Source organism: Chelon labrosus (genome assembly GCF_963514085.1).
Source record: "Chelon labrosus genome assembly, chromosome: 19".
Classification (NCBI taxonomy): Eukaryota; Metazoa; Chordata; class Actinopteri; order Mugiliformes; family Mugilidae; genus Chelon; species Chelon labrosus.
Genome location: NC_140352.1, coordinates 6,338,386 through 6,913,229, shown reverse-complemented (window position 1 = coordinate 6,913,229; position 574,844 = coordinate 6,338,386). Strand labels below are relative to the sequence as shown.

Genomic DNA, 574,844 nt, shown 5'->3' with positions numbered 1-574,844 from the left:
ATTGTTGCATGTCTAATAGGGAATGTTTGTACTGTAGGCAATTTATTACAATGAATAAATAAATAGATAAATTAAAAAAATGATGCGTAATACTAGAGTGTATGAAAACAGTTCGTAGACCGGTAATGGGGGGAATTTAAAATGTATTATACAGCAGACAACAATAAAATATGGTAAAATAAAATAAATGAATCCACACTTCATTGTGCTAAGACTGATGTAGACCATCCTGAGGTTACTAAGGGTGCAGAATCAGGTTTTGGGGTGAAGATTTTGAGGCTGGTACAGACTACAAGGCCAAGAGTTCCAGGGTCTTCATGTGGCCCTCAGTTCTGGTCTCGACCACAAGTAGACTGCTGCCATCTAGTGTTTCGTGTTGCCACCAGTCAGAGTAATTCAGTACTTTTTAAAACATTTAGGAATTGGTGTGTAGTGAGTCATTTAAAGCTGTAGGTTTGTTCCTCGTCGTATTACGTTACTCTGGGAAAGCAACAAGAAACTGCTTCAAGTATATGCATGCTAAGATAAAATACAGTGTGATGTGATTTTAAGAAGTTATATGACCAAGTAACTCTAGGCTATGATGCGTTTTAGCTGAAAGAAATGCTTAAAACATTACATGAGTGTAACATCACATGGAATTACAGCTATAGAGGCCGGTCATGTTTCACTGGAAATAAACATACTCAGATAAGATAATCCTTTAATTCATCCCAACGTGGTGGTGCAGATGCACTTGAAAGACATTTTAAACTCAGGGACCGGTGGAGAGAAAACACACTTTTCAATTTTCCTGAATGTCCTTAAACGTATCCTTCTCAGTTCAACGTGGGGTTCAACGGGTTTGGAAATGACAGACAGCTGTTTCCATGGAAACCCATCACTTATTTTTGGGTGAAAGACAATACATGGCAGTGTTCCCTGTGGTGAGAACTTTTTATTTTTTTTTTCTTAAGCTTTATTTGAGCAAGTATACAAAGAAAACAAATGAGACAGTTGTTTTTCAAACGTACGAAAAAACAACAGAAAGTGCAATAGAGAAAAGTTTTTTGGTTAGTGTTGTCAGATTTTGAAGAGATGTATAGTTTGATATACGCTGTTAGTTGTAAGAAATATGGACTCTCCCGTCGACTACTGACAAACTTCTACAGGACCTCAATAGAGCCCATCTTCCTACTCGGTGTGACAGTGTGGTATGGCAGCTGCATGGCACAGGACAGGAGGGACTTAGCCCGGGAGTTAAAAACTGCACAGGGGATTGTCGGGGGTGGGGGGTCAGTCCATGCAAACCGAGTCCGAAAGAGGGCCAGCCGAATTGCTGCAGATCCCACCCACCCGGGCCATGGACTGTTCGTACCTCTCCCTTCACAGCAAAAGGTGCGGAGACATCAGAACAACAACCAACAGACTGAGAGTCAGCTTCTTCCCCAGAGCTGTAACCCTCCCCCCTGACACACACACACACCCTCCCCGCCATAGGCTCTATGCAAAGTCATTGCAATGTTTGCACGGTTTGCTGCTGACTTACTCATATGTGTATATCAGTACAGCTCTATTTTTATTTTTATTTTATCTTATTTTATTGTTATAGTGCTTATTCTGCTTGTTTTTATAGCTGCACTATTTAAGCCAGGAGCTACCACCCAAAATTGCATTATGTTCTCACATAATGACAATAAAGGATTCTTGATTCTTGATTCTTTTTTAAAAAAAAAAAATTGGATCAATGAAAAGAAAATTTGGTTAAAATAACAAGCAAATTGATGACATAGAATTGTGAGGAGAGATTTGTTTTTCAAAGTCTATGACTGACAGTCTGTTCCAGAGAAAAAAAAAATGTGTATGCTCACATGACCAAAATGTACAGTTCACATCAAGGTCTCTTTTCAGCCTTTGTATATAAATATTAGTAAGGTTAAAATCTGTGGATTTGAAGGAGATCTCTTTGACTTTATTGGTTAAACAGAACTTATGGTGCAATAGCCAAACTTTTATTCTAAAAAATGTTCCCAACTAAAGTAGAAAAGTGTACTCATCATGTGTTGTTGAAATAGTTGTTGAATATTTTTGTTTCTGTTTTTATAAGTACCTGAAAAACTAGTTTTTTTCCAATTATCGTTTCAGATAGCTCTAAGTGATCAGGAGTGTAATGATCCCTGAGGGAACAGCATCAAAAACAACACAAACATCTTTCGGTTTTATAATTTTGAAGGAATTCAACATACAGCTGACCATGTTGGTTGAATAATTGACTGTTGTCCGCCCACCAAATGTCCCATCACAGCCCTGTGAGTCAACATCAGCAGTATCCCCATGTTGTGTTTAATGACCGACCAAAGGTTGTTGGTGCAGGACGGAAACAATGTCGAGAGAGGACCCACCCACCTAGAGTAGAGGCTACCCATTCCGCTCGGCTCTTCCTGGATCTCGGCTCTGCATCTGTTAAGTAAGTAGCCCTTATTTTGTCGTTTTGCACCGTGATACGAGTACAAAAAAAGATACGAATTATTCGCATCGCGACCTTAGTCACGTAAAGAGCTGTCGTAAATTTAGCTGCGTTTTCTGGCTTGTCTCCCCCGTTGTTGGGAATGTAGGAAATTAGCCTCGCCTAGATAAACAGGCGGTTTAACGGTAACGGCACATCGTCAGCAAAAAACAAAACCACAAAACAAACTAAAAACAAAAAAACGTTTAACGCTGTGATTTTTTTTTAATTACAAACAGCTCCCTGACACTTTATTTTAACACAGCGACTTTATTTGAACATTTTGTCCGCGTCTTATGCCGGATGCTAAATGCTAAAGAGTAACTTCGGAAAGTATTATGTAACGTTAACGGATCTCAGGGTCGGGCTAGGACCTTGGACATCACCGGGAGCTTAAATGGCTTTTCGTATACACGGTTTATTGTTTTAAACATTTATGTGAGTAATGTAATAGCGTTATAGCCATTTGGTGAGTTGTGTAATCAAGGGCCGCAGATGTTCCCTCAGATAAATGGCGTTGCTTGCTGCTATTTAATGCCTGCTGTAAAAGTTTAATGAAAACGATCCCCTTTTTTAAAAAAAAACAAAAACAAAAAAACAATGTGCTTAGCCAATTCACCTGTAACATTTCAAAAGAGTTAGTCGTGTTTAATTTAATTTCTAAGGTGATTTTAAGGTTATTATATAGAAAATACACTTATTCTGTTGGTTCAGGGGGTCTCTGAGTTGACGGTGGTGGTATTTACGATAGTCCGTAAAGGCCTCGTCGATTCTCGTTAGGGAGGCTTAAACTGAAAGCTGAAAAGCTGCAGGGCGTGTCAGAGGTAAAACTCCTTTCAGGAACTCACCTTTGACACCATATGGGTATGAGCACTCACTTGTCACTTCATTAGGTGCGCTACTTACATATAAATGCATTCTAAAGTAACACTAGCACTATACACCAATCAGCCACAACATTAAAACCGCTGACAGGTGAAGTAAATAACATTGACCATCTTGTGATAATTCAGTGTTCTGCTGGGAAACTTTTTGACCTGGCATTCATTCATGTGGATGTTACTTAGACATGTAGCACCCACCTAGACCAGACCAGACACCCCCACCCTATAGCAATGCAGCCTGACACAGGCACAGGAAACAAAAACGCTTTAGGACCAACTCAGAAAAAAAACAACAACATGAAAACAATGACAGGACAAAGCTGTATAGTTAAAGGGCGTGTCATCGGTAAAAATGCCTTTCAGGAACTCACCTTTGGCACCATGTATGTATATATGTGTATATAGCTATATACAGTCACCAGTTCATCAGGTTCACTAGTGAATACAAATGCATCCTGATATAACAATGCACTATCAACTGTATTTTAATTTTGGAAGTTGTGGTTTGCAGTACTATTGTGTTGTCCTGACACATGTTCCTATTGTTTTGACCAGCCCATTTTAGTCAAAAGAAGTAAATAATACAACAAATTTATTTTGTGTTTAATTCAGTACAGTTTAATAGTACCACAGACTACATCTTTTATTTATTTGTGACGTCTATACACATTAGACTGTGTGGATAAACTACAAAACCTGTCTGACGGAGCGTTAACGTCTCTGTCCTGTTTCAAAACAGAGTTCTTTGTTTCTTGTGTGCATGTAAACAAAGTTAATTTACAGTCTGCAGGATTATCACTCATTACAGGTGAATGACCTGCAGCTGTAAGAGGTATTTTTAGTTAGCTATGGGATGTCACAGTGGCTTCTTGTGTAATTCAGACTTTTGTGGTTGGTGGGATCATACCGACGTGATTATACATAAAAGTGATTTATATTATGTAACTGAAAAGGTCCAGGAACTCGTTTTCAGAGTTCCCTCTTGTGCTTTTCTAGAGAGAGGAATGCAAACCTCAGTATTGTCCGTAGAATAAATAATTGTGAAACTCAGAAAAGTGTTTGTTTTTTTCATTATAAACAGAAACTGAGTTCCTAAAAACGCTCACCATTATATTTTAAAATGATTGCCCTCACTTGTATAACACAGTGACTTCCTTTGACCTCTAGGTTTTGGATATGAGCTACCCAGGCTACCCTCCTCAGTCCGGTGGATACCCACCCCAGGCAGGTGGATACCCTCCCCAGGGTGGCGGATATCCACCCCAAGCCGGCGGATACCCACCACAGGCCGGTGGCTACCCACCAGCGGGAGGAGGCTACCCACCACAAGCAGGCGGATACCCACCACAGGCAGGGGGCTACCCACCACAGGCAGGGGGCTACCCACCACAAGCAGGCGGATACCCACCACAGGCAGGGGGCTTTCCACCACAGGCAGGGGGCTACCCTGGCCAGGCCGGTGGCTACCCTGCCCCAGCCGGAGGCTTCCCTCCTCAAGCAGGCGGATACCCACAACAGCCTGCAGCAGGAGGCTACCCCTCCATGCCACCAGCAGGTGAGGCTGCAAATAATATAACTAAAAATATCTCCATATATAAATGCAGTCTTTTTATGCCAGTGTTTTCTTCTTACAGCTGGAGGTTGGGGTGCAGCACCTGGTGGCTATGGAGCCGTACGTACATCCTTATCTTTACCTCTGAGCAGCATATGGACGAACTTAATCCCCCTCCAGCTTTACTTTACCCATAATAGTTCTATATGTCGCTTGTGTACTTGGCGCTTACAGCTGTCCTTTATTTACAGCCAGGAGGAGCTCAGCAGGGATACCCAGGGGGCCCAGCTCCAGGCCAGCCCACGCCAAATTACCCCGCAGCCCCTACTAACCCCTCAGGGCCTGGATATGGAAGTGGAGTTCCATCCAACCCCCAGGCACCTGCTATTCCCGTAAGAAGTACTTGTTAACATCCTGGGATTTTTCTCAAAGTACTGTACATACAAGAAAAACAAAACATTTATAAGCATGTGGTATGTTGTCTTCTGTTTCTATAGAAAGGATTCAGGGGTTCTATCAAAGATTTTCCAGGAGCCGATCCACTGAGGGATGTGGAAGTTCTTCGTAAGGCTATGAAGGGTTTTGGTGAGTATGCTAAACCCATCCAATGTTGTGTTATCCCACATCCATTAGCAGTCCATTTGCTCATTCTTGTACACACCGTGAATTAATTCAAAACGTCTCGGAACAGGCACTGATGAAAATGCCATCATTGAACTTCTGGGAAATCGTTCTAACAAGCAGAGGGTTCCATTGGTAGCAGCCTACAAAACTACTTACGGGAAGGTATGTTAATGACATTGCTTTTTGTTATTTCGCTTAAATAATTTTCGTCTCTCCCATATGGAAACTGTATCTTAGCTGGAATTGTGTTTTTATTATTTCTTCTTCTTAGGATTTGTTCAAAGATCTGAAGTCTGAGCTGACCGGAAACTTTGAGGATCTGGTTTTTGCCATGCTCATGAGCCCGTCGCACTTTGACGCATCTGAGTGTAGAGAGGCTATCAAGGTCGGTTCCGTCGCCCCAGACGTATTGTATTCAGCGTTGTGTAATGATAAAACAAAGGCCGGACAATCACTGATAACCAATGAATGTTGATCAAGATTTACTTGAGTGTCTCGCTGAAGCTTTTCTGCATTTTCAGGGTGCAGGGACGGATGAAGCTTGCCTGATTGAGATTTTGTCCTCGCGCTCCAACGAAGAGATTCGGGAAATCAACAGAATCTACAAAAACGGTGAGTTCGGATCTTGTAACTGTCGTTTCGTGGAGGGAGAGAGTTAAAAAATTCTTCAAAGTTCTTAAACTGTAGACATCTCGCGTTCAGTTTGCTGTCATATTAACTGAATGATGCAGTTTAACCCATTATGAATGGAACTGTAATACTTATCATTTAAAACATTGGTTGCACACAAAAATTTAACAACATATGAATGCACTTCATGATTATTTTCATTCTTGATTAATCTTGCAATTATTTTTTCTTATAATCAACTCTCTTTTTAATCAATTACCTGATAATAGTGCAAAACAGTGAAAATTCAGTTTACCCAGAAAGGGAACCAAGCTGGAACCAGTGGCATTTTGTAATTAGACTAAAAATAAAACCAGCTTCTGCACCTAAATGTTCCGTAGATTGATTTAACAATTAATTAAACCCTAAAATAATTTACGTATATGCTCATTTTACCACTTGTTCCAATTGTGGTAACAGGTTAAAGACTGTTCAAGTGCAGTGCAACCACTTTTCTTATTTAAACTTGCCTAATAGATTGTGTGTCTGGACACAAAATGCAAACGTTATGCAAATGAATATATTTTCCTAATAAAATAAAAAAAAAAAACACCTCCCTTTCAGAGTATGGGAAGAACCTGGAGGACGCCATCAGTAGCGACACCTCCGGTCACTTCCGCAGACTCCTGATCTCTCTCTGTCAGGTAACTTGCGCTCATCTCACGTGAAGGAAAGTGTCTGACTCTGTTGCTGCGTCCCGCCCCCGCGTAATGTGTCTCTTTTTATTCTGTTTAGGGAAACCGTGATGAAAGGGAGACCGTTGACATCTCCATGGCCAAACAGGATGCTCAGGTGCTGGTTTAAAAGTGTTGTAACGTTCTTAGAAACTAATAGCGGAAACGCAGATCATCATCCTCCTCTATTTCTTCCTCAGAAACTGTACGCTGCCGGAGAAAATAAAGTGGGAACTGACGAGTCTCAGTTTAATGCCATCCTCTGTGCTCGCAGCAAGCCACACCTTCGGGCAGGTGATTATTTTCGTTCCTTCCTCCCTGGAATATTTCTGCTCTGTTTTGTCTTGTGTCGCAACTGGAAATACTTATTTTTTTCCTACATATGCTTTTACGCATTTTCAAATATTATGATCATGACCATCTTGCCTGTGATCCTCGCCTTTGATAGTGTTCCAGGAGTACCAGCAGATGTGTGGGAGGGAGATCGAGAAGAGCATCTGCAGGGAAATGTCTGGAAACGTGGAGTCTGGCATGGTGGCCGTGGGTACGTTCCCTAGCTCTCGCTGCCAAACCGCAACCAAGCTGCAGCGGCTTTTCCAAAAACATGCTCAAGTATATATTTAAGTCACGGATCCGATATTGTTTTGCGCAGCTTTCCTGGAATAACTAAAACTATCTCGCGGCTGCAAACGCTGCTGCTGTCTGACCTAAATACCTGTTGATTGATGGGATGCAAACGGTGGAACGACAGGCTAAAGCTGCCACATCTGTCTACATGTGTCATTGTTCTGGATCTGTTCTCAGTGTGCAGTGTCTTGAATCATCTAGCAGGCTTTTAGCACCACGCAGTTGCAGACATTTTAGCTTATCACTTGGTACGGCCCCCCTCAGGCAACATACATATCACAAAAGGCTGTACAAAGGCAGCTGGACTTGCTGGAGGCCATTTGCAGGCGTGTCACCTCTCAGCTGAGGAAGCCACTTGGATGAATGGTGTCTTTGAGAAACCTCAAGCAAGTCCAGTGGCCTTGGTTTTTATCTTCGTTAATAAATACACTACCATGTGGATGACTTTACAGACGTCTGTCCTTGAGATTTGCTTGCAATTATGCAATGAATTTAAGTTAAATCAGTTGTAAAAAGATCCATGCACATCTTTTCATTTTGGATTTAGAGAATGTTGGTTAAAATAATGTAGTTTAGATGCTTAAAGAAAGTGTAATGTTTTATCTAGAAGGTTTATGATGGCCTTTACTGCACAAAATTGGAGCATTCATACATATATGTAGTTGGACTAATATCAAACTTTGCACCTGTTTTCTAGTGAAATGCATCAAGAACACCCCGGCCTACTTTGCGGAGCGGCTCCACAAAGCCATGCAGGTACTTGTGTGTGTTATTCACTTTTAATTACCGTGAACCTCTCTCCTCCGACGCCGTGGAGGGACGGGCGAGGAGACGCGAATCAGCTTTTAACAAATTGCGATGTGTTGACAGGGAGCCGGGACCAAGGACAGGACCCTCATCCGCATCATGGTGTCCCGCTCTGAGGTGGACATGTTGGACATCAGACAGGAGTACGTGAAGACCTACGGGAAATCACTGTACACCCACATCTCAGTAAGTCCCACTAAAGGCCTCGCCTTAAAACAAATTCCATCGCCGTTTTTCTTTTTGCGTGATGCATTTCTCCCGTGTTTCTCAGGGTGACACCTCCGGGGATTATAAGAAACTGCTACTGAAGCTGTGTGGAGGCAGCGACTAAAAGCAAAGAAGGAAAACACCTCACAAAGGACATCATAAACGTCCACACTGAAACAATGCTATAGGACCTTATATCACATCCGATGCATGCATGTTAGTGTCAATTTTTTTCTAAGACCATAGTAAATCATATTAATTTTGTACTCTCTTAGGTGACATGATTTTTGCTACTGTGATAGATGTATTAGACACAGTTGATGAGTGACAAATCAGATTGCAGTATATGCAGGAGATACTTCTGTTCTCCTAAAATATATATATAACTATATTGTAATTGTAATTAACTTTAGAGTAACTGCAATATTTAAATATAATAGTACAAACCTAAAACTAAAAAGAAAACCTAATTTGGGGAAATATTTTCACACACACACACAAAAAAAGAATATAAGATGCGACTCTATGCGCAAGGGCCTATTTTAGACCGTTGTTTTCGATGTCATTTCAATTATGCGCATTTACAAAGACGTGTGAAACTGTTCTCACACTTATTACATATCTTATGATGGCCCACGTTTAATTTCAAGTAACTTTTGAATGTAGTGAGAGAAATATCTGCTAAAGACATAACATTAAAGCGTTTGTATGAACTAACTAGAGTTACACTCCCGCTTGCGAGTCTATGCAAATTAACATATAGCCAAAGACAAATTGTGCTGTGCCTTCTTTTTTTTTTTTAAAGAGCTGCTGTGTAAACTGGAGGGGTAATCTTGCAAATCATCCCCAATCGTAAAGAAACGCAACCTCAACATTGTTGGACCATATTTTGTTTACATCGTCTCTCGTGGTGTTCCCTCTACCGCCAGCAGGGGGCTCTGAAGTGTCAACTCTTAACTTTCTTGCATTGCTTTGCTTGCTGACTTAACTGCACTAACAATGTTGTCACCATCCTTGTAACATAACAGTGATTTAAATGTATTGCGTTAAGGCCATTTAAAAAAAGAAAAGAAAAAAACTTTTCATTTCAATAAAACACATTTGAGCATATCTGCTTGCGAAATGGGATTGTGTATTTTTGCATGAAACACTGTGGATTTTCTCCTCTGAGTCGACAACACAATGAGCAATTTGCATTTCAAAGCCAGCCTCATTTGCACCACCTTGGTCTGTATCACTGAGAGAGTGAGCCAACCCCCCCACCTTCCCCTCTCCCTCCCTCCCTCCTCCCCGTCTCCTGAGCGTCACATGTTAAAAAGGTGCGAGTAATGTGGCTTACATAAGCGATGCACTGTGCATGGCTGTATAATTTGAGAGAAATTGTTCAGGTATGCTTTGTAGCTCCGGTGATATGGCACAGAGAGCTTTTCTCGGGGCTATAAATAGTGCCCATGTTGGAGACACGGATGTCCTAAAGTCGCTCTGCGTTCGCCGGCCTCAAAGTGCAGCCTTAGAGGGAATGTGCTGGGCTGGGGTAGACAAATGCCTTCATAGAAATAATAAAAAAAAGACCCCACCAGCCAAAGAGTACAAAGACGGATGAATATTTAATGTCGGCATTTGTGTATTTTCTCTCCAGCCAGCAGTGTTTGCACTGATGCCTCCTGAGATATATATAGGTCAAAAGGAAATCAGAGGGAGCCTCCCAGTTGTCTGGCTTTTACTTTAAGATACAAAACAGAGCACTTCCCCTGGTCCTGATTTCGGGACAAAGTGCATTAATTATTAACGTGTGGACGTGATGGCGGCGTGCTCCCTTTCTGGTACTTGGTCACACACACAAACACAGAGCGGCCTTCTTGGTGGAGATGTCAGACACACGGGTATGCGAGTGATGTCAATCGGCGATATCTGCGTGCGTCACCAGGTCCAGAGGGAGATGGGGACTGTGAAGGGCAGGCTTTGGTTAGCCTTTAAACTCCTTTAAGTCACAATTTAAAGAGATTATGGGTGATTGATGAAGGAAATGTGCAAAAATCGAATAATATTTCACTTTATAGTATGATTTTGACTGGTGTTTTATATGGAAATTGAAAAGAAAATGTCTTTATGCACCCCAAAACAAAGATTTTTCACATATTTTAAACAACTGCCTCGTTAAAGGCTTTTTCAATGGACCAATTCAACCCTTTCAACTGATATTAGTCCATGTTTTACCTATTAACACATCCTTGCTACAAGCCTCTAATGTTAATACTGTCTTATGGACGACCAGCCAAAGTAAGTATCGACTTAATTGTTGATTTGCAGAAGGATTTTCTCCAGCCGTCCAATGAGTGGCGCAAATGTGGAGGCGAGTGACATTTGGTTGCCAGGGTCCATAATCCTGCTTTAAACTTCATGAGTGCATATAAGCAAATTACAAACCCCGAGGATTAGATGAACAACACATAATGAGATGTAGCAGCAGATATCGCTATCCAGCCTGCTGAGCTGCAGCCTGCGGGGCTTGAGGTTCATCCTCTGACATTTGGCAAAATAAGAGAATAAATCCTGCCCGGTCTTATCCATTTATTTGTGTGCAAAGTCTCCAGTCTTAATGTTTTTATTACAAAACAACAGCATGAGTTTAACATGTGTAGGAAGTCCAGTTTTCAATATGATGCTTTCAGGAATTTACGTAATTTCTAAACATTCCTGCTAGTTTTAGATTTTCCCAGCGCGGAAAGAAATTAGTGAGTTATTATATAATCACTTACATTGTTAAAGCGGTTTCAAACATAAGCAGGGGAATTGTATAGGCACTCTGTGTACCATGTAAAGCTTTAAAGCTCCAGCAGAGAGTCACAATCCTCATAAAGGTGCTGGAGCACCTTAATAATACAAAGCACTGTCAGAAATCACAGTAAAACAAGTTTAATGTCAATATTCACATCTATCCACCTCAGATGGGTCTATACTCATCACATGTACACATATAAATGATCTCACGTATAATTTATTTGTGTGCGCTGAGATTATTTGCTTCTTAAGGATTTCAGTTTTGTGCGACATCTGCCTCCTTTAAGATCGGATTGGATTATGCAGAGCAGAAGAAAGCTCACGATCCAGATGAGAAACTGGAGGTATAAATCTGCTCTATGGCCTGTTCAGAAGACAAGAGCGCGGTTAACGACTTCAGGAATCGAAACCCTGAATCGATAACTGCATGATTTGTAATTTTAGAAGCATATTTATACAAGTGATACAAATGTAAAAACTGTTTTACATCCACAGAATCAACTAAATAAAATCCCAACTGCACTTCCGAGAAGACATTTTATCTATTGCAACCTCTTTAAAACGTTTTTCTGACACCATAATTTGACCAAAACAAATATGTGCTGCTTTAGTACAGGAGTACACCGATCAGGCTTAATATTATGACCACCTTCCTAATATTGTGTAGGTCTCCAAAGCAGTTGTGACCCATCAGAGAATGGACATGGGCCTTTTGAGGGTGTCCTGTGGTGTCTGGCAATAGGATGTTGTTAGTGGGGGGGACTTTAAGGGGAGGGGCCTCTGTGGATCATCCCACAGATACTTGATCAGTTTGGGATCTAGTGAATTTGGAGTCCAGGTCAACACCTTCTGCTGTTTTTCATGTTTCTTTTATTTATTTATTTTTTTGTTGTTCCTAAACTGTTTTTGTGTGTGTGCCTCCCTGCCATCAAGGAGTGTCATTACTATGGGGTGGGGGTGCCTGGTCTGGTCTAGGTGGGTGCTACATGTCTCCAGAAGTAACATCCACATGACTGAATGCCAGATCTAAAAGTTTCCCAGCAGAACATTGAATTGTCACAAGAAGGTTCAATGTTATTCACTTTTCCTGTCGGTGGTTTTAATCTTGTGGCTGATCGGTGTATAATTTTTAACCTAACATATAATTTATAAAATTATAAAATATTAATTTCAATGCATGAGTCCAAAGCGGTATATTATGAAAGCGTTGGTTTATATTGTTAATGGTAGTAAGCCAGGTGCGTCCGAAAAAGAAAAGGCCCCGCCCACTTTTACCTTAAATGTCCATTGGACGGAAATATGATTGGCGCAGAGCTACAGCTGCTGGGACGGTGAGACATGGCGGAGTTTGTAGTCTCACCGAGAGAGCTCCTGGAGAGTTTTTAACACTTTCCAACATGTCGGAAGAACTTAACTCGAGGACGACTATGTCTCCGTAGCGCGTGAAGAGCGGAGCTTAAAGAGACAGAGACGTCTTTCCTTTTTTTCTTTCTTTCTGTCTTTTTTATTTTTTTTATTTGCCGAGGAGGACGGAGCGGCGGTTGGAAAAATGTGTTGTCATCTTCGCGCAGTCAACAGCCTTGGGCAACAAATATGGCTACTTCTCGTGTATCCTTCAGTTCGGGTTGAAGACCGTCCCAGCTGGGGCGAGCGGGACAGTTTGGGCGAGTCTCGACAGTAGTGGGGAAGTGAAGTTGGAAGATTTAAGATTTTGTCCCGTAGCTGGTTTGGTTGAACCGAGGGGGGGCGAAAAAAAAAGGGGGGAGCGACGCAAGAGAGAGGAGGGGGAGAGTGTGTGTGTGTGTGTGTGTGTGTGTGAGAGAGAGAGAGAGAGAGAGAGAGGGGGAGATGGAGCCCAAGCATAAAGAGTTGTTGGAGAAATGTTACCAGAACTTGGTGGAGTCCGTCACGGACGCGGACCGAGTTGTGGATGTCTTGGCTCACTGCGGGACCCTCAGCCAGTCCGAGCGCTTCGAGCTGGGGCACAACTGCTCCACCAACTCGGAGAAAGTGGACCTCCTCCTGAAGATACTCATAAGCAAGGACCGGGACCATTTCGCCGAGTTTTGCTCGGCTCTGGAGACGACGCACCCTCACCTGCACTCCCTGCTGCTGCTGGATGACGCCGGACCAGTGGACCACACGAGCGGTGAGAAAAGTGTGCACAGCAGAAACAAAACAAAAACAGAAAAAAACAAACAAACGCCATGTTTAAAGGCGTTTGTGCATGCATTAGTAGCTTTTTTATTTGTGTATTGCGTGCTTGACCAGTGTCTTTTATTTTGGTTATGATCCAACCTGTTATGGATCCTAATCTGAGCATCTAATAGAGCTATTGACAACTTGATGAAGGACATGACTTTTCCTTTGGGCATGGGTAAAGGCAGAGAGAAAGAGAGAGAGAGAGAGAGGGGAGGTCTGCACAATCATGTGACCTGACGCCTATTTACACTCAAACACACACTACTGTGCTTGTGTCACGACTAAAAGCCAAGCTGGACATTTGTGTAAGTGTTTAATGGAGCCTAAAAAGAATCAAACCATCAATGTTGTCTGTCTGTCTGTCTGTGTGCTGTGTGTGTCAGAGAGGGAATCAATAACCCACTGTCAAAGTCAAATGAACGAGTGAAGAAGGAGACTATAGAGAATGAAAGACCTCGGTTTGTGCAGTTTTCACTAATGACTCATTTGTAAGTTACTTTTTTTTTTTTAATTAATTGAGAAAGTGTCACAAAGGTTGCAGGGAGGGATGCAGCATCTCCATTTTTTTGGTGCATGAAATACGACGAGAGAGTCCTTTTTATTAATCCCACAGTAGGGAAGTTTGCAGCATGCAGCAGAGAGGACGGAACTGTAACACACAGGATCAGTGTAAGTGTAAATAAGAACTAGTATAACTTAAGTACCGGTAAGTAGGAGTAATTGCATGCTTGTCTTTGAAAGTTGCACGTCTAAATTTCCAGCAATACAACATTTCCTTTTGTCTTATCAACAATCCAAACTCGATATACATAAAACAAGGAAGCAAGTACCCCGGAATAACCAATGACTAATCTCGGACATTAAACATTAAAGTCTCATTTCTTCTGCAACACAAACGTGGTCTGATGAATTTACGCTACTTTATCCGCCACTGGCTCAACGATTCCACCTTCATGTTGTGTTATTTCATCCTAATTATATCTACTCGACATCAGAGATGTTGTTTCTTCATATAAATAAAGAAACGTCTCCGATGAGATAACGCAGTGGCAAGATGGCACACATCTCCACCCCCCCCCCCCCCCCCGTCTAATGGGAGTCCGTTTACTGTAAATGTGGATCAGTCTTCCTTTCACACAACTTCTTCCTCGCCGATAAATCCTTAAGCCTCTGAAGGTCTTTTATGTTTATGATGTAGTTTTGCTCACTATATCATTCACATGTAGCATAACATATGTACATCACCCTTGCTCTGGCACCTCTGCTGCACTTTTGCATTTCAAAAAGGAGTGTTTGCATTGCTAGTTACAGCGCTCACTGAGCTGGTGTGTCACATTGAGCGAGCTGAATGGTGAGGTGTTAATTATGCATCCGTCTTGTCATTATTTATAGGAGAACTCCGGCTGCAGACTTTGTTCATTTACTAAGCTTGTTCATTTTCGCGCTGCATTTCACATTTGTGCGCCGACTCCAAAAGTGAGCACTGTCTGGCTTTCTGCTGCGTACGCGAGCCTGTTTCGGGGGCTAGTCATAGTAGCACGGTGTAGTGCGCAACTCCCTGTCGGTTGTCACACAGGACACAAATGGGCTGAGCTACTCTTTGCTACTGGGCGGACAGGTTCCTCCACTACACCGGCAAAAGACGTGCCTTTCCCCAGGAAAACACTGCCTTGTTGCAGCCTACGTGTTAAAATAATACGCAGCATGATCTAGTTACTCCCAAGTCACCCAAATTCCCAAAAGGTAAGAGAGGGCTTACCTTTATGAAGTTAACAAGTTGGCTGAACAATAGAAAGGCCGCCTGTAGCCCATTAAAATGATCACTCAACATACACGGTGGTGTAAATATAATGCGTATAGTACTTTAGAAATGTCTGCATCCTCGAGGGCCTTGTTGTTTTTTAATAAACAAATATATTCTCTAGTCTTCTACAACCATAGCTGTAGGGCCTGACAGTCAAGACGGTTTGTTTACAGGTGGTTCTCACCTTTTTCTTAAGGAACAATAACATGATGGCAGCACTTTTATAAAGGTGTGTGTGTAAAATGAGACCGGGGCTTTTACAGTAGGAGAGTTAAAGCTCTGTTTCTTTTATAATATTGTTCATTCTTGGTTTAGGGAAGCAATTTTCGTTTTCAGTGGACTTCAGCTGCTGCCACAGGTTAGTGCAGAATCAGTGACTCATTAACCGTATGTTTCACTGAGTATTTCCTTATACGAGAAAATGAGATTGTCGTCTACACAGCAGGCGTTATTACACGCCTCCCATGGAACAGATAGGCTTCTGTTTCAGAGGACATCTTCTACACAGACACGTGTTTCACTATTCTTCTTCTTCTTCTTTTTGACATTTACACTCATTACTATTACCGACTGTGTGCCGGGCTCTGAGCTCTGCCAAAAGATGGCTGACCTACAATCAAAACTGTACTGAGTGCTTTGTGTCATGTGTACACCAAGAGGCAACCTCCAGGGCTGGAACATGCAGCCGGTGGAAAACGGCAGTTCCTTGAAGGACCGGCTTGAGGCTGGCTTCAAGAATCCAGTCAGTTTCCATAGACCTTTAATGCAAAATACACAACTTTACAGCAATAATGAACATATTTAAAGCCTGGTACAAAGCATTATTAACGTTATGCATAATTCCTAGGCGTCTCCTGCTCGTCTCAGCTCCACTTGCACCACCTCTTTGCCCATTTTTGAATTAGCTGATAGCTAGGCAGGTAATGCTAAAGCTGGGGACAGACTACATAACTTTCTCAGTCTTTACAGATTTTGAAAAGACTAGGAGTACATACTAACAGACTGGCTTCAGCAGATTTTCGCACGTCAACTGCAAGACTGAGGATCACAGACTACATGATTTGTCAAACCAGCTAAAGTCAGCTGAATGCATGCAGACTCTATCAAGGGTGGCCAACGTTATATAGGAACTCGTGTTCCTGTCACAACTAAAGATCCAGGTCCAGGTCTCCTGCTCTTGCTGTTCGCCATTCATAGTTTGATATTCACGCTACTCCCCGTCGTCTTCTGACGCTACTTCCCGTGAACCACCCTCTCTTTTTTTTTTTTTTTTTTTTTTGTATTGGCTGTTGGGTTGGTTATTCACATCACCCGATTGTTTGTTTGACTGCAACTGAGGTCGATTCTGTTCCTCTCACACACTTGCAGATTTGCATCTTAACCCCATCTCACATTATCAGGTATTTGTGCCAGTCTACCCATGCCGATTATCCCCAACTCGTGCAGACTGGTGCAGACTTTGTCCAATTATAGGAATATTGGGTAAAATATGGCAAAGGAAATCTTGGTAGTGTGTCTTTAGATGGCAACAGCTGGAGCCACCAAACCAAGCTTCAAACCACGCTTCAGTGATTCTATGCATGATACCATTTGAGGATATGTCCATTTTCATTTCCAGTCTAAGGTGCAGCAGTTTTCCTTTAAAAAATATAGAAAACTAATGTTTTAGGAGGTTGTAAATGCATCGAGTGCATTTCTTTTAAGGATACACTCCTATATTGGTGAGTGTCTCTGCGATTAATTCATAGTTGAATTATCTCGCTCACTGGATGTTTAATTCCTGAAACTAGATGTTAACATCTCCATCCGTGGCTCCGCATGTAGCTCACTTAATGACAGAGGAAACTGTGAATTATAGACTCCTTATATCCACATAAATAAAGAAACTTAACTTAAAGTTGAGCTGTCATCTCTGAGCAGGAACATGCACCACTTTTCAAGGATAAAGCACAGTGTTCGTTATATTAAATTCGTTTTCTGTGGAGCAGAGTACCAGATACTGATTTTAAATTGTTGCTGGAACAACTGTTTTCAGCTTTTGAAAGAAGGAGTAGAATAACTCTCCTACTAAAGACAGTTCCGGGCCTTTCCATTTTGTTTTCGTCTTGGCTGTGCCAGTAAACATGTCTAAGGATCACTAGGTGGCTGACTGTAGCTAAGAGATCAGCCTAAATGAGATATGTGAGCAGTGAAGGTCGGGCCACAGCGAGGTCCAGGTCATATGACTTCCAAGAAGCAGAAAAGTGAGCAAGCTATGACACAGTGCACCTTGCACATTGAGGCACTCTCTGCTCAGAGTCATGGGAAACTTAAGCTTGAGCGAGAACAAAGAGAGCTTGATCCATGGGATGCCACGGTTCCTGAGGCACATCAGTCTTTTTTTTCCCCCTTTTAGTCCTTTGCTTTGCTGGGAAAAAGAGGGGTGAGCCATGTTAGCTAGGCTCCTCGTTGTCTCCACTCATAGTCTCCTTTAGCTAGTGGGAACATAGCCAGCCAAGGATTGATTTAGAGTACTGGGATGTGGGTAAATAGAGTCGTTTGTCATGCTCTAGCTCCAAGTCTACACTAGACTTTACATAAGGGAATGGAAGTTGCTGATTTAACTGAACTATAAGCTGCTCGCTCCACGGCCAAGTAAGATCTCAGTAAATGTGCACTGCTGGCTGTTTGACCAAGGCAGTCTTTTAAGTCTCTCAAGCATCATTAGGATTCCCATTTTCTTAAAGTGCAGAGGAACTACTGCATTTACATTTAGTGAAAAGAATCAGTAGCTGAGTAGTTCAGACACGACCAAACAAAACATTATTGGATGAAAATTTAGATCTATTAATAGTGTAAGATGATCCTAAATGTCTGTTTACTTTTTATCTTAATTATCTAATTTTAGTTTGCTGTAATTTGTAAATTTAACAACTTTTGACTGTTGGACAGAACTCTGTGAAGACTTCACCTTAGCTTTTTTTTAGGTTGAAAATTACAACCTTTCTCACTGGAAACAGATATTGACTTGTGTAACATCCATTTTATCCGAGGGTGTCAAACATACGACCCGCGGGTCAAACCCGTCCCGCCAGAGGGTGCAGTCTGGCCCGCAGCATGAATTTGCATAGAAGACATTAACTGCAAGTTTTTCAATAAAACTGACACCTATTCCTAGTTTGTCCACTAGGGGCCGCAATGTTTTTAGTCAGAGTTGCAGATGTAACATAACACTGAGACCCATAACTAAACAGCAGATGGCAGCAATGCGCTGAAATTGCACTTATTTTTCCTAAAAAAAAAATCATGTATAATAATTGTTTTTCGTAAAAACATATAAATGTTGCCTCACAGCAAGAAGCTGTGGACGAAGCGGGCTGGACCATTACCATCCTTTCGCAAAACATTTTATGAACAACCTGAAAATTTAGTTTAGTTCTGGGTCTCAGTGTCGTGTTATGCAACTGCAACGCTGACAAAAACAGTGGAATAGCAGCATAATTTATTGAAAAATTGCAGTTAATGTCCTCTATTTAGTTTTCGCACTTTGCAAATTCATCACCTGGCCAGATCGGGCCTCTGGCGGGCCTGGTTTGGCCCACGGGCTGTATGTTTGACACCCCTGGCCAAAAGGATCTACAGATAAAACAGTAGTAGTAACGGTACAGTCAACTACAGTACTTTATGTGTAATAACGTTACGGTTGTCCAACTCCCATTTCTGACTTTACCCCCCTATTGGTGTACAATGGCTTAAATCAGATAATTGAACAGTAAGTAAATAAGTCACCACTGATAAAACCATGTGTCATGGTCCTTCTGAATCACCTTCAAGGATTCCTTTTACATTGGTTTGTCATATAACACGATCCTCTTCATAATGCTGAGTGTTGTACTGAAGCTTCCTTTCTGTACAGTTAATTATGAATCACTGTAGGCTATAAAGAAGGGGCTTTCACGGGGGGTGGTGCGGAGAGGGGGGGGGGGTTGATGTTGTCAGAGGAGATGAAAGGAGAAGCTCTAAGGCTGCGGCCTCTTTGGGGCCCTGGCTAGTCAGTATTCAAGCTCTCTGCCCAACTGATAATTAGCTACACTCTGCTGTCAGCCCACAGGCCCGTCATCCCAAGTTGGGGAAAGTCCCACTTTATTATTCCTCCAGCTGGCCTTTTTTCAGTAAAGGCTCCTGAATGTAACCCGAGCAGCAGAGCCTTGATGTGCCATACAATGCCGGCGATAATCATCTGACTATAATGCAGACATGGTCGAGTACGTTCGGAGCTGACTTTAATGTTTTTGTTCGCCTCGCAGGGTCCACTTACAGCGTCCTGTCCACCATGCCATCGGACTCGGAGAGCAGCAGCTCCCTCAGCAGCTTAGGTGAGTGTGGCGCTCGTGGCGCGGGCGAACAGATTTAACAGTAAAGCGACGTCAAAGAAAACATTGTCTTCCTGGAAATAAAAACAGAGGCTGTTCTCAAGAAGCAGCCGCAGTTTTGTAAATAATAGTCAGTCACTGGTTACTGGCCGTTTAGACTCTGAGCACATGCAAGTGATTACACAGATGTGAGAAGGATTTAGAAACCCTCTACCCCCAGACACATACACACAGACCTGCTTCATTTAGTCATTCTCCGAGGGAGCAAGGCTTTAGCTGGTTCATGTTATGAAAAAGGAAATGGAATCTGTATCAGTAGGTTGATTACAGTGTAATATATTCACGAGGTTAATGAATAAAACAGCGAGGTAGATGAATAATGAAGTACAATATTTGATGGATTTTGGCTTGCAAAGTGCGAGCTTGACTAAAAGCGATGAATTACGGGAATGGTGTCTGTGGCCCTAACTTTTTGCAGTGTTTCCCGCACCGTTGGCACTAGTCGGACACTGTCTGCGCTTTTCCAGTCGATTCAGCACGTTGAATCAGTGTCGTAACAAGACTGTTGGAGAGCTCTCTCCGATTGGCTGATCAGCTCAGCAAAGCGGTGCCAGAGAAGAACGATTAAATTTAAAGAGAACACAGAATGCTCTTCACATATTTCATCTCATCATCTTGACTGAATGAGCTTTAGGCAAACTGATCAGCATGATTCAGGAGAGGCAAGCTTTCCATAATGGTTCGTAGTTTCCTAGCTTTCCTAACTTCCTTCTGGTTTCCCCATTTTTGAATGACAAATACAGACTACTGCCACCTGCTGGTATGAATGATTATTTCCTGGCACGCAGGCACAGAACGTATGTACCATCTGGCCATTGGCTGTCATGTTTTGCGGTGTGTTCAAGTGCCAGTTTTTGGTGTAGACACCAGCAACGTCACAGTCTGCCTTCGTTGCCAATAGATCATTGATGACAGTTTAGTATGTCTGAGCCTCACTAGCAAACACTAACAAAAGGCTTGAAGTTAGTCAAGCTTTCATCTGAATTTGATCGTTTCTGGAAGTTATACACTGATAAGCCATAATATTAAAACCACTTACAGTAGAAGTGAATGACATCGACCATCTTGTGACAATTCAATGTTCTGCTGGGAAACATTTGGACCTGGCATTCATTGGTGTGGATGCTACTTAGACATGTAGCACCCACCTAGACCAGACCAGGCACCCCCACCCCATAGCAATGACACTCAGCAGCCATCCCCCAGCAGGATGCAGCCTGACACAGGAACACACACAAAAACACTTTAGGAACAACTCAACAAAAACATGAAGAACAGCACAAGGTGTTGACCTGGCCTCCAAATTCACTAGATCCCAAACTGATCAAGTATCTGTGGGATGATCTACAGAGGCCCCTCCCCTCAAAGGCCCCCCCACTAACACCACAGGACACCCTCAGAAGGCCCATGTCCATTCTCTGATGAGTCACAACTGTTTTGGAGTCACAAGGGAGACCTACACAATATTAGGAAGGTGGACATAATGTTATGACTGATCGGTGTATACTTCAAAACCTTGAGGGAGTGTTTTAAAGTAAATCGTAGCTGCACTAACACCCCCAACATTTAAGCGCTGCAAACATCACATGCCACCAGTGACATGCTGACTCACGCAGGTACTCCCGGTCAAGCCTCCTCCCCTCCACCTGCCCACATGGACAGCCACCAGGTGAACGAGAAGATGGAGACAGTTCTGTTCCAGCTGCGACATGTGACACGTGAAAGGGACGAACTGCGCAAACGCCTGGCACTCGCTTCACCCGGAACCACCTTCGATGACTGCAGGTACTGTTTTAATCTCATATACTTAACTGCCTGTTTTCCAAAACAAACATTTACGGAAAGTTCAGTCACACTGTGTGTGCCTGCACTCGTGAATAGAAGCATTTTGACTTGTTCAGCATTTAAAAGCAACACACAAAAAGTGAGATATTCTCTCCTTCTTGAAGCATTATTCTTTCAGGATATGCTCAACTCTGCAAAACAAGAATCTAAGCATGCAATTTTAACGATGCTTCTCTTTCCTTGCACTCCCATAAGCGCATGCTTTTCACAATCTCCCATGTGGCGCCTTAAATACTTTTGGTGCATCACAAATTTGTCTCCCTTCTTCCCTCTCCGTGAAATAGACCAAACTCGAAAGCAGGTCATGACTATGAGCGTCTGAAGCTGCAGTGCATGAAGGCAATGGCAGACCTGCAATCCCTGCAGAACCAGCATAGCACCACCCTGAAGAGGTGCGAGGAGGCTGTGAAGAAGGCGGACTTCTACCAGTAAGTGGAAAACCTACTACGGGCACTTTGTAAATTTTTTAACAGCCAGTGCATTTGTGCTGTATGCATTCATGCTCAGCCTGCAGGGTTTTTTTTTTTTTTTGTTTTTGTTTTTTTTCCTGGTATCCGGTTCACCCTCAGACATATTCACAGCAGAGAACAGATTTTATTTTTGCGCCAGTAATAGGGATGAACTGAGTTAAGCCACAAAAAAAATCAATTTAATTTCATCTTTGTGATTATTTAAAAAAAAAAAGACAGTTTTGTTGACTTCTCAGCGGCGTAAATCCCGATTTGAACAAAGGTTTCGAACGCAGACTGAATTACTCTTCTATAAGTAATGCCCTTCCTGAAGAGTTCATGTCCGAGCCCGCTCTGCAATCATTATCTGAACCCTGTGTGTGTGGCACGGCATCTGTGCCATGAGGAGGATAATGCTACGAACAGAGCATTTGTTGTCCGGCAAAATAAGCTGTGCCGGGTCGACATGAAGGGGAAAGGCTGGTCCATTTGTGTGATTTAATGATGCCATACTGTCTCCGAAGTGTATGCGACCAACATCTGGCCCCCGATGCAAACAGACAGATGAAGGATTATTGCCATGTTTAAGCCTCCCCCTTCTGGGCCCTGTTTGCACATCAGAGAGCGTCATTATTTATTACCGTCCTGTCTGCCTCTGTAATTATCCATTTGCACTAAACGCGATGCTTCGTCAATGGGAGATCACACACACTGCGTGTCTTCGTGTTTACTATATTGAACTTGGATCAATAAGATTTAACACATAGGCAAGCGTTGACACTCTTTAATCCCAGAAGATTTTACTGGTGTTCTTTGCACATCATCTTTGGACAGTTACCACTTAGAGCAATACATATAACAAGGGGTGGCATTTGCTATTTATGTCAACATAAAACTGAAACAAGATATGAAAAGAAGAGCACCGACCGTGATGTTTAACCAGACTGTATTTAGCCTGTGTTTATTTATTTAAATTCATTTTATTTGGTTAGATAATGTCCACTGGAAATAAAGCAGTAAAAGAGAACAGTATCATAAAACTGCGTTGCCATGATGATTCCTTACAGGGAGGTGCACGTCGGGCTGTGGCGCAGGCGGCAGAGATCAAACTTAAAAGCATGAATCTATCTGAAGTCATCATGAAGTCATAAATGATCTCAAAACTATCAGATCACAACTAAGAACAAGAGGATGGGAGGGTATATATTTTGTGCAGAATAAAAATTCAGCCGTCTAAGCTCTTAGATAACGATTATTAGTTGAGTACTTTTTTGTCTTGCAACACAAAGCTGCAGCATTTTAAGCGTCACTTATATAGAGTTGATTTTATGCATGTTCGGCAGAGCTCGAGAGCCAACTTTCCTTGTTGATGTATCCCCAGTACTCTGCACAGCCGTCTGGCGAGCGAGCACACGCAGCTGAAAGATGAGCTGGAGGCAGTGAGACAGGACAACATCCAGCTGGTCAGGGAGCACAACCATGTGAAGCAGGCCTGCGAGGAGCTGAGGAGGCTACACGACGACGACCAGAGGGAAGTGGCTGATATGAGGATGCTGCACCAGCAGGTACCTGTGCAACTGGCGCTCTCATCGCCCTTCATGCAAATACATGTGGAGCTGTGGATTACGAATAGATTCGCAGACGTAAACAGGTGCACATGCTCTCATTTCTAGCTCTGTCTTGCCATTTGAGGCAGTCCTCTCTTCCAGGAGGACATTGCTCAGACAAGCATGGTCCGCTTCATGTCTCCATCGATCAAAGCATCCTCTCAAATTAGAAAAATGACTTGAAACCCATGTCTTTCGGTCTGTCGCTCCATCTGACGTGCATTCTATTAAACCTCGCTGCAGTCAGAAGGTTGTATCATTAAATATTTGCAATACATTACGTAACCATGGGGAATGTCTTTCAGGGCTGTTTGATAGCAGGGTTACATGCTGCGTTGTCTCCAGAGCTCATGTCATCATTAGGCACAGTGAACTACTGTTCAGCCTCAGTCAAATTAGGAATCAAATGAGCTAGGTGATGTCAGTGCAGACTATTCTATACTTGTTGGATGCTGCATGTCATACTTTCTCTTGTGTAAAACCTGTCTTTCAAAGAGACGGAAGCTCTTACACTCAAACTTCCCAACTAAAACTGATTTTAGTTGCATTAATCAGAAATACTTCAGAAAACATCCCCTCCTATGTCAGTAGATCAGTAATGGAAACTAGAAAATCATGAGTAGTTCAGCTTATGAATTTATGTGACATGTAAAGTCAAGTATCTACTGTACACCTTGTTCCCGTTGGTGTTTGCAGTACAAACAAACTTGAGCTTGACTGGAAGCCGACGGAGACCGTTCTTGTTCAAGTGCTCTTGGTCGCCACAGTTCAAATGACAGGTTTGACAACAGGTTTAAATGAACCAGATCATGTAACCACACAAGCACTTTATATATACGCACGGCGCCGAACGTGTGAGAAAGTGGAATCACTGTTTAGTTACTCGGGGTTTACATGAGACAGAAAGAAGTGAATCAACAGACGAACTGTGGCAAGTTTTCCAAGGCAAATAAAAATACACTAATGTACAGTTTGAAAGTTAACACCTAGAGAGAGTCGAGTCTGTGTGTGTTTGTGCCTTCGGTAAAGTAAAGCCTTCCTATATATAATCTGTCTTGCTCTGGTAACTGCTAACTCAGCACGTAGTGGAGGGCCTAAGCTTTCATTGATTGCTTAAGAAATTAAGTTTCTCTTCTTTGCCAAGAGACAGTTTTTAATTAAAGCTAACCTGAAGAGTAGAGGTAAGTAAATTCAAGTAAAGCACCCGTGAACGGTCAGATCTCATCTTTATCAAACTGCACTGAAACCTTTTTAGTGTTTGCAAGCATCCTTACTCTACAAATGTGCCACGAGTCTACGAAATGAGCCGTCCCAGTGTAGCCCGTTTAATTCAGAAGGGTGTTTGAATTCTGTCATTCGCAGGTGATGAGGGAGGGGTCATCTGACGTCCTTAACAAGCTGTATGACACGGCCGTGGACAAGTTGGAGACCATGAAGAGTGACTTTGAGGCCCTGAGGAAGCGCTACAACGAGAAGACGGCCAGTCACAACGCAGACCTGAGTCGCTTGGACCAGGCCGAGGAGGAGAACCATCGGCTTCAGAAGCAGCTGGACATGCTGCTAAAACAGAGAGATGCTGCCATCCACTATCAGCAGCAGTACTCCTCTTCTATAAGAAGGTAAGGCATTAACTGTGAGATCTGCACGCACAAACTCAGCAGCTGTAAAAAAACAAAAAAAAACACTAATGATGAACATTAGTTTCGGCAAATTATGCAACAAACTGAGTATCTGAGTTCAGCACCAAAGTCAAATCTGCACAGCTCTTAAAACATCCTTAATCCAAGGCAGATGAGGCTTTGCAGATGGGCGGATGCTCTCCCATTTTAAGGTTTCTTTTTATTATGCTTAGCCTGAATGAGTTTTTTTTTTTTTTCTTTGCCTGGTACAGGTTTGACAACACACAGCAAGAACTGTCCAAGGCCGCGGCTCAAAACAAGGAGCTGCAGCGAGAGATGGAGCGGCTGCAGTCGGAGACGACGCGACTGAAGACCCAGCAGCTCAAGGCGGCGAAGGACTGCGAGAAGTACAAGGAGGAGCGGGACTCCGTGATCAGCGAATACCGCTTGATCATGAGCGAGCGGGACCAGGTCATCAAAGAGGTGGACAGGCTCCAGACGGGGCTGGAGATGGCAGAGGCGAGGCTCAAGAACACGTCCTCGGAGAGACGAGTGGCCAGCGAGGAGCTGGAGGCTCTACGACAGGTAACGGCTGAAACAAAGGATGTTTTAGTAAAATAAAAATAATTTAAAAAGGTCAAACAACAGAAGGAGAAGCCATGGGTTGGTAGAAGCACTAGGAAATTTAAAACTAGACGCTTTCATATATCAGAAAATGTTTAGAAACCTGTTTGTGATTCCTCTTATCACGCACCGGTTGTGTTTGTGTCTCGAAGGAGCTCTCCTCGGCACTCGTGGACAGGGACCGAGCGATCTGTGAAAAGAATGAGCTGCTGGAGAAATACTGCCACGAGGTGAAGGACAAGGCCGAGGCCCAGAAAGAGCTGAGCCAGGCCTGCAAAGACATCGAGATGGTGCGCGAGGAGAGAGACGTGGCCCGGAAGGAGAGGACCGAGGCCATCATACAGAGGGACCAGCTGCTGCGAGAGTATTACCAGGCCAGACAGGTAGCCAGACAGACGACGGGTGATTTATCATTACAAGTGGAGGCTTTGATTTATTTCTCTGACAATAATCCCTTCATCCCATCTCGTATAGTAGTAGTAGTAGTAAATGCTTTTTTCATCAGCTGGGCGCTTCGCACGCATTGATTTTGTCCGTCCATCACCCCCCCCCCCCCCCGTGTTTTCCCTGATTAATTACAGTGAGAGTCAGAGATTCACGTGTTACGATATTAACAAAGTCCGCCTCATTAATGAAATGAATAGTAGAGACTAATGGAATTAATTTAACGCTGGACTCAACTGATGCTTGCACTTACTTTAAGAGTCTCTGCTATATAGTTATTTAAAATGAGAGTGAGTGAGGATGTGCTACAGATACACCAGCAGACTCTCAGTGGTCCTTAAATAATGGATGCAAAATAAAAAACTGTGCAAATGTAGAGTGATGGGAGGTCAAAAAATGAATCGGCACCTGAAAAGTGTTTGCAAGTTCTTGACTGGTAAATGCACGTTAGACTAAACATCCTAAATCTCCTTCCACCCCCTCCAGAAACAAGACTCTGCCACTCTGGACATGGAACGAGCAAACAAGGAGATTGATATGCTGAGGAAGCAGTACGAGGCCATCTCTCAAGAGCTGAAGGAGGCGCTGCAAGAGGCCGAGGTAGCCAAGTGTCGCCGGGACTGGGCCTTTCAGGAGAGGGATAAGATCGTGGCGGAGAGGGAGAGCATACGGTGAGAAACTGTCGTTATTATCCGGTACATATGTCAGACAGACTTGGATAAAAATAGATTTGTTTATGTGTTCCGTGACACCCGGTGAAATTGTGTCGCTTCTCTCAGCACGCTGTGTGACAACCTGAGACGAGAGAGGGACAGAGCTGTGAGTGATCTGGCAGATGCGCTGAGGAATTTGGATGACACGAGGAAGCAGAAGAACGATGCTGTGCGGGAGCTCAAAGAACTAAAGTGCGTCTTTCCTCCACACTTCTTTCTGTTTTTGTTCTTGTGAGACGTGTGTGCAATCTTCTGTTCTACTTTAGGTCCAAAATGTTATTGTTATTTTTTTTCGTTTGAGGAGCTTCTGTGCCACCAAGTGGAGGAGTTATGCCACTAAGCTGAGGTTGACTGTACTTATTAAAGAGCTTTATGTTTTTGTGTTTCCTGCAGAGAAAAGCTGGAGGACCAGTTAGAAAAGGAGGCCAGATATCGCCAGCTGATGGCTCACAGTTCACATGATTCAGCAATAGACACGGACTCCATGGAGTGGGAGACGGAAGTTGTAGAATTTGAGAAGCACAGAGTAAGAACGTTAGAACATAAGAACATTTTCTCAGATGTATTTGACTGTAAATGAACGAAGATATTACTGAATGTTTTGTCTTTTTCAGGACATGGATTTGAAAGCGCTCGGGTTTGATATAGCAGAAGGGGTAAATGATCCATATTTACCAGGAGATTGTGGCATATTTGTGACTAAGGTGGATAAAGGAAGTATTGCTGAAGGAAGATTGAGGTAAATCTTACTTGATTATTGAGTTATTGAGCTCGGATACAAAAGAATAAATGTTTTTATGTGTGTAGAAGACACATACTACACTGCACAATGGGATCTTTCCTGAAATTAGCCAGTTGGTCATGCATTCAGTGCAGCTGTTCATTTTAGTTTCCTTCTATATCTTTGAAGTAATTTTGATTTATCGAACCATCGGTTTGTTCTCATTGTTCAGGGTGAACGATTGGTTGCTGAAAATTAACGACGTGGACCTGACCAATAAGGACAGGAAGCAGGTAATCAAAGCGGTGCAGAGCGGAGAGGGGGTGATCAATATGGTGGTTCGCAGGAGGAAGTCGCTGGGAGGACGGATCATCACTCCCGTCCAGATAAACCTGATGGGACACAAAGGTCAGCTTCAAACTCAGAGGAATCAACTTTAATATTAGAATCACTTGAGTATATTTATTGACACAAGATCCTGTATACATGATGGGATTATCAACATAAATGATTCCTGTTGTTCTTTATTACATCTCAGACAGCGGTATAGGTTTGGAAAGTGGAGTCTTCGTTGCCACTTTGGCTGCAGGCAGTCCAGCCGCCAAAGACTGCAACCTTACCATCGGTGACCGACTCTTAGCTGTGAGTATGCTGGTTCAAAACATGTTATAATTTAATATGAACCTATTAAGAAACAGCAACAGGGTATTGTCACTGTTCTCTAGTGCCCTCTACTGACACCAGGCATGTAGTTTTTAAATCAAAGCACGTACAGGATTGGTGTCCCAAACCTACCAGCTTCTGTTTTTTGAAGCTGTACTCTATAACATGTGAATATTAGTGTGTGGTATGAAATTGGGATATCTTGGATATCCTGAATTCTCATGCATCATATCCCTACTGAGCATCTATTGTCATTTTCTTGCACACAGATCAATGGAATAGCTCTCGATAACAAGTCTCTCTCTGAGTGTGAGTCTCTGCTGAGGAACTGCCGCAACTCTCTCAGCATCTCTCTCATGAAGGTGAACACCTCACTGCCCAGACACTCCCTGAAATGCAAATTATAAAATTATACATAGATGCCCACGTGGGTAAAACAACTAGAGGCTATGTTTAAACTCTCCTGATAACATTTAATTTGTTAGGATGTTATATTAATTTTTTTCTTAAGAAATGTTTATTTCTCTTTATGTTTATGTCTCACACAGTTCCTCCCACAGAGTTGTTCTGGCCAGAGTTTATTTGAAACTTTGAGAGACTCGGAGAAGATCTCTCGTCTCCAGTCATGTGAGGTCCACACCAGGAGCTGCAGGAACTCGAAGCACAACTGCTCCACACAAACTGACATTTGCTGCTGTGACTTGGGCAGCAGAGGGGAGGAAACCTCTAAAGACACGGCCGACTCCCTGGATAGCAGCAGCAGCAGCGCTCATTCCCACCACAAGCCCTACTCCAACAGCTCCTTACACTCCCGCTCCCTTTCAACCTCCCACAGCCCCTCAGAGCCCCAACCAGAGTTCTGCTACAGGAGGCAGGACCTCCACCACCGCCCCTTCACCTTCACCCCTGTCCGATCTGACTGCAGCTCACCTCAAGCCACCATGGACCGAACACAGAGCTCACCAGTGAAGCCCAGTGGAGGAACGTGGCCTAAAGTCATAGGGGGAGCTTCTATTCCTGAGGGCACCCAGCTCTCTATCTATAAAAAACCCAAACAGAGGAAGTCCATCTTTGATGTGAACGCTTTCAGGAGACCGGAGGCATCCCCAAAATTGGACTACATGTCTCTGTCTTCACTGCCAAAGCACTCGCCACAGAGCTCAATGTCTGAATCTGCTCAAACGCCCCCCACCCCACCAGCCAGGAGCGACTCATTTAGGTTCAAACATCGGCAACAGAACAGCTCGGCGTCCGACTCCACCATCACCACCAGCACACCGCCGGCCTCGCCGGCCCAAGCTGCAAGCCCACGGGATGAGGGAGATGCAGGGAACTATTACACTGATGCTCCTCCAGGAGATGCCAAGAGCAACTCCAAGAAACCTGCTGAGGAGGAGGGGAGTCGGCGCAGGACAGAGGTACAGGAGAGGAGGAGGTACCGGCCAAAATCGGCACCGGCGTTACGACGAAATGTGACGCCGTTACACATCCCTGTTCCCATGCAGGTAACTGAGATACTGTTCTTACGTAGTATGCAGCGTGTTTCTTGATCTCCCTTTATAAATAGTTTGTGAAACAGCTGCAAATTAACAAATGACTTGTTCAGTTGAGTGTTCAGTTGGTTGGTTAAAACAAGCTTGTACATAGATGGATGGTTTAGAGATGAAATGAGTTCATTAAGAAGAAGCAGTTATTAGGTATGTTTTCTTTTTGCAGGTACAGAGTTTCTCTAACGATGAACACTCCCCAGAGCCGATGGATTTATTACGTTTCTCTCCTATGCGGAGTAATCGGTACAGCATGCCATTTGCACCCCCGAGCTACGGCAGCATCGCTACACGTAAGTTCACCTGATTACCTACGTCAGCTCTGTTTTGCTTGAGTTTCCAGGACTTTTCAGTCGAGTTGTTTCTCTTCCAGCATCCCAACACAACGTACATTTGTCAGTTGAAAGGGGAAATAAATCAACCACTCGATTCCAAACAGAATAAAAGATCCTGCATATATTTATAGGACCTTACCTCGGAGGGTGATTTGATCTCTGATTTCACTCAATCTGTTCCAGATCCTGCACAAAGAGGTTTAGCTCCGTGTCCTGCTGTGACGGCCGTCATGAGGAACCCCGTCTACACAGCCTGGAGCCACGAGATCCCGACCAACAACTGTCCTCCGGCTCCCAGCTCAGGCGTCCAGCAGCCACATTCACACACAAGGTGATCTGGCAGGTGTTTTTAATACTCATAGACATTTTCACTATACATTGTCTCATAGCAGGACATTGATTCCTTAAACCCTGTGATTGTGCAGTTGTTGCTCACGACAGCGTGTACTCTGCCCCAGATCTCTTGAACAGATGGCATGTAGGAAATGATATCTTGCTCTGGGTTGAATAATTGACAGCCGGGGACTTAACAGAGGCTTTTTTTTTCCTCCCTCCACTTTTAGCCCCCAGCATCAAGGTCGCCACAGTCTGGACCTCAGCCACAAACGGGCTGGAGACTTGACTGAGACGAGCTGCAGCCAACCACCACACAGCACGAACTCCTTGCCCTCTGGTGCAAGACTGAGTACGTATGGTGTCCTAGATTTAAAAAACAAAAACAAAAACGATTGTATACATCCTGCACATTATCTCACCTATGCATGTTCCTGAGTTTAAATAGCAAATTTTAAAAATTAGTAAAATCTATTTGCTGCGGTATCTGGCACGCAGATAATTTTGTTTTCTTTGGCCAATTTTTTTGAGACGTCAGAGGATTTATAGACCTCAGTGTAAACACTTTGGTTAGAGATGATTTGTTTTAAACTCATAAGTAACAAGCACTGAGCAACACACCTCTTCTGCACTTTTATTTTATTGTAGATGCATAAGTGGATTGTGCCACAGTGTGAAATCAGAGATGACCCACCTGAGCTTTAAAAGAAAGTAGAGTTGAATATTAAAAATAACTAAAATCTGGAACTGTACAGTCAGAAAGGACAATCAGATCTTGGGTGCCAACTCAAAGCGAGTAGTTCATGGCTAGATTCTGTGTCAAGAGCACGTCACACGTAAGTCTCTGACAAAGTGTCATCAGTTGAGCTGCGTTATTGGCAGCAAGAAAGAAGAAGGATGTACCATGTTTAATCAGTGCAGGACTTTTTAAAGACTATCCTGACAAACGCTAGAAGAAATTGCATAATACACAGATCAGGCATAACATTATGAGCACCTTCCTAATATTGTGTAGGTCTCCCTTGTGCCTCCAAAACAGTTGTGACTCATCAGAGAATGGAAATGGGCCTTCTGAGGGGACGGTCCTCTGTGGATCATCCCACAGATACTTGATCATTTCAGGATCTAGTGAATTTGGAGGCCAGGTCAACACCTTGTGCTGTTCTTCATGTTTTTTTTTTGTTTTTTTTTAGTTATTCCTAAATTGTGGCTGCTGCCATCAAGGAGTGTCATTGCTATGGGGTGGGGGTGTCTGGTCTGGTCTAGGTGGGTGCTACATGTCTAAGTAACATCCACACCAATGAATGCCAGGTCCAAAAGTTTCCCAGCAGAACATTGAATTGTCGCAAGATGGTCAATGTTATTTACTTCACCTGTCTGTCAGTGGTTTTAATGTTGTGGCTGATCTGTGTAACTATACGAGGTCTGAAAGTATATTGCTCAGCATAAAGGCCACACATTAAATGAATCATCTAGCCACTAAACTGACCCCCAGGTGAGTTAATGTGTCTGATTCAGCTCAGGAGATGACAGCGATTGATTGGCTACATCAAACATTTGCTTTCCGGTCATTAGTCAGAGCAGCCTAATGCAATCTCAGGAAAAAAACGCTTATCACAGTAACTAAGCAACTTAGTGAGTGAAAATGTCATTTTGCTTTTAGCATGGCTGAATTGATCCCTCTGTTTTTTTTCTCAGCCACTTCAGGTGCTTTGCAGTTTAGGGCAGAACGCATAAAGATTCCTCCAGCTCGTTATCCTCGCTCCACTGGATCTGACAGAGGTACTGTTCAGTTTGGCAGCAAACACGATCTTATTGTGAATGTTATGAATACCTGAACACTTTTTTTTTCTCCTCTGCCACCTCCCAGGCTCCCTTTCACACTCGGAGTGCAGCAGCCCGACACCTCCAATGTCCCCTGTCAACCTGGAGACATCGTCTTTCACCAGCAGCCAATCGCAGAGCTCCATTTCCACCCAGCCCAGGATATCAGTCAGCCCTGCTCCAGTTGGTGACAGGCGGAAGGATGGGTAGGCCAGCCTCCCGTTCCGCTCCTTATTTCGCCATCATTCAGCAGAACAGCGACATGTTTTCCACCATTTGTCTGTACTTCTGTCTGGTTCATTGTGATTAAGTGCTTGTGATGCGGTAAACAAAGCTCCGAGCCTCCATCTCACACTGTTAGAGCACTGACTCACCGTTAATAATCTTATTCTCATCTCTCTCTCTCTCTCTCTCTCTCTCCTCTCTGCTGCTGATCATTAGAAATCTTTCTCTCCTGCTTTGGGTGATATTTTCTCTCTTTCTTCTCTCCGTCTGCTCCTCAGATTTGTTTCTTACTGCACCTCCTCTGTTAGACTTCCAGTGGCTGTAAAGCCCACGTTCCTCTCATTAAGAAGCTTGAGGTTTGTCCTGTGCTGCTTGTGGCACGTACAGTACATGTGCTGTCAGATCTCAAGACCTTTTGTGTGTGCACTGCAAACATAAATGTGATATTCCTTCCCCACTTAGCAGCAGCCCTGCTAGAATTGTTTGAATGTCTCCTAGCTGTCATAAATAAATGGATGTGTATCCTTTTAAGTCGTCATGTTTAATCTGCTTGTTATTTATTCCAGAGGCTGTTTAATTTTGTATGATTGCATGACACTGGCTTGGATTTTAAAATGCACTCCTACACAGTATGTCGTATAGAATCATTTAAACCTGCTGGTTAGCTGTGCACCCTTGCATTAAGAGCTCTTGCTGCAGTCTTTTCCCGCAGATGTGAAAACATGACACATAACAAAATGTTCTTCTTTTTCTCTGAAGGCCGTACTTGGAGGAACCACGCAACGTGACGGTGCAGAAAGGAGCAGAACCGCTGGGTATCTCCATTGTGAGCGGAGAGAACGGCGGAGTGTTTGTGTCCAAAGTGACGGCAGGCAGCATCGCCCATCAAGCTCGCTTAGAGTACGGGGACCAGCTCCTCGAGGTACAGCAGCCGCCACGCTTTTAACTCCACGTGTAGCCACATTTGATCGTTTCTTTCTGTTTTTTTAATGACCCACAACTGTTTCCAGTTCAATGGAATCAACCTTCGTAACGCCAACGAGCAGCAGGCGCGGCTGGTGATCGGGCAGCAGTGTGACACGGTCACCATTTTGGCTCAGTATAATCCTCACATGTTTCAGCTGGGGAATCACTCTCGTTCAGGGTAAGAGGAAGAGAAAACACAGCAGCAGCACTTTGCTATGTAAGAGGCTGCTAAAAATGTAATGGGGAAAGAAAATAACCGTACACCGATCAGCCACAACTTTAAAACCACTAACAGGAGAAGTGCATAACATAGACCATCTTGTGACAATTCAGTGTTCTGCTGGGAAACTTCTGGACCTGGCATTCATTGGTGTGGATGTTGCTTAGACATGTAGCACTCACCTAGACGAGACCAGGCACCCCCACCCCATAGCAATGACACTCCTTGATGGCAGCAGTCATCCCCAGCAGGATGCAGCCTGACAGACACACACACAAAAACACTTTAGGAACAACTAAAAAAAAAACATGAAGAACAGCACAAGGTGTTGACCTGGCCTCCAAATTCACTAGATCCCAAACTGATCGGATGCACTGGAACAAGAGTCCCCCTCCCCTTAACTCATAGGACCCAAAGGCCCCCACTAACCTGTTTCCAGACACCACAGGACACACTCGGAAGGCCCATGTCCATTCTCTGATGAGTCACAGCTGTTTTGGAGACCTACACAATATTAGGAAGGTGGTCATAATGTTATGCCTGATCGGTGTATAATTGAGATTAAATAACAAATGGAAACATAAACCACAGAATAGTAAACAAGAGCAGTTTATATATTCTATAAATGTGCTCAAACAAACTTTGTCTCTTCGTAGTTTAGGTAATAGTTTGGTTTTTGATTGCACTGCTGTTCTCCTCAGATCTCGAATGGAATCCATCAGCAACCAGCCAACACCCCAAGACAGCGGAGCCACCACCCCAGACAATCACTCCACTGTAGATGCCCTGAGTGAGCAGGATGAGGGCACCATGACGCCTCCGTCTAAACAGACAACTCCAGCCACCAGCCCTCACAACTCCTTCAGGTAGCGGCTTACTTCTGTTCACTGTTCATGTCTTCATTTTTAGTGTATAGTTTGTCTTTTTGGCATATTGTAACTTTAAAGTTGGGGTCAGACAGAGAAATTTAAACTCAGACTTTTTCTTTAGGCTGCCTGGTTCAGCTACACACAGAGCTGCAGAGCCTCGGCTGGTGAGGCTGAAGAGGATCCAAGTAGATCTGGGAGTTCAGATCTGTGGAGGAAACCTCTACGGCATCTTTGTGGAGAGTCTGGACGATGACAGTCCTGCTAAGAGTCCTGATGGTCTGCTGCCTGGAGACTTGATATTGGAGGTATTTATTTGTGGCTTTATCTAAGACTGTCATGTGTGCAATGAAAATGATTCAGAGTTATATAGAGATGGTTTTAAAGCAATTCAGGAACAGGCTTCTGTGTGCATTTTTGCACAAGCCAATACACCCACAGCACATTAAAGCAGCTATGATAAGTCCAACGTCTGTCCTTTTGTGGACTCTGTGACTCGCTTTTACTGAAAATGAGTCACTCTGTGTTGACAGTAGAGCTCTGGGTCCTTTTATCAACTGTGTAATTGATGTTTTCACACAGTACAATGGCATCGGCATGAAGAATAAAACTAAAGAAGACTCTTACCTGGAAATGTTGAAACCAGCTGAAACAATCACGTTCAAGGTCCAGAGCTGTGTCGAACGCCTTGCTGCAATCACAGAGATTCCCGGAGATGGATTTTTCATAAGGTATACTCAGTGTTCATCAAACTATTGAAAGTGGAGACAAGAGCTGACTTGCATAAATGTTTTTTCTGACGTTTGAAGTTGAATCAGGGTCTTAGGGTTGTCTCTTGATATATTTGGTCGATTCATCCTAACAGTTTTGTTGTTCATCCCTTTGTCAGAGCACTTTATGAGAGGGTGGCAGAGGTCGAGCAAGAGCTGAGCTTTAAGAAAGACGACATCCTGTACGTTGAAGACACGCTGCCGAATGGAAACTTCGGCTACTGGATGGCCTGGCAGCTTGACGAGAAAGCACAGAAGCTGGAGAAAGGGCAGATTCCAAGTAAATACATGTAAGTCCACCTTATAATTTTAATTCCCCTTGTCAACTCATGCAGGAGTTTGATCACTTTTGAGTTTGTGTTAACATGCTGAGTCATATCCATTAGGATGGACCAGGAGTTCTACAGAAGACACGGCATGGCTGATATGAAGGACGATAACGGCGCCAACAAGACGCTGTCTGCAGCTGCACGGAGGTCGTTCTTCCGTCGAAGGCTAAAGCATAAACGCAGCGGATCCAAGGACGGGAAGGACCTGATTGCTATGGATGCTATAAGCACAGATTCTTTACCCATCACAGAGGGTGAGATTATCCTCTACTGAGACAACGCTAACATCTTTCTAATGCCGCACACGTAGATTTCATTTTCAGGTTCGGAGACACAAGAGACTTCATTCAACTTTTCACATAATAAACCTGTAAACAGACTTTGATCTGTAAAATCAGTTCCTCTTTAAACACTCCACTTTTCTGCCTTTAAGATTGGAAACGGTAAAAGCAGAGAGGGATAGTTCTATAAGTACAATTTATAAAGTATAATCACATATAATTTGTGCCGTTGGTTGAAAATCAAGAAGAAGAAGAAATGTAAATATGTGTACTTTCCACCACTCTGTGTCTGTATATGAGAGCATCAGCTTGGTCAGACGGAAATAGAGAAAGAATCCAAATGTACTTAAAAGTATTTGCAGCCAGATTTTGTCAGGCAGCTCTCTCTCTGTGTCTCTCAGGTATGAAATTGTGGCTATAAAGCAGGATCTGCTGGCTCAACAGAACTCTTCCCAGGATACAGAAACTCATAATAACCGTGGTTATTAACAGCAGCAGTATCTCTGTCTGTGTCCGCTTGTGTATTTTTGCAGTGCAGTAAATTGTACTTCTATTTTTTTTATTTTTTCCTGCTCAGACGGAGTGAGCCTGATGTACCAGCGGGTTCAAAAGGTGGAGTCCTTGTCCCCGAGACCAGTCCTGATCCTGGGTCCGTTAGTGGAGGCCTGCAAAGACATGCTGGTGAAAGAGGCTCCGACCAAGTTCTGTCGCTGTCTGCCTGGTGAGCTACTAGACACACGATCTATCTGTGTATATAGAAAGAACAGAATCTGTAAGTCTTTTCACTTTCCAGAAATTATGAAGGCATCTCAGCAGGCCATAGAGCGCGGGGTGAAGGATTGTGTGTTCATTGACTACAAACGAAGGAGCGGGCATTTCGACGTGACAACCGTTGCATCAATAAAAGAGATCACGGAGAAGGTAAATTAATCTCGCTGCACGTTATACTTCATGCAGTGTCTCATCTATTGACCAGAATGTCAACTGCAACCGTGTCTCATACGTAACTGCTGTGTTTGTGCAGCTCAGGCTGCAAAATGAGACAAGTGCATCGTGTTTGTAATGTTTGTCTTCAAGTGATAACTGATTTAATTCATGCAAACTTCATGCCTACATCTAAAGAATCTAAACACTGGATAAATCCACACTACAGCTTTTATGTCAACCCTATTTTGGGCGTTAATTGCTGCTAAATGCTTCAAACCATCTCCCATTTGTCATTTCTTTCATTTTCTCTCGTAGGACTGTCACTGTTTACTCGACATTGCCCCTCACGCCATCGAACGTCTCCACAGCGTTCACATCTACCCAATCGTCATATTCATACGCTACAAAAATGCCAAGCAGATAAAGTGAGTAATCCCACGCCTTTAACGGTGACATGCCAAGTGTGTGTCAAGAGTGCTTTGTGGTTTAGTGCCTGTGTTGTTTCTCCAGTTTCATTACAAGTTCAGACTGAGGCTGTTTCAAGGGAATTATAATGTTTAGAAAATGTGTTTTTACAGAAATGTAGGGCATCAACATATACTGGAGGCTATCACTCTGTAGCAGTTAACAGACACAAATACAGGAGGCTGCATGCAGTAATGACTCAGACACACATTTCTCCAAAAAGAAGGCTTCCCTGTGTTTATGCCAATTCCCCTTCCAGGAAATATTATTCTCGATTGCTCTAATCATTTTCTCCGTGTTGAGACAGACACTCACACAGGAGACTGACATCTGCAGACGTCTTGCAGCTTTCATAGTCACGCAGTGTATTCATGCTGCAGGTACAACAGAAACTAATTGATTAACCTGATTCGATCAGTGTCATTAGTTCCCGCTCTCTTCCACCACCTGCCAGGGTTCTGATCGGCGATATCTCAAAGATCCCTCTGCTTTTTTTTCATTTGTAATCGCATGGGAAGATTAAATCTGCTGAACCCTCAGCATGGCGCTTTATATGCACATGCACACTCACACAATGAGGACACCCTCAGGTCTGGCAGGAACAGGCTTTCTCTGCAACACACACACACAAGCCCACAAATCTATGAAAGGGTGCAGCAGGCAGACATGGCTGAGATTGATTCCTGTTAAGCCTTCACTGTCATCAGCTGAGTGCCAGCTGTCCAGAGAGGGGCTGACAGAGCCGGTGGCTCCGCTTCGTGGCGTGGGTGGCAAAAACACTCTCTCTGCCCCCACCCGCCTCGGCTTTCACGTACACACACAAACACACCTCCCACTGCCTGCGTGCCTGCCTGCGTGCCTGCCTGCTGCAGCGACTGACAGGAGCTCAAGGTTTTTCATGGGTTTTTATCCTCTGGGAGGCATCAGCAGACTAATATGTCGACTGCATACTGAGTACCAAGGAGAGAAGAGGGTGTGATGCTAGGTTAGGTCAGAGGCTCTCGGTAGACGTCTTCTCAAGACTGCAGATATGGAGTGAATGAGTGGGCTGGAAGTAGAGAGACTGCACTGAAGCTATGAAATGACAGATTTTGCAATACCTACTATAGTATGTTGAAACTTCTATGGTTCCATCTGATGAAATACTATTGACATTATATTTTTTTGTCATTGAAGTCACACCATATCAGCATTTTGAGGAATATAATGATCTTCTAGTACATATAGTAGCACAAATTTGATAATGCAGTCGAATCAACTTAAATTAATTTACACCTTTTGGAGCAGGTAATTTCAGATTTCTAACATAAGATCTACAGTATACTAAGGTTTATGTTCTTATGTTTGTACAAACACAATGTTCAGCTTTTAAGAAGTAAAAGATCGGAACTTAAAAAAAAAAAAGCGAAATTGATTCCTGGGTTCTTAGTTTTGTTGCCGTGTTATTGCGCCTCGTTGTCAGTCTGTGTGTGAAGTGAGGTTTTGTGGGAGGATGCTGACCTTGTCTGGTGTTGTCTCCTCAGAGAGCAGAAGGACCCTTTGTACCTGCGGGATAAACTCTCTCAGAAACATTCCAAGGAGCAGTTTGAGGCGGCGCAGAAAGTAGAGCAGGAGTACAGCCGCTTCTTCACAGGTTGGTGGGAAGTCATTACTTTCACTCTAATGTACGAGTTTGGACACAGGAACTATACAGATGTGTATACGATAGATAACTTGAGCCCCATTTCACTGCTTAACATCAGCTTGCAAATTACATCTTATTAGCCGTATTGTGCTTTCTTGCAAACATCCTGAACTCCTTCAGCTGATATTTGGTCCTCTAGGATAAAGTTTTTACTCCGGTTTTTAAACAGTGTGTCTGAAGGTCGTCTGAAGTTTTTGGAGCACACTTTCTTTGTGTCCTCTCACAAATTTAGAGTTGAAGCTTTTGGTATTTGGAGCAGCAGCCAGTCTGAGACCCCCAAATGTCCAGCTGATTAATGACTATATAAAAAGGAGGCGAGTTATGGGGAAGGGCTTCGGCGATGAACTCATACCAGCGCTGATCCCTGCTCACAGGGAGAGGTGGCCCGGGCCAATTTCTGCACACAAGCCACGAGATGATGAGAATGACGAGAACGTGCTAATTATCAGCCGGTCATAAATAAGACTCATGGTGGATGGTGGAGCCGATCTCATCCCCGGACTCGTTTATATATCGAGAACTGAAACCGTGTTTTGCTCCAGACAACACAAATAATATAAACTATAATTCATATGCCAACATGGATGTGCTCCTACCATTTAGTTCATCCAGTTTGTAATTCCTTCATATCTAGACTGTGGCAAACTGCAGTTAACACCCAAAATGCATCAAAAGGAAAATGCAGGATTAGACTTTGGACAAACTGCATTATTAGTTCCAGTTTAAAGCAGATTTGCATACGTACAAGGATTGGTTCTCTGCATTTATCCCATCCAAGTGACCACACTTTGGTTTTGGGTGGGGTGGGGGTTTAGGTGCTGTCTCAAGGCACCTCAACCAAGGACATAGTGGAGACTGAACCAGTGACTTTGTGCCCTCAAAGCTGCATCTCTAACAGTTGTGTCCCTTTATTTTTGATCAGTTGAGCCTATCAGAGCTCCCCAGTATTAGGGATTCAATGATTCAAGGAGTTTTTATTGTCATTTCAACACATGTTGGCACATGAGGTGGAACGAAATTAGTTACCCTGGTCCCGGTGCAAGCCAAAGCAGAAACGATAAAGGTAAAAGTATAAAAATTAGCTAACCAACTACAAAAAATAAGCAATTTAACACAATCTCGAGTAGATTTTCTTCCAGTTCACTCACTGGTTGCTTCACATCTTCACTTGAATCATCTGAATTGAGGCTTTAATCCTTACTGCAGTGGTTCACGTTTGACTCCAGCCCTTTGCTGCATGTCCTCTCTTTCTCACCCCATCGCTTCATGTCTCTCTCTACTGCCACCTATCAAAATAAAGGCATAAAGGTCCAAAAACTTGCTCCATCTTTTTCTATCGTGATGATATTATTGCAATATTTTGGGGGAGGTGCTGTCGAACTCACAGAGACAAAGATCAGAACTAAAGTTGGAAGAGAAACCCGAGCACAGACCAAACGGGTTTAACCAAGATCAAATGGTGCAACTTGTTAGATGTTAGATTCTTAGTCAGTGTTTTATAGACGTGCAAGTCATCAATTAATCAAAGAACGATTAGTCTGTAATGAAAACGGTTGCAGCCCTAAATGTTTAAACAGACAAAACTGAGCCACATACTAAACCCTCCCTGTGTAAATATTCCTCCCCACCCCTCACTGTGTTGCAGGCGTTGTCCAAGGAGGCAGCGTGTCCTACATTTGCACTCAGATCTTGACCATTGTGGAGCAGGAACAGAGTAAAGTTCTGTGGATTCCAGATGGAGCATCATAGAAATTTCACCACTTTTTCTTTTTTTTTTCTCGACTCAATAAATCGGTACACTGCAGACTCCACGGTTAATACTTTTTCCACGTATCGCAATATCAGCACTGATGATGATGATGATGATGAAATATTCCCGCACTACAATAGTGATGTACTGTACTGCAGATAGATTTGTTTACACTAGTATTTAATACTTGAATGTTGTATTTTTCCTCATACCCAGTAGCACGCCTTTAATCTCAGCTTCCTCCCATGAATAGGAGACAGGAAGTCGGCATCGATACAAACTGAAGAGCTTATTGTTGAATATAGAACGGACCACTCTGTTCCCTTCTCTGTATTTATATATGTACTTTTCATGTCATTTAATTTATCTAATCAAATCAAAGATGTTTCCTATGAACCTTTTTTGTTTTACAAATGTAGTTGGTAGTTGTCTAGCGAATAGGAAGGATGATATTTTCCAGCTAATGTTCTTTATTTATAGAGGAGACAACTGTGGCAAACTTGCTTCCTTCACATTATGTTTTTTTTTTTTTTTTTTTTTGTTATTTTGCCGTCCGAAGTCACCGTTTTTCATTTCAGTCCTTGAAGCGTATTGTGCCAAGCTAAATATATATATTTGTTAATCACTTTTTACATTCTTGGACTTATAACCATCACAGCTTCCATTATAAATCAAACACCAGTCTGTCCAATGTGTTCTACTGGTACTGCCAAATATTGTTCCGCTTTGTCAAGTGGATTTTTATTGTTATTATTATTATTATTATTATTTTTTTTTTTTTTTAAAGAAGGGATATTTTATTTCTGGTGTATGATCTATGATCGGCTGTCTGCCACAACACATGAGCACGCGTCTCTTGAGTTTTCCGTAAAATCGCCAACATTTCATCTTCAAGTCAGACGAGACGCTTTGTGTCTCCAAATGAAGTTTAATATTTCTATAAAATATTAAAACAACAACAAAAAACAAAGAGTACATTTAATGGAATTCAAGTTGTCTGTGTTTTCTCTTCTAGTGTAGGTTGTGTGTTAGTTGCATCATTTACACAGTAGGCTGTTGTTAAGTCAAGGAAAGTTGCAGTCAACGGATTGTCCACGAGGGGGAGTAAGTGACCGCTGCAGGTGAAGACTGGTAAGATGTCATTTTATCACTTGTCTCCACGTTATCACAGCTACCTGATGTAGGAAAATACTCCACCAGGATTAACCATATAGTTTTAAATTGTTTATATGTTATATATTTATATTTTTCTTATTATAAGAGCTGAAATAAGCTGCTTCTGTCATGCGAACTATTGAAGTTTATTCACTTCCAAATGTTTCCATTTGTCTTTTACTGCCTGGTCCAATGTAGGAATAATTTAATTTAGGATAAACTAGGAAAAAAACAAACAAAAAAATCTAAAAACCTATTTGGGTTTTAGTGAGATTAGAAGAAAAATTGTTTAAAGCTATAATGGAAATTGAAAATTGACTATAAATTCACACCACTGATGTAATTCGATATTAAAATGGAAATAGTTGCAGAGTAAGGGGGAGGAGGGCGGAGTGGGCTGTGGCCACAAAGTTAAAATCATAAAAAATTAATGAAGCGGTCACTATAAATAACCAGACAGATAAGCATCGACGTCTGCCATCGATGGCTCCTCCCCCCGCTACCTGTAAATCTGCGATGCCATCTTCCAACAAATGGATGTGACAGTCAGCCGCCGGAGCCCGAGAGCGCGAGAATTATCACCAAGATCTTTTTTCTGTTTTTCTTTCTTCTTTTCCACCGACACCTGCGCGCATTATCTGACGAACCTTTAACGCGAGGAGCGCATTCAACAGTGTGCGGCGCGCAGCCTCAAGTAGCGGACCTCCCGAAAGCTGCGCTGTTAAGGTGGAGGAGTGAGTGAATCCATCGACTGGCGAGGACAGCGCGTCTCTTCAGTTTAATAGAAATAATACAAGTATAGTTTTACCCGCAAGGACTGTCGTGTAAATCGAAAGCTTTCCGGGGAGTTAAATGTGATTTTTACGCACAGACCAAACGGATGACGCGCACTTGCGGTCACGAACGCGCATCGTGAGACGCACGACTGATGTATTGATTTCAAAGGAAGTTTTTTTTTTTATTATCATTTTTATCGCGCTGTCCTGCCCTGCCCTGCTTATCGTCTGAACTTTAAACGTATTTGGCCAAATGAGAAGTCAGAGGAGTGCAAGGTGGTTGACTCGACATGCCTGAGCCGTCGGGGCATCAGGGGGCGCTGGCTGGAGTTGCCCAACGCGCCTGAATCCCACTTGAGTTGATTGCTCGTTTCGGGGGAGGGGGTGGCAGGTGACCAGAAGTCGATAATGCCGAAAAACAGGGAGAAATTTAACCCGGACCCGTCCATCCACATATCCAAGATGAATGTGATCATCCCGTTTTCACCAGATGTGCCCTGTGACAGCAACGGCCAGCGGATGTGGTGGGCTTTCCTCGCCTCCTCCATGGTCACTTTCTTTGGGGGTCTCTTCATAATCCTCTTGTGGAGAACTCTCAAATATCTGTGGACTGTGTGCTGCCACTGCAAAGCCAAGAAGAAGGTAGGTCATTTCATGAAGCACAGCTCCTCAATGAAATCCGTCACAGAGTGGGTTTTTGTCCAACAGCCAATGCGTGACAACGGCGTGTCTGTCCAGCCAGTTTGATTTATGAAATGGGCTTGTAATTAAATCTGTGTTAGGGCCTCATCCACCGAGAGCGCAGTGCATGGCTCTGAATAATGCACTCTGCTATTCCTGGCTTAATGTCACATACAGTAACAAGGTGATACCGCTTTACAAAACGATTTTGCTCTGGGACTAAATACTAAGAAAGTGCAGCTGACACTTGTTGGTAAACCACCTTCTAGTAGGTTGAGTTAAAAATGAGCAAATACAAGCAGAAATAAAATATATATTAAACCTTTCATGATCTGTTCTAACCGATATTTATATATATTTTTTAAAAAAACACAAATTATTTTGGCCGGATTTTAAAACCTGCATCTCTGAGGTTTCTGCCACTACTCCACTACAGTCAAAAAAGTGAATGGATGGGTTCAGTTGTGCTGCTGAAAAGACAGGGCGGACAAAAATAAAAAACAAATATACCCGGTAACCTGTCTTATATCAGAAACGATGTCCCAGTTCCTCTGGATAATCCACAGGCCTCACTAGGAACATTTTGCATTGGAGCTGCTTTCTATTGAAGAATTAGTGGCTGTGGATTATCCAGAGTAACGAGATGATTTCTGGACAGAGATGTCTGCAAACCAAATTTCCATTTAGCTGGATGAAGACTATATATTTGTCATTTAAAAGAACCCACAGAAGCTTTAGAAACGTGCAGCACTTAACAGGTGGAAACATTAAAAAGACTTCAAATGTGATTCAGTAGTCTGTAGTTACCCGTATTTTAAACTTGAACATAGTCTAAAGCCAGTGTTACTTTGAAACTGTGCAGCAGTTTGTTTGAATCCAAAGGTCGGCATTAGTTTCAGGACACACGGAGTCCATCTGCTGCTACGTGGCTTCAGACATTGGTGACACATTCAATTTTCTCACCAGGAAAGTGCATCTGAATGTTTGTTTGTCACGGTGTAATCCCCCAGAAATAATTTTTATAACGTTTAAGGCAACTAGACTTCCTGCCTCCCTGTCATTATGACACCATCTGTGTGAGATCAGTCCTGCATTAGTTCAATTAGGCGTTAATCTGACTCTGTTCAAAATTTGTGAAGTGTGCTCTTTGAGTAAAACATCACGTTTTGGACCCTGACTCGTACTCTGAGATGGACTGAAATGCACTTTAAAGTCAGACAGGAAGAGGGTGGAAGAGGAGAAAATGGCAAAGGCTGCATGCAGGGTGGTGCTGACCTTTCAGAAGGGAGACGTCTGCATCATTTCTATGCTTTTGCTGAAGCTGGTCTCAATTAAAGCTGCAGATAATAATCACTTTAATCACTGATTGATCTGTTGATAAAAAAATACAAAGATCCCTGACTAACTCATTTAAATAATTTAAAGAAGCCAGAGCTTGTAAATGTCATTTTCTATCTGAAGAGTTTCACCCCTCGCTACAGTATTTAAAGTCATCAGTTTTATTTTTAGAATTACACAAATGGAACAGAAATGCTGCACAAATCAGTACTTAATTGTTCATTTCGGAGTCGGAACGGAGCTTGTGAGAATACAAGAGAGCAGTCGGATTGTGTGTTTTTGTTCAGATTTTGCCAAGTGAAGCTGGTGAGCTCCATCAACCTGTTGTGCTACTCTGTGGGAGTTAGCCGGAGACGGGTCATTCTTTCACTTCCAATCTCCCCCTCGCTGCCTTTTGCTCTCCTGGCATTCATTTCATAACTCCTGCCCCGTCGTCTTCGCACCCTTTTTTTTTTTTTTTTTTTTTTGTTTCCCCCTCCTTCCCTCATCCGAGAATCAACCTTCCTCCCAAGTGTCAGAAATGCAGTGTCAGGCGCGTTACCGTATGTGCCATATGAATCAGGATTTTTGTTGCTAAGCAACTAGCAAGCAAAGGATTTCATAATACGAGTAAATCTCTCTCTGTTATGCAGTTGTCTAGGCTGTGAGATGTGGCAGGTTGTGTTGGAGGAACACCTCCCCACCCCCTCCCGGTCTGTGCATGTCATTAGCAGCCCAAACATGGAGCTTTCTTGGAGCATTGTTCATAGGAGGGAGCTGATTATGTGTTTCCTCCACTTCTGATTTTCCAGCTTGTTTTCCCCCTCTCCGGGGCATTCGCTGCCCAAGTCCTGCTCTTTTTCTGACAGCTCTTAGGTCCCTGAGACTCAGCCTCCATCTCCGTGGCTCTGGTTTCCCCCTGTCTGGTGGTAATCGATGAAACTCGTCATTTGTGAGGTTCTGATGAATGACCGCTATTATCTGTCTGGGGCGAAGAAAGAAATTGCATTCATCGTAAATGACACGGTACTTCACATTGGGCCGATGAGATGCTGTGGCAGCTCTTCAGTCATGTTGTGAACTACTTTCATTGGAGGAATGTGTCTTAACGGTTTGACACCGTATCTAACAGGTGACTGATGCTGAAAAGTGTCACTGCCCAACATGATGCTTGGTCCTGAAAGAGTACACCGATCAGGCATAACATTAAAACCCACCTAGACCAGACCAGGCACCCCCACCCCATAACAATGACACTCCTTGATGGCAGCAGCCATCCCCAGCAGGATGCAGCCACCAAAACACTTTAGGAACAACTCAAAAAACACGAAGATTACCAAAGGTGTTGACCTGGCCTCCAAATTCACTAGATCCCAAACTGATCAAGTATCTGTGGGATGATCCACGGAGGCCCCTCCCCTCAAAGGCCCCCACAGGACACCCTCAGAAGGCCCATGTCCATTCTCTGATGAGTCACAACTGTTTTGGAGACACAAGGGAGACCTACACAATATTAGGACATAGTGTTATGCCTGATCGGTGTATTTAATGTGTGATGTTGGATATCTTTTTTTCCAAAGGTATCGTCATACACAGTCAGTTTACCATGTGCACCCTCCGGCAGTGACTCAGAGTCCTTATACGTGTCAGGTGAGCGGGGTGCAGGGTGACCGGAGGATTCAGATGGATAGTTCCTCTCGTGGAGGTTTTTAAGTGCCGTCTAAAATAGTGTAATTACCAGATGAGTGCTCGCGATCGAAAACTGTGGTAATTACGAGTCAGAAAGTTGGAATAGCCGAGTGCCTCTTTGCTGTTGTCTCTGTCCCTTGCGCATATGCGCAATGGCAACAGGTCAAGCAGAGTGAATGCTAATGCAGCACAACTTCAGCTTTTGTAAATTATTTTAAAGCCGAGCAGCGTTTGCTCACTCTCTCTGAAACAGCTCTCTGATGCAAGAATCTAATTTGGTTATGACTTTATCTTCAGCCAGGAGTGCTTGAACGCAGCACACACATCCACACGAACTTGGAAGAAGAAGAAGAAGCACTTGAAGGCAGCATCATTTATTTAACGATACTCTTAATCCTTTAATATTCTCTGCGGTTTAGCTCGTCTGACTCCTTTGTAAAGAAAGGCCGTATATTCCTTGTAACGTGTGTTTAATTGGCCGTGTAATTAGCTAAGCAAGTATTAGCTCCTCCCGTTACATAATATAAGCAGCGTGTTGCAGCTTGGCCGTCACTGAACCATCTGGGATCCAACAGGTCTCAGATTAATGCTTTCAGGCCGCCCCAAAGACAAGAGATGATACTGTTGATGGGTCTTGCACGAACTGATTTTGTTTTACGTGTGAATGTGTGTTCATTTAAAAAGTAAACTTGACTTTGCTGACCACAGATGCTCCTTAATCCGTCAGTTGTTTTGCAGCTGCGTAAACTTTTCCTTCATTTTAAATCTCCTTTTTGCTTAGCTACTGACCGGGGGGGATGGGCGAGCTTACTTCCATCCTTCCTGTTTATACATTCACATGGATATTAACTAAATAATTATTCTCGTTCAGCCAGTGATTCATTGACAGATGGTTCGTCTTTATGTGGCCAAGATCAGTCAAGAGACTGCCCATGTTTCAGGAAGGTTTTTTTCCGTCTCGGTTCATCATTAAAGTTCATATTAATGCATTTTTAAATAATTGATTCCACTGTGTCACAAGCTGCATGTTCTATTCTAGTTTAATGCCCTCACCCTTTGAGAAATGATCACTGCGGATAGGCTAGCGGTGTTGATCAATGTCCTGCGCTGTCAAGGAGACTAGATTTAGGCGAGATGGTGGGACCTAAATTTGGAGTTCTCAGACTACTGATCAAAGTGACAAAGGGGGAGATGTGCCGTCTCAGTGGCTGTAATGACTACATCTACTTTTTTTCCGGCGCCTGCTTCCATTAAAAATGTATCTCATCCAATTTTATCTCATTAAATAAAATCCGGCGGAAGATTGTTTAACCCCTCTGACGTGTCGGAAGCAAAAACCAAACTCAAAAGCAAACATCATCACTTGACGATTATAAAAGAATCGACGCTTCTCACGCAAGAAGGAATTAGAGATTCAAATGTCAAAAACTCAAAAGCGACTCAGCCTCACACCGAAAGGCATCTTCCTGTGAGTGACCTTAAGATGAAATCAGACGTGCGACCTCTTTAAAGAGTAATTGGACAGTGGTATGTCATGAATCACAAATCGTTATTCTTTGAACTCCTCTTTTACCAGCGTTAAAAGTACCACAGCCGGTGTGTTTTCTGCCCAGATTTGGTCATTAAAGTGCTGGGGAATAACGACGTGATGCCAATTAAAGCTACTTAACGGCTGTCAACTCCCTCAGCGCTGCCTGTGTCACGTCATTCATTAAAACAGGAGCGTGCAACGGTGGCATAAACAGTGCATCTCATCTAGCTGTGTTAAAAAGAAGAAAAAGAAGACGTTTCCACATGAATTGTCGCTTTTAGTGTAAGAAATCCTGCACACTTTATATCTTTATATTGCAAAAACAGCAGGGCATTCAGATTTGTGCAGCCTGTAGCTTTAATGTGCATCAACTAAAGGAAAGTAGCTCAATGAGAGTGTGTTAAATGCAAAGAGAACCCATCTACACCAACACTAAACCGACTTAAACTGGAAGCAACCTGTTGATGTTTTTCAATTCAGTCTTTAAATGAGCTTTAGTGATTTTATGTTGCCTTCAAGTTGTGGTGTGTCTTGCTAAGGTTTTCAGAAATGGCAGAGGTGGATGGGGAGTTGTAATTCAGTTGTGAAGAGTCAGTCCACCCCCAACTTATGGTCCCAACAAAATCATCAAATGTATGGCAATTTATTTAAAAAAGGCCTGATAAGTTGCACAGCTGCTGTGTTCAAGCACCTCAACAGAGAAGATCTACCAGCTACAGATAGATAGATAGATAGATGTCACTGAACAAGCTTCTCTGCCTGACTATGGTGTTGTATAGAAGGTGATTGACATTGTTCATGATGGACCGGATTTTGTTTAAGGTCCTTGCATCTACCACCGATGTCAGGGACTCTAGCTCTGCTCCTACCACAGAGTCCTCCTTCTGTTTCAGCTTGTCCAGCTGTGAGCTGTCCTCCTTCTTAGCACTGCCACCGCAGCATACCACAGCGTAGAAGAGGACACTGGCAACGATAGTCTGGTAGAACATGTCCAGAAGCTTCCTGCAGATATTAAACAATCAGTAATCACTATTGTGTCCTCAACAGTTATTGTAAGACAAGAACTCAAAGACTAATGGCCTAATATTTCGCCTTTAGCTTTGATTACAGCACACATTCGCTGTTTCGATAAGCTTCTCCAATGTCACCAGGTTTATTTCCATCCAGTGTTGCATTCATTTTTCACCAAGATCTTGTATTGATGATGGGAGAGTCTGACCACTGCACAAAGCCTTCTCCAGCACATCCCAAAGATTCTCAATGGGGTTAAGGTCTGGACTCATGTCTCATGCTCCCTGAACCACTCTTTCACAATCTGAGGCCCATGAATCCTGACATTGTCATCTTGGAATATGATCCATTGATGGAATAACCTGGTCATTCAGTGTATTCAGGTAGTCAGCTGACCTCATTCTTTGGACAAAATAATGTTGCTGAACCTAGACCTGAGCAACTGCAGCAACCCCAGATCATAGCACTGCCCCCACAGGCGTGTACAGTAGACACTAGGCATGATGGGTGCATCACTTCATCTGCCTCTCTTCTTACCCTGATGGTTCTCCACTATCCTTCCAGTTTTTAATAATGTGTTGGACAGTTCTTAACCCAGTTTTAGTAGTTTCTTCAATCTCCTTAGATGTTTTCTCTACTTGATGCATGCCAATGATTTGACCCTTCTCAAACAAACTAACATCTTTTCCACGACCACAGGATGTGTCTTTAGACATGGTTGTTTAAGAAATGAGAAGCTACTCATTGCATCAGTTGGGGTTAAATAACTTGTTGCCAGCTGAAAGATAATCACCCATTCAGTAATTATCATATAGGAGGCTCAGACCTATTTGCTTAGTTAAATCCAGGTGGTGACTTTTTTTTTGGTCAGGCGTTTGTAATCTGAACGTTTGTAATGAACAGTAAAAGTTTAAATTCATAGATAACACGTAAAACTATGACGTGATCATGTTTGAATGCATGTGTTAAAGCTAAAAAGACCAAAAGACTAAACTACTACTCAGAAAATAATTATTTCTCACAGCCTTGTCCTTTCATTACCCCTGTATATTTCCTTCATTGAGTTACACGGTCGTTAGCTCGCTAACTGTTAGCCTCAGTGGCTTCTAGTTGCATACAGTTGCCTAGCAACGGCGTTGTCACAACTTCCAGCTGATGTGCCACCACTTGAACCCCGAGTCTTTCCTCTTACAAGTCTTCACGTGTCGTGTAACCACGCACTAATGAGTTCAGTGAGACGGCACCAGTACAGGCCTACTTATCTAAAATCAGAAGCCTTTCAAACTGTTCCCAGAATAATTTTATTTAACTGTCTTTTGTGAATTTCACAAAATTCATTACTCATACACTAAAATAGTTATTTTGTCTTTGACAGGTTTTTGATAGGTATTGAAAGAAAGGTGTCAAAATACTGAAAAGATCATGTAACAGCGTCTCTTTTTTCATTCTTCAAGTATTTCTGTCTCTTTTCATGTACAAACACCACAAAGGAAAGATTTACAGAGACTATGCAGAAGCTTTTTAGTTCTATAAACAGTTCGGATGCCTTTCCTAGGATTCATTCCAACTTCTCCACACAACTGAGATGCGAGTGTAATTATTCTGCAGCTTACGGCCATGAAAGTAACGGGCCTACAGCTTTATTCTCCTAAAAAGTTTGACTGGAAAGGCTTCTGACTGACAGGCATGTTCTTTTTCCTTTTTAGTCTCTAACCCATGGTCTAATCCACTCACCCTGATCTCCTTAAAGAAACTCAAGACTGAGTTTTGACTTAAATTCCTCCCGGTGGCTCTGTTTCAACGCCACTCTGTCTTCTTCCAAATAAATGAGGTAACCATGGGAAAGTCACGGCGGTCTGGTGCGCCCTGTAAAATAGTTCCCCTTGTTTATCTGTAAAACTGTGCGTTTTGCAAATAAATAATGGTAAACGCAGGTTCCGTCTGGTTGTTCCCAGTTGCCGGACATTTCTAAATTGCGGTTTCACAAATTTCCCCCTTCCTGTATCTCATTGGCTGCATTAGCGCCTAAGTGAACTGGACATGTTGTTATAGTGTTATCGGGTTAGCTGCAGGGCTCTGGACAGGCTGTAGGAAGTGTAACAGGGGCCGATGGTGTTCTGCTTGTCTGTGACTAATGGCTCTGAACATGATTGAATTTCTTTGTGCTGCCACCTGTTTAGCAATAATAATGGGAACAATTGAAACGTGGAGCCTGTGGGTGTGCAAGAACAATTTTTGCATAAAGATGTCCTACAGTGTACTGTAGAATTAAATCTGACGTTGTTATAATAACCATGGTGGGTAATGCTCTAAAATGTTAAAGGGTGGTGTCTAAAGATGCTCATTGTATCCTCCTGCAATGTTGATGTCTATCTTCAGTGCTTAAGGAAACGTGTGTTCAGTCATGGCTTTACTTTGGCAAACAGTTTGGGCATTATTCCATCCTTTAAAGTATAAATCTGGATTAGGGGTTGCATGACTTCAGTCCTCTATTATATGATGAAAGTCAAATCGACACCGACTAGTCTCTGATGACGTCACTGATAAAACCACAGTAGAAAGTAATGCTTTGTGACAGACAGCTCAGTATGTAGTACATACTGTGAGCTGCAGATATGTATAGCCTGTATAAAAACAGGCAGCACATCAGCACCATCAATAGCATTTAACAGTACTTAATGTTGTTGTAAGATGGGATAGTGCAGCAGGCATTTTTCTGCAGCTAAAGGTCTAATAACTTTATCAGATAGTTGATGTGCAGCCTCCTTCTCTCTGTTACCACAGGACGTTTGATGAAGTTGCTAACTGACTGCTGTCCAGAGGATTTGGACCGTTCCTCTACTAGCCTTAGCATTAGCCTTTTCAGATGCATTGCAGTAGTACATTAGTTGTATTTCAGGACTGACATGTCACGGTAGTATGGGTTTCATCTTTAGTGAAGTATTTCCACGCACTTGATGAACCGCTGCTAGTTTGCTGCAACGACCCACTGGGCTCCTCACCTGTCTTCTAGGAGGCGTCCATGTTGTTATCGTCACATGATCAGTGACTAGTCGACATGATGCTTAAAGCGTCATGACACAGCAGTAAAGTCGACAAACCGACTAGTCCACTAGTCTGGATGTAATCTTTTTTTGTTTTCATTATTGTCAACAAATAAGACCAAACCCGACAATGAATTCATCCTGTTAACTTGTATTTCATGTGTAGCCAAAGCCTGATGCAGCTTATTGCTCTGTGCCTCAGACTTCCATTTGTTATCCAAAAACTATTATAGGATAAAGTCGTTTTTCTGTATTTTCAACAAATCCCATGAAAGGACCAAAGCAGCAACGTGTTAATCCATCTCTCAGGGCTTTCTAACACCCCTCCCCTCTCTGCGGCACTCAGCCCCAATGCCATTGATTCCCAAAGACGTAAATCTTCACAGCTCCCAAACATACAGTACAATTTATTTATTTTCTTTAAAAAAAGAAAGAAAGAAAAAAAAGGGCTCAGTGACTTCCTAAAACAGGTGGGCGCTGTTTTCTGCAAACATTACTCAAAGAGAAGTTGCAAGAGTAACTTGGGGACTTATTTCCAGCAGGGGGTTGATACACATTTGTGCTCTTGTGAGTATTTATGGCAGTAGTGACTGTGTTCATCATAGTGAAAGAAATGTCACACACTTCTCCTGTGCACCTCATTTCTGTAACAACACAATGTCAGGAATACACGAGTTATATCAGATTGTAGCTGCACAGGTAACGCTTATTAGTGAGCTTTGGTCTTTTGTGGGATATGTTGGCAAAAAATAAAGAATCATTATGTTTATTTGGATTACTACTGGCCGCTATAAGATAGCAACTATTATCAAGACCTATCCATGTCAGTGGACTTTGGATTGAGCCTGGACACATCACACTGATATAAAGAATTAGCGGCAATAAAGGCAGAATGTGCTGTTGCCTGTCGATACCCATGTCTGCACCAAAAACAAACCTTCTGCGCCTTCAGTAAAGGAAATAACTCCTTAAACCTGCAGGTAGCAGTCTGTGTTTGTAATTTAAAAGGTAGAAAACAAGAGAGCTTGGACTAGCTAGGAAAAGAAACGTCATACAGAGCTGGTCTCTACTAAATTATTCTGATCAGTTAGTCTACACCTCTAATTCTGGCGGACAGAGTCGTCGTAAAAATATCCGTTTTGAGAGCTCTCTTGGGTTTCGTTTCGTTCCTCACTTCCATTTCTCTTCTCGTGCGTTGGTTCTTTAATCTGATCATCCAGTCAGAGCAGTCAACTTGTTCTGCCACTGATTCAACAAGCTGAATTGGCTGAAAAATAGTCATAGTTCCAAGTATTGGCACCGGTGCAGGACACACCGCAAAAACATACGCTCACCAACAGCCCGGCGGTGGCAAACGGCCGACCATCGGTTTGGTCGGCTTAAAAAGAGCTCGCATGAAAATGTTCCTGCTTTTGTTGTTGGATGTAGTCGTTGAAAACCCTCTGAGGTTGAAACATTACTTGTTGAACGTGTGCAGCTGTGAGCTTCTGTAAACCAGTGATTAATGCGCCGTAAAAGCACGAGCTGCAACTAGTCCGTAACAAATACACCATTTATTTGTCTGAGTGATCTCTGCTGAAGTCGTGCCTATGGTTTCATTCAGCAGATTCATTCATCCATTCATTTATTTCAGTGGCGCTGCACCCTCCTCCAGCTTTAAAAAAGATTTATGGTGGAGTGGAAGCACAACACATGTTGCATGCCAGGAGTTCTTTGAAGCTAGCTGTCCTGATACAGGGACACACAAAAGCCCGTTCTGCATTCAGAGAACGCGACACGCTGAGATCGTGATCATAAACACCGAAATGAAAAGGAATCCTGCAATAGTGTGGAAACGACACACGTGTCAATGGAAAATACAGTTATTTTTCCGTTTAACTGCTTCAATGGCGTCAACAAATTGCACACGATGAGCGTAGCTGCAGGAGACGGGCCTCAGAGAGAGTGACGTGTGACACCATTAAAGCAGAGGAGGAATGGGATGTCAGGGGGGGTAAAGAGCCTGAGTCGTGTTAGCCTCAAGGCTGTGAGGTGTTTCATCAGGGAACATGGCTAACCTCTGCATCCTGTCTCGATTTCCTGCTCTGTGAATCATGCCAGTGAGTCCCAGCAGACAAGCGCACACAGACGGAGAGACAGGCAGAAAGACAGGCAGCCGGGCATCCAGGCAGGCAGGCAGGCAGGCAGGCAGGCAGGCAGGCAGGCAGGCAGGCAGGCAACCCACTCAGTGGAGCAGAAACACCAGGAGCTCAGTGGCTGCCATGGATACACTCCTGGAGTCTCTCTCTCTGCTGCTCTCTGTCTCTCTCTGTATGTTTACAGTATGCATGTGTGCAAGCATGTATGCAGAATCATTTTGGAGCTTAATCACTATAATAAAAACGATGCATTAATGTGTTTTTTTTTTTAAGTGATTTGTGCTTCATTGCACAGCCGACCAAAGGACTCAGGAAGCACTTTCTGTTATTTTTCTGTAATGGTGCCACTTCACGTTAACTTGAAGCTAAGTGGTGTTGTTTTCACGCAGGTCTCTTGTAGGGACAAATCCACAGATTGTCACCTGAACTGCGGTTCCTCTCGCCTCTCCACCGGTGCATTTTTAGCAGCTCCTTCAACAGGAGGAATAGTTTTTAGTTTCACACCCACGTCTTGATGTTTTGGTTTACTCTGAGCATTTTTATCAGCTTTGTTTTAGGATGCAGCTGTTTTCAGAGAGGAGGGAAACAGAAGCAGAAGAGCCTACACCTTCCCAGTACCAAAGAGGAGACGGTTAGCAAGGAGCGGGTGAACATGTAGTGGAGTATTTAGCAGCTGTAAAACCAGATTGGAGACCAGAATAGGACATAACATTATGACCACCTTTCTAATATTGTGTAGGTCTCCCTTGTGCCTTCAAAACAGTTATGACTCATCAGAGAATGGACATGGGCCTTCTGAGGGTGTCCTGTGGTGTCTGGCAACACCATGTTGTGAGGGGACGGGCCTCTGTGAATCATCCTACAGATACTTGATCAGTTTGGGATCTAGTGAATTTGGAGGCTAGGTCAACACCTTGTGCTGTTCTTCATGTTTTTTCTTTTTTAGTTGTTCCTAAAGCGTTTTTGTGTGTGTGTCTGTGTCAGGCTGCATCCTACTGGGGATGGCTGCTGCCATCAAGGAGTGTCATTGCTATGGGGTGGGGGTGTCTGGTCTGGATGGGTTTGGGTGGGAGCTACATGTCTAAGTAACATCCACACGAATGAATGCCAGGTCCAAAAGTAACCCAGCAGAACACTGAATTGTCATTATCATAAATTTAACCTGAACCATCAGTTGAACCCGGTTGATTTAGCTCCCTGTTAAAGAGAGAACTGATTATCCTTCATTTGTGCATTTAAATCAATAAATAAGCATCAGACCAGTGGGTATGCTATAGCAGCAGATGCTTTTTTGCTAGTTGATCATCTCTTAACATGCAGCTAATGATAACAGTATTATATTGTGCCTGGAATTAGATAAACTAGGTTCATTAGATTCACATTAGATTAACGTTTGCTGCAGAAACATTACCGCCTGGTCATGCTTCTCTCACGAAGCAAGATGACGGACCTCATCTTCCATGTTAGCCGCCTCAGGCTGGTTGTAGCTCGTCACTGGGAGAAAAGATCACGAATCTAAAGATCTTCAGGTGTATTAGGTGTTCAGACTGTGATCAAGGAACGGTCAAAATGTCAAATTCGAGACAGAACTTCCCCTTTTCTCTTTTGTTCAGTTCTTTATCTTCAATTTAAAAGAAAGGTTCGACTGAAAAACCAAAGGTAGCCTCAGGTTTCCATCATGAAAACCACTGGCACAGATATTTTGAGACTGACTAGGCTGCTACTGAAGTGCACGGGAAACCCTCCGCCAGAACAGCATAATATTATAGAACCAAGACTTTACCAAGAGTTTGTTGTTCTCAGATCTCTAACCTTAATATGTCCTGCATTTTATTTTTTCCCCTAGGAGGGTCATCGGATCACCACCGGCGATGGCATCAAGCGCACAGACAAGGATGACCCTGCGGCCAGCGAGGTGGGCTGGATGACCTCGGTCAAAGACTGGGCCGGAGTCATGATATCTGCTCAGACGCTGACAGGAAGAGTCCTGGTGAGTTCACCCCCAGCCGCCACCTTCTCTCTAATCTACGACTGACATCTTGAGCCGCTTTAGTCTGCGTGTAGCCGGACGGTTAAGACGTGAAGCACGACAGCCAATCACGATCGCGCCCCGACGTCCTTACGACAGCGCTCGGGGCTGAACTCCCTCAGAGCATATTTGTATCTCACGAAAAAATATTTATTGTAGGACGAGCCAGACTCCGGCTCAGGAGGAGCTTTCATCTGACAAGCAACAAATTGAGCACGCTCGAGTTTTCCCTTGAATTTATTTTTTGTTTGCGCGACCCATAAATACATCATTTTGAAGTGCATAACTCGGGGAGGTTATCTCTCAGACGGGGGAGGAGGACGCATCAAAACAAAGCCAGGGCGACAACGCAGGAGAGATTTAAAGACTGAATTAAGGTCATACACTCCATAATGTCCTCAGACAGCCGAGAGAAGCAGATGCAGGAGGCAGGAAAGGGAGGGGAAGGGAGGGGAGGGGGACATGTGCCGTTTGCCAATTGCATTTGGTCATCTGAAGTGGTTGCCATGGCGCCCGGCATGTCTGTTGACAGTTTCACGTGGAGAACACATGTCTCTTCGACCACATCTTGTGTTGTGGTGTGTGTGTGTGAGATCCTTATCACATTTATTTTTTGACGTGGTCCCGTGAGAGGACGTCCTGCACGGACTGCTTTGGTGTTTTCATTTTGTTTTCATATATTTTTTTTTAATTTCATCCTGAGTGATGATTCGGGTATAATTTCTTTCTTGGCATTGCGAGCGCTAAGGCTGAGGAGTGATGAAATGAAATGGCATGAGGGTGGGCGCGCCATGCCAAGACTTGCCGCAGTGCTCAGGGCTTGATCCCACTTTTACCCACCCCCACCCCTTCCTCCTCCTCTCTTTAAAAGTGGTGCGGCATCTCCAGTTGGCTCAGTGCGTGGAGGTTATTAATCATGAATGCAGGGTGAGGAGTACACTGAACTATTATCATCTGATGTGGAGTATTAATGAACCACTTAGTTCACGTTTGTGGGTCAAAAACTGAAGAAAAACTAAGAGCTAGCAGCCATCTTGGAAGGAAAGATTTCCGGTCTTTCACGGCCTGAAACACATTTCTGCCGCTTTAGTTATAAATTATTCTTTAAGAATTGGTGGATGTGGACCCATTTGTTTCTGATTTGAGTCGGTGTGTGCGGCCATAAGCTAAAATAATCTTTTCTGTTGCTTTTTATTGTCGGTTTGGGCTAAAAACGGCACATTATGTTTGTCTCCCTCCAAAATGACACATAAAAACTCGTTGTTCCCCCACGGCATCCTCTTATTAGTTCATCCCCGAAGCGCAGACGCTAGCGCCGGTTAATGTTGACAGCAGCATATTGCTAACAGAAGTGTGACATCGGCTCCACCGCCGCCCTGAGCTTCCTTGTTTTTTATTTTCCACTTTTGAAACACCCAACGCTTCCCTCGGCTCGTGCGTGCATGTGCGTGTGTGTGTGCAGCTCAAGTGCTCCGTCTCAATGATGGCCTGACACACAACTGTTTAGCCGGTACTCGTCTGTAACCATGGCAACTGCAGCTTACCTAAACGCGGCAGATGTGTGTTTTCTGTTCCAGCGTTTTTTTTTTTTAGGGGGCACATTAAAGCCTATTTCCGGGCCATCTGAGAGGGAATTTTTACTGCGGAGTATAAGAGCAAGGGATGGCTTAAATAAAAGGCAGAGGGTTATTGTGTGTGTGTGGGGGTGTGTGTGTTTATTTTATGCATCTATTTATGTTTGCTGAGCAGCTATTCCCACGTCTTCAACCCACGTTATCTTTTTCCTTGCATACTTTTATTCCTCTTCTTTGCTCTTGAAATAAACAAAAACACACCGGGCCTTGTGTTCATATCCATTTTATCTCACTGCCTCCATTAATAAAAGCCAGTAGAGGGTTTTTTCTTTTCTTTTTTTTAACTTTACCTCGCCAGGAAAATCAGTCAGTGGCCTCGCGTGCCCTGTAATTAATTTTTCTGATTAGACCTGCTTAAATTATTAAGGTGAGATGTGGACGGAGCCGAGGAGGGAATAAATCAAAAGCCTTAAAGAGAATTGAGACATTGAGATTATGCAAAACGGAGCCTCAGCCAAAAGGGTGCCTGCACTGTTTTGCAATTTTGATGTAGTTTTATACAGCAGGTCTCAGTTAAACGGACCTTTAATGATTAGATTAGATTAGACTCAACTTTATTGTCACTGGATAACCAATGATCAGGCATAACATTATTTTCTAACTTCCTAATTTTGTGTTGAGCCACGTTTTGCTGCCAAAACTGTTCTGACTCATCAGAGAATGGACATGGATGCTGTTAGTGGGGGTCCTAACGGTTGAGGGGATGAGCTTCTGTGGATCGGACTTGTTCCAGCGCATCCCACAGATCAGTTTGGGATCTAGTGAATGTTCTTCATGTTTTCTTGAGTTGTTACTAAAGCGTTTTTGTGTGTGAGCCTGTGTCAGGCTGCATCCTGCTGGGGATGGCTGCTGCCATCAAGGAGTGTCACTGCTAAACCAGACCAGACACCTCCACCCCATAGCAATGACATTCCTTGATTGCATTGCTCCACCCCATAGCAATGCCATCAAGGAATGTTATTGCTATGGGGTGGAGATGTCTGGTCTGGTCTAGGTGGGTGCTACATGTCTAAGTAACATCCACATGAATGAATGCCAGGTCCAAAAGTTTCCCAGCAGAACAATGAATTGTCACAAGACGGTCAACGTTATTTACTTCACCTGTCAGTGGTTTTAATGTTGTGGCTGATTGGTGTAGTGAATACACAACAAAATGCAAAGTGCAAAATTAACTCAATAGTAGGGAACAAGCTAGTAGGGAACAAGCTAGTAGGGAACAAGCTATGACCATTGTAACAAATAAGTTAGTATTTTACAACAATAGCATGTATATATATAAAAACAAGTGTAATACTAATAAATAGATGGGTATATGCAACATGGATAGTTAGTAGACTCACACATTCATAAGCATACATGTGCACATTACAGGATTATCTTATTTTATCTTATATATACCCGTTTACATCCGCCTACATATACACACACCTATATACCAAGTGTGCAATCAGCAGTACAAGGTTGAGACACATCGTATTTAAAGACAAAAGTCCCAAAGCTGAAAACTCAACTCAGTGATGATACATTTCTGTGGAAGGCACCTGATCAGTGAGCTCTACAAACACTACATGATGACATAAAGGCTAAAAAACTGGTTCATGTTGCAAAACCTTTTCTGAGTTAATCTGATCTTTTCAAAGTTAAAAGAGTCAAAATAATTTCTGCTAAAATTAGGGGACGTCAGCAATTACAGCGTGACACTTTTCAGCCGACTGTGACCTTTTAACGCAGAGACGCCGGGCCGCTGCAGACTGAGCTGAATGTTTACCTCTGACAGCAAATGTTGAGTGATAGACAGGTGCAGGCCGCCCCGTGGAAAGGCCCCAGAGGCCCGATGTTCATTTGCCCGGCTGGCTTCACATCTCGGCAGATTGTAAAAGATCAAACCTTGCCTTTAGGGCTATTTGATTAGCGGGGAGGACACTTCCCGATGACCTTTCAGTCTGTAAAGGTTTATCTGCAGGAGATCAGCGCTCTGCTCTTCAAGCACTCAAATAAAACGGGGAAAGGCATGGCCTCGTGTTTACTTTCAAATTTCAGGTCAGCAGCATGAAGTATGTAAGGACATGGTTTCCCCAGATTGGGGACACAGAGGGATCCCATCTGTCAGTTTATGCATTATTGCATTTCCCCTCCCCCCCCCGTTACTTTTGCATCATAAAAGCCCACCGTCTCTGTTAAGCACAAATGTCATCACAATGCTGTTTGCTCACACCAAAACAAACGACACTCACTTTACCCGCCCATATATCAACAGGTAGCTGCAGTTCGTACCTGTGCCAAAAAAAAAAAAAGAAAAAGCTCCAGATCTACTTCTATCACACTTCTCTTGAGAATCCAATCTCCAAGTAACTCAAGATGTGACATAGCGAGACTGGGGTCTAGGGTATTTTGCAGGAAAATCAGGTTTCTCTTAAATGACGGGACCCCGCTGAGTGACATTTAGCCCTCGTTTGCTCTGCTTTAGAAGTCCACAGGGAGGGCTGGGATGTCACCAAGCTATTATTCTGGGCAGAGAAAGGTTTTCTATTAATGGCAGCACAGAGATGCCCTCTGCCTCTGTTGAGGTTTCAGTCTTTGCCCCTTAAACCCAGTCACAGTCAAAGGTAAAACAGAGTCAGACGTGTTAAAGTCAGACTTAGATGAATTCTGGTGAATCACTGGTAAAAACGCTAGTTGCTTCCTTTTCACAAAGAATTCTCACAAAGTTGCTGAATGTAATATTATTTATTTTAAAATATAAGTGGTGTACACTAACTTTATGGTACATAATATAAACTGATCAGCCACAACATTACGACCATTGGCTGGAGAAGTAAAAAACATTGAAAAAAGCATCTTGTAACAATACAGTGTTCTGCTGGGAAACTTTTGGACCTGGCATTCATTCATATGGATGTTACTTAGACATGGAGCACCCACCTAGACCAGACCAGGCACCTCCACCCCATAGCAATGACACTCCTTGAGCAGGATGCAGCCACAAAAAAGCTTTAGGAACAACTCTAAAAACCATGAAGAACAGCACAAGGTGTTGACCTGGCCTCCAAATTCACTAGATCCCAAACTGATCAAGTATCTGTGGGATGATCCACAGAGGCCCCTCCCCTCAACCCATAGGACCCAAAGGCCCCCCACTAACAACATTGTGTTGCCAGACACCACAGGACACCCTCAGAAGGCCCAAGTCCATCCTCTGATGAGTTTTGGAGGCACAAGGGAGACCTGCACAATATTAGGAAGGTGATCATAATGTTACGCCTGATCGGTGTACATAGCTGCAATACTGAAGAACCTGGTGAACGTGATATATAAAGAGGTGCTTTTTAATGCTGATTTCAAAGAAGATTTGTCTGATGTCCTTGAAGAGCATCAAAGAAATTGAAGCTATGAAAGGGTGTTGAGAAGAAATGGTGTAATACTTTGTTAAATAAAAGGCATCAGTCATCTTCTAAAGTAGTATTGAATCATCAAGCAGCAACTTTCCTATGGCCATCACACATCAAGGTGACGACTGGTTGAAAGGGAGGTATTGACGTCCTGGTGATCTGCTTGATTCTCTTTGTACTACAGTAATGGTTTCCATAGTCCTAGCTCTTCTCGTTGCGCAGGTGCAGACGGTACATGTTAGTTGGCCATTGCCAGACGACGCCACAGTCTGTCTTTGTGGCTGTTAGTTCTTTTTTTTGTTATTGCTTAGCCTCTAAACAGGCAATTAGACACCCTCTTTAAACACAGACAGGCCAGGTGTGAAGAGGACACCACCTTTCTGTTAGTCACCTCATTGGCGCCGTTTTTTTTTACCTCAATCCTGAACCCGGTTAAACAGGAAAAAGGTGTCGACTTCAACTAAATCCTCCTAATCTCATCATCACCGACTGCCAAACAAAAAGCGCTCACCACCCCAGAGTCGTCGATGCTCAGTGGGGTCAGCGCTCGGAGGAAGTCCTATTGGATGAAAGGGTGAAAGAGTCATCTCCTGGCCTGACGGCTGTCATCCGGCTTTTATGTCGCCTTGGGAGCAGCTGCAGGAGGAGAAAAGAGCTCTGAACGAAATTATAGGTGGGCCACAAGGGCATTTTCATCAGGCGCAGAAACTCACCTCCTCCTTCTCTGAGAGGCTCGTGAGCAGCGGCAATTGAGCTGCTACATGGAAAAGCTTTTTGTCTGATGAGAGTCAAAAAAGGAAAAGAGAGAGAGCCTTTTGTGGGGATTTGCTCTCTTCTCTCATTGGTGATTATGGTGCTGCCGCAGCAGATATGTTGAGAGGGCCATTCGGAAGTGATGGGAACACTTAGACTTCACATGACTGAGAATTCAGCTTAGTGCTGTTTTATTGTTATGTATTTTTTTTTTCCACAGTGTTCAGCTCAGCGTGAAAAGACTTAAGCAGCATTAACTGTATTTGCCCTTTTGTTGACACTCCCAGTTGACTCTTGGCTTCAGACGAGGACCTCGGTGTTGTTATGTGTAACGGATATTCTTTCAACACACCCGTGGCCTCTGGTGCCAACAGGATCGTATGTGACTTTCACGGCACCCAGTACAACAGAGTGAGCAACGTCACTCGCCTCTCTGCACGCCTCGAAGTCTGACGCTATTTTCGGGTGACAGCAGCTGCCAGGCCTGTTTTGTCAGGGCCTTCCAGAAGGAAACAATGCCATATGAGACTATAGCTATTTAGTCACGCTTATTATCCATACTCAGAACCAAGAACATCTTAGTAGGTCATTAACGTCCATAACCGAGTCTTTAAAATGTTGTGAATAAAGTCTCTTAATGATGCTGTTTGGGCACATTTACGCCCTCAATCTGACTTTTCCAGGTGACCTCAAGTGAACCATTGAGTTTTTCCAAATGAAAGCACTGTTTTCAACACCAGGTTTTGTCTCACATGTCTGGCCTCAATGGGGCAGCAAATTATAAAATTATATTAATTTGAGTTGGACAAACGTACATAGATTGGTTAATGTAATTATTATATTTAAGATATATTTAATGAACATAGTTTGGACTAATGCAATTTAATTATATTTCATGGGTCGTACATGGATCGTGCATAACATTATGACCACCTTCCTAATATTGTGTAGGTCCCCCTTGTGACTCATCAGAGAATGGACATGGGCCTTCTGAGAGTGTCCTGTGGTGTCCGGCAACACAATGTTTTGGGTGCTATAGATTGAGGGGAGGGGCCTCTGTGGATCATCCCACAGATACTTGATCAGTTTGGGATCTAGTGAATTTGGAGGCCAGGTCAACACCTTGCACTGTTCTTCATGTTTTTTGAGTTGTTTCTAAACCGTTGTTGTGGCTGCATCCTGCTGGGGATGGCTGCTGCCATCAAGGAGTGTCATTGCTATGGGGTGGGGGGTGTCTGGTCTGCTCTAGGTGGGTGCTACATGTCTAAGTAACATCCACACCAATGAATGCCAGGTCCAAAAGTTTCCCAGCAGAACATCGTACTGTCACAAGATGGTCGATGTTATTTACTTCTCCTGTCTGTGATTTTAATGTTATGGCTGATCGGTGTATATTGTGCATAAATGCAGACATTTATTTTAGTTTACGCTACACTACTTCTTGTTTTTGGCCATGCTTGTAAAATGGCTGTATGGATGGAAAGGTCGGTGAGGAATTACCTGCAAAACTATTGTCATTAGCTCTAAGTAGCAAATGTTAGCATGCCAACTCACTAAACTGAACAGTTCAGCATTGTTGTTGTGACATTGTTAGCATACTGTAGCTCAAAGCATTGCTACATGCATTCGCTTTTGCAGATTTCTCTGTTTAATGCTCTTGTCTCTGTGCGTGCGTGGGCGTATCTGGCGTCTCTGTTTCTGACCTCGTTAATATTTGCCCCGAGTGCAGCTCACAGACGAATCCTGATGTTCCTTTGACACGTTTATTTGAGGTTATCTTGACCTGTGGCCATCTGTGCCTGCGGAGTTTACAGATTGAGAGTCGCTTGATCCTTAACTCCCTGCGCTCGTGGGGCCAAATTCCTGCAGCAATCACATCATTAGTTTTGGACACCAGCGAGTATCAGGTGTGATAATTACCATCGCTCCCCCAAGGGGCGGTGGGGCGGAGGAGGCAGTTCTGATTTGGTACTTCTCTACCACATTTTCAGCAGGATCTTATTTAGCATAAACAATCAGTGGAGTATAATTAGAGTTTTGAAATAACGTTCATCCCTTAAATCCATTTTGTGGGGAGTATTATTATAAGGAATTCTCAAGTCATGTATTTGACTGTCCTGAGTCCATTAGCTACACAATGATCAGGCTGCTGTTGTTGTATCGGAGCTCAGAGTCTTCAAAACTAATCACAATCTTCCCTCTCCTCTCAGTGGAAAGGCAGCCGTACAAGAGGAGGTGTAAATGAGGCAACTCTTGATTGATACTTGACGTCAAGCAGGCTTTCTCTTGGCAGGTTCAGTTAAATTAATTAACACGACCACTTAGAGAAAATGAATATTTGGAGGTTAACAGATGGTGTTACAAATCGGTCACACGACGGGTTATAACTTTAAAAAGTTCACTTTAAGTTCAGCTCTCTCTCTCTCTTTTTTTTCCGTGTGCGTAATCACAATCAAACTGACTGCAGGACATAAATTCAGCCGTATGCATTAATATATCAGAATTTTTCTCCACCTCCACCACAGATTGTTCCCTCCTCATGCATCTTGTATCATCTCCACTATTAAAAATACATGCGGCCGCTGTGGTTGTAGTATGTCCAGCTGCCTGGATGCAGAACACGATTTACATTTTAACAGAATTTCCATTTCCACTGTTTGCACATTGTCCAGTAGGAAGAAAGGCGAGTCATGCTCAAGCTCAAGATTTATTTCTCCCAGAGTGATATCAAAAAACTCTATCGTCTTATATAAACCAATTCTATGTAAGCTTATCTTTTGTTTTTTAGCTTATTTCTCTTGTTTTTAAAACTCTAAAGCGAGCGAACGTTATGATATTTCAGCTGAGGCAGACACCAGGAGGCTGGGAGGAGACGCATCCATCCCCACCCGCCCTAAGCTCTTTACGCCTCTGTTAGAGTGGTTGGGCGGTTTCCAGGATGGCTTAAATCGTAGCTAAGCCACTGTGGGATTTGGGGTTCCACTCTGCATGTTTTGATTGTGGGTATTTTAATATCTGAACAATGGTGCATTAGGAAAAAAAAAATAAAAAATTCAGTCCCTTATTTATAACCAGGCAGAACATGCTGTTTTGGTCTAATGAGAGTGGATCAATTCTGTCTAGAAAGAGATATAAAAATGCAAAGAGAATCCCGAATGGACGGCGAGCAAACAGCGTGACGGGGCGGAGATGTTCCGACAGGCTTGACCCCGAAATATTCAGGGATAGCGGCTTTGTTTTCACAGCTCAGAGAGGACGTCGTCAGCGCTCATAGATCAGATCACTCACTATATACGGAGACGGGCGTCGAACAAACAGGGGATCGGGTTTCAGGGCGCGGGTAGTTACAGCGCAACCTATACAACATGAAACACAAACTGAGCACTTGTGTGTAGGTGCCAAGGGTTTAAAAGAGGATCTGGTTTCTGAGAGCTTTAACCTCCATGATTATTTTAATATCTGTGCAATATGGCTGATGGTTAGAGGCCAAATATCAAGCTACTGTTACAGCCTTGAGGTTATTGTTACCGCTCGGTTTTCTCTGTTAAATGCGATCTTTGTTTTGACTTCAATTCATAAAACACATACTACTTAAAGTACTGCTGCTGTTAGTAGTACCAGCAAATTGTAAATTGGCGTATTATAGCGCCACCTAGCTGCAGGCATGTGTATTGACTCCTTGGCAAAGTGACATGCTAGGACTTCTACCAAGTTACGAGGTTTGATGCCTTTCGTCCTTGCAGTTTGTCCTGGTCAGACACTTTAGCTACGCAGAAAAAGATAAATCATTATATTAATAATAAGAAGAAAAACCGCAACAAAATCAATAGGGATCCTGCAACTTCGTTTGCATGGACCCCTAATGATAAACCAAAACGACCAGCTAGTGGCGATGCTACAGAGGGAACTGTTCCCTTTTACGCTCAATTTGCTGCATTTTAATTAAGACCAAAACTCTTCATTTCAGTAACTTAAGCCTTTTTTAACAGACTCAACAGTCTCTTTCATGCACAAACACGGAATCAAAAAGTCCAACTACTGAGAAGTAGTTTCAGAAAGCTTTAGCTGAGTACCTACTCATTGAATATACACCAATGTCCTATTAAAACTATTCAGACACTTATTCAAGCGTTAATCATAAGGCTGACATGACAATCAGCTTTCACGTGCCGACACCTCGCTGCACAAAACACCTCAATATAGGAAAATCCATATCTCATATAATCCATATGGGTTTCACCATGCTAAATTAGCATATGTAAACAAACTTTGTGGATCTTCTACTATGTGTACTTCCACCTCCTGTTATGTGCAGGCAAAGGCCCACGACCCATTGAAAAGACCAACTAGTTCAGAATCACACCTACAGTCAATTTAGAATCACCAATGAACCTAACAAGGATGTCTTTGGACGGTGGGAGGAACCCGGAGTACCCGGAGAACCCACACAAACACAGGGAGAACATGCAAACTCCACACAGTCGGCCTGGATTTGAACCCAGAACCTTCTTGCTGTGAAGCATCAGTGCTAACCACCACACCACTGTGCTGCACCAACAGAAAAACATGTGCTACGGAATAGAAATATCACGCAAATTGACATTAAATAAATTCCAAAAAAATATTTCACACAGCTGCATTTAAATTAATCTAACCAGTTTCTGTTGAGCTCTTGTAGCTAAAGCCTTTGGGTGAAGGTTAGCCGCCGCTTGATTTATCACCACAGACTCACAACTTCAGGCGAGAGGAAATTGTGTCTCGGAAAAGGTGTAAAATCTGCACCTCAGCTTTTATCAGACAGATGGAAGAGGCAGAGCGAAACCGTGAGATGACTTAATACATACACGTCTGTCCTGGGACCCGGTGTCTGGAGCTACAAATGATGTGCTGTAGTGTCGTGATTGGTCGTGCAACAAGATAAAAAAGCAAAAAAAACTACTTGATATAAAAAAGACATATAACATTATAGGCTGTCTGTGTGCACATCTTAGCACAAGAGTTTTCAATATAAAAACAGGATACCTCCCATGTAGATCAGACCAGTTTATCATCCTCAAACAATAAAATTTCTGTTCAATATTACAAGAACATGCAAACATGACTTAAAATCACTAACAGCAGGTGTACTTTACTACAATACCACTTTTAAATATTACATTTCTTTTATGCTCCCTTAGGTTCCAGACTGTTTTACAACAGATTTTATTGAGCTTCTCTTTATTACAACTTCATTTCAAATTCTGTGTTAGATGGGAATGTATGTGGTAATTTGCAGAAGGCTTATTAGTGCAGAAAATATTACCTTTCGAATGTTTCTTGGGAGGAAAAAAGAAAGGAGATTAACTACAGGATTTGACAGAAAGACTTTACTCACATTAGTCTGCGAGACATAGACGCCGTAACCTACGTACGTAGCCAACGCAAATGTGAGCCATTTATACTTTTGCACTCATCAGCAGTGTTGGGTACGTTACTTTTAAATAAGTAATTAGTTCTAAAAAAAAAAAGTAACTGAGTTAGTAACTGAATTACTCCACTATAAAAGTAACTACTTACCAGGGAAAGTAACTATTGCGTTACTGTCTAAGAATTGGATTTTTTGCAGCTCTTGCTTGTGGCTGGCTGTCGTCTGAGAGCCAAGTCGGATGTCTTCAGTAGAGCTCCGGGCGTCACGTTACTTTTTTGTTGACACCGCCTAATTGGCAGGAAAACTGTGGAGGTTCATGACAGTAACGCAACTACAATAACAAGTAACTGTTTAATCCTGAATTTCTTTCTCATTGTGAGTAGTTTTAGTGCTGAATGAGCAACAATCCTTTGTAATCCACGTTATAAACATTAGCCTAACTTGCCTTTATGAAAAGAAATCTGTTGGACATATTAAGTGATCGCACAAGCGAGATCCGTTTCTTCAGGGATCCCACCGCTCCTTTTTCTCGTACCTGCTTCTTGAGTCTTTTATTGCAGTAATCCACATCTACCTTCATGCAGGATCTTTGGGAATCCTTTAAAATGATTTCCCCTTTTATTGTCCCCGACTATTCTGACATCCTGGGGCACAAAAGCTGTCGACCGTGTTTGGATGTAACTGGTACAAGGACCAGTTAGTTAGTTGCTCGCGGTTGTCAAACGAATAGTAATTAGCAAAGTGCGCTTTCCTGCCAATATGGCGGTGTTGTGATTGCTGGTGCAGGGCAACGTCAGCTACCGGAGCTTTATTAGTTGCTTCACTTCACACACATTGTAACGATGGAAATAGAAATTAGTCAGATTACCCGTTACTGAAAAAAATAACGCTGTTTATTTTAATGCTGTTATTCCCATCACTGCTCGTCAGTAAAAACACTAGTCGATGCTGCGTCTGTTTTGCCAGTCGGGTGAATTTTTGTTTCCTCTTCCTGCTTCTTTTTCAACAATGGTGACTGAAACTCTCGCCGAAATTTCGCCAAAGACGAGTCGTACCAATGTTTGTATCTCCGAACCTCCTCAGTTAGCTGCTGGCTTAAATGTTTTTGCAGTGGGAGGATGGAGAAATGTTTTATCCAGAGTCACACATACCGGCATGTGGTGAACACGAGCGGTAAATAGTATCTTGAGTTTTCCATTCAAACCGAAGAATGTTGCTCGCTGAACGGTTTTAAAGGTGATCCGAGTGCTGCGCTGAAATGGTTCAGTTTATTCCCTCTTTAAACCTACAGCACCGTTCAGGCCTCCTCCTCCTCGGCACATCTCTGTGACTCACTGCTCCACATCTCTACGTTTGGCCCGCTGCCATCGTCATGTCCGTACAAATGTGGGTTTTAGACGCTTTCTCGGCACCGAGGTCCTTGACTCACCTGGCTTTTCAGTTCAGCTTTCTAAATATTTTTTTTTGTATTTAACCACGAGCTCGTAAAAACCCTTAAAACTATTCCTTAGTCTGTTGTTGTTGTTTTTCTTCTTCTTCTTCATTTTTGGATTTCCAATAAAAAGCTGCAGGAGTCCGTCACTGCACGCTGGGTGCTCTGAAGTTCACTGAGCAGCTACAGATTAGAGCTCAGTGTGTTGATGTTGGGTTACGGAGTGAATCAGGAAGTCTGAGTGGCTGTAGAGACCCTGTAGGCTCTTCCCCAGGCAAACCTCAATCCACAGGAGTATACTCCTTATTGCTGACAACAACAACAACCATTTCCCTCTGTAGCTCTGGTTGCACCAGGAGAGGAATGTGGCTGATGCTCTTTGCATTTTCCTTTGTTTTGTTTTTTTGTTTTTTTTACATCTATAAAGTAAAATACAGTATTTTATTCTTGAGATTTGATTTTAATTCTCACAATTGCAGCTATGTTGAGCAGACCACTGCAGATATTATTTATATTGAGTGATAAATCAATGTGAATCAAGCTGCCACACACTGTAATGTGGACAGCAGCTGCTGGGAAAGTTCACTGGTTATTTTTGACCCGCTGTTTTCAACACCACAGAGTGTTAAAATGGTGTTAATAATTATAATGCCATCAACGTACACTCTCTGCTGGTGTGTGTAGAGAAGTAACATATGATCATATATAAAAAAAGATTTCTTGACTTCTTAGTTTTTGGAAAAAGAAAAGCAGAAGACAGATGTTGTGCCTCAACAGGCTTATTTTCCATCCTGGCTTCGTCCAGCTCCCTCTTGTGCTCGTTGGTCCCTCCTGCTATCATCAGCGCCTGTTAATTTATCTCATCTTGGTCCCTCTGCAAGTTGCAGCTGAATGCAGGAAAGCTGCATTGCCTCGCAGCCTCTCCAGGCTCCGTGTCTCCTAGCAGGAATAAAAACTTCTAATGAGTCACCCGTAACTTCTGCATCAGGACCTTTCCTCCAGTGCCTCCCATAATTACCCAAAACAATGTTTAAAGTCGGCGCACGGTGTCGAGCATTGTTTGTGTCAACTCTACAAACCAGGGGAGATGTCAGTAGATGAAATGAACATGCTGTAATTATGTGAACATAAAAATGTGTTTTTGTGGTTGAAAAGGTGGCGCAGTAGGATAGATGACAAGGTTACTGTGTGATGTAAAGAAAGCTAGTTACTGTAGTTTGTGCCACTGATCTGCTCCACCTGTCAGCGGTGGTGGTGCTGATGACACACAGCGCTTTTTAATAGCATCACATCGCCAAAATCTGAACTCAGACACGAAACATATTGTTATAGATTTAAACATTGATCAAACGTAACATTATGACCACCTTCCTAATATTGTGTAGGTCTCCCTTGTGCCTCCAGAACAGTTGTGAGTCATCAGAGAGGGTGTCCTGTGGTGTCTGGCAACAGGATGTTGTTAGTGGGGGGCCTTTGAGGGGAGGGGCCTCTGTGGATCATCCCACAGATACTTGATCAGTTTGGGATCTAGTGAATTTGGAGGCCAGGTCAACACCTTGTGATGTTCTTCATGTTTTTTGTAGTTGTTCCTGTTGTGTGTTTTTGTGTGTGTGCCTGTGTCAGGCTGAATCCTGTTGGGGATGGCTGCTGCCATCAAGGAGTGTCATTGCTATGGGGTGGGGGTGTCTGGTCTGGTCTAGGTGGGTGCCACATGTCTACACGAATGCCAGATCCAAAAGTTTCCCAGCAACAGAAACTACTAATCGTTTATTCGACATAATTAAACAGCAACTCAACCGTTGTAAACACAGGACGTCCTGATTAATTCACTCAGAAAAATTGGTCAATACTTCTACCTAGATAACACTCCTCAAATGGGTACAGGGTAATCTCAGGTCAAACAACAATGCTATCTCCAGCTGATGAAAATAGCCCAGAATGCTGCACATTAACCGCTTACGCTCTACTGAACAATTTGAGATTTCACTTAGTTGCTAACGTAGTCACAACAAACCTTGATCGCTTTGGGAGCTTCGTTTAAGGCGACGCCTCCTCCCTTCAGCAAATATCTTCCCCTCCATTTAAGAGATATGATCCTCTCTAGCTGCTTGTCATCACTCCTCACTGGTCCGCACGCCGGGTGTAGAAAATGGAGACTGACCATGGCTGCATTTGTCTTTCTTTTCACCCTCAAATCAGAGGGCAAGTGAGTTCCTCATTGTCAGGGATCCCAACACAAACCTTCCAGTGATTACATGTTGCACCACGTCGGAGCCAAGTGGAGTGTTAGCAATGTGCATGTGTGTTCATGTTTGGTTTGGTTATCAACTACTGACAGCGTTAACATCTCCCAAGGAGTTAACTGTGTCTTCAGCAGGTAGTAAATCAGCCTTGTTTTGGACTCTATACTCTAGGTGTGAGTTCTTGTAAGGAGATTTCTACGATAGCAGAGAAGGTGTGTCGCCGTGTCGTAAATCTCGTTCTTCGGTGCGTACCCTTGCTATTTTGAGAGCGGAAGGATGTTTGCGCTGAAGTGAACTGTGAACTGACGGGCGTTAGTCACCGTCAGTGGTCGCCATCTTGTCTACAATCAATCAACAGTGTAGATGAGCCCGTCACATGTTTCTGTTGTCAGTTCCAGAGAGTTCACAACTTTCATGTTCATTATGAAATACACCGATCAGGCATAACATTATGACCACCTTCCTAATATTGTGTAGGTCTCCCTTGTGTACATCCGACTGACTGCACGCAGCACCTCTTGGTTTGGATCCAGAGCTTAATTGATGTATAATTCAAAACGACAAAGGTTTATATTAAATATTTTAGAGGACTCTGGGGTAGCGATTACAGAAGATGAATGAATGTATGAATGAATGAATGACTCCGGGGTTGTAACATGCCATAATTGTTGGTTTGGTGCCTGCCTGTGTTGGTGGCTTCCATTAAGGGTCTGGGGTTTTGTTGCAGCTGTAAGCTTGTGTGGTTGTCGTAGTAGCATTATTGTTAATTGTTAATTGCCTGCCTCTGCTTTCCTGTCATTTCTACAATGTATTAAACAGTTGTGACTCATCAGAGAATGGACATGGACCTTCTGAGGGTGTCCTGTGGTGTCTGGTAACACAATGTTGTTAGTGGGGGGGCATTTGAGGGGAGGGGCCTCTGTGGATCATCCCACAGATACTTGATCAGTTTGAGATTTGGTGAATTTGGTCGTTTTTGTGTGTGTGTGCCTGTGTCAGGCTGCATCCTGCTGTGGGTGGCTGCTGCCATCAAGGAGTGTCATATACTTCTCCCATCAGTGGTCATAATGTTGTGACTGATCGATGTAACACTACACTGTTGAAATCCCCTCACTGTGCATGTTAAGTACACAGTGTGCACAGCGTATGGAAGGGTACTTATTTTTGGGAAAGTGTCAGGTCACACCAGTGATGGAGCAACGAGCACATGTGTGTCATTGTGAAATACATGTAGCGGCAACTTTTGATCTCAGCAAAACTGACACAGGCAGGAGAGGGTTATATAAAATCTGAACGATGCACCACTTTTCAAACATTCGCTCAAAGGTCAAGACTTGTGCATCGATCTCAGTAAAGTTGAACTCTACTTGGACGCTCGCCATGAATTTGAGCAGATCTGCTAACATAATTACGTGTCTAGAATTTATTTTTTTTTAGTTTCAAATGAACAGATTGTGCTGGTGAGAGTGAGTCACTTTATTTATATATTATTACTTAAAAATCTTGGACTGTGGTGGAAATTAGCATTTTCACTTTAACACTGTAAAAACTTGTTGTGATATCTGTGTATGTCACAGGGTTTTATTAGCAAAGGTTACTTAAATGTCAGCTAAAGCTTTGCATTCCAGTTTTGGGAAACACCTACACAGTAAACTCATGTGAAATGAACCATGTCCGTGTGTGCGCATACAAACACAAAACGCTTTGTTTGCTGCTGCAGCAGCTGCTCAGGAGTCGTGCTAAATACCCCGTAAAATCCTGCTGTTGGTTTCCAGTAGAGGGATGCGTTCAGATTTAGGATTGAGGATGTTGTTACTGAATAGCAGGTCTATCCCTGTGGAACTGCTGTAATGCTGGTAGTGATCCCTAATGATGTGGAAGCAGCTGGATGCGGCTCCACGGGGAGCCTGCGAGACAAAGGAATAATCTGCTTTTAGTGGCAGAAGAAGAGAGAAATCCTTTAAACCCGACGGTTTTACTCGCGAGTGTGAATGTTGGAGGCACAAAAGAAAACGATGATGCCTTGCTGTGGATACTCTACTGTCTGCACGGTGTACTCATCCTGGGAAAGTTTTGTGAATGATGCAGCACAAGCCGTAATATTGCATTAAGCCGCTCCAGACACCCACTGTGTCTGTAAAGATTTCCAGGGATTCCCGGCAAAAAGGAGGGATTGTTTAATTTAAGTCGAAGGCTTAAGTTTCAAATGACTATGCCGTGCTGTATCGTAACGACGTCTAGGATGTGAACAACATGTAGGTCAATGCTGAATGAATTATCAAAGTAATATGAAAATATGAATGAACCAGGCCCTGCAGACAGAAAACTGTGGAGGGGGACAAGCACTGATGAAAAAGTCCAAATTTAGCATTGCAAAGGTTTTCAGACTGTGGATAGGGGCGTGGGAGAGTTGCAGTGGTGGGCTTTCAGAGGCAAAGATGTGAAACAAAGATTTAAAAAAAGAAAAAAGTGCAATCTGGTGTTCTGGAAACATTTGGTCCCTCTTATCAACATGTCCGAGCAGCAGCAGCTGATGGAGACTATTATAGTGCCTTAATACTGTTAGTGCTGAGTTGATGTAATTTATGTCAGTAAAACTTATAGAGTTAAATATGAGCACACCACCAGGACGCACAGAGTTTTAGAATCACTTGGAAGTCTGATGTGATAATCTCCCCGAAGCAAAAACGCTTTAGGAACAAGTAAAAACAAAAACATGGAGGACAGCACAAGGCGTTGACCTGGCCTCCAAACTCACTAGATCCCAACTGTTTTGGAGTCCTGCACAATATGTGGAAGGCGGTCATAATGATATGCCTGATCGGTGTGTAATACCTTGTAGAAATAACAGGAAAGCAGACGCAGGCAGTTAGTTCCCCAGACAATAACGCTACTACGACAACCACACAAGCTTACAGCAGCAACAAAACCCCAGACCCTTAATGGAAGCCACCAACACAGGCAGGCACCAAACCAACAATTACGGCACGTTACAACCCCGGAGTCCTCTAAAATATTTAATATAATCTTTTGTCATTGTGTGTTATGAATTAAAGAAGCTCTGGATCCAAACCAAGAGGTGTTGGGTGCAGCCGGATGTACACACAGTATGTACACTAAGGATTATAATACCACAAGGGAGGGTGTTGTAGCTCTGGAGTGGTACCATAACCATCACAGTAATATCCGCAAGGCAAACAACGGATTTAAACATATACATATATCTGGTTACTTAGTTGTGTAAGACAAAGAATAGTAAGAGGTGACAATCTATAATATATTGGAGGAATGGCAGACAATTTGTCTTTGAGCACACAAAATGAGTTTTATTCCCCAGACTAGAATAACAACGACAACAACAACATGCCCTTGAAGGGATCCACCAACACAAATACCAAAACACCAATTAAGGTGAATTCCATTCGATTCATAATCAAACGTTTCTCGTTTTGTATTATGAACCAACAAAGGTCAGAGTCTATTTCAGTTGATGGTGTCGGGTGGTGTCAGACTTTAAAAACACAATCCATCAGTGTGAAGGTTTATAAAATGTCAAAATGTACTCAGAGGATTGTGATGCCACGAGGGAGGATGTTAATCATTGTGATAAGGTTTGCAAGGCAAACAGCTGATTAACGGCTTAGTGCAAAGTAGCTAAACATTACGAAGAGGTGATAAACTGTACTAATATACTTCTAGAGGCATCAGGAAAACAAAGATGGACCATTTCTCTTCATTTATTTTGAGTTTTATTCCCAAGACTAGCAAGTGAATGACGACAACAGCAACAACCCGGCTAACCTACAGCACCAAACCCCCTGAACCTTTAAAGTAAATCAGGTGTAATACATGCCCCCTACCATGGTGGATTACTGCCCTAGAGTCAGTGCTTAACATAAGCGTTTGTTATATTGCAATATAACTAAATTAAGATCATAATCCTTGGAGTAACATTTGGATGGCAAACAGCTGGATTACAGCTCGCAGTACAGTAAAGCATGTCCTTGCAAGTACACCAATCAAACATTACATTATGACCACCTTCCTAATATTGTGCCTCCAAAACAGTTGTGACTCATCAGAGAATGGACATGGGCCTTCTGAGGGTGTCCTGTGGTGTCTGGGAACAGGATGTTGTTAGTGAGGGGGCCTTTGATGGGAGGGGCCTCTGTGGATCATCCCACAGATACATGATCAGTTGGGGATCTAGTGAATTTGGAGGCCAGGTCAACACCTTGTGCTGTTCTTCATGTTGTTGTTTTTTGAGTTGTTCCTAAAGTGTTTTTGTGTGTGTGTCTGTGTCAGGCTGCATCCTGCTGGGGATGGCTGCTGCCATCAAGGAGTGTCATTGCTATGGGGTGGGGGGGTGCCTGGTCTGGTCTAGGTGGGTGCTACATGTCTAAGTAACATCCACACCAATGAATGCCAGGTCCAAAAGTATTGTCACAAGATGGTTGATGTTATTCACTTCTCCTGTCATCAGTGGTCATAATGTTGTGGCTGATCAGTGTATTTGAGTGACGTAGTCAATTTTTTCTTCTTTTGATATTTCAAGATTAACATAACACCAGGCCAAAAAAAAGCCTGAAAAGACTTTCCTTTTAATTCCGTCTCATCAGTGGACGGTGCAGTGAGACGTGAATCGCTGCAGCACGATGAGAAAAAGATTTGTAACGTTGCTGTTTAACTGACGTTAGATTAGTTGGGCTGATTGCAGCAGAGATCCAGCGAGCCGCTGGGGTTTGTGGTTTCTTTTGAGGCTTGTTCCTGGAAGGAAAGCTGAGCCACGGTTAAATCTCCAGCCAGATTTATTCACTTACTACTGTTTATTTTTGGTGACGGATTAGAAGCTCTATACATTCCCTGGCTCCGAATTAACTAGTTAGATTTTTACTGCCAAAACAGAATTAAAGTTGTGGCACTTTAGTCAGTGAGCCATGAGCTGGGGCATGAAACCTACAAAAATCTATAAAACATTAGGCACTTATTTGGTACTTGCTGTCAGAAAGAAAAACAAAATGTCACACGTTAAAGTTTAAGATGCTTTCTTTTCCTCTTCTCTCAACACGTTCACTCTTATGAGCCCCGTGTTTCAGCCGCTCTGCCTCTACCTACTTATCAGTCTAACGCCCTTGATAAACCAGACGAGAGGGTGAAGAAATAACTTTGTCTGTCACCGATCCCGGCGCGTTGAACCCGTCCGGCCCTCTGTCCTTGAGCCTCGCCTCAGTCATGAATCACAAGTTTGTCAGAGCAGCTCAGGCATGATCAGGATGACACATGATGAGCTACTTACCACACACACACACATCCGGGTGATCATCTGTATAATACTTATCGTCCTTCTGCTGTTGTCGTCGTCAGCAGCGACTGCAGCCCGTTATGTTACGTGATTGTTATCTGGTCTGATGATGAGTAATGTCACACTTTCTGCCAAACCGAGATTTATGTTTTCAATTAGGTCTGATGCATGCACGTAGCTCCCTGCAGCGCCGTGAATGAAGCGGCCCACTCTGATAAATATAATGAAGACGGACTAATCAGGCCTCGTTTTGACATCCAAAGCATAGAGTGAGTCTGCTTAAGTGATATTAGCGTGAATCAAAGTTGGATGTCACTCATGCGTGAGTAATAAATATGCACTTTAACTGTTTATGGGCGTCTAAAAGAAATGAGCTCTGCAGAGCTTCCCAGCCGAGTGTGATCCCAGTTTCTCACGGCAGGATTCGTCTTTGTCTCATTGCTAGGAGACAATTCACCGCCCTCAATAACTTGTGCAAATGATGTACGCTGAATCATCATCAGCAGCAGCAGCAGCTACAGCCTCACAGTCACAAAGAAATGGACCAACGTAAGAAGTTTCCGTGAAGTGGCATTAAAGGGGAACTACTGATTTTTACAACCTGGACCTTATTTCTGGCATAAAATACGATCGTTTACTCACCCATATAACTTTGGTGTCATTTGGAGTCGTTCGGACGATATTTAGATCCGCGTATATCCATATAGTGGGAGTGACTGGGGCACCGAACCGCAGCCTCTAAATAACACATTATCTGCTGCGAAACTCACCAATATTTTGTTATGATACGCTAGTGCTATTCCCCGTTGAGTCTGGAGTTACCTGTTGTCTATTCGTTGACGTGCAGCGGTTTGTCGTTCTTTGGCCAGCTGTTCCTCTCTCTGCCTCCGCATCCTCCTTTCAACGAGCTCCTCATCCGTATACTCTGGCTCCAAACGGTAAGGACGTCCATCATAAACAGAGTCGTCGTCCACAACCTCAGAATCTGAAAAATATTCAGCCATGTTGCAAAAAACTAGCAGTAGCAAATTACAGGTAAACAAGCCGCGCTCAGAGATGACATCATCCAGGTCAGAGGTTAGAAGGTCAATCTACAGACCCCGAATGATAATAACAGGTAACTCCAGACTCAACAGGGAATAGCACTAGCGTATCATAACAAAATATTGGCGAAATTAATGAGTTTCGCGGCAGATAATGCGTTATTTAGAGGCTGCGTTTCGGTGCCCCATTCACTCCCATTATATGGACATACGCGGATCTAAATATCGTCCGAACGACTCCAAATGACACCAAAGTTATATGGGTGAGTAATAATCGTATTTTATGCCAGAAATAAGGTCCAGGTTGTAAAAAAACGGTAATTCCCCTTTAATGTGTTTTTTGACCACTTGATCGCAGCACTAGACGTTTTTATTGTCACCTCTTGAAGTCAGTTAAAAGATTGTTGTCTACGTTCATGTTCAAAAACCTTTTTATGCATTACCCACATCATTATATTGATATGTGAGTTATATTTAGTGAATATCCTTGAAAATAGATTGAATGATCAGCCATATGTCAGTATTGCACAATGCAGTGGACGTAATGACAATAAACTTCACTCAGCTGGTGCCGTTTTTGAAATGTTCTGGTTCTTGTTTGTGTTTTCCCGCGCGACCTTGTCAGATGCATGTGTCTGACACGATAACGCAGGAGAGCACCTTTCCTCCGATGCCGTCATTTGGAGCGTTTAATCACAGTTCTGTCTAGTTCGGGCAGATGAGGCCGTCGACTCTTTTCTGAAACACATGCTGGGGAGGCTATATAAAGATCATGCTTGAGGAGGGTGCCAGGCTTCAGGAGCACCGTCCAAAGCCCCATTAGTATGCATGTTGTGTTTTTGCCTGTCGCCACAAGCGTGAGGCACATGCAGACACGACCGGGGGAACACAGGTCTGGACTGCACGGGGACGCAGCTGTCTCTTAAAGGCTGAATATGTCCTTTTTCTTCAAACATATAATTAAAAGGTAAAGTCTTTATTTGCACGGATAATTGGAACAGTTTGGGGTCAGTCAGTCACATATTGACAGGTATCTGTAACAAGTCTCCAATCTTAAAGTATGGAAACACCAAAGTGACATCAAAGAACTAGCGTGTCGCCTGTGTAGGGACCAGAAAACTGCACTTAAACACACCATAAAGACTACAGCCGATGGCCAGCTAGTGTTCAGTGACTTCTATCAGTAGATGGCAGTAGTCTGTATTCATCAGTCAAAAAAGAGAAAACACAACCGCTATGATTAGCTAGGAAGCAAGGAAGAGCGACAAATCTACGTCCAAACCTCTTCTGAATCATGTCAGATGTCAGAATCAGGTGCCAACCGTCTACTTGACACCATTACCATTTAATACACCCATCAGCCACAACATTAAGACCACTGACAGGAGAAGTGAATAACATTGACCATCTTGTGATAATTCAGTGTTCTGCTGGGAAACTTTTGGACCTGGCATTCATTGGTGTGGATGTTACTTAGACATGTAGCACCCACCTAGACCAGACCAGGCACCCCCACCCCATAGCAATGACACTCCTTGATGGCAGCAGCCATCCCCAGCAGGATGCAACCACAAAACACACTTTAGGAACAACTAAACTAAAACATGAAGAACAGCACAAGGTGTTGACCTGGCCTCCAAATTCACTAGATCCCAAACTGATCAAGTATCTGTGGGATGATCCACAGAGGCCCCTCCCCTCAAAGGCCCCCGACTAACAACATTGTGTTACCAGACACCACAGGACACCCTCAGAAGGCCCATGTCCGTTCTCTGATGAGTCACAACTGTTTTGGAGACCTACACAATATTAGGAAGGTGGTCATAATGTTATGCCTGATCGGTGTAATTGTCTGAGCAGCAGGCAGTAATTCTGATTGACACTCGTAGACTGAAACCTATTGATATAATCAGGTGTTGCCCAGTTTCAGACCTGAAGAAAACACTATTTAGTCTTGAAGTGCTCCAAGTAACAAAGAGTCGTCTCAGTGGTTATTTTCATTTGTCAGTACTTCAGCCGCCAATCGTCTTTAAGCAAACAGTCAGCGTGGAAACAATGACAGTTTGTTTACTGTATCCCGAGATGTCAGCGCTAGGGCTGTGTCTCCTGTTAATGACGTCTTAGAGGATGTCCCGCCAGCGGCGAAGGAGCGCGAGTTCAACAGTGATGACACCGTAAATGCCGCCAACGTTCATCGAGTGTCCGTGTTTGTCGAGGCTGCAGTCAGTCACATTTATGGCTGTCGTCGTAAACATGCTAATTTGCTGTTATCACCTCGGGCGAAGGATAAACTGTGCGGGGTCCTTGTTAACAGAGTCTGGTTAGCGAGGACGTCTCTCTCACAACCTGAGGCCCTTCAGACAAATATTTACAGCGGGAACTACACAAATGTCAGAACCAAGCACGTAGCATATTGCAGTAAAGCTAATGGGTAGGATGTTTGCAGAGGGATTTACAGCCAATCTAAAAACGAACACACCCAATAATATTAAACATTAATAGCTGCAGTATAACTTTGTAAATTAACAAGGCTGTTTAGTAGTATTCGTAAACCTACAACATTCAAAGAGTGTTAATTCTGAATTTGTCTTTTGGTGTTAAGATACGTGCACATGTGTTTGACTCTATATTACAGTAGGCAAGTGTACCATTCAGCTTAATGAGGACACATTGATTTCTTCTTTCATATTGTGCAGTCCTGTACTTTTGCTCCCATATACCTAATTCATCAATGTGGCATTTGAGGTCAGACAGACGGGCCGGCTGGAATTCACCAGGGTGATCCTCAGGTCGTTTTATTTTGGAAATCAGCACATGTTGCGGAGGAGGATGTGATCTGGATGCGATCACTGATGTAGAAACTACATCACCTGGTGCATGGGCGTCTAGCTTTTGGGTTTGCTTTTAAGTTGCACATGGTGCGTTCATGCCTGACCCTTTATTTCGAGATAAAACTTTAATAAAATGTTCTATTTAAAAATATAGAATGCAAAGAAGAATAATTGCCCCTGTGTGGAGTTGGAGTTGGTCTCAGGAGGGGGAAATGCTTTTTGTTTTTTGTGTTGGAATACCACAAGTGACCACTGGGAATAATTATCAAGCTCTCCTAAAGGGCCTGGTGTGTAGACAGAACCGACATACACCCCACCTCCCCCTTCAGTTTCAGCAGAACTTATGGTGCCCTTAAAATAAAACCGGTGTTCTTTATAGAGCCGGTGTTTGATTGGCAGAAACACGACGGTGCACCACGGCAGACTGCATGGAAAAGGACTAATGAGCTAATGCTAAGCTAACAAAGACACAATTAAACGATAAAAACCCCAGCTCCTTTCCATATCTGCCTGTATGCCCACCTCAAACCTGCACACGAACCGGTGCTTTGATGCAGCCCACCGTTGGGTTTATTTAAACAGAGACTGATCAGTTGACTGCGCGCACAAATCTCTGGCATCCCACCAATGAGAGCTCTGATCCCACCGTGACCGCCGGCTTCAAGAGAAAATGGAACAAGCTGACCTCTGGTTCTTCTGAATCCTGTTTTTAGACACGGTAGCATCTCGCAGAGTGATCGCAGACTCCCACCGAACAATTAGCGCAACACGTTTGTACTTTATGCAAATAGCTCATCGGATGCAGTTCTTTTAGGTAGACCTCTGTGTTTTAAATCTCATTTTGCAGCTTACTAAATATCTTCATTTTGCAAACTGATTCTGAATAATACCTGATGAAGCATCGTTAGCCTGGATGAACCACTGTTCATCCTTTTATTTTAGATGCTCTCTCTCTCTCTCTGTCCTTGTGGTAAAAGTTATTTCTCTGCTTCAGGTGTAGTTTCTGTGTTTTTTGGCAGGCTGTTCACGCTGGTCCACGGTGAGTCACACTCCAGGAAAGAGTGGAGGTGCATGAGTGGGTTTCTTTGAATGCTTGAGACCTGCTGAGGCACTCTGCAGGGCCGTACATTGTAGTGACAGAGCCTTGTTTTCTTTCAGTCAGTGTTGACTTTATGATCTATACCTTATACAACATCCTCGATGTGTCAACGCTCGGTTCAGTCTCAGCTTCTGATATGAAAAGTCCTGCAGAAAATAAACAGTCTTTTTATAGGAATACGACTTTACAGCTGTACAATGAAATAACAACTCCTTTAAGATGAAATACTAAGATTTGAAATGTCTAATTAATACAATTTGCATTAGAAGACTTGGTACGGACCATTGGGGACTTGTTTCTTTGGACTCACTGAAATAATTCGGACTTTATTCAAAGCGACCAACGACTGTGAGGACCCTACACATCAGGCGGACGTTATAAAGCCCCTCCGCTCCCACACAACCAGACTGAACAACAGCTTCTTCCCCCAGAGCTGAGGCTGCTCTAAATCAGTCCCAGAAACTTTCTGCCTGACACACAAACACGTCAACAGTTCACATTATAACCATGCTGCTGCATAAATAACCTTCCTATACTGGATGACAACTTGCACAACACTGTACGTGAGATCTGTGTACACCGATCAGGCATAACATTATGACCACCTTCCTAATATTGTGTAGGTCTCCCTTGTGCCTCCAAAACAGTTGTGACTCATCAGAGAATGGACATGGGCCTTCTGAGGGTGTCCTGTTGTATCTGGCAACACAATGTTGTTAGTGGGGGGCCTTTGAGGGGAGGGGCCTCTTTGGATCATCCCACAGATACTTGATCAGTTTTGGAGCTAGTGAATTTGGAGGCCAGGTCAACACCTTGTGCTGTTCTTCATGTTCTTTTGAGTTGCTCCTAAACTGTTTTTGTGTGTGTCAGGCTGCATCCTGCTGGGGATGGCTGCTGCCATCAAGGAGTGTCATTGCTATGGGGTGGGTGGGCCTGGTCTGGTCTTGTCCAGGTGGGTGCTACATGTCTACAGGAAATTTGGTGTCCAGTAGCTTGATCACATGGAAACAGATATAAAAGATATTTAACCATATATATATAATTTAGGTTTAGATTATCTTTTTGTTGTTTATACAGAGCTGAAAGTAAATCTTGTTGCACTGTACAACTTCTATTCTATTCTATAACTTGACATATGACTTGTTCACTTGTGTCCAGATAACTTGTAACTTGACCTGGACTCACACAGACCGACTTACTTTAAATGACTTGGACCTGTGTCAGATTATTCGTAGCTAGAGTTGGATTTGCTCATGTGAAATGTCTTGGACTTACTCCAGATAACGTGACGCTGGACTTCGGACTCGCACTGGCTGACTGACTCGAAATAATTTGGACTTAATTCAAATAGGTTGAGGCTTAACTTGGACTCGCTCACCTGAAAGAACTTGGACTGGTTTGAAATAACTTGAGACTTGCTCTGACAGATGAATAACTTGAGATCTTGACCTACAACTTTTTCTCTGAACACGCTGACGTTTGCGTCAAGGCTCTGAACAATTACTGACTTTTTCTTTTATTGCAGAGAGATTTCACCTCCTGTCTTGTGAACAGAATGCGTTGGCAAAAATAAATACAAATCGGGCTGAGTGCGTCTTGGCAGCCCTCTTGGTCGCCGTCCTCTTTGTGAGTCTCGGCTCACTGTGCCCCCTTTGTTTGGGGAGCCATCTGCCTGCAAACTGCAAATGGCTGGGGGTGGCCGGAGATACAGATGTGATGCATCATTATCCGGTGACTGGCGCTGTGTGCTGTCAACTCATTGACAAACCCAGTCATGGCTGCTCCTCGTTAAAGCCTGTGTGTGTGTGTGTTTTATTTACTGCCATTGCTGAGTCTTGGGTCGCCCCGTGGCATTAGCATTTCTAGGGTTGCACCAACAGTGTTTCCAGTTTCTGAACTGGGCCGGTCAGAGGCATAAATAAAGAGATTTCCTGGCTTTCAAAGAGGAAGGGTCGATTAAAAATGCATGCAGGTGCTTTTTGTCATTACGGAGCCATCAGTGGTTGCAGGTTGACAATGCAATTTCACATCATGGAAATGAATAAGGCTGGGCTCATTCATTATGCATGCCCGTCGGTTTCCTGTTCAGGATGTCCATTGTGTCATTTCTAAAGAGATGAAAGCCAGGTAGGGTCGCAGATAGCCCTCTAGTGTATTTGGGGATGTAAAACATTTGTTCTGCTGTCTGGCCGAAACCTTTCTCTTCTTATCTGTGTCTCTCTGGGTCGAGTCCTCATCTACATTAGCGCTGGCTTTAAAAGGGCACTCCTTTCACGGCGGCATTAATGAGAGCGCCGCGCTTTTTGACTTGCGGAGACCGATTGATGAAGCTGTACAATTAAACGTTTTGTTTAAAGGATTAAAAATCTAGGTCTTGGTTTTGTAACAGCTGCATATTGTGAAATCTATAAACTGTGTTTTTTTTTTTTAGCCTACTTTATGAAAAAGTTAGGTAACAGAGATATAATCTTTTGTCCTCCATTTCTGATAATCTACCTCCTTCTTCTCTGCCCGGACAAATGCGTCCTGACAGCAGTCACTTTTGAATTGTGCCGCGTGGTTTTCAGTGTCAGTTGTGTTGACAGGTGAGAACACAGGTTGACTGGGACGTAGCAGCGTCTCCTCGAGCTTTGTTTGTCCTCCAGACCTGCAGATGTTTGTTCTCCTTTTAACCATTTTTACTTACACCTCAGTCTGATGCCCTGTGGCGTTAGTGAGACTGTGATTAAGTTTCACCTGAGCTCTTTTCAGTGTCTGAGCTGCTCTCACCTTGCCCGCTAACACTCCTGTATCTCATGTTTTTTCATTACACTGCAACCTAGCCTCCCAGTCTTGCTCTGAAAGTCTTTCGGCTCACTCCGGGCTTCGGTTTATTCAATGCCGTCTCCCCTCCCCTGCAGGAGAGAGGGGCCCAGTGACAGAGTAAAAGTGATGTCCTGTTTCACTGTGACCACCGAAGCTTCAGGTTCAGCTGCATCCTTCCCCGTTTGTGCGCTCGACGCCACGTTCTGTCACCTCGCCCACTCTTCCGCCGCCGATTTACATGACGTGCCGAGCGCTCGTGTTTTTATTTACACCGTCAGATATACACTAACGGGAGAGTCCGTGTGCTCAAAACTGTGACTCTTTCTTTTTTTGGTGCGTTTAACACAATGATAGCAGGCTGACGAGTTGTATCAAGGTCTGTTGATGCTCATTAGCAGCCATTTGCTGCAAACATTTTCTCACTACATTTACTGGATGCTTCTGAGAAATTGGTTTTCACTGTTGTTTAATCTGTCACCTTTTTCTTTTACTTTTAGCTTCATTTAAAATGTCAGAAAATAGCAAAGGTTTGAAACTTAAAGTGATAAAAACCTGTCTCTGCACAAATTTGTTTGGTAGGGAAATTTAATTTTGCTGATGTTTTATTTTGTTCCAACATAATTTGTTCATTTTCCAAACAGAAGTCCATCTCCTGCCAAATCATTTGGCTATAACATTACAGCATCTATATTTCAGTGTTTAAAGCTTTAATCTCTCACTGACTAAACAAACTAAACAAAAAAATGTACTTATATACATATTACAGTCTAAATCTCCTAAAAATCCTGCTTTATACAATTATCTTGTTCAGCTGTAGGGGTTCATGGGGTTGTGGAAAATATTACTGTAATCAAAAACAAAAAACATGTTGTAATATGTTCCTGTAAGCTCCTGCTGAAACCGTTTTAAGTATCAGAATAAATTTGTGCTACCAGCCAAATAGGTCAACGGCTGGTGTCCTCCTTTCCCTATTTACATCTGAAGATTAAACATCTACTGCCGCCCGGATCTAAACCGGTGTTTGTGTGTGATATTGTCCACATTGGATGACTTTGTTGTGTCATTTAAAAAGAAAAAAAGAAAGTAAAATCCTCTTTTCTGTTTTTTTTTTTTTCTTTCCAGGTGGTGCTCGTTTTTGCTCTCAGCATTGGAGCTCTTGTAATATACTTCATAGATTCCTCTGAGTAAGTATTTTGGCTTTGACTGTTTTTATTGGGTTTTAGTTTGAAAATGTAGAAATCTTTTATGAATCTTGAGTTTTTGCTCCGTCATTTATAACACAACCCTCACCGGGATGCGGTCCAGCTCCTCGTACACCGACCAGCGCAGGTCTGAAGACAGATGGATGAAACTTCAACTGAGAAAATCAAAAAGCATAACTCAAAACATCTAAATCACAAAATCCTGCACGTTATATGAGGTTCCTTTGCTTCAAGGCTCATAGGGAAATTATATGCGTATGAGATATTTACATTAGCCTCCAACACAAACCTACCAGCATCAATAATCCTGTGCTTTGTGCTTGGTATATCCCCTTCAGGGTAACCTGCCCTGGACTTACTGGCGATCCCTCACAGCGCCCACAAATGAAATTTGTCTAATCTCTGTAATGAAAGGATCAGAATATCAAACAGGCAGGAAGGTCCAAAGTTCCCGTTGGAAACAATCGCCATCGCTCATCAGGCCGGAGGAAGCGGAAGGTCCTTTTAGTTGCATGTGCGACAGTGTACAGTTACTGCAGGCCTGGTGGTGTTTGCACAGGAAGCGCCATTAACAAGTACGGCAAAATACACAAGGATAAAAGCCTCTGTCGAGCCCAGAGGGAGTCCCCACTGGGAGCAATGTCGAGGGAGAGGACAGAAAATGGGCTGTAAACTGGCGCAATCAGGCTCATGGTCCTGGAGGGAGGCGAGGGGGGACGGGGGGCGTTCGGGGTAATTTGTTATTTCATAAGATCTCATGCAGCTGAGAGCTCGGCCGGCTCTGATGTGGTTTGCGAGCATGATCTCATTTCATTATCTGGACAAGCTCGGGTAGAGTTACATCCTCACCGATGCCATCTGTGGCCTCCTGTTCTCAGAACGTTCTCATAGCGCCGCCTGATACCCTTTCACCTGACGAAGGATGACCTCTGACCTCTCGCTTTAACCTTTCCATGCTGAAGGGCGTTATTAAATACACGATGAAGAATGAGTGACTTTTATTCACGCTGCAAGGCTCTTTGTCTGAGTCCTCATTCGGTCTGATCCAGGTCTTTTTATTATTCAGCCAGGCTATATTTTTATTTTATTTTTTCACTACCTGTCAGCTCAACGATCCCGGTACTTAAAGCCAAAGAGCCGCCTGTTAGCTGCTCTCTTGCGTGTGCTCCTAAGTGGCAGCAGACTGTAACAGATACAGCCCTTCCTGTAATTAGTCCTGAGGGGTTCCTGAGGCTGTTGTATGATGGACACGCTGACCTGACTGGAAGCGACACAGAGAGAGATGTCAACACAACAGACCCACTTAAGATCCAGAGAGGAGCTCAAACGACGAGGAGCAGAGACGAAGGAGCCCGTTATGTCTCAGAGGGAGTTATACTTCATAAATCTTGGTTTGTGCCCTGGAAGTCACGATAACGTGGATTGTTTGTTTTGTCAGTGCTGCGGTTTAACACCCTACTCAACACTGACTACTGGACAGATTGTGTTCATAATGCCCAGTATTTATAGGGTGGTGTAAATCTTGTTAAGTACATTTTTAGCAGATGTTTTGCATCATTATTGTTTGGACGTTCTGTGACAGAGTAAAACATGTTAAACTTATGTGTTTGCAGATATCATTTAGTTAGAGCTGAGATAGGATAGCTTCATCACTAAAAAGAAAACAACCAAAAACAAGACAAATTGCACATCCAGAGGACAACTTTATGATTTGTTTGTACTCCTTTTTAACTCCGTTTTGGTCTCCACCTCCTGAGAAAACTGTACGTCTCTTTTAGCCGGTGGCTGCTAACTAAGTTTTTAAGAAACCTAACCTTAAGAAAACCTAAGGTGATGCAAAGTGGGAGGATATCAAGTTTAACTATGAGGCGAACGGCGAATGGGAGCGTCTGATACTGCTGATTAACGTACGATGCAAACGTCTACCGTTAAGGAAACGCCGCCCACGACTTTGGTTCCTACCGACAGATATCACCATGCTGCAGTAGTTTATGTTCAGTTTGATTCACTCTGAAACATTTGGAAAATACGCAAGAGTGTTACCTAGGCAACCAGAGCACGCAAACGTCCACCAGCTACCAACTGTTAGCTGCCGAGTGATTGGTCGAAGAGTGAATCCGTTTATATGTGGATGGGATTTTAAACTGAAATCACAGCCAGAGCTCAACAAAAAGCTTGTAACTTTGAGAACTTTATTCTTCCATATGCATTCATAGAAAAAAAATATTGAATGATACTTGGTTAAAGTAATCCTTGTGACCTTTCGCCCTCTGCGCATTCGGCTTTTGTTCAAGGTTATAAACTTTCATATTAATCACGTGCAGCAGCAGCAGCAGCAGCATCGGAGAGCTTTAAGGCCTTCTACATGTGAGCTGGTGTGTCCTGTTTGATCTGAGCCTGAATTAAATGAAGGAGAGAAGGAGAGAGAGAGAGACCAGATCCATAACAGGCTTAGTCCAAACCAGGCCCACTGGAACTCAATTATTTAGCTCTGCAGGACTGCCTCCACTGTATGGTCCGTCACCCCGCTATGACAGGGATTTATTGGGCTGACGTGTCATTACGGAGAACAAGAGGAGAACAAGAGGACTATATTTAGGATGTTTTAGGATATCATTTTACATCTTCATTTGCCCTGTAAAACCGTTAAATCTTTACAATTCAATAAAATGTAGATTCTAGGCAGGAAGCAGAAGAACATAAAATAAATCAAGATACAATCAAAACATTAACCAGTTCCCTTCGTATTATTATTATTATATCGTCTATGAAAAGTGCCTAATGCTTCGCTGTTCCAGTTTGGGAAAAGTGTGATAACATTTCCTAAGCGTCTTAAGCTCCTTTTAATTAAATTTATGCATCTTTTCAAAGGCATGACTCTTTTCCCCGCTGACTAAAAGTTAGCCCTCCAGATTTTAGGTTAATTAAATTACATTTTTCCTGACTTTGCATGAATGAGTTTTTTTTTTGTTTATGTTAAATACCTTCCACCCCACGTGGGACCAGCTCTGCAATAAATCTGACATCTCATTATTGTCAGCTCAGTAAAGTCTACAGCTGGCAGGAACCCACACAGACTTACACAACATGTTTCAGAGGTAAAGGTTCCACTTATAACGTATCTGTAGCTTTAGAGCTGTCCCGTCCGGTGGCGAGGACGTCTGTACGCGGCCTGGTTGAAATGTGACCGACCACAAGATGAACTGAACGTCAGATCGGTTCAGAAATAATAATCCCTCAGATACTTTAATGTCACTTTATAAACTCCACAAGGACAGTGTTTTATCAGAGGGTGTCTATTAAGAGTTTTATTTTTATTTATTTTTTTACATAACAAAAGCAATTTGCTTTAATCCGAGTGGTATTAAACAGCACAGGGGAGATGGCAGCTGTGTGAGAGATGCGGCGTGCATTAGTGAAGCTTGTGGATTTGAGCGTAATGGGCCGTGCAGGTAGAGGACTAACGCGTGAAAGCATAAAAACAAACCAAGAGGAAGCTTTATTCATTTATTCTTTAGAGAAGTGGCTCATCTTGTGGCCTCTTAAAGCGAGGAAATATTTGAGCCACCTGCACATTTTTCCAGAAAATTAAAACTTCTTCTCAGAGAAAATAATAAAAACTTGAGCCTGAAATTATTTTAGAGGCTCAAGCAAGTTAGGATTAAGTAAAGGTAAGTAATGGTGATGAATGAATTAGTAATGTCAGTTTGGGGCAATTTAATTTTCATTATGTGTTAATCTAAAGATGATTTATTTTTTTCTGTTTAGGGTAATAATTTGTGTATAAAATCTTAAAAAACAGAGTAAAATCACAAGAAATGTATTAATTCAAGTATAAAAATAGAGAAAGAAGCAACTTTTCAGTTTTATTTTTGCTTATTTAAATAACTAACAATAAAAATCAGTCAGTTTTCCTTTGATTGACTAACCAGTTCATAGGCTGACTTTCATTTTTAACACTACTAAACATCACTGTTCCTGTTTATGTAATGATCCACCATCTTGCTAAATGTCTGCAAAGGCTGTGTTGTCATCTGAGGTGTGATTAGTGTATTGAGATATTTCAGTTTTTTATTTTTGGTACACAGTCATACTAACGTACTTACCTTCACATTTACATGGTTAATTATTTCTCTTTATTTGAATTCTTGGTGCCAGATACAAGCTTTTTTGAGGGTGAGACTTCACTACATTGCTAGCATTTGCCATGGCTGCCTGATTTTCATAAAAGAAGACTTGAAACCCTGCTGCATGCGTTTAACCCTTAAACTACTGCTCTGGCTCCGCATTTCCATCACGTCTGACTCAATGTCTTAAAGGGGAACTATTGTTTTTTACAACCTGGACCTTATTTCTGGCATAAAATACGATAGTTTACTCACCCATATAACTTCTGTGTCATTTGTAGTCAATCAGGAGATATTTAGAACTCCCTATATCCATATAGTGGGAGTGACTGGGGCACCGAAACGCAGCCTCTAAATAACACATTATCAGCTGCGAAACTCGTTCATTTCACCAATATTTTGTTATTGTATGCTAGTGCTATTCCCTAGTTGAGTCCGGAGTTAGCTGTTATCATCGTCTGAGGTCTGTAGATTGGCCTACAGACCCCGGATGAAGTCATCTCTGAGAGACTATAATAGTCGGCTTGTTTACCTATAATTTACTACTGCTAGTTTTATGCAACATGGCTGAATATTTTTCTGATTCTGAGGTCGTGGACGAACCATAGCAGTAGCAAATTACAGGTAAAAAAGCCGACTATTATATTGGTGAAATGAACAAGTTTCGCAGCTGATAATGCGTTATTTAGAGGCTGCGTTTCAGTGCCCCAGTCACTCCCACTATATGGATATACGCAGATCTAAGTATCTCCCGATTGACTACAAATGACACAAAAGTTGTATGGGCGAGTAAACGATCGTATTTTATGCCAGAAATAAGGTCCAGGTTGTAAAAAAACAGTAGTTCCCCTTTAATGGGATGTTGTCTCTGAGATGGGAAATGCTGAAAAGGAAAGCCACGCCATTGTCATGAGGAACTATTGCACTTGGAATACGAGATATTCCTGTAGTTTTGCAGTTATTTAAGGGTTAATCAGGTATATCGGCAAGTTACTGCTTGTGTGACGATGAATGCATGTCCTTCCTCAACAGAAAAAACACTGGAAAATATCAAATAGTGCACTTTTACCAACACTTATGTTCTTTTTGGAAATCTTAAAAATGCATTTTCGGGAAAAGAAGAATGCATCTTTTATGCTAATTTATATATTTTTGTCACGTCTTTCCTCTCTTGATTGCGGGTACCTGCCCTTGAACTTAAACATAAACTGTGTCTCTGTCTAATAGTCCTATCGAGTCCTGTCAGAACTTCTACAAAGACTTCACGCTACAGATCGACATGGCGTTCAACGTGTTCTTCCTGCTGTACTTCGGCCTCCGTGTGAGTAGAAATTGAGTGGTTAAACATTTTTGATTTAAAATAAATGCATAAAAGGTAAAGAAGTTGTTTCCACTCTTTTATTCACTCTTGGTTTTTTCGCAGTTCATTGCTGCCAATGACAAGCTGTGGTTCTGGCTGGAGGTGAACTCGGTGGTGGACTTCTTCACGGTTCCCCCGGTGTTTGTGTCGGTGTACCTGAACAGGAGCTGGCTGGGTAAGGAAACCTTGGATAGTTGATTCAGGAGCAGCCTGTGGTGCCACCCAGTGGATTTAACGACCCTAGCAGGTGTCCTTGAATGCACCAGATAATCTAGGCTCATGGAGTTTGCATGTTCTCCCCGTGTCTGCGTGGGTTCTCTCTTGGTACTCTGGCTTCCTTCCACCGTCCAAAAACATGCTCGTTAGGTTAACTGGTGATTCTAAATTGGCTGTAGGTGTGATAGACCTGTTCAGGGTGTACCCCGCCTCTCGCCCAATGACAGCTGGGATAGGCTCCAGCCCCCCGCGACGCTACGGGACGCTCATGTACATCACGTACATATGCACGCCTTACTGTTTTAGCCATATAAATTTGATACTTCTGTCATGAAATGAACTTTCTGGTGGGATTTTGCATGATGTGCATGAAAGATTTGAACCGTGCATCAAATAAAAAATAAAATAAAAAAAACACTGCTAGAGTGCAGCATGGAGACTGATTAGCATGATAACTCTGAAGCTTTACCAGCTATATCCACCACTGAATTCATTGCTGCACAGCAGTATCAACTATTACATGGCAGACGACGGTGTGCAATTAACGGAAGTCGATTTGAATGTAATTTTCCATTTTTTTTGTGTCCGTGCGATGAGGAAATCAGTCACTGTGCTGTAGTTTGTCTTTAACTTGACCTCAACCTCCCCCAGCAGAGCTCTCCAGCACTCCTGCAATAACACTCCAATGAAATCATTCTCTGATTGAAAAGTACGCGAATGGATAAAAAAAAAAAAAAAAAAAAACAGGTAATAGGCTTTGTTGAGGGGTTGAGCTCTAGAATAGAAGTCAATCTGCTAAATGTGTGAAGCTCATCACTCTGAGAGGTCTGCGAGGAATTAGAGGATTTAGAAGGAGCATTTTTTTTTTTTTTTTTGCTGCATTTCAGGTTTTTATAGCTGCTTTTTTTTCTCCTTGCTCTTGTCAGCTGAGAGAACAAACCTGCCACGTAGCCAACACCAGCCCCTCTTTCAGAAACGAACACCCTCTACTTTAGAGTCAGTATGACAGCCTGATAGGTACAGTTGCATAATGTGCCTGTGTGTTTTCCCTGGGCGGCTGCACTGTGACTTGTGGTGTGAAAAATAACAAAAGCAGAGGGAAGGCTGAGCTGGTTTGCTGATGCCATCTAGTGGACGTGTGAGAGGATAGTCGGTGCAGATTGCGTGTGTAGAATTGAGTGTAGCGTGTCCATTGGTCATTTAGTATTTGTACTGTTTAATTTACATGTTTTCAGATGCATCATTTCAAAATATGGGTAGTTCAACTTTTTAAAAATCACTGGCATTCATGTTATCTATCAACATTATAACCCCTGACAAGAGAAGTGAATAATTGACCATCTTGTAACAATACAATGTTCTGCTGGGAAACTTTTGGACCTGACATTCATTGGTGTGGATGTTACTTAGACATGTAGCACCCACCTAGACCAGATCAGGCACCCCCACCCCATAGCAATGACACTCCTTGATGGCAGCAGCACAAGGTGTTGACCCGGCCTCCAAATTCACTAGATCCCAAACTGATCAAGTATCTGGACCTAACCGATAGGACCCAAAGACCCCCCCACTAACAGCATTCTGTTGCCAGACACCACAGGACACCCTCAGAAGGCCCATGTCCATTCTCTGATGAGTCAGATGGTTTAGTTTACTCAAAAACAAATTACCAATCTTTTAGATACAAGTTCTAAAATTATCAAATTGTCTATATCAGATAGTGTTATTATCAATTGATTAATTTTCCCCGAAAAGCCAAACCTATTCAATTTACAGTGATATGAAAGTGATAAAGGCCTAAAATATTCAAATTAAAGAAGTGCTGGCTTGAAAAAGTAGAAGAATCATTACTAGATAATGGAACAATAGTTGTTCTGCTAATTTCTGCTCAGGTTTTTCCACAATCTCTCGTGTCATTACTCACATTACAGACAACAATATTCTTTCCGATGCTCTGCGTCACACACCGATGTTAGTGGAGACTGTTGTGTTTTGCTTCAGTTTGGTGACAGTAATTACTTTGGCTGCAGATTCTCCCGAGTTCCCGGCTACAAAAAACACAACGCGCGCAGCGCCGTGATTCTGCTGTTACAGTCTGTGCCGGTGTAGGAGGTGGTGTTTTTTTCTTTGTGTTGTCTGCTCAGCCCTGCATGACTCTCACTGTACTGTAGCTCACGCAAACCGAAAAGCAGCACTTCCTGTTGCATGCCAGGTGTTGAGAGAGAGAGATAGAGAGAAAGAGCAGCAATTATACAAGCAAGTACATATAGGTATTGATTGTTTTGAGCCTTTGAGCCTTGAGCTTTTGAAAAGCAGAGGTGTGAGTAATAAATTTAAGAGCGATTCTAATAATTCGATTTACCTACGACTGTTTCAGAAGGCTGACGGTGCCCATGCTGGCTCACAGTCATGTCTTACTGGGACATCTAAATGAATGATCCATTAAAAGAATGTCTGCGGTGAGAAAGGTCTACCTGATTCCCAGATTAAAAGAAATATTGCTTTTTTTTTCTCCAAGCTGAATACTGGAAACAAAAAACATTTCCTGTGTGTTTTCCAAGCGGAAAAATATCTTAATCTCTCCCACTGTGGTCAGTGAGCGCTCGGTCACGCAGGGATTAGTGAATGATTTTGCGTTTGGTGAAAAAAAAAAAGAAGAAGTGAGGTCAGATAGGTGATGAGGTCGTAACCAGCTCAGCAGGGTCTGATGGCGGCTCCCTCGCCTCCATCGTACGTCCGTTCTTCAGCAGGCGCTCAGCCAAACCGCCAATCTGCCCATCCTGTCTGTCTGCACATTTTGACACAAATACACCCACGCTGACAATCTCTTACACTAAAATGTTCACTGATGCACGATGGGTTTGATCGTGGATGATACACTATACTGCCAAAAGTATGTGCTCATCTGAATTTACACACGTATGAACTTCCCATTCTTAATCCATAGGGTTTAATATGACGTCGTCCCACCCTTTGCAGCTATAACAGCTTCAGCTCTTCTGGGAAGGCTTTCCACAAGGTTTAGGAGTGTGTTTATGGGAATTTTTGACCATTTTTCCAGAAGTGCATTTGTGAGGTCAGACACTGATGCTGGACTAGAAGGCCTGGCTCTCAGTCTTCGCTCTAATTCATCCCAAAGGTGTTCTATCAGGTTGAGGTCAGGATTCTGAGGTCCCAAACTGTTCCCTCAAAGTTGGGAGCATGGAATTGTCCAAAATCTCTTGGTATGCTGAAGCATTCAGAGTTCCACCACTGCATGCAACGCTTTGCATTGCATTTGGTGATGTATGGCTTGGATGCAGCTGCTCGGCCATGGAAACCCATTCCATGAAGCTCTCTACACACTGTTCTTGAGCTAATCTGAAGGCCACATGAAGTTTGGAGGTCTGTAGCGACTGACTCTGCAGAAAGTTGGCGACCTATGTGCACTATGCACTATGTTGCTGTCGTTCCCAATCTCTTCCACTTTGTTATAATACCACTAACAGTTGACTGTGGAATATTTAGTCGCGAGGAAATTTCACAACTGGACTTGTTGCACAGGTGTCAATTGTTTGGATGGGTGAGTAAATACCTTTGGCGATATAATGTACCTAGAATATTGCTTTTGATATTTCACGCAGAAACAACCTGCGGCAGCTAATAACAGTCGGAGATTCCGACCTCCTGCAAGTGCAAGCATCACATTTACGGAGAAAATAGTCCAGTGCAACTTATTCCAGATAAGATATTCATGTCTTGGTGGCAGCCACATGTTGCAGTCTAAAAATACAGAGAGAGGATTTTAGTATTAGACTGTCCACTGAAACAAAATGTCCTCAAGCAGTGGCTTCCAGCTCAAGGGTCAGGTCATACAGAGGGTGCGGGTTGAATATGTTTAATTCATTTTCTTTGACTGGAAAGAAGTGATTTTGGTTTTGTGACAGGTTTCTGAAACAATAATTCAAATCTAACCCACAGAATGTTTAACTTAATGCTTTATTTATGTTGAATTATATGTATATTTACTCAGACAAAGTCCATATTTTACTTAAATCAAAGCTCTATCTCCTTGTGATCCCGTTGCCAGATGCATAGTGGAATAATAATTAGTGGAATAAGATTAAACCTTAAAGCCTGACTCGCCTGTTTGCTTATTCATCTTGTAAAGTGCACAAATTAAATTCAGTTTTCCCCCACAATTTGTACAAAAGCTTTCCTCTAAATTTCTTGAAATGAATGCATCTTAGTTCATAAACAGGAGAAGAAATCACTTTTCTCACTAGTTTTTCTTCACAAATCATCCATATATATAAACAGGAACATGACTAAGTCTGTGTGGAGTTTAACTGACAACGGCAGTGACTCATATTCTGAAGTTGTATTCAGGTTTCAGTCATCTGCTGGGTTTTCTTTCCTCACTCTGACATCTTCCCTGCTGCGCATTTAATGTCAACTACAATACCAGTTATTACATCAGCTGTGATTAATTTGGGGATTATTGTGGAATCACTAAATCCAAAGGAAAAAACAAAACACAATGATTGCTAAAGCTTCTCATTTTATTTATTTATTTATTTGTTTTCCATACAAGGCTTTACGGGCTGTTCACATGAGTTGTTTTCAGCCTTAAATGTGAGACAAAGACACGCGCTGTGCTCGTCCCAAGATTAGGGAATGAAATTTTATGTTTGTCAACAGCAGTTGCGGTGTTATAGGGATGAGATGGAGGTTACATTGTGAAGCCAGCTGATGGACAGACCCGCTGTCTGGCCTCTTCCTTTCCCTGGATGAATCCTAAAGGAGCTTACACTCTAATATCCTGATGGGAAAAGGGTTTGCTTTAAGCTCGCCGAGAGCACCCGATCGCCATGAGGATACTGTGAAGGTCTGAAGTAAATCAGATCAAACTGCTTCTTCGGCAACAGAGCCGCTCCTGACGCCAGCACGCCTGGTGCGAATGTCATGAAGGTCTTTTTTCATCTCTTTGTGGAGGTTTTTCTTTCCTTCTGTGATATCTGGTAAAGCAGCTGCAGGACAGTGAAGACGTGGAGCAGCTTTTGGATTTGATGCTGGAAACCCTTGCCTACTAAAAGTCAATTCTTAGACATGATTTCCACTAAGATGTTGGTGTACAGAGGGCCCGATGGAGGCACACACTCTAAGACGGTTCCTAATACGAGAAGACGCAGGAAATCCACCGGGGAGCTCTTCCAGAAGGGCTACAGGGTCAGGATGGGCCACGGGCAGGTGGTGGACAAAGAGGACCAGGACAGCTTCTGCTACAGCTTCGGTGCATGCTTCCACGTAATCTCCTACTGGGGTAAGACCTGCAGGACTGAGAGGGGGGGGAGCTCCTTTAAAGCTGAGGGCTGGCGTGTCCAGGAGTCTTTGGACCGACTGTGTCAGCTGGAGCACGTTCAGGATTTGCCCTGTATTATGCTCCCCATCTGGCAAAAGAAATAATTCGCTTTGGCGAGACGCACACCACAGTTCACGTCACCATATGAAAGATTATTTATTTTTTATATATATTTGGCTGTTTCTGATTCGTGTCTGCCTTTGATTTGTGTCATTTGGCGTTCACACAAATCCACCGGAGCGGGGCAATTTGTCGGGCCGATTAATGCACGTGGAGATGGGATTTCACTTGATTGCTCACTCTTGGCTGTGGTGGCTTTTAATCGTTTATGCAGCTCCGACACTGGCACACTGCTGTCGATGCAGCTTATTTTTATTTAATTTTTTTTTATTTCCCAAAACGAGTTGGTCCTATGAATCATTTGGCTTTTAAACTCGGGTGGGAGGTTGTTTCCTGCACTCTGTTTAAATGATGAAAATGGAAAAAAATGATCTTGGACTTCATGAAATGTGATTATCCAGGAACTCATCTGAGCATTTTAAAGTGCAACGGTATTAAACATGTAGTAGCGAGGTTGAAATTGAACATATACGATGCAGTGAAGCGGCGACGAGGCCGATGTTATCACTTGTCGCCCTTGAACTGTTGGCAACGTGCTCCATTTTTTTTCCTTCCCCATAAATACCCTCAAATTGAGGATTTGACGTCACATCTGTTTACTCATTCAATTTGGCGTGACAGCGTCCACCTGTCTATAATCCTGGTTTTCATCTCTTCCGCGTTCAGAGTTTTCATCCAGCAGGAATGAAGGCGTGTAGATCAGGTAGATGCCGGTGCGTTCGTGAGGCTCTTGAGATTAAAACAGAGCGAGCTGATGATATCTGGGTTTTGCTGCTTTTCATTTTTTTTGTCCAAAAATGTTTCTTTGACTACATTAAGTGCTTTGTGGCGTTTTATCGGTTGAAGTTTCATATTTTTTTTAATTAATATGAATCCAATGAAGCTGATAAACATGGATGAAAGTATGAAAGGTACGGTGATGTTGATGATCCTCGGTCAAATGTGACGTGATGTTGTCTGAATCATGTTGTCTAATCTTTTCTTTGTGGTCTTTTTTTCTCCTAACAGGTTTGAGGTTTTTAAGGGCCTTAAGGTTGATACAGTTCTCAGAAATTTTACAGTTTTTGAATATACTTAAGACAAGGTAAGTGCATTGATGTCTTCTTTTATATATTTTATATCTTTTGGATGTTTTTCTGCAGCTTTACGTGTGAGCACTGCATGAAAAGTGTGCGTGTTTTTTTATAGCTACGAGCATGAATATGGTTTTATTTTGAAGGAAGAGGTTTTGCCTGAAACAAAATGCGCTTTTATTTGATTTGATAGATATTAATGTCAGCTTTATTTCTCTCTCCGTGTATGTGCGCTACGTGCTGTGTTGTATGCACACACTGTGTTATTATATCATGGCCGTCTTGAAGGGAACAGCTTTCTGTTGGCGCCCTTCCTGCTTAGAGTGAAAAAAGCTTTTTGCACAGATGTCAGGAAGAGCTTATAGCGAGATGAAATGCTTTAGAATAATCTCCTGACTTGGTTCACTCGGGTGACGGTAAAGACAGAACACACATAGAAGTGCAAGGGACCGACACTGGAATAAGACATGAAACCGTATTAGGACCTTGCACCAGTAAATCCTGAATGCACGCTGTAGTCAGGGAAGATCACAAAATACCTCCACGTGTGCAGTTGTCATATTTTCTCAGCACCGTGATATGAAAATATGAGATTTCTTTGTGGAAATGCTTATTTAAAGAACAATTAGTGCCAGAAATATAATTGCACAGCACGATTCCAATGTATAATCACTATTTCATGCACATGAATTAATAAAACAAACTGCATCAATCAAAATAGATGCTGCAGCTTTAGAAGTTTCCCCGTATTGTTTGCTTGCATGTTATTATTTTTACAGATACGACTTAAAGACTGCAGAATCTGTTTGAGAAGTCTTCCTAGTTCAGATCTAACACATTCCAACTAAGGCTAAACCAAAAATAACTCCTTGTTAACGTCTTCTGTCGTCTAGCAACTCCATTAAGCTGGTGAACCTGTGTTCAATCTTCATAAGCACATGGCTAACAGCGGCAGGCTTCATTCACTTGGTAAGTCAGTGGCAGCCATGTAAACAAATCTATCACTCTTTATTTAATTTTTTTTTTATGAGAAAAACTTTTACCATTGTAAATCTCTACCTGTGTTCCAGGTGGAAAACTCAGGGGATCCTTGGGAAAACTTCCAAAATTCCCAGGCACTTTCCTACTGGGAATGTGTCTACTTACTTATGGTTACAATGTCCACTGTTGGCTATGGAGACGTTTATGCAAAAACCACCCTGGGCCGCCTGTTTATGGTCTTCTTCATCCTTGGTGGTTTGGTAAAAATCCCTCTCATTATCTTATTCCTGCTTATAGTCCTCCATGCAACCAGTCATCACACTCCTCCGGGTGTTAGCAAAACGCCGGGACTCAACTCAGGACGCCATTCACCTGTTGTTTACACTGAGGTGTTTTTGTACACAGTATGTTGCATGTTGCGTATTCTACGAGTTGTCCACGGTATCGCAGCATTTATTGAGACGTACTGCTGAAGTTTTGTTGCATATTAATTCATATATGATACATGTAGAGTATTTGTGTTATTAACTGTAAGAGTACTGCGGTTTCAGGTGGCTCCACCCTCCACCTTCCCCTCCCTCCTTCCAACAAACACAGTGAGACGGGGATGATTTAATATCGGCCAGCTCTATGGATGAAGCCACATTACTGCATCTGCTCAAAAACATTCACGGCCACGTTAGTGACCACAGACCTGATTGAGACAGGATCATGAAGAATCATTCAGGATAGATGTAATGGAAATAAAACAGCGTAACACAATCTTTTTTTAATCAAAATAATCTGCGCAATCACAAGAGAGACTAAAATTGCACTTTGGATGAAGTTTAACGGAGCAGCCAGCTGAAACAAACATGGCTTTATTTTAAAATCAAGAGGAGACTCCAAAGTTTCCTAAACTAGTGAATATGTCAAGGGGATTTTGTTTCAAGGGAAATGTGTTTAAAATGATGCAAAAGACGAGTGTTTATTTTGAGTATTTTAATCTGAAGAAACCGTGTTGGGGTGAATCAAGGATTGGGACCACGTGATTCAAAGTAGATGAGATGTTGTCCAGCAGGATTGAACAATGAGACTTTAACGAATTTAAAGAAAAAGTTTAAGGGTCAAGGGTTAAGTGGTTTTAATTGGGTTTGATGCCAACAGTTGTGTCGTGCATTCCATTTTTGCGAGCGCTGTCAGGACGTATTCTGAGAAATGTCTTCAAATTTGGCACAAGCATTTATTTGCCCTGGCCTGATTAGAATTTAATGGACGGACGATCTCAGAAAACACATTTTGGTTCTCAAGAACGTATATGCTAATTATGACGAAGTTTCACAGAAATGTTTAACACAATACAATCATGATTTTATACCAAAATGTCAAAGTCTTCACTACGTCCATCATATGAGTCTACACAGACATCGATGTGTCTGCAAGTTGATTAGTTGGCGTTGACGTCCAAACAGTGAGGCAGTAATTCTAGTTTCACTTGGCATTTACTTTTCTTTTCGAGCGGCAATAGAGAGAAACGGTGTGAAACCACATCATCTTTGCTTTTTTTTTGTAAATATTGTTAAATGGTCCTTTCACCGTCCATTCTTAGTTTGTAAAATCTAACTGGTGTCTGTGCAGCAGTGTTAATGTTTGCCATCCATTCGGCTGTGCTGATTAAATCGACCCCACACGTGTGTTTGTTGGACAAAACATGGCACATAAGGCTTTTTTCCCCCCTTTTATTTTATTTGTATAATTTTTTTATTTTTCTACCACAGATCGACATACCGCTCATCAGCTGTCATTTTTCTCCTTTATTCTTCCAGTATCTGTAAATATTAGCCTTTTAATTATTTCCTCATTATTTCATATATTTTTTTTCTTTCTTTCTCAGGATTTAGGATGTAACTGATTTAACTTCACGTTACATTCACTAAATTCCATTAATTTGAATTAATAATTCAATAATTCCTCACTTTTTTTCTCTGTTTTCCTGATAACAAATAAATATTAATAAATATTAATACTACCCCTGCACATACAGTCTAGTTTTCCAGACTATAGAGAGGACCTGCTCTCCTTTACTTGTCTTTTTTTTAGTCTCTTCTTCTGTCTCCTATCTTCTCCTTAGGCCATGTTTGCAAGCTACGTCCCTGAAATCATAGAGTTAATAGGAAACCGCAAGAAATATGGTGGTTCCTATAGTGCGGTTAATGGGAGAAAGTAAGTATTCAAGGAGGCTCTACTGCCTCCGCCGCAGTAGAACCTTCTCTGCATGCCCTTTTCTTTTTCTTTTTCATGCATGTAGGCCATGTTTGCTCGCTACGTGCCAGAAATTGCTGCTCTCATCCTTAATCGGAAGAAATATGGAGGGAGTTATAACTCGACCAGAGGCAGAAAGTAAGTCAAATGATTAAAAAACAGCAAACTTGTACTGGTGTGGTATTGTGTGACTCAGGTGGCCCTCTCATAAAGAGGTGACATACTCTGACTTATGCTTAAACAGACGTCATGAAGCTGTGATTTGAGATGTAATGATCTCAATTAGCACTGAAGTCACACTGTGACTGAAGAACTTGGCCAGGATCAATGTGTTTATTGTACTGCTGCAGCTTTTATACGTGTACAGCCGTCACTGCTGCTCGTCATTGATTGATGTCTGCTGTTACACTAGAAAGAAATGTTCAACTTAACAAGTGTTTTTTGTCTATTGCTGAGTTTTAAATCTCCTTATTTTCATAAAACAAGTGAAATGTATTTTAGCCCTGTTGGGTTTGTGTAGAAAAATGGAGAAAAAGAACAATTACACTGATTTTATTTCTATTTTTTTTCTCTTGTTTTTAGAAAATATACATGAATAACTCAAAAATAGACAAAACACATGTTGAAACTGATATTTTTTTCCAGTGTAGTCATACTGATGTACTATTGTCATGCTTAAATGTGGCTCATGTAGGATTTTCTCTTTGAGTTATAAACTGTGTATTCATTCACTCCTCAACGTTGACTCAAATAATGACACAGATTAAAGGAACAGTTGTTAACTTGTACTGGATACCACCCACAAGCAATAATTAGCCATAATCTACTCCTTAATATAGTGAATCTTATTGCATATTTACACTTTTAATTCCTAAGATTTTAGTTCTGGTGGTTGCCGTGGTAACAACACATTTTAGCTTGGTCTTACAGCCAACGCTCCTCGAAGCATCTTTGTGAACTCACATTGTACTGAATAAATTTTAATCCAGTAACAATAAATTAATCATTTTGTGAGAGAATTTGGCATTTTCTGTGGCAAACATAGAATAATGCTCTATATCAACCATAGACTGTATATAAATATGGACAAAGCAGCCCCGCTTCTTTGCATTGGCTGAACTGACGCTAAAAAAGGATACGGGCGGCGCCATCTTGCAAGTTTGGAGCCAGAGTCTGTGCAGTACGGTCCAAGAGTGGAGAGCGGACTGTACCTATTTATTTATTACGACTCTCACCGCTTCACGTAGTGACTTCCTGTTTCTATAGCGTCGAATAACTAACTAAAACGAAACTTATCAGAAAAATGGACACTTGGGTATGCATCAGTATTATATTAACTACTTAAAATGACAGAAACCATCCTTGAAAGAAAATTATTTAACATGTATTTTAGTGTTTTAATTTGGCCCAAGTCCCATCCACTAACATGGAAGGGGTGGAGCTTATATGACCTATACTGCAACCAGCCACCAGGGGGAGCTCTACTTGCTTCAGCTTCACTTTAGAGGAGCTGGTCTGTCCGTCTTTATTTACAGTCAACCTTTTAAATGATCACAACCAGGAAACATTCAGTAAAAACTAAAATAAAAAATCAATCTGCACAGCTCAATTTATAGTAGATAAGACTTCTCTACCAAGAATTAGAGTTGCGGTAGCAGTTGCTTAAGGACACGACTCCTCAAGGTGTATCACAGTTTATTGCGCTCTTATTGTACCATGAGAAAATCCTACATGATTGGTGATGTCTTACTTGTAATTATGCTGCTTATTGTCAGTGGACATGTGCTAAATGTGTGTTTGTCATTCATTCATTCATTCATTCATTCTTTCACATTCATTCATTTTTTGTTATTCATCCATCTTCCCTCTCATCCACCAATTTGTATATCAGACACATTTTCTAAACGACATAAGATTAGAGAAATATCTGATCAGAGAGAAATACAGATTGATAAACAGCCTCAGTATTATTTTTATTGATGCAGTAAAATACTAGTGATTCTACTAGTGAACTTCTACTGGGTCGATAAAGATGTAGATTTAGTTTTATTTAAGAGTAACTTAATTCTAATTTGTTCACACTACAGTTATATAATTAAGAATAAAATAACAGTGAGCTAATATATACTCAAGCTTGGCTGTATTTTAAGCACTAAACAAGATACCAAACTCATACATTTAGTTCTGTGTGCCATCGCTTGCTTCCTGCTGGTTTTTATTTTATTTTATTTATTTTATTCAATTTTTAGTTTTTCTGCACTTGAAAAACTTTTACCGCTCTGCTCTGCTTGTCTATTTTGCATGCTTCGCTTTTTTAACATTCTTGGCCTTAATCTTCAGTCTGACCTACACCCTCAGGACCAAATAAAATCCTCAGTTGAAAGGAGTACTTGGACAGTTTGGGAAATAGTCTTATTCGCTTTCCGGGCTGCAGAGTTAAATGAGAAGATTGACACCACTGTCACTGGCTTGTGTGTTAAATATAAAGCTACCTAGAGTATAGCTTACGATGACTCCGGTTTGGCCCTGAGCCTATAGCAGTCCACCGTATGAAATTTACCCAGGAACTGTAGAAGCTACTCGTTGTGTTTCCACTACAGGTCTAGATTAAGTTAGGGAAAAATTATTTTACTCTTTAAAATCTTGTGGGGTCCTACTTTTCAAAAGTACAAGAACATAGTGAGTGGTCTAGTAATTAACGGCTACTAGTGATTGCAATTCACGACACATAGAGTTTCCTGAAGATGTTTCACTGTCATCCAGGTAGCTTCTTCGGTTTTAAAAGACTGCTGGGGAGTTGGGTTTTTAAATAGGAGCATTTGCAGGTGTTTCCCATCAGAACCTGGTATGGCTAGGGTCTGTAGTTGGAGGTAATCCTGTTTTCTTCTCTGATGAACGGTACTCTAACAACCCATTATCGGCCACAGACTCCAGTTTCAAGGTAGGAACAGAGGTGGTGACTCTTCTTGGGGACAGGTGTTTGGGCTGTCTTGTTGTAAAGTTGTCTTAATTTCTTTTTGTGTAGCATGAATGTTTCCACCAGGGTGACAGTTTCCTTCTGCTTCCAACCATTAAAGCTACTACAAAGTGGCATTGATCTTCTCGTCCAACTCTCTGCAAGAAAGCGAGCAAGACTATTTCCCAAATGTCAGACTCTACCTTTAGCGTATACACCTTTTGTGTCCGAAGCTCTGCAGCGAAATCTTGAGACAGCGAGATTCGTCCGGATTTGCCTCATAAACTAAATGTGGCTTCGTGTAGCATGCATTTCTTCTATTTGTGGTCGTCGTCGCTGTGAAGAAGCCAGAGTTGGTTTGGAAAACTTCTTTTAAACCAAATCGTAGCTTCTTTTATAGGTCAGTTTTATAGGAGTTTTATGAATTTGAGTTTATTTATTATAAGATGTTTTATCAAATTCCTGTATAGTTGTGTATATTATTTATCTTGTTTTGTTGTGACTCAACTAAGAAGGAATATTAATAGCATAGCATACATTAGATTAGCAGCGTTTTTTTATTTTATTTTATTTTTATTTTGCATGACTTTTCCCAACATTTAAATGTTAATGCATGTCTGTTTTCAATGTGGCAACTGTTCACAGCCAGACAGAACTGTTAGCCTCATTTTGTTTAAATTTCCCACTGTCCTCTTTATCTCTACGTCTTCTTATGTTAACTAACATGACTATTCACTGTTTTCTTTTACAAATTAGTAGAACATGTGGATTCAGAGTATCTGTGATTGTGTTTAAAGCCACAAAGACTCACATGCAGTATAGTGGGATTTTCTAGCTGTGGCTATTTTAATTACTGCAGAATAATTGATAAATAGAGGTTTAATATATGATAAATAATCTAAACTAAGTTCTTTATGTAAAAGGTCTGGGATATGTGGGAATAGAAATAGACTGTGTGCTGATTTCATAATCTCCATCTAAGTAAACTGATCCTTTATAATCTGATACTGAAATCCACACAGCGCTCTGACCTTGTTGTTCAGTCCTCACTTGTCTCAACGGGAACGTAGAACATCCCTCCTGTTACTTTTTTTTTTTATCATTTCCACACAGAATGAATGACCTGAATGTCCGTCCATCACATCCCTCTCATCTCAAATCTGCATTCTGATTCCAGGACAAAGACGAAACGACGACTTGTCTGTGTGTTTTATTTCTGTGTGTCACTATTACTGACGCGTGTTTTAGTTTCATTATTACTCTGCACCTCGTTTTCCAGGCACATCGTGGTCTGTGGTCATATAACACTTGAGAGTGTGTCCAACTTTCTAAAAGACTTCCTACACAAGGACAGGGATGATGTCAATGTAGAAATTGTTTTTCTCCATAAGTGAGTACGAACTTTATTTTTCTCTCGTGTCCTAAAAAAAAAACTAACTAACAGCATATTTCATTGCTCAAGAGGAAGATCAGACGTGTTTCGGCACAGATTCAAACGTCTCTCTCTCTCTATTCTCTCAGTATTTCCCCTAATCTTGAGCTGGAAGCCTTATTCAAGCGTCACTTCACCCAAGTAGAGTTTTACCAAGGGTCTGTCCTGAACCCACACGACCTGGCCAGAGTCAAGGTAACTGACAGATAATGCTTTTTCCTCTGAGGGAAACCATATGACTGTAGCTCACTGTCTGGTAATGACTGGATTTTGTGTTTGTTGTGTGTGTGTTTTTTTTTTTTCTTAGATTGAATCTGCTGATGCCTGTTTGATCTTAGCCAACAAATACTGTGCTGACCCTGATGCTGAGGATGCATCCAACATCATGAGGTACCGTGCGCAGGTTCCCTGTGATCTTTGGTTTTTATTTATTACTTTTTGTCTTTATCCTAGCTTCTGATAATTATGTTGATATTTTCTGGACTGGAAGAACAGGGCAAGGTTTTGGCTGGAGAAACTGCCTTTTTTAAAATTTTAGTTTTATTTGGTAGTGGTAAATATGAGACTAGAAATACTTTCATAATCAATTGGAAGAGTCTGTTTCAGGAATTGAAACAATCACTTCCTGAAGAATGTGTTTTGTTGTTTGTTTTTTTTTTTTTAGATGGAAACTAAACTTTAGTTAATTTGAACTTTGTTTCTCAAAGTTAGCAGTAAATAGACTTCAAAAATAAAATATTCAAACCCCAAATCCCCACCAGTCTTTTAGAACTGAAGGAGCTACTTGGATGAAACGTCTCCAAGAAACTACAAGTTCCAGTTGCCTTTCTTTAGCGTTTTTGGATTTAGCGGACAACTGCATGAAACATCTTTTCAGTCTAAAACCACAAAGAAGTTTAAAATGTGCTCCAGAAATAATTAAAATGTGTTTCTAATCTGGAGATTACGAAACTAGTGTTCATTTGTTTAGTTCTAATCATGAAGGGAAAGAAGGATCAGTTTGTTCCTGAAGCTCGGCCTCATCTTTTGACTTATGTTGTGTTAGTAATGTGCAATCTCTGAAAGTGGAAAATTGTTCAGGGTGAAAACGGACAGAGGTGTAAATGCACAAAAGAGGCTTAAGAAGAAAAAACATAACCCCCAAAAGCGAAACGTCTGTTCAACATCAGTTCCCATTTCTTCCTGGACCTTGAATCATGAGTGTGAGTGAATGGTTCTCAGCATCAACAAACAGCTGGTGCTCACTTTCCCTTTTGGAAAATTACAGCAACTGAGAGAGACAATGTGAATCAATATGAACATAAAAGGCTTTGTTAAATCAAATCAAAGTCAAATCAAGCTTTACTGTCATTCTGACATACATACAACCGTTAATGCAGACAGAATGAAATGGTGTTTCTCTCTGAGATCTGTGCAGACTTTGCAAAAAAAGATTAACTTGAAATAAGTAAAAGAGAATAAATATATAAATATATATATATATATATATATATGTGGTAAAGTGTGGTAAAGTGCATGGTGCTCATCCTGGATCAGGTGAGCAGTTCATCAGTTTAACAGCTTGAAAAGAAGTTTAAAATCCCTGTTGTCTGCTCACTAACGTGTGGCAGATGGAGGTTTTGCAGATGTTCTTACTTTGTTTTGTCCTTTTTGTCCTTCATCAGAGTAATATCTATCAAGAACTACCATCCAAAGATCAGAATAATTACTCAGATGTTGCAGTACCACAACAAGGTTGGTATTCATCAACTACAAAGGTCACTGGAGTCATCAGTTACATGTTTGGTACCGCTGTATGTCAGCATTTTGTATAGAAATCTGTTTAAATTAGTAAAAAACAAAAAAACTAATAATAATAGTAATATGGGTTTGAAAGTTATTTTTAACATCTTGTTTCTCCCTACAGGCTCACCTTTTGAACATCCCAAGCTGGAACTGGAAGGAGGGAGACGACGCCATTTGCCTCGCGGAGCTCAAGCTCGGCTTCATCGCCCAGAGCTGCCTGGCTCAGGGCCTCTCCACCATGCTGGCAAACCTTTTCTCCATGAGGTCCTTCATCAAGGTAGCCACAGCTAAGATTCATCCATCTGTGCTCACTGGATTAAGTTCAGAAGTAAATTTGGCCGTAAAACAAAGCCTGAATAGACAATAATGATGATCCCAGATGAGGCCTGTATGTGGCATCTGGTGAGTGGGTCGGGATGAACTTGGGAAAAAAAAAAAGAAAAGTGAACTGAACTTGCATTAATAATTAGTTTTTCTTAATTTGCGTAACGGTACAAGCTTTTTGTTGTAGATTGAGGAGGACACGTGGCAGAAGTATTACCTCGAGGGAGTAGCCAACGAGATGTACACGGAGTACCTGTCCAGTGCCTTTGTGGGTTTGTCCTTCCCAGTAATTTGCGAGTGAGTACACGGAAACATCAGGTTTAAGTTTTGCTTACTTTGGTTTTGTGTTTCCTGGCATTGTATTTAAATTTTTATCTCATGTCATAATAACAGTTTCCTTTAGTGTTTGTATTAATAGAGAAAAAGGCTATTTTCTTCGTAATCCTTACAAATAAAGCTGTTATTATGAGGAATAAATATGCAAAAATACACAATAATAAATGTAAAGATTGGCAACTGTGATTGGGATACAACAAATAAGCAACCATTACACTGTAGTGCTGCTACAAGCCTACACAATGCTTATTTAAATATTTAACTACTGCAATTTTCAGCTGCTGGATATGTAGGTTTAAGTTAAGCTTAAAACAATTCATCTGACCTCACAGTAGAATTGAGATGATTTTCATATATATGAGGTCTAATTATCTTTATTCTGTTTTGCAGACTCTGCTACGTGAAGCTAAAGCTACTACTGATAGCTATAGAGTACAAGTCTGATCAAAGGGAAAGCAGGTACGTGCATGAGCTTCACAGCAGATCATTGAAATTCATGCAAAAAAAAAACAACTTTTAGTACGCAGGTGTGTTTGCTTTCAGTGATGAAGCTGCTTTGAATCATCAGCCTCTGTTTGACTGCAAAACACAAGTGCTTCACTAAATGTGCTAAATTGGTTTCTGAATTGGTTTATTCTGAGACATCACAAGTCTCTCTGATAACATCCTGACATATTAATGTGGAGGTTTCTCTGAGCGCAGCACAAGCTTTGTTTTACTGGTTCCTCTAATGCACTGACGCTCATTTATATCCTTTATAGTGTCACTGCTCTTTCATCAGCTTAATTTAATAAACAGAGGCCATCCTGCCAAATGAGTTGTAAAAACTAATCCAGGCAGCTTCTGCCGCTGCCAGTGATTAGTGAAAAGCTTTGCAAATTCTGTGATATAACTTTCTGTTGTTACATCTTTGGTCTGTAAATCCTCACAGCACTCTGATAAACCCCGGAAACCATGTGAAAATGGAGGAGGGGACTTTGGGCTTCTTCATTGCCAGTGATGCCAAAGAAGTAAAGAGGTAACAAATCAGACTTGGATGACATTATGTATAAAACTGAAGTCTGTAAAAGCTCATTATCTTAATTGACATACATCGATCAGCCACAACATTAAAACCACTGACAGGAGAAATGAATAACATTGACCATCTTGTGACAATACAACAATACTGGGAAGCTTTTGGACCTGGCATTTATTGGTGTGGATGTTACTTAGACATGTAGCACCCACCTAGACCAGACCAGGCACCCCCACCCCATAGCAATGACACTCCTTGATGGCAGCAGCCATCCCCAGCAGGATGCAGCCTGACACAGACACACATAAAAACTCAAAAAAACATGAAGAACAGCACAAGGTGTTGACCTGGCCTCCAAATTCACTAGATCCCAAACTGATCAAGTATCTGTGGGATGATCCACAGAGGCCATAGGACCCAAAGGCCCCCACAGGACATCCTCAGAAGGCCCATGTCAATTCTCTGATGAGTCACAACTGTTTTGGAGGCACAAGGGAGACCTACACAATATTAGGAAGGTGGTCATAATGTTATGTCTAACAGCTGACTAGGTATGTTAGCTGTTAGCTTGTATCTGCTCTTTGCTTGGGTAACATTCAAAGACAGATTAAAGCTTTCCACGATGGCACAATCTGATACTCACCCTCACCCTAATGATAGGTCAAGGATTCATTTCTTAGTGGTGCCCGAAGATTTCTTAACATTTTATTAATATATATATACTTGCAAACTGAAACTACCAGTCGCAGACGTAGTGGAGATAAAATGTCAAGACAAGCCATCTTACATGGGGATTCTTGTTCTTCATCCGCAGGGCGCTGTTTTACTGTAAGGCCTGCCATGACGACATAACTGATCCCAAAAGGATAAAGAAATGCGGCTGCAAGAAATGTAAGTGATTACACATAAACACACTGTCAGAATTAGTTTGACCTCATTAATATTCCAGCTCAGACTGAGGTGAAACAGCACAGAGTTTGCGTTAGAGCAGCAGCAGCAGCAGCAGCAGCGTGTTGGTGTATTTACATGACCTACATAGTGTAGCCGCGTGTCCGAACCACTTAGTCCCGCCGTTAATTATTCACGCCATGAAACCCTGTAACTTGTACGTGAAGATCGTATTTCTCTCCGCAGCCAAAACAAAGGGGGGAACTCCAAGTTTCCCTTGTGGAAGTATGTGTTTAACACGAATACCTGATTTGAGTGTCAGTTCACCCAAACTACCACGGAGCTTTGAGATTTTACACGCTGACATTTGTTTGAATTTTTTGAGTGAACTGATTTTACAAGCGTTCTTTCATCATGTAAACAGCGTTTCTATTTGACGAGATCAATGCATGGAGGTCATAGTTCAGCATTTAAAGCGTATTCTCCGTCCGACTTATTACAAATACAAAAAGAAAAGGGATAAATCAAGCTCTGAAACTGTCTGTGAACAAAGTCTAAATGTGCATTTTTGTTTGTTTGCCTGTATAGATGTTTGCTGTATTTTTCTTTCGTATAATAGCTTGTGTTGACTGTTACAGTTCATAAATAACTTTGTGACGTTAACAGGCACTCAGAGAGACTGTTAACACCACAGGTACCTGGATGGATCGCGTGTTCCTAGATTTTCTTTCTAAAAAAAAAAACATCACGTGCCACTTTGTTGTTCTTCTACTTGCAGCCATTAAACTCCTAACTTTTGGCATTTGATGTATTCTTTTCCTGCTGCTTGGGAACGTGGCACACTTTTCTTAAAAAATTCACTTTATAGTGATATATTGTGAGTAACGTGAATTTGTTCGCCCTCTGAAAACGCGGCCTGCTACCCCCCCTCACCTCCCACCTCCCTCCACCCCGATTGACGCGACCTGTTTGAATGTACTGTAAATGTTGCATGTACAACGGTTTATGCTGCCTGGGTCCTTCCTCTTGTTGTCGTGTGCACGTCGCAATTTTGAAAAAAACGCACGATACCTAAAATTTTAAATCCTGTTATCACCGCATCCTCAAAGAATCAGAGCGTCAACAGTTCCTTCATGCATGCTTGAGTCAGTAATTCTCCAGACCACCACCAGATGTCCCCGCTGTCCTTTCACAAACACACAATACCTTCGCGAGAAGAGCTCTGCTAAAGCCACAGGGATTAGGAATGAGGAACACTTACCTTTTTTTAAGTGTTTTTAACAAATTAATACATATTTTAACAAACTGTAAAAACTAAAATGATGTAATTCACTTAGAAGACAGATCTGATGCTAGGAATGAGTTGCACAAAGTGTTAAAACTCATCATTCTGTTTGTTTTGCACTTATTATGAAACACTAGAACATTTACTTTAATAAACCTTTAGTCATTTTATCACAGAGTTTAAATTCTCCATCAGATTTAAGATGACAGCGTAAGTTATGTGCTCATACTTCATATATCTTACCACATAATGCGCGTAAGCTGTAAGTCGTGAGGTGAGGGTGAAACCAAAAGTCTTTCTCTGGTGACTAAATTCACTATTTCCACCACTGGTCCCAGGACTGTCCCAAACAGAACGCACCCCTAAAAAGTATTTGCAAAAGTATTTTATCTCGTGCGTCCCAGCAGCAGTCTGTGTCTTCCTTTGTCCACTCTTCCTCCACATTAACCTGCTCTTCCTCTCCTCTCGTCTGAACCCATGACTGTAGCCAAGACGGCCGCCTACAAGAAAATGAGACTGGCATGTTGTTTTGATAGCGGCCGCTCAGAGCGGGACTGCTCTTGCATGCCAGTTAATGTGCGTTGTAACATGGACTCCCCTCGACGGGACATCCCACTCTCTGCTGTCTCTGTTAATGATTGCTCAGCCACTTTACGTGCCTGTAAGTTGTCGCCATGACACGTGCTCTTCGGTGTTTGTATCATGCACTGTGTTAACTGTGCAGTGTGTCCCCGGCTTGTGTGCTGTCCAGCTCTAGCTGCCGTAACGTCACTGTCATGGATATAGATGTTGCTTTAGAGTTTTAGCTGTATGATTTGCAGTCAGCTGGTGCTCTTCCCTCTGTGTTGCTATTTTTGGAGGTGACTTTTAGCTGTTGTGAAGCATGCTGGTATTCTGTTTTTGCTGGTGTTTTGTCAAGAGAATGTGAATTCAAACTGACCTGTAGTTTCGATTTGACCAGCCACTAACTAATGTTTGCAGCGTGAAAACTCAATCTCCCTCCAGTGACCTCGCTAACATTTTTATAAGAAATTAAAGCTGAATCCATGAAATAAATACAGAACAAAAACCTCACGATGTACCTCAAATGATTAGCTCTGATCAGAGTGTACTGGAGAGGGATGCTTTATCAAGAATAACCCAAATAATATCCATTAAATTTAAACCCTGCAGAAATGGGTGAGCAGGATAGGATTTGAAATGTTTGTATGTGTAGACGCCACTAACAATTAATACAAATTAAAGGGTCTTAGGAGCACCTGAGGGGATTTTTATTGAGCTTAATGTACTGGCTTTATTAAATTAAAATCAAAAGCTGAAGCAAGCACGCTCCAAAACAAACCAGCGCTCCATTTGCTAGAGAAGCTATAGAATGATAACACTGATTGAGCTGTACAGTAACAGAAATAAAGTACAATGCAATAGAGATGAACTGTAATTGTATTTGATCATATTGGATTTAAGTGAATCGACTCGCATGTGAATTCTTAATTCAAGTGTGATTTCCCTTTTTAAGCCAGAGGCCATGTTAAATTGAACTGATGCGTCGCAGAAGGCATGAGGAACGTGTTGGAGCGTTGATACAATTTGCTGGAAAACACTGCTGACTGTCATACATCTTTAGTCTCGCGATCAAAGACCGCTGTGCGTGTAGTCGAACATCTCTGGGCGTTTCCACCCCTCAACGTGGCTCCTAGGGTTGTGTGCTGCCAACGCCGCCTGGCTGGCTAAGCCCGAGCAGAGCTCCAGAGCTGCTGTCGACACGGTGCGGGAGACGCGAGGAGCGAGGCCTTATACGGCCTGACATGGAAATTATGTTTGCATTTTCATTTTTGGACTGCTACTGGTTGTCATGAAACTCAGCCTGACAGTTCCTAACCACCAGGCAGCCGAGTGCCCCCGCCCCTCTCCTTTCCTCTCGTTGTGGGACAGATGCTAGCCTGTTAGTCCTGTGACTCTGCTCGCGCCCTCCGATTGCAGGCGACAGATGCCAGGACCAGCAAGGTCCCTGTTTGAACATTGCTGTCACTGTCCTGCCTTAAGCTCAATGCATGACCTTTATTGTGAGCAAGGGGTTGAAATAAGTTACTAATGAGCATGTGTGGGACTCGCGGACTCACGGCTCCGAAGAGTGACTCACAGAAGGTTCCATGCGTCCATGCAGGTCGTCTCAGACAGGTCAGACGAATGGGAAACAGCTGGAAAACAGACAATAAAACACTGTAAAGCTTGCAACGTGCATAGCTCCGATACCTCAGATATGCATAGCGAGCACAGGTGAATTCACAGGTGAAGTGCATTCAGTCTAAAACGTTAGATATCAAGCTGAAACAACATTTTATTGTCATTAATTTAGAAGATAATAAAAGTTATTGTGTCACAATAAATGTGTGAACCTTTTAAATAATGCATTTTTCCATTTTGTGGGACATTTTCTAGACTAAAATAACTAAACGGTCAGATTAAAGAATAATTAAATCTGTTTTAACTGAGACGACCCGTGTTCTGCTAACAGCCACTTCAGTGCTTGTTCATATTCAGCAGGTTTACTGCTGATCCTTTAAGGTTGCTGATCACATTGCTGAAAAAAAAAAATCATTCTCCAAACTGACCTCTGTTCTTTTTGTCATTGCTTTGTACATGTTGTCTTCAAGGCGCCCTTAAAGGGAACTTCCTCCGCTTTCACTTGTCATTTATAATTTGCTTGTTTCATTACAAACTGTTCTCCCCTGTAACCTCTCATCCGTCTCTGCATTTTTCTCAGCTAAAAATAGCTATAATGGATATATCAAATCAAGTAAGTTTGATTTCCATTCTCTCTCTTCTCTCTTTGTGTCTTTCGTCTCTTGTTTTCTAACCATTTCACTCATGCATTCTCAGCTGTCCCGCCACTTTGAACTGTCTCTAACCTGCTGTCTGGTCTGTCACTGTACGTCGCTGTATGTTATGTGTACGGCGTTAGTAGGTTGTGTGTTTGTGTGTTTAGGTTTCAGTTGCAGCTCAGCAGTAGATGGTGCTGCTGCTTCACTGTGGCGTGGATGAATTAAATCAGCGCGCAGTTCAAAACATAACATTTTGAGTATTTAAGGAGCTCTGATTGCAGCTCGAGCCGATCTGATGCTTTCTCAGTTCCCGCCCAGGCCTTAGAGGAGTGTGAACCTTGTGGGCTGTCCACTTTAACGTGATCTGTGATCGGCAGCAAATCTGCCACATTGTGTTGTCCTGAAGAAGTGCTGTGCATGTTTGACACGGGGCAGATGAATAGTGGAGGTCTGGAGCAGGGAGGATAATCTGCTAGACAGCTGACTGTTGAAATAATCATCTCTCTCCTCCAGTTTTACCCCCCCAGACATGTTTTTGGACTTTAAGAAAGCACACGCCCATACGTCTGTGCATCTCTACCAGTTCTACCTCTGTTATATCTCCAGTAGCCAATTGGATTTTGAATCTACCCCCCCCCAGTCAGGCATCAGCTACATGCTCCAGCTAGTGGCCCTTAATCCACATTGTCACCTCCTTGTTCTGGTGGCATAACAGTTGCTGAAACACCTGAAAGCATATTTATTAATTCATGTTTATTATAAATATCACAGCAAATGTCAAATCGAACATTTCATCGGTGGCTATATGAGGTGGTTAAGTGGTGTTTAATAAAAATGAGGCTTTTTTAAATTATGCAGCCATTAGCATTCTTGTGCCAGAAAGAATTACCCCCCAAAACCTGTGATTGTCTTTTAATTATGATAAGAGTCACAAGATGTTTTATTAACATATACACTGCAGGTCCTATTGAAGTCGGCTTAAATCAAATCACGTCCTCGTGTTTAACTTGAAGAATTAAAGCGCGAGTTCACACAAATCAAAAAGCATTTTATTAGTTTCTGAATCTAGAATCCACAAATTCAGATTAGTTTAGGTCCTATAAAGCAATGTGAGGTCTGAGAATTATATTTTGACCTGTTAGAATAAAGGAAATCACTGAATTGTGTTTATGGTTCTCATACCTTTTAAAAAATATGGATAAGTAGTTATACAGTGAGGCCCACAAATCAGATTTTATTCACCTTTATGTTACTGGGATTGAGACAGAAACCTCTTTATATAATATAAAAGCTACCATGTTGATTTGGATTAACAGACATTTTAAAAACAATGAGTCTTGCATTGTACAGCTGCTGATTTTCCCTCCTCTTCATTTAGCAGTAAACAACACCCCCCTAATCCGGTACAAGTCAGCTAAACTGAGCCACAACGCAGCCAGCGAGGTCCGTAGGGGAGTCGCTGCTGTGTCTGTCCCTTTGGTAAATAACCGCAAGGGAAGCCTGCGGTCCCCCGCCGTGCCCTCCGCTCTGAGACTGAGCCTCACGGGGTCCAGGGACCTGGCCCAGGTAGGCCGGCTACCAGCGGTGGCAGAAGAGGCCAGGCGGCTCCAGCGGGCTCGCAGCCTGCCGGTGAAATACAGATACCACTCCAGTAACGCCACACTCAGTCAGAGGCAGTGTAAGGGCCACACCCCCCCCCCCCCCTCCCTCCTACTACCCCTCAGCAGGCCTGTACTCAAATACAGCACAACCAAAGCATGTGCTTGCCAGTCTGGGGTGGTTGCATGTATAGCATTCCTCACTAATGACCCAGTGTGTGCAGCTGTCAGCTGTGAAACATTAAATATTGAACAGGCCGAGCAAGATGTGAAGGGCCAGTGTGTCGGAGCATCCCTCTCCACTGGAAGCCCCCTGCACTTCCAACGTTTTCCATTATGGTGTCATTGTTGGACACGCTGGCAGGGCTTTAAATCATGTGTTCATTTGCAGAGGAGCATGAACTTTGAGACTTTTATTAATTGTAATGAAAGCCCTCGCAGTTTCTTTGTACAAAAAAATATAAAATAAAACCCATTTCGCAGCTTGAACCATCAGTTAAAAGACACTCAAGTGTATCGGCCATGACCCGTTACAAGCTATTCCCGCTGAATGGTAGCTGTTAAAGCGCTATTAGCAAAGAAACCTTTTCTTACTGCGTGTTTGTTTTCCCAGCGACGGCCTCAGAGTACAGATGTTTCCTTCAGCTGCGATATTCGCTCGTGAAAAATATTTGCCTGATTACTTTACTCGGGGGTAAAACTTGTTAATTCGAAGAGCTGAGTGCAGTTTGGTGAAGTGATAAAGACAATGTCCGAGGGGCATCTCAGCTGTACATAAATCACTCTGGCACGAGGACCAACCTAATTATATGAGCCAAAGGCGCCACTCCTAAGATGAAGAAAGACCTGTGATCCAGGCTGGATTCAGTATTGGCACAAAAGGAGCTTTATTTTCTAGTGCAGGATGTTTTATGTTTATAGGTTATTACCTTAATTAAATGAGAATGTGAGTGATTAGTATGATAAACAGAGACGCTATCCAAGCCAACCAGGTCTGAGTACATTTGTACTAATAAGGAATGAAAATAACAAAAGTAGCCTTAAAGGTATTTGTGGAGCTGTATCACCTGACTGATCAAACTGCTGACATGTGGATTACAGCGGTTCTTCAGATTTGTGTGCGGTGAATGAAAACTCACAGACTTTAGCAGTCGGCATGACGGCTGTTGATGGCGCTCCTGCATGTCTGCATCTCCACTCACAACCATGCAAACGACGTGCTAATGTGTCGTGTCTGCATTATGCAAACCTCGGAGTGTTTTCTGCTGCACACGAGTTAACGTGTCGTGTCCACTCCATCTTGTTCACCCAGCCTCTCTCCACTCTTGTCTCTGTGCTTCCTCTTTGAATTCACTGACCTCAAATTGTGCCGTGCTGTTCTTCTTTTGCTGTCACCCTCGTGTGGACTTTTGCATGTTTTCTGATAATACCCCCCTCGCCCACCACCCCCTCCCCACTAACGCTGCGTTCTGTTGCAGTTGAAGAGGACCAACAATTGGCGCTATCGCCCAAAAAAAAGCAGCGCAATGGAGGCATGAGGAACTCTCCAAACTCTTCACCCAAGATAATGAGGTAGGACGGCAGCGATTAGATATAGCACCGGCACGTTTAGCTTGTATACGTCAATTTTTGCAGGCAGGTCAACAATATAGTGTCAGCTGAAACTACCCTCTGTAAGGTAGACAACTATGACCATCTTGTGACAATTCAATGCTCTGCTGGGAAACTTTTGGACCTGGCATTCATTCGTTTGGATGTTACTTAGACATGTAGCACCCACCTAGACCAGACCAGGCACCACCACCCCATAGCAATGACACTCCTTGATGGCAGCAGCCATCCCCAGCAGGATGCAGCCACAAAAACACTTTAGGAACAACTCAAAAAAACATGAAGAACAGCACAAGGTGTTGACCTGGCCTCCAAATTTACTAGATCCCAAACTGATCAAGTATCTGTGGGGTGATCCACAGAGGCCCCTCCTCTCAAAGGCCCCCCACTTACAACATTAATGCAGCTTTAAGGATCCCTAGAATCCTCATAGTGAACAGACAGAAATATTCCCACTCATTGTGTTTGGATGAACCACTTTGTTGCAAAGAGCACCTCCCAGAACACTTCCTGTCCTCCTGTTTTTCATGGAAAACATGTCAGACTTACAGAGGAGCTCCATGTGACATCCACAGGCTACAGCTCTTAAACAGGCCTGGCACTAATGACAGCACCAGGCAGTCAGAGAGGCTCTAAAGGATAGATAGCCCAGGGCTATTCATCTATTGTCGGATCCCTCTGAGGTCTTTTCAGCACGTAAGGCCACAGATGATATGTATCATCACAATGAAAGGCGAATTTCAAATGCTACCTTGCTTTTATCTTGTCTCGTGGAATTAAATCGCCGCTTATTGATCTTGACTGGAGATAACACTGTTATTCAACAAGAGCCCATTACAGGGATGATAATAGTTATAGTCACTGTCATTAAGTACCAGGTTATAAAGGAAACCAGGCAACAGGGAGGACCTGTAGCCTGATGTATACAGAGTGGAACTGTACAGATGAAACTGAATTAAAACTGACGGATGACTTTATGTTCCCATTGCTAATACGGCTGCTATTGGTTTGACATTTGCAAATCAAACCCTCAAATGTCTGAACTGCTACGGTAGTTATAAAAATGGCTGTGTATTATAACCGACTGTGTTTCTGTGCATAGATTAGCATTCCCTTTGATCGGCGGCCTCTGTTTTTTCAGGTGGGTGTTTGTCCTTGTTGGATTTGGTTTCAAGTGGTGTTAAATTTGGATCGCTCCGGGTCATTTCCAGCCTCCTGGGTAACAAAACCCCGCTTTTTCAATGCTATAGCCATCAGCTAAATATCAACCCACCAAACCAATCCATCTACTTGCCATGCTAGTACGCTGCAGTACAGGTGGATGTGTTATTTCATACAGCGCCTGCTGCCTACACACTGGAGAAGGATTCGCTGTGGTAGCCTAAGGGATACTTCATTGCAACAAGCAGAGAAAAAAAACCATCTGTGTGTGTATATTATATCAAATGTGTTTTTACAGGACCGGCGGCCTGAAGGCCTTTGTAAATAAGTAATGATCAACAGATTGGCTGTGGGTTTTGAAGAGCAAGCCTTTGTCAGTTTGCATGATGGGGAGGACGGGGAAGACTTAGCCTGCCCTCAGTGCTTGTGTTACAGTAAGCTAGTGGTACTGTAGTAGAGGACCTGCATAATGTGCATGTCAGCCTTCTACTTTACGTCTTTCTCAGGCGTCGTCACGCTCCTCTAGAAGACACCTGGCCTTATGTTTTGCGGTCAGGATGTGTTAAGCCTCGTCACAAGTCCTTGTGTGATGAACTATGCTCCTGATCAGTTTGAATCTTTGCAACCACGCAGGAATGACACTGCACCGCCGGATGAAACAAACCACACAAAAGAAGAAGGGGATCACATGTTTCCAGGAGACAGTTCCGCTTATAGTTCCAGCAAACTAACGCGTCCTGTCTGGAACTTAGCAAGCAATGACGACCTCGCTGAAATTAACACCATTTCCAGAGGCTCCTTGATGGGTCATAAGACACATCTAACTGTGGGATGTCACAACGCGTTTGGTCACATCGGGGTGCCATGACATACACGTCATGTCTGCCACAGCATTGCTGAGGCAATTGGCAGTGCAGGGTAGTGACAGGCCGTCATGGCTGACAGTGAGCGATAGCTATCCTGGCAGAGCTCTGCCTCACCAGTCATCTCCACAAGGACAAACTGAAGTGACAGCGGCTCCACTGTGTGAGCGCTGAAACATTTGACTTTTGATGAAATATTTAGCCAAGGTGTAAAACCACTAAGTGCTTTCACTCTTATTAGAACTTGCAGAGGCTGATGATATAGAATGCAATTAGAGCTATGGATGATAATTTATGACTGTCGGGCTGAATTTTGATAATTGGTTAATCCATTTTGCTGGTTCCAGCTCTTCAACTGTTATTTTAAAGATGCCACCTCAAGGTCTTGGAGCATTTTTGACATTTAATATGATTGATTCGTCAATTAACTGATTAACCATTTAGTCAACACTTAAAATATCTAAAAACACAAGCCTATAGGGATGTTTTCATCATCTGATTTGTTCAACCAACTGTCCAGAATTCAAAGATATTGCAGCAAATCATCTCATGTGAGGTTTACAGGGTTATACTTCATACTCTTACACCTTTATTGTGCATTTTAATCACTAATCAGCACTTTCAAACAATAATAATTTACTTTATTTTGTTCGGACACACTGTGTCTTTTCCAATTTATCATCAGACTGGAGTCTGAGAGGTAGACAGTGACAGAGAAAGACATTTCCTTCTCCAGCTACTTCTGTTCTTGAAAGGACATCCAGGTCTTGCCTGGGGGTATATGAGCCCAAAGGCGGGTTTTTTTGGCTTCAGTCTCCAGGAGCCTGAGGGATGGTAGTTTCAGCTGACACTTTCATGCATACTTAACGTGTTACTTAAGGTAGCATTCTTTTAAAGTACTCACATGGATTAAAGAGATGCTCTTCTTACGAGGAGAAGAAGACGTGAAGTATTTAAAAGGTTTTGGACTGAGACAGAAGGCTGCTGTCCGTCCTTCCAGAAGATAACATCTCTAACCGTGATCTCAATCTGTCGAATTGGAGCAAAGGGAGCAGTATAGGGAGAACATGGGCTCCGTAGTTACCTCTGCTACTGACATGGCTGGTCTTCGTTTTTGTGTTCAGTTTTTTTTTTTGTGTCCGGGTTGGTGAACTGGAACATGTTGTGATCATATTCTGTTATCATTTTACAAAATTCTGTTTAAAGTGTCAATCTTATATATTCTCATTGGCGGCATTTATGACAATAAGTGGTAATTGCAGGTGTTTTTTTGAACCTCACTTCCATAGAGGACCAAACTGTGGGATATAATCGTCTGTCAGTCGAACGTTAGATTGGTCTACAAGTCACTAACAGCACACAACTTGTGATTTTGCACAGTAACGAAACCACAGATGCCCGTTCGTAATGTTGTAAATACAAGAGCTTTCATGTACAATTCTGTTGCCAGACACCACAGGACACCCTCAGAAGGCCCATGTCCATTCTCTGATGAGTCACAACTGTTTTGAAGGAAGGTGGTCATAATATTATGCCTGATCTGTGTATTTCACCATTTTATTCCCCTATTTGGTGATGAAACAAATGTTCTTACTGAGAAGGAGTAGATCTCAATGAACTGAACAGATGGTATCACTCTGACCGCAGGTACTCATGTTGGGAGACCACTATAGTGGTCAGAGCCGGGTTGGTTGAACCTCACTACGACACTCAGTCAAATTAGTTTAGATAGTTCTGATGGCCTGATTAAACATTAATACCCTTCACTTTGGAAAGCAAATATGGTTGGGCAAATTGCTGAAATATTTAGAGTCTGGTCTGTTAAAGCTTTTACCACGCAGCACACTACGTCAAAAGCTGTATGCAGTAAGGGGGCGTAATTGCATCTCCGTGCTCATGCCAGTCAACGCTGTGTGTTGCTGCCATCTCCTTCCGCCTGGCTGCCGCCGCTGATGTCACTCTGCTTGATGACATGGCAGTTTGGTTGGCATTTCTGCAGATGGCTTCTGACAGGAATCAGCAAAGAGGGAAAAAAAAATTGTCAGAAACCTACTTGTTTGGAGTTTCCTAAATATTTCGGTGCCCTATTTATGAATTAAAAAGTTACGGTCTTGAAGATGTTGTTCAGTTTTATCTGCAGCCTAATGATATTCTTTCATTCCCACCCTCCCACCCTTTTCGTTTGATTAGACATGACCCGCTGCTCATCCCGGGGAACGAGCAGATTGAGAGCATGGACGAGAACGTAAAGAAATACGACTCCACGGGGATGTTTCACTGGTGCCCGTCCAAAGACATCGAGAAGGTCATCTTGGTGGGTCCCGCTCCTTTGCTCGGCGCACATCATTTGTCCCTGACACTCTTCTCCCCGGTGACAGATGTGTCATGTCACGAAGCACCATCAGAGGTTGACAGGGCACTTAAACACTCTGTAATGAGGTGTTTGACATGTCATTTGCTATACGGAGGCCCTGTACATAGAACATTTCTTGCACTAATACATATGCCATTTTTCAAATTACTTTCACAGTCTATTGCAGTCATGAACTGCATGATATATTTTGCAGGTTGAGCAGGCTGATTGAAAAGGGAGAAAGCTAACATTTGCTACAAAAGCACATTTACGCCAAACTCCCGTCATAAACATTTTTTTTTATTATTATTATTCCTTGTCCTGTTGTATTTCCCCTCTCAGACCCGGAGTGAAGCAGCTATGACGGTTCTGAGCGGTCATGTGGTCGTGTGCATATTTGGAGACGTGAAATCGGCGCTGATCGGCCTCCGAAATTTTGTGATGCCTCTGAGAGCGAGCAACTTTCACTACCACGAGCTGAAGCACATTGTGTTTGTCGGCTCCCTGGAGTATCTGAAGCGGGAATGGGAAACTCTTCATAATTTCCCAAAAGTCTCCATTCTGCCGGTAAGTCCAGGACAAACTATAAATAAATAAATAAATTATAGCTGTGTATTGCCATTTGCACAGGTACATTACAGGACAGGTACACTGGGATTCTTGTGCGTCAAGCAAACTAAAATTTGAAAGGATTAAAAAACAAAAAAGCATAGATAATGAAAACTAATACAATTAAACAATAAAAAATACTAAAGTTAGAAAGTTCACAGAATAATATATATATACAATAAAGACAAAATGTGCTTAATATAGACACAAAATCAGTATCAGACATGATCTTGGGGTCTTTGCCCATATTTCACATTGATTGATTGATAATATTTCTGTTAATAAATACATTATATTCATTTGTACTGAAAAACAAGATGCTACTCACATTGTATGTGTCTGGAGCCACTTCATCGCAGACATAAAATGTTCAAACTTAGAAATGCTTTCAGTGGTTTTCTCTAGAATATTCACTCCTGGCAGGATGGACGTGTTATGGTTTTGTTTGCTAAGCATTTAGATAAGGTAAGGAAAGAAAGTGGTTTTGTTTCAACCTGATTAAATATCGAGAAAGTCAAAGCTTTTTGAATATCTACTACATTATCTAACACTAATGTGGGAAAATGTGCTTAAATCCAGCATATGCTAGTACCAGCACATTTAAATAAGGTTAGGAAACATACCTTTGACCCCTTGACCCCAGAGCTGCTTCTCTAACCACTACGCCCCAGCGTACAGAGCAGGTAACTCAATGGTAATAGTTGTGTCTTCAAGTACTGCCATCACTCTGTACTGTATGCCATTGACTATTTTTTTTATATGTTAATAGATGAAAAGGATAAGATGCTTGAAATAAGAAATTCCCACTTTGACAAAGCAGTTTTGCACTAGTCTGTGTTCATATAAAACCTTTAGAACTGTGGTAGGTCTCATTTTAAGCATTAACCTAACTAAAAACCAGTAAGAAAATCACAATTACAAATTATAATTGCTTATTAAGATAATTCAGGAACAAAACACTTAAAGTGAGTAAAATGCTCAAACACAAAAACTGCCCAGTAAGAAAAAAAAAACATTTGTAGAGAAAAAAACAAGAATATTTAGCCTTGATCTAAGATATTTAATCTTAGAGTTCAGTTTTTGCAATGTGTAGTCCTAAAATCACTTTACCATTAACCTCCACTGTTTTGTTCAGCGTAACTGATGTGTGGCAGCAGTTCAGTTCCTTCCACAAATATCTGACACCAGTCTCAAGTCTGACAACTGTAATTCAACATTTTGATTCATCTCTCGTACCCCATAGGTGAGATAACAAATTCTCTCCTTCATCTCTCCTCTGAAGGGCACACCGTTGAGCCGGGCAGATCTGAGGGCTGTCAACATCAACCTCTGCGACATGTGTGTCATTCTGTCAGCCAATCAGAACAATATTGACGACGCATCACTGCAGGACAAAGAATGCATCTTGGCGTCACTCAACATCAAATCCATGCTGTTTGACGACAGCATCGGGGTCTTGCAGGCTAATTCTCAAGGTAAGGAAGCGCCCTATCATAGTTCACTGCACCGCCTGGAAGGGACAGGGCGCTGGCACAGAGAATATTCCTCACTGGGTGCTGCCTGGCTGACCTGGTGTCACTGCGTTTGACAGTAAACCCTCCTGACTCTTCCTCAGGTTACTGTAACAACTGGTCTCTTCACAAACCCAATAGGTGACAACAAGCACAGCGTTGGCACAAAACCCTTACCTGGCTTGTTGTATTTTTCCCGGCTCTATAATATTATGCGCACTGTATAATTTATTAATACTGCATGTTACCGCTTTCTAAATGGCACTCGGTTAGCTTCTTCAATAATGGTCATTCTTTGGCTTTAAGAGAAATGCTTTTAGAAACCTTTTGACCTAAAGAGCCAGAGAGAGAGGAAAAAAAAAACACCCTGGCAATTTCATTATTCCTCTAATACATGTATGACCTCGCATTTGCCTTAGTCAGCAGTAAGTGATGGATGTCAAAACATGGTCTATGTATAATACATAAGCATCACTGATTTAATGTGCTTACTTGTCAGTCTGAGGAAAGCAATGAACGTCAAGTCAATTTGAATTCAATCTTGCGTCACTTATTTTCTATTTCATGGCTGCGTACTGTACATGCTGTTTTATTTGTGTGTGTGTGTGTGTGAGAGAGGTTTCCGTCTCCGTGCACACACACACAATCAAAGGGAAACAAAATGAGCAGCGTGTCACATCTATTATATATAGACCAATATTGGTACTTGTCAAGAATACGGTAACACTCAGCAACTTTATGCCCTACCTTGGGCTGGGAATGGATGAAATAACACACCTCTGATGAAAAGTATTGAATATTGCATTAACAGATGTGCTTTGTGTTATGTTATGTGTCCATTAAGGCTTCACGCCACCAGGGATGGATAGGTCTTCTCCTGAAAACAGCCCAGTCCATGGATTAGTGAGGCAGACTTCTGTCACTACTGGAGCCAATATTCCCATCATAACAGAACTAGGTACGCTTCCTGCTCTGTATTTGTGTCACATGATTGATATACTAGCTCTAGTGTGTGTTTTTTTTTTATATTTAAGTAATTAAAGGTTGTCAACGCTTGATTAACCTTACTAAGTTTTTATGGGCGTTTTTATTTTTTTGTCCCTTGTTGACGTCTACCATGTAACTGTTTTTCCTCAACGCTTGTCCAGCGCCATTAGCAAAGCCAGGCAAAAAAGTGCCTGTGATTTCATTCAGTCAGGATAAAAGCAGTGGGACCAGCATACAAATGATAACTGAGCTGGGTAAGAAGTGCCTCTGTCCTGTACTGCAGTGTTGTAACTGCCGCTGCCTCCATATCAGCTTTCTTTTGATTTCTCTTGCTGCACACGAGGCTCAGTCCATTCCCATGGCATCACTTTGAGCACATTTTACCCTTGGTTCTGGTTGAAATTGCCTGTCTTGTTTTGGCCCCTTATCTCAAAGCAAAATTTCTCCCTTTTATTTTTCTAAGAATTACAGGGCCTTTGATCCCTCACAAGTCCTTGTGGCTGTTTTCATACCATCTTCTGTCGGATCGCATTCTCTGGCCCGTGCCCTCCTTTCATCTCAACCCTGTCGATATGACTGACATTTATTTCTGTCCTCACAGAAGTAGCGGTTCTCCAGCTAAATTTTACATCATTACTTTCTTCCAGCTACTGCATGTGTTTTTGTGCTCAAAGACATCTTTAAAGAAGGTTCTGGGGCGATGACACACTTTCATTTGACTTGACATGCAAGTGCAAGTAATTGGAAGTTCTGTCTTGGATTCACAAGACAAACAATGGCATATTGGTGTTACTGATATTGACCCGAGGAGGACTTTGAATTGAGGCCTGGAACTTTGACAATATGCATGGTGTCATGAGTGTGCATGAACGGCCTGGATATGGAATGTGGCAGAGGCAAGTTGGCCAAATGCAAATACCAGACATGGTTTCATTTCATTCCTGTGAAGGAAACTCGTCCAAATTCAGAACAAAGATTTTGTGGTGAAACCATGCACAGATTCCTAATACAGTCCATATCTGCTGCTACTGATTGTCGTGCACAACCGCTGCACTTTTCTGTCCTCCTCCTCCTCATGTGAATCAGCTATTTGCCTGATCCATGCTTTCTCCAGTCAGTGTTTCCATGAGATCAGATGTGTGTGTGCAGAAAAACAAGCAAAGCAGAATTTCAACAACTAAATTTCATGCTTGTCCTCGCAGTGAACGACTCGAACGTTCAGTTCCTGGACCAAGATGATGATGACGACCCCGACACAGAGTTATACCTCACTCAGCCTTTTGCCTGTGGGACGGCATTCGCAGTCAGCGTGCTGGATTCCTTAATGAGCGCAGTAAGTTAAACAGACAAATCTGGAGATGTGATGAGGTTATGATTTAGTTTATTCGTGCAGCGATTTGAAATATGTAAAGAAATCGTACGTTCTGAAATCAGGATAGATAGCAGAATACCTTCACTATACTTCCAAAAAAAAAAAAAAAGAGGCAAGCACTCTCTGCTCCCGTTAAAACAATAAATGGCAAGACTGGAACTTGTACTAGGTCTGATGGCTTCATTTGTCTGCCTTTCAGTTTGAGTGAGGTTAGAACAAAGCTGCCTTCAAGTGTGCTCCAGTGTAGACAAAGGTAATGCTACCTAATGGACAGCCCTCATCCATCATATTAGTCAATAGTGCTGTCAGCAGCCAAGGGAGATGTCACTGAGCTGTACGAGCAGGGCGAGACAAGAGGCTGTGGTGCAAAGAAAAGGGCACACACTTGCCCTTGTTGAAATCGCCGGTAAGGAATAAAAAAAAAAACAAGAAAACAAATGGACGGTAGGGGATACATCTTCAGGTTTAATGTGTGGCTGTTTTTTTTTACAGTTAACTGTCTTATATTTATCTGGATGAATGCCCTGAATGTGAGCGTGGATCGTTTGCTCTGATGAGAGTAACCTGCAGTAACTGGACTCCCTTGTCTGTTCACTCAGTGTGCAGAACAATGTGACAGAGCAGGGTTAGATAGCACCATGCAGCCCGGCAACTTTGAGCAGCTTCAGTTGTTGGCGTTTGCTCGAGGATTCACCCTCCTCTCGCTTCATTCCTTCAGACATACTTCAATGATAATATCCTCACCTTGATCCGGACGCTGGTAACAGGCGGGGCGACGCCGGAGCTGGAGGGGCTGCTGGCGGAGGAGAATGCATTACGGGGCGGCTACAGCACGCCGCAGACCCTGGCGAACAGGGACAGGTGTCGCGTGGCACAGCTGGCCTTGTACGACGGGCCCTTTGCTGACCTCGGGGTAAGTGAGTGGTCTTGTCACCCGAGGGGAAAGGACGTCTTTATCTGCATGTGTTGTGTAAGCTGACTAGTGAAAGGACTCAGACTATTACTGATGGTTGTGATATGCAGCCAAGATGAGTAACAAGGATCGTATTTCCAGAAATAGCTTAGATGTGTGACAAGGACATTTTGAGAAAATTCAATCACTGTCAAAACGGTCTTTTGGTTTTCATTCATATTCAGCAATTAATACACTCTGAGATGTTTTAGTTAACACAAATCTACTGTAATGGGCAAACTTACAGCTAACATGCTAGCACGACAGGAATGTGACAGCTTGTGTGGGTCACAGTGACTCTCTGAGCTCCTTCCCATTTATTCTCCCCTGGCATTTGTTTGTTGTCAAGGTTGTATTTAATTTCACTCAGCAGAGTTCCTTAAGGCTAGCCTGCCAACTGTATCTTGTTAGGTCGCTATAGAAAAACTTACCACCAACTACTCCTGCCTCGTGACTTTTTAAAAGCACCTGTGGGGCGGTTTGTACTCGTGCAGAGGTTAAATCTATATTTAAAAAAAACAAACAAAAAAAAAACAAGTAAAATAGCACTAGATGCTAGAACACAGCTAATAGGATGGCTAACTTTATTTTGGACTCCATGGTTCGCCCTTATTCCCCAAAGGTCTCCACAGATTTGCTCCCTCCCTCATTAGTGAGTCTTTTAAACTCTCTTTAATCTCCTTTAATCATCATCTGTGTCAGATAAGCACTCAGTGATATCACTCCAGGGCTCATTGTTGAAGCTAAAGGTATATTTTATATATTTTTCCAAGCGTAGTTGGAGTCACTTGGAGTTTTTTGAAAAGAAATATGTCAAACTTTATTTTGCTTTACCTAAAATACTATTCTTTATTTTTGTTGCTGTGTTGCAGGATGGTGGTTGTTATGGCGACCTGTTCTGTAAGGCCCTGAAAACATATAACATGTTGTGTTTTGGCATCTACCGGTTACGAGACGCACACCTAAACGCGCAAAGCATGTGTACAAAACGGTGAGTACGCGTCCTTGCATTCACACGCTCCAAACTGGAATCACTTGTACCTACGTTACGTTCCAAACTGGCCCCCCATCCTGCTCCCTTTCTCTCTTTCCAGGTATGTCATAACCAATCCGCCGTACGCATTCGAGCTGGTGCCCTCAGACCTGATATTCTGCCTGATGCAGTTCGACCACAACGCCGGCCAGTCCCGAACCAGCCTCTCCCACTCGTCCCACTCGTCACATTCTTCGAGCAAAAAGAGCTCCTCCGTCCACTCGATCCCAACTACCAACCGCACCAACCGCGCCAAAAGCAGGGACTCGCGGGACAAACAAAAGTATGTGCCCCTCTAAAGCTCTCTGACTGTCTATGTCCGTGAACTGTGCCTGCCGACAGTGTTGTCCTGTGTGTCCTCTTGCAGGGTTCAGACAGACTGTTAACACGTCTCTGTGTGCGTACGTCCGTCTGAATGTGTATGTATGTGTCACTTGTACGTCGTTGGTTTCCGTTCAAAAACACAATGCAGTGCAGAATGGTCTTCTCCTTTAGCAGGGCCGGCCTATAGCACAGCCATCCACAACTATCAAGGGCTTCTGTCTTTCCTAGGGCCCCCCTCACACCAAACTTTCTTGCAGTTTCTTTCCATCCATTTGCTGTTACTGTGTTTTTTTTCTCCCCATTCTTGTACATTTTATATTCCAAAAAAAAACTACAAAAGTCTTTTACCAGGGTTGTTAGCTTTTTTTTTCTTTTTAAATGGCACTTTATCATGATTTGAGCTTATTGTTGTATGATATGAATCATCCCAAAGCACCCTGTAGTCCAAAACAACATATCTGAATCATCGCAGGAGTTTGATTATAGTGAATTTTAATTAGTGTACACATGTAGAGGAGATTAATGTCTTTCTACAACTAAGAAATCTACTCTAAATAATAATTAAGAGTATTCGTGTACACCTGCTTCAGTCTTTGTCATCATTTAAAATGTCAAGGTTTATTTTGCTACAGTGTCCTCACAGTGCAGACAATGCAGTTTGGGTTAAAATGCTAGGAAGGGCTTTGTATTCTTTTAAATGTGTAATTTTGATTAACGCATTATACAACACAACAGAGCATGTCCCCTCAGAACAGAAACTGACAATCATCTGGTCTCATCTCTTGCTTTACTGCACTATTTTTGTGTTGGTAACTCTCACCACCTCTGTGATTATCGCCACTGGGTCTCTTCACCTTCAAGCATTCCAGGTTTTGCTCTGCTGAGACATTTGTTTTATTTCAACTCAAAGCTATTGTACTTGAACTGCAGTTCTAAATTACATGTCTTAAAAGTTCATGTCATGTCTACGATAAATATTGCACATTGTGTCCTCTTAATGCCTTCTGATTTCCATGAAAATGCTATACTTTTAATTAAATGCTATTTCCCACCTTGAAATATTAATTATGTTGAGATATTTTACAAGTAGAACGTGTATTAATAAAGTTGCATCCACGTTATAATTACATTGTCTTCACACATATTGTTTTTTTCAAGGTATTTTAGTCAACGGTTATGTTATTACCAGATGACAGATTGAATAATAAGCTTATACACATTGTTGAAAAACTGCCCCCGTATGTGCTGAAGGTCAAGGCTCAATGAAGCATGTTTAACTACATCAACAGCAAATCGAAGCGATCAAAGGCTGAAGTCACCAAACCGGACAATCTTCACTCCTCGGCTACATCTATTGATTCTCTACGGAAACAAATAGCATGCCAGTACAGGACACTGCATGGACCAAATACCTCGTAGCAAGCATTGATTGTGGTTTTTTCCTACACCTGTTCAATGCACCTGTAACAAAAGAAGCTGCAGCCCTCATGACGTCTTAATGCCTTGTTGATTCAACCAACCTGAGCCAACTGACACTGAGAAGCCCGGTCTGGAGGAATAATTAATTATCTCAATTCTAAGGAAAGGAACTTCAGTCAGACATTCCCAGACTACCTTCATTTTGCATATCTCAAGCTTTGGAGACCAATCACAGATCTAGCTCTATACCTCCACTGAGTGTACTGTACAAGATAGGGATGCACCGAACAATTTCGTCTGAAAATTGCTGCGGTTCGGCGATTAATTTTTTGGCCGAAAATGCACTTTCGGGTCATTTTCGGCCAAAAAAATCGGACTTTTATCGCCGAAATAACACGTGCAAGCAACAACCGCAGCAATTTTCGGCCAAAAATGGCCCAAAAGTACATTTTCGGCCTAAATTTTTCGGTGCACCCTACTACAAGACACTTAAATTAGTCATAGTCTTTGGTCAGAGGTGTTCAGGTACCACATACTAGTCTAACCCAGTGTGGTTTTTAACAGACAGTCCATTATAAGAACAATAACACTGCGTGAGGCAGGCGACTCTCCTCACAACCATCCAAGGCTGGAAATTGCTGTACAGGCAAAGAACAATGTCAACCTCCGTCTCTGCAGAATGGTCGTATAGATGCAACACTTCAATTTTGAGAAAAAAAAATTGCCTTCCAACCCCGATTTATGACATTGTGACTGTGGTTGGCAACATGTCAAATCTAAACGGCTATAAATCATTACATTGTACAAGAAGACAGAGGGTCCGTCTCCATACGCACACGTTCAGACTTCAGACTTCGAATGCAAGTTCACGCATCGCCAGGAAGCAGACAAGTGTGTCCCATGTCAATAAAATACCAACACACAGTACACGCAACATGCACTGTAAGTGCTGTTTACCATAATATAGCTTCAGAATAGGATTCGGAGCCCGTATCCCACAATGCAATAGCAGTCTATAATGCTTCCAGTGTCAACACGTGCCTAAGTATTAATAATGAGTTGAATTATCTGAGCGTGTCAACGTAAATGTTAGATGTATGGTTTTATTATAGACTGAAGAGAAATATATTCAATACTTAAATTAATAATCGGACAGAAATCACTGGAAATAATATTATTTTGTGTCTTTTGTATTCTTCTAGATTACTCCATTTTTATTAATTACCTTACCGCTGTCAGCTTATTTTTTTCCACTGTGATCTAATTGTAAACTGGATGCTTGGTTCTTCAGTACTTGTTAGGGAATGTCATTAATCAGGCCTGGCCCAGTGATCACTGATAAGTCTTCAGATGCTCGCAGTAGTAACGAGCACTTGGGTACTGAATATTAATCACACTAGGAAAATAGGAACTTAACTCCCAAACAAGGCGTACTTTAGGGTTTCTCCAAGAACTATATCTGCTGTTAATCGACTTTATTACCTGTCACTGTCTGTATTTTGATTAATACCTAAACCTTTTACCACCATTACTTTATTTAGATATTTTCTTTGCAGAATTGGCAGAGGTACGCGCCCTACAAATAATTTATGGTATTGTTAATAATTCAAGTATTTTTTGGTTGTTCAGTCAAAGAAAAAATAAATAAAAAGAAATCACAGCTGCTGAATGAACACCACAAGATTTCTATGGTTAGTAACCTGTGCCCGTTTTCAATAAAGACCATTTACATTCCATTTTTTTACAGAAATATGCTCAATAAGCTCTAGTTTTCTCTTAATTTAAGTACATTATATAACACATTTGGTTCTGTTAGCTGCATGCTGCTGATTGGGTTTTGAATTCTTCATCTGAAAAACAGACACCATCCCTCCAGCTGCTTTAGCAATAGGCATGGATACGGTATGGCTGCTTGACACGCGCTACAGTGGCTAGATGCATAATAATGGCACTTAAAGACTTTGATCCATGTTGTTTTACTTTACTTTCCGTTGAGATGTCTGCGGCCCACTGTTTAACCTACTCTACATCCATGTGTAATGAGATCATCTTGCTGTTTTTATGCCTGTGATCATCACGCTGTGCAGTTTTCTGTTATTAATGGTCACATTAGTCCATGTTCCCATTTAGCTTACATTTAGTGTACTACTTTCTTTTTCCAAAGTGCAACAAGGATGAATAGAGTGGGCCAAGGTATGGAAGTGAATGATTATGCATGATGTTAAATAATGCATCGAACACAGTCATGCCCTTGCTGACATTTTGCCCTCTGAATGAAAGCCAAGTAGTTTGGTGTTTGGAAATGACTGCATCAGGACCGCATGGTTATGACCTATGCAGCACATCTCACAGTAGGTTTGAATGTGTGATTGCAACTGAACGGTTTGATGCCACTTCGCTTTACTCTGTGTCACGTCTGATGTTTTATCACCGGCGACCTGTATCTACTGGCATATGTGTTAATGCACTGCGGCACCGCAGCTTTAAGTCATGTTGATGAAAATGCATGACCGTGGACGTTGCCAAGTGGATGACTCAACAGCACTACGCATTGCCAGACTATTAAGAGAAGAAAGTTGCATCAAGCCAAAATGCCTGAAGCCCTCTCAAAAGGATAGACAATTGAATATGTACATATCGATTTGTGAAATACTGTATTAACTTCTAATCTGATACAGTGGAGTATGAAAACGGGTTTTTGTTTAATTGGACCTGCATGTCTCCTGACCCAACCAACAGCATGCTTCAATGGCACTCTGATATATATGAAGAGTTATCTTTACCCCTGACATTACAAAGGTGAAAACTGGGACACTAAGTGATATTTACCTGCCACTAAAACCCCCACCTTGGTGCTTATTTATTCATATCATGTCAGAATTTCACCCTACACCATAAATTCAAGCAATAATTTCTTTTATAATGTAGAGTGTTGCACTGAAACCAATTTGATGACCTCCGCGTAGCATTAACTATCTGATGTCCCTCCTTTTTTGTCTCTATATGATTTTTGGCTCTTTCTCAGAAAAGACATGGTTTACAGATGAGCCAGAGAATACCCACCTGAGGACCATACAGATCAAGCCTGTGAGTACGCTCGCCGTCAACCAAGTCAGTCAGTATAAATCCACAAGCAGCTTGATTCCACCCATCAGAGAAGCAGAAGACGAGTGCTGAGGCCCGGACTCGCGCCGACACCTGGACGCCGGGACTCCCAGGGGACTCGTCCTGTTTGCGTCAGTCTGGGACTTCTCGCCTCCTCATCTGCAACCATAAATCATCAGTCGACTTTAGATAAGGCAAACCGCTTCCTTCACTCACGCACCTCTGCAGCAAGTTTATCGTACGAGAAGATTTAGAGCCATCACGACAATCGTAGTCAAATGTCGCCACTGCCACTCAGCTCATAGTTTGCACAGCTAATCTTTAAGCAGTGACCAGACTCCATGACTTTTTTTTTTTTTTTAAGGACAATTTTGGGGAATGAGGGTCACTTGAAGGAGATGAGCGAGAAGAGCAATGCTTTAAAAAAATGATAATTATGATTTCTGGATCGCGTTTTGCAATTGTAAAAGTTGCCTTTTTAGCTGTCCATGAACAACAACTACTACTACTACTACTACTACTTCTACTACTGCATCTACTTTACCCAGCGTGTCAGAGTTATTCTGTACAGTATGTTCAAATCGTATTGTATTTTACATCCTGCTGCGACTCCACCACAATGGCACTGTTAGTGACTGACTCTCAGCGATTCCTTTGCCATTCGGAGCTAATTCACAACATTTGTGACGGTAACGACGGCCAGCGTCCATACGTAAATGGCGCTCGGCCCCAGCCTTATCTCTTATCCATTTATACTCGTCTTATCTTTGCCTTTTTGAGTCGTATGTTATTAATGTTTTCATGTCGCCGGTTTTGGTTGCGTTGTCCAAAAACCCCGGAAACATTAGGAAATATCTGCAAAGTTTTTAACAAGGGTAAAAATGTTGGGATTTATTTTATTTTTTATTTTTTTTGGTCAATAGCCAAATATGATAGAGCTGTTTTGTTGGTAACTTTATAAAACAACAAAAAAATAAAATCTTACTTTATAATCTATAGAGAGCAAATGATAAATCTGTATTTCATTTTAATGTGGAAGCCACATATCGCATATAGTGGGCATCTTTAAGTCCTCCTTTGGCTGTAAGCACTGCCTGACACAGGATTGTCTTGGAGGACATTAAGCAACTTGTACGTACTCCATGACCAATCTTAATGCCATAATCAGACATGCTAATGCTTTTTTTTCTTTATTGTTTTCTTTATTGCATATATGAAAAGCAGCTCTATCATAAAAAAAAAAAAAATACTTTGGCTACTTGTATGTTCTTTGGTACATATCTGATATATCCATGAAACTATATATTTGCGTATGATTAAGCAGCAATTGTTTGTTAGAGTTTGGAAGCAGAGCATGCAGAGCGTGTTGGTTATTAATCATGTCTTATTGAGATAATGGAACATAGCTATATTGGCACTGTTGTCACTTTACTTCAGGATCAATGTGTGGGAGGAAAAGGTAAAAATAATAAAACAGCAACAACACAGCAGTACATAAAACTCTTAATCCACAGATGATGCATCGCAGTCCAGCCTAGGATTTATGTTGGATGTAAAAAATAAATAAATAAATAAATAAATAGAGAGAGGTTGTGACATTTTTACTGGCACAGAGAACATCCAAGCTGTCCATCCCTCGGTGCCAGTAATGTGCCAGGCAGTGCTGAAGCCAACGGAGGACTCTAGAAAGACCCACTGCTGCGAAAAGAGGCTTCGAGTTCTTAGCTTTCCCCTGAATGTGACGCTGTACTTCCCCCTGGAGATAACTACGACTGTAGTAAATTAATTTGAAAAGTCTTAAAACTATATATTTTTTTTCTTCTTTTTAAAATCATCCATCATCAGGAGCAGAGCCTGAAAGCAAATCATATTTTTATGTAAATCTGTAAAGCTTAATGTTTAAAGTATTCCTTTCTAGTGTATTCCTGTGGGGTTGAGACACACTCAGCGTTGCAATCTAGTTTGTATTATTTTGTGCTTTATCTTTTTTTTTTTTTTTTTAAAGCACACTGACTTGTCGACTCAATGACCGTGCTAAGTTGATATTTCTAACTGTCATAATACACAGTAATAAATAAACGTTTATTGTCTTGTACAAATAGGCCTGTATAAATTGTACATGGGTTCATTTTGTATTTTCACAAATTAAAAGCAGATGTATTGTGTTCTACAGCGTGTCATGTCTTTTATTTTCTGATAGAGGGACTGTTATAGAAAGCCTTTTCTCCTTTGCTAGAGTGATCCTGTGACATGGGACACCTCACTGTGCCCTCTGGATAATGGCCGATAAAAACACTCTCCACATTCTCACCTTGGGGATGGAGAGAGCCCATCATGTAGCTTGTTAACGATTTTACACACCATGGCACTGTGGGAGACTGTCAGCATGCCAATAATATTTACAGTCTAACACCTCGCAGAGAGGCCGCTGATTTCCCTGATCCTCCTGCCAGCGGCACTGTCACCTCTTCTTAGGAAACCAACACGTGTAACCATCACACCAGAAACACTCTCATTACTGTAACTATTGATTTAATGTAAGGTTTTGTATGCATTACGAATGTGTAAAATTAACAGTGCACTCGTCTCAGTAATTAAGCTTAATTATCAACCAATACTCCATGTGGAGCAGTCAAAGGTTGGAGTGCAGAGAGTAGAAGGAAATTTGATGGATAAAATCTAAATATAATGTCATATAACCATAATAAAAATGTTATTGCCTTGCGCAGTTACTCCTAAAACAAGCTCATCTGGAATTAGATGGGGTGTAGCGTGGATGCAGCCAAAGAGTTTAATTTTTTAAAATCAAAATCAAATCAAGTGATTAGATAAAAAGTGTCTGTGTTTAAGGGGGGGAAAATAAACCAGCTCAACTCTGATGCATGAAAAAGGTAGTTAAAATTAGTCTGCACGCTAGCAGAAAGACAGAAACAGATAAAGGTAAGAATTAAATGTTGGAAAAGACAATATTTCTCTGCACTGACGTATCAGTCAAACAATTACAGGACTGGATATGATTAAAGGTTGTGTGAATCAAGTCAATCATGGGTGTAGGGATACATCAAACCAACGATGAGTCAGAATTGATAGCTACCTAGTAAGCATAATAAATATACTTGAAATGAATCCTAGACCATGTGGCTCCTTGATCTCTATCTTTAATCACGTCGACTAGTCATTGATGAAGTGACAATAACAACATGGACGCCTCCTAGAAGACAGGTGAGGAGTCCAGTGGGTCGTTGCAGCAAACTAGCAGCAGTTCATCAAGTGTGTGGAAATACTTCACTAAAGATGAAGCCTGGGACATGTCAGTCCTGAAATACAACTAAAGTACTACTGCAATGCATCTGAAAAGGCTAACGCTAATGCTAGCAGAGGAACGGTTCAAATCCTCTGGACAGCAGTCAGTTAACAACGTCATCAAACGTCCCGTGGTAACAGAGAGAAGGAGGCTGCACATCAACTATTTGATAAAGTTATTAGACCTTTAGCTGCAGAGAAATACCTGCTACACTATCCCATCTAACAACACACTGTGGAGGACTATTAAATGCTACAGATGGTGCTGACTGGCTGCCTGTTTTTATACAGGCTATACATACCTGCAGCTCACAGTATGTAGCACAAGGGCTGTCTGTTCTCAGCATATGTGTTCAGATCAAGAATGTAGATTTTATTTTTCTAAAGCATTACTTTCTACTGGGTTTTTATTAGTGACGTCAACAGAGATTAGTCTGTGTTAACTTGACTTTCATCACATAACAATCTGAATTCATGCAACCTCTAGTAAACAGAACTACACGTGCAGTAGGAAGTACTACCGTAGAAAAGCCCACACATATTGTTCGTAAAATAAAAAGAGCACTAGCTACGAATGACAAATTACCTACGAATACCACAAGGGCATTTTTTCGAGCAGACAAAAGACGCCTGCAGATATTCAGCTAACATGCTGGATGGTGTAACTGCAACTGTGCCTGCAGTGGCTCCTAAAAGCAAAACAAAGAAATTGCTCGCGGCCAAGTAAACAATATAAAAGCCACTTCTTTGACAAGAGTTTTAACACCAACAGTCTTACTTCAGAGATCTACAGTGATACTCCACAGAACTTCAAACATTTATAAAAACGTTTTGCATTAACATAAGACATAAATATACACAGTTCATTTTTATAATTTCAGATGTGTGTTTTGAACTTGTCTGAGCCATAACACACTCAGCAACACACAAAGCTACGATCCCCTCTGAAGACAGCTCTCGTCCGGCTGCACTGGTGATAATAGTTTCCATGACAATGCAGCACTCCAAGTGCATCAATGCCAGCCTGGATAAACAGTGATCCTTTACCAAAACAAGGGGGTCATTACGGCAGCTTGTCAAATCAATGTTGAGAGTGTCCTGGCTGATTAAGGCGTCCCCTCTCAGTCCTGACACAGTGTCAATACTGGCTGGCCTGTGGCGGCACACTCCCATGATTGGACTGAAATGCCTATCAGTCAGGCAGCTGAGCTGGACTAATGATTCCCTGTGCTGCCTATTAGAGGGACATGACAATTTAATCCTGTGGGCCAGGCAAAGAAAAAGTGACCTTGGTGCTTTATATTGAGGCTGAGGTAAATTGACAAGAGCAGATAAATCTTTACCTTGGGCTATTAACAGAATTAAAGAACAACAAAGGCAGAAGGTGCTCTTGTTTTTCTTCTGTTTCCCTCCGATTTGTTAAACTCTATTATATAAAAATCCCTTAAATTAGCAAATATTCTCACGAAAACAAAAGCCAACATGTATCACTGCATCATTAAAAAGCTTGTATTTTCACAAAACATTTCCAGCCTGCACTGGTACAATCGATCCAAAGCTTAGGACAACAAAGAGTCAAATAAAAGCCATAGGTTGAATTCTTCTACTGCTTTACTGTCAAGCTGCATATCGCTTGAAGCTCAAGGTTTTTCAGATGTTCAAAGCCATTCCAGCATGGCCCCAGGGCAAGGTATATTGCCTTGGACATCTATCTTAAGGCTATGGGAACATTGTCTACATGGTTGGAAAAAAGCCATGTGTTTACACAGATGTTTCAAGCTTTTAGCGCACAGATCTTCCTGTACCGAGCCGCACCACCATCTTTTGTGCCAAGGGCCATATACATTTTGCATTAGTTTACCCTTTGATACAGAAATGAAGGAGGGCAGGGGGGCTTGTAGCCTCGCACGCAGAGTCTGAAACAAAATGAAGATCCTCGGCGTCGAATCGGATTTAAATTGAGAAAAACATTCCGGCGTCGCGACTTCGTTTGTTATTATTTCTCGTATGATGTGACCTGCGCACGCCGAGAAGCAATATGTCTCCGCGCATTTCTACTAGAGAAACAGAAAACAAATGGCAAAAGATAAGAATTTTATCCCCGTTGCACTGTAAGGATAGATCACCGGCACTGGGAGGCAATTTGCCTGCGAGGCACAGTTGCCACGCTGACCCTTTATGTTCCCTGTAAAGGTCAACATTTCCTTTCTTTTGTTTCACTCCATGCATGCATAAATCAAAGCTCTTGGCTATTTCCCCGTTTGAAGTGGAAAATACCACTCATCAAAGGCATACTACTGCTCCTGTAATACTAGTATATTGCGGCTTTAATATAAAATACCATTAGTAGATGTTGTTAAATGCAAATGATATGTTAAATCAATTTGTGTGGGTTGCTTTAAGAAATAAAGGCTTGCGTAAATGCAATTTGCTTCCGCATCAGCAGTCGGTGTTTCCCATATTTACTGTGCTAAGTTATGGTCATTTAAATCACCTTCTCTTTAGCTTCCGCGCAAAGAAATTAGCAGTAACAAACAGCAAACAGATGGCAATATCCCATAACATCACTCCTCAGCCCGAGTTGTAAACATGATTTACAATTTGCAAGATATTATTTACTGTGATTCATGTTTCTGTCAGATCCACACTGGAGGTTAATAGAAATGCCAGCATGCTTGCTGATTTACTTAGTAAAATTTTCATTCCAAGGTTCAGGTTCAGAAGATTGGAGTCAGAGAGAGTTACAGGATTCATGCATTATGCAGAAGAAGCTGACACGACCTTCAGCCATCACAGTCTTCTCTATATATCACACTGGGCTTGACCCTCCCAAGGCCAGAAGGAGCATTTGATATATTTAACCACTACTGCTGTTAAATTACTCACATTCTTTATGAGCTGAACCCATTTTACACAACTAGCAACATGAAGCCAGTATCATTTTGATTAAAAGTGGTTTTACACTTTGTATTTGCCTTTTACTGCAGGTGATGCTTCAGCAATAAGGCAGACGTTCATAAGTCAAAAGCAAACTAAATCAACAAATAAATCTCCTGCGTAGCCTTTCTGATTTTTATGTCCCACACTATGCGTTCGCCATATGTCGGCCATATGTCTGAGGAGAGAGGAAACTCTGCTCCTGCTGTTTGATACAGAACACATCATAAAATGATAGGAAATAAAGTGCTGTTTTAGAGCATGAGGTCCATTTTAATATAATTGGCTTTAGAATTATTTATGACATTAATTGCTACATTATCGACTGGCTGTCAGCTCCTTGGGCTTGCAGTCCATTCTTCTTCACAGAGAGAGCCAGCTCAGCCTAAAGTCGACTGACAAGCTAATTATACCATCTTCCTTCTCAATGATAAATGTCACTAATGTGAATCTGGCCCAGAAATAAGACTCCTTAGTCACCTCAGCTGCAACTGTCTCCCACTCCAGCCAGGATCTTTAGATAGGGACGCTTCACTGCTTCATTTCCTACTAAATCAAGTTATCTTAAAACATTCAAGCCCCAGATTGTGAAATTGCTTGTTAGGGTATGTCTATTATCTACTGATAAATTCAGAATCTCAGATTTCAGTTTTAGCCTCACCAGTAGTTATAAGTAGTAACCGCAGGTATGGTTTTGGATCCTTTACGTCCCAGAAATCTGTCAGTCAGCCGGCAGGTGACACCTGGACTACACCTCCATATTAGTAGTATAATCGTCAACAGTCTTGTCTTTTATTTGTTTGGCTATAGAAGTGCTTACTTGCAACTCTGAAAGAGGAAATAATGAGAGTGTCGTTTCACACAGAGGTGAGTTGAAGAGCGAGTCTGTCTGCCTACACTCTTTAGCAGAAATATAACTGCTGGCTTGTGATTTACATCTACTGCGTAATGAGTAAAATGTAAGACCTTTTAGTGGGTCATAGGCACCACTGCGTTACGTCATTTATTTGGTGACAGACAGATAGAAACTTTACAGATATTTATTTGAACGTAAATATTTGAAAGAGCTTCAGAAAACCCTAAAATCACGCCTTTCAGACTGGAAAAGCGGCGTGTGACCTAAGTCCTAAGAGCTGCAATGACTCGCCAACGTCATTGATTACTTAAATAACTTAAATATCACAGTTTGCTTGAAATACATCGACAGGTTGCAACGTTCACGGCAGTGCAAAAATCTGAAAAAATCATGTTTCTTGCAGTGACACAATTTCGGAATGTCACGTCCTTTCCTTTTTGTTGGAAACTGTACAAGCTATTCTTTTCTGCATAACCCTGCTCACACTGTCTGTCAGATATGTGAAGGGTTAATAAACTCCAAATGACTGCAGCATACAGGTTTCTATTCTCAAAGCAGTTTGCAGTATCTGGATAATTTCTCCAACCTAACCGAGAATCATCAAAAACATCTTCTCCGCCCCAAATCCCCCTTTTTTTTTTTTCTTTAATGACGCTGTTTACATATTCCGACTTCACATAGGATGCATCCTGACAACAATGAGAGCTGACACATACCAAACTTGGTATGTCCCAGAGCCATCTTCAATGGCCGGGCTGCTGTCAGCTCCACCTACATCAGCGGCGGTGTCTCAATGGTAGCGCGACACATGTCAGAAACTTTTAAACGTCTGCTCTTTTCAGCAGAACGCGTCTACATCCCAAAGATGGCATTTTTATGTGTATTAATGTGCGCTTGAATGCTGGTCAAAGAGTAAGCAGTATTCGCTGTAATATCGGCGTAGTGTCAAGTATGAAGCTTAAAACTTGATGCAGGGTTCCAAGGCTCAGCTGAACCCTCCGGATCAATAAACTCAGATATTCTTGACACACAAGGTTTTCATTTATTTTTTTATTTTTTTTTAGAATCTGATAAATTCCTAATAATTAATGACACAATTCCTCTGCAGCTCCATCAGATGGCTATCGGGGAAATAAAAATTCTGCCTGGTGCTTGGATATTTTGATAGGAGAAGCCATCTCTGGTGATTGCACATGCTTACTGCAGCCAGACACACATCTGAACTCTGACCTCCTTTGATCAGCAGTTTTGGCAAGGCAATCCATCATGGTGCTCTTACTGTCAGAAGAGGTGCCTGGCTGCAGCTGTGTGTCACTGGCTAAGAGGGGCTGCTTAAAGGCAATCATGTCAACCTCCACGCGACTGCTCAGACTCCCAGATTGAAGGAGGACTTGACAGGGCCAGAAGAGTCAGCTGAAGACACTGGAGGGCTGTGTCTGACTGCTCTGTGTCCATAAAATGATGGCTGATTTTATCCTCCGTGAACAGGAAACTAAATAAGCTTAAACACGGAGCAAATTCAACAAATGAATCCCCAATGTTTCTGCTAAACGATTGTTCTTGTTTTGCTTTTAAGGTAGAAGCAAAGGCAACATATATATATATTCTGATCTATGTGTGAATAAATGCATTACCACTGATCTAAAGCTGCCCTTATTAACATAATAAAAAAGCAGGATAGGATTTTTTTGGGGGGGAATCTGACCTTCAAAGCAGGTTTCTGCCTCAGGATGCTGTCTAGCCGCATAGATTGAATACTCTTTAAAGAGATCACTGGCTGAACTGAGCACGCTGCTGAGCCATGACTTTAAAATAAACTTTGCAATTAGAAGAAATGTAAAAGGCTTTATTAGTTGTTTTTTTTTGGTTTCTCTCCGGCAAGGTTTCAGCACGGCCTGAGCTTTCGCAAACACAAACACCAAAAAACAACAACTCCAGAGGGGAGTAAAATATATTTACATTCTCAGGAAAAGAAGCGGTGCAGGAGCGCATTTTTGCCCAAGGCAGGAAAGTTACATGGGTGTTTTATGCTGATGTATACATTATAGATATTTGAGGGGGTAAAAAAAAAGAGAGGATTCTTGAGCAGCAGGTTAGGACGTCTCCTTAAATCTCTGCATGCAAAACCCCACCTGTCAGGTCGTGGAGAGGCTACCCACATCCTGGTGTAAATAAGGCGAGCGGCGTTCTAGTTCCACCGCCAATGATTTTCTGACAGGGAAACAGATAGCGAATTCCACATCACTTTTATGCAGGCACCGAGAGCATTAACGGCAAAGATGGGCCTGACTTTCAGACAAAGGGGATGAGTGACGGCTTGCTGACTGCAGCTCAGAGTGTGCAATAACATGATGTGAAAGGACATTGTCAGGAGCCGAGGAGACGAGCCCAGATTGTACATAGTGACAGAAAACAGAGATGAGGACAGAGATACTGGTGCCATATTAGTGGCCAGCATATTCAAACACCATCCTTGAGTCTAAGCAAACTTGACATCACCTCCAATGGCTTCAAAGTGTTCGCTCCCCTGCCCCACCGCCGCTCACCCCCCTCCTCCTCCTGTCTGCAGCCAGCTTTCCCCTCTGATGTCTCTCCACACTCCGCTCTCTCTTATGTAGAGAGTTACCAGCAGGCCTGTTCTGTCAGGACAGGAGGATAGGGGCGCCGCGGCCTGCGGATACCCTCAGTCAATCTACATTTGGTCACCGCGGTGGGAAGTGTGCTCATTTTTTCCGATATCTGAGCTACTTGAGGTGATCCGAACACTGAAGTGTGAGGAGCTGTCACCTTGCATAAATCTCTGCACCAGCAGCTCCTGATATGCCGCGGAGGGGGGAAGAGGGGTGGAGATCTCTCTGTCCTGATAGGTTGTGAGGACACAGGGGACCATATAAGAGAGAGAGGGGGGAATGTATTCCACTCTGTCCGCCTGGGGACAAGAGGTCGGCAGGGAAGGAGGCAGCTCATCACCAGACCCCCCGCACTCAGACAGATTTATGCAGTTACCGGGCCAAAAATGGAGGAGTTATTTTGAGGCCGTATCAAAATATTAACAAGAGGCCGGCACGGAGAAGAACCAACAGTCGATACATCACTGCTTTCGCAAAAAGCTGGAAGAGGAAAGAGAGCCCTGTTAAACCCTGCATGACAAGAACTATGTTCCCGGTGAAACTGTGAAAGGTGGCGTTTGTTTTAGTTTAGTGTTTTTACTGGAGGGCACGCTGTAAGGCTGCCCGGTGGCAGTGGTGGGCACCGCTGTTTGGACTCTACAGGCCATTAACAGTTCACCCCACCTTCTCAAGCAGGGCAGCAGCTGGAGAGAAAGAAGCACAAAGCGGCGATGCAGGATCTCACCGGCACAAAAAAAAAAAAAAACACAGCTAGAGGCAGGGAGGGAGGCAGGAGAACGCTCCGAGTAAAGTTGGCAGCTGTGCGGCTGTGTGTGATAAAGTGCAGCTCAGCGTAAACACACTCTGGGGCTCCCTGCACAGCTGGCGACCGTAGGTTACAGTTCTGAAAGATGGAGTGCAGGAAAGGGATAGTGGGAGGAAGAGACGGATGAGGGAATCGCAGAGCTCGCATCTTCGTATCATCTGTCTGGGATGGAGAGGAGGATCAGGGCCAAATTCATGAGAACACGGAAGACGAGGGGGAGGGCAATAAAATGTTATGGTGTAAGAAAAGAAAAGTGCACTTGTCTGACTGTCACAAGGCGTCTGCAGACAATTAAAGAGGCATTATGGAAGCAATTTGGACACTATATATATACAGCGCACGGATTATGTTGGTACATGAAAGCAAATAAAGACACAGTTTTGTCTTTTGATGCACGCTGCACTCTTAAATTCTTGCACAACCGTAAAATACGACACATATAACACACAGATGGGTCACGGAAGAAACATCACGGATACTCAAAAAGGGCCTGCTGCCAATGTGTCAGGCAGGAAATTATCATGATCACATTCATACTGCGATCAGCTTTTAGCCTTTCAGGGTCATTACTGTGTCAGGGGGGTGACAGCCAAATGATGTGAGACCCGGCAATGAGGCTAGCCATTAGCTACTGAGCTCTCCAACTGTCGACAAAGGTTACAACGCTGCAGTCTGCAAAAATCCTTTAAAAAAACACGGCTCTAGTTTTTGAATAAGGGACAGCTTTAACAGAACCTACTGTACTAAAATATAGAGTTCATTTGGTTAAAATGAGCACAGAGATTATTTGTTTTAACATATTTTACCATTTAGAATGACAGATTTGTATAAACTATGAATGATATGAGTACATACACTTGTTTGATGGGATATAATTCAAAAGTTTCATAACGTACTGTGAATATACAAGAAAAAAACTGCTTACATACAGTTTTGTAAGTAACAATGCAAGCTCACTGACTGCTGCATGTTATTAGAGCTTCTAATACTTAATGAAATGTTACTTTGCTTTGCTCAGTATTCATATACGGCACATACTTCATCAGCGGTTAGATATTGTTACCCAAAACAACCAATATGAGTAGACTGGAGTGGTAGTTTAGAAGATAAATCATTAATTTCCGCTGTTGTTTTTGCTGATATCCTTCTGCTCCCGCAGGAAACATGGAGTCACAGCTGATAAAGTTATGCAGACATTTATTTTTCATTTCTGGTGATTTAGCGTGACCGTGCTTGTCGCCGTGATTTAGAGGAGGCTGCAGTCTGCATTCTGTTTATTGTGACCAAACAAGTGCAGCGTCTGCACGCCTTCAACTTCAGGGTTATTGATTAAAGTTTTAAATGGTTGCCATATTACCCAGGGATTTCTGGGAGATTAATTTGCGTTAGTGTTCATCTGTAATTCATTAGCCATTAAGACAGCTCCACCACAAGGACTCTGTCTTGAGAGAAAAGGCCATTTTTCACACAGTGGAAGTGCAAAGCCAAAGTAAATGATACTATCAGTAACATGCAATAAATTTCATGTTGTACACAGGATTTCGTGCAAAGAGGATGGAGTACAAGAAGAGTGTTGGAGGAAAGATTTACAAGGAATTGGATAAAAGTTCTGTTACTCCTACATTAAAACACAGCTATATCTTTACACAGATTCAAAAGAAGAATTTGATTGTATATAAAAAATAAATCATATCACACTGCAGATATATTCTACATAGTAGAGCTAGAAACAAAATAAAGCAACTGTGAATATTGGGGTCACAATTATAAAAAAGTTGGAAGCTTCACTACAAATAAATGCTGGGTCTAATCAAAATCTATCTATGACAAGGGCTTGCTAATACGTTACGTCAGTTTTAGTGAAAAGGGACATCATGTGTCTGACGTTAAACAACATATAAGTATTGTTATTTATGGAATATTTCCTGTCTTTTTTAATTCTAGTGGAGCAGTATTTCCAAACAGTTCAGACCTTCCATTAACATCCGTTCTGGGGAATCCCATCACAACCTACAGTACCAGGATGCACTGAGGTCACATTTGAGAGATTAGAACATTTCTTGATACATCTAAAGTCTATAACTACTTCAAACATGTCTGCATTCACCAAACAGCCTCAACGGAGCAAAAGTAAAATACAAACTTTCAGGTTTTGTAAAACAAACAAAGTGAGAAAACCTCATTGAGATTCCCACCATCTTTGTAATAAAACTAGAAACTAAGAACAGAGGCTTGGAACAGAGCCTTTCTCCACAGTACACCATGTGTCTTGCTTTACACATTAAGATAAATATGATCTAATACTCTTGTTTATTCCAAAGGGATGTTTTAACGAACCATTTCCCATAATCCCTGGAAATTTGAGGGCGAATCGTCAGTACTTGTCAGAAGAGACGAGTCAATAAATCGGGGAGATGTGTCCCTGTTAGATCAGAAATGTAGGACAGAAAGGGGAGAGCGCTGTGGAAGATTACCACTAGACATTTGTAAATAATAATAATAAAAAACAAATAAGTAATTTAGAAGATAGTGTGCACTGCCATGTTTGTAGTTTCTTATACTGGAACTATAGTTTGTCTCTCCATGAATTATTGTGGATTAAACTTAGTATAAGACCCTGAAACATTTGTGATTTGAATTCTTTCCAGAAACAGATGAAACACCATAAAGTATTGGAGCAAAGGCTCGGCTGGAAATAAAGTCAGAAATTGCTCTGTTAGGTAAGATGTGCCTGTTGGTGGCCTGTGGTTGTGAGCCGTGATCGTATAGTGGTTAGTACTCTGCGTTGTGGCCGCAGCAACCCCGGTTCGAATCCGGGTCACGGCACTCTGGATTTTACTGAATTTCCCACAGGATAAATAAAGTCTAATCAAAATCTATCTATGTTTTATGCTTTTGTTGGTACAGCCAAATAAATAGAAAAACGCTTCAAATCAAATGTGCAACACAAGAATTTAATGTAACTCAATCAATTCATTCACAACTATTTTCTTGTCCACGACATAAGATGAGTGTGTACAATTCAAAGTCAAAGCCTCTGCTGGGGAGATATTGCATGATTTGTTTACATAAGAAATAAAAAAAAAACTGCCATCTACTTTTGATGGGAGTCTAAATAAAAAATGCGAAATATGAGTGTGAAGATGAAAACTGAGCTGGCTCTGTATGAAGGCAAGTTGTGTCCTGAGGCTTTGGGTCAGCAGTCAATTAAATTATCACACCAAACTGAAAGACTTTTAAAATCCCCTTACTGAATAATGGTTGTCAGACACTCTGTATCCTCCATGATGTTCTGCAAAAAAAAAGGTTGCAGCAATGGGATTAGGGCTTGATCCTCAGCTACTGCTGTGCCCGGTCTAAAATGACTATCCTCTTATCTCAAGGCAACAGAGCTACATTATGTTATGTACCGACTTCGTCAAGATAGAATGGATGTCATTGAAATTAATTTAATCTTCCTTAAATTAGCTTCAGACTATGATCTCCCCCAGTCAGAATTTATGTCCTCCAGAATTCAATTTCCTCCACAGTGTGATATGCTTTTATCAGTTGGTAACTATTTGGTGGCCTCCAATAATGAGAGCTGTCACAGAGACCAGAGGCAGATAGTATTTGATGGCGACCGTCTTGCGACCACTGGAACTGTCGCCCACATCTAGCAGAGGTTTAACAAGAAACCTAAGGGGTTCTCAGACTGCACACAGCAGCTCACACTACAGTAACAGTAATTTCAAGAATCAAACGCTGATCAATGTGGATACACTTTAGTCCAATTACTGGTCAGTAGACCATTAGAGTGTATCGCTGTTTGATTTTCGGTCGCTGAAACAGAACAAAAGGCCATCTGAGGCTGGAAATGTTTTGAGTCATGACTGCGAGATAACAGCCGGCAGAGATTCCTTTAAACTAATTTACAAGAACAGCTCTTGCACAGATTTAACAATAAATCAATTAACTGATAAAGCTCCACCGGATGGCAATGTTTATGGGACACAAAACTTGAACACGTATTACAAGCATTTTCAAAATGGGACTACTGTGGATTACTGATAGCAAATGTCAAGGGTGCTGTAATGACTGGTGAATCAGCTAATCAGAAATTATCTTATTATAATTTCATTTCATAAACCTAAGTGGCAGCAGCCAAGGCTGAAAAATAAATTGTCAGAACTGCAGTTCCTCAAATGGCCACTTGAGACAGCGCAAAGCAAGTTTACCCCTATATTCATTCATTCACAACAAAAATAAACATGTACATGGCCTGGTGCAGCCAACGGTGTGGATCTCTGTAGCTAATTTAACTCTTAAACTCTTTAACTGTATACCAGTGAATTTTTATTTAGTTCTGCATGATTAAGGGCATGGATGCTTTGAGTGACAGGTACCATCACACATCTCTTCCCATCTGCACTCACGCATCACCTCTTTGCACAATTTGCACAAAGATGGCTGCGACCAAAGCTACCATACTGAGCTTTGAGCAAGGCAGCTAAAGAGTTAATTCATAAAAACAAGTCTATAGCAGTTACTGGACGCCCCATACAGGATATTTTGGAAGCCGATAACTACAAAATCTGTACAAAGTTGGATATTATTCAGTTAATTCACTAATAAACTTGACACTATGGCAATGTAAACAAGCTGTAAATATATAGCATGCATGTTTAGCCTTTGTGTTAACACTGGTTTTCCAGCACACATGAAGTTTGCAGGCATTTGGTATATTCCTAAAGTTAGCATGTAAACATGTAAACATGCTAACTACAATGTTGATATTTAGCAATCAATGCTGTTCTATGTTCACGATCGCAGAATAGTTTTTAGTTTTGTCAGTATGCGAACATTTGCTAATTAATCTAGTCACCAAGTGCAACATAAAATCCGCAGGTTTCAGTCGCTAGGAACCACTGACCTATAAATAAAACGGCTGCGATATTTTTCAGTCTGGGTCAAAGCGATGTACTCGTACAGATCAACCCTTCCTAAAGCCATGCACTGTGCTAGCATGGCTATAATGCTAATTATTTGCCAGTTCTGCTCTCACATATTCTAATAGTCACTGTTGAAAATCATTTCACAGATAAATATAAGTTTGATGATAATTTGCAGCATTTCTCGTTTACTGAAGAAGAACATCACCATTAAAAGCTGCTCTGAGAGAAGCCACTGCCACATAATAATAAAGGACCATCTGACAATTCGACAGCGGAGACAGTTATATATTTTGAAGCCACATAAGCTCTGCCACGGGTTCCTTCCACCAGAAAGAAAAAAAACTAAAATGTCACTTCCTACCTGAGATGTTAGGTGCCCACCCGGCTGTCTGGTCCCCATTATTACTTTCATCTCATCTCAGCTCCTGATGCTTAATAAACTAGTACCTGAGGGGTCCTGCCTCCGTCTCCAAAACTCTGATTTGATGTGGCAAGGAGACAGGAAACAGGGAAGAGGGGGGACAGAAATAAAAGAACAAGGGATCAAAATAACTGTGCCTGGCTGGCTGAGTGGAGTGGGGCCCATCAACACCAATAACCGTTAGCCGTGAACACGTGTGTCACAGCGAGACAAGTGTCATATCACTCAGCCCACTGCTTCATTTGACTGGAACACATCAATCACTCAGGGAAATCCACACAGACGTGCTGAGATAGGCCTCACCTCTGGCTCCCTCATTACATTGCGTCAGTGTTAGTGAAACCTCGGCCTGTCAGGAATTCAATGCCGTCTTCCTTCAAAAGAGCCTCTCTTGTCCAGTTGTTTCTATCAACCACGGGGTGAGGACAGCAGGGTGAGATGCAACAGTGCACGGGAATCTCATAGCTGTTACGTGTTTGTCAATGTGTGTGGTGTTTCAGCTGACCTCTGTGACTACCCCGAAACGCGCAGCGTCTGCATGGCTGCACACGACCGTGCACGTAAGCTGGAGGCGAATCCTCCACAGAAGTTACTCATGACAAAGACGCACTGATATGACTCTAAAGTCTTTATGGTTGCAGCTAGTGATTGCTGCCATTAGCGATTGCTCTATCGACTATGTTTAGGGTTCATTTTTTCAAATCTGATGTTTGAAGCAGCAGGAAAGCAGGAAATTACCTAAATTATTTAATGCTAATGAAAGAAGCCAAAAGTTTGTTTTTGCCTTACGTTAAAAACAAATTTAAAAATCAGAAATGCTAATAATTTTTAGTCGAATGAGTAGTTGGAATCGACGAGAAACCTCCCTTCGCTGCAGCACACGATCGAAAACGTCATATTTCAGCTCAAAATCTTTAGAGTGAAAATGAGAAGTCTTCCCTCGGCGGCGGGCTTTAACGAAGGATTAAAAGGCTTATTAACCAAGACCTCCCCTTGAAAACCCGGCTCTCTCCCTGGCCACCGCCAGTCTGCGCCCAGCTGTGTATACAACTCCGACAGGTAGAATAATAACGGTTATACATCACTGCACCTGAGAGCCCAATCATCTAAATCTTCCCCTGACACTGCATCCCAGACTCCATTACTTTATTGACACGCAATCTTAAGAAGGAGAGAAATATTGCACATGTAAGGTCACTTGGTTATGAAGACATATTATCATATTATCTGCATGAGGGTTGTAGGGCTCAGGCCTGACAAAGCTAATTATAATTGGACATGATACAGAGCTCAGAGCATATTACGTGCTTGGCTGCATGACAAAGTCGCAGCTGAGATATGAGGGGAGAGAGGAGTGGAACATGATCTGAAACTCAATGCGAGGAGGTTGAGGCTGTACAATAACAGCAGCGCTCTCTCTGATGATAATTTATGGATACATCCACTATAAGCACCGAGCCAAACCTGTTTCTGCTTGTTCACGCGGCACGAGGTGGAAAGAGCCAGTTGTTCGAATACAAATTTCTCACGCACGCCGACTAGAAACAGCTCTAATGTCCAAATGTCACATTTTGTTAGCGACAACAAAAGTGGCCCCGTGGCGTCTTATCTCCTCTCCCAAGGTTATTTCAGCAAAAACGCAAACAACTCCTTCTGTTTTTCCTTCTTAAATGACTGAATCCTCGCGCCGCCTCCTTCAGAGCAGCCGTTTACCTCCACACAAGCGAGGCATTATTTTTAAAGCAAACTTGGATCAGCACTTGAAAAATCAAATTAGTTTCACAGAAAGAAAAAAAAAAAAACGGGCAAAAAAATAAATAAATAGCAAAGTCAAGCGATCTGTACTTTAGCTTCCATCCAGCAGCTTTATAATCTCATCAATGGGGTCGTGATCGATGATACGCAGAGTAGCTACGTTCGGTGAGAAGACCCAGAGGTCAGACCTTAACTTTATTTTAAGGGAGTGAGGCACAAAGGCGGTTTTCCAACTCATCTGTAGTGATTCATGGCTTCAAAGGTCTATTAATGTAATATGCATTCACTTATTCCCATGCATACGACCCCCCTCCCTTTTTCTTTTACTACTGCTCAAGTCTATTACTGCAGTAAAAGCACTATTTAACTTCCCACTTCTTAAATAGCTGTCATCCCTGCACTAATGGAAATGTACTGAAATGGAAAATATTACGATCATTTCAAAGAGCTGACTTTAAGGTTAATTTGAGGAGTACAATCTGCATAATGTATTATGTTCGCTGTAACCCCCATGGCTCGGCTGAGTACCCTAACGTGTGGAAATGTCAAATAAGATATACTTTTTTTTTTTGACAATCTTTATTTATTTTTCGATTTAAACAATACAACATTAAATATGTAAAGAAAAAGAAAAGAAAAGCAAAGAAACAGAGCCTGTGTGAATTACGTTAATGTTAAACCAAACCGGTTAATTATGTTTTCCCTTGTATGACAACCATTTTTCACTCCGTTTTAGAAAAACATCCTCTTTCAATCTCAGTTTATATGTAAGGTGTTCCATCTGTAGTATATCCTCTATAATGGACGTCCACTGTTTGTGACTTGGAGTGTCAGGCTTAAGCCAGTTCTTAGTGATGGTCTTCTTCCCAGCAACCAAAAGAATTCTGGTTAAGTATTGATCACCCGCATGTACCATGCCCTCCAAATGACCAAGGTATAGAACTAAACAAGATTTGGGAATCACATACCCCAGAACATCACAAATAACCAAATGAACATTCTCCCAGAAAGGTTGTATTTTGATGCATTTCCAAAAGATGTGTGTGTGGTCCGCATCCACATGGTTACATAATCTCCAACATGGTTGCTGTGCATTTGTCAGCTTACTTTTAATTTTAGGCGTAATGAAGTATCGAATCACATTCTTCCAGCTAAACTCCCTCCATTTCAAAGACTGTGTTGTAGTTTGGTGCATTTTCCACATATCCAACCATATCCCCTCTGGAATCCCTACACCTAACTCCCTTTCCCATCTGGCTCTAATATATAATGTTGAGTCTGTTTTAGAATCCATTAAACATCTATACAAAACCGCCACCGCCTTTGGAATAGCTTGACTGTAACCTTTTACAAGTATTTTTATTATGGGGTGTATTTTGTCTTCAGTTGTTTTGATACTTTTATTATAATAGTCCCTCATTTGTAAATATCTGAATAAGTCCTGATTCGTTAGATCATGTGTATTCTTTAGTTCTTGAAAGCTTTTAATTTCTCCTTTTTTAACAGTTGTGCATATAGCTGTAATTCCTTTTTCTATCCATTGATTGAATCTAGCATCATGTTTTCTAGGCACAAATTTTTCATCAAATGCAATCCACTTTAATAGTCCAATTTCCTTTCCTATTTTTAATTGTTTCACTGTAGCATACCATATATTTAAAGTAAAGGATATCACTGGGTTGAAATTCTCTTCATCTTTTATATAATTGGGAGTCTCTGTTTCTCCAATACTTGTTTGAATTGGGTATTTTAATGCAGACATTTCAATGTCTTTCCATCGAGATATGTATCCCACATCACACCAGTAGATTAGCTGTCGCAGTTGTGCAGCACGAAAATATTCTTTTAGGTTTGGGAGTGCCAATCCCCCTTTGTCTTTAGATAATTGCAATGTGGCATATCGTATTCTGGGCCGTTTACCTCCCCATACAAATCTCGAAATGCACTTATCCCATTTAAAAAACTGGTCTTTCAATATATCAACAGGTAAGGATAGAAACAAATATAGCAGACGTGGTAGAATGTTCATTTTTACCACATTTACCCTGTCAGTTAATCCTAACGGGTAAGTGTTCCATCTATCAATATCTCTCCTTATGTTTTTGTCAATGTGTTCATAGTTACTGCTATATATTTTAGAGAGATCTTTGGTTATATTAATTCCCAAGTATTTGATTAGTTTTGCTTCCCAATTTATCTGCGATTCCTTAAGTTCTTGGTTTGGTGAGCAGTTGAGCATGAGAATTTGAGTTTTAGGTATATTTACTTTATAGCCAGAATAAATACCAAATCTGTCAAGAAGTTGTGTAAGCTGTTTGAATGAGTTTGCTGGATTTTTTAAATATATCATAATGTCATCCGCAAACAAACTTATTACATGTTCTTGTTTATTGATTTCTATGCCTTCTATTGAACCATTCTGTCTGATCATCTGGGCCAATGGCTCAATATATAAGGCAAACAGCGTGGGACTAAGACAGCAGCCCTGTCTGGTTCCTCTCTCCAAGACAAATCTTTCTGACAGAGAGCCATTGACTTTTACCCTAGCTGTAGGCTTGTTATAGATAGACCTGATGCACTGAACTGACTTTGAGTTAAATCCAAATTTTGCCAAAGTTAAATATAAGAATTCCCAATTAACTCTATCGAAAGCTTTTTCCGCATCTAAGCTGATCAAAGCCGCTTGTATGTTGTCTTTATGTATTTTATGTATAATATGCATTGTTCTTCTAATATTATCTTGCGTTTGTCTATCCCTAACAAACCCACTTTGATCCTCATCTATTAAGTCTGGTACAAATGATTGGAGTCTATTTGATAGAATTGAGGTGTACAATTTATAATCTACATTTAGAACTGAAATCGGTCTATAATTTTGACAATACTCCCTGTCTTTAGAGGGTTTGGGGAGTACTGTAATGATTGCTTCAGTCCACGAGGGGGGTATTCTATCATAAGTCATAGTCCAATTAAACGTAGTGTGGAGCAGTGGTGTTAGTTCTTCGCTAAATTTCTTATACCACTCAGAAGGAAATCCATCACTACCAGGTGAATAAGATATACTTTTAAAAATGTTTGTACTCCTCACCCATAGAGGTGTCAAGCTATATGGAGTGTGAAGGTTTTATTTCTCGACTTCTGCTAGCACTTCAAAATAATGTCTACTGTAGTGGGATTTAATTTCTCTCTAAGCTTCAAACGTGTTATTCTGAATGGCATCCTCACTCTCTTTGGGTATTTTGTAGAGTTTTTATAATCACAGATCAAAATTTAAAAGTAAAATACAGGAAAAGTTCTCCATATTAACCTATAAAAATACTCAGATTGTCCCTGAGACCTAAAACAAAGCATTTTCTGATCTTTTGCTCATATCAGTAAGGTAACTGGTCTTACAATTAATCTGTTTTATGCTGGTAACATCATTGTTAATGTATGATTAGTTGCAAAAATTGTTAACAGATCTTCATTTTCATGGAAACAAATAATTAACACATGGTTGAGGTTTTTTTTTTTTTGCTTTGTTTTGTTTAAAGTCTAATGTTGTATTGACCCGTCCATCCACCCCAACCTCATCCACACATGGACTGTGTGTGAAACCGCCCCCTTGTTCACTCATTGACCACCCCCCATTAATGGATGCTCAATTGTTCACCAATTTGGGATTAGTAATGAGAGATTTCGGACATTTGCTAATCATTATCAGACACTACTGAATGTTTTACTGACCCATCCATCCACCCCAACGTCTTCCATAGATCGATTCTAACTGAAATCACCCCCTTGTTCACTCACTGACTACTCCTTATTAACGGGGGCTCAATTGTTCAGTAATTTGGAATAAGAATTGTAGATTTTTTTTGAGGACAACATGTAGTAAAAACATTTTCACAATAAATAAAGTGGCCGACAGTGGACGTAGTGTATTTTATAGTAAGTACGGAGCAACGTCGGACATTTTCTTGCCGTATAATAACGTCGTCTGACTTCCTAGATATGTTGGTCCTGGACGGCTTTGCAACTTAAGCACAGATATTTGTCATTTTGGATCACTTGCTGAAATAACTGACCCTGTCTTTCCCCTCAGGAGGACAAGATCCAAAGCAAGCGGCTACGAACTTTCATAATATTTGCCGTAAATTCGAAAGAGTAGACGTCAAACCTGGGCAAATAAACCTATAGCTGTCAACAAGATAACATTAGCCATAACCTCTTTTTACAGTGTTGTAAAGAAAGCAAGGACACTGTAAATTCATATGTAGACTGATGCTGATCAGACGCTGTGAAACATCACAATCAAGTTTTTTATCATTTTGTTTAATTAGGACAAAGGATCTGGCAAACACACACTGTGCCCAACTCTAATCAACTGCATGTGTTTCCCCTTAAAAAAAAAAATAAAATAAGAAAAATAAATGTCTACAGCACTGTTGTGGTCTAACTTTTAAAACACACTCTCTCTCTCTCTCTTTTTCTGGAAAAGATAGTCAAAACATCTGGAAGTCCATATGCCAATAAATCTCCCTGATAAATGATGGCGCTTCAGAAATCCGCGGAAAATAATGAGTGGTGCAACATCTTGGCACAACTAAAAACATACTTGAAATACAAGGCTACATCTCAGATGCTCAGCTCGAAGACCACAAATCACCAAAGCTCAGTGTATTAGGAATTTATTTCAAAGCACATCATGTCACACACACATCTGCAACGGTAAATCTTCCCAGATACTGGCAAATGATGCGGGAAGTCTGGTAATATTCATAGGTGGACTAGCTTACACTGCAACATCACATGGCTGCATGCCCACTATATTGTTATTAAATGGCACATTAAATCAGTATAAGTTGATTTTTTTTTGTTCCCCTGAGTGCATGCACAATCAGAGAAAGAAATTAAGATCTGCGCGATTTTCCTGCCTGAAGAATTGTTAATATGTCTAAAATTAATCAAGAATAAACAGGAAATAGCAATCTGATTTTAAATTGCCGAACATGAACAATTACTTTTAATTAGCAGCTATTAAGCCTAATGTTTATGTCCTCCCACAGCCATCCAGCTTTGTCATCTGTTTTCAGAAACTCACCGTGACAGGCCATTTTTCATGATTTCTCTTACATTGGAAAAACACCAGTATTTTAATTAAGAGGCCTGAATGTCCAGATGCTTACCCATTTTTTTTTTAAATGATTACTGATGAGAAAGCCACGAGCAAAGCAGCCAAACATCGATGAAGGCAAGCTGGATGGAGAGGGAGCAAATTCTCTGGTGTGTTGTGAAAATTGACGTTTTAGAGCATTTGAAGCCGTTCGCACCGTTACAGGCTGCGGTTATCTTGATACCGCTAAAATGCTCGAGTCCCTTTAAAGCTGCTGCATAAAGTAAGTGTCAATTATGTGAAAGTGGTGCATGCAGAGTACTAGGTCAGCGTAAAAAATAAAGGAGAGAAGGGTCAAATGAGGGTCAGGAAGCAGATGAGTATCTGTGTGAGTTTGCGCTGCTATGTGTAAACAATCCAACAGGTGGCATGAGACTCTTGCCCTGGTGGTTCACTTCTTTCTTACAAAGGAAAGCAGACAAAGCTGCAGGAGTATTCAAGATTCAAGTTGAGTTTATTGTCACTTACGGAGGTGTGAAATACTGTTTCTCCTAGTCTCACTATGCTACAAATAAGCCGCTGTGTCCATGCGTGCCGCCATCTTGGATATGAATATGTCTTTGTTGTTGTTATTATTGATTTAATTGATGATAAGAGCCACATTAAGAAAAGAAAATGTGCATTAGACATAAGATGCAATTTTATTTAGGAGGTTTCTTAGATGAATTTAGGAAAATATCCTCCTTCACAACATTCGTCTCCTTTGTGCACTTGCATTAGCACAATGAATAATAATGTTATTGGCCTCTCAAGAATGTCAACAATTTTCTGGCTACTTATTTCAATATCCTCTTTGCACAAGGCTTTCATTTCCTTAGGTACGCTGTTAAAAGGCAGCTCCAGCCTGCCCTGACTAATTTCCTCTCAGCCTCACAGATCACAGGCCTTTCCCACCCAGTGCTCCCTTTGCTCCCACAAAGACCCTCGTAATCCCGCTGCTTGTCCACAATTAATCTTCCCAGTTGCCACATTATTAACACAACCACCCACGGGCAGCGGATGCAAATGCAAAGCCAGGAACAGGCATCTCTGCTTGCACCGACTCCCCCCCCCACTTCTCTCATCCAGTCACCCCTCCCTTGGCCCATAGCGGAGTGGCAAAAGTGTCAATCACTCCAGGGGGTTAAACCGCTGCCCACTATCAGCATCAAGGGATTTTCAACTCCCCCACTTCTGCTGATCAAACAACACGACCCCTCCCCACTCCACCTTCTTCTTCTTCTTCGTCTACCTTCCCCTGTCTGTCTTTCTTTAGGTCTGTCTCTTTCATGATTTTCTTCTGTGTTCTCCCCCGGCAGTGAATGCACCATTTATAAAAAAAGATGTCTTTTCTTTTTAAGAAGCTTTAAGTTTTCTTAAAAGTATCACTCATTACATTAGATACTAGTTTATGTACGCTTACGTGGATAATAAATTGAGGTAGGACCCTCATATATAAATAATTTAAGTCAATTATCCTTCTAAAGAAACACAAGCTGCAGCTCATCAAATGTCTCAATATCTCTGAGACTGTTTTAAAGTTATTAATGGATCAGACAAAAACAAAATCCCAACGTATGAATGAATAACGACAGCAACCTTGTCCTTTGTGTGCAGCGATATAAAATCAAAAGAAAGCCATTACACCTGACGAAGAACAGTGCTCCAAGACTGAATTAATACTTCGCCATACATTACGAGAAAGATGGAAGTCGGGGCATTACATCAAAGTGAAAAAACCAACATGTTTCAGCTGACAAAGTAGATCTTCTATGCTATGATGCTACAAATGTTCCTCATATACTATAATGGAATATAAAGCCAGCTGCTTTGGCCCCTGGGCGGTGTCACATAAAACACAAACACAAGCGCTGCACATTTGTTTGTCTTGTTGTATTAAAGCCATGTGATTACTGAAAGCCATCTACCAGGGTGAGCTCCGCCAGTCAAGTCGTAGCCGTTAGCCTATACTCTACAAATCACAGCCCTGATCAAAGCTGCTGCTGTGTGAATAGCTTGGCACCACTTTAAAAGAATATGAAATAATGTCCCAATCCAGCAACTCTGAAAGACCAGCGGAGAGAAAAGGGAGAGAGAGAGAGGAGTGAAGGAGCTGAATGTGTTTTTGAGAAGTTGGTCACTCTATTGCCTTCAGTGTCACTTGACATGAAAGTAATGCCAGTTCTATGGAGATCCAAGCTGTTCCTCGGTGGTTGAAATGCTATTGTGTGCCAGACAAAGGGCATGGTTTCATAGCACCCCCTTGTTTGCATGCATGACCAGCACTTTCAAATAAGGCCCTTAGATCTAAATCTCAGATTCCACTTAGCACAGAAGGCAGCAGGCAGCTTTGTTAGTGGTGAGAAATTACTGGGGATGTCCAAACCCGAAAACTAGACATTCACATCCTCAAACAAGAGCTTTGATTATGCTGAGGTCTACAATGAAGCCCCACTGCGAGGACGGTCCCGCTGAGCCGCGGCATCTTGTTTACCAGTGTACCACACTGAAAGATACAAGATTTATCTTCTGCCGTCTGCCCTTTGGAGATTAAGCGTTGAATCGGCACAGATTGAAGTTTTAGTTACACAAACATTTCTCAGAGGTGGAGCTGCTGTCTGCGGAGTTAAACCTCAGTCGGTGGAGCCAAAGGACACCAGTTATTCAAATGAAAACATACTAATTCTTAACTGTCCAATAAAAGAAGAAGAATTGAAAAGAATTAGCTATGTCAAAGGTGCTGTAATTGACATGAGTAACCTCAAACAGAACCCACTTTATCGCAACTTTTCACTAATTGTTTTGGTTGTCCCACCCACATCTTGACTGTTTTGACCGGACGCAACAGCAACAAGACATAGTTAGCTACTAGCCTGTGAATAAAAGCTGTGTTGTCCTCCCAGGAACTTTTTTTTTCAAAGAACTAAAAGGTTCCTTCACACCACCGATGCTCTAAAGTCTAGCAAAGGTTAGACGGTGACGTATGAAATGTTTTTAGACGACTTTCCTGCTCTTGACTACAACAACATGCGTCACTCCAGTCCTGTAGGTAGTGGTAATGCGGAAGATTACACAGCAACAATAACGCCACATAAAAGGAGGCACTGCAACAACAAATAAGCACGGACGAGATGCAGTCGGAAGAGACGACCCAAATGCTTAAATAAATGGATTTCACAAGCTATTGTTGAGATTACTGACTGAAAAGGACTCATGAGTATTGGACCAATCAGAAAATCTAGGTACTACCGCCTGAGCAAGGATTTTTTGGTCCCTGTTTTGCGAATGTGGCTTCTATTTTGTGGGAAAAGTTAAGTAACCTCTTTTTTTTTTTTCTCTAGTTGAACTATGGAGCTCTATTTGTTCACCTAAAAACTCCACATACCTTGTAGGAAATAATGAAACCCCACTTACTTCCTGTCACTTGTCAGAGGTGTAGACGACCGCACCTCCAGCCTCCAATTTTAACTGTTAATTCAGCATTATCCCACAGCCCCGTCTTTATCCTTCCGTCTTCACGTCACGATGAAGAGACATATTTCTCTCACTTATCATGCACAGAGCGTTTTCACAGAAAATCAGGAAGCTAGGCTGAGCTGGCTGTCAGCGATCAAAGTTATTATCAGAGAGGATGAAGAAACCATTCTTCTGCAGAAAGAGAAATTCTCACAGTGATATATCACGGCCTTGGATGTGGGGAAAGATTGTCTGTCGGTAAAATATGTGATTTAAAGTTGAAGGGGCTCCGGGGAGCGGGAGAAGACAGCGTGAATGACAAATGCATCTAACTAATTGCGACTATGAGAACCTGAGCCACAAACTATAACTCAGACGTAGAAGCAAGAAAGAGGCGTGGAACAATACTAAAGTATTTTGTTAAGACATGCTAAGATAGGAAGCTAGTTTGCTAAAGCCAGCAGCTTATTCAGTGACATTTCTACGATTATCTATGGCTGACACATCTTTACGTGGAGATTAACTCAAGATTGTCGCCGTGATACCGATAGTAAGACCCCTAAATAAGCATTATTACGTCTCTGGATCATAAAATGAGTCATCTCAGATTGAACTTCTATGTGAAACAACGCTGACAGACAAATTATTGGTTTGGGATTGTCTTTAAATTTCAACTAATTCAACTCGGAGGCCACAGCTGTAGAAGACACGGAGGAATACAGCGGATTTTAATGCGCTCCATATCTGTGATTGGTGTTGACAGCGCATTTCGTATCCTACTTCATTTCCCGCATCGCCTGTGATATGAACACTGCACATTTGTAGCCATAACAATTTCCAGGGTTACCGAACGGAAAAAGATATTCAAAGGAAATCTTAGCGAGTACGGCTTTATCTTCTAGCCTCTGAGACCACACACAATGTGAAAGTAAACTCAGTTTGAACAAATGCACTAAATTGTTGAGTGACTGGAATTCATCAGTAAGCTATAAATACTTAAATGGGGCAGAAACTGGACTTTTAAATCGGCATGTTTATACTGCATCTGATGATACCTGAAGGAAGCTGGCGTGGGACTGCTTAACCGCACAGAGGTGAGGCCGAGAGTCTTTATTCATGACTCATGTTTAGCCCACAGTCAAACACAAGGACAGAGGTTTGATTTTCTCTGGTCCCTCCGGGGGAAACTCCTGGTGCTTTGCCACGCTTGGACATCTCTCCCGCATGACATGTGGCCGAGGACGGAGCGGGCTGTCTGACAAAACACAAAGAACAAGCGCTTTTCCAGCTGCCCTATTCCCATGTGAGGGCGATGAGAACACGCGGCGGGTTAGTCAGAGCTCGCTGGAGGAAAGCAGCACGGAGGTCGGCCAAGCAGACGTCAAGTGTTGCTTTGCAAGAAGGAGCCTTGCACGCAGCAGGGCTCTTAGTAGCATTGTGTTAAAGGTTCCTGTATATACATGTAGGTAGCTAACAGTAATATGAAACGTACAGCACTGGCAGAAACGGATGTGGGATGAGGTGAGGCAACGTGCACGGCTATTACAGCACAACTATGGGGATTTTAATGTCGGTTCTAAAGAAAGAATAACTTCGCACAACCAGGAATTTTGTGGATAAACCGTTTTTATTCTCGCTCTTTGTACAGAACGCCGCTAACATCGCCTGCACCTTCTGTTTCTGCGGTCATCTCAAACAAGAGACATCAAATTTGGCCCGACATCGGATTTCAAATGTCAGCTGTTAAAATCAAATTAAGCCGCTTTGTCAGATCCACACCCCCATCCCCCCATCCACCTATGATCCGCCAGCATGTACGTCTCACATCACCTGAAAGAATCATGAGCACCAACACAACAATTTAATTACGGACCCTAAAAAAAAAAAAAAAAAAAAAAAGTGTAAACATCACCCTCTTTCATCCCTTTATGTATGTGGACAAGAAGACAATGTGTTAAGAGGAAATAAATCTGCCTTGACAGCCACATCAAAGGGTGCAGTGAGGGGCTTACTGCTACTTAAGGCACAGGAATGCTGTTGCTAAGCATCAGTCCAAAACCTATCAACCCTTTAAGGACTTTACTATTTTTGAGAGGGCGGCTGAGCAGGTTACTAGAGGCCAGAAACTCCACGCCGCGAAAACGAACGAATCCCTAAAATCAACAAATTTGGATTTAAAAATCTGCTGTTTTGGAGAAGTTTCAGATTTCTGAATCTTTGCTAATAAATAAGTAAGGATTTGTCTAATTTCCTCTGCCCTTTTGGGGAGACATGCTCGCTGATGAATTAGGACGCGCTCCACTGAATAAAGGCTATGAGTCAGTGCTAGCTGCCACCGTCCTGTGAATAAATTCAATTCCCTCATCTTGCCCGGGTGAGGTGCTAAATCACTGGCAGCGTTTGGGGAGCAGCGGGGTGTCACTGGATGACTGGGTAGCCAGGCTGTTATAATTCTGTCCATCAACCTAATTCATTATTTCAGCAGCTGAAGATTTCTTCTCCGAATTAGAGAAAGTGACAAGTTTGAGTTCGGTTCAAACGAGAAAGCTTTCAAGTCAGACTCTGGCAAATGATCCGGGGCAGCATGTCGACTGCGCCCTGTCATTCACCGCTTTGACAAGAAGTACATTTTCATGTCGGGGCAAGAAGCACCGCATGTCTCCCTCGCAGGAAGTAGAAGCGATAGGTGACCTCTCACTAACTTGTAATCCACAGAGTATTAGTCATAACAACAGTGGATAAATCCTTTTGAGAGAGCTGAGCCGTCTAAGCATGGCATGGGGCTGCCTGGCCAACAAATCTCCTTTTTTTTTTTTTTATATCTCTTTGTTGAGATGAAAGAGAAATGGTGCAGCGGATTACAGAGAACAATTATGCATTATTAGCAATAAAAAAAGAAAAAGAAAAATACAGAATCAGCTTTGTGAGAGGCCACTCATTACCAATTACCCGCTATTTCTGACAGCCAGGAGAAATTACCCACCGTCGCCTGAGACAGATTCCAGACATTAGCTGTTCACAAGCAACTCATTTCACAGAATCAGATCTTGTTCAAAAGAAGCAGATAATTTTAATATCACTGACTCTGATGTTGGAGCTTTCCTAACAAAACACAAACATATGTTTTTTTCTTGTTTTGCAGCTGGATTACTTATTTGTCATTTATAATGTTTTATAATCTACAGTCAGACTTGTATTAGCCTAGCTTAGGCACAGTGGGTAATTTTGCTTTATCTTCAGTCATCATGCTAACATGCTTTTAATGACAATACTAATATGCTGTCTATTGAAAAGTGTCATCATCATGGCTTAATCATCGAGTACAGCATAAATACATTTTGAGCTTCTGGTGATTTTAGACAAAATATAAAAGAAGAAAAAGAAGCTGTGGGGAACATGAACGTGTAAGTATCACATGTTGTTATGACCCGATCAATAGTTACTGAGATATTTGCTCTGAAACCAAAAAATATATATTCTCACGGCCCATAGCAATGACACTCCTTGATGGCAGCAGCCGTCCCCAGCAGGATGCAGCCTGACACACACACAAAAACACTTTAGGAACAACTAAAAAAAAAAAAACATGAAGAACAGCACAAGGTGTTGACCTGGCCTCTAAATTCACTAGATCCCAAACTGATCAAGTATCTATGGGATGATCCACAGAGACCCCTCCCCTCAAAAGCCTCCCCATTAACAACACTGTGTTGCCAGACACCACAGGACACCCTCAGAAGGCCCATGTCCATTCTCTGATGAATCACAGCTGTTTTGGAGACCTACACAATATTAGGAAGGTGGTCGTAATAATATGCCTGATCGGTGTACATTCAGCGCACACAGTCTGCTTCTTACTTTCCAAATGTGTTTGCTGTGTGTAAGACGGCTGTTACTTTTCACTCAGGGAGCTTTTGATAGATGCTTTTAACTACTTTAATCAAAAACTAATGAACAAATGCTGCTAAGATGAGACGCCGATTGGGTTTTTATGTTTAATATTCATTCACAGGCTTATGTCACCTCAGTGTAAGTTATAAACTACTACAAAGTGTTGCTTATTTAAGTCAAACGCTTTAAGTACTTCCATTCTTTCCTTATTTACCAACTCTACTGACCGTTTCGCATGGTGCCATTCAACGGGTGGAAGCTTCTCCCTTTATTGTAATCAGCTTTCATTCCAGCCCTTTTGATCCCTCGCTTTCTTTTGTGCGACACACCTCATCACCTTTATTTTCTGCCATAATTGCATGGGAAAGATCTCCCCTTTGATACTGTCTGCATGCCAAATCACTATCGGGGGGAAAGAGTGTCGAAAAGTGCCATGTGTGCTGTCTGCCGGGAGGAAAAAAAACGGGCTCATACACCTGTGGAAGACAAACAGGGTTCTCAGAGATATGACATATCTATCATCCTGGCGCAGGATACGAACTGTTCTGTCATCTTAATGGCGAAGGGGGCTTTGCATAGTGGAACAGTAGGTGCTGAGAGACATGTGTTGCGCATGGTGAACTGTCTGGCAGCTGGCATTCCCAGGTCTGCAACCCCTCCCCTCCCCGACTGCCCGCCCGCCCGCCCGCCTGCCCGCCATCCTCAACCCCTTCCAGGCCCCTGTCTCATCTCTTGGCTCTAATCTGCAGACACAGTGCTCTCCTGCAGGCTCATCACCGGGCCGCTGAGTGGAGTTGAACAGGATCCTCTGCTCCCCCTCAGGCCTCCTCCTCGTCCCCTTTACTACCACCGCAATGTCAACACCCGCCCTCCACAACATCACAAGTGTCAGGTGAGGTTGTCCACCGTCTCCTGCTAACACTGCTGAACACAGAGGACATCTTAAACCAGCCTCCAAGAAAATGTACGAACAATTACGTTTAAAAAAAAAAAAAAAGGATGGAACAACAGAGAAATTGTAGAATTAGGAAGAAAATTGCAGTATTTATCTTGAGAACAGAAAAAAGTGCAGATAAAAATGTTATTAACTGAGGCATAAGTTTTTTTTTAACCAAAAAAAGAAAAGGCAAACCGCAAAGAGTGAGTTTTGAAAGCCAGTAATTGTAGCAGTTGATGAAGTAATTGTTGAGTGATTGGTGAGAAAGCTGCAGGTACGTTAGTTTTGTGCACTGGGGCAGGATTAGTGTGTGTTTTGCACATTTATCTTTTCAGCCTCTCTAATTGTTGACATCAATCTTCATTGTACTTGCTGAGTTGCGTCAAAAGGTTTAAATAACGCTGTCATACTCGATGCTTATCAAGGAGAAATTTTGTAAACATTTCTCTTGGATTACGCGCCGAAGCAACTCTTAAAAGAAAGAAAAGAAAAGCCTGCATTGCATCTCCCCGCGCAGAAAGGCGGCCGCAGCCTAACAACACAGAGGCAGAGATAAGCAGGGCGGATTCTACTGAGAGAATCTGTTATCGGGGATGGTGCTATGCACTGACATTAAGGATAATCATATCTATCAGCACACTGCCAAACATCCCCAAGTGAGCCTGGCGGAGAACAAAGCCCGCGTCGTCTCTCCAAGCTAAGGTTACGGGCGGATGATGATGTACTTGTCACCGGGGTGCAAATGATCCACTGCCCGGCGAGCTCCAAGTCAACAAAGAGAATCCACACCGAGATATGGATATCAGCCGAACAGTTTAGATACCTGCTCGTTCCTCTGCTTGATAGTCACAGCTGGCTTCCTTGTTACAGTTACGAACAAGGAAGCTGCATGGACACTCTAGTAGCATATAATGACCTGTCTCAGATAAAATGCAAAAAGAAGCACTGGAGGGGGGAAAAAAAGGGAAGCTGGATAATGCAGTCCTTCATCGCCTCAGCAGACACACCTGTCTGGGTGAGGTCTCCTCAAAGTCCTGTTTGTTCTGGATTATCGCTCTCTTATTACACACAAGATTTGAATATGATCCTTTGTGAATGCTTAGAGTGATGTTTTTGTTATTCACACTCACCTTAGGACGAGAGCAGACGGAAAATTCAGTTACACAAAACACATTCTGCAGAAAGTTCCACTAAAGCAGAAACAAAGACGAGTGTCGCGAAGGGACTTGCAATGAAAGTCTAGCCAGGCACAATGCTATGGATTACCTGTTTGTTTTTTTTAGATCTATTATATGAATAAGACCACGGGCGAGCTATTATAGTCGCACTCTGTGTATGTCATTACCGACGAAGCACAAAATAAAACAGAAACAGGATGAGTAGCGTGTTTTGGCAGCCATGTCAGTCGCAGCAAGTATGTGCGTATCCCACGTTTTGTTCAAGGCCATGAGAAAACCAAAACAAAAAGAGTTGGCAGGACAATTTGAATCTGACAAAGTAGTTGAGGATGAGTCAGTGAATGAGTCACTCTCGGTATCGCAGACCAAAGCACGGCGTTTGGAGAGAGATCCACTCTTCGCAGGGAAGCGCTCCATTGGCAGTGATGAATTGCCTTTCTCTGCGGTGTCTTCCACATGGTTCACATCAATATCACATTCATTATGATGCACTGAGTCCCATCACAGGTAATGCTAAATGTATATTTGAGGACATTTCCAGACGGTTTGTTAGAACCTTTTAGTTCTAGTTTGGTCTCCAGTAAAACAATTTGTCCCAACGATCAACTTCCTGTATCAGCCACAACATTATGACAGGAGAAGTGAATCTTGTGACAATAGAAAGTTCTGCTGGGAAACTTTTGGACCTGGCATTCATTCATGTGGATGTTACTTAGACATTTAGCGCCCACCTAGACCAGACCAGGCACCCCCACCCCACCTAGACCAGACCAGACACCAATGACACTCCTTGATGGCAGCAGCCATCCCCAACACAGGCACACACACAAAAACGCTTTAGGAACAACTCAAAAAAACATCAAGAACAGCACAAGGTGTTGACCTGGCCTCCAAATTCACTAGATCCCAAATTGATCAAGTATCTGTGGGATGATCCACAGAGGCCCCTCCCCTCAAAGGCCCCCCCCCACTAACAACAATCAAGCCAGACACCATAGGACACCCTCAGAAGGCCCATGTCCATTCTCTGATGAGTAAAAACTGTTTTGGAGGCACAAAGGGAGACCTACACAATATTAGGAAGGTGGTCATAATGTTATGCCTGATCGCTGTATATTTTGCACAATAAAGCTAGTTTTTGTATTTTACCTTAACAGCCTCATTCAGTTAGTGCTATAGCTTAAATGCGGCAAAAATTAAAACTTACACATAATAATTAACAGGTAAACATTAATATTTTGGTAAATATTAATCACTTTCTTTTTGAGAACGGGATAAAAAGACAGAAACAAACTGATGTCTGTGGTTTAAGAGCTGGGAGGTAACTTAGCTTAGCTTATCTCACTAGCTAACACCCATTTAAAGCCATAAAACAGAACAATGAACCAAATATAGTGTTGTGTTTCAGGACGTGCGGCTCCCAGTAAAAATATTACTTCTACGATTTAATACAGTGCATGAAATTTAAACAGCTGATCCATGTATAAACAAACTTGTGTTTCATGTCTTTGTCACCTTCCACGTAGAGCCAGACGCTCAACCAGAACGAGCTCACACGGCCTCCGAGGGTCACCACAAACACACACAAACACACCGAGTCAAGGTGTGGGTGGGGAGCGCTCTTGAGCCAGACGAGGCAGCTAGCCCTGCTCTCCGAGAGAAACAACTATCAGTAGGATCACTCCACTTCACTCCACATGCTGGAGTCTAAACAAGTCTCTGTTTTCATTTCCATAAAGCCGCGTTCTGTCTTTTGTTCTGACGGAGATAAGATGTATAAATTATGAGCAGCTGACAAAGTATACTGGGGCGCCTCGGGCAGCTCATCAGTCATGCTCGGCCTGTCAGCAGGTAACTGATGGGGGCCCTACAGGCACAAAGCCCCCTTTTAAGCAGAGGAGGGGGAGGCAGAGGAATTAAAGCTGTTGTTGGAGTCCTGAGCACAACAGCTGACTCATATTTAACAGTCTCTTTAAAGGAGCGAGGCAGACGCCAAAAGCTTCAGGCTTCAGTGTGTGTTTTGTGGCTCTCTCCTCGGGAGTGTATGTCTTGCTGTTGTGCTCTGTCGGCGTTGCACAATGGCCGTCAAGCAGGAGGTAGACACAAAGAGAAAGTTATCTTGAGAGACCACCCAAGAGGAGACGGAGAAGGGGTCTCTGGTAAGGAACTGTGATGATCCTCATCTTAATCAAAACTACCAAATACATACAATCCTCTCTACGTGTATCTGCGTAGCATTCAACTGAACTCTTTGACATTGTACCTCATTTCCATAATAGATAAGGGAGTTTAATTCCAGTACTAAAGCCCAACCTGTTAAAGAACAGCATCTGATTTACTAGGGTTTTTAATGCGCTGTGTGTATTTGAGAGATAATTGCAATGAGACAGTGCACTGGGGTAAAGATGATAGGTAAGAATTGATGTCTCTCCCTGTAGCCATGTGGGTGGGAATGAGCTGGCTTTATTTCAGTCAGCACCACAGCTCTCATCTCAGTCAGTCACTGTCGTTTTTTTTTTTGTTTAGTTTTTTTTTGTCTCGTGGAATTTAATTCAACTTTCCGGATGCGCAGAATGTAACATAAGACTGAAAGTCAGCTTTATGTTCACTGCTGTGCAAGGTAAAACAAAAAAAAAAGTGTGACCTGAGCCCAGTATGGGGACCGGTTGGTGACGCAACATTTTTTTTTCATGTGAGAAGTTATGCTCCACATAAAAAAAGAAATAGAACGGCCATAGGACACAAAGCTTATTCGTAACAAAAGTGCAGGGAGTTCATCAGGCTTTCTTCCCCTCATCACATTTCTGCAAACCAATCTCCACAGCTGTCTGACGTCTGGAAGGACACGGAGTATCACACCTTCATTTGGGTCAGACAGGTACTTTACTGTATCAAATGATTGGGTGCAAGACATTCTCTGAATAGCGTCTTGATACGAGACAAGGAGAGACAGCGGTGCCGCTCAGGAGATGTAAAATAATACAGCTTATCTCCGATGCCCAGGAGGAAGAGCCTCGTCCACCGGTTCAAAACAGTGGCACATTTCCATATGACTCATTTTACATGACCGTTAAGGCTTAGACATATCTTCAGTTATGCTCAGACCTTACTTAATAGAAGCTCTTGTTTCAGTGAAAACCGGTCCAACAAATTTAAGCTAGTTACGATGCTAGCTTCTAGTAAAGGGTACCAAGAGAAATCCCGATAATAGCCACATGTAAAGCAATTCACTCGCTTCGTAGCTGACTGTTGGTCGATAGCAGGTTGCTGTTGTGTGGCTGCTCCAAACTCACTATCAACATGATGAATTTGTTGGTAGGAACCAAATTTGTGGGGTGGTGCTTTCCTGAAGTCGTTGTAGCTACAATCATGTGATAATCATTAACAAACAAAGGCTGCTCCTCAGGATTTTCAGGGTCAACACATCAGACAGATGTGCACACCTGCAACTGTGCACACACATGTGGGAAAGAGCATGCATTCCTGCGCACACATCTGTAAACGCGCGGTCACCGAGGTAGCATATCAATGGAAACAGGTCAACGCGTCAATCCAGGCGGGCTAATTATAACATGGGCCAGTCGTGACTGATCACTCCGGAGCACAATTACCAACCTGTCCACATTAAACTGATGCATGAGTGTTTTAGGAATTACAGCCCCCGAAACTTTAATACATGTCTCACTAGAACAGGGCTGGCGCTGTACGGTGAATGTCATCTTCAGGGCCTGTTTAAGAGGTGACACAGAAAGACAAGACAATATGTGAAGGTGAAAGAACTCTTGGACTATGAGAAGAACATGCCCACTTTAGTACCTTTGCTTTGACTGCTGCAAAGAAAGACTACAGGTCATTTGTGTCCTTTCTTCACAAAGGCGGAAAAGCAGATGACATGGTGTCTGACAATCCCATCAGGATACAAGAACATCATAACCTTGCATAAGTAATTGACTTCAAAGCAGTACTGAGGAGAGTTTACAGTGATATCTCTTCATAATAGTCTTCATATTGTTGCTATGGTTATACATTGACCTTATTTTGAAGTGTCTTTGTAAAATACCCCTAGTTTGATCAAGTTGGCTTTTAGTCTTCAGTTTCCAGTAACATAGCTGTTCTTTCAGCAAATGGTTTTACGAAATTATATAAAGTAGGTAATGTTACAAATCAGTGAGCAGGATTGCTTTATTCTAATTAATCTTTCTATCTAACGTTCATCCAAATCCAAAAGACTGTCCTCCTCTTAGAAAAATGCCTAAACATTATATTAGTTTAAAAGACAATGACGTATAAAGATCACTGCTACCTTTCAGGAACAAAAGGTAGCCTTAGCGTCATGTTCTTATTGAATAAGTGCACAGAGAGGAGGTATTGGTGGATGGATGGGTTGACAAAACACCAGAAAAAAGTGATTTTCACGACTGAATCAAATGCAGAGTTATGTGTTGAAGATAATTTATTGTTCTGGAAGAACCTGAATACATCCTTTTCCCGCTAACAGTGAAAGTTAGCGTGTTTTTAGCCATTATGACGAAGGTTCCTTCTTTTTATTCAAATGATATTCACAGCCAAAACAAACTGAATCTGAACCATAGCTCTGTTTTATTGATATATATTTTGTAAGACCAATTATATTTGTTTTGGAAGGCCGTGTCATATAATACTGACATGCAGATAAATGAATCAGATAGAAGGAATTAAAAAGAAATTAATTTCGTTATTTAGTTTGGACTATCAGTGGAGTTTCCTGAAAACGTGCTATCTCACTATGTATAGTGCTATGGGAGTGTACGCGTCTCTGGAGTGTTTGTACAGACAAAGAGAGAGTGAAAAGAAGTGGAACTGCTATGGAAACAAAAAGGGGAAAGCAAACAAGCTTGTGTGAATTTGTACTAAAGCACCCACTCTATTCAGATCTAGCCCAAAAGAGTTGTCTCAGAAACAACAATAGCGCGTAACATGATCTTTCATTACACATTGTGTAAACAGTGTAACCTATCAGTGCCGTCAATCAGGATGATTGATTGTGGCCTGTCACAGGAGAAGAGTGACACGTCAGGCGAAAAAAAAGTTTTTTCTAACAAAGCGCAGTGCATTCAGGCTGCCACAGAAAGTGGTGATTAATGTGTTCTCACTGGGTAATCCCACACCCCTGGCTAATGAAGGAGGAATCTATCATCCGCACTGCGGTGGCAGATGTCGTGAGGACAGCAATCCAAGTGCCTGGGAACAATTTACTTTCTTTTCTCTAATTGTTCCTGAAATGTGTGACAGGTTTGGAGAAAAACACTCGAGTCGACAGCTCCTCGGGGCAGACACAACAACGTACAACGACCGCCACTTCAACGTACAAACCGACTATTCTCTACCTGAAAGTATCGTTTTTGCATACAGGGTACACTCTGAGATAAGAAAAGCCATCGGGGCATTTTCTGCGGCTACGGCGTTCATTGATATTCCTGCTCTGTGCCGGCTAGAAAGTTTGTCAAAGAAGAAAGCTACTGAAATAAACAATACTGTATAAACTAGTCTCAAACTCCTCCTGAGTGCTAACAAGAGAAAGTGCACGGAGTTCATAAACAACACATCTGTGCTTCATTAAGTTGGCTACACCTCACAATCAAGAGCAAGGCAAGAAATTAAACAGCAATTAGAGAAAAGGGGTTGAAGCTAAGGGATCATCATTCAAGTCCCTAAAGGATATGTCTTACAAAACAGTCAGTGGTAACCAACAGCTTTGGATTTACTAGTGTTTATAAAGCTGATGTTTCCATTGGCTATTCTACTTTTAAGATTTATTTCAGGCAACAGAGAATAGGAGAAAAACATTTCAACATCTTTTTCTTGACATGACATTTCACCACAATCTAACTAAAAATAGTGTGAGAGCGAGAGAGAGATAGAGAGGGCGGGGGTAGACCAAAGCATCTTTTATGTTTGGGAACATAAACTGCTGTTAGCACAAAAAAGGGGGAAAGCCGCAAAAGTCCAAATGTGTCACAGCTGTCTGTCCTCACATCATTTAATTTAATCTGGTTTCATGCCTGTTCACATTACAGGCCTGATAAAACAGCAACACTTTCAAACATCTGCCTGCTCGGGGAGCCTGTTGATTATTCATTCAGCTGGAGGTCAGATGGCACTCGGCTCACACAGCTTCACAACCGAGCTAATAAATCAATTTCTGGAGCAATTATGAGTAATCGCATGTGCTTTAAAGTTTAACAGTCTGCTTTATGAGGTGCAGTTTTGCGCGAATTATGCGAGCGAGTTGAGTCATTGCACTAATTGTGCTTGGTTGTGTGGACGGTGACCTGGGTATGACCTCTCCGCATACAGTGCATCCCTCCCTCTGTCACTTTAGGTTACAGCACGAGGAGCTGGAGAGATTAAAGACCCGAGCTGCGGCGTGGACCTGAAACTTTACTCTGCAGAGGAAAGACTCCGTCAGGTGTTCTGCTGACTAGATAACATTTTCATGCAGTATAATGTATGAGTAAGAGGTGATATACTTATTAACAAAAGGGCTCAGTGCTGGACCACCAATATGGATCAGTATGCAATTTTTCATAGTTTCAGTGATTTATTAGTTTTAAAGTGGTTTACCGATCCTCCCCAAGCATTCTCAGATCATCTGTCTGACTGCAAAACCACCTCACACTATATACACCGACCAGGCATAACATTATGACCACCTTCCTAATATTGTGTAGGTCTCCCTTGTGCCATACGGTGTCCTATGGGGTCTGGCAAAAGAATGTGTGGGCCTTTGAGGGGAGGGTCCTCTGTGGATCATCCCACAGATACTTGTTCAGTTTGGGATCTAGTGAATTTGGAGGCCAGGTCAACACCTTGTGCTGTTCTTCATGTTTTTGTTTAGTTGTTCCTAAAGTGTTTTTGTGCCTGTGTCAGGCTGCATCCTGCTGGGGATGGCTGCTGCCATCAAGGAGTGTCATTGCTATGGGGTGTTGGTGTCTGGTCTGGTCTAGGTGGGTGCTACATGTCTAAGTAACATCCACACCAATGAAAGTTTCCCAGCAGAATACTGACTTGTCACAAGATGGTCAATGTTATTTAATTCTCCTGTCAGTGGTTTTAATGTTGTGGCTGATTGGTGTATAGTAGACTACAGTTGATGTCTTGGTATTTGCCAGTGGCACAAATGAGTGTGTTAAAATTCAGTTCCCATTAATCCTGTTGCAGAGCTTGCCCCAGCTTGTGTTGGGGCGAGACACAGAGGAACACACAGTACAGGTCAAAAGTCAGTTGTTGGGTGAACATAAAAATACATCACCCAGAGTATCAACCTAGATTAAGTGACGGGACAAAAGTACATAGTCTGACACAATATAAAAGCATTATTAAGAGCTGAAACCGTTGGCAATTAAAGCAGGAACGCTTCCTTCCTCTTTTCCTTTCTTGTGAAATGACCAAACAACTTCATTAAATTTCTATGCGAGAAAAACAAATAATTGTTAGAGAGGAAATGTGACGATAAGAAGTTAAGTTACAGCCAGAACAAAGGGAGGAAAATCCTCTGGTGTCAGATAGAATAAAGATTATGAGGTAGTTGGCTAACACCCAGCTGTTATCATAACCAAAACAACTGGACACACTGTCCTGATGATCTCATCACGGTTCAGTCAGATAAACACTTGTGTTTAGATTAAGCATCAAAGAGCTGCCACAAAGACTGAGTACCTGGCAGAGGTCCTGAACTGTGAGCTTGTTGTTTGAACAGAGAGAGCAGAGAGAGGTCAATGACTAACTTCAAATAGCTGAAAAATGTGCCCGCAGAGCTGGCAGGTGGTGCTCACAATATTATAACTCAGACTGAGCCCAAAATGCTGCCGATCCAAAATAAAGTTTGGACTGAAGGTATTTCAAGGTAGTGTCTTTGTGATCTTTCGCTGTAGATTGTTAGAATACACTGCGATGATAAATGCAAATACAATATTTCACAGATATTGATTGTAGCTATACTTTTAACTTACAGCGTTGTGTTTGTCATGTTTTTTAGGCTGGTCACTTGGGTTCTGACCATAGACTGTATAAAGATGGACAGAAGTGCTCCTCAATAGTGAAGCCAAAGCAAGTAGAGCTCCCCCTGGTGGCTGGCTGCAGTATAGGTCATAAGCTCCACCCCCTCCATGTTAGTGGGTGGGACTTGGGCCGAACTAAAACACTAAAATAAACGTCAAATACATTTTATTTCTGACATTTTAGGTAGTTAAATATAACGTTGATGCATGTTAAAGTGTCAACTCTCTGGATAAATTTCGTTTTGGTGAGATCAGACTCTGGCTCCAAAGTCGCAAGATGGCGCTGCCCGTATATCTGCTGGAAAATTGGGCAATGCAAGGAAGTGGGGAGACGTTGTCCATATTTATATACAGTTTATGGATCTGACATTCATGGTTCCCAGTGGATGAACCCTAATGAATTTGATATTTCATGTTGTGCCACCAATGACATTTGTGATTTTTGATGAAATTCTTCATCTACTACTGGACAGATTGCCAAATAATGTGATATAAACATATATATGCTACACAAAGTTAATTAAGAACTTTGGTAATTCCCAAGAATAATTCTTTGTGCATCCCCATTCATTTGGAGTTTCTGTTTTTCCTGAGTTTCCCATCAACCTCAACAGTGCTTTAACTTTATTGCGTCCATGACAACACTTGTTATTCAGTTTATTAGCTAATAATTGTTTGCATGCTAACACACTAAGATGGTAAACATTACATCTGCAAAACATCAACTTATCAGCAATGTCACTGTGAGCATTTTAGCATGCTAACATTAGCATTTAGCTTGCTGGCTATGCTATGCTAGCAGGCTAATAGTGCAGCTAGCATAGCATTAGACTATGCCTATCATTCGTGCTGCGTAGTAAGAGTTCTACTAATGCAGACTTACCAAACATGAACATCAGTTCAAAGAGGCTATAACGCTAGACTTATTGTTAATAAAGCTTTGTTTGCTTTTTGTTTTGACTGGTGCAATTTGACTATATCCTACTCTAGTCTACTATCTTACCAGCTGATCTTTCGGAGCAGCATGATGACACAGCCAAAGCAGCCATTAATGAGTTGACATTGATCAGTAATGAAGTAGAATTTAAAAAAAAAAAAAAAAAAGAGAGAAAAATCGCCAGGTCATGTTTGTTTTGACTTCTTCGGCTGCTGCAGCTCTAGCTCGGCCTCACAGCAATAGGACAAGTTCAGAGAATGTAACAGAGCAGATTTCCCCAATGATCCATTTGATGAATTACTAGAATATAAAGAGTAATTTTCTTGAACAGCGACAACTTTGAAAAGATATTTCAATGAACAAAGGCAGGTCTCAGTTCTCCCAGAGGTGCCTTTTAGCATCTTCTAATCACTGACGAAGGACTAACACAAGAATGTAAATCAATCAAATCATAACTTTCTGTGACAGCAGCAATGGTCGCCCTCGTACAAGGTCAGTCCAAGGTAAAACTGCACGGCCTGAACCTAATTAAGCAATTACAAGCTCTGTGTATGTGCTTTGTCGTTCCAATGTGAAAGACTGTCAAGCAGGAGAACGCTGCACGGACTAGACGGATGCTGTCTACTTTGATGTAGGCTTATGCATATGAAATGAGGTCAGATCCTGGTCATTAAAAAGAACTCCTTTACATGGGATATCACGCTACAAGAGGCAATTTCTTCAAAGGGCTCATACTTTGGAGATTTGTAAGGGATTATGACAGGAAGGCACGTATAAACAAAGCAATGTGAGAAGAAAAGGAAAATGGGTCAGATAATGCCCTCTGTCACAGTTATTACACATCTCAATTACTCAGGCCGAGGAGAACGCTAGAAGTTACAGGGATCATTTGCCTGAGCAGGAACGCAGGACCGGTCCCACAGCCGGTCGGCTCTCATGTCATTTTAGATTTCTCAGACGATATTTGAACTCAGTTGATATTGTTTCACTTTGCTTGCAGTTTCTCCCCTGTTGTCAACAAAGAAGGAGCTTTTAGTCTCCCTGAGGATCGAATGTCTCCGGCTAAAAAAACAACAAAAAAAACCCAAAACAAAGCAAGCGCACGCACTGCGAGGGGAAGTACAATGAGGGAAACGAGCTGGAAACAAGCAAGTTGAGCAAAGGAGATTATGCAAATGAACTGTCCAGACAGTAATAAACCGCCACAAAACCAGGAGTATAAACAAAGTAATAGCTTATTTTCCCTTATATTCCTGCTGTATACATCAACTAACTATGACCACGGGAATATGTGTTCATCTAGTCCCACTGAGCCAAGCCTTTCTTTGGTTTATCAAAGGAAATAATGCAGAATATTTATTCTGTACTGCCAACAAAAAACTTTTAAGGTACTTGTATTTGACTTTTTTCAGGGTATTTTGTAAATTAAAGCTACAATGAAGAACTTCTTTCTCCCCATTTCCGGTACCTACACAAACTCTTGACATGAGCGTATGTCCCTACAGTACAGTCTGTGGTCCATCAGTCACTCTTTTATTTCAGGCCTCTCCAACGAAAAAAAGCCACACCAATTTATATTTGTCCTTACTTTTATTTAGATCAGTGGTGTCAAACATTAGGCCCGCGGGCCAAAATGTGTCCCCCAGAGGGTCCAATCTGGCCCGCAGGATGAATTTGCAAAGTATGAAAATTAAATTTAGACATTAACTGCAATTGTTCAATAAAATTATAATTGTGTAATTGTAGATATTGTGAGTTGTTGACGTAACACAACACTGAGGTGCAGAACTAATTTCAGGTTGTTCATGAAATGTTTTGTAAAAGGATACTTCATTAAATGTAAGCATGTTCACAATGTTCTTGTATCTCTTTGCACCAAACCAAACAGAAGAATCTGGAGCTGTAGTCATTTATAGGTTAGTGTGCTATTATGTTACTGCTCCGGCCCGCATCAAATCAAATTGGGCTGTATGTGGCTCCCCGAACTAAAATGAGTTTGACACCCCTGATTTAGACCGTAAGCCTTCCTCTGCACAGTGTTTTCTTTTTAGCATAAACGTTTCTCCAACGATTCCTAAGTTCTATTTCATTCTTCCCGACTGCCAGAGACGATAACTTCGGAGAACCTTAGTTACAACTAGTAACTCTAGATGCTCGGCCACACTCCCAGTTGCTGTAGCCTACTTTGTCTACATGACTACGGTTGCTCCTCACTTCTCTGGTTCTCTAAAGACACACTGCTACCATTGTGCTACCGCGGGAATGTCTCTACAGACATGAGCACCTCACTTGGAATAGCCTTGAAAGATCTGCGCTATATTTACAATTTATCACTTACAGCTTGAGTTACTAACTGACTCACAATGAGTTATTATCACAGTTCAAACCAGTCCTGCAAGTCCTTACAATGACCCAAATACAAAATAAATTCATCCATCATCAAATAAAAGGCTGAATGAATCAATTGATGCACAAAATCTGTATCTGTAAGATGTGCTAAGACCATTTTTTTTGTAGTAACGGCTCCAAATTCTTCTTCTTCCATCACAAGGTTGAAATCATTAATAATCTGCTTTTATATTTTTATCTGTTCCAAAAAAACGTTCATGACACGCACACGACTGCATTGTGTCGTGACTATAGGTTTATATTTGCTTTGGCTGACCTACCTCTGCCCAGCCATTGTCAGGTCCTGGTGCACATCACAGAAACAATGGCCCATTTTTGGCATAATGCGCGGCTATGTGACATATAATAAATATTGCATCAGAGGAGCCCACGACTCTGTCAGTCAGATAATGCCTTTCGTCAGCATCAAACCAACCACAAACGTCACCAAAGCAAATGATTCCTTTAAGGTATTCCTGTATGGTAAATGATTCATAGTGCCTGCATTGTTAAAAACAGCACTTAAGGGGGTACTGGTTAAAGTAAATATAAGTCACGGTGAAAAAGCTTGTAGCATTATCCAGGGCTGTCTGAAAGCATATTAATGCCCAGACTTGTTAATGGATACAAAAGCTCAGGAGTGTTTTCGTTTGAATAGATCTGTCCTGGCACCCTTCACAAATGTTGAAAGCTCAATTAACATGACAGTAAGATATTCTATATATCTTTTTAATGATATTGTTTTTCTGTTTCTTAAGTATTCACTCTTTTTGACATCAAACTGGAGTAAAATATAAATGGTCTCTAGTAATTGCTTGATCGTATTATTGAAATACAATCAATACTTTTGGTGTAAGAGTTAATTTAACTTTTACATCACAGTTTCAGACAGGAAATCAATAGTCTTCTCAAAAAGGGGGAAAAAAAAGAAACAGGAAATACATTTTTGAAGTACAACATGCCGTGACTGCTGATTACGCACTTTCAAGAAGTCAATAGCATCGGCTTCAATTAATGCTGCGAGTGTATAAAACTATATGACATTATGTCAGTTTAATATAACAGCCTTGTAGTCATTTGTCATCAGAACAAGAGAGAATTTAGTGGATATCTATCAAAGTGACGGCCTTCGGTTGGCGAGGAGCTCGCTATTGAACAGTGATTTCAATAACTCAAGTCACATGTATTGTTCGCCCCGTAAACCATTTCCTGCCATTCAGAATTTGCAAATTCTCTTGAAACGGTGGCCCCAGTCAAATAACGCTTTGTTTGTGTTACCTTTCTCCCTGAGCCGAGGTTGTATAGGTCCAAAACATTAGTGCGTTGACAAAATGATGGATGGAGCGCGGTAAAATGGTTAGGGATTGTAAAAGGCTCTGAAAACTTCTTCCAAAGCGCAAACAAATGAGTGCTTTACATTGTATCCAGCACTGATGCATGGTCCTAATTGGAAAATGAGACCCTTGGTATCGGAACACAAAACCACAGACGCGGGGCACTGGAATACAAATTTCTTTTGGCTACTTTACACGATTGACCATTCAGCAGTGGAGCCTCGGAGTGTTTGGTATTCAATGAATAAATGAGAAATCACAAAATGAATAAATGTGTATATGACTTGTAATGCAAATAACAAAAATATAACTTTTACAAGATAGAGAGACAGCAAAGACAAAATACTTTGAATCAACCAAGTAGGGGCTGCTGCTGAACAAGGCTCAGTACGCACAGGGAACTAACCACAGCATAGTTCCCAACAACAGTGTATGCATTTATATCCCCAATACAAACTGAAGTGACGTAATAGCTCGCTGGCATCGCTGATGGTCTATGATGGTTTACATTTCACCTGTGTTTTTTTTTACCCATTGTTTTTGAATGCCTGTTGTTGCCAAGTTAACTTAGACTTACATCTGGAACAATCTTCTTCCACCATGAAAGGTTCCCTTTGTGCAGGGGAAAAAAGCATTTTCCCTCGAGCTATAGAAAGGCCCCAAAACAGACCTCTAAGAACTACGATCATTCTCACTTTCCCAGACAATTATAGGAGCCGTATAAAAGATTCTGGAGTCTGAAAGCACCTGAAGTGACGGGGAGCATCTCTGTGAATTAACCTGATTATGGTAAGTGCTGCAAATAATAAAACCTGGTTCATCAGTTTAATGCTGACTGAAAAAACAAGCCAAAACCCAGCAAGTTGTAGCCTGCAAGGATATGCAATATATATAATGAGGTTAGTCATCATTGCTCTAGTCAACAGGAGCTAACTGCCTAAGTTTGTGATGTGATTATAAGCATTAATTATTGAATATAAGTTGAAACATGAAGTGAAAGCTGTTGTAAAGACATGTGCAAACCCCGGTTTCTTGCTTTGTTTTTATACTTGGTAATTCATTCATGAGATTATTGATTTTATCCCATCTTTTAATATTTAAGACTGACCACTTTGGGGCTCCATATTTAGTATGTGCATATTAACCCGGAGCTCAAGCCAGTGATGGGTATTGGCTACAGTCTGCAAGGTTAACGTTTTAAAAACACCAGAAGCAATGACACCGCAGTTAATTTGATGATAACATTACAGATTTACAAATCATTAAAATGCACAGTTGTTTTTAGGTTCAGTTCATGAAATTTATCACTGCTTTTAGTTTAAGGTTGTTCAAAGGCAGCATTTATATGGCTTCTTCAGTCTCCACTAGAGGTCTCTGTGGCTCATCCCCTTCTCTCTATATATATCATCCTCATACAGGCACATGTAAACACTTTCCACTGTCTCACTACTGAAAACATTAAGGATGATACAGGATAGCTGTCACCATGAATCTGAAGAAGAATGTATTAATATTAAAAGCATACACCTGGATAAATTTCAAATGTACCAGATCCACACAAAGCAAGGTAACGGCGAACTTTGTCATTTAGCGTATTTACGAAGCCCTCTGTAACTTTGAGAACTTAAATTAACCCAGTGACCCAGAATCGAACATTTCCCGAATACCCCAAACAAACACAGTGAGTCAAAGATTTAGGCCTCGCAGAAGAATGAACTACAAGCTCGAGCAGAGGTAGGTTGCCTGGCACGGCCCCGGCATTCCTCACACACTGGCAGCATGAGCGATGTGGGTCACTTAGCGAGTGGCCAGGATTCAAAACAAAGAAAAGGCCCAAGCAATGGGGTCCACTGGATAAATTTGTCAATGTCTTGTGCCTTAAGGCACCCAGGCTCGCCTGACCCCAACCTCCATTCTCAAGATAAATACCTCTGTCACCATTCACCTTCAGTCCCTGGACACAAATTTAACTTGTCATCCATCATCCTTGTGCAGAGGTATAATTTCCCCCCCTTCCAGTAATGAGTTTAAGACCTCCAAACAGGCCAGGGATGGGGCATTGCCACTGAAAACATGACAAAGCAGTTTGGAAACCAGGTTTTTTTTTGTGTGTGTGGCTGTTATTTGTATAAAATGACTTGATCTCACACTCCCCACCACGAAAGCTTGCCAACTGGATAAATGATTGACTGTGACATTCATTGCAACTGTGGGTCCATACAAAGTTCAAGCCGTGGAAGGTGTAACGCTGCGGGTATTTGTTTCTCTCAAATGGCCGCGGCTGACAACCTTGTATGATAATGTGCCCACTGTACATCAACTTAATTGACACTTAAATCTGTCAGTAGCCTTACAAATGCCGACCTTCTTTGGGGAACAAATCCTTTTTAATGTGCATTCTTTGTGAGTGATGTGTGTGCATGTGTGTGTGTGTGTGGGGTGGGGAGGAGGGGTGATGGTTTTCAAAGGGGGAAGGAATGAGGGAGTCAGGCTAGGAGGGAGATAAAGACAGAAAATTGTCAAGATATACAGTACAGTAAAAAACCAACCCTTATCTCCCGTGTACATGATGCAAACTGCCTCTTTAGCACAACTTATGCACTGTAATATTATATATTTCTTTCTATATGAAATCCTTAAATTTAACAGCGGCTACTGGCTAAGAGCCGACACCAAGGAAGGAAATCAAATTGCTTCCAAATCCCTTTTCACCTGTCTGATTAGGATATTTTTTGCCATGTAATGTTATTAGCAGCCTGGTTAAAATGGAGCCGCTGTGCACTGGGGGTTGGCTTATTAATTGTTGTTTTCGTGTCACCACTGCTGTGTGCACCCAGTGATTTAATCAGCTAAATTCACTGCCATGGGAGCGGCGGCTCCAGCCAGGTTTAACGCTATAGGTGTAATAATAATATATTGGCAATGAACCTGTCATTACAATTCATTTCTGGGGATGATTTACATATATGTGTGCCCGAATAACACTGATTAGCCAAATGGGATGAAGTTATTATCTCGCTGCTTCATTGCGTAAATGCTGCCGTTTCATTAATTCAATCTCCACTTGCTCCTCGTAGCCCCTGAATGTCTGCTCATCATGAAAGATTGCTTTGACTGGCTGACAGTTTAGGGCAAAATAGTAACCCTATTATCCCGTGGACATTGATAAGCACTGAGCTGTGTGTGCCTTCTGCTTCCAGCTCGAAGGGCAATAATGACCTGGGGGCAGCAGCTTCTATCTCCTCACAGGTACAAGCTTGTTTACCTCAATTCCCCCATAGACTCACACCTCTCCCGCTCCTTAGAGACCTGATCTGGCTTCTTTATCCTCACCTCAGTCACCTGCCTGGCCTCTTTCTCTAATCACTAAGCATCTCGCTGCTCTAAAGCTCCATGTTATCTGAAGGGACAAGGCCTCTGGCACTCGCCGCAATTAACCTGGGGCCTTGTTACCAAAACACTCACTACAGCGAGTTCAGTCTCCATGGGCGAATAGTGCAAACGAGGCCTGGCTACCGTGCATTCATTAATGATGCGAGCAGTGATGACAAAGACCCAAGACGCCTCATATTCGCCTCATAGCGTCTATTTGCACATTTCCTACAAGGTGCCAAGAAGCGTATAGCTGCTAAATATAAAACGGCACGAATTTGTTTGTGTGTGTCGTCCAAAACCGGTGAGACTGAGGTCACAAAATGACGCCACTATTATTCTAAATCCCGAGGTGGAAGGATTCAGGCTTCGGCAGCCATCCCTCCTCACAGCCGGTCCGCTGAATGACAAGAGACAGCTACAGTGATGCAGAGAGGGGCGGACAGAGATGGATGGATCGATAGACGACTGCATATGCAGACGTGCCTATTGATAAACTCCTGCTGACAACAGGCGAACACTTTGGGCTCATCGGTGGAAATGTCAGTCACGCCGGCCATTAGTTTGCATGCATTTCAGGTCGGATGTCCTCAACCTGCGACCGTGGTGTACTAAGGCCAGCCCACGAGGCCCGTAACATGCCAAAACACTTTTTTATCACTTGTCAGATTGCATTCCGCTTGGTGTCAGTCCGGGCTTCTCCACTACTGTATGTGACAAGGAGTGAGGCCGCCTTGATAGTTGACAGTGATGATGTATATGATGAGCTGAAATGGGTCTGATGTTGATGCTCCATGAAATCACTGCACAGCAAGATTAATATTGTCTAGTTGTGTTGATTTGACCATTAATTCGCCAAAATTGCCAAAGAAAGGTGAAATGAATGGATTATGAATTTAAAAGTGTCTTTGTTTTCCTCCGACCACAAGTGGGCAGTTGTGCAAATGTGAATACACCAAAGATGCATTGAGGACACATTGAGATCTGATCACTCAAGACCACACCTGGACACATATGACCACATTTGATCGTATTCTGTCTTCTAACTAATGTCAGGGACAAAGATAAATGAATAAAACATAGCTTAGTACGTGTCAGTGAGCTAAAGAGACTGATCATTGCGTTCCATCACTTATAGCTTATTCCAGTTTTTGTTTCAGTGTTGTTCTTGGTTCTGAAACAGCACTAAATCCATCCATTGTTTTGAAACAGCAGCACAATATTCTACAAATTCCATTTATTTGCAGGTAGAGAACGGAATTGACCTTTGGCTAAGCCCCGCCCTAGAATGTAGATTGACCAATCACAGCCAAGAGAGCTCCCACAGGGGTCCGACACTTTTTCCACAGCGTTCCATTGACTTTAACGCAGGCGTCTCATATTTTCTGTCTCGGCAGGCTATACTGTCGGTATATATCCAGGGTATGGATAAGCCCAATGATGTGCGCGCAAAACCCTGTGGAGCTAACCAAAACATCACCGTTACAGCTTAAGTTGCATAGTTGTTGATACGCTAGCACACGCTGAAGAAATACAACGTTATACGTGTGTAACGTTAGTCCGTTTGCTTCGTAATAACGATTATAGAATTGAATAGAGACGTACCCAGCTTTGCATGAACAGTGTTGCTCCTTGATATTGATCCCAGAGCCTTATAGATAACCAGAAAACCACAGCCCAGAAGAGAATGTCGGACGTAGCAACAGTAACTAAGGGGGGCGGGGCTTAGCCAAAGGTCAATTTACATCCGATCAGTGGTCAAGTATTTAAATAAGAATTTTAATAGCTAACTTGTAATTAGCCTGCCGAGGGCACTTCTTATTGGCTCAGGAAATAGTGGAGACCAATCACAACTAAAAGAACAACCACAGCTTGACCTACATTCCCAATGTGGAAAGAAATTGAATAGAATTGTACTACTTCTTGTGCAGTGCATATTGTACTTAAAGGTCCCAATGTCAGTGCACAATAAAATACCAGCCTCGTCTTTTCACACCTCAAATCACGCCAGATGCATTTCTGGTGGGCACTGTGTTGTTCCTGACAAATCAGCGTAAACTCGAGGCCGTGCTCTATTTGCTGACAGGTAATGGCTCATCACTGTAAGAGCTCCCAACAAGCTGAGGAGCGGAGAAGTCATGTTTGTATTCTAACAAGGCCGTTCCGGGTTGGGAATGGCAGGCAAATCTAAATTCTGCTCAGGGAGCACAGGGAAAAATGCCTGATGAATTTGTCAATACTGCAGGAGTGATGGGCCTCATATGTGTGTAATGGACTGGATGCTTCTCAGTACAGATTGCCTGTCGAGATAGGAAACTATAATGAATGGCGCACAGGAGCAGGGTTGTAAAAAAGATAGGGCTTTTACATTCATTTATAAAGACGTGACATTGTTGGTTAAAGCCTAAATTCAAAAGTATCATCATTTGTGTCTTTGACAACTCATCCTGACAAAAAATATAGGGTCTGTTACAAAAATCACAACCCTATCCAAGATTATATGGATAAATTAAACATGCATGTTATTTAAAACAAAGATTTGATCCAGTTTTAGATTGAACTTTGGTTATGGAGAGCCTAGATTACAGAGCATGACTTTAAAGGTGGTGTAGGTGTACTACAAACTATTCTAGCAGCTGTAGCATTGCAATTAATACACTGTATATTCATATACCAATAAAAATTTGAGTTATTTTTTGTTGAAATGCATTAAAGCCATTGAAAGACTAGAATAACTGGATAAATATCATAATTGAGCATTGGATGGCTTTATGGAAACAGCTTTTTGTGGAAGGGTTTAACAGGGAGGCAGGGCCGTGAAAAAAAAAAAAAAAAAAAAGAAGGGAGGTTCGAGTAAAACCTTGGATGAATAATAGACTGCTTCCCAAGCAGCAGCACTCTTGGTGGTAGGAGGTTAATATTCTCACATGTCATTAGGTCTGCTGGCTCGACTGATGGCTCATTGAATCAGGCAGCAAATGATTTCCTCATGCTGCAGAGGACAGAGCACTTCAAAGGGAAGGGGCTGAGGTCAGGACAGCGCTCCGCTTTGATTAATGACCGGGGCTCAGCAGAGGTTGCCTGTAGGTAAGAATGTGACGGTGAATTGGATGTGAAGGGGACCGACTTTTAAGCTGGATTTGACCCACCTCCAGAAAAACTTGCAGATACCATCACACAGGTCGGGTTGATGGGTTGTGACTGAAAAGCCTGCCGACCCTCTGGCTCATACAATCAGAAAAATGAAACTTTCTGGCTGACAGGTGTACCTGACATCACAGCAGTGGTAAATCAGTTTACGGCTAAATAATAAATACAGATACAGCTGCTTTAAATGTAAATCTTAATGTGAACTTGTGAGCTCGTAGAACATCAAAACCTTAGTTGAAAGACGAGCATTGTCTTAGAAAGCCTTTGTTAAAGATCCTCTATTAACTTTGATTCTTACAAAAAAAAATAAAGTTAAACCATGTGATTGTTTGACAAGAATAAAGCTTAAGTGGGAATTGAACACACCACCTGGGTTGTCATTCTCCTGGGCCCCATTATCACCCTGCTTATTAGTTTTTTGACTCAGCAGAACAAAAACGTGACCGCCTCAATCTTTGATCTCTCACGCGCTGACACAAATCCTTTCAAGCCTCCCGACGTTCCTCTGCTAAGGTAATTAGCACTAATTAAAAGGTTTCCAGCTGCCTTGTGTGCATTTTTCTGTGTGCGTGTGTGTGTTCCTCCACAACACATTGTCCTCACAGGTGCATTTCCTATGTTTACTGTGGGCACGTCACTCACATTCCTCCCGGCTTGTTCACAGTGCGTGATCAAGGAGATTAGGACTATTGTTTGGGGATGATAAAGGAGTGAAATGCCCAAACTTATTGCCAAGCTGTTACTTGAGTTCAGCGCACGGCCCTTCTATGTCTAACCAAAGGTCAAGAAAGTGCGACAAGAACTTTTATCTTTATTTGAATCTTTCATCAATTGCTACCCATTTAATTTAGATCATAAAAAGTTGCCATTGCAAATGACATAGTGTCTGAGTTTCTAGTGTAGCTGCTTCGATAACTGTGATTTTTATTCAGTGAATAAAGATTAAACTTCCTGACTGACTATATTTCCTGTTTCTGTACCTCTCCATTATTCAAAAAAGAAACGGGTAGCCGCATGACGGCCCAACTTGTAAATTCACTTGCAAGTCGAGGAGCCCGTAAACATCATTAACCATCATTTCCCAGCCCACTTCAGTTACACGTGAAGTGTTCTTTATTGTGTAATGAGCCAAGAATCTGAAAAGATTGCCACTTCAAAGCCTCTCTGTGAAAGCTGTCGCCCTTGCAGCCTGCTGACATGTCAAGCTGGGATTAAACGTCCCCCATAATCATTTCTTTGTTTTCAAAATGAGCCCATTGTTTATCTGCACCTTGGGTGACAGCCATCAAGGGCGCGCGGCTCTGCAGAGGCACGGGAAGTGGCGAAACAGATACTTCAGGATTCACTTCAGCCCGTGTTCGAGTTTTTATTTTGCTAGTTTGGAGATGTTTTAAGCCCTCGGAAATTCTGATTTACATTTGCAGCGCTGCCAGGATTGTCTGCCAAAAAGAAGGCAATTTGGGAGATTTAGGAGAAGGAAACATGTGCATATAATTTTGGACTACACTTGTTGTAATTTATCATCCTATCACTTTTCCATGACTCGGGCTCAGAAAGAAAGAGAGGAAAAACTCCTCACGTGCTTCATACAGAATTAAATTGTCTTTATTCCGTCCATCCTGTCTTTTACGAACCAGTTTAAAGTGTTACTTAGAGCACAAGAGTGATTGTAAGCCTCATTCAAGTGCTGCCTCAATTGTTATGCGGGGAGATGCTCCCTCCGTCTTGTCTTGGAAAAACAGGTCTTTGTTTAAGACCAGCAGTGTGTCATCAGCACTGGGCCTCCGGTGAGCCAGAGACATTGAGCCAGGGCAGCAGGGGGACACTTCACGGGGCCTTTAAGAACTACAGTAAATCTTCAAACAATTTATCCAAACAAAGGGCACTGTGTAAGGAGGGAGAAAAGACACAGGAAACAGATGAATAAGCAACATCAATTACCAGGCCCTGACCTCGGGAGCCCTGAACCAAGACACACATTTCACACCAAATGACTGCAGATTGCGGCTGACAAGTCTGGAGTGGAGAGGCGAGCCCTCGCAAGGTTACCCACCGCGCATTTCTTGGGGGCACGCAGGGGAAGATAGGTAGGAGGTTGCAGAGGGAGGTGAGAGGTAAAGGAGTTATGAGTGAAATATCTCCATAACGGATGCTGGTGTGTTCTAAAATGAGGTGAAATGGCTCAATTTGAGCACTTGAGCAGAACAGGCTCCGGGGAGATACAAGAGCAACACGGACGTGGACAGACACACACGTCCACAGACGAGCAGGATCCTGTGAAGACAAATGGCCAGAAGGAAAAATAACCTACTGGATAAACCCTGCTGTCCAAACACATTCGAGAGAGCGTTGAGAATAGCCATGCCTACTCATTATGCCACGTCCATGATATGATACAGGTTGAAAGTACAAGCAGCCAAGTGGGGGGAAATATTTATTTGAGGCTCATACTGTTGCTGTGACTGGGGGAAGACGTCTGCAGTGTCTCAGAGAAGAGTAAAAGTAGCTCGGAGTGTAAAAACAGCAGCATTGACAAAGATAAACCATATCAGTTCTTCTCCTCTTGAAAGTCTCTGTGACCAGTTTCCTCTTCGTCTTCTCATCTATTTTGAAGGGACGCCCCGTTCCTCGATAATAATAATAAACGCAACATTGTTATATTCACCGATCAGGCATAACATTATGACCACCTTCCTAATATTGTGTAGGTCTCCAAAACCGTTGGGACTCATCAGAGAATGGACATGGGCCTTCTGAGGGTGTCCTGTGGTGTCTGGGAACAGAATGTTGTTAGTGGGGGGGGGGCTTTGAGGGGAGGAGCCTCTGTGGATCATCCCACAGATACTTGATCAGTTTGGGATCTAGTGAATTTGGAGGCCAGGTCAACACCTTGTTCTCTTTTTCATGTTTTTTTGAGTTGTTCCTAAACTGTTGGGCTGCATCCTGCTGGGGATGGTTGCTGCCATCAAGGAGTGTCATTGCTATGGGGTGGGGGTGTCTGGTCTGGTCTAGGTGGGTGCTACATGTCTAAGTAACATCCACACCAATGAATGCCAGGTCCAAAAGTTTCCCAGCAGAACATTGAATCGTCACAAAATGGGCAACGTTATTTACTTCTCCTGTCCGTGGTCATAATGTTTTGCCTGATCGGTATATGTATGCCATGCACTGGGAATTGTAATTTTTGTAGGTCCAACCTGAGCGACACCCAGGTAGTCACTCATGGAAAATGAGCCACTGTAGTAGAAGCAACCACAGCCAGTTGACCCCATTTCACTCCCAGTGTACAGTCGTGTGCAGTCGTCTCGAACAAAACAACAGATTCATACTTTAATTAGATCTGAGTCACCTCAATCAGTCAGTGACGCAAGTTGACTGCTACTGATAGTAACACACAAATGGACAAAGGGATGGGTTAATGAAAGTTCACAATACAAGTGTTACTACCACTTTGTTGGTTATTTTACAACAAGTTACCTTTAAACATTTGAGGGTTTGCAGCATTTCTGTCAATTTGAAGACACTGTGCACTAAGAACAAGCCTCAGCTATATTTAATCTTCTAACATTTTATAGACCAATTAACCACTAGACTGAACAAATGAGCATTAAACCAACGTAGTCCCGATGACTGCTCGGCTGTCGAAAGAACATTTTAATTAAATAATAAGAAGAATCAATAGATTAACTATCTGTCTTATACGCTTTTCTGACCAGTCTCTGTATTGATCGTTTTTAAGCCACAGTATTAAGGCTCAATGAACAGCGTTAATAAAACACATGGAGCTAAACCTGAAGCTATTAAAATCTTTGCTTCCCGCGAGCATAACCGAAGCCCGGCTGAATTTCTGCACCATTGTAATTACAAAGCATCTCAAAACACTCTCGAAATCTCTGAAGTTTGATCCCTCTGAACTCTGGATACCACTGCTCAACACTTGCAAGAAAATGATTTAATAACCCGCCTGTTCCCGCATTGATTGTCACAACATTAACAGACTCCACAGACTTTCCACTATTGCTCGAGGGGACCAAATTGTAAGGCATTACTCACAATAATGCATATGTTATAATCACAGAGAACTTACTTAAAATTCAATCCACTTTGGCGTCATTATCATGTATCAACATAATGAATGGCTCCTTCAGAGTATGGTAATTATAATTTGATAAATCATCAGCAGAAAATTAACTAGATGTCAAAACATTCATTGGGAAGGGTGATGAATCGAGGATGATTGTGGTGATGAATTGTGTTAATCTGCGCAGTATGTATCCAGTGAAATGGCTAAACAGCCCAAGATGGATGGAGCACAGAAGCTGCAAGGTCAGAACACAAAGCTGCAGGAAGGGGAAAGAAAGGAAAAGCTGCGCCTGTGCTCATGTTTTACTTTAGTCGTTTATTTGTTCTTGTTTTTGTTTCATAAATACTACCCGTTACCGAGGGTAGCGCTGAAGCAATTAGTCGATTACAATTAGCAGTCCATGGGTGGATGGACAGGAAATTAATCAGCACTAAATTTTGATAATCCATTAATCAGCGCAAGTCATTTATTGAGCAGAACATTAGCTAGCTCCGGGCTCACAAATAACTTTGTATTTTGGGCAATTCAAAGTAAAAGGAGTTATATATAAATGACATCTTGTGCTCTTGCGGATTATAGGTAATGGTTTTCTAAATTACTACAGATTAAAAGATGAATGCATCGATTAGTGAATGATACTACGGCTGCAGTAGTGTGACGTTGCATGTTGTTGTTTTTTTCCTGCGCTAATGCTAAAACTCACTGGATGTGCAACCTCCCGTCCACCCACCCGTGATCGTGATTCCCTCTTGGATGCTCCCAAAGTGAAAGATGTGGCTGCTAAGTGAGAAAGGTCAAACAAGAGTCCAGATATTTATTACATGTGCTGGAGCCAGATGGAGGCAACACATTCATCACAGCGCCGTGTCACTGAGGTAACACCCGTTCCACATAAAAAAAAAAAACAGAGGCTCCCTCTACCCAGCATAGACGCCGGGCCTCTACGTTAGTCTAGCAGCCGGTTGCCTTATTCATCTCATCGCGCCGCGCTGCCCACATACTGTCCGTGGTTATTTTTAAAACTTTTTTTTTTTTTTGCTTTTATCAATACTTTCTGCTCTGAAGCCGTGGAGATATTAAAGCCGCAGCAGGGCAAAGAAGGGCGTTTCTGACACTTGCTCCCTCATTTATCAGTCCCCTTCATGGGCCCCGTCAGTGACAATGAAAAGATTTCACAATACCGCTAGGCAGAAACTCATTCCACCAGTCATCCATCATGCTCAGCCCAGCGGCCGTTCCACTGACCTAATCGGTAATGCCTGGCTGCATGCTGGAGACTTCTTAAAGCCCCCCTCCTTCATTAGGCCTAGTTAGAATGAGGCAAGCACGGGGCTAAACCCTGTTACTGGGTGGGACCTACATGCTTTGCAGTCTCCTCTCATTCTGACAATACAAACCACATCATTGTTTTAAGCCGACTCATGTCCACGGCCCCTCAAACCCAGGAGACGCTGAGGTATTTCCATCCAGTGCGTCAAGATGCTCTTGGAAAGGCGAAATGTCACTTTTTTCTTTTTTTCTTTTTTGCACGATAAAAAGATTTATACATTCACGTATCCTTGAAAGAAAAAAGAAAAAAGCAGTACAACAAATGAGCGGAAAATACACACCATTAACTATCCAATACACAAACGGCACATAAAACCACACCAACTGAAACAACAGCAATAAATATTTCACGGCGCTCCCAACAGAGATAATTTGTGTTTCATTTCAAAGTTATATTTTTGCTGGGAGGGGGGTAAATCGGCCTAAATCAGACTCTCGCTGGCTCAGAGGACTTCTTTAGCAGTGCCCCCCTTCCCTTCCCTTCCCTTCCCTCCCTCCCTGCCTTTCTCGCTGAGGGGTGGTGGGTTTAGGTTCAGCCAGGTCGAAGAGCTGCTGAGAGTTCGGTTCTAAACTCTGTGGCTCTGCCAGCCATGCAGTCTGGTGAGCGTTAGTTAACACACAGGAGGACAGTGGAGAGGGGGGTGTGGGGGGGGTGTGGGGTGTCTGGAGTGCTCTCTGACCCAACGCTGGCTTTTATAGAGAGATTATTCCCTAACCCCCACAGCTGAGTTTTCTGGCACATTTCCCTTATCTGCAGCGCTGCTTTTTGCTGGTCCATCTATTACAGCTGTCTAATGTGACCGGTCTCTTTTGTAAGTCACTCAAGGAAAACCGCGTGTACATCTCGCCAACATTTGGGTCAAATTAAGTTTGAAACAAAGATCTTCATTGTCTTTTATTTGAACAGAATGTAAAACACACACACAACACTTACCCTCCCAATGTGGTGCCAACACCATTAGAAAGGGAAACCAAGAAGCACTTTGGGCAATAGCAACACTAATATTCAACTTTGGCTTGTTCATTCAAAGTAATTGGGCTTTTAAAGATGTCCAAATTATCCTGAAGACAGAACATTAAGAGACCCCAGATGAACTTCCAGACCAGCTGCCATTTGGTAATGTGCGATTTCTGAAATCTTTTCAATAAGAAATCCAGAAGAGTAAACTCCAGCCGAGGATCAACCGAGAAATAATGAGAGAAAAATAACCTTTGGCTTAAACTAGGGAGGACTGTAAGACCTGGTGAGTTTGAAATGGTTCTCTATTGTGCTCTGCTTTGTTTGTAGCCACAGGCGGAGTGGGTGTTTGTGGATGCTGCTTGGCGGAGGTGTTGAGGCTACGTGAGACCCGCTGACGGGCCAGAGGGTTCGTGCATATTCACCACGACACACAGGCAGATACAACAAGGTGCAGCACTGTCAATGCATCAGCCACAACATTAAAACCACTGACAGGAGCCATAAATAACATTGAACCATCTTGTGACAATTCAGTGTTCTGCTGGGAAACTTTTGGACCTGGCATTCATTCGTGTGGATGGATCAGACCAGACATCCCCCACCCCATAGCAATGACACTCCTTGATGGCAGCAGTCATCCCCAGCAGGATGCAACCACAAAAAACAGTTTAGGAACAACTCAAAAGAACATGAGGAACAGCACAAGGTGTTGACCTGGCCTCCAAATTCACTAGATCCCAAACTGATCAAGTATCTGTGGGATGATTCCCTCAACACATGGGACCCAAAAGCCCCTCAAAGGCCCTTCACTAACAACATCCTGTTGCCACCACAGGACACCCTCAGAAGGCCCATGTCTATTCTCTGATGAGTCACAACTGTTTTGGAGGCACAAGGGAGACCTACACAATATTAGGATATTAGGAAGGTGGTCATAATGTTATGCCTGATAGGTGTAGACTATGCTTTGATGCAGTGACTTACATTCTAAGTTTTAGCTCTCGACCGTGAACACTTTCTTAAAAGTATTTCTTTTATTTAAGGATGTGGTAATGTTGTGCCCGTGGCCAGCCTGAGTCATGCTCAAAGCCAAAGCCAGATCTGTAAGTGCTAACATAACTAATGTTTTAGCAGGGTAGTGAAAAAACTAAATACTCAGTTGTTGCGTTGGTCGTTTCCTCGTGATTATGTTAAATTATCACGGTGTAAACAAAGTCAGTACTAAAATCAAGCCGGGAAAATGTGTTCTGAAGTGCGAGCAACAAATACTCCCCTAAAACCCAGCGAGGCTAGTAATGCACATATCCTATTATTCTGCTAACTATCAGCAATTATCTCCCTGTCAAAGCTCCAGGTGACAAATCCTCCCCATATCCCGCCTGGCAGTATCATCAACCGGACATGAGCTTCATGTGATGGAAACTAAATCACTGGCTCCGCTCACGGCCCTGACAGACAAATGGGGTGCCTTGGAAAACCGAGGCCCATCACTCTGGGGCTGTGGAAGGGGAAAAAAAAAAAAAAAAAAAAGTCTCTCCCTCCCAGTTGACCTTTTTTTTATTCGCTGAGAGAGGAGATTAAATACCACAGATTCTGTATGTATGGTCTGTTTCCAAAATATGAGAATTATTAATGGCTTTTGCGGAGGGCCCGTTTAATCTTCTGCCAAGTTGTAGTCATCGTTTTTACCTTGGGCTGTTTTTTTTTTTGCGTTGTTTTTTTTCCCCCCCTTTACAGATGGTCCTAGAAAAACAGGAACTATGCTTTATCCTTACAGCATAGACAAAGGAAGTGTGTGGGCAGCGTCTGGGCGGCAATAATATGACAGAAAAATCATCCCTCTTGAGGCGACATAACATTACGAAGCTAACAGTATTTAAAAAAAAAAAAACCGACCACTCAGTGTGAATGGATGTGGACATTCTATAGACTTGGCGAAGATGCCAAACACGCTTCGACAAATGAGCCGCGGCGGCCGCTTAATTGTTTTCACACCTCCGCCAGGGTTTTTGCTCCCTGCCGCATGATCATTTTCACCAGCTGAGGATTAATATCTCGTGTTGTTATCGGCCGTGTGCTAGTTTGGGCCCCGAGATGCCAGAAAGCGCACCTCCCTTGAAGTGCGCATACCTGCAGCCACATGCCACTTTTCACCGAGAGGCCACAAATCAAGTCCCGAAGCCAGAATGACGACTCAGTCACAGGAGAATGACACCGCCAGTAAATTATTCTCTTGTCTTTTTGACCTCGTGGCCCATTGAACCTTGGCTGAACAACCTGCTCGGTAGGTTTTTTTTAAAAAGACCCCTCCGCCCCTCCAAAAAAAAGTGCCTTTGCAACTGCATTACAGAATTTGCATCTCACTGAAATGAGCTAAGTTGGCTGTGTCAGCAACTCCTTTTACTGCTTTACAGTTTACTCTTCTTTCATTCTACTTAACTGGGGACATTCGTCTTATGCAACTTGCAAACCTAAATGAACAAAGAGTCTAATGATGTAACTGTTAATTGCCCCAGCTACGAAACAATTTCATTACAGATAATGAAGACACAGAATAGTCGGTAGGGTCACTCTGTGTGTAAGATGAACAACCCGACACAGGGATTTCGAGTATTTATACACGACTATTAAAGGTTAGAAGGATGTGTTATTAATCAAGACGGAGGCTCGTTCAGATGCCTGACTCACTCTGTGTTTGTATGTACATAGGTTATCAGACGAATGATTCATTCAAACCGCCATCAGAATTATCATAGCCACAGTATTTGGGAATCTACTAGAGTCAGATTAATCAAAACCGTTTCTTCTCTATATAAATTCAAAGAAGCTGACAAGCTGACATTTAGGATAATAGGACTGTTTGATTTTGAAATAGCAAAGTCATAAATACTGCGTAAATGAACTGGAAGAAAAATCTGGGGAGTTTCTGTTGCTGACATCACTGGGTTGTTCATTAACGTCTCGGTGACAAGGCAGCTGGGGTGAATAAATTTACAGCTCGGGCTGTTTTGGTTATCTTGGCGCTAAGTTAAAAGAGTACCCCACCGATTTAGCAGCAATAGATTTATGATGCATGGTCTACAAACAAAGTTTTTGGTCTTTTTTCTTTCATGAAACCTTCTTCCTGGTCAAGATCTGGATCTCGTAATTTACGTACGTTATGCTAGTAGCAGTGAATGTAGACTCACGCTGCTGGTTTCTAGAATAGTTCCTCACTTTTTGTCAGATTTACTTGTATTCATCAATAAATCATACATTCATCAGATTTCACCCATCTCCGTCTAGACTCTGAAAAGGTAGGAACCTGCAAACAGACTTTTGTCTTTTGAAATCTGCAGAGTTCCCCTTTAATAAAGGTCAGTTTGGGCAACGGACTCTGACAAGGATGGGCCAGAGCTGTTACAGTATGAGAAGATAAACATGTGGAGCTGAAGAACTGCACAAATCCCAAAGGTTATGGTTTTATGATGTTATCACAAGAAGGATACCCCCCGGTAAGAATTAGCCGTTAGCTCCAGGGATCTGGTCAGAGCTCTTATGTTATGAAGCAGTGGATGGTTTTGAAACTGAAGGAATAAACACCTGTTTCACATTAAGACAGCTCACGCTGTTACTGTGTGTTTAAGGCGGTCTAATGGAGAGCGCAAACATTCGTCAGGCTCTGTGGTCAATACTTCGCTGATCAGTTTGATGTGTGTTTAGAGTTTCAGTGGTAACAGCTGATAGGGCTGCAGACGGATGGCGTTCGATGGAGAATGCACAAAGCTGTTAAGTTCATAACTACTCGGGGAAAAAAAACATCGACCAGGTGTTCATAGCCTCTTTTCATGATCCCATGAAAACCATACTGATACAGTTTCTTATGAGTGAAGATTTGCCAGTTTACAGTGTAGGCTTCTGCTATAAAGTTTTGCACTACATCTGGCGCATGGCATGCATATAATAACCGTGTGTCTAACAGCTGTTATTTCATGACAGTGTTTTGTTATTGTTTCCTTTTATGCTAGCTAAGTGTTACCCGTCTCAATTAAGCCACTACCAACAGTTTATGATTTTTACAACAATGATATCTGACTGGCTTCATCTTACCTTCGAGCTGCTGTCGTTCATATCAGTGCCACATGGCCCCTAATGTGGATCAGCGCCTCCATGGTTGTCTCCTGAAAACAAAACAAATTATGTCAATTAAATCGTCCTCGTAAGAGGGAACAGTTGCTGCAGGTGGAGGAGGTTCAGCTATCGTGAAGCACATGATAAGATTTAAAGGATGGACAGTCATTAGGAGAATTGGTTGTGGTAGCACAGGCACTGTGCCAAAAAGTGCTGACAAGAAAAATAATCAGTAGTCATGACGAGACTAGATACAAACAGAAGTAAGTCCCTTGATGAAGTTGGCTTGTAGTACTCCACAGTTGGAGTGCAGAGTTCAGCAGTTTGGAAAGAGTTTAGTATTGAGCTGTGGCCCCGCGGAGTATAAAGTAGTTCAAATAATTTAAGTCTGCATTCTGGCTGCATCTACTCTTTGGAAGTCAGACCCAAAAGTGGAGGTACTACGTCTCCAAATTGGAATGAAAAGTCTTCAGCGGGGCTAGGTGGCCAGCTTGTCACTGCAACCCTGACCGGGACAACTCAAAAAAATCCCTCCAGCTTGAGCCCATATTGGCACTGACCTGCCATGAAACGCGATTCTACAAATGCCTTCGCCTTCTTCAGGTTTCCTTTGAAAAGGGATTGAGTTATTGATACAGCAAATCCATCCACCAGCTCCCCGGTGAGGGATCAGAGCCACCAGAAACTGTCTGTTACATAATGGTCTCTTTGCCCTTGGCATTCAGTGGGCTCTTGCAAAGAATCCATACTGAGGGACATTTGTGTCCCAATGGGATCCGAAACTTAATTAGTAACTTCTACCTTGCTTGAAAGGCTGCACCTCCTATCTTGACCAATATATCACCTGGCAGCGTCCACTCTCAGAGACAACTTCAGTAGCCTTTTCTCTCTGACCTTGGCATTTCTTCTTAGCCGCTGATTATTGATAATTTTCTGGCTGTGGTGCCTCTCCTCATTTGTCATGATTATTGCTGAATTTTTAAGCTGTCATCCGTGAGCATGGATCAATGGTTGTCGACTTCCCCTTTGTCATATTGGCAGCACAAACAGCCCTTCCTCTCTAAATGAGGCTCCTCTTGCTTCTCTATCTATTAGCTGTCTGTCTTACTGGGCACTTGATCCTTTGTTAGGTCAGTCTATACATCATTCCTCCAATCAGAGCCTGACACTTTTATATCACGCATGGGCAGGGACCGAGCGGATGACTGAGAGGCGAACTGTTTATGTTTTTTTTCATACGCCGTCATATGTATATTCACTAATAGTTCATACGCTTAAGCACACAGAAGTGGCGCTTGCGTCCCAAGGTCAGCGCGGGACTCCTTAAAGATAACAGGCATGTCTGAATTACAGGAAGAAGGCCAGAATCCGCTCAGTATTGCATTTCTAATAAGATGCAGCGGACAATCCAATTGCTCAAGTGTCAAATATTCCATGTAATAAGACCAGATCTGTCAAACTGATTAATGAATTGTCACAGCAAGAGGAACCAGTTGTTACTAGTAGCAGCCACTAGCGGCTGACAATCCGTCTCATTCAGCTTCATGGTTTGTACCTGTAGCCCTGCCAGCGGCGTGCCGGCGACGCTCGGCTCTGCGGCGTCTACACCTATTCCACCATATTCCCTCTTCGTCTCTTGACTGGCTGAACAGGTCTGACAGGCGGATTCCTTTTCTTTTCAATGTATTAAAGGCACTTTCCTGCTCTGACAGCCTGCTCTGTTCTGCCACCTCCGAGCTGGGGCTTCACACTACTCTGGGCAGCCACTGCGTCTTGACAGACCACTGTCACTTCCCATCATCCTCTCTGTAGATCCTGCTCTCCCCCTTCTAAGCACGCAGACCCACTTTCCAACCAGTGCAATTATTTTTTTTGACAAGCCATCCATCAGCTTTAACTTTAAAGCACTTTCCACTGATACCCATTGTTACAGTTCTGTGCCTTTTTATGCAGGCGGCAGGAGGGAATATGATACCAGACATTCAGACTACCCAACCATGTAAATCTACTTTGTTCTCTTCTTTATTTCCAATTTTCTGTTCCATTTTTTGCCACATTATGCATATTTGTTGTGCGTAATACGCCCTTGTCAAATCCAATTAATATGTCCTAGCATGCACAGTGAGAAAAGGTTATAATTTGCCAGTTAGTAGAGAAGCGGGGGCTAAAGTCAGACTTAACTGCGCAGCTTAACTCTTACTATGAGCCATGTTACTCTGGCATATACTTTGTGTTATACTTGTTGAGCGCTGAGAGAGAACTAATAAACTAACAGCCATAGAACTGGTGGAAGATTTTAGCAGCAGCATCACCTGGACTTACTGCTCTTAGTGCCTTTACATGGACACAGCAGAGAGCCTCGTGACTTTGAGCCAAGTCACCGTGACTAACTGACGTCAATACTAACACAAGACCCACCTTATCCATCGTGGCCTGGACTATATAATTAGAATGACAGCTTAGAAAATTTGGTCTGATGCTGAATCTGTCTTACGCCGCGAGGAGCTCTAATTACTATCTCAGTGTGAGAGTTAATGACGAGAGGTGGGAGCAGCATCTGGGGGACTCGAGGGGACGAACTCTCCCTCAGCCCCTGACATTTGCTATGTCCCTAACAACCGGGCCACCTATGGCCCTCAGTGATCCGTCCTGCTGACATGCTCTGTGAGCGGAGCGAGTGTGATGTTTGCTTCTGAACGAGGGTGTACCGCCGTATTTATGGCACAAAATTAAAATAAAACAAGTGAAATCTAGAAGTCAGTTTGGTAATTAAGAGCTTATGTGAACACCACAGGGTTTGGTGACAATCCCATACCACCATTTACAAATGGAATATTATTTCCACTAATAAATAGTCGATCATACAAAAGTGGGAAAATGTCTTCAGTTCCCAGACACTTAAGGCTACGTAACTTAAATATTTACATGGACACTAATTAAAATAATCTGGTAAGATATGTGCATTTATAATAAATAGCAGTTTACACGCCATAGAGCATTGAATCTGCAGGAAACGTAACAGAAGCAGGTGTTCGAACTCAACCCAACACGACCAAGACGGATTGTTTTCGACAGAGCTGCCCACACCGGTCCCAGCTTTGTTCATCCTTTCAAACATCTCATTGTTTGGCTTCCGCCATCTTTCTCAAACAAAACGAAACTCATCATCTGGAAAACATGTGCAGAAATAATTAATTGGCTTAAGTCGGAAAGAGACAAACTGGTCAAGCACTTACATGGCTATTAGGCGCTCACATATTCCTGTTTAATAGATCATCAGTTACGTCTTTACATGATGCATTATAATTAAAATGAGACTGTACAAACAGTATAAACACAATCAATTATACAGAAAGTTAAAGAGGTAAAAAAACAAAAGTATAAATTTTATAGTTAAAATAGCAAATCCTTAGATTTTAGGAGCTAAAAAATAATCCATTATCAAAATTCTTGTTCTAAAACATCAACTGACAACGTGTTCCAGATGTAAGCCTCCACATTCACCAAATACTCGGATCTAAAAAGCTGCATCACCACAGAACCTTTGGGCTTTACAACACACACACACACACACACACACAGAAAAGAAACGTCTCCATGAACCGGCGCAACAGTAACAAAGTGTGAACATATGGCTCCGAATGACCCAGATGGTCCGATCACTCCTGACGACTGTTAACTTATCTCCTCTATCATGAGATTTCTGAGATGTTCAGCAATTAAGCAGGTGTTGATAGCGTTTAATGAGAAAATCCTCATTCAGCCTCAAGTCTATGATTTGCTGTTTATTGGCTATTATAAGCATTAAGTAGTGTGTGTAATCTCGCCCTACAGACGCCGACACGTTCGGTCTGCATAATCAGTCGAGGAGTTAATAACACGCAGGTTGTCACAGCTGTTAAAGACAGAGAGACGCGCCGCCCTAAGTGACAATATGTCAGTGATTGTCTAGCAGATGAAACTGTGGATATTAATAAATCAAAGTGACCCCTACCTGAAGCCAAACAGACGCAACACCTGGACATGTAAAATTCTTGAGTAATGGATGCCATAAATTTAAATCGGAAGACCTCCGATTTAATAACCGTGCAGGCAGCTGCAAGTGGGAGCAACCATTTGGTTTAATGTAAAAGACAGTTTCTGAATACCAAGCATCATCTGCTCCCATCAATCAAATCTAAAGTGTACAGTACTGGGCAAGGAAGTGAAATCCAGCACTATCATTTTTCTTTTTTGATTATACACAGTATATATCAAAGAAGAAAATTGCACTGTGCTGTAGTTAGGTATGGAAGGTGAGTAGTGTGTGTTTGTCAGTAACAGTAGCCGGCCGGCAGCGGGGGGTTAACCTCCCGGCTGCTGTCAGTGTATTAATCACCACTGATGTGTGTTGTAAAAGGATTGCTGCAGGAAATAAAGACACCATGGTGTCAGCTGCAGTGCCCTGATGTGACTCCATCAGACAAGGGGATGCTTATTGACAGGGTGAGAAGGGGGGGACGGACAGAGAGAAAGAGAGAGAGAGAGACAGAGGGAGCAATCAGTCCTCGAGTCAGTCACCTTGGCACTGACGCAATGTCATGAAAGCCCACACCATTATTCCTCCAACCGCACAGGAACATTATTTAAACTCAAACATATACCAGGGGGCTGAATGTCAGGAGAAGGGCACCCGTCACCACGCGTTCACGGAAGGCTTTCGTTGGAGCACGCGCACAAGACAGTTTATTGATAATCAGAAAAAGAACACGGTTTTCTTTTCCAGTCATTTGTCAGAGCCAAAATATTCTTGATTCCAGATTTTTCAAATTTAAAAACAGGAATCTGGAAGCCATTTTCAAGCAACCAGCATTTATTGGTTCAAATTTGAGGATTGGCATTCAACTCCCTGGCTAGCTTGCTTCTGTAGAGGCTTGCAACTAGAAGCCCAAACCTTGTCCACAAACAAAGCAATTCACTTGTTGACCATTGCTTTGTGGACATTCCAGGCTCGGCTCTGTAGCCCCTTGCATATTTCCCAACCCAAAAGCTTCTGAGTGACACAAGCAGAACATAAAAACATTGGCAGCGTAGGGACGGAGCTAGCCCCTCTTGCCATAACGACTCCTCAGCTCCATCTGGGTTCGCCCGATCCACTAAGTCTGCTATCAGAACGGTGAACGGTGAACCATTCCTTGTGGTGAATGTTTGGGGAGCTCTACATCTGTTGCTCCTTCTGGCTGCTGCCTCAATCGCACCACCTCAAAGTTGAGATTAGTTCTGCTCACTTTGTGTACATGTACACAGGGAGAAGTTAGCAGCAATGTGACTTTGGTTCCTACCATCAAGTTCACTTTGCTAATAGCTGGCTTGGAGCGTCGGGTAAACCCAGATGGAGCAGCAGCGTCGTTGGCGGTATTTTCTTATTAAATAGAGCAGTAATGGCAAGAAAGGCTAGCTCCATGCATACACTAGCAATATTTTTATGTTCTGCTTGTGTCTCTCTGAAACATTTAGAGTGGTGAAATATGCAAGTGAGTTACCTATAAACTAGAGCCTGGAACATCCTCTTGTGTCTCCAGTCGGCCGACGGATTCAAACCCAGAACCTTCTTGCCGTGAGGAATCAGTGCCAACCACCACATCACACAGACGCCCTTTACTATAGCTTGTTAAATTTAATTAAAACTCCAGAGTTTCCTGTTGCCACGTATGTTCGTTCGTACAAGGAACTTGTTTTGGTTCTTGGTACATTGCTGCTATACCCTTCCCATGTGTACAGATCTTGGTGGGACTAGTATATGATATGTTTTGAATCTTCCAAAGGACATTTGTTATCCTTTTCTGGCATTTAATAGGCTAAACAGGTGAATCTGCAAACCTAATCAATAATAGCAACATTCAGTAGTTGCGTTTCTACACACACCTCCTCCTCCTCTGCAGAGGTGTCAGAGGATCAAAGACCTCCACGCTCTTCATCATACACACCGACAGCGAGACACAGGCACAAATCCATACCCTGACATTGCACGACCGCTGGCATTTCAGGCAGCACACACAATTTAACTTAACTGCAAATTCCTGCTAAATACCCTGGAAACTCCACATTTCATGCTAGACGATGCCCGCTGCTCAACAAATACAAATTAAGTTCCCGGGCCAAACTCACAGAGTTTTATAGTCGGTTGTACTTTAATGAGCAGTAGCTCACGACTGCCACAGTATTCACATTAATTACATGCTCGTCAGAGGTCTGATCGTTATTACATGCCTCAAAAGTTGAAGTAATTTAATTTAATCCATTTGATTTCATTTGGACACCAAAAAAAAAATGAAAATTGCCGGGAAGTATTACACAAGGGATGCAAATGACTCTGGAGAGGTAGACTCAAATAAAAGCAGATATAAACATGCTGTGCTGCCACATGTTTGTGCTACACACACATTTTATGTTTCAGTAATTCTTGAGGATTTGAGTATTATGACAAACAGAATTCTTCAGCAATTAAATGGATCAATGTATTGGTTTAAAATAATCAATAAGCATGGTAAGATAGGCAACAGTTCAGCTGTGTAATGAGGCCTTTATAAAGATAAATGGATGGATGTAAATACACATTTCTTGTGATAGATTTTAAAAATGTATGACTCTAGTTTGTCAAATAATCACATCATTCTCATTTTTAAGATTTAGTTATATGATACTGTGTAAATATACTTGTTTTATGCAGCAGAGTGGCCACAGCATCAATTAACGAGAATGAAATAATTTTCTACGTTATCTTTGAGAGGCAGCGGCTCTGACTTCCTTGACCCTTCTTGGTAGACTACCCTTCCAAACTGCCTCAAAAAGGTGGGTTATTTAAGAAACAATTAGGAGCATACACAAAGCAATTTGCAGGCAGTCTAACTCCTCAGGCTCAGCCAGTGAAGGGCCTTTCAGCGCTGATTTATCACGCTGTCGCCTTCACAAGGCAACATAATTAATAGGAGCATGGACTTCTAATTCCACCCGCTTCCACGGCCAGTGGATTCCATTTGATTTATGATGGCCGAGGACTTTGCATTTTATCAGTTCATTCGCTCGTTATTTATGCTGATGACCAATTTCAATGGGTCGCCATCATCTAACTCACTACTAATCAAAGAGAATTAGGGTTCACTGCATTATTTAGAAGCCGCTAATTTATCTTCGGAACAAGGAGAAGAAACGTTGGCACAGTGGTTGAACCTGCAGTAAGCGCATTGCTCTGCTTTGAGCTGTCGCATCGCAGCTCCTGAAAGATTCTCTATTTTCCTTACATATTAATTACTTGGACTGTTTATAGTGAAAGGGAATACTCAAAATAATAATACACTGTCTTGACAAGAAGAGAGTCATGAGGAGACACTCAAACACATCCCACAGGCAGTAATCGAGACAGTGGATTGATGTTTTGTGACTCACAAGAGCTCATTTCACTCACCATAACATATTATGGTTCATGGATTCTTGTGCAAAAAGCCATAAAGCCAAACTCCCACAGATCATAGCGGCATGCTGCAGAACCTAAGCACAACTGGACTAAAAAGACTCCCTTCAATAGCACGGCTGAACAATAAGAGTGAATTATGGCCCTGCTGAAATAATGGGTCATGAATGGCCAGCAGATTAATACAATGCATTATGAGAAACACAGATAAATAGGGTCACATTGCAGCTCTGTTTGTTAGAAAAATTACACCTGTTCCAAGTGTTATGAACCTGCAAATGCTATTCTGAAGGTTAAATTGTGTATTACTATAAAACAAATTGAGATGGAGAAAGCGGCTGGCAGTGGGACATTATTTAACGTCCTTGCAGGCAGCGCTACAAAAGGGTGGGATTAAGATGCAATAAACCTTACAGAGTCAAAGAAAAATAGCCCTTGTAAACAGCGCAGTAAAGAAACGAGTTGCTTCACAGCACATGCAGTAGGTTTAAGGCTTTACATAAGTCATTTTAATGCTACAGCAAACTTTCCAGACAAGGATATTAGATTCAAAAAAACACCTTTAGATTAAGATTCGACCTTCTTAGGCGCAGTACAGCGATGAATTAAATCCTCTCTCTCTTCTCTAGTCGTTCCCATTTCTAAGCCTGGGTGCTTTGCGGAGAGATGTGATGTTCTGTCAGTCTTATTGTGTTTAATTATTCAGCACAGTGGCTGATAAGGTGTTTTCTGACAAAAGGGATCACGCTGCTTAGCAGTGACACCCACCACTATAGGAGATGTTCAGACGCTGCCATCGACTGAGCTACAGCCTCCTTGTTCACAAGGTGTATCATTTATCCGTGGGGGTAATAAGATGCAGAATTTACACAGGCCTGTCAATAGGCATGTCGATAGGAGGACACTTAGCATCTATCATCCGGAGAATCAATGCCATTTTTCAGCGATGAATCCCAGGAAATGATAGCTTTCAAATAAATGGTGGAAAGAGAAACACGACACTCCTTGGGGAGAGATAGATGTAGCGCGGCTCAATTTCCTTCTGTCCTGCTTTCCTCACAGCGTTTGGCCCAGCTTTCTGGTTTAATGCAAAAGGTCAGAAGACATTACAAGGAACGACCCCTAAAACAAGACATAAAGAACCTCTGGAGGATCTGAAGAACCAGACAGCTATTATCAGAAGAGACTGACGTTTATATCAATATCTGAGATAAAATGAACCAATTAAAAAGCAAGAGTGAGAGACTGTCCGACACAACAACCCCTATTTGCTACCTGGTAACTATACATTTAAGAGGAGGCATATTGTTGTCTACACCAGCCAATAATAAAGCTTTTTCAGTCTTTCTTATTTTACAATAATCACAACCAAGTGATCCCACCAAGTTCACTTCCAGTTGAGCCAATTTGAGATAAACAGCGGCAATACTTCTTGTTCAGGAAGCAATTTATTGGCTTTGGTAACTTAAACATCTTCTATTTTGAACAACATCCTCTAATTGCAGGTGAGTATCTGGTTGTTAATAGACCCTCGAAATGCGAGTTTCAAGTGTGTACCACTCACAGGTGTTCATAATAAAAACTAAATTACCACCACTCATTCAGAACTGAAGAAGGTACTTGGATGAGTGGTGAAATGTCTTCAAGAAAACTCTTGGTTTTAGCTTTGTTTTTGTGTTTTTTGGACATAACTTGCAGCTAGTTAGCCAAAAAAGCTCCAGTTGCCTTAGCGTGCCACATTTTTAAGTTCAGAATTGATTGAAATTGCCTAGATAGTGCTGAAAGAACGACACTGCCACTGCTAGATACCGAGTTCTGGCAACTTGTTGGATGCTAACTGTCAGCTAGCTAGCCAAAAGCTCAGCTGCCCTAGCTTGCGACATTTCCAAAACTTTATCTGCTTTGTTTTTTTTTGTTTGCTTATAAATTTAGCTTCAGGAGTCTGATCAAACTGTTTTAGCATTAATGCTAAAAATAGTGTATGAGTAAAAAAGAAAAAACAAGTTCAGAACTCATGGGAAAATGAAGCAGTTTAAAGACACACCAAGCCTAAGGCTAAACTAAGCTGCTAATTTAAATTAAAGACAGAACTCATGGTAAATTTAGACTTTTCATCTTAAATATTGAGAGTTTTCTGACTGGGGAAAATTATGTGGACATTCCCAATAGCCTCATCCTTTCATTATACTTTTGCTTTGGCCTTCTAGAGGCAAACAATCACGTGGCATTGGCATTTGCACAACATACTGTCGATGTTAGCATTTAAAAACCAAGCATTTCATGTACATGACCTCTCAAGCTCACAAGTTGTATTTGAAGGAAGAAGACCAGGTGTTTTGGTATCTTGTGGGATGTGACAGGGCCGTCCAAAAAACATGCTAAAGCTAAGGCTAAACGTGGCTAACTGCTATTGTAAAACAAAGACAGACCTCAAATTTCAAGTACTCCTCTCGCATAGTGCTAAAGCAAAATGCTAAACTTTATGGATGCTAACCAAAGCACTAAAACTAATGAAAAACAATCATTCTAAAATATAAAATGTGTGTGATTTGCAGAACTGGTGCAGATAACCTCCAGAACAGAGTGCGACAATCCCAAGACGGTGGCTGTCGATTTCCAAAACCAACATCAACTGCAGGACATTAATGAAATGATGACACGACAGATTTTTATCCTTAGTATCATCAGTCTAGACATGGTTTGAACCCATGCTCCTCTCTGTGACAGTTGGGAACGTTGTGGCAGCTCATTAATCACCAGGACAGCCTGGAGGAGCTATACTTAATCCCATGATGGTATCCTCACCATCCTCCACCGCTACCAATGCTCATAAAAGAGAGGGAGAGAGCAAAAAAGAAAATGATTTACACAAATCAATCATCCAGTGCTAGCGCTCATCGGCTGTAATACTGGCAGCCTGTCTTTACAGCTCCATTTTAAAGGGCGCCTGCTGACAGCCACACTTGATTAAAGGCTGTGGCTTCCTAACCTTTCATGTTAAGAAAGATTGTCACTGAGTGACACAAACTTTTTTTTTTTTTTCTCCTTTTCAGGTCAGTTCAAGGCGAAAATATTGGCATTCAAATTTGTGGCTGCTACTGTGAACAGATGTCACCTCTGGCGAGTAAGGGTAATGGCACCAGCAGGCCCACTCTGACTCCCGGGGCTAAACAACATACCACCACAGGGCTTCAGAGGGGGGTAGGAGGCAGGAGGGACAGCCTCAACAAGTGAATGCTTCACAAGCTTGCTCCACACACTCCTTTTCCCTTCTCTGCAATTATCATCAAAGAACATCTGTTTGTTGCTCCTCGGGCGCCCTCCCCTCACAAGTGTCCTAGCCTCACCTTGACCCATACTTTCAATTGTAGTGGATGTTATGACTAAAAATAAACAGTGTGAAGGAGTGAGGCTACCCTTTGTGTGAGCAGGGCGTTCTCCCTCTGTGCTGCCGAGAGGAAGGATATCCCCCGACGAACACAGCCGCTTCCTCCTTCTGCTCGTAGGCCCTGACAGGTACACGCGCACCAACCAGAGCATCTGCGGCGGCTCAGATGTGAAGTTGAGTCACCAGGCTCGCTTTGTTTCCTGGCTTTTATGTTGATCCCTCTGTCATTTCACTGCTGTCGTAGCCTGAATGACCTGTCGAAGAAAAGTTCCTGGCAAGCAACCTGATACACACGGAGATTGCGGCTCATCCTGTTTCTGCTCCTTGGCTACAATCTATATCACAAGGCCTTAAATGTCACCAGAGTAAAGGAACGAGTCAATAACTAAATACAACAATTTACAAGTAAGTTAATTATAAGCAAGCTTTCTGCGTTTGTTCATAGACTTTCACAAGTTTCCTCGCACCGCTTTGTAACAAGAGAGCCCTCATTGTAGATGTTGTAACTTGTCCAGTTCTCGTCGGTCACTCAGGTCAATTAGCAGAGTTATGTGAAATATGGCACCTCTTTGCTACAGGGAACATCCAGAGTTCAGCGTGATTAACTGAACCTAATGCACAGTGTGCGCTTGCTTACACAAGAGCAAATAGAGCGTCTTCTTCTTCTTCTTTTTTTTTTTTTAAATCACAGTAGCTTTTTGTCTTCAATATTAAAAGCAGCCAACTTACTTGTGTAAACTGCGCTGAAAGGCTTCAGCCTCAACTGTAATTTTCACCTGAAATTATGGGGTACTCTTAGAGAATGTATGGGTTTTTGTCTCGCTCCCCGAGGATAAGCATGTTGATTTGTGTATTCTGTGTGCTAAATAGCCCTACGTCGTAGTGTGTTGCAATAGAGATTACAATAAAGACTTGTATTGTGCAAAAAGCAAAGTTGCATTCTTCTATTTTTTTTTTTTCTTTCCACCAAAACCAACACATCTTAATTCATAATTTGAAAGCTTAAAAGGCACTCAAAGATATCCCTCAGCACGGTGCAGCTGATACACCCGATGGGACTGTGAACATTTAAAAAGACTTTTTGTAATGAATGACGATAACACATAAGTGTGTCCTGAGGGAGGGCACCAGCTGTGATCCTCGCAAATCATCGACAATCTCCGAGGCAGATGTGACGACTATCTCTTCCAGGAAAAAATAAAATAAATATCATCGAATGACGCCGCTTACCTCTGTGATTATCTGTCCTCAGTTATAATCACTGCGGGTCAGATTACAACCCATCACCTTCAGCTGAAAATGCACATTACTGTCCCTAATTCCTGTCACCCGGCTTTTGCACGCAAGACTTTTTGTTTGCAATTTCAGTGCCGTGCAGCGTAGCTAAGGTGGAGTCCGAGTGACAGCCTTACAGATGACTGTAATTAAATAATGCCTAAGACTATTGTGCTTTGTGCCGTACTTTTGGAAACTGGACCCAATCCAAACCATCTGTGTTTATCGAACGTCAATGGGTTGCTAATGTGTAAAAACAAATACAGATATCCTGAACATTAGATATGATTGTGTTGTAGCTCTTTTGTTTGGAAATCCCTGGAGAAATTTGATGGTTGCAGTGAGATTATTACAACCCCACATTGTGAGACGGATATATGTGTCAGGCAGCCCAAACACTGAGTTAGTCATGCAGTTTTATCAGTGTCAATCACGGCGCTGGAACTCACCGAGCTCCAATCAGTCATGAGTGGGCGGGATCAGTCTCAAGAAGTTGGATTTGAGACTGGAAAACAAGAAACCAATTATGTCTCTAAATATCAAATGTGTGAGTCACCGGTTTGTTATGGTGTTGCATTTAAAAAAAAAAAACAAGATGGAGGAAGGCGGTGGGCGTGTCGGTTCACATGGAAGACGGTCAACCTGCAAGCATGAAGCCCCATAAATCTTCCTCTATCTTCTCCGTGGCGATGGCAGAAAGGGATGAGTCGCTCACCAACCCCCCTCCATCTCATTCACATGTCTATCTGCCTGTTATCCATGCCCTTGAGCAAAGATTACTGGTGCCCTGCCTTTGATATATGACACATCATGTGCCACAACATTTCATCCAATGAATTAACCCGGAAAAAAAAAGAAGAAGAAAAAAAAAACTGCCTGCCGTCAGTTCCCCTGAATCACTCACAAGTCCTGTTTTTTCTTGTGCATGCTGGTCCTCGATGATATTGTGACTGTGAGTATAATGGCACGCCGGGTTCGCCCGTGAAGGGTTATCTGACCTTTGCAGGAATTATGTCTTCTGGTGTGTGTTCACTCACATTTCATACACAAAGGAATTTTAAAATTCAAACTCATCCAGCTCCGCTCCCACAGTGAACGCCATGGGACATCATTCATACCGTACTCAATGCAGCTGTACAACAACTCACCTTTCTGTAACTCCATCTTATTCATGTCAGTGCTTTTCCATCCATATTGTTGCACCTTATCATTTGTGCATGTAGTGTATATGCACTTCTATTTCTATTTCTTGTAAAATGGCACATATGAAAATGTTGTACAGATTTAATTTAATTTAGATTTTTTTATATTTTATGGCTAATTTATTGTTATTTTAATTTAGATTTGTATTTATTTTATGGCTAATTTATTGTTATTTTAATTTAGATTTTTAGTTATTTTATGGCTAATTAATTGTTATTTTAATTTAGATTTTTATTTATTTTATGGCTAATTAATTGTTATTTTAATTTAGATTTTTATTTATTTTATTGCTAATTTATTGTTATTTTAATTTAGATTTTTATTTATTTTATGGCTGATTTGTTGTTATTTTAATTTAGAATTTTATTTTATTTTTTTTATTTCTGTGTTTTTTTTTTTGTTTATATGGAACTGAGCTACTGTGACCAATAAAGTCAATCTTGGTCTAAGTCTAGCTCCTCCAAACTAAACTATATGGACCATAACACAATCATTTTCCCTAAATCTCTGTATTACTACCAATGTGGAAATACGACAAACAGCAGTGACGCGCAGAAAAGGCTGGCGTTTAATCTCCCCACAAACAAGAACTGAGTGGCCGCGTCTCCCTTCATTCATAAGAGGGGTCTATTAACGAGAGCTGAGGGTGAGACACCAATCATGTGTGCTGCACGGGAACCAGTCACCTGCCACGTTTGTTAAGGGCCGCTTCATTCGAGTGACGGCAGACATTTGGCTTTTAAATCAGACGGTCCGGTCGTCCGTCTCGCAAACGAGAACAAAAACTTGAATGTAGACGTTAGACTTAGCGCGAGGCGTCAGTATGTGCAGTAGATTTGCAATAGACAAACACATATAGACTGTTGTGCTTGAAGAATATTAGATGTTCAGAAATGTCTTTAAATAATTTAGGAGAATTTACAGCATCCCCTAATTTTACTACATTGATTTTTGCATTCATATATGCACAATTAAAGTTTTTTATTTTATCTTTTGATCAGATTTTACATTCTTTCTTCAATTTCTTTAGTGGTTACAACTAAAGAGCATGAGTCAAAGCTATTTGATTTTAATCTTTTTATCACCACCCTTTTCATTTTAATGTAAGAGCTAACAGACTCAAGTATTTGGCTTCAAACCTGTTAGTTTGGAGTGAGAATAACTCTGAGGTACGCTAATAATCTAACAGTATCAGGTTTTGCAGCCTAGAAGATTAAACTAAGCAACTTCAATGATTTGGCATTAAACTGAGAAACCTATCCGTTTACACCATCTGATTATTTCACTAAATTTACTGCAACAATTTAAAACTTAGTGAAAGAAATGGCCTAAATAGTGCACATAAGATCCGCACGCGTTTTGCTAAATGACACTGACCTGCAGTAAAATGTATGAACTGATCAGAAGAAAACCTGCATGGCAACAACTCCTGGCACACTCACAGAGAAATGACACGAGGCCACAGAAAGCTTCATCATAAACAATGACAGAAAGCCGTTGCCGGAAAAAATATGGGGAAACCTACAGCACATGCAGCGCAGCAGTAAAGTGCCCCTTCACCGCCACAAATCTTATATCACTCGCTGAAAACAGTTCGTATCCCACAGTGTTATTCTTTTTACACTCGAGTCACCTGCCTCATACCCTTCAGCCATTTTCCTCAGAAGCTGTCACACACGCCAGCTATAATATATGGCTGCACCAATGAGAACAGCTGTAGCCAATCTCCATCCCCTCACTCCTGGAGCCTAGTGCCTGTCCAGCATAAAATAATATATCAGGATTAATTGATTCCCTGTCAGTCTTGTGGAAAAGAAAATAAATTTCCATGTAGTCTGTTTCCTGCAGCATTATAATTTTGTACATGGCATGTAATTTAAGTTTTTTAATTATGTATGAGAATGAAAAACTATGACAAACTGTGCTGTCGCCTGGCCCAAGGCCACAGCTCTGGCCTTTGTATGTGCTGAGACAACAATAGCAATAACTTAAGCACACATAAATAATATATTAATGCATTTAGAGGCTCCACAGAAAACCAGCGCAAGAGTCCGAGTGTCAAGGTCAAGGGCTGCTCATTTGTCTTTAAAGACATGACGTTCATTTGGAGCACATGAATCATCAAACGCGCTCTCCGACGCCAAAAAAGTCAAGAGCAGGAAAGTCGGGATCACTGTGATCGCCAGCCCTGTGACAGGAAAACAGATAATGTGCTAACAAAACTCTGAAACACTGCAAGCAATAATCTGCTCCCTCGGAGGATAGCAGCGTTTGAGACAGAATATATTTCAAAATCTGTTTATGACAAAAACCCCTGGCCTCGTAAAACAAAGGACAGAAAAAGTAAAAGCCCAACTTCCAAGATTTACGCACAGCAGCGCTTGTGCTCAGCTCCTTTCATTGTTCGCTGGATTAATGAGCGGTGGAGAGAATGAGCAAGCATTTCCCTAAGTTAAGCTAAACTAAAGCCAGAGATAGAGCAGGGGAGGGAGAGAGCTGCGCACAGGGTCATCAGTAGGCCAGGGTCTTAAATCAGACCAAAGGCCGGCCCTGGTGTCAGCTCAGGACCAGAGGGGGAGGAAACTCTTGACAACAATGAGGAGGGGCTGAAAGGAGGCCTATTTGTTGTGGATTTTTTTGGCATTAGCAGCTGGGCCTGAAAAAAGCAGCTGGATAGAAAGAGGCTACAGTATGAAAGGCCTCCGTTGGTTGTTCACTAACTCATACGAATGGCACGAGTTTAACGAGGTATCACACTGAAAATGATTACAGGCTTTGTTCATTGGAAAAGAGCTGTTTTGGTGATTTATACGATGGCTGTTGTTTGCTTACCCCCACGACGGCTTCACATCTGCAAACCGTCTGACTCAGATCGTCCTGTGGCTAAAATTACGACGTGATAAATTGCATCGTGAAAGATTTAACTGCTCTGACATTAAACAGCATTCACGGAATAATGCAGTGGTATGTCACCGCAGACAAATACGGCGTATCTCCGCCTTTGTGTGACATCTGAATGCATTTTAGGATCATTTGGAGGAACTCTCACCCATCCGTTTTTTGCTCTTGTAGACGCATACATCATCTTCCCTAACCATCCTTCTCACTTGGTTTTATCCGGTTGTTCACAACTACAATCTACGTCCAATGAAAAATGCGTGCTTGCATCGGGAGTGCACCTTCTGGAGGATCAAAAGGATATGGTTGGACAAACAATCTGATATCCAAGGTTAAGAATACAAGGATAATAAATCGCTTGAGTGTCATGTTCAATTTTCAGGACGGCATTACCCGGTATTATCCATAACAGGATTTAAATTGTTATCAGGACACTGAACAATCCACTTTGCGTCCAGCAAGCATCCTGCCTCTAGTGATTCATAGGGAGGAAACTACTATCACATTTTCCAGCATCCCTATGCAGCAGCAGCAGCAGCAGCAGCAGCAGAGGAACACCGGTGCACTTCATGTACTTGGATGATTGGTTGAATAAATTGCTTCCATCCTGGCTGCCGTTGACACTCGTGTGGACGAGCGCTATCAGTTTTAATTGTCCTTCTTCCCTCACTCAGCCCCGCGTCCGCGACTCCTTCCTGCCTCTCAGGAACACAAGGCCAAAATAAATTAGGTCGAGTCTGAGATTCGGCCAAACAAGCGGTGCCGCGCGGCGCTGCGGACGAGAACGAGAGCTAACGTCTGGTAAACGCTTCGCATCTGCTGGGAGTTCACGGGGTCTGCGGACAATTAGCTGAACATTAAGAGTAAAATCAGCCGTTACCTAATTTCTCTGACGAAACTGATGACTGCAATGTAAGCATTATTAATGTTTGCACTTGTAAATAATAAATAATGCAAGTGAAGCATTTTTATTACAGCACCTGCGAACACACACACAGCAGTCTACAATATATATGTATATAAATATGTATGCAGTGCAGATCTGCTTTGCTAAGGATGTTTCTAATTGCTGTAAGAATTATGCTCACTGGCTACGTCTTCTCCAGCACAAGAAGTGTGACATCTTGACATCTTTATAGTGCCACTAACTGGAGGATCCTAGGATGCTGGCATACTCACTAAACACAAGTACATAAAGGAAATGCTTGAATTTTTTTTGAATACATTTTGTTTTCTAGCCTATTGTTTCTTGGGAAGATTAATACTCCTTTCTAATATCTGTGCTCTAAATATGCAGCAAGCAGACAGTTAGCATAGCTTAGCAGAAAGACTGGAGACGTGCAGAGGTCTTCTAAGTAAGTTTTCAACTTCTTAAAGCAGAGTTTGTGCTTCTGATTAACTACTTGTCGTACGGATTTGGAAAGAAATCCCCTCCCCTCATACTTTTTCCATGGGCATCACATGGTTTCTGCATCGGCAAACAAATCCACATGCACAGCGGGCAAACTTCTGCGCGCATGATTTCAGTAGAATGCGGAACAAGATCTTGCCAAGAATTTAATGCCATCTGCATGTTGTTGTCCCTTTTCTTCAGTTCTTCATGTCTTTATGATGACCTTCATGTTCACCACATAAATCTGAGAGATGTAAATGTGTCCGAGCATCTATTCATATAATTATTGGCACAAAAAAAGCAAATAAGTACATTTCCCAAAACGTCAAAGTCTGTTTTATTGTCGGTTCTGCCGTATTTGCAGCATACGGGACCCACTAAAACCCTAAAACACTAAAAATATTATCATCTGAGACAACAAAAAAAAGTCAATAAATATAAATATAAAAAACTAAAGGCACATAATGCACTAGACACCATTTTAATCTGTTATGTGGCTGGTTGGTGCAGCCCCCTGAGTTTGGCAGGTGCAACATACGATAAAAAAAGAAGTCAATAAATATAATAACACATAATATAAACGTCACAGATTGTGCATTAAATGGGATTCTAATCTGTTATGTCGATTCAGAGAGCGGTCCAGTGCTGCATAAAGAGGTGGGTGCAGCCCGAGTCCAGTGTGTAATCAGAAAACAGAATTGTGTGTTTTTCTTTAGATTTCTACCAACTTCTGTGTTGCCTTTATTTTTAAATTCTAGATTTATATGACTTTGCCATAACTAAGAAACTGCAAAATCAGGTGGCTGCAAAGGAAAACAACTCAAACTCATTTCACCATATTTATATATCAGGTGTGCAGCTGTGGACGTGGGCAGCGTGATGGAAGGACAAGAAAGAAAACACTAATAATCTCAATCATGTCCCGTCCTCCTCATTGAAAGACTTGTCAATCAGTCTGACAGCAGGTTGCAGCTCTTCTGTTTACTTTCCCCATTATGAATTGTTCCTTTAATGCCTACCTGGCGTGACTTCGTGTGAATGCACCATCAAACAAAGCCTAACAGAAAAACGGTGATGAAGTGAGAGTGAAATACCTGCAGCCTACCTTTGTGTTAGAGGCCCCCTCGGTTTATTGATATACAATACATCCTGCTTTCTTACAAAATCTGAAAACAATCAGCGTGTAGTGCAACACAATGCCGAGGCATTAATCACCAAAGTCGGCACTTTATTCCACGCAACCGCTGGATTGTTGCAACAGCTGCTAAGCATTCTGGTAAAGCGAATGATTTATGGCTGTGTAGCAATAACGATGAGACAGAGTCATTACCATATCGACAGGCTCCCAGATGGATTATCCTCATTGATTACTTCATGGCCTGTTGATAAGTATTTGTTTGAAAGGCGAACGGGGGGGGGAGAAAAATGGTCCTTCCCTGCAGCCTGCATTCAGGAAACGATGCACCAGAAATATTTCTAACCGTCTCCGGCCTGTTTCTTGCCACAAACTAGTTTCGTGTTCTGGGTTATTTTCAGCTTTTCTTACTGTGTGGCGCCGGAGTTGCCTGATCAAAAGAGATGGGAGGTAAATAGTCTGGATGATGAGCAACAGCTCAGAAAGAGTTCACATGTGTAAGATTTCACAGCTAATCACAGGCTGCTCTGATTCATGGCACACCTCGTTCCACTCGCCCGTATATCATACGCTGCTTTTTTCTTTTTTCTTTTCTCCCTCTCCCCTTCTCGCCACCCAGGCTTCCCATCCTGCAACCTTGCCAAGGTCAGCTGAAGGAAATGATAGCGCTACACCACAAGATTTATGAGAGATTCACTCCCGTTTGCCTCCCTGTTTACAGAATACATTGACTCCCACCAAGGAGCCGTTTCCTTCCCCTGTGGTTTACAAAGCAGGAGCCCATCTATTGGGTGTCACAGGGAGCATGAGCCCGGCAGCTTGTCTCCTGTGACAGGTGCTAATTGAGAACCAAACATCCAGTTTAAACCTCAAAGCTTCTCTTTGCCCTTCTGTTACCAAACTGACATGGATAACCTTGGAGACTGACACAGACACAAATCATCGCAATAGAAAAACACGAAACTGGAAGCTCAAAATGTTAATTCGGAGCACTTATGACCACCAAAAAAAGTATGGTTGCATGCGTTTAAATTTCAGAAGTAAATAAATATCATTTGTGAGCTGATCTTCTTTTACTTTAAATGTGCAAAACCGGTTTTAAAGAAGACTTATATTTAGGTTTCTGGCAAAGTGAGGTGTTTCACATTCATATAATCCAAAAAAAACAATAGAACTTTAATCATGGATGATTCCCTGAGCGATTTATTTTGCTTCATTAAGGGGCGTACACACAGGAAGAGACCTTTGGTGCAAACTAACTAAGCTCAACTTTAAGGCGACAGTCAACAACCAATGGGCCCGTTCAGACCTTACATTAAGATTAGATCTGGGCTATCCGATCACGAGTGACCAGCTTGGTACATGTGTTCACACCTGGCGTCCCCAAATGCGCCCCCAGATCCGATCTCAGTTTCACGCTCTGTATGCAAATACACAGTGACGTCAATATTTTAACAGCTGCTGTCTCTAATGGAGCTCCACCGCTGCTCCAGAACCGAGAACAGCTCAATTTCTATGTATGACTTCGGGACACACGTTAAGGTATTATTTATTACCAAAGGAATGTGGACAAATGCAGAAAATTGCGAATCAGTCCACCTCCAAATCTGGTCCGAGATCGGATCTCTTGAATCCAATCTCAATGCGTCATGGGGGTGTTCACACTTGTCTTTTATGCTGGTTTCTAACAATCAGATTGTCCAGAACGGATCTTAATGCAAGGGTTGAACAGGCCCCTAACAAATGACACAAACACCAACCCACCAAACATTTAGTTAACGCCATGGGGTGGTGAAATACGTAAGTCCTAGATAATCAGAGCCTGGAACATCCAGTGTCGATCAATTGCCAGCTATTAAGTGGTGTGCAATGAGTGGCTTTAACTTCTATTATAAAACCTGAGTATCGAACAAATCAAAGTCCCCTTTGCCTCTGCTAACTAAAGACTCTTTGGCTTTTGGCTCTTCGGCTCCTCTGTGTTGCACTTTCTCCAACAGCTAACTAACTGTCTGGGCAGGCCGCTTGTAATCAGTTTAACCAAGCTTTTTTTTTTTTGCTGACATCGGCACTTGCAGCAGCAGGAAATGAGGTTTATGAGTAAAAAGATATGGAGCTAAAAACCAAGCTATGATGCACAACACACTAAAAGGCTCCACGGAGCTGAGGGGAACTGTTTCTGTTTGGAATCACCGAATACAAACATCATTTTTAGGTATGACTTCAGTTGAGTTTTATGGAATGAAAAGTCTGCACATAAAACTTATTTTTTTGGCTTCTACTTTTTAAAAACTATTTTCAAAAAGGGAGACAATTCCTTTAAGCCTAGGGAGGAATAAGAAGTTGAGAGTGCAATTACAGTTTGAGCACCGTGTCACACTCAACCACCATCTCATTTTAAGGTGAAGACGAGACTTTATCAAGTAGGTGCAAAGTTAAAAATTAAACACGAGGTTTAGTTACCCCCCGATCTCACAGTCTGTCTGTGAGTGAAAGGAGATCATGTGTGATTAGACTGATTAGAAGTGAGGATATGGGGGTGACTGGCCTTCACACGCCCTTGGCATCGCAATAAAGGGATGGCGAATGGGTGCGAGTGCATCGCCCCTTGTCAGTGACAGGGTGCTGCCCTGCCCCTTGCTCGGGAAGGACTGGGGCTTTAAATTGCTTCCATCCCCGAGACTCTGATTAATGAGAATAGTTCTAATCGGAGTTCCTGAGGCCAACAGCATTAGTCTTAATCTTCCAGGCCCCATCCAGCGGCAACACTGACATTTAATGTAGTGCTAGTGCAATGGTAATGAGAATTCATTCCCCAACACGGGAGCAAACTCCTCTGCCCCCCACACAGATCTTGGATTTGGGAAGGTTATTGGCCCTGAGTTTCAGGGGTTATTAGTTCTCTTCAGGCCATGAGTTACCTAAAATATCTTGTGTTTTACGGTCCACTTTGAGGGACGACAAATTAAACTGCGCTTGAGCACAGCGACAGTTTAAATCTACTATACAGAGCGTGGCATAGTGCTGAAATCATCAAACGGGCAACAATTTTGATAATTGACAGACTTTTCGGGTAATTTGCTGAGCAGAAATGTCAAACCTTTGGCTCCCACTTTCTAAAATGCCATGTTTCTCTGCTTTTCTCTGTTGGCTTGATCATCTATGGCTCTTTGACTTGGCTCTGGCGTTCGACCACTTTTCATTATGTCTCCACTATTTTTCAAAACCAAAGCTTGAAAATAGTCACGACATCCGGCGAGCATTGTGGTGACATAAAGTCAAAAAGCTAGAACATTTATTCAGTTACTACAATCATTAGCTGACAGATTAATCAAGTAGCAGCTCTACAGTTCAGATCTGTCTTTGAGTTTGTTTGTTTGTGTCTGTGTGGGGTTTATACGAGAGACTGCGCGCTTGGATTTAATATGCATAAATCTGACTGTATGTGGAAAAACAGGCAATCATAAAACAATAGTGTAAAAGCCGGCTGCCTCTATCAGCTGAATAAAAGCCGTTCCCGCTGTCGGGTGCACTTGTACCGATGCAAACAGTCCTCCTGTGCTCAGTTAGCAGTAAGTAAATTGCTCTGGGATTTGTATTGCCGGAATGCTTTAGCAGGTAATTCCTCTCTGTCTTTCATTTTGTTTGTCTGTGTTAAGTTCCCACTCTGGCCCCATCCATTCTCACATCCAGTTCCCGGCTTTGTCCATCCATCAATGGGCGCACTTTGTCAGTGCTGACTTCATCCTGGCGGCTGCAATCACATCCGAGCAGGGCCCGACTGCCACCGGGGAGCTTTTTCACCTCCCATCTGCATCTCCCCAATCTGCTGACGGGGCCCCTGACGTGCAGTGTTTTCTATTGCACAGGCAAGCAAAAAAACACTAATGCTGCACCTCATTTCTCCAGACCACTCTTGGCCTCGCATGGCAAGAAGAGAGCGAGAGAGTGAGAGGTGGGGAGGGGGGGGAGAGAGGGAATGAGGTGAGATTGAGAGAGGCAGGGAGGTAAAGTGGGGGACCGGTTTCACGAAGGATTGGCTCTCAGGTCAGGCTACAGCTCAATTTGCCTTTTCTCCTCAAATACATCAATAGACATCACGAGTAGAAAATGTATCACTAATTAAGGCTTGATAAGCTGCAAGTCAAGTGTACTTTGGAGGGAGAGAGAGGGGGAGAGAGCTCTATTGCACACACATGGAGTTTTTCTGCAGACATTGTGAAGGGTTGGGGGGCTGCATTGCCATTTATTTATTTAAAATGTGACTATAACACAGAGATGTATTGTTTTTGTCTGAGCAGGCTTCTACAGTACAATACGTTCAATCTAATGTGTAACATGTCCTTTTACAGTTTAACATGGACGACACCAACAATGATCTTTAAGGGAGGAATTCACGCAATCTCCCCCGATTCAGACTCGTTTACATCAGGGAGAGGTAATTAGACCGCAATGGAGGGTTATTAATAGGCTGGACTTTCCAGAATGATCTTGTTATAAATGGGCCCTGTCAAGACTTTCCTCAACCTCCAAATGAGTATTCTCACTCCACTGCCCCCATCCCAAGCATCAGCACTAGCGCCGAATAACAAATGATTGCTATTAGCCGTGTTGTCAGTAATGATGCCCGAGAACAAACAAAAGTCCATAAATAACAATTTGCTGGGGAAAAAATGAGCCTTTAACTGAGACAGATACGGCGGGAGAGGAGAGGAAGTGGCTGCCGTTTGGGTGGAAGAAAGAAAAAGAGGGCTGGCTGATAACAAAGTCTTGCCCAGGGAATGAAAATTTGGCTGCTCTGACCTGCCCAGTGCTTTCCATACAGGGGTCTAATGTTATTCGCAGATTACAGCTTACTCCACACACACACACACTCGCACACACACAAAAAAATCCGCCCAGCAAACACTCTCAGCTGAGTGGGCTTAAACAACAAAGCGGCTCCTGCTCATGTCGTTTACCCGGACACAAAGGCAATTCCTCATATTAATTAAGCCCTGTCACCAACATGCTCGCTCCCTCTCGCCAAGCACATGTCCGCAGCTCTGATATGTGGGCTAAGTGTTTTCCCTGATGCCTCACTCTCAGCCTGCGTTTCGCATAAAGCCTCTAGTGGGAGCCGCTGTTTACAGAGTCAGTTCCACTTACGCAAATCCCTCTGCCGTGTAAACAATATCCACGGCGACTAAACAGAACCCGGCGCTCGCTGTTTACGGCATGAAAAATGTTTATCCAATTAAGTGACATTTCAATAACATAATCCTGAAACCATGAAGGCTTTTAACAAGATTACATGACCTACGGAGAGGGAAGAGAGTCACCCGCTCTGTGACATGTGGCTCGATAACATTAAAAGCGGTGGCAAAATATGACCATAATTACTCCGAGTACAACCCCCCCAAGTGGCCGGTGCCAGTGGACGACGGCACCGCATGCTGCACGTCTGCAGCTGTGAAATATGACATTGCAAAGGCCGTCATTGAAAGAAAATAAGCTTATTTAGAGTCAAGGGGGGGATTTTTGTTGTGAAGAGCATTAATTCAATGGCCCAAAATGTAAAAATAAGCCCAAAACGTGAATAGAAACAGATTTGTGTCGAAGTCAATGAAAACGTCAATCGTTTTACAATAACTCCGAAAAGGTGCACGGCTCGAGCTAGTGCATCAAAATAATGGAGGCTCATAAAACCGAGGGCCCCACGCTTCGCACGGGAAAACAAATATGGAGAAGAAGGTATCAGAATAATGAAAGATTGTTTATGTATTGTGGCATGAAATGGGAGGGGTGCACGAGAGAGGCTGCGGCGGGGAGAGGTGATGGTGACGGATGGACAGAACTGACAGTGCGGTATTCATCCTGCACGCTAGAGCGCGCGTCCTGCTAGTGGCGGTCGACAGAGCAATAAATCACAGGCCCTCCATCCTGTATCTACAGCTTATTACATCCACCATGACAAATAAATAATAATCCCTGTCAGCACAGCCCTTTGCTCAAGGATTGAGTCTGAAAGCGTTTGCTCATCACTCCTATTCCTGAGTGAAAACACCAAAGCGGGGGTATTGAAAGGCATGGTTTACTGGCCCTCTGAAACTCTGAAAGACACATGGAGAAAAAAAAACAGTCACACAGCAGCCAAGGATCTGAGAAATATCAGGGTGCGGCCGTGTACAATAGAGGCACAAAATGTTATGCTGCTCGGTAATCACCATGGTTATAAACATGATATTCTCAATATTAGCTGGGCTGATTGTGGCTCACATTGTCTCCTTAAATCAAAGAAGTAATACCACAAGTACTCCTGAAACCGGGTTTTTGTTTTATGATCAAGTCTTGCTTATTTTTCTGAGCCAAAATGATACTTCTTGAGACCATGTTTATGTCTGCGGAGATGTTATATATTTGCATAAATCCTCACAATGTTTATCACCGAGCGCTGAGGTTTATTAAAAAAAATGTTAAAGCAATTACTCAGTGCTTGTTTTATGCCAGGGTCAGATGGTCTGGTCGATCCACCCGTTGACTTAACAATCAGTATAGTCTTATTTATGAAGCTCTTTTTGGTCTGCTTCCATCTGACCTACATCCTTTCCAAAGTATGCAGAGTTACTGCCTTTAATCTCTAGACTTAGTCCTTCTATCTATCTCTGAAGTTCGTCGTGAATTGGAAAATGCAACTCCCTCCGATTGGAATCAGACACAAAAAACTATAGTAAAATGAGGGGAGGGGCCTCTGTGGATCATCCCACAGATACTTGATCAGTTTGGGATCTAGTGAATTTGGAGGCCAGGTCAACACCTTGTGCTGTTCTTCATGTTTTTTTGAGTTGTTCCTAAAGTGTTTTTGTGGCTGCATCCTGCTGGGGATGGCTGCTGTCATCAAGGAGTGTCATTGCTATGGGATGGGGGTGTCTGGTCTGGTCTAGGTGGGTGCTACATGTCTAAGGCCACATTTACACATAGCCGGGTATTTAGAGAAACAAATATTTCCTCCCCTCCGTTTTCAATAATAACATTGTGCACACAACATCATTTTCAAAAAAACTTGTCATTTACATCAACCCGCATAAATACGCCGTCGAGCGCCATAATAACTATGCCAAACCTATGGGCGGCAGTATTGAGAGCCGACGTCCCGCCCCTCTACTTCCGGTCCATGGGACCTATCTTTCGAAAAAATATGAACGGGAGTTAATGGAGAGATCATAATTATTTTTTGGTCCTGATCGAATTGTGGCATGAATTTCACATATGATGTGTGTGAATTTAAAAGATAATTTTTCACGTCAAGAGATAAATTATTTGACGTAAATAAGCTGAACAACATTAGGTTTTGTATGAGATTGCTTAGTGAACTACATCTCTCATCTCGAACAATGTACGTAACTAGAGAACTATGTCTGTCTCCTTGTTGAGCTTTACCGTCTTCTTCCAGGACGAAGGCAGAAGCATCAAACGAGGTGAAAATCATTATAAATCAGGTCATGTCGAGAGCTGTAGTTACACAAAGGGAGTTTTGGTCGGTTCTGTACGCGCCAGCATGCGGGTAAGCGACTTGGACTTGTAGTTCGTTTAATTACGTATTTTCCATAGCGCTTTACTTAACTATCCTGCGACAAACTGTGACATTCTTGACATGTAAAATCATTTTTTATTCTGAAAAACAATATATGTATAATCCAAGGCACAAGTCGATCGGGACCAGAAAATAATTTATCTTTCGCCATAGACTGCCGTTCATATTTTTTCGAAAGATAGGTCCCATGGAGGCAATCGGAAGGGGCGGGACTTCGGCTCTCTATAGGGAAAAGAATAAAGCCATGCAAGCCAATCAAAATCCTCAGAATCGACACCAACGAATAACACGAGCGACTTCCTGTGACGTTTGAGAACCTAAAACCCCGTTTCTCCCAGTTGACACGGCAATACATAACCGGCGTTATCAGAAATCTCCACTTTGGCCGGAGTTTTTAGAAATAATCTTTTTCTGTGATAAAAACAGGGTTTTCGTGTAAATGAGAGGCCAAACCGCAGGGAAATATCTGCGTCTTCCCTTCGTGTAAACGGGGCCTGAGTAGCATCCACACCAATGAATGCCAGGTCAAAAAGATTCCCAGCAGAACAATGAAGATGGTCAATGTTATTTACTTCCTCCTGTCAGTGGTTTTAAAGTCGTGGCTGATCGGTGGGATAACCTTGTATTCAACCATGTTACGTGGTGTGAAATGACACAGACAGACATCTCGGCGAGACTTGAGATGGCGTGTTACTCATATGCCATGCCATGACGCCAAAAAGATCTTAATACCAGGCGTGAGACGTGAGAAGATTAGTAATCCACCTTTACCCTCAAATAACCTCTAATTAGATTGGATGGATGGATGGATGGATGGATGGAGTAAGTTGTATCTTATAAAAAGGTTTAAGGGCAGAGGACATCAGCGTATGAACACATATGACTGTCAGGTTTAAGCTACATCAAATATCATTTTCCATTTGAATAGATGCAGCAGTTATCTAATTGTTTAATCAATGAATGTGCAGAGCTGCCGGCTGTATTGTTCGGATCAATACAAATTGATTTACACGTGTCTGCAGAGAAACACATCCTCCTCCTCGCCGCCCGCCTTCCTCTGCGCCTCCTCCTCTCCTCGCGTTATTTAGAGGACATGTGCTGTAAAGCTCATCTCAGGCCTTTGTCCCTCATGCCCTCGTGTTTCTGTAAATTGTATAAGACCATTTAATCTTCCTTAGATGAGGAACCATTTACTTTGCGCCGTCCTTCAATAAAAATTAAAAGCTCCCATAAAAGGAGGAATGAGAGTGGAACGCCCTCGACTAAATCAAAGACCGTGGGTCTTTCACCAGGCGAGCCTGAGCGCTTCTCGGGCCTGTTTCATTTTGACATTTGTAGATGACTCGAAGTGTTAAGAAGAAAATAAAATGCAGATCAGAGCGTGCCGTCATAAAGGTTACTGAACTGTAAATGGAGCTCTCCATCTTCCCTCGTAATAGGTGTAAAACTGTAAACATGCTGAGGGATGGGAGAGAGTGTCCTGCAGCCCCTTTAGGGATTGCGTAAACATTAATCATAGAATCACTCGGCTGTGATTAATCATGAGTACTTGATCACGCTGATCTCTGGCAGGAAATAAGAAGCTCATTATCACTGTCTCATAACACCGTAAAACGCAGCCGCCACACACACACACAAACTCATTTTGTGATCTCGAGTAAGTGAGATTTTCACCATTCACGAGCTAAAATCTATTTACTATAGGGCAGATAAAAGATGAGACAGTAGTTTATTGTGCTTTTGAGCAAATAAATTCAATAAACGCAGCACCTCCATTATCTAAATTAGTGTTGAAGCAACCTGCCAATTAGTCCATTGGCAGAAATTTAATTATGTCATTTAGTAATGAGATCGTCTTTGGTCGAGCAGAGGTTTGAGCTAAATGTCAACATACTCACATGTTCACAACAACAACACTAAAAGGCTGATGTTTAGCAGGTTGATGGCCACACTGATCATTAGATGTGTCAGCATTTGCATTTAGATTAACAATATAATTATTAATCAATTAATGCACCGATCAGCCACAACATTAAAACCACTGACAGGAGAAGTAAATAACATTTAAACCATCTTGTGACAGTTCAATGTTCTGCTGGGAAACTTTTGGACCTGGCATTCATTGGTGTGGATGTTACTTAGACATGTAGCACCCACCTAGACCAGACCAGGCACCCCCACCCCATAGCAATGACACTCCTTGATGGCAGCAGCCATCCCCAGCAGGATGCAGCCACAAAAAACTGTTTAAGAACAAATCAAAAGAACATGAAGAACAGCACAAGGTGTTGACCTGGCCTCCAAATTCACTAGATCCCAAACTGATCAAGTATCTGTGGGATGATCCACAGAGGCCACCACAGGACACCACAGGACACCCTCAGAAGGCCCATGTCTATTCTCTAATGAGTCACAACTGTTTTGGAGGCACAAGGGAGACCTACACAATAATAGGAAGGTGGTCATAATGTTGTGGCCAATCGTTGTATATATTGATTAAAAGTTCTTGATGAGGACTATTGCTATTTACCAACTTCTGGCTGAAAAAACTCAAACAGGATGGTACAAATAGTGTTTGGGTGTTTCCCCATTCATGACTGTACAAAGCGAGTCCCAGGCTATCTGTCTCTACCAGCAACCACTGGCACTGCCAAGATTGAGATGGTACGAATCACCAGACTCACCTTAAATACCACCCTTTAGGAGACTTAGTTAGAATTTAGTGAGATGTTTCAATTAGAGTCAATTCATCAAATAGAGCCACATTACCATCTTGCAGCTCCATGCAGCTAGCATGGCTAAAAATCCTTAAGTCAGCTGTTTGCCCTGTTCTGTCACCTTTAACAAAGCATCCAATCACATATAAGTGCTCCCTTCAATGAATGGGATATCTCTGGGTTTAGGTTAGTAAAAACAACTAGTCTGATGCCATCCCGTCAACTTTCTCTGACCTTTCTGGTGTCAAAGTCCACCCGACAGGCTTTGTTAACTGTTAAAATTAAGCAAGACATGAGCCAAGTGCACGTTAAAGACCCGACGACCTTAGTCTGAGCGAGTTAAAACAGTACATCACCCAGAAAAAAGACAGAGTCCAATTAACATGTTTTTGGGAAACAGTAAATCTTTCCAAAGCAAACGCTGTACCTGAACTCACAAGAAAGGCCCAAATTCCACACAGCAACAGAGTGAATATTTGGACCAGGAAACCACGTGTCAGGCCTTTAGGTTTAAGCTTGACAGATATGAGTCAATCTGAGTTTATGTCACAGATGTATAGCTGTAGTGAAACCTATGAATCATCCAATACTAACCAATGGTATCCATGTCATGCGATGGATAGTGCAGACGAGCCCTTGGGTGGGAGAAGTCTGATAAGAGCTGGTTTTCCACTGCTCGCCCTGTTACATTAAGGAGGTCAGGAGTTCACGCCCCACTCCTCAACTCTTCAGGCTGAGCTTTGAACTCCTGACCCGCTGCAAGGGGGAGGCCCTCATGCACAGTAGCTGCATTTACAAATGCATGCTGACTCCATGCCAGCAAAGCGGAATCGAGAGGAATCTGATAACATCTCGCTTTGGAAGGAGCTGCTCAGCCAGCCCTTTGTATTTATGGGCAAGTCTCGTGGTTACCCCCGACCATAAATCATGTTAATTGGTTTACTGATAAAATGTCTGTCAGGCCCCCATTCACATAGTGCTGTGGCACCCCCAGTTACTGTTTAATCTTTGTCCTGCAATAGTTCATCTGTTTAACTGACTGGAGGTGAGGAGGAGTGGAAAAGGGAGTTCTTCTCCATATCACAGCACGGTGTGGTGCAAATTTCAGCCGCCGCTCGTTTGACTTATATGATAAATGACGCCACTTTTTCTTGAAAAACAATCAACGGAGCAGGTTAACACATTAGCAGCCAGAGCCCCTTTCCTGGTCATCAAAAGTACTTTTTTTTTTTTAAAGGTAATTCAACTTTTTTAAACAATAACAACCTTCTGATCTCTTCTCCTCATGCAGAGATCCCCTGTATACTCGGGGTAGAGTGGTTTCTCTGATCTGTTCAAAGATGGCAGTATCTCATTTGTCAGGCTGGTGGGGATAAATAAAAATCGCCTGAAAAGATGCCTGGTTTAAGACTCCCTCAGTAAATTGTATTGACTTTCTGGCAAGGACATTGAAGCCCACAGGACTAAACTGTCCCTCGTCAACAGACAGACCACACACAGACGTTCATTTACCTGTCAGATTAACATTAGGAGTGACTCTGCTTCAGGCCATATGGCAAGAAACCAAGAGCGAGTACATGTAGAAAGAACTATTTGTCTTCGAGAAACGCCAACGATCATTAATTCACGAAAGTCAAGACACATTTAAAAGCAACGATATACGAGGACAACTCAAAAAAGGATTTATTGTTACGGCACACTACTTAGTTTCTACTGCGAAACTTTTTCTTAACTTCGCTGTTTTAAAAGCAAGTTGTGCAAATGAAAACCAGCTGTGCTGATACTTCATAGCCGCGGATAATTACACATAAGTTTCTTCCTAAGTGGACCATGTGCCTCCATAAGAAGCTGAGGCAATGCAATGCAATCTACTCTTATTTGGCTGGCGTTGATCTTTGCATGATTAATGGTTTGAAAGGATCCAGAAAAAAGGTCAAACGCAGAGTTGGGGATGGAGCAGCTATACGGGGTAATTAAGACAAACATGATTAATAACCCCAAGCTGCCACTGCGTTCTGTAAACAAGATGCAGCCAGATGGGATGCATATTTTGAATATCGTACATTAGTTTTCCAGAGCAGAAGGGCGCGCAGCTATTGAACGCACTCTTAAATAAGCCTAATATTAATGTTGTTAAAACACTGTAATAGCTTGTGATGTATGTTGAGAAAGCATTAATATAAATAACTTTATACCTCATTGAAGCCGCACAATCCATCTACAAAACAACATCATTGACTACAGTAATGGAATAGAAAACTCATTGGACTTAATTGCTCCTGAGCTTTATTGTCTCCAGAATATGAGCTGTAGATAACAAGTGTAATAGCTCCATCATGGAGACTTTCCAGACAAGCTGTGATTACGGTCCTGACTGAGAGGGGGGGGGGGAGTCTCCCACTCTTATTCAGTCCATTATCTTGGCTGCTCTCCACTCTCTCGCTGCCCACCAGTGTGACTGACAGTATAGAGGGATCAGGTCCAGCTTCCAGGGAAAGCAGGGAGACAGGTGTCAAAATGGTCCAGCAAGCAAATCTAACCCTCGCTAATCAGCCCTGTTGTTCCTCTACAATCCACGTCTAGTCCGCGGCTCTCATTCCGTATGAAAAACAATTACGCCGGTTTGAAGCTGAGCGCGCACTAACTCACCTGTCTCTTCTGATAAATGTAAAGATGGAGCGGAGGCAGGGGGAGAAGGGAGATGGAGAGGGCAGTGGGAAGAGCAGCAGCGGGGATCGGATGCAGCGTTGAGCGCGGCGTAAAACGTGTTTTGGATGTATCACTTCTCGGGGATTCCTAAAACAGCAGGGCTGCATCTTTAGATATGTCAGAGGGCTGATTAACAGCACAAGGGAAGAAACTGGAAGACAACAACGCTGTGCATCGTTAAACCATCTCAGAAAAGAAGAAACAGGAAGGAACTGATTAATATTTAGATAAATGAAATGGTCTCTTTTTTATCAAGAACAGATGTTTGCAAGAGAAATATTTCCAAATTAAGTTTGACATAATGAATGACTAGAGATTTACGGACTCAAAATTAAATCCGTTATATCATTTATCGTTTTCTAGTGAGCACATTTTGCCTTTTTGCAAGTTAAAAGAAGTTAAAACTAAACACGGCTGACAGGTTACCATTTATTACCATATTTACACTTTTAATAACTAAATGCCAACCAGTAGTCATGGCTTCTGGTCGCCTGTCATTAACTGTGTGTGTTTTAGTGCAGATACAGTTAAAAAATAATCACTTGTGTATAATTAAACCGCCATGTACGACTGCAACCATGGAGGGAGACTGCAGTCTGAGAAAACAAACAACATCACCTTCATAAATAACAAAAAATGAAAAGATGTGGTTAATTAACCATCAATATCGAGGAGATATTGTTCCCTTACTTTGCTCCCAGAAGGAGGAGGAGGAGGAGGAGGAGGAGGATATGCGAGCTTCAAGGAAACTGGGATGGACAAGGCACCACACACTCATGTATTGAAATAATAGCTGACAAAGATCCTCAGCATTTGTGTCAGTGTAATGCTCAGTGGCACCAAAAGCAGCGCCACTACCAGAGCCTCCGGTTTAATTCGTGGTGATGGGCCTGGGACTCTCTGCGGGCCGAGGAGGCCCACTGATGCGGTCGGCAGTCGGCCCTAATGCACCGGCTTGATGGGAGATGAGCACGGGCGAGGGAGGGGGGAGCGGTCGCAGCCAATGGGCACTTGCTGAAGTAAGGCCACAGTGACAGTAAGCAGCTGTGAGAACTTTCATTCTCACTCAACAGGAGTCAGCGCTAAGAAAGGGCGTCTCAGAGGTTTGACAGAGGGGTGTCGCAGCGCTGTGATTAAATGGCAACTATGTGCAGACCTCTGCAAGGAGCTGCAGGTGGACAATGGAGTCAGGAGGACGCTGATGTCATTTACAGGACACTTTGATCCAACGCTCACGAGTTTGGTTTGGATCCGGTTGAAATTCTCTGATTTTGAGGCATCAAAGGAAAAAAATGTCACGAATCCAGAAACAAATATTCAAAGAAACAATAGATTTTATTATCTATTTGTATAGAAATGATTTAACTAAATTGTAATGTCATATAGCCTAAAGTGTATTACATTAAAATAATTCAAATTCTCATTGAGATGCTATATGTAGCAAATGTTTTTTGGTAGTTTGTCTCATAATTCCACCCAGCTAGTTTAGACAACTAAATGGATTAACTCATTTTGCAACCATTACAATACACAAGTAGTATGCTGCCTATTACAGTATGTAAGTAAATGTGTAAGTAAAAATCTTTAGCAGTGTTTTCGGTTCTTCTACAGTAGAAGCTGTCACCAACTCTGTCTATAAGGCGTCGCCTGGCGCTGAAAAATGAACAAAAAGAAACTGCAGTTCCTCAAATGTCCACTTGAGGCTGGCTCCGAAAGTGAGTCAGCAGAAATCAATTTGTTTACCAATAAATGAATAAAGAATTCTGGTCTCTATGGCTAATCAACCTCATGTTGCACATATAACTGTGCCAGGGTGAATTTTTATATAACTCATCCGTTTAATTATGCATAATTAATGAAATAACTTCTTTGAGTGATGGAGGGTGATCTCCCTGGTTACTAGCTATCTGTATAGGTGTCATTCGCCCACCTGATTTCGACTCACACTCCAACTTTTGGCCCACTTTTGAATTAAGCAGGTTGTAAGACGGAGTCCGACGTTTCCAAGATGGCGGCGTCCATTGCCACCACCTTGAGCTTCAAAACGGCTCTTCAGCAACCCTAAGGGTGAGGACATGGAGGGTTTGTCCAACTCTACAAACGGTCAGTGATTTTGTCCATCCAGTAGTCTTCTTCTGCAAATAATCAGCCTCTGTAACCGTTTGTTCCTGTTAAGGGTCACAGGGTCTGCTGGAGCCTATCCCAGCTGTCATTGGGCGACATTGGGTACATCCTGGACAGGTCTCCGGTCTATCGCAGGGCTAACACAGAGAGACAGATGACCATTCACACTCACACTCACACCTATGGCTAATTTAGAATCACCAACGAACCTAACCAGCATGTCTTTGGACGGTGGGAAGTCCCGGAGAGAACCCACGCAGACACAGGGAGAACATGCAAACTCCAGACACCCATGGATTCGAACCTGGGACCTTCTCGCTGTGAGGCATCAGTGCTAACTACCTCGCCACTGTGCCGCCCCATCCATTAGTCCAAAACATAAATATATTCTATCATATAAAGAAAAGAAAAATAACAACGTATTACAATGGTGTTTCAAAGTCATCAGTGTAATATAAGAATAATAGATCAATCATCGTGAGTACAACAGGTCAATGGTGTTTCTTCTTTCACTGTCAGAGGTTTTCACTTGTCACTAAGACTCTGTGCTGTTACCGGCCGGTGTCGCATTAAATGTCACAAAGTCCTTGGCATGTGTAAAATTTCTTTCTTAAGTTTTAATTAGTTTCCTCTGAATGCCACAACATAAATCCACAGCAGGCTGATAACGCTGAATTATCGTCCAGCTTAATGCGGGCACCACCTACAGCGTACTATTATAAAATCATAACAAATTGCCGTTGACTCCACTTCAATGTGTGCAATCCAACCCCCCCAGGAGAAAAAAAAGAGCAATAAAAAGAGCCACAACTCCCTGCGTGGGATGGCTTCACTTTCAGGGTCAGTAGACTTTCCAAAGTAACAAGCCGAGCATATGCCGCAGCGGTTCCCCTTATGTCCCAAGAAAGACCCAATTAATTCATCAATCTGTACACCTCTGTCACTGCCTAGTGCATTTCAGCCCCCTTGCCAGCAGAGCTCCATCCATTACCGGCCAGGTTGTTCGGCTCTCTCCCCCCAGCTTGCCTGCCAAACAGCCGGCCGGGGTGGCTGCTGGGTAATTACACATTGCCTTGACAACGCACATGATTGTTTTCCTAGCAGTATATTACTTCATTAGTACTTCCCAATATGCTGTACTTTTTTTTTTTTTTTTTTAAATGTCAGATTTTTTTTTCACCCAACTCAGTCCAATCTGGACTCGTCTGTATATCATAACAATCATTAATAACTGTCAGTCGGCGGCATCAGTTCAGCACACGGGCCGCCTCATTAGCATGGCCCAGCATTTGTTCTGCGGAGAGGCTGATTATTTTCTACAACAGGCCAGGCCAATTACTTTAGCGAAATGGTATCACATAAATCAAAACTTAACAAGGTGGCAAATTTGAAGTTATCAGATTCCAAGAGACACTGTAACTAATATGTCACTGTCACAGGCGCTCTCTGCAGGTATGCCTCCGCCATACCAAATATATCATCCCACAGGACCTCCGAAGGCTTTCTAGAGGAAATTACCATATTCAGAAAAGTGGGAGCACAAATGGTATGAAAATGTAACCGGGAGAGTTCAGAGCCCTGGGCAGCAGAGAGGGTGAAGTGAATAGAAAGGGACCGATCCCGTTGTAATGTCTTTTCAGGCTGATCCCGGGCAATACAACGCGCCGGCTTCCCGTCTCAGCTCAGACCTCTCCTTTTACTATTTACATGATGATATTCATCCATCACATCATGACAGCTACATCAAACGAACAACAAACATGCAAACCCAGCAGTCTAAAATATGCTGACGCCACGCGCGGACACATAAATACATGAACACTTTGGCTCGGCTCTGAGTGGCTTTTTTTTTTTGTCTGTTTAAACTAGATTTTCAATCTCCTGGGAATTCCCACAACCCAGGATGTGTGATAAAGTACACTTCTGTCCGTTAGCCACTGACACGAGAGTGATAGCAGAAGCTGTGTAAATGGGTTTCTGTTTGTTTGCCCTTGTTTCTTCTCCCGGCGCTCGCCGAAGCTGCAGCATGTGCCGCGCAACGACTGGCTTTTAGTTTCTGTTAGTTAAAGAGGGATTACCTCTCGCTAAAACATTCACCTCATCTTGATGTCATTTGCTCCATTTGTTTTCTACTGTCTACTGCATTGCCTCTGCTCGTTCTTCATTTTTAAGTGAGGATTGAGGACAGATGGATGCGAACTCAAAGTTTCTGATCTTTAGCAGAAGTTATGGAGGGTTATCTTTGGCTGTATATCTCTGCTCTGGCAGCGCTCCCCTGGTGATGAAGGATTAACCACCGCAGCTGTCTCTTCCCCAGGATGATGCAGTGCACTGCTCCCCAACACGACAGCATCACTTAATCTTAATGTCCGCTTCTCCAGAGCGGCCGCACAGGACAAAGCCAATCAGCATCACATGCCACGGGGATGGACCTACAGCTTGGCCCTGGAGTTTCTCACCCTTGCAGGCCTATTCATCAACTTCAGCCACACCAATCCCAGAGTTCTCCCCTCGCAAACCACAGCTGAGCCGGCCAGTGATGTATAGGACGATGAAGAAAGAGGAGGTGGGGTCCTGGCGCACGCAAGAGAACACTTATCAGATTGCACATTATGCACTGCTTTGTGTTCCTGAGGAAAAAAAGAGGGGAAGAGAAGTAATGAATGTACTCAGCCTTCCTTCAGCCCAGACCACCTATTTGCTGTGTTTAAAGAGATATCTGCTCAATAGTGCTCTAGCATTACGGATGGGGTAGATCTAGAATAATGATCACTGTTCATTTAGATAAATTGCCCTCACAGAATCCATTTGTAAAGATCTGATTTCAGCTGGAAGCAGAGAAGAAGCTTTATTTGTTCCGCATCCTCCCAGTAATCACTACTGGATACACAGGATGTGCATGAATAGCTACACAGGCAAAAGGTATCCCATAACGCAACACACAAGGCCAAGACGCATGTTAGCTAAAAAGTGCTCCTTTTCTGGCGATATGATGTTTAATGTGTAATACACTTCACTGGGAAGTAAGTTAGCGGGGGAAGCAGACGTAAACCTTTCAGCGCTGATCTTTCATGAGGACGTACGCCGCATCCGTTTCACATCAAGGAACAAAGTAAGAATAGATACTGCTAATCCTTTAAAGCAGTTGGATTGAGAGATAACAAATATCTCGTGACCTCGTAATGTAAAATTATGCTAAACAATATCACGATGATAGCCTCGCTGTGGCGATGCGAGCACTTTGCCGACGCCAGCCATCAACCCCCATTGTGAACCTGATAATAAAGAGATGACACTTTTATGATACCATAATTAACAGTGCTCTAGGATGAAATTAAATCAATATGCCCATCTAATATCATTTTCTCTAGTTATGCAAATCAAACATTCAAAGCCCTCGGAAAGTGATATGAATTGCTTTCACATTTCAGTTCACACATATTATCATATCAGACCCTCTTGGGTTTGATGACATGGAGGATGGCGGGGGGGGGGGGGATTTAACGACGCGAAGACTGGAGAGAGGAGAGCTGACTGCTGATTAGCTAACGGAGACAACAGGATGATAATGTGAGCGCTTAGATTAAAACAATTCTACTTATTTATAAGATTAAAAAGATTCTCCGGGAATCTGGAGAATGTTAAATCTCAGAGTTAAGCACCTCTGCTGGAGAGGAACGTAACGCCTACCGTGCCATAATATAAGATAAATTATAACTTTTAATTCCCCCAGAACACACCCTTTTTAGCCACCCTGCATCTCTGCAAGTGGGAGGCGAGGTGAAAGTATACGGCCTTTCCCTTTATGGATATGAGACAAAAGGGAGGCTGTGATGGCCGGGCGCAGACAACACGAGCGGCGGTGGAGGGGGAGCCTAATGGCCGTGATTAATGACAATGGGCCAGAGGAGAGCTGGGACACAGGCGCTACATATATCATCCCTTCTCATCAGTCTATGCACCTCTGTGGCCTCTTCCCTCCGAACCAGCACACTACAGTTGGAGGAAGAGAGAAAAAAAAGAAAAAGAAACTACCTCATCTGCTCCCAGTCAGCATACCGCCGAGAAGCTCCTCGTACGATTCTTTATGGGCCTCGGAGATGATAGCTAAGCAGGGAAACGACATGTAGAATAAGATATAATGAGTAAAGGGGAGACGGCTGTGTGTGTGATCACTCATGTTTTTCATGAACTGAATACTTCCTGTGCTTAAGTCACATTTCCAAGGTCTAATCTTCCATATGGAGAGAGATGAGTTATTGGCTATTTATGAATAGAAGTGATGATGAATGGTGCTGCATTTATCTGCATAAGTAACTCCAAGGGCTGGCACAGAGGTTCAGGCTTCTATAATAAACATAGTTTGCACTCAGGGGCAGCTCTTTATTTATGAGGCTCTGTGAATAGATATTATGTGGCCATCATCAGCTCCTCTCATTCCCTTGAGGAGAGGACAGGAAATAGGTCCTATATATGCAATAGGTTTAGAGTTTAAACTGCTCCGACCAGGCTCACCGCCATCACTGTAATCAACTCTACTCAGGGTTTTAGTTATGACCAATTAATGAACTACATTCTTAGGGGAATTATAACACACGCAGGGACTTGCGGTTTTAATTAGGAGGCACCTTGTTGGATCCCAGTTAATGCCTTCAACTTACCGAAAACATGGCAAATTAATCCCCAATTAATACTACAGCCGGATTTCGTCATTATGAAACTGCTTTCCACATAAAGGGATGAAAATGTCTCATGTGTTAACGAGTTAATCTGTTTTCTGTGATGAAAAATCCACGTTCTAACCCTGTACCACACCACAAAAAAAATAAAAATAAAAAAAACAGCTGCCTTCTGACCTCCACTCCTCTTCGTTTGTAATAGAACCAACTGAGTCTAAAATTAATTGTCTACACAAAGTCTGTACGTTATCAGGACAGATAAAACAGTTGTGGGACGTAATCAAGTACATTTACACAAGGAAAGTAAAAGCAACTGCAAAATATTTTGTCCAATTATCTGACTACACACTGCCACAAAGCGTTTTTTCTTAGCTCTTATAGAACTAATGCTACTTTCACACTAGCCGGCAAAAAAGTAGAGCCAAACTACAATCCCCAACTTACTGCCGTGCGACAGACACGACGTGCTACGTATTAAAGTTGAGCTGGCTTTAACTTCTTCAGATCAAACGCCCTTGTTTCAGTTAATTTAATTTTAGTGAATTGCGTCACCAACAATGTCAATGAGCGCTGGAGGAAGAAATCGACTTGCCAAGAACGTAGCTTCCCACGTTCAGCCATGTTGTATCACAGATATTTCTCACTAGGCAGAGACAAATCGTATAATAAAAAATTTGCAGGTTATGATGTATTAAGTATTTAAAAGTTACAATTTGCTCAATCAGTGTTGGAAGTGTTACTTTGAAAATGTATCTCTCTACTGTTTTCAATGCTAACTGGCTCATTTGCAGTGAGCTAGCGATTGGACCAAGGGTTGATTTATGGTTCTGCGTTGATTATTTGTTTGTGCAGCTCTCCGTCTTTGCAGAGTGAAGGACTGTGGGTATTCAATCAACGTGGACATTACAGAGACAACTGCCTGCAGACCTCCGGCAAGTAAACAACATGTCGCCCTTGGGTGATGAAGCCATACGTAGGTTCAATGCCAATTGGCTGAAAGCTTGGACTGAACCAGAAAGAACCACAGCTCACCAGCTTGAGGAGTGAATAAACCGATGACAATGAAATTCAGTTTTATTCCACTACAACACTTGGTTTAACTCCAATACAAAGAAGGTCTTTGTCCTAACATGAACAAGAGTAGCCTACATATTCAGTTGTTTCACATATTTTTGATGCTCAAGTGTCAGCAGACAGCTAAAAACACATCAATAAACAAAACTAAAACAAACTAGCCTTTGTTTTTAGCTTTATTTCTAGATTATACCATGAACTGGATAACTGAGAACTTTCATAGACATTCAACAACAACAACAACAGGTAGACCTGTGTCTTATAAGAGGCTTGCCAAGTAGACAATTGGACCTCCAAGCAGTTTTAACCTGACAAAATTACAACTTACCATGGATGCGTTTCTTTAAATTTATTCTTTGGACGTGGAAAGGAGACATTTTCTGAGACGTTGCACTACTCTGTCGACTCCACCCTCTCATGTTGTGTGTGGAAAGGCTAGGCTGCATCGTATATGACAGTGCAGATACATGTTGCTGCTTTGTTTGAAACCTGGAACTTGTGAAATGTTAATGCTTTTATATTTTAAGAGTGAAGAATGCAGACTTAAAATATATATTGATTACTGTAACTAAGCACTGCTGTTCACATTCTGGATGTGGAATACCTTTAAATGTATTTCTAACACTGAATAGAAGACGTTTATGGTCGAGTAAAAATAAACTGTAACCCTACTGCATTCAGATTTGTCATCTTTCCAGCCCTTACCTCGTTATCGACTAATACTGTTGTATAAAACACTAATGGGTGTTGGATTTTGCTGAATTTATTGACTGCTCTAGATTTGAACCAGACAACCAAGTTTTTACTAGTAAGTCCTGGAATTTTTTTTTTAAAGACTGCAGCAGCAATTTTGTTGGACAAAGCACAGCATCATTTTTGAATCATTATTGTACACTGCATTGGGTTTGAATTTCTGCCCTCAAAATCTATCTGGGTAAATCACTTTGCAGCTACTTTCTAACCAAAGTGTTCAGAAAAAATAAAATGCTGCTTTAAAATAGCTCCCCTCAGGAATCATTTCTAATTCTTACACTGAATTTTTGTTTAACTTTGGAAAACAAGCAGACAGGTCATTAGTAATTACTCCAGTCATCCGTGTTTCAAACTGTTTGCTACTGGCAATAGGGAGAATTGAGCTCTTTCCCTCTTTCCTGCCTTTGTTTATTGCTTATTAAACGCACAAACAAGGCATCTTGTGAGAAAACAAGGCGTCTTTTGTCTCGCCAACTGTTTTCGCCTATTTTCCACGGGTGCTGCGTATAATTAATATCTCAGCGGTGCCGGGGGTTGTCATTTTTCAAATGGTTTCCCTGGAAATGTTCTACACCTCTTAATGGCCCTGCTAATGCTGTAGCTGTCATGTCTGGGACAGCTGCACTTTTACAAGACAAACTCAGCTGTGCCACGAGTTTCTCTGTGGACTTACTCACGCAAAGGCTTAGAGGCTGGAGCTGCCAGCTGGTGATAGTACACATAACATTTGATTAATCTTCACCGTGCGCTCGTGAGTGGCGAGTCACCTTCCAACAGTGTCTCTGGTGTGCTGAATATTCTTGCTATTTTCAGACGGATGACAGCCATAAATACGACTGAAACCAGATGACCACTTACAGGTGGCCCTTTTAGAGCGTGCAGGCAGAGAAGAGTTTAAGCATTTAAAATGATCGGTGAAAGAAATTATGCGACAACGTGGATGCGCCAATTCACGCATTTTAAACACTTGTAGAGGATCAGTTACACTTCAGCAGCTGCAGATCAAAAGCTCATTTAAATGTCTCTCAAAAGGAGTGTTTTCACAATTTCTGGGTCAGCAACCCCCTAAGAAGTCACAAGACGCATCCGAGTTGTCACAAGATAAACAAGTTAGGACAGAACAAGAAAATTATTATTAATTAAGAGTTTTTCCTGTTCAGGCCATGTGTGATCTTTGGAGAAGTGGTAAAAAATATAAAGGACCTTGGGTTTTGTGTCTGAGAGGTAAATACAGATAGATAGATAGATAGATAGATAGATAGATACTTTATTAATCCCGAGGGAAATTCAAGCATCCAGTAGCAGTTACAAACATTGAACATAAAATACAAAATCTACTGTATATAAAAAACAGAAAGTGACTAGAAATAAAATGTTTATACAACTATAAACTATGTTAAAAATATAAAGTGACCTGTTAGAAAATATAAATATAAAGTGACCTGTAGAAGTTTTTTTTTTTTTTTTTTTTTTTTTTTATAAATATGAGAGCTACAAATGGGAAAAAATGAATGAAAATCACAGTCACCAGATGTAGCAGAGGTAGACAGACATGGTAAATGACAGTGTCCAGTAAGTAGGTGCAAAAGATTTGTCCATTGTCTATTGTGTCTCCTGCCATCACTGAGAGCTGTTGTACAGCCTGATGGCCAGGGGGACGAAAGAGTTCTTCAGTCTGTTGGTGGAGCAGGATTGAGACAGCAGCCTGCCACTGAACACACTCCTCTGCCTGATGAAGGTGTTGTGCAGAGGGTGGTGGGCGTTGTCCAGTATGGACAGCAGTTTGTCCAGGGTCCTTCTCTCTGCCACTGTCATACACTGATCAGCCACAACATTATAACCACTGACAATCACATTGGCCATCTTGTGACAATTCAGTGTTCTGCTGGTAAACTTCTGGACCTGGCATTCATTCATGTGGATGTTACTTAGACATGTAGCACCCACCTAGACCAGACCAGACACCCCCACCCCATAGCAATGACACTCCTTGATGGCAGCAGCCATCCCCAGCAGGATGCAGCCACAAAAACGCTTTAGGAACAACTCAAAAAAACATGAAGAACAGCATAAGGTGTTGACCTGGCCTCCAAATTCACTAGATCCCAAACTGATTGAGTATCTGTGGGATGATCCACAGAGGCCCCTCCCCCCAATCCAAAGCCCCCCCACTAACAACATCCTGTTACTAGTAAAAACTAGTAAAAGTAAAAACACAATATGAAAGTACAGGGAAAATCAGATTTAAGTAAAAATTCCTAATCTTGATTTTCTCTTTTCACCCAACAAGAAACAGACCCAATACATTAAGAACAAAACAGTGATTTAACTCTGATTTATGATCATAATATCCTCTGTGAACTTACTTTCCAACTGTCCTATTTGAATCCATTTAACCGACATACTTGGCCTTTTCACATGCAACCCGTGAAAAGGCCTGAAAGCCCATTTAACACAGTACACGGAAAAACAAAACTTCCACAGAAGTCGGGTTGTGCCAGTCGTGATAAGTAAATCACCATGATGTGTGATTATGATCACTGGGTAAGCACAAGTGTTGCTGTTTTCTTCACTGCAAACGCTCGCTCTCTGTTCCTGTCCTGAAAGCACATATTGTTGACTGTGAGATGGCTATCATAATTCATCGGAGTTCAACTCGAGTTCAGGACAAACACTTCATATGCTTGTTACTTCTGAATAAGATGACACAGCACAGATAAAGGCACTGTTTGCCTTTATGTCAGGATCATGCATGCATGCGTGTGTATGATCAGCGGTGAGATGATGGAAAGAAAGAAATCACTGTAACACTCAGGACTCGCTCGAGGTTAGATTGTAAAAGTGTTTATCATAAAGTAAGAACTCTGCGGTCACAGGACATAAGACACCGAAACACAAAAACAAGTTTGCATAAAGGACACGGTGAAAAGTTTACTGAACTGAACGGCTGCAAACTGCATGCCGGAGCTGGTTTTACGTCTCTATCTTTGTGTGAAGCACAGCATGATGGTGGCCCTTCAACCCCCATTTTCCAGAAGCTTAGACTTGGTTGTTTGATGAGGGCTTATCCCTCAGCTGACATATTATCGTTGGACAGGCCTCTGGCTGCGCCAAAAGAACAAGCTACGCAAAGGATTAGCCTCCACACTCGTGCTAATGCAGTCAAACTGTCAGAGAGATCAAAGCCGCTCACTCCAGATTAAGACCAATTAAAGTAGGTGGCCCTACACAAATTAATAGCTCGAGCACTCACCTGTTAAAAGGAGGAAAAACAGCGAGAGGCTTTGTTCTCGCTGCTGAAGTGAGAAAATGCCCTGCTTGCTTTCCCCGTTGCCCGTCAGTTATGTGTTATGGCAGCCGGTCAGCAAACAAATTCATTTGTTTCATGGGGTTACGAAAAACTGCACGTGTTTATTACTTTGCAGTTACACCCACATGAGCGCCAGAAGTGAGCGGCGGTTACGTCTCGATGCTGACACGACAGTTGTGATTGCCGCCTTTAATGGAGCAATTTAAAATAATTGGCACCTCGCTTGAAGGCCACCTTCTCATTATTAGACTTTGATTTGGCTTTTACAGGGTTTGTACATTCTGTCACATGGTGCTAACACTGTGTCAAGAGCCAAATACATTGGTGTAAGCTTAAAGTGCAGGTTCACCCAAATCAGGATAGAGGTATCTAGCCATGCACACCAATTTATTTTTATTTTTTAAAGATTTGCCCCGCACAGGAGTATTTTTTTGAGATAAAAAGCAATATCTCTTTCCAGAAAGAGGGTGGCTGGGACTCAGTAGGTAGAGCGGCTTGTCAACGAACCAGAGGGTTAGTGGTTCGATGCGTCTTTGATCAAGACGCTGAACCGTAAGTTGCTACCAGTGTCCTTAGCAGCACTGTGGGAATTTGAACGAGAGGGTAGACGTATCATTGGGACTATAAAGTGTTTTAAGTATCAATAAGTAGAGAAACCTTATATAAATAAAAGACCGTTTACTAGAAGTCAAGTAGACCCTTTAAATAATCTGTAAGCCTCATTGGTGGAACAGAAAATTGAACGAAAGTGATTTGTGTCCTTTTTATAGTGACACAGAGTACGACTTTGAAAATAACGTAATTCAAATGGCAGTATCTTTCATAAACTATGAGTTTTTAAAGTGTTTTTGTCGCCTTAAAATCAATATCGACCCAGTGGTCGGTCGTTGCCAGTGTTGGTTTGCGTCTGTGACCCTAGTTTTTGGCTCTGGTCAGACAACTATTAGCAGGTTTTCAGTCAAAAAAGTCAAATTGGTGAGAGAGATCTCTCCGATTGGCTGATCAGCTTGGCAAGCCAGTGCATGAGAAGAGAAATAAAAGAAACAGTCAGCTTTTGTTGCCGGTAGTTCTTTGTTGTCTGTTTGGTGTGTCTTAACCAAACGACAACTGAAAACAGCAGAAAAGAACAATGCAAACAAAAGCAAGTGAAGCGGGACTTACTTTTAAAAAACAAAAGGAGTAATGGGTCCCACGTTGGGATAGGAGAAGTTCTGTGGGTGACTTTGACACAAATAAGTTAAAACTACTGTTTTACAAACTGCCGTGAGACTGTGTTGAAATGTTCAAGATGTTTCAGACAAACAGTAACATTCACATAAAGTGTATTGGACTTGTTCCACAGCTGATATCTAGTGGCTTGATGCAACAACAGATGACTTCTTGTAGAAGTTTCCGCAGCACAGACGGGGTTAACGGTGTCAGTTATGCGGAGATGCGAACATCTGAGACTGAGGCATCTGAACCGCAGCTGGTCAGATAGGCTACGGGTCATCTGAGGGCCAATGGAGGCTCTGCTGATCAAGGCCTGTGCTCTCGACAGGGGGATGAATGATGACTGCAGAGTAAATGCCAAAACTATAAATTTCATCCCACACTGACCCAAAGCTCCTCTAAAGTTTATTTACATTTTCACATAGCATCTACCCTCGAACGTCAATGTCAAAGGATCTCAGGATGAATTAGTGATTGCTGTGCACGCGCTCTAAAGCACACACTGCCGGGAAAGTTCATTTTGCTCCGACATGTTCGTCGTGAGCGCCGCTGAGGAGCAGACTGAAAGAATCTTTCATTAACTTGTCTTTTCTTGTTACTCGCTCTGAAACTTGCTTTCGACTTGATCCAGCAGAGTTGAGTAGAACCGGGTGCGGTGTCAAAACGGCTCTTCAAGCACGGCTTTGTCCCGTCAATTAGAAACGCTAATGAGTGAATTTTGCTTCCAAAAAAAATGGAAGGACTCTGAAGCCAGACACATTTTTATATGTGGAAAATAAATAAATAAGCTCAGCACCCCGTGGTTGACTTTCCAATGGGCTTCGCAGAGAGCTCTGTTTGATGTGGATGCCTAGAGTCGACTGTGTTTGGACAGTCATGGGGTGGAGCTGCCAGGCTTTTAACTGCTCCAGAGAACACAACCCACCACAGAGCAGCACATAGGAGTCCCTCTGTCCTGAGGCTGGACACAAACTATCAACTGAGAGAATGAGAGACAGAACCACAGTGGGATTTATCCCTGCACAGGCCTGGAGGCTACCATAGCAGGGCGGCTAAAACAGCGAAGCACCCCGAAGACATTTGCAGCGTGGTTCTCAAACCGCATTTCATTAGACCTTCGCTGAAAAGCTAAAAGAGATTAATATTACATCTTTTATTCAAAACAGCTCATTGCCCAGCACTTGTCAACTGCAGGTGAAGCGATGGCGCCAACAAAAGCAGATTTTCTGAACTAAAATTGGACTTTAACTTAGATCTGTCAAAGCAGGGGGAATATATACTAAGATATATATCCAGAGGAGGTGGAAAGAAGTCATTGCTCCCGTTTTGTGGTGTGGGAGGCATGCAGTGCCTAATTTGAGAGAACGAACGTGCTTAAGTTATTACTGCAGGAAGGCAATCCGTCAAAGGAAGGCTGTTTTGGCATGTCGCATACCGCTGCTGAGATCATAGAGTCAGATTCTGCTTGCAATTACTGCTGAAGGACCTTGGATGCAGGCAGGCGGCCATTAATCCTGCTTCTGGCCCTGCACTCTCTGACATATCAAAATTCCCACTGTCCTCCGTGCCACGGCACTGGGAGAAAAAAAAAATAAAAAAATGCACCAGAGCAGCCAAACCGCACCAGTGGAGTAATTGATGCCATCATTAATGTAATTAGGTTCACTTAAGTCAGCAGTATGTTATGACTTACTTTGTACTGTAATGTACGGACATTTATTGGGAAGACGGGACCACTGAAATGTACTTTATTAACAGTTAGGAAGTTACTGGAGCTGAGGATGAAAAATGAGTTGTGATTTCGAACAGCAGACCAGCGGTTTATTGAGTATTCCCAGCATTCGCTTCGGTAGAAGTAAAACAGGGCAGCGATGTAAAAGGCACACGTGTCGTTTTAAAAGAAGAAGTAATGTAAACTTCCACTTAAAGAGAGAGCAATAAAAGTCGCATTTGCAATTTTCATTCTCATTTGGTTTGTGCTTTTGGTGGCTAACGCTAGCTACTTTCATTTTGCAGGAATAACACACACACACACATTTCCTGAATGTTAAGCTACATTTAAGTGTTACTTTGCCTACTGCTGAAGCCAGAAATGTTAAATTGGTTTGTTTTAAATTCAAATGAAACTGTACTTAAGTGGCAGGGGTATTAATGCTACTGAAACCTATATCTGCGCCGTATCTGGTCACAGTCAAGTTCATTTTAAATACTTTTAAAGCTGTTATTCAAAATATAGATGACATGATAGTGGCTCATAGTTTATAAATTAAAATATGGAAAAAAATGTACTATAAAGATAAGTACTATATAATATTGTTAATTTCAGAATAATGTGAATTTTCAATTATAATTATAAAACAGATTTATGTTTGTATCAGTTGCAGATGGTAGAGGTGGGGCTCTGTATGCACCTTTATATCCACTCCATAATCTATGATAATATATTAAGATGTATTTATTTTATTTTGTTTTGTATTAATAATGTGAGTCTGCAAATAAATAAATATATTACAATGTTTGTCTCTTAACTGAAGTGGTGTTAAAGTGTAAAGTAGCAGTTATATAATATTCTCTGTGGAATAATAGGTATTTTAAGTTTTCCACCACCGCTTCCAACCCTGATTACGGCATGCTGGGCTGCTCACTGCATTCAGAGCCTATTCTGTTGACATCCATATGTACAGTAACAAAAGACTCTCTCAAAAACCTCCACTGACTCTTTGTTCCCGTCACAAAACCATCTTGTTTGCTATACAAAGCTCTGGTTTCATCTGAGCGAAAGCGACACAGACACGGGCTTCAAAGGAAGAGATTCATCACCGTGTGTCGGCCCTCCCACCCGCACTACACCTACACATTGCTGTGATCAGGTCATTTAGCTGTTTAATGTGGTATGACGTTTTATCCCCACCTTAAGCATCTTAAAGCAGTGTGTTATGCATGGGGTAATTTCACTATCAGCAAATGCCTGAGTTTCTTTAACCCTCTGATAGGTTTAGTTGAAGAAAAAAGGCAGTAAATGTCCCCATCACAGGGAAATGTTGACACTGCCAGAACATATAGCGGCAGACGGCTTAAGATCTCTACTCTGAGGAGGATGAAGTGAAGTTAGCAAAAAAAAAAAAAGAAGAAACACTGACAAATTTGAAGCTGTAAAGGGGATAAAGTTAATTTCGCGTAAAGAGAAATACTTGGGTTCACATCAGAAAAATAAAGCAGCAACCTGGAGACAAACGCACAAATGAACCTGTAGAAAACGCTGGCGTGTCAGAATCCGGTTGACGTTCCATGAACTGTGGCTCTAAAACATTCTGTCACGCGTCCAAATTTCTGCATAGAGTGTCATGTTATGCCCGAGCATCTGTGTGCGATCTGAATAACTAGCATGACTGCAGTGCAGATGGTCACAGGATGTGACCACCGCATATCGCCTGTTCCCATCCATCTACCACTAAATAGCTCCTTTGACACCCCGTGCCCACTTCTTATCCGTGGCGCCTCACATGACCGCCTCCATTTTGAAAACACCACAAATAAGAGATGAGTCCTTTTTAGAAAAAAGAAAAAAAAAAAAACTGAAAAACATTACACCACAAGCATAAAAAGTCACACAGGAACTTTTGACCTGTTTGTGGCAGGCGTGAGTCACGAGTTTGTCCTCTTGATATCACTCCTTTGAAATCTTAATGTCCAACTGCCCTTCTTCATGGCCCCCGCTCAACAGCTAAATCAGATTTACAACTACTGTCAAAGGCAGGGATGACAGATAAATTAATCTTCCCTTCACGAGTTTACATCTTGGGCATCTGGACTGCTGATCTTGCCCTAACAAGCGCAGAGGTCTTGGTGAGCTGTCTTTTAATGTTGATGTGTTCATGGCTGGAGATGAATGGCTCTGTCATAGGAATCTATTTATACAGCAGTTATATGGCAGTGCCACCAGATCCAGGACATTGCACATCCCTGAGACGAGCACCAGCATCTGTTAGAGGAAGTCAGCAAATGACACTTTCTTTAGCTCGGAGCACTGTTCAGTGTAATGTGTGTCTGTTACTGTCAGACAAAAAACTGAAACGCTGGAAATGGTGTATGTTCCTCTCTTCAATAAAAGAAAACGCTGACGAAGAGCACATTGCACCTGAATATAAAACTGAAATTCAGGCTTTACTGGCTGATGACTTGCCACAATTTCGGAAGAAAGAAGAAGAGTATATAACTTAACAAGAATTAACTTTTACATTTTGGTTACGCTGCTGCATTTAGATGTTTTTCTTATGTAATTAATCGCATTTCTATACATTATGTTTATGTGGTCAACAACTAGTTGCAGAAGCACAGTCAGTTAATGCATGGCAAAGATTCATTATGAGTTATTTAAACTACATCTCCAACCCCTGAACACGGAATTAAACACTTCATCTCCTGATCCATATTTCATGAATATTGTTCATGAAGCAGCTGACTAGTTGTATTTGCTTTAATAAGAACAGCACTGTGTCTCTCTATGAGTGGTTTCTCTTTAGTGAAAACAGGACACTGAGCAAATGCCAGGTGAGACAGACGGGTAGAGAGCAGATCTGTTCAAACTGCCAGAGTTTGGAAATGAACACCTCATGATAATCGTGAACCATCAGCTATCATCTGATGACTGCAGTGATAGTCATTGTTTTGCATTAGATAGATCTGTAGTTACACAAATTCACCCTCTGCCTAAGTTGTTCCAATGGTTGCACGCAACATCTACTCCAACATCTTCTCTCTTTTCTACGTTGCAGTAAAAGCAACCGTTGTTCAACTCCAACACAAAGATACTCAACACAGTGGCACACAGATCATACAGCCAACTAGCGTTTTGGGAGTGTAAACAAAGAGCAATGCAGACCAAGCAACATACGAGTATAAATGCTCAGATTGCCCTGCGTAGATTCGAGAAAAAGTCAATGCTTCTGGCCTTTCAGTGTACGTAGAAGATATCTGGGCCAAGACTTCCTGCACCATGACCATGAGCTGAGAGACGAGGAGTTTTCAGTAGCTGCTGAACATTTAGTGCTGAAGGTCTACAAACCGAAACCAGAAAGTCTTCCGGTACCAAATTATTGTCCAACGTGTACATATTCTGCATATCTGTTTATTAAGATTAACCCTGTGATAGATAAAAATAACACATTTAACCTCTGTAACTGTAAGACCATGGCATCAACAGTCAAAATACTAACCCCAAAATATTAATAAAATGTCGCTGACAATCCAAAAAACTAAGATTTCTTGGACTCAAGAAGTCCAGGTGCCTTTGTTTTATCTTTGATTTTATGGATGACGCTGTCCAAGCTCTTCTGCAGAGGCTCATAAAAACAAAGCAACGTTGAGGTCCAGAAATGCCGTGGTCAACCAAGGAATCTCAGAAAAGCAGACGCATCAAACTAACTTGATGTTCAACAGCGCCATCAGCTCCGAACAAGCCCAAACCACCAGTTCTTGCCAAACTTCAGTCATTAAAATACACGTCAAACCCTCTTCAGATCTGGAGATGAACATAGGGAATGAACACAGAGCCATTATAAGAACTGCTGAAGGACAGGACCACCAGGACTGCAGAACTCAAGCTTGTCATTGCCAGCCCACCCTCCTCAGTACCTACCACACCTCCTCACCCCATCACATGAATCCCAGTCACCACCCTCCGCTGCCTCAGCAACAAAAGATGCTTTGAGGTCATGCTCCTCTTCTTTGTGCCCACCACAGCGCGTGAACAGAACCACTTGAGACGAGGACGACTTAAGAGGAGCTTATAATGAAAGGACGTCCATCATAAAAGAAAACACACGGCATTATTGGAGGACCATTATAATGGCGGTCAAATAAATCAGCTTTCGGAGCGTGAAATGTTGTTAGCGATTTTTACAGGTCTTAAAATGTAAATCATTTGACTTTCCTCATCAAACTGCATAACGGACTCCACTGATGATAATATGCTTGAGCTTTAAAGCTGCACCCCTTTTTATATTCATCGCCCCAAGAATCCTCTGTGGGGGTTTAAAACTTCAAACAGTTCCTCATGAAAAAGTCAGAAGGTGTCAGACATGTGTTCCCTCCCCACCCTCTTCGCCCCCCTACCCCGCTGGCTTGCCAACACCAAAGGCCAGAATTGATTTTGTGTGAAGCAGGACCAGCTCCACCCCCATCAGGGATCACCTGCCTCACCCCCGACCGTGCCTCTTATACTGCACTAACGATTAGGGGAAAACTGTGAAATATTGACAAGTTGTCCGTAGTAAAAAAAAATAAAAATTTTGCGTAGTGTACAATACTCACGAAGCGTGTTTTGCAAGATGCGGTTTCCTATCCGAACATCTGAAGAAAGTTAAATTGTCACGGTTAATTTCTTTTTACTCCACGTGGATGATCCTTGTGTATGAGCTAATAAAGTGAGGTTTATGGAAGATTCGGGATAGATTATCTGAGGTAAGACCACTGTCCTGCGCCTTGGGGGGGCTTTAAAGTTAGTCTAGCTGTAAATAAAAAAATGCAGCATGAAAGGTCATATAAGAGCCAACAGAGATAAAAGTCTGCGGTGGCTTTCTTGTATACTGATCCGTTTACGATCCCCTTTAAATTAAACATTCCTTCCTGTTCGTCTGCATGTGCTCGTCCTGGCAGGGACGGCAACGCGGAGCAGGTCTGATTTTCGTCTTTTGTGGGGTTTTTTTGTTGACATTTGGCCCTAGTTTGTCTCATCATTTCTGGAAAAAAAAAAATTAAACAGTGATCTGGTTTGAATCAGATGGTGAACTAATTTAAAAGAAGCACTTTCATGGAGGACATTTGGGATTTAAGAGTCCATGTCGGTGAGCTAGCATGTTTAAGAGCAGGACCCTCAAACAGGAACAAAGGAAGCAACTAATATTAACATAATGACTTGCACCAGCTACATCTGCAGTGAAAAACGCCTATTCTCCTCATTCTGCATTCACGTCTGCTCTGGGAAAAAACAAACATTAAAGGATAAGTCTCTTTGTTTAAATCGCTCTGTAAAACATACTTGCAACACAACTTTGTTTTGGCTACAATCTCTGTAACTAATTGCAGAGATTTGGGAACAGTCAAGTCAGATTGTCGATCATTAATCCTTCCACAAACAGGATAACTGCATAATGTTAAGAATGAAAAAGTAGTAGCCGCGACACACCGAGCTGATGGTTGACCGTTTGTTCGTCGTTCTGCACCGTCAGCGGCAGCTAGACCTTCATCGGCGGCTTTTCAGACAATTCAGAGCGTTGAATCGGAGGTGGAGGGAGCTGGTGAGGGAAATCTCTCTGATTGGCTGTTCAATCGATGGTTTGTATTTCTTCTTAGCTTCCTAGCCTTTCAGCACTTCATTTTTTTTTTTTTTTGGAATAAGCAATACAAACCAGTTATTTCCTCTCACACAGGGACACAACGTATTTGCCAGCTGGTCATTGGTTGTAGTCTTTGTGGTGTGTTCAAGTGCAACTTCTTTTTGTCTAGAAACAAGCGACGTCTCAGTCGGCCTTCGTTGGGGGTAGTTCATTGATGTCAGCTTGGTGTGTCCGAGCCTTTAGGGTCACTATCTACAGTTGCCCTTTGTTTTCTCTTTCAAATAAGCAGGGGGTTGTTTCAATCTAATCTAATCACGGGCTGTGTTAGTGGTCCTGCTGACTGTTCAAACACCACCAAGACCATTGGTTGAGGTCTGCTGGGGGAGCTCTGCTGCACATCGCTCACTTTCCTGCCTACTGACAAATGAAATAATTTAATAAAATGCTGCCATTTTTAATTATTAATAATGATGAAAATGTTGGCAGAAACTAAGAAAATAAAAATCCAATTTGCAGTAAGCCAGAAAATAATTTGCCAGGTATGACTAACGTCAGCTCCACTAATCCTCAACTATATACGTGTGAATGACTCACGCAGTATTTTACTAAAAGGACACCACCCATCCCATAAACACGTCACGAGATCAAAGCTGAAAATAAAATACTAATGGCAAACTAATATTTAATGATGTGTTTAAGAACTAAGACAATTGTTAATGCATCCATAAAAAAAAAAAACTGTTTAATGCAGCTGATTTCACATATTATGTGTTAATGCACATTAATGGATTTGACAGACTAATATTTTTCCTACTGCCTACTATAGGCACGTCTCGTTTATGTCACTTAATGACTTTGTGGAAGCACCTACGAAGCAGAAGGGGATATGAAAAGAGAAGCACGGGCTGGAAAACAAGCCGCCGTGAATGTGTTTTGGAACCGAGGTTTTAAGAGTCTGGAGTCTATGTGCGAGACACGACTTCCTTCTTTTTAACAGTGGGCACTTCAACCACTGGCTTCATGTCAACCTCCCGTTCTAATGGACAGCCACAAAGCTGACAGGCCGTAAATCAGAGGGACTATAGAAAGCCATTAGTCCAGGGATACACAATAAAAAGCGGTAATGGTCTCATAAAGCCTGCAACACCGCGGCAGACATTCTGATTCTGTCTATTAAGGGCTGCACGGAGCCTCGGATGAGTGAAAATAAGGAAGCCATTTTTCTTTTGTGCATTGTTGCCTGGGGTCTCGTGCTCATGATCAATGTACAGTAAGATGCACTGCGCCGAGGGCTATTTATTTACACTGTACTCCAGCTGAGTGAATATTAGAGGAGAACATTGTGATTATGAAGTGCTTCTATTGAGCTCCGCGTTACAGACGCCTCATTGATTTACTGTGAGCTGGTTATAAATGCCAGATGTGCTCAGGGTGCTGGTTGGAGCATCGAGAACAATAGTTTACATTAGTCATTACGGTGACTGCAATATTTATATATTGAAAAATATGTTTTTCCTTCTTACCTCCAGTGGTGTGCAGCCAGATAATGTAACAGATAGATTTGGTTAGTATTTGCTCATGTTTAAAGATATCTGTCTTTGAAATGCCCCAATGCCCCAGTACGGTACACGATTAAAAATATACAGCCATGCTACTATCTTCTCTACTATCTGATCATGATATTAAATAAAAAGTTCAAGAAACACCAAGATCTTTACACAGTAAACGTTGTCCTCAACTTTGGTTCCTACCTGAAATGGCGCTGGCGGCCTTTTTTCTTTTAAAATAGCAATATGTCAACATTGCATTTGTTTTACACTCATTCATTTGGGGTTACCTAGGCAACCGGCGCCTAGAACTTCAATTGACCTTTGGCTAAGCCCTGCCCTAGAATGTAGATTGACCAATCACAGCCAAGAGAGCTCCCACAGTGGTCCGACACTTTTTCCACAGCGCTCCATTGACTTTAACGCAGGCGTCTCATATTTTCGGTCTCGGCAGGCTATACTGTCGGTATATATCCAGCATCCAGGGTATGGATAAGCCCAATGATGTGCGTGCAAAACCCTGTGGAGCTAACCAAAACATCACCGTTACAGCTTAAGTTGCATAGTTGTTGATACGCTAGCACACGCTGAAGAAATACAACGTTATACGTGCGTAACGTTAGTCCGTTTGCTTCGTAATAACGATTATAGAAGTGAATAGAGACGTACCCAGCTTTGCATGAACAGTGTTGCTCCTTGATATTGATACCAGAGCCTTATAGATAACCAGAAAACCACAGCCCAGAAGAGAATGTCGGACGTAGCAACAGTAACCAAGGGGGGCGGGGCTTAGCCAAAGGTCAATTGGCGACCAAATGTCAGCTACGAAGACAGCAGATGATGAGCGAAACTGGGCTTCGCAGTTTGTAGTGTCATGTATGTCTGATGCAAATGTTATGAATCCACATTACACTCAAAACTGCAAAAGTAAAACTTGTGGTGGCACAAACTAAATCTGCATGATGTATGGATTTCATTGGACCTACGACCCAAACAACACTATATCCCTTTGCATGTGGACAAACGAACGCTTTAATCACATTTTACTTTTACCGGAGGTTCTGCTGGAGATATTGAGAAACAAGCAAGGCAAATGTGGGGCAACAAATCTCAAATGTGCTGCATAAGAGGGCTGGAGGCTGGCGATAGCTTTTCATGTTCGACACAACGAATCTAATTCACCAGAAAGGATCTTCCTGAAACCGTGCCAACCCGTTTTAGCTATTCAAAAGCCGTCTGCCAGACGTCTAAAAAATTCAACCAAATCAACCCAAATTCCTTCCTCTCAAAAGATAAGAAAGTCTGGTGAGTGACATTTCAACAGGCTGTTCCTAACTTACAGCGAGACTGAACTCGCCTGAAGACAATGACAAGCTCCTCTCTGTCTGATGTCACTTCCCATTTCCAGGCCGACTGCTATCTGCTACTGGCTTCTGCCAATAATAGCTCATCAAAACAACACAACCCCTTCCTGGCACCAAAATAAAGGCTGCGGTCCACGTCTGTGCCACTCAGTTGTCAATTAAGACTCCTCTTCACACTGACACTTGTGACTTAAAAGAAACAGTCGAGAATGTGATGAATTTGAGCCGACAGATGAGAAGGCAGAGCGCTGCGTCGCAGTACCATAATGCGCTTGAGATATGGATAACAACTGACACCACTGGCAGGTCTTATGAAGTTTGATTTCATTTGTCAGGCCTCTTCTACTTTGTCTTTTAGCTTGCCTGCTCCCTCACTTTTCAATCATCACGGTAATAGCTCATTCTGATCGCCTGAAGACACTCACGCTCTCAAATGCAAAGACATAAATATAGTAGGTGCTGCTGTGGGCATCAAGATGGCATCTGCTGTATCTGATATTTTGCAAATTCATATGAGTAACTGCATGTAATGTATGTATAAAAAAGATGCTAAATGAACCCGGATGCCCTCGGGGCGTTCTGATCTTTGAAATTCACGCGATTTCCCTCCCCAAAAAAATGGAAATACATACAGATGAACACGTATCCCATAAACCACAAACGACAGAGAAATAACCATCAGCCTCGGTATTTGATCACTAAGTAGACAAATGGAGCGGTAAGTGTCCAAGCCTGTCTCGGCGAATGCCTTGCACGCTCGTCTCCGGCCGAACCACATGACGCTAATTCCTGACTGAAGCAGCTCCTCCTGCGTATCCCTAATCCGGCCTGTGAAATGTGACAAGATCATTCTTTAGGCCTACTTTAGTCTGAATAATCTGCCCATCACAGACATTCATCCCGACCTGCACAGTGCTTCCAGCGTCATAACAAGCTACCTGTACATTTCCTCCCCCCCGACTTAGGCTCCATAAATTAAATCTAGAGGAAACGTGGGGGATCAGCATCTGGTGGCGATGTGAGGGATGTTGATCTTACGCCGGCTGCATCACAAACAACGCTGTACGGTGTCTGTTAAACTCATTTGTGATCCAGTACTACAAGAAAATAAGAGGGTTGCCACAATTAGTCAATAAATGGATTAAGATAAAGGACTTATCGAATAAAAAACATGTCTTTTACAGCTTCATATCCTTGAAATGTCAATATCTTTGGATTTGCATTTTCATTATTTTAAGGCAAACAGGAAATCAGTCGATCAAATACGTAATCAGCACATTCATTGTTTTATTTTCAAGCCTTAATATGGAGAGGACTTGATACTCCATGTTCTCCTAAAGCTAATAGACATGTACAAGTACAGCAGGAGCTTCTTGAAGTTTCCACAAAGTTCTGAACCAGTAATATGGCAGCTGTCAGGTTGAATTGAGCGACTGGTTCCAGCGCTAACAGGGAGGTTACGTGAAGTTAACTCTTCTCTACAGCATGACTACAACCCGCCAGGATCCTCAACCTACCTGACGGCGAGTGGACGACAGCGCATAATCTCCGCGGGCTTTACTTTCTGCTCCTGACCAGCTTTAACTAATTGAGGAGACAAAGTGAAAAAGACCCTTCACCGCCGCGATCTTGGCTGCACCTCAACTTTTCCCGACTGTCTCCGTCATGCTGCGCTCGCGTCGTCTTGACTTCCGGCGAGATGGTGTAAGTTCTTCGTGTCAGCTCCGAGTTGAGCTCTTGCAAATGAAGTCAAACGCTTCAGTATTTGACACAGATTGGTGGTGGTGGAGGGGTGGGGGGTGTATCTCGGGTGTAGTCAAGGGGAATGGGTATGACTTCTAAGTATCTGAAATGTCCTGTCTTAAACACATAATATCTGTAATACTTCCTGACACATTCGCCTATAACCTCTTATTCTGTGCCAGCTTCTGTGAGGCCTTTTTTTCCCCCCCCTCCTCTCTGGGCTTAGAAAGAAAAGCAGTCTATTTTCTTGTCATATTTGGTTGAAAGGGGACTCTCAACTTGGAGTCTAATTTCCTGCACTTTAAAGACAGTCCGCATGCAAGGTGCATTACCATGCTATCAAGGTGATGGGAGCAATTTCAAGCTGTCAGTCAGTCATGGAAATATTAGAGAGACTTAACGTCTAGTGCAACCTGTCAAAGGCTCCTGTGAAGTGGTGGAGAGCATAACCTGAGTTTTATTCACTCAGCACCATTTACTTGTCAAGTGTAGCTCTCTGTTTGACTCTGGATGGTGGCTCATAATGAGATGGGTGTATAATAGTGAAGCCATATACTGTGTATCTAAAGGAAGAGGTCAAACTGCGACAGGCGGCGGCGACGACGAGAACGTATATGATGGAGAAAAAGAAGGACAAGAGCGTCTATAATATAAACGCCACAGTTTCAGCCCAAGTATGAAAGTGCAGCTCTTGCTTCACAGACAGCAGTTAGTTAAGGCTGTTAATTTCCCGATAGACGCACCACTCTGGGTGACACACTGGGGCTGTACTTAACCATTATTAATGTGACAGGCCTCAGTGCAAGGCAAATCAATTAAACAGGAGCAATCACCATAGTCTGGATAACGGCCTTTTAAGACTGTTTTCATGTGACAAGGAGGTCCTCCATCCAGGCCTCCGCGCCGGGGACCTGACAGGTCAAGAAAGCGGCGTGAAACAATAGCACCTTCTAACCATCATCTCCCCTTTTTACCTGTCAGATCCAGTCGGCCTGTCTGGCTGCTGACGTGGTGCGCCCTGCGCCGGCTGCCACGAGGTGAATTTTCATGTCATGTCGAGGGAATTTCTTATTCCATTTGCTCGACATTATAATGCTGCATTTATCAACGATACTTTTTTTAAAAAAAGGCTATATGTCAAGGGAGTTTGCACCTCAGTTTTTCTAATAGTTAAAGGTCCTTTGTGGTGGTTTTAATGCACATGTTAAAGTATAAAGAGTTGACTTACCTCCTTATCTTTTTGGATGAATCTTCCAATGCTGTCTGCAACCGCTAAAGTGTCCGGAAGGCTGGAAGAAAAGCAGATGACACACAAAAATCACTTTTTTTTTCTTTTTTTTTTTTACATTCCATCACGAGGTGAGTTATCGCACCATAAAACAAAGGCTGACAAAACCTGACTCAAATAAGACGAAAGCCATGCTATTATAAGCACACATTTGTCGTCCCCAGCCCCTCGCAGACGAAACCATCAGCCTGCGGATCTGAATTATACAACACACTTTATACAACGCAGTCAGAATAGAAGCTCCTGTCACAGTAACGTTAACCGCCGTTATTTTCCTACGGTATATTTGTGAAGTTGTCTCCGGCGCACATTCGGTTGCAGAAAAACACGCGAGTTATAATCAAACGTTAAAGTAAAGACAAAAAAAAAAAAAAAAGTGCTACAGGAAGGAATTTGATTTATTATGAATCCCAAATAAAATCAAAGGAAACACTTTAGGAAGCAAAAACAAAACTGTGCCCATTTAAGAGCTAAACCAATATTCTAAACCTGTATTTTGTTCACTTTTTGCCTAGTGTCTTGTTTATCACTTTGTATTTTCGTTGGCCAAGGATAAAGGTAAGGGCAAATAGTGGCCAATAACAGAAGAACTGTGAATAAACAGGAAAAAGGGGAAAAGAAAATGAGGGATCATGAGTGGAAAGAAAAATGTTTTGAGGAATTAAAAATCTAATTAATCTCATTTAGCTGCATGAATACCAGAAATAATGGCATGTTTATTCAATCTGACTCCACTTTTCGTCTGAGGAGGTAAAATGTGAGCTCGAAAGAAGTTCTGCTTTCATTTATCCTTTAAAAAAAAACACATATAGATCCTTAATTAGGCATCACCAACTAGAGGTGTCCAAAGCTGCTTGTGAATGTATGAATTTGCATGAACTCTGGGTGATTCATAAACGTCCTTGTGTGAAATACTAGTAGCGGGAGATTTCAAGCTTTCTGTTTAAAAGTAATGAATAACGGCGACGACAAAAAAAAGAAAAAAGAAAAAAGAAGTGCAGCCATTTAAGGATAAAGCCGAGAATTTGGTGTCTGCCGCTGCGAGCCATCCATCACGTCCACAATAAAGGAGTTTTTGCCTGACGGTCGAAATTTATGGTCGCCCTTCTCTGCCCTAATAACTCAAAGCGCTGTGTCAGAGCCTGACAGCCGTTGCCGAAAACAGCACCCCTGTTATCAATCAAAAAAACACTTGCATATGTTTAACTTTCGCCTGATCAGCAAGACATTTATAGGCTATTGAGTAATAAGATAAGTGGGTCTATTTCGATGGGAAGAAACGTGGAAGCTTTAATGATTAATGGCTGCCACGGGAGAGTTTTTTTTTTTTTTTTTAGAAATCACACTTGGAATAAAACGCATGATTCTTTATTTTTGGCTTAAATGTTGCGGAAACGCGGAGGTTTATTTTTAATTTCCAAGAAAAATAAATTAAAATGACACGCTATTAAATCAATATCTGCAGAGGAGTTGAAGCTGTGCATCTGCAATTAGACAAGACACGTAAATCAGAGGCGGACTAAAATAAAAGGCCTAAATTGTGACGGACGTGTGAGGGGAGAGACACATCTCTTCTTCTTCTCTCCTCTTCTCTTCTCGTTGATTCTCTTTACAGTAGTTGACCTGAATCTGACTGAGAAGAGGCAAAAAGAAAAATATATATATATATATATATCTTCAGACAGCTGACAGATAGCTGGCGAGCAGGACAGGGAACTGACACATGACAGGCAGCGTGATTGAAAGGAGAAAGTTGGAGAAAATGTGAAACATGGCGATGGATATCGACGCACGTTGGAGGGAATGTGACCACAGAGGCCCCCTCACTTGGTTATTTATCACATTTTTTTTTTTTTTTTTTTTAGTCAGAAGTTCACTAATGGTGCAAAGATCCTCTCACTGTGAACTTCTGGCATGTATCTGAACTGCTGTTTGTTAATTACGGTCCACATACGCCAGGAAAATAGAAACCGAAAATCAGTTCAAACAAGGAGTGCACCAAATGCGCAATATGTCTTCTATTTCTAGCATTTTCTGACACGGCTGCTATAAACCCAGAGGCGTGCTGTTAATTATATTTTGTTGAATTCACAAAACGAGGCTTCAGTCGTGTTTATTCGCTGCCCAAACTACCCCAAAGCCACACGGGACGCAAAAGGAAGCGCATGCGTCGAGGCGCCAATTACGCACAGACGCGTATAAAATCTCACCATTTAAACGCGCTCCGAGTGTGAAATATGAAATAGACACCCGTGTGAGGAGGAAACGTCACGCTACTTGGACCCTCTCTGATCGCGCAGGGATCTCTTTTCGTTTGGGAGGCTGCAAAGGCGGCGATCTGCGGACTAATTCAGACGCAGCTTCAGAGGAGGCGGAGTGATCCCTCCTGCCCACGACCCACGTAAACCGAGTCCTCTCTCGGACCCACAGCCACACACTGTCAGAGCGACGCCAGGGATGAAGCAACGCGGCTGTGAAACGCACGGATTCTGCTCTCACACTCCCGAGTCTCTTTTAAGGATTTAAGCTTTTCTCTTATTTCTGGCAACCGCTGTAACCGTCCGATGCTTTGAGTGCTGGCTTCTTTTACCCTACACATGTGTTTTTCAACCATTTACACGAGAATTGGGTCATGATCACATCGCCCACTGTCTCTGTCCTGAGAAATAGCACGAATCCAGCGTGGGAGAGCGGCTCCTTGGGGGAGAAGGGAGCAGCGAAGATCAGCCAACTGTCCGTCTACAGCTTAGTCTCTCCCGCAGACCCTTCTCGCCAAGCCAGTCGGCTTCCCATAAAGGTTTTGAAAATGCTTACGGCTCGGGCAGGACACATTTTACACCCGGAGTACCTTCAGCCTTTACCGTCCACTCCTATCAGTCCCATCGAGGTAAGCGCCACAGCGATTTTTGTGAAAACGTTTGCGCACACGGACATTAATTCGGTTTATTTCAAACAAAGTGTTTCACTGTGAAATCACTGGACGCGAAAGGTTCAAACCAGACATAACCGTCTGAGTGTCTTGGACAAATTGTGGACAAGATTTTATTTAGACTGTGTGATTAATTACTGGCTAGAGGACCAAATAGCACCGAACATTTCCCTTACTGTCAGATTTGACCCGCTGCTTCTTTTCATTAGAAAATGACTTTTTTTCGTAGAAAATTGTTGTAAATGTCTTGACTGTTATTTGTGACGGGCGGCAGTACAACAGTCTTATCTTTAATCCCGTGTTTATCTGCTATTCGCGTTCCTCCGTACATGCCTATTATGCTTAGTTGTTTTGAGTTTCATCCCGAGATAAGTTTATGCGCAGTGCGTAAAATACGCGGAACCGACATGTGTGCGTATTTACCAGAAACAAAACACACGATCCACTGAGTGTCTTTTATTATTTCCATTAATGTTGTGTTTTCTTATTTTCAGTTGGATGCCAAGAAGAGTCCGCTGGCCCTTTTGGCCCAAACGTGCTCTCAGATCGGTAAACCGGACCCGCCGTCCTCCTCCAAGCTGTCCTCTGTAACCTCAAATGGATCTAGTGACAAGGAGGGCAGATCCGGCCCGCTGAAAATGAGTGACATCGGAGCCGACGACAAATCTAGCTTCAAACCTTACTCGAAATCATCAGACAAGAAGGACTCGAGCAGCAGCAGCAGCCTCAGTGGAGATAAAAACAGTTTCCGAGTGCCTAGCGCCACCTGTCAGCCGTTCACGCCCAGGACAGGCAGCCCCAGCTCCTGCACCTCCGTTTCTCCACTGCCGTCTGATGGCAAAGCGGGGGACAAGGAGGAAAAGAAGGAGTCTGATAACAATAAAAGCAGCACGACAGAGAACAGTGGCAGCCATAGGATAAGTGGAATTACCTCTGATGGCAACCAGCACCAAGAAAACACATCTGGATCCAAGACTGTTACGTCAGACTCAACATCTGTAACCTCATCCTCCTCCTCCGTCCTCGGCTCTGGACTGGTGGCCCCCGTATCCCCCTATAAGCCCGGTCATACAGTTTTCCCCTTACCACCTGCTGGTATTTCCTATCCTGGAAGTTTAGCGGGTGCGTATGCGGGCTACCCGCAGACGTTCCTCCCGCATGGAATGACCCTTGACCCAACCAAATCCAGCAGCCAGCTTTTGAGCGCACAGTTCGCAGCTGCCAGCTCACTGGGATGCAGTAAAGCAGGAACTAGCCCCTTAGCCGGAGCGTCCCCGCCGTCTCTAATGTCCGCTAGTCTGTGTCGAGACCCGTACTGCCTGAGCTACCACTGCTCAAGCCATTTGTCCAGCGCAGCGAGCGCTAACTGCGCACATGACTCTGCGGCTGCTGCTGCGGCAGCCAACGCGCTCAAGTCTGGATACCAGCTCATGTACCCGACGCACCCGCTACACGGCGTGCACACTTCGGCCCCGTCTTTCAGCGGACATCATTTATATCCTTACGGGTTTGTGTTGCCCAACGACCCCCTGCCGCACGTGTGCAACTGGGTGTCTGCTAACGGACCTTGCGATAAGCGCTTCTCCTCCTCCGAGGAGCTCCTCAGCCACTTGCGGACTCACACGGCCTTCGCAGGCACGGAGAAGTTGATATCTGGGTACCCGGGGTCAACTTCTCTCGCCAACGCTGCTGCCGCTGCTGCCATGGCTTGTCACATGCATATGCCTCATAATGGCAGCCCAGGGAGCCCCGGCACACTGGCCCTCAGGGGCCCACATCACCCACTTGGACTCAGCAGCCGCTATCACCCCTACTCAAAGAGCCCCCTGCCCACACCAGGGGCTTCTGTGCCGGTCCCCGCGGCTGCCGGGGCATATTACTCCCCGTACGCCTTGTATGGACAAAGACTGACAACAGCCTCGGCCTTAGGATACCAGTAGAGACAAAGAATTATACATTTATAAAGCAGATTTAGGCCCAATGAGTTTTATATTGTACTTCATGCAGGGACTGGATCCATGTGGGGATGAGTGTATTTATTTGCGATAGCTTCAAGCGTGACTAAAATAAAAAATAATTATAATATACATTTGAAAAGACTCAATGTGCATTATTTTTTTTTATTTATTTTTTTTTTTTTTTACACAGGAGACAATGTACTGGTTACCTGATGTGCGACACAAAGCTTTAAAATCCACTTTTCCTGACGTGGATTTTAGTTTGTCATGCTGAACTGTAAAAGCAAGTTATTTTAATTCAGCTCTCACTCAGACGGATTAGAGGCCCGCCGGGTGCTGAGTGTTTTGACAGAGTGATGGACGTGGAAAATCAATGGGAGCAGCTTCTTCAGAATTGGCATTGATTTATTTTGTGGGGAGCAAAACATTTCATGAAGCCTTTTTTTATTTGTTTATTATTTTTTTTACCTGGATGGCATTTTGCTGTCTTTGCATTCGGCCTCTTTGGAGATTTGTTTAAAATACATATTTACTTTTATGCATACATTATCAGCTGGCTGAAATAAAGTCAAAAGATTTAAGATACTTTAAGAGGAATTTATCACTTTTACAATTTAGTTGATTTTTATTATTATTATTTTGTCTGTGGAGTGAGATTGTAAAAGGTTAGGAGTGTTTTAAATCAAATATTTATTATAAATTTACTTACTTCATTCATATTTTATTCCTGAACACATGCCAAACATAAAACCTGCTCTATAAATCCAGCTTATTCATAACCGTCGTTTTACGTTTTGGTGTTGCCACGAGGCGGACAATAGGTTTTCCCAAAGGGACTAAAGATGGAAAACATATAAGTGCAAGAAATATATGAGCCCTGTTTCTCTAAGCATGTATATTTTATGCTGCTACAGCTGCAGTATGTACAGTGGGAGTGTATTGAGATTCAAAATCTCTTGGGCTCATCAAAACATCCTGAATCTTCTTAATCAAGGGGTCATGGATTATCGTTTCATTAACAAAGACAAACGAGCCACCGACATCAGCGCTGAGCCCTCTAAACAAAGATTTACGATGACACCAGATGCGGGACGTTTCCACAGCTTCTGTGTGATCGCCGTAATGAAGCCGTGAAGCAGAGAGCATGAAATAAAGCGAGGCCTAAACTATTTAATCAGCCCCTTAAAACAAATCAGCTAAATCAAGCCAACGGTGTCATTATCCATCCTCGGTAAATCAGCCTGTTCTCCAGCAATAAAATCGCCATCATTAACGGTCACATGTCACATGCATCAAATCCACCCATCCTTCATGCAGATGAGTCCTAAACATAGCTCGGTGATAGATGGCTGTAAAGCCGCTAACCCACAATTCAGCGCTGCAGCCAGTCAGCCATGGAGCCGGCGTGGATCACACGTGACGCATCCGCTTTTCATTTACAAACAGCACGTTAATATGATGTGAACACACGGGATTACGAATTTACTTCTCAGCGTTTAACTGATGTGTGACACCGCAGAGTTAATTCACACGTCCTCTCACGTGCGAGCGGATGCAACCAGTCAATAAATTATTCAGTAGATTTAATTTTATTGCATCACTTCACTTCAAGTTATTCTGAATCCACAGAGAGTACAGGAAATCACCTGCTATTAAAGGATGAGATATTCTGTAAATTAATATTTACTTGGCAAATCTTTTGAGTTTGCAATTGAGTGAAATCTGAATAATCGCAATTATCCTTCGTCAAAAGTGTTGAATCAAGAGAGGGATTTTATAACATTAAAAGTTAATTTAGCATTTTAAAATCAAGGTTTCTAAATGAGAACTGAGAGGAAATAAGAGACAAAGAATAAGAGACAAACTATTGATGAAATGATTTTAAAAAATTCCAATAAACTTAAAAGTTCTTATATAAATGCATCCGTAGCAGCTTAACCTTATCTAGCATTTGCGGGCAATATAAAAACCATTTACTAAATCTTTATAATGTGTTGTAACTACGCTACCTGCACAGAAATATGTACGTTTATTATTGTATTTCTCTACAATATAATAATAAGTCCTAATCCTGAGGCTGATGTTTAAACAGATACTGAATGGTAGAAGTAATAACTGTTGGTATTACACTACAAAAGTGTTATAAAGCTCCGACATGACTTGTAAATGTACCGATTATAATTTAAAAGGATAAATAGGTTAATGTGTGTAAAGTCAGGATGTTAAAATGTGTTGTTCTTAAAACCAGGAAGCTACTGGAAACTAGTTTTACCTACTAGAGTGTTTGTGTAGCCGAACTCAGTGACATTAACGCTACTTGTTACGTGTTGTGATGTCCTGTCACCAACTTTTAATTCAAACTTCACTAAATTTAACCTTTAACTAAATTAAAGGAGGTCCTGAGGTCAGCGGGGGCAGATGCTGCATCGTATGTACGCAGGTAATTGGTGCATGTCTTGTTTATTTCATTAGCCGTCTCAGTCTGCTGCACCTATATCTGTCCTACAATCATGAAGTCCATCCATCTTGTTCCTTGTGACAGAGGATCTCTTTCCCACGTGTCCGACTGTAAAAGCTTGTGAGGAGATGAAACACACACGGGCGGCTTTGTGGCTCCATGTTGAAATCACAGGGACGGGCCCCACCTGCTCCGCTTTGAACTGACTAGAAGGACCGCTGTTACACCTGAGGACGAACAGATCGGCACCATCCCCTCGCAGACTCGTGCGAATGTTAAAAAAAATGGTGACTCCTGCACAGCTGCGCGCCATGTGCTGCTGCACACCGTCCGCGCTCTGTTCTGCTTGAAGGCCGTCGACATCATCCCCGCTATGCCGACGCCCACGAGTCATGTATGAAAACATGGACTTTTTTCAAATCAGTTCATGCATCAAATACATGCATCCACCAGCTGTCAAACACTTGTTACCAAGCATGTAGTCATAATGTATTTAACACCCTTTTGTCAGTGGTATTAATGATCCAATCAAGGGATTTCCACATAGTTACATAAACATTTGCTGCTTTGAATAAACGCTTACGTGCTCTGGAAAGGCAGGCAGTCCTCTGTTTACAGAGAGAAAAGGAAAAGCCGATGACCTTTTTGCATGTTCAATCAGCTGAGAAGTGTGTCTTCCATCATCCAGAGAAACACGGGGGTTTATTTTTGCAAGAGAAAAGGCTTTTGCTTCTCCAAACAAGCCCCATATTTATCATCACTCCATCATTTCCTCCCTTTGACAAGCAAAGTAAACGGTGGGAATACAGAGTTAAAGCTGGGGTTTTTACCGAGCCGCTGACCTTTGGAGCTTGTCTTCTTCTATTAACGCAAATGAAGGAAATTAGACTGGTACACTGAGATTACCTTAATGTGGATAGCTCTGTGTGTGTGTGTTTTACAGATTCACAACGAAGTTTGTCTTTTTGAGTTATAAGCCGGCCGATGGGAAACGGAGAAAAGGGGAATTTGCTCTTGAAGAGAGTCTGTCAACACACAAAGCAAAGGAAAGAGCAACAGTGAGTTAAACAGTGGGCCCTTGTCTTTCACCACTCAACATGCCCTATAATTTACACACCACTGACAGGGGCCATTTTGAAGTCTGTCATAGGCGGCAAAGTTTTTGTCTCCAAACGTCTTGCTCGCAGTGAGTCGGCTCCTGCTCGGGTCCGGGGTGATTAATGACTTATGGCCTTATTGTGTGGAGGTGGCTAATTAACTACAGGCTGACTGAAGAGACACGCTATAAAAACCCGTCTTTGATAACCCCAACTTTTTTTTTTTTCTCCCCCCCCCCCCCCCCCCACGTCTTGGCATGTGGAAGCTCTTACTGACAAATTTGCAAGAAGCAGACTAACGTTGAGTAAGATGAATGGCCTCTAAGAACAGTAAACAGCCTTTAATTTAACCGTGTTTAAATGTATGACACACTGGCATTGTGCTTCCTCTGCCGTTCGTGCTTTCTGGTCGGGAAACGCAGCCAAGGTTCCCCCCGCTGTTGGTTTAAAATTAGGCTTGGCGTATTCATGGCGGGAGCTTCTCGGTGCTTGGGCTGGCAAACATGTGTTCATTGCCTCTTTAAGTTTTCAGCGGTGCCTTCAGACTGACATTCTGAGACAAAAACAATCAGTTTCTTTCGCTAACTACTCCGAGCAGGAAGCTAGGATGGAAAAAAAAAAGATCTGACACAGTCATAATCAAATATAATTATTCTTTTTAGAACAAGAAGACAAAAGAAAACATTTCTTTGTACATCAACAATAAACCAAAGCCACACAAGCTGTTCCTCAGGCTCAGCAGTTTGTTGAATCAAACACATGGCCAGACAGAAACTGTGCAGCCATCCCCTCCACTTTATCTCCCCCTTCCTATTATTAGGTTTGTTAACATACTGTATTGCCGTGTTTGCAGTCATGTCGACAGGCTAACTTAATCAAGTTACTATCGAACTCGTGGGCTTCGCCCGGCATGACAGTTTTAGTGCCAAAATTATTGCCTTGACCTATGAGAGGAAATTAGCTGTGGACACAACTTAGGGACTTTTGTTCCTGCTGATTTTTTTTTATTTTTTACTGGAACAGTGGCGAAAACAGGAAACGAAAATGCTCGTTCAATAACACAGCAAATGAAAAATGCCAAGTGGACCTAAAGCAGTGCAAAATGCATAATGCCAGCTGGCAGCGCCATTACAGGTGATGGACGTTTCACTTACCTAAGTCAAATATAACAGACTGCTGTTCATTAATATACAGGAGGGCCTGCAGAATCGAGCCTGCCATCTGGTTAAATCGACAGAGTAATCTACAGCTCGTAATTAGGGCTGAGGAGCAGAGTTTCTCTTTAATCTTTTCCAGCTTTCAAAAAAAAATAAAAAATCCATCTGCACCGCGTGGCTCATCATTTGTCTTTAAGACAAACGGGCTGTTTTTGTATGATCCAGAATTAGATCAGCAGAAAACAATCAATTGAGTAAAAGGCCTGGAAAAAGAATTGAGTTTTTGATTCGCATCTCTCGTCTTTAGCTCTTCACCTCTCGCTTTCTTTGCGCGACTTACTTTGCAGGCATCAGGATTCCTCCCATGATGCTCTCTGCTCAGCGCCATCACATGGTTTAAACTAGGCCCTGCACTAATGACGAATAAGAAGATGCACTTTAATACAGCGATCTCGCCTCAGCTTTGCTCCCTGTGGCGTTCCACAACAGATGGTGACCTGTAAGAGTCTGTGACACCAGAACCAAAATCCACGCTGAAGACAAAATACTTCATGTCATCCTGTCTGCAAATTAGTGAGATGACACAACTGTCAGGTGCCAGCCTCCTGTGGCAGCCCCCCACCACCACCACCACTACCACCATTACAGGAGCAGTGATGCTTTCACTGCACGACAAAAGGGAAATGGGTGCATGTTTTTTTTTATAGGAGACCTGTCTGTCAGCTGGCTCTCAAGTCATAACAAATCACCAGCACTCAGCTGAGGCTGAACATTCAGGGCGTCAGGAGGAAGACGGATGACCTGCAGGCCTTTGAAGTGCTCTGGCAGTTCAGATGGCTCAGCGGCGCTGACAGAGAAATATACACAACAGAGCAACCAATAATGAGAACATTAAACATTCCAGCCACCTGACAGACTGACAAAAACAGCCTGGCCCCACATCAATCATCTACCGAGTCATAACCTTGACAATTAGTCCCCTCTGATACTGCCCGTAACCCCTGGGCCTGCACTGCACTGTGACTCCACTTAAAGAGGAGCAAACCAAAGGGCTTAATCTAATTCCTTAATTCTGATTGATAAAGACGTAGCAGCGACGGAGACCGCAACATATCGGTTTCGGGCAAATGATGGATTCAGAATCAGTTGGCAAGCTCTCTGTAAGGTCAACGACTCTCCCAAGGATAGATGTGAAAATAGAAAAACGCACATACTGTACTTCAATTATTTTCCTGCCCGCCATTAGAAGACGTTTGAACGCAAAAAAATGAACCCAGCATATGTTTACGGCCGTGCCTGCTCAAATATGTGTTTTAATGACACCCCACAGGCATTTGGAGGCTGTATAAACGCTTGGAGCGGAGCCAACTGTTACATTTCAATATAACTCAAAGCACCGAACATGAGTTTAATGTGCGCCTAATGAGGTTAGATATCCTACATCTGTATCTGTGTAAACATGTGCTAAATGTCAAGTCTGCTATTAGAAAATGCTATAAATTTTTTGCTCACTCAAAGACTAAATGTCATAAACGTTCTAAAAAAAAAAGGAATAAGTCCGGCCTTCTTTAAAGCTTTAGCCACGTAAGAAATATTTCACCTCGAATCCGAAGCATGCGATTCTGAAAAAGGCGAGGGGCTACGTTGTCATCACTCTATTCACTCTAACTATGGTAGTTGCCATGTATGACAAATGAGCCAAGTGAAATGACATTTCCCCTTTCGACTTCACACCTGTATAGAAAAAGGCAAAACATCCGACAGAGGAATTCATGCCAGGACCTCAAAACTACTGTGTCTCCTTCTGGCTTGACGAAATAGAAGGAGCCGGTTCCAATGGCTGTTTACAAAAAAAAAAAAACTACCTGAGACGGAGCTGTGGCGTTTCCAAGCCCCGAGGATGATAAATGGCTTCGCTAGCCCTGTGGGACTGCAGACCCAAATGAGGACGGAGCTAATTGCCGTGCGAAATACTTTGGCATGAATGGAAAGAAAATGCAAGGGGGAGCCACAGCCAAAGAAGGGCCCAGTTTGCTGCTGTGAACTTCAAGCTGGCTTTTGCTTACAAGAGTTCACTTGGTGTCCATAAATCATGGACTGCTTACAGCTGAAACTGCCCTTAGTCATCAACATGCAATAGACTGAGTGACAGATTCCATCCTGACTACATTAGCCCCTGGTTCAAACGAGGCTCCTTTTTTAAAAAAATAAAAAAAATAAAAATAAAAAAAATCTCCTACCATCTCCAACCTCACAGGAAATGAAAACCAGATGGCCGAGGGTTGCTGTGTATAACATGAAGCTGAGCTCATAAGAGAGAAAAAGACAGAAAAAGAGAGAGTGTGTGCATTGTTGAAGGAAATGACAGGGGTCAATTTGAGGTATCCTGGGGTTTTTGATATCCTTCAAGTACACACTGCTTCAGATATGGTTTTATCCCGAGGCTGTGATCTGCAGCACATTACTCATTTTCAACTGACAGGAGAATTGAAATGTGGTTTGAGTGGGTTACATCCACACAGGTGAGAGCGCACTTGAACTACACAATACCCCCAGAGTACACCCTTTAACCCCGACCCAAAGGTTAATTTTTTCTTTTTTTACCTGCATCAGGATTTAAATGTATGCAGTCTGCACTATTATTTGTTGACCCAAATCCAAAGACGACCTTAAATTAAATCAGTTAATTAGAACATAAAAAATAAAGCGATGTTCTATATTTAGAAGAAAATGAGTCATGCACTATTGAGTATTTTAGACAGAGGAAGTGTGTATGTGGGTATAATGCTCTTGTTTAGCATGAGAAAGTGACATTCACCCATTATAAGCCACAGAAAGAATTAATCCATGTCAGAATGAAACTGCTTTTGATGCCATTTGACGACATTAAAACTATTGGAATATCACCAAACTTATCCTTCGAGTACCTTTAGTCTTGTTAAGTTGCAGTTTTGAAAATAGACCAGGTTTGATGTCTAAAGGTTTAATTTACTAGCCTGACGAGCCAGACCCACATTAAGGCCTCGTCCACACGTATGAAAACGATCTTTTCCCTCTCCGTTTTCGATCATCGTTTCAAGAAATATCCGCGTCCACACGGATCCGTTTCAGCACGACCGAAAACGCTACTTCATATTCCAGGCCTATAGGTGGTGCTGTTTCAGTTTCAGAAATTCACCAAAAACGGAGAGGAAGAGGCGGAGCATGCGCACAAATCTTGAGCGCTGTTTACAAATCGCCTTTTTTGCTCAGCGTGGTGGCACAGGAGCATGATATTTTGCCCTAGTAACTAGCCTGGGTGTTCCCATACTGCTTTGCGCGCGATTTCATTCTCGCTGCAAAAGCAGTCTGGAAACCATCGCCCATATTTGCGCCTGAGATAGGGAACCAATCACAGAACCGGGGGGGGCAGCAAGACGATGACGACGTCTATGCGCGACACCGAAGCTTGTAGTGTGTTAATCCAACATGGCAGCGGACCTAACGTTACCGTTTGATGCAGCCTTAGACAGTGTTTTAAGTAGCTTAGAACACAAGTTTATTTTAAAAAAAGAGCAACGTTTGGCGTTGAAAGACTTCATTGCCAAGAAGGATGTGTTTGCTCTGCTACCAACAGGCTTTGGCCTTTGGCTATGAATCGCGCGCAAGGCAGCATGGGAATTACCAGGCGCATTTGATAGACATTCGTAGCGCCCAATAAACGGCTCTAGGCATTTGTAGAACCACGCCTCAAATACGAGAAAATAAACACGTAGTTTCCAGACAAGCATCTCATTGAGATGTGCAGTCGCGTCAGCCAGGCTACCTAGTAACCCTAATAGGCTCAATATCGTCTCCAGCAGGAAAACTAGCATGTAGTCCGCCATTGTTGTTGATGTTGTTACGAGACGTCTCGCGGGATGTGGAAGGCTGCTCGGGAGTGTGGCGATGACGTCATCGTTTTCCCCGTTTTCGCCGTCCACATGAAAACGCAAGAGCTGCGTGTGCGAATTTCTCCACCCTGGGACCCGTTTTCAGAAAAGTGCGTTTTAGGGCTATGCGTTTACATGATACGTGTGGACGAAAGGCCAAAACGATGAAAAACTTCTGCGTTTCGGCGTTTTTGCGTTTCCGTGTGGACGGGCCCTAAATGTAGGGTCTGGGCACTCTCCATAGACGGGGCTCAACCGGAGGGGTGGGATAAACGGTTGTCTTTCAAACTCCCTCTCCACGCAATAGGATAGCGCTACAACCAATCAGAGCAACGAAGAAGGTGACGTAGTCAGAGCGACGGAAAAGAGAGTTAAGAAAAGAACGACCTCAGTGCAGTTTCTTGTTCTTTTCTCAGAGAAAAGCTCAACTTCAAGTCTTTCAGAGTGGCGGCCAAAGCCGATTCGAAAGAAAGTTGTTCGCTAGCAGCAGCCATCGCTCTGGTAGTTCTAGCAGGATGGGGGGAATTCACGCGTAAATTCACGGAACTTATGGTCGCAGGTCAGTCGTCATCATGTTAAGCCCGCCCACCGACTCGTGATTGGCCGGAGATTTTTGAAATCTCAAGTCAACGGAGAGTAACTAGACTGCCCCTGGCGGCAGCAAATGTAGTCTAGATTCTAGGCTGACATTCACCCATTATAAGCCACAGAAAGAATTAATCCATGTCGTAATGAAGCTGCTTTTGATGCCATTTGACGATATTAAAACTATTGGAATGTCACCAAACTTATCCTTCGAGTACTTTTAGTCTTGTTAAGTTGCAATTTTGAAAATACACCAGGTTTGATGTCTAAAGGTTCAATTTACCTGAATTACGTATAATCTCGTAACTACTTTCTACCAAATAAAACTGTTTAAAAAGGTTTTAGTCATGCTAGCATGGCCTTAAGGCACGGATCCACCAAATCAATCACATGAGTTTTCAGTTGTCTTATAATCTGGTTAGCTGTAGTGTCACATGTCTCAAATCTGGTTGACTATATGTCTAATACCTAAGTCAATCTGATACACCAACACATAAGCGGTTCTGTTCGTGACTGCACACGTTCTGAGCATTTTGACCAAAGATAAATTGGTTTGGTTCTGAGCTGGAACAGCGGGTTTTATATCTATACATCTTCAAAGAAGTCTTCTGCGTCTTCTTATTATTAATAGTCGCTCCACGTTTGCTTCTCAGATAAAAACAAATATCTCCAACAACAGAACGAAAGCCTGCAGGTAATCAGAGTGATCCATCATCTTGCTACTACTGTTTATTTCTATCGTACATTGTGCAAAGTCCTCCATTGATGATGCGTCCTTGATTACTCTGCTTTAAGCTAGTGGAAACACAAGCTGGTTAATTCAGTGGAAAAAGGCCCGTCAGTGGACTAACCAGTCGGTGGGTCGTATTTATCTTTATTTCATTCAACAGCGTCTGTTTTCTACGAGTCTGACTCATCAGGATGTCTACTATATACCACTGGTGGTTAAAACAAATAATGCAATAATGTTAAACAGACTTTTTGCTGCGTAATGAAACTGATATTTATGTCTTGAGAACAAATCCATAACTCCTAGTTGAGTACCAGACAAACTAATCAGCATACCTGACGTATACCACTTATTTATCATGTGTTTTGTAATCACGTTGATCAAACTCTTCCCCCCTGGGGATTCTTTCAATACATATTAGATTCCTTTAATTTATAATAGCTCTAAATATTTACTGGTAAATGCTTGCTCATGTGCCTAAGTACTACCAGCCTAATTAGACCTTTAAAGTGTTCCATTTATAATCTATAATATACAGGCCATGAAGCCCATTATACTCAGATGGTAAACATCAAAGAAACACCACAAAGAGCCTCATGTGGACACGGAGAGCTGCAGTACACTGGAAAGCAATTTATAGAGCAGAGTAAGCCTTTGTTTTTAATAACAGTGATTTATATGTATTTATCTCGGGAATTTCTACTTCGCGATAGATTCCTTATGCGAGCTGCAGTGAGTTATGTTTTCGAGCCACCATCAAGCCGACCTATGAAATACACCCACCTGCCGTTTCAGCCGTAACATTATTTGTGTCTTTATTTTATGACAAAAATCTGCTTGTGAGTCACTTTGATTCGACTGCATGAACCGGAGGCACAATCTGGTTTTCATGTTCTCTGGCTGAAAACACCTGCCCTGTTTCTCACAGCTAATATATTAAGTAGTAAGTGCCTGAGCAGATGTTGGGAGGTCAGCAGGGAGTCCGGGGGCCTATAGAGCACACAATATTTATTGGACTGGATCAGAAGGCAATGACATGAGCCGTCTTCCCTCTTGATAAATCACGCTTTGCATACAGGTAGGAGCCAGGACACGCTCTGCCTTCCTGGAAACACCCTTTTCCAATTTGTCAGCCCGTAAATTGCCACAGAGGCCCGATCAGGTAAAACGGGTTGCCAATCACGGTGAAACCTCTCAGAAAACAGTCAAGAGAAAGCAGTCCAACTTTCTCCGTGGAAACTGTAATACGCTGGAATCTTTTATTTGTGTTTGCTTTGCAGTCATTCACCGAGATCAAAGCTCCGAGCTTACGGCCTCGGTGTCAGCCCAAGACATAAGTGACATCTCCCATTCACGCCGCATCTTCTCCTCACATCTCACACGCACTCAGTCGTCACATCCCACAACAAAGAGAGACGCCCCGAGTTATCATCCATCAAACCGAGCCTTTTATGGCCCATCAAAAGACAATGAACTGCCAGAGTGAAAGGAGTGTTTGCAACGTGAAGTGACAGCGAATACTCCAGACGCAGTTTAAACAGTGCTGGAAATGAGAGAACTACATAATGTTTGGGTAATCTGCGAGAATTAGATATCATGATTCATCTTTACGAAAGGGAGGCGAGCCGACGTATAAGCACAACACGCTCCGATAGTTCAGGCATCTCAGTTTACTTTGGTTTTGAAGTATAGGCTTCTTTCAGACTAGAATGGTTTGTTTTCAAACACCGTCGCAAGGCTTTAACGCCTTGGTTCTAAGGTATGGGCTACATGTCGAGATACAAAACAGACCCTCTAGGCTTATTTTCCCTCAAAGACATCCCATTTATTCCATCTACTATCAAAGCAAGGGAGGTTTAAGGATAAATGGAGCTACTGGCAGCACAGTACATCATTGTGCACAATAAAAGACTTGCAACATAAACCATCCACAGCTCTTTGTATGTTATCTCCCATGGATTATTCCTCTCAAGTCAACCATCAAGCACCGTGGCTATGGCATCATACACGGAGCTGTTGGTGCAGCATGCAGCGTACATTTTGCCTAAGTGTTCGGCAGCGGCAGAGGGAAATGGGACACCGGCGTGATTATACTGTATCCTGTCTGCTTCTGATTTATTGTGACAGCAGTAACTCCCTGCAGAACCATGTCGTCAGGTGCTAGGACTAGTGCTGCGTAAGATACTCGATAGGCTCCGGGCTTTCAGTAAAGACCTTGTGAGAAAGTCTCCAGGGACGCCGCAGAGAACGCTCAAAATCTTCATTACTAAATATACAACCGCGCATCGGCTAATGGCGAACGGAAACAGACCACTCACGTTTGGCTTGCGAAAACTAACAGCTGGGAATTTTTTTAAACCAGAAGAATTTTTCTCATTTAGGAGGCTGCTTTAAAAAGTAGGGAACATGTGGGCATGTAAGATAAGAGATAAATCAGATCCCGAAGGGAATTCATGGAGGATGCATATCTGCACATAAACACATTAAAACATTTAAGGCCCTTTTCTGTAACACAACAACAACGACAAATTTAGGGAGTTGCTTGGCACCATCTTTGCTGATGAGCAGTTGTTGCTGAGTGTGTTCAGCACTCTTAGAGATTACTTGGGAATAAATCATTGTCAGCAGGAGCATCATTTTTTTACCCTAAACACTGCACAGACAACATTTGTCTTTTCTTTTTTCCAAGATGTAACATTTTTCTTTCTGTAATGTACTTAAAGACCACAAACATAAATAATTAAAGATAGGAAAACTAACTTATTTTTATGTGTATGCCTCAAATTACTGCTCTTATTCAAAAAGTAATGTTGAGATGTTCTCTGAAATAGTCCCAACACCATTCATAATAAGTTTGCAGTTTTGTCAACCCTGAGAAGCTTCTTCTTCTTTTGCATTGCATTGTGGGAGAATACAATCCATCAAAGAATCTCATACCAAGTCCAAAATCCATAAGAAATCAACTCCAAGCAGTTTTTTTGGCATTTGGACTCAAGAAATGTGACAAAGTACACCTAAATCAGACTAGATGTATACTACTACATAGTGGTGAAACTCTCATTTTCAAACTTTCATTGCTTGACTGAGTGTGTTCAGGACTTCTTACAGATTATTTGCCAATAGATCATCATCAGCAGGAGCATCATTTATTCCCTAAACCCTGCACTGACATTATTCCTTTTTGTCTCCTTTTGTGAAGGTGTGAGATTTTTATTTCTATAAAGTACCTAAAGACTGCTGAGATAAATGATTTAGGGGAAGAAAAGCTAAATTATTTATATGTGTATTATATCTCATTCTAAAGGAAGGGCAAATCTGTTCTAGTTTCATCCTACAGAATAAAAGTAACATACTATCTCTATTTATATATTCACATACTTACTACGGTCATATAAAATCTTATCTTGTATTTTTTAGCTTGTTTGTTTTTATACTTTGTTGTATATTGCAAACATTTGAGACCCGTTTTTAACTTTAACAATTTTGATTTGGTATATGTCTTTTGTATTCTGTTGTATTCTGCAATCAATGAAGTATATCCATCGATCTATTCAAAAGTAAAGTTTTACTTTATATTTTAATGTATAAAGGTATATCACCACTCGTCTAGGTGGCTTCTTCAGTTCTTCAGACCAAGATAACTCAAGTAAGTCCAATTGCCTTGGTTTTGCTTTGCTTTAGAAATCCACAATAAGTTTTAATATTAATTAACTAATATTTCTTATATCTTATTTTCTTTTGAGCATTGCGTGATGGGAAGCTTTTTTCGTATTTGGACGTTAATATACGTATTATAGATCATATGAAGGCTACATGTTGTGGCAGTGAGCAGTCATTGATTAAATCACTCTTCAAAGAGGTTTGAGGTCTTTGCTGACGGAGCTGCTTTTATAAATCGGTCAGAACTGCTTCCCTGAACAATTCGGCGTGCGTGGACACTGACCAGGAGCTTCTCGGGCTCATGGTTAGGGGTCAGGTGGGGTCGCTGGCGTCTGTATCTCAGGAGTCTTGTCAGCTCCCGGAGGTGCAGACGAACGACTGAATGAGCCACTTCTGGAGTCTGGACAGAGGGATTAAGTTCCAGGGCGACTGCATGTGATCATCCCTTGTGTTCAACACTGGAACATCTTAATCATTGCTTATCGCTCCGCTGTCTGGCATTACATGACGTTACGCAGCCCTGTGTGCTATTTCTGGGACACCAGTAAACCTTTCTTGGTACGCCGCTCCTCTTTGTTTCGTAAATCTCTGCTCCCTGCTGTGAAAACTGCATTAAACTTGTTGTAATTAGATACTCCGCAGTAAATTATTCACGATAATATCTCGGTTTGTGATCCCCTTGAGAATTCATTGAAAATATACTTAATTAACGCCTTCATTAAAAGCTTGCCTGAATAATATGCAACTGTTGTTTTCCTGTTGTCAGCCATAATATGTAATTGTTTAATATACGTTTGTCTCGGAGGAAGGGAGTAAGAAAAATACAGTCGGTAGTGGTATCACCTGAACGCAGCACTTTGTTCACGAAGGGGAGGCATTATTCAGAATAAATGGATTATCAGGGAAACCAGCATAAATGACTCAATAAAACTGTTAAGCAGCCAGCCAGCAGTGGCCAACGTGATTAATCGCAGGCGTTCCAGGATTGGATTTATTTTGTCTTTTATTTCTCCTTTAATGACTAGCCGCGAACACCACTCCTAATATATCGCCCATGTTTCTAGATTACTGGTGACTAATGAGGATTCAAAATGGCCGTTATCTGCATTAATGACTTTTTATTTGAAAAGTCAATACTGCCCACGTGTGCGCGAGGAATATTTTAAGCGAGAGCGACTTGCGGTGAGCCTCCCAATTAGAAGGGTTTTTGGAAAACATTAAGGTACACTGGCATTTATACGAAGTACACAGGTGTATCATTACATTTATAATTTTCTACTTTCCACCTTTGATGCACTCTTTCACATCAGAAGGTTTTGCTTCTCTGCTTAGAAGTATATTTAACATCCTTTCAGTACATCTGAATTATTAAAAGCCTCCGCGAGTGTGTTGTCACATATTTTCTCCACAGAGGATCAATGTTCTGCATTCGCGGGATAAATGAAGCTATACTTTACATGCTGCTGTTTTCAAAGCCCATGGAGGTACAGTATATTCTTGGCGGAGGGTTCTTGGAAACCCTTGTGCAGAGAGCAGGAGGCATAGCTCAATTTAATGAAAGAGTCCAGCTCGGTAATGACCCCAGTGATTCATATATTCATAAAAGAAATCAATCCCACATCAGCTAAGTGCAGAAACAGGATCTTGTGCAGCCTTAAATCTTAGCATTGTGCAATATGCATTAAATTGTGAGTTTAAGCCAGAGCACTTCATTGATGTGCACAGTAAGACAGATGAAGTTCATTACAGAGCTGAAAACAGGTATGAAGACAAAACACTGACTGCAATAACAGGCTTTGAAGAGAATGTAAAGCGCAGGCCCAAGGCGGTGCTTTGTCAGACTGGACTGTTGTGCCACCAGACTGTTGTTCTTTCCATCTATGATTTAACACAGCTGAGCATGGCTCGATGGCACCCGGGAGAGAGCTTGATTTTCATGTTTGCCAATCTTCCTTTATACCTGCCCTCGGTGACCATAAATACACTTTTATGCCTCCCGGTGAAATGCTTAAAGAAGCAGTTTGTCCAAGTCCTGTACGGACTCGCGTGGTAATATTCCTGATTGATGACAACAGCAAAAGTTTAGAAGATACCCCGGAGGGTTCTCCAATCTCGTTTGTTTGGGAGTTTTACATTTGAGCATAATTCCCGCTTGACTGTATTTATGTGGCTTTTAGAGTCCTCTGCTCTGAATCTTTTGTTCCCACAGTTCACTAATGAGGGAGAGCACCGTCAGTGGTCAATTTTATCTCAAACTGGGACATTTTGTGTTGTGGATGCTGTGTGGTCACCCCACACTAGGAGAGTGATCTCCAATAAGTAAACTGCCCTAAGTCGGGATAATTGATGGATTTAGGCTGCATGTAAATACTTTACAATAGATGTACAAGCTTCAATTCATTTTATGGCACGATGCACTAGGGGTTGCACAAATTCAGAGTTTTTAAAGTCCGCTGTTATGAGATGAAAGTCAAGTCGACACCGACTAGTCTCTGGTGATGTCACTAGTAAAAACTCAGTAGAAAGGAATGCTTTGCGACAATGAAATCTATATTCTTGACCTGAATACACATGCTGAGAACAGACAGCTCATGTGCTACACAGTGTGAGCTGCAGATATGTATAGCCTGTATAAAAACAGGCTGCAACTCAGCACCATCAATAGCATTTAATTGTACTCCACGGCGTGTCGGAAGATGGGATAGTGTAGCCAGGTTAAAAAATGCGGTATTTCTAATAACTCAGACAATGAAATTCTTCAACAAATAGTTGATGTGCAGCCTCCTTCTCTCTGTTACCACAGGACGTTTGGTGAAGTTGTTAACTGACTACTGCCCAGAGGATTTGGACTGTTCCTCTGCTAGCATTAGCGTTAGTCTTTTCAGATGCATTGCAGTAGTACTTTAGATGTATTTCAGGACTGACATGTCACGGTAGTATGAGCTTCATCAAGTGTGTGGAATACTTCGCTAAAGATGAACTGCTGCTAGTTTGATCCAACAATTTACTGGACTCCTCACCTGTCTTCTAGGAGGCGTCCATGTTGTTATTGTCATGTGATTAGTGACTAGTCAACATGATGCTTAAAGGTGCCATGTGTAAGAATTGAGGTAAAAATATCCCAAAAATGAGCTACACGCATCAAAAGAATGAGAAGAAATAAGGGCGATGATGCCATTAAAAAAATGACGAGGTATAGTGCTGCAGAGATATCAACCTGAATTAGCATGCTAAATTACTAGCTACAGCCCGACAGGTGTCGTAATACCAGTTTCGGCCATGGGAGGCGGTATGCGGGCAACATAACCGCCAGCCAAACTGCAATACACGAATAACTCGCACGGCTTGTGGGCGTACTTGAACCTGATGTCAATCGTGTGGAAAGTACAGCCCACTACTAGGCCTACATTTCAGTTCAGGGAAGAGAGCGGAAGAATGGCTAAAGCCCTTGGCAAGAGACCCTTACCACCACCACCACAACCACCCGCTGCAGGAAAAAAAACGCGCTCGGAAGCACAAATAAAATCGGATAAAAAAAGGAACAGAACCCGAGTGAATACTGGCACTGCTTTCCATCGCTGGAGACAACTGATGGACATGAAAGAAATGAGGTTCGACTCCGAACTTGCAACGTTTCTTTTGGATTGGTAAGTAAGATGCTGTTAGTATTTCGCTAGAAGTTTGTTTGATATGTTTGTGTAGTTTTTCGGGACGTTATAACATAAAAATGTTTCGAAGGCTGTTTGGTAAACGTGCTAATGTTAGCGATGGCTAACCGTAGCTGTTAGCGTTTGATAGTTAGCTCTACCCACAGATCCGATCCGGTTTTCACCTGTTAGGCTATCTACCAAGCTGATGCTAAAATGTAACATTAGCTAAGAAGCTTGAAATGTCTTCGATGATAATGAACCCCAAATGGACGCACGAAACTTAACGGAAAACATTGCAAGGTGTAATGAGACCGAATGTTTTTGGTGACTAATGATAACTTACTTAATTGCTAGAAGAGGTATTGCTAATGAAAATCAAACTTGATATCCATAAAAGATCATTATAGGTCCCGTGAGAATCAGTAGTTTGGCTGGCGGTTATGTTGCCCGCATACCGCCTCCCATGGCCGAAACTGGTATTACGACACTTGGATATTTTTACCTCAATTCTTACACATGGCACCTTTAAAGCGTCATGACACAGCAGTGACTATTCAACTAGCCTCTACAACCCCTATGATGCACTACATACAGTAGCTTTTTTCACTTCTCCAATGACGCGGTGTCCCATCACTCAATAAAATGTGTTTGTTCCAGCTGTTACATTTTAAAAGGAGGGAGTCAACAACAAGGTCAACAAGCGCTTAAGCAGCATTTAACCAAAAGGGTAGCTGACCAAGCTTGCCTGTTTTTTTTTTTAAACTTTTGTTAGCATGTGAATGATCCGTTTTTGAAAGCTTGTAATCCATATATAACATATTTTTTGGATGTTTTGAAAGTCATGTGCATATTTCTGTAGGTATTATTTATTTTTATATTTGAGTTTTCCTTTATCACAACCGTGGCACTCTTTTTAGGGGTTTTCCAACATATTTTCAGAATTTCAATTCTGTCACGAGTCTGAAATGTACATTTTCCTGTGCAAATTCATCATTCAACCACAACCTGCTGGTTAAAAAATTAAAAATACACTACGAGGAATTGTGTCTGCAAATACTTTTAAGTCATGCATGCATGTTTTCAGGCTGTCTTTTTCACTGCCTTCGGGAACACATTGATTGAGATGCCGAACAATCAACAAAACAGCTTAATGTCCTTACCTGCAAACAAAATTCAAACTAAGGGACTCACTCATACAATCATTGTCCTATCTATAGTGCTACCACTAGTCAAAACCCTCACATAGTTCTCCAACTATAGCTTAAAGTTTTCAAATTGTCTCTTCTATATGACAGCTGTTTCAAAGAAGCACATTTAACTGCCGGCACAAGATTTATTGTGAGCGCTGTCACCATCCCGCCACCTGTTAACCATTCCGGATACTATACTAAGACCGACAAACTGGGAGGTCTGTGTACAAAATGTAATGACCCTCTGCCAAAATAAAGCCCCACTGAGCTATACATAGGGAAGTGTTCTGTTAGCTTTTTCTGGAGGCGATATACGGCAGCACCATGACAGAGAGAAGCCATCCCACCCGGCAGATCTAAACTATCATAAATAACTCCCATCACAGGGACGGCTGAGTCAGAGCAGACATCTTTTTTTTTTTTTTTATATAACAAACTTCTCTAAATATCATAGTGTATTTACTTTCAGCGGAACAGGAAACAAAATAAGTCACTCAAGTTAAGAGTTTTGTCAAAGGTAATTGATAGCGGTATCACAGTACATTGCCTTGTGATACACATCTATCAAACACTGTATAAATAATGTAATTTAACATCTGTTGGAGGCCGAGATTGTAGAGAAGAATTTTTTATGAGTTAATGAGAAAACAAACAGAAACAAATGGGGCAAAGCCTGAATGAAAGTTTTGGCTTCAGTTGATGTATTTTTGATGTTTCCATGGCTGAGAAATAAGTAAAATAAACAGTCCAGACTTAGAATACACATAATCCTGTGTGCGTTTCCGCCATCATTCCCTCACTATGAGACACAAGGCCTCGCTTTATATAGTTTTGTTGTTTGATGCTCAGAAGGAAAAGGTTATATCATTTAATTTCATGCACCAACATGAGGAGTTGTGACTTCAGATACCTTTAATTCATGCACAGTTTGTATGCATGATTTCTGTCTCTCTGTCAGTACAATTCAATATATTTACGGTCACTTACCTTTCTCTAATGACTTTCACTGAATGGAGTTAGCCAGGGTTGCATAATCTGGCACTCACACTCATTTTAATACCCCTTCTTTAGTTGATATGAACTGAAAGGCAAACTATTGAGCTCTGTAGAGTTTCTCAAGAGTTTCTGAAACTGGCCGCCTGTCAGCCCATCATTGTACAGTCCATATTGTATGTCGACGAAGTGCCTAATGCCATAGATAATGACAGACTAACTTTCTGTTGTGAAAATATTTGTGTATTCGAATGTTCAAATTAGATTAAAATGTAAAACAAGCTTAAAACAAAAATAGCGCTCTGTGTGGCCTTTAAAAATATGTTTTTGTTTGCTTTCTTCACATCAATTTCTCTTCTCATGCGCTGGTTCACTAAAACCCAACAGCCAAACAGAGCGATCCCTATCACTGACTCATTCCGCCGCTGATTCAACAAGCTAAATCGGCTGAAAGGCCACCAACAAGGTTAGTCTAGACTCTAGACACCGCGTAAAACTAGGGCCACAGATGATCATGTGGCCAGACATCGGCCGACCATCAAGTCAAGTCGAGATAAATATTTAAAAGAGCTTGACAAACTGTTGACAAGATGCCGGTAGCACAAATGCGATTATGCTTAAACATCAACAATTTCCCGTAAATTTTATGTTCACCTTCATAAATAAAGCCACAAATTCGTCATGAGCTTTTCAGTCTGTGTAACATACAGTACAACACTCTGGACAGATCTGCAACAGCACGTCAGACCAAAAACTACAAAAAAATAAAAAAGTGGAGCTACGGCTAATTTCATAAAGAACAGCTGTTCCTACACCCTGCTATTTCCATGATTAATAAAAGTATTGACACACAGTGAGAGAACTGCCCAAACGCCTCTTGGGTGATCTGGAGTAGAAACTCGGTAGAAACGCTCCGAGCAAAAGGAACGAGACTGAGTCCGACAGAATAACAGGGCCCACATGGTTACACAGATAAACACACTGTAGCGCAACATTCAGACTCACATTACAGCTTTTCCACGGTCAGTAATAAGATGATTGGTTGGCAGCGGCATGTCTAGTTAGCGGGACATTGTTGCGCTTGACATTTATCGTAGCTCCAGGGGTCGTGAACTTGAAGCCAAACGGCAACTGAATCGTTAAATGTGAACGGCTGCAGCTTTGCCGTCTCGGAGGCATTGACACAAGTGTTTTCATGCTGAAATGAGTGACTAACTTCCGCTAAGCTAAACACGTCTTTGTTCAAACTGGGCCATTATGCGCTGAGAGGGACATATAGTCCGCGTTTGGCGAAACAAGGGTCGCTTTAAGAAGCAGATTATTTGCTGTAATTTGATATTATTAATACCAATTACTGTTATAGATAGATGTCTTCCTGGATGTCATGTGTCAAGGGAGGCAAAAAAAAAGGAGGTATGGTAATTGTAGAATATCAAAAAAGACTGAACTGTCCTCGACAATACAAGTTGAGGATAAAATATCCACTCCGGATGGAATTAAAGAAGAAGAGGGCTTAGTTATTAGATAAATTAATTCAGTGAGGATTCTACGGTTCAATAAAGCAAACCAAATAGCTCCATTTCCACTCTTAAGCTCAAAGCAAATAGGATTGCTCAATAAAAACATTGCACTGGTCCTCCTGGTTAAAAAAAAATAAAAAAATCAATAGCTAGAGGACAAAGAACCTATAGCCATCACTTAATTCTCTTATCAGTGTGATTTAGGGGACAAGGATGATGTTAAATAACTGTAAATCCTTATCTTTGACTTTGTGGGTGGTTTATGGCAGTTTCAACAGCAGTTCAGAGACAGAACGTCCATACCTTCTGCCGGATACACGATTTATAGCTTTATTACTCTTTGTCTAAAAGAGCAGAGAAACATATAATTGAAAGGAAGAGATAGCAGCTTGCGAGTGGAAGAGCTGGAGAGGGGGGGGGGCTCGCAGGAACTGAGGATCATCATCGCCGGAGACATATCACGGCGACAGTTTTATGGCCGAGGAGCCGGGCCCTCTGTTTTTGGAGGGGGCTCGTTTTTATGAAACGAGGGAGATCCAATTTTCTGATTCATCTGCAAACGCCCCGGACTGGGTTTAGTATTCCGACGGTCGGGCTTCAAACTGGCCCACGCGAGCGCAGAGGTCACCGGGAGGGCTCGGGTGGTTGAAGTCATGAGTTTGCGCACACACACACTGTCACAGGCCTGCTCATATTTTTTGCCCTCAGTGACAACAAGCCCATTGTTCTCCCTGATAAGGCTTCAGTGTGCACAGTAATGGGAATTAAGCAGGGCATAAGTCACAGAGAAATTGGGTGACAGCCGATCAATAGATAGTGGCGAAGCCCCAGGGACCATTAGCGAAGAGGACCCCATTGTTTTGTCCATTGGTGGGGAGAGTTAGTGGATGTTTGGATGTGAATTAGGTGTCGAAACTAAGAATACATTCAGCTCGTGAGGGGAGAAGGTGTTTGATGTCACAAGTTCGCTGGATTGACCTGGTTGTCCTGGAGATTTCTGCTTTCATTCCAATAAAGAGAAATGAATGTTGTTTGTTTTTTTTTTTTTGTTGTCCAGTGTCCCAGTTATGAACCAAAACCACAATAGTGATTCTCAAAAAAAGAGATGTTATTGTATAAGTTGTTCAAGCAGCAGCTCTAAATGAAATTGCATTCGCCTCCATTGGGATATGACAGAGGCAGAAACTGAGAGATGTAAAAATCTATCTTCAAGCCCTTTGGTAAACATCTTATTTTAGGTAATTGACTCTTGAATTGTTCACCCTGGCAGCCTTTTCTACTCTCTAGATTTAAGCGTTTGGTGTGTCCCTTCTGAGCTACTGTAGAAACACGCCGGTGCAACATGGGCTCAGTGGACGGAGGGTCTGCCGTGTTAGTTTAAACTTTATGGTCATCCATAATGGCCACCGCTCTGACATGGTGTCAATCAGTAGTCTCCATTATCTTTGGCAAGTATAGAAAAACTCAGAGCAGCAAATGTTTTTTTGGTATTTACGCATGAAAAATAGATTCTGAGTCGTCAATTCCGACTAAATGTATAAGTGCTACGATCAATTGTACTTGTTTACAGGATAAAGTGCATTACTGGGAGGATGCGTGGCACGCGGTAAGTTAACATCGACTGTGGGAAAAGCGCGCAGCACGATTAAAGACGCCCTGCAGCCCTACTCTGGAGCTAGAGGATGAAAATGCATTAGCTCTAATCTTTACAGTGTTCAAAATGATTAGCCAGAGCATGTGACAACTCTGATAAAACAGATCCCCCCCCCCATTAAGTTCTTAAGGCAAATGCATATTGTGGCCATCACTCCGGGACATTCCCACTTAAATGCACAGATAATTTGTTGTTGCAATGCATTATTCCTGCCCCATAACCAGACCCCAGCCGAGTGAGCAATGTGCCAGCGATAACTAAAGATATTAATTAGTATATCACGATCGCGGCACATGCACTTTCACTGTTAATAAATTCCGAGCCATCGGCTTGTGATTTAATTATAAATTATGTAAATGGTTGCCATGAATCATTTAGGTCCATGCATTTTATTAGCTAAATGGGAGAGCAGAATGTGGACATATCACAATGATGACGATTTACACACTCGAGTGATGACAGCACAAGTACGAGGGTATTTATCGTGACTGGATCACAAGTTCATGTAGGCCTCCTGCTAATGGCGGAAAACATTTCAGATTGATGAATAATTGATTAAAAGATGTCCTTTAATGGCTATTAAAGCGTCAAGTTTACCCATAGGTCTAAGGTTTTAAAAGTTTGTGTGTACATTAAGAATCTGGCTCTACATAATGCATAATCCTATCAACACATATTCTGTAACATTAGGTGACATATAGGCCACTGTAACAGGGTTTCATCTTTAAGGAGACGGGTTGTTTGGCACTTTTGTCTGGAGAATCTGGCAGTTTAATTGATTCTTTGTTTCATACACAGAAAAACAAATAGTCTAAAGACATTTAGGCCTCGTCCACACGTACGAAAACGGTCTTTTCCCTCTCCGTTTTCGAGGGCATCGTTTCAAGAAATATGCACGTCCACACGGATCCGTTTCAGCACGACCGAAAATGCTACTTCATATCCCAGGCCTATAGGTGGCGCTGTTTCAGTTTCAGAAATTCACCAAAAACGGAGACGCACAAATCGCAAATGAGCGCTGTTTACAAATCGCCTTTTTTGCTCAGCGTGGTGGCACAGGAGTGTGATATGTTGCCCTGGTAACCCTAATAGGCTCAATATCTTGTCCAGCAGGAAAACTAGCATGTAGTCCGCCATTGTTGTTGATGTTGTTATGAGACGTCTCTCGGGAGGTGGAAGGCTGCTCGGGAGTGTGGCGATGACATCATCGTTTTCTCCGTTTCTGTCCGTCTACACAGAAACGCAAGAGCTGCGTTTGCGAATTTCTCCACCCTGGGACCCGCTTTCAGAAAAGTGCGTTTTAGGGCAATGCGTTTACAGGATACGTGTGGACGAAAGGCCAAAACGATGAAAAACTTCTGCGTTTTTGCGTTTCTGTGTGGACGGGCCCTTAGTTTATTAAGAATTAACACAGACAAACCAGAAAATGTTCCTATGTGAGAAGCAGGTAGCAAGACAGTTTTGATTTTATACTGAACATTCAATGCATCAATAACAATTCAAATTTCTGCAGCCTGACACAGACACACACACAAAAACACTTTAGGAACAACTAAAAAAAAAACAAGAAGAACAGAACAAGGTGTTGACCTGGCCTCCAAATTCACTAGATCCCAAACTGATCAAGTATCTGTGGGATGATCCACAGAGGCCCCTCTTCTTAAAGTCCCCCCCAAATAACAACAATCTGTTGCCAGACACCACAGGACACCCTCAGAAGGCCCATGTCCATTCTCTGATGAGTCACAACTGTTTTGGAGGCACAAGGGAGACTTACACAATAGGTCATCGATGTATAATCGCAGATCATTTACCTAACGGAACCCAGAGGGAACATTGAGGTGACAAAAGACCAAGACACCTTGAGCAGGACCCAGCTCATATTGGGGGACGGATCTGCTTGAGGCTGGCCGAGGGGAGACAGAAATAAGAGGGAGGTGGGACAACAACATTTCAAATAGGTCTGGTGTAACAGCAACATAACAACAGATCCACAAATGGCGATGAACACAGATAGGACTGACTTCTGCATTAAAAACTTTAAGTTACTCTGTCCTGTTAGATAACTACCACGGAAACTGTTAGGATGTGTAATTTATTGATTGTTAAGGGCAAAAACAAAACGACCTCCTCGCCTACACACAATGTCAGGGCTCACAAACGAACTGAAACCACAACTCAATCTGTTCCATCAGTCTACATCTTCACCGTTTTTCACATCATCATTCCTCTGACAGGTTTAAGTTTTGTGCAGCAGCCTAGAAAAGGATAGAAACACAATGGAACTGGATGTTTTTTCCATATTGAAATTTATATCAAAGTCTAGCTAGCGAAATCTTTTTCTTTTATTTTTTTTTTTTTTTTTCAACCACTCTTCTTGTTGTCAAGATGATGTAGTGCCAGGAACAAGGAGTATATTTGGTCTGAAGAGGGCTGTCAAATCGGACTGTCAGGCTGCACTTTTTGATGGAGCTGTATCGCTCGCTCATCTGTCAGTCAAAGAGAAAGACTGCTGCCAAAGTCAAAATTCGAGAGCTGAGACGAGCGGACTTACATGACGTTTCATTGTGTGGGAGAGAGAGAGGGGGAGAGAGGGAGAGAGAGAGACGTCTGAGGAGCAGGGTTCAGCTCTCTAGTTTAAAATTTGTGGGGCATGTTTGCTAAGTAATAAAGTGCAGTAACAAGGCGGACGGCTGTTACGGCGCGTCACTTAAATCCTGAAGTGCTCCAAAATGCTTTGTAGAGAAAGATAATAGTCTCATAAAGTTTCCTGGTTATCGGTGATAAAATCAGAATATTGCCTCATCACACTTACAAAGAGGGCCCACACATTTCAGAGAGCGTCATTCCTCCCGGCATTCGACGATCATAAAAAGCTCCTTGTCGTAGACGATGGATTTGAGTCGGGCCAGCTAATAAAATTCAATCATCACAACAGTGTCGGGCATTGTTCTGACGGACGAGAGAAAATCCCCCAAACTCGTGAAGTGTGTCTCTCTGCCTGATAGTTACGGTGTTTACTCACACAAGAAGTTCGCCCCCCAGGCAAGCTCCGCAGCTGGACGCGTCCCAGCCTCCGTGAGGTTTACTCCACCCCTGCTCTGCTGTCCGGACTCTTGTCAGGAGTGGCGGGCCAGCGGTGACGGGGCAGCCTGGGAGCAGCAGATCAGAGGGCATCAGATAGCAAGTTATCCATCAGGTACAACAGGCACATAAAAGTTTAAATTCAGAAAACAGTCCAAACCCTTGTCTGCTGTGAGAGGGAACACAACCCTCTGCATATTGTGGTTGCCAAACACAAACATGTTTTTATTACGGGCCTCCTCACGCACTAGATTTGGTATTATTGTTTGTGTTTGATACCGTCTCCATGTCAGTGTAATGTGAGTGTATGACACTGATTTTTTTTTTTCTGGAAGCTGGCTTTTAAAATCTGTTCATTTGCCCCCTCTAGTGGATACGTGCTGTCTGTGTATTCCCCTTTGTTCCCTGGATGTAAGAAAATAAAGATAATAGAAAGGTCTGTACCAGATGGGGTTTATTTTTGCCCCCACTTGCCCGTCCTGGACAGGATTCTAGCTTTATGAGGGTTATTATATTCAGTTTATGCTGAAACAGTGTCAGAAAGGTGGTAATGGTCATTTGAGGCGGATGTAGTTTGGGGTTACGTCAAAAATAATAGGAACAAGTGTCGGTACAACACACAAAAAAAAGTCAATAGCACTTCAAAAAAGCCTCCACAATGAAAACACAGCTTAATGAACAACTCTGAATTATTTTAAATAAACGCTGAATACTTTAGGGCAGGTCTGTTATATTATATTGCATTTGTTTAAACTGGTAAGCGAGTGAAACCTACCTTATAATCAATTCAGCTTTTTATTTAAGGTTTAAGGAGTCATTGACATGGAATATGAGTAAGAAGTAAAACAAACTAAACGTCTAAATCTTGCTAATGGACATCAGTGTGCCTTTACAATAAGGATTATGGATTTTGATTTAGTATAAAGTAAATTTGAGGGATGACGGGATCACAATTTGTACATTTGTACGGTAATTTTACTTTTTCTTACTAATGCAAGGGTTAATTGCTCTTCCACCACAAATCCACCTCAAATTCCCTTTAGTCGTTTCTGTTTAAAGGCCTTCCGATCAAGTCTTTTATCAGTTAATCAAAAACTTACTTCCCATTATCGGTGCTCTTTTGTTCGTGCGATCTCAGACCTCAGTTCAAAACCACCGAAGTCCGTACAAAGGTTTCTTTTCCCTCCCATTCAACGTAATGAGTGGTGTGTGAGTCATAGAAATCATGAGAATAAGACATAAATCAAAGCTTTTAAACGGCTCTCGGAGGGCAGACTGGCGAACAAAAGCTCGACTGTAACAATCTTTACGCATGTCCTTCTTTTCATATAAGTGGTCCAGTGTCAAGCAGTATAAAAAAATAAATTAAAAAAAAGCTTCCAGCAAATAAACTGGCAGCTCTGTTCTTCTCGGTTCTTTTTACTTTAACTAAAGTCTGTTATTTGCAGCAACTACATCTAAGCTGTAGTTACTAATGGGACGTACCTCTGACCTCGACCCCGGTAGAGTGTAACCAGGCAACAGTTTTCATTGTGGCGTCAGAAACAGAGTGGATCTACGTCTTTACAAGGCACAACAAGCATTAAAGATCCACCGTCTTGTTCATATGTGGAGACGGTAACACAACAAAAGCTATTCAGCTAAATAAATGAATGAAGTTCCACAAAAAGTCTTTATTTTTAAATCCATAGCTGTTATTTAGTGGAGACAAAACCCAAAATGTCTGACCGAGGTGAAGCTGAACTTCATCGCCATGACAACACTGCCCCTCAGTGGATGACCTTCTGTATTACACGTCTTCTATTTCAAATTTCCTGTATGTTGTTCAGTTAAATCTACATTTATTTAATAATAGTCCTATCAAATGTTATACCTCTGACTTATAAATATATAAAAATGATATATTTTTTGTTATATTTTAGTACTGTAATGAATCTGTAATTACTGAAATGACCCCTCACATTCTGATTCCTTTCCTCCGTCGCCATTTCTGCTGTTTCACTTCCATAACTTCGTATTTCCCCACAGTGTCAAAATTCTCATTTTCAATTTAAATCGTTTTCCCCACATTCTTCGAGCCAAACCTTCCTCCTCCCTTCCATCTTCAACTCATCCTGGTTTCTAAAAAAGGTTTCTAACGTGTCTAGACTCGGCCTTCACTCTATGAGTTTGCTTCTTATCAGAGTCTAACCACCAAAATATTCTCCTCTACCAAGATCCTGTCACTTGCTCGTTACCGCCCAAATTAACTCTCCTTAATGAATTTAAAGCCCATTTATACTGTTCTACAAACAGGACATCATCGTCTTTCTGTGCTGTTAAAGCTTTGTCTCAAATATTCTATTACTGTGCACAGGTGCAAGACGCCGTGTCACCATGCGTCAGCAGTTTTACAGCAACTTGCAGATTAATTTATAACCATTTTATTCACCGGTTAGAGATCTAGTCAGGCAGGCTACTGTCTTTGAACACAGTTTCGTGCTTCTATTTGATCACACTGCAGACGGAAATGTGTTTTTTACTGTAATAGTAGTTAGGACTGCAGATAAATGTCAAATTCAGTGAACAAATTTAGGCACAGAAAGTGTAAACAGATATATTCAAAGGGGGAAAGTTGTAATAATGAAATTATTCTGCATGAGAGATATTTTTAATTTGGATATATACTCTATTATTGAATGAACTTTGCATGCATGAATGCACTTTGATCAGATATCTCCTGACATCTCCCCGTTAAGGGGGCATTCACTAGCACGCAGCCTGGTTTCTTTACAGTGGGCGTTTGTTTTCCAGTCCTATCATGAGAGCTGCAGCGGGTCATATGATTAATGCCCACTTGACCGACTGTATTTTATCGCCCGTTTAACCAGGAATTCATTCATTCGCCGTCTCTGATTCCGCAGACCAACCGCTGAGAGACGCAACTTTGTGGTGAGTTGCTATTTTTACGTACGTGACTGTTTTGCTGCTGCGTGTGAGCTTCATTTTATATCTTAAATCGCTTTGTGGATTTTTTTTTCCTCAATTGCGAGACATAAGTCTTCGTTGCGGCAATTAAACGTGCACTCGACTTTCATCACAGGCTTTTAATCTGATTCCCCTTTATTGTTCGCTTTTAATTTCCATTATTGCACACAGAAAAACACAATGGCAGTCACATGATAGTAGCAGGGAGACGCAAACGCAACAGGAGTCTCAAACGGCTGGTCATGCCGCCATTTGTGCGCCTTTCCACGGAGCATTACGGTAGCGCGTTTAGCCAACACGGAAGTGCTTGAACTGCAGGCAGTCGGTCTAATCGCATGATACTCTAGCTCTGTTACCAAAGCGATGTCTTTTCGCAACGTTTCTAAAGAGGTGCTGGCCGGCTCTCTTACTCTTGGGGTCGTTTTTGTCGCCGGTTATTTCTTGGGTAAGAGCGAAGGCTTAAAACATGCATGTTTATATATTTATTTTTGACCTTTATCACACCGCGACTTCATTTAAGGCAACCTGTCAAGAGTGGAGGTGTGTTCAGGGTGACTTTAAATTGTAGGTGAAAACGATGTTTGCTCAGACTGGTGGGGAAAACTATAAGTAATATTATATGTAATGTTATTGTTGTTGTTTCTGTTTTTAACAATACGTTTAAAAAAGTCATGCAGGGTTTAAAATTAGATTTTAACACTAAATGGAAATAGAGTCTGGATAGACTTTGTTTTCACAAATCAAAATCAGAGTTTAGTGCCTTCTTCTTACACTCTCTTGCCAAGGTTATTAGGTACAACTAGTGAAAACCAATGCACTCTAATATATATATATGACTGTTCGGTTCATGTTAAAACAGATGAGGTAATAATTCATTTTTGAGCTCTCGAGTTATTTTAAACAAACGCTGAACACCACAGCCTTAATGAAGTTAAGCTTCAGTGCAGGGCTGTTATGTTCGAATGCGTTTTATTTTCACTAGTGCATCTAATGAGCCGGCGAGTGAGTGTATATCTTGGTGTGAAATCAGAGATTAAGGCAAGACATATCCCCATAAAACACACACACACAAAAAAAAACTATCAAATACGTGGTTGTGCTACTTATTGAGAGTTCTGCAATTACGACTGTCACACATTGGGGATTATGGAAACAAATACAGCACACTGAGAAGCTGAAAAGCCATTAAATCGAGTGCATTACCGGGGTATTGCATTTTTCGGGACACACTGCTGCAAGTTTGCAGAGCGGTGCAGATGAATGCCAAGTGCAGATCAAGCAGCAGCCGCTCAGTACAAAGTCCTCTTCTTCACATATCACAAAACTGCAAAGCTTTAGCAAATCCACCATTAGGTGTACACGCAAAACCAGAAAGCTAAGGCCACATGTCAGTCTGATTCATTCTATTGCCTCAAAAAATGGCAAGTTATATTGTCTAAAGACTTTCCAGGATTCATTTCTTTATCTGGATCTGTTGCTGCTGGAGTAATAATTACATTTCCCCCCCACTGAGCTCACTCAAGTTTGATCTAATCTAAATCAAACAGCTGCTGCACATTAACTACACCAGACTTTCTGTTTTTCGGAAAGATGCACAAGCGGACTGGTGGTTTCCTTGACATCATCGTGCTCTTAAGGTCCTCATAATTGTTTCGTGGTTCGTGTTTGCCTGCAGGAAAAAAGAAATCTTCCAGAATGAGCATCACAAAAAGTCACTGCGGGGACAACCCGCTGATGCAGTACGTCCTCGATCACTCCATGAGGGAGCATCCGGTCCTGAAAAAGCTCAGACTGGTGAGGAGGTTTTAGTATCTGGTATACTTCCTGTGCTCTGGCACAGTCGAGCACTGGACGTCACGAGATGTAATCAGGTTTCTTTGGTGTAATATGTGAAATTTATGTTGCTTTTCAGAGGACAATGGAAGACTCCTGGAACATCATGATGGTTGCCTGTGAGCAGTCGCAGTTCATGGCCAATTTGGCGAAACTAATAAAAACCAAAAAGGCGTTAGAGATCGGTAAGGGTGTCAGATTCCTCCAGGTGATTGCCTGTTACTGGAGCTGCATTATTCTGACTTGAGTGCCTCTCGTTGCTTTTGCAGGAGTCTACACAGGCTACAACACACTGAGCATAGCGCTGGCCCTGCCTGAGGGTGGAGTCGTGGTTGCATGTGACATCAGTGAAGAGTACACCAACATCGGCAAACCCTTCTGGAAAGAGGTACAGTTCACATCTAATGTTTTAATAAATGTTACGTTCCTATATTGCAAAGTGCCGATGAGTGCTGGGAATTATCATACATCACAGGTAATAGACATATTATAGTTCTGCATGTGGAACCACTGCACCAGGAATGAGCACAACCAAAAAACAAATCGCCAGTCTAAGTATTCTGACAATGGTTTCTGAATATATTAAAGGTGCAGTAGGCAGGATTGCGAAGATCCAGGACTTAGCCAAAAAATTGGAAAAATCGACAACTTCTCAGTCCCTCCCCACTTTCCGCTAAAGCCCAAGACGGTCTCGCAAGCCCCTCCCCCCCACAAGGGAGAGCTGCATATTGGCCCTGGAATACTGTGCACGAGCAGAGAACCGAGAGAGAGCGAGTAAACAAACTAGCATGGAACACACCGACGTAAGAACAACAAAATAGTTTTTATAATACCCTTCGTTATTGCTAAATAATTTTAGGTCAAAATATTTAGCAATAGTCAACTTTAGGACAAAACCAAGGTTAGGATGTTTCTGAAAGTAGCCTACATCGGTGATGTTTGCTATCAATAACAGTTAGAAGCATTCATTGTGGCGTTTTATTCCACAGTTTAGATTTATCAATTTGCTATGTGGTAGATATATGACCGCTACCTGTTGATGTGGTTAGACGTTTGAGAGTGAAGCTGAGGCACAGGGCTCGGAGGAGGATTACGTCCCGGCTCCTTCTACACGCCCGCGGCCAAGTGGTGCGAGGTGGTGGAGGGAGGGCAGGGCGCTATGAAATGCGTGTCCATGAGCAGTGATTGACACTCTGTTAGATACACCCCTGGACGTGATTGGTGCATCTGGATGTGGAGCGGTGGATGTCTTGCAAATCGCGCTACAGGCTCTAGGTGGGGCCAGAGGAGCCGAATTTTTTTTAAATGACCTGCTTTATGCAATTATACTTGAACATAGGGTCAGTTTCAGCAAATATGACAGAAAGTTAGTTTTGTAAGACTTTCCTACTGCACCTTTAATCTCTTAAGTCGTCTATATGCAGAACATTTACTGTGTGCTGTGTTTGAGCTCAACAACAGTTAGAAGGAAATTTATCGGACGTTTCACTTTAAAGTTTTATTTCATTTATTTAATATGTGTGACATGGGCTAAATGATTGCTTGAGCTGACTGATTAGTGAATGAATATAACCATTTGATGCCCTATAGGAGTGTGAAAAAGGACAATTTTGAAATGTTTGAAATGCTCTGGATCAATAATATCTTAAGGACTTAATCTTAAGATGTTTATTCTTAAGTCAATAAGGGTGGATTTCTCTTCTTCTACAGCCCAGTTGTTTACCATTTTAACTTAGTTTGATTCATCATAATCCAAAATATAGTTTAACCACGGTGCTGCACTCAATATGTCTACATAACGGATTCAAATAATCATTGTTGGAGCCATATTAAATCTTAAGATATAATTACAAAATACATAGACTTGTTTTGAGTAAATTTATAAAAGAAATTATTATTATTATTGCAATCATCTAGATCTGGAGCCATCTTAGTTTAAAATGTATAAAGGTCCTTAAAGACGCTTATTTTATTTCAATTTGATGGTGACGTATGTAATGCGCCTCCCACGGACAGGAGGCTATTTAATTTTGTTGAATGAGCGTTTCAAAGTTGTTAAGTTTTCCGAACCACACACACTCACACACACACAAACGTTTCGGACCTTGCGTGTTAAGTTACTCGTTTAATTTTGTTTTATAATCATGGAAAGTCAACCGGAGATTTATGTTCAATAAACATCAAACTCGGATGAGCGTCGCCTCTGCGCGTGCTTATTAAAAAGTGTGTCGGTAACTCTCCACCTTTACATCAGCTGGCTAAAAGGAGATACACAAAGGATTAGCCACTTCAATCATGCATGTAGATACTCCCACAAAAACCCCCCCTGATATACGGCAATGTGCAGTTTCTCTGTTCTTCTGTCATCATGCACATTTTACATTTCACTCTTGAAAATATTTATTTCTTTTTTTGTTCACAGGCTGGAGTCGATCAAAAAATTGACCTTCGCATTCAGCCAGCACTGAAAACTCTAGGTACAGTCGTGTGTCTTTGTGTCTTCACTTGCTGCTTTAAGTTTGACTATGGATGTTCAGTTTGCTGATATATAATTAGTACCAAGTCTTTCCAAATAGCTCGCCGGTGACTTAATTTTCATGAAACAATAAATCTCAGTGCGACTTTTACATCCACAAATATCTGTGGGGCGGTTGCTCCATCAGTACTTTAGCTAAGGTGCGATTTTTATGATTTTATTATGTTTATGAGAGTACGACATGCTGCAGGTATGGTTTACAGGGTACAGTATTTGATTAACCTCTGAAATTTTAAACCTGTCACCATCTGTTTTAAACTAATCAAGCTAATAAAATGTTTTACTGATTAATCAAGGTGCATGCAGGTGAGGCTATAAAGCTACAGTCAAAATAATTATAGGTGTAATATGAGATAAATGTCCACTGCAGTCCTGTTACCTCTAATATTAACCAAATATTTACAGCACACTGTAAAGAGTATCTAATAAAATACAATATAAAACAGAGAAAACGTGTTGTTCAAGAGTTAAAGCTGAAATATAAGATGTAGACGTGAAGTGATAATTAGATATTTTGACACATGTCCAATTAGGGAAAAGCACAGGTGATACTTTCAGTGTCATGAGGTAAAACCAAACAAAATGCTTCATATTGTGGAAAGAGTTTATCACCGACTGTTAAAAGTCAATGGGTTTGACTTGCATGCTAATTAGATGCTAACAGCGTCAGTCCCTCTTAATTTAACCCGAAAACAACACACCTGTTCATACACAACTGAAAACGGACATTTAAAGTGTTTGCTACCTTGAATCCAGGTGACATCCACTTGCTCGTCGTCTCTTTGTCTTTAATTAGTTAAAACTCCAGTGTTTTTAGGCGTGTTTTTAGCATTTTAGCTCAACTTGTCGAAGTTTTGGGTTGTTGGTTTTTTTCTCCCCAACGTAAATTAACGGTTAAGAGACCGTGACGCAACGACGTATCAAGACGTCACACGTCACGTGACAACCCGACGTTTATATTTTATTTTATTTTTTACGTTGTACTTATTAGTGCTATATTTTACTAATAATTAAATGTATGTAACGTAATTATTATTAAATAAAATAAAATAATTATTAATAATAAATACGCATTTGCCTTAATTTTACACGAATGTTTAATGTTAAATGTGTGTATATAAAAAAATATATATATTTAATTTGTTTAAACTGGACACTATTTGACTGATTAATGACTCATAACATTATAATTCCCTACTAGGAGCAAAGAATTGTAAATTCATACATAAAAATACATACATTTCCTAGAGAACTGTTGTTGATATTTATTTTAATCTTGAATCTATCTAGAAGTGGGAATAGTGTTAACCATTAGTAGGCAGATTTTGGAAGACAGCCACAGTATAGCTTACTACAACTCCTAATTTATTATTATGTTCTATTTTCTTATTCTTAGACGATCTCCTCTCTTCTGGCCAGGCCGAAACATTTGACTTTGTCTTCATCGACGCAGACAAAGTTAACTACCACAACTACTTTGAAAAGTCCCTGCAGCTGTTGAGAAAAGGAGGCATCATCGCCATCGACAATGTAAACCCTGTCAACCAAGTCAAATATTTAAGTTCTTGAGTTATTTAAAGCAGCAAATCCTCTAAACAAACGTCTTTCTGGCGCTGCAGGTGCTGTGGGGAGGAAAGGTGGTGAATCCGTCCCCGGATGATGTCGACGCCGTGGCCATCGACAAGCTGAACAAGAAGCTGCACAGTGATACCAGAATAACCCTGAGCATGCTCACGGTGGGAGATGGGCTGACCCTAGCTACCAAACTATAAGACACCCGTCTGAAAACTGCCGTGACTTCTAAACTTTGTACTCTGGCGACACTGGGACACTATGAATCATTTTAAAGTTAGCGTATATGTGATGATGGCTAAAACCTGTTTATTACTGTCTGGGTTCATGTCTGTAGGGGTTTATGTGATTGACACAACACTATTTTTTAATGTAATTTCAGTGTTATATAATTATATGGGCCAAGAAACTGTAATTACTAGTTTACAGCTCCTAGTGCAGCATTTTTAATTACAGTGGTTGAATTTGATTAAAAAAAAAAAAAAACACCATTTGTTTTTGTATTTCTTAATTTTTTAACTCCACACAATCAAGGTTGATTTCAGGACTTTATTGTAAAGGTAGACACACACCAACACACAAACTGCTTCCCGATTAGTGTCACAGTCCTCCAATGAGAAGAGAGGTGCATTACGCACTCAGTCTTTCTCTCATTTTCTTGCAACTTAGAAGCAGGTAATCAAGGTAGCAGGGGTCTAAAACTCATCACGCAGCATAATTAAGCCTCTCTGGGAAAATAAGCGAGCAGCAGCCAAGAGGTTTGCTTCGGTCTAGACGGCGATTAAATGTGCAAATAAAACAAAGGAGGAAGAGCTTAAATAAAGGTGTATCCTACTGTGCAAAGTAACAGCTCAGATATACATTCTACGTTATCACACTTCAGCAATAGAACAAGGTTTTGCATTTGGAACCACTCCTGGATTGTCAAAGTAAAGAAGCCAGGTTTCAAGTTTTTCTATCGTGATGGGAGGATAAAATTGGCATAAGGAGGAGCTGATTAATAACTGCGTGTGACTGGGACTACTTATTGCAACCACAATGAAAGGGGGTTGGTGGTAAGATTTCCATCTCATCAGTGCCTGTGAAGTGGGATTCTACTTAGTTTTGGCTTCATCATTAGAATATCCATTGCCGGCCACACGGGGCCAGATTCTGGCGATATTCTTCCTCTTCTTATGAAATGGCTGCTCATGCCTCCAACTCCAGGCCTAGACCTAGTTTGTGACCACCAGCATTGATGTTCTTCCCATCCACTAGCGCCGAGAGGATGAGTTTCATACCTGAAATATTCGTAAAGTTAATAAAAACAGACTTGAAATGATTGAAGGTATTTTTCTAAACTGCATTTTCTTATACAGACGATTCTTACCAGGCCTCAAAGTCTGGGTGTACCCAATTCCTACCAAGCTGGCATTATTCACCTTAGCCTGGAGAAAAATAATAAAAATATTTAGAGTGGTATTCAAAGAGTACATTCAATACATCACACACGTTTGCACAAATTCCCTCCATGACATTCAATTTTAAGTGTTTTTATATGATATGCATTGCAATAAATATCACCTAGACGCCAGTATTATAAAACATTTCCTGAAATCCTGCACTTGGGGGTGCGTACTAATTTTGTGTCCAATGCTTTCCTCGAATTTTCAAGTCACTGTCTGTAATTCACCAGCAGCAGTGCCGGTTTAATGCTCTTGTGGATGGGGTCACTCTGTCTTCTTAATTTTGCATTAAACACGTAAATACACAACAACAAAAACCACCCTGTCGGCACAAGCGACAGTTGATGGGATTAATTTTCAAGATGTCATTTTTTCTTTGGGTACTTACCGATATGGAGGCACTGGAGTCTAACTGGTATTTAGCGGCGATTCCAAAGCGAGTGCCGTTATTGCCTGCTGTCCAGGCAAGATTCACAGCAGTCTCCAGCTTGTCGTTCACCTTCTGATAAATTGATCCACCAAACTCAGAACCATCATTTCTAGAGGGGGGGAAAAAGTAAGAAATGCTCAACATTACTTGCAGGTCTTGAGTCTTAAAAGACTTTAAAATAAATACCAGGAATGTGTGCATCCTGCTTAATGAAAACATACACATTGGTGTGGAGCTGGAAATCCCCAGTCTTGTAACCAACAGCAAAGTTGCTTTGGGTCATCCTGGACTTGGCCGAGTCAAAGGTCATCTGGTAGCCTGCCAGCCATCCCTCGTAGCCGGCCACAGCTGCTCCATGGATAGTAGGACCAGCGAAATCTAAATCTACATCAACACCGGCATTAACGTATTCCCTTTTATAAGCCGTTTTGACCTTGCCACTCTTCTTGCTGGGAAATTCAAAAAGAAAATGATGAAGATGTGAACATCCAGTGGTTCTTATCTAGTTAGTTAGAGCTTGCGCAACCAGAAACAGATAGCTTACCCAGTATTTGGTGAAAATGTAGTGTCAAAGGTAAGTTTCAGCCCTTTGGTGATCTAAAAAAAGGGAAATCAGTTCATTAGTCATAATTTAGAGCCGTTACATTCATGGGATGAAATATACGAAACAGCAACATATTCAACGTACCTGATCCTCAACACAAACTTCAGTCCCAAGTGTGTTTTCTGTGGTCCACTTCTCCGTGAACGTCAGACCATATTCAGCCCATTTGTACTTGGTTTCCAGGGTGCCAGTGACCTTACTGGTGTCTACGTTGGATGAGCCAGACGTTTTAAATTCCTGAAGTGAACAGAGGAAATCAGTTCAATTAACCACCACACAGAGTTGAAATGATTCTCATGATATTTATTAAAGTTAGTGGAGAAACTGTGATGCTTATTTCTTAATTTCCTCAACATCTGCACTGATAACTTAATATCTTTGATAAAATCTATGATCCGACAGGAACAGTTAAACTCACCACTCCACTGGAAGACTTCGTCTTCACATCAAGCTTAACCAGTCCAAAACCTGCAACAACAGTGACAGTGAGACACTAATCCCTGTGATTTATAAATGCATTTCCAGCAGCAGGACTGTCTTCTCTGGGTAAACAAAAAACCCACATATAAAACTGCTTTTATATATTGCTTCCAATTACCATATCCCTTATTGAAGATGTCCTTTGCTGATTTTCCCAGGTCAGCGTATGTTGGAGGAATTGCCATTATGCCTGCCAGGAAAGATATGATTTTAGAGAGTGTGAATGGTAAAAACAGCTCGTTTCAAAAGAAATCCACTGGAAGATCAAACTTTTAAAATATGCATCCTTAAACCGTTAAAGACTTTAAAGGACGGGGATTTAAGGCAAGAGTTTCACTACAGCGAGGGCTTTAGCTACGACCGAGAAAGCTTATGTCATGTCCTGGACGTCATCACGGGAACTTGAGATCGTTTACAATCTTCAAAATCAAACATAAACACACTTTAATGAGCGTTCTTCCACCACTTGAATCTTTATGACGGTGAGTGTATTAAGCAATAAATAAATAGAATTAGGAAATCTCCAACTACTGGTAAAAAATAAAGTATTTAAACTCCCAACACGTCTTGTTAAAAAGTCTGTCATTTAGGTGCTATAATTGGCAAGTTAAATATCTGGATTTCCTGACACCTTCAGTGTCTTATTCAGAGTTACACGGTCTCCTGTGGAGAGTTGTCACGTCTCCTCATTGTCAAGGTTAAACCCGAAGAAACACTTCACAGTCTCCTTCCAGTAATCAGGAACACTGGTAGTGTTGGTAAAGCACACATGGCAAAAACACACACACAAAAAAAAAAATGTGTGTCTGTTTCTTTACCACTTCTAATACAAAGCAAACGTTTATAACCTCATTATTTCAGTAAGGATTATTGAAAATAATGTTGTAACTAAATCAAATACTCAAATGTAATCGAGTTTCCTGTCCCATTTGTATTTACTTTCATGCAAATGTACATGTAAATGTTGCACATGATCACAAATATGTCAGTGTCGCTGCAGCCTGCCATTATATTTGGAAGGAGTTTGAACACAAGCTTTCTAGCTAGCTAGGAATGTTCGATAGCTAACTTGCTTAATTTACAGCAAATACAGCGCGAACAACATAATAAATTACACGACCTACTACTTACCGAGAATTACTGTTGTCGACGATGTTGCTATAAACTTGTCAGATTAGAAAGGAGGCAGAATAAGCGAGGGAAGCCGGTGTAGGACGATATGGAGGAGACACTGCTACAAACACCCTCCTGACCTCGGCGCCGCAGGACCCGAAAACTTAGCGGTTGTATCTTGTGCCTGAGTGAAAAGAAGTTAAGCGATTATTTTCTTAATTATCCGCCAATTAATTTAGTGATTAAATAGATGAAGTAAAATTAAATAATAAAAAATAAATGTAATTCTTGTCATCAGAAAACGTCAGCTCATATATAACGCGTTTGTGGCGAAAGCACACAGGCAGGTGGAAGACTTCTAAATCGCCATGGTAACCATTACCGTTAACTAACGTTTAACACTATCGGTTATATTAATATACATTTATTGGTGAAGGTAAAAGAAGAAAACAATGTTTTTTTAAATTTTCTAAAATTAAAGAAATTAATTTTGTGTAAAATATATTCCAATCAAATCTTAACCTTTAAAAACATTTTGTTAAATATACATATATTAAATAATCTTAAAAGGAACTGTTTTACTTCATTATTAATGATATAATATTTAGAAAAACTCTATTTATAGGCTATATAAAACTGTTATTGGTGTGGAAATGGGTAAAATCCACAGCAACAATTAGCTATTCAACAATTTCATTCAAAAAATAACTATAATTCATCATATTCTATTATATGATTGTGCAGCTGATGGAAAAAGAGTAAAAAAAAAACAAACACACACACACAGTCTGATTTCAGTTCTTTAATGATGGAAATGACTGACGAGACAAGAAACGAGTCATGAGGCTTTGCAGTAACACGTGAACACAACGACATCCTTCCTGAATTACAGAATGTGTTAGTCTGTCACGTCCGTTCAGCATAATCAACACACCGCAATGACCAAATGACCGATCCGTCACTACAGTGGCAAGTTTCGCTCAGTGAAATGTCGAGGAAAATCTGAAATCAACATTAAATAGCACATTGTGTTTTTAACAAATACATAGTCCAAAGCAACTGTAAACATATTTCTCCGTGTGCACGTTGCTGCAACTTTGTACATGGAATATAAAAATACCTATCGACATTTATAAAATGAAATAAATTAATATAAAACAAATACATACAAATTTTAGGGTCTGTTTACTCTACAGATTAATGTCAGAGAAAAAAGTTCATAGTACTTGGTCTTAGTCTGGTAATTTACAGTGTATTATGATCTTTTTCTTTGTTTTTTTTAAAAAAAAGAACATTACACATCCATTTTAAAGTAAACATGAAAGGTTTGCGACATTTCGACAAAGAGAAATCTAATCTAATCTCATTATAACACTCAAGGTAATTGGCAAATAGAATCATAATTAAGACAACTGGAAGCAAACTATTTTTGGCTGATTAAAACATTTTCTAGAACGCATCCTTTCTACGACCTGTACAGAAAAAAAAAAAAAAGCAGTCAACATTAAAAACACAGGATTCAATGCATGTTGTTGTCTATCTATGTTTAGCCATGGATTTCTCCGTCAAGTCTTTAGTAAGGTTTTCAAAACGCGAGCTCAAGGAATGCAGAGGACATGTGTCCAAACATGAAGACAGTTTTTTTGCTTTGCAGTGTAATGTAGATCTATACATATTGCTTCAACTCTGGTCTATGGGGTGGCATTTTGAGGAGCTACAAAGACAAAAAAATCGAAATCGGCTGGCGTTTTCATTGCACAGAAAACGGTAATCAGAAGGATTCGATGAGGCTATCGAGATACTCTCAACTAAAAGATAAAGAATAATGCAATTCATGCTACATAAATCGATATCCCTTTGGAGGAAATATAAGCAAACAATAATTTCCACATTTTTCAAATCAAACATGAAGATGAGGGGGCTTTGAGAAACTCTGTCAGGTTTAGAAGCTAAATCCCAAAATCAAAGAGGGTATGGCTCCATGTAGCACATCAGGCGTCTTTGTTGTTGAGGATGTCAAACACCGCCCCCGTTGGCAACTAGACAAAAGCAGACGAAACAGAGCAGCCTACGAATGTGTCTGACGGCACCGCCGCTGCCGCTGTTCATTATCCAATCAGCCTCCTCATCACGGCCGGCCTGGAGAAGGGCCAGCAGTACTCGTTGGGGACGGGCCCGTTGACATTGCACTCGAAGAAGGAGAACATGGGGAACCAGATGCGAGCTCGTCGACTCTGCTGGTAGGCCCTGGTGTTGGCTAGAGTGTGGTAGTACAGGAAAAGTCTGGTAGTGATGTAGAAGGCTATGAACACGTCGATGGAGTAGTGTTCGTGTGCGGCCAGGATGAAGAAGATGCCGAAAAGGTTGAGGACCCAGGACAGAGTGTGAATGAAGTTCCAGCTTCGGGGAGTGTCTGCAAGAAACAAGAAGAAAGGGCATCTTTGAATTCTTATTTGGATGTATGTTACACTATGTTACGTGTCGTTGAGTCAAATGCAGACTTGTAGTACCGGTAAAGGACACTAGATGGCATCACAGGGACAGTGTTGCTAAATAGGGCTACACAGTCTCTCCCTTATAATTAGGCTATAATAACAGCTAATGATTTACTTTTATGATGTTAATACAAACAAGCCTTGCAACCAGTGTCATGTTTTAAAGGTTTAGGTTCAGAAAGCTATTTGTTTAGAGGTTTATGAGCTTTTATCACATAAAAATAATATATATAAAATATATAATAGATCTGAATTTGTGCAAAGAACACAAATACTCGTGGACAAAGTTAAAAAAACACTAAATTCCCGTAAATCTGTCGGGTTAATATATAAAATGTTCATTCTTTTGCATTATTAGAGGGTATTAGGGTTTTTTTAATGACTCAAATTCAATCATTATTAGTTATTCTGAGGCTATTTAACATTAACATAACTCTTTATGATGCAAAGTTAAGTAGTTCTGTTCTCCACTAAACAGAAAACTAAATATTTAAAGGAGCCCAAAGGCCAGACTGTGTCAACACAAAGATACTCACACTCTGTGACGAAGAAGTTGAGCATGGTGAGGACCACGGTGTGGCCGCTGAACATGTAGTCGCCACACGTGTGGACTCCCGTCAGGGTCATCCCAAAACCGCTCCAGATGGCCACAGCTCGCTGCAGTTTGGCCCACATGTCGCCGTATATCTAGGAGGAACGAAACAAGCGAGCGTGTTAACATTCAAATTCAAAAGAGGTGCGGCGTTTTTTTAAAAGGCAAAACAAAACATCATGTACTACCTTTCCTGAGCACTGCAGGTGCTGTCCCGGCACAGACAGGGAGGTGACAAACATGGTGACGCAGCGCAGCATGAACACCGTCCCCATGAGGCTGCACAGGCGCCGCAGGAGGATGGACCTACAAGGCGTCAGAGACGGTTAAATGTAGCCTGATGTGGTTTTTGATTTGAAGAACACACTCTTGGCAGCACTAGGGCACGGACACTGTGAGGACTCTACCTGTGTTTATGCAGCAGCAGAACCAGCAGCCAGATGTTACAGAGGATCACTCCACATGCCTCAGCCATGGCAAAGGCCCAGGGTATTCTAGGCACACTGTTGAAGAGGAAAATATCATTTTCTGGCTCCAGCTTCTCCAATTTCTATTACGTTATTCTCTAGTTTTATGTCTTTGACTAACTATGTTAAGGTTATGTGGCAAATAGTGGCTGTACAGAAAACAGGATTTCAATATGCCCTTGTGCTGTCTGAAATTAAGATGGGCATGTTTTTCCTAACATGCAGACTTACAGAATAATTCAAATCATTATAGCATAGTTAAAGTTTACATAAATGGGGCCTAGCACCCACAATTAATGACAACATGGCAGGTCGTGGCATTTTCAATCTACATAAATGTCGCAGAAAACAAAAAGATATTTTCCAGGCATTTCTATCTTTGCAGCCAGTCTAGACAGTTTGAATCTACATGTTTCAAACCTCCAAATACAAACTGGCATTACCTTGAAAGCAGCTCTGACATTCCACGAAAAAAACCTCAGAGCTGCTCATAAACAAAGGGTCACACTTCAAAGTAGGTCACTTTAAAATACTCTCAAAAGATCTCTTTGAAGCAAAGCAGCCCATCGGGAATAAGAGGGGGACGATAATAGAAACATGCTACCAGGAAGTAGGGCAGTTATAATGTCCGCCATCTGGTGTGACACACTGACAGATGATAAAAACATACATTCTTGTTTTGCTCGGTTTGTGGATTAGTGTTTTTGTGGCGTAATAACGGACGAGACACCCACCTGTCCAGGAAGATGTCCGGCAGCGGAGGGTATGTGCGCATGTCAGGCACCCTCTCATGCACTATGACCATGACGAAGGACGTGAACCCAAACACAAACACCACATAGACAGAGCTGAGCACCGTCTTCCAGTACTCCGGGTCGAGGCGTCTCATCTGCTGCTTGTACTTCCCGTTCGTGTACTGGTGGTACTCCTCTCCCACCGGCGCCGTGTCGGTGCTGTCACAGTCTCTGCCCGGGTCTCCATTGCACAGCCACTCCAAAGTGCCCCCGGAGCCCGACGGAGAGAGTCCGTCAAAGGGAAGACCCAGCTCCTCCAACACGTCGATATTCTGTTTCTGAAGTTTACGGATGGACACCATCAGCCGCTTGATGTCCCCCAGCACCTTGAGCTCCAGAGGTGGCGAGCGGAGGTCGTACTCGCTGAGGGCGAGCAGGCTGGTGCCGTCCAGCCGGTGTTTGTTGCACAGCAGGTCCACATAATCGCAGAAGCCTTCTTCCTTCAGCCATTTGGCAACGTGTTTAGGCGTCCAGCGACGGACACTCAGCTGGGTCATTTCCCCCTCGATCTATAAACTGGACAGAGGAACACTTAGACACTTAAAAAATGCTTACTGGTATTATCAGTTCCTGAAAACTGAAGGAGAAGCAGGTACTCTCAGCAATTTCTACTGAATCAGCAAAAGTACTTCCAAATAAACCTGCAAGACTGCAACGTAGACATTTAAAAAAAATAATGATATATTCACCTTGTGACTAAATTATAAATGATAAATGAGTTTAAGACGAACGCTGAGCTACACTCGCAAAGTTGAGCAAGTGTATGAGGCAAACAGTGTCAAGAATTTCCTCAGGAAAGTTTGCTCAGTGGAAACCACACCCTGAAAATAAAGGCGAAGGAGTAAACATATTCCCCAGACCAGACACTGAATTTAGGCCATTTTATGTTATTGATAAGTTGATCAGGTTTATATTTACAGGTTTATTATAATTTAGTTATTATTAATATTATTATTTTTACAATATATTCATACAGTGGTATCATTTTGAGGATTGGAATAATCTGATTAATCTGTATTTTTGTTTAAACAGAACAAAAAAAAAAAAAAAACTCCTCTTTAGTCAAAACATCCACCTGCTATGACCAAATAAGCCCTAACAAACTAACAAAGACTAAACAAGCTAACAAACGTGGAGGAGTCAGAGGCTACTAAGTCAACTAATTAGCTAACTCCTCTTAGTATCTTGTGATATAACCAGCCAGCATGTGTGTAAAGACACGTATGTCTCAGATAAACGTCAAACCAAACGAGGGCATCACACCAACCTCTGCCCAGCACGGCTAATTCAGACCTAGCTAAAGTTAGTTAGCTAGCTAGCAAGCAAGCTAGCTGCGGCCAGCTCGGATCAATGCGTGTTGATTTGCGCTCACTCACCTCTCGGCCTGGCTGGGACGTAAATGAAGACGACGCGGATCTCTTTTTGTTCGGCTAACTAACCAAGTGGCATTGCATACGATTCACGAGAAGTCGCGGTAACGTTTGTCGCAATAACACGGGCTCGTTGGAAATCATTTCGCCCTGGCTAGCATTCACTGTTGACAACACAAGGGCGGTAATGGCTAGAATAGTAGCGCACCTTAAAGTTGATCTTCGCTGCAGCTTGGCCGACAGCGACACCCGCTGGTCAAACGGCGGTACTGCACCATCTCCACTTAAACAAATTGGGATCACAACTAGCTACAAATAAATAAATTAATAATTTTATTGTGTTTTAAAGGCCACAAAGTGAACAGTTTCTTTAATTAAATCTGGAGGTGTAGATCTGACCAACATTTAAATTACCGGTAACCGTTTTAATTTTAGACCAGGCGCACCTGTCCTTGTCAGTACCAATATTGTTCTAGTAAAGCCTCAACAAACTTTGGCAATTTCATTCTAAATGTAGTCAGAAAATGAACAATCCGCAGAAAAAAAACGGCGCCTCTTCTTCCACTCCTTCTATAAAAGACCTGGAGAAGGTTTTGTACGGAGGTAAAAGGTTTGGAAACCACGCGGACGAGGTTTGGCCTAACCTGTTCATTGGGGACATGTAAGTCTTTGCACTTGGTTAGCTGATAAAATAAAATCCTCCCCATTATTTTGCTTTTCCTATTATGATTTGACTGACTGCATTTCAGGTCAGTGGCCAATGATCGCTACAGTCTGTGGAAGCTGGGAATCACTCATGTTGTGAATGCAGCTCACGGGAGGATGTACTGCCAGGGGAGCCATGACTTCTATGGATCCAGCGTGGATTATTACGGAGTGCCTGCAGATGACTCACCGTCTTTTGACCTCTCCCGCTACTTCTTCCCCTCCGCCGAGTACATTCAGAGCGCACTTGACACCCCTGGTGGTAAATACCCGTCATGTGGCTTTAATGTCAGGCCTCTTCTGCAAGTCACTCATCTTATCCAGAATAAAAATACAGCACATGCTCACTGTCACTGTCTTCTTCCTCCTCCCCCAGCTCGGGTTTTAGTTCACTGTGCAGTTGGCGTGAGCAGGTCTGCCTCCCTCGTCCTGGCCTACCTAATGATCCGCCATCATTACACCCTGCTGGAGGCGATCAATAAGGTCAAAGAGCACAGGTGGATTTTCCCAAACAGAGGGTTTCTCAAACAGCTTTGCGCTTTGGACCTGAAACTGAAGCGCAACGACACGAGCGCCCTGCAAAAGTGAATGGATGTTTGACTGTAATCAGTTTGTTTCAGCAGTGAAGTTGAATCAAATGTATTTCCCTCGACTCCGGTGCTGCGTTTGATGTGAATCATGCTGCCTCTTCGCTGGTTATTGATCCTCTCCCCTAAGAGGAGATCAGTGAAATCAACTCACCTTTAGGCAGAATCAATTTCAAGACTGAATATTACATACAATTACTTACATTTTGTCGATAAAAATCTTATCCATGATGTTGTGGATCAAGTTAATCTCAAAGATTGATTCATTTTAAAACGGCTCAAGATTTAGTTTTACCCTGGTTTCTATTTTATATCGAAAAATTGTCCTTAACATTCAGTTTTTCATTAAAATTCATCCGTGAATATTTGCACAGACGTCAATGAGCTGCTTAAAAAAAAGCTGCAACTTTCCCTTTGTTTCTTTCATGAGGACGAACTGCCACTGGATCTGATCTGACATTGATCTGTGTTTTGTTTAACCTAGAAGTTGTAGTTTATTCAGTGTGTTATTCATGCGTTTGCAAGTCTCTGCAGCTGGTCAGGGCGCCGTCGGATATGTTGAGGCACACGAGGATTGAAGCAGGTGACAACGGCTGGAGCTCATGTCTTGTCTCCGTGATGAGCCAGCATTTAACCAAAAGGTCCAAATTTAAAGGTGTATTATGCAATAAATTCTAAGAAGCAGTAAAAAGAAGAAGAAGAACGCCATCTGACATGTTGCACTCTTTATGTGGTGAAAACAACAGGAATTTGAAATTGTCTGCTGACAGAAAGGCCAACTCATTCATATTTTAGAGGAGCTAAAACAAAGGCAACTTGACAAGTGGCTTCTTCAGTTCTAAATGACTTTATTAGGAGCAACTTAAACTCAGATTAACTTGGGTTTTGGCAGTTTCACCTGCATCCACAGACTTGAGTTTCTGGGCATCAGTGAGTCATTAGAGAAGAACTGATCATGGAAAAAAAAAAACATGCCAATCAACCTGTTATCCCGGTCATTATGAGCATGCTAACGTACTGATGTTAGCCTCACAGCTCTGCGTAAGTGTGTTTGAAGACTCATAGTTTGTTTGTGGCACATTGTCCTCTGGTGAAGACAAAACTCAGTTAACCTCGCTGATAACAGTGATCAGAAAGGTCCACCCTGAACTTCAACACACTAGCAGCTCATTGTAAAGAGTCTTCCTGCATGCATCCACATTAGCGGTGTCCAGGCTAATGCAGTTTAATAAGCTCCTCAAATCAGAAATGAGCTAGAGTGATGATAATTACTCTGCACATGCTCAGAAGGATTCTTTTGAGTATTTTTAGGAATTAATTTCATTTTTAGGGTTCTGAGTGTGAACTGAAGCGTATATATCAATAATTTCTCTGGGTCACTGGTTAAAAATGAACATGAACAACATGCGCTGCTAGCTAGCATCCAAAATGTTATCACGGCTGCCAGATCGGGGGCAGTTGTAACGCGCCCCATGTTTATATGATCCCAATTTATTCATTAATGAATAGCACAATCTCACTTTGACACACGCCACAGCCTGAACATTGCTGCAGCAGACTGAGCGCCCCCCTCCACCATGGTAACGGTAAATGGGCGTTTGTTGTATGCTGGTGGTTTGGTCCTTGCCAAAGCTGCTCAGATCCTTCCACTAAATATTTTGTTCGTGCTTCCAACATCTGCTTGAAGGAGAAAATGTTAATCTTGCTGCCTTATACATCTTATCTACTGACAGGTGCCGTGATAATAAGATAATCAGTGTTATTTACTTCATGATGTTATGGGTGATTGGAAAGAAAGTCAACAAGTCAAGTCTCTATCACAGCATCTATCAAGACAAGTCTCAAGTGATGCAAAACAGTCTGAAGTCTACTAAAGACAGGATCATTCAGGCCTCTAAAGGTAACTCGACCAATGCAAAAGGCCTGATAATTAAATATTCCACTGTCCAGGTCCGTCTGTGGTCGTCCCATTTAACTTGAGACACTTAAATCAAGTCTCAGAGCAGTAAAGTTTTATTTTAAAATAAGTCTTCTCTGCAGAGTTAAACAGCCGCCTGGTTCACCTTCAAAAAAAAAACTACCAGCGTCTTAAAGGCTTCAAACTAAAAAGGAGAACAATCCTGTACACAGTCAATCAAAATTTATTCTAAATGCTAAAATGTACAGCATTTTAAGTGACTGACAAAAGACGGCAAGTGCATTTCAAATAATGTGAATCCGGTCTCCGTTTAGCCGAATATCTTTTTTCCGAGAACGCGGCTCTTTGAAAAAGAATGACGTTCTTTGGCTTTGGTGAGATGAAAGCGCCAATTTTTTAGATTTCTGGTAAATCAGGCTTCTTCCCAGAAACAAAATCTCCCCCTGCTCTTCAGAACAAAAGCATGTTCTTTACTGCTTGGTGAGTCATGTGAAGCTACTGTCAAGCGTCTCTCAAATTGTGATATTAAAATAAAACCGTGTTTCACTGGAAAGCTCTCCACACGACTGCACAAGTTTTACGTAGAGACGAGGAGAAGTTTTGTCCCATCGCACACACTATTGTAGATTTATCAATAAGCAGAAGCAGCTGCTTTAAATAATCAATAACCGTCTCCAGGTCAAAAATGACCCGGAGACATTTATCGACCGACTCTGCATGCAGCATCGGTTCTGACATTTCACAACACATCTTTGCATCTGCGTTTTACATGCACACCCATGACCCTGAATGAAGGAAAAGTCATTACATTTCACAGCGTTAAAACGGAGAAAGTTAATTAGGCTTCTCTTCAGTTTAAAAGCCGAGATCAGGTGAAATTGACCTGCAAACACAACAAGAGAGTTAAAAGAGAGACAGTGTGAGAGCCGTTTAATGTCACGTGCAGCCGACAGCTAAGCTTAATTCTTTCATCCAGAGATATTTATGTCAGAGCAGTATTTCGGGTTCCATAAATGCCGTGGTCTTTCTGCCATCCGGTATCAGCAATGCACTCAAACATTTTGCCCGTAATTACATCCAATTATCACTGCTTTATGGAATGATTCATCGCTGTTTGAGGCTTATTAAATTAAGAGTCCCAGGGCGGTGTGAAAAAGCAGAGCCCAGGCTGCTCTGTTTGTTGTTCTGCCCTCAGCCCTGGTAAGACTACACGCTAGGTTAGGCACTAAATTGGGTAACTGTCCAGTGACGGCAGATAAACACCTGCTCGGGCGGATCATCTGGAAGCTGCGGGAAGACGGGAACTGCTTCAACACAACAAACACTTGGAGCAGCAATCGATCCAAGGCGATTTGGGACTTAAAAAATGTCAGCCGTGAAAGGGAAGACAAAGGAATATCTGAGCGTGAAGGACCTGCAGAAGGTTTTGGACTCTTGCAAACTACAGCTCAATCAAATCGACGAAGTGTGGCCGAACATATACATAGGAAATGTGTAAGTATTCATTTTATTTCAAACTTAAACCAGGCCTAGTGAGCTTGACGTACCTCCTTGCACGCATCGTACCATTCTGACGTGAAATCACTGTTCTGCGATGCGTAGCCTTCACATAAGTCTTGAACCTCTCTCTGTCTCTTTGTCTTGCTAGGGCAGTAGCCCAAAACAAGGCTGCCTTGCTGAAATTAGGTATAACTCATGTATTAAACGCTGCTCACACCAAGCGAGGCAGCATAGGGAACCAAAGCTTTTATGGCAACGACTTTGTGTATTGTGGCATTCCAGCAGATGACTCGTCACACTTCGATCTGGATGTTTACTTCCAGCCTGCAGCGGATTTCATTCACAAAGCTCTGAAGTCACCTGATGGTAAGAATCCTCAAGGCTTCCGTCTACAATAAATTACAAATCACCACCATTTATTTCACTCCGTATAACCCGTGTATTAAAAATCTCCCCACCTTGCCGTCCTTTCAAAGTCACCTTTCACCAGAACGTAACACAGCCTCTAATTTCATATGTAAAGTGTATTTCCAGCCAGTGGTAATAATAAGAGTCTTACCTTGCAGAATTTAAGTCTATAATGTGACCATGGCTCCTTTCAAAGAAGCTATCAGGCGTAGGACGAGTTGGGATTAAAGAGACAGTCGGGCCCAGCCTGCAAAGGGACCTTAAATGAACAAAGACACTGAATTGTGGGCACTATTTTTAGCTCACAGCGGGGGGAAAAGAAAGACCGCAGCGTGAGACGGGCAGTCATGTATGATATTAATAATAAGGCCGAGGCCTCTCGCTAATCCTTCCTTCACATCCCTCTCTCCCTTCATCCCGTCTGTTCTTCAGGGAAAGTTCTGGTGCACTGCATCATGGGAATGAGCCGCTCGTCGACCTTGGTGTTGGCGTACCTGATGATCTACCGTCGCCTCCCGCTCCAACGGGCTTTGCAGAAGCTGATCCAGAAAAGGGCGATCTACCCCAACAGGAATTTCCTGGCTTTGCTGCTGGACCTGGATCTTCAGCTGATGAAAAAAAAGAAAACATGCCAGATCTTGTAGTCAGGAGGCGTTTGGTTTTTACACTTATCTAACAGATGTGATGATGCCAGTTGGTCGGTGCAGCAGTCCAGACTCACAAAACGTGGTTTTCTGTCAGATTAACATATCATGTTAGCATGTTGAACTGGAAAAAGAAGAAAAATGGGAAAAGTGCATATACATATATTATTGATAATAATAATGTATTAAAATGCTAAATGCTAATGGGGGAGACAATTTGCACACTAATAAGTTTCACACTTTAGCACTTATCGCCTTTTTGAAGGTCACTTTAAACATTAGCATGCTAACTTGCTAATCGTGCTGCCTTAAAATGTGGCTACGACACTGGGACGTGCTTGGAAGACAATACGGCTGCTAGGCAACTTTTGTAGGAAATGCAGCCTTAAAGTGGCGTTTATGTGTAAACTCCAGTTGAACTCCGCCCTCTTGTGGTTGTCAAAACCTTGTAAACGTCTCTTTTCATGACAAAAAATGCTTGGTGCCGTGGGAACACCGCTGCTAGGAAGTCAGTGAGGCTAAGGCTGCGTTCACACTATCACGTCGCGAACTGTCAAATTGACACCTGAATGACGTCACAACATTGCATCGCTCTGATGACGTGGCAGCCCGTCAGCCAATCATATGCGTTTATTTCTCTGTGTTTGTCAACTTTTAAATGGATGACGTTGAGCAACGCTTCAGTGGCGACTCACTAACAGCGTAGCTAGCCGCGCTAGCCTGTTTCGCAACTTTTGTCGCTTGCAGTGTGAACACAGCTAAGAGTTTTGCAAGCTATTACAACCGTGTAGCTTAATGTAGGAAAGGCAGAATGAAAGAACAATTATTCAGCTTTTTATTTAGACATATTGTAAACTTATTAAGGGAACTACATGCACAAAATAATAACAAAACCCGTCTCAACCCATGAACTCAAGCCTTGTCAAAAAAGTTCAGTGTGGAGTTTGTAACTGAAACGGGGGCGGGGGGCTTCACATGGACGCTGTAATCATTACATGCTAATCTCAGCATGCTAGATGCTAACGTTAGCATGTTAACATCCAGCATCCTTCTTTTTGACAATGCTAGCATGCTAACACACGCTAGGCTAGCACGTGTTAGCAAGTGAACGCACACCTGAGCCCAGGAGTGGTTTGTGCTTCGTAGTGACACCAGACTGCTTCATTAGATGAGCAGCAACCTGAGCCTGAGATGTGGCGTAGCTTTACCTCAACGGCGCCACCATCAGGTCAAACTTTACTCTGAAATAACTGTACTGTGAACTTCAAAAATCCATTAAAATACAGTTTTATTGTCTGATTTGTAAAAGAGCTGCATTACTAACACACGTAGCTAATAGTTAAAAAGAAAAAAGTAATGGATGTCTTAACAAAAGGACACACTTTGGTTGCAAAACAAAATCAAACTTGATTTCACTTATTGAGAAGTGGAAACGTTACAAGGAGATTTTACGACTGTTTTGTGTCTTATTATGTGTTTACCTCTCATTCTTTTAAGAAGACTTTTTTCTTTTCTTAGTACCTCACTTTGTGTTAGAGCAGCACGGACCAAATGTCTTCTGGAAAATGTTTTACAATGCATCATGTTTTAGTAAACTCTCTCTGTGGGACGAGCCGTTGGAGCTGATCACTGCCTCCAGGTCTTTTTGATTAACCATGAAGTCATCGCTCATGCATCCACTATAAACACTGTTGTAGTTGTGAATTATTATTTTTGTCACACAGTTACGAAATGCACGTTTAAAATTCATGATTAATACCTACAAATGACAATAAATTTAAAACATTTCACAAAGAAATGTTTGTACTGGCATATGTTCACCCCTCCACCACCGTGTATTTTTCCCCGAATGCTATTTTCTTTTTTTTGTGCTGTAGCCATGACTGTATATGTCACTATTGTCGAGTAAAAGAGATCAGAAACTCTTGACCAGTTGACCAGGTGTTGATTTAAACACATTTCACCGCGGCGCAAAGAGCGTGTCAGATTTAAGCTCAAGCACAGCAGCACTGATCTAATTTTCGTACTTTTGAAAAAGCCGTGTCCTATCCTCCCTCCTGTGCTGGCAGCTCGGGTAACCTTTAAGGAATGCAGAAGATGATGCCAGAATTATTTTGGGCTGAGATTCAGATGTTAAAATAGCAAAAAAGGTTGCAGGGTAGATTACCAAGGAGAACGCAGACAGTTGTGCCGTCGACCTACATGTAGCTCTTGTACAGAGACACCATGAAAAGCAGCGTTTCCAGCCAAGGCAAGTGTCTTCTAACAAATTTATTGCAGATATTTCAAGTTGGGAAGTGTTTATTAGTGCGCGCAGTATTCATAATCTAAAGTGTGGGGATTTATTGTGCGGTGCACTTATTTTTTGCAAGGTAAACATGTTTATAAAGCACTTTTATAAATGTACTGTGATGATACTGCATTGCCTGATGGATTGCTTCTTCTTTTATTAATTTGCCCACAAATCCAGATGAACCACATCTGAAAGGCTAAAGAGGGAAGTGTAATTCATAAAACCACCAAGAAGAGGCCCTGAGGAGGTAAAAAGCCATTTTTATTTGCCCTCCATGTTAACCGCAGGCACTTTCCCATACATAGCATCTTTAATTACACAGAACTGGAGCAGGAAGGACAGGTTAGCCTAAGGGGGGAGGCTGTGAAAGCAGCGCTGCAGCTCAACATGTGCACCAGGGAAATCAGTTCTCTGCCCCTGACTGTGGGAGGGAGGGAAGGGTTGTACTTATAGATCAATGAGGAGAAAGAAGAGCCTCCAGGTACTCTTGGTACATGTTGTACTTGTGCAAAGACACACTTTACTCTGCCTTCCCGCGCTCAAATGCATGGAGAGCACATTGGGTCAGATGCAGCTTTTCCACTTGCCCAGAGTGACACACGAACGACAGTGCGCATGCAGAGATGGATAAAGCCGTCGCGATGTTCGAGTGCACCTCCATATGCCACGGCAGCTTAACAAAAGGTCACTGAAACAGATTTCGTCACAAAGGCTCATCCCTGTGGACAATAAGTCTCCGAACCCTGAGAGCCACATTAGGTCTCTGTACACGAGAAGAATGCAAATAAGAAGCATGTTTTTACTGTAACAGTCCACGCGCACATCACTTGCCCAGCCTTGAGCGATATCACACACCAGCCTGTATGGATGTATACAGTATGCATGCTATAAGCTGCTCCAAAGCCCAGTGTGTGAATTGTAAATGCACAGGTTAGATTTGCCTGCCAGAAATGAAAAGCTGTTTATGGCTGCTCATAAGCCGTGAATACAAATTTTCTGCATCTCTGGAGATCAATGAATCTGACAAACTGTGTAAAAGATGATGAGAGCATCACATGCATGTGGTCGGCTTACAGTTATGTCAACAGGCTTGTACGCTGGATGCTCGGAGCAAGAGTTTTCTCTCAGTGTCGCCTAAGACGATTCATTAAACCTGACCAGAGTCATTTGGCCTTCGTAGGTGGCGCTATTGTAAAAGGGAAGCAGAGATTCTTCTTTTTTTTTTCTACCTGTTTAATGAAATAAAATCAGAAGTGGAGAATCCAGACATGCCCAGAGGCCTCAGCTGCCTGGCGAGCCCTGAGGGGGCAGACACCAGGTATGAGACCCCTCCAGCTTCAGAGCTCCAGAGGCTGATGTGGACAAAGAAAGGGACCAGCAACCATATGGATGAGGTCCAACCCAGGATCTACATTGGAGACATGTGAGACTAATTCTTAAATTCAATACCATATGCCACATGTGTAGCACATACAGGGGATTGAAATGGAGATACTCCGAGACTCACGGTGCAACAAGTTAAACGCTAAAAATATAAACATGCGTTTGGCAGGTGCAAAATAAGATATAGTTTTAGGAAGAGTCTTTACTAATCCACTTTTGAGTTGCTTAAGTGAACAAACCTATTTGATTGTTTTCAATTATGCTGTAAAACTTGTTATTTGAAGATCAGCTTGCTAAACCTTAGCATGCTATCGTGCTAAAGTTTCCATGGTGGCTGCTTAAAGCGCAAAAACCGCAAGCAGCCCTCTGTAGATTGATTGTTTATGTCCAATCTGGGCTTCTGTAGAAAACATGGCAGGCTCTGGGGAATAAAATCCGCTCCCTAGGTACACTGATGACAACATAATTATGAAAATGATATTCCATTTCTCCCAATAGACTCACTTGTTTTCTCCACACTGGCCCTTTAAAGTAAAACTGCCCTCATGAAAACTAAAAACATGTCTCAATTACCACTTATTGAGTTTGTTTTAGATTGAATTGGCGGTTTTGGTCCGTCAATATTAAAATGCTACCATGTTAAACACTGAAACATGTTAACATGCTAACCTAGCATATTATATTTAGCATGTAAATATGCTAACAAGCTAGCAGTTATACTGAACACTGCAAGAATATAAAGGGGCTCCTACGTATGGAGAGCTTTGTTTTCCAAAATATATTCTATTCTTTTATTCCTCAAATATTGCGCCAGCTCTGCAGATATCTTTGGGCTTATTTACTCTTACTTACTTCAAGATGTTTGTGTCTTTACTCGAGAAAAGTGGAGACCTTTCTGGAGCAGATCTCTCTCAAACTGCCAGTTGTTTCTATATGGTATTATCGTTCAGTCAACTGCTGAGATCAAGAGTAAATCATGCCAATTTAGCAACGTAGCATTGTATGTAGTGCGGCTTCAGATGATGAACAGATCTTTTAAAAGCTAAGTTCCCTTTAAGGCAGATCAGATTTTATGCTGCACAACCTAATAAGCAAATGAGCGGTGATTGTCTTCCATGAAGTGCGCTCACAGGAAAGATGTAATTTCTCCCTTCAGGTACGCGGCCAAAGACAAGAGGACTCTCCAGGCCCACCACATCACCCACGTGCTCAACGCCGCCGACGGCAAGTTCAACGTGAACACGGGTCCCAGCTTCTACCGAGACACCAAAATCACTTATCACGGAGTGGAGGCTTTTGACATGCCGTCCTTTAACTTGAGTCCCTTCTTTTACCCGGCGGCCAATTTCATCAAGAACGCTCTGAGCTCGCCCACAGGTGAGGAGGAGCACTCACGGCTCTCGAGGTATTTCTCCTCATTTTCACACGTTAACTTGGGGAAAGACAAGGCGAGGTACAGAAACATTTGTCAGTCAATTCCCATTACAGCAGCCCCCAGTTGTATTAGTCATTAAAATGCAAATCAAACACTAAACATAATATCAAGCTAATATCTTTCCCCCACGGTAATCTTCTCATAAGCTCAGACCTCGGCCGGGAAAATTGGTTTTAAATGGATTGCCCTGGTAATTTGTAAGCAACACTTTTATTGGACATGGAAATTACACAATTATGTTTGTGGCCTGTGCCTGCCAGGCCTGTTATGCAAAGTGAAGTCGGTATCTGACATGACAGTAATAAGACGAGGCCTCCTTCTTCACATGCTGGCTGATCGGGGGCTCCAGTGTGTGGCGGGGCCTACAGTAATCCCCGGCAGAAATACACAGAAGCCAAGACAGTTCAATTACGCGCTCCTCTGCGCCCTAATCCCCCGGCCCCGATAAGGAACCAGGGATTACCGTGTGTAGAAACATTTGTTGCAACATTGTTGAAAACTTTTAGTCAGGAGTTAGAAGCACTCCTCTATGTGACGTGCATGGCTTTTAATCCACACAGGAGGAACAAATTGAGCATTTAGAATAAAGGTTACAGCAATAATCCACTGATTGCATGGTTGTAAATGCAGACATGATGCCCGTACGGGATGGTGGAGCTCTGAAGCAACCCACAAGTAGTGAGTTTTTGTCTCCAATGATTGGCAGGTAAAGTTTTTGTCCACTGTGCGATGGGACTCAGTCGCTCGTCCACCTTGGTCCTTGCTTACCTGATGATCCATGAGAACATGACGCTGGTGGACGCCATCAAAGCCGTCGGCGCCAACAGGAACATTTCGCCCAACAATGGTTTCCTGGAGCAGCTCCGAGAGCTGGACAAGAAGCTGCACATCCAGGGATCGTCGAAGAGCTGGAGCGCCAATGGAAGGACTTAAATCAAACATGTGTATCATATCGTCGCCTCCGTCCTAGTATCCTAGTTTAAAAGTAGGTGTTTCATTGAAAATTAAACGTTAAAGATGTACAAATTGTCTTTTCTTTGTCTGGGGAATGTAATTTATGTGAAAAAAGATCATAAACAACAAGATATAACAAATAAAAGAGTGAAGAAGCTGCACTGGGTGACCTTTTACTTCTTTAAAACAAACACAAAGAAGATGACGATGGAGTATCAACTAAACGTGCTTTAAGGTGAGGACATTTTATCAGCTGCTCTTTCAAAAGGTCAGGAATAAACTCAACATTTATAGCATGAATAGACTCAGGATAAAGACTGGGTGCAGGGGGAACAGCTAGCTCAGCACCTCTAAAGTTCACTAATTAACACGTAATGTCCTGTTTGGTAAATCGCTTCTGCACAGAAACAGTTTCTTGAATGAGAAACGGTCACTTCCTGGAGTCACCTTTTGTTGCCTGGCATCAAAAAGATTTGTAATCTGTATAAAAGTATAAGAACAACAAGATGTGACATTACTTCTTAACCTAAAGCAGTTACTTTCTTAGGCCATCACCTCCCAATTCTAGCTCCATGGTTACTACACAGACATTAATGAGGTTTTGTTCTGTTCATTAACACTTTTTCACCAAAACTGGAACTTTTATCTTCTATCATTGCATGACAACTGGGCTTTACCTGGTGGTATCACACAATATGATCCGAAACAGTTCCTGAATCGTTGTTGAAGGACTTCATATAATTGTGACAGGACCTGAGTGGCTCATGTTGGAGGAGTTGGAACTAATAAGAGTTAATTTTACTAAAATCACTGCTACACAGAAAAGAAAAGTGCATAGGAAGCACAAAGTAGCTGCAGCTGAGAGGCGTGGTATCCAAAAACCCAAACAGAAACTCAGCACACGTGGTTCAGACGGGTTGACGAGACACAGGTGATACTGATGAGGGCGGAGCACACAAACTAAATCAAACAATCGAAGCGGGAAAATACAGGAAGTAAAGCAGGACAAGAAATTTTACAAAATAAAAACAGGAAACACAAAGAAACCAAACAGGATTACAACTCATCATGACAGGAAACACTCAGCCACTGAGAGATACGGACGCAGAAATGCATTTCAGACCCATCACAGCTGTCTTCGTTGCCACAACGCGTTGCTAGGTTTACAGTTATGGCGTCATAGAAACGACGCAGAAGCACAGATCTAGCTTCAGCCGTGTTCCTCAGCAATGAAACCATGAATTGGTTTAGTCTCTCGAGATGGCTTGTTGATGAGGCTTGAGCTCGCTCAGGGTGCCAGCACGACACTTATCCCTCGCCATCTTTTTAACCGCTCGCAACTGTTTGACCTGCAGAGGCTCTGTAGTTGAACCTGTCACAACACGGGCAGCTCGGCTTCTGTCGCAGTCATATGTGGAATAAATAGCCCCGCGCTGCTTCTGCCCACTCTCTGGTATGTTCAGCTGTCTCGTTCCAGCGGGGTTCAGCCTCTCAACAACACTGATACCCGGCTCAGATGGAAAGCGGGGCGAGCCGCGCTAGTAAGGTCAGAGTTTACTGCGAGGCCTTCCTCAAACGACTGCGAAGAAGCGAAACTAGCGGGGATAAAATCTCACATTTCCTTCCCCAGACCATTTGGGGAAAGTTATTTAACTGTCAACTAATATAAACTGTGTTAATTATACGACAACACCGAGGTGAGAGATACAGATATGAGATCAGAGGAGGAGCCGAAGTATCAGACACCGCCCACCAGCGATCTGCTCAGCCTTCTGCTGAAGAACAGACGCCCCACTGGAGCTGTCAACGAGGTTTGGCCCAACCTCTACATCGGAGACGCGTAAGTGACATTCTCACTTTGGGGCCCCTGCTGCAATATGCTGATCTGATCGAGAACCTGTTGCTGCAAACAACAAGTATTTGGCCAGCTGATGGGGGACAAATATAAAACCTGTACATTTGAGTCACCAGTCATACGTTTGCAAACATATGCTTCCAGGATTAGAAAAAAATAACATTAAAATAACTCATCTCTTGTGTCGTTTTACAGGGCTACAGCTCAGGATAAAACCCTGCTAGTAAATCTGGGAATAACACACGTGCTGAACGCTGCAGACGGCCCCCGGCATATTGACACGGGGCCACGTTTCTACAAAGACACCAGGGTGCTGTACCACGGGGTCGAAGCATCAGACTGTAAAGATTTTGACTTGAGCCCATTCTTCACTGCGGCGGCTGATTTCATTCACGGCGCTCTGAGTCAGAAAGGTTTGAGTCCAATTGAGGCCCAGAAGAGAATGTATTATATGTATTATAGCCCGAAGATACAGAAAAGTCATGAATCATCAAATTTTAGAAATTATGACTCAGAAATGATGACATTTTTGTTTAGTTTGCAGAGAGAGTAATCCATTAAAACTAAGCAGCTGAATTCACACTTTATCTGGGTATACGCTATGTCAGTCATATTAATTTATTTAGTTTAGTTTTCTATTTGAATAAATAAAATCTTTTTTATATATTTTGGAGCTCCTATTTTTTGCACATTGCTCTAAAATATATAAGAATGACAGTCATTCAAGAACAAGAAAAGGCACGACAAGATATGGTACGGAACGTTACGGCACAGTACGATACAATAAGGTGCGATATGATACGATACGATACGATATGATATGGTATGATATGACCAGGTATGGTATGACATGATACGATAAAGTATCTTACGATACGATACGGTAAGATGTGATACGATACGATACGATACGGTATGATATGACAAGGTATGGCATGATATGACACGGTATGGTATGTTACGATACGATACGATATGGTAAGGTAAGGTAAGGTACGATATGGTACGATACGGTAAAGTACGATACGATACGATACGATACGGTAAAGTACGATACGATACGATACAATACGGTAAAGTACGATAAGGTAAAGTACGATACGATACGATACGGTAAAGTACGATACGATACGATACGGTAAAGTACGATACGATAAAGTATGTTACGATACGATATGGTAAGATGTGATACGATACGATACGGTATGGTATGGTATGATATTACAAGGTATGGTATGCTACGATACGATACGATACGATACGGTATGATATGACAAGGTATGGTATGATATGACACGGTATGGTATGATGCGATACGATACGATACAATACGATACAATACGATAAGGTAAGGTAAGGTACGATACAATATGGTACGATACGATATGATACGGTACGATATAATACGATATGATACGATACGATACAGTAAGGTAAAGTATGATATGATACGATAAGGTAAGATATGGTAAAATATGATACGGTAAGATACGATACGGTATGATACAGTACTATACGATATGATACAATACAATAAGGTAAAGTGCGATACTATACGATACGATACAACACGACACGATACAACATGACACGATACGATAATCTTTTTATTTATCCCACAGTGGGGGAATTTGCTATAACTTCAGTCATAACTTCTCTTGTACACACGGCTCTTGATAGAATGAAACCACAGACTCAATGCAGCTCAAAGCTTTTTTTGCCCGTGCAGGTAAGGTGCTCGTCCACTGCGCTCGAGGAATCAGCCGCTCGGCGACTCTGGTTCTGGCGTTCCTCATGATCAAAGAAGGACTCACCCTCGTGGAGGCCGTGGAGGTTGTTTGCAGACGCAGGAATATTCTCCCAAACGTTGGATTCCTGGAGCAGCTCTGTCACCTGGACTCATCCTTGGCCCTGCAGAGGAGGACATAATGCAGAGAGGCAGAGGAGAGACGTGGACGTTTTTATCCTATTTACCTCAAAGTACAAATCCATCAGCCATAACATTATAACTGACTTGTCAAGAGAATAACTCTTGTCTTGTTATTATCCTAGCACCTGTCAGTGAGTGGGATATATCAGGCAGCAAGTGAACATTTTGTCCTTAAAGTTGATGCTAGACGCAGGAAAACTGGGCAAGTGGAAGAATTTGTTAGAGCATCTCCAAAACACAGCTCTCAGGTTGTTCTCAGTCTGCAGTGGTGAGTACTAGCGGTTGTACAGACTTGTCAGTTTGTTGACTTAGGGCTTTAAGCATCAGGATGAGGAGTCCAGTGGGTCGCTGCAGCAAACTAGCAGCGGTTTATCAAGTGTGTGGAAATACTTCATTAAAGATGAAACCCATACTACCGTGACATGTCAGTCCTGAAATACAACTAAAGTACTACTGCAATGCATCTGAATAGGCACAAAAACGCTAGCAGAGGAGCAGCAGTCAGTTAACAACTTCACCAAACATCTTGCGGTAACAGAGAGAAGGAGGCTGCACATCAACTATCTGATAAAGTTATTAAACCTTTAGCTGCAGTACATATAGAAGGCTTCAGAGAAATACTGCATTATTTTTATAACCTGGCTACACTATCCCATCTAACAACACTCTGTGGAGTACTATTAAATGCTATTGATGGCGCTGAGGAGCTGCCTGTTTTTATACAGGCTATACATATCTGCAGCTCACAGCATGTAGCACATGAGCTGTCTGTTCTCAATCCAAGTCAACAATCTCAATCCAGTCCGGCCTGCTAACGTCCTGGCGCCAGTGTAATGTTTCACATTATCCTTTGAGAATTGAAATCAATAAAAATGCTTTTTTTTCTTTGAGTTGTGTAATTTACTGCTTCAGAAACTCACATTGACGCATAGCGTAGCTGCACAGTATGCTATTAACGAGAAGATCTGTTTGACAATGGTGCATAATGTAACTCAGTAAGGAGTAAAATATATGCATGCTTTAAGTTTGTCTGCTACACAGAGCCCCAGGCTCAATATAATGACGTCACAAATGTCAAAGGATTTGACCTTGACGGGGATTCCCAAGTCGTTTTACTACATTTAAATTAGTAAATACTGCACATATATACTACGATAAATGTTTTAAAATATGCAACCTGCAGGCCTTGCACAGCTCTGTTCCTAGAAAGACTTCATCTCAGCTACACGTAAACCTCCACTTGCAATTTTTCAAATTTGACTTAAACGTCTGACAATACGTAAGAGAAGGAAATGTGTTTGTGATGCATGTGAAAATAAAAATGCAAAGTATGCATAAAATGTGCAAAAAAAAAAAAAAAGAGAAAAGAAAACACAGGCATGGTCCTAAGACGCAACACAAATCTGTATCAGCTGCCAAGACCCCTGCTGCACTCGAACAACACAACGACGGCGTGTGTCTATAAATAAACAACGCTCCACTTACTTATTCACATTTCTCAAAAACACGGCGTCTTTAACTGCGGCAATCCAGCGGCGTACAGTTAAAACTGTGATGTGTCTAAAGAGGCTTGATGCAAGATGACAAAAAATATATGCCGGCGCGCTCGCGAGCGTGTGTACAGATTCAGGTCAGACTTTGAAAAGAGATGAAACACTGGAGCCATCTTAATAAGAGATGCTCTCCAGAGCTCGCTGGGAGAGAGAGATGCTGTCAAAATAAAAGGAATTGGATATCACAGGTTTAATGATTTCACTGTCAGAATGAATGATGGCACAGTATGAAGATATGAGGGAAAAATAAAGGAGGCTGATGGTGTGAAAACTCTGTCTGACATGTTAGCAGCTTCATCCAGCCTTCCCGCAACACAGTCATCATCACGCTCTCACTTTGGGGGCTTGCATTTAGATCGCTGAATGGACCGTGCATATCATATAATGGGGAATCAAAGACATGTGCCATCCTGTGAAAAACCTCATCTGTCTAACAGTCTGACACATTTCAGTTCTCGTTTGGCCCCCGAGAGGCTGCAGGAGATGCAGAACATCCTTAACGGGTGTTGTGAGGCCGCGCTTACACGCTTTCTCCCGGCGTCTGAAGATATGCAGAAAGGCTAAGAGAGACTGACACAATTTCAAGGAGTCGCTCGTACGGCTGAGGAAAAGCTCAGAGTGGCCTGTTCACTCCAGTGAATATGGGTATCCTTTGGCAAGTGCAAAGTTTGGATAAGCACAGCTTCCTGCCAGAAGCGGAGATTAAAGCTGTGTGTTCAGAAGTGGATGGCAGGGACTGGCTGGGTGGAAGTTTTCCCCACAGGCAGATGAACGTGGCAGCTAAGGTCAGGGGCCCGCCACATCACAGCCCTAAAAATATCCTCCGCATTTGATGCCCCGTCACAGAGCGGTTATACAATCTGCGCCCTGGCTTGAGCCTGCCAGAACTAAACCGTACCATGTTCTGCCTTTAAGGGGCTGCTTCGCAAAAACAAGCTGCCAGAGAATGATGAAAAACCAAATTCACGGGTAGGACAAAAAAAGAAAAGAACAAAAAAAAAAAAGAAAAGGGAAGAACTTCAATCTCTCGGTGAGTGGCGCAGGAGATGCATGAGGAAAAACAAAACAAACTGTACCTTTTCATGGGGGAGAAGGAAGAAGAAGAAAAAAGAAGCAAGTGTGGTGTTTTTCTTTTTCTGCTTCAGTGAATAAATCATGTGTGAAAGGAAGCCGCAGTGAGAGAAATGGCTTCTCCCAAGTCAAAGATAAATGCTACAAAGGCGGCGGCAGTGGCGGCGGCGGCTAAGGAATCCGGTCCGGTGGATGATTACGTCACACCCGGGGGCTACGAGCTGGAGAAAATCCTCAACCGTGGGAGCGTAGCTTACACCCATGTCAACGAGGTCTGGCCTAATGTTTTTATTGGGGACGAGTAAGTAAAAATAAAAGCATTAAATATATGAAGTGAATGAAACAATAAAGGATTAACCACAACACTGGCTTCTTGCAGGGAGACGGCGAAGGACAGGTACAACCTGAAGAAGTTGGGGATTACTCATATCCTGAATGCAGCAGAGGGGACGTGGAACAACGTGGACACTGGGCCTGGTTACTACAGCGACATGGACATCGTCTACTACGGCGTGGTAGCGGAGGACGTCCCAGCCTTTGACCTCAGCCAGTATTTCTTCTCTGCTGCCCAGTTTATCCAGGAGACCTTGAGGAATCCGCAGAGTAAGACAATCTCGCAGAATGCACACGGATCAGCCACAACATTAAAACCACTGAGAGGAGAAGTAAATAACATTTAAACCATCTTGTGACAGTTCAATGTTCCGCTGGGAAACTTCTGGACCTGGCATTCATTGGTGTTGGATGTTACTTAGACATGTAGCACCCACCTAGACCAGACTAGGCACCCCCACCCCATAGCAAGGACACTCCTTGACGGCAGCAGGATGTAGCCTGACAGCCTAGGAACAACTCAAAAAAGCATGAAGAACAGCACAAGGTGTTGACCTGGCCTCCAAATTCACTAGATCCCAAACTGATCAAGTATCTGAGGGTTGATCCACAGAGGCCTACACAATATTAGGAAGGAAGGCGGTCATAATGTTATGCCTGATCGGTGTGCTTGTGCCCTCCGTGTGATTTGTCTCCAGATAAACTGCTGGTCCACTGCGTGATGGGGAGGAGTCGGTCGGCCACGCTCTTCCTCGCCTACCTCATGATCTGCGAGAACATGACGGTGGTGGACGCCGTCGAGCACGTGAAGAAACGCAGGAGGATCATCCCCAACTGGGGCTTCCTGAAACAGCTGAGGGAGCTGGACCAGCACCTCCTGGAGAAAAGGAGAGACTCCTCAGAGGGGGGGAGCTGATCGGACCGACGCTTGAGTCTCAAGACAGTAAAGACGAAGTCGTTTTAAAACAAGTCGAGCTACAAATGTATTTACGTCGTTTTAAACAAGACCAGGTCGTCTCTTTGGTCTTTTTGAGAAAAGTAATTTTACTAATCACACCTGACTGGATCCGAAGAGGTTTATTGGTTGACGGGAGCCCATGGAACTATAAGGAGGGGTGAAAGGGGGTTGATCTTCAGACATAGACATGGTCAGGGGGCAATGCTCTTTGGTTTCTTGCCCTGTAACAAAAGAGGAAACAACCAAAATCGAGGGAGGAGACGAACAAAGTCAGAGAAAGGTTAAAACCTTTACACCTTTACAGACGGCACAGGGAGCGGGGTGACATGGGTCGGGGTTAGGTCTCAATCCTCGACTTTAGCACCAATCAGCCGTAACATTATGACCACCTGCGTTTTTGCCGCCAGCATGGACTCCCACTCAGATCCTTCCAAGTCCTGCACGTTGAAAAGGTGCCGAGGATTGAACTCTCTGTTGTTATTCATCAAACTATTAACGAATATATATTTATTTATGTTTTTGTGTCCTGCAAAACGAGGCCACCGCCATCAGGGGATACATGAAACCACTACTTGTTCTACTACCGTAGAACATCTGCTGGACCTCATGAGCCACAAGCCTTCGCCTCCCGTAACCAAGTCTTGAGCTCACTTGAGACCACTTTTGATATTGACTAGCGCAGACCAGGTACTTGCATTATTTCCTGCCTCTAACATCAACTTGGAGGAGAAAATGTCGCCCCGATGTATCCCACCCACTCGCAGGTGCGCCGATTTTAAGACAACTGTCGTTCACTTCAACTGTAAATGGTCATAATGTAAAGGCTGATTGGTTTTAGTTTCCAAGTCTCTATCGCAGCATCTTTAAAGTCCTACCAATGCAAAAGGCCTGATAATTAAATATTCCACTGTCCAGGTCCGTCTGTGGTCGTCCCATTTCTTCGTTGCTTGGATTTTAACTCGGGACGGGGAGACATTTTAAGAATCTCAATTAAATCCAAGTCTCAGAGCTGCTGTAAAGTTTTATTTTAAAATAATTTCCTGCCTGGTTCACCTCCAAAAAAAAATAAAAATCTACCAGCGTCTTAAACAAGTTTCAAATTAAAAGGAGAACAATCCGGGTACATGGTCAATCATAATTTATTCTTATGCTAAAATGTACAGCATTTTAAGTGACTGACAAAAGGAGAAAAGAGTCATAAATACAAGAAAAATGTCATTCTGTCCGATTTGTGTGCACATAGCCAGGTATTTCCCCTCCTGTTCTCACCAGCAACTCTGTACAGGTACAAAGGCTACAAAAGAGCAATATAAACAGAAACACAAGTACAAGTTGCGTTTTACATGCAATCCATTAGCTTAGTTTGGTCTATTCACAGGCTCTATTCTTCTACACTTCGGTAAAATATAAATCCAACATTTTATAAAGATAGAAAACAAATCTACAGATGGAATGAAAACGTAGCTTTTTTCTTTTTTTTTTTTTTTTTCTTTAAAGGCATTATGTAAAATATCGACTTTGGACTAAATTTATATTTTCTTTATTGTTATTCATCGTTATAATCATTTAGTTCTTTTTAAAATCCCGCCACACTTCTGGACACTTTGAAATGTTTTAGAATTTTTTTTTTTTTTTTTTTTTAATCAGGGTACAAACACTGAGATATGCTTTGTTATTTTTGACAGAAATCAGTCTGCTTTATTAAACAGAAAGCTGCCTCAAGGAGATCTGTTACAAAAAGACTTCAGAATTATACATACATAGCAATAAAACCTCTCAAACCAAAACAGAAAAAAAAAAAAAAACAGGACTAAGTTTACATTTTTTTTTTTACATTATTAGAATTAACAAAATATAGTTTCATCTTTCTCCCCCTGTGCAGGGAAAACCTAATAAAAGGCCAGATATTTTTAAAATGGCTTGCTATTTATTAAGCACGACACTTGTACAGTACTACTCAATGCACTGTCACTAACAGAGACTGAAGCATGCTAATTGTCACTTTACAAAATAAGTACAATAATTTAAATATACAAAGGCATGAGTATAGTACAAACTAATTGTCAGCACTGTTAGACAGGTACACTGAACAGGTTCAAACAGCCACTATCTCCACTTTGTAGCAGGCACATTAAATGGCTTCATTTGAGGCTGCTACACGACCACTGATGAAATCTCTACCTCTGAGCTCTGAACCCGCCCGGCCTAAAGACACATCAGAGACACTAACACTAATTAAATAGATTTTCATCGTAATGATGTAAGGCTTCCCATCCGGAGGAACAAAAATACTTTTTTTTTTTTTTGTTTTTTTTTGTTTTTTTTTTTAAACATTAGCTTCAAAGTTTTACTCACTGATGAAAATTTTTGCATTCTTTCCAAGTGCTGCTGCTGGTTTTTAAGTCATAAACAAAAAAAAACAAAATAAAAGACACCAAAAGAAGAAGAAGAATTAAAAACAAGGCCAGATCAGTGCATCTCTGAACGACGAAATGCACGTGAGAAGAAAACCAGCTCGGGGAGTTACCGCCTGATGAACGGCGCCTTCAGGGACTGCTTGGACATGCCCGTGTTCATGTAACCATGGTGACCAGCTGGAGTGTACACCATGTTGCCATGTGGCGGAGCCTGCATGGGCTGCTGGGGGTATGGCTGTGTTCCCATCATGCCCATCTGCATAGAGTACTGGGGCGACTGGTTCATGTAGGCGTGGTTGCCATGGTAGCCGCTGTTCATCATGGGCTGGCTCATGCCGTAGCCGTTCATGGCGTTGAGGGAGGGCATGTTCATGGAGTTGACGTTGTAGGCCGGCGCCGGCATGATGTTCATGCTCATGTTCACGCGCGGCATGGCGGCCAGCGTCCTGGACGGCGCCTGCATGGCGACGGTCTGCGCCGGCCGGGCGTACATCTGCTGCTGGTGGTGCGACAGCGGGGCCGACTTGGAGCGGGCGGACATGTGGTTCTTCGGGGCCATTTGGGGCTGGATCCGCTGCGAGGGCGGGATGCCCATGTTGCGCTGCAGCATCATGGGCGGCGGCGAGCTGAGGTTCGGGGGCGGCGTCATGGTGGCCTGCACCTGCGGGTTGGAGACTCGATGCGGGGTCTGGGACAAGGACACCAGGCCAGAGTGCTGCGATGACAGCGACGGGGTGTTTGCATAAGATGTGATGGGGTGGGACGCGGAGTGGTTGAAAGGCAGCGAGTGGGGGTGGTCTATGAACGTGTTGGTGAACTGCTGCAGTTTGGCCAGACTCAGGCCGGACGACTGAGAGTAGTGACCGCTGCCGTACTCCCCCTGGTGGTTAATCCTCTCATAGAGGGCAAAGTTTGGGTTGCCAGATTCGGGGATGTCGGCCAGCTGCATGGTGGTGGTGAAGTTAGTCGGTATGGCGCACTGTGCCATGGGCTGCTGCTGGCTGTGCTGACTGTGTTGATTGTGAAGGCTGTGCTGAGCGTGCTGATTGTGCTGGCTGAGCTGATTGTGCTGCAGGTGGTGATTGTGATGGTGACTATGCTGGTTGTGGGGATTGTGTTGCTGCGTGTGCTGGGCTAGCTGATTGTGTGGACCGTGCTGATTGTGTTGGCCGTGCTGGTTGTGTGGGCCGTGCCTGCTGTGAGAGCTGTGTTGACTGTGTTGGCTGTGCTGGCTGCGCTGGCTGTGTTGACTGTGCTGGTTGTGCTGGCTGTTGCTCGGCGGCCGCTCCGCCGCCGCCGCCACCACCACGCAGCCCTGCGGCGACTTGACGTTGCAGTGCGGCGGCGAGCTCAGGCTATTCTGTTGAATCATCCCGCAGCTGCCGGGGTTAACGGCGGCCATTTGTTGGCTCACGGCACAGCTGCTCTGGGGCAGACCACTTGGGGGGATAGTGCCATAGGAGCAGCTGTTCTGGGAGGGGCCTGCCCCACAGATGCTGCCCCCCATGGTGGAGTCGTAGCTGCTGGGGTTCTCGTAGTTCTCTGTGGTGCTCTCGATGCTGCCCAGATCGCTGAAACCACTGTCCACCACCTGCTGAGAGTGATCCGACACCGACGGCACATCCATCATGGGGCTCGTCTCCATGTTGTGGAGTGAGGGCACTGAGATGGCACTGTGGTCGGGGCTGATCTGAGTGTAGCTGCTCTCCAAGATGGAGACAGCTGGGCTGTTAACAGAGCGTACCGACTGGCTGGGATGGGACTGCGCCGAGGAGAGGGGACTGCTGTGGTCTGACTGGGGGCAGTCATCCAGGGAGGTGAGCTGGGGGCTCTGAGCCACATGGGCATAGGTCTGCAGATTCCTGCAGGGCTCCTGGTTCTCCACGCAGTCTTGGAAAACGTTCTCTCTTTCAGTCTCCTGCGTCAGGGACTGAACAGCTTGGGCCGTCTCTGAGTCAATCTCCGTGCAGACCGGGGGATCCTCCCTCAGCACGGGGCTGAGCGTCGGCTTCTCCGCAGGCGGAAGAGGTGGGTGATCTGGACACGGACTAGGCGCGCTCTCCTCCTCCTCCGACTCGGATTCTACAGGATTATCAGAGTCTACAGCTGCTACTGAGGCGACCGCTACTGGTTCCGACGGTGGCGTAACCGCTGCCGCTTCAGTCTCAGCATTCTGGGTGCTTTCTGCAGCGGCGGCTGGTTCCTCTTTACTGCACGGTTCTGTAGAAACCTGCTGACTCACCTCAGAGTCGTTGTCTTCTTTCGGATCTAAAAAAGTTGGGGTGCATTTGGATACGTCTTTTGAACTCTGCTGCAGCTCTTCTGCACCGCTCTCTGGTGCGGCTGCCTTGCTGTGACTGTCATCTTCATCATCTGCATCCTGATCCTCCACTTGAGCTCTCTGCTGTTCCTCCTCCTCCTCCTCCTCGTCGTCATTCTCCAGCGATACAGCACCCTCTGTGCTGCTGTGCTCCACATCCTTGGCTGGGGAGTCCCGCTCATGTTCACTCTCTTGCTGGTCGTCTTCTGGTGGCTGTGGGGAGTCACTCCTGTCCACAGGTCTAGGGGACACAGCCCCAGGAGAGGCAGCGGGTGAGCAGGCCGGAGACGCCACAGGGGATCCTTCAGGGGAGCTTGACTTCTGGGAGACGTGGTCAGCGGGACTCGGTGGCTCGGAGGGAAGCCTCTCTAGCGTTACGTCTGGACTAGCCGAGCCTTTGCCCGCTTTGCCGCCCTCATCTGCGCTGACGATATCCTGCTCTTGTTCAGCTTTTGCTTCCTCAGTCTGAATGTGGTGCTCTTCCGCCTCCATCGGAGTTTCAGGGGGTGTGTAGAGGTTCAGCTTGAAACCCATCTTCCGTTCGTTCTTTAGCCTCCATTTAGGGGGGCCACGTTTGACTCCTTTGGGCCAGCCTTTCTTCCGTTTCACTGGACGGGGTCTGCATGGTCTCTTGGAAAGAACATCAGCCCCTACAAATGAGAAATAGAAATAAATAACAGCTTGTATTAGAACAATCTACTGTAAGATTATGTGAAACACAAGAGATAAAAGTCAAGATGCAAATACCTTCATTCCAATGTTCAAGATTGTCTTTCTGCTGATTCTTCTCCAGCCTCGGGCGACCTCTTCTGCGTTTCACCGGTGTAGTTGCCGTCTTATCCATATGTGCCTCCTCCTCCTCCTCCTCTTCCTCCATCTCGCCCACTCTGCAGGTGCGCTCCAGCAGGGGCATAGGTCGCTCATCCTCCGAGTTGTCGAACGGCTCGTTCAGGACCTCCGTCGTCTCAGAGATGGTCTCCGTTGTCACGCTGCTGTTTATTCGCTTTCTTTTACGCCCTCTCTTCTTGAGAACAATGGTCCTCTGAAAGACAGATGAAAGAAGAACGAATGAGTAAAACCTCCAGTCGAGCAGAGCAGCTTTGCAAAGACTGAAAACTAGGGCACTGGGTGGATGACCTCCACGAGGATATAGCCGAAATTCATTCAGACTTCTGTGCTAAACGTAAAATGTTAAAACCACACGGCAAGACTAAACGTTTGAGCAACGCGGGCTGGAGTGGAAAACCACAAATGAGAAAGGCAGAGTAAGCAGAAACCTCAAGTCTATTTCACATTCTCCAGTTAGTTTCCCACCAGCTGCAGACGAATCAACCGCTCTCCTCTTCAAAATCCCTCACATGAAGAATGTGAAATCAATACTGTAACTAATGCTCAAACTAAACTCCACCATTCACTGTCATTCTGTTCTGGTTTCCGTGATGTTTTTGTTGTAAAAAGGTCTCACTGACATCATGCAGCCGGCTGTAATATTATCTCCAGCACAAGGGGGCAGTGCCATGTAGACGGAACTGAAGTGAGAAGCAAAGAGGAGGGCAGTAAATTAACCATGACCACTGACAATAGTACAAGGTTTAGCCTGCACAGTCTCGACACCAGCAGTGAAAACACAATCTATTATCTACAGCTGCAGGCACACGGGGGAGAGCTCCAGATGACAGGAAGAAGCCACTGAACCATACACTGAATATCATGAATATTTATCAACCCTTTCCATCTCGCACAAGTACACAACATAGTCATTAATGAAGTAAAATATCTAAATATACACACAATTGCACTTTGTCCTCGATATAAAACTTCAACCGACTGATGAGGTAATAAAAAGAGAAAGAGGAGACGGCAGGAGAAGCATGATTCACGTCAGCAAACACTAAAAGTCACCTTTCTCTTGGCTGCAAGCATTGCATGGGCTTTAGTGAGGATGGGCGGCGAGCCGTCTGAGCCGTCGGAGTCGTCGTCGTCGTCGTCATCGGCCTCGTCGTCGCTCACTTCCTCCAGCTGTTGGATACGCCTGGCCCAGGAAGGTGCCGGGCGCCGCTCGTAGGTCCTGTAGGGAACCTTGCAGTGGACTTTGGTGAGAGGCTGCCTGCTCCCGTGAGTCACCATGTAGCCCTCTCTCTCCTCCTTCTCCCAGCAACTGGCCTGCTCCTTCAGCCGCTCAGCCTGGTAATTAAACAGACAAGACGCATTATCTCCGGGAAGAGGCGCACACACGGATCCAGCATCTGAGCAACGAGGCTAATGGGGAAAACAAGAGATTGGAATTAACATCATGACAAATTAATCACTGCAGGTTTCTCCCCGATAATAAAGAGCCGCGTCCTGATTGGATGGCTGCCCGTCATGAAGGAAACATTTCTGTTAAGCAAGCGTGGAAAGATTGCATTTCATGGAATATGCAGTACTATCAATTATGTAGAGAACTGATTTAGGGCAATTTTGCACAACATTAGATGCCTGCTGACAGTGAGAATGCCTTTCCCCGTTAATGGCCTCTATTTGAACTCCCCAGCTAATCAAACAAACATTCACTAACAGCATTTGCAGGCAAGTGTAAACAAATAACAGAGTGAACAAAGAAACCTACATCCATCTCTGCCTCCCTCTCCTCTTCAGACAAGACGGCGTTCAGGGTGGTGGAAGGCGTCCAGCGCAGGGCATCCGGGTCCACCTCATTCTGACGTGGGTTAGCCCTCAGCCTCTCCATGTGCCTCTGAATCAATCGCTCTCGTCTGATCAGAACGATCCTAGGTCACAGTGGGAGAAGCGCATGAGTACACAAACAGAGGGAAGCACTAGCCGGGGAAGACGAGAGAGGGGTGATGTGTGGTTAAATACGAGCACAAAGACAGGCTCTTTGGGACGGCAGGTGCTCCATGTCCTAGGGGGTGCTTAACCTGACTTACTTCTGTCAATATTCAGCGGCATTAATGGATATGCTGTTAAAAATACCCGCTGGCCTGGATAAGTCAGACGGCATACATAAGCGGCAGCACGAGCTGAAGGAGACCGCGGCTCGGGAAACTGACCTGCCATCCTGTCTGTCAATCATGCCGAGCTGCTGGAGAGTAGCGGCGATGTCGTGCGGACACATCCCAGTGGCCCTGCTTATTCCTTTAACACTGATGTGTTTATCTGGGTGCTTATAAAGGTGCTCCAGTATGACACTTTTCCAATATGCCAGGTAGGATAAGCGACCCAGATCTGACAGCGGCTTCTCTGGGGAGCCGGCTTGTCCTTCTTGCCTGGTGAGAAGGTAACCTAAAAAGACACGATTCAAACAAAAAACAAAATGCTTTAGTCAAGCTAGAGGCTGCTGCTGCTGCTGCTGGGTTATTTCAGATTGCAATTCAATCTCTACAATCCCCCCCCCCCCTCCTTCCCTTATGGATTACATATTCATGTAAGGATGTGACACCGAACCCTGGTTGGGATTCACCTTCAAATAGTATAAAGGGAGAAAAGGCAATCAGCTTCCCACTCCTTCAACCTCTGTCAGAAGCTATGATACACGCTGGCAAGGGCAACAAAGAAGGTTGAAACGGGGGAGTAAAGAGGAAACAAAGCGACAGAGCGAAACAGAGAAGCAGCTGGATGTCATTGCTCACAGGAGACTGCACTTAGGAGAGATAACGAACAAGGAAAGGAAAAAAAACTAATACTAATATGTATCTGTGTTTAATTAGTTTTATAGCGGCCCTGTCAAGGGTCATCCATTATGAGCGGCATGAAATTAATTAATGCCTTTTAATGTGCACCCACTACCGAGGAACCAAACAAGCAAATCTAATCGCCAAACAGTGAACACATAATATTCCTGTAATCATGACAATGTTCATTACTAAAGCTAAGAAAAGGAGCCTGTGATAGCAAACACTTAGCGATGAATATTCAAATGAATTAATAGAAAAAGTAATTCTTCATTCTGTCACTTTACAAGTGTATTACCCTTAATAAACCAAAACAAAAAAGGCTCCTCTCAGAGCTCTGAAATATGATTTGAAGGGAGAACATCTTTCACGCAGTCACACACTAATGCTCCGCTCTCACAGCTACCTGAAACAAAGTGCTCCCTTTAATACAATCCAATATAACAGAAAATCTTAATCTAAACAACTTCCAGCTCCAAAGCTACATTTTCCAATAAAGCCTTCAAAGAGCTCAGAACTCAGCTGTGTTCAATCTCCCTTAATCCCCGTCTTTGTTATCAGCACACTCTCAATATCACAGATCCTCTCGCATCTCTTGTGTCTCAATGGTTCCCAAAGTGAACAGGAAATCAAATGCTCCATTACCGCCCGCCCTCTCCCCGCCCGCACTCACTTCTTCTTCTTCCTTCTCATCCTCGCACACAAAGTCGGCAAAGAGACAAACTCTTGAAAATAATAATAAAACGCCTATAATGACAAAAAAAAGAAAAAACAGCAGCCTGACTAAACACAGAAATCCACTCAAGGCAGCAACTGTTTTCATAAGTGGACCGCGCGGCTTTAAATATTGTATGTGTTGCATTTGCAAAACATAAAAGCAGCATCTACGCCTCATCACAAGTCGCACAGAGAATTGGGAGCGTTTTTTTATTTATTTTTTTTATGGAAAAAGCACTTCGGGCGATGCTTAAGTGAAATACTAGTGGCCATCAAATAATGTATGCAGCCAGAACGTTATATTTCTCACTCCTAATCTTCTGTGATTGCCTAAGCACCGCACATGAATGCTCTTGATTAGGCCCCCCCTTCAAAGCCTTAACAAAATAACAGCACCTTGCCACGAGCTGCAAATTCACCCTTTAATCTGAAATTGTTTTTGAAGACCGGTGAAAAACATGAGTTTGGTGGTCTGAAAAAAAAAAAAAAAAGCATTAAGGAACTTACTGAAATCAATAAGGAACCTTCCAAATCCTTGCCTTTGGTACTGAGGCATGATCATTATGCAGGAGACATTGTACTTCTGCTGGCAAAGCTTTTCCTGAGGGAAGGAGAAACAGATCAAGTATGTCAGAGCTCTGCTGAAGCTGGCAATTTACCGCACCTGCCATTGTCCTTGTCTAAAGCCGTGCACGGCACATGCACGCCGCGCACAGAGGGTAATCACGTTCACACAAAAGTGTTAGCATTAGGGCCTTTAACTCCAGTTTATCAGTCAGTGATTTTCCTGATAATTTATTGTTTAGATTGTCAAAAAAAAAATGATAGTTGCTTGTTTTCAAAATGGAGAAAATCACCAATGTTTCTGCACTTCTTCTTCTTGACTAACACGATTATTTAAACGTTTCATTTAAGCAAAACTGTGAATGAGTTAAATCTGAATTACAAAAACAGACAAATTACGACGAGGTCGCTCCACAAATCAGTATCGTCTTTCAAATATGATGTGCGGTATTCCTTCATTTCCCATAAAATCACTCTGTAATTCTTACCTTGGAGAAATAGCCCACAAGATGACAGCCTTTCTCATCATTCTTTGTAAGTATGTAGAAGAGGAAAGGCTCCACATCATAATACAAGGTCTTGTGATCCAGGAAAAGCTTGGCTAACAGGCAGAGGTTTTGGCAGAATAGTTTGCTGACATTTCCATCAACCTAAACACAGAATAAAGAGAGCAAGAGGACACTGTTCAAACAGTTCCCATTTTTTTTTTTCCCCCCTCCTGCTCCCAGAACCATTTCAGCGGGATCTCATGCAGCATACAGTTATTGCTTTATTGCTGTAAAGGCAAGCTGACCTCAAATACGGAAAGGTTGTCCTTTCTGTAGATTTCATTGGCTGGCGGGTGGAACCAGCCACATTTCTTTGTGTGCCTCTGGAGAATGTTTTTGCTTCTCATGTACTTCAGACAGAACTCACACAGATAAAGCTTTTGTAATCTGGTGAAGACAAAAGGGAGAGAGAGATGGTTTGTACCTTCAGAGAAGAGGACAATGAAATAAACGCGGCTCCTGTAACAAGTAGCACACCGCCGTGAAAACTCACCTTGAATATTCTGGTGGGTATGGCGACGAGTACCAGGTCTGAATCTCGTACTTCCCGAATTCAATGAGAGCGGGGCATCGAGCGGAGTCTGTGTTCATCAGAGATCCAGTTCTCTGTGAAGACATTTTAAAACAAAAAACTGATAAATATAGTGACCCAGATAATTCAATGTTACACTGTCTCTTATCACAAGTTCTTATAATTGTATCGTGGCAATTTTTTTTTTTATATCAAGACTGCGCCTCACAGTTCTCATGAGAAAATGAAAGATATCACACTAAATCTGACCAAAGTCGGTTACATAATCAAACCATCTGATCCGCCAGCCTTCAGTAATTCTGAAACTCTGAAGTATTCATAGGTTTCTATGTCTTTATTCTGTTAGTATCTACCATTTGTATTAATTTGAACAACTGCTTTAACATTTAATATTTACAGATTCAATGAGCCTCTGGGCATAAGTGTGCTTTTGAAATCTGGCTAACAAATTAAAACTACATTCACTTGCCAGTTCATTAGGTTAATATAAAGCTAATACACCTCCATTTGAGTCAGAGGGCTAAGAGACTAAAGAACAGAAATACTTTTTGTGTTTGATTCAATACAGTTTTACAGAAATGGGAATTTAGTGCGGCGCTGTCACGACAGAAAGCAATTGTTTTTTTACCAGTACACCTAATGAATTGACAAGTGGGTGTAACCACTGTGAATGTTTTGTTAACTGTCTCAGCTAGTTCGTGTCAAAGGAAAAACACACAGTGAATCAGACCTAGAGATAACAAGATGACGAAGGATGATTACAAAAATATGCTGGAAGCGTCATCGACATCGTACCGTAAAAGCTGTTAGGAACAAAATAAATACCAGAGGTAGGGTGCTGTCATTTCTGGTAGTTATTTAGTTTTTATCTAGATACTTCTCTGTAGCTATTTAGAAAGTTGTCTGCTTCATTATTATATTATACAGATAGGACATCTAGTACCATCTAGGAACCAGGACTCCTCTCGTCTGACAAGCATCTTACGTTCGGCCTGTCTCACCTGAGCTGCGAGTTCCTGGACACGCGTGAACGTCTCAATGTCCTCCTCCGTGACGTGGTCTCTGGACATGGCTGCAAAGTCGGCCTGGGCCTCCTGCTTCACATGCAGCTCATCACTGTGGCCTGTTGCAGGCACAACAACACAACATCAACCCATCAGACAAGCACGTCGTCAAACGCCGGCCTGTTCCAAGGCGGCCGCGGCTGAATAATCTCACAAACGCATTCTATGCAAATGTGCTTATACAGTGAGTGCTGCCGCTGCCGAGCCTGTGTGAGTCTGTGTCTCTGAGGAATTTCATAATGTATCATCTTTGCATGTTTATATGAAAATCCCTAATGTAATGAAGTGAAACTAAATCACTCTAATTGCGTAACCGCTTTCATGTGCTTAGTCATCCACCAAGACAGTTTCCCATGAATTAAGAAGCAGATGCAGTGAAGGGAGCGAGTGTCGACATGAAAAGCAACTGATGTTGGAAAGCAGGCAGTAATTTTATGAAAGACATCAACACCATGACTTAACCACCAAAACAAAAACCCATTACAAGTGGAAGTGATGTGTCATTAACATATTTATAGGAATGTACTTCTGGGGTAAGTGGTGTTTGCAGGGGATATTGTTTAGAACTTCTCGAAACATATATCTGTTTGTTTTTCCTACATGTTATCTTTTTAAACTGTGACTTCACTCATGAAGACAGTGAAATGTAAGGGTTACTGCACTCCTGGCTATAATCATCATGTCAGCTCTGAGTCAACTTGGGTGGGTGAATCACTGGGTTGTATGTGTCTAATGACCGCTGGAAGTGAGGTTGAGTGGAGACAGTGATTTCAAGAGTGAGGGTGGGATGAGGAAGAGCGCGATGCGACTACAGTCTCTACAAGGTAGTGATAACAATGTGCGCACTACTGCAGAGGGTCAAGGACAGAGCAAGGAGCACACATGAGGGAGTTAGTGGGCCATGCACTATGACAAAAGCCGACGGGCGAGAGGATGGAAGCCACGTGAACTCCGCAGCCAAGTCAAAACGCAACGAAACTGTGTTAATAAACTAAAAGAATTCAAATTAGGAAGAAGATTAGTAGTCTGTTAGGATGCTGAGGGTGTCTTCTCAAAGAGAAGATTAGCTCTAGTCTGGAAAAAAATAACTACGAGTGTCAAGCTTTTAAAAAAATAAATAAATAAAAAAACAAGAAGAAGCTTAAAAGGTGTGGAGACGCAGGTCTTGGCTGGAATTTCGAGCCTTGCTTACCATGATTATTCTCAGGCTTAATTCTTCCGTCTGTCAAGTCTCCCTTTCCTGGTGAGAGGGCTCCCTTCTGAGGGCTCACTTTATACCTCAGCCTGCCTAGTGTCCTGTGCTTTTTAAGGAAAGGGTTACGTTTGAAATGACTGACCATCTTAAATGCATGTCCTCTGGGTCGGCCCGGCCCAGCAGATGTGGAGTGTAACCTATTTCTATTAAACTCATTCTTTCCAAGACGCTGGGGCCCCGTCTTGGACGCATGGGCCGATTCCTGCTTATGGGGCATGCGCTTATGCGGCGCGTAGCAAGGTAGTCTCTTTTTCCGCGACTGTCCCTGAGTAGTAAAAATGTGAGAGAGTCCGTCAAAAAGTCCCTTAAGCTGGCTGCTATTGTAGAGACTACTCAGGGAAGGAACACTAGACTGGCTGGAAGAGCTCTGGGGCGAGTTAGCAGAGGTGGAGCTGCTTGACACCTGCAAGGGGGGGCTAAGTCCCGGCAATGTGGAAGCGGGAGGAAGTGCAGAGGACGAAGGGGTTATCTTTTGAGAGGCGTCAGCAGCAAAGGCAAACAGCTCTGGTGGCTTGGAGAGTTTGGGTGGACCCTTGTCTCTAGAGCTTAAGTGTTCGGCGGGCGACTCTACAGCTACAGCTCGCGAGCGACGGCCCACGGGGGAAGGAGTAAAGAATTTGGAAAGCCCATCAATAAGCCCTTTGGTTTTCTTGTTAACAGTGAGTGTAGCTGGGGTGGAGGTGGGCGTGAGGGGGGGAGTGGAGGTGGGAGTGGAAGTGGTGAATTGGGAGGCGTCGACCGCACAACAAGGGTCTGCAACAGCCAATCTGTCTCTGGCGTCCTTCACAGATGCAGCATGACCAGATGAAGGTGTGGAACAGACGGTAATCTTTTGACCCCTACCAGGTGACCCCCTTCCTCCAAGTGCTACCATGGAGCCGTCACCACTGGTTACAGACCTGCAGAGACGAGAGGAACAAAAGTCCGTTGTAGAGGATCAGCTGTCACTGTCAGAGGAGGAATGCAGCCTCTAAACTGTGCTGGAAGTTTGCAGCAGACGGCCACAAACATCGCAGCGGTTAAATCGGTGGAAAGAATGTCGTAATATCAAACAGGACTTCACCTCCAGATTCAGATTACGGCACACTTACATTCTTTGTTTGAGCTTATTTCTGGGCCTTCCGATTGGCTTTGCATATCGACGTTTGATCTGATCGGCTTTCTTGTGCAGCAGTTTCTTCCCGTTCTCCTTCGGCCTGCAGACTTGGCAGATCCAGATTCCTGGAGGGGGTCCCAGCAGGATACAAGCACGGTTTAGTGTGGGTTCATCAATTCATACAGGGGGACATACAGTACACTCATTTGAAACATTTCCTTTTTACTACCCCGAGAGCTGGCGATTACCCCCACCGGCTCACAATGACAATCAATTACTCAGCACAAAGTGAAAATCCATAAAAAAAACATTGGGTCAATTCTCCGTCCAGCGAAATAGACTTCCGTGTCAGCTTGTTGAGCTAAGCTATGTGACTCGTATGAATTGCCTGCCAAATATCCTGCTACAGCACCGTGCACCATCATTACAAGCCTTGCTGTAGGGTCAGTACTGTAATCCAGAGATAGCACATCTCCCCCGGGGGGGACGCTGGAATAATTCGAGATGCATGCAAAGCTCCTAATAAGCCACCGCTGCTTCTCAGTGTGCTGAGTGACAGCCCCAAACGGCCGTGTGAGAAAGAAAAAGGCTTTGAATTGACAGCAGAGCGTGGAGGAGGGGGGGGGGGAAGCCAGACAGTGTAAACACCTCACCTTTTGGCATTCTTGAAAGCGGCGGATCGCAGCATTCCATGTGAAAGCCCCGATCACACGAATCGCAGAACAGCATCTCATCCTGAAAGGAGACAGAAGGCGCACGTGTAAAAGGGGATGTCCCAGATGCATACATGTAACATTTAAAGTCTTTAAAAGAAAAAATAAGCCCAATTGAGCTCAAGAGAGGCTTTTTACAAATCTCAAAACAAATCCTCGGGGACGCACAGAAAATGGGACGCACCTCGAAGCAAACACTGAAAACGGTGTGTGTGTGTTGACATGTATGCTCTGTACTCACGGCGTTTTTCCCCTGTATTCGACAGGAGCTGCAGGTTTTGCATTCTATACACTGCCAGCGTAATCTCTTCACATTTGAGGTTAGTTCGGGGGAAAACTTCAGACATGACGGATGCCCTTCAGAAGCAAACAAAAGCACATATTAGCACATTTTTAGCAGCGTACGCGTCACCGAGCCACACAGTTAAATATTAACACATTATTACATCATTAAAAACAATGGCAGGCCTGTATGTCCACAACACTTTTTTTTTTTTTTTCCCCCGCCCCCCTGCCACAAGTTGTGTCTAAAAAACAGTATGATCAAACATCTGAGGCGCTAATTACAGATAATTTGATCTTAATGAGGCAGAAACAGTAGCGGCACTCATTCTAATGGAAGCCGATCCATGAAAGTCATGTAAAAGCTTGCCTCCGCCTCCTCCTCCTCCTCCTCCTCCTCCTCTCTCTCTCACCCGACTCCCTCACGTGGTTGTAAAACAGCTGTTTTACAGTGAGAGCACAATTTGTGTACACTACCAGCGGTTAATGAAAACCACCTCGACGCTACTTAGTCAAATTTGAGCTATAAAAATGTCAACCGGGAGAACAATTCCTTACGGCATTTAAAATAATTGTTCAAACATAAAGGACTCCTTGGCGGAGGTAATTTTACGGGGAGGGGGGGGTTAGCAGTTTTGTCTGGAACAAAAGAACACTAAAGGAAATGCCAACAATCTGCAGCGCGGAAAAGGGTTGATCTTTGATCCGCTATAACTGGAGTGCTCTATAAAATAGAATCTAGAATTGAGCGAAAACGACTTGGGTGATTTCGGATTCTAATGGTCACTCGGAGCGTTCGTCCCTCTGAGAGCTCGCGGAGTAATTTGGATCCCTTCAGCCGCTCAATCTGAAAATTGTTCTGCCAATAAATCCCTTAAAAGAAAGTGAAAAATACGGAGGAAGACTGCGACATCTGCCTAACCGACGCTGCTGCTGCCAGGGCTCTGCAGGATTCGATAATATAATATGATAATGTAGCTTGTGAGAAGACAGAAACTCGTTGACATGTTTTTTCGGCCTTTATGCTGTTGTAAATAGGTGTGTAAGCTTACAATTAGGTATGAAGAGTTATGTTTTCAGTACAGCAGAGAAAACAGGAGAAACACCCTTTTTTTAAATCAATTATTTTATATTTGATTCTTACTTTAACAGCTCAGGCATCACATGCTACATTCTGTTCAAATCTGCTTGTCCTCAAGTATAAAATGTCCACAAAGACAAAGTGAAATATACTCATGGTTAAACTGAATTGACCATAAAGGCCAGCTGTGCCATTTTTAGTCTTTGGTTCTGGCTGCAGAAACTCAAACATAAGAGCGCGCGTTCACACATTGTGCAGGTTTTACCACACCGGCACAGTGTCTGCACGTCTTTCAGAGCTAACCCTATACTGATGTATGACTTAACTTTCTGCACGGAGACTGCACTGTGACATTTAAATTGCGGGAAAGCGAAAATGTGTAGAAATAAAAGTGACTTTTGACTCCCCAAACACATCCGCGACTGCACCGACCTTCCTACCTTCAAATCTCTGACAAAAACACACCTTTTTAAAATTGCTTTTAATGTTTAGCTCAGTTTATTGTGTTTTTGATGTTATATTTCACATTGTTTTGCTAATTTGATGTCCTTTTTATGTAAAGTGTCTTTGAGTATCTTGAAAAGCGCTTTTAAATAAAATGTATTATTATTATTATTATTATTATTATTGTTTGGGACGCCTTACTGGGGAACATTGTGTACAAAAGAAAAAATGCATCATCGCACCCTTAGATGCATGTAGCCTTAACATCTTTATCTATATTAATTGATTTCAGACCATGGTTAGCTGGTGAAAAACTGTAGCTGGTGCCACTGCACCTTAAACCTTACCCTGTATATATAATTTATATTCTTCCTTCTCTGTTCTCTTGTACATTTGTTCATATGCTAATATGATAATTTGTACATTTTGGCTTATACTATTTCTATTTTATCTTACTAGATCTTCTTTTTATCTGAGGTTCTTAAGAGTGTGTTTTTTTATGTACAACTAAGCTACTGTGACCAAGAAATTTCCCTTGTGGATCAATAAAGTTTATCTAAGTCTAGCTGAAAATTAAGTTTTATGGAAATATTTGCTTTGAGATATATATATGAACTACACCGTGCTATAGCTCTATAGCAACAAATAGCATAGTAAAAGATTTTATTCATATCAAGTACCCCTAGCTGTTGCTAAGTTGTAATTTCATAGTACCAAAGTGATAATACAGTTACGAAGGGTGCTAGCACAACTCTGGTGCAAAATGCTAGTAAGATTAGCATTTTTTTTTGTTCTTTTCTTTCTACGACGTGTTAACTCCTTCACACTACACGTTTTAACAGGACATCCTGCAGGGCCACCATGTAGAGCTCCCACTGTACCTACGCACAGACACCCAATCAGCTTCCTCGAGCGATAAATTCAATAAAGTTTATTCGAACAACAAGACTGCGTCCTCAGCGTTGACAAAAAAAAAAAGACAGACACATCTGAAATGATGACACTGCTGGCTAAATGGTTAATTTAGTTGTGAATATGTTGCTTATCTCTCAAGAAATATCTGACAATTTGGATTTTTACTATTTTCCTTACTGACAATATGCCTTAAATGTAAATGCTGCGTGGAAAACATATTGAACCGTGACCTCAAAACTGAAGTACATGCCGAAACTCTCAGGTTTGTGCATCTTTTAATTATAACCAGTTAAAAGAGATTTTGTTTTTGCATATTTGCCTGACAACAGAAATTAGGCGCAGTCTTCTTAATACTTCAAGAAATGCCGTTGACCCTTATACCCCCACCTCTGCATCCACACATACATCGACAGTGCCGAGCTTTAGAGACTTTTTCCGACACACAAACAGTTTACTCTTGTTTACATCGTGATGACACGGTTCGCGAAGAACATCCAATAACAGGAGGAGTTACACAAGACAAGGCGACGACTTACCACTGCTCCCACAGTCCGCACAGGACAGCAGCTCCTCTGGCCGCTTGTCCCGATTCGACTCTTTCGTTCCGAGACAGAAACTGCATATGGGGATGGGGTCGACCCGGAGCTGGGTGGGTGGGAACACAAACACAGAGACGAAACTGTTTAAGAAACAGAAAATATGGGGCACGGGCTGCGTATTTAAGCGTGTTTGTTTTTCGGACATTTTATCTTGAAGTCATAATGCTGGTTTAGGAAAGAAGAAAACCAGTGTGTGTGGATTTTAAAAAAAGAAGCAGTGAAGCTCAGAGAATAAAAAAAAAAGAGTTGAGTTCTCACAGACTAGAAATGAATAATAAATGAATCTCATCCTCAGAGATATGCTGCATTGAGAGCCACCTCCTTTATCCATTACATCTGAATGGGTAAGTGATCTTAGTAATCGTAGTTTAAGGGCTTAATCCAATTCTTAAAGCTCGCACTCCAGTCGGAAAAGGATTAACCAGCATGTAATCAAATTACCTCAATAATAAAACATGCTCTCATTGTTGCCGCCGTGATCCACTGTAAATGTTGCGAGCCTCAGAACAAACACTCATTTAAGGGCTTACGGTTAAGTTCAGAAGAAGTGAAATATGAGCTCAAGGTTTAAGAAGGATTTCCCCGTTGATCACGCAGAATAAAGAGAGGCTGACTTCACAGAGAAAGCAAGGGGGGGGGGGGAAGACTTAGTGTCATTACTTCACACAGCAGCCAAATCTTAAGATTGAAATCAAGACCAGACTAATCTGAGACGGATGCGATATATATATATATATATATATATATGAAGTTCTCTCTTTAAACGTCAGATCGTACACAAAAGCCTCCAGAGGAGCAACAAACAAACAAACTGCAGCTTCCTTTCTCTGCGCAAGAGGAAGTTCTTTGACGGAAAATAACACGCGCAGGGTGCGACCATAAATAACCCACCTCATCATCAGTTTACACACTAAGGCCTCACCAATTGACTGGAGCTTTGAAGGGCACTCTGGGGATGCCATAATTAGTTCCTGGTTTCTGTGACGCAGATCAGAACGCCGACCTTAAACAAATTTGCATCTTTCAAATATCTGCTTGGTCCTGACCTCCTGCTCACCTTCAGCTGAATTTAAGCGGCACACTTCCTTTTGATTTGTCACAAAAACACAAGAGCATCCTTTCAATCTGTCACTCCAGCCGAATGAATCCCAGGGGGAAGTTGCTGCGTGCGAGGATGCGGCGGCAATTTGGTCATTGTTCCTGGCTGCATCAATTAGTTGTTTTACGGTGAGGGGAAGCAGTTTACTGCCACATCAATGATTACTCTATTTTCCAACCTGCCAGGTCAATATTTGAAAGCAGGCACTTGGCGTTAGTAGCTGACTGGAGCTCACACGGCTGCAACCGGGAACGTCAAAACACAAGAACATCTAGTATTGTGATGAGGCTACACACACGTGGGACAAATAAAATACATAGATCTACAGGTGAATATAATCTTTAAGTAGCTTTGAAAGTAATATCTTTGGACTCTGGACTGGACAAAATAAAAAAGGCAATCTGAAGACAAGACCTTGGATTCTTAGCACTTGTATTCGATAATGAGAACGATTGTTGAGCTGTGGCCTCACATACGATGTTTTGTTGACCGGGCTGCATAAAATTCTGTCAGTCGAGACCTCATTAAAACTTCAAATCACACCGAACAAGGCAAAAAATATATTAGCGCTCGTCCTTGATCACAAGAAAAGTGCTTTTCTGCTAAAAGACGAAGCCAAAGGCGTCTGACAGCAAAGCGTCTGCGTTGCGACTAGTTAAGAGTTATTATTTAGAGCAAACAAAGTGCACGTGTGCGTGTTCACAGAAGCTTCTGCAAGAGAACTACGCCAAAACATTAGGTACATGAACGCATCCTCAAACTAAACGCCCATCGTGAACGTTATAATGCTCTGTTTGTGTTGTAACGGCGCGAGAAAGGTGGTAATTCTACTGTACGGTGATTATTTTAGCCCAAGTGACGGAATAATAGACGCATGTGTTGGTAGAACACAACACAGGTTCATAGTAGTCGTCAAAATGAAAACAGAGCTGAGTCAACAGCTCTCTCTGTTAGTTTGAACAAATGCTGAATACCATAAGCTTCATTAAACTTAAGATTTAGTGCAGGACTTTCATATTCACAGCTGTATCTGTGTCTAACCTGTGTTTTGGGAAGACTGTACTCATCACTAATACTGTGCAACCTGAATATACAAGTACCGATGAAATACTCAGAGTATAGCAACAGTAAAGTTGTTTTAAAAGCCTCCACTGACTTGAGGAAGAGGATTCATTTCCATTAGGAATATTCTTAAGGTCTGGTGATTAAAAAACCCCAAGAGTGATTGATTGTACAGCCCCGAAAAAAAAAAAGAAATGCGAAAATAGGAGAAACAAAACACGCAGCTGAAGAGATGCTGATGATTTACTTGGGGATTCTAAATTAAGTACGTTACAGGAAATTATGCTGCTTCAAAAGAGCAGGCTGTCCTGAGTGAGGGGGTGGGGTCCTATTAGAGCAATGCTGGTGGAGAGAGACAGAGAGAGAGAGAGAGAGAGAGAGAGAGCTCAAGTGGTTGCATAACACAGCACGAAAAAAAAAGAAACTCTCATTCCTTGCCTTTGTTCCTGCCAGAGTCTCTTCAGAATCAAATAAAGTCTAAACCAAGACTGCTCTTTTTTTTTTTTTATCTCTTATTCTCAGCACACACACACACACACACACACACACACACACACACGCGTTGTGCTTCAACAACTAAACCAGGCAGAGACGTCTCATCCTTTGAAGTGAACGGTAAACCTGGACCGAGCGAGGTGATGTCACCAGGGCCCGGGAGCATTAGGGTTGAAATGTTCCAAATGGAAAACAGCAGGCCCCCCCCCCCCCACCCCACCCCCTTTTCCTCGGCTATGAGAGGCATTGCAGGACACTGTGTCTCTAAACACTTCTCAGTTTCACTTTTGGCCTGACCACAGACACAGTCACAGTTGTGGCTCGCAGTATCAAGGTGTCGCTTCCTGATTATTCACAGTGAAACTGGTGAAGAGCAAGGGTGACATCTCTATAGCCTAATTCTGCTCGCCACTTCGGCTGCATAGCTTGTGCATGAAAGTACCAAAACCGCATTTCATCTTGATAAGCCTCGACACACGGTATGCAAAAAAAAAAAAGACTTCACATCACACTACTTAGATGACTGCACGCTAACACTTTTAAGCCATACAATGAAAAACTATTTTCCATCAAACCCTTCTCCTACGCGCGACAGTATCTAAAAATTGCAAAGCAACTACAAAAGTGCTGTCATTTATCTGCACCGTGGGTTATTGCTAAGCACCAGCAACAGAGACACAATCTCTGCAAACTATAAACCACCCCTGAGGTGCCAAAAACAGCGGAAACAACGCAACCTGGAAGTTTGTTTATATGGTTTTATTTCCTCTCCGGGGCATCTCAGTTAGCATTAAGGTCACAACAGCTGCATGCAGTCTGGGAATATTCCGTCTTACTTCCTCAACACATGAAAACTACCAGCAAAAATATCACAGCTCTGTTCACAAACGCTTTGCAACTCACAAGACAGCCGGCCACATCCTTTAAGGTCATTAGGCTAGAGTTACATAACCTGTGGGAAGCCTACAGCAGACTGCCTACCACACACTGTCAGCATGACTTTCTGATTATCCAAGCTCTCTCATTATGGAGACCAGTTTCCCCAAAGGGACGCACTCTAGATGGCGGTGTTTCTGACCTGCCAAGCTGGACTCCAAAAGATTAAGACCACACAATCGTAAAACTCCTATTGAGCAAATTCTCCTCGGTGGAAGCACAAACTTTCCCCCCTTCGTCCTTGGTGGTGATATCATACAAAAAGTCATTACTTCTCACAAAACAAAGCTGTGGTATAACACAATAACACCTTAACAACATGAAGCATTTTTTTAGCGATGACAGCAACGTCTTCTGAGGTAACAGCGTGTGAATCAGCACGAAATAAAGAGGCCAAGGTGTGTGTACCTGGTCTCGCTCGTGGGGGAGGAGTGTCACTGACGACAGGACCAAGGGGGAAGCACTTGGACACCTGGAGCTCCTTCCCTCCACGCCGCCATGGCTGATCCTGTACCGCGGGCCGTTTTTCAACAGCCTGCCGTTGTTGACCGACCGCTTGGCCGCCAGTCGCAACCTTTGCCTGAACGCAGGGTTATCAACAACGTTGGAGAGGTCATCCTGGTTCCTCAGATACCTCTCGATGTTCTTTAGCGAGGAGCCGTGGGTATCATCCAGGCCCTCGATGGCCCTCTTAAGTATTTTATTCCAATCGATATGGCGCAGGTCGCTTGAACTCCATATAGATTCCTTTGATGGCACAGGTGCGTTTGCAGGCAAGATTGATCCAACTCTTCCGGGATTCCCTGGGTCCTTGTAAGAGGCGCTCCCTTTATTTGTAACCTTGAGGATAGAGCCATCATGAACGCTTAATTCCAACTGCTCAAGGACGGTCTTCTTGTCCAGTCCATGCGACGTGGCCACCGCATGACAAATCCTCTCCTCCGAGGGCCTCTGCTTTTGCCTTTTGATTTTCTGTATTGCTTCAAGAATCCACTCCGTGTACAGAGGGTTCGCAAGTTTTACCATGGTTGAACAATTAGCCTCACAAAAATGAGATCCATAAAGATTCCCCCTTTCTGCTGCAGAAAACTCGGTACATCCACATCCTTAGTTAAGGCCAAGAAGTTATGTTCCACGACAGCATCCACGCACCGCTTCTCAATCCTGGGTGTCTGACATTGGAGTTGAGGAAAAGTTGGCACTAGTAAATTCCACCGGGGTAGTTACCAGCTGACCTGGAGATGTGTTTTATCGAACTCCCAGCTCAGATCTAAAAAACAAAATGCATTTTGAGTCACAAAGTTTCATGCAACTACACCTTCATATTCACACTGTGCTAGCTTATAGCATGTTTGGTACAGAGGCTAAGCTACAGGAATGCAGGACGTTTAGGATGTGCTAAAACATGAGAAACAGATGGATAAAAACAGATGCAGGCGCTGTCATGGCCGTTAAAAGAAATCAGAGTGACTTAATCCGAAGTCTGACACCATAATCCACACACCGAAACAGATGTCCATTTAAACATTTTCTAACAAAAAAAAAAAAAAAAAAAAAGTTTCCACAGTATGACAGGTTAGCTAGAAACTTCTACAGACTTGCGGTTGGGGAAGGAGGCGGGGAGAGGGGGTTACAGAAAAATATAAACAGTCTCCTCGTACACGTACATATTCTCGGTTTCAGATTCCGTATCGATACGAAATAAAAAAAAACATTCATACTACTAGCAATTTTTTCCAAACATATATGTATATATATATGTGTGTATATGTTACCGTAAACATTTCGTCGTCAAAACGGAGAGCGTACGTAAAGTTTAACCGTTAGTCGTCCGCACGAGACTTTTGACAGCTCGACGTCCGCAACGACTACTAACTGATCAGCGCGAGCGAGCGTTCTTTTTTTTTCCCCCTTTTTTTTCTTTTTTTTTTTTTTTAATGACACACGTATAATCAATGCTCACTTCCTGACAGCTGCCGTTAAGACGCTCGAGGCGCGTCCGCAATCCCTCTGCGACGGAGGAAAAAAAAAAAAAAAAAAAAAAAGAAAGGGTACGGGAACGGCGGAGAACCCGGTAACAAGTCCACGTAACAAACCTGGAGTTGTGTTCCGCTGAGTTGAGCAGATAAATGACAGCGTTGCCAGCGTTTACTGATGTCACCTAAACAGTCGCCATTTTGTTACAATGTTGTAGTTTACATGAATCCGACATGACGCTGATTACAATCCAATGGAGTCTCATTAAACCTTACCTACCACTAATGTGCCCTCCCTAGCAACTTCAATATTGGCTGTAAAGACAAGATCCGATTTCTGGTTTGATAAAGCACATGTCAATCTTTATGTATGAGCTCACTCCACGAGCCACGGCACTGGCTGTGTGATCTGTCACTTCACTCGACTGACCCGCCTCTTAAGGTGCCTCCGAGTGATGAATCGATATCATTCAACCTCCCCGGCACTCTTTTTTTAATATCTCAACTCGCAGCTCCGAACCGAGACGACGCAGATGTTGTTAAGTTATAAACGCGCCATTAAGGACGAGCAAAAAACACGTCCGGGTGATATGTATGTAGTTTTTTTTAAACGAGGTGAATATTTAACCTCATTTACAAAGCGTTTAACGCCGGCCCACCTTTACTTAGATTCCTCCTTGAAACAGTTGGTTACACTTGAAAGTGATTTGGATCATTTTTAGACTTTAATTGGCTGTTTGTTAGATCTATCATTTGTTTGCATATAGGCTGATTTTTTTTCTTAAAGCGGAACACATTTTTTATTTATTTATTTATTTTATTAATTTCCAGGTGGCATATTAAAAGACTCCTGTAAGGCTTTAAAAAAAAAAAAAAAAAAAAATGTGTCGCCTTTTTCCCCCCTTCTCTTCTTTATCTTCCTCCCCTTCTCCTTATTTCCCCGAGAGGAACCCGTAATTCTCCCGGATATTTAACATTTAAACTATGTTAAATTGGGGAGACGTGCATACGCTTTCCGTCAAAGCCGAAGAGGAAAAGTAGGTTTTTCTTGCTCGCTGCACGTCCGCCAGCGAAATTATTAACGTCCCGTGTTGCCGCCGTGCAACGATGACATGACCTCTTTATCAACCATTAACTATCAAATATCTCCAATGAGGACAAATAGTGAGCCCCCGAGGGGGTAAGGAGGAAAAAAAAAAGATGTTCAGGGGGGAATACAAGTTAACACGACTGCCGGGAGAGCAGCTCCTTCATCACTGCTTCTCAATTATGTATCGCTAGTTTCTTTAGCTCCCATTTCTCAGCTTCAGCTCCGCTTCTCGTTTTTATATTAAGGGAAATGATACACAGCCGCTTTGGATATTTAACACCGCATCCTCACACAGATAGAACCGTAATCTGCAAGCCGCTGGGTTATTATAAAATAGTTTCATGCAATATAACTAGCTAGGGAAGCTAGATTTTTTTTTTTTTTTTTTTTTTTATAAAAAAAAAAAAAAAAAGAGGGCACAGGCTACGGTAAATATTTGCTGGGTAGTTTACCTCTTCAAGTTTTTCCCCCCCTCGGATACTCCTCTTCATTATCGTCGAAGGATAAATGTGAAGCGACATATCCGAGCGATTTGGTGGGGATTTGATCTCCTAAAACGAAGGCTGGAAAGCTTGCGCCGAGACATGGAGAGGACCTGATAACAACTAATTGAAAGGTTAATCTACATAGCAGCCTGTGACAAAGTGGTACCCTCCCCCTTCTTCTTCTTCCACTGTAGACATCCCTACTTCAGTGTAGTGGAGCGGACCGTCGCCCCTTTAGTGCGCTCCTACAATGATATTGTCAATTTCACTTTCCACCCCCCCTCCTCATCCACCACCACCACCAGCACCCCCCCCTCCACCTCCATCAACACATCCAGTGATGAGCCAAGAGGAACATTTTTACACTACATAACATCTTTATGTCTCCTATTAACATCAACGCCCCTATGGGCATTTTAAACTTCCATTGATGTGATTGATTCTGACACAAACACATAAATCCAGACTTTTATTCCAAAATGAGATTTCCAGCACTGGCCAATATTACCCGTTCAGGGCCGCAAGGGATATTATAATAACACCCTAATCTGTTAATTAACTCCACCAAGCCCAAGGAAGAGCAATAGTTGTTAGCAATAATGTAGATCATTAAATTTTCAGTTTTTAGACTTGCGCTCCCCTCACTCCGCTCACTCAACCCAACTCTTCAGCAGCATTAGAAATGCCAGAAAGCTCATTTTTCATGCAGTAATACGGATGTAATTAGAGAGATAATTGGTAACTTCCCATCAGATTATAAACACATGCAAGTACTGTACCAGCCGCTTTTTTAAAAGATCTCAAATGAAAGCGTTTAACCCCCTGTAAAAAAAATAAAAAGAGAAAAAGAGAGAAGAAGACACGTTTGATGTGTAATTTGATTTGCATTCATTTATTACACGCGTTAATGGTCTTTGCCATTATGTTGCATCTTCATCAGACACTCGTCTAATTATGACCTTAATGATGTTTTCTCTTGACCTGCGTGAACCGATCCCATTTGCAATATTTATATCAACTTCCTGACGTTTTATTCAGATCCACGTTTGTGCAAATGAAAATGTTAATCAAGGCGGCGTCAGAGCAGGTGAACGGCGGCGCTCGGAGTTGGTGTGGTTTCAGGGGCTGGTGTCACGACGGAGGCGCTGACCAAAACCTGCCTGTGTCTGGTTATAATGAATGCCACCCTGGGCCCCAGCAGGTCCTCCGCTGCTGCATGGGTCCAGGGATAATTTGAATTGGAGCATGTGCCATTGCAATCTGCCCATCCCCCCCACCCCCTATCCTCAATCCCTGCCAACTGCCACACTGGTGTTCACAAACACTGCTGCCCATCTGCGGGGCAAAACACTGGCCAGGGCCCCAGTTACTCCTTTTTCTGCATTTAAAAAAAAAAATCCTAATTGTAAACCCTTTATTTTGTATGCAAATGTCAACTTTTTCTTCTTTAAAGTTGCTAATAGTGTATTTAATGCCAACCTTTAAATGAAGAGATCTCAAGCATCACTACATAATTGAACATTTTTCAAAATGCATACAGCTCGTTGGCGTATAACACACCACAATGTGCTGTAAAATGTATTAAATGCACAGTTTTTATGTTTTTTAAATGTATTTTTTTGTCCCTTCCCCGTCAATAATCGAGCGAGGAAAAAAAGTTTACCATGAAAAGTGAGAAAAGTAGTTTCCTTATTGTGGCAGGCATTCTCATTACTTAATCATGGCTCCCTCTTTTTGTGTTTGTGTTTTGCCATCTGTCATCTTGAGAAGCAAATGAACCAGCTGCCATGGAGTGTGATCTGGCCCAATCAGAAATGTGGTCCTTTTCAAAGCGCATCTGTGTGAAACCTTAAAAAATGCTGATGAAAAAGAGGAAAAAAAAAAAAGTGTCTCAAAGTTGTTAATAACATTTTGGCTGGAGAATGTTTTCACCTAGATGGCCCCAATTAGCATACATGCATAAACTATGCCTCATTATAGAAAACGGTGGTCCCGTGCAGGGAGTGTAATAAATACTGGATTCCTGCTGATGAGCTCAAAGGAAATAAACGACAATATGATGTAACAGGTTTTTCTAGAGGAGCATTAAATGCAACTCTCAGAGGAGTGTTGAATCATTGTCCACAAAACACTTGAGACACTGCCCAACACTTCTGCTGCCCCACACGGAGTAGGAGGGGTGCGTGGTAGGGGAGTGGCCTCCCTCTGATCCCTGTCTCCAACCCCCAGCGACAGCACAGCTGGCTACGAAGGATCAGCCTAATTTTCAGGTCCCTCTAATGATCGCAGCGTAGAGCAACCGCTAATCCCTTAAAGTGAGAAAAATGATCTCCTGTAGCCCCGCAGTGCAGCTCCAGACACCCGAGAGTCCGGTTAGGACCCAGCGAGCAGGAGCCGGGGCGACTGAGCAGAGCCAGGACACTGGGCCCATAATGGAGGGTGTGGAGCCAAAAGTGATTAGCATTAGAGAGGGGATTTGGATGATCAAATAAGCGAGCGTTGAGTTTTGATGTAGTTTTATTTGTATAGTAATTTTCACTTTTGAAAATGGACATCCACCGGTTGTTATCGTACCCCATCCACGATGTCTGCAGCATGACAACTGATTGTTAAAGCAATACTCTCGGCTGGAAATGCGTTATGTCCATATACTCTTGAAAAATTCACCCCCTGCAGGCGTGAACGATGGCTCTGAAAAGTTTGTAGCTCGCTGTGTCGCGCTCATTGTTTACACCACTAAACGAACGTTCACTTCTGCGTCCCCAGTCGCCCCTTCGTTCCTCAAAACCTCAGATGAAAGACGTGCAATTAGGAATTTACTGGCTGATAATTGTTTGCAAAATACTGAGCATAAGGATGAACAGTGGTGCAGTGGATTGTGCAGCAGGAAACGTCTGAGAAGTTCCTATAAATGTTTAAATATACAGTATATATACAGTATTTATTCTCTTAGCCATGACTCTGGGACAGCATGAGCATCCTCCATGAAGGAGGAGTTGCATACAAACTTTTCAGGGCCACATTTACAGCGAGACAAACTTTTCAAACCCCTCCCTCCTGCAGGATGATGCACCTCACCGCCATTGATCACTAAAACACATGACCTCCAGCAAAGCTTCTGAGAAATGAGGAACTGGAGAAACATGACTGGAGAACATGAGGGTCAATGTTGGAGAGGTGGACCTTGCAGAAAAGTGGTCTGAAAAGTTCTTTCATATGTGGTTACCAGCTTTTTTTTCAGCCATTAGGTCTTAAATGTTTAATATTTTTAATTACATTTCAGTGGGATACTCATTTAAACTAAAATAATATCCTTCTTCAGTATAGTAGTAGTAGTAGTAGTAGTAGTAGTAGTTTTTAAGCAATTGCAGCTGCTTGTTTGAGCTTGATAAAAGAAGTCAAGCCGCGGCAGTTAGTCCCATGCCGTCAGCCACTGTAAATACAAAAATGTACATAAAATCCTGGAGCATACATACAGTATACAGTACAATTATGTTATGGGAACGACCAATGTTTGCGTTCGAATGCATCAGTGAAAGTCTGGCTTCTCTGGGAAGGTGCACCCGACCCGCCTGATGATGACGTTGGCTGCGTAGTGCCCGGCCCGGATGCACTCCTCCAGCGGGTGCTCTTTGACCAGCACAGAGAGAAATCCTGGGTACAGAAGAGAAAAGCAGAGGTCAAAGTTTAACAATGCATCACGTAGTTAAGATTGAAATTAGCCAGGTAGGTAATGGCTCTTTCGTCCTCGACGGGACCCAAATGATGACTGTTTTATGCGGCGCTCTGATCAGCTCATACGGAGTAAAAACAGCGGGGTAAATGTCACGCTCATATAATCTGGAGACATTACCGCGTCACATAGTCGCCCGGTATCAAAGGTTAATTGGGAACGTACACAGAGATCAAGCTGTGTAGACAATAATGTCGTACCTCCCACAAAGGCGTCTCCCGCTCCGTTAGTGTCCACAATATCGTCCTGGTCGATGTCCAAAACAGGAAACATGGTCACCCTCTCACCTGTGGTCAGGAAGACAACTGTTAATTAAACTCCAGCAAGTGTTTTTCTCTCCTTTTTGCATCCCAATTTGTAGCTTCAGGGGTCATTTCACACCACAAGGCTTTGTTATAACAGAAGATAATTGGTCATTTGATTTTAGCACTCCCACACCGCAGCTTTTTTTTGGGCTAATTAATAGTATAAACATAACATTTTTTGCCACAATCTGGACAGAAAACCATACAATCTTTGCAGCCGACGAAGCCGAATAAGTGCCAACACTTTTTAAAAGTTTGAGAATGAACCGCACAAGTTTCGAATCCAAAAATAGGCTGATAAACAAATAATAACAGTAAAGTTGAGATATCTCAACAACTATGCGAGAAACAGCCGTGAAATTTGCTCAGACGTTCATGATCTCCAGAGGATGAATCCTATCGACCTGGATGGATTATTGATGTTTTGTCTGGCAGGTTAAAATTTAAGTTTTTTTCCCCACTAAATATCTCAATGTTTACTATAAGAAGTCTCGCACAAAATCTGGTTCAGACATTCATGTCCCCCTCAGGGTGAATTGCAGCAACTTTGGTGATCCTGCAAAGCTCAAGAAATTCCCATGGTGGAAGCAGATAATTAGCGCTCCGCTCTGTCAGCATGAAAAATCAATTGCACCTTGCTGCGTAATTTGCTGTCTGCTCTCACCTGTTGCTGTATTGCTATTGCAAGTATATCCTCTTGTGCATGCACACTTTATGCTTTGCATTGGAATGTGCCAGAGTGATTTATGCATTTTAACTGCTTTACAGTACGTGCTTTTATGTCTGTACTTCTGCTGGGCGTGTTTTGCGTCTGATAAGGCAGCATAACATTGTCTTATTTAGTACATATTAACTGCAATATTCTCCCTTCCATTGCTTTGTGAATGTTATATCAGTGCTTCTTTATTGTGTGTTTAAAACAGTATAACAATGAACTGTGTTAGCATTTTCAATAATGTTTCACAAACACTGACACTTATCTATCTATTACTGATCCACTGGCTAATAAATAAATCTCTTCATCTGATGAAGATAAACCAGCCAATACATGAATATAATAGTTTACTTGTTAAAAAGGTGAAGGTAATATAGGGTACACCGGCATGTTAGCATCAACTTTATGGGCATGTTGGCATGCTAGCATTAGCATTTCGTTTAAAAGTTTACTTGCTAAAGTCGTAAAGTTCACCTACACACCACCTGCATGTTAGCACCAACTTCGTGGGCATGTTAGCATGCTAGCATTTGCATTTTGTTCAAGAGTTTATGTGTTAATATGGTGAAAAGGGAACTTGGTAAACAATATAACTAAACATAACCAGCATGTTAGCATCAACTTTATGGGAATGTTGGCATGCTAGCATTAGCATTGTGTTTAAACGTTTACTTGCTAACGTCGTAAGGTTAACCTACACACCACCTGCATGTTAGCACTAACTTCACGGGCATGTTAGCATGCTAGCATTTGCATTTTGTTCAAGAGTTTACATGTTAACATGGTGAAAAGTGAACTTGGTAAACATTATAACTACACGTAACCGGCATGTTAGCATAAACTTTATGGGCATGTTAAAAGCGCCGCTGTGGGCATGTTGGCACGCTACCATTAGCATTTTGCTTTTATTCCATGGCTTTCAACCCTGCTCTTGTTTCGTGTTTTTAGTGTTTTTTATTGTTTTATTGTTTTTTATTGCTTTTATTGTTTTATTGTATTTAATTGTTTGTCTTATGTTCTTATTCTTACCTATGTACAGCACTTGGTTTCGGCTGTGGCTGTTTTTAAAGTGCTCTATAAAAAAAAGTTCACTTGTTAACGTCATAAAGTTAAATGGTGAACTTGGTAAACATAGGTACTCTGCCATGCATGTTAGCATCAACTTAGCGGGCACGTTAGCCTGCTAGTATATGAATTTTGTTCAGCAGTTAACGTAACATGGTAAAGTAAAAGAGTGAACTTCGTAAACATTGTAAACACACATCACCAGCATGTTAGCGTAAATGTTATGGGCATGTTAGCATTAGGGGTTTGGTTAATAGTTTACATGTAAGCATGGTAAAGTAAAATGGCCAACTTGGCAAACATTATAACTACACGCCACCAGTTTATTAGCATCAACCTTATGGAGCCAATGCTAAGGAAATGTTAGCATTGACTATTGACTTTTATATCAAAGCATCATTTTTACAGTCTGGCTAGCATGGATAATTCTTATTAATATGTTGATTATTTTTAAGTTCCATAAGTTCCATATGCATCGTGAATACTGGTTTTCATTGGCTCAAAGAACATATTAACCTCAAATAAATGTAATATACAGAGATTCACAACAGAGAAACAGCAGCGAATCATATTTCAGAAGCTGTAATTTGCCATTTCTTGCTTGACAAATGACACGAATCATTATGTAAATCGTTCTTTTTGGTCAATGAATAAATCAAATAACCAGCTTTTGTTTCTGTGCGAATTACAAGGTCCATTAATGTTAAATTAGTACACAATTTTGTCACTGAAATAAAGCAGCATCCTGCAGTGGCTTTGAATGAAAGCTCCAAAAGCAACAGATGATCCAATAAAAAAATTCTCAAAAGGCTTTAGATGAGTGCTCTGATAAATTAAAAACAATGCAAGAATAGGAACTGTGAGTCGGTTCAGTTCAAAACAGAATACATTAAATGAGGGTCTCTTTATTATCTTCAGCGGATTATATTGCTTCAATTATCAGTAGCATATGCACTTCAAAGAGACTTCCAGTTTAAAGGAGCGGGAGGAAAAAAAGAAACAAAAATCTACCAGATGACAAAGTCTTGAGGTGTAGAGTGACATTAAATCAGCAACTTATGTCAGAACAATCTAAACCACACACACAATCTTCAAACAACCCAAGGGCTCTGGTGCCGACGTGAACCTTCAAAAAGGTGCAGGAGACAAAAGACTGACATGTGGATAAAAGGAACACTAGGAGGCTGACAGACCTCTTATTGAGGGGGGTAAAAAAAGGTTGGGAGTTTAAGGAGAACATGAGAAGAAGAGAAAAAAAACAACAAAAACTTGTTTAATGAGGCTCCCCGCTAATCTAACAAGGGCTCAAAGAATATCTGAGCCGCAGATAAGACTCCCCCACCTTATCAATTTTTCAATACGTTCCTGTCTTCATCCTACGGGGGCAAAAGATACACAACCTGCAGCTGAGCATATGTTCAACACCTGATGTCAAGGAAATTACTGTAATACGCCAACCGAGAGAGAAATGGCATCCAGTTGTGGTTGAAAAGACATCATTAGAAAGCAGAGAGTGACTATACAACAGGTAAGCTACCGAGCACGTACCAATATAGGGGGTTTTATTTTATTTTCTTTTGAAAAGGGAAAGCAGCAGATGGTCACTTTTATAATAAATTACAACAATACAAGAATCCTTTTAGGATCAGCTAATTAGTCAGTGGTTTAAAATAACTAAACACATTTACTTAAGTACAAATTTGAGGTACTTGTACTTTTCACCTGATCTCAGATGGAAATATATGTAACTTTTATTATGACTTTAAGGTTTTGGCGCATAAAATAGAGGAATATTACAATTTAAACATCCCAACAGTTCATACAAGTGCTGCTGAAACAAATAACTGATTAATCAACTCACTGAAACCAACTTACAGAGTCAGTCCATGCAGAAAATAGCCGGCGGACGCACAACACTTGTGAATAAGTAGGTGCAAATTGATTTACACAACAGCTTTACAGCTGAAGAGTACAGCCGAAACCGATTAGTTGATTAATCAATTGGTCAAATGACATAAAAACAACTTACAAACCAAAAAATCAATCAAATAATGCAAAATATGGTGAATAACTACTAAAATAAGATGAAAAAAAAACTGTTTTGTTGCAAATTAAACGACACTGAATTTACAGTAGCACAGCCGAAACGATTAGTTGATTAATCAGTTGGTCAAATTGGTAAAACATATAAAAGTATAACACAAGGAGTCACAAGGAGGCATTTTTCTGCACTGAGTACTTTTAGTTTTAATACTTCAAGTACATACTCGTGATAATACATACAGGACTCTGCGGTATTAGTACTTTTACTAAAGGATGTGAATACCTCCTCCACCACTGTGATTAGTAGCATAACGACACTGCTTAATTAATACCACAGATGAAGCTCGACAATCCTCCCTCTTGAAATGATTAACCGCACATGAAAAATGTGCTAATGATAAATTACAGTTTGTCAGTAGCTCCACAGTTAGGAAGCTGAAGTCGTTAGATGTGGTCGTGCACATGCGACGCACTTTGCGGTTATAAAAACCGGATGCTTTAAAGTTTTGAGGCACTTGTTCTGAACGGATTCTGGTGTTCATTAAAGTCTAAACTGAAAAACAGACGTAAGTGAGTGTAAATATTCCCGTGGTAGTCGAGGCAAAGACGAGGGCAGCACAGGAGGAGTCAGGTCTGATTAGCTAGACAACAGGTAACCTCTCACATGAAGTGATAACACCAAATTCAGAAGTGTCAGAATTCATTAACAACAAACAGAAACTGTTAGAGCTATTGCTGTGTTGAGGCAATTAACTGTTTATATTTTGAATTATTAACATTTACAGTCATTGTTTGGGTAAATGCTTGGAGTCTTTTAATGTGCTCAAATATAGATTCGGTTGCTCTTTAACAGACTTTTTTTTTATACCATATTAGTCGTTTGACACATTTTACATTGTTGTTTTTTCCTCTATTTAACTAATACCTCCAATAATTCGCTATCAAGACATAATGCGAATAAATGCAAGCATCAGTTGCAAACATGCAGAGAGGGTTATTGTGGTAAACATTACACTTGCTAAAAATCACTATGTTAGCATGCTAACATTAGCTTTCCCTTTTAGCACAAAATACTGTTGTAGTTGTTTTAGTACAGAGTCTCACTATTATTATAACTAAAACTACAGTAGGTGTGGTACCGACTAGTCGACTTTACTGCTGCACCTTGACACTTTAAGCAACATGCCGACTACTCGGCGATCACATGACAATAACTACATGGACGCCTCCTAGAAGACAGGTGAGGAGTCCAGTGGGTCGTTGCAGCAAACTAGCAGCGGTTCATCAAGTGTGTGGAAATACTTCACTAAAGACGAAGCCCATACTACCGTGACATGTCAGTCCTGAAATACAACTAAAGTACTACTGCAATGCATCTGAAAAGGCTAACGCTAACGCTAGCAGAGGAACGGTTCAAATCCTCTGGACAGCAGTCAATTAACAACTTCATCAAACGTCCTGTGGTAACAGAGAGAAGGAGGCTGCAAATGTAAAAGCTACACACTACACACTCGGCTACACTATCCCATTTTACAACACGCTGTGAAGTGTGCCGTTTTATATAGGCTATACATATCTGCAGCGCACAGTATGAGTTTATGTTCAGTTCTGTTGTGTTCTGTTAGCTGACATTGCTGAAGTGGTTATTGAGCATATTTTCTGTCCTTGATGTCAGTGAATGCACCGCGTGAGAGACGTTGAGGTAGAGCTGAGAGTTTGCCGAGTGAGAGCTGCATATTATGGTGTTGGCGTGGGTTATGGCCGACAGTAACCCGTGTGAGAGCTTCAGTTAACTTGCAGAAAAGCCTCCGTAGCTTCTTTTGTGTGAGACGCTACAATATGTATTCAGGTCAAGAATATATAGATGTCATTGTTGGAAAGCATTATTTTCTACTGTGTTTTTATGTGTGACGTCATCAACTAGTCGACGCCGACTCGACTTTCACCACATTAGTCGACTTTAAAAAAAAAAAAAAAAAAACGGAAGTTGCTTAACCCCTACCAGGAAGTAGTTGAAACTTTGGCTACAACCCTAAACAACGTACTAGAACTACTGCCTCCACCGTTGTATGCCTCAACCAATCTACTTGAGTCCATCTACACCCATACAAACTCTGTACCGTAGTGCAACTGACCTACTGGATTGAAAATGTTCTCATGTTGTGGTATTGTATTAAACATTTGCGTGAAATGTTGAGGCTAAAAACATGTTTTGTGAGGTGCAAGGTCCTCCACATTATAATCAGTTTATATTTGAGTCTAAATGAATGCTTTTGCCAAATTTGAATCCATTCTGTCCAAGTACTGTTGAGATATCTTCTTCCAGCAAATGGGACACACTGATGTACATATGCATGGATGAGAGAGCTATCCCAAAACATATGGGGCTTTAAAAACTTCAAATGCTTTTGGTCCATCAGTGAGTAAATTTAAATTTAAAACAAATGCATTAAATGTGAACATGTAGACGCGAGTTTCAGCAAGAGATCAGTCTCTTTCACATTTCTGTCTGATCAGCTCACTGCGGGCAGCAAACTACTGTTGATGGCATTTGCAGAAATCACTTTGTTTCTGGACACATGGCACATTAGACATCCAACATTTCTCTTTATTGGAGGCCAATAGTTTGTATGCTGCTGCTAGGGGAAAGTTCACAGAGTCTCAATGATGCAAATTATTAAATTTGACTGACATGTTAACTCAAGTTGCAGTCCAGCAATCCCCCAGCCGTCTGTAACAACGATCTCATTGGCAAAAATCTGTCATGGAAATAGAAAAAAAAAAAAAAAGAGAAGAAAAAAAAAAAACACTCCTGCCAAAATACTCTGACTCTGTTGTTACTGGCTTGTAGAACATCTGAAAACACCGCTTTCCTGAACTCATTTCACATTTCACTGTAATGAGATTGGCAACATTATTTTCTATCAATAAACCTCTGCTGTACTTTTTCTTGTTACTAGAAATCTGGTCTGACAAAAAGAGTGAAGCAGCAGATTGGTGGTGAATACGTGGGAGTGGAGTATGGTTGTGCTTTGACAGCTAACCTGCACCAGAGAGAAGAGGAAAGGAAAGAAAAAAAACTCAAAGGAATTGAAATACTTCCTTCCAATAAAGCTATAATTGTGTGCTTTTGTTAATTCACTCTTCATAATTCCCTCATTACAACTCTTGAATGGTGGTGATTAAACTTAAGAAATTCTTTCAACAGGCGTCTCTTTGAAACGAGTATCAATTAAGTCCTTTATTAATGGCTATTCTTTTTAACAATGACAATTCACGGCACAGCAGTGACTGAGAAAATGCTCTCATGTAAAATAAGCGACTGTGCGTGCAAATAAGACGACCTCGGCTTTAGTGGAAAATGAGCATACGGGGCGTTGTTTTGACTCTGAAATTACTACATGCTAAACTTGGTCGAGCTCCAGCGCTGAGTGGTGTCGCTCTGACGGGAAAGCAGGTAGATCAAACAGTTTGCAGGTCATTAAAAGTAACCCGCCTTATCATCTGCAGCATGAAAAACAATTAATACGAACCCCGAGCTGCCAAGTGACTGGGATTAACACGTGAGCGTTTAGCTGAAACGCACGAGCTAAAGTGCTCCGCGGAGTTTAAGTGCAACATCTTTATGTGAGAAACTTCCCCGAGAATACTTCTCCTGGAACGACTCCTGCTGCGCCCCAGCCAAAAAAAATCCGAGCCTCGGAGAGGGAAAACAGCGTTACCGCTTTCTTGGCAAACGCGACAGGTTAGAAGCGAGTTGTCATTCAATCTGCTTCCCTATCATAACCGGCATCTTTGTTCGCAATTGAGTTATGAGCGAGGAAGGAAAAAAAAAAAAAAGAGGTACATATGCCTGTAATTACTGTAACCACAGGCAAAAGATCATCGCCAACCAATATCCTTTCAGGGAGTCACGAAAGAAAAACACTTCAATGCGAGATGCCAAGGAAAAACAGTGAGGAGGTCTTTCCGCTAGCACAGGCTGTTAATTGATTTTGTCTATTATGTAGTATGAAATATAAACATGCCTCTTCTTTTATATGTATTTTTAACAGTCTCGCAGTACTTTAAATCATTACTCTCATGCTATTAACATATATAGATTTGTTTTTTTTTAAAGTTCAAATCTGCCTGCCTAACCGCCCCCTCCCCCACCCCCTCCCCCGCCCTGGCGAGAGCACTAAAACTCACAGAGGAGCCGAGTCAGGCTTTATCAAGTCCTTATCAGTGATTAGAGCGGCAACCCCTGCTGAACGATCATTTATTAGCTCTCCTCACCGTTAAGGTTCAGGGCACAATGATCTTAATTACTGCTATAATGGGTGTATAAGCAAAAAGCCCGGTGTAGTTCAGCAGTGTCAGTGGCGGCTAAATAAAGGGCCATTTCCCCCGTGCTCCCGGCTCTTAAAAAGAGACAGCGGCGGCGTGATGAAAGGCAGCAAATGAAGGGCAACGTGAGGAGGAGAAAAAAAAAAGAAGAACAATAACAAATTGACATCTCTTTTTGGAGAATTATACCACGGGGGAAGGCATTCTCCCATCCTTAATCACTATAAAATGGTTTAACATGACACGCAGAGGCTGGCAAATGATCAAATCCTGACAGGAGGACAAATTGCAAACAAAATGAGAGATCAAGTTTATTAGAGCGCCGCCTCTGGGAAATGAAAATCTTTAATTCTCTTTTTACATTGACATTTATTTGGCTGGCATGAATAGCGACGTTCCCACACACACACACACACACACAGATTGTGCAGCACCTACTACTGTAACAGCTCCTCCACAATGATAGCACAGTCAATGACATTTATCATGTTTGCCTTTGTAGATGACATCTGAAACACATTGTCTTTCATCCAGCCGGCATTCATCATGTATTTTATATAAAGTTCACAGCGGCGCGCGGCTGTGTCTCCGTGCAGGAGCAATGAGGGGAGCAGGCAGGAATTATCCATCACCTCCAGCACAATGGATGGATTCGACTGCCAGGCGTCTCTTTAAAGAATTTTTTTTTTTTTTTTTTTTTTTTTTTTTAATTCTTTAAAGGAAATACACTTCTAGGAACTCCACAGTCATATCTGAAATTTAAATCTTTGATTTAAAATGTATGCAATTAATTATAACAACTCAGTATTATTATTTATTGGCATTCAGTGGAATAGAGTTGGGATATATTATCGTAACATTACAATTAATTTATTAGGTTCTTTGATTAAATGTAGATCAATGTAGAAGTCTCAAAGCAAATCGCAGCTTGTATTATGGTTTGTGTTTCTTATTATTATTATTGATCTAATATGTGGTTTTTATTTGCACTTGGACAAATGTGTCGGAGGCAGTGATTATCTCTGCTGCTCATCCATCCTGCAAGCAACTCTGGAAAGCGACCACAGAACTCCAGTGTTACATCTGTGTTGGCCAGTAATTATTTAAACCACCATGCACTCCAATATCCCACAACATTTCACTGTAAGTCTATGAACCAGCAGTCAGACGGCTGACAGGTGTTCCCGCACCGAGCTATGCCACCAATGTTTTTTCTTACATATCCTGACACCGTGCACTTCACCAATGACAACAGGAGAACTTGAACTTTACCACTACTTGCACATGAATAGCACGTCCAGCGAGAGCTATAGGTGTCAAATGACCATACTTAACATTGCGGCTTGTACATGAGCAGTTGGTCAGGTTTTGTATGGCATTTTACACACTAGATATTATTACACATATTGGTAGATTAAAAAATATTTGGATATTAGGCAAAATTGTCATTATTAAAAAAAAAAAAAGAAAGAAAAAAACAGTATACACCTAATTTCTATACTTACATAAAGCAAAGTATAACATTCACTCTTTTAGCTCTATTTTTGGTCTCCACCAGAGGGAAATTTGGCAGTCTGCTGAACGGTGCTGGATAATAGGCCATCACATTTAGACTCCACTGCAAAATCGGGTAAAATGCTGCCTTCCGATGGATTTTCTGACTTGGCGGTTACGACATGGAAAGCTGAGTACATAAACTGCTTGCTGCTAGGTAACTAGCTACCGAGTTTAACAAGCTAAGGAATGAGAAAGTTGATGCAGGAAATGCAAAGGGATAATGTAAGGCTGAGGACGCTGGAAATATGAGCATTTTGACCACTGATAGGAGATGTGAATAACATTGACTATCTTGTACCCCCACCCCATAGCAATGACACTCCTTGAACTGGAACAACTAAAAAAAAACATGAAGAACAGCACAAGGTGTTGACCTGGCCTCCAAATTCACTAGATCCCAAACTGATCAAGTATCTGTGGGATGATCCACAGAGGCCCCTCCCCTCAAAGGCCCCCTCACTAACAACATCCTGTGGCCAGACACCACAGGACACCCTCAGAAGGCCCATGTCCATTCTCTGATGAGTCAATACTGTTTTGGAGGCACAAGGGAGACCTACACAATATTAGGACGGTAGTTTTAATGTTGTGGCTGATCGTTGTGTTACCTTACAACGTACTCACGCTATATTTTCTGGGATCGCCAGCAAATATGTCATAACTCGTGAACTTGGACCTCACCAAACATTTCCACTTACGAGGATGTGATTACCACATGTGGACTTTTCTCATGTACATAGTAAATAAAACCTCAGCGACCCCCCTGTAGTGAGTTCATCACTGTAGTCATGCTCGCTCACGTTAAACATAGTCACTATATCCCTTGTTAATATAAAGATATTGACTATAACGGCAACAAAAAACGGTAAATCGAAAAATAATTACTGATGTCGTCAATGACATATTATACTAAGCGTCAGCTCATAAATACTCTTGCCAGGAGTATGAAATTGAGGACATTAGACACATGTGAAGAATGTCCTGCAGTGCTTACAGTGCCGCTGTAGCACTGCTTCTCTGCGGTCCCCAGCGATGAGTGATATGTCTTTACCTGAGGCCATCTCTTCCCATGCGCGACTAGTCTGAACTGAACTGCAAGGGCAATGAGGACAGACACCCTGTGGCTCCAAACAAAGGCACCGGCTCCCAGCAGTAATCGGAAACTATCGTCTCTTCTCACACTGCTTAAACCCGCAACCCCTGCTCGGTTATGATGACACCGGCTTTTAATGTCCCACTAACAAATATGCCCTGTATCAAAGGAAGCCGGATTGATTTGAGGACCACCTCTGTCAAACTCTCCCCCAAGGTCACTCTGCCAGCGTTTAGCACCAAAAAAAAAAAGGGCAGAATGTAAGAGTTGAAGCATTAAAAATTGCTGAGGACCGGCCTGGAGTCTGTCCAAGACAAAGTTAGAAGTACTTCACAAATCAATGCCTGCTCTCTGCATCCCCCACACTTCTTTTATGCTCTGAAATGACAGAATGTAGTGCAAGCATTCTTTTTTTTTAAAACATCTGGTGTCAATATTGGAGCTTAACTTCAAAGAAATTACTGATAGCATTCTGCTCTCCTCAGTCAGCGATCTAGCATCTATTTAAGGCTGCGTTCTGCAGTTTTGAGATATGAGGTTTAAGTGAAGGGTAAAGATGTCCAAAAGGGGCCAAAGTTGGGATGGCTTGGAGTGGGAAAATATGTGCAGATAAGCTTTAAGAAAAAAAAAAAAAACCCTGATATATAGGCCAGCCTACCGACAGTTGCAACGGTGTCATCCTTGCCCTGGGTGAAGACCACCAGTCGCTGCCTCTTTGTGTTCTCCTTGGGGAGGTTTTGGGTCATCCTCGCGATCTCTCCGATGTCGTCCGTCTGTAAAAACGCCAGAGTGAACGTGTTAACGAATGAACCACAAAGAGCAATCTCTGAGGAGCTAATCAAAGATCGCACGTGTGACTGAGAGGGGTCAGATTTTTCCAATCAGAGGCGCGCGCACACAGATCAAGTGATAATGAAACCAGATGGGCTATGAAACCCCTTTTCGAAACTGATCAATAGGAGCGCTCAATGATGCTCCCGCGCAGCTACAGCCCAGCTACAAAATATTACAACGTCCTATTCCCTAAGTGAGATGAAAATAAGCGTGTGAAGATATGCTGTTGTCAGATAAAGCTACTTCAGTGTGCTGAACGGATAGCTGGTGCGTGTACTGTATCATTCTCTTCCTGAAACAGGCCATCTCTCCTCAGCATCTGCACAGAATGGATATTCTCGCCTGGAGACGACAGAACTCTCCGGAGTGCTTGCCTTTGATCATGAGAGGGATAAAAAAACCCACACCTGTCAGTGCTACTTTATTATTAACTCATCATGATGTATTATGAGCGGCTAGAATGTCTTTATCGCCGTCTCACAGTGGGGTGGACTGCTTTTCCGTAATACAGCGCACCGAGGGGCTAGCATTAGAGATCGTAGACGCCTCTGGCATCGGTATCAAAGCTAACCCTTGAGCACCTTCAGGGTGAGCAAATACTGTGATTATAGGAGTAATCAGAGAGATAGGCCTCAGCCCAATACCACCATGCACACTGGCTCACTCAAACCAATGAGCTTTTACACCTCTAAATGGTTCCCAAACGTCCTTTAATCAGCCCTGAGAGGTCCGGGGAGACCCAGGGCCCAGGAAAAATGGGTGTAACACTCTAAGTAAGTGCTAATGGTGAGGTTAATACAGAGGCTGTTAGCAGGCGATGGCGGAAAAAAGAGCAATTTGTCACTGTGACTGGATGTAACCACAAGCACTCCTCCAGACACTGAATGCAAAAACCACACAAGGCTTCAGCACATTGTCACCCTCGGGTTTTATGTTCGCCGACATAAAAAGGGGCTCTACTCAGGTTTAGGAGCTAAAAGGTTCCAAGGGCCAGAGGTGGTTGGGTTAGGATCGCGGCTGCCGAGCAGGACACACACACACAACGACCTAATTTCTACCTGACACGAACACTCACCTGACAACGTCCTAGGGCAAAACGAGGCAGAAAAAAAAAAAAGACATTCAGCGCGAAACAATTGACAAGCGATACGGTCAATTTGCTTCACCACTGACAAATGGCAATATTTACGATTGTTGAGGCAATTGATCAGACGTAAATCGGCAAAGCGTGAAATATGAAAGCTTTACAAGGGTGTTAAATTGTGTTTGTGTGTTGACGCCGGTGAGAAACTGATCGCCTCCACCGCAGGCCGACTGAGAAACACTGCAAACGGGGAGAGATTCAATTAGAGCTGCGATGCAGACAGCTCTTTGAGCATTTAAAGGAAACAGATCACAATCAGGCGACTGTGTTCAGATCGGCTGATTGCTGTTTTTGGAGAGGCCGAGCTGTCTTTCTTTTTTTTTAATCTTGTATTTACGCTGTCATTTCTGTTAGTCATCCATAATGTGATGATAACAATGTTTTAGAATACATTAAACGTACATCATGCCGTGTCTCGGGGTCAGGTACTGACAATATCCAATTATGGTTTCCCTCAAAAGGGTCAATTAACTCGACATTCACTGAACTTAAATTAACCGGACTGGCCTTAAAAGAATCAAACGGCGCACTGAGACTTAAACTTGTGTTCTCTGGTTTCTCACGGCAGTTATTACTTTTTTAGATGTTTATGTTAAATGTCACGGAGTAATTGTGAAAAGTAAGTACAAGAAAGTTTAATTGTATAATTTAACACCTTCCATGCCGCTGAGGAAAACGTTATGTTACAAATCAGTTCTCCTGTTGGGATTAATAAGGTTTTTCTGATTCTGAAATTATCTGTTTATGTTAGAGTCCTATCCACACACACAGTGGTTTGCTTGTCACCTATCCCGTAGCTGACAGTTGGTCGTAGTGGAATGTCATCGGTCACTCCCATTGGTCGACTCCTCAATGAGATTATTTTATACTTGGTACCTGCCCACTTTGTACCATCGATAGCTGCTAGCCTCTTCCTGTGTGTACCATAAACTATATAAAAAGTGAAGCCAAAGCAAGTAGAGCTCCCCCTGGTGTCTGGCTGCAGTATAGGTCATAAGCTCCGACCCCTCCATGTTAGCGGATGGGATTTGAACCAAACTAAAACACTAAAATACACGTCAGATAATTTTTTTCAAGGATGGTTTCTGTCATTATGGGTGGTTGATATAATGTTGATGCAAGTTCAAGTGTTTCCGGATAAGTTTCGTTTTAAATAGAAAACAGGATGTGACATAATGGTGACCACCAGTTGCCACGCCAACCACTCCATAAAGTGGTCCTGTTGGAGAGTTGGCTCCAAGCTCCAAGTTGGCTCCAAGCTTGCAAGATGGCGTCAGTTTGGCCAAGTCAAGGACGTGGAGACGCATTGTCCATATTTATATACAGTCTATGCTGTGTACGCGCCTTTATTACAGATTCAACGCAGATTTCATTTTACACTGAACTACAGTGGAACAGAATGAGTGATAAATTCATGAATCATTCTTATTTCCATTTAACAAAAAAGGAAGTTGGTGTGAAGATTTCCTAGAACTGATAAGGGGGCGACATATGACACCAGAGACTGTCATCACAACCATGTTCTGATGCAGTTTTTCTGATGAAGCCTATGGACTATGACTGAAAGGTCATGGAAATTTCCAGGAAGTGGATTTTGTGTTAAGAAACTCACTGATGATGAATATTCAAGCTCATGACTCTTGCATGTGGTTTTGCATACTGTAGTTTTGACATATAACATCAAGGTCTGCTGTTATTACATTGCGCATGTATTCATATAACACGCGTATTGTGTGCGTGCGCAGACAACAAATACCCCTCAGAAATACTGGTGCGACAATCCGTTTGTTATTTCAAGGTCCCAGAGGCGACTGCGTACTGTGCATATTGCTGTTTTGTCGGTGCCCGGCGGCAGCACAGAGGCCAGCCTGTCCAAGGAAAGTAAAATTGTCATCAGAAAGTGACAAGAGGACTGTGAAGAAAACATCTTTGAACTACAACCATCTAGAAACGCGGCGAGTACAGTACACACCACTGATGTTATCTGAGAAATCACATTCATCCAATGCAATTTCGCAGAGTGTTCTGCCAAATCAGGTTGACACGGAAAATGTCAAAGAATTGTAACAACTAGGAGAGTCTTCACTTTGCCCTTTGTGTGTTTTTTATTTATTTTTTTTCTCATGCGAGGCCCCTCCATTACCACCAGCACCCCCCCTCCCACCCTTTCCTCCTCCACCAACCCTCCCGCTCCTCCACTCCCGCCTTCATCCCTTCTCCTCTCTTAAACCTGTCACTGCCATCAGGATTGCATTTCTATTCCAGTCACGTTGATCACACCGTTAGTGATTCTGGATGACAATTATTCACACAGAGCTGAGCCATATTCAAGGCGGCGCTACCTCTGAAAGAGAGAAGGCACTTAAAATACCTGAGCCCACGTGAAAGAAAAAAGAAAAACAAAAAAATGCATGCACACCGGCTATTTGCGTTTTTTGATTTTGGATTTAAAAAGCAATGCAAAGAAATATATGCAAAGAAAAAAAAAACATAGACCGGGGGGATATTTTCATTTTCGAGGCAGCTCCAATTTAAAACACACAGTGTACAATTTAACAAGCACTGTAATCTTCATTCCCATAATCTAAAACCACAGGTGGCTGTAATTTGGTTATTAAAAGACTACAGTGTGTTTCAGCGCGGTGTAATGTTATAGCAGCGAGGAGAAGACATACAGTATCATCCCTGAGTGCAATGAAGATAATGAGGAGGCTTTTCAACCAGGCAACCTGATGAGCCCCGAGCCTGCAGAGAAAAGGCTTGAAACCATGCCCAACTTCTCAGCTTCCCAAGAGGCTTTTCAAAATTCAATAAATAACATCTGTAGGCGATGTTGGGTGCAGACCTAGCAGAGTGCGTCATAACAGAGAGCTGGCTGAACAAAGAAACCATGACGACTGCCAGGTTTCCATAGCAACTGCTGCAAGGCCTGGAGAGTATAATAGCACATCAATCACTGTCCAAAAAGAACTTCATTATCAGCAAAAATAAACCTTTAGGATTCTTTTTTAGTGTGCAATTGCTGGTCAACTCACCTCAAAGCCCAGCTCTTTGGCAAATGTGGCCGCCTCCTAGAAAAGACAAAAAAACACACACACACACACACACACACACACACACACACACACAAATGAGCGGTTAATTAAAGAGGCATAGACAGAGCATAGTGTCACACACCACACGTGGAGTAAAGACATCTCCCTTCCCCTGCGCTCCTCACATGTGCGGCCGCGACACTTGAGAATAAGTAACCGGAGTTAGTGTTGCTCTGCCAACTCCTGATTTAATAGGCATGCAGCCCACCCGTTTAAACTATCGCCCGGGATCGTCTCATCTTACGGAGGCAGCGTGAGATAACACTACGTCAGCCCGCAGCCTTGAAACTACCGCTGAAACCGCGAATATGTTCTGGTATGTGGGAATCCCCGACACTGCAGGCATCCAGCGTCTACTATGTGCAGCTTTATTCTCCTAACAGGTGCACTTTATACGCCCATACCAATGTTTATGCAAGTTCTGTCTCATTAATCATGTAAACTTCACACAGATGGTGACCTTTTACAAATACACTGTACATGCTGTACTTCTAGATTTATTTTTTTATATATATATATAAATTCATAATGTCATGCAGCCACTGTTTTCAGATCATTACCATATGATATGATATGGAAAACTCTTGCAGCTAATGTTTTTTTAGTGCAACATTTAAACGCAAAACATTTAAAATATTCTTATTAGACTTGTTTTGGTTGTATAATCCAGCAGCTCCTGCCGCTGATTAGATGAATAAGACATGAAAGGCGCGTAATTTCTTTTTGTCTTTTCAGATTTTCTTTTGAGACCGCGGCTCCACGCAACAATGAATTAAACCACAAATCACGCTAGACTTGATGCTCATTGTTGTGACGACTCGATCCATTTTGTTTTTTTAAAGAGATTTGATTTTCATTCCCGCCTGAAAAGGTGCAAAAAGAATAAAAAAAGCATTAGTACGTTTTAGAATCAACAGCATAAATGTATATCTGATGTGTAATATATAAAGGGAGAGTTTAATCTAATAAAGCAATGAAAGGAAATCAGCTCATGACTGGAAAAAAACATCTCCTTTGAGGAAATATTGCACTTAAATGAGTAGAAACTACCAGACCCCTGTTAGAGGAAGCCAGATGTCTCCAGTATTATTAGCAGTGGGCTTAGCTGTGACGTCCAGTATGTGATCTGTAATAAATAGGCCACGGTGCGATCCTTTAACCGACGCCAGAAGCTGTTGCTTGTCAGTTCAGAACGATGTCACAAATCGTGACAGACAACGCCGCGCACTAAATTCACTTTTGACCCCAGACGGGGCAATAAGTTGATGCTATGATTCTAAATAATCCAATTATCTGCGGGAGGCGGGCTGGTGTTTGCGTGACCTTGGGGAGAGGTTGACAACCTGGTCCTCAAACAGAAGGGGAGGAGATGACATGGAACAATAAGGTTACCGGTCCCTGGAGGAAAGCCTCATGGCTCTCTGCCTTGGATCAACATCACAGCAATATGTCAATTCATCACCCCACCCTGCCTGGGCAACTACACACACACAGGCCGGACAATTAGCTGCAGTAGTCAACAAGCAGTTTTATAATCAGTAAAGTAATCTTCTCTTTTCACCTCCCTTTGGCTTTTCAATCTAGCGAGGGGCTAGGTCTCACATTTGTTTTCCTTTATTTACGACCACATATTGACTTTTCTCCTCGGGAACGCTCCATCACAGACGAGCACGAGGCGTCTCCCAGGGACAAGAGCAGCTTGGAAAACGTCTTGTCAAAACAGTGATATTTCATATCAAAGCATTTAAAAGAGAGACACATGAACGAAAGGCTGGAATAACGACGGAGCTGCTGAGCGGCACATGGCTCTGCCTCACCCTCCGTCTCTCCCTCTTCTCTCTCTCTCTCTAGTTAGCAGCTATAATATTTGTGAGAAAAGCCTTTCGAGAGCGTGTGGGTGTTAGAAGAAAAGATAATTGAAGCGATGTCTATGAGCCACATGCGAACAGAGTAATCCCTTTTAGGAATTTAATAATTTCTGTGAGTTGCTATAATGCCAACATCAAAAATATTTTGTACTATAAGCTGAGCTAAACCTAATATATTGGTATGATAAATATTGTATGGCAGTAAATATGCAATTACCGAGACTACACACGCAAGCCAATAAACCTGAAACGATGTGCAATTAAAGTCGGTATTCCTTAAGGGGCTTACGCCGTTAATATTCAAATATGTCTCAGGCTGTGTCTGCTTGACGTGTGCTGTTTAGGTATGTTGCGGTAGACGGGTTTAAAATGACGGGCCATGTGCTTCTACAGCTGTTGCAACAATGACAAGTGCTTCGAGTGACATCTGGGCAAAATCCTCTCGCGCTCAAAAAAGCATCTTGTTTGTTCTGCCGTGATTGCGCGCTCGCTTTTGATGATCTGCTCCGAGTCTTGATTCGAAAAAAGAGAGAAAGAGAGAGAGGGAGAGAGAGAGGGAGAGGGGGCTGTTGCAGATTTTCAGGGCTCGTAGGTCCTCCACCTTCCCCTCTTCAGGCAGACAAGGTAAAAGATAACAAGGCGGGCTGAGTGCATGAGCCCTCTGCAGCCGTAGTTAGTATAAAGCTATCAGAATGTGTGAGATGTTGCTGCTGTCAGAGGCTTAAACAGTCAAAGGGATATTTTTAGAGAAGCTTAAGCTAATAATCCAGAGCCCAGTCAGGGGGGCGGGTGTCTACAATGTCTTGCCAAGCAAAATGAAAGAAGAAATGCACACATCATGCAAAGGGCAGTTTTGAAAGCTTCACACTTTGCTTTCTTTCACGTTATTTGTGACGGCAGCCTAGCAGGTCTAGTTTAGGACATTAATGTATGGACTGTTTGCTCAGAAACCTGCAATAACTGACTTATTTTGGGCTCTTAGGGGCAGTGGACTAAGAATGACATGACACACAAACCTGATAGCAAACTTACGCCTCTAAATAACACAACATTTGCATTAGTTTAGAGACATTTTCTCCCGTTTTTGCTCTGGTTTTGGTCTCCGCCACCTCCTAACAGAAATATGTGGCTGTTAGAGAATGGACATGGGTCTTCTGAGGGTGTCCTGTGGTGTCTGGCAACAGAATGTTGTTAGTGGGGGGCCTTTAAGGGGAGGGGCCTCTGTGGATCATCCCACAGATACTTGATCAGTTTGGGATCTAGTGAATTTGGAGACCAGGTCAACACCTTGTGCTGTTCTTCATGTTTTTTTAATTGTTCCTAAAGTGTTTTTGTGCAAGGAGTGTCATTGCTATGGGGTGGGGGTGTCTGGTCTGGTCTAGGTGGGTGCTACATGTCTAAGTGACATCCACACCAATGAATGCCAGGTCCAAAAGTTTCCCAGCAGAACACTGAATTGTCACAAAACGGCCAATGTTATTCACTTCTTCTGTCAGTGGTTTTAATGTTGTGGCAGACTGTGGTATTCTTCAGTCCATCGCCTAATGTTACGACATGGAAAACACTCATAAGTTGTACTCATTTTCTATTTGTCGCATCTAAAAACTTTAGTTTAGGTGAGATCCAGCAGCAGCTCCTAACTTGGAGGGTCAGTGGTTTAAAAACACACAAAAGAATGAAAAGCATTTTTTTCAACCCCAGCAAACAAGCTACAACACGACACGCAAACCTGTTAGCACGCAGCTGCACATGTCCACACATCCAATAGACGCTCTGTCTCTCTTTTCTCTCTCTGTTTTTGGTCTCCACCAACTCTTAATGGAAACGTGTGACTGTCTGGCGGCTAAATCCTCCATTATGTTCACTAGCTAGTCGCTAATTGCTCCGTTTGATGCTCAGAAGGTAGCGTACAGTGGGTTTTCTGTGCTCTTTCATTAATAACAGCTGCATGCTGTAGCCAAAAAACAGAGCTATGATAGTGAACTCACACAGTAAAGTTCAGGGAACCAAAACAGTGAATGGAGGGGGGCGGGGGGGTTACTACTACAACAGAGACCTTTTTATATACAAGTAGTCATGTGATCCAGGTGATAATGTGACAGAGAATAACCAACACAACGTAGCATTTAAAATAATCCTGTCGTTAAAATTGCTGCTATGATCAAGGAGCACAAAGGCTAACGAGGAGCGCTAACATTACACGGAGGTTTGCTCATAAAGCACCGCCAACAGAAGAAAAAAAAAACGTAATGAAACGAGGCGAGTCATTGACTTTGAGGATAAAAAAATAAATATTCCCAACAACAAACCAAAGCAAGCTTTTATTTCTTTTCTCCTCTGTGTTACAAGTTGTTGAGCATATGTCACAGCAGGAGTGAGTCAGGGAGAAAAAAAAAAAAAAAAAAAATCCAATTTCAGTGTTTCCCAAAGAATCTAAATCAAAGAGCAAACCTCGGTGCTCAGGTTAATAAAAGTTGATAAGCTGAAACGCGAAACTCCCCCAGGCCATTCAGAAAATAAGCATTTGCTTGACCGTGTTAGCCCGACGTGACGCAGAGGCAGAAATTGAATTGTACTTGACATTGTGAGTGGAGGGGGCGGGGGGTGTGGGATACTGAGGAGGGTATAGCCCTGACAAGTCATTTACAACAACACCCCCTGTTTGGCTTTTTCTTTTCTGGGCATGTCAATGTGGAGCTGCTTTAAAGACGTGATTTAAACTAAGTGTACCGTTTGAAAAGGTGCAAACTAGAGGAGTAGACGTGATCAGATCAGTTGGAAACGACGACCGTGATTGGTCATGATGTGTTAAAACCATTCAGCCAATTATCATTACCTTCAGATATATGTTATAATGGCATGTGACATGTTTTCCTCATACCCTGCGTATAAGCGCGAGGCATCAGCGAGGCGAGTCAGACAGCTTTCATAAATGCCCAGTAAAAACAACATCTGGCATTCGACTCAAGTGTTTCCAGCCAGATTACTACAGCATACATTACAAGGGCGGTGGGTGGAGGGTGCAGGGTGGAGGGTGAATAACTAATCAAGTTATCCGAGGGGATCGCCGGCCGCCCTTGACGTGGCCTCGGGGTCACGAACACATCTCCTCCTGGATGTCGGGACGCCAGCCCCCAGCAGGAGTCCAGGTGCCGCTGAAACAGGAAGCTGCCACCTCAAAGATATGTGGGCCGATAACAAGCGCGGGCAATTATTAATACGATCATGCGAGCTGATAGTACCTCACTCATGCTGGGTGGAAGGGGAGGCGGCCGCCCCGCTGCCGTGCAGGACAGATTAGGGGGGAATAAATCACCTGCACCGAGTCCTCCTGTAGCTCCCGGGAGGATGCAGCAGTCCCTCTCAAGCATGACACGCCACAAACATGAGGGTAAACACACGCAAGAAGAACACACTCCGGGGAGAGAGGCAGGGCTTCTTTTACTGCCGCTGGGAATTTACTCAACAACAGCTGATGGTATTTCACTTTGGGCTTTACTGAGCCGTTAAGTGGCATGTTTCATCTCTACCTAGTTATTTTCTAAAATTCGCGTATGATCGCAAAGGTTTAATCCGCAAGTCACTTCTAGGGTTACTGACAGCTTTACATTTCTCCATGCCATGCACAGCCATTTTTTTCCTGTGCTTCCCCCAAACGTATTAACTGTTTTCTTATCTGTGTTTATCAAACGCCTCGAAGCAAAGTTGCACAATCTCGCAACAAATAAAAACCTGTTAACAACTGCGAGCATTAGAATATCTGTCCACTCTTCGCCAGATGTTGTACTGTTGCTGTGAGAACATTTGCATCAGCTAATGGTATTCGTTTTCAACTTCTGTCGATCTCTCTGCCCGCCTCGGGCTGTGTTCCTTATTTAATGCACCGCTGTAAACTGCAAAGTCACTTCTGCTTTTAAACAGCGGTTATAACTATTGTACATCTTTATGTCTGATCATCTGATCATGCTACATTTATTTTATATAATTTCCCACGTATTGTAACACAGCTGGACAATGCACTGCAATACACTGCAAGCCTAAATTAAATGTATTTTGTATTGAGTTTTGTACAGCAGGTGTTTCTGTGGTGAGGGCTAGCAGCAATCTTAAGATTAAGATCCTGGCATATTTCAAAAACATTAAAAATATTTTAAAATGTTGAAGTTTTTGAAAAGTTCTAATAAATAATAATAGTCAAATCTCTGAAAAGCGGGTGCTGTAAAGTCACTTCTGAACGAATGGTGCAGTTCAAGTGAAAATATTCATCTTTCAAAGTTCCACCCGTTTCGAATATTTCGATAAAAAAAAAAATAAGATTTGATTTTTGAAACATAATGCAAGCCTTCAAAACTTATTTTCAACTTGATTTCAAGCTTTTAAAACATTCTGTTTGCAGTTTTGAATTATGTGACAGGATGTTAATCTGGTACAATACGGGTAAGTGCAGTTCCTTGAATGGCCACTAGAGGCTAGCTCCGAGATCTATACAGTATAGACTAATAGACGGTTTAGACTTCTGCATCAAATTGGCGCCGTAGCTATGCAGACCCTAACGCCTGACGTGCACCTCCCCACAAATGTAACAAGAGATGTGATTGGTCCATTTGGTTGTAGCATGTTCCCGCTTTAGCATTTCCAGCTAGTTCAGTTGCCACTGTTGAAAGGAAAGCAGGAACTAGCGTTTTGGGTGGCGTTTTTACGGGGCGAGCCAGACTGACAAGCGCACAAGTATAAATAGCTTGCACCGGCGTTGGCTACACGCGTAGGTTACGGCATCTATATCCTGCAGTACCCTAAAAGAGCCTTAAAGGGGAATTACCGCTTTTTATAACCTGGATCTTATTTCTGGCATAAAATACGATCGTTTACTCACCCATATAACTTTGGTGTCATTTTTTGTCATTCAGGAGATGTTTAGATCAACGTATATCCATATAGTGGGAGTGAATGGGGCACCGAAACACAGCCTCTAAATATCGCATTATCTGCCGCGAAACTTGTTCATTTCACCAATATTTTGTTATGATACGCTAGTGCTATTCCTTGTTGAGTCCAGAGTTACTTGTTATCATCATCCAAGGTCTGTAGGTTGACCTACTAACTTCTGACCTGGATGATGTCATCTCTGAGCGCTGCGCGGACCCGCGATGGTCGGCTTGTTTACCTGTAATTTGCTACTGCTAGTTTTTTGCATCATGGCTGAATATTTTTCCGATTCTGAGGTTGTGGACGACGATTTTGTTTATGATGGACGTTCTTACCGTTTTGAGCCAGAGTATACGGATGAGGAGCTCGTTGAAAGGAGGATGCGGAGGCAGAGAGAGGAACAGCTGGCCAAAGAACAACAAACTGCTGCACGTCCGCGAATAGATAACAGGTAACTCCGGAGTCAACAGGGAATAGCATTAGCGTATCATAACAGAATATTGGTGAAATGAACGAGTTTCGCGGCAGATAATGCGTTATTTAGAGGCTGCATTTCGGTGCCCCAGTCACTCCCACTATATGGATATATGCAGATCTAAATATCGTCAAATAACACCAAAGTTATATGGGTGAGTAAACAATTGTATTTTATGCGAGAAATAAGGTCCAGGTTGTAAAAAACAGTAGTTCCCCTTTAAAGCTTAAAAACATGCATAATTCAGGTCCATTACCTAACATGAATTAGCTGAGAGTTCAGCAAAGCCAGGCACTGCCACAATTAGTTGTGGTAGAACTTGGGCATCTAAAGTGATTTTAATTTCTCTCAGTGCTCCACAGCTGCAGCGCTTTAAGGTAAAGAGCGTTTGTAAAAGTCGTACCCGGATCCGAAATAAAATTAGCCTTTAAATAACCGTGATCAATCCCTATCCTGATTGTGTGAATAGACTCAGAAAACGGTTTTCTTCCTCATTCAGGGCTTTGGGGAATTAAGTCAACAGCTCATTACGAATACTGTTTTATTATAAAGCAATAAGAGAAGTAGAAAATCTCCAGCATTAGCAGTGTCAAATTACGCCGATACTCGCAAGTAAATATGAAAAAAAAGAAGAAGAAAGAAACGACTTAAAAATAACTCCGCTGAGGTTTGTCCAAACTTAAAAGCAAGTGCACGGTTGACCCAAGCTTTCATGTGACCAATTTCAACAGTACTCTTGCCTGCCAGTCTATTAAACACCTCTAGCAACAGCCTCGGCTCACCGTCTATTTCAGTCTGCCTGCAAGGGCAGCCGAGAGGTCTCATAGCGAGCCCGCGGGGACTGCAGCAGCACCTACAGCACAGGTCCAAAGGTTAAACAATCGGAAACATGTGCAGTACATAAATATCTCCGCTGATAGCAATCTCAGCGTGGGGAAAGCAGAGTTTGCATAAGGGGCTCAGAGCAAAGGATGTAACCTCAGATAGAGCACGAGGGACCCGACAGGCATTCAGTCAGTCTGTTGGGGCTAATGGAAGCCGGGGCAGCTTTCTGTTAGCGGTGGTGGCGGTGGTGGGGGGTTTAGTTATCAGCCTGATGGCCTTATCAGCACTGAGCGCCTCTATCACACATCTCACCTCTGGGCTCTAACAAGGGGTCAGCACACAGCGCCCGACTACCAGACACTGAACCATCTCTGAAGGAAGTGGACGAAGGAAGAAAAAAATAAAAAAACACAAGAGGATGGTTATACAGAGCTAATCCTGCAGCGTTCTCATAACTCTCGCTGCTCTCCGCTTCACAGATGGCTCCTCTGAAGTTTCTCTGCTGGACCATCAGCCGTCTTGGGAGATCTCTCTCTCTCTCCCTCTCTCTTTTTTTCCCCTGGCTGTCGGTGCCTCATTCCAGATGTTTTTAGATCTGGATCTTTGTCCTCCACAACTCTCAGCCTCTTCTTTTGTCTCATTCTCTCCCATTTCCTATACAGCACATGCGAATCGTGTGTGTTGTCTCCGTAGTGGTGCTTTTTCTCAGGTCCTACGTGTCTGGAAGCACCTGGAAGTTGCACAACGTCCTCTTTTACGCATATGGCCACATACATAAAATGTGTCCCAGGTTAGCCTTATAACGGTTCATCTGCAGCTCACAACGATCCTAACACGATAGATGTGACCTCTCCTGATAGCTTCACTGTGGATTCAAAAGGTGAGCTAAACTTACTTAAGAAAATATGAGCCGCCAACCCAAATGAGAACTCTTTATAAGCAAAGTTATACTCTTGCTCCGGTAACTTTTATTGACCGTCTTTCAAGTTTGTTTGGTCAAGGTCCGCTTGATTGAATTTTTCAGGCTCCAGGACTTCCACAGTCAGAGGATTGCAGCTTCGCACTCGCGCATATGAAAGCAACTAAATTGCAATCTTGATTCCATCTCTTTGAGGCACCATATCAGGGTCAACGCGTCAATTTATCTTACAATTTAAGTAAAAAGAAAGTTAGCAAGTTGGGGATTGTTCGGCAGTCGAGGAATTCAAGTTCCCTGGAAGCCCTATAGTTGTAAACCTGCTGCTGAAGGCCTTCACAAGCTATTCTCTTCTCAGGAATGAGATCCTACATAAAAGAGGAGAGATTAATGTATCCGAGTCTTGCCTTTGTGTCTCTCTCTGCTTTTTAGTTGTGAATAAGAAGGTGGCGTTTGTGTTTTTTTTTCTTTCCACGCAGCAATCAAAACAAAATAATGATCTGACAATTGCTTATAAAGCAAATCTGATCAAGACACATAAGATTTGGTTCCCTATTAAGTTTCTTACTTTGTTTCTTACAAAAATTGTGCTTAACTGAACTACAAGATTTTGAAAGCTGTTAATTGCTTTTATCATTCTGCATACACATATCAGCCAGAACATTATGACCACTGACAGGAGAAGCAAATAACATCGATCATCTTGAGACAATTCAGTGTTCTGCTGGGAAACTTTTGGACCTGGCATTCATTGGTGTGGATGTTACTTAGACATGTAGCACCCACCTAGACCAGACCAGGCACCCCCACCCCATAGCAATGACACTCCTTGATGGCAGCAGCCATCCCCAGCAGGATGCAACCTGACACAAACGCACACACAGAAAACGCTTCAGGAACAACTCAAAAAAGTACAAGATGTTGACCTGGCCTCCAAATTTACTAGATCCCAAACTGATCAGAGGCCCCTCCCCTCAAAGGGCCCCCCACTAACGACATCCTGTTGCCAGACACCACAGGACGCCCTCAGACGGCCTGTGTCCATTACCCGACGAGCCACAAGGAAGACCTACACAATATTAGGAAGGTGGTCATAATGTTATGCCTGATCGGTGCATTGCGTGTTCTTGTTTTCCTCTTTTCTATTGCTGCATATTTGTTGTGCGGCCACATTCCGCTTAAACTCTGCTTCGAATAACAGCCCGTGTGTTGTGACTGCGATTCCACTTTTCATTTTTCGGCTAAAATCGCTTTTTTTTTTTGTTGAAAAGTGCGTTACGAAAACTTGATGAGGTTGAGCCCAACTTCCCTGCAGTCCATCAGCTCCTCGCAGCTTATTATCCAGTAAATTCAACAGACATTTGGTTGCAGGCGCTGCAGACAAAGGTCAAGAAAGCAAACAGCTTTTTTTTCTCCCTCTCTCTCTCTCCACAGTGAACTGTTGAGAACAGTGACCATACCCTCCTGTGTATAATAAACATGCGAGCATTTGGCCTGCTCTATTTACCTCCTAATGAGAAACAAAGATCTGCTCTGGAGGGACTCGCATGCCTCAGACAATGAAAAACCCAGGGAGAGAGAGAGAGAGAAAAAAAAAAAAAAGAAAGCTCTCAAAATAATTCAAACCATTTGTGTGCACTGGGGACATGAGAGCTTTGTCTGAATAAATTGGCCATACAAGAATCGAGATGATGCTCGATGTGTTTGTGTCTGTTGATGTGGCATAAGAAGACCACTTGCCAGATGAAAAAGCAGCAAGGAGACTACATCATTTCACATGTATGCACAGATTAACGTGTGATGGACGTCGCGCGGAGAGCGGCGCGACCGCTAATGCTTTGCGTGATGAATTAAAGAAAATTGTGACAAATGCGAGCAGATTGAGTCGCATATCTGAAATAAATCCACGGGATTTATTACGTACGGGATTAGAAATTAATTTGGTATAACAGGTGGACAGATTACGCTCCCTGATTGTCGCTTTCTTACCAAAAAATGTTTAACCGACTGGGAGAGTGAGGGAGTCCACGGGAAAACTGTATAGTCTGGACTGTGGGAATACAATCATGAGTAGACAAAGGCCGGTCCTCACGCCAACTCTGTGTGGATAAGAGGATTGGATTGGAGATGGGATGGGGTGGGGGGGGAGAAGCAACCAGCCAAATTCCAAGCAGCAGTGATTTGGGAGTTGGGAGGAGGAGAGGTATCGGGATTGTAAGGGTATCTGGGAAGCCCGCCGGTGTTCAAACTTCTGCGAGTCCCTCCAGCAACAAGCAGACATCCAGCGCTCTCCTCCTGCTGTGACAGAAATATACTGGCCTCAGCGCCAGCAGAACTTGGGCACTATTGATCTGCTCCCAGCGCAATATCTCCTCTTACATCCATAATTATTCTCCTTCAGAGGGCTCCGCCGTGTGCCCGGGCTGCCCGACTGGCTGGCTTTCTATCTGCCTCCTTGTTAAAGATGCTCTCTGGTCTCACATTTCACATTGCACTGCCAACGACTCCCCCCCCCCCCCCCCCCGCTTCACCACCCCTCCACCCCTCCCCATCTCTCTTAACCCCGACATTTTCAAATATTTCATGGTTCAGTCCCAGGGTTGGGGAAGGCGGCTTCGGCACGGCACAATTACAGTGGTTAGTCGGACTCCTCTGGTGGAGCCACGCTGGCTGCCAAAGTACCATGAGTCGCAAACAGACGGGCCAGGAAAAACAGAGGAATGTCAGAGAGGCCATTCTTCTTCTGCACTCAATCATCTCTCTGGCTGTGTACCCACAGAAAATGACTGGCAGGTTAATTGTAGCAACACTTTATGCGATTGAGCTAAGTATTTTTTTATTTCTTTTGCCTTTCTGAAAGAAGTTAAATCCTCTAACAAGAGAAAAGATCATTAGCAAGCGTGATATAGTTGGCACACTTCTGCAACTAGCTTTTTAGAGGCTAAAGCTAGCTAACAATACAGCAGATTGCAGGTGAATATTTCTTAACACTGCTATGTCACTAAAGAATCTGAACAATAGCCCATAAAAATACCACAGAACAGACCGGCCCGACCAGAGAGTATTTTCAATCGGATGCAGAAGGAAAGGAATAAACCTTTGACACTCCATTGTAGAGAAAAACAAAAGCTTAATCCAGTCTTTTCTTTCTCTCTCTGCTAGGAATAAATACATCCTCTCTGCACATGTTTGCCCAAGTGGGGTAAACATCAGGTGACGTGACAAATTCCCAGGAGAGTCATAAACAGGCTGGTAGCAAAACAATTAGCTTTACTCGCAATCACTTCTTTCCCCTATTAAACGAATAGAAAACATGTTCTTCTGCTAGATTTCTGTCATATTTGAGCCTAAACCACATTGCACACGTGGTGAAATGTGTTTTTTTGGAAAGAGCGGCAAACTCTAATCAGATTTATTCCAGTTAATGGTGAAAGAAATACGATCCACGTGAACCAGTTGCTGATTTCTAGCAGGTTGGCTCGTGAGTCGATTGTGCCGTCAGACTCCAAGATGCACATCTCAGCTGTTTAATCATAAACAAAAAGTAAATTTGCACATTTTTTTTTTTTGTTGTTTTTGGCGCGGATGACTGGGCTCTGTCAGATTGTCTAATGATGATGTGATTCAGTGGTTTTCCAGCGAGCGGGAGTTTGGCATTTTCAACAAAAGCTGCTTTTAGTGTTTAAAGTGTTTAAAAGTTGGTTTTACATCCTAAATGAACTCCTCCCTTTCTACGGAGCAGCTTATTTCTCTCACATCTATTTAAGTTTATATTCTGGAGAGCACCATCTCTTGTGTGCAGGAAGGTCTTATATCCACTGATGAGCAGAAAGCAATGTCTACATGTGTGGATTGTGAATATTTAGAGCCTGAGACTGGACCAGTCCTGGAAATCCAGCGTCAGCAGAAAACTGACATAATCTTGCGTTGAAGCCAAGAGCCTTCGGAAATATTTCAGTAATCTCGCTTCTTGGTGAGTGTTCTGATCAGAGGGTTAAAAACCACAAAAATAAAAAAAATATAAAAACAAGGAAGCTTTTGCATTTACAGAATCACCACGGCTAATGTGCGCTATGACTCATCAACCGACTCACTGACTGTACGTCACGCTGAAGGTCAATGTACTCCGGCGCCGAAACGGAAAGCCATGTGACTCACCACAGAAATAGCACATTCAATTAAAATTCAGTTGTAAAAGACACAAAGGAGAGCAAGCAGCTAATACTTCATGTCTCTCCCTCCAATGACACATTGTGATTGTTCCGCTTCGCCGGCTCTGGAGATGGTTCCGTGTTCACCCTCCCAGTTGGCCTGTGGCGGGCCTTGTGAATAAACACATAGAGGTTAATGCCTCGTGTTCCTCCCCTACCCCCCCACCACCCCCCACCCCCATTCTCTGCAGACAACTCCTGACAGGAGGAGCGAGGAAGAAGAGGCCTAAAAGGAAAGCTGTTTCGGTAATACGCTAATCTGGCGTTCGCATCTCTTTTGTTTTAGGCGGCGAGACGGGGATATTTTCCCCGAGCTACCGTTGAGAAGCACATCTTGAGTCCGCTGTGGGTGAGCTGTCAAGGGGAAATTCTTTCTCCTATTGCTTTTCTTTCTTTTCTTTTCTTTTTTTTTTTTGGTGAGAACACCCCTCAGCCCCTAAGGGGTCTTTAGTGAACTTGCCATCACCCACACATACTGACAGCAGAGAGCACGTACTTCCACAGCCCCGCGCACGTCACCGAGGCGATAAACAGCCACGGGCCTCGCCACAGAGATAAGGCTTCCAAGCAGTCTATCAAACAAACAAAGCCAGATGACGAATCTGGAGAGATGTTAAGAAATGACGCCATATTGTCCGTGTATCTCCTCTGCCTGACTTTTTTATTTTTTTCTTTCCCCATCCACACAAACACACACACACCCTTATAGACAGATATATATACTGTACACACACATATATATATATATATACACACACACACACTTGTACACCCACTTCAGCCTGTCCTGGAAAAATCATTAGAGCCCCCACCACCCCACACAAATACACACACTGCATGCAGATGGAGAGAAATAGGGCCGAGCGCCAAAAAGGCCTGAGGGGCTTTTCATGACAATAACCTTCTGTAGAGCTGCTTGTATCCCTCCACCTAGATCACGGAGAGCTGCTGAGGGACGGATGGGAAAATAAGCAAGATAACCGTACGAAACATTAGGCGAGCAAACGTTGGCGCAAAAGTACAGAGGAGGAAGAAATCCGTGTCATTTCGCTCTCGTGGCCTGGAGAGATGGCGGGCTAAATGCTCTTTTAAAACAGCTTGAGCATTGAAATGATGATGGCTCCTTTTCCCTCAGCAAAGCACATTAATACGCAGCCGAACGCCATTTCCACTTTTGTTAAATGGCTCACCTATTGAGTATTCAATTACAATGGCTGTCTCTCTCGTTTGGAAGACGGGGCTGGGACCCATATAAATAAGCTCCCCCTGAGTGTGGAGCTGCAGAATGCATTGGGCAGCAATGGAAGGCGTGCGGAGCTCCCGTGCGGGGGCGGTGTATAATGTTGTCGGGGCTATTTGCCGCGGGGCAAAAGTGCCGTTTTATTAAGGAAGCAAAGTAAAACGGAGCACACGAAACGACTTAAACGGAGAAAGCGACGCATCCGGGCTTAAATCGGTCGGCGTGATTAATTCAGTCATGATTAATCGTTCCATTTGTCTGTGATATGTCGAAAAATTCCACAATGCAAGCCTGCCAGTAATGATCCAAACCTTCCACCTCCCCCATTGTGTGGTTTATCTCTCGCGCTCAAATAGCAAAAGCAAATTTGTGGCTAATTTTATCGGCGAATCCGCTGGCATGTGGTTTTTCCAGCGGTAATGATTCCCTCATTCGGGCCTAATTAACTGCGGCCATTAAATGGAGAGAAATGTAATGCCCTGGGTTCCATGTCAGGTAGTCAGAGGAGGACGGCGCAGGAGGACTCAATTAGGCCTGCGCTGTTCCCAGGTTATCACACGACATGTTTGCCAATTAAGTGAAGTAGCGTGTGATGTCTATGTGGCTCCGTCGCCTCCATCTCAGGGGCCCTGGCAACGCTGAGAAAACGCCGTTGCTCTCCAACCTCCCTACCTCCACCACCACCACCACCAGCAGCGAAGGAACAGACACTACACTATGCCCCAAAAAGGCAGTAATTACAGGACGGATGGGAGACTGTTATATAAGCGCGAGGCTGCCGATAGGCCAGGCAGGGCGGCTGATGCCAGGTTTCAAACAAGTACCAGCAGGATCGAGTTATAGCAGAATTACCCAGGGTAGACTCAGTCAGAGACGCAGACACATTTCAACATCAACAAGACTACGTGGTGCTCCACAACTGTTTTGGAAATTTTCGAAAAAGATCAAAAGCCGACCGTGATCCGGATGAAATAATTTGACAGATTACGCTCCGTTCTCAGAGACCGTAGCTCAAAATTTATCGTTAGCCACTCTCAAAACACGCAGCTCTTACAGCTGCTTTAAACATATTTCCCCCGGTGAGGGTAGCTCTGTATCGTGACTCAGTACGTGTGGGAGAGGGAGGCAGAGACAGGCAGACACATTAGCCTTCCCTTATGGCACATTCTGCAGGGCTATATAGGAGTCAGTCTGCATGATCCTGACTGTCACTGACTTGTTATGAAAGCATCGTGGGCTGAGGCTTATCCATCACATTGGGGGGTGGAAGTCGGGGTGAGAGGACGGCCAGAGGGGCTGGATGGGGCGAGGGGTGGGCGAGGGGTGGGCGAGGCAGCCCTGTTGCCTGTCACTCACCACGCACCACTGCATGACCGCCAACCTTGTCTGGCTTGTGCACAATGGGAGGTCTGGGGTTTGACTGTATGAGCAGTCATTCCCCCGCTCCCTCCTCCCGGCAACCAACACAGGGGGAAGGCCAAAAGGAGTCAAAACACTGGACAGACGTTAGTACTATACAGACCCTTCAAGACCTCACTGCTTGAGGCAGCTGAGCGGTGAATATCCACTCTGTTTCCTCAATGAATCTCTTGCTTTGGCCGTTCCCGAGCCGGGCTTCAGTTCCTGAGAGCAAGCCCTGACAGAGTCTCCAGAAGATAATCTCCTTCAACAAACATACATTGCAATTATCCGGAGTCATTAAACTGTAATGGCTGGAGGTGTGAGCAAACTTCTTAGGCAAACAGTTACAGTGCCACCCACCTGAAAATACATAACGTTTGCAAAATGTACGCCGTGGTTTAGGAGACAGAATCGTTCCTCACAGCAATTAGGGAGCAAGAGAGAGGGAGAGAGAGAGAGAGAGAGGGAAAGAGAGGAGCATATGTAAAAGGGAGGTCTTATGTCGGGAACGGAAAGAAAAGAGGAAAAAAAAAGCTGAAGTCAGCAACGGCAATAAATCCTCAAAAGCTGAGCAGTTTCTTCCAGCTCTGTCCTGGTCTGTGGACCCCATCTCTAACCTGAAGAAGGGGCTCTGTTTAGTAGCTTTAGCAGTGGGGAGGCGAGTTCAGTCCAGTGAACATCCACTGCCGCCCCCCCATCCAACGAAGGTGCAGTTTATCCAGGTGGTGCATCGTAGCCGAGCTCATACGGGCTGTTAGAGGATACTTCCTAGCGGCACCACAGCCGGTGACCACAGCTTGACCTCCAACCAGCCACTCACTTCCACAGAGCTGAGAGAAATCAATAGATCAGCTGCCACGGAACGGTGACGCGATTGAGATGAATGATCGCCGGGCTAATTTCCATTCATCTCTTTATGGGGCAGTGATAAATGATACGTTTAATGGATGCTGAAAAGAACAATGAGTGGAATCAAACAGCGGACACTGCAGCTTGATTTAGCTTTGAACAAGGTGAGGGGATATGAAGACGTGTTAACCTACTGTATGAACCACTCACAATGTGTATCCATAATAGAAAACATTCATTAGTGTTTATTCTGGACCATGTGACCATCTGAACTTAGGACGGTGTAGCTAATGGATGGATTTAATATGAGTTTTGGGTTCTACATCAAACACTGGCTGGCTGATGGCAGTCTTGATCTACTGTATATAACACCAGGCATCAGGCATAACATTATGACCACCTTCTTAATATCGTGTAGGTCTCTCTTGTGCCTCCAAAACAGTTGTGACTCATCAGAGAATGGACATGGGCCTTCTGAGGGTGTCAGTTTGGGATCTAGTGAATTTGGAGGCCAGGTCAACACCTTTTTGTGGTTGCATCCTGCTGGGGATGGCTGCTGCCATCAAGGATTGTCATTGCCAGGGGTCCCTGGTCTGGTCTAGGTGGGTGCTACATGTCTAAGTAACATCCACACCAATGAATGCCAGGTCCAGAAGTTTCCCAGCAGAACAATGAATTGTCTCAAGGTGGTCAATGTTATTTACTTCTCCTGTCAGTGGTTTTAATGTTGTGGCCGATCAGTGTATATATATATTTGGTTTGAACAAGAACAAACTGTGCTGAAGTAGAAAACACACTCATGTCGTCTTTTGTTAGGATTTTTTTTTTTTTTTTTTAGCTATTGTGTCATGGAAGAAAGTAATGAATCAACCTACTGACCAAAGGACTGACAGCGCTATCGCTAGCACTCCGCTACTAGCACGGCTATTACTGTTACTATCTGTTATGTTCAAATTCATTATACTGCAAAAAGAAGAAAATGCATATGACTGATATTTTGATTCTATTGTCTGTAGTGGAGATGGTGCTGACATACTGTATATCCTCATGGTACTCCAGCTGCATGGTCCTGCAGAGGGTAGTGATTGGAGTCTCCATGCCCCCAGTTCAAGAACTCTTGCAGAAACAGGGCACGAAACACTGTCAGAGACCCCTTTCACCCTCCCAGTAAACTCTACGAACTCCCGCCATCAGGCAAACGGTACCGGGGCGTTAAAAGTAGAACCAACAGACGGCTCAACAGCTTTCTTCCCCAAGCTGTTAGACAGCTGATCTGATCCGGGGATGGGCACCGTGCACTTTACTTTACTACATAAATATATATATATGTGTATATTTATTCTCTTTTACTTATTTAGCTTATTTAGTCTGCACATATCTCCAAGAGAAACGCCATTTCATTATGTCAATGCATGTGAGAATGACAATAAAGCTTAATTCGATTTGATTGCATTAGATTTGGATATTAAATTGACCACTGCAGAGTTATGAAACAAAACACAAAGTATTTAGTGGATTAGAACATTAGTGGATTGTGGTGCCGGTTTCTTGGCCTAGTTATTTTAGATATTCTAATAAACACCTAAAACGAGACACCCGTTTTAATTAGTACAACAAATATCTGTCCTCCTAACGAGGCTCGAACACTCACCGTCTCGTTGCCGAACAAGATGTCGACGTAGGGCATGACCTTCATCAGGGGCTCTTTGAAGAACTGGCTGATGAACGGTGCCGAGAGGTTCATGCAGAAGATTTTGTTCTTGTCTGAGGCGTGCTTGGCCACCTTGAGGATCGACTCCGGGGACACGGTCAGGAAAAAGCCCTGAAAAAGAGAAGCCAGAAGACAATGACGTTAACTACGTGTCGCGTGTTGGGAGAGTTTGACTGACTTCAGCCGAATCAAACAAATTAATCTGCGCTGTATTTTGACAGCGTAATGTGCGCCGGAGTGGGCTGAACGGTGACGGACGTCTGTGAACTGAAACACTTTAAACTGCTAATTTGTGGGTTTTGGATTCTGACGAGGCAGTTTCAAGGGGATATGACTTGGTATTATTGAAATAACACAAGAACCAAAAAAAAAAAGGGTAAGGGAGAGAGAGAAAAAGAAGCACTTGAACGTTCATCTGAAACGGTTTCTTAGAACATACACAGAGCAACAAAGAAAGAGGAAAAAGCGCAGGAAAAAATCCATCCAGGACAAAGCCTGTGGCCGGGCTCCAAGGCTCGTACTGGAGGAAGCAACATGCACGTATCCGATGATAGGGCGAACAAAAGTCTTGTCTGGACTCTCCTTACTTGGAAACAAGAGAGGCAGGCCCACTCATTGTGTGAATGAATACAAATCAGGTAAGAAAACACCTTTGTGTTACAGGTGGAAACCTGAAGCGAGACTCTCCTGCAAGCCGCACAAAAAACACTCCTCCTTTGATACTGATCTTCTTAACCTTGTTTTTCAGCAACAAGCTGCTCTGTAAAACCACTGTGTCACAATAGGGGCAAAGGAGAAGAGGGAGACGAGGGGGGGGAGGAGGGGGAGGAGGAGGAGGAGGAGGAAAGGAAAGTTTCAGCACAGTGATACATTTAATCTGGCTGAAAAGCTTCCATTGTGGACTACAGTGCAGTTCTCATTAAAGCACTATGACATTTGCAGCAACAGAGGAGTGACCTCCATGAAAAAGAAAAGGGTATAATACCAATGAATAGAGGGTGACTGTGTAGTCAATCAAACGTACAAGGCATTACAATACAGCCACACTAAGCAGGTGAATTCTTTATTACACATTCATGGTGTCATTCAATCTCTGAGCAGACGTCTTCGCTCTTCCGTGGTGCCGAGTGTCCGGAGTTCTTTTTTTTTTTCTTTTTTTTTTAGAAATGTCTTTAAGTCTCGACCCAGGTCAGCCTGTGTCACGGTACCATCTGCTGAAGACTAAGAAAGGTGTTTTCATTTGGTCCGAGAGCACAAAGGGAGCTCACTCCGCGCTAATGGCCCATCACTGACCCTGACATTTTTCTTTTGCAGCGTGCCAACGTGTCAGAGGACGGGGGCAGATTGTTTTCTGACACAAACGGTCTTTTTTTTTTTGGTAGTTGAAAATAAACTGTCATGGTTACCGTAACGTTAACGCTGATCAAAGGCCGGTTTGCTCGATCAAATAACCCCCGAGGGGTGGTGAACTTTAAAAGCCGTGCCATGGCTTCTCTAATCACACACTGGCTCTGTGTAATTTACTTCTAACCTCAGTACCGCTGCCAGCGCATCACATTAAATCGCTCAGAACTGTAATATGTTAACTGGTTTCTGAACGGATCATATCCACTCGGAAACCAGTTATTATAGTTTAATATCTGATTCTTATGTAAGCTCGGTTTGATGCAACGAGGCAGTAAAATACTAAAATAAACCAGCTACATCTTTAAAATGCAAATCTGGATTTCTCCCAGAGTCTATCAGTTAATTAGTTGGTCTCATTAGGAGTCACGCTTATCAAGTTTATTACGCTTAGGCTAAAAAAGTCACTGATCAAATAATCAGAATGCTAAAATATGAATGATGAGTCAAGTAAAGTCTACATGGACGTTTCTGTGTTCACACTGACATGTAACATCTGTCAAAAGCAATCCGCTTTGATGCAGACACACACAAAAAAAAAATCCCTTGAAAAACGTTGGTGCGTCTTTCACTGCAGGAATCTCTTTCATAAAAATCATACAGGCTATTCTTCATTCTTTCCACCAGACTTCAAATGTTGTGACTCCAGTGGCTTGTGGGAGAAAAAAAAAGCCTCAGCCTGAGCCATGTGAAATTCCAGTTACCATCAGTAGTCCCTGAAGCAGTAGTCTCCGAAACAGGAGAAGTTAAGTCTTTAGTGCCGAGGCGCAGATCATGTATCAAGAATACCAGATCTGGTTTCCCAGGTGTCAGGGAGCCTTGTGAAGTGGGGTGACTATCGCGTTTCCAGGTCAAGACGATCAAAGCGGCTGGGTACACTCTGTACGAATTCCACGCAGCCAAAACATTCAATAAAGCGCTTCACAAACGCATTTTTCCTGGCAGACAATAATGCAGAGCGATGTTTGGCCGTGTCAAGTGGTAATTTGAGGGAAGAGTTGGAAAGGCAGGGCATCCATTTTCAATGTTTACCCTAAGAAGGAGGAATGACTTCCACTTTACTCAGACAAAGAAAATGTCTAAATGCTACTCTGAGATGAAATTAGTGGTAATCTAACCATAGAGGTCCTAACTACACATCAGCATCAGCAGCAGCAGCAGCACAGGCAGCACAGGCAGCATGCTATCACACTTTCCCTGCATTGTGTCAGTGTTTTTCCCCGGGGCTGCTCACATCTGAAAAGCTGGGTGTGATGGATGGCATGGTGTCACCGGGCTTAAAATAAAAGTGGACATCTGAAGGGTAAAAATGATCTATTTTGGGAAGGGCATTTTCATTTGCACCAGCAGCAGAGGTGGTCATGGAAAAGGAAAAGCTTTTTTTTTTTCTCCTCTCTCTCTCTCCCTCTCTCTCTCTCCCAGGTCTATTTTAATTCTGCAGGGATAAGGGGGAGTGTTCAAAGTACTGTGTCATGAAGGTTTTATTTGACACTTTCTATTACTCAGGAATGATGGAGGGAATTTAAACCATCACTACCTCAGTGTATCGAGTGATTAAACCCACAGCCATTGCTCTAGATTTGATCAAATCCTCAGTTCTTAGTTTATTTACGAGAACACAAAGTTGCTCGTGATGACAAACACACAAACAAATATCGTCCATGGGTGGTTTCTCCACTTCTTCGCTGAAGAGAGAAAGAAATGCATTTTTCTACCACATGTTCACCGCTGTCAGTCACTGCTGTAGGCTGTTCCCGTGCCCCTGAATATGGTGCAATCAGCGTCAATTAGTGGTTTGTGTTGGTATGGCTGCAAATCGCCCAGACTGTCCTCAAATGCCCCGTTCGGACGCGGTATAAACATGTGTGTCCCGAGTGATCTGGATCACGAGGGGTCCGGCTTCAAGTACAGGTGTGAACGCAACTCAAGATGCATTGAGATCAGATAACTCGGACCACGCGTGGAGGTGGTCTGGACCGTGTTGCTTTAGTAGTGTGAACATAGTAGTGTGAGTCAGATCATGACATTTGAGAGCACCCTGAGTGATGTATGTGTACTAGTAATGAGAGCTTATTAATATATTTTGGCCTTGTGGACGTTAAACAACCAAACTAAGACATAAAGATAAGTGCAGTTCAACTAACCACCAATAAAATAACGTCAGGGTGGAAATAAATAAACTTAAGGGCTCCAGTACCTCCAATAATTTGTGTCACATTGCCATTTCGGGGCACACACAGGTTTACAGGAGACACAGCTGTTTGGACGACATTCTACCGCCTCCAGAAGTAGCTGTTGTTTCTTTGCATACAGGGTAAAGAACTGCGATCATATCTCAAGTGGGCGCCACCTGTGTAAAGCTAGCCACTCGTGATCTCAACACTCAGGGCCTATGTTAATACCAGGACTGAATGGGGGTCATAGGGTTTCTGTTAAGGCGGTTAAGGCAGACACTGGTGATGCAAAAAAAATGGAAGCCATCTAGTGGTCACTCTTAGTACTGCTACCTGAACTGTACAGCAAAAAACACCAGTCAAAGCAATGTGAATATGTCTATTAACCAAATGTGTTGCTGGCGGCATGTTTGCGCAAGTGAACTTTGGATTGCCGCAACTATGTTTGCGCTGATCGTAAAAATTTCTGAAAGCTAAAACGTTGTGCTTTACAGCCAATCCTGGTGTCATTACAGTAACTCCACTTGTGCCTCTGCTGGAAGGTTATTACCATAGACTGTATATAAATATGGACAATACATCTCCACTTCCTTGCATTGGACAATCCGACGCTATTTTCCCGGGGACACGGGCAGCGCCACCTTGTGACTTTGGAGCTAGATTGCGCCCAACCATTGTTTAATTAATACTAAGATCTGCGCAACACCAGCTACAAAGAACTGTTGGATTATACACTGTATTTATTTATTTATTTATGTTTTTACAACTCTCTTGGTCCCACAGGACTGCTTTGCATAGCGGTTGGCATGGCAATTGGTAGTCACCATTATGTCGCATCCTGTAGCGTCAAATAACTAACTGAAATGAAATTGACCATGCATCAACATTATATTAACTACCTAAAATACACAGCAACTATCCAATAGCCAAAAAGTATTTGACATATATTTTAGTGTTTTACTTTGGCCCAAGTCCCACCCACTAACATGGAAGAGGCGGAGCTTATGACCACTGCAGCCAGCCACCAGGGGGAGCTCTACTTGCTTTGGCTTCACTTTTGAGAAGCAGTTCCGCCGTCCATATTTATACAGTCTATGGTTATCATGCTCTTATAACATTGAAAGCAAAAGCACCCACTCACAAAACATTTTCTGACCTTTTTAAAGTCAAAATAAGCAAAAAAAGGTCACTTTAGCCATTATAGTAACATTGTCCAACATAGTCCTCCCTGATATCAACTCTTCAGAGCTTTATCTCATCGCTTTAAAGTTTTACTTCAGCCACAGTCACATTATTATTTATTACAATAAAGTACCTGGCCAGAACTCGACAGCAGAATATGTTAGCAACGAGCTGGAGATCACAGCGGAGCATTTAGCACACAAAAAGTCGGATATTTCCCTCAGGAGCTGCTGCTGCACCACAAACGAAACGGGCGAATATAGGACTTAAACAAGCCAAACGGCAAGAAACACAAGTGGATACAGAGGCAGTTGTTTGCTAACAAGTTCTATTATAATCGCTTGTGCACCGTGTTTGAAAAACAAGAATCATTATTCTTGCTGCGTGCCTTCACCCTGTTTAGTACAATGTCACTCTACCAGACAACAAACCGCATCGTTGCTCCGGTACACTGCTCACAGTTTGTGATCTTGCTGCTCAATATTTATCTATTATCCAAACTGGTTTTCAGTGGTTTCGCATCGTTTTTTTTAAGTCTAGCCACAGCGTCAGTGGAGGAAGGGCTAATATGGAGTTGAGACTCTCAATTCAGGTAAGGAAAAGCTTCTATCACACACACAAAAAAACTGTCTATCGGAATAAAGACGAGAGACCCTTCAAGAAGAGCAGCAGAGTATGGATTTCTCGTCTGGGACCGACAGGCATACAATAGATGTCAATTGCAAGGAGAAGACTGGAGTAGCAATAGTAGATTTACAATGTAGAGGAATGGAAATACAGTCTATCACCAAGAACCCTGCCAGGTGGAAGTGCTACAAAGTAAAAGATGGCAGGAATACAAGATTCAAGTCGTAGAGATTCAGCATTTTTTTCCGATTCTGGCATTTGTTCCAGCGGTAGGTTTCCTCTTCATTTGGGAAAGCCCGGTGAGCCTAGCAGTAGTGTTTGAAAGCCTTTCAAACGCCGCCCAGGCCATGCTCTCCCTGTCATTACCATAGACAGCCCCCCCATCATGCTCTCCGGTGCACAGGGTTCATTACACAGAATTAGATGTCACACAGATCAGAGCGTGCGTGATGCCACACACTGCTCTCCTCCTCAGTTATCTCTGTGAAGCACCGTTGCGAGGTGGATCGATAGCTGAGGTTTGGAGCTTCATTAGCTCAGTATGACTCCATCTCCATCAAGACACCTCTGGCACGCTACGCCAGTGTTGCGAGATGTATTTTACTCGCCCCCCCTCTCTCCCGATCCTGAAGGTCCTGCTGTTTTTTTTACACACAAACACACAGGGACAAACAAGACCTTCACACATGACGGGGGGAGAGGGAGAATCTGTGTCAGTCTCTGGCTCGATAAACAGGAGAAAGAAAAGAGGACAAACAAACAGAGGTAAGTGATTAATGGTGTCACAAAGTGCCTTGAGTGGAGGGAAAAAATTACAAGGATGAAAAGAGCTCATTTAAGGCTTTTCGTTTCAAAAGGAAAATGAGTGTGTGTGTGGGGGGGGGGACGGCTACAAAGCAAACTGGGATTTTCACAATGCTAATGATGTTTTGTTTGCATCAAATCGGCCAGTTGGTTTCATTTGGAAACGAGTTCAATTAAACCAACAGAGGAGATAAATGTGCAGCAACCCTTGCGACGTGATTTCGGCTGCACTTTTAGGATGTTTGATCTGGCTGCGAGGCAATTCAAGTGCGCCGATAGCATCTGCCTCCTCTTCTTCTTCTCTCTCTTCCATTAAGAATCATGTTCTGCTGAAGCTTATCAGACATCTAGGAATTCATCCACTTCTTCTGAGGAGGCTGGACGGAGGCCAACTGTACTGGAAACAGAAGGGAGGGCTGAGCTTTTTAAAGGGCCGCCCGGAGATGAGGAAGAGGGGGCTATCATATTGGCCGAGATCTCTGGGGCAACATAAATGTGCCACGAACGCTGGTTTTAACAACTGGGCAGAGACATCACTTACTAACTGCCGCAGTATTTATTTCTAAAACATTTTCTCTGGTTTAAATATTACCCGATTTTCTTGCCAGCGGATATTTTTCCCTGCTGTCGTAAAAGGTCTCTTGTGGTAGCCCGTGAAATATAGAGTTGCAGCTAGAAGGTCATGGCAAAAACCAAATATACCTGGCCAAAGTCATCTTAATCAAAATGGATAGAACAAGATATTAGAGCCAACACTTGAAGGGAGGGTGTGTCCCGCTATCAGCCTGCGATTTGCACAGCCACCAGAGACGGTAATTACATTAACCTCAGACGCCTCCACTCTGCAAAGCGATGGAGGAAACTACTTAAAAAGGGAAACAAAAACAAGGTTTTAACCCCAAACTTGAGGTTAGGATTTTGTTGGCATCGCCACCGCTGGAAGAATCGGTTTGATTTGAGACGGTATCTCACCAAAAGTAATTCAACACCGGCTTCGGGGTCTTTTCAAATGGCTGCCATTTGCTCTCCTGTTAAGCTCTACAGTTTCAAAAATGTGTTGGCCGGGGGAAGAGGCCGGCCCGAGCAGGAGAGCAGGATGCCAAGGAATGTACTTAAGATCTAAAACAGACAAGATTTAAAGCCAAGAGCATTTAAATGCCAATACTAATCCACAAAATAATTCACTGCATAGCACAAACCGACTCTCCCTTACAGATACCATATGTTACCTCTGTGAAGAGATGAAAAACTGCGCCAGAAGAGATGCTTTCTTCTCCTAAAACTGTGTTATCTTAGCAATGAAAAAGAAATCCAGACTCCTCTCTCTCGCTCTATTTCGTTTAATGTTCTAAAGAAAGTCTATATTTCTACCCTCCACTGTTGTTCTTGCCTCCATCATTGGGAGATTAGCCCAGAACAAACTGTTTGGTTTGCAGGGAGTTAAAATTTGCTAATGCATACACTCTCAAGTGTCCTTGTCTGCCACACTGCACTTAATTAGCATTTTAGTGCGAGCAGTTCTCTCTCCTTCAGTACCTCTGAAGGGGAAACATCACTCCGGCTCACACAAACACACACTTTCAAAGTTGAGCTCCTGTAGTTTCTTACACGATTTGAAGAAGCTGGATGGTTGGAGCAGGAGAGAGGAGAGGAGAGTTTGTGGGGGTCGACGCCGAGAAAAAAAAATGGGATAAAAGTCTGTCATGTGAAAACAGATGTCAATGCTTCACAGTCGCCTCTTCCGAAGCTGGCTTGAAAGAGACATATTAATATATGGGTCAGATGTATAAAGCAGAGGTTCAGTGTCGGAGTGTCGACAGTGCAGAGGGGTTTCTGGTTTCAGTGACTCGGAGCTTGTGCGCAGACAGAAATCAAATCTCCGCAGACATTCCTGCTGCTGGGAAGTGAACATTTCCAAATGTGCCACTCTGTGGATGTAAATGAATTAGCGCACTTAACTTGAATGCTAGAAATGAGGAACCGAGGAGACAATCTTTCACTGTTTCGGAGTCGGCCCGGTGAAAGCTAGCGCACCAGGTTGGAAAATTACAGGTAATTGCTGAAGCCCATTGAATCCAGTTTGGTTTTGGTTGAAAGACTAAAATAACAAAGCTCTGATTGCTGAAAAGACAAGGGCAGGGAGCTCAGAGGCCCCGTTGCTAAGAGTTAATTTGATACATATTTCTCCCCCTTGAAATGTCTGAGGTACTGGCAAGAGACGACGAAAAGGGAAAAAAAAAAAAGAGTGAGAGGGAGGGTGAGACCCCCGCTCTCCCTGCAAATACTATCCATCTGCCATATTACATTTAACCAGCATGAGAAGCTAAGGGAGCGCCCTTGCACAATATTGTGTGAAGGCTGTCAAACTCAATGCAGGAGCTCGGTGCCCACTGCTCAGAGCTGAGGACACGGGGCCGCTTAGATTCAGTCTAATAATAACTTCTGACTGTGTTACGCGCTCGGGCACCGGCGAAATAGAACATGTGGCAGGAAAGGAACTTTTAATTATTCATGAAAAAAATGAAAGAAGAAGTCATCTAATTGAAACTGTACAACGAAGGGCCCGTGGATGAAAAACAGCAACAGCTATCAACAGCTTTCTGAACAGTTTCTGTCTAATCGCCCAATTTGGAGCTGAAAATGAGCGAGGCTGAAAAGCTGCAGCAGATGTTTAGAAAAATAAAAGTTTTTTTAGCAGGATATGCACAAATTTGCGATCTTTCATAATGATTTTAAAGAGAGAGAGAGACACGAGAAGACATCAAGACTTTCGCCAGACTTCCCACCTGCCTGGTTGATGCACAGGTTAAGGTTCAAACTCCACTCTCTGGGTTTGTAACACAGGCGGTCAGTTAATTTGTAGTCTCTAAATCCGAGCTGAGACAATAAGCCCGTGAAAGGTTATTTTCTCAGCCTCTGAAAAGCTCCCCCAGAGCCTCAGTAAACTGATCTTTAACCATAAAATCAGTGGAATGGCCCTTTAATTCAGATCTGATCACAGGCAGAAATATATTCCAACACTGATTCATTTCATTATTGATGAGTTGGCCCATGCCATGTTTGCCCGACTAGTGAGTGACTGGCTTTACACCTGAATAAATGACTTGAAAACTCCTCTAAATTATGCATCCTGCAACTTTAAAATCGCAAAATCAAACCGAACTCGCGCCGAGGCTCGAGCGTCTTCAGACCTCTGCGACACGACACGTCGCCGGCGCTCAGCACTGGTAATGCTACAGCGCCGAGAATCAAACTCAGAAGAAATCAATTGCCTGGAGGCAAGAAGTGTGAACTCTCATACCCTAAGCCCAATTTCCTTGAAAGTGGAGGTTTCTAAATCAAATCAAGCCGAGCAATGCACCATGGAATTATGCAAAAAATGACACAGCTATATAAAACGACAACTGGTAGGAAACGCAGCCAAGGTTAGGAAACTTCAGGGCTTGTTTATTCCCTCCACATGTGTTGTTTTTTTTTGTTTTGTTTTTTACCTTCCCTGTTCTGTGACGATGCCACGGGTCGTCTTTGTTTTCTGCCCGGGCAACGGCGCAGGAATACTGAGTGAACACAGATGATGCAAACATGCAACAAGGAGGACGAGGCAGAAACAGGGGCGCTCAACGGAAACTAGTCCGGCAAATGCAACTTATTACACAAGTTGCGTCGTCGCTTTGTTTGCTAAAAGAAGAGGCCTGACTTGAAGCTGCCGTCACAGTTCGCCGCAGAGTGGATGAGCACTCCGCTACCTGTGCACGGCTAATCACGGCTGATGGAAACGCCTCAGCGGGACTTCTAAATCTCAGTGATCAAAAGGGAAAAACGGCGGCGACGGAAAGACACTGAAGGAGCTTTCAAGTTTTTAAAGTAAACGCACGATAATACCATTAAAAGTTGGCAACCGTTGCCGTATTTATATTCTGTCTGTGAGTTATTGTGAAAGTTAACGCTCTCCGCTGACCTGAAACATACATCTTCCTCCCTCAAAGCACTAAAATATTAGAAGCGCCGTGTACTAAAAGCTTCCCCCACTTGAGAATAGCATCTGGGGCTAAGATGGATATAATGACAACCGGAAAATGAGTCTTTCTTGAGCCTCAAACAAAAAAAAATAAAATAAGAATCTCAAAATTCATATTGCTGCTGGTAGGCGTCAGCGTCGTCTGCCAAAAGTAACAGAAGAAGAAGAAACGTGTTAGATGATAAATTAAAATTGTCCAGAGGCATTCGCACGCTGCTCGCCTTTGATAAGTCTGACTGTGAGGCTCATTAGGCGCAAAGTGCTCGATATTAGCTCACTGTAGCCCGGGATGAATAATACATATCAGGGATTGTTTCATGACGTTACGCCAGTCTCATTTTAATCTTTGGTCCACGCCAGGATAAGGTTAAAAAGGTAGCCCAAGCTCAGATCAGATCTAAGAGACTACAATAATTTGTTTGTTCAGTTTCTCTTTTCTATGCACTTTGAACATCAATGTTGCTCCCATCAACTGTACAATTATAAAGACTTCTTCAATAGGTTTACCAAATCAGAGTATTGTGATAACTGTAAAAAACTGTTAAATGTTGATGTAGTTGTTGAATTTCTTTGATTTTCATTGTTGGAATTAGTGAAGAATCAAATTGGCGTTGTGTTTTAGATTACTGGAATAAAATTAAGTATCCAAAAAACGTTGGACACATGACGGGGGGACAGCGACTGGACTTGTAGAGTTTTTTTTTGAGAAGACGTTTCACCACTCACCCGAGTAGCTTCTTCAGTTCTAGGGGACTGGTGGGAAGTTTGAGGTTTAAGTAGGAAACTTCTACTGGAACTTGCTTTGTTGTGTAAAACAACAACCAGAAACTGGTGCAGCTAATGACCATTAACCGTTGGGTACTTACCTAACGAACGGTTTGTCCCTGTCTGCTTTCATTATTGTACGTCAGAGTCTCCAGTCTCGAGGTGTGGATGGGGTTGAAACTTCTCGGGGACAGAAGTTAGAAGGTATAGAGAAGTTTTTTTCCAATCTGACATGGATGGCTTCCTTTACTCCTCTTTCAAACCATCGGTCTTCTCTGGCTAAGATTTGGGCGTTGTTATCTTCTAAGGAATGTCCTCTGTCCTTCATGTGTAGGTGGACCGCTGAATCATTTCCTGATGAGCTGGCTTTCCTGCGTTGGTACATGCGTTTGCGGATGGGTTGTTTGGTTTCCCCAATGTACAAGTCTGTACACTCATCACTGCGCCGAACAGCGTACACCACATCACTCTGTTTCTGCCTAGGTGTTTTGTCTTTAGGGTGGACCAAAGGTCTGACGAAGGGTGACGAAGTTCTTCCTTTTGTTGCGCTCCTCCTCCTTTGTCCTTTTTGGGATATCTTTTTGAGCCTTTGACAAAGGCCCAGTTGGGATATCCACATGTCTTGAGTGTCTTCTCCTTGCCATCCACTCTTACAGTCTGTGCTCGGTGCTCAAGCGTTCTGATGACCCTTAGTTTGTGTTCCAAGGGGTGGTGGGAATCAAATAATAAATGCTGCTCAGTGTGAGTGGGTTTCCTGTACACTCCAATGTTAAGGCCTCGGTCTTCTCCCACATGCACCGGACAGTCCAGGAAGGCCAAACTTGAACTTGTTGTTGCTGTCCACTACATTGATGCGTCAACTCCTGTGTCTTGATTTTGACCCAAGCGCCGTCCACGTACCTGAACCAGTGGGTGGGGGAAACGCACTCACACTGACCAGCAGGATGTGACATAATGGCAACCACCAGCTGCCATGCCAACTGCTCCGTAAAGCAGTCCCACGGAACCATGAGTCAAAACAAAAACTGAAAAAGTGAATATGGAGGAAGTGTGGGGACGGGTCATCGATATCACGGCTCCGTGTAGCTCCACTCTCTGACAGTACTGCATAGATTCTGGCTACAAAGTCTAAAGATGGATCCCCGGGAAAATAGCGTCAATGCAAGGAAGTGGTGACACATTGTCCATATTTATATACAGTCTATGGTTTGGAGTTTCAAAAACAAAGACCTAAATGCACCTTCAGACAAATTCTCTCTGGTAAAAACACTACACTGTAATTGTCTACTAGTGTTTATGAGTGCACATGCTATAGGTTTTAGTTCTTTTTTATGAAACTAGAAAGTCCAATTACAAAATGAACCTTAATTCTTCAATACACATGTTTATTCTTGAGGCAGATAATGAACTTCTCATCTGTAGGTTTCAGCTTATGTAACCAGCTCCAGGTCACGTCACAAGCACAGGTAGTGGACGTTAAACCTGTATTTATGATCACAATATTAAGTGTGTGTGTGTTTTTTTTTGGTTTATAAACCCCTTTAGCTGAGACCACAGAGGAGTCCAGAGCCTCTCTCTCTCTCTCTCGGTCTGATTTATTACGACGAGAGCCTCTCAGACAGATAGGAGAGTCAGCCTCGGCTTCTACAGCCACAGCCATTTTTCTAAAATTTCAAAGTGCTTGAGATCTCTAAGTGGAGCGGCCTAAATGAAACACACAGGATGTGGAGAGCCATAAAGGAAATGTGTGAATCATCTCTCAATAATGCACTGACAGTACATGAAGCACAGTTTGGTGACCGGAGAATTGCTTCCGTTCAAAGACAAAGAAACATTAGCAAAATAAAATAAAAAAAATGTTGGTATCTAACGTGTCAGACTAGTTGAAGAGTATCCATTACTTAATGTACACCCACACTTCTTAGAGCTTAGCTGCAACATGAAAAATTACCACTTAAGGGAAAAATAAACGTATAAAGCTGGTCTGAGGAGCAGGAGGTGGAAGGTTGCCTTCTAATTGCTGGAGGGGAGAGAAACCATGTTAGAGTAAACAAAGTCTGATCGATGGTGGGGATTATATCAGAAAGAGCCTTTGGCCTTTGGCCAAGACGAGCAAACACACTGGTCTCTGTCTCTGCTACAGATGGAAAAAAATAGCCAAGGCAAGGAGCTGGTGAGTTAAAAGCATTATATTTCACAGGGGGTGGGGGGGCTGAGGGGGGTGGCGGGGCAGATAGAGCGTAGTACAATGCCAGATATGACATGTAGCCAACTATATCACGTCTTGGCTATTTGTATCGGACAGAAATGCCAGTAGATAAGAGAGCAGTGTTGTGAGTGTGATGGAAGGCTGTTCCGGCTGGAGGCTTAGCTTTAGGTCAGCCTATACTCCCACGGCGCTGCAGTGCCGTGTGTGAAACCTCTCCATCACCACACGCACGGGTTCAACGCGCTGTTAGCTGGTCACGGCCGGGGAGAAATGTATTCTGGATACTCCCGGCTTCAATGTGGCAATTGCAATTCACATAAGCCACTTAAGAAAATCTGCAGAGGCAGTGAAAAAAAAAAAAAAAAAGGTATAGAACCGAGAGGGGCTTACGAGTTATTGGAGCCTTTTAAACACGGAGGCTCGTCACCAAACAGGGTCCCCCCCCCTCTCCTCCCCCATCAAGCCTCGTAAATGAGTTCACTCCATCGCATTTAAAACCACCGTAAACGTATTAAGTCTGAAAATAACATAATTCATTACCTCTGCCTGGAACATGTTTAACTTGAGGATGTAATATGAGCAAAAGTGCTTCGGTCTTGCTATGTGCAAAATGTAAGCTGCTCTGTCTGGGATGTCATTCGGGCACAAAAAGAACACTAATGACTTTTGAATCCATTCAGTGACTCACTTCAATTTGTGATTTATATTAATGGCCCGTGTATTTGCCTTCTCCACATCCAACGGGGGCCGCGTTCTGCTAAATTTCCCCGTAATATTCACGTCGATAAACAGGTGACGACTTGGAGAAAGGGCTGATTATATTTGCTAATCCCCAAAGAAATTAGCCGAGATTGATGAATGCGCGCATATACTCCGCACAAAGCCTTGGGAGTCTCTAAAAGCTGTTACCATGGTGGTATCCCATTAGAATAACAAACATTTCCCCTGGATGTTTAACATCGCTTCCCAGTGAGCGCAGCCCTCCCTAAGCCTCCCCCTCTCTCTCTTCCCTCTCTCCCTCTCTCTCTCTCAAGCACCTGCCTTCACATTTTCCACTTCTAAAATTCCACCAGACGCCTGGAAAAAAAAAAAGAAGAAGAAGAAGGGTGAAATATGAAATGCAGTTACGAGAAAACTTGAGTGCCAAAAAAAGGACTTTTCTTCAAACCCGTAATAACTTTCCATGGGAATAGGGAGAAACTTAAAAAGAATAACACTTCCCCTTGATTTTCTACTCCTACCACTTTTTTAAGCAGGCAGTGAATTTCCTGGAGTGATAAGGGCTTAGCCAATGTAATCCTCAGAGGACCCTTCTCTGGCATGCAAGGAATCAAGAAACCTTTCCCGCTAAAAAAAAAAAGTAGAAAAAGACAGAGAGAGGGAGGCAACAGTAGGTTTGGGAACAAGGAATGGAGGCAGCCAGCATGCCATCTCCCACACATGCTGGCGAATGCAAATTAGCATGTGTGGAAAGAGCAGCCGGACTCGCCTCAGTTGGAGATCAACAGAGGAATATTGATATGACAATGCGAGGGGCTTCCCCCGGCTCAGGCAGCAGCAGCAGGGGCCACCGAGGATGCTCTAATTGGCCTCACGCGAGGAAAGGGCGGAGTCGGGGGCCGCGGCCGTAAACGCTTCACGGGGCGATTGATTCATTATCGGTTTGCTCGACAGGTTGGGCGGGCCTCGTAGAAAAAAAAAAGTGTGTGCCATCTTGATCCGGTAGCGTGTAAGTCACTGGCACGACGACAGGACAGAATATATCATCCCCCCCCCCCCACCTTTCACTTCGGATATTGAAATGAGAGCCTGAAACATGACTTGCCACACCGCAGGACTACTACTCTTGCATTTCAAACTGCAGGAGTAGAAGGATAGCGCAATGATAGGTGACAGTGCAAGGAAAAGCATTAATAATTTACGAATGTCTCCTCTGTCAGGATGTGCCATGCTATGATGTGCCGTCTTTTTTTTTTTTTTGTCTCTCTTATGCCAGACGTCAAAGATTCGCCGACAAGTTTGAGGTTTTAAATATTCTTTTGATTAAGCGGTGGCTTACATGTGCAAAAAAACAAAAAAATGTCACTTTATATGTATTGTTTAAGAAGAAAACGGACTTTAATGCTTCAAACTAATGCTTAAGTTTACCGACTCTAGTTTACACAGCTCGCCAATTAATTCTGCATCATCATTACCACTTTCACATCCTACTGCAACCGCTCGCTACACGAGAGCTTGTAAAGTTTTACTGCCAAACTCTCCTCCGTATCTTAATGCGGTTAAAGGAGACGCTTCTCGCTCGGTGATAAATGCGCAGCAATTATTCAATATCCCACAAAAACTAATCTGTCCGCTTTAAAAAAAAAAGGAAAAAAAAAAAGAACTGCAGGCTTCACAGACACGCAGAGCTGCAGAAGATCACTGGCAGTCATTTAAGAGCCGTGAGAAAGGCAGTTGAGCATCGCGGCTTCTCGCTGGGTGGCTGGTTACATGTGGTTGACACATTTGCATCTTCAAAAGATGCACACAGACAAACTCAATATGTGTGAGAATGTCTGGGCGGCATGTGGAAAACCCCAGTCCTTCCTCTGAAGAGGTTTCCTCCCCCATCTCCAAGACTATACCACGTCTTCTTTCTTTCTTTCTTTTTTTTTTTTGGAGGGCCTTTATCTGTCAAGCCGTCGCTTCAACGGTGACTTGTAAACACGTCGTCTGGACTGGATGCACAGAAAACAGTGCAGCGCCATCAGCTCTGCACCAAACCGAAAAAAAAAAAAGGGCGCTGCGGGAAACTACAAATCAGGAACCATTACACAGCAACAAATATGACAGGAACAGTGCTGCGCATTATTTGAGCTCCAAGACTCATTCACTCAGTGTCTCTTCCAATGAGCGTGAACAATGCAAGCAGAGTGTGCATTGTGCCGCGGAGCAGGAGACCGTTCCTCTGAATTGGGGGTAAATTACAAAAGAGGGCCTGTGCAAATTAGACGTGATGGCTTCATAATACGTCTGAAGTGTCAGCTTCTCCAGAAACCTATCCCCAGGCTACACTCGCGGATCGACGCTTTGAACTTCCAATTATTCCTGCCAAACCGCAGCAATCACCGCGCTGTAAAACAACCGCTCTAGCGTTACAACACGCGGGGATCGATGCTGACTCAGTCGCTGGCAGCGACGGGGTTACCATCCTCCAGCACGCTTTCATTACGCCATGCAGTTAATCTGTATATACTTTAAATGTAACGAGCGTGCAAGTTTTTATGCTTTCCATTTTGGATTCAACCTTTTATTTGGAGTGCTGGAAGAAGATTAATATCTCTCGAGTGTTTGTAGTGGTTTTTCTAATCCTGAGAGAGTATTTGTAACAGAAGGAAGAAGAAGGAGAAGAAGAGGAAGAGGACCGGAGGGAAACAGCTGGATTTCAAGAGGAACCATCCAGAGCCGTGTTCTCTCCTGACATCCATTTGAGTGCTATCGCAGTTCTGCAAGACTATCGGAGGAGGACTTGCGGAGGAGGACTCATGAACAGATGCAGGGGATGTCCCGATCAAGAATTTTTTGATCCAATACCAATGTTTTAACATTCAGCGTCGGCCAATCCTGGAGATTCATAAAGGCTTTTCTTATCTTTCTTATCTTACCCCTAGATCACGTGTGCAACCGTGCCACTGGATTAAAAGCAGTAATTAGCGCTACCTTGGCTGCTGAAATGTTCTGGTGTAACTTCGTAACCCTCTCTGTAATATTTTTTGCTTCTTCTCAAGGAAACCGTTCTATTCTTTTAAAAGCAGCGTTCAGGGTTTGTTGTTGTCTCGGTGGAGCCTTTACATACTCTACATTTTTCTTTTTGTTTGCAGAGATATTGAATGACGATCAACTACTTCCACCAGTCAAGTACTTCCACTTCCACACTGCAGATTAGATTTTTGGCAGCTTTGACGCTAGCCAACCGCCACTAAAAGAGAAGAAGAAGAAGACGTTTTGATGCTACAAGGACGTGGTTTTAGTTAATAATTACAAAAGATCTGGCTTGGCCTAAACCCGGATCTTGCACATGTACAACCACCGAGCAATTCCACATCACAATCGGACCTCTTACTCATGCATAATTATTCTCGCAAAGAAACAAACTGCCTTTGCAATTTGGGACACCTTCCACAGGTCCTACTGGGCGCCATTTGTCTGCAGCGTGTCGAGCTAGAAGAGAGGCTGAACCGACGCGGGATGACCGGGTCGAACACCTCAGCTGAACTGGAAAAAAAGTGACCACGGCGGCTGAATAGAGTGAGGCTGAGAATAAAAACAAGGAGCCCAAGGGAGAAGGAGGCAGAATGAGAAAAAAAAATAAAAAAAGGAGCTTCCTGTAAACACAGACTAAGGATTATTTGCTCACAAGGCTAAACATTAAAGCGTCTTCTCATCCTTAATTAAGTCTTGTTTATATTTCCCAATGACGAGTGAGTAATAATCACAGGAGTTGAGATGCATCAATATTGTCTCTTCGACTGCGCCCGCTACATAATTAATAGACACGCTGACATGACATGGATATGATATGACAAGAGTATCAGAGGCGAAGACTTAGAAAAAGAGCTGAGTGGATGCATTTTTCATGAACTGCAGAGCTCCCCAGCCAAAGTTCTAGACATGATGTTTCAGTTTCAGAGACAAAAAAAAAAAAAGAAAAAGGGGGGCACGGAGGGCATGGGAGGCAAATATGTGGTTGAATAAGAAACAAACCTGGGATTTCTTATGCAGTCGCGGTAACGCCGGTGCGTCCGCATCTTTGATCACACGTCCAGAGGTTGACTTTGATTGACCTTACGTCTGTGTTTCGGCTATCGGATCAGGATCGTGTGTGTGTGTGTGTGTGTGTGTGTGTGTGTGTGTGTGTGTGTGTGTGTGTGTGTGTGTGATACAGCCTCTTCTCATCTTTTTCCTTCCACTGATGTCTCTACATCTGACTAGCCGTGGCGTTACCACAGCTGCTGATACTTAATAAAAGCGACGGCTGTATTTCTTTAAGGGTAGCGTTTTCCATTTCTTTCACCCTTTCTCCTCAGATTGGTGAAGCTATAAATAGCCCCGATTTCTAGTTCTGTGGAAAAATAAAAAAATGAAAAACAGCACAGGTGTAGAGAAGAATTCATTTTGCAGTGTATTTGGACAGGGCTGCGGTGCTTTGCCACTGGGAGCCGGGGCCCTTACAAGGGGCCATTCCTCCTCATTCAGAGCCATTACCACCCCACTGTCACTCTCGGTCTGTCCCCTCACCCATCACAAAGCCCGGAGTGGCCTCAAACCTCGCAACTAAATCACATTCCACGCACAAACGGCCGGGGCCGTGCAGCATCTACTGTATCTAATCTAATCTGTCCATCTCCTGTGTCCCTACACGTGCACGTCAACACACGCACCCCGTGTAAGTCTCCGGAAAGAAAGCAGGCGGGCAGGCAGGCAGGCAGGCAGGCGGGCCGGCGTCTCGGCACCTCAATCATGTACATTTCCACTGCGTGTGGTGGAAACAAGAGTCGGGCAATGCAAATCAGAAATCAGGATTTGCCAAGATAATTGGGGCTTTATCAGCTCATTAAGAAACAGGGAGGCAGAGCTGAAATGAGCATGCAATACTCCCATTAAAACCGCCAAAGGAGAGAGCACTTAGAACGTATCAACACGAGTCCTTGGGAAGGGAGAGGAAAGCAGCTTTGATTGATAAGGTTACTATCTTGTCAGCTAAAATAAAACACCAAGGGGAAGCAGCAATTTAGCAGAAAAGAACAGAGCAAATGTTCTCAGGTGGCCCTGATGGCCGCTTGTCTGCCCCTCCGTCTTCTAATGCCCAGGACAAATGGCACATCGTATTAAAAAATTGACAGATTTATTATTACAGTTGTTTAACCTCTTTATAATCAAATCATGTTAGGGGTTCAAGGAGACTCTCTCTCTCTCTCTCTCTCTCCCACTGAATTACAATCATTTCAGATTTAAATTCTCACTGTGCGACTGGATCCAGTCACCCCATGCAGGCACATTTCCTGTTTACATCCAGCATCATTTAGAGTCAAGTGTACGAGTGTGTGTGCGGGGCGGGGTATTAAAAAAATAATATGAATCATGCCATTTTTTTGCACTTGAAGTCCTGCGTTAAAACACGCAATAGAAAACCGCTTTTCACGGCTATTATGTCGCGCCTGAGGGAAATGATAGGGTACAAAGTTGGTAGTCCACCTCCTCTGGTCCGCTGAAATAGTCACAGCCTTTGTGGTACAAACTGTTCTCGCTCGCAAGTGGCAGAGCCGACCGGCCGGATGCAAATTTATCACTATTAAAGCGAGTGGGCAAAGCCGCATTAATCCCACAGTCTCGGTGTGACGGGCAGGAAGGGTGACACGCTGCCATATTGTGTTTCATGTACAGTAATTGCCGCGGCTCAAAGTGCTACGAGGTGAAATCGTAGCGCGCGGGATGGCGATGAACGGAGCATGTCATTGGGCCTACAGGGAGGGGACTGTCATTAGCTACAGGACGCCGATGATTGAGTAACACTCTCCTACTGCCGCAATAGAAAAACAACCGAGCGCCTTCAGCACAATCGATACCTTTTGAGCCGCTGGAATGCAAATAGAGACTATTCTGGCTGAATGACATGGGATGATGTGCCATTACTTATTCTGGTTCCATTCAATGTCATCATTAGCCTTTACAGTGTCAGACCGCTCAATAAAGGACATTATTTCCAAAAGGATAAGCGCTGCATTAATCCTTTTATGCTGCTTTCAGCAGGATAGACTCTCCCATAGCTAATATTAATGTGCAAGGTGTCAAGAGTGAGATGGCTAATCCTGATAACTCAGGATGTACAGTCAACTTTGCAGATGGCTATCTGCCCTGCACTAGCGCTCCTAATAGACGCAGGAACAGGATGTGCTTTTAATGCAGCACTTCCCGAATGTCGTCTTCAAAGAAAACGATAATTTTCAACGGGGCTTTCTGAACTGAGAAGATAAGCCAGAGAACGGGGGAGGACAAAATAAAAATGATGCTCGCCTCAGAGAGGAAAAATAGCTTCCTGATATAGTCCTAGCTCCCTCTTTAAAGCTGACACCTAGAACATACAGTTTATCAATTATACATGAAGCCAGAATCCATCTTCTGTTGGCAGCTTGTTTGGATCCGGCCCGAGCCCTCTGAGTGGTGAAATGTGTCTGGGAGCCCCCATCCCTCCTGTCGCCTTTTTCCACTCACAGCCTGTCCTTAAATCAATCCCTTTTTAGGCCTGAATTTATTTTTCCTGTAACAAATCTGTCTTGGCAAATGATGTCACATAAGCGGGGAGAATGACAGCCTGATGTCTATGTGGGGAACATCAACCTTGCTCCAGCAGCCTCCTCCCAAGGTGAGTAATCATGCTGAGGAGCGGTGCAGTGTGTGGATGCCAGCCAGAGTCCAAACAAACCCAGAGTCTGTTGCTCAAGATAAACAAACCAATTAGAGGAAAGGCATGTTATTCCTCAGTTGGTGGGATATTTGCTAGATGGAAAATAATCAATGCATTCTTATTTCCACGGGGTGAAGCAGAAAAGTCCTGAGCAGAATAAAATCTAGGCAGAGAGGCAGAGTAAAATTATTCATTAGAAAAAATAAATAATGGGACTAAACTAGCTACTAGTCATGTAATTAATCCATGCAGGCTCAGCGGAGAGAGGAGAGCGCAGAGGGGAAGATTCATCATAGCTTTTTGCCCCTCGCTCCCAGGGATACATGCCCTTCTTGTGTGGATGAGTCAGCTTACATCTTCTGACAACTGTGAGCCAAGGGCTTTGTCAAAAGGAACCGCAGTTATTGTTTTGATTGGTCCCCCCTTGTTATGTTGGGAGCGCAAAATGCTTTCAAATGTGATTGCGCCACAGACTCGGAAAATACAGCACGCACATATAGAACATCAAAAGGGAAGATGTCTGCTTTTTATTTGCTGAGGACAATCATTTGGCACTTTGGCGCTCTCCCTGGCCTCTGCTCCACACGGCCCTATCGGTAATTGCAGGGAGCGGCCCCCATTGGCCGGCCAGAGCATTAGACAACCGGGCTCGCGGTGCATGGCATTCAAGCCGGCCAATAACGGCGGACATGCTAATCAAAGCGTCGCTGGCCTCTCCGTGACAGCGCGACTGGAGGACTTTGCCCGGCTGGAGTGATGTGCAGCTGCTCTGGCTTCGTTTCTTCCTCCCCCCCCTCAGGGGCCCCCGGGCACCAGGCTTAACCACTGGCACAAGAATTTAGATGCCGAAGAAACAAACAAACAACAACAACAACAACAACAAAAAAATAAAAAATGGTGGAGACTAACAATGCCACACATGAAAAATAAATCACGGCCAGCTTGTTAGCATGGCAGGGAGAGAGGGGAAAAAGGAAGAGAGAGAGGGGGACAGACAGAGGAAGGGGAGGGGAGAAAAAAAAAAAGAACTGGGTTAAGAGATTTAATGTGCTGCTGAAAATCTGACACTTGCCAGAGGTCCAAATGTTCCACCAGAGCAACGGCAGCCCTGCAGGCTAAGTCTCTATAAAGCCTCCAAAGCTGCTTACAATATACACTTGAGAAACAATAGATAAGGTCAGAGTAGTAGCCTATGTGTGAGAGGGACCATGTATGAAGAATAAACACTTTCCCACTGCATGTGCTATCCCCGGGCATGCTAACTGAAGCAGAAGTCTGCAATATAGCTGCCGAGACTATTAATAGTTTACAACATTTAAACAAAACTGAATAATTTACGCCACTTGGAGCGTACAGCGAGAACATGAAACCACTTGTGGTGAATGAGGTTTTTAAAATGTGAGAATATTTACATTTTTATTCATTGTGAAAAGTATACGGGGAAAAAAAAACCGACATTGACTTTAGCTCTCAGGAAGTTGTTTTTCATGATAAATGGTGCTGCTTTTCTACCTATTGGTACTCAGAGTGCTATACAATCACAGTGACAGATCAACGCATTCACTCTTTACACCAGTGCCAAGCAGTTGGAGAAACTGGGGGTTCGGTGTCTTGGCTCAAGGACACTTCAGCATGTGGCATGTTCCGCTAACCCTTCGATGATCATGATAAACAAATAAATAATATAAAAAATATTTGAGTAATGAGTAGTTGCAGAACTACTTTTCGGAAAGAGACTTGATACCAGCACAAAGAAGCTACATCCGGTTAGCTTGAAGGCTCATTTAAGGTACCGCGGGACATACGTAGATGTCGTAACCTACGTACGTAGCCGACGCCAGTGCGAGCCATTTACACTTGTGCGCTTGTCAGTCTGGCTCACCCAAGCACTAGTCCGCACTGTGTCTTTTTTGCCAGTCGAGTTAATTTTTGTTGCTACTTCCTGCTTCGCTTTCAACAACGGCGACTGAAACCTTTGCCGAAATTTCGCCAAAATTTCACCGAGTCGTGCAAATGTTTGTGTCTACGAACCTCCTCAGTTAACCTTTCCTCGATGTCTTCCATCTTTATTGATCCAAAACAATCAATCAATTTAAAAATTGCAGAGATGGAGAAACAGCTGGAAATACTAAAGCAGAAACATGCTACTATTAAGCGGACCAATTATAGTTCTTGAGGTCTGCGTTGCCGCGGTGCGTAGCTACATTTCTGGGGAGCTGCACGTCAGGCTACGCCGCTAGCATTGTCGGCATAGCTACGGCTTCAAAGTGACGCAGAAGCATAAACCGCCTATAATGGCTTAAAGAAGTGACTAGCAGCAATGTGGTGACAAGAAACCATTGACTTTCAGTAAAATTCCAGTTGGAGAAACAATCCAACTGGGACGACAACCTTGATACAGTCTTCTGACACGCTAAAAATCATACTGTTAGCATTTTTTGTTATTTTGTGAAGCATCGACCAATCATTTGGGAGTTTTTCAACTATTTATTTATAAATGAGTAATGAGAGTTTAGTTAAGACTTCAACTGCGACTCGACGGCATTGTTGGGTAACATTGTCGCTTGCAGGGCGAACATAGCATTCAGCTAGCTGGTGCACTAAACTTATGATCACATGTTGTCGTAAAATCCAGTACGTCATGCATCCATAGTAGAGCTGAATAGATATGTTGCTAGGTATCTGCCGGTATCAAATGGAAACAACTAAACACAGCAATCATTATAGAAGTGAAAAATTTGTTAAAATAATAAAATATTTCCGACTGGGTCCTGTCTATGTGGAGTTAACATGTTCTCCCTGTGTCTGCGTGGGTTCTCTTCAGGTACTCCAGCTTCCTCCCACCATCTTCTGTAGCCAAGTGGTTACAGAAGATGAATGAATGAATGAAAACGTTGCAGAAGGAAACTATTCTCAAACAACAGTGTCCAGCATCTGCCGCACAGATATGCACATCTGCGCCGCTCCTTTGTGGGCCCGCTTTCAGCAAGTGTCAGGCTGACCCCGGCGTTACGGAGAGAATATTCCGGCAATATTTATTCAGTCGAGGCTTTATGCTCCAGCGTGATAATGTAACACTGTCTGACACTTAACTCTACTCACTATCTTTGCCCAGGAGACACGCTATCCTAAAGCGTCTGCGGTTCCATCATGTGAATCTTAATCAGATACTTAGCCAGTAGAGCAGGTTTTTTACTCTCCCTGGTGAGAGTATCAACACATGGCCATCAGGCACAATTCACAGCCGCAAAGTGGCTATTTATTTTCTGCTCAGCATTACTTGACAAATAATTACTCAGTCTATTCAATTAAGCTGTGGAACTCACACGAACGGCCGCAGCATCCCGGCGTAGAAACCGAAACATTATTCCGCGCTTTACAACTTGGTCTCATGAATAAAAAAATAAAAAAAAGGGGCAGGTGCTTTGATGCAGAGGGAGTGAGGGGGGGGGGGGGGGGGGGGGACAAGGTGATGGCAAGCAGAAATATCATTAAGTTGGAACTATTTCATCCAGAGGAAAACAGACTGGTTGCCGGTGGAGCAGATGCACACAGTAATCCGGGGTGAAAGGACGTGGTGTTTTCCCTGGTGTAGAAGAAAAACAGTTTTTACAAGGTAATGTGGGTGTAGAAGGAGAAAGTAACCGTGAGGTAGTAGAGTGAAACGGACTACAGCCTGGAAGCCGCCCAGAGTCCTAAACTGTGCCGAAACCCCCAAGGCTAATTACTGAAAATATAGTGGATGAAAGCATTTTTTTTATTATTATTATTATTCAAATCATTAATTGAAAATAAAGACTCCAAAAATACCTCCTTTCCTTTCCTCTCACGACTCACGACAGAAACAAATAAAACACCCAAACAGATGCCAGTCAGTACGATGAGAACTTCTCCTGCATAATAACAAAACGAGTTGAACTCTGACACCGTGTAAACTTGCTTCACAATCATTTCTAACATATTTGGTTTGCTGGAAAAAAAATAACAAAAAAAAAAAACGTACAGTGTTTATGCTGAAGCTGAACAAATAAACAGACTGAGAGGGAAGGACCGAGCACAGATACAGACATTCTACTGGATTTGGAGATAAGGTAGCATATTTTTATTATAATGCAATAATTTAATGCAATATTTAAAATTTTAAGCCATCACAAAGTATAAATATTCAGACTCTGGTGGCTCCCGACAGAATTAAAGGCGCTGTGGGACAACGATTAAGATGAAAATTACATGAAATGCATCATGAGATTTGTCTGAAATCACTGTTCGGCTATAAAATACTTGTTAAGGTGCAGACACTACAGAACAACATCACTTACCTGTGGCTGGACCAAAAACTTGCACTTGAACACACCGTAAAGATTACAGCCAATGACCAGCTGGCACATACACCCATCAGGCGAAACAGAGAAGTAAACAACAATGACCACCTTGTGACAATTCAACGTTCTGCTGGGAAACTTTTGGAACTGGAGCCTAGACATGTAGCACCCACCTAGTCCAGACCAGGCACCCCCCCCCTCCACCCCATAGCAATGACACTCCTTGATGGCAGCAGCCATCCCCAGCAAGATGCAGCCTGACACAGACACACACACAAAAACACTTTAGGAACAACTAAAAAAAAAAACTTGAAGAACAGCACAAGGTGTTGACCTGGCCTCCAATCTGTTGCCAGACACCACAGGACACCCTCAGAAGGCACATGTCCATTCTCTGATGAGTCACGACTGTTTTGGAGGCACAAGGGAGACCTACACAATATTAGGAATAGGGATGCAGCGAAAATTTCCGGCCAAAAAACGAAAAATGCACTTCCGGGCCATTTTCGGCCGGAAATTGCTGCAGTTGTTGCTTGCATCATCACAACATCCTGTTTCGGCGATAATTTTTGTACACTGTGCACTTGTGCAAGTGCATTTTCATTTTTTCGGCCAAAAACTTTCAGACTTTTATCGTGGAGACAACACGTGGAAGCAATAACCGTAGCTATTTTTGGCCTGAAAATGGCCCGGAAGTGCATTTTCGGCCGAAATATTTCAGTGCATCCCTAATTAGGAAGGTGGTCATAATGTTATGCCAATCTGAATGGGCTATAAAGCTGCATAGTAGTAGCAATGGTGTATGACATGCTGCAAAAACTAGAGGCAGACGCACACAGGTGACCCCACACTGTCTGGTCTGTCATGGCTATTTGTGTTGAAAGTCATCAATTTCATACAACTATTGCATCTATCCTGCATCAATTGTTGGCTATTTTAAGGTGCATACATTTTTACCAGTGCACCATATGTTTAGGGTATGATTCATTTTCCTGTAACCATAAACTCTACTAACTTATAATGCTCCCTTAACCACATAAATTTTTCTACACATGGCAGCCATGAGTAAAACTTTATAAGACGGGACTTTAAATTTTAATAGAGTGATCAGTGCTACTTTTGACTCAAGCAAAACATCTAAAACCATCTTCCATCAACTCATAAAGAAGCAGAAACCAAATCAGGGGTAAGGATAGTTGTAAACAACCTAAATAAATCCCACAGTTGAGTGAAAGCCACAGGATGTCTCCGCAGCCAGCGTCTTTGGCCTCTCCACCCTAATTTACCACACTCCGCCCACTCAGGCCTGCAGGGCTGCGGAGCTGGCTGATCCTCCAGCAGGGCCGGGCCAGCCCATACGTCCCACTGGCACAGGACGCCCCGCCAAGAGCCAATCACCAAGCCCCCCCCCCCCCCCCCCACTCCTGACAGCTCATTACCACTCAATTAGGCAGGTGCACCTCCACGCACAGCCTTCTGACAAATACAGCCCTCCCAGATGCATGTTTAACATTCGGGAGAATTATATAGTGACAGCAAACACTAAACGCCTCACCCTTATCACTTGATTGCCTCAAGATTGAAATCCTATAATTGGCCCGGGCCAGCGGGAGAAAAAAAATAAAAATAAGCCAATAAATATGATGCAGTCGACTTGTAATTGAACAATTACGAATTCATATTCATAAGATGTTTGCTGGCAATTACAAAATGCCATCTGATTAGGCGCAATTTGAAATGACATTGTTCGACGCTAAAGACGCGGCGGTGTCAGGCTAATAAAGAGGAGGCACATCATAGAGGGTTGCTCGGCCACCGACATGACCTCCAGAGATGAGAGACATGCTGACACGGTGGCTTGGCCGGTGACAGACGGGGACTTGGCACCCGTCGCTCTTTGTCCCCCTAAATCTACCGCTTATAGCCGCTGAAAAACAACACCGCCGAGAGGGCTGACTTTTTAAATTTTAACACCAGCGGGCACAGATTGTACACATAACAAAACACAAGCATGGCAAAATAAAAAAAAATAAAAAAAAGAAATGTTGATCCCATGAGAACAGATTCTAATCAAGATGAAATGATTTACAAATCTATTTAATAAGGCTTGCCAGAAGTCAAACTTGGCATGTAAATGCGGTGGGGATTAAATTTCATCGGCAACCAAGACTGTAACTGATCGCCTGCAGACAAAGGGGGAGCCTGCCAGTTTTTTGCTCACCCACCCACCCATCCACCCACCCCTCCTCTCCACTTCTCTTTCCTCCCTCCGTCTTTCTCTCCACTGCCTGCATTTTGCCTCGTGATCCCTCCCCGGCTATGTGGAAGGACAGGGGCAGTGCAGAGTGGTGCAGTACAGAGTGGAGAGTGAAAGAGACAGAAAAGAGAGAGAGAGAGAGAGAGAGGGAGGAAGGAAGGAGGGAGAGGGAGAGGGAGATGGAGGAGACAGAGGGAGGCAGGAATACTGGAGATAAAGGTGGAAGGAGAGTGGAGGACAGAGAGGAGGAAGAGAGGGAATCTCAAGGTCAGCGTGAGGACAGCGTGGTCCTCTGAGTTGGACAGAGACACAGCCGCAGTCACCTCTGTGCTAATCAGCCCTTCGGCTGGCTGATGAGGTGTCAGTTAGATGTGTGTGTGTGTGTGTGTGTGGAAAACCTTTCCCTCTGCTTTTTTGGCTGCAAATTGAAGGGGGCTGGTGGGGCGGAGTAACAATGTGAGTGTGTATGTGTGCCACTCTGGGGTGTAAGCAGGCTGACGTGCTGCTTGTGGTGCCAGTACTGCGCTTCCAATCCCCCCCCCCAACCCCACTACCACCACCACACCACCCCCTCGCTTTTCCCTTCCCTTCCCTTTCGCCTCTTTTTCTTGCATATTATGCTACAGTGACTGAAGCTGAACTCAGCTTTCCCCTGCAGTGAGGGCAAGAATACAACTGCCAATTAATGCTATATGCAGTGTGCCAGCGTTAACGGCGCGAGGCATTCCGGTTCAAGTTGCCGCTTTGAAAAAAAAAAAAAGGTGGGCTAGCCGGTTTTCCTCGGGGCGCGGCTAACCCCTCGCAGGCTAACGGTGGTGGTGGTGGTGGTGGGTGGTTGATGGGGGGCTGCACTCTTAGCGTAGGGGCGCAAACGAACAGCGCCCACAGCTGTGATCAGGTTTGTGACCTAACAGCTCTTGTGCAGCTCGTGTCTCGTTGGGTGAGTTTTGTGTATGAGGCCAGTTGGCAGAGGCGAGCGTCTCCTCCGTCTATCCTTGGGTTATTTCTGACCATCTGTGCCCAGTCATTAACAGGCCTTTTCACAGTCAATTGTCTTGTTCATCTCCCCTCGTCTAACATTCCTGTTATTTTCGCCGTGCACGCTCAAGACCAAGTGCTTCCTTGTGTTTTTTTATTTTTTCCTTCTCTATTGAATGTGAGTGGCATAAGTTAGGAGAGGCCATTTTATTGGCTGGGGCTGAGGAGAGCAATGTAGACATAGGTTAATTCAAAGTGGCATCGTGGAGGATGCATCAGGCAGTGGAGATCAAATTACAGGGCAAAGCGCTCAGTGGTAAGAAAAACAAGCCAGTGGTATGCTGCAGAATGTGTGCGTGTGCACGCTGTGTGTGTTTAACAGCAAATGCATGTGTGTCTGAGAGACTAGAGACGGAGAGAAAGAGGGGAGGCAAAGAAGACAGCAAAAGGAGAAGGGGAGGTGGTGGTGGTGGTGGTGGGGGGGTGGAAGAAAAGTGGGAGCAAATGAAAGGAGGGGGAGAAGAGGCTAACTGGGCCAGCAGGCACACATCACCCCCACCAATTAGAGTCACTCATCTTCCCTTCCCACAATACATCACCCTCTATTTCTGATGTTTACAATCGTCGGGGAAAGAAATAACTGTACACATCACTGCAGCAGCGACGGCATTCAGCAAAAAAAAAAAAAAGAAAAAGAGAGAGAGAGAGAGAGAGAGAGAGATATATCCTCCGCCTGAAATGCATTTAGCCATTCCTTCTTCCCCCTCACGCCTTTGTTATTGGTCTTTGTGCAATGATTTGCCTAAGGACCCAGATTTCCTAGCAACAGCCTGCCACCAAACATTTGGCAGGAGTTCAACATTCTCTCTCTTTGTGAGAAATGGCAGTGCTGCCTCCCTGCTCTGCGTCTGCCACCAGCCCTGCTGCTGCCGCCGCCGCCGCCGCCGCCACTGCTGCTGCTGCTGCTGCTGCTGGATGAGCCAGACTGGCTGCAAGAGCCCCTCTAATAATTCTGTTTTCATCCAATCACACCGCATAGTAGCAGGCACCTTGAGAGCCTCTGCCAGGAATCATCAATCACCTCTTTAACGCACGGGCTCAGAGAAACACGGACGCATGTGCAGGGCAAATAACATGCTTACATACACATGTGCACATTCCGGTAATTAAATTTACAGATTAGAGTGTACAAGGCCGCCTATACCACCCGGCAGTGGTTTAATGAAAATCAACAAAGCGCATTAGTAAAGCTTGGTACAGTGAGACGGGGGGGAAAAAATGTACAATCTGGCTGTAAATTGGGTAAATATATCTGAGTGCTCTCGACAAGGTTAATGGAGAGAGGAGGCCTTAGTGAACGCCGGTCTAGACACGCCACACAGTATTAAGTGGGAATAGCTGTGGCTAGTGTATCTGGCTAAGTACTTTAGAAGTGCGAATGGGACTCTAATAAAGCGAATGATCCCCCTGTTTTGACAAAGAGGCCCAGGAGGGACGCTGAACACCGCGTTTTAGATTCCAAGCACTGACAAACGCCCATTTGTGGCCCTTGTATCCCCCCTCAAATCCCACGGAAGCTTTTCCCTGCGCACAAGACTGTCGGATGTGGGCAAAACCCAACTGCCAATTTGCAGAGGATGTGCCATGTTTGCTAATGCGAAGCAGAGGCTAAAAATGAGACCACACAAACTCTGGAGGATGGACCGACTGATCTGTTTTCTGGCACAAGCACTAACGCCTTTTTTTTTTCGGGGTGTTTGTTTCTGCGACTGGGCGGCTAATTATGAAACCTCCGTCATTATTGCACTACAGTACACTCATGTTTGGAGGGCCTGTGGGCGACAAGGTGGGGGGGGGGGGCACCGTGAATCTCATTCGGGACGATGTGCCAGGGAGCACGGCGATGGCTCGGGCTGTAATGCTGATTTATGCCGATAATGAACTGCTTAAAGACGAGGAATGCGGCGCAATTTCAGGGCTATCATCTTGACTTGAGATCAGAGAAAATGTTGATCTGCCCGGGAATTAAATGTAATCCCAAACAGTGAAACATGAGCACGTCAGGCCATCCTGCTCCCGGGCGCTGCGAAGTGAAGACATTACCTCAGTGGTGCAGCTTGAACGTGTGTGTGTGTGTGTGAAAGCGCACATCTGTCCTGATCAATCTATGAGTGTGTTTTGTCTGTAAGGGGAAGATCGTGTAGGAGGTGGGTGGGGTAAAGTCGAATGAACTTGCATAATCAATTTTCACACTTTCACAGCACCTGTTGGCTTCTCTTCGTGTAAAAAAAAGAAAAAGGAACGAATGAATGCATTACGTGTAGAACAATCTCACACAGTGCCGCGGCTTCGTGCACAAAGACGAGGGGGGAAACAGGGAAAATGGAGCTGTATTGTCTCAATAGGTAACATAGCTCATTTCACTCCACAAAGGATGAATGGATATATTGACAATGCGGAAGGCGTGCTGAGGCATTTCCTGAATAAAGCCTCTTAACATTTTGTCCTCCTCTGGCAATGGAGTTTGGGAACAGTCATTCTGAATGTAGAGGGTCTCACTTACCGCAATATAATAGACCTTGGCTTTCTCCACCAGCTCCCAGTTGCTGTCCAAGTCCAGGTGTTTTTCCTTTTTGTAGCAGTTTGCCGCTGCCAGGTTAGCAACAAGGGACCTGCAGAGACAGACCCCATAAATCTTCCACCTCGCTTTATCATCCATCTTAATTTTGTCTCAAAAAAAAAACATCCCTAAAAAGAAAAAGAATCAGACTTTCCTTTGTTCTTTCACAACATAAAAAGGACGATAATGTTTTGGTACGGTGTCTGAACTGAGGCGCAAATAAAGTCATCTGGATGTCTGTGTTTCTTGATTGAAATAAGGGATTTTTTTCAAGGCCTGCGTGCAAATTGTTCACATTATCACCTGTAAACGTGGTTCGCTGTGAGCGAGGGCAGGTGAAACAACAGGAAAAGCTAAAATCGCTAAATGAATGAACGCTTTTGAGTTGAGCGGTGAGCGGTCGGGGCTGGAAAGCGAAGCAGGTGGCATTATCTTAACGCAGCTCATTAGCCAGTCCTCGTGCGCTGTCTCTTTATGAGCGGCCATCAAAATGAGTGCAACCATCATAGCTACTCAGGGAGGGGAAGAAAAAAACAAAAAACGGTTAGGCGACCATATGACAGGAGGGTGTTGCTACAGGAAAAGGGTTTGAAAAAAGAAGCTGCTTGCTGTGGTTAGCGTCAAAGAAAGAGAAAAAAAAAAAAAAAGAGTAACATGTGCTAAGTTGATCAGAGTGCGATGACGAAGGCTTGAATGTGACAGCGGGGTAGGGAGTGCGTTTGACCTGAGCTGCAGTAATGGACTCAAAGGTTGGGGCGAGCGTGACAGACGAAATGAGTGTCATTACTGAGGAAGTCCAACAGACATGAGCAGAGCAGGGCGCCATCAAACGACGACTAGATCTAATGATATGATACGTCTAAGAGGGAAACGTGAAATGGCACAGAGAGCAGACGGTCAGAAATACTCAGCCCCTGCGAGAGTCATCCATCTTTCACTAAATATTTGGAAAGATCTTCCCAGTTATTTTAAGACAAGCGTAGACAAATTATACCACGTTTGACTTAATTCTAGTTTTCAGACTAAAACTAAAGAAATTCTGATTCTTTTAACTAGAATTCAAGCATCAATCTCCACAAGGAAAGGGACACATCAAACCGTTTAACTTAGAGAACCAGTGAAGTTCATTCATTCATTTTCTGTAACCGTTTGTCCTCTGGAGGGTCGCGGAGGGGCTGGAGCCTATCCCAGCTGTCACTGGGTGAGAGACGGTGTCCACCCTGGACAGGTCTCCAGTCTATCACAGGGCTAACACAGAGAGACAGACAACCACTGAACCAGTCGATGGCGCAGAAGCCTTTTGCTGTTTTACGTATTTATCTAATCTGATCATTCATATTTTTGACGTGATCATTTGCATCAGCATGATTCAGGATTGGCCACCTCTGTTTTACTAGTCCCACAGCTGACCAGAAGCTCCTCACGATTCCCGGAGGAATTATTTTGTTGGGTTAGCTAGTGGCACGTTCAAGTGACACAGGCGACGTGAGTTGACGTCGCATTCGGCCTTTGTTTCTGGTAGCTCTCTGATGTTGGCGCTTAAAGAAAGTTGGCCAATTTAGAATCACCAATGAACCTAACCAGCATGTCTTTGGACGGTGGGAGGAAGCTGGAGTACCCGGAGAGAACCCACGCAGACACAGGGAGAACATGCAAACTTCACACAGAAAGGAACCAGTTGGAGTCGAAGCCAGAACCTTCTTGCTGTGAGGCATCAGTGCTAACCACCACACCACTGTGCTGCCCTCTCTTCAATTTTCCTGGAGGAATAAGATCGTTGTGTTAGCTGGCGGTGCGTTCAAGTGCAACTTCTCGGCGTCGACACAGGCGATGTGAGGTGACGTCACATTTGGCCTTCGTTTCTGGTAGCTCTCTGACGTTGGCTCTTAAGTTGGACAGGTCTCCAGTCCATCGCAGGGCTAACACAGAGAGACAGACAACCATTCACACTCACACCTACGGCCAATTTAGAATCACCAATGAACCTAACCAGCATGTCTTTGGACGGTGGGAGGAAGTTGGAGAACCCAGAACCCTCTTGCCGTGAGGCATCAGTGCTAACCACCACACCACTGTGCTGCCTTCTCTTCAATTTTCCTGGAGGAATAAGATCGTTGTGTTAGCTGGCGGTGCGTTCAAGTGCAACTCTTTGGTGCTGACACAGGTGATGTGAGGTGACGTCATGTTCAGCCTTCGTTTCTGGTAGCTCTCTGATGTTGCTGCGTCCGTCTCTTAAAGAAAGTTCAGGACTTAATTACCCTAAGATGTGTTTTCACTGGTTGTGTGTCCTAAACTAACCCAACGTATTTCTAATCTAATCCTTCAATCTAACCACTTGGTTTGCAGAGCTTCTTCTGTAGCTGTGGGTCGCGGGAGGGCTGGAGCCTATCACAGCTGTTGACAACTGGGATTGACAACCATTCACACTCACACCTACGGCCAGTTTAGACACGAGCATGTCTTTGGACGGTGGGAGTACCCAGACAGAGAACCCAGACACAGACACAGACACAGGGAGAACATGTTGCAGAGCTTCTTGTCTGTGCTAAATGTTATAGTAGGAAGTTTATCTTTAGTTCAGGGGAAAGCAAGTTCCAGAGGACCATCTCTAAAAGCTAACTGCAAAGCCTTTTACTCTAACTGGAACTTGTTACACAGCAAAATTATCCGTGAGTTATTTTGGACATTTAAATATTTCTCATAGATTATTAATATAAGACAAAATCACAGAACCTTTTTTATTAAAACGTTGATATAAGATTAGGAATTTTTGGACTGCAGTTAGGACTGATTGATTGGATCTTTGATTAAACACGTCAGAATTGAATAAATGATTTCCTAAATGCCTAAAATGTGATTATTCATCATCCGGTGTCTTCAGATTGGAGCTCAAATTGTCCGATCTGAGTCTTGGAGGTAGATTTGAGGGGGTGGACACTTTGAAGACTCGCTCTAATCAAAGCCCGGGGGCTGTGACATACCGGCTCCCAATCCTTCAAAGACATCACCCTTTCGTTCTGGCCCTGCCGGCGACCTTTCCTCTGGCCTCCTGAGCTGTCTGTTAAACACCTGTAAGAAATATTACAGAGCTCGTCTCCCTGAGCACGGCACCTGACCTTTTCGGGTGTCAGAGCCCACATCAAACAAGCCCGCTAAGACCATTCAGCGGGGCGAGCTCCCGGGGCGGTCAGGGTCCAGCCGCTGACTGACTGACAACTCCAGTAGCAGCGGATAAAGGGCTGCAGAGGAGGGAAGTGTTTAGAGAAGGAGGTTATTGATCCACACCTGGTCTATCATGAACTGGAGCCTTTACTGTTGGTGATATTTGTGTGTGTGTGTGTGTCTACGCAGGCTCTGACCTCTGCTGTCTCAGACGTGCTGATGATGACGCCAGCGCGAGAGTCGCCAGAGACGCTAAAGCCCCTTTTACAGTCGAGAAGGCTGACAGGTGAGAACCGGGATAGCCCAGGCATCCCTAACACATTGCTACTGTCAGCCTATAGATGGATGACAACCCACTGGGGCGGCAGAGACTGAGTGGGGGCCTGGAAAAACACGCTCAAGCTGTTCTTTTTCCTTTTGATGTGTGAGCTGAGCTATGATTCCCTGTTATGACTTCTAGCCCGGAGGAGTCAACCGCCTGCCCGAGGAAGTAAAAATGAACCAAAATGACTCTTTCGAATCCGAGCAGCGGGGTCGTTTCTCGGTCAAGGGTGGCTGAAAGTTTGCAAACCTATTGTCCCCGGTGATGCAGGCCGCACAGGTACCGGTGGGCTCCACGTTCTGCTCGTAGTAATGGGCGTCGACGTGCGCTTCCTCTGCCTTCTTCTTCAGGATCTCGCCGAAGTTGTCTGCGCCGATGCACCCGAAGAAGGTGGCCACCTTGTGGGGTTCCTGGATCATCCACTAGGAGAAAATAAAACCAGTTACGTTGAGCTCAGTTTACAAAATATAAGTCTGTTTGAAGGGTCAAGTTCAGCTAAGGCAGATGGCACACAAACTGTAGCTTCACGGCAAACATACTGCCTGTGATATACGAGGGCTGCGAGCCGTCGTAAACAACCCGAGACCAATTCCACTCCACACAGAGGCACCATTCTCATCTAAGCACTCCTTCCTCCCTGTGTGCTAAAAACAGTTTCATCTCCTTATTTACACAAACCCCATAATTCAAGGCTTCATCCTTCTTATGCAAACACAGAGTCAGTGTGCATGTGACAGAGTATGCACCCGCTAACCACGGGACACTCCCCCCCCCGCCCGCCAAACTGAACTGCTCGTTTTTTTTATTTTTCTCGACAGTTTTTGATGTACTCAGTGACTTTTACCTGACGAAGAGGAAGGAGGGGAGGGGGGTCGGTGCGCTCAAATTCTACAGCGCTCAGGTTTTAACCTCCAAAGATTTATTGACGTACAGTACGTGCTGCTGTTTGCTCGTTTTATTGCAGCCTCCTGTTTTGTTGCTGACGGGGGCCCCTTGTGAATGAGATGTTGCTGCTTTTGGGGATGACCTGTATACGTGTGAAATTAATCATTTCACACGACCAAATAGCATCTCGGCAGGGGAAGAAAAATGCATTTTCATCAAACGTCCTGAGATGCACTCCGCTCCCTTCCTCTCTCCCTCCCTCTTTCCCTTCTTCCCTCCCTCCCTCCGGGTCTCCAGGTAACTAGTTCAGACGGGGGGGTGGATAAAAAATAAATAAATAATCAAAACACAAAAATAAAACTTTACCGGGGAATCATTCATTACTTTAAACGCGGCACATGTGTGCTTTCAGACAATTTTTGCAAACACAGCTGGCAGGGATGAGCTTTGTCGACTTTTCACCATAAAAAGTGATAGAAAACAGAGAATATTAACAATATTCATGTTTATTAGAGGCCGCAAAAGGCGAATTAAAAAGGGTTTTTACATTAACAGACGATAACATATTCAACACTTGTCGTGAAATGCACAACAGCGGCGCTAAGTCCACGAGCGGGGCCAGACGTGTGTCATCCCGAGCCAAGGTTCAGTCAGTCAACCATGCCTCCATGTCCCCACCTGGTTGAGATACACAAACATGTACACACACACACACACACATATATATATATATATATGCGTGCAAATCCAAGCTCTTCTTCCCTAACCTCTTGCTGCAGGCACCTCACACTTATCAAGGTCACTGGCTCGGGTACACGTCAAGTCCAATCTGATTTTCCCTTCGCCGTGATGAGCTCCGAATCCAAGGTTAGGAGCTGCGGGCTGTAAATAATGACAGCGCTGGCCCCTCCATTTGCAGGCCTCTCAGGTGGGAATAGAGAGGGGGCCACTCAGGGGCCTCGGTCCCTCTCATGACAGCATGGTGAATCACAGCAACCGTACACCCCCCTCCCCACTCTTTCCCCCACACCTCCATCTGAACTCTCCTGCCTCCTCCTCCACCTCCTCCCTCTCCAGCTGACCGTCGGCTGTACTCTCACTGCCAGCTCGGCTTGTCATTTTACAGGGTCATTAACAGACACACATGCACACACACACACTAACATGTGAGCACACAGTGCACCCACGCAGGGAGAAGGCTGACATCCACACACTCATCTGCACACAGAGCATCAAAACTCCCTCCACTTCCTAAAAGAAACCCGCCAGAAGCTGCTCCGCTACTCCAATAAACACAAAGCGGCAATAGATAAGAAGAAGATGTCTTCATTATGAGCATGTAAAAAAATAAAAAATAAAAAATGTATCTAGCACATTTTTTTCCCCCCTCTTTTCCCTCCCTCCTCTCCTCTCCTCTGTGGCGCACAGGAGCGGGGAGCTATATCAATTCATTTCCATCCCTGGCACCCTGCAGACAATCCCTCTCCATTCCCAGATTATGTGAGATAATACCTCCATTATGACAAAAGCGCGATTCGCGGGGTCGCCGAGAGGTCAACCAACCCTGTGCTGGGTATTCATGCTTAGTCACATCCCAATTATATCGCAGTGGCAGAGGCAGAAATTGGCAAATGTACATCAAGGCGCTTCATTACTGAGGGCCGCTCCAGTGAAATTAAGCAGCAGATGAGACAGAGTGAGATTTGCCCCCAGGCGGCATGTTAGAGAGAGAGAGAGAGAGGGAGGGAGAGGAAGACGGGAAGAAAGAGGGAAGCTGAAGTAACAGATTTTTTATTTTTTTTTAACTGAAGGTGCTGGGAGCTTGTATCTCGCACAGCAGCTCATGTATATTTACTTAACTAGGGAGAACGCCGGTCCCCAGTGATTAATAAGTTCCCATGGTACACCGCAACAACATGTCTCTAGGTACGCTCAGATACAAGAGGGAAACCAAACACAAACAAGAGAGGGAAAAATATCCCTGAAAAGCAAGAGGGTGCGATGCCACATGGGCTTAGCTCGCTACAGGCAAAGCGGTGATAAGTGTACATTATGTTAAGTGGAGAATAAGCCCGCCCGCCTGCCCGCCCGTCTCTTTCCGTTTGGCTTCCATTTAGCCAAATAATCTCGCCCCCCCTCGCTCCAACCCAACCCCGAAACCAGGCCCCAGGGCGCCCGGACGGCTATTAATTATGACATCTCGTGGTTGCGAGGAGCCCCCACTCGGGGAGCTGACCCGGGCCGTGCTCCTCAACATCCAGCAGCTGCCACTCTTCACTACGGAAGGCAGCCGCTTCGCGTGGCAGCTTCCAGGAGGGCAATTACGCAGCCCAGATGAGATGAGGCGGCTGAATGTTTGGGACTTGAGTGCTCAGACTGCCATTAGCACTGTAAGCTATTACATTCCCTCTTCTTCTTCTCCCCCTCCTCCTCCCCCTCCTCCTCCCCTCACTCCTCGCTGCTGTATATTGATGAAGTGGTAATGGGACCTCTAGTTAGATATTCCTCCTGTAAAAACATTGTCTTGTTTCTGGTCTCCCTCAGGGGTCAATGTATTCTCTCGGAGTTGCCGGGAATCATTTCTGCTCTATTAATGATGCAATTCCAATGCAATTCAGATCTACTGAAGACGCGGCACAGTGGGCTTTGGCGGGGAGTTGATAGATGACGCCGCGCGTTATCCTGCAGCTCGACAACAAAGCGGAGCACTTCTGCACGTCGCGGTCGGCCGTCACTCGTTTTCCGCCCTCTCTCTCTCTCTCTCTCCCCGCGCTGCTCGGTTCATCCAGAAAAACAGAAGTCTCTATTCTCCTCGCCTCACCTCACCAGCGGGTTCCTCTTGAGAAGAACATGACCGTGCCTAATGATGGTCACATTAATTATAGGCTTATCAACCTCAGCAAAAAAAAATTCAATAGGGCTATTTATAGAGGCCTGAAATAGCAGAGGGTGAGGGTGCTGCACGTTGGGGTGGCCTGCAACAGCCGCCTCACTCACTCCACTCTTTTCTCTTTCCAGAGGTGGAGGCTGGTGTCGGTGTTTCTCTTTACTGTGCAGTTAAAACAACTAGCAAACATCTGTCCATCAGGGCCTGTCATGGCAAGCGCTTTTATATAAAGCGCTGCTGGAGCAGAGGGCCCTCACCGCCAGCGCTGACATTGATGAGGTCTGGCAGCTTCCATTAAATCACTCTTCCCTGTAAAGTGCCAGGCATCAAAGCAACCAGCCGAGGATTTTTCACTCAATCAGGTAACACGCGAGCCACCTCTCCACCCTCCTCCCTGTCCTCTCAGGGGCTGGAGCCTTCTGGTCAATAACTCCAATCAGTTCAATTTCATGCACAGTTAGCCGTGTTGGGGTGCCGGGGCAGCGCTCGCGTCGGGGGTTGCATATGCTGTCGTCGCTGTTGTTGTTTTTCTTTAATTTTTTCTCTTCCCTGGGAGGGTTGATAAGTGGGGTGGAGACCTGCACTGTGTAAAAGTGGAGACTAGCCAGGGCTAGCATGGTTGTTTTAACTCTGCCTCAGCACAACGGGCTCCTTGCCAAGCCATTAAAAGTCTCTGCGCTCTGCTTCAGTGACACAGCTAAAAGAATAGAGAGCGGGCGAGAGGGAGAGCTGTAAATGATCAACACGATAATGAGCTGATTATCAGTCAAAGGCATGGATAAGCTCTCTCTCCAGTAATTTCCTTTCAGATCAGTCAACTACATTCCCCTCTCTGTGCAATCAACACTCAAAGGGGGGAGGCATAGCATGTAGCCTGATGGGAAACCGGCCCAACGCCGGCTTCAAATACCCGAAATCCTTGTTGTCTTCTGCTCAGCGCCTGGCTCGTCCCTTGCTGACACACCAGCGTGGTGGGGAGGCATGTGTATCACTTCTCAAGTCTGCTTTTGTAATGGATGTTTCACAGTTGTCATGCGGCTTTAGGCTCTGGCTGCAGGACAACATGGAGCTGACTGATGCTCTGCTGAGGCCTTAATACAGTGTACAGTCTGTGTTTGCACACTGACTCATTTTTCTATTGTTTTGAAGCTGTTTATATAACAACAAGGGAGGTTAAGGACTCTCAGCTTCTCATCAAATGGCAAATTTAACTACGTTAGAGACGGCTTCTTCCTAGAAATTATGTTCAGGGATTTCAAATAAGTCCAGCCAATGCGGCAATGAAAAAAAAATCTGAAGCTGCTGATTTTCCTATGAACTGAACTAAGACATACACCGATCAGGCATAACATTATGACCACCTAATATCCTAATATTGCCTCCAAAACAGTTGACTCATCAGAGAATGGACATGAGCCTTGTGTCCTGTTGTGTTTGGGGGGGTCTTTGAGGGGAGGGGCCTCTGTGGATCATCCCACAGATACTTGATCAGTTTGGCATCTAGTGAATTTGGAGGCCAGGTCAACACCTTGTGCTGTTCTTCATGTTTTGTTTGCTTTTGAGTTGTTCCTAAAGCGTTTTTGTGTGTGTGCCTGTGTCAGGCTGTCATCAAGGGGTGTCATTGCTATGGGGTGGGGGGGTGCCTGGTCTGGTCTGGTCTAGGTGGGTGTTACATGTCTAAGTAACATCCACACGAATGAATGCCAGGTCCAAAAGTTTCCCAGCAGAACATTGAATGGTCACAAGATGGTCGATTTGGTTTGTGTCAACCTGTCGGTGGTTTTAATGTTGTGGCTGATCGGTGTAAACGGTATATTTTACGAGAGTGCTATAGTCCCCTGTTTTCTTTATAAACTCCACAATGGGATAAGGATTGTGAAACATTTCCTCATTAGATACTTCGCACTGAAACACTGTGCAAATGCAAATCAATTTGCATCAGCCACTGCTATGCAAATACACTGGAGGCCACAAAAAAGATTACATAATTAATCAAGAACCAGTAATTTCAGAGCTGATTTCCACCCAAGATGGCATTTGTGTTATTTTAGTGCGTGAAACAAAAAGCCCGTGGATAAATGATGTACCCTCGCTCTTTATGTTTTCATTTATTTAAGGGGGGGGGGACAGAGAGAGAGAGGGGGATTTCTGGTGGAGGCACGTAGCAGGGAAGTGGCAGCAAGATGCAGGTGTTTTGTCCATAATTGGTCATTTAAAAACACCCATTTGCATTTTTTGCATATTTTTTTTTTTTTGCACTGATTGCTATCTTTCCAAATTCAGCCGTGCAATTTTCTGGTGCTTTCCAGCAACTCCGGTGTTCTGAATTTCTTTTCCATGCACCAATTGAATTTAAATAGACGGCTGGAAAGAGCCACGGCGCTACAAGTGAGGGGGAAATAAACAGCCTGTCTCCTCCAGACGCTGGAACACTAACCCAGGGGAGTGATGTTAGACAACGCACCAACATCAAAATAAACGAAGGCAGCTCGCGTGTCCGTGTGCACATGTGTGTGTGTGTGTGTGTGTCAGGGGGTGGGGAGGTGACAGCTCCCAGGAACAGCCCTCGATGATAAGCATCAAACTCGATGACGCGCCGACACACTCCATAGGTTCTGATGTAAAACGCGACAAGAACGTCCCCAACAGTATCTCTGCACCCTCTTCAGAGAGCTATCAAAGGCCAAGTTCAGTGAGCACACACAAAATAAACCCCCTCCACACCCCTCCCCGCACACACACACACACACCTAACACATCTCACTGCAGCATCTTCGCACTGCATAGGAATCAGGGATGTGTCGCTGTCTCCAGGCGCTGAGTTTATCTAAAAAGGAAACACCTGATATTTTTTTCTGGCTCCTCTCATTCCTCGCCTCCCTTGTTAAACACACAACCTTGATTTTGTTTCTGTTGCCCGGAAGGGGTGAATTATTTACAGGATAAACAAGGTGATGTTGTTTCAGTCAGTCTGAGCCCAACTCCCCTATCGCAGGAAAAGAGAGGCAGACGGGTTTACCTGGCAGGCATGAGGATGAGGGGGCTGAGCTCGGATACAGAAGCCAGGGAGCAGCTTCACAATGGTGGGCTGTACAGTGATACTTATCTAGGGGGGATGGGTGGCGGGGAGGGTGGGGGAGTAAGGAGGCAAAAAAAAAAAAAAGTGCCTCCACACCAGATTCATGGGCTGGGAGTCCCAGACTGTCCTCTTTATCTGCAGAGACAACGGCGGCTATAAAAGCACACGAGCTGATTTACCGAGTGTGAGTGTGCATGAAGTGAGGACGGGGGTGTTATTAAGCGATCATAAAGTGGCATTTGTGTTTGCAGGGGTTGTTGCCATACAAGGGTTCAGACGGAGGGAGATGATGATGAGGGGACCTTTGCGGCTAAAGCCTCTAATCCCGCCTGTGGTCCGTGGGCTCCAGCCGGCGGGGAGAGCAGCTGCGCGGCTCGGCCCCTGCATAGGTGAATCAGTTCTGGGCCCCGGCTTCCGCGACTCCCCCCCCCCCTGCACGCGGCACGGTGGATTTGCACGGTGCTTTGATCTCGCGGAGAGGTGGCAGCGCCCCCCCTCAGAGAACAGTGACAGCGCGGGTGATCCGTGTTCCCGAAGAGATTTTTTTTTTAAAACATACGGCAAATGACAACCCCGGTTGAAGGCTTAGCACGGGTCAGGCCCGGCTAAATTCAATGTGGCAGCGCAGAAAATTCACTTCAGAGCAGCGCTGCTGGGAGGAAGTGTGTTTTTGCAGCTCGTTCTACAAAAACCTTAATCCTAATCTTCCAATAGATCCATTATTGGAAAAACAACACACTTCTATTTGGCTTAATAGTAGTTTCGACATGTATGCAGAGTAGGCCTCCACACATAAGCAGCTTAAATCTGACACAAATTCCATTAATGGTGGTCCTGCCGCATTATTTCAGCTTGTGTTTTCGAGGAAATCAGCCTCGGAACAGCTGACTCTTCACATTCATCAGAAAAGGACCAGACAAAACAGCTGTGCGCCCAGCTTGACCCCTGACCCAGTCTGCACATTTCGCAGCAAACCTGATTCACGTTTAACTCGCCGCTCCGCTCCGACGGGGACACAATGGGAGGATGTGATTCGGCCCTTGGCGCAGATCGAAAAAAAAAAAAAAAAAAAAACAACATTCCTAATGTCTTTTACGCACTGTAGCGAGATCCCACTTATCATATTACTCATGCCTTTGTGTCCTTTTCTGCAGGCACAGAAGTTTCTCTTCATGTTACCAGCTGGAAATATCAGCGACGAGCGTCTCCGCTTACTAAGCTCGCCGGTGTAAAGGCAGTTTGTGTGCAGATTCTGTGGCCGGCTGACTGCACAGGTAAGCAGAAAATAGCTCTTAGCTCCGGCCTGACCTTGAGAAGGATGCCATTCAATCAGTGAGCTCACCGCAGTAAAGGGCCTATCATTGCACTAATAGACTGAATCTTCCTCTCTGCCCGGATCATGGACAATGCATGGATGGCTTCCTCCTGCTTGACAAGTTAAAGGGGCAATTTATTCAATAATTTAAACAGGGGGAGAATAAGCCACGATGAAAGAACTACTATAGACTGAGCGCGCGTAGCAGTCTGCACACCTAATTTAATTTCCACTTTATAGACATAACAGAATTGGATGACGGCAATTGACGAAACTGCTAAAATGCAAGACTGAACAGGCCGCGCCTCGTGTTCTCGTCACCGAGAACGAACATCAGAGGTGGAGAACGCGTGGCGCGCCCCTTATCTACCCCTCCCCGCCCCACCACCACCACCACCACCACCACATCATCCAGTCGGAAGCAGCAGACAGAGTCAAAGTAATAAGGATGAGATTTGAAAACAGTTGCCCGCTTTGAACTTTGCCAGGTTGCGCGATCAAATTCCACCTTATCAAGCGGCGGCGGCGGCGGCGGCTTAAAAAACAAGTTGTGTTATATTTTTCTGACGGCTTACAGCGAGAGGGAGAGGCAGAGAACAAGCTGGAACCGTCATAACTACTGGCTGCTGCAGTGCATCGTGACAAACAACGGAGGGAGAAAAACTTGGGATTTATTGCTCTGATAACCTTCCAGATTCCTTCGGCTGGTGCTGCATGCCAGACAACTCCAACAGAGTTATGCATCATTAATCCCCGTGAACACTGCCAGTGATAAATAATGCTCTGCGTCCCCGTGAAAAATAAGGCAGTTATTACCAAACCATAAAGAACGGTATTTGTATCGTCATTTCGTGCAGATAATAATAATAATAATAATAACACGAAGATCCGGTGTTTCAAGGATTCAAAAGCACACTGACAGTGAGCAGTATATTTGTGCTCTTATCGACGTGCTGTTGGAGAGAGGACTCTCAATAAATAACGCCACTTGAGCCGAACAAATCAAAGATCTTTATGTCCATACTCCTCGCAATACTGAGCAGACACAGAAGCTATCAAAAAAAAACACTCAGTACATAATAAACAAAGGTAAATAATGACTTATCTTTGCAATTATGTGCAGCATAAATAGCGGGTAATCAGTTAGAGCACAACAAAAATAAAAAAAATAATAAATAAAAGTGCGTCTGGAAACCTGTTGCGCGACGTTTTCCCACAAAGAGCCGCTTATTTCACTCGCCTGATAATTTCTCAAGGCTCAGACTTGAATCCCGTCCAATAAACATAGTAATACTATATCCCCTACAGGTGTAAATTCTTGGTGGTTAAGCAGCGCAGAAAAAGAGAAACTAGAAGGAGCTCTGTTTGATACGGAGATGTTTCCAGCGCCAGATGCTGTGGGGCCCTCTCTTGTGAGAAGCCGGGCGAAGATCGCTTACTTTCCTATTGAGAGTTGGAACATAAATTCCAAAAACCCGGCTATAAATCAAATATAAATTTTCAGCTCCCCTCACTTTTCCCGGGGAACGGCTGCAATAACAATGTCATTCGACTCTGCCTGGTTGCCATTAACGCTCTGGATTCGGTCCACGCTAATGATTCGGCCCCGTATCCTGCGCAGAGAAAGAAGGGAAATATTACTGACCTATTTAATGCTTTGCAGGTTAAGAGAAGAAACTAAGGTCTGTGGCAGATGCTCTCCACATATACAGCATTTCCACACTCTCTCAAAATGGATTCTCCTTGCCAGATATAACACCGCGTGCGCCAGTGATTTTAATATACCAAAACTATGCCACTGCGACTTTAACATTTTTAGACAGCAAAGTTTCTGAGCCAGAAGAGGAGGACAATGCTCTCCAGTTAAATCGAACTCGAGTAAAAAATGTGATTTTTATTTAGATATTGCACCGCGTGCCAGCGAGCCTCTCCCTCTGCCAAAAAACAGAATTCGATCTCATTCAGTCTATTTTCTCCTTGAAATCACAGTCGCATAATATTCTTTAAAAACTGAGCCTGAGCCAAGAGTGATTCACCCAACTAGCATCCCACACACACACACATTTACTGGAAGGGCCACATATCACAGTCTGAGCAGTTTTTCATAACCCAAATATATATACAGTCTAGTATCAGGATCCAATTCATATATTTGTTTCGCGCAGTGTAAACAGACTTTTTAATTCCAGTGGAACCGTAACCTCAAAGTGGAGCACAGCGAGCAGATTCTGGTTACAGAGCCTTGTTTGGAGAGGGAGCCGTTCTGGGTGAAGCACACTTTACTTTTTTAAGCAAAAAGCAAACCAATTTCACTGCAACACCTGCACCCTTCTGCCCTGTTGGCTTTGGCGCGGCAGATTCAATGAGTTTTTCCGCCAACACTACAAGGCTGTGTGTCTGTAAGAATCTGCACTGACAGAAGGCTTTTAGAGAAGAACCAAGGTCACCGCTACAATAACACAGCACAGGAGATCTGCTCGGAGCCAGGAGGAAGCACTCCGTGTCTCTCTCACACCCTTGAAATAAAAACCAATGAGTGCAGAACGATACTAAGTTCAATAAACTTAACTTCACTCCGTAACCCCTGCAGGAAGATTAAATAAGCAAAAGGAAAGCTGTGCTTGTACTCACGGTATTATACACTTAAGTGTAAATCAACTGTGTGATTAAAAACATCTCCGTCACTGCAACGGAGTTTATATCTCGATGGTTGCGGCCTCAAATCTAAGCAGCATGACCGTAGTGTTTGTGTAATAGTGTTACAGGCTAATGCCGCACGCGCTCAGAGGGAATATCGTCACGCAGCTGCTTTTAGAGAGCAAGGGAACACATTTCAAGGACAGAAAAGCAAGCTGACCTTAAGGTTTAAGAGCATCTTAATGCACAGAGAGGCAAGAAAGAGCTGTGTGCTGTTATTCAGTCTGAAACAACAGGGAAAGATAACACACAGCAGTCAAGTGTTAAGTAAAAATACAGGCAAGGAGGGTATGAGGAATCACTTCCCAGTGTCACAAATGTATATTTTAATTTAAGGCCCAATAATTTTGCTTGAAGTTTTTCAGAAAACACAATTTTGCATTTGACGGGGACTATTTTCAGCGGCGTATTAGTCCGCATTCCTTGCTCTACTGAGTATTTACTACAGCTATGCAAGACTAAAATAAACTACGGTGGCTGTGCCTATCCTAATGAGGGAACATACTGTATCACCCGGTGCAGTGGTGTGACTCATTCGGTACGTTTATAGCCGGGCTAAGACTCCCACTATTATTCGGACAATTTGCTACAGGTCACGTAAGCACAATATTCTGTTTGAACATTTGGAAGCAAGTACTTTTTCCCAAATGCTGCATTTTCCCTTGATAATACGTGGAATATGTCGATAATAGTACGGTTTGATGAGAAATCTTTGGGAATAAGTGTCTAAATTTGTTTTTTTTTATCTTGCAGTTTGTGACACGGAGCCTCTCGTCTGTTTATAGTGAGCTCTGAGAGTTGTACACAAACCGCCAAGACGAGAGTTTGCAATGCTGGGGAAGAGATGCAGATGGAAAGACACACCTTTTAAACACTTAATACATATACACGGCTCACAGCCACAACATTAAAACCCCTGACAGGAGAAGTAAATAACATTAACCATCTTGTGATAATACAATGTTCAGCTGGGAAACTTTCGGACCTGGCATTCATTGGTGTTGGATCTTACTTAGACATGTAGCACCCACCTAGACCAGACCAGGCACCCCCACCCCATAGCAATGACACTCCTTGCACAAAAGCACTTTAGGAACAACTAAAAAAAAAAAACATGAAGAACGGCACAAGGTGTTGACCTGGCCTCCAAATTCACTAGATCCCAAACCGATCAAGTATCTGTGGGATGATCCACAGAGGCCCCTCTCCTCAAAGGCCCCCCCACTAACAACATCCTGTTCCCAGTCAGGACAACATTCTGATATGCTCTCAATGCTATGTGCTAGCTTTGTGATTGGTCATAATTTTGAGGGGAAATTCGGGTTTCAGGAAATTGGGAAATGATCGAACAGAAAATGGTGGTACGTTCCTCTGTTCTGTGGTTCATGAACAACACATTCCATTCGATCAAGCATCTAAACTGCTCTGTTATATAATTATAAGGATAGTTGTATTCGTTGGCCCGTGAGTAACTTGTGCTCTCAATGAAAACAAACCGCTCTGGGGAGCAAGGCGGCCGAGTCCACCTTCTCCAACGGCGGCTCGGTTGATTTGTTCCGCTACGAAGTGCAATTGCTGTGATTACACGAGCAGGGAAACGCAGGAAGCACCCTAAAACCTGGATATCAACAACGCAACTGCATCCTTTTCCATAAGATGATGGAGGGAATGAATGAGAGACGTTGGGTTCAGACGGTCGAACACAGGTGGAGATATCCTGCTACATTTAGGCAGGTACAACAGAGGGAATATTCACTTTTACTAGCCATGTATACTGCTTTAGTGGGAACGCCGTCTTTTTTGGAAAGACAATATTATTGGCATGTAATCGTAGTCAGTGATGACATCGTCGGACAGCGATGGAGCTGCAGCATGAGCACCAAACACTAAGTTATACCAAGCTTTGCATACACAGATAACACCAGTTAAACTGATCAAGTTATTTTAGATGTCTATTGTAAAATCCATGCACCTTTTAATAACTAAAAGCATTTTCTTCATCAACTAGTGCACAAAAACTAAACACATACTGTGCTATGTTATTCCTGCTCCAGATATGTTTTATTAAAATACAAAATTAACTAAAATCATATCTAACAATGATGATATTGCACTGCATGATGTGACTCCGTGCTGGTTTTCATGTGCAACTCCAAGAATGTTACTTAGCTCTATTGTATGTTTTTGGATTAGTGTTGGATTTCTTTTTTTTTTTTCTTATGTTTTGTCTGCCTGGATACAAAACATTAAGTGCCAACAGCAATCCAAAATACAATCACAAAGCACCCTTGTTTTGGGACCGAATCGCACGTAAAGGGGTTTCTATTTTTCTGGTAAGTCACTTTTAATAATTGTTAATGACGGGAAAGCCCCTGCAGGCTTCTTTAAAAAAGGTTGTCAGAGAAATCGCTAACAGCTGCCAGCCACAGGAATTCAGAAATGCCAAACCAGCACTTTGTGATTGGCATAAGGAAGTTACACCCACTTTGTAATAATATGTTTCTCTTTGGTGAGATGCCAAATGGGTTGCTGCCAATGCAGACATGACAGACTGATCGGATCATTCTGTACAAAAACACCAGACCAAGGAAAACCGTAATTATTCGTCTGGGGTCGAGGTTAGGTCGTAGCGGCGCTCATAAACACCACAAGATGTAGCTTATAGAACAAATCTAATAATGGCTGAGTCCACTCAAAAAGTCATTTTGATGAAAATGCTTTAATTACAGCAATTTGCCTTTACATCGTTTTAACACACTGACATGCACTTAGTAATAGAATACATATTTAATGTTAATAAAGCGAATGGGAATAATTTGATGTTATTTAAAGTGATTAATATTGGATTTTTGTTCAGTTAAGCAGCATGACGCTACGCTGCCGTGCCTATGGCTGGTGCTGCACTTCCGATGAAATAAAGGCAAGCAAAAGAGTGACTGCAGTCGTACATCTTCCTCGACTCCACCACACCTGCTCAGGTCTGTCTGTAATAACCTGCTCCGTCTGCTCTGCAGGTGTACTGCAGGTATTTACTCAAGACCCATTTACCACAAATACATGCTACGGTCTGTTATATTCCTGCAGCAGCTCTATTTCTTCTTCTGTCACCCTCACCGATCTAACACTGTCGGCCCCCTCCCCTCCCCTATCCTCCCCTCCCCTCCCCTATCCTCCCCTCCTCTCCCCTGTCCCAGTCCCGGTGCTAGCCTTGATGATACATTTACTTTCCATAAATCAATTTCTGAAACTCAGCAATTACCTCGCAGGAACAGTGTGTCAGAGGAAATCTATAAGTCAGAAGGTCCTGAAGATGCTCAATGGTCAGTGCTGTCACTTCCTGTCCGCCTGCTTCAAAACACAGTGAAGGAACTCGGTGGTAAAGATAGCACGGGTCAATAATAACCATCTGACTACACTAAGAGAGCAGATCAGTTAGAAAGAAGATGAGAATGACTGTGATATATGATCTTTGCAGCTTCTCCCACTTCATCAGTAACTCTTTACTATGCACCAAAATTAGAGGCTTCAAAACACTATAAAATATACAATATACAATTTTACAACCACTAATTATCTATTACTATTAATTATAGTCTGCCATACGCTGCAACAGACCCCGACACAGTATGTTTAATAAACAAATTATCTTTGTCTACAATTTTAGCAGTTCATTTAGGAAATTACTACTCTGTTTTATACCAACAGGAAATAATACTTCACACATCAAGCTGCAGAAAATATATATATATAAAAAAGGAACTAACAGATCTTTTTTTTTCCCAGGTATAAAAGGAGCTTCTTTCCCTGTCTGCATTATTTGATAGGACAGGGATTTAAAGTCTACCCAAGTTATAATCTGGTTTTTGAGAAACCCAGTTATTCTAGCTGGGATACTAAGAAAGAAAGACATATTATAACTTACTACACATACCTGTATTACTCCTAAACATGCAGGTGTGACATAACATGAACACAAACATGGGGCGGGAATGAAAGAAACTGAGGTTTAACTTATGTCATTGAAAGAACAAGAACACAATTGGTAGCTTAGGTGAAAATAAAAGCATCCAAATGCAAACATATTAAAGTCTGGAGTAATGAGGATACAACACCGACAGTGGAAAAGGAACATTACTACATGGTCTAATGTCAAAAGCAATAAAACGGCTCTGAGCTACCACAAAAGGTGTTGGTGGTGGTGTTGACGTGAGCTTCCCTTGTTAAATGAGTGCTGAGCCATGGCAAAGAGACACACGTTGAATTCAGGTAAACTGTTTACCTAACGCTAGCACCTATACTTACATAGAACATCAGTATTTTTCACAAATTCATTGCCAGCTTTTGTTGTGGCAGCAGCACACTAGGGGTTGTACAGACTAGTTGGCAAGTTGATTTGTCAACTTCACTGCCATGATGCTTGAATCATCATGCCGACTAGTCACTAATCATGTGACAATAACAACATGGATGCCTCCTAGAAGACAGGTGAGGAGTCTAGTGGGTCATTGCAACAAACTAGTTTACTTCAGTAAAGATGAAGCCCATAATGATGTGACATGTCAGTCCCAAAAGTACTGCTGCAATGCACACTCATCTGTAAAGGTATCCGCTAAAACTAGCAGAGGAACGGTCCAAATCCTCTGGACAGCTGTCAATTAACAACTTCACCAAACGTCCTGTGGTAACAGAGAGAAGGAGGCTGCACATCAACTATTTGATAAAGTTATTAGACCTTTAGTTGCAGAGAAATACCTGCTACACTATCCCATCTAACAACACGATGTGGAGTACTATTAAATGCTACTGATGGTGCTGAGGTGCTGTGATGTTTTTATACAGGCTATACATATCCGCAGCACACACTGTGTAGCACATAGTCAAGAATCTAGATTTCATTGTCGCAAAGCATTACTTTCTACTGAGTTTTTATTAGTGACGTTATCAGAGACTAGTCTGTGTTGACTTGACATTCATCACACAAGTCGATTTCAAAAAGTATGAACTCGTAGAACCCCTAGTGCACACAGGAAGTGACTTGCAGGGATGAAGCGAAAACAAGAGACCACTGAGCGTTAATGAAATTTAGCGAGTGGTAGCGATGACAGATGAAAAAACCTTTGGCAACATAAACTAATCTCAACTTTGACGCGAAAAGGTTTGAGGCGACGACCAATAGGAGCGTCTGACACAGTTGATTTATAACACGGAGTATCCCAGACTGCACGGAAGCACCCGTCCTACCGCCAAATTCACTGAGCTGATAGCAGGCTTGGAGTGTCTGGAGAGAGTATTGACGTTATTTTCTTTTCAAACTGAGAGCAGTGAGGGGGAAGAGGAGCTAGCGGTACTTTTCAGCTCTACATATAGGGTGAGAAATATACAAGACCTAGGTAACCAGAGCCTGGAACGTCGAGCAAATACCTTTATATGTGGACGAGACTTAAGTTTAACAGGTGTCTGGACATATCGTCTGAGCTGCATGTAAAGGCCACATCCTGAATATACTGGTGCTCATGGAAACCCATTCAAATTCTTTTTGGTTACAGGTTATAGGTTACTTAATGCCCCTTCAATGACTTTGTGAATCAGGAAGTAAAGCTTCCAGAGACTAGCAGTGTTACCACCAAGTGACATACAGCTGAAGTTCCTGGAGGACCCTTGAGACTTGATTTTCTGCTGCTCGTCCCAGAGCTACTTTAACAGCACCTTTCGAGAGCAGAGATTTAATTTCTTTACATGTTTACCTCTGCTTCATACCCTACCAGCCCCGCCCCTGTAACATTTCCCTTCTCTCTTCCTTCCCAGGAGACAAAGCAGGCAGACAGCTCTAATAAACAGTGGCACGAAGCCTTACAGTGAAGGCGTATGCCGAGGCAACCGATGTGATCAATTATCGAGTGGCCGATTCTCTTTAATTAGAGGGTTTAAGTATTGAGTTGAGCCTGGGTGGGAAGCTGAGAAGCAGCATGTAAACCAACCTCATTACACTGCAGTGATTCACCTCCCAGGAGCTGTGATCCACGCAGTGTTTACACCATACATTTGTTTCTGTGGTAACATATCGAGTGGAGGAATGGCTTGGTGACAGACCCAGTTTTATTCCCCCTCCTCTCCTCTCCTCTCCTCTCTCCATTTTCTTTCTTTCACTCTCCCTCCCACTCACTGCTGAAGAGGCTGTCACACTGGTTTGCCTTTTGTTGTGGAGAGTCTGGAGAGGTAGCACAATGTGTCCTAGTTAAAGCAGTGCCCCATCTGCCCGGCATAATTAGACAATTATGCTGGAAGGATCCGTCATTAATTCCTTTGTGGTGGCCAATTTCGCACCACAAAGAGGTCTCAGGTTTAGTTTTTCTTTGTGGATCTCTGTTCATTTACCCTGGCCCCCGTTATCGTCCTCAAGTATTGATACTGTGGCGACTTGGGGCAGGAAAATATTCTCCTGCCAATATTGACTGGTTTGTACTGTTGTAGTGAAAAGGCCAAGGGGAATATTGGCTGCTGTCTTGTGCAGAATAAAAACAAGCGGCGAGGAAGCAGCAATGCGAAAACACGGGCAGACACAACAAACAATCATAGTTAATGTATTGAGGTTAGGTACACTAATGAAATATGCATTATGCGGAATGATCCTAGTGTTGCATTGCGGGGTGTATAAACTAATCGGAGTTGGAAAACCTTCATCAATTTTTAAATGCCAGTAGTTTTACCTACTAAAGCACTGCCAATTAATTCTGAAATTGGTTCATTATATCCATGATGAAGAGATGAAAGTCACTTTTCATCGTCTGTGTGGTACAAACTCTAGTGAACTAACTAATGCATATTGTAGAGTAGTGTTCATATAGTAATATTAAACAAGTATACTTTAAAGATTATTACAGATAGGTTACAGCTTCAAGTATTCCATTAGTATGCTTTGTTAGTTGCTAAAAATGTTGGCATGTAATGCATACAGATGCTAGCTAATTAAGATTAGCATTTTATTATGTGTGCAGATAGTAGTAAGTAGTATTTATATAGTAGTATAATATTACACAGGTATATTTTTAAGATTATAACAGATTGATTACAGCTCCATGTACTCAGTTATACAAAATGCAGAAGGCTAAAATGTTAGCTTGCTTTGTTACATGCTAGAAATGTTAGCATCATATGTTATGCATACAATGATGCTAGCTAAGTAAGATCAGCATTTTATATGTGCACCAAGTAGTTTGTAATATTACAGAAGAATACTTTTAGGATGACAGAGAGATTACAGCTTCAAGTATTCAGTTATATAAAATGCAGAGGGCTAAAATATTAGTTTGCTTTCTCACGTTAGCATCATATGTTATGCAAACATTAATGCAGTTAGTAGTATTTATACAATAGTATAATATTATACAGGTATACTTTTAAGATTATAACAGATACATTACAGCTCCATGTGCTCGGTAATATAAAATTCAGAAGGCTAAAATGTTAGCTTGCTTTGTTACATGCTGAAAACGTTAGCATCACATGTTATGAACTAGCTAAGTAAGATTAGCATTTTAGCATGTATGCAGTTAGTAGTATTTATACAGTAGGATAACATTACACAAGTATACTTTTAGAGTTATTACAGAGAGGTTACAGCTTCATGTATTCAGTTATATAAAATGCAAAAGGCTAAAATAGTAGTAGACTACATTTTAACACGTGTGCAGTTAGCATAGGTGTTTTTTTTTTTTTAAGGTGCATCATTCTGCTTCTGCTGAATAAAACAATATGTCACAAACCTGAATCAATCCCCATCAACACATTCAATAATTCAGACAATTCAGCTCACACACACACTACCATTACTATCCTCAAATCTAAGCTGTTGCCACGGCTAAAAGGTCAATTGTTCATCATCAAGACATTTAACTTAAAAAAAAAAAAAAAAGAAAGGCACAATTAGGGATGCACTGATCCAATACATGCATTAAAATATTCCTTGAATTGTAATTTCTGTTAATTTTGAAGTTTATTACTTGCAGATGCACTTATATTATTTGATTCATAAATAACAATAAAATTACATATCAATTTATTACAGTCATACTATATTTCACAAAGCTAGGAAGATAATGTCACCTTGAATTTCGTTTATACAACTGCAACAGCTCTACAAGGAACACGTCATAGTCTAGCTAAGCTGGTGGCTAAGGCTGGAGTAAGCGTTTATACTTGTGCACTGGTTTGTTGGCATTGTTGCATAATTACCGCTGTTAAAATGCAGTCAGTGGCTAGTCAATTGCTTTTACTGAAAACAATGTAGAGAAGACCTCTGAACAGATGATTTGCAGCAGGCAGAAGGAGTTGTGAATTGAGAGTTTCTTGAGAGGTGCATGCCAGGCTAGGGCACACAAAAGCATAAACCTAGCGTCAAATGAACTATTCACTTCCGCATGGTGAGGAATACAGCTTATTGATTTAACACTGGTTTCAGTACAGTGCATTGACTGATTCAGAGAACCTAGGAAAGGTAGGATTAGTGCATCCGTACTGACAATGTAAGATCGAAAATCCCTTTAAAAGTATATGAAATTCCTGGTTCCACTCAAATGAAATAAAAATGAAAAGCATTTACACCACTTTCAGCCAAAACATATCCCTTATGACACTGTATCTGTGATGTCCCACATCTCAGCTTACCGCTCACGATAAGAACAAAGCACTTATTATGTAGAGAACTGTGCAGGAGCGAAGGAGGGAGTGATTTCAGACAGAGTGCAAGACATCACTTCAACCCTCTATTCAACTAACCAGTCTTTACACTTAATTACATGGAACTGACTGACTGAAGTTCCACCTCAGCTTTCTGTCCGCTGCTGGCTGCGTGCGAAAGTAAAAAACAGTAAACTCCCCATCAAACATATGCGTTAAGTGCTTCGCATTTACAGTGAGTAACTCGGCTTGACAGAGACAAGTGGGAAGATATTTTACAATGTAACTCAAATCTGATTAAAGCGGTGATCTAATCAGCCATGAATTCATCTGTGAAGACAAGCAGGCAAAGAGAAAATCACCGCAGAGAATTCTGTATAATTATCAAAAATCTCACAGCGGTACATTAAAATTCTAATTACGACATATTATCTTAATTGCTAAGGAGATGCAAATCAAAACAAGGTTAACGCTGCTCCCTTAACATGCAGGCGAACATGTGGTGGGAACCTCTTCAATATTCACTGAATCAGCTTGACTTGTTCGACATGAGAGGCTGTCATTTTGTAATGCTTCCCCCTCTTAGGGGTGATAATCCTAGCTGAGAGCACAAGCAGCAGTGACGCAGTCGCGCAACAATAACACAGAACAAACATCTAATTGCTGCGCATTCATTTCCTTTTATTGTATCATACAAAGCTGGTGACAGCTCGTCGCAAGCTAACTGATGTTGCAGCCCGGAGAAAATCATGTACTTCCAAATTGTCAGCACTTCAGGAACTAAGAAAAACACCTTGTCTTAAACAGTAATCATGCATGTTTTGGGGGGTGAGGGGCTGTAATAGTTTCTGTAATTACTTCGTCTTCTGCAAAGCCAACCGCAAAACCTGGAGATAATAAATTTCAGCTCTTGGCCACAAATGCAGACACAAATATACTGTGCATCAAAAAGGTAAAAAAAAAAAAAAGTTCTTAAGAAAGTGCAACTCCCAGGGTACATAACAAATTGCATGCCATAAATTGTATGTGACAGGTGCACACTGTAACTCTGCAAACATGAGACAGCCGGATGACAGCAGGCACAAGGGGTAATGGCGACAGGAGGAGAACATGCCATTGAACATGGATTTATGAGAAGGCCCGGAGTGAGGCGATCCATCAGTGGAGTCATGTGGCATCAAACACGGCCACGTTTAGGACATGTCTAAATGAGACTTAAGAGGGGTTATAAAAGGTGCCAACACTCAAAAACACGTGGAAATGAGCAATTTGATGCTTTTTAGCAGAGGGAAAATCTGTTGCCTCCCACAAAGGTGATTTTAAATCCACGGCAGGCTTTTAATTGGAGTAGTTATGCTTTGATAGAGCGCTCCCATCTCTCCGGAGGTTCTCGCAGCAAGGTAATTACAGTATGTGGCAGCTTTAAACTAACTACAGCCATTTCTGAAACATCAGATCCCTGACAGAAAATAATAAACTCGAGGTACCCCATGTTTTCACTAAAAGATATTGGAGTTTCTCTACCAATTTGCTTTGGGACGGTGGTTACCCACATACTGTAAATTGAGTTTCTCTTTCCCACTTTCTCCCCCCAAAACACACACAGCACAAACACTTCCAGAGCCCTTTCCCTTTGCTGGACAGAAATAAATGGAGACCCCAGGAGTTCCCTTTGGCCCCGGCCCTAGCAGTCTATAACAGAACCGACAGCTCTGATCACTCCTGAGAAAGCAAAAGCTGCTCAGGGATCGCTTTACAATTCTCAGGGGCTCGGATAACCTGATCTTGAACTGATCCCGTGCACTGATCCTCTGGTATTGGGTTAGGAACGTGTGAAGGGGCCTGTTGAATGAGCTCGCTGGATATCAACATCCTCGCTCTGTGTTGCTGCGGCCCGGCAGATTGTTTGACTTGATTAGTCTCTGCCCAAGTGTTAGACTACCCAAACGCCGAGCCCTCCAGACACCGGTATCAGTGTGTCAGAGGGAAAAGTGTTCTCCCAAGTCTCAAGGTGGAGCCCATTACCCTGAGTGAGAGCACTGTAAGTTAATAGGATTTGCTCCCGATCAAGAGACTGAGCTATTTCCTGAGGCTGTTACAGGCCGAAGCACAAAAATAAATGTTCCTTTATTCAACACTATTAAGCGTCTCCCCCCCTCCAAAAAAAAAAAAAAACTCCCCGCCAACAACCACTCTGACCCCACCCCCTTCTTTTTCTCCTTGTTGGGATATCTATTATTGCTGCAGGAGGTTGCGCCCTCCCCTCTCGTTCTCTTGTTTTTTATTTTTTTCCTTCCTAAGCAGCCAGTAAAAGTAAAAGGTTAGCACTTTTTGTCTAAAGGAGCCATTTGTTCAGGTGAAAATGAAACTTGCACGGTAAGCAGAGCCAGGCCTGCGGTTGGACAGGGGCAGAGGGGATTCCAGATTAATCATATGGACTATGCGCCGTGAGGATATTCATTGAGGAGTAATTTCCAAGGGGCTTTATGTAATGTATTCTCCCCATGAGGTAAAACCTTGTAGCGGCGAGAAAGGATAATAGAGTAAGAGGATCATATAAAAATGTTTGCTGCTCCAACCTTTCACTCTGAGCTTAACCCCGACCTCAGATAGTAATTACAAAGTTAATTGCCAACTGATCTGAGGAGGAAGCTCCATCGAGCTCTGCTGCAGATGTCAACCGGGCTTAAGAGTCTCGGTCTGAGGTGCAATGGATCACAGATTGTCTAATGTAAGTTAAAGAACTGAGGCAATTAGCAGCACAGGCCCATGCTTGGTGTCCACCACCAGTGGCAGGATAGGTTTGTTCACAATTTTACACTCTCACTCTCGTCTTTTGCCTTCAGATTACACTTTATTCCATTAACAGTTTCTGATTTGGGTGCACACAATTTGGCATTCTGTCCATGGTCTTGAAGTTGTATTAATACTTAGCATTTTCTTTCTCTGAGCTCCTCTGGCAAAAGGCCTGAAGCCTGGCTGAGGAAGAAGGCCTTTTAAGGACAGTCCAGAGGAAGTGGGGAGAAACTATTCAGAAGATGGAAGAAGGGGGGACTGAAACATCTTAAAGTGTCCTTTTAAAGAGGACTTGTTATTGTAGTGAAAGATAATTACTTTCTGTGTATACAGTTTTCTCATTTTGTTCACTTCGCTTATGTTTAGTTAGTTTAAGTATGTTAGATGTTTTGTTAGTTGTGAGTCAAGCTCCCCCCTGTGTCTGTGTTGGACTAGTCCAATATGTATATAACCCCTGTGTGTCTCATTTGTAAAATGCAAATAAATTATATAGTTATTATTTTCCCAAAGCCCAAAATAATATCCTGAAATTGCTTATTCTCTGGAAACAAGTTCATCGGAAAACAAACTTTACAATGATATTTCAGAAAATGTGCAATACAAATCAGGCATAACATTATGACCACCTTCCTAATATCGTGTAGGTCTCCCTGTAGGTTGTTAGTGGGGGGTCTTTGAGGGGAGGGGCCTCTGTGGATCATCCCACAGATACTTGATCAGTTTGGGATCTAGTGAATTTGGAGGCCAGGTCAACACCTTGTGCTGTTCTTCATGTTTTTTTAGAGTTGTTCCTAAAGCTAAAACACCTCATGAGGGCATTGGATCTTGTTATCTTCTTATTTATACTATGGCTGCAACAAATGGGACAAAGGGATTATGTTAACCCATCCATTTGTGTACCATTCATCCCCAGTTATGTGGAAATTTAATAAACAGAGACCCAGGAAGATGCACATTGAAACTGCTCACCACAGCAGCACAACCACTATGCACAAGCATCACAATAGAGAAGGTCTACTAGTTTCTAAGCTCAACAAAACACAGACCAGGCGGCAGTAGCAGTTATTTGGAACAGTACAGTAAATTTTGTCTGATTCTTTCTCGGTGTTCAGTGCCTCATCTAGGAAAACTCTGCCCGTTTGACCTTCTTTGCACAAAGAAAGAATCTCAGGAAAACAGTTCTGACCTCAACAAAGACTGTCTGGAGCATATGCTAGTAGCTAGCATGGCACTTTGCCGTTTCTGCACATACAGATCTATAAAACTAAACAACATATACTTCCATTAACCTGACGCTCTGAAGTAAGCAACCTTTAGCAGGTAAATAATCCACACAAGCCACTGAATTATATTATACTCAACTACATGCATGCTAATAAATGGCAGAATATAGTAAACAACATCTTTCCTAATTAGGTCTGCACTGAATATATATATATATATATCTTTGCTATGACTAATATCATCAGGGCAGAAAAGAAGTTAAAGTTGGAAACAGTTTCTTCGTTTAGAGACGTTAAAATATGTTCTTATAAGAAAATGTTGGTGGAAAGTTTAATGCTAGAAGTTACTGTTAATAGTTAGTGGTGAAAGGTTGAGGATTAATCAGTTGAAAATTATTTGATCCACTCCTCTGTTTCTGCAGAATCATTCAATCAATTCACGGAGAAATCTAATTAATAACTAACATGATCAGCTGTGTTTGCATATCTTGATATTGGCGATAACAATTCACTGAACATCTAGTCAACTGACTTGAGCGTGCCATTTGTGAACGAATGCCCATAGAGGTAAACGAGAGAAAGGCTCTAATTTACACTGCGGTGCTGTTATAGGTGATAATTTAATATCGTGGTTTAATGATTCCAAGAAAACTCATAAAGAGCTTTTTAACGGCGTACTGAACATTCATTTGATTATTTTATGGGTTATTTTGAATACATTCGCCATACTGCGGTAAAAATAAATAGCTATAAAACACTGTGACGGTGATTTCAGCCTTGTCGCTCAGCCCCAATTTTCTACCAAATAGCCCGCGCCTGATAGCGACCGTGATCCTTTGGTGTTCACGACAACACACGACTCAAGTCCTGACAGCCCAAGACAGAAAATAAAGCACATTAGACTATATAATAAGCCTCCGCGTGTGAAGGAAAAACAGACAGATTTCCTCTGGATTTGTTTAAAACCTTAAGAGAGAATAGCACCGGCGCATTTCACGGCAGATCTAAGCACAACTCACTCAGGAAACCTGAATGTCTTCAGTGAGTCAAATAGTTAAGTTGAGCCGGTGCTGCCATAAACCCGGTGGGAGAGCTTGGAATAATCTAGGCGATGTTAATGATGCAATTTATATGTGAGGGGACCGGTGTTTGGCAGGCTCTTTCCGTCTGAGCGGGCTGCACAACCCAGCGAGCTCCCAACACCCCCTGCTAGATGGAGGGGGTGGAGTAGGAGGAGGATGTCAGAGCCCATGTGAAAAGAGGGAGCGAGCGAAGCACTGATAAGAGCCATTACTATTAGTGTCTGTCTGTCACCTGCTGTGCGTCATCCAGCCTTCTCTCTCTCCACATGCGCCCCCATCCCCGTCGCTCCATCCCCATCCGTTTTCCTGAGGCACATCACTTCAAATTTGCACTCACCTACACATTTTCCATTCTGTCAAAGATATACTCAGCCGGCTCGAAAACTGAGCCGAGCAGCACTCTGAAAACCACCGCGAGCTTTGTTTCAAAACAGTTGTGAATTAGTGAAGGTGCAGACAGCTGCCAGCATTTATTCGATAAACAAAATAGCTATAGATGAAGAATGGAATTGGCACCAGAGGACATGATATTCTAGACATACTGTGTATCAGTTTTTCCAAGCCATCACAAAACCTAATTTGGTATTTCATTTATTACTTGGCACAATGCTACATCTCCTTAAACTTATGAACTCGGGAGAAATGAACAGTAATTGCAGGCTGTTCTTTATTTTCTTAAAACCTTTTTAACCAAAATATTTAAAGCTGTTTTTCTCAGTTGCTATGCAACACTTCAACCGCAAGAGTGGGAGCACGCTGAGAATGTGCCAAATAAATACTACTGCCACAGACAATCTGTGGGGAAATATGAGAGAGGGGCATCGCTCAATAATCGCATGAAAATGTAGAACGGTTGTGTAAAATGCACAATCATCCCTTCATTCTGCAGTTAACTTGACCCGTGTCAACACATGATTCCAACAATAGCTCATTTAATGAACCATTGTTTATAGTCTGAAAGGCTCTCTGTCATGTGAACACATTTTTGTCATCGCTGTGCACAAGACATTCAAGTGGCTGCTTTTAGCAGCAGAGCACAGCGACGTGGCAGCCAGGCCAGGCGCGAGTGTCCTGTGCAAAATATCGTTCTGTAATTTGACATGAGAATGCTGCCAGATACGTAGACAACTGTCTGTTTCACAAGTCCTTTCAGATTTCACTCAGAGATCGCCTGGAGCCTGGGCAACTGTACAACAGCCAAGCAAAAAGCAAGCAAGCCAATGGTGCAGCCTTTCTTCCTGAGCCTGGAACCAAGGACTTAAAGCAAGGACACGTTATGCAAGATATCACATTCAATTCCACTGCCAGCCTCTGAGGCCAGATGATACACACTGAGTGTGTCTGTCTCTCGAGCCCTCAATGTTAATCAACACTCTTCCCAATGCATACTTATGAGTTACAATCTACTCCCCACGTCTTCCCTTTGGCAGCTTAAATTAAGTCGCAAATTTGACGGCAAATTAACTTCAACAGGGACAGTAATATGTCACCTATATGGCAATCTGTGCCATTTCTCACTGGGGCAACAGATTCTCATACATCTGAGGGGAAAATTAAATCAAACAAATTATTTTCATGCGAAAGTCAAACACGAGGAAACACGAGAAAGGAGGCAGCACGAGGCAGAGGCAGAGCCATCGGCTGTTAATTCCTCCTGATGACAAAGTCTTGCATAATCGCCCAGTCAACCTTTATCCTTGTGATCACAGAGCTTCAGATTTAATGCATGCTGGTATTAGCTGTGACATACCGTCACAATACAGCTGAGGTGGGAGGAACACATGCTCCGACAGTATGTGTGTGTAAAGGGGAGGTGAATGTGGAACCAACAGAGATCTCCCCCACTTCATCATTGAGTAAATGGCACCACAGACATGAGCTGCGACTTCACAGCTGCCTCATGGCGGGTGACATTGAAGCCCACGCATGAACACATCGCTCATCAAAGCGAATGAGGCGTTCTTTGCTTCCGCTGCTTGCGCCGAGGAAAACAATGGCAGCCCCCCTCGTGTGCACACTTGCACACCTGGAATGTCTAGAACGAGCGGAGATGGGAGCGAGTAAGGAGGAGGAGGAAAGAGGAGAAAAAAAAAAATCCATTTGGTTTCATGCATCTCTCACAAGAAGCTTAACAGACTGTGACCTTTCGCTGCTTCGTAATGGGAAGGAAACGACAAGACCCCGGTGCCATAAAACGGCTCAGAGCGGGTGCTAACAGTGGTTCTGCAATTAACCTGTCTTAAAACAAACAAGAGGGTTTTGCTTTAACAACAGGCGCATACTTGAGAGGGTTGATTTCTGTGGCGTGAAACTCAAAGGCCCACCAGGGTTCAGGTTTTAATCGGTCATTAGCGTGCTCACTTCTGCACAGCTGCACTGAGATCCGCGCGGCTACAAGCTCGCTCGATCAAAAAGCCAAATTTAAAAAAAACAAAAAAAGAAAAACGCCAAGGCTCTCATACGCAGACAAATGAACCGCAATCCGATGTCTCGAAAGCCCTCCAAGTCTCTTCACAGACAAAGAATATTTGTTTTAAAGCTGATCATTAAGTGTGAGAAGCATTTAAGTGAAAACAGAACGCAACAAAAAAACAAAAAAAAAAATAATAAATGCCCCCTTTTAGCGTACGAGCACATCATACCGACAGTTCAGTCACGTAGTTTAAACACAAAAGCTCCACTCTTTCTCCTTAACTGTCCTCTTTCCTCTAAGTGGTACCAGACGTAGGCATTTCTTCATTTAGCCCATTCACATGGAGGCAAGTTGCCTTTCTTTATTTATTTAACAAAACGAGCTGTAAAAGCCAAACATTAGGTCATGGAATATTTTCACCCCGAGAAATAAGTCACTGCCTTCAATGAGACATCAAACCCAGTTTAAGTATTCTCCTGCAAAATATGAGCTGGTGAGGACCTTTTTTCGAAAGTCAAGTAGAGCTGTGGGATTTTTCTTTTTTTTTTTTTTTTTGTTGCCGCTTTTTAAATACAACTTTGAACAGTGTGGAGCACATGCGTTTCCAATTAAGAGCCTTAGAGCCAACAGCCGAGGCAGGGCCCCATTCACCCCTTCCACTATTGACCAAGTCTGAGGAAATGTTAAACAGGCATCATAACCATGACAGAGACGGCACATTTTTCAAAAGCCTCCACTTTCTAAACAATAATTAAGACATCACAGTGAATTGATGATGTGGACTGCAAAAATTGCACGCAATCTAAATAGAGGGGAGAAAAAAAAAAGGGAACGCACGGGGGGGGGAACGCACTTAATCATGCAACTTTTTCGCGACACATTCGCAGCCGAGGTACCTAGACAAAGCAATTCGTCCCGTACGGTGGACGGGTACAAAGGCTTCTTACAGTGCAAAGAAATTCAGCGTGTCAATGGTGTTGATTTGTGTGGGTCATAATGAGAATGCACGGTTTACACGAGGCACTCAGAGTGGGATCTACTTCCCTGGCAGCAGCAATAACTCCCTATGAGCCTGTCTCTGCTCAGACTTCAATCTCTGGGCCCTAAGGAGCTGTTGGAGGACTTTGATGTTCTGTCTAAATGAATTGACTGTGCTTCTCGATACAGCCCTACAGTCAACCGACTCCCCCCACCAATTCTGTCACCTGTGATAAACGCCATGCTCGCTCCGCGGTGCCAAATTCCGGGATCACATGCTCAGAGAGGCTGCGGTTTCTTTTCCTCCCCTTTAACTTTGTAAATAACTGAAAAAATATGATTGTTGTTTCCCCGCCGTGCCCTATCTGAGCAGGAGCCCTTTGATGTGTGAGGCTGTATGTGAGCCCGGGCTGGTTTTTGTTACCTTACAGCCCTGCAACATCCAGTAGGTAAGCCTTTATGTCGGATGCCCCTTCAGGGCATGGTGTTTGTTAGAGCTCGGGCAAAGGCAACAACCTCCAACCCACTTCTATGGTTGCACTTTTTTTTTTTTCTCTCTTTTCCCCCCAAGAATCAGAGCCAGAGAGCTGTGCATACAAGCTTGCAACTTCACCGGCTTGATCCAAACAAGATCTAAGGCTTATTGAGTAGCACTGGTGCACGGCTAAGGAAGTGCAAATGTGTGGATATGTCTACTCTGGAACTTCTAGTTTGTGTGATTTGAATATTTTGAGCAGTAGCATAAAAAAAAAGTACCATCTCAGACCCGAAGATAGCACTGAGCACAACCCCACTATAATGGGTGACTTCAATCAAAGAGTAGCGCCAATACGGAGGGGGTTAGAGGAAAACAATACTTATCCATCTAAGCTTCGGCTTGGTCAATTCTCATTTGACTAAATCCAATTACCATCGATTCTGCATGTCCTCAAAGCCGAGGTTTAGGTTTTCCTTGATAGTGCAGAAATCTTAACTCGGATGAAGCGGCAGTATTTAACCTATTACTGCCTCCGATGGAGCGGCTGGGTTTTGGAGGGAAGTGCGAGTTCTACTGGCGAAGGCATTGATCCTCCCACACCCTGGGTTCACCCAGCGTGTGCAGCGATTCCTGTGCAAAGCCTCTGAACGCTCCTCTCTCTCCTCCAGCGGCGATGGTGCTCCTGAGCAAACCTGCCCCGGATCGAGCATCTCATTTAGTCACTGGGCCCCTTTGATGTGGATTCAGTGCTGCAGCGCATATCATTCGTGTTTGAAGGTTCAGCTTCCACAATACAGCGGGGTTTGAAGTTTCACATATTGCAGGTGCTACAATGTGATAATCTGGGAGCCGGTTATGCATTATACATTTTTCATAAAAGAACACCATCACCTGAAAGTGAAATGTGGAAAAGTCTGTGCTTCAAGGTATATATATTGACAGAAACTGTTTCTCAGACTTCTGGGTGTGGGGCGAAAACACTCTTGTTATCTTGAGCATTTCAGAATCGGCCCTACATCTTCCCACTGAAGGGGGTAAATATCCAAATAAACAGAGCAGAATAGCATTTGACTGGGGCCTGCCATGCCATTATGAGGCCAATTTAGTTGACTGAACGCTTCTCGCGGGGCACAGGAGGCCATGACGGCTCTTTCTCCAACGAGGGCCGGCAGTAAAAGTCTCCTTCTCCATCTGATTTCACGAGGGAGTTGATACGCTAAGCTTGGGGCAGTCCCATCAGTGTCTTCTTAAATAAAACATGAAAAAACCATTGTCAAGGTCTATGTCTTAGCAGAGGCAGACCAGGCTGAATATATGGCCTCAGCTAGCCTGTGACAAGACATGACGAAATTATCTCTGCAGTGATTACAAGTTTAAGCTCGACTCAAGAGAAAAAGTGGGAGAAGAAGTACAGGAAAAAAATCTAACTGCATTTTAAAAGGAAGGAGTTGTCGCCCAAAGAATAAAATCAAGTTGACAGTTAACGTCTGTGAGTGACTGAGGTTTATGCAAGCGCTTCTGATCTTGATAATTAAAGAGTGTTTGCATGGAGGTGCACAGCTCCCGCGTCCCTTTTTAAAGGATGTTTACTGTCTCCAAAGCACGGAGATGACGGCAGCCTGAGGGCCTGCCTGCTTTCTTTTCCCTCGCTCTGTAGCTATGTCATGCTAAACACACAGGGACGCGCGCACACACACACACACACAAGCGTACAAACGACAAACCCCACGCGCCGACGACGTACACAAACAAACCCCCCCACACACACAAGAAAGAAACTCTCGCGCTTTCACAGACATCAGCAGCTCAATTAACTTCTGCACTCATTTCTCCTCCTTGGAAGAGAATTATTTTTCAGCTGGATGCTTTTTCCTTTGTTTATTGTGAGAAGACCAAAGTCTTATCAGCAGCTGATCACTGCATGTCAAATTCAGACTTACACCAGGCAAGATTAAAAAAAAAAAAAGGGGGTTTCAGTGAATAATCTTCTAAAGTTCAGATTGCCATTTTAGATTTGGACAATCACCCAATTTCTTTTAGATGCTCAAATCTGACTAACTGCCAGGGAGAAGATCAGCATTTGTTTGATATAATTTGTTGTGACATGTTAATTGCATCTACTTGTAATTCTCTCTAATTGATGTTTGGTATGTCTCAGGAAATTAGGCCAGCTAGATAACACTGCAAATATTATTAATCCTCCCCGCCTTTCTCTTTCCGTGGCAGGTCTGATGAATTCACAACAGCTAAAACTGTAATGTGTCAACGTGCTGTGCAGCTACGCTCCGTACTCCCAGCGCTGCCAGGCTGACAAATCTGGGGTTACAAGCATACCACTGTATATTCAAAACACATTCAGGCGCACCGCAGAGGAGGCACAGAGCACTAACCTGGGCAATTTTCACAGAGTTCTGGGTCGAACCGCCCGCGTGGTATTCAACTTTGTTCCTCTTGACAATTTCCTCGAACCTGAAATAGAAGAGAAGCACAAGAGATGCTCCGAATGACAACCTTCTATGATTAATTATGGAATGAATTACACGGGAAAACACATCTGTGAGATGGGCAGACAACGGGTTTCTCAACACCATTTGGCACATAGCTGCATGTGTTGGAGTGAGGAGATATTGTGTTTTATAAGCACCACAAATTAGCAAATACAAACCCCCCCAAAAAAAGGTTGTAGATATGATGAGCAGATGTGAACACAAAGCGTCAAATAAACTCAAAATATTAGACAAGTACAGACATTCATGATCATCACCGCCAACTCGAGCCGTCTCAAGAGTCATTATAGTCTAAATGAGCATTCTACAGTGCTAATGTTAGCACCGCAATGTTGTGTTTAATATTTATCATGTTTACAGGTGTGTTTATTAGCATGCTAGCATCCTAAATTTACTACATTAGACTGCTAGTTGCCATCTACATAGTTATAATAAGGTATGTTTAATATTTATCATATTTACAGGTGTTTACTAGCATGCTAATATACTAAATCTAGGATGTTAGCATGCTAGTTGTCATCTATGTAGTTATACTAAGGTGTGTTTAATATTAATCATGTTTACAGGTGTGTTTACTGGCATGCTAACATACTAACTCTAGGATGCTAGCATGCTAGTTGTCATCTATATAGTTATGCTAAGGTATGTTTAATATTTATCATGTTTATAGGTGTTACTAGCATGCTAATATACTAAATTTAGGATGCTAGCATGCTAGTTGCCATCTATATAGTTATACTAAGGTATATTTAATATTTATCATGTTTACAGGTGTTTACTAGCACGCTAATACACTAAATTTAGGATGCTAGCATGCTAGGTGTCCTCGATACAGTTATACTAAGGTGTGTTTAATACTTATCGTGTAGAAAAAAATATGTTGTTAAACATTATTGTGCTCCTTGGAAAATTTTTTATTTTCAAAAAAGAAAAATGTGTTACATTGGAACCATTCATCATGTTTCTAAAACATTATTATTTAATGACAAAAAATATGGAAAAAAATAAAAGTAAATCACAATCAGATGATTGGAGAAAATTAGCTATCACAAAAAATGGGACAAAGATCAATAATATCATATTTTATTATTTTGACTTTGATACTTGTGGATAAGATTCTATTTTGTTGCCACATATTCTATATTTTTCTGTTCTGGCTGTCATGAAGTTAAATTATAGCTTAAATATGAAAATGGCTAGGCTATATATCTAAATATGTATGCTTGTTTTTGTTTGTGTATGTTTTTGTTTGTTGTTGTTGCGTTTGTTTTCTTTTATCACTGTGTACTTGTTTGTCTTCTACGTTGTTGTTAATAAAAAAAAAAATAAAAATACTTATCGTGTTTACAGGTGTGTTTACTAGCATGCTAACATCGTAAATATAGGATGTTAGCATGCTAGTTGTCATTTTTATAGTTATACTAAGATATGTTTAATATTTATCATGTTTACAGGTGTTTTCTAGCATGCTAATATACTAAATTTAGGATGCTAGCATACTAGTTGTCATCTATATAGTTATACTAAGGTGTGTTTAATATTTATCGTGTTTACAGGTGCGTTTACTAGCATGCTAACATCGTAAATATAGAATGTTAGCATGCTAGTTGTCATTTTTATAGTTAGACTAAGGTATGTTTAATATTTATCATGTTTATAGGTGTTTACTAGCATGCTAATATACTAAATCTAGGATGTTAGCATGCTAGTTGTCATCTATATAGTTATACTAAGGTGTGTTTAATATGTATCTTGTTTACAGGTGTTTTTACTGGCATGCTAGCATTGTAGCATGCTCATTTAGCCAGACTGACCCCCTGTACAGTTGTCAAGAGAGAAGTTCTTAACTATAGACACCAGAACTGTTTTTCTACCAGGCTGTAAACTAAAGAAATGTTTATTTCTGTTATTTTATCAGGGGGGTCTATGGGGACTGACTCGCCTTTGAAGCCACCCTCAAGTGGCCATTAGTAGAACTGCAGTTTTGCCAAGTGTCTGCAGTTTTGGCCGGATGTTGCCGCGTGTTAATCACCTTTAATCATCATATACTCTCATGTCTCAAGGAAAATATTTTTTCTTTCATTCCCAGCACCAAAAGAAAAATTAATAAATGTAAACTCAGAAATATAATAGATTCTGAAGTGGCATACATTTTTGCCCTCCATCAACTGTGACATTCAAGTTGTTTATATAAACTGCCGAAAGGGAGAGGAAGAAGGAAAAAAAAAAAAACACATCAAGCAAATGCTGGATTTTGTTAAAGGGGATACTTGACCACAAACGTTGCTGGAGTTGAAAGGAGGCAGCTGGGGTCTAAATGTCAGCTTGATAAAAGCAAAAGAGGAATATTGTTCGCACATGCTTGTAGTTAGCCGTAGAGTATTAAAGCAAGATGAGCAGTGAAAGTTATTTCTGGGGGGACTTGAACCGCTTCCTCAAAGGATGATGCACGGAATAAAAGAAACTATTCATCTCAACTTGGCAGAGATGGGCAACTAGTTTGTATTTCATGGGTTTTCAGAGCAGTTGGGAAAAAAACAGGTTTTACAATTTGCTCTTGCACAAAACCTGACAAGACAGATAACTTGTTTAGAACGAGATCATATCTGATTGAATGTCTGATGTCTGAACCATACAGCAAAAGTTTGGAAATGACTGTAACAGACTAAACACAATGAGTCGAGAAAACAGACATTACACTGGGGAGCAGGGAGTAAACAATTGCTGAGTTTTCAAACATAAACTACAGGAACACCCTTGGGTCTTACAGCGAAATACTGAAAGCAGTTCTATCATTTTTTTTTGTATTTTCCCATCATACTGCCATTTCTAACATCAATAGCTTCAATGCTTAGGCGTAACGTGATGCAAAGCCGGGCCACGCTGCAAGATAGAGCCTTTATCTCGGGAGCTTGAGAACATGAATAATGTGTATTCTCCACATCGTTCACACAAACAGCCTCCCAGGGGGCTGGCTGTATAAACGTGTCCACCCTGCTAAGGTAATTGACCTAACCGCAGTCAAGATGATACACCGTATTAAGAGGTGCTTGGCTTTTTTTTTTTCCTCTCTCCCCTCCCCAACTGTACATTGGAGACTGTCCATTTGTAAGTGTACACCGATCAGCCACAACATTAAAACCACTGACGGGAGAAGTGAATAACGTTGACCATCTTCTGACGAGGCAATGTTCTGCTGGGAAACTTATGGACCTGGCATTCATTGGTGTGGACGTTACTTAGACATGTAGCACCCACCTAGAACAGATCAGGCCCCCTCACCCCCCACCCCATAACAATGACACGCCTTGCATAAAAATGATTTAGGAACAATTAAAAAAACATGAAGAACAGCACAAGGTGTTGACCTGGCCTCCAAATTCACTAGATCCCAAACTGATCAAGTATCTGTGGGATCAAAGACCCCCCCACTAGCAACATTGTGTTGCCAGACACCACAGGACACCCTCAGAAGGACCATGTCCATTCTCCGATGACTATTTTGGAGGCACAAGGGAGACTTACGCAATATTAGGAAGGTGGTCATAATGTTATGTCTGATCGGTGTATTCACATCTGCGAAGGAAATCCAAATCCACACTTCTCCCCAAGGGGCTGTGTGTAATTTCATCTTAAATTAACTGTTGTTGAGAAAATGTCTGTAATCCCAAGGGGTGCTGTTTATTCAGATTTGAAAAACAAACATTTTTGACGGGAGGTCAAAAGTTGCATGACTCCGAGGGGGCAAGCTTGAATTTTAAGGCTGAACATGTCTATTGTATAAACCTGCCACAGACTGGAGTAATCTGTATGCAAATCGCATCACGGCTTACCAACATATGTCGGCCAGAGGTGTTCAATACTTCAACACAACCTGGTTTAACAAGGCATGGCCGAATTCTGAGAGAGTGTGAAAGTAACCTTTACTGCTTCAAAGAAAGTCTGCATATCATGTCTCAAGGCAAGGGGGTCTACCCAGGGCAGAATGTTCCTAATAAAGAATAAAAAAAAAAAAAAAAAGAAAAACTTTCCATGCAAGTGGAAAATATGCTAACCGGGAGAAAAATCCTTCCTGAGACACCTGTTATGACTCCTTGACAAAAGAAGAATTTGAGCACTGTGGGTGTTTATAACATGAAGGCAGCCGAGGGACTCCAGAACCCATTTCAAATAGACACACAGCTTCTGAGGATTTTTTTTTTTTTCTTTCCCCCCCTCGCTAGAAGTATTTGCTCCACCTTTCAGTGCAGACAGCATGGGGCCCTGCTCTTGGACGCCTCGAAAATCCCATCCGAAAAGGAGCAGCTGCCTCGAGACCTTTACACCCTCAAACATCATGTGATCCCGTAGTAGTGACACCGTAAACGGCCCCCTTGGCCATTTAGGGGAGAGAAAATCCCTTTCCATCTACTGCAGCCTGAGCTCGCCTCGGTGATGGGAGGGAGCGGAGGAGAGAAAAAAAAAAGAAATTGTTTTGAACAAAATGTCCTCAGCCGGTAACCTCCGCCTTTAAAAAAGAGCGCTGGTGTTGTTGAGCCGAGGAGCAATTCCAACTATGCCGTGCATTCCACTAATGTATGGCCAGCCTGTGTTATACAACATGTGCTTTTACAAGAGAGGTGCCACTGACACGCCGGTTAAATACCACTCTTGACTAAAGGCACTGTGCAATTTTTCAATTTCAAACCTTCCAATTTGAGACTAATAGCGGCACTTATTTATTCAGCCTAAATCAAATGATATTCAAATTGGAAGAATTAGGCAACTGGATTTAATATTTGTATTCGGCGGATATGAGAGCCCCCCTCGAAAAAAAAAGTAATACCTCTACGCCTCCTCGACTTAACACATCCAAAGTGTTGGGCTCGGATCGCACAAGTCGGGAACATCGTGTTGTTTACATTCCTAGGGATGGAGCCCCCACTGTTGTTTCCCATCAAGGGAAATATGAGAGCTTCCAAAGTACTTTGAGTGTTCTCGGTGACTCATGAGTTCCCCACTCGCCTCCCCACCAAAAAAACAAGCCAAGTAGATTATTTACATGAGGTAATAATTCAAGATTTGCTCGTCTGAGTCTCTTACACGGAGGGCAAGGCGAGCCCATTTACCCAATCCCTCTTCATTCGCCTTTGATGTTAGCCTATCTCGATAAGACCGGATGAGTGCCCTAAAATCCCCGTCGAGTGATTTCACAGGAAGAACAAGTCTCTGTTAATCAATGGCTAGATTGGATCTGGATCCTCGGGAGTGGTCCGCCTGAAAGTCCTCCCGAGTGTTTGAGTGCACACCAGGGTAATTCATCGTTAATGATCACCGCGGCACCCACTCTCCTACGCGCCGTTCGTCCTTATTTAATTGCCTCGTTCACGTTTAAACAGCTTACAAATCACAAGGACAGGCAGGGAAACATGATCAAACGGCCCCTATCGCTAATCAGGGGAGGGCAAAGGGAGAAGTGAAGGAACGGGGGCTTCTTTGCTGCTCTCCTTGGGGATTAGGAAGGAGGAGGCTTGTGCCGGAACAGTAAATTATCTCTGCTTCAACTACAGCAGCCAGGTACATTTAAACAGGCAGATCCATCTTCTCGCTCTCTCTCGTCTCCCTGACAGAATCGGAGAGGGGCCAATGCGGCTAAAAGGCTTCGGTAATCCCAGTTTCAACACGGGCATCTGGAGTGGAGACAGGTTCCAGCATTGATTAGATTCCCCAATCAGTGTGTGCATCCTACACCAGGCTTCCTTGGTAGTCTGAAGGCAGTACAAGGGCCTGATGCACAGTAATTGTTTCCATAGGTCAGGCAGAGGAAAAACAGCTCGGGGGAAGTGATGAAAGGGAGATGGAAAGGGTGAGGAATATTGTTGTTTTTTCCCCCCCAATTAAATTGTTTGTCAAACCCTTCACAAAGGGTTACGCAGTTTATCTGTTTAAAATCAATACGCTCGTCTCAGTGTGAAAGCTTGTCCCGACACAAGACAGGCCCATTAATTATTCTGTTCTGCGCGCTATCGCCGGGCTCCTCAAGGTTGAGCCTTATCTTTTCTTATTTCAAATCAATAATTATCTTCTACCATGCTTTTGCGCTCCCTCTCAGAAATAGATGTGCTTTTCATTCAATGCCTGTAGAGTCTCGCTTGCTCTCTCCCTCTCTCTCTCCCTCTCTCGCTCTCTGTGGCAACCAGCGAGGAACGCAGAATGAATAGGACATTCTTATCAGTGGAACATTAGGGCAGGATGGGAATAGATGGCAAAGAATGAGGCGCATGAAAGTACTGAACACAAATGAGTCATGATTCAAACAGCGGCCGAGGCCATGTTCCCGTCCTCTGACATCTTCTAATAGACTACGGTAAGGGGATGAATGTTGATTCGCACAAAAAGCATTACGATATCGCCATCGCTCAGGTATCTCAATCCAGTTTGGGCAAATCCCCCATTTGGCTGACAAAAGCCCTGCCCCTGCGCGCGTAGGCCCGCCCCGACTCTAGCCGCAATTTGCATTATAGACTGGATGCACAATTAATGACTGCGCAATTACATGGTCATAATGGGTGAGTAATTGCATTAGAATGCAGAAACAACAAATGTGCATCCCTTTAATAATCGGCCGATCCAGCAGCAGCACCAGCAGCAGCAGCAGCAGCAGCAGCCCATTTGCTGGCATTAGCTGAGGACTGCTGTTTGTACTTAATTAGGCTGCACTCAAGGATTAGGTGGTGGGGGCAAAATCTGGTCATGGAGGATGAGTTCATATTATTTCCTCTAAAATGTCACAGGTTTTTGACTTCGCGCTGCAGAGGGTGGCGTTGTTTGTCACACTGTACTGTGTGGATGTGGGAAAGGGAGTGCAAGAGTGTGCGAGGATACGAAGGAGGGAGGAGAGGGAGGGACACGTCGAGGGGAGAGAGGAGTGGGAAGGAAGAGGGAGTGTGTAAGCAAGGATGGTGCTTCTGGTGTTCTCTTGAGGATTGAGATTTGAAGCCCGAGCACAAAGCCTTTGAGACGTTCCCCTTATCTTGGAGGTTGATACCGGGATCTCGGTGATTCAGAGCGCTCCGTGTGAATAATTCCACCAACACCCCCTACTGCGGGGACCATATGGCCCAGTGTGAACTTTAAACACACGGGGAGTGTTGCTGCTCAACCGAGTCAGGCCTCCCATCTCTACCCCCGCACGGGCTAGGTGCAGAGAAATGATCGGCGCAGATAGGATGCTAACTAGCCGACGCGTACGAGGGCTGCTGCCATCAGTGGCTTTTTCCTGTGTGGCTGCTGGGGGATCAAAGATGACTAAAAATAGCCCTGAGCATGCTTTTTCTGAACTGAACACGCTGTATGTACTGGCTGAGACGCCCACATTTTAATTATAAAACGCTCTTTAAAAAGGGGGGAGTTTGAGGGAGAGGAAGGAGGGGAGGGAGGGAGGCAACACATGCACAGAGAGATGTAGATTATATTTGTTACACCCCCTTTGACTTGTGATGTTTCCTTCTGGCACCACCTGCTGGCAGATGCCACCAACAAGAGGAGCAGGCGTTTGCAGCTCCTCCGCCGCCGGCGAGCCTTAATTATGATTGCATCAGCCGCCTCTGATGATGCGGCGTGCACGCTCCGAACGCGGAGAAATCACTCTGCGCCGTGGCACGCTCACCTGTTCCATCAAAAAAAAAAGACGGCTTCTGTTCCGGTTATTTGCAAAGTTGCCTCGCTTTATTATTCACCGGGTCTCGGTGCACATCTCTCACGCTCGAGTGCAACTCCGGATTTATGCAAGTGCCCCAAATCGTCAAGATTCATGCTTATCAATAAAACATCGAGAGCGGCGGCACGGCTGGCGGCTGAACATGTTTCTGATGTCTCAATTACCGGTTGAGTGCTATTAATCTCTGCACTCTCTCTTTGGCTCAGAGGTCGGCTGATGGATGCAGGCCCGTGACCTTTGTCCAGAGCGGCAAGGGGATCCTGACGCGCTGACCCCCCCCCCCCCCGACAAACCTCCAGCGGGCCAGCAGAGGTTAGTTTAAGTACTGTAGTACAGCACTCAGCCTTAGCAACAGACATGGGAGCTGGGAAATAAAAAAAAAAGGAAGGGGGGGGGGGAGGGGGGTGTTGTAATGTGTCTACACACTCAGTCAAGCATGAGTACATCCAGTGAAGTGGCACCATGGCAGGCACATGCAGCTTCAGCACGCATGCTTGCATGTGAGCACACGCAAACACACACACACTTACACACACAAGGAGGAGTGTTTCTCCTCATGACACACCGGGATTGCTCCACTGGGGGTTTCTAGCACTCACGATTCGTTATATATTAAAAACATAAAAATATATATATATATATATAAAAAAAAAAGAGGGGTAGAGTCAAGTGTGTTTACAGAGCAGAATCTATCACACACACAAACCCAGGAGCCGGAGTGTTTAGCATGTAGTCGGTGAGCGAGGCCTTTGTTGTGTTCTTCCCAGTAAGCAGATTGAGCTGCACGGCAGCAGCAGGGGTGCGTAAGATGTACACAGACAGCGGGGCGTGCGAGTGGAGAGGCACCTCCACTGATCTCCCGTGTCGTGTGATGATGTGTGTGTGATGTGTGTCTCAATCCAGCACTGATCCCCCTGAGTCAGCCCCGTCAGTGATACGAGCCTCCCACCCCTCTTCCTCTCTTCCATCGCCACCCCCCCCCCTGCCCCCCCTCGCCATCCGGAATGCTAATAACAGCCAGCCACTAACGCTGCAGCCCTGAATTATTCATGCAGCAGAGGGTCACACGGCATAATGAGGAGTTTACTCTCATTCTGGATGCGATTGTGACGCTGCTAATCTGCATTTAGCACAGAGAAACAGAGAAAAGGAGGGAGCGGGGGCGAGGGGGGGTGGGGGGGTGCTGCGCGGAGAGGGAGGAGGCGAGAGGATGAGCACTGATGAACTTAATTGCTGTGAGCAAACAACCTCTGAAAAGAGTCACGCCATCATCCAGAGATGAGAAAGTAAACAATTAATTATCATTGGACAGAGGGAGTCATAAAACAAATGTTTGAACAGCACTAATATTCACAAGCCAGCTGATTCCCCCCCCCCCCCTCGCGCCGCCTCCCATCCGAGGTGACAATACACTCAGTGTAACAATGACTCACTCATTTGACACACTAATAATTATTAGCTCTAATATGATATGCTTAGCGAGCCCAGGAGGGTTCGGGTGGATGGTGAATTATGAAATGAGGCGTGCTCTAAACAACCTGTAACGCCTAGTTATCCTGAAATAAAACGTCTATTTGCCCACATTGTAATCTCCTGCAGTAAGAGGCGTGTTTTCATTATTGTTGACATGTTGTTCCCTATGGAGGCCCCTCGGGGTAGAAACAGCAGGCGACTGTTGCCACCTGCTGGACGTACGAGGCGCATGCCCCACTCGATCCCACACATCAGTGCTGAACATTATGAAAGGGGTTCAAAGGTTAAAACTGAATATTTATCAGCTGGTAACAAGACTAATATCAAATCAGATATAAAACACTAACAGTGAAAACTAAATAAGACACTTTTACTAAGAGTATACCTTCAATTTAATCATTTGAAATGAAGACATGTGGCTCAAATCTTAAAAAGCTGCAAGATAAACTCCCCGACGTCTATGTCAAGCCACACGATGGTGGCAGCAGCTGCAAAAAGACAGAAACCTGACAATATCGCCGATTTAAGCACGTCTAAGGAAGCAGGCAGGAAGTCGCAGGCGGCGTTCTGGTTAGTCGGGTTTCCTCTCAAACCTCGAATTCAAAACACCTCAAGCAAGCCCCCTCTGCATGGGCTCAAAGGAGCTCTTTCAACTGCAGCTCGCTAACCGCAGAGGGGGAATGTTATAGCGAAATAAAAAGGCTGCGAGGGAGCGCAAGAGCCGTGCGCTCACAGAAACGTGAACTTATGAACCGCCGCGCTGCAGACCACGAGTGAAGCTCTGAGAAGAAGCAGCTGGTGTGTGTGTGGAGAGCAGCGAGGGAGGAGATTCAGGAGATTAAATCACTTCAAGTTGATAGTTTGAGGTTACAGTTAAACAGAAAACTTAGAGGCGGCTATGAACAGTTGGAAAGATGTTCTGCATTTCTTAATTCTCTTTTTACAAGAATGTAGCCTGTAAATGCAAAACAACAAATCAGATATCAAGATATTGTTCAAGACAACATAAATGTCTTGAAATTGCAATCAAATATATACACAGATCAGCCACAACATTATGACCACTGACAGGAGAAGTGAATAACATTGACCATCTTGTGACAGCTCAGTGTTCTGCTGGGAAACTTTTGGACCTGGCATTCATTGGTGTGGATGTTACTTAGACATGTAGCACCCACCTAGACCAGACCAGACCAGGCACCCCCACCCCATAGCAATGACACTCTTTGATGGCACGGTTGATGGATTAACGGTTTAGGAACAACTCAAAAAAAACAAAACATGAAGAACAGCACAAGGTGTTGACCTGGCCTTCAAATTCACTAGATCCCAAACTGATCAAGTATCTGTGGGATGATCCACAGAGGCCCCTCCCCTCAAAGCCCCCCCCCCCCCACACACACACACACACTAATAACATCCTGTTACCAGACACCACAGGACACCCTCAGAAGGCCCATGTCCATTCTCTGATGAGTCACAACTGTTTTGGAGGCACAAGGGAGACCTATACTATATTAGGAAGGTGGTCATAATGTTATGCCTGACCGGTGTATGCAACTCACTATCATATTGAGATTTGACAAGTATAAATCAGTGAATTTTTCTGTGGCTTACTTCAACAAAAACAAACAACAACAACAACAACTCCCCAGCCAGTTCTTACAGGAGGATGTAGATGGTCTCTACTGTACAGCAGGCAATTTCTTAGCCACAACAGGATTATATGGGCTCTGCTGTGACTAGATAATTGAATTCAGGCACGGCCACAGTGAACTGCATCCAATGATCTGTCTCTCCCACCAGGGTGATGGGAGAAGAAAAAAGAAAAAAAAGAATTGCGTTACAGCGTTGTAGATTCAATAGCACGACAAGAGTGTTAGTCGACTGGACTTGGGAGTCTATTGAGGTGTTATAAAGTTATTTCTCATAACAGCTCTTCTTCTTCTTCTTTTTCCACAGGCTGAGGACTTTGTGAACTACCTCCCTACACATTATATGATGGCACACCAGCTTTAACTGTGGCTAATATCTAAGCTAAAGCTTTTAATAACATGCACAGGCAAAACATTTTATGACTACCTTCCTAATATTGTGCAGGTCTCCCTTGTGGTGACTCATCAGAGAATGGACATGGGCCTTCTGAGGGTGTCCTGTTGTGTCTGGCAACAGGATGTTGTTAGTGGGGGCCTTTGAGGGGAGGGGCCTCTTTGGATCATCCCACAGATACTTGATCAGTTTGGGATCTAGTGAATTTAGAGGCCAGGTCAACACCTTGTACTGTTCTTCATGTTTTTTTTTAAGTTGTTCCTAACTGTTTTTGTGGTTGCATCCTGCTGGGGATGGCTGCTGCCATCAAGGAGTGTCATTGCTATGGGGTGGGGGTGCCTGGTCTGGTCTAGGTGGGTGCTACATGTGCTACAAGTAACATCCACACCAATGAATGCCAGGTCCAGAAGTTTCCCAGCAGAACACTGTATTGTCACAAGATGGTTTAAATGTTATTCACTTCCCCTGTCAGTGGTTTTAATGTTGTGGCTGATGTTTATTCAGACATATATAAATTAACGGCCATGATGGCGAGCACGCCAGCGTGTGCGGCATCGGACGGGGACATGCATTGAAATGCATTGTGCTGGGAATTAACCACCAAAGCGGCATGTTAATCCTGCCCTGACCTTGTGCAGAATGTGGCGAGAACAGTGTCTGTGGGGCTAAAGATAACACCGCTGCCTTTGTGCTGAAGGAGAACAACAATGCTGATGATGCTGCTTTGCGCCGCCGCTGCCGCCCAAGGTCACATGTGTCCTTTTGTCGAGTAACAAGACCCGACAAGGTAGCCTATTGTAAGGTACAAACGATCTCACGCGCTGATCTGTATTCACACTGCATCACGTTATAATTACTGCACCGCCATTCACGATAAACTTATACACTTGGTGGCAATTAAAAATGAAGAAATTCACTTCCTTGTTTGTGCATGACTTTGAAACTTCATGGAAATATTCTGCTTTCTAAAACAGAATACAGGCAAACACATTTTCATACTTCACATTAAGAATTTTACAGCTTTAAGATATTTTATTGTCAAATCAATAATCTAATATTATTAAAAACAAACGCAAGCATGTATCTACTGTAAACCTTGGTACGTAGTACTCATCTCTCACTTTTTGTTGTTGTATTTGGCTCAAATTTATAGCAAAATATAATATCAGAGAGTGAAAATTATGCATGTATTCTTCCCCTAAATGCTCATCTTGCCATGGTTTATGCCAATTAATGCACGATAGAACAATCCAAGTTGCAGAATGAAGATTAAAAAACTACTTTCTACGTCTACTGCTAAAAAAAATGTCTGTTTATCTGAGCAGCTGCAGAGTTTATCTGTACAATCTGTGTCACATAATAAAGGTAAAACTTAGTTCAGTGCAGAAATGTAAGAATATGACTATATGTTATTGGATCAGAGCAAATGAAAAGACGTTTTAGAGAAGTCTTAGTAGAGGTCTTTTTTAGTTTGGAGACAGCTTTCAGTAGCAGGGAAGCGAGGAACGGGGAGAAAATAATGAATGGATGAGTTCACGAGATGAGTTTTGGTGATTAACCATGAATGCAAGAAAACTCAACAGGACAACCTTTAAAGGGTAACTACCATTTTTTTTTTTTTTTTTTACAACCTGGACCTTATTTCTGGCATATAACACGTTTACTCACCCATATAACCTTGGTGTAATTTTTAGTCCTTCGGATGACATGTAGCTCCAGCGGAGCGCTGTGTATATCCATATAGTGGGAGTGAATGGGGCACCGAAACTCAGCCTCTAAATAACGCATTATCTGCCGCTAAACTCGTTCATTTCACCAATATTTTGTTATGATACGTTAGTGCTATTCCCTGTTGAGTCTGGAGTTACCTGTTATCTATTCGTTCCCCTCTCTGCCTCCGCATCCTCCTTTCAACGAGCTCCTCATCCGTATACTCTGGCTCAAAACGGTCAGGATGTCCATCATAAACAAAGTCGTTGTCCAAAACCTAGACCCCGGATGATGTTAACAGGTAATTCCGGACTCAACGGGGAATAGCACTAGCGTATCATAATAAAATATTGGTGAAATGAATGAGTTTCGCGGCAGATAATGCGTTATTTAGAGGCTGCGTTTCGGTGCCCCAGTCACTCCCACTATGTGGATATACGCGGTGCTCCACTGGAGCTAAATATCTTCCGAACAACTCCAAATGACACCAAAGTTATATGGGTGAGTAAACAACCGTATTTTATGCCAGAAATAAAGTCCAGGTTGTAAAAAACGGCAATTCCCCTTTAAGCACTATGTGGAGTATAGTTGCCACAACCACTAGATGCAACCGGGCCGGCTATTAGGTGTGAATGTGTCCAAGTGTGAAGCAATGAATTTCTCTAAAAGAGCATTTTCCTCTCAGTGAATTGACCCTGGTTAAGTAAAGCCTTTTATAAAAAAAAAAAAAATAAAAAATAAAAAAAAAAAAGCCATTTGTTGCACTCTTGTGAGAACAGCCCAAGTGGAGGCAATTTGGCTGCAGGCTATGTCTGAATATTACATACACTACAGAGTCTGATAAGCTCCATCACAAGGAAATTGAACGAGGCTCTTATTAGCGCAGCCGTGAGTCACCACAGAGCCCTGCAGCAGAAGCAGCAGCAGCAGCCAAATCATCCATTTATGACCAAAGGAAATGTTGTTGGGAGATATCATTCATCATTCTTGGAAACAATAGCTTCCAATAGCAGGAAATTTCTATAAAACAAGATGGTACACAGATACAACAGAACAACTAGTGGAAAGCTGAAACCATCAGTGGCATTTTTGATTGGAAAAGATATTAAACATCTTTTAATTATCATATCTAAACAAAACAAAAATTTTCACACTATTTTCTTTTAAAATGCAACCACATAACTAATGTTGACACATCCTAAATGAAGAGGAATTTTGACTTCAGTTCTTCAGACCTAATGTCTAACTTGCAGATGGTGCACTTTTTAAGCCCTCACTAAAATTAACGCGGGCAAATTTCCCTGCAAAGAAACCATCTGCACTATATCAAGGAGCAGGAAAAGGGCGGCGTAAGGTCAGCGGGTGATTAAAAAGCTGAGTTCAGTTTTAATTTGAGTCCATCTTGTTGCTTTTTTAAGGTCTTTGTTTACCTCCCTTTTCTAAAAAGAAGAAGAGAAGGGTAGGGTTCAGAGACATGTGGGCAAGTTTTCGAGGAAGGCTATTGAATTACCGGTGAATCCGCTTGCTATGTGGAGGAGGCGCGAGGGGAGAAAGGAGAACCCACATGCTTGGGAAAAAAAACCTCTGAATAAATGAATAACCATGGTGGTTAAACGTGCAATTAAAACACCTGAGCATGTCTACCATTTACGACAAGCCTGTGGTGAATTCTACATATAAATCAGAACAGATTCACTATTAGAAATATGTGGGCGCGTCAAGGGTTGATTTACTACTCGGCTATTTCTGGCACGGCTCACAGTGTCAAGATGGTAGTAGAGGGGTATGAATGACCGGCCTATTCCTTATTTGGTTTGACGCAATTTTAACACTTAGCGTGACACCACTGTCAGATAGTAGTGTGGTGTCCCAGGGACGTTTTTAAACTCACAGGGCTTTGTGTTTGTCTTCAGCCAGGATCTGGTCGTTGGGCTTCAGTCCAAACCTTTTGGGAAAGAGTTCAAATGAAATAATGAGTTTTGTTCGGATAGGAAACGAGAGGTGAAAACATACATGAGACTTACTTGTCAAGGAAATCTTTGTCCACAACGGCGGAAATGTCGAGCAAGGGATTTCCCATCCCAAAGAGCGTGTTTTCACTGTGTGGGGACAAAAACTTATTGTATTATGCCGACACCCACAGATCGGAGGAGACAAACAATCTGCTGTGATGCTGCAAAACATCTGCTTGTCATTTGATAGGATGAAGACATGTGTCGCTGATGCCTCAGTGGCCCACGCTTCTCTCTACATGTAAGGAAAGAGTGAGTTTTATGACTTTGGGAGAGAAGATTAGTCAAGATAAAAGCAATGAAAAGCTTAAAACCAGAGGATGGGTGGATCTTTTTTGTCCTGGGCATTAAAATAATAAATCCTCATGCCTTAAATAAAGATATTCTGTCACTTTAAATTAAGTTTTACCCCTCTCCGCAGAAATTTCAAGCAAGAAGATATCACAAAGTCTACTCCTTACCACACACAGTCTTGGTAACGCGGTAACCAACTTTCACAAAACAAAGACACAATGAGAAATAATCATCCTAGCTTCATTTATTTACACTGCCTTTAATCAACCCATTCATAGCCTGGCTGTGATGTAAATACAAATCCTAAACAGCAGAACTGCTCACTGTTGAAAACACTGCAGGATATTATCCTGTGGATCTCACCTGGCATGAGTTGGCATGGTGTCAGAGCAGCCAGCAGCCTAATCTGATGATTAAAATAGTCAACAGCAGCTTCCTCCTCCTCTCTGTCAAAGCAACGTGCTTTTTGACTACAGGAACTGGAGCTGCCCTTTGGCCAACCCCGACTCGTAGCAGGAGGAAGTGGGCGGGCCTTAGCATCCTCTAGGCATATGATTGGGCACACATGTTCCAACGATAGTGACGCTGGCTGTGCTGCGTTTGCGGGAAATGGGAAATAAATCTGGAAAGACTGTGGACTATCAATTATAAAACCATAACCATATAATTTAATAAAGTAAGGATATTGAAAGGCCACATGCTTATATGCATTACATTTTATAAAAATATTATCTAAACAGCTTCAGAGAAGAATATAAAGTTATTATATGTATTTTGGAACTAAATACATAATAGTTAAAGCAGATTCTAGCAGTGCCTTTTTTAGTTTTGCAATCCCTGGAGGGTTACTTTAAATAAAAATACATAATATATATAGTGTCACTTGATCCTTAAGGCTCTGTGGTGAAGATTAAAGCAATAAATAACCACCACAATTTAAGAAAGCTGGTAATATTATGGATTAGTCCTTGGTTGTTGTAGTTCTATTTATATTTGGTTTTATTAAAGAAGATACTTAAAGTATCATGCTGCTTATTGGCAGTATGACCACTTGGACTCTGTGCTGTCCTTTCAACAAGCACTTTAAGTGGTCCTTGACATAATACAGGAGGCCACTCGCTTCCTAGAAACAAAGTTTAATGTTTTTTTTTTGTTTTTTTTACTGATCTACAACCATCAGCTGGAGAGCCCTATACAAAAATCCTCCTTTCCAATCCGTCCAAAACTAAACTGTTCCCCATTTTATTTTTCCTTCCATTCTCCTCCTCTCCTGTTTGTTGTGGGGTTTTTTTTCCCCTACATGTTTGATAATGTATTATGGATCGGCTCTCAGACTCTGGGGTGGGATGTAAAGATTGCAGCAGACCCCTCTCATCCCCTATGAGTCACTATGCATCATATAAACACAAATCTACACACACTACCAGTACCTATGTGACACATTAATGCACAATTCCTCTTTGTAAACCAGACTTTTGTCTATTTCCCACTTCATCTGACATTGCTCTGCTCTTAGCTTATGAGTCAGCTGCTCCATAACACACATTTCACTCACTAGTTTCACCCATTCACTTTGCGTTGGTGGCTGCTGCTTGTTCTATCTCTTCGTGATTTTGAAGAGATATTTATTTATTTCCACTCATACAACACTTTTTTTTTTACAAGGCTTGGGTAAATCATATACCATAAATAATTAAATTAGCTAATATATTTTAATTTTATTTAATTCTTCCCGATTTCCAGATTTCCCTTTTCTCCCATTCTGATTTTTTGTTTACATTCTGTTCACTTTATTTCTCAGATGACATGTGAGCCGTTGCATTTGAAGTCCCAAATTTCCGAGCTTATTTGAACGCCGCAAGGCTCACTTCACACGGAAAAATGTAGCAGTGTTTTTAATGTCAACAATACACGTTAGCCGCAAGCTAACACGCCCCTGCTACTCGTAACGTTACGTAAAAAATGTCACGTTAAAAAGATGAAAAAGTCACGAAACGGACAAACTATTTAAAAGCTGGGTTAATGTTTTCGTTGCAAGACATATTTTTTTTTCTGGTTCTGTTAACGGTACATTCGTTATTTGTGTTTGTTTCATTTTCATTTCATTTTTTTTTTTTCACATTACTTATTTTTTACATTTAAAACTTGTAATATTTTAATGTTAAGTATAAAATAACGAAAAATAATTAACGCCGTTATTTAAATAGATTATGTTTAACTTCTTGGCTAACGTTAAAGTTTGTCTCCTGCACTTAAACAGAAAAAATAAACAATTACTACATTGTTTAATTTAAAAATAACACATTTAAGGCTTTATTTACACACGAGTAACGTGTTTATTTTCTGCATAATTATGTTTATTTTTTAACAAGATGGATAAATGTGGCGATAACTGTCGAGTGATGAACCCAGCGTGACCTGATGGCTGTATTTGCGATTATTAATCCGGATAAACGCTAATTTACCGATTTCCTTGAACGCTTTGAGTTGATGTAACGTCCAACGGTCGAAGTGACGGTCGCCACAGAAACCAGAGACGTTAGCTTGAATTAACGGCTAGCTACGGCGGCTAGCTACACTTAGCATCCACTCGGGGTTGACACAAAACACCGTCGGGGGGTATTATTTACCTTAACGCCGCCGCCTTGCCCGTCGTCGCGGTCGGTTCTTCTTCGGACATTTTTATTTATTTAGCGGCTGCGTCTGGGGCTGTGGACGGCCGGGGAAGCCACGCTTGCTCGGTGCCGGGGAAGAGAGAGTGGCCGGAGGCTGCAGCTTCCTCTCCCCTCAGATGATGAGGAAGATACCGGAGTCAGCATGAAACCAAGGGAGAAACCCAGCGTTTCTGTCCAGAGAAAGACCCCGATTAAACCAGTCACTTCTTCCTGGTGGAGCCTTTTAGTATTCGGCTTGTATAAACTGGAGAAAGATATTAGTTATCAGGCGCTATCGCGTTGCTTTCTCTTTCCCCTGCTTCCACTCGCTGTCCGATTAATTTATGGACATCTATTGTAGCGGTCCCCGGTCAATCAATGGTTTTACTTTACAGATATTGATGAGACGTCGGTAGATTTTCGCTTATTTAATACCGTTCCATTCAACATCCACCAACACCGTAAGAGCTGTTCATTGAACAAAAAATATATACAAATCAATATAACTACATAAATCACAGACACAATCACAATCACTACAACATCAGAAGATAAAATAAAAGATACCTTGTTGCCATTTTGACAGGGCGCTCAAAAATATTTACATCAATTTACAGAGTACACTCCTTTCTTCCCTTTTTGTGCACTCTTATCCGTTCACCTTTCTCCGTCACCTCCGTAGCCATGACAACATACACGAACATTCGAAACAACACAGAACTATGAATATGTATTGCAAATAAAACCATATATTGCTTCCAAGTCTTTTACACTCCCACCAAATTATAAGTGTTTTATATAATATGCAAAACATAAAACACTATTAATTTTTACGTGCAATTACTTCATATAAAATAAATAGTAAATACATTAATACAACAGATTTGTTTTGTTTTGTTTTTTGCTCACTTAAGAGGCCTCTACTAGTAGAACTAATTTATGAACTGGACGTTCTACCAAGGATACTTTGTTCAAGCATTCGCCTCTTCTGTTCAGTTGTCTATCTCCTAAACATATCTTGACCTTTCTTACAAGACCATCATCATCTCTCACTGTCTCTGAGACTCGTCCGAGTCTCCAGTCTGATCTTGGAAGCTGTTCCTCTGTATCCATTACAATGTCACCCACTTGAAGATTCCTCCTGGTCGCATGCCATCTTTGTCTGAGCATGATGTTGTGTAGATATTCCTTTTTCCACCGGCTCCAAAACTGTTCTGCTAAATATTGTACTTGTCTCCATCTTTTTCGGCCATATAAGTCTTCTCTGATGAACTTGCCTGGGGGAGGAGGTGTAGTGACAGCTTTCATGTTAATTAGATGGTTTGGAGTGAGTGGTTCTAAACTGTTCGGATCATTCAGGTTATCCGTTGTAAGAGGACGGCTGTTTACAATAGCAGAAGCCTCATATAATAGAGTTCTTAAGGAGGCATCATTGAGTCTTCCAGGTGAGAGAGAGAGTGTGGAGTTGAGCACATTTTTTACAGTTCTGATCTGTCGTTCCCACACTCCACCTGCGTGACTTGCATGAGGTGTATTGAACACAAAATCACACTGCTGTTCTGCAAGGAAGGTTGCCAGTCTTTCAACGTCCAGTTCTTGTAGAGCTGCTCTCAGTTCATTTTTGGCTCCTACAAAATTAGTGCCTTGATCACATTTAATTTGCCTCACTGAGCCTCGCAGTGCCACAAAGCAACGTAGACCGTTGATGAAAGCATCAGTTGACAAATCATCTATCATTTCGACATGGATAGCACGAGAGCTGAAACATGTAAAGAGTAAGCCATATCTTTTTTGCTCTTTTCGACCTTGTTTACTCAGGAGAGGGCCAAAACAGTCCATCCCGCAGTATGTGAATGGGGGAGAAGATTCCATCCGTTCTGTTGGGAGATCACTCATTTTTTGCCCTACTGCATGTCCTCTTAGTCTCCGACATGTTACACACTGACGAATGTAGGATGCAACTGCTTGACTTAAACCCGGGATCCAATAGCCACTGGCCCGGATTTCATTGATGGTAAAGCCTTTGCCCTGGTGTTTAACCTTTTCATGGCAGTGTGCAATTATAAGTTTTGTGGCATGATGCTGCCTGGGGATGACTGTTGGGTGCTTTACTGAGCTAGGAAGGGATGAGCAGCGCAGTCTTCCTCCCACCTTGAGCACAGCATCCCTGTCCAGGAAGAGATCAAGGGGATGCAACTTGTTATTCCTTGGTAATAGATTTCCATTTTTTAATGTCTTTATTTCTTCCGTGTATGCTTGTTTTTGTATGTCTTTGATGATCACAAGTTCTGCGTTCTGTCGTTCACTGACTGTAGAGTGAGTGTTTGATTTGTCTTTCAGGAGTCGGCGTTTGAGACGAGCCACAGCACTGACAGCCTTAGACCAGGATGAGAATTTCACGAGGCGGTCAGACAGACTCACTTTTGCAGTAGTCTTTGTTAAGAATGTTTGAACCCTTTTTACTTCTGGGTCTCCTATTGGAAGATCCAGAATCACCTTGGCTGGAGGATATATTTCCTTTTCCCACAGGAACTTGGGACCTGTGAGCCACTCAGATGACAGTAGTTCCTCCACTGTTGTCCCTCTGGACGCATGGTCTGCAGGATTTTCTTTGGTGGAAATGTACAACCACTGCTGGGGTGCTGTACTGTTGCGTATCTTTTGCACCCTATTTGCGACAAAGGTGTGGAACCGTCTTGCTTCATTATGTATGTACCCAAGAGTAACCTTTGAGTCTGTCCAAAAGAATTCGTCTATAGTGTCGTGAGTTAGCTCTTCTTTAAGCATGTTACTCACTGTGACTGAGACCGTTGCTGCTGTGAGCTCTAACCTTGGAATAGTGGAGACTTTTGTGGGGGAGACGCGGGCTTTTCCCATGATGAAGGCACAGTGAACATCTCCATCCCCATTTACAAGTCTCAGATAAGAACATTGTCCATACCCAGTGGTGCTTGCATCTGAGAAATGATGCAGTTCTCTTTTCTCCACCTTTCCAAAGTCAGTAGGCACATAACATCTGGCTATCTTTACTTTCTCCAGATTGATGAGATCCCTTTTCCAGCGCTCCCACCGTGGTTTCAGACCTTCAGGCAGTGGATCGTCCCAGCTGGTACCCTGACGGCACATTTCTTGCAGGATCTTTTTGCCACTGAGGAGATAGGGAGCAACGAATCCCAGAGGATCATATACAGATGCGATGGTGGATAATATTCCACGGCGTGTAGGTGGTTGGTCTTTCAGTGTGATGTTGAAAGTGAAGCAGTCTCTTTCTACATTCCAGTGAATGCCTAGTGCTCTCTCTATTTGCATCTCACTGAAAGCAAGGTCCTTTGTTTTAATGTCAGTTGCATGCTCTGATGTTGGTATACTGTTTAGAACAGAGTCACTGTTTGATACAAACTTGTGTAGCCGGAGCCCACCATTTGCGCATATTTCTCGTGCCTCTTGTGCCAGCTGAATTCCTTCTTTCACTGTCTCTACACTTGTAACTCCATCATCCACATAAAAGTCTCTGGCAATGAACTGTGAAGCTAGAGGAAATGCAAGGTTGTGCTCTTTGGCCAGATGTTTTAATCCATAGTTTGCACATCCTGGTGAAGACACTGCACCAAAGAGATGTACATTCATTCTATACTCTTGTGGTTGTGTGCTTAAGTCTCCATTTTTCCACCATAGGAAGCGGAAGTAGTTGCGATCAGTCTCTTGAACTTTGAACTGATGGAACATTTTTTCTATGTTACACATTAAAGCTATCTGATGCTGTCGAAAGCGTATGAGGATGCCCGTTAGATTGTTTATCATGTCTGGACCGGAAAGTAGGTGCTCATTCAGACTGGTTCCCTTGTGTTTGGCTGAGCAGTCAAATACAACTCGCAGCTTTTCTGGTTTCTTTGGGTGATAAATACCATGGTGTGGTATATACCATTTGTTGCCACTAAATCCATCATCTTTAGCTTCCTCAGCATCACCTCTTTTGATTATGTCACTCATGTACTTAACATAATCTTCCTTGTATCTCTCATCCTTAGACAATCGCCTCTTGAGGTGGTTAAGACGAATCTCTGCAAGCTGTCTGTTGTTGGGCATGTATGGTCTTTCCTTAAAAGGCAATGGCATTTCATAATGTCCTTGTTCATCCTTTCTTATGCCTTCCTTAAGTTTGTCCAAGAAGATGAGATCCTCTTGAGACACTGTTTTCTCATTTTCCTTGCTTTCTCTGAAGTCTCTCTCTAATGCTCGAATTGCATCCATAGGAGTTACTGGGGGGATCTCTTTTACAGCCACGCAGTGACAGAGACCGTTCATCATGTCTGTTTCATGGTGAGGTGTTTCACTGCCAACTATGCTCCACCCTAACTCTGTTTGCACTGCATAAGGCTCATCATCTTTGCCTAGTATTACTTGTATAGGTGCTAGTGCCTTTGGACAGTTATAACCTATCAAGAGTCCAATTTCACAACTGAGGAGTGGTGGAATTTCATCGATGATTGGTGATAGGTGACTCCAGCGTTTGGCAGTTTCACAGGTTGGTATGTGTTCTCGGTTCACAGGAATATGGTCCTTTGTGTATGCAGGAGGGAGGAGAATGTGTTTTTCAGAATTGTAACCTCTAACACGGAGACCAGATATTCTCTCACTGTTTGTAACTGCATTTTCTCCCATCATGGTGGTGAGTTTTAGTTTTACTGGACATCCATTTACTTGTAATTCACAACTCACTTCCTGATCAATGAATGCAGTGTCACTTTGAGTGTCCAACAAGGCATAGACAAGCTTTTCTCTGTATGGGTTAACAGTAGTTGACACCCATACTGGAACAATCATTGAGGTACTAGCTGATTGTCCCTCTCTGGCGACATTGAGTGATACAGCAGTTGTTGTCTCTGATGTGCTATTTTGCGTGTTGTCTGATGTATTCACTTGGCTTTCTCTTGTTATATTTTTTAAGAAATTGTCATCATGAAGGCAGGTTGGGTGTTTTTTCGAGCAAGTGTCACATTTTAGGCGACGACGACACTCTTTTGCACTGTGGCCTTGTTTTAAACAGCCATAACAAAGTCTGTTCTCCTTGACATATTCTCTTTTTTCTTCCAGTGACTTTTCCATGAGGACAGGGCATTTATGGAGCTGATGTGTGCCTTTACATAATATGCATTGAGGCCCCATGTTTTCTCTCAATGATGTTCTGTCACTGTGCACAGCTGTTTCAGTACTGAATACACTTGCTTTATTTCTCCTAGTATCTTTCAGGTTATCTTTGTTACTGGATAACTCTGAAGAGCGAAGAGCATGGATGGAGGTGACTGGGTTGCAGGCAATTTCTGCTTCTAGCAACAGAAAATCAGCAAAATCCTTGAAACTTGGAAAGTCTTTGCCATCTAACTGGGCCTTTGTAACTTGACGGTTCCATCTAGAAGCTGCCCAGTCAGGCAATTTTTGGGTCAGTTTTTGGTTTTGCTCACAGTCATTTAATATTTCCAGGCCCTTTACATGGGGAATGGCTAGCTGACATGCATTAATGAAGTCTGCAAAACTCCTTAGTCCTTCAGCATCCTTAGTCTGTATCTTTGGCCAATTTGATAATTTCTCTCTAAATGCTCTTTGGACAACAAAAGCCTGGCCGTATCTCTGATTTAGTTTTTTCCACGCATCTTGATAAGCTTGCTCATCATTTCTAAAAAAGGTTCCTTCTAAGCATTTACGAGCTGGACCACTGACATACCTTTTTAAATAATACAGTTTATCACAGGCAGAAATGCCCCTTTGGTCTATTAGTGATATGAAAGAGGCTTTCCACTCAATAAAATGTATTGGTTCACCATGAAACACTGTAGGCTCAGGTATTGGAAGTCTGTTAAGTGTGATACTGTCCTGAACAGCTTGTGCTAGTTGAGCAACATCAGGGGGCGCCGACAGCACTGTAGGTGAGTATGGCGCAGGGGGCTGGGGGGCTGAAAGTGGGCTCATCTGCTCCACTCTAAATGATTGTGCATCACTTAACTGTACCATTTCTCTGTTGTAGGATTCTAGTCTGGCCCGTGCTGCCTCCACATCTCTTTCAGCTTTTAGACGTTCCAGCTCAGACCTTTGAATTTCAAGTTCTTTCTGGTGTTGTTCTTCCAAAGCCTTGATCCTTTCCTTTTGTTTGCCTTCCTCTTGTACGATCCTATACTCAGCCTCCTTTGCTGCAAGGTCTGCTGCTGCCTCAGCTCGTCTCAAAGCGATGCATGAAGATGAGGAATGATGAGTGATTCCTGATGGTGCAGCAGTGGAACCATAGATGGAGATTGCATAATCACGATCTAGCAGCTCACGCAGACGATTTCTTTCAACTTCAGCATTAAAATCTCCATTAACGCCTGTTAGTCTTTCATATATGACTTTGGTAATGTCATGAGTCACTGCTTCACATGCATCAATTTTCCTCCTCAAATCAGCTGATGGTGCGATGTGAGTTCTTATTTCAGTGTAAAGTCTCAAAATGTCATCTCTTTCCTTTTCTAAAATGTCCACAAGTGATGACATGAGTGCATCACTTATATCTGATTTAAGTTTCTCTCTTGCTTCACGTGCTTGCATTTTCCACTGTTCATATAAGCTTATGAGTTTCTTTTCCTTTTTACTTAGTTCTTCTTTTTGATAAGCAAGCATTTTTTCTGTTGGGACTTTGGGACGCACAGAGCGGCGAGGATCCTCTGTGGCGTTCTGGACGTTACACTGTAGCGCAGCCAACGTCTTCTCTTTACACTGTATCGTTTGCCGGATATCCTGCCTCGTAATTTCACTCGCATTTTGAAGCAGTCCTTTATAGTCCTGAATTTCCTTTTGAAGAGTAACAATCTGTCCATTAATGTCCATAAGGCTCTCGGATGAAGCTTGAGTGTCTTCCATACTTCTTTAATGTTTGTGAGATCAACTTTTGCTACTTGCTGTGTCCGTTATCCGTTGAGCCGTTGCTAAGACGCTGTGCAGCATGGCAACGGGGCCAAGCGTTGATATCCTCAGCGGCGAGCGGCGGTGATATCCTCCCGTAACAGCGGCCGGCAGCGGCGATTTCCTTCCTCAGCGGTGGCAAGCAGCAGAGTCAAACTCTTGCTCATCAAGCTCTTACTGTAGCGGTCCCCGGTCAATCAATGGTTTTACTTTACAGATATTGATGAGACGTCGGTAGATTTTCGCTTATTTAATACCGTTCCATTCAACATCCACCAACACCGTAAGAGCTGTTCATTGAACAAAAAATATATACAAATCAATATAACTACATAAATCACAGACACAATCACAATCACTACAACATCAGAAGATAAAATAAAAGATACCTTGTTGCCATTTTGACAGGGCGCTCAAAAATATTTACATCAATTTACAGAGTACACTCCTTTCTTCCCTTTTTGTGCACTCTTATCCGTTCACCTTTCTCCGTCACCTCCGTAGCCATGACAACATACACGAACATTCGAAACAACACAGAACTATGAATATGTATTGCAAATAAAACCATATATTGCTTCCAAGTCTTTTACATCTATAATAAGTTCATAGACATGTAACTGAAGTAAAAAGTCAACTATGCACCATAAATATCCTACAGGACCCCACATTGCATGTATGAAATTAGAAATTAAAGCCTTTAATTGTCACTTTCTGCAAGATACAACTAAATTGCAAGACAAAATAAGAATAAAAAAACAAAAATGCATTAAAAACTACAACATGGACTCACAAACAGTCCCATTCACCGATTGCACATTATATTCTGTTAAACATGCAACACTAAAACACATATCTGAATGTATATGTTGCATATTCAGTTATTTGCTAAAATAAAATTATCCAAAATAAGACAAATATGGAAGCACTTACATGACATGAAATCACAACAAAATTCATTTTAATATTTGCATTAAAGTCCCGAAAAACACAGATAGGACATAAAATGAAAACTACCTCAAAGACCGTACAACAATGGTTAGATAGCTCAGCAACTGACTGAACAAATATCTGCAACACAAAGCAACACGTTTTCTTACTATTTGTTCCACGTGTAACGTCTCTCTCACTTGCAGGCACTAGCACCAGACTCCATGCAGAAATCTTGCGTTTTTAATTTGTGGTGATGCTCAGACGTGTCCACCTAACACTGTGCATCTACAAGGCTCCGTTTTGGTCTCGTCGCTCCGCAGATCTTTCTTCCAGCCAACCTCAAAGTCTCTCACATGCCTTTGCAAAGTTGAGTCCGACTCACTGCCAACAACGTGGACCAGCCTTTCGGATCAATTTGTCGATCCTGCTTGTGTCCATTTTGCTGGTGCTGCTCCCCCAACAAACCACATTAAAGTACAGGGCGCTCGCAACAACAGACTGGTAGAACATCTCCAGCAACTTGCTGCATACATTAAAAGACCTGAGCTTCCTTAGGAAGTAGAGTCTACTCAGGCACTTCTTGTCCACAGCATCACTGTTGTCCCTCCAGTCCAGTCTGCTGTTCATGTGGACTCCCAGGTACTTATATTGGTCCTCTACTTCCACCTCCAAGCCCTGGATGGTAAAGGGCTCCGCTGGTGTCCTCTTCCTCCTGAAGTCAATGACCAGCTCCTTGGTCTTGTCCACATTCAGGAGCAGGTGGTCAGTCTGGGACCACTCCACAAAGTCTCCGACTCTAGGCAGATTTACACTTGAGCCATGTTCCTGCCATCTTTTCATGATGGATTTAACTGAACTCCAGGGTGTGCGGGGTCCGGGGGTCTTCGTCTCCCGCTTATCCAGGTCCGGGGTACGGGGGCAGCAGCTTCAGCAGGGAAGCCCAGACAACCCTCTCCCCAGCCACTTCAACCAGCTCCTCTGGAGGAACCCCCAGGCGTTCCCAGGCCAGAAGAGAGATACAATCCCTCCATTGTGTCCTGGGTCGGCCCCGAGGTCTCCTTCCGGTGGACATGCCCGAAACACCTCTTCCGGGAGGTGTCCGGGAGGCATCAGAGTTGCTTGGAATGTTCATGTGTCTTTGTGGTGTGATTGTAGTCAGGGATACTGATTAACCAAGCGCCTGGACTTTCCAGATACAGGTGTTATCAAACTACAACCACTTAAAACACATTTCATTACTTGTGAGACTGCTTGCACCAAATGGCTGGAGCTCTGTTTAATGAATGAACTTTATTGTCACTATAACAAGTACAGCGAAATTACAGCACTCAACCCGTCCGAACAGGATTAGGTTAGTCGCTTTAAAAGAGGGGATAATAATTACGTAATCACTTGCGTAACTTAATATATTACTAATTAACAGAGACTTTGTATAAATCTTTTTATTTTTTAATAGAAAGCCTAAATATAGAAGCCACAATTCTGTTTATAAAAGCAGTAAAAGGGGTAAACATCCAAGAGGGTGAATAGTTTGTATAGGTCCTGAAACAAGATAAAGCCAGGGATAAAATAAATGAGAAATTACGTTTCAATGACAAATCAAACAAGGTATGAGAAGAGAAATTATAGAGCAAACACACCTCCAAGTGCTATAAAATGCTTTATTACAAAATTGTGAACAGTGCCTAAATAAAATTAGGTTCAGGCCCATTTAAACTAAGTTGCATAATTTTAAGATATTTTCCAAAAAAAAAACAAAACAAGGATTCGCATAACTGAGCATAATTTGACCGGAAGTAAAACTTGCGTGTAACTGTAAAGAAGAATCATGTACAACAGAGTTTTGACATAAACACCACGACACCAGCTTGTATAAATGATACAAAACATCTTAAAATGAAAACCGCATCAATTGCAAATAAAGTTTATTTCTCAAGGCACATCAGTTGGTATTAGAGACTCAGAAGGACACATTCACACCAACAGTCCTCAGATATTACGTAAGTATCTACGACATTTGTTTTACGTCATTTTAGTGTATCGAGACATGTGAGAATATAAAATGGATGATTTCACCAGCTGTGCTTCATCTCTAAGCCCCGGCCGTTCCCTTGACTACCTAGGAGGAAGTGTGCAATTCATGTGTCACCAAAAAATAAAAATTAAAAAAAATGATTGTGCACAACGTTAATGAAAGAAAAAGAAAAAAAAAAACAGCAGGCAAGACCTAGCCTCTCTAAAGGAGCTTTCTTAGCTTGCTGGGGAAGTTAAAGTAATAATTTTTGGCTATTAATAGTGTAGCACGAGCCTGTCTGTTACATGCAATCTCAAAGCAACCTGGGTCAAACGCTCAAAGGCTTTTCCTGCTCTTGATTTAGCCTAGAAAACAGCCCTTTAACTCAAATATGCATTGCAATCTACAGTCTTAAAGGACAAGTATACGCTCTAGGATCATGGCAGAATGTCTTTGGCAGCAGAGAAATAAAGAATGCAACAACCGCATTACAATACGTAAAACAAAGGACAGTGTTTCTCTTTGACTTGTCATAATAAGGAATAGTGTAAACAGACATAATACCGCTGGATATATCTTGCGTGTGCTGAGCAGGCTTATACTGTACTTGTAACATCTTCTCGAGATCATGTGCTTAACCTAGTGACTGATCAAATGATCGTGATAGTAAAAATAAGCAGTACAAAGATATATATATATATATAAAAAAAAATATCTTGCTTCAGAAAATCATTTAAATTTAAGTTATCGTGGTTTGTGTCTAGAAGAGAGCAAGAAACAGTCGCCCGATGTGAAATCTAACCTTAGATCAAAATATATATTCCTGGGATTTTTTTTCCAAAATAAGCTTTAAAAACACATTTTTACACTTTAGAGAAAAAGAAAAAAAAGGAAATAAAGAGAAATGTTTCCCAGTAAGATTCTAACCCATAACTCCTCGCACAGACAGTCCCATTGTTTACATTCTACCAGAACAGCAACTGTTACAGACAGGACACGGGGGCTAATAGAGAGACTTCGCCAAAAGCATTTATCTGTCCATTCAACGTCCTCCTGGACAGCTGGACAGGACCAGCGTGAAGCAGAGGAACCACATCCCTTCACTTACTGGTACCAGGGGGTCTTTCTGACCCAGTGGAGGGTGAAACCCGCATCTGTTCGGATCTTGATGGAAGCCGCTTCAGCCTCCCTGACCGTCTCCTTCACGGACTGCATCAGGTTCTGAGCGTTGTGGACCAACATCTCAGTAGCCTGTGATCGGGAAAGGATGGAAACAGATATGGTGGTGAGGGTGAGCTGGATGACGTTTTAAGAGACGGCACGTTCATAAGAAAATAACTCACCTGCTCTGACTCCTCTTCGCTGATGTTGGTGCGACCCAACATGGTGGCCTTGACCGTGGACAGGATCTTGAGCTGAGTGCTGATGGTGGGAATGCGCTCACACACCTGAAACACCAGAAAGTCAGGTGAGGTCCAAGTTCTTCCTCAGTGTTTCATTTCATTAGTTTCACCTTTGTCTCGTCAACCCCTCTGCCTATGTGTATACACAGATCAGGCATAACATTATGACCACCTTCCTAATATTGTGTCCTGTGGGGGCCCTTGAGGGGAGGGGCCTCTGTGGATCATCCCACAGATACTTGATCAGTTTGGGATCAGGCGAATTTGGAGGCCAGGTCAACACCTTGTGCTGTTGAGTTGTGTTTTTTGTGGTTGCATCCTGCTGGGGATGTTTGCTGCCATCAAGGAGTGTCATTGCTATGGGGTGGGGGTGCCTGGTCTGGTCTAGGTGGGTGCTACATGTCTAAGTAACATCCACATGAATGAATACCAGGTCCAAAAGTTTCCCAGCAGAACACTGGATTGTCACAAGATGTTATTTACTTCACTTGTCAGTGGTTTTAATGTTGTGGTAGTCGTTGTTCCTCGTTCCCTGAGTTTTTGTCTTGCTTTCGGTTTTTGGATTTCACTTGCTTTTGGATACCCTGCCTCACAACCGAAGTGCTTTTTGTTTTCCGATTTTATTAAGATTCATTGAAGTTGTTTTGTTTCTCCTGCCTCCCCTTGTGTCCTACTACTACTACTACTACTACTACTAAAATCCACTGTTCAATGAAGACCACTGAACTGACCTGGAGCAGGTTGGTCCGGATGCGTTTGTCAGTGCACTGCTTGGCCACTTCCTTAGCCAGCCGTGTGACTTCATCGGAGGCCTTGGCGATGTCCTTGGCGCACTGGATGAGGGCGCGCTTGTTTCCACTACCTCCACGCACCAGGCGTGACATCTCTGCCATGAGCAAGGCCATTCGCTTGGCAGCACCAATGATGTCATTTCCCTACAAGGTGCAAGAGAGAAGTTATATTCAAGTTATATTCAGTTATAGAGAGAGAGCAGCAGAACAGACATCTTGGTAGAAAGCCAGACCTCTGAACACCTGTCCTTTTTATCTTTTGTCCAATTAAATAAATAGTAAACATTTAATTTGAGTACACTGCATTGTGTTGACTTACTTTACTGGACCATTTGCGTGCTTCATCGTGAAGTTGCCTGGCAGCCACCATCATGGGCTCATTAACCACATCACCAGCCTTCTGTTCAGGGAACTCCTCATCCTTCTCCTCTGGGGGAGGAGGCCTGGGGGGAGGAACCTCACCCTCTGGAAGAGGAGGCTTGGGAGGTGCTGCTTCATCGTTAAGCTAGATGGAGACACCACAGTAATTATAGTTTGGCAGTTAAAACACAAAGCAGCTTGAACTGATTTCTGCCAATTCCAAAGTTAAACTTACATTAAGCTGATCCAGTTCTGGAGGAGGAGGTGGGAAGTCTGGCTCTTGAGGCTGGAACGCCTCCCTGACCTTCGCCACAGCACCAAGAATCTTATAACCTGAGTCCAGAAAGCCTTTCTGAAGACCTGCCAAAAAAAACAATTACATTCATCAGAAGGCTCCATAAACACACAAAAGTAAAACCTGTTTGTAGCATAAACTTACTTGGATCTTTGATGTTTCCAGCCACCGCCTTCGCGTTCATCACCATCGGAGAAATTGCCTGGCTAAGCTCGTCAGATGCAGCCTTCACCACCTCCCTGAATTTCGGATCCTCAGAGTTCTCCACCTCACGTTTTGCCACCAGGAGGATGCGGTTAGCTCGGCGGGCGATGCTAGTGGCGCCAGCCACCAGGAACTGAGGCTGATGATTGGCCATGGCCAAACGGCAGTTTTCCAGGTCCTTCTTGATGGCCTCCTCTGAGGCATCCAGCAGAGATTTGGTGTCGATGGCCTCATCCACCAAACCTAAACATCCACAGGGAGTGATGTGAATCAGACTGGGGCATATAAACCAGTGTTTACCTGTGTTCACCAGCATCCTTACCTGTCATTTTCTCCACATTGTCTATCCACTGTTTCTTCATGGTTTCAAAATGTTCAAACGCAGCTTGGTTGCCACGGTTTCTGAGCAGGATACGAGCAGCGGATACCACCTATAACACAATCATTAATTGTATATCCACCGTTAACTGCCGGAGACTTGGCTCAAGAAGCAATAAACACTTAAGCTCTGTGGCTTGTGATGCAGACACAAACAGAAACCGATATAAACACTCAACCGTGACATACTTGTGGTGTTAAGTCCCTTGTTGACTTGACGGCAGCCTGGATTCCCTCCACCGTGCTCTTGTTAGCGGTGCCAACGGCAGCAGCCTTCTCTGCTGTGGTGCCAAGCTTATTGGCGTGGTTCTCAAAGTTGGCAGCTCTTTCCTCAAAGACCTACACATGATCAAATAAAACAATTATCCGGAAGGGTTGCTGGAAACAAACTACAACCCTCTGCCAATAAATATACCACCCTGAAGGAGGCTCACTGCAATGAGATCACAATGAGGAGTGGAGTCACTGTACCACTGACCTCATCTCTGTTGGGGGTGTCGAGCGGGGCGGTTGCAGCTACTGCCAGCAACTTGATGGGGGTGGTTGTGTCACTGAAGATGTCGGACACCTCCTGAGTCATCGCCTCTTGCATCTTTCCTTTCAGGTCCTGACAGAAGGTCAAACAGATGTTACAGCCGGCCAGCAGACCTCATGGAGATCACAAATACACATGCGTTCGCCGACAATGTTAGAAAATGATCAGCACTGTGACTAATAACTTCCAAAAGGATCTGTGCATTTTTTGGTAATTCAAGTTTGCTTTTAAAAAACAGAAACGAAAACTGGAGAAACAACTGTTATTTGACAAAAGTAAACCTTGAAAAAGGGAAAAGTTAATATTAAACAGCTGTTCTCCAATGAACCCTGGAGTGGCCTACATCTGGAATTCATAGCGCTCTCACTCTGGATCATTACATTCACACAAGATTTTGGGATGTTTCTTCTGGAAGAACCCGGTGTTTCTCCACGTTCAGAAGATAAACGCTCAGATGACATGAGATTGTGTCATTAATTCTAAAATTACATCTGATATTGCTCCAGAGTCATGTCCGTGGTCTGTTTTGACTGCTGTAAACTACTTGTTCTTCTTCATCATTTACAAAACTTCCACTTTTATCCAAACTAACAACGGCCGTTTTCTCATTTAGTTCTTTTTCCTGTTTTTCTTTCTTTCATATATTAAAGGTCGAATGGTAAATTTACTTGTGCGGCATGTTTTGTTTTTGCTTTTTAAACTGAAAATCAAAAACACTCTTAATTTTTTATTTTTTTTATTTTAGAGTCTAAATCCTCTCTAGTCTAAAAAAAGTTGAAATACCAAAAAGTCACTGTTTTGTTAAGGTCAAAGTGCTGTTTTAAGATATTCACTTCATAGTGAAAATAAAGAAAATCTTACATGTCAGCAGTTTACACCAAGAAATATAGAGATAGAGTTACTACGTAAAACCAACAGGGATTGAAAAGTACTGCCAGAGAGCAGAGCTGAAGCTTTACTTGGAGAAATTAAACCTTTACTTGAGTTTTAGATGCCTGAATTAGTGAGATTTGTACTGTTTGTACTCCAAAGTTTACATCATCTTTGTACAACTTGTAAATAGTAGGGTGGTGTATTTGCGCTACCGCTGCTAACCAGCAGAGGGGGTTATCTGTCTGTGTCCGTGTCTGAATCCTGACCCGTCACAGTGACGCTTCCAGTCTGAATGGCTGTGGACAGTGAGCTGTCTTACTTTCAAGGCCTCCTGGAGCTGCTGAGCTATGGCGCGTGCCTGAGGGGAGTCCCCTTCGCCGCGGGCGGCCAGGTCGGCCAGCTGGGCCATGAGCTGCTCCACCTGCTCGCATTTACCCAGCATCTCCTGCCTGTACGGGCCTGGAAGGGCGTTGGCCAGCCTGCGGCCCTCTGCCACCAGGCCGCGAATGGCTGCCTGGCCTGGGACACAAACATTTACACATCAAAATTCACATTAAACAATTCTGATGGTGTTAATTGGCATAATTAAATAAGAATGTATAAAAAATGAGTGAAATCTGCTGATTCTGAATTAATTTTTTTTTTTTTTTTATCACCAAAATGCCTTAAAATGTAAATAATACTAAAGGTATCACAATGAATGAAAATATATTTCAGTCACTGGGAAACTAGGAAAGAAACCTGTGTCTCTTTCTGTTTTATTGCATGTTGTGTCTGTCGTCTTTGACACTGTGAGAACTGATTTTTCTTTGAGCAGCCAGACTGCAGCTCTTTTGTAAACATGTAAGATGTTGTCCAGGTTTAGGCGGAGACGCGCCAAACCAAAGATTAACAACTCAGGGAGCGCTGTGGAATGTCGAGGACAGTAGAAACCAACATGTCCACAAATCGTACGGTCAGCAATTAAGCCGCAGGAGCAGTGGAAGGAATGTTACGGGGTGTGAAAGAACGTCCGAGAAGAGACGTGAAGTTGGAGCGGACGCTAGCCAGACTCACCCACACCGCTGTCATCTATAGTGGGGTTGTCAATCCAGCGCTGCGCCTGCTCTATCTTTCCTTCCAAGTGCACGGCTGCCTTCGCGGGCCTGCTGTTGGCCACGGCTTTGTTGGTCTTGGACTGCAGGTTCTGCAGAGCCGTTGCGATCTGCTTAGCCAAAGCTCTGGCCTCAGGCGTGTCACCTTTACCCCTATAAGGAATTACAAAATATTCACTTTATTTATCGTACAGATATGGCAGAAATTATGTCTGACAGAGAGTGATTTCACGCTGTGGGTTTAGACAAAATATGGAGCAGTTCACCTTCAAATATGGTCAATTTTTTACAGCTCCAGGTGCAGAGCAAGGAATGTATGAAGGTGAAAAGGGAACAGTTCCAGTCAAATTGTAATATGGAATCTGTAATCGCACAGGAAGGAAATCGATGCGTGCATTTTATGATAACATCTTTCACGGTGTTTTTGCAAAGATAAGTATCTCCCTGATCCACGGGCAGAGAGTCATTTTGATTCCCAAGTTTATAAGCATGAACCTTGGGAGATTTCTCAATGTTTTCTGCATGCGTAAACATAAACTGTCTCCTGGTAACGGTGGCAAACAGTGGGGGCTTTGGTGATGACAGTGCTGAAACAACTCGACCCAGAAAAACAAACCCAGCGTCACCAGCACTCTCACGTTCCAGCCAGTCGTTAACTTACTGTCTTCTGAGATCAGACAGCTTGGCAGTCATGGCAGCGATCTCTCCAAGAGAGCGCAATATGTCGTCTCTTTCTTTCGGGTCCTCACACATGTCTGCAATCCTTTTGGCCTCAGTGAGCAGGGCCTTGATGTTCTCCTCTCCCTCTGGGCCTCCATTAGGGTCTGCCAGCCAGTTCTGCAGAAGGAGAAAACAATTAAGACGCCGCCAAATGATTGCATTAAGATGTTCGAATCCGTGCTTTCGTTTTAAGCGTTAATGGCTCACCTGCGCTGCATCAATCCTCTTGGCAATGGCCTGCTTGGAGTTAGTCATGGCCTCCAGTTTGCGAGCAGCATTTTCCACCTTGCCCGTGAGCACATCCAGCCCCCCAGAAACTTGCTGAGCCTTCTGCATGGCAGCTGGGGTTGCTCCTTGACCCCTGGGGTCAGCAATGAAAACACAAGGAATCCATTAAGCATTGATGTGCCTTCACAGGCCACACATGCTGCTTATCCACTCTACATGGTTGTTGTTCTTTTTTTTTTGTTCCAAAGCTTTAAGGCCCTCTAGTTTAATAATAGCTCTTCCAAACTAAATGCCTCTATTTCCAGGCCAGGCTCAGAGACATCTCTCAGCCTCAGTAACACATCTAGGCGTTAAAGTAGATTATGGATTCATACCAGACAGCTGCTTTTAATGTAGCGTGACTCAAGGTCTCTGGTGATTTCATATCAGAGGGATATCACTTCCACTCTTACACACTATAATCCTCTCTAATATGCTTACTGCATTACACCACCTACCCTTTAGGGATAGAAAATACAACTGCTGTATGAAAGGAGGATTTATTAGTAAAACATCCAATGAAAACGTAATGTAATCTAGGAAAATAGACATGAACAAAGCCCATAATGAAAGAACTGTGTGAAATATGAAAGCAGTTATCTTGACACAGCTGCAGCGCAGAAACTTCTTACCTGGCCCTCATCTCAGACACCTGGTCGGTCATCTGGCCCAGAGTCTTAGCCGTGCCCAGGATGTCTCTGCGCTCCTTCCCCGCACACAGTTCACCGACTTTCCCGGCTTCATCGAGGATCTGCCGGATGGCCTGCTCGCCAGCGTCCCCTAGAAGCAAAACAAATGCGGTCGGACGCGTCAGTAACGGAGCTAAATTCAATTAGTCGTCCGCCCACGGGACGTGATTTGCAAGCAGAAGGAACCGTTTGAGGACCGTGGACGTTTCTTACCTGGTTGAGCGTTTGGATCTCGCAGCCAGTTCTTAGCTTGAGCCATCTTTGAATCGATGAGCCCCAGAGCCCTCTTCATGGCCTCTGTGTCCTTTGGGTTTGAAAGGACAGAATAAATGAATATCTTAAAGGGAATCAATGGAACCAAGGAAAGCTAAAAAAAGGCGCAGATCAATTGCTTTTACTCATATGATATTTAATCATGGCTTTTAGAGACACCTGACGCTAATTTCAAGTCAATATTTCTGTAAATTTTGCGTCATATAATTATCTTTTTATTTATAAATCAAAGTATGTCTTAGTGAAACTCAGCCTGGAGTGTTTTTTTTTGCTCATTAACAGTTTTTCCTTGAGCAAGTTACTTCGGCACAAACATCTCCAGACGCTGGTCAGTCTCATGATCGAACTGTTTAGTTATTTAACAATTTATTTATTTATTAAATTTGGCAAAATCCATGTGCGCCATCGCTAACATCTGTCAAGCACAACCACACGGTGCATGCCATTTCCATTATTCTCTTCTATTGTCAATAAAGAGCGTGTCATGTTATAAAAGCCAAACGACTCTCCATTGTATTTCATTCAGAGTGGATGGGAATACAACAATCTAGCCAACAGCAAATGACTCGACAATGAGCCCTCTCATTGCCAAAGTCTGCAAAACAAAGCGGAGTCCTGTAGGACGCGGAGCGAAGCGGGAGACCAGGTCGGATGAATGAGTGAGTGGTTAGGTTAGCTTATTTTCCGTGGTACAATAAGAGGAAGTCAGAAAACACAACGTTCTTTCTGATGCAGCCTGAATCTTCATCCAACTCAGACCAGGACAAACAAGAACAAACCTCCACTGCTTGTTTCAAACACATGCCCTGTCCAGACCTGGTGTTATAACGTGCACCCTGAATGACCGGATCACAAGTACCCACCTTTAAGTGTGTCAAGAGGTAGATGGATAAATAAATAATTGTGCAAACACAACACATAGCAGTGTTCTTGGTTCTGAAAAAACAGTAGATAGCGGTCCATTTAGAGAGAGCGGCTGTTTGCACAATATTCTACTGAGCCTCAAATGTATTTTAATAGAGAGTGCAAAACTACAATCAGATGGCAAGCGGTCGCTAAAGACGCAGGTGGAAATGAACAGTTGTGATTAGATCATTCAGGATGGATGACAATACCACGTCCGGTGTTATTATTAGGGGCCTCACCGTAAGGCCCTTATCAAAATCAAAGTGAAACAGCATTGTTTAAATAACTGGGAGTGTGGTGTCACATAGCTAAATAAGGGAGTGGGGAAAAAAACAGGAAGTGCAAAGGTGTGAAGTGATGTCAGATTTGCGTGGGTGCATGAGTCTGCTGTTCAAACATGCTCACTGTGCAGCTGCTATTCTGTGGGAACGACTTGTGAGTGTGAGAAAAAAAACTGTGAATTGAAATGTAGGGGGTTATGTGCTGATATCAAATGCAAACACGCATCCATTGCAGCCTATGATCCAACACACAATGGTAGTATTCAAAAAAATAAGTCTGGTGGGGTGTAGCTCATGGTATTAGTGATGGGATGTGAGGTGAGAGAGCAAATTTGTGAGCGTTAAAACGGAATCATACAACAAAATGAATATCAGATCTTCTATATGTCCTTCTCCATCGGGAGAAACCTGATGTTCATGGAAGGAAGAGATGAACACTCAGAGAATCCTCCTTAATGACACAAAAATCAACACTGCATTAGTCAAATCAGTCAATGACCCAACCAGCTGAGGATGTGACAAGGTTTAAATGACACAGGAGAGGGACACACAGATGTCATGTTGTGAAGCAAAAGAAATCCAGAAATAAAAAAAAAAAAACACTGCACAGATCAACATTTCAGCAATCCAACCTGCTCAACAATCTAATCAATGAACTCCATTCCACTAGCAGTACATACGACTCTCAAACTGCAAATTGACTCTATTTATAGGCAATTTGCCCTTTTCGTAATAACTTCCTCACTACTGAGAAGCACACAACTGCACCACAAAGCACAAGACAGCGCACTCATCTGTCAAGACATGCTGCTGCGCAAAACCAAGGCGCCACAGAGGCACCGCTTACCTTCTACACGGGGTGAAGGGGGAAAGAAAACGGCAAAAGAAAGGAAGAAGGACATGAATACAAACTTTCAACAAGACGTACCAACTCAGGGCTACAAAAAAACAGTGTCAACAAAGACAGAAGTCGCACAGGAAAGAGACATTTTATAGAGTCTCACTAGAGGAAAGAAAAAGACCATGCAGACGTAACAGATCTACAGCTACTTAGAGACAAAGAGAAAATTAAAGTATGTCGGTTTTACTGCTACTTTACTGCATGTAAGCTTCAAATGTATTAAAATTATTGTTCACACCTGTCAGAAAGGAGATGGAAAGTTAAATAAAGCGAATGGTTTGTTAAAAAACATTTTTCTGAAAACTGTGTGAGGTTTACAAGACTCTGCTTCTATTCGTTTTCAAGAAAGAACGCACAAAAATGAAGTTTAAAAACTCTGACCAGCTCAAAGGAGAAATGCAGCGTCTTGTTCCTCATTTGAGTTCAGTGTATAGTAACTGTGCAAGTGTGTTTTCAAGGCCACAGGCAAACTGATCGACTGTCATTTTTTTTTTTGGACGCACCTTGTTGGCCCACGCGTCCTCGTCCCAGGACGTAAGCTGCAGCACCCTGATGATCTCGTTTATCTCAGCGCTCATCTTCTCAAAAGTGAAGTTACGGTTCTTCAAGGCCTCTTCCACACCCTGGCTGCCGGACGTCTTAGTTGTCACGAAGATTTTGATACCTGAAATCACAATAACCTTTTCAATATTTCAACTCCAAAACGGGAAAAAGCAATATGCAGGAATCCTAATCTATTTAAATGTAGTGTGTTATTACCTGAGATGAGGATGGGCAGCAGCTCCTTGACTGTGTTCATAGAGTTGACCAGCATCACCCGATGCTCCTGATGTGTCAGCTCCTGCTGTCGCTCATCAATCATCTTTGCCATCTTCGTCATACCTGGATGCAGCGAAACAGAGGTGGAAGGAAGACAGTTACTTTTAGTCATAGCTTGATTTAATCATACTTTCAAGATAATCGTTAAGATATTTCAAAAGTCTTCAGTCTGGGTTACTCTACACTTGAAATGCTTAACTTGTGAAATGCGTGAAAAAAAATTATTTATACACATTGTATTCAGAAATGTGTGAATATAAAATACAAAAACTATTCAAGTATGACTGCATATGGACGCTTAGTCAGCAAAAAACAGAACTTCAGAAGCTGACAACCACGACAGCGAAACTGTCAAGTCAAGACGTGCTACTGTATCAGCAGACTGACCCGGCCCCAGGTTCTTTGTGTATGTGATCAAGTCCTCCATAGACTCCACCACCTCTGCCACCGTCAGATACTCCAGGATGCCTTTGCACACTCGGATTATCTTGCGGACCTACAGTAGGATAAAACAATAACAAAAGCTCGTTCAAGAATAATGTTGCAAACGCGACCCCTCCCATTCACATTCCCTGTAATTACGCTGAGATTATGCTGCCTACTGACATTCCAAACTCTTTGTCCTGCGCCTCTCCAGTTTTATGCGGATGTCACCACTACAGAATACAGAGTGATCCCTGAGCTGCTTTGGAAAGCGTGATGGCAGTGCTGACTGATAACTCCTGCTGACTGCTGCAGACAGTGCCGGGGTGCCTGATGTGTGCTACCAGAGCGCTGATCTGCAGCTTCTCTTTTTTCCATCCCCAAGAGGAAAAGAAGGATGGGCATGATAGATGATACCCCTGTCAAGGTTTAGGAAGTGTTTCTGTAGGAAATACGGGGCGTTCTACAGGCATGTGCAGTATATTTATCTAGCCCTGTCTTTTCTGTAGACATTACAGTCCCCAAGAGGGAGGCAGGAATAGAGGAGCCTGTGACAGCAGTCCTCTTCCATGCTCAAGAGTCCATTAACAAATCGCTGAAGTCCTTCCAGCTTAGCTCAACTCCTGAGCGCAAGTGTCGTCATCAAAATCACATGTTTCTGACGTTAGCAGCACAGCCGCGTCCTGGACAATGTCGGAAATCCCAATATAAACTAAGTATGCAAGAGTGAACTGAAGCTCTATGACTAATACGTAGCAGCGCTCAATATTTCCTTTCTATAACAAAATTGGCAAGAGTTAATACCTCAGCCTCATCGAAGGTCAGGAGCAGGTCAGAGGTTCCTGACAGGATGCCCCGAGAGCCATCGATGAGGTAATCCCGAGCAGGAACAGAGTACGGATCAGCTTTCAGCATAGAGGTCGCCTGCACCAGCTTGGCGCACGCATTCTCCACTCTGTGTAAAACAGAAGATGATTGATTAGAGGACCAGGAGGAAAAAACAAACAAACAAACTACAAATGAGTCATGCTGATGACACAAAGCCCTTCAGAAGCCAGATGGACATCATGAGCTGAAAGAGCAGCAAACACAGGTGGAGGATTTGGGACAAAAATAGCCGTAACATAAAGTGACTGACGCGCAAAGATGGCTTATCTCTATTTCCTCTTCTTATACGTGTTTCATCACATTTTCTACAAATACTACTGTGAAAGCCAGTGGAGCACAAAACCCCTGAAAAAATACTTTCACACCATGTTAACCGTGATTATTTATAACATTAATACAGTTAGCACACGGTGTTTCATCTCAAAATACTTCAGAAATCTGATATCAGCTGGAGCGCACGCATCACGTAAACCTGCCTTTTCGGCTTCCTCTTTCTACATCAAGCTCAAAGTGTGTGCAAGAAGCAAGCTGTGTGTAAACCATTACCCTAAAGAAATGTTACTCTTTTAAAATAGAGATAATTCGTTTATTGTCAGAAGATTTTCATTGATTCGTTCAACATCTGTATCCGCTTGTCTGCTATATCAGACATCTCGTACCAACTGTGAAAATGTAAAAAGGTTTTGACCGTCTTAAATATGTTCAGACCATGTTTAGGGCTTTATAGGTTATAGCCAGTGTACTGTGTCCTGGACTGTTCAGAAATAGCCTAATGAACTAAGCTTTGTTCTTGGCCTTGGGAATAGTAGATCTAGTCGAGCCCACATAGAAGATGCTTGGCTTTATTTTGACTTAAAACCAGTTTACACTATATGAGTATTTCTATCTGATGACAGAGAAGTTAAGCTGCTTTCCCATGATATGATTTGGGCCTTGTAAACGTGAAGCTCCACTCTGACTGGCTCTGGCCCAATTTAACCCCTGCTTCCACAGAAAAGTAAATGATTGATAGTTGCACTGAGGGTGTAACGCACTTCACCCTCCAGAGCAGCAGAAAGCTGCAGGCTCAGCCATTTGATTCAGCATCATTCTGCACATGCCACCTGCATAGTATCATCGCAACAGCCATCTTGCTCACAGAAACAGGCAGCAAGCCAAGGGTCGACACATGTTCCAGTTTCCACATTATGTCGACTTCCTACCTTTTCCTCCAGGCCGATTGTTAGCCCGGTAGCGAGGAAACATTATTGCTATTTTTCCACATTTCAGGCATCGCAAAGGCCGAACAAAGGGAGCTCAGTTTAAATTCTTCTGACAGATCGAGTCTCCTGAAAGAAGAAAGGCTAACGTATGTGCATGTGCATCGTGGCTGATGTGTGTGTCTCTGCAGAGCCAGCCAGCAGTGTCCTTCAGCGTGCAGTGGAGAGAAACGGCCATGCATTAAACTGGATCCCAGCAGACACTATATTTAGGGAGGAGACACATTCCAGCGCATGTGCTGATGGATGACGACAGGGTGACGATGTGACTTTGAGGCGCCAAATGTGTTGAGCCTGACGACCTGCGCCTGCCAATGCGTTTCATCCCTGACCTTGGGGCCCCGCCTCCTCCCCCTCCCTTTACTCTAGGTTCTCAAGTAATAAGGAATAAGGATCGCTGAAAGACCGTGATAGAGACAGATGGCCACTAAGCACAAAGTAATTATTTACACCATGTCCAGAAGGCCAGGGGAACAAATATACCTGATTAAATATGGAAATCTCTTCAATATGTAATTATAAAAATAAAAAGTACCAATCAGCGACTCTTAAGACTTATTTGAGTTTGCAGCCCGGCTCCCTATGGGTAAAGGAACTCCTCCTAGATAAAAAAAGTATTTATGTTACAGCAGGCCAAGACTCTGGGGCACTTAACATGCCATGTCTGACCTTTGCCTGGGCACAACCAGCCATTACTGCAACAGATAAAGAGAGAAAGAGAGCTAAAATAGAGGTGTGTGGGTTCCACACGATGCAGAGACAGAGTTATTAAATCTAAAAACAGTTGAGGTATAGTTGCCGCTTTTGCGTTTAAGAGATCTTCTTGTGCTTACTTGATAAAAGCCGGCGGCATATCCCTTTTCATGATCTGGTCCTCTGTGGTCTGGACAGTGTCCTTTCCCACCTGGGAAATAACAAAGACACTGAGTAAGTAAAGGTGAATCAGCCATGGACTGATGAAACAAGACATTTAAAGAGAAAGACAAGAAGTAATATTTGTTAGTTTGAGATTTATCCATTTGAAATCATTCATTCATTAAACGCATAACATTATTTTGCAGCCATTTTCCAGTTAATAATGTTAAATTGGTGCCATCCTGTCCTCTGAAGCAGTTGCACAGAGTAACGTATGCACAAGTCATTCATTCTTTTTATCTCTTTCAGGGTGACAGGGGTCCGGAGCCCATCCCAGCATGCACTGGGGTCTGGGTGGACAACCCGTACAGGTCACCGATACATTGCAATGTCAACATAGATGCTGCAGCCACCGCACCGCAGTCACTTTACAATACACTTGGGGTTGTGGTAGTTAAAAACTGTGTCAGCCAACCAAGTTGAACATTGTGAAAGCCCTAAAGTGCTTGGAGGAAACTACTACACCACACCACACCGCATCCCCACCTTACAACAGTTACTATAGACGGTTTTAGGTCAAATTAATCTTTGGGTACATTTCTCCTAGGCTACATATCTTACATATGCAGTGTGGCCATTTCTGTGGCACATTTAGTCAAATCAGACCAGTCTGCAGATAAAATCGAATGCATTATAATTCAGCTATTTGTTAAAGGAACCGTATGTAGGATTGTGGCCAAAACTGGCCAAAACTGGTACTGCAATCACATTCAAAATACTGTAGAACGGTGTATCCCCTCCCCCTCCCCCCTGACTCGAGGTTGCCAGCTAAGCTGCAGGATCCAGCAGGAACGTAGGCTGCTACAAGGAGCTTCCAATGGCAAGTGACGAGTCCTACACAGTAAGGTTTTTTTTCTGTTAATAAAGTTTATGCTTCATGAGAGATGTTTTGCGAAGTAATTATGTATCGCAAAAATTTACTAATGGCGATTAGCCAAATATTTCGTAAAGATGTACTGTAATACCACATTTCAGTCGGAACATAGATTGTTTTCATACCCTGCTAGTGGTGCGATATAAAGCTTTTTATGAACGCATTTAGCACGGGCGACCATGGAAAATCCACTGTCTATATGTACGGAAGCACGGGGCTTTTAGCCTGTACCAACAAACATGGTAGAATATAGCATCCAAAAGTCGAGGGTCAATTCCACGCCATTCCGGACTTTGTCACGACGTATTTCGGATTCATAACGAGGTCTTTTAGGTTTAGTAACGTTATACATGTTTTATCCGACACGTTCGTAGCTGCAGCTGTGGTAACTAGAGCAGAGCTGGCAACACGGAAGACGAAACTCTACTGACTTCTTGATTAGTAGATAGCTTGAGGGTGGCGCCTCAGACCAAAGCACAACATGACAACATCAACATCAGTTGAGGGCTGCAACTATCACTTTTAAATGACAATATCCTGGCCGGACCACTGTTGTCAGTGATATAAGTATTTGAAATGAACATGGTTTCTTCATTAGTGCATTCTGTGCTGATAGTACTGATGAATTATGTTGAGAAATGCGGTTTAAAATTGCCTCAGCAAACACCCATGTCATGTGGTAATCTCGGTTGCCACTCTAATATAAATCAGATATTTCACAGTCTAACCACATATTGTGCTCATAAGCCCCATTTGACACGAATAATATCGTTTCACAATGTTATTAGAAGGTGCCACATGTTATTATGTTTTAATAATGACAAGCCAATTAGCTGTTGTATTTAGAAACTGATCATGATGACATCAGGTCTGGTCCGTCAGTGGAGACAGGTCGCATACAACGCCCCAGCAACAGCCCTGATGACGAGCTGATCAGTCATGAGGACTTGCACAGTTCCCGTCAACACTTGAGATGAGTGATTACAGTTGTACCGAGTCCACGTTTAAAAGTATAAATATATTCCACAGCTTTTACGCAACTCGAGCGCATTTTAAACATCAATGGCATGCCATATGCATGAGTAAAAACTGTCACCACAACTTTCCCCCCGAAGGGAGTTTTGTCTTCAACCGTGCAGTTTTCCAGAATGATGTCCCGCGACTCGTCCGGCGAACCATTATTTCAACAAGGCAGCTGCTGGGGGGACGCCAAGCCCCAGAACAGTTATAATGTGCAAAGCAGCTGAACGCCTCGTCTCCCTCCGATGGCGAAATGACTCACCTCCCCCACTATGACCTCAGCTCTGCTGGGAGACAACTAACCCGCGTCGATCAAATGTGTACACACCGGGGCATGCATCACACACACGGAGTGGTTTAAATCGGCTAAATCATCACCCAAAAGAGAAAAGTGAAAGCTTTTCTTTTACGATTCACGTTGTAATTTTGGTAAATATATATTATGCTGTATGTGACAGTGAGGTAATCACACTGTCTAACATATTTAACATGTTTTTCTGTGCAAAACTTGTGGCTGTAAGATAAAACCACAAAAAAAGAAGTTGTAAACCCCATTCATGCTACTATTAATAGCCTATTAAATCACTGATAAATTGATCAGCCCTAACGGAAAAGTAAAAAGCAGAATCTGTCAACGTGTCTGACTACAGGCAGAGGCAGAGTCATTCCAGACGGTTGACGTGGAGGAAGTAATGGAGCCGAGCAGACCTACATCTCTTCACTCTCTTTTCACTGGCCCCAAGAGACTCGGTCAGGTTATAAATTAGGGCCAAAGGTTGTGCCAACCTAAAACTAACGCTTAGCACAGGAGGCGGTCCGTCTCGGTGTGATGTGGCAGTTTAACATGTGCCGCCAACGAGCAGCTCTGAACAAAAGCCAACGACAACAACTACTACTAAAGCTGCCCTACGCTGTTTTAGTTTTGGGTTGGAAAGAGATTTTACACCGCAACCAGTATGTGATCTAGGTGCAGATTTTATTGAGGAGAATATTCCAGTCTTATCTCTATGTAAAGTAACAGAGCATTTCTACAATGTGCAACTGGCACACCAGCAAACATAAACTGAAGCAGTATTGGAATCAAAATTACTACCTGCACTGCATAGCGGCAACTTATTCTTTTATTTAAGAACCAAATACCACTTTCTGCTCATAGCTTGCACAACAATTCTCTTCTTTCGCCTTATCTAGGTTCTTAGACTGGCACTTTGAGCATGACATTTCAAAGATAACATGACGAGACAATTTTCTTTAGATTAACTGATAATGAAAAAAGAAAAACTCACTGGCATAGCTTGCGTAATCTCACAACAGAATTGTTAAGACAAGCCTAATTTATATAAGATTAAGTCAAGTTTAGACACGACCTCAGCTGAACAAATGGGAAGAGGCAGGATGACGGCACTAAAGGCAGCGGTGTGGGAGCCATAAGCCGAGCGTGAGCTGCATTTAACGAGCACTGAGTCACATTCTCCCCCAAAGCATCGTGCATGAGCCTCTGAAACCAAGCAGATTAGAGGCTCTTGGTAAAGTATTCAACAGGTCATTGCCGTCTTCCTTTTCCTCCTCCCTTGTCAAGTCTCTTCCTGTTGTCTGAAGTTCAAACTGTCTCCAGCAGTGATCCAAACAATTCGCTTTAAAAATAGAACGGTGGCCCACGTTTATAGCGGTTGTTGTCAAGCACTTTGAGATACCGGGCCTACTTCACTATTTTCGAGCCTGTGTCATGACGTTGGACCACTCTTATGATAACAACAGTGACCGAAATTATTTAACCCTTGTTGCTTTTTGGGCTTAAAAAAGATAAATGTTTTCTTTATACCATAATAAAAGGAAATTACAATGACCATCTCTTCTTTTTTGAAGTCAGCATGACATCTTCACATTGCGAGAATAGCCAAAACCCAAGAACAGTCACTTCACAAACATCATGAGGACCTGAAGAAGCTAATGACTCATTTGCACTTCCTGAAAAACTTAAATAACTATTCAGATCTCTTGTCTCGCCAGTTGTCTCATCGATTATTTCTTTCTGTACCCTCAGACCCTCTGCCCACGCCGTAACGCAAATATTCTGTTCCTCAAATAGATCATGGGAAACCATTTTAAGGAAGGACAGCTGTCACTTCCACCTTCTTTTTAAATTCCTTCACCGATTCAGTGTCATCTTCTTCTGAACTGCCATTACAAGGTTACCAGCTCGTTTGCCATTTGTCCCTGGAGTGGAGACACCGACACTCCTTTTACCGCCCAAAGAGTGCTGTGTAGAAACCCTGTGTTGTGAAGTAGCTTGATAAAGTGGCTGCTCCTTTAGAACAGACTCAGCTTTGTTGACAGCAGCCCCATCGCTCTCCAGGGAAAAGAAAGGACACTTTGAAAGCCTCAAGGCTGCCAAGACACAGCCCGCCTTTCACATGTTGGGGCAGTTCTAGCACAATGCCGTGTTAGTCATGGTGACCACAAAGATCTACGAATGGCAAAGTTCCGGCAAGCCCCTTGCGCCTCTGCCCAAAGTGACACTGGAGAATAAACTGTATTTTATCCTCCACAGAGGTTTATTTCCTCTCAGTGGAAGACACTGATTGCCACTCTAAGCAATTTTGCATGTAATCTGATGGCACAGAACTCCATTAGCTCACTTTGATCAATGGTCTAAGATATCAAATAGCTTCAGATTAGTGATGACTCGACAGGGCAGCAGAAGGGTTGGACTGAAGGTCAGTTTATCACACATCTGTCAAGTGAAGTCAAACGGGATTTTTTAATTTGGTTCAGGAAGTCGGTACACATGGCGTACTCAAGGCGACGAAAGTCATAAATCAAAAGCTTGGCTTGGCGATGGCATAACAGGCCCAGCAGGCAGAGAGTGTATATCAAACTCATGTCAATCTCATGTTGCAAGAGCCTGGCAGTTCATACAGAGTTACCGGGGGAGTAGCACTCATCAGTGGGAATCCTCCTCATAAAAACAAAGCTGACTCAGTACAAGTCTGGTCGTTTATGGGCTGTCATTTTCCATAGAACAAGGCTTGTTGAAAAAACCAAATTAAGGATGGATGACTTTTATTGTATTTACTGGGCGTTAGGGAGGGAGAGCCAACATCCCATCGAGCCAAACAATGATGTGATACAATAAATGCATTTAAATCATCATTATAAACATGAACTCCTATTATAGGCTGGAAGAGTTATGGGTATGGTGGTCATATTGGCCCAGCTATTGCCAGCACTACTCATTTAGTAGTGATGCTTTGGGAAATATGATCCTGAAAAAAATGGGCCACTTAGAAGTGTTTGCAACTGCTAAGTGCAGTCCAATCCAGTCAAGCAGCAAGAAAGAAACGTGAGAAGCCTTTTACAAAAGTTAAAAATATCAAGAAGCAGAATCTATTTTAACCAAGAACACATAAATCATTGTATTGTTCTTGTCCACGGTTACTACATCGTCCCAAACGTGACTCTAAGAAACAACACAGAATCTTAAATGAGGTCAGAAAATATCTCTGAAGGCTTAAACAAATCATTGGAGCTGAAATGTTCCCTCAAAGCTGAACTATAGTGGAGGGAGCATCGTGATAAGGTGCTATTTTGCATCCAACTTTCCATTTTAACTGCGGTAGGGTATCTTACAATGTCAGAGAAGCTGTCAAACCTGTTCAAAAGAAATTTGGTGGTGCAGTAAAACACTACAGCATTAAATTACTAAATCAAAGCAAATCTATTGGAATAGAGCTGAAGTAGTTGTGTAAGAAAAGATTGTACGTTGTTCCGTCTTATCTGCAGCTACTGGAACTGTTTGTCTTAAGGTATTGTCACTGGTATGACCAACACATTGTAGGGGAAATCCAAAATCAGGTCATTCCGAAAGTGTAAGTGGTCAGTTTCAGCTAGAAAACTGCTCGACACTAATGTATACGTCCTTTTTAATTTTAGCAATGGATAGAGATAAGAAATACGGATTCCAGCTGTAAGAGACTAGAACATGAGTTGTATTTCAAATTTGCCCGGTGCATTGTGTCTTTTGTCATTGTTCGCAGCATTAAACACCCCATTGCCAAGGGGTTTCCCTTTGCTGGCTCATACTTGTTTTGAGTGGGGCTAACAGCTGCCGGGTCTTCCTGACTTGGCTTCCTGCACTTCCTCTTCAACTCAACACTCCTCTGCATCCCTCTATCCCAACAGATTTGCATCAGGCTTAAAACATATCAACAGACTACAGGTGCAGTATGAATCCATGACACTTTGTTTTTTCGTTTCTGTGAAGACTGGATTATCTTACTCAGTGGAGATTATGTAAAAATGTCAAGACTCCACCGTCCTTGTATTGTTGCAAAGATGACAGAATCAAATGGTGTGAGGCATGAAATGGATTTCCCTTGACAAATTGCAGGAAGCTTGAGTACCAGGTAATAGGAAGTGTTTTGCTTTGTATGCCTTTAAAGTACTTCAGTTAATAAACATATGTTTCCCATCGGTAAAGGATTACTGAAATAGGTGATTGAAATTACTCATCGGGCAAAACTATAGCTGATTACAACGGCCAGTAACTGCATTTGTTGGTGTTGCATAACACACAATGGTATTTCATAACTTTAAAAAAAATAATAAAAAAAAAAAAAAATTCCAAAGGTGATGTAATCTCTTCGCTTGGCATACTGTTACCAGGCTCAACTGGTATCAGTCAACTCAACGCAGCTCCTATGACGTGTATGACTGCACAGTTTACTGCAACTACTGAATTAAGGAAGTTGCAACATCACTTCGAGCGAACCAATGAGCACCGCGGTTACTCCATCACTGCATGCAGCCCGTCCAAAACCTTTGATTGGCCCAGCAGATCAACGTCCTGACTTCATCTTTTCCAAGACTCTTATCTCATTTTTTTATCCCATGCCTATAAAAAGAAGCTATAAAAATAATGAAGTGCAACAGGCCTTCTATAAAAACAGCCTCCAGCTGACTGCTATCACAGACAAGCATGTTCTTGTTCCATTTACCCCAGTAGAAAAAAAAATATTTAAACTATTTCAGAATCACTCAATATAAAATAAAAACAGTTGTCAGTCGGACATAATATTTATCACAATTCAGATGTAATAGGATATGAAAGGTTTTTAGCTCAATATACTCAACTTGAAAATGAAACCAGACAAATGTGAGACATAACTAGAATAATTCCACAAGCATGACATTTGCATGAAATTACAGAGAAGACATTAGCATGGGTTTATCATGTCCATCTTTACAGTTTTTCAGCCTCGCTTATGAGGGAGTTATCTTTCTTTGTTTTCTGTATGGCATCTCATTTGTGCATCAAATGTAAGCCTTGCTCATTGAACAATGTCTCTCACACTTCCAAATAGAACAACTGGCCACAGCCGTTAACCACATCCTGTGGGGTAAATATGTGTGGCTCAAACTCAGATACACAAAGACGAAACTGGCAGTCCTCATGCTGTGGAAACACAAAGCTCGCTAATTGGTTTGTTTTTTTAAATATTCTACCAAATTTACTCATTCAAAAGATCAGCCCAACCCCCCTCTGAGGTGGTTAGGAATTCTTCACATTCCTCACGTTCATCTTTAATTGAGGCCGGCCTCATTGTCTCAATCAGAAACGACAAGTCAAAGATGCTGAGCACTACTGAAGGGTCACAGTTACGTGAACAAATATAACTCAGTAGTTTGTAGTCATGCTTAAAATACTAGGGTCAGGGCTGCACTTTTATCTCCATGCACCCGGAATAATAAGATTAGGCCCTTTCAAATGAATAATTTAAAGATCTACATATTTGCGCCAGATGTCTTCATCCAGGAACATGCTCAAAGCTCCTCTTTCCTTGTCCTTTTCTGGAAATGGAAAGAAACCTAAAGCAACCAACAGTTTTTCAGTCCAGCCAAATCCACTTTGATTGCGCTGTATTTAAGCTTCCAGAGATCTCAGACCGAATTCATAAAGGAGCAAGTCTGTGTGTAACGTGTAGGTTTCTGGGATGCACAAGCTATGAGGTAAATAGATCTTCTTCGACACACCCCAACCCTGACAATGTTTGGAGAAATGCAATTAGGGAGCTTCATCCTTTTCTCTTCTCAGGATGACCCTTTCCCTGACAGTGACTTGCCCTCTAGTTAGATGCTTACTTTGTTTAACAGACTGTCTTACAATAGGTGCAAAAGTTCAGAACAATAAAAATTAAGTTTACAACAATGAACATCTGGGCAATAAACACGAGTAAGAAAGAATGATCTGAGAGGGATTCAAAGTAAAAAGCTACAAAGCATTTTCATTTGCAATGTATGAGTCAGGCGACTGTGACCAAAAGTAATTACATTTGATCCTTAACTTCAGTGATCTCATAACACCTGTTGTAATGTTGCTACAGCAACTGGAAATAATTACAGACATGTGTATTTCTTCATGCCACTGTTGGAAACATGTGATTCAGAACAGAGTCTGGATTCATTCATCCAAATACAGTTTGGGGATGCGGATGCATTAGGATATGCTGACAAGCAGCACTGTATTCATGTTAAATGAATCAGCGGCGTACACACATCCTGCAACACTTGAGTTAATTTTCGTATCATGAGTACATCTGGTGGAAAACAAGTCTGATATTTACTCTCCGAGAGCTCTGGTTTGGCTCTTTGGGCTGGATGATGTAGTTTCTCAGGTTGGTAGTTGAAAGTATTGGACGTGTAACGTACAGGTGATTTATCTACGCTGGAGTCATAAAGTAGGATGAGAATTATTTAAAAGGGGCTAAAAAGCTTTTGCTGCAAATCATCTGTCAATTCATTAATGTAAGCAACTACAATTGTGTGCTTTCTGGGTACACTTCAACTCTGCATGTATCTGAAACACTGTATGAAACAATCTGTAAAATCGTCCGTCTTTCAAAGTTCCTTTGAAGGGCTGACAAGGAACCCTTTTATAACTGTGTTCTGTCACAATATGATGTCAATTATAAACCTACCAGACTCCATCTAAACACCTATCTCTAATGCCCCTGAGAGGAAGGAAGTCTGGTGGGTGTAGACAAACAAGTAAGGGACACAATGGGGTACAGACCTGTTGTTTTTAGAGTGGGCAATGAGGTATTGACCATAAAATCTAATAAATAACTTGCGAGCCAATGGCAGGCAATCCCTCTAAATGAAACATTCCTTTGCTGACGCCAGAGTAATTGTCCAAATTTATCGCCCAGCAACTGCCAGGGGCTCCGGGCTTGACTAGGCTGACAGAATGAATGGCACACAGGAACCACGTTCGCCTTAATTTAGCCCCTATCCCTCCCCTTCTTTACAAGCCGCAATATCTGACGGGCCTCTCATATCTCCTTGTTTCCTTTGTGAGAAACTCGCCATGTATTGGTTTGTATTTGGGGAAACAACACTGTCATTTCCTCGTGGGCCTGATAGTTACAATGCGGTTTCTGAGGAATATTTCCAAGGATAGGTCATTTCTCGATTCTAAATATACTTGAAACCACAGTAGCAAGTAATTTTCAAAAGGCAGTTTGGAAATGGAAAATTAATAGGTCCAAAGACATTTTAATTGCTGTGCGGGTAGAAAAGCATAATGGGCACCAGCTAGATCTGCTAATGTATGAACACTTGCCATAGTGAGCGAAGTGAGTTTGTTGTCAGGTTCTTTAAAAACCTGTTAAAAATGTCAGTTTAATATGTGGTTGTAGTTTCTATGTGAGGTGTTAAAGCACTTCTTAACAAGATTTCCACCTGAAAAAACCTCAGATCTTGCATGTATGCTGTAGGGTTGCATATTTCTAGTGCTCATCTACTAGTGCTGACAATACAGCTCTGACACAACCAAACCCCAAACCACTTTATGGCGACATAGCATCGTGTTAGCTGCGTGAACATCTTGTAATGTTTGCAGCAGGCTAGGATCATCACTGTCTCTCACTGCGCAGAAGCAAAGTCTTTGGGAATATTTGGATGTGAATTTCTGGAAAAGGTGTCGTCTGCTTTTGACTGCGTTTGAGGAATTAACCAGGAAAGTGTATTCCTGTGACGCTCTGGCATCAGATGAAGAACGTGGCATCAAAACGATGAACGCAATCATAGCTGCAGATGTCAAAAGACAAAAATGGACGAAAACCCTACTTAACTATACTGCAACTATACTAAATCTCAGGTAATTCCATACAGTACATAGCTGTGTGTGTTTATGTATAGTGAGTGTGTCACTTATCGTTTCGGTTTTAGATATAAAAATTCTCCTCATACACTCGCTTGCCAGTTCATTAGCTACACCATTAAAAATGAATGGGCTCTAATACAACAGTCCGGCACTATATCCCCCTTCATGGCTGTTTTAATGTTCACTTCATGTTGAAACAACGTTGAAAGAACGCTGATAATTCAACTGTACGGTCATTTTGGAGGGTTAGGATGTAGTTTGTGGTTCTGTTAAATTGTATTTAAACACAAAACAATTTCCCTTATTTAGCCTAGCCCACTGACTTAAATGGGATTGCCAAAACAAAGTATAATCCATCGCTCTTTCAGTTATTAATGACTATCGAAAGCTGAATACCACAACCTTTATGAAGATAGGTTTTAGTGTAGGACTGTTTCACTAGTTTACCTAATGGACTGGCAAGTGAGTGCATAGACTTTGTGAGTTTTAATCAAACATTAAACTATCCTATTCTCCATTCTAGTCCACGGTATAACTAGACCAATCAGACATAACATTATGACCACCGTCCTAATATTGTGTAGGTCTCCCTTGTGCCTCCAAAACTGTTGTGACTCATCAGAGAATGGACATGGGCCTTCTGAGGGAGTCCTGTGGTGTCTGGCTACAGAATGTAGTTAGTGGGGGGGTCTCTGGGTCCTATGGTTTGAGGGGAGGGGCCTCTGTGGCTCATCCCACAGATACTTGATCAGTCTGGGATCTAGTTTTCATGTTTTTCTGAGTCGTTCCTAAAGCGTTTTTGTGTGTGTGCCTGTGTCAGGTTGCATCCTGCTGGGGATGACCGCTGCCATCAAGGAGTGTCATTGCTATGGGGTGGGGGTGCCTGATCTGGTCTGGTCTGGTCTAGGTGGGTGCTACGTGTCTAAGTAACATCCACATGAATGAATGACGGGTCAATAGTTTCCCAGCAGAACAGTGAGTTGTCACAAGATGGCTCAATGTTATTCACTTGTCCAGGCAGTAGTCATAATATTATGCCCAATCAGTGTACAAACATCAAACTATACCATGCTCCAGTGTAGTCTGCTGTATGACTATTTTGTAGATAAGCAGCTATATTTCAGATGCCAGTGTAATGATGTTTCCTCCAAGCACTTAGTTAGTTAAACATAAGTAGGTGAACTCAAACATATCTAAATGAACATCCTAATTCTAAGACAATCCCCGCAGGTGCACTACCTCTGTGAAGTGGTTAAATTAAAAAAAAGTAATTCGGTGTACCTGGCTTCCACACACATTACAGCGGTGCCTACGTCAAGCTATGGCAGCCAGCTACAGGAGGAGGCAGGGCATATTTTCAAGGGGAAAAGGGCGTCGCTGCCCTTTGCCCCAAGTCAAATAACTCCAGGAAAGTTGAATAGCATGCACACACATCTCCCCTTCCATTAAAACCCGCAAACACAGAGTTAGCTATAATCAAACTCTGCCTAGTTGAGTGTTTAAGTGAGTTAAACTCATTTAGCGAACCGTGTGGCACAAAGCGACAGGTAGCCTACAACCACCGCCGAGTTAGGAGGAGTTCAGCACATTTTTTTTTTTCTTTCTTTCTTTCTTTTTTTTTTTTTTTCACAAATGAAATGAAGTTAACTCACCCGAACAAGGTTGCTAACGGCCGCCTGCACGGCAGCCACCGGCGCCGACAGATCCGGGATACCTTTTCCGTCAACTTCACCTTCTTCGTGCATTATCACCAGATGGGATATCTGCTGAGCCACCGGCTCCAGGATACTTTCTATCGTCTTCGTGTGAAAAACCGGCATGGTGACAACTTTATAGGACTAACCGAGTAAAAAATATCCTACCACTTGTGGCAGTTTTCACCCAAACTCCCGCAACAGAAGCCTAAAACGATCCCTTTTTGTTTTTATTTTAGTTTTCTTTCTTCCAGGACAGGCTCTCCCCTCCTACACCAACTACTCCCGTGAAACCATCAGCGAAAAAAAAAAAACTCCCAGAGAGTGAGCGCGAGCAACCTAAACGTCAACGGTTGGTTTCCGCCTTCCGGCCAATCGGGAGGCGAGGACAGGAGTTTCGCGGCCTGTGATTGGCCAGTTCCGGGTGCTAGCTCCGCACTAGCACCGCCCCGCTTCCACACACGGGCGAGTTTGCTAGAGATCCGAGTGTTCCTAAATTACGTAATAGATCCTCATGTCCTAAAAAGGGAAATATGTGTCTACTGTCGGCGAGGAGAGGGATTCCAGTCGGTGGGAATAAAGTAGTCAGACGGGCTCTGCATTTGGCCCCTTACAGCACAGCAATGTGAGCCATGACTCATAGAAAATAAGTCTGTGAACAGATGGGACAGTGTTGGATGTGTATAGATAGATAGATAGATAGATAGATAGCAATCTAAATCTATAACAATAGAGAAATCTATATACAAAATATTTACAAAAAAATAAATTATTATTTACTTAAAGGGGAACTACTATTTTTTACAACCTGGAATTTATTTCTGGCATAAAATACGATCATTTACTCATTTGGAGTCTTTCGGAAGATATTTAGTTCCAGTGGAGCGCCGCGTATATCCATATAGTGGGAGTGACTGGGGCACCGAAACGCAGCCTCTAAATAACACATTATCTCCTGCAAAACGGCTATGGTTCATCCACAACCTCAGAATCTGAAAAATATTCAGAAATGTTGCAAAAAACTAGCAGTAGCAAATTACAGGTAAACAAGTCGACCGTCGCAGGTGCACACAGCGCTCATAGATGACATCATCCATGTCAGAAGACGTCATCTGGGGTCTGTAGGTCAATCTACAGACCCCGGATGATGATAACCGGTAACTCCGGACTCAATGGGGAATAGCACTAGTGTATCATAACAAAATATTGGTGAAATGAATGAGTTTCACAGCAGATAATGCGTTATTTAGAGGATGCGTTCTGGTGCCCCAGTCACTCCCACTATATGGATATATCTCCAGAACGACTACAAATGACACAAAAGTTATATGGGTGAGTAAACGATTGTATTTTATGTCAGAAATAAGGTCCAGGTTGTAAAAAAAAACAATCCTTTAAATTATTATAAAATTAAATAATTCAAAATCATGTTACATATCACACCATGACCTGGATGACCGAGAACCTTCACAGACATCTTGTTATGCAATGTCGCATTACCAACGAAATAAAAATAATAATGAAACACTGTCACTTGTCGCTAAATCTAAGTTTCATAAAGTTTATGGGGTCTAGCATGTGTTTAAAATAACTCAAGAGAGCTGTTGGTTTGACTGTGTTTTCATTTCGGAGGCTCTGGTTTGTAGTACTATTGAATTGTGTTGCGTCTCGACACGTGTTTCCTTTATTTAGACAATCCCATTTTAGTCAGTGGGCTAGGCTACATAACGGAAATGCTTTTTTAGCTGTCATAAAGAGGGGGTAGGGGGTTCAGTGCAGGACTGTCATACTAGAGTGCATTCATTTTCACTTGTGTACCTAATGTTTTGGTAACTGAGTGCACAATCTGTCACAGTCTCAGTTTGGACGCGGAAGAATGAAACAGTGAGCCATCCCAGCTCTAACGACCCGGAATAGTTGGCAAATCCCACTCGCTATGGACAGCACCAGGCACAACAGTGTTTACAATCTGTGGCCTAACATGGCACATTTTTTCAATTCCTTCTCCGTCTCAACCTCACATCCTGAAACAACAATATTTGAGGATTGAAAACCAACTGCCAAGCAAACCAGCTAAGGAATTCCCACTGAATCCCAAGAGGGCCTACAAGGCAGCGGTCCATTGCCTAAAAAGGAAGAGTCCAAAAAGAAGGAATCAAGGAAGTGACTCTGTTTGAACCCTTGTGTAAACATACAAGGGATTGATATGCTTCCCTTTTATGTAAGGGGTTATTATAGCAAACGTCCAAGAAGAAGAAGATGGGGTCAGAAATTCAACATTATCTTGACTTTCTGTTTAAGCTACTTGCACCACACCACTTTGTTGTTATATACACTTTACTTACTAATACGCCAAATGTATTTCACCTCACATCTCCTAAAAACCAGATAAATACTCCATCTGGTGGAGTTCATCCTGAATATAGACATCAAAGATGGCCTGGCGTTTCCTTAGCTCTCCGGTTACCGACAAGGCCATCTCGTGTGTTCATGCTGGAATGTGCAGCGCTGCACAAGATGGGTGGTCCACACCTTCCCCTACTGCCCCACTCCCCCACTGATAAGACAATCTGACGTGATCCTGCTGCTTGCATGGAGGTGGGATGATGTCCTGACATAACAGTGTACACTTAAATCCGTACATTTAGAGTACAAATATGCAGAGATAAACCATTTATTTTGGGATATCTCATCAAAACACATCCTGGAATTATCATTTAATATGACAATCTGTTAAAAGAAGTCTTTAATATCAGGGTTTTCATAATATGTTGATTGCTAGCAGCTTTTCTTTGCTTCATTTTAATCTCCACAAGCCGTAGGCGCCATCCTCTGGTTCAAAGGCGTAAATGCAATCAGTGGAGACTGCAAAATTAATTATGAATCAGTATGGGTGGAAATTATGGCACAATCATTTTATCTCATGAAATAATTGAACATTGGGGCAGAATATGTGAGTAACTGCAGCTCAAAGGGCAAGTTAGCTCAGGAATAAGGCCAAACGGGCAGTCATTAGTTACACTAATTACCAAACGCCAATCAGCAGTTCTGTCACAGCAGTTGTGATGGATGGAGGACATCCGTTGGTACATCACTGATTGTGGCATAGCTAAAAGCAAGTCAGAGTAAAAACATTTAATCTTCTTAATCACTGAATATTTGTATGGTTACTTGATGTTTTTCCAGTTTATGAGTTAACAAAGACTTCCCGCACAATATAACACGCTTTCAAGTATAGGTGGCCACCAAAGCTTGTTTTCACGGTTGAGGTGAGATCGAAACTTTGAAAAAGTGAACAGTTGAGCAAGAACAGGAACCCCAACATCCTGTGCTTTGCGTCTCCACCCAGCTACTGCTTCTTTCATTTTAACGCATTTATCTTTATAACAGTAGGAAACAAAGAAGCGTATCATGTTAGCTCACTGTTACACTGCCAGGAATCCGAGGGACCACAGACTGCTTACAACTGTGGCACCTGACTAAAACATAATTTGGTTTTTGCACAAATAACATGTGGATTGAAAAAAAATATATATATATATACAATGCCACATCAATCCACACATCATTACATTTGAACAGCTCAAACTGCACCTCTTCCTCATACACTTTCAGAGGTAATGGTACAATAAAGTACTTTAAAAACCTACAGAAGGGCAACACTCAAAAGCACTCCAAACTGGAATTGAATGGTGACATTGCTGACATAAAATCAGACGAGGCGTGAAAGACTATAAAATAGGTTTCACAAGAAACCCTTTTGGAGATACACGCATTTGCTTTCTGTCTGAGAGCTCTAGAGATGAGATAATCGATATCAATTTCATGTGTCTGCACTAAATATGAACTTGGAGACGGTGTGTTTAAAGCCTGGCTTAGCAGGAAGATTGGGAGAAAGTTCAAAAACACAGACTTTATAAGCAGAGGTAAGGCTGGTGTGTTACTAATAGCACATACAAAGACCAGAGTCTTCGTCTAGTGGACATTTTGAGCAAAAATATGAGAAAGTACAGACTGCAAATTAATAATTTATGATTATGTGTGATAAGAGGTCCATTTGGCAGCTTTTTGCAAGCTGGCAAAAGTTGTAAAAAATTGGAAATTTTGACTTTGCGTAAAGCCAAGATTAAATCACTAAATGACAAACTGAGTAAAGCATTTCAGTTCAAGAACAGAGAACAAATAGACAGGAAGCAGGAGAAAGCCTAGGATCATGCCTCAAAGGAGACATAGCCGTCACGTCTGTGAACTGTGATTTGAATACGACTTTAATTAAGCATTAGCAATAAGCACAGATCTTAAATGAAGACATGGAAGGATATTTAGTGTGAGATTCTGCATCGGCTCAATTAAAAAGTCAGAAATTTCCTAAACTGTGCTTTATTCATTTGTCAATGTTTGAACTGTGTTTGTGTGAACCCAATTAACAAGCGTTGCTTCCATAGTTAAATTTTTCAATGACATATCCCTTCGAAACTTTTGACAAATTTGTGACCAAATAAATGCTAATGTGCATCTTATCCACTCCCCCAAAGGTCCTCGTTTGAGGTTTAGTTTGGTGGATTGTTAATTGTAAATACAAATGATCCATTTAGTCCCAACAAACTAACCTCTAAACACGCCGTCTGTCCACCCCAGAATGAATTGTAATTGCGCTGTTAATCCTTTGTTTTTTCCGGCTGATACTATCATCGAGTCTATATTCTTTGTGCCCAGTGTGCTTGTTCTCAGCGTCCTCTCTATCTGGCATTAACTACCAGTCTTTAACAATGATGGTGAACATTTCCCGCTATCAGCAGCTTAAAATTGTTGAGTTTTTCTGCAAAACATGTACCATTGCATGCTGATGTCTGCATGTAGTTTAATAAGCCACATAGTTCTGTACACCTAAATACATAGCAGGGGCAGAAGAAGGAGTGCAGGTTAAAATTTTAAATGGTTAAAATAAAATGTGTGGTGGTAACATGCTGTGTGACAGGCTATAGGACCACAAGAGGGCGCTAAAGTCTGGGATTAAAGTAATAAACATGAGACCTCGACCATCATCCTGAGTATGTGGTCATTTTACAAATTCAGGGGTCAACCCTGTGATGTAGTTCATTGTGTCATCAGCTGGAGAGGACTCAGCAGGACAGTGATTCATTGTCATGTGCTGTGACTTCAACGGCATCAAGAACGTAGAAGCCCCTCTCTGCTTTCACCACTTTATGAAAATCTTATATCATCCGGTGATTCCTCCGTGTTCAGTCATATTGTCACAACATATAGCTCGCTTTTTTTGTTGCTTCTGCTTGTTCTGTGGCTGAATGTGTCAGTTAATTGGTAGTGAAGTAATTAGGTTCAGTGGTGTATGGTTGTCAGATGAAGACAAAACAAAAGCATCATGTTCGTTGCTTCCTGGAGGCTGTTATGCAAGCAGATACGAAAATGCAACAAAATCCAACTGTTGTTTTATCTTTATCTTCTAGCTGCATCAAATGGAAAGAATTTTGATGTATCGGGCATATTTTTACACACATTTTCTTGAACTTCTGAATTTTGTATGTGCGGAAATGTAGGACCTTTAGTGGATTTATTAATAAATGTTCTGTGGTTTCTGTGGTTGTTCCTGTGTTTGGTGATCTGGTTTTGTGTAATATGAGGAAAAAGCAAAGTAAACTGACACAAATATACTTATATTAGTAGACAAGATGTTCAGGTGAAATCATGCTGCAGCATTATGAGACAATACATCATGTACCATTATACTTCCTTTCTGACTCAATCATGTTCTGGACAAATCAGTGGGCAAAACCCCTTACGACAACATGGGACGTTTACATGACAGTTTATATGACATCAATACAGTAATATTTGTCAAGCATTTAAATCCCTAAATATGACCAAAACGGTTGTCTGGTAATTGTATCCATGAACAGATTTCACAGCATAGTTTGTCTAATGTGAAATGTGTGCAGTTTCTACTGATCATGCATGTCACAAAAGCAATTTTTCAACCAGTTTTACTTTATGGATGGATTATATGAAAGTCAACACTCATGTTTACGTCTTTAAAGATGGATCAACATAGCCCTTTAATAATAATTCGATGTGTTGGAAGCCTCTAGGATGAATAACAAAAGACATATGCTCAGAATACTCACACAAAGGTGGGACATTGCAACAAAACATAATAACAAATATGATTTATTAAATTATTTTAGAAGTTGATCAAACCAACATGAAGATAAAGCAAATGCGATCTACTTTGTGCTAATCTATATAATTCATAACCTTTACACCATCTATTATTGCTGCTCAGTTGTTGCAGGTGATATTTTAATGGGACCTTTTCACAGCTGTCATTTTGACACCATGGCAAGACAAGTGTAATTAACGATATTTATAGCAGCTGCACTCTGTTGAGGTGTGCCAGTTCCAGGACTTTTTCTCTTCTGAATCCGGGGCTCACTGTCATCTCTTCATGTGACACCGAAAGCTGCACTAAAAATAATTTTTTTATAACAATGAGACGAGTGACAAATGGCTGAAAGACAAAACTAGCATAAAGCTGGCCAACATATGTCGAGCATGTAGCAGGTATTTCCCTGAAGAGTTGGTGGAGTGAACAGAGTTAAAAGTGGAGTCAATGTTGGCTATATACGCTTGTAGTGTGGACAGAAACACAACTCTGGATGTGAAAATAGGCCACAGTTTGTTCATGTTTGCCATATTAACTTATGTAACGTAACGTTATTAGATACACCTGCTGTTTTTGCTTCTATAACAAGCCAAAAATCAGTATAAATGCCACTTGTTTAATATACAACAGTCACAGCCGGCGGTCTGGGTAATAAAAATTATCAGCTTTAATTTCAGAATTGGTTTGGAATTGGTTTTTCAGTTTGAAATGATGTCTGTTCTAGTGACGTTGTCATAGCCCTTCTGGCCTTTGCACCTAATTTGGAGACTAAAGGACCAATCTTTCAAAAGAGCAAAATTTCACTTTCAAATTATGAACTTCTCTTTAAGTTTGCCAGTTTGGTGAAGGTCACAGATTAACTGACCAACCACAGATGCCTGGAATCGTTCCAGTAACAAGAGCCGACTGCTCACACGCACAAAACACACACAGATGTGTACCTCTGACTTCAGAGGACGTTGCATTTACTTAAATTAATTTCCTGGCGACCTTAACCCTAATATAACCTAACGGCAAAGCTAAATGACCTTAAACGTGACTTAAACTTAAAATGTCATGGCTATTGTTATGGGGACTTGCATTTTTACCTTAAAAGGAGGACGTCCCCATAATGTGACTGTGTAAACAGACTAGGTTCCCCACAATGTGAGTTATACCTGGATGATACACACACACACGTGAACACACAAAATTAAAGATTATCTTGCATGAGTGCACAAACAGTTTCATTAAAATAATATACAAAACTATAAAAAGTATACTATTTTTTCCCATTCTTGTCTTCATCATGCAGTGAACAGTGAATTAACTCATTGGATGTCTTTCTCTGTGCTTTACGTATCACACTCCTCCTCCTCCTCCTCCTCCTCCTCCTTCGTGTCTTCCCTGGCTTTACACATCTGCCAGCAGGAGAGTGCCCTCCTCAGCCCTGACTCAGACGGTGAGTTAGTGTTAGTGTTATGTTGCTCACTCTCTCCTCCCCTTGCTTCTTTTTTTTCCCCTCTCTCAAGCTGTCTTACTCTCTCCCTCCTCCTCCTCTCCTCTTGCTCTCTCTCTCCTCACTCTCTCAATCTCTCTCTCCTTTTGATCACTTTGGTCCCTTGCTCCACTCCCTCTCTCTTACTTACTCCTACACAGCTCTGTCACTCACTCACACACTCTTACAAGCGCTCCCCGGGCACCGACTCCTCTCTCGGAGATCCTAGCTGTATCTGCGTTTTGCCAGGTGGACGCACTCCCCGCAGCCACCATTTCCACCCCGGAGAGTTCCACGCTGGCAGCGCAGCCCCTTCCCAGGCTGAGCATCGGGCGAAAGACCCTGGTGGCAGCTGCTGTGGGGGTCATGCTGGTCCTGGTTCTGGTGGTCCTCATCCCTGTGCTGGTCAGCTCTGTTGGCACAGGTGGCACAGACGACAGCTCGAGCCACTACGAGATGCTGGGTACCTGCCGCATGGTTTGCGACCCCTTACCCAGTACGGGTACCTCAGGCCCTGGAGTGCACACAGGCACAGCTTCGGCAACCACAAGCCTACAGGTGGATGACCAGGAAGATCTGAGTGATCACAGCATCGGCCCACCGTTGCCTACATACGGTGCTCACGGCCAACAAGGCAAACCAGGACGCCCTGGGAAGCCTGGACCCCCGGGACCTCCCGGAGAGCCGGGCCCACCGGGCCCTAAGGGACCGCCAGGAGATGGTGTGGACATTGTACGGACGGGGATTCTAGGTTTAGGAGGTAAAGGCGCAGTTAGCACGACCACATACAATACCACTCCTCGGGTGGCGTTTTATGCCGGACTACGAAACCCACAAGAAGGTTATGACATACTCCGGTTTGATGACGTTGTGACAAACATTGGCGGTAACTATGAAGGCGCAACGGGCAAGTTCACCTGCAAGATCCCTGGCACCTACTTTTTCATCTATAATGTGCTGATGAGGGGAGGAGACGGCACCAGCATGTGGGCTGATCTGATCAAAAATGGTCTGGTGGGTAGCAGTTTTATTTAATAATTTAATGTTTGATTTGAGAAATTGTAGAAGCCTGGATTCTCAAAAGACAAGAAGATAAAAATGATCACTGTCTGATATTATGAGTTATGAATCCTGAATCACACACTGGGATGAACCCTCATCTGAATGCTCAGGGAACAGTGTAACCAGCGTGCTGGCAGTCTAAATTGAGTAGTCATGCATTCATGTGTGCTGTGATTTTAGCTCTGGTTGCTCCGATGCTATAGTCAAGTATAATGACAATGCACAGTGGCACACTGCCAGATTGTGTATCTCTGCATATTACACATCAGATGATGTACACGTTGAAGTGAGGGGAAGGAGTGCAGCGCTATCTCCACTCTGCACACATCAAAACACAGCCTGGGGTAGTGGCTAGTTCAAAGCTGGTGCCCTTTGAAATACAACAAACTTCAGGAAACCATGATGTGCTGGTTTAAGTTATCAGACTGCCTGTCAGACCAAAGCGTTGCAGTGTCGAATCATGATATTTGCCATATTCATGGATAATTTTGTAATGTCTTTAAGGCTCCAGGTGGTGACACTGATCAAACACCATGTAAATCTGAGCCTCAACACTTTGATGCAAACATCTCAGCGAGACTGCAACAGGCTGCACAGACATCGGACACAGTGAAGCCTCTACTTCAAAACGAAACAGCTGTAATATAAATTTGTGAAGCTAATAGCAATAAAAGCGATGATAGCAATCAAAGACTTTTTAGGTTCAGCTGCATTACCATCATTTTGTTATGCTACGTAGCATTGTAAGACACTGCACACCACACTACCACACCAAACCCATTTTGCTGTCATATTAGATTAAATCACACCGTTAGTACCTCACACTGCAAACCAAGAACAAAACCGACGCACGTCCATGAATAATCTCTTAAACACATCCCCTAATGTTGGGCTTGCATGTTTACAGATACCTGCAGGGATGTGCAGGCAATTTTAGGAGCAGGGGCTGAGCTAAAAGAAAGCAACCCCACCCTTTTAAACATGTCGACATTCACTTACGTTGTTAAAATGCACAGCGGATATTAGTTTTAAAGCCTTTTTAAATCAACTTCCATCTTCAAACTCAGAGGGGGGCTGCTAATAGCCCGTAAATTCAGCTTTATGTATTTTATAGACTCAGATAAACCTTAACCGACTGTCTTAAGCAGGGGAAACAACATGAAATACAAAATTCTGAATAAAAAACTTGTATTTTTTTATATTATAGCCTAAATTCCTTGAAGAAAATGAAAGATAACAGCTACAACACACTTACTACATACTACTAAACTCCAATACAGTCCCTGCATGGTGCCCTCTGATTATTGAGGACCAGTTAAGAGCAAAATATTCATGTAAACCCACTGCAAACCAGGTATAACTACACAATACGTTTGTGTAATTTCTATTGACTGTATGGTACATTCTCTCACGTGAAAGAGAGTTCAAAAGGACGGAGACATTAATGCTGCCAACTATGACACTATGAAACAATTGCTCATTGAACTGTAGCCCGACAGGCCTTTTTTGAATTATAATTATTATAGGAATAATGGCACAAGCCACAGTATAATTAATATAATGTATTTCATTGGTACAAGGGGGCACTTCAGCCAGGGCGGGCAATGTGGAATAGGGCCACTTTTAGCCACTTTACATAAAATAGAACACCTAATTACTGTAAATTAAATTGTCAGTCAGTGTTTATGTGTCAGTGGTGGACAGAGGGTGGAAGCAGGGAGACTTTAGGCTGCAATGCTCTCACTCGCGTCCGTCTCCATCATCATGCTGTCATGCGTCGCTCACACTTTCATCTAAAAACCCCTCTTGGCCTCTTGACACACACACACACACACGCTTCTTCAAAATTCAGATTTTGGTTAGTTTAAAGCTTGTCACCGCAATCTGGATTACATTTTAATGGGTGGTTTGGTGAAGCAGGAGCGTAACAGCAAACCTGGCATCATTAGACATTAGCTAAAGCTTAGAGGGGATATTTCCTCCAGTGACTAAGCGTACATTCAAAGGAACTTACCCCAGTTTCAGTTTTTACTCTGCAGAGAGATTTGGGTGTGATGCTCCGTATCTAACACCCTCGGTAATTACCCGGTGTTGACACAATGACACTTGCATTTGGGAGAACGCGACATTTTCGGCGCTGCACCCAGAGAAAGGTGGATGTAAGAGGAGAACACGAGGCAAAAAGGGAGAGCATGCAGTGCCATCCTTCCTCAGAGGCAGACTGACTCAAGCCTGACCCTCTCAGTTGAGTCATGAGATATAAACAAGATATTCACCACAGGGGACACACTTACACAAAGTCAAAGTCTCAAATTCAGCCAGCGCTTCTTGCAAATATTCTTCTGTTTGAGTAAAATGACTTTGGCCTGTTGCAAATAAATACATTTTTCGCAATCAGACAGTTGCATCCTTTGAACCTATAATTTGACTTAGGTGCATGCACTTTGCATGTTCTTGCAAGATAACTGTTCTTACACCTTTCCCTAAACATTCCTTAACTTCCTCTCTCCTCGGCCGTGTGTGCATGTCGTATTCCAGGTCAGGGCCAGCGCCATTGCCCAGGATCAGGACCAGAGTTACGACTACGCCAGCAACAGCGTCATACTTCACCTGGATGCAGGCGACGAGGTTTTCGTGAAGCTGGACGGGGGCAAGGCTCACGGCGGCAACAGCAACAAGTACAGCACCTTCTCAGGGTTCATTCTCTATGCCGACTGAAGACCGGCCAGGGGCTCAGAGGTGAAAGGTCGCAGCCAACAGACGTTCACTTTCTGACTTTCACTCGGCTCTTGCAGAGAGGTTAATGTTCCCCACAACCTCCGATCCACAGTCTTGTTGGCGACCGAGCGTTAATACAGTGATTCAGACTGTGGATTAGGGGGTTATCGGTAACTGTCTACCTCCTCATCCATACATTCCATTGTATGCAGGGTGCCTAAGCTGCTGTTCTGATGGACGTTTGCCACGTAACTGTGTCAGTCACTGCCATGTGTCATGTTGAGGCGCAGAAGCGATTGTGACAGTGCAGAAGCCACACCGTCAATTTTCGAGCTGTCATTTCAAATTCAAGTCTGGAAAACCCACACTGGTGGCGACTGCAGTGTTTGTAGATGTGCGGTTTAGATTTGTGTTGATGTCTTCGATGCTGTTTGGATGATAAGATGTTGTGCATTTGTGACCGAGGGAGCCTACGCCGATCAGCCACAACATTACGACCACTGAGAGGAGAGGTGAATAACATTGACCATCTTGTGACAATTCAGTGTTCTGCTGGGAATCTTTTGGACCTGACATTCATTGGTGTGGACGTTACTTAGACATGTAGCACCCACCTAGACCAGACCAGGCACACCCACCCCATAGCAATGACACTCCTTGATGGCAGCAGCCATCCCCAGCAGGATGCAGCCACAAAAACACTTTAGGAACAACTCAAAAAAACATGAAGAACAGCACAAGGTGTTGACCTGGCCTCTAAATTCACTAGATCCCAAACTAATCAAGCACCTGTGGGATGATCCACAGAGGCCCCTCCCCTCAAAGGCCCCCCCACTAACAACATTCTGTTACCAGACACCACAGGACACCCTCAGAAGGCCCATGTCCATTCTCCGATGAGTCACAACTGTTTTGGAGTTGCTGGCGTACACAAACTGTTTACACAATATTAGGAAGGAAGGTGGTCATAATGTTATGCCTGATCGGTGTATTTTGTAACAAGAAATGCTAATTTGACGACGCCAAGAGGAGATTGTGATGCTTGAACTGGTGACAGCGTCACAAAAAATAATGTGTGTTAGTGTGATCAAGTCATCTCATATCAGCTGATTATATCTGATATATTATTAGTGGATAAGCTGTAAATCTGATATTAAATCTTGATGTCCGACCAGAGTCAAGTAAGTGTCAGCACAGCACACATCATAGATCCTACTGTGTGTCCATTAAGATAATATAGGTGTTGGTAGCTATTTGAACAATATTACCATGTAACGGTTGAAATGTATAATATTTATTTATTTAATTCCCGCATGCAACACCTGTTCAAATGTTCTGTGTGCTTCCGCAAATGATAAATCGTGATTTTTATGGCTGTTGGTTTTACTTTTAATGTCCATGACGTTTTATTAAATATGATTTTCTTTTGCATTTCCTTGCTTAACGCGTGGTTAATGTCAGCCATCTCATCTAACGGCGCCATCAGCTCCTCCGATCTCTCATTTGTTCCAGCGAAGCCGGGGCTTTAGTCCCCCAAATGTTACACTCAAGAGGGGCCCCGGCCTGCGCAGCGAGAGGCAATCAACGCAGAGGCGATCACTGAGGGGAAAGAAAGGGAGAAATCGCAGCTGTGTTAAATGCCAAATGAAGCGGGAGATGAATGCGCTTCACAATCAAAGGAGGGCTGTGGCGTTTTTTTTGTTGTTTTTCACTTTTTTTCCTCTAATGGGTGTGGAGACGCCGAGATACGACGGGAGAAAGTCAGGGGGACGGGTGTTAGAACGTATCATGACCAAGCTTAGATCAGTGTCGCCAAGTAATCCAGGGCAAATTAGGCTCTGCTGTGACTGCGACACAAGTGCGCGAGACAAGATAATAGCTGCGGGGCTTAAACTGTAAGAAGCGATATATGTTTTTCTTTTTTTTTTCTGTTTTCTCAACAGCAGCTTTGATATTAGGAAATTCGCCTTTGACAGAAGTGTCTCCGACTTAGTTTGAAAACGCAAAAGTTAAGAGTTCAAGAGCAAAAAGTTAGGAAGACGTTCGAAATGCAAACTCTCACCAAAACGCCAATTAAAGCTCGATTAAATTCTGCATTGTACCGTGGAGCTGTAAACTGATATGAGCGTAAACAGGTGATTGAAAAGACAGAAAGACATCACCACCGTAGAGCTTCATGTTGTCTTGTTTAACTGCTGCATGCAGTAAGAGCCAGGATGTCCTCAGGTCTAAACTTAAGCTTGTCTTAAGACAGCAGAATTCCTCCAGATACAATTAAGACGGGGGAGGGAGGGGGATCCGTGCATAAGCAGAGGTCACCCGAGCCACGGGGCAGCAGCCGAGAAACAAGCGCAGGCTGTTTTCTCCTTGCAGGGTGTATGAGCACATCGTCAAATTAGAGACTTCATGTCACAATGTCAAAGACAAACGCCCCCGGACTGCGAGGAAAACCGCTTCCTCTGCTGAAACCCTCGGTGCTGAACATCGCCCGAGCGTCTGCAACATGTGTACTTTTTCCTCAAGTCCTCCGGGAGGGAGGCGAACGAGAGAGCGAGATAAAAACAAATGCACCTGAAATCGTTAGTTTGTTTCTGATTCATTGCCTCTGCAAAAAGTCCTTTAGCAATGATGTCCGCCCTCTTTTAGGCATCCATTTTTTTTTTTGGAGCCGTTTATCGAGGTCAGAGTCGCGCTGGCAACGACGGGAAGCCCAAATTTTCTCTTGGCAGGCACCGTCTTCGCCTCGTCCTGCGGAACTGGGCGATCCTCCCCGCTCAAGCTACTGTGCTCGTGTAAGCATCACAAACCTCCTTCCTTTGGCGGGGAGAGGGGGGTCGGTTTTGACGGTGACTTCTGCTGAACAGCGCGACAGGACACTTCTGGGCCGGTGTTTTAATTTGTGATGAAACAGCAGTTGGACGGTGCACACCGCTTGAACCTTTGACTCACATTTCATCTCCCGTCCTTCCCCGGTTTTAGATAAGCATTCCTCCCAGGAGAAGGGCTGTAAGCTGCTTTGTGTTGACGTAGGCTTCGACTCTTGGACTGGGATGTAGGCATGTGTAGATTTGTGTTTTATCTATTCATCTTTTTTACCGTACCTCTTTTCATCATGCATAATTGCACTGATTTGAAATCCAGTACGCAACTGAGGGGACATTTTGATTCATTCGCTCCCACCCACACCTCATCAGTAAACGGAGATGGCTTCAGTCTGACATTTGCTGGGGCCGGTCGGCGAGGCGCGAGGCTTATCTGGCGACTGCAGAGCGCGCGTGCGTGTTTGTGTGTTCGTCGGCGTACGGGTCAGCGTACGGGTCGGTGTGCCTGTGCGCCTTTTAGTGTCTGCGAGACGGGATGACGCTGGGCTCGGAGAGAGCGTCCTCCTCTGAAATGTGCCGAGTGACGTTAATGAGCCCTTGGTGTTGTTATCTTGAGCATCCCCACTTAACTCACCAGGGGAGATTCAAATTAGAGATAGATGCTTTAACTGTGGAGCTAAATTGCCCGTCGAGCTCTTGGTGCACTTCCTCCCTCACAGTGCACAGCCACCTGCCCACACTTGGGAGCATTAGAAGATTTGTGGATTAGAATTTGACACAAAACTATAAAAGATCTCCAACAAATGTCCTTTTAATTATTGCTTTTGACATGGTGCATGCTCTCAGAAGTTAACTTGGATAAGACAGCCCATGAAGAATTTTCCTCCTCTGTTCCTTCAACTATTGAAGGGACCAACAGCAAAGGCCGTTTTTCACTTTTTCTTTCTTCCTTTCTTCCTTCCTTCCTGTGAATGTGCAGCGTGAAGCAAACCCAAATGTTAAAAGGCCTCTTTGGCTCGTCCGCCAGGCAAGTAATTTCAGTTCAAGAGAGTGGGCGCCATCTTTGAGTCCTGTTCCTTTTAATACAAACCATGAGCTGCACATTGAACAGCGCTCTGGAGCAAATACAAAGAGAGATAAACGCCTAAAACCCCGTCATTTATCAGGTACGAAACAGCCGTCAGTGTAATAAACGCTGCTAAAGCATAATTCATTCACATTCTTTAAGGGATTGTGCAGCAACTGTGGAATGTAGATGACGGTGTGTGTTTGTGCCTTAGCTTATATTTTAACTTTTGCACAAAGTGACTGCACTTAATTTACAGTTACAGTGACAATAAAGATATTCTATTCTATTCTAAAACCTCTTCAGGTCAGGACTCAGCCAAGGACAAGAGAACCACTTTAGGTCTGAGGTTTGAAAGAGTAAAGGAAGCTATCTATATAAAAGTGGAAAACCTTTCTACGGTATATATATAGATTAAGTAGGCTGAGTCTGTCTTAACTAACATCCATTAATTTTCTGTAACCGCTAACATCTCTCCCCAAATAGTTTCATCCTCATTCACACCTTGAGTCTGGAGCTGCTAGTGAAGTAAATCGTATCACAAAAAGAGGAGACCACTCAACTTTTTGTCCAGAACGTTTTCCAATTGCAGGTGAGTGTTGGATCATTAACAGACCTCTTAATGTGGGTTTCAGGAAAACCTAAAAAGTCCAGCTGCCTTAGTTTTAGCTGACCTAGATGACATCTTCATGACATGTCCGTAAAATTGATTTTAGTTAGCAGGGAATCTGCTTTAAATGTGAGACTCGAGTTGCTATTTAACCCGATACACACTTAGATACTTTACTTGACAAATTAAAAGTTTAGGAAACAGAAAAGAGTCGATGTCATTCATCCTGTGGGAGCAACAAATGTCTGATAGTTGCTAAGTAATCTCACTAAAAGCCAGAACAAGCTACTGCTGCTAAAGAAAACGTCAATATCATCTGTGTTGGTAAAAATTCATCCTCTGAAAAACATGAAAGTTTGCACGTTAACCCATCATACAGTTGCTGAAATATTTCAGTCCGGATCAAAGCCTGTAAAGCGGCCTTTCAGCACCGCCGGCTTCAAACCAGCGTCTCCTCACCGCTGTCCTGCTGTCAATAAGCGCGAGTCTCGCCAGCTGCTCTGCCGTCCTCCTCAGACCCGTTATCTCAGGGGTCACCACAAGCCTGTGCACATCGCCTCGGATGCTAAAAATAAACAGTATGTACACACTAGCTGGAGTCACCCCCTCAGGCTGCCAACGGGAAAAACACAGCGCACCGCTCTTCTTGTGCCCTATTTGTGATATAACATCAAGTTTGCAAACATGTCGGAATCGTTCTTTTTTAAGTGTGGATTCGCCTTCAGCGTGCATAGGTTCCATTAATCGCCTTGCACGACATCATGTCAACGATCCTGCTGAGCCAGCAAACATGCGTAGGGCCGTGCAAACATGGCAAAGTCTGCACAGATGTCAGTGAATACAACAAAAAGGCATGACTACGAGGAAGTTTGTGAGGCCTTGTCTACTGGTTTCCCATCAACTTCCTCATATTTATTTAAGTTGTACAACTAATAACTGCAAAAAACTGCAATATTTTGTGTATTATTGTATATTGTATAAAATATACGACTTATCAGAATCAGAATCTTTACTGTCATTATACAAAATGTACAACTAAATTAAATGCAATCCCATTTGGTGCAAAGAAAGCACTTTAACTATCTAACTAAACATTTTCCTATGTGCAAAGATTAAAAAGAATAGAATTACTAATAAATAGACCAGTATATATATGTGTATAAAAAAACTAGAAATGAACATTTAGCAGCGAGGTTCACAGCAAATACAATATTGATTGCACAAGGTGGAATATTGCACAGGTTAAGTTGAAAACAGCCCTAAGATACTATGTGCTGCTCTCATTGGTGCAGGGTTTCTCACCGATGTTGGTGTGCAGCAATATGTGGGGTAAAAACTGGAAGAAAAAAAGTGGAAGGGCATTTAAAAGGAAGAGATGAAACACTGGCTACCTTTGTGTGGTCACTGCATAGCTCAAATAAACAAAAGATTGTAATTTGCAGACTGGATTATTAAAGGTAATTCAGTTTTCATCAATATCCCGAAATCTAATGTGAACAGATGGTCTACACAGGAGGTGTAAGTGAGAACAAGTGGCTACACACATGCACAAAATCCCCATCTTGCATTATAGCAGCTAGCTACATGTGTGCAGACATTACCCGTCGTCCCAGCGCTCTTTTTGGAGAACGTGACAGCATGCAGTGCTTCCTCAACTTTCATGCTTGATGTGGGGACTGTCCAGTGTGTCAGTGACTCAATACCAACGGCCCTGTTCCCTCATGGCCCTGACTGAGCCGGGCTAACGCGCGGGGACAGGTTGAGTCATGTGGCTGGAGACGCTCCGCTGGCGTGTTGCCTGTCTCTTCACCTCACAGCTTTCCCGAGGATGCGGCCTGACAACGGGCTATGGAAGCGCTGCGAGTGCCCCTTTTCCTCGGTGCGACACTAGAAGCCAGAGTTCAAGAACACAGCAGCGGTTACAGTTTGCCGGGCCACTTTATTCTACCCGCTGGTGTCGAGCTGCATTTGCGGGATGTTGTGCAAAGGACGACGGGGGGATGCACCACTGGCTTTGTGAGCCATTGCTGTTGTTATTTGTCAATTTATGTTTTATTGAATCAAGACCCACGTCCAAAACATGAAAACCTCAAGTGATTCCAAGCAGATTCATGGAACAAAACTACTTCTTCTTCTTTGGTTTCTCCGGTTTGGGAATCAGTTTCTTTGATTTGATTCTTTGTGGCTAATGTTAGCATGCTATTTTTTTTGAGGGTTAACTCCTAACACCATATTAACATTGTCACTACACGACAAACACGATGGCGTGCTAATATTAGCATTAAGCTTAATAGATGTCGGTAACGTCAGCTGTAAGTTCTGAAAATTGTTGTACAGGCAACTGTGGGTGTCTAGAGGCTAACGGTTTAGCAAGCTAATTCTTAGCAAGCTCTTGCGTTTTACTGCCTGCTAGCATAGTTAGCATGCTTTCTGGCAAAGTGTCGGCTGATATTGTATTCTTTGAAAACCAAGCAAAAACTATTTGTCACTACATGTCTTGTCCCATCAATCTCTCACATAGTTAACAATGCATACAATACACACATAGATAGATAGATACTTTATTTATTCTGAGGGAAATATGTAGAGATGATATTTCTTTCTAAATCTTTTTAGATGAGGCACAAAGAGGGTTATGTAAACATTTAACTAGCAAGCTTACGCTAACGAGATTTTCAGCTAATTACCTTTCTTTGTGTTTCCTTTGCCGATAAACATTAAACTAGTAACAGCTCTCAGAAAGTGTTCCACTGCTGAATTCACATGATGCCGTGTGATTTCTTGACATGACGCTGTTTAGCAGAGGGATTTATTGATTTGTTTTTATTTTATTCCACAGAAGTTGAGGCTGACATGTTAAAAGTGGACAGAGAGTAAAAAAATAAAGAAAATTATAGATAAATCAAACTATTTGTTTCATTTTACATACAGTAAAACACAAAATTTATTGGTTGATTAATTATTGATTGATTGATTGGTTGATTGAGATCACGTGACCATACTGAGCTGATGGAATGTCTGACTCTCTGATGACATCACAGAATCTGTTCGTTGATGTCACCAAAGAACAAATCGTCATCAAAGCCTGTCTTTGAGCTTTAGAATGTTGCCGTGAGCTTAAATAGGGCTCAACTTCTAACAGCCATAACTGAGTTTTTGATCGGTACCTACCACAAGACACACAGCGAACGACTGAACGAATATTATTTCATATTCAACACAGCGACAGTTAGACATTTTGAATAGTAAATACTACTCGAATTAATGGATACAAGAGCTACAAACCGCAACAAGGTTCACAGAGGTGACCGTAAATTCACCCTGCGTGACTTTAAGAAGTCTACCACGATGACTGCAGAGAAAAAACAGGAGATGTCTCAGCCAATGAACTCCAGGAAAAGAACATTTAACTTCCAGGAGGAGGTTGAGCAAAACTTCAGCATGCAGCTCAACGACGAAGACTTTCCAGCGCTCCAGACAGCGCGGACTCAACCCCCCGCACAGGAGGCGCAGAAGAAAGGGGGACTCCGGAAACAGAAGGACAAGAAGGCAGCGGTTAGTAAGATCACCTTTGGTTTGATTGCGCCAAACAGACAAGCAATCAAACCTGCAGCACTTGCCGCAACGCCTAAACTGTGCCCCACAGCCGCCGGGACACCAGGCACAGCTCTCACAGTACCTGATGCAGCTCCAGGGATTCCTGTCGTAGCTCCCGCAGTACGTGAGTCAGCTACTGAAGTGCCTGCCGCATCTCCAGATATGCCTGCCGGCTCTCCAGAGGTGCCTGCCGTATCTCCAGATATGGCTGCCGCATCTCCGGAAATGCCTGCTGCAGCTACTGCTGTACGTGGTGCATCTCCAGAGATTGCTGTCGCAGGTCCCAAAGTACCTCCAGCAACTTCTGAAGAGCATGCTGGAGAAACCCCTGCACAGGCTGCCATGAGGCCTTCGTCAGGGCCATGTAGGACAGACACGAGACCTGAAGTCCAACCACGACCAGAACCGATGGATTGGACACCTGAATTGCAGCAGCCTGCAGCAACTAAAGTACATCCAATTCTTCAAATGCTGCGTGGAAACAAAGCTGAGAAACCGCAGCCTGAACTCACCAGCGCTGGGATCAAGAACTACGGTCTTCTTCAGATCTCGGAGCTGGAGTTTCACAGAATTCTGGGCGAAAAGACAGACAAGATCTCTTCACAGGAGCAAGAAAATGCTGCTCTAAGAAAAGAGTTAGAGCAATTGAAAGATCAGCTCACAGCCCAAAGTAAAGGGACAAAAGAAGAGATGGCTGCTCTTCATCAGGAGCTCAGCGAGAAGGAGACGATGCATGAAAATGCTTCCCTGCACAGTAAACAGCTAGAAGAAGCTCTCAAGGCTGAAGAAAACAAAAGGAAGGAAGCAGAGGCCCGTCTTCAACAACAAGCGGAAGAGACCGCTAAAGCTAAAGCTGCACTGACTCTCATGCAGACTGAGATGGACGAGCAACAGCGTCAGTGGGAAGGGGAAAAGCTCCGCTACGTTTCTGAGAACATAGTGACGACATCAACTATGACGGCTGCAGTCGCCAAGATGCGGGAGGACCTGGAAAACGAAAGAAGACAGTGGAACCAGGAAAAGGCCGACCTCCAGCACCAGTTACAATCCATGACCGAGGCCCTTGAGAAGACGGTGGAGGAGGGCGAGAAGTCCAGAAAAGAGCTGATGGACAGACTGCAACACCTGGAAGAGCAGATGGAGGCGGCGCCGAGAAAAGGGAAGAAGAAATCTCTGAAGAAGCGAGTCCTCAAATTTTTCAAGAGAACTTGAAAGACCCAGCCTCAACCTGACCTCTGCCATGACCACAAGCCTACAACCCCTCCTCCCCCGCCAGCCCCCTGCCCCACATTGCCCCCATGCCACCATCCCTTTCCCCAACCCAAACCCCCCATTTGGGTTTCTGTGTTTTTGAATGTGAGTGTGAATGTTTGTCTGTCCCTGTTTGTTTGTCCCCGTGTGTTTGTCCCGTGATGGTGAGGTCAGAGTGGCCCCTGTCCAGAGTGGCCTGGTGTCTTTCTGTGTTAACCCTGTGATGTCCTGGCAGCTTGTCCTTACAGTATTGGGCACAACATCTTTTGTCCATTGCCTGCTGGAAGAAGCTCCAGACATCAATAGCGATATTGCTCTAGCCATCTACGGACAATGAATGAATGAGTGAGTGAATGAGTGAGTGAATGGTTTTCGTTAACTGCATAAAAAATAAAAAAAAACAACAACATGCACTAATGTTTACACGTTTCTTCTATAACTAAGTTCGGAGTTATAAAATATTGTTGATTCTGAATATTTAAAGTAGCGTCATAGAATCTGAGTTTAAGAAAAAAGAAACCCAACCCAAAGTTGTTTTCATGCATCTGTGCAAATTATAATTCATAGGTTTGTTCTTTTATGGTATGGTTTTGTTCTTTTTTGAAATCGGTAATCAAAGGTGAACATCACTCATGGGTGATTACTACCTTCCTCACAGTGTTATTGCTAGTTTTAATTATGTGTCTCTTTACTTTCTTATTAATTAATGCGTTTGGACATAATGAGACCCCAATGTCTGAATTCAAACTGTTTTCTTACAGATAACACTGAACCTGTTTGATGTCAACAACATATTGTAGTCCCTTTTATTTCAGGCAAACTAAAAAACTAAATTTATTACACTGTCACAAAGACTGGTGGTGACTAAATTGTCTGTGGGTGCGTAAAATGTCAAAGTAATGCCACGAATACATTGTTTTGACATACATTTGAGAAAGAAAATCATGTTGCTAAACATTTATTTGTCTCTGAGAACACAGAACTATATAAAATAATTTATATACCTGTCTCAGATCAGGTTTAAAATAAGGGTTTTAAACGCTAAATAGGGAATTAATGTTAAAAATGTGCACAAACTAGTATGAATCTGAAATAACAGCAACAGAAACACTCAGATTTTTTATTTATTTTCAGTGTTGGTCTGTTCACTAGTCTAAAATGAAGCAAAAAATTATAAAATAACCCTCATAATGAAAACGAACTTAACATAGTTGACATTGTTCCTGTAGCTAAAACATTGAATACATTCATCTTAGTTTGCATGAATCTATGGGTCAACCATCAATCGTGATTTGAAACATATTAATTAGGGGTTGGACTTTAACGTGTTAATTACAATTAATTAATTACAAAGAAAACTAACACATTTAATCACAGTTTGTATTCCAAACAACGCAGAACTTTTGTCAGTGCACGATTTCCTGGTACACCGATTACACTGATGCACACGTCAGAGCTCGGCTGTTGCTGGGACTGATGGAAGGCAAATTTTATTTAAAAAAAACTACCTGATGGAAGCCTTGATAAAAGTGGGGTTTTGTGCAAATTGTGCAAAAACAACAACGACAGCGTTTGCATATCACCGAAGCACTTCAATCCTACGGTACCAGCTAAATGCAAAGCATGTTGCAGTCCAGGCCTGAGTACAAACAAGACATGTCGGCAGCCCAAACTGTTTTTGTTTTGTTTTGTTTTTTAAACCATTTAAAGTAAAAAAAAAAAAAAAAAAAGTACTTAAAGTACTTAAAATGACACTTTAACTTTAGGTCTGTTCAGTGTTGACCAGGGACTTTTTCTACTGTTTTGAATTGACGATTCAGTCGTCCACTAAAATCCATTTAAATAAAAAAATGTTGCTTTGTTTTGGGGCAAATATTGTTATGCGATTAAAATGCGATTAATCGAGATTAATTAATTCCAAAGCCTCTAATTAATTCGATTAATTTTTTTTAATCGAGTCCCACCCCTAATATTTATATTTCCTCCATTTTCTTCTTATCAGAACCTTGAAGGTCATGAAACATGAACTATCAAACCTTATTTACATGGCCAAACATTTAATCAGGTTGTTTTATCATTAATCAGCTGATAAGAAAGAAATAGGAAATCCGACCAAAACAATCTGACCCTAGTGGAAAAATTATTAATAGCAGCTACTTTTATTTTAAAAAAGAAAACTGCAGTTAATATCTTCAATTTTTGCATTTTGCAGATTTATCCCACGGGCCATACTGGACCCTCTGTCGGGCCGGTTTTGGCCCCGGGGGCCGTATGTTTGTCAACCCCTGACTCTTCAAATCAAAATCTGAAATTTCGATTAGACATTTAATTATCCAGAGTTGTGCTTTAGTTTGGAGCAAAGCATGTTTTTATTTATTTATTTATTTTTTATTTGCCTTTGCCTGAGCTGTTTTACCTTCCCCTGACGGCGGTAGGGGCTGATGAAAAATCACTCAGACAGGAGATTCCAAAATGCCGACGCACCATGGTGCCACGGGCCGTCTCTCTGAACACGATGGTGAGATTATAGAAGTCTTTACCCCCCACCGTCAGAAAATTGGACCCTCAACAACACACACACACACACAGCAAAGCGTCGGCCTTTGCCCGCATGCGTGCATGTTTACAGAGTGCAACAAGGCAACTTAAGACTTTCACCTCCTAGCTTGACACCTTCGGAATTAAACGCAATTTATATTCAGACTGAGACTCCGCCACCCTTAGTGTGCCTGGAGCTTTCACACGTGCTGTCGCAGATATAGTCGACGCTCCACGCTCTGCATTTGTGTCTGAGAAAGAGGCAGAGAAAAGGCAAGGCTTGGAAATCTGAACAACTGGCTGCCTGATGAAAGCCCCTCGAGAACAGCTTATGAAATCCTCTGGCTGACGGACAAACCCCGTGTAACGTGACTATATGTACTATTTGCACGTGTGATTGTGTTTTTTACACATATATCCTAACGTGTGGCCGTGCAGCCTTTGGTTCACTACCCCCCCGCCCGCCGCAGCCCGAGTCACTTTGCATTAATTCTGCAACGGCTTGATTAAAAAAAAAAGAAAAAAAAAAAAAGAGCAGACGAGTCAGGCCTTCAGATGGAGCCAAGTGAGACACACAGGCTAGTGGGACATCAGTGCCAGGATGACGACGCCACCACGCCTGCCCGTGGGCTTTATTTCTAATGCGAACAGCAGCAAGGACATCACAACTGTCCATTAAGTTCATTATTTCCTTTCCTGAAGACTTGTCACCGACACATCTCCTCGTGTGATTTAATTACGCAGTGGACGTCACTGTGCTTGGCGACAAAGATCTGATTGAAAAGCTGATTTATTTCAGTGTATATACGTGATACACGGGGTCAGATATATATATATTTGGCATGTAAACAAAAAGGCAAAAACTAAAGATGAGGTGTAGTTATTAATAATCTGTATTTTTCAAAATATTCTATACGTCCTGCTCAGTGAGCTACTGAATAATATCTTTCAAGACTATGCAGACAAGATGGCCGAACCCTCCTGTGGAGTAGGATTCCTGAAGATCAGTTTACAAGCTCAGCGTGGGGGCAGTGGCCGCCGCCATCTTGGAAGTGCCTAACTTCTGATTCATTTAAAAAGAGTTGGAGCTTGAGTGGAGCCGAGGCAGGTGGTCAATGCTAATAGCAGACAGCTAGCAACCTGAAATACGTCCGTTGTTGCGAATTGAGACCTGTTTTTCTACCAGGCTGTAAACATGTTTTACACTGACATTGAGGTCTTTGATCACTGACTCATTATTTGGAGCCAAACTCAAGTGGCCATTTATTTTTTTTAGCTCTAGCGGCTGCAGCTTGTCCCAGGTTGGCCTTAAGGGGTCAGGTGGGAAGGACTTGTAGAATCTAATAGCACAAATTAAATGCAGTATTCAGAATTATGTTTCGCTAGCTAATAACGTCCTGTTTCATCTCCCACAAGCTTGAACTAGAAGGGATATCAGTGAGATATTAAACCAGCTGCAGTCTGCAATCTCACCACTAGATGTTGCTAAATATTTCACGCTGGACCTTTAGAGGAATAGTTTTTATCAAGTGTGGTAATTTAACCAGGTAATCTGAATCTAAACCAGGATATATGAACATACCGAGGCTAACAGAAACACAAACTAACGAGGCGGCGGTAGACCAGCAACTAGAGACTAAATTACTTAACTTAAATGTGAGAAAAACAAAAACAAATGTTGCTGCTGACAGCAATTTGTCTGCTTCTCTAAGCTGTAGGAGCTGTTGATAATGGATACATATCTCATACAACCCCACTTCAAAGAATCAAAAGTGCATCTTATGGATGTTTTTTGGAGTTGGACTCTTTCTACTATCTATGTGTTGCTTCAATTTTGACAACTTACACACTGCCTGGCCAAAAAAAAAAAAGTCGCCAACCAATAAAAAAGGTCACACACTCTATTTCACTGGACCTCCTTTTGCTTTGATTACAGCACACATTCTCTGTATCATTGTTTCATTAAGCTTCTCCAATGTCACCAGATTTATTTCCATCCAGTGTTGCATTCATTTCTCACCAAGATCTTGTATTGATGATGGGAGAGTCTGACCACTGCACAAAGCCTTCTCCAGCACACCCCAAAGATTCTCAATGGGGTTAAGGTCTGGACTCTGTGGTGGCCAATCCATGTGTGACAATGATGTCTCATGCTCCCTGAACCACTCTTTCACAATCTGAGAGCCCATGAATCCTGGCATTGTCATCTTGGAAAAAAATCCATTGATGGAATAACCTGGTCATTCAGTATATTCAGGTAGTCAGCTGACCTCATTCTTTGGACACATAATGTTGCTGAACCTAGACCTGAGCAACTGCAGCAACCCCAGATCATAGCACTGCCCCCACAGGCTTGTACAGTAGACACTAGGCATGATGGGTGCATCACTTCTTCTGCCTCTCTTCTTACCCTGATGGTTCTCCACTATCCTTCCAGTTTTTAATAATGCGTTGGACAGTTCTTAACCCAGTTTTAGTAGTTTCTACAATCTCCTTAGATGTTTTCTCTGCTTGATGCATGTCAATGATTCGACCCTTCTCAAACAGACTAACATCTTTTCCACGACCACAGGATGTGTCTTTAGACATGGTTGTTTGAGAAATGAGAAGCTACTCATTGCATCAGTTGGGGTTAAATAACTTGTTGCCAGCTGAAAGATAATCACCCATGCAGTAATTATTCAATAGGAGCCTCGTACCTATTTGCTTAGTTAAATCCAGGTGGAGACTTTTTTTTTGGCCAGGCAGTGTATATATCTGTTGAAGTTTTATGACATTTGTTTTCAGCAGAGCATTTTTTCCAATAATGATATATATTTTTATTTAAAAATGTCATCTACTCATTCAAAAGTTCAACTATGGGATATAAAATGTTTCCTAGTTTCTTATATTTTCCTGCAAAGTATATTCCCAGTACGTGAGCTCTGGTGGCTGCAAACACCAACATCACACTTGTGTCGGCTGCATATTTATGGGATTCAGAGGTTACAAACGTATGGTAATGAAATTAGATTTGGGGTGAGTTCCCTCTTTTCACCAGATTAACGTCAACATCACCGCTGTGATTCTGCACCGTGAAAAGTGGAAACAATTAACAGTCACAAACCGATGCGCTGACACCATCTGTTACCTGTTACTTTAAAACCGAGGTGCTGGATTGCTTACATTTTGGGGTTACAAAGGTGTTTTAGTTGTGCAAAGAAAAAAAAAATCACAGAAGACAGCTTCAAGTGTAAGAAAATACAGTGACAAATATGAAATCTGTTAATTGCTACTGTTCCCGTTAGAAATGGATTGTCAAATACATTCATGCCACGTATCCTCGTTATAAAATCATTACATATTCTGCAAGGGTCACGTCGTTCCTATTTAGCAGTTTCTTCTACGAGGAACATTAATTCATGATAGCGCTGACATTTAGCACGAAAAATGGCTTCGGCACAGCTACACAAATATTCACTCTTTTTATTTGTCCATTTGCTCTCTTCTAATGTCATGTGATTTATTTATTTATTTATAATCTACACAACCGCACAGGTGTAAAAGGTGTCACAAAATAAAATCTGTTACTTGTGATTTTATTTGACTGCTACCCCCTAAATAAAGATTTAGCCAGCGTTTAGGTTCCAGTCTTGCATCGCTCTTACAACTGAGCAAATACGACGGAGCTTGTGCAGAAAGTGAACCCCCTTACTGTATCGCCTTCATAGTTTTTGAATAAAACCCGAGAGAAATTGCACGTGGGAACCCTTCACACTAAACCACAGCATGTTAATCAGTGTTTATGTTGACTGTTATATCTGCGCAGTAGTGCTAAGTGCTGTGAAACCGACTTCACAGCAAATTGCATCAGTACATCCGACCTGTCTTTGCCCGATTCTATTCACATCTTCGCTTTAGACTCTTCCTCTGTTAGGATAAAAGTATCTTGGCGGCGTAGAGCAGTATCCCGCCCAGTCCGGCGGTGGCGGCGATGGCGATGACCCTGACTAAGAGGAAGTCCATGGAGTCCTCCAGCTTGGTGTGGAGCCGCAGCACCTGCCGCTGGGTGTCCTCCCGGTTGCCCGAGTTCTCGATAACGTGGTTGGCCAAGCCGCGCTTCTCGTTGAGCGGCATTTGCGCGGCCACTCGCTGCTCGGCCTGCTCCTGGGTCAGGCCGTCCCTCTGCATCAGGCGCGACAGCTGAGTGGCAGGGTCACTGAAAAGGAACAGACAATGGAGGTTATTTATGGAGCAGCCAGTGTGTCTCGTTAAAAAAAAATAATCCAGAGGCAGTGACTCATGCTAATAAGACACATAGAGATAGAGGGAGATGGAGAGGGGTAACTAAAAAAACTTGCAAAAACTGGGCTTAATGGGCAATTTCTGTCAAAAACAAACCTCAGAATATTTAATGATTTCAAATATGAAGACGGTAAACAGTCTAAAAGTGATGTGGACTCACCAGTAAACTACCACCGTGTGGTTGAGAAACTGAGTGAGACGTCTGGTCTCAAAGAGAAGGGGCACGTCCAGCACCACGTAGCGGTACCCTAGGGAGACGTCGCGAAACAGGACGAATCAGCGTCAACACATTTTCAGAATCCAGATAACGCCGCTCAGTTAATTACTTTTTAAGAACACGAAACAAGCGGAGAATGAGAACTTTATGGATATCCTGAGATGCTAAAAGAAATAAGCTGAGCTGAAACCGAAACAGCCCAGACTCACCTTTTCTAAACTATCACAGAATCCACTCTCACCTCTCAGAAAGTAGAACACGATCTCTTTGAGCATCGCTTTATGGATCTCCGGGTGAGTGATGGAGTTCAGCAGCTTCCTCTTTTCCGCGTCGGCGAAGATTATCTGGCCCAGCTTCTGCCTGTCGATCTCCCCGTTCTCGAGCAGGATCTCCGGCCCGAAGTGGTAGACGATGCGGGAATAGGCCGGAGTGTGCGGCTCCACGACTGTTATCAAGAAAAGGTCATTGCGTTATTAAGCAAACGGTGTAAAAATGTGGAGTCTTAAACTGTTGCTTTGTGGATTTCAATGGCACATCAGCTCATGGAAACCAAGGGAAACATAAAGAACAAAATTTTGTAATAAAATATATTACATCTTACATTTTCTCCTTTTCACGAGGCTGTGCACTCTTCACCTAGTTCTGTGACCTTTTTATCTAAACCACATATAAAACACAATCCCCGCAGAGACAACCCCTCGTGATTCATACACGCTCTCCAAGCGCTCGTCTTAACGAACCTCGCTTATCTGAGAGACTGTCGCCTGAAGACGACTTCAGCCCTATGACACTTTCCACCAGCGTCTTCATGTTGAATCTGCATTCACCGTGTGTGTGTGCACAGTGCGCGCAGCATTAAACCAACCTTTCCTGGCCACAACGTCAGCATCGATAATGGGGCAGCCCAGCTCCCGCAGCATTGAAGACACGGTGCTTTTCCCTGAGGCGATACCTCCCGTCAGTCCCACCAGGTACATCCTGAAGGCAAAGACACAGAAACTGATTTTTAAATATGCATGCGTGTGCTTATCCACACGTTGGACCTGGAGAATTTCAGGGTCACGCAGGTTAATTTGAACATCTTCTAACTGCAGGTGAGGCGAGTTTGAGGTGTGCACCACCCACAGGTGATCCAAATAAAAAGCTTAACTCTCCTCCAGTCATTTAAGCCACATGGACGAGTGGTGGAACCTCTTTGTGAAACTCAAACGCTGCCTTTGTTGCACCTCGTGCATTGAGTTTATGTTGAAACGGCGTCAGAAAAGCGGTAATTCAACTGTATGGATGTAGTTTTTGGTGCTTTGCTGCTGTGTTTGTGTTATTTAGCCCAGCACGGTGACTAAAATAATAGAAACATGTCGTGACAGTTGATTCAACAGCTCTTTCTGTTATTTTAAACAAATACTGATGAGCTTCGTGGTGCAAGGATTTGATGCAGGACTGTTTTTTTACTAGCGTACCTAATGAACTGGCAAATAAAACAAAATTGCTGCTTTGTGGACATAACAGGACAGTAAACACACAACTTTTACTCCTCCATTACATGCGCAGAGAGTGTTACACCCCTGACTGTCCCACCGTAAACAAAGACAGGTAGGAACTAAAATCTCAGACTACTCTCGCTGCCTCTTAAGGTTTGTCATAGTTAAATACTGCATAGCTACACATGTAAATAAAGCGCAGGAGCTGATAAAGATATAATTATATAATAAATTTAATCCTGCAAAGTCTTAACATGACTTTGCACAACATAAATAAAAGCATATCCTTAAAATATCCCAAAAACTAACGTGTGCAATCACTGAGGTTACAAAACCAAGGGAAGAAGATATTTGCATTTTATCCTCCATGAGGCTGTGCACCCTTCACCTACTTACTGTGACCTTTTTAATTTCAACCACATATAAAAACTGGACAGTTTTCATTAGTGTGTCTAATTGTAAACAGTATTTAATGCTTATATGCAAACAAATATCTTAATAAACACATTCAGGAAACTGATTAAAGATTAAAGAGCTGCGTTTTTGTTTAATAACCCGCCCCCTGCTGTTGAACTGGAGCACTACACACTCAACGCACATGTCTAACTTGTTTAACTGGTCATAAAGTCAAACTTTTAAATTATTCTCGACTAAAACCATAACAAGCCCCCATGTTGTCTGGCTCCATTCAGAGTTGCTGTTTCACCCCAAACTCGAGTTATTTTGTCACTTTTTGTCAATTAAACCTTTTATTTTTTACCTCGTAATCGTGCGTGGCTCCTTAAAAGGACTGAATGTACAGTGGGAATCCGTGCAGAGCCACCACAGAGCCTGGGGCTGGACCAGTGACAACAACCAGGGATGCTAACAGGCTAACGTTAGCCAAAGCGTTGGATCAGGTCGGAACGGACACGAACGACGACGGCGCCATTTTTCACCGCGACCGAACAAATATTCTGCGCACAAAAAAATATATAAAAGAGTTAAAGGGCGTCGTTTTGTTAAGACACAGCTATCTGAAACTCTTTGACTTGTTCTCAACTGACTGCTAACAACATAGCTGCTTCTTGGCTTGACGGGTGCCACCTCGAAAACCTCCCGACGTCTCTTCCTGCCTTTGACGTTTGTTCCGCTTTTCAAGTTCCCATTCAGATCCAGTAGAAAACAAAAATCAGGGACACACGTTCTCCAGTACGTTTATTTTAGAGAAAAAAACAAAATATATGTATGGCTGAAAATTGTTTTTCTTAATAAAATAATCGTTTCCACATAAAATACCTAAAAAAAAAACCAACAACATAAAAATAAACCTCGCAAGTCCATTCTCCAATTGGAAAAATACTAATCTCCTGCTTTCTGATCAGCACTTTCCTCCGGCATCTCCGAAGAAACAGGCAGACCGGAGGAGCCGTGGGAATGTTTGGACCTTTTCCCCCTGTGGACCATTTCGCCTCCGTTTTCCCCTTCCTCCCGCTCCAGTCGGCCTCTTTTAACAAAATGGTTTATCCTGGACTCCAGGCTCTCGCAGCACGGACGCTCCAGCAGCGGCCGGTAGTTTCTCTGCCTGCTGCCCTCTACGAGCAAGCAGTGGGTGGAGGACACGCCACCTGTGGATGAAGAGCGGTGAAACAATTTTACTATGACCGTGTGAGGTTAATCAACCAAATACTGAAGACTGGAAGTGAAGGCAAAATATTAAAAGTAATGGATATAGGAAGTATCTGCTATAGATTTTGGGAAAAAAAAGATGTATGAAAAGATTTACTTGGCCTATTTTGAAAGCAGTGGTGGTGCAAAATTCTTTAACCCTATGATTCTTTAAAGGAATCTTGTAAATTTGGGTACATCTGGTAGATTTGTGCATAATTCGTGCAGAAGCTGCGCAGCGCAACATCCAAATCCTTCCTGCCAGGATACCTAGTTAGCTCACTGACTATGCATGAAATATTTTAGTTTTCGACTTTATTCCGAAAGACAATATTCATTCTAACCTGGCTAACTTGGCTAATGAAAGTAGATATTCAACTTATATATTTCTAATTACATGCAACAGACTATTTTGCAAAGGTTTTTACTGGTGACAGGCCCTTTTGGACCAAACTAAATGAAGCTAAGTCTGAAGATCAATAAGGAAGATCTGTTCCCTATTTAATATGCAGATGGTAATAATATAATCATAAAAGATGGAGTTGCAGCTGCATTTTCAACTATGTTGCACGTTTCACAAACAGTTTATCTTCTTGTATTTTACGTGCAAAACTACAACGATTGTTTACACCAGGTGCTTCCCACATCTCAATCCTCCAGTGGCTGTCACGCTGCTCTCACCTCTGGCTTCCAGACCCTGAATCATGCCGTGGAGGACGTGGGCCCTGACTGCGCTCTGAGTCCAGTGTTGCTGCAGAGTGGACAGGACGTGGGTCAGCTCCTCCGTCTCCCGTTCCCAGCTCAGACCTTCAAAGTGGCAGTCGTACAGCACCAGAGGATAATCTACTGCCATGCTGGAAACCAGAGAAACAACAGGAAACTGAATCACATTGATGCAATTCAAGATTTATACTTGTACCTGTGTAGATATTCTTAAAGCGGCTAGTTCACCTGTACTGGGGCTTCCTGGGGTTTTTCTCAACATCCAGGAGCTGATTAATAATCTCTGGGGCTTCCAGCTTCTGCCCTATCAAGAGAAGCAGTGCCATCATGCAGCGCACCTGTAGCATAACACAACAGGAAAATCACTTAATACCAAAATAAACCCAAATTCATACGAATACAATGACTGGCAAGGAACATAATCTATGTCTTTAATGGTCTATTGTGGGAAAATGAGCCATTGTCTCCATGTACCTGGTGGTAAAGGAAGGCTAACCCTTTGATCTCAAATATAAAGAGGTCATGCTGATTTGTGCTGGAGGCGTCCAGAGGCTGCACAGGCTGCACAGGCTGGACTGTGGCCGACAAGATGGTCCGTTCAAACTGCAGGACTCCGTTGCCCACGTCCATTTTGCACAGGTTACGAAAGTCATGAGTTCCCTCGTACCTGCAAAGATTTCCTTAAATTAGACAACAGCGTCAATGAATGGGGTCAGTGGTGCTTTTTGACCGTGCGTCCTCGCCCACCTTTTTGCAGCATCTGCCATCGACGTCACATCCAAGGAGCCTCGGGGGAAGTAGTAGCGGTAAGTGCGGGACTGACAGTCAAAGCGTGCGCTGAAACCTTCTGCTACCGGAGCCCAGTCTAAGATCCGAATGTCCTGCGGCAGGACTCGGTTCAGCATCTTCACATATGGAAGCTCAGCGGCAGCAGCAGCGTTCGACTTGGTACTAATGTTTTCAGGGAGCGTGATGCCTAATCCTCCACAAAACTGTGTGGAACGCAAGTCGATGGTTATGACCTGTGAGGGAGAGACAGATGAAATAAACCACGGAGTTCTCCTTCCTTAGTTTATGAAGGAACATTTTCACCTCGGTGAACTCACTTGGGAAAAAGCACTGACTCCTTTATCGGTGCGACCGCAGCGGTGGTAGTTGGAGCTCTGGCGGTCCTGAATCAGCCGAGTCTTCAGCAAAGCTTCGAAGAGCCTGGCCTCCACCGTGTTATCCGTGTTCTCCTGAACCGCAAACCCCTGGTAGGCCCAGCCCAGGTAGGCCAGCCGCAGGGCCACATGGCACCGGGGGTGCGCAGTAAAGTCAAAAGGTCGGTCTTTGCCTGCTTTCTTCCTCTCCTTTCTGCTGGTACTCGTGTTCCCATCACTCCTGCAGTCTGGGTTTTCTTTAGGAGACGGACTGACTTCACCTCCATCTTCACTGCTCTCCTTCAGCTGGGATTTAAGCTTCTCCAGCTCTGACTCCAGCTCCTTTATTCGCTGGGTTAAAGCAGCTGACATGTTGCTTTAAGAGAAAGACAAACAAACATTTAAACTGAATAAATTAAATATTTACATTAGTGCTATTAGCAAATCTTCTAAACACTTAAAAACTGCATTCTTATTTATCTTTGCTCACCTTAACAAGTAAATAAATATCAGACATCTTAACTTTTTTAATTTTAAGTTAATTCACAGTTAGCTAGTCTGCCACTAGTGAACTCACACTCTGTATTGACTAGCTAAATGCTACACGCAGCCTGTTAGCTCGTGTTTGGAGTTAAATTTAAAACATTTATTAAGACTTATTAGTGACTCTTAAATATTATTATTATGAATCAATGTGCTTACCGTTGTTTTAAGTTTCTGTTGTATTGCTAAAAGTCTGCTTTGCTGTCAGCTTTCTGGCTTTCAGCTAGAGCACACATGCTAAACTCCGTGGTGGGAGTCGGACCGATTTGGCGAGCGGACGCATTTCCGGTAAAGGGTTTCTGGGAAATGCTGTTTACTGTTGAAAATACCTTATCATGATAATAATAATAATAATAATAATAATAATAATAATAATAATAATAATAATAATAATCAAATAATAATAAATGTAGTCTAAAATAATAAAACATAATTAAATTATAATCACTGGACTCAAGTGAGTGTAAAAAAAAACTTTATAAATCTTAAAAATCATCCTAGAAATTACTTTAAGTAGAGATATAACTCATTTGCTCGAGATAAAAAGATTCTTGAAACGTCAGCTGTTAAATGTAAACAAAAATCAACCACAACACCCAAAGTATGATCAGCCATATTCATAGTAAGCAGAGGATTTTATTCATGTTGTCATAGCAAGTGTTTTCCACGTCATACACCTCAATGGATCAAACTATTTCTCTGTCATATTGCAATAACAACACAGAAACGGTGTGGAAACACTGGTACAGCCTGGAATGATTTAAAATGCAAAAGCAAACAGATAAAATCCTTGGGAGGCATTAGCTTTAGCTGATGTCCTCATAGCTCTTTCGTTTTATGTTCAAACACAGGCACACGCCGACTAATACTCCGAAAATCTGTAACAGGCAAAAGGATTTGTGTTAGTGGCAGCAAATTAACTCAAAGACACGTTGGATTTTGATCTCAAGTTTAAAAAACAGTAAGTGCATGCCGTCTGCTATTTAGTCCTGGTCTCAGTGTTGTGTTCTGTCCACTTCTCTTACTAAAACAGTGGACTACAAATTAGGAACAGCAGTTATGTTTGTTGAAAAATTGCTGCAGGCCAGATTAGACCCTCTGCCGGGCCGTTTTTGGCCCTCCGGCCGTATGTTTGACCCCTGTGATTTATACCATCCTGTCCGTAGTTGTATCTGTATTGCTTGCAGGAACATTTTCACATGCAGAATTTTTGAGATTGCATGTAACATAACAGGGAAATAAATGTGATTTAATTTAAAAATTTTCTTTTTTAATCTTTCAGGTAATTGTCTGACTGGTTGCCAGGGGGACACTGCAAACACTGTCCCTGTAGCCATTTAATTTAATTTTTAATATCCCATAATCTTATTTTTCCTGTAAATATTTTGTATATAGATTTCTCTGACTGTCTAAAAGAAAACAAAGTCAGGGTAAGAAATAGGGAACACTCTGTGACTCTGTTATACATAACTGTGGCATGACGTATTAATATGCAAGTATTTGACATTATATCGACATGGGTTCAAAAACAAAATGCACTTTACCTCCGTGATTCCAAGAGCGATGCAGACAGCGCCGACCCACAGAAAGTTTTTCAGCAGGAAGAGCTTGATCGCCCCGATGCAGCCCTGAGGACGAGCACACGGTCGTGAAACATTTGTTCGCAGTGATGACGTGAAATTCAGTCGAAATGAGGCTTCACAGCTGACCTTCGTGTGCACTTTTCCCTTGTCCTGTCCACAGCCCTCACTCTTCACCATGCAGCAGGAATCGGGCACGGCCTCGTGGTTCTCCCAGCCGGTGCTTCTGGACCAGTCGGTGTAGGTGTCTGCACCGCAGCAGTGGAACTGGAACAAGGAATATAACACATTAAAAAGCACTGAAGGTGTATTTATTACTATTAAACTGTTTTGTGACCATTCATGCACTGTAAAAAGTAGATCTTACTGGGGAGGGAGGAGAATAGGGTGGGTGAATGGGTTGACAAAACATTGGACACTTCCATAACATTAGTCACACATTTATAAGTCACGTAAGCTTGAAAGAACACTTGCCTAACTTGATTAAGTTGTCATAGCATTGTTCCCAACTGAACTCCTTAGCAGGAGGTCGGGGTGGATGGATGGATCTACAAATCATAACTAACAATCTTCAAATGTCCATAAGGCCTAGCGGTTAAGATTAAGATTTCTGGCTTTTGCCCAGTCGTCCTGGCTTTGACGTCTGGTGTTGAAATCTTGGTTTCCTTCATTGAAAAGATTGACCGTAGCTTTTGGTTGTCTGGTTTTCAGCAGCTGAATATATCAGGCTGCTGTTTTGCCACTAGGGGTCTGGGCAAAGGATACTTGGAGGGGTATCTGCAACCCCTCACCACAAGATACCTCTGCTTTCCACACACTGGTCCTTTAACGTAGAGGACGGTCGGACAGTTGGGGCGAAGTGGGCTCAAGATTGAGCTTTGGGGTATGTTGTTATAGCTCGAAAATGTCATAGGGAGGAGGTTGGGGTGGAGTCATGGGTTGCAAAGGAGGAAGTTTAGTCATGTTCTTATAAACAGACAAATTCTTGTGGAGGAGGTCAAGGTGGATTGATCAGTTCCCGGGGCGGCTGTGGCTCAGTAGGTAGAGCGGGTTGTCCACGAACCAGAGGGTTAGCGGTTCGACCCCCGGAATGTGCCACATGCCGAAGTGTCCTTGAGCAAGACACTGAACCCCCAGTCGCTCCCAGTGCAGTGGCACTGGTGTGTGAATGTGTGTGTGCTTGTGTGAGCGAATGGGTAGATGTGTCTATGACTGTAAAGCGCTTTGAGTACCAATAGGTAGAAAAGCGCTATATAAAAGCAAGGCCATTTACCATTTACCATTCCCATATGGTCTAGCGGTGAGGATTCCTGGTTTTCACCCAGGCGGCCCGGGTTCGACTCCCGGTATGGGAATACCTTTCTTTGACCTCTTGGAGTTTGGTGTGCATGATGGGCCAGTGGGCATACAGATTCAGCAGGCCCTTTAGAACAGATTTCCACTATAATGTACATAATTATGCTTTCATTCATTCATAATCACATGTGTCCATTTACTTTAGGCCCAGACACACCAAACTGGCGTCAAAGAACTAACGACAATAACATTGTTGTGAAAATATTCGTCCATTTGTCTGTGAAGGTTCTCAGTCATCCAGGTTATGGTATATCCAAAAAAGTTCAAAAAAAGGCAACTGGACTTGCAGAGTTTTTTGAGAAGACATTTCACCAGTCATCCGAGTAGCTTCTTCAGTTCTAGGGGACTGGTGGGAAGTCTGAGGTTTAAGGAGGAGTTCCTGTTTAAACCTTTTTTTGAACTTTTTTGGATATTCGTCCATTTGAATGTTCAGACTAGCTTTTTCTGTGTGCACTCTGAACTTCATCCTTAGTCCGGAGCATGCAAATGAAACACTGACCCTAGAGAAGGACCTTTTTACATTTTACCTCAAAGTGGTCATCGTCAAGGTTCTCCTACATGCTTGAAAGGATGGGGGAGGGGCACTCAGCTGGTTGCTATCTCCAATCTCACCCCTAGAGGCCTCTAGAGTCTTCACACTTGTGCTTTAAAACTGAAGAACTTTGGACCAATCGAGCAAAGTGGGCAACTTTAACAGCGGGAATTTGAGCATTGTGTGCTATCACATAATCTTTATACATCATCTTTAAGGATTTTTTACTCATTGTGCTTGAATCCTCTGGCAGATTAATTATCTCTACCAAGTGGTCTAACGATGAAACGCAAAACTCTGCATGTCACCTTTTCCTGGATCCTGTTGACGGCGTGTCTGTTCTCCGGGCTGTATTCACTGATCACCCCTCGTGCTTTGGTGTTGATAGCACTGTTCATCTGCAAGAGGGCAGTCTGCAGAGGAAATAAGATTATTGTCCCGGCGCCATCAGAACTGAGCTCTACGTAAAGGGATGTCCATTATCTGTGACCTCAAATTATTCCCTTTGGACGGGATTTAAAAGCCTCACCCTGCTGCGGAAGACGTAAAAGGCAGCTCCGGTCAGTATCTCCAACATGATGATCACTATCAGGATGCAGATGAACTAGTTCATGGAGAACCAGAGTGAACAATGTTTGAGATCATCTCCATTAAATAAGCTTTACAATAACCATCTCTTGCAGCAGGATTAAAACGAGGAAACACAACTAATAAAACATCTTTAATTTATGCCTGTGCTGCACAGCCAACCACAAAATTCTAAATACTGACTCCCGGCATCCCACAGAGATCTTCTTGATGAATTAGGAGACAATCTCAAACTCATTAGGGAGACTGAAGGTACTCACACAAGCCACCATAGAGGAATTATTAATGAATGCACCGAAATGGCCCAAGAGGGATACGAGAGCTATGGTGACGCCCACTGCAATGAGGACTATGGCAATTTTAGACAAGCCACTCCCCGCAAAAGTGCCGATCTGTATATAAGTTGAGTACTGCAGCACTCCGATGGTGATGAGGGCAACTCCGGATGCCTGAAAAACAGGTTTAAACAAACTGGACGTTAACACAGTACCAAGAATTTATGGAGTCAGGTCATTGGGAGGAGGTTGAGGTGTGTGAGTGTACCAATAAAACCTTGGCCTGATCTTTAATGTTGGCTTCATGGTATCAGCAATGTCCCTTATGTTCTAGCGGCTATTATTCCTGGTTTTAAACAAGGAGATAGAAAAGTGAACTGGCTTTAGTTACAATTTATGAAGTCAGGTCTAATTGTGCGGCGACAAAGTCATCGGGAGGAGGTTGGGGTCTGTGAATGCACCAGATTTATTTCCATCCAGTGTTGCATTCATTTTTCACCAAGATCTTGTATTGATGATGGGAGAGTCTGACCACTGCCCAAAGCCTTCTCCAGCACATCCCAAAGATTCTCAATGGGGTTAAGGTCGGGACTCTGCGGTGGCCAATCCATGTGTGAAAATGATGTCTCATGCTCCCTGAACCACTCTTTCACAATCTGAGCCCCATGAATCCTGACATTGTCATCTTGGAATATGACCATGAACATCAAGGAAGAAAAAAATCCATTGATGGAATAACCTGGTAATTCAGTATAGTCAGGTAGTCAGCTGACCTCATTATTTGGACACATAATGTTGCTGAACCTAGACCTGAGCAACTGCAGCAACCCCAGATCATAGCACTGCCCCCACAGGCTTGTACAGTAGACACTAGGCATGATGGGTGCATCACTTCATCTGCCTCTCTTCTTACCCTGATGGTTCTCCACTATCCTTCCATTTTTAAATAATGTGTTGGACAGTTCTTAACCCAGTTTTAGTAGTTTCTACAATCTCCTTAGATGTTTTCTCTGCTTGATGCATGCCAATGATTTGACCCTTCTCAAACAGACTAACATCTTTTCCACGACCACAGGATGTGTCTTTAGACATGGTTGTTTAAGAAATGAGAAGCTACTCATTGCATCAGTTGGGGTTAAATAACTTGTTGTCAGCTGAAAGATAATCACCCATGCAAATTATCCAATAGGAGGCTCCTACCTATATGCTTAGTTAAATCCAGGTGGAGACTGTTTTCTTTGGCAGTGTAGCTAAATAAAAAAGTGATCTAGCTTTCAGCACAATTTATAACAATTTAAGTCATGGGGAGGAGGTTGGGGTGTGTGAATGCAGTAATAAAACATTGCCCTGATCAATAATGTCGGCTGCATGGTTTCCGCTGCATGATTAATAGTGTAGATGATTCTGGAGAACAGTCCCATATGGTCTAGCGGTGAGGATTCCTGGTTTTCACCCAGGCGGCCCGGGTTCGACTCCCGGTATGGGAACGACTCTTTCTTAAAACTTGGTAAATTGCTTGATCATGTTTGCACTGATGATGGCAAACTCAGATGCTTAAAAAACAAGTTTAACAACTGGATGTTATCTTGTATCCTGTTAGGATTCAACATAACTCAAAGAAGATAGATCAGTGTCCTGCATTTATTCACAATTTATCAACTTACTTGTTAGTAATGCGGGCATAGAGATAAATGTTGACAACAAAACATTATTTGTATTTCGTAATATGCATTTCAAGCATGTAAAAGCTCAATAAGGGCCTTTTTTGCCCAAATTTGTAACTGCTCTCTTTGCTCATCCACTGAAACCCTCAAGACCTCCTAACAGGAATGTGTTTGATTCACTCGGGAGGGCAAATTAATTCTCTCAGCGCCGGATGTTGCGGATTGCTTCCACTCCCCTGCATCTTCCCTCGCATACAGTAACAGTTTCAGGCTAACGGCTCATTACAGAAGCAGCAGGCTTCCTAAAAACAGTTATTAGACAACTGTGCTCTCTCATGAGAGCAATATGCATTACTTTTTTCTTTTAAGACAATTTCCAGATAGTTTGATTGATTCAGTTCATTTTTAGCAGTCAATAAATCCCGTTGAAGCAGCACAATTAAAAAGTCCCATTATATCTTAGCCCTGCTAATGCACTGACTGTAAATAAAATAATTTTTCTTTAATAAGTTGACAGTTTACTCACCAGGAAGATGGTGTTGAAGAAAAAGAACCAACATTTTATGCTGCAAAATGAGCACATACTGAGGCCGGGTGTTGGGAACTCTAAGAATGTAAATGAATTTAAGAGCAGAGGTTATGTTTCTTTAGCCCGAGTGTGGAGCATCAGACTGAAACCTGCAGGAAAGTGGAATTCAACCGTGGATGTGTCATGTGACCGTATGAAAATGAACAGACGGCCTGATAACTTTTAAATTGATATGTATCATGAAAACCTGAAGCACACCTTTTAGTTTATTTGAATAGCAGCATCACGCATCAGTGATCGCGGAAAGCGCAGTAAAACGTGATAGCGGCCTCCATGCATGGAAGGATTACACGACAGCGGCGGCGACGGCGGCTCCCTGGGAGCAGACAAATGTGCGTTGCAAATGTTCTGCATGACCCTGTGTCCTTGTAGTTGTTTTGTGACTTCCTGGTTGAATACGATGACCACTGTAGCAGATTTGCATGTCCCTCTGCTGTCAGTGATTTACTTTGTAGGAGTTTTGAATCTTATTTGTGTGTTTTTCTGGAACATTCCTGGGTCAGTGACCCGTCCATCCTCTCTGTATATAAAAGATTTTGTTTTGTTTGTTGTCATTTCAGATTTGTAAAATTTCCTGTGCTTGCATGTGTGTTGTGCATTTCAGTGAAGAATGGAAAAGAATTAAGAAACAACATATTCATGGTATGTACACCGATCAGCCACAACATTATGACCACCGACAGGAGAAGTAATTCAGTGTTCTGCTGAGAAACTTTTGGACCTGGCATTCATTGGTGTGGATGTTACTTAGACATGTAGCACCCACCTAGACCAGACCAGACACCCCCACCCCATAGCAATGACGGCAGCAGCCATCCCCAGCAGGATGCAGCCACAAAAATGCTTTAGGAACAACTCAGAAAAAAAACAAAAAAACATGAAGAACAGCACAAGGTGTTGACCTGGCCTCCAAATTCACTAGATCCCAAACTGATCAAGTATCTGTGGGATGATCCACAGAGGCCCCTCCCCTCAAAGGCCCCCCCCACTAACAACAATCTGTCGCCAGACACCACAGGACACCCTCAGAAGGCCCATGTCCATTCTCTGATGAGTCACAACTGACCTACACAATATCAGGAAGGTGGTCATAATGTTATGCCTGATCTGCGTGTGTACTGTATTATATTATACAACCCCAGAAACATATTGTGAAAGTTGAACATGGCTTCTCTAAGCAATCAGGTTCTTTATTTCCATTCAAACTTTACCAAATACTATATATTTTACATGTTTTGTGAACACAACAAGCAAACAGGAATCGTTATTCTTGAAGAACTGTAGAAGCTCAGTTTCTGTTCTGTCACAGCTCGAAGTGTCCGATCATTCGAACTTGCCCCGGGGCTCCTTCCATCCCTTTGAGCTTCACATGGATGTGGAGCAGCTGCGGGAAACCTGGTCCGACTCCACGGGCTGGAAAGGGAAGAAGGCCCGAGGCTGCAGCACAGTAACCCCCGGCTCGAGCGGCCCATGATACCCTGCCAGGCAATCCTCTCTTTCGCCTCCATCTCCTCTGTGACTTCCCCTTTTCTTTCTTTTCTTGCCTTTTCTCCCAGAGCTCAAGCCCACAGAGCGTCGGGCTGTGAAGGACCATGCTGCTTTCTAATTTCAGACATAACATCAGATCTTTCTCTCTCCGTTTTCCCCCCTGTTCTCATTAACTCCTGAGTCGCAGCAGGATGTTTGAACGTGTACAAGGAAAACACGATGACAGAAGAGGGCTTGCACTAAATAAAGCTGCAGCCTTTAGAGAACAGACCGATAAAGAGACTTGCTCATCAGCTTTGTGCTCCTCTCGTCACTGACTCTCTGTGCATGAAGCCTTATCTGGCTGTTCTTATTTGCCTGCAACAAAATTCAGGCTGAAGATGTGATCATCTGTGCAGAGGGAGGCGTGCAGCCACACGAGGTCGCCATTCCTCAAGCCACAAACTGTACTAACGCGCAGGCATCGTGTGTCAGTGATGGGGAGACTGGGTCTTTGAATGTGTTTGTGGGAACAGGATGCAAAAATGATTAACTCAGGGGTCAAGATTTCTTTGAAGGGCTTCTTGGGAAAAGGAAGTGAAATCATGACCATAGTTGGAGTCCTCAGTCACACAGAAAGAGAGAGAAAGAACAGTGACTTCCAGCGCTCTTCGCTTTTCCTGTTTTGAATTCCGTAATACTTGGTGAAAACGCTTGGCGATTTCTGCCCGATAAGAATAATTACCTAGGAGAGAGGTGTGTCGGTGAGGCCGTGCAGTATGGAATATTATTATGAAGGCATTTTTGTTGAATGGGCGATTTATTCTACAGCGGAAAGATTCAAACAAAGTGCATTTTTCTGCCTTATATGGTTTGTTTTTAAAAGAATGTGTCCGAGCTTGGAGGGTCTAAACCCAGACCACATTTTTTATTGGTGCTGTCATTATTGATAAGATGATGAAGAAAGAAAGAAAGAAGAACAGATAGAAATAGCAAATAAACAAAGAAAAAATTTAAAGAAAAAGAAAGAAAGAGAAAGAACAATAAAATAGAAAGATAAAGAACAGACAGAAAGAAAGACAACGGAAAAGCAATTCAAAGAAAGAAAGAGAGAAACAAAAAAACTGAAAGAAGGAAAGAAGAATAGAAAGAAAGGCGAAGGAAAAGCAATTCAAAGAAAAAGGAAAGGAAAGGAAAGGTAAAGGAAGGAAAGAAAGAAAGACAGGAAGAAAGACAGAAAGACTGCAAGAAAGAAGAAAGAAAAGGAAAGCCATGAAAAACACTTAATAAATAAATAAATAAATAAACAGAAAACCATTCATTTGCATCTCCCCCCTCTGCGGGATAAATAAAAGTTTATCTCATCTTATTTTATCTTGTCTTATCAAAGACATTAAGGAAAATTCAGAGGAAGGAAGAAAGAAGGAAGACAGAAATATTCCAAGATAAATATAATATACTGTGAACATATACTCATAGGTTTGTAGACACTGCTGTAACTTACTTTTAGATTTTACATTTCTAAAGCGTTACCTGAGAAATGTGAACCTGGTAAATCTTCCTTCCTTTTACTCTCAGCTTCACCGTTACTGCTCTCTGTCGTTGGACGGTTAAGCTTCTGCAGGGTCCGCTCCATCAATCATGCCTTTAGTTCTGGGAACACGTTTGAAGTCCAGACTAACCGACGTGGCTCCACCATGTGGTTCTACTTACACAAACTGTTTACGTACATTCCTTCACTGGACGCTGAGTGAGACGCGTCCATTTAAAACCAACCTACATCTGCTCGAGGCCCCGAGCTTTCAGGAGTCCTTATGTAACGTTTGGTACTGACGTTGTAGAGCTGAGGAGACTCTGTCTGACTCCACGACCCTAATCAGCCACAAATCAGTCAGTTATATAAAGTTATACAACGTTCACTTCGCAAAACCACCTTAAATCAGGTGGCAGTTATTTATCGTTTGTCTCTAAACTGGTTAACAGGATGAGCAAAAGGTTTAGGCACGAAAAAGTTAAGAGATGGTTCCTTGATCAGTTCTCATCTATCAGAAAGAAAGAAAGAAAGAAAGGAAGATTCAAACTAAGGTTTATAAAAAGAAAGAAAGAAAGGAAGAAAGAAAGAAAGAAAGAAAGCATGATTCAAATTAAGATTTATAGAAAGAAAGAAAGAAAGGATGAGTCAAACTAAAGTTGAAAGAAAGAAAGAAAGAAAGGAAGAAAGGAAGGAAGAAAGAAAGGAAGAAAGAAAGAAAGAAAGAAAGAAAGCATGATTCAAATTAAGATTTATAGAAAGAAAGAAAGAAAGAAAGGATGAGTCAAACTAAAGTTTAAAGAAAGAAAGAAAGAAAGAAAGAAAGAAAGAAAGAAATCATGATTCAAACTAAGGTTTATAGAAAGAAAAAGAAAGAAAGAATGGATGATTCAAACAAACAAACAAAGAACAATTCTGACAAAGAGTTTAAATGAGAGAAAAAGAAAAAAAATCAAACAATGAGTCTCAAATAAAGAAAGCTTTGTTCTGATCTCTGTTATATGAGTCTGTTTGAAACCTCTCTGTCCCGGGCCGGCTCCATGATCCTGGCTCCAGGACTCTGTGGGACCAGCCCATCTGTTTCAGGGCTCCTCGTTCTCCTCGTCGATGAAGACAGCGCTCTGTGCTGCACAGAGAATCTGGACCGGATGAGATGTGACTGAGGGAAGATAAGGATAAAAACGTCTGTGTCCGGTCATGTTTCAGTGTTTGGTGCATGTCTGAGAGTCAAACTGATGAACTAAAAGCTTTATTCATGTTATTAGATTATTATCAGACAGAGAGAAAAGAAAACCCCTAAAGGCCCTTAAAGCCGCTTCACATGAACAAACACACAGAGAGGTCCAGTCTGCGGACAACAATGGCTCAACAAAAGGTAACCCAGAGCACGCCTTGGAGACACACCCAGCCATTCTCCATATCTAAAGATTTAAATGGGCCTCGTTTACCAGTGGAGCTCTGCGATCACATGGTCTCCACTCGTTTATTCAAAGAAACTCAACCCCCGGAAACCCGCAGCTTTTACAGGTAGCATCAACTTTTTCTACATGTTGTTTGTCACCTCCACAGAGCGAATGCACCGGGGAAAGCTGTCCTACTGGCTCGTCTTGATTCCTGTGGTGGTGACTCACCCAGCTTCGTGTTTTCCAGTAATAGACGTTTGCAGTGAGTAAAATGTCGAAAAGGAGCTGACAGCAATGAGAGGAGACAGGTAAATATGCTTTATATTATTCCCCTTAGGTGTGTGTGTGTGTGTTTCTTTTCCTCGTCCCCACCTGATTACAGTTTCCCTGAATGTTTTCCCTCTCTCCCACACATTTCCCCTTACTGTCTCTTTTGTTTTCTACCACATGTGTTTTTCTGTGGCTCCTTCTGTTCTCTGTGCAGAGGGGCGCAGGATGGGGGGGTGGAGGGGGGGGGGCTGGACATGTGTGTTTTTAATTGGCCTGCCGATAAAGCTGTGTTTCCTGTGTACTGTACGGGGCAGAGAGCGGGGTAGTGATTTCAGAGGCTGCCTGAAAAAGCAGAGGCTCCTCCTGTTAGCATCTCAGTGGAAGTGTGAACGCTGAGTAAAAGAAACCACAGCCGAGAGAGGAATAGACGAGGAGGCCTGCTACATGACTGACTGAGCTCCTGACTGGTTGTCGTTTGGTCTCAAGGATGGACAAAGATGGAAGGAAGCCACAGACCTATGTCTCCACCTTCCGGCTGGCCCTCAAGCCCCAGGCTAAGCCCTGCTGCGTGGAGAAGCAGAAACAGAACGGACTGGGTGAAACTAACAGGACGTTGACGGGGAACAACAAACTGGGAGTCTCACCTTCAGCAGGTAAAGGCCCGAAACGTTAACATGCACACTTTTATTTTTATTCTTCTTCTTCTATCTTAATAAACGGTCACTGTTTAGAAGATAAAGAGCAGGAAAGCATCCGTCACATCTACCACCAGAAGCTGCACCAGAGTCTGTTGCAGCTCTGATAGGAGCTTCCAGCCTTAGAGGACTGAGAAGGGGGAAACCTGGAAAACAGGAATGAGTTTAAGTTTGTATAGCGAGGTCACCCCTGCAGCTTCTTTGCTTCCAGGCAAAAAGTAAAAGTTCAGGAGCAAATAGGAGTATTATGAAATGTGTTGATTTTACAGCCGCAGTGATAATAAACATAGCAGGCTCAGATCAGACTGAACCAGAAAGAAAGAAAGAAAGAAAGAAAGAAGTTATAAATACTGAAAGAAGGGCTCAAACGCTGACTTGAGAAAGAAGATTAGAAAGAAAGAATATTCAAAATGTTACTAATACAGAAAGAAAGATTCAGTGGGTCCAAAGAAAGAAAGAAAGAAGTTAGAAATGAACGACAGAAAGACCAAAACTATATCTAAAACTGAAAGTAAAAAAGAAAGAAAGGTTCAATGGGTCTCTAGAAAGAAAGGGAGAATAAAAGAAGTTACAAATACAGAAGGAATGAACAAAAGGTTTTTGAAATGGAAAGTAAAGAGAAACAAATATTAAATATTAAATATTAAAAAGAAACTTACAAAGAAAGAAAGCAAGAAAGAAGAAAGAGAACAATTATACAGAAAGAAATAAAGATTGAAAGGGTATCTATGAGATAAATAATTAAATACATTTAGAGATACAGAAAGCATGAGAGAAAGATTGAAACGTTGCTTTTTAAAACAGCAAGTAAAAAAGAAAGGACTGGAAAAATTACAGAAAAATACGGAAAGAAAGATTCAGAGGAGTCTCTAAGAAAGAAAGAAAGAAAGAAAGAAGTTTGAAAGAATGACAGAAAACAGTTTCTAAAACAGAAAGTAAAGATTCAAAGGCGTCTAGAAAGAAAGAAAGAAATAAAGAAAGATAGATAGATAGATAGATAGATAGATAATGTTGATTATGTAACAGTCTGTGTTACTCTCAGGCAGCTTCACTGCATTCCACCGTCCACTGGTGACCACCCGCTGCCCACCCGGCTGCACATTCCAACTCTAAAACACTCATGTGCAAACAAACACACATGAAGTGGGAAAACTTCTAAACACCATGTCCACTTCCACTCTAGAAGCACGGATCACTAATGGAGCTGTGGCCCTGTAGAATAAAATAAAAACAGACGACCTTTAAACACAGATGAAACCTCATGTGATGATTTTAGGTTTGGACACGTCCTCTCAACCCACTGTCCTCTCTGTTAAGGTGCCAAACAGACACAAGTTCGGATCCCGGCGGCGCCTCTCATCAAAGAACCTCTCAGGTACCGTGGAGCTGTAGCCGGAATTGATGCTTCTCGTCGAGGTGCTATCAGAGCAGCTCAACCCCCGAGTGTTTCCTGCAAACACAATGGTGAGTGTAAGCATAAAAGACGGAGGATGGAATTTGTCTGCAGAATGTTCAACTTTTGTTAATATTACCGTTAGTGTACGTGAGTTTACTTACTTAAGGAAAGGGGTGTTGCGTGTCCGGGGCTTTGAGAACAATGCAAACATTAAGCAGAATTGAATTGTTGACGGTAAACTTGATTTGTTCTGTTTACCGTCGAACTGCAGCAGCAAAGGAAATTCCCAGAAGGAGCAACCTCGCGCCTCATGGCGAGGTCGCGGTCAGAGCTGTGTCACGGGAAAACACTGACTTGTCCTCGGCATCTGGAGGGGAAACCCGACGCAGAGAAGACAAGGACAGAGGTAGAGGGTTAACTTTTAGCGTTGCGCACTCATGAAATCCTCTTCCTTCTTCCTTCTGAGTAAGCACTACTACATAATATAATTAATGGTGATAGGGATCATCATAACAGAGGGCGGGGTGGCAAGACTCGACATGCACAATTACAAACATCATTAGAAATGAAAAGTGTGTTAATGTGGCTTTCAAATGCCAATTTATCAACACATGCAGCTCTGGCATGTCAAGCAAATACCTGCCAACATGAACCAATCAGGCATAACATTATGACCACCTTCCTAATATTGTGTAGGTCTCTCTTGGGGTGACTCATCAGAGAATGGACATGGGCCTTCTGAGGGTGTCCTGTGGTGTTTGGCAACAGAATGTTGTTAGTGGGGGGGCTTTTGAGGGGAGGGGCCTCAGTGGAGGTGTATCATTGTTATAGGGTTGGGGGGGGGGGGGGGGGGGGTGTCTGGTCTGGTCTAGGTGGGTGCTACATGTCTAAGCAACATCCACACCAATGAATGCCAGGTCCAAAAGTTTCCCAGCAGAACATTGAACTGTCACAAGATGGTTTAAATGTTATTCACTTCTCCTGTCAGTGGCCATAATGTTGCGGCTGGTCCGTCTTTCTTGACTGCAGTTTGTGCCACTGCAACCAAACTTGACTGCCCCCGTGTGATTGGCTAGATACCTTTTAAGTTCTCCTATCGTAGCACACACCTGCAAGTCCACCTCCTTCTTCAGTCTCCACAGATATCGGAGGCATTCACCTTCAAACTAGCCACTAGCAAAGGTGCAAATCGACAGAAACAAGTCAATTTAAACCACATTTGGTTCAGGTTTTATTCTCTGACTGACTTTGCTTCTCCTCAGGACCTCCTGTGGAGTTCCTAGACCCAGCGGAGCAGGTGGAGGTTCGAGTGGGTCAGAAGGCCCGGCTGATTTGTGAGTTCAAGAGCCGCTCTGTCCCCGTGGCCTCCTGCTGGATTTACAACAAAGACAAGGTAAGACAGATAAATCTTTTTACGTTTAGATCCACTTCTGTGTGTTCAGTTGAAGGTCTTGGTGCACACCTCTGCCCGTCTTCCTCTCCAGGTGGTTGCAGCAGGGCCACGGATCTCGGTCAGGAGCTCGGAGACGCAGAGCCTCATGGAGATTTCTCAGGCCGCCCCAGAGGATGCGGGCTCGTACACCCTTGTTGTACGAAACAGAGCTGGATCTGCTCAGCACACGGTCTGCCTCAGTGTTACAGGTGAGATTCCAGGTCAACACCTTGTGCTGCAATACTTCTTGTTGCAGATTGGCAGAAAATATGACTTCTTTGACTTCTCCTCAGACCGTCCCGAGCCTCCAGCGTCCCAGCCCGTCGTTTCCAAGCTGTCCACTCAGTCCCTGGTCCTCTCCTGGATGGGTCCCAGCTACGACGGCGGCACGGCCGTGTTGGGTTACATCGTGGAGGTCCGTCAAGAAGGCCCGGGCTCGTCTGCTGGCTGGACTGAATTAATAACCCGCTGCAAGAACACGTCCTACCACGTCCGCTCGGGCCTGGAGCCTCAGGGTCAGTACCGCTTCCGCGTCCGGGCTTACAACTCGGCAGGTATCAGCGAGCCAAGCAAGGAGTCAGACTGTGTCAAGATGGCGACTGCAAGTAGGTGACATGTTTGTGGAGTTTGTGAAGTTTTCTTTTTTGTTGCGTCTCCTGTGAGAGAATGTGTCAACTCTGTGTGTTTGTGTGTTTAAGAGGAAAAGAAAGAAGAGCCGGAGTCGTACGTCACGGTGACCGTTGACACCACACATAAAATCAAGGAGCACTACACCGTGCACGAGAAGCTGGGAGTGTAAGCATTTCAGACCTTAATCAGGATCGACTCAAATCATACAAGAAACGTAAATCCTGAGAAATTTTAATGCCCCTTACTTGTTTTTCAAATTTCCAGAGGAAAGTTCGGCCAGGTGTTCCGGCTGACCCACAAAGAGACGGGCCAGGTGTGCGCAGGGAAGTTCTACCGAGCCCGGACGTCCAAGGAGAAGTCGGCAGCTCGCAAGGAGATCGAAATAATGAACAAGATTCACCACCCGAAACTGGTCCAGAGTCTGGCTGCCTATGACACCCGGTCAGAGATGGTCATGGTCATGGAGTAGTAAGTGTACATTTTGCAATGTACTTGCCATCACAATGACACCAATCAGCCACAACATTATGACCGCTGAGAGGAGAAGTGAATAACATTGATCATCTTGTGATAATTCAGTGTTCTGCTGGGAAACTTTTGGACCTGGATGTTACTTAGACATGTAGCACCCACCTAGACCAGACCAGGCACCCCCACCCCATAGCAATGACACTCCTTGCACAAAAACAGTTTAGGAACAATTCAAAAAAACATGAAGAACAGCACAAGGTGTTGACCTGGCCTCCAAATTCACTAGATCCCAAACCAATCAAGTATCTGTGGGATGATCCACAGAGGCCCCTCCCCTCAAAGGCCCCCCCACTAACAACATCCTGTTGACAGACACCTCCGGACACCCTCAGAAGGCCCATGGCCATTCTTTGATGAGTCACAACTGTTTTGGAGGCACAAGGGGAGATCTACGCGATATTAGGAAGGTGGTCATAATGTTATGCCTGGTCAGTGTATGTCACCAAGTGACACTGGTGGTTGCTAAGGAGTGAAGCCAACTGAAAACCATTCAAATAATAAAATAAAGTATCACTTGATGGACATGTACCACTCGTGTGGTCAAACCTGGACCTAACCGGTCGCTCGTCTTAGCATCGCAGGCGGGGAGCTCTTCGAACGCATCGTGGACGAGAGCTTCGAGCACACGGAGCCCACCAGCGCCCGCTACATGCAGCAGATCCTGGAGGGCATGCAGTACGTTCACAAGCAGAACATCGTCCACCTGGACCTCAAACCGGAGAACATCGTGTGTGTGGATACGACCGGCACGCGGATCAAGATCATCGACTTTGGCTTGGCCAGTGAGCTGGGTGAGTCTGCAGGACCTGTGGCCTAAAGAATAAAGAACATTTTAAAAGGCTAATCAGCTTTAACATGATGCAGATGTTCTTTTTATTTATTTTAATAAATAAATCTGCCTTTATGCATACTAATGTAGGAAATTTCAGTGTTTAATGTGCCATGTACATCCAAATCTGCTGCTATCAGCTTTGCATGACCTCTCACGGTGTTGGCTCTGTTAGTTTTAATCTGATGTAAATATTTCTTGGAGTGGGTTTACCATATGCCATCCTGAGGACACGGATATTTCAACACAGGAAACCTCCCCCTCATTCGTGCCAAAGATAACATCAGGGAGTGCTGAAATTCCTAGAGGTCTACTATGCTCATTATGTAAAAAAAAACATCTCTGAATAGAAAACTATCTCGCTGCCATCTCACATCAACAAAGGCATTAAAAGATGTGAAAGCAGCTCAAGCCGAACATGTGACGCTCCAGTCCAGACGCAGCATCCTCAGACTGGACAGTCTACATATTTAGACACCAGACGCCTGTAAACAGGTTAATGCAAACAAACAAACAAATACCAAACATTCAAGGTGACTTGTTGGTTTGTGTCTTTCTCTTGTGGCGTTTTTTTTCAGAGGAGGGTAAACCTCTGATGGTGATGCACGGGACGCCGGAGTTCGTGGCCCCCGAGGTGATCAACTATGAGCCTGTGGGTCTGGAGACTGACATGTGGAGCATTGGAGTTATCTGCTTTATTCTGTGAGTTGAACCACGGGCTGAAGCTAAAGCCGGAGAATGATATTCCTGAAGAACACAGAACAAAGAGTACGCCTTAACTCATGCAAAGAAGTTTATTGGTTGAAGGGACGTGAGGGAAATGGATGGATGGATGATGGCAGAGGAACCCAGGGATTTAGACTCGGGGTCGGTGGGGCATCTTGGGAAGCTTCGACTACCACTAAATGGAATGATATTGGGACGTGGTCTTGATCCCAAACTTATTATAATAACTTAAGTAGTTAAAACTTAAAGTATATTCTACTTGGATTATTCAGTGATTCAAATGTAGGGAGCTGAATATTAAAAATCTTTCCAAACATTCCTGAGCAGGTCAACAAATACAGATTTGGCGCCATCTGCTGGTGAAGTATTGGTATGAACATCATCCTTTGCTTAGGAACAATCACTTCATATCAACTATCTTATCTTTCTTATCTTCTAGATCATATATCTCTTATTGGGTAGGTCTCCTTTGTGTCTCCAAAACAGTTGTGACTCATCAGAGAATGGACATGGGCCTTCTCAGGGTGTCCTGTGGTGTCTGGCAACAGAATGTTGTTAGTGGGGGGCAATTTGAGGGGAGGGGCCTCTGTGGATCATCCCACAGATACTTGATCAGTTTGGGATCTAGTGAATTTGGAGGCCAGGTCAACACCTTGTGCTGTTCTTCATGTTTTTTTTTTTAGTTGTTCCTAAAGTGTTTTTGTGCAAGGAGTGTCATTGCTATGGGGTGGGGGTGTCTGGTCTGGTCTAGGTGGGTGCTACATGTCTAAGTAACATCCACACCAATGAATGCCAGGTCCAAAAGTTTCCCAGCAGAACACTGAATTGTCTCAAGATTTTCAATGTTATTTACTTCACCTGTCAGTGGTTTTAATGTTGTGGCTGATTGATGTATGAGGACATAATAACACTTGGAGGGAAGCTTGTTTGAGCCTGTGTTCCCTGTGTTTTGTGATCCAGGCTCAGCGGAGAGTCCCCCTTCCAGGGAAACAGCGATGCAGAGACTCTCAGTCTTGTGACCGCGGCCTGCTACGAGTTTGACGAAGAGAGCTTCGAGGACATCTCGGATGAAGCTAAAGACTTCATCAGCTCCCTGCTGAAGAAAGACCGGCGGTAGGTTTGGTTGTTGAGAGTTCCTAGCTTCCAGAAAAAGTCCAATTCAGAGCAACATTTCCTCCGTTTGAACGTGAATAAGAGTCACAACAGACACCTCTGCTTCCTCATCTCTTCCACTTTGACTCTAGAGGGAGGTTGTCGTGTACCGCGGCCCTTGCCCACCCCTGGATGGCCTCCTTTACCCCTCTAAACCGCAGACCCACCAAGTCCCTCAAGAAGGAGAAGATGAAACGCTTTCTGGCCAAGCGCAAGTGGAAGGTAACACATCATTAGGCTGATGAATAATTTTCTCATGAGGGCCCCCCCTTTTAATTCCACGGTCGCTTATAGACCCGGAGCTCGGTTATGACTGTGGTTTGTCATCCACTTTCAGAAAACTGGCAAGGCTGTTCTGGCCCTGCAGCGGATGGCTAACCTCACCAGCAGGCCAGACTCTCCTGGCATCTCCTCAGAGGGTAAGGAGACCAACACACATCCGCGCCGCCCCCCTACGTCCTGGATATGAATGCATACGGCACGGATGACTCACAGTTTCAGATTGTCACTTCAAGTTTGCCCGTTTGTGATCAGAAAAGCCTCGTTTCTGTTTTCATTCATCATCATCATCACCTTCCACCCCTCTCTCATCCAGAGCCAGGCTGGAGCCAGGAGGCAGAGGCGGCCATCCAGTCGCTGGACAAGCAGCTCCAGACGGAGCCTTGCTTCCGGCGGGCCCTGAAGGACGTCGCTCTTCCCAAAGGAGCCACTGCTCAGCTGACATGCCTCGTCAGTGGTAAGTGACAAGACACTGATGCATTGTTGTTGAAGCCAAACCACAGTTTTTTACAAGTTGCTTTGTTTTGCAGTGGACTTGAAACTTAAATTCGGATTCAGAAAACTTTATTTGTCCCCGGGGGGAAATTTAAGACCTTAAATATTTGGAACATTAAAGTTATTATTATTATTATGCCCATACTGACAGTAAACTTATTTATTGCTAAATATAATATGCATTTAAAAGGTGTTTTACCAACGTTACATCTCCTATCAGGTCCAAGAAGTGTTTTAGCATCTTTTCGGCTGGGCGTTTTGACATCGAGGCTGTCCCTGTCCAAAGCAGGAGTGTCAAACATGTGGCCAGTGGCCCAGAACTGGCCCCCTAGATGGTCCAATCTGTCCCGAGTTTCTGAGAATAATATCGGCTCATGTTCAGACCCGGTTTTAACGTGCATCCTGAGTGATCTGATCACAGGTAGCTAGCTTTAAGGAGGTTGGAGGTTGTCTGGCCCACTTGTGACCACATTTTGACCTACGTCCTCTTATTTTGCCTCATTCATTCGCCTTAAAATTCACCTTAATCGATCGCCTTAAAAGGCAAAAGCACCAATAGTGATTATGTTCATTAATTGGGAGAGCCTTTAAATTCAGGTGAGTTTCAGGCCACCCGGAAACCTCAAGCACATCCAATTCCCTTTATTTTAGATGCTGCATGGGTTATGGACACTTCATTTGTTTTATCCAAACTCTTTAACACAAACAAGCAAGATATTTATTCTTCATACGGTTGGGTTCATGTCCAGTCTTATGTTTTATTGTCTCAATCCCAGGTTACCCACAGCCAGAGGTGAAGTGGCTTCAGAACGAGGAGCCGATGTCCAAGTCGAGTCGAGCGACCGTGGAGCAGCATGAAGACGGCCTCTGCTCTCTGCTTGTGGCTGATTTGCAGCCTTCGGACTCCGGGGTTTATGTGTGCAGAGCCAGAAACAAGCTGGGGGAGGCGAGGTGCTCTGCCAAACTCACAGTGAAGCCGTGAGGGAAGAAATGGACTCACCTTAAGAACTTTTCTTCATTTGAAAAGGGACCAGTTTGAGTTCTTCACGTCGGCGCACGCATGGACAGTTATTCACACGATTTCAAGGCAACACAGGTGTGTTTTTATAAGGGCAACCCATAAAGCTTGGACTACACAAAACACAGCAGGTTGCCGCCAGTTTGGAGTGCACTTCATAAATATGTATGGTGTTTAGCATGTTCGTGCACGAGGTGATGTTTTGCACATTTTAAATATTGTTTCAATGCAAAAATAAAGGATGAATTTTAAGGAACGTTTCAAAATGAATGTGAAAATATGTGTGACCAAAATCAAGGAGGAAAAGGAGAGAGAACTTACTGGGTTAAGTCTTTTAATTTAATTGCCGATATATAAAGACGTCCACATGCAGGTGAATTAAAAGACACCTGAAACAGTTAGAACACTTATAGTGTTGGTGTAGCTAAAACACAAGACAGGATGTCGACCTGGCTGTTGAAACATTGACTTATAACCCCGTGACTTTGAGTTTACCCTCCTCTAAACCTGGCAGGCTTTCAGCAAATACTTCCAAAAACAAATATTCAAATATTCTGGCATTTGTTTCTTGGTTTGCACGTTAAAAATGTTCATTTGACGTAAATATGTTCATTTCAAAACCACTTCTAACAGATTCAGTATATAATTTCCCATAATCCACCCAAATAACTTGATTTATTTATTTTTTTACAGTACCCTCATTAAACTATCATTATCTATTGCACATATTCCTACACTACAATGCCCTTTATTTGGTATTTATCCTCATTAGGTCAAATATTCTCCAAACCTTTAAACATACACATGTAAAAATATTTAAATCTATGATTCAATGGCGACAATCGCACAATCTTTTTCTTAAATGAACCCACTTCCACCCTCTTATTTACGTCGAGTAGCTTCCCTAAGAAACATTCATATAGTTTGTAATTAGAAGAAGACATGGAAAGAAGACAGAACTTTGCCGAGACGGGTTAAGGTGTTGATATCATCTTGGATTGCTGTTAGTCCTTTAAAGGTATGCCAGACCTACAGCTCTTGGGTAAAGACAACTCTTTATTAATCCCAAGGAGGAATTCTAGATTGAAAAGTGTTTTCCGCCTCCGTTCGTTCATATTTCAACTAAACATCTTTGAAAGCAAAACTAGAGTTTAAAAACCTGTGGAAAGTCAATCAGGCACTGGTCAAAGAAGTGAGAGAGCTTGTCGTCACTTCCTTCTAAGGCTTAACGTAGATCAGTCATTTGTGCACACGTGTCCTTGCGCCCGACACTTAATGGTTCTGTGTGCAAAGCTCATTTGATGTCGTGACTACTGTCCCTCTTGCCTCTGTTGGATTCTCTTCTGGAGGAGATTCCAAGCTTTCAGAACCTTTAAAATATATTAAAAAAAAATAATTAGCACCAAAAATGCAAAGACACGTGGACACTCTGCTGAAGGATGTGTCTGACCTGTTTCCGAGTGACCTCCGGCTCCCACAGTGTGCTGAGCACTACGTTAGCATGCTCTACTTGCTTGGAGTTGGACCACTGACTCTGCAGCCGACGCAGGGCATCCTCTGTTGTGACACCGTCCCGCTCTGTTATCCTTAACACTGCCTGAGAGGTGAAGAGGAACAAGAAGAGGAAGGTCAGTGTCTTCACATTTTATGTAACATTGGCGCCCCCTGGTGGAAATATCCAAGAACTATGAAAGAAATGGCAACGCATGTACACTAAATTATATTTTTCCACAGTTTCTAACTTATGTTATACAGCAAAAAAAGGGTAAATGAAACAGTAACAGGAAACTGTCTTACTAGTTGGTTTATCTCAAACAGAAACGCTACGGCTGTCACATCTTAAGATTGTCATACTCTGAACCCAGTGTGGAGTAAATAACACTCATTAAGCGGGCATTTCCCCTCAGAAGCCACTCAAGCTAATGTGTTTGTCCCACTACGGATTACAAAACAAACATGTTACCTCCTCCTCAGGGATGACGGTGACCCAGACCTCGTGGACCAAGTCGGTCCAGCCGGCCTCCAGGAGAACGGCCGCATCCACCACGCAAACCTGTTTACCTGCAAAGAATTCGATCACGTTAGAGTCTTTAAAACAGGACAGAGGACAACGGAGAGCGTTTAACCATTTATCTGTTAATCTTTGCAACTTCTCCGCTCACATGCCAGCTACTTCTTAAATGTTTAACTCACTAAATCACAACAATTCCCCCATAATTTCTCCACATATAATATGTACGATGTACCTTGCGAGATTCAAGTAGAACATATTGAGAATCACTGATTTCACTCTAAATAAAACGTTTTATCAACCACATCAGCAGTTAATAGTAGTAATGAATAAGACGAGAGACTAAAAATGCACTTTAATATACATCTCTTGCTTTTTCAATGCCACAGAAGCAGTAAAGAGAAACACATCTCCATATCCGTACCTTCCTCTCTGGCTTGGTTGATTCTGTTCTTCACCATAAGTGCGATCTCAGGCCACACGATGTCTGTTAGAGCTTTTAGTCGCTCCTGCAAGAAAAAAAAAAAGCATCTTTGTTATATTTCTGGTGTCCAGTGTAATAACATATAGTGTACTATTCACAATGTTCTGACCCACTGTAAAAAAACTATCTTTGTTTACCTGGTTTCCAAAAACTTTTCTTCCTAATACACGTCTGTTGATGGTCTTGTCTTCATTCAGGATATCTGAAAGTCACAAAAGCATCATTTCACTGCTGGGTATGCTTTGTCATATACACTGATCAGGCATAACATTATGACCACCTTCCTAATATTGTGTATTTGTGCCTCCAAAACAGTTGTAAGTCATCAGAGAATAGACATGGGCCTTCTGAGGGTGTCTGGCAACATAATATTGTTCGTGGGGGGCCTTTGAGGGGAGGGGCCTCTGTGGATCATCCCACAGATACTTGATCAGTTTGGGATCTAGTGAATTTGGAGGCCAGGTCAACACCTTGTGCTGTTCTTCATGTTTTAAGCGTTTTTGTGTGTGTGTCTGTGCCAGGCTGCATCCTGCTGGGGATGACTGCTGCCATCAAGGAGTGTCATTGCTATGGGGTAGGGGTGCCTGGTCTGGTCTAGGTGGGTGCTACATGTCTAAGTAACACATGAATGAATGCCAGGTCCAGAAGTTTCCCAGCAGAACGTTGCATTGTCACAAGATGGTCAATGTTATTTATTTTCCTGTCAGTGGTCATAATGTTGTGGCTAATCGGTGTTCAGTTGCTGTAACTGAAAATTATGCTTGCCAATGCATCTTAATTGAAGCATTTTATAAGAAGAGTTGGATGTGTTCTACAGTTTTGGAAAATTATGTGAAGTCTGGAAACATCAACAGACTGTTGGATATAAAACCTCTGGAGATAATCTGTATCTACTGTCGAGGCAAATATAAAGTACTCTCAGACGAAAATGTTATTAGTTATTAGTCTTTGGACCGATCAAAAACTTTAAAGCCAGAAGCAAACTGTCAACTTCCATCAGAATCAAATCGCTGACTCAAATCATAATTCGGACCTTTACTAAACAGAGTGTGCTCGTTAAGAACACCCAAAGGTGAATCATCCCGTTCTGTTTTTATTTCCTCAAAACCAAACACCATAACCCAATAAAAATATCTCCAAGAGGTTTAAATGTTTCCCCACCTGACCCAAACTCTTGGAGCACTTTGTGATGGCCTGCGGCGCCGGGATGGTACACCTCATGACCCAGTTTGTCGCAGTCGATCCGAACCGCACCGAGCGCCTCCAGCTGCTTGGCGATGGAGCTCTTGCCGCTGCCGCTGCCTCCCGTCAGTCCGATCACGTAGGGAAGTGGAGGGAGGTGGGACGTGTCCTGGCACGGAATAAACGGGAGATAGAAACAGCACATTAGAAAGAAAGGCCCTGGTTACGTTAGGCTACGACGCTTGGGTCTGGGTTACACTCATTGCTCTGTAATTCTATCTCTTGTTATAAGGAACTTGCACATTTTCTACATGATACTGCAGAAAAAAAAGATTTTTCAGGTCTTCCCATTAGAAGAGTTACACATTTAAGACTCCAAAGACAGATTTTTACAGATTGACCCACGTTATAAAAAGCTCCGCTGCTCTTCTCAAACCTGGTTTAATGTTTTATTCCAGCAGGTGAATGGAAAAAAGAAAAAGAGAGAGAACAATCAGACTTCCTTTATCGTGACTGGAGGCTTGCGCTGCCTCTCTAACACTTGAAAAGGAATTTCATGAAAGAAGTATGAGCTGACTTTTTAATAAGGTCTTTTTGTTCACAAAGTCAATAAAACGGTATCAGATGTTCTCTTATAGACGTACGCTTCCTTGCAGGGCAAAAAAATAAAAATCGAATGAAAGGTTGAGCACGATGCTGACCCCGTTAATAAACCCTAATTAGGAAAATAATAAAGGGTGATAAGAAGCATTTGCAGCTACTTATATAGCAGTTTCCACAATGAATAAAAATGCTCAGAGTTGCTGTTGCCACTCACAGTATCACTATTTTGTTTCTTGCAGGAAAAGCCTTTATCTCAAAGTAATCTGAGCTCCAGGACCTTACTTTAGGTGGGGAGAGGAGGGTGCCCAGCAGTCGAGAGCGCAGACTGGAGGAGCTGATCTTCTCCTCCTCTGTCTCGGTGTGGTGGGCATCCTTGAGCAGCTGGATCTCATGGAGGACAAGAACTGGCAGGCCCTGTTTGATCAAGCAGACAACGTAAAAAAAAAACAAATAATGCGAGTTTAATCCGAGCAGTATTTCAAACTAATCCGCTTTTTCACAATAAATGTCAACTCGTGTTTTTCCAGCTTTTAATGTGAAGCTGCAGCAGTGGGAAATTACTGAATTTATTGACTATCATCTGACACATTCAGATTTCTGTGTACAGAGATTACAGTAGCAGTACCTTAATACAGGTTTTTTCCAGCAATGTCACAACAGGCGCTTAGTTCACTATAATGCAAATACTCAATGTATTCAAATACCTTCACCAGTGAGTCATAGGTCTTGTTCAGACTTGGTATAAACATGAAGCCCGAGTGATCTGGAGCATGCATCTGAAATCTGATCCTCCCCAACAACATCTGGAGGTGGGTGGGTACGGCTGCTTCTATGGTTCAAGTTACAATCTGAGCTCTGTGCCTCTAAAATAACATAATATTAAATAAATAAATGAATCATTTAACATGTGTGCTTTCAGTGAGTTAGAAAGACTTCGTTGCTCATGATGTTTCATAATTTCTACCATATTACAGCGCACACACAGAAACAAACAGCACTGTTCATGGTTCTGAAACAGCAGTAGATCGCATAATTTGTTTTCAGACGATATTCTGCTGCACCTCAAATGATGTTGGTGTTTATCTGCTTTGAACTGAGCGGTCTCCCATGACACGTGTGGCATTTAATGCTACATTAAGAACTATCCACTTGTGACCAAATCACCCAGGACGCATGTTGGTACCATGTCTGAACAGAGCTCAATCACCATTGTGTATGTCGGTAACAGAAGAGCCATTTATTTCAACCAAGATCTCCAAGTTTATAACTTCAGTGCACATTTTTGATTAAGAGGAGCTCAAAGTTATTTTGATAATATTAAATCGCAGTTATGTGCGTAATTATGTGTTATTTTAAAATCTCAAAGGACTGGCTCTGAGGGTTAATTCCATAACTTACATTCTCTATGCGTTTCTTGTTGACGGCCTCGCCTCCCTTTCTAGTCTCCTCGCTGACCACAATGCACTTCAGCAGGGGGTCAACGATAGACACACCGAAGGGGTCGTCCAGAGGCACGATCTCGACCTGCAGAGAAGGTTTGGTGTCTCGTAGGAACTCCTGTAGTTTCTGGACCCGTACAGAGTACGGCTCAATCAGCTCCTTTAGCACCTTCTCTAAAAACAGGAAGAAAACGGCTCCTGATTGTTGTTTTCACACATCAGCCATGAATACTTTTTCCTAAATTGCTTAAAATGAGCTACTCACTTTTAAGCATTGCTTGGTCACACACACCGATGAGGAACCGTCTACTGGCCAGCAGGCATGAGATATTGAGCAGCGTCTTGTGGGCCCCATGGAGCCGGTCGAATGTCCCCCCCACCACCACATCACTGTACGTCTCCAAGCATTCTGCCTTTTCCTCTGGGTCTTTCAGCCCGTCCTGCTTCTCCTGCAGCTTCAGCTGTGGGTGAAGCAGCACTGGCTGCAGGCTGGGGCTACAGACATAGCAGTGACCGGTGTACTTCTGCAAACACTGCGTGACCTGATGGGACTGGCCTGGTTCCTGCAGAGCAAAGTCCGTCAGCACTACCTCCGGGGAGTGAGTCAGGCGCTGCGGCGTGGGGAAGGGGCTGTTCGGAGTCACGTTCCCGCTGCAGGCTCCCGACTGAGGGCATACGTTGGTAAGCAAAACCCGAACATCCAGGTGGCCGCAAACATCCGCGGCATTGCTATAAAGGCGGGTGATGAGCGTAGAGAGGTCGACGGCGGGCGGAATGAAAACCGGTCGGGGCTGGCTCCCGCCTCCCAGGTTCAGCCCGGGGTGGAGGTGGACATACAGCGTGCGCTCTACGAGCTGAGAGGCTGAGCTGAGCACCGGAGCGAGGCGCAAGGGGAGGGTGTGGAGAGGAGACGTCAGCACAAGGATGCCCGTGCTGAACATGGACATGTTACTCGTTGATACTACTGGGGCTCGCCGTAGTAGTCACTGCACTTGGAGGAGTTGTAGGGATGCGTACACTGAAAGGAACAGAAAATGAAGGACAGTTACAAACAGAAGCAGCTGAGGATGCAAAGTGAAAATGCAGCTTCAGCTTGTGGTCATTTCTCTGTGGAACATAGAGGAAATACTGATGTTACATAACAGGCCAACACCTTTTTAAACAATACACAAGAGGCGCTTATCCTGCTAATCGACAATCAGGGGATGTCTGAATTACAGATAATGTTATCAGCATACTCGCTGCGTCTCTGTGGCGCCTCTGTCATAAATGTCTGCAGCTTTCAACTGCCAGAAGGGAATGATTTACAAGCTCAGACAAGAGCACTGTTATTTAGAAACATGCCCTTCTGCTGATGGATGTTGCAACGCCATTTGTTAACAATTAAAAAAAAACATGGGTGACATTTTAACCTTACTGCATCGAGTCACTGATTGCATGAAATAAACTGTCACTCTCTAATTTAAATTGTGCAAACCCTGCTAGTGTTCAGCACCCTATTTACTTTTACTCAAATCCTAATCCTGACCACATAACTGGTTGCACTTTAAGCCACTGACCAATCAAATAACAAATGCTATAACAAGGGTAGAGTGCTGCGAGATGTCCAGTGTTTAGCCACTCTAGCTATGTAGCTGCTGACAATATGAAAGCAACAGAAGTGCACACATAGCTAGCTAGCTAACAGCTGTGCTACAAGAACGATGCTAGCAAACATTAGCAATAAAAGCCAAATGTCAAAGCGCAGAATGAAAGCGAGATTCACGACATTTCCAATATGTTAGAAAACTATTATAATATTAGCTGTGAGCTAATAATAACATTTGGTGAGGGCCCATACACACACAACAACAACAGCAGCAGCAACAGCAACAAATGCATCGCTCTGTACTGACAACACGGCAGACAGCGAACTCTGTAGTTCAGCAGCAGTTTATTACCTGGCCTCAGAAAATCTAAAGCGAAGTAAAGACGCGATGAATGGAGCAAAAGAGACGCACGGACGTCCACATATTTACAGAGTTAACACTGACACATCCCCTGTGTACGCACCATCGGTACGTACGCAGCACCAACTACTACTGGAAGTCACTCACACGTGAACCGGATTGGGCGATCACGTGATTTTTTTTTTTTTTTTACGTGCATGCTGATTGGCTGAGGGAGCAGCCGTTGACGTACGATTCACGTAGTCCCAATTTATTATTTATTTATTTTTAATTTAATATAATATAATATAATATAATATAATATAATATAATATAATATAATATAATATAATATAATATAGATAGATACACCAATCAGGCATAACATTATGACCACCTTCCTAATATTGTGTAGGTCTCCAAAACAGTTGTGACTCATCATAGAATGGACATGGGTCTTCTGAGGGTGTCTTGTGGTGTCTGGGGACAGAATGTTGTTAGTGGGGGGGCCTTTCAGTCGAGGGGCCTCTATGGATCATCCTGCAGATACTTGATCAATTTGGGATCTAGTGAATTTGGAGGCCAGGTCAACACCTTGTGCTGTTCTTCGTGTTTTTTTTAGTTGTTCCTAAAATGTTTTTGTGTGTGTGCCTGTGTCATCCTGCTGGGGATGGCTGCTGCCATCAAGGAGTGTCATTGCTATGGGTTGGGGGTGTCTGGTCTGGTCTAGGTGGGTGCTACATGTCTAAGTAACATCCAACACGAATGAATGCCAGGTCCAAAAGTCTCCCAGCAGAACACTGTATTGTCACAAGATGGTCAATGTTATTTACTTCACCTGTCAGTGGTTTTAATGTTGTGGCTGATCGGTGTCTATATGATTACATACACAACTTCTTGGGGACATATGTAAAGACTGTGTTCTCCAGTTACTCCTCTTTCAGACCATCTGTCTTCTCTGGCTAAAATGTGGACATTGTTGTCGAAGGAGTGTCCATTGTCCTTTAGACGTAGGTGGACAGCGGAGTCATTTCCTGACGAGCTGGTTCTCCTGGGCTGAGCCAGGTGTTTGAGGGGGGGGGTTTGTTTCCCCAACTGGACATTCCTCACTGTTCTCAACAATGAACTACTACACCCACAGATGTTCATATTTAAACCCACCAGTCTCTTGAAGCTACTTGGATGAAATGTCTTCAGTAAACTCTACGAGTCCATTTGCCCAATCAGACATTAACTGAAAACACCTGTGAGGCTGAATTTGTTCCAAAGCCGTGAGGTTTTATCTCTGGCACACAGAAATTTACCGTTTTATATGAGTGGATAAATTATTTGTCCAGATTTGAATTTTGATAGGGCGGCACCGTGGGGCCAACTGGGGCCTTTCTGTTTGGTGTTTGCATTTTTCTCCGTGTCTGTGTGGGTTCTCTCCAGGTTCTCCAGCTTCCTCCCACCATCTAAAGACATGCTGGTTAGGTTCATTGGTGATTCTAAATTGGCCGTAGGTGTGAGTGTGAATGGTTGTCTGTCTCTCTGTGTTAGCCCTGTGATAGACTGGAGACCTGTCCAGGGTGTACCCCGCCTCTCACCCAATGACAGATGGGATAGGCTCCAGCCCCCCAATGAGCCTCCAGAGGACAAACGGTTACAGAAGATGAATGAATTTTGAATAATTTGACACAAATTTAGATTATTTACTTCTTTAAAGCTGAATTACACTCGACTGTAGCCCTAAATGTGGAGCAAGACCAAAGACATTTAAGGAGGAACGGCATCCATAAGCCCATTTCTACATTCAAACGTCTCACTATGAGCAAAGCTGGTTTAACAGTTAAAAGACAACACAGCCAGAAGATAAGGAGTTTAATGTGGACACTAAAACAATTAATACTGAATTGCAGAACTCAATGTGTTGCAAACCGTACATAAATCTATATTTTTATAAAGGTCTCTCTTCATAGAATGCATGACTATCACTAGATTATACAAATTACTATTTTACCTTAAGCCCAAGGCACTTCAGAAATTAAAACATCCTTCACGGGAGTTACAAAGACTTACAACAACAACTACTGCAGAAGAACTTTTAATTGTCAGTTCATAAGTTGAGGCCAACGATTTGTTTTTACAAAAATAATAAAAAGGAATTAGGTGTTTATCTTCATACTGTAGAAAGAGTTGCATGATGAAGCCCCGGGGTTAGCTGGGCAGAGGCGTTTGCATAAGTTGCAAAAAACAGGATATCGACACAAAAATAAAAACAACAGATTCAAGTAAAAAGTCATGTAATCATAACGGAGTCACGTTAAAGCCCGGCGGCGATCCTTGAAACTTAAGACTCTTGTTAGGTTTTACTTTTGGTCAGAGGAATTAAACTGAACCCACGGGCCCAGTCCCCTCTCATGAAGTCCTTCTCAAGACGTTTGACAGCAAAGTGCTCAGTAAGACTTGGAGAACTATTAAACTTTAAACAAAGTAGGAAATTCCTTAAAGGTGAGCTTGCAGCTTCAGGCTATGACATCTTCTGCGACCACGTACAGACGCCTTCTGTTCAGTTCAACTCCCCTGCTCGACATAAAGCCCGTTGACGCGTATTAATTTACTTTCTTGTCGCTGGTCCCGTCACCAGAAGCCGTGTCATAATGGCACTTCTCCACGCATCGCCTCGGAAACCATCCCCTAATACGATCGCCAGCTAGAAGCCAAAATGAAAATAAGAGACATTTAGACACTTGTTACAATAAGTTCAATGAAAGTAAAAGCATTTAATCCCACCTCTCATTTGTTCCTCGCTTAAAACTTTGTCTCCATACATCCACCATCTGAAGAGAAAGAAAGTATTCATGCTAATTAAGGAGGACAGTCATCCAGACTCCATTATGATCACGGTTTCTGGGTGGATAAACGTACTTGGTGCCACGAGTAGCCAGGATGGTGTCTCCCTTGCTGAGAGGGATCCTGGGCTCTTCGGTGCAGGGGGTTCTGAAAAAGGTTTGGAGACCCTTGCTGAGGGGGCAGCAAGCTCCGTTATAATCCTCTATTGCCCGGTACTGGACCTGCTGGTCAAGAGAAACAAGATGTCTGGTTATTCTACTAATCTGATCGTAATGTAAGTTAAGATGAGAACACTTTAAAAGCGTTCTTCCACTAATCTGCAGTGCATATCAGTTTTATGTCTCGGCCTGTTTTCTTACAAGTGCATTTTCATTCCTATTCCAATCCGCATATAGTAGAAGAAATGGCTTCCGGGTGTTGATGAGTACAATTCCGATTCAGTACTCGATGCACAACAAATTACAAAATAAAAACTGCATCTCAGATACTCAAATGCAGCCTACATCTACATAAACTACAGCTACTTTTTTTTATTATCCGAAATGCATCATGAACACGATGAGAAACTTTGCCCACACTACAAGATTTGAAAATAATGGTGCATCACACACACACTACAGAATATCATTAAAGTTATTGTGCCAGGGGGAGAAATCGGGGAGCAACGCACCACCTAACGAGATCTCATGGGGAAGCGGATGTAAACAAAAAGACAGTGGTTTAACGTTTTGCTGTAACTCTGTTATACGGAGCAGAAACAAAAGCAGCTAAACGAACCCGGGCGATACAACATGACTTTCCCGTTCAGTGAGAAGTGGAGGTGAAACTTTAACTGTCAGTTTTAATGCTGCACTATTTTTGGTGGCGCAGTCACAAGGCCGAAGCTAATGCATAGAAGGTGAGTGATACATATGAGAAGTAGTGGAAACTGTATGAAATATATGTCATTCTTATCTAAATAAGATGCTCCACATAAATGTCCACACAAATACAGAGTAGTATCTTAAGGTTTACTTAAATTTTATTGTATATATTGTCTTAATGTACATAGGTCTTATTCCTTCTTTTTATATATAATTCTGTCTTTGTATATTTATACTGTGGTTTATTGTAGCTGTGACAAACCCAATTTCCCCACCGGGGAATAATAAAGTATTTCTAATTCTTATTCTTATTCTGATTAAATCTTATAAACATTTCCCACACATGCTGCCCGCTTCTAAAAACCTGAAACCTACTCTTGCGGTCCTGTGCTGTGGAAATGAAAGCAAAGATGACACCATGAGGACTCGGCAGGTACTTACACTTCTCACTCGTTTATCAGCCTTCTGCTTCAGTTGTTCAATCTGTTTAAAAAAAGGAGCAACATAATTTAAGTCAACTAAATAGCGCTTAACTTAAGAAGACATGAGGAGAGGTTACATGCAAAGTAAAAAAAAACAGCGATGCAATCTACAAACTGAACCTACAGTTAAGGTGTGCTGGTGACACTTGGGATGGACTGGCCATTCGATACCGTCACCTTTGGGTGTCCCTGACCACGTGAAGACTTGCTTGAAATTCAGCCAGCGGCTGCCGAGGTCGTACGGGAAGATAAACTCCTCCCCGGTTTGGTAGTGCTGTATTCGGTCTTTGGCCTGATGCAAAAAGACAAAGGACATGGTATTATATATATGTGTGTGTGTGTGTGTATATATGTGTGTGACGTGCCTGGTCCTGTAATCAGTACACACAGATGTTGACATCCTAGATTTTTGTTTGTAGATCCAACAAATGAAAAAAAAAAAAACATCTTAAATTACATTAACACCACAAAACAAAGTCACAGGAAACCGCAGAGATATTCTGACCTTTTCCTCAATCCATGACTCGATTGAGGTCTTATTTCGAAGGATGACTTTCATCTGAAAGGACAAACAACTGCATAATCAGTGCCAGTTTTTATTTAAACATATGAGCATATTATTGCATTACTAATTGGGCCTGGTTATACATTAAAATGTTCCAATCTAAACTTAATTTTTACTTCAGTCGTGGCAGTCTCTTTTGTGCTATGTTCTGTCTCTTCATTAATTTCACATCATATCTAGACTGTGTTAAAGTGAATACATCAGAAGGAACACGGATTAGCCACGCATGCTTACCTGTATGAAGAAAAGCATACCAACGGCAATAGTGGTACCCAGTGCTAAGCCTAAGGCAAAGAGCGTGGCTGCAAAGGCGGGCACACTGAAGGGCATGAGGGGCTGGACCTGACGCACAGCACTCATGTCAATCTTGACCGTACTCCAGCCAAATGATATCTGCAGCGAGGAAAAGAGAAAACAGCACGATGACAACGTTGAGCAATGGGCCATGTGGAGCAAGGTAAGCACTGTGGTAAGATGATCACTCACCCTCTCATACAGCTGTGTGTACATGGTCATAATGAAAATAATGGCAGCGTGTGAGCAACCCAGCGGAGCCAGCAGCAGGAAGCTGGTGAAGTAGGCGTGGTTCGAGTGGCCGCAGCAGTTGTTGATCCAAGGGCAATGGTGGTCCATCTTCATTACACACCTGAGGGAGGGGAGGCAGAGGAGGAGAGGAGTGCTGGGGGAATTGACTGGTCGTTTGGGAGGACATAGAGCGATAGGTTCATCAGCATGCCACAGTGCATTCACATTATCTGAGGCTCTCAAGCCATGAATACAAGCATTACAGATATGTAGAAGAGACACATCAAGAAATAGATTCTTTTTCCACCTACGTCAGAGACCCTGCATGTGTGGCAAGATCACCTCGACTCTGTGCTCTTTCATTTCCTCAGTATTTCAGTCATAACGTGCATCTAACACAGGTGTGAGAAAACCAACTCTTGCTTTGGTAATAAATGAAATTACCTGTTACACTTTCGACAGTGGTGTGACCTGGGGGCCTTGTAGCCTTGGCACACTCTGCAGTATTGTAGAAACGGACTCTCCTGTTGATTCTCCTGTTTTAGAATACACAAATAAGTCGGACGCCTCGTGCTCCTTTAACGTGATTAAATGGTTTCACTCTTTGCAACATTATCTCAACAAGCAACAGCGAAGAAAAAAAAGAAAGATGGTGTACTTACAGGTTTCCAGCCGAGAGGAATGTATCCAGGTCCAACAAACATAGCATTGAAGTAGTTGTAGAGGATGAGAACAGTCCAGTTGAGGAGCATTATGAAGTTAATGCTGCCTCCTGTTGTATCTAACGGCCAATACCATATAATGGAGTCCAGAATAGCCATGGTGGAGCATATAGCAATGACAGACAGGGCTATAATTGGACCCCAGTGGCACAATCTCCGAACCTCATGGAGGTTCTGAAACGTCACAAACGTTGACAGGAAGTTCATTTTTTATTTATTTATTTATTTTTTTAATGCAGCTTAAGCACTAGTATTTTGGCTGTTGAGTTCCTGAAATATAGTGACCGATGTTCAGTGTGTTACTTTCCCCCTCTGCTATCTTGCAAAGTCAGTGGTGCAGATGATGCACATATTTTTTCCCGTCTTCTGAGCACCAAGAGACTGGCCCGGTCTTGAGTCACTGGGGCTTTCTGCGTCCCGTTATTCCTCGGCCTGGCAAAGAGCAGCATCCTCTCCAGCCAATCTTCAAAGCAATGCTATCCTCGTGACAGACTCAAGCTTCCCATCTGAGAGAGAAAGAGCAAAATTAAAAGACAAAAAAAAAAAAAACAGCCACATGTGCTGCAGCATTTCACACGCCTTTAACCTTTAACTGCAAAATACTGACGGCAGCAGCAGTCATGTGATGCCCACTCTTGCTTTTATGCGGGTGGCTGTTACATTTGCCAGCTCTCACACTCCTGGAGTCATGTTTATGTAAAACAAGTCATCTTTTCTCTATACACAAAGGTGGTGACTCATCTTTTGACATTGTGTCTGCTCTTGAATTGAATGGTGTTATGGTTATGCTCATTTTATAAATGTCGTGAGCATAATATTCTACTAAACACTCCTTTTTCTACAGAACAATATATTTTATGCTTGTTTCATTATGTTTTATTTCACTCCTAGATGGTCATCATTGCAGTATTACTGACATATTTTTTAGGAAACTCATTTAATCAAGCCAATCAAGCTGACAGATTAAAAGCAAGCACAGTAAAGGCAATAAATCAAACTACATTTTTGTGAATTGTGATGTACATTATATTTAAGTAAAAGCAGAGCCATAGCATATGCTCAACACTAATTAGCTCATGTTACCGAGCTAGCTAATTCGCACCAAATAAATAAATAAAAGAGGCATTACATGCAACCCCTCAGCTCTGTATATATAGAGGTTACAAATCACACGTGTTTAAAAAATATCTGTATATGAGGCTAACGTATTCTCTTGGCTAAAAATATGTGTTTGGGTTTAGCAATATGGGTTGAGCTGTTAGCTAGCACTTAGCTAGCTTTTTCGCCAGCATCAACAAGACCAGCGTATAATGCTGCACTACTGCCACAAGACGTAAAGAGGAAACACAGATTTAAAGATTTAACAAATGCTTATTTTTTTTTTGGCACACGTACACGCGTAGTTTTTAAGAATAAAGGCAAAAGCTGTCACTTTAAATCACAAACCTGGCCACTTCCTTGATTTTTTTTCCTACAATTTCTCCTGTGTACAGAGAGGAACCTTCGTCATGGTGTCTCAGGAACTGTTATCCTCCAGGACTCGTGGGCGCTTTTTTATTACGAGCTGTTTAATACTAAAATATTAAAAAAAAGCAGCAGGAAATATTAATGTGTTCACACTCGACATAAATTGATGTGAATTATATTTTCTATCCACCTGTCGAACCCCGTTCAGTGTCGGAACAAAATAAAACAAAAGTCCAGTTCCTTGCCGAGCACATTACACTGCGACTCAAGGAAGCGACTCCATTCGAGGCTTGTTGTTATTATTCTGAGCTAGCTGTCAAACAGAAAGCTAGTTAGCTGTCTAAAACTTAATCGCCAAAATGTCTTCAGACTTTGAAACCTACGAGCAGGACTTTGGAACAATTACGGCGGAAGTAACCAACAAAATCGGCAGAATTCCCAAACTAAGTGGAGGTAGGAGGCAATTACCTTTATTAGCTGGATTCGGTTAGCTATCAAGTGTCAGCTGTGAAGGGTTGCTAACGGTAACAGGTGAAGCTTACTGGTGGCATTTAATCTATTGGTGATAGTATTGTCTGCTAAAGTATTGTCACACTGAATGTTTTTACTCCTCTTGCTTTATAAAAGAATATGTCAGTGATGTTGTTAGTGGCTAAATTATTAGCTATGTGTGTTCTGAAAGCCGGTGTGAAACATTGGAACATTAGCCTAATTTCTAATAGCATCCGGTTTCCAGTTCCTACATTAGTGGTTAAATATCAGTGAAAATCTCTGATCTACAAGGATAGGAAGTAGCCGTTTAGTTGTTTCACAGTGGTTTTCTACGGCAAAGTACTGAAGATTAAAAACAGCTTTTCATGAGTGGACATTAGTGTGAAATTACATTTTGCAGCTCATGACAGCACAGCAGCTTTCTGCACCAAAGTGTCAGTGACTAGACACTGTGAAATTTAGTAAATCTATAATATAATATAATAAATAAAATAAAAAAACAGGTACATTGTTTAACATTCATATTCAAGTGATGCTTTGCTCATATGTTAGTCATGCTTTAAGTTTGGATTCTGTTGTCAGATGGCTGGGTATGATTTTCGATTAGTGCTGAGTATTTCTACAGTTCAGAGTGTTTGATATCAAGTTGCATACATTTCTTGATTTGTATGTTTGATGATATTTAAAGTTCTTGTTCGTCACATAGATATTTCAGTCGCTATAAAGTAAAAAATAAAAATTCCTTGGTAAGAAGTGGGAATAACACCCAGTACAAAGCTTTCAACTGGTTTGACAGGAATGAGTCCCTCTCAGAATTTTATTCATTAACCCTTCCCTTGTGTATTTCCCCTTCCTTCCTTCCTTCCTTCCTTCCTTCCTTTATTTACAGTATCTCTTGTACCAATGAGTCCAGGGCATTTTGTCACAGAAATAATAAATCTAATCACATCATTTTGCTTAACATCATTACAAACAAACAAATTACATATTTAGAAAACAGGTGTGATAATAATCCAAACTGTTAATTAAGTACAGCAGTTTACCAATACCAAAAAAATTAATTCAGATTTATATACACTGCCTAGCCAAAAAATA

The 574,844-nt window shown here is 42.7% G+C and overlaps 24 protein-coding genes across 39 annotated transcripts in view; 14 read left to right on the top strand and 10 right to left on the bottom strand.

The window, feature by feature from the left end:
- Positions 1-2,317: 2,317 nt before the first annotated feature.
- On the top strand, positions 2,318-9,639 carry LOC311504399 (annexin A4-like). Its single transcript, XM_084567440.1, has 15 exons — positions 2,318-2,446; positions 4,537-4,924; positions 5,004-5,041; positions 5,173-5,313; positions 5,419-5,506; positions 5,613-5,707; positions 5,817-5,930; positions 6,067-6,157; positions 6,779-6,858; positions 6,950-7,006; positions 7,089-7,182; positions 7,337-7,432; positions 8,213-8,271; positions 8,386-8,508; positions 8,594-9,639. The coding sequence occupies exons 2-15, from the start codon at positions 4,546-4,548 to the stop codon at positions 8,651-8,653; spliced, it is 1,515 nt and encodes a 504-aa protein (XP_084423566.1). The 5' UTR covers positions 2,318-2,446; positions 4,537-4,545; the 3' UTR covers positions 8,654-9,639.
- Positions 9,640-12,656: 3,017 nt separating this feature from the next.
- LOC311504716 (disks large homolog 5-like) lies at positions 12,657-42,024 on the top strand. 5 transcript variants are annotated; one of them, XM_084567958.1, is made up of 34 exons: positions 12,657-13,459; positions 19,603-19,671; positions 21,360-21,513; positions 21,858-22,001; positions 23,404-23,587; positions 24,992-25,248; positions 25,521-25,833; positions 26,025-26,255; positions 26,803-26,987; positions 27,096-27,221; positions 27,423-27,555; positions 27,644-27,768; positions 27,983-28,158; positions 28,289-28,392; positions 28,683-28,775; positions 28,962-29,918; positions 30,130-30,253; positions 30,479-30,626; positions 30,859-30,980; positions 32,327-32,410; positions 32,499-32,658; positions 32,956-33,033; positions 33,437-33,599; positions 33,688-33,821; positions 34,565-34,729; positions 34,854-35,037; positions 35,312-35,460; positions 35,619-35,789; positions 35,886-36,082; positions 36,687-36,830; positions 36,903-37,030; positions 37,352-37,461; positions 39,025-39,134; positions 40,831-42,024. In XM_084567958.1, exons 1-34 carry the CDS (start codon positions 13,159-13,161, stop codon positions 40,932-40,934), a joined length of 6,027 nt encoding a protein of 2,008 aa, XP_084424084.1. In that variant the 5' UTR covers positions 12,657-13,158; the 3' UTR covers positions 40,935-42,024. The 5 variants fall into 5 exon arrangements, with proteins under 5 accessions (XP_084424084.1, XP_084424083.1, XP_084424082.1 ...); XM_084567957.1 differs by having other exon boundaries at positions 21,345-21,513; positions 28,974-29,918; XM_084567956.1 differs by having other exon boundaries at positions 21,345-21,513.
- Positions 42,025-43,267: 1,243 nt separating this feature from the next.
- LOC311504502 (calcium-activated potassium channel subunit alpha-1a-like) lies at positions 43,268-57,120 on the top strand. Its single transcript, XM_084567648.1, has 2 exons — positions 43,268-43,508; positions 56,124-57,120. Exons 1-2 carry the CDS (start codon positions 43,275-43,277, stop codon positions 56,310-56,312), a joined length of 423 nt encoding a protein of 140 aa, XP_084423774.1. The 5' UTR covers positions 43,268-43,274; the 3' UTR covers positions 56,313-57,120.
- Positions 57,121-85,538: 28,418 nt separating this feature from the next.
- Positions 85,539-129,179, top strand: LOC311504267 (calcium-activated potassium channel subunit alpha-1-like; the record flags this gene model as incomplete). The annotated part of the gene is made up of 26 exons (XM_084567286.1): positions 85,539-85,573; positions 90,801-90,894; positions 90,997-91,108; positions 97,619-97,694; positions 98,577-98,652; positions 98,754-98,924; positions 100,775-100,866; positions 105,141-105,251; positions 105,383-105,488; positions 105,601-105,683; positions 106,958-107,027; positions 107,200-107,355; positions 107,590-107,699; positions 108,129-108,197; positions 108,670-108,756; positions 109,571-109,647; positions 113,694-113,726; positions 116,828-116,921; positions 121,175-121,298; positions 121,680-121,904; positions 123,229-123,421; positions 124,302-124,415; positions 125,647-125,777; positions 126,535-126,729; positions 127,641-127,759; positions 127,863-129,179. The coding sequence occupies 26 exons, from the start codon at positions 85,539-85,541 to the stop codon at positions 128,098-128,100; spliced, it is 2,991 nt and encodes a 996-aa protein (XP_084423412.1). The 3' UTR covers positions 128,101-129,179.
- A 126,023-nt stretch (positions 129,180-255,202) lies between these two features.
- On the top strand, positions 255,203-258,074 carry LOC311503979 (zinc finger protein 503-like). The gene is made up of 2 exons (XM_084566920.1): positions 255,203-255,646; positions 256,183-258,074. Exons 1-2 carry the CDS (start codon positions 255,392-255,394, stop codon positions 257,626-257,628), a joined length of 1,701 nt encoding a protein of 566 aa, XP_084423046.1. The 5' UTR covers positions 255,203-255,391; the 3' UTR covers positions 257,629-258,074.
- A 28,065-nt stretch (positions 258,075-286,139) lies between these two features.
- LOC311504437 (catechol O-methyltransferase domain-containing protein 1-like) lies at positions 286,140-292,749 on the top strand. Of its 2 annotated transcripts, none has more exons than XM_084567529.1 (7): positions 286,140-286,266; positions 287,978-288,096; positions 288,215-288,320; positions 288,405-288,523; positions 290,558-290,612; positions 292,068-292,201; positions 292,291-292,737. In XM_084567529.1, exons 2-7 carry the CDS (start codon positions 287,998-288,000, stop codon positions 292,441-292,443), a joined length of 666 nt encoding a protein of 221 aa, XP_084423655.1. In that variant the 5' UTR covers positions 286,140-286,266; positions 287,978-287,997; the 3' UTR covers positions 292,444-292,737. The 2 variants fall into 2 exon arrangements, with proteins under 2 accessions (XP_084423655.1, XP_084423654.1); XM_084567528.1 differs by lacking the exon at positions 286,140-286,266 and adding an exon at positions 286,473-286,747 and having other exon boundaries at positions 292,291-292,749.
- A 28-nt stretch (positions 292,750-292,777) lies between these two features.
- On the bottom strand, positions 292,778-296,458 carry LOC311504436 (non-selective voltage-gated ion channel VDAC2-like). The gene is made up of 9 exons (XM_084567527.1): positions 296,334-296,458; positions 295,321-295,392; positions 295,141-295,190; positions 294,807-294,959; positions 294,663-294,715; positions 294,340-294,567; positions 294,077-294,227; positions 293,613-293,670; positions 292,778-293,523 (listed from the first exon to the last, which is right to left on the bottom strand). Exons 2-9 carry the CDS (start codon positions 295,385-295,387, stop codon positions 293,432-293,434), a joined length of 852 nt encoding a protein of 283 aa, XP_084423653.1. The 5' UTR covers positions 295,388-295,392; positions 296,334-296,458; the 3' UTR covers positions 292,778-293,431.
- Positions 296,459-297,081: 623 nt separating this feature from the next.
- Positions 297,082-302,546, bottom strand: samd8 (sterile alpha motif domain containing 8). The gene is made up of 6 exons (XM_084567526.1): positions 302,040-302,546; positions 300,604-301,179; positions 299,810-299,905; positions 299,591-299,708; positions 299,347-299,497; positions 297,082-298,728 (listed from the first exon to the last, which is right to left on the bottom strand). Exons 2-6 carry the CDS (start codon positions 301,158-301,160, stop codon positions 298,424-298,426), a joined length of 1,227 nt encoding a protein of 408 aa, XP_084423652.1. The 5' UTR covers positions 301,161-301,179; positions 302,040-302,546; the 3' UTR covers positions 297,082-298,423.
- Positions 302,547-302,557: 11 nt separating this feature from the next.
- On the top strand, positions 302,558-303,987 carry LOC311504266 (dual specificity protein phosphatase 13A; the record flags this gene model as incomplete). The annotated part of the gene is made up of 3 exons (XM_084567285.1): positions 302,558-302,694; positions 302,783-303,000; positions 303,115-303,987. 3 exons carry the CDS (start codon positions 302,558-302,560, stop codon positions 303,324-303,326), a joined length of 567 nt encoding a protein of 188 aa, XP_084423411.1. The 3' UTR covers positions 303,327-303,987.
- Positions 303,988-306,140: 2,153 nt separating this feature from the next.
- LOC311504151 (dual specificity protein phosphatase 13A-like) lies at positions 306,141-307,795 on the top strand (the record flags this gene model as incomplete). The annotated part of the gene is made up of 3 exons (XM_084567148.1): positions 306,141-306,737; positions 306,892-307,109; positions 307,584-307,795. Exons 1-3 carry the CDS (start codon positions 306,610-306,612, stop codon positions 307,793-307,795), a joined length of 558 nt encoding a protein of 185 aa, XP_084423274.1. The 5' UTR covers positions 306,141-306,609.
- Positions 307,796-311,356: 3,561 nt separating this feature from the next.
- On the top strand, positions 311,357-314,135 carry LOC311504962 (dual specificity phosphatase 29-like; the record flags this gene model as incomplete). The annotated part of the gene is made up of 3 exons (XM_084568327.1): positions 311,357-311,511; positions 312,628-312,848; positions 313,613-314,135. 3 exons carry the CDS (start codon positions 311,357-311,359, stop codon positions 313,837-313,839), a joined length of 603 nt encoding a protein of 200 aa, XP_084424453.1. The 3' UTR covers positions 313,840-314,135.
- A 1,416-nt stretch (positions 314,136-315,551) lies between these two features.
- Positions 315,552-318,383, top strand: LOC311504477 (dual specificity phosphatase 29-like). Its single transcript, XM_084567609.1, has 3 exons — positions 315,552-315,700; positions 315,911-316,128; positions 317,445-318,383. Exons 1-3 carry the CDS (start codon positions 315,573-315,575, stop codon positions 317,642-317,644), a joined length of 546 nt encoding a protein of 181 aa, XP_084423735.1. The 5' UTR covers positions 315,552-315,572; the 3' UTR covers positions 317,645-318,383.
- Positions 318,384-320,125: 1,742 nt separating this feature from the next.
- Positions 320,126-321,639, top strand: dusp29 (dual specificity phosphatase 29). Its single transcript, XM_084567029.1, has 3 exons — positions 320,126-320,570; positions 320,649-320,872; positions 321,301-321,639. The coding sequence occupies exons 1-3, from the start codon at positions 320,383-320,385 to the stop codon at positions 321,516-321,518; spliced, it is 630 nt and encodes a 209-aa protein (XP_084423155.1). The 5' UTR covers positions 320,126-320,382; the 3' UTR covers positions 321,519-321,639.
- Positions 321,640-322,681: 1,042 nt separating this feature from the next.
- Positions 322,682-347,126, bottom strand: kat6b (K(lysine) acetyltransferase 6B). 4 transcript variants are annotated; one of them, XM_084567796.1, is made up of 17 exons: positions 346,889-347,126; positions 343,779-344,640; positions 339,716-339,824; positions 336,699-336,814; positions 336,398-336,479; positions 335,740-335,869; positions 334,586-335,547; positions 333,331-333,452; positions 332,291-332,403; positions 332,043-332,184; positions 331,738-331,899; positions 331,193-331,286; positions 329,348-329,579; positions 328,906-329,065; positions 328,200-328,481; positions 327,045-327,339; positions 322,682-326,947 (listed from the first exon to the last, which is right to left on the bottom strand). In XM_084567796.1, the coding sequence occupies exons 2-17, from the start codon at positions 344,394-344,396 to the stop codon at positions 324,084-324,086; spliced, it is 6,483 nt and encodes a 2,160-aa protein (XP_084423922.1). In that variant the 5' UTR covers positions 344,397-344,640; positions 346,889-347,126; the 3' UTR covers positions 322,682-324,083. The 4 variants fall into 4 exon arrangements, with proteins under 4 accessions (XP_084423922.1, XP_084423920.1, XP_084423923.1 ...); XM_084567794.1 differs by lacking the exon at positions 346,889-347,126 and adding an exon at positions 345,467-346,111; XM_084567797.1 differs by lacking the exon at positions 346,889-347,126 and adding an exon at positions 345,467-346,111 and having other exon boundaries at positions 335,492-335,547.
- Positions 347,127-348,867: 1,741 nt separating this feature from the next.
- Positions 348,868-468,731, bottom strand: adkb (adenosine kinase b). 4 transcript variants are annotated; one of them, XM_084567129.1, is made up of 11 exons: positions 468,428-468,731; positions 465,516-465,590; positions 465,383-465,436; positions 450,444-450,522; positions 419,794-419,966; positions 416,004-416,112; positions 385,197-385,367; positions 366,775-366,810; positions 362,420-362,534; positions 350,855-350,941; positions 348,868-350,575 (listed from the first exon to the last, which is right to left on the bottom strand). In XM_084567129.1, the coding sequence occupies exons 1-11, from the start codon at positions 468,475-468,477 to the stop codon at positions 350,451-350,453; spliced, it is 1,074 nt and encodes a 357-aa protein (XP_084423255.1). In that variant the 5' UTR covers positions 468,478-468,731; the 3' UTR covers positions 348,868-350,450. The 4 variants fall into 4 exon arrangements, with proteins under 4 accessions (XP_084423255.1, XP_084423256.1, XP_084423254.1 ...); XM_084567130.1 differs by lacking the exon at positions 468,428-468,731 and adding an exon at positions 466,161-466,234; XM_084567128.1 differs by lacking the exon at positions 468,428-468,731 and adding an exon at positions 466,161-466,228 and having other exon boundaries at positions 465,383-465,590.
- Positions 468,732-477,960: 9,229 nt separating this feature from the next.
- Positions 477,961-504,650, bottom strand: LOC311504548 (vinculin). The gene is made up of 21 exons (XM_084567722.1): positions 504,316-504,650; positions 492,524-492,594; positions 490,348-490,498; positions 489,508-489,616; positions 489,061-489,183; positions 488,805-488,965; positions 486,154-486,244; positions 485,884-486,031; positions 485,192-485,345; positions 484,926-485,101; positions 484,227-484,417; positions 483,490-483,689; positions 482,241-482,369; positions 481,952-482,101; positions 481,707-481,815; positions 481,325-481,627; positions 481,121-481,245; positions 480,845-481,030; positions 480,466-480,669; positions 479,675-479,779; positions 477,961-479,582 (listed from the first exon to the last, which is right to left on the bottom strand). Exons 1-21 carry the CDS (start codon positions 504,481-504,483, stop codon positions 479,436-479,438), a joined length of 3,201 nt encoding a protein of 1,066 aa, XP_084423848.1. The 5' UTR covers positions 504,484-504,650; the 3' UTR covers positions 477,961-479,435.
- Positions 504,651-512,366: 7,716 nt separating this feature from the next.
- On the top strand, positions 512,367-515,795 carry LOC311504902 (C1q-related factor-like; the record flags this gene model as incomplete). The annotated part of the gene is made up of 2 exons (XM_084568241.1): positions 512,367-513,029; positions 515,616-515,795. The coding sequence occupies exons 1-2, from the start codon at positions 512,382-512,384 to the stop codon at positions 515,793-515,795; spliced, it is 828 nt and encodes a 275-aa protein (XP_084424367.1). The 5' UTR covers positions 512,367-512,381.
- A 14,699-nt stretch (positions 515,796-530,494) lies between these two features.
- On the bottom strand, positions 530,495-534,745 carry dcakd (dephospho-CoA kinase domain containing). Its single transcript, XM_084567955.1, has 5 exons — positions 534,422-534,745; positions 533,046-533,158; positions 532,422-532,625; positions 532,124-532,211; positions 530,495-531,877 (listed from the first exon to the last, which is right to left on the bottom strand). The coding sequence occupies exons 2-5, from the start codon at positions 533,155-533,157 to the stop codon at positions 531,592-531,594; spliced, it is 690 nt and encodes a 229-aa protein (XP_084424081.1). The 5' UTR covers position 533,158; positions 534,422-534,745; the 3' UTR covers positions 530,495-531,591.
- A 117-nt stretch (positions 534,746-534,862) lies between these two features.
- Positions 534,863-537,980, bottom strand: pus3 (pseudouridylate synthase 3). The gene is made up of 7 exons (XM_084567954.1): positions 537,876-537,980; positions 537,138-537,549; positions 536,779-537,053; positions 536,506-536,698; positions 536,260-536,369; positions 535,990-536,162; positions 534,863-535,268 (listed from the first exon to the last, which is right to left on the bottom strand). The coding sequence occupies exons 2-7, from the start codon at positions 537,543-537,545 to the stop codon at positions 535,003-535,005; spliced, it is 1,425 nt and encodes a 474-aa protein (XP_084424080.1). The 5' UTR covers positions 537,546-537,549; positions 537,876-537,980; the 3' UTR covers positions 534,863-535,002.
- A 542-nt stretch (positions 537,981-538,522) lies between these two features.
- LOC311503997 (CD63 antigen-like) lies at positions 538,523-544,294 on the bottom strand (the record flags this gene model as incomplete). The annotated part of the gene is made up of 7 exons (XM_084566938.1): positions 538,523-538,594; positions 539,261-539,344; positions 539,426-539,563; positions 541,493-541,597; positions 541,714-541,788; positions 542,033-542,221; positions 544,238-544,294. The coding sequence occupies 7 exons, from the start codon at positions 544,292-544,294 to the stop codon at positions 538,523-538,525; spliced, it is 720 nt and encodes a 239-aa protein (XP_084423064.1).
- A 4,586-nt stretch (positions 544,295-548,880) lies between these two features.
- LOC311504749 (myosin light chain kinase, smooth muscle-like) lies at positions 548,881-558,410 on the top strand. 2 transcript variants are annotated; one of them, XM_084568012.1, is made up of 16 exons: positions 548,881-549,009; positions 549,458-549,624; positions 550,984-551,130; positions 551,337-551,468; positions 552,325-552,455; positions 552,547-552,703; positions 552,788-553,099; positions 553,193-553,289; positions 553,389-553,592; positions 554,229-554,446; positions 555,063-555,186; positions 556,171-556,323; positions 556,455-556,584; positions 556,700-556,781; positions 556,958-557,098; positions 557,913-558,410. In XM_084568012.1, the coding sequence occupies exons 1-16, from the start codon at positions 548,996-548,998 to the stop codon at positions 558,116-558,118; spliced, it is 2,415 nt and encodes an 804-aa protein (XP_084424138.1). In that variant the 5' UTR covers positions 548,881-548,995; the 3' UTR covers positions 558,119-558,410. The 2 variants fall into 2 exon arrangements, with proteins under 2 accessions (XP_084424138.1, XP_084424137.1); XM_084568011.1 differs by having other exon boundaries at positions 551,334-551,468.
- A 61-nt stretch (positions 558,411-558,471) lies between these two features.
- coasy (CoA synthase) lies at positions 558,472-565,953 on the bottom strand. Its single transcript, XM_084567721.1, has 10 exons — positions 565,814-565,953; positions 564,139-564,891; positions 563,833-564,047; positions 562,717-562,848; positions 561,811-562,000; positions 560,787-560,851; positions 560,590-560,674; positions 560,118-560,215; positions 559,605-559,751; positions 558,472-559,524 (listed from the first exon to the last, which is right to left on the bottom strand). The coding sequence occupies exons 2-10, from the start codon at positions 564,818-564,820 to the stop codon at positions 559,465-559,467; spliced, it is 1,674 nt and encodes a 557-aa protein (XP_084423847.1). The 5' UTR covers positions 564,821-564,891; positions 565,814-565,953; the 3' UTR covers positions 558,472-559,464.
- Positions 565,954-567,871: 1,918 nt separating this feature from the next.
- Positions 567,872-573,278, bottom strand: zdhhc6 (zDHHC palmitoyltransferase 6). 2 transcript variants are annotated; one of them, XM_084567351.1, is made up of 11 exons: positions 573,237-573,278; positions 571,731-572,296; positions 571,513-571,604; positions 571,030-571,189; positions 570,778-570,936; positions 570,484-570,537; positions 570,103-570,270; positions 569,938-569,979; positions 568,709-568,857; positions 568,574-568,620; positions 567,872-568,493 (listed from the first exon to the last, which is right to left on the bottom strand). In XM_084567351.1, exons 2-11 carry the CDS (start codon positions 571,995-571,997, stop codon positions 568,393-568,395), a joined length of 1,239 nt encoding a protein of 412 aa, XP_084423477.1. In that variant the 5' UTR covers positions 571,998-572,296; positions 573,237-573,278; the 3' UTR covers positions 567,872-568,392. The 2 variants fall into 2 exon arrangements, with proteins under 2 accessions (XP_084423477.1, XP_084423478.1); XM_084567352.1 differs by having other exon boundaries at positions 568,709-568,854.
- A 299-nt stretch (positions 573,279-573,577) lies between these two features.
- vti1a (vesicle transport through interaction with t-SNAREs 1A) overlaps positions 573,578-574,844 on the top strand; it is a 111,624-nt gene continuing 110,357 nt past the window's right edge. For all 3 annotated transcript variants that reach the window (XM_084567354.1, XM_084567353.1, XM_084567355.1), the window contains exon 1: positions 573,578-573,710. In XM_084567354.1, the coding sequence (XP_084423480.1) occupies positions 573,617-573,710 (94 nt within the window). In that variant the 5' untranslated portion in view covers positions 573,578-573,616. The remainder of the gene's footprint in view (positions 573,711-574,844) is intronic.

Excerpts from the sequence above, each read along its gene's own strand:
- LOC311504436 (XM_084567527.1), bottom strand. The coding sequence starts at position 295,387 with ATGGCAATTCCTCCAACATACGCTGACCTGGGAAAATCAGCAAAGGAC. Across the intron at positions 294,716-294,806 it reads AAGTTTGTGTTGAGGATCAG|ATCACCAAAGGGCTGAAACT; the intron begins GTACGTTGAATA and ends CCCTTTTTTTAG. Across the intron at positions 293,524-293,612 it reads CACCCAGACTTTGAGGCCTG|GTATGAAACTCATCCTCTCG; the intron begins GTAAGAATCGTC and ends CGAATATTTCAG.
- coasy (XM_084567721.1), bottom strand. The coding sequence starts at position 564,820 with ATGTCCATGTTCAGCACGGGCATCCTTGTGCTGACGTCTCCTCTCCAC. Across the intron at positions 564,048-564,138 it reads TGACCAAGCAATGCTTAAAA|AGAAGGTGCTAAAGGAGCTG; the intron begins GTGAGTAGCTCA and ends TCCTGTTTTTAG. Across the intron at positions 562,849-563,832 it reads ACAAGAAACGCATAGAGAAT|GGCCTGCCAGTTCTTGTCCT; the intron begins GTAAGTTATGGA and ends TTGATCAAACAG.
- pus3 (XM_084567954.1), bottom strand. The coding sequence starts at position 537,545 with ATGTCAGCTGCTTTAACCCAGCGAATAAAGGAGCTGGAGTCAGAGCTG. Across the intron at positions 536,699-536,778 it reads ATGGCAGATGCTGCAAAAAG|GTACGAGGGAACTCATGACT; the intron begins GTGGGCGAGGAC and ends AAATCTTTGCAG. Across the intron at positions 535,269-535,989 it reads TCAGGGTCTGGAAGCCAGAG|GTGGCGTGTCCTCCACCCAC; the intron begins GTGAGAGCAGCG and ends CTTCATCCACAG.
- dcakd (XM_084567955.1), bottom strand. The coding sequence starts at position 533,157 with ATGTACCTGGTGGGACTGACGGGAGGTATCGCCTCAGGGAAAAGCACC. Across the intron at positions 532,626-533,045 it reads TGACGTTGTGGCCAGGAAAG|TCGTGGAGCCGCACACTCCG; the intron begins GTTGGTTTAATG and ends TCTTGATAACAG. Across the intron at positions 531,878-532,123 it reads CACACGGTGGTAGTTTACTG|TGACCCTGCCACTCAGCTGT; the intron begins GTGAGTCCACAT and ends GTTCCTTTTCAG.
- adkb (XM_084567127.1), bottom strand. The coding sequence starts at position 465,675 with ATGTTTTGCAGCATCACAGCAGATTGTTTGTCTCCTCCGATCTGTGGG. Across the intron at positions 366,811-385,196 it reads TCTTGTTCGGCAACGAGACG|GAGGCGGCCACATTTGCCAA; the intron begins GTGAGTGTTCGA and ends TGTCTTTTCTAG. Across the intron at positions 350,576-350,854 it reads GGGAGACGCCTTTGTGGGAG|GATTTCTCTCTGTGCTGGTC; the intron begins GTACGACATTAT and ends TTCTGTACCCAG.
- LOC311503979 (XM_084566920.1), top strand. The coding sequence starts at position 255,392 with ATGATCACATCGCCCACTGTCTCTGTCCTGAGAAATAGCACGAATCCA. Across the intron at positions 255,647-256,182 it reads CTCCTATCAGTCCCATCGAG|TTGGATGCCAAGAAGAGTCC; the intron begins GTAAGCGCCACA and ends TCTTATTTTCAG.
- kat6b (XM_084567796.1), bottom strand. The coding sequence starts at position 344,396 with ATGGTAAAACTTGCGAACCCTCTGTACACGGAGTGGATTCTTGAAGCA. Across the intron at positions 331,287-331,737 it reads TTGTGGGCTATTTCTCCAAG|GAAAAGCTTTGCCAGCAGAA; the intron begins GTAAGAATTACA and ends TCCTTCCCTCAG. Across the intron at positions 327,340-328,199 it reads TGCTTGCAGCCAAGAGAAAG|AGGACCATTGTTCTCAAGAA; the intron begins GTGACTTTTAGT and ends TCTGTCTTTCAG.
- dusp29 (XM_084567029.1), top strand. The coding sequence starts at position 320,383 with ATGGCTTCTCCCAAGTCAAAGATAAATGCTACAAAGGCGGCGGCAGTG. Across the intron at positions 320,571-320,648 it reads AATGTTTTTATTGGGGACGA|GGAGACGGCGAAGGACAGGT; the intron begins GTAAGTAAAAAT and ends GGCTTCTTGCAG. Across the intron at positions 320,873-321,300 it reads GACCTTGAGGAATCCGCAGA|ATAAACTGCTGGTCCACTGC; the intron begins GTAAGACAATCT and ends ATTTGTCTCCAG.
- LOC311504477 (XM_084567609.1), top strand. The coding sequence starts at position 315,573 with ATGAGATCAGAGGAGGAGCCGAAGTATCAGACACCGCCCACCAGCGAT. Across the intron at positions 315,701-315,910 it reads AACCTCTACATCGGAGACGC|GGCTACAGCTCAGGATAAAA; the intron begins GTAAGTGACATT and ends GTCGTTTTACAG. Across the intron at positions 316,129-317,444 it reads CGGCGCTCTGAGTCAGAAAG|GTAAGGTGCTCGTCCACTGC; the intron begins GTTTGAGTCCAA and ends TTGCCCGTGCAG.
- LOC311504502 (XM_084567648.1), top strand. The coding sequence starts at position 43,275 with ATGCCGAAAAACAGGGAGAAATTTAACCCGGACCCGTCCATCCACATA. Across the intron at positions 43,509-56,123 it reads ACTGCAAAGCCAAGAAGAAG|GAGGGTCATCGGATCACCAC; the intron begins GTAGGTCATTTC and ends TTTTTCCCCTAG.
- LOC311504548 (XM_084567722.1), bottom strand. The coding sequence starts at position 504,483 with ATGCCGGTTTTTCACACGAAGACGATAGAAAGTATCCTGGAGCCGGTG. Across the intron at positions 483,690-484,226 it reads TATAGATGACAGCGGTGTGG|GCCAGGCAGCCATTCGCGGC; the intron begins GTGAGTCTGGCT and ends TTTGTGTCCCAG. Across the intron at positions 479,583-479,674 it reads GCGAAGAGGAGTCAGAGCAG|GCTACTGAGATGTTGGTCCA; the intron begins GTGAGTTATTTT and ends TCCCGATCACAG.
- LOC311504749 (XM_084568011.1), top strand. Across the intron at positions 551,131-551,333 it reads TGTTTCCTGCAAACACAATG|CAGCAAAGGAAATTCCCAGA; the intron begins GTGAGTGTAAGC and ends GTCGAACTGCAG. Across the intron at positions 553,100-553,192 it reads TGTCAAGATGGCGACTGCAA|AGGAAAAGAAAGAAGAGCCG; the intron begins GTAGGTGACATG and ends TGTGTGTTTAAG.
- zdhhc6 (XM_084567351.1), bottom strand. The coding sequence starts at position 571,997 with ATGAACTTCCTGTCAACGTTTGTGACGTTTCAGAACCTCCATGAGGTT. Across the intron at positions 568,858-569,937 it reads CTGATAAACGAGTGAGAAGT|CAGGTCCAGTACCGGGCAAT; the intron begins GTAAGTACCTGC and ends TCTCTTGACCAG. Across the intron at positions 568,494-568,573 it reads AAGCGAGGAACAAATGAGAG|CTGGCGATCGTATTAGGGGA; the intron begins GTGGGATTAAAT and ends TTTGGCTTCTAG.
- LOC311504437 (XM_084567528.1), top strand. The coding sequence starts at position 286,666 with ATGTCTTTTCGCAACGTTTCTAAAGAGGTGCTGGCCGGCTCTCTTACT. Across the intron at positions 286,748-287,977 it reads TGTCGCCGGTTATTTCTTGG|GAAAAAAGAAATCTTCCAGA; the intron begins GTAAGAGCGAAG and ends GTTTGCCTGCAG. Across the intron at positions 288,524-290,557 it reads GCAAACCCTTCTGGAAAGAG|GCTGGAGTCGATCAAAAAAT; the intron begins GTACAGTTCACA and ends TTTTGTTCACAG.
- samd8 (XM_084567526.1), bottom strand. The coding sequence starts at position 301,160 with ATGACCCAGCTGAGTGTCCGTCGCTGGACGCCTAAACACGTTGCCAAA. Across the intron at positions 299,709-299,809 it reads CTGCTGCTGCATAAACACAG|GTCCATCCTCCTGCGGCGCC; the intron begins GTAGAGTCCTCA and ends GACGCCTTGTAG. Across the intron at positions 298,729-299,346 it reads CAACTTCTTCGTCACAGAGT|ACACTCCCCGAAGCTGGAAC; the intron begins GTGAGTATCTTT and ends TGTTTCTTGCAG.
- LOC311504399 (XM_084567440.1), top strand. The coding sequence starts at position 4,546 with ATGAGCTACCCAGGCTACCCTCCTCAGTCCGGTGGATACCCACCCCAG. Across the intron at positions 5,314-5,418 it reads CCCAGGCACCTGCTATTCCC|AAAGGATTCAGGGGTTCTAT; the intron begins GTAAGAAGTACT and ends CTGTTTCTATAG. Across the intron at positions 7,183-7,336 it reads CAAGCCACACCTTCGGGCAG|TGTTCCAGGAGTACCAGCAG; the intron begins GTGATTATTTTC and ends CGCCTTTGATAG.
- LOC311504716 (XM_084567956.1), top strand. The coding sequence starts at position 13,159 with ATGGAGCCCAAGCATAAAGAGTTGTTGGAGAAATGTTACCAGAACTTG. Across the intron at positions 23,588-24,991 it reads TGAGGATGCTGCACCAGCAG|GTGATGAGGGAGGGGTCATC; the intron begins GTACCTGTGCAA and ends TGTCATTCGCAG. Across the intron at positions 33,034-33,436 it reads CTCTCATTAAGAAGCTTGAG|GCCGTACTTGGAGGAACCAC; the intron begins GTTTGTCCTGTG and ends TTTTCTCTGAAG.